We start from the raw sequence: 525,851 nt of genomic DNA on the forward strand, positions 1-525,851 counted from the left end.
ATGTAACGTCATAGCTGTTTAGACCAATGGTAAGATTGACGTCATAACTGACCAATGAAAAGACGCCGTGCACAGCTGTCAACCCCTCCTGATTGGTTAATATGAAGGATTAGTCTACAACTGCGGAAGAGTTATTCTAGCGCACAAGCGTATGCGTAAATTATTGCATTCTATTTTTCATAAATGTCATAGTCAGATCAGACGGCAATCCCACAAGACAGAAACGAGATCTGGTGCCCAACGGCTTTGCACCTTTTCCGACGCGTGGGACTGTAACATCGCCAACTTATTAATTCAGAATTAACTACTGCTGAGAATTTTCATTGACATTTGACAAAAAATATCTCTATTGGCGTTTATTGGATCGACCCCGGAGATCGGCAAGACCAGTGGCCAGGATTTTAGTCTAGAGAGGATCTCGAAAGCCTAAATGAGCAATATAGAAAAAAAAAATTATTAGCTTAATTTATTTTTAATCTGTGTTGTACTTGTTTCCCTTACATAAGATATTAGATTTTATTAAAGCTAATACCTGTCTCGTTTTCCCACCCCAGCCTATCTATTTCCTCACATGCGTACAAGTATGAATGAAAACGATGAACATGTATGCACTGCGTAAGCATTCTTCACACGTGTACACGTGAAAGGTTATCTATACCGACTGACATGTTGTAATAGCAAGCAGTGACATTATTAATTTTTTTTGTTAATGAATGAAAACTTTTTCGTAGGTATAAAAATTTGGAAGTTTTGCAATTTTGTGTTGCAACAATTAAATTTTAATCTAAAATGGTATAATTTGTTTCAAAACATTTTACAACGATGTAAGCCTTTGAATTAATTTATACGCATATATAAAATAGCTAAATTTTGAATATAAATACATAAAAACTTTTCAAATTTATTAAATTCAGCGGTTTATGACCAGGTTTGAACCCGCAATTAAGATTTACATGTTTTAGCCACTGAGTCACCTCGGTTCTCATTAAAGAAAGTTACACTGATATCGAACAAAAAAAATGGTGGACCAACATATTTAATTAACTTTAAATTTTGTTCAAGATTATTATTTCAACAAAACAGTTTATACAATTATACAAAAGTAAGCTAAAGTTATATGATTTTTACATTAATTGGAGACTAATAGTTTTGACATAAACGACCTTGAATGACAATTACAATGGCCGCCAATGTCGCATGAGAAATAGCTCACTTGAACTTTGATTCTAATAAAACGTTCAATAACTAATAAAAAAATATATTTTAAATCATCACTGTAATATATCGATGATTATTTTTCAAAACGAAAAGTAACGGTTACTTTAAAATGCGTTTTTTTATTAATAACATATCATTATGCAGTCAACAACACAGAAATAAAAAAGTCTTCAATATATCGAACATTAATTACATACAATTACATGTTTAAATTGTAGGTACTTTATATATAATAGAAAATGCTAAAAATATCGTGCAATTGCAAATAAATATTGCGTCAACGACCCAAAATATTATGTGGAGTTGCGCTTGATAACATCTTACGTAATTTACACGTGCAAAAAGCGCATGAAATAAAACATATTTTGTGCACGATTAAGCATCTATATATATAGGCAAAGGCAGTTAAGTGCATTTTTCTCCTCTTGTTTGTGTACCGTTTTTTTTTTGTTTAATATATATTGACGAGCTTTAGTGTTACCAATAAAAAAAACATGCAAATTAATATAAAATGTTTTCCGTATTTTTCAATAAATATTTTGTTCTTATTTGGATCACTGAGTGACCACTAGTATCCATTATTAGAATCTCTAATATCTGAAGTAAATAAAACTTTAAGCATGTGCATTTTTATGAATTAAATCATTTTGTACATATTGTTTACGTGTGCAAACTTTCGATTCCGATAAGTAGTTAGAGCTGGATATGACAAACAAACAAAAGCATACATGTCATTAGTAATACGTATTTTAATTTAATGTCCTCCAGAGCGATTTCGGCCACGGCGGCCAATTTCAAGAGAGATTAGCTAACTACGCAGGAGATATTATAGTGCACAAGTTTGTGCGCAATCACAGGTGCACTCTCTATTCCTTAACTCTCATAATCCGATGGGACGGCAATCCGACACGACCGGAAAGATTTCAGGCGCAGGAGCAACGGCTTTACGTGCTTTCCGAGGCACGGGAGTGTTCGCACTTCCAACTTCCAGACTCCGGGCTGCTACTGAGAATTTTCTGACAGAAAAACCCAATAACTTTTTATTGGCCCGACCTGGGAATTGAACCCAGGACCTCCGGGTCTGCGGCCTTATATCAAGCCACTAGACCAACGAGGCAGTCAATACGTATTTTATACGATAATACATAACGTGCGAATATAAGCACCCGATCACAACCAAATACAATTATAAATTTTAACTAGCGGTAGGACTTTGGGCACTTCTCGTCTGGGTAGGTACTCGCTCACTCATCAGATATTCTACCGCAGAACAGCAGTACTTGGTATTGCTGTGTTCCGGTGTGAAGGGTGAGTGAGCTAGTGTAATTACAGGCACAAGGGACATAACATCTTAGTTCCCAAGTTTGGTGGCGTATTGGCGATGTAAGCGATGATTAACATTTCTTACAACGCAAATGTCTATGGGCGTTGGTGACCACTTACCATCAGGTGGCCCATTTGCTCGTCGGCCTACCTAATCTATAAAATAATAATAATAATTTAGACGCCAAAAAACCAACTGTAAAACATATCTGTTTTGTTGGACATCATCGTAAAAGTTATAACGATTTAGCGACTTTAGACTCGGACCTCCTTCGCCTTCGTGTGAGGGGAGCATTGTTAGGAACCCTATGTCCTTTTCTGTACCTGTGACGATGCGTTTGCATGTGACGATGCGTTTGTTTCATGATGATTAGTAAAGTGGTTAAGACAGCGTAACAAACAAACGTTTTATAATTTTTTGCATTTATAATATTAATTAGAATTCATCTTCGGACGATTAGTTTCAAATTTTTGTAATATATAAGAAAATAGATCGTAAAAAACATAGAATAATTCTAAATATAAATATTATTTGATTAATATTATTATGATGATTATGCTATGTATTTACAAAATGTAAAAAAATATATATAGAGACCTTTATATATTATAAAATTTATGTACTCTTTTGGACTTACATTATATACAGTCAAATATACATTTTTTTATACAAATTCCCGCTAATAATAATTAACTTAACTAAGACTCCTTAAATAATATTAAGGATATTTTAATATTTTCGATTTCGCCTTTCGCTGCTGTTCGCAAAAAGTAGATTTTATATTACTAAAATATTCAATTTTCTTTTGCCATTTCCATCGACGATCGATTTATAAATTTAAAAAAAAAATACACGAATCAACAACAGTATCAAATAGGGACTATTGACATACATACAACCTTTAGTAACGTTTTTTTGATAAAACTTAAAACGTTAACTGCTTTACATATAAATGTCGTTAAGGGAGTAATTAGTTAAACAATTCATTGTCTCCTTTTTTCGAATGTCAAATCAATGATGATAGAAAGAGAGAAATCAGCATTTAACTAAACACCGTAAACGGTGTTATTACTTATAAATAAGTAAGGCTGTTTTTGTTCAACATCATAAGCACAAATACATTGCTAATATCACGCTAATGACGTAAATATTGACGAATCAAATAATTTGACTAAGTACATGACGATAAATTTGAAAACATATTGTACCAGCCTGTGAATGTCACGGCTGGTCTAAGGTCCTCCTCTCCTTTTTTTGAGAAGGCGCTTATTCCACTATATTGATTTACATACATATTTACATTACGTAACATAGTTTTTTTAAATCGTCATAATTTTTTAGATCTCTGTTTTACCTTTAAAAATGAAACAAATGATAATTAATTTTAAAAGCTATATATATAATGACAACGTACCTAAATAAAAAGATGACATAAATGTCAGTTGTAAACAACTGTACGAATAAAATGCAAAGCGCTATTCTATAAGAACAAAGTCGAAACTCAACGTATAAGTCAATTATGAAATATCAAAACGACGTATGTTGAAACATTAGCTAGAATATTATAAAACATATATTAAAAGATACAAATATCAAAATAGAGTACCACCGTGACTCAGTTTTTCGACATATTACAATCGAATCATACATGGAGTGTCGAATTTGAATAGCTTTGACGATCTTAGGCCAAGCCAGTTCAGATTTGCGCTTTATTCACAGACAAGACATTTTTTCCTGAAATGCTCATATAAAAATGACCATAGAGACGATAATCCCATGATATATGTCCATTTATCCCAGATCGAAACCAACTATATTATCTAAATCGTAGTTAAATATTTTATAATCATACTTGTATAGCTTATACAATTTCCTTATCAGAGGTAGATCTAGTTGTGAGAAATACTTGCGTAGTTTTTCGGAGGTACCCGAAGTGCGCGTCAAACGGGGGAACTGAATCTGCGACGCGTTTATCGTGTGAAGAGCGAGTAATGAGTCGTCCAAGAGGGTTTCATATTTACCTGGAAACAATATTATATTAGTACTTGTTCTATTTTTTTTTTTTTTGTGTTTCAAGGACATTCACAATTTATCCTTATGATACGTTGGATAAGGTTCATTTACAGAAAGTAACGTGTTATTCTATGACATCAAATTTACGACAGTATCCATTATGACGGTTTTTTGTTTGAAGAACAACAAGAATGTTCTTATGAAAATTTTCTGTCGTGCCAAATATGCTAAACAGAAAATATCTAACTACGTAGAATATATTAAAATGTGTGTGTGCAAAATACAATTGCAATTGCTCTTATAATTCGATGAAAAGGCAATCCGACACAATCGGAGAGTTCAGATGCAGGACTAACGGTTTTACGTCTTTAAAAGCTTAACAAATATGCTTATAGACAACTTAATTGTCTTGAGAATATTATTGCGAATGGACTAACTCTTATTTATAAAAAAAAAATGCCATTGACCTTATTTAATAGCTTAAAATTGGTGTATCTGGGCTGATGTCATTAGGAAACTGATTATGTAAAAATTATATTAATTTGTCTATATAGAGCTTTCGTATTGTGTCTTAATTACCTCCAACAAACGTAGATCGAAAAACGATGATGTTGTTTATTGTGTTCCTTCCCGGAGACGAGATGAATTATATCAACAAATCTCTGTTTTATTATTTGGTTTATGTGTATATATAACTTGTTGTGTTGTTTGTAATTGTACCTATTTGCTTCACGGTAGCATGCGCAAGCGATCCCGTCCTTTGTTAAGACGGAAAGGGTACCGCTGTCTTTTTAGTGGGTAATCCGATGTTCGGGGCGCGCTCGGTGCCTAGATACCGGCGAGCCCAACATAACCCCCATTGTTTCCCCGTGAGGGAAACGCGTAATGCGTTTTTCCAGCGATAAAAAAGGTATCTTTATGTTTATCTAAATTAAGTTAAAGTAACTAACTCTCTAGTACTGTCTGCTTATGCTGCGTGTGCATGCATTGTGAAATATTATAGGCCAGCTTTATTTTTGTTAAATGTATTGCTTTTACTGGCTAGTAATCTTTTCAGGAGTTGAACCTTCGTTCTCCGTTTAAAATCTACGTCTTCTGTCTTAATGGATAACCCTATATATATACATATATATATATGGATGAACCCTAGATAGGATAATGCCCATGTAGGGTTCTACGAGCACATATATACGTACAATATATAACATGAGGTAAATTAATTAATTTATTATTCCGTAAACATAAGCTATGAACATTACGATCCTTTGTCACAATAATAATTATTATTTATTAAACAATGAACTCAATGTTTTAACGATAATTGTTATCTTGTAAAATATAATTGTACCGCGAATTCGTGTATAGTATAGTTCTACTATCGCAAATTATTTTTCCAATTTCAATAGAAAACTATTTAATATTATTTTTTATCGAGTAATAACTCGACATGTTTTAGGAAAATACGGTTCAACCATCGTGGACGCATCAAAATCAAATAGACGATTACATATCGAGAAAACGTCGGATATGAGTGAAATTGAAACCTTTAATAATAATAACAATACGAAAACGTACGAGCCCGAAATACGAGACGTAAATGTGACGTCGCACCATCATTAGTGACGCAATGACCGTCGGAAAGACGCGGAGTAAAGTGGAGTCGATCACGCCATCACCGACAGAACGATATTTCTCTCTCGTTGATTTTCATACAACATACATATGTAAATTTATTTGTATATGATTTAAACATGTTTTTAAGTTAGCTCCTTTGATACGGCTCATATGTATAAATTTTGTTATTATTTATTGTAGCCTTTTGCGCTGAGAGGAAATGAGATGAGATTCGAAGAGATCATTATACATACTCACCGCTAATTTACTATTAAATTATCACGATTATTCAAATACGTTTTGAATACATATGGATAGTGTATTTAAAGGAATGAAAAACAGAGAAGTTCGCAGTTTTAAGAATACTTTCTCACGTTACTTAAGAAAATCTAGAAATCTAGGCGATTGGTACTTTGACGAAGACAACACGCAAGTAGTTAAATAGGGTAAATTTCTGGTCACGCCGGTAAGGCGAACTTAACGAGGACAGTTGAATGTTTACATGCAACCATATACATTTTATGTCATTGTACTGACATCTAGAAACCCAATGCATAATTTTACTCGACTACGATATGGTAAAGGAGGTTAGTGTATTTATGTAAGCTCGATAGCTTTATCATATGAGAAGATTGATAAATAAATAAAAATATGAATAATGCTAATGTAAAAATATCTTATAAATTACAGTGCATATAAAAAAAAACTTTATTTTCGTTATTTTAATTTTTATTATTTATAAAAATTATTGTCATATTTATATAGAAACTATTTATATAGAAGTGTGTGCTTAATGTGGTCTTTAATTGAATGAGCACATATACTTAAAACTTTATTGTACGGTGTAATGTACTCGTTAGTGTGTATCCTTTTTTTGTAGATCCTTAATAATAAAACAACAGTAACAGTAACAGCCTGTTAATGTCCCACTGCTGGGCTAAGGCCTCCTCTCCCTTTTGAGGAGAAGGTTTGGAGCTTATTCCACCACGCTGCTCCAATGCGGGTTGGTAGAATACACATGTGGCAGAATTTCAATGAAATTAGACACATGCAGGTTTCCTCACGATGTTTTCCTTCACCGTTAAGCACGAGATGAATTATAAACACAAATTAAGCACATGAAAATTCAGTGGTGCTTGCCCGGGTTTGAACCCACGATCATCGGTTAAGATTCACGCGTTCTTACCACTAGGCCATCTCGGCTTATAATAAAACAAACATAATTAAAATGGCAATACGTCGCAGTCTTGACCGTGATGGAAGCGCTTGAAGCGGAGAGGAGAGAATTTAAACAGTAAAGCTCCCTGACTAACGGTGCTGTATTCATATAGGCAATATTCAAATGATGTTACTGTTACTATAAATAATAAAATATCTCGTAATGTTTAGTCTGTTATTTTTAGTCTTGGCAAATGAATTTACTTTCAAAATAAATCTAATACTTACTTATTAAATCAAACATGTTCATGCGAATTGAAACTTGATATTTCAATACGTCCTAATGAGATTAACTGGATTTTCCACAATAACACATCGAAGCCTTCGATTGAAATTTAAAAGATCTTAGAACGTAATTACGTTCTATTAAAATTTAATACGATTCATGATTTATTATAGTTTTTAACTGAACTTATAGGATTTGATGAAACATAAACATAGACTGACTTCTAAGCTATTATTTTATTTCATAGGTAGGCGGACGGGAATATGGACCATCTGATGGTTAGTAGTCACCACCACCCATTGACACGGTGGCGCCGTAAGAAATACTAATTATTCCTTATATTGTAAGAAATGTTAACCATCGCCTTTTTTTTTTTTTTTTTATATCGCCGGGAGGGCAAATGACTCTACTCCACCTGATGGTAAGTGGTAGTAGAGTCCAAACGCGACGACGGCCAGTACAGACGGGAAAAACGTTCTGTACTAGCCGCCTTCGCCTTGCCGGCCCGCAAGATGCCTCTTCACGCCTCGTTTGAAGGAACCCGGGTTGTAAGAGGAGGGGAATTACGTGAGCTGGTAAGGAATTCCATCACCAATGTGCCACCAAACTTGATTACTAAGATGGTATGTCCCTTGACAACCGTCAAACAGCAATATAGCTGGTTGCGTTTCGGTTTAACAGCAATACCAAATATGGGTGTTTGGTTGTATGAAAACTCGTTGTCCTTCAACAATACCATACAGAGAAAAAAAAAATAGATTTTTTTTTTTAGGTAACTACTAAACAGTTTTTTTCAACTGTTTAGTAGTTACCTTGAAGAATTTTAAAGATGTTTTATTTTTACATGTACAGACTATGATAGCGCGCCATTCGTTTTCAGCATTCATCGTTATTCGATAATATATTTTTGTTAGTATTTAAATAACTTATTTGCATAGTTATAAACCTTGTTTATATTAAACCATTTAATAAAAAACCCATTTGAATTAATTTAATTTAAAAAAATTTAGTGCTTTTTATAATATTTTTCAATGTTATATACAACACTCTAAATAAGTATTTCGACGTAGAAATGTGGACTTTAGAAGAACATTTATATTTTAACTTTAATATTAAGACGAAATAGTAATTTCCGAAGCCATCTCTCGTCGATGAATTAATTATAATAATAATATAATAATAAAATAATTTATTTCGACCAAACAGGGATCATAAATAGAAATAAATAGTAAAAAGACAAAAATTACAATAATACAGATCCGAATTAAATCAATTATGAAATGTCTTTGAAATGTTAGGAATTTCGTGTCGGTTACACGGCGATGACGTAAAGTGTATATGCGTAATTAAAGTGCGTAGAAAACAATTATAAGATTTTTGTAATACAAATTAAATATATTTATTTTTAAATATATATCAATTTTTAGTCCGTTTTTTAGGAATTACTAATACTCATAAATCCAAGTAAGCGTACAGCTTGTGTTAGTAGTGGAGACGACGATACGACCTCAGGGGACAGGATCGAACCAGCGACGTTTACATCGCTAGGCGACTCATAAACAATTGGCTCGATTACGCTTAATTTGCTACGCAATCATGATATTCATGTTTCGTTGTTTTGCATGTACAGGAACATAGCCAAATTAAATGAAAAAAAAAAACAGATAAAAAAATTAAATTAAAAAAAGAACATTGATAGATCGTAGAAAATATGAATTAAAAAAAAAAACAAGCAACTATTGAATAAACAGCTGTTTTCTGTAAGATTAAAACTTGACCTAAATTATTTAACGATACAACGAATATACCACTTCCCTAATAAAATTCAAAAACAAAACAATCCCATGGTTGCTTACGAACTCTTAGTTGAAAATTTGCTTACGTTAAACATGGGGCCGCTATTTTTGTTAACTCATTAGCTTGCGGTACCAGTTAGTACAGTCGACGTTAAAAACAACAACACCTTCAAATTGACCTTCGTCGAGTTAGTTGGCAAAAAAAATAAAATTATTTAACACAAAATCGTAATCAACCTTTTTATAACTACAGGATGAAGTCAATTTCAGAATTAAATCTGTCAATACACGTCAATCGTCATTACGTTTCATGCTTAATCTTGAGTAAAAAACTATTTTGATAATTATTTTGTTTTTTTTTTTATATTATTTTAAATTGTATCTATTCCCTAGCTAGTTTTGTAAAATTTGTTAAAAAAAGAGTACTGCCGGAGACTGAATAGGCGGAAATAGAAGAGTCCGATAGGGCACTCGACTCGTCGCGAAATAATTAAATGTTTGTAATAAAGCATAGCATGTCATAATGTGTTTATATCGCTCTCCTGATGTTTTGTTGGAGAGAAATTATAAAATGGTTTCTATTTTTTTATACATAGAGTAGATACACACTAAAATACACGTGCACGAACACAAAACTATTCCAAACATTCAAAATATTTGTTACCCTTGCTTGACATAACACTACCATATGAACAATATTTTTTTAATCATAATAAGTTTATTTCTTTCTTTCTTAAATTATATCATCCAAGGTTGGGAACCTCCTAGTATATTATGAAAAAGTAGCAACAGACCCTCCATAACTAGTATGATTTCGTTGCATATCATAAACGATATAAACAATAGTATCTGTCATTTAATTATATGCCTTATTTGAATTGCATTGTGCAATGTTATCATTAATTTAACACATACATAACTTCATAAGTTATTTTTGTGACACAATATGTGATTTTATTTTAATGCAATGCGTCAATCGCATCGAATGATCGAAGCATAATTAAATACAAAAAAAAAAAAAAAATAGAACTTTGAAAACATTTGAGTACACAACGTGATCGTTTTGCGCATGTCCAGTAAATATTAAAACAGTGTTCGAACTTCGAATAGTTTTATACGTCAAAGTCATTGACAAGATAATTTTATCACAAAATATTTTTAATACATATATATCAAGTTTTACTTGGATTTATTTCATCATAATTAAATAAGTTTTTTAAATGCGCCGATGTGAATATTAATATTCATTCGAGTGTACTAACAAAATAACCGAATCCTAAGTAGTTATTATGACGCAGACATAACCGGTGTGGTATAGAACTAAATTATGTAAAAAAAACTAACGCAACGAATCACTACAACCAGTATGTTTGCTCCAACGTATAAGCGTTATTAGCGAGCGTGTCTGTTATTATACTTAATTAAATAATGCCAACTTACAAAAAAATAGAAGCTATATAATTTTAATAAATAAATTTTTGTCAACCAATGTTGCCAGACTTACAAAATTAAGGCACAAGCAAACGAATATTAGCGCTGTTTACGTACAGCAGGAATGAAATTGCATTATTTTGTTATGTTACATAGTGTAATATATAATTTCTTATTTATAACAAAAATGTAATAGTTATAAAATAATTATATCAAATACCATTTTTATGACCTCCTATAAGATGTTTACGAATATTATACTATTTAAAAACTTATTGCATTCCTTATTGACTTAGGTAATAGAAGAATTAAGCTTTAACTTGTAAAATATTAACCTTTTTTTAAATTTAATTATATTTTAATTATTTTTTTTGTATAATTACGTAATTTATACATTATCATATTTTTATCATATACTTACACATACCAAATTATGAAAAATCGGACTTATCTCGAATACAATAAAGTTTTCACTATCGAATAAGCCGTCGATAAATTTATTATATAATTTATATAATATAATAAAAATTACCCAGAATTAATCCCACTATAACGTTGAATCTAATATGTTAAAACTAACTCCTTGAACTGAGCTATAACTGTGGAATCGATTTTAACACGATTTAAATAAGTATATTTTGTACTTAATCCGTGTATTTGCGATAAGACCAGTTCATCGACAATAATGCAAGTTTTTCACAGATACCCTCTTCGAAATTGTATTTTTCTATCATTTAATCCTTTCAATTCTTCATACATGCTGCTTTGCCGCGCCGCTGGGCAAAGTTTGTATTAATATTATGTTTTCATGTTAGTGAATGTGTCCTTTAGGAGAATAAAGTTTCTTTAATCTCATATTTAAGCGCCTACAAATCAGTGCAAGTTTGGTACTTAAATAATATCCTTACTATTAATATAAATACGAAAGTGAGTTCCTTTGTTTCAAAAACGTTTTACTTAAAATATACACAAATAATAATATAATAATAATTTATTTATTTAAGTAACAAGACTCATATACAAAATTACAAAAAATTAAAATAAACACTACTATCTACTACTTATACAATTTACTAGTCCAGCCGAAACTTTACAACAGCGGTTTATAAATATACAGTCTAGTCTGTTAGCTACCATGATTAGAATTTTGTTTGAGCTGGCCCAGACCCTGTGAACCAAGGATGCACACTTTTTTCGCATTAATGCGTAAAAACAGTCTATATTCAATTCAGCGAACATCCCTGAAGCACTATAGAAGCGAGGCAAACCCATCAGCAATCTAAAGGCATTATTGCACTGGACACGAAGAGCATTGTATGATTTTAATGAATAATTAGCCCACAAACTACAAGTATAAAAAGAGGTACAGTAAGCGCGGAATAATGTTTTTTTTTTTTTACAGCCCTTGAAGCACGCCCAAATCTTTTGACAATCATGTTAGCTTTTATTGACAATGCTCTCCTCTCCCTTTCAATGTCATTATCATCCTTGAGATTGGTGGTTAGTATATGTCCAAGGTATTTAAATTGGAAAACTTGAGTCAAGCTCAGATTATTAATTTTTACCGAAGCTATTATTTTTGGACATTTATTACCACTTTCAAATATTATTATATTTCAAATATTTTTTTTTACATTATATATAAGTCCATGTAGTTTGGCATAGCCTTCACAAGTTGCTAATAGTTTTCTTAGACCACAAACTGATGCGCTAAGCAAAACCATATCATCAGCGTAACTGATATTATTGACGTTAACTCCAACCAACATGCTGGTTACTGAGTATATCAATGAGCTCGTTAATATAAAGATTGAAGAGCCTAGGTGAGCTTAGCCCTCCTTGCCTTACCCCACATTCCAAACTATATGATCGAGATAGCGCTCCATCCCATTTGACATTGTTAATTTGATTGCTATACCAATGTTTTAAAATTCTAGTAACCTCTCACCAGAGGTTACTATACCACCTAATTTATAACACACACATAATACCACCGTATTTGTGTTTGTTCCAGCTTTGTCCAAAGGATATCATAGGCAACCAAATCAAATCAAATGCTTTCGACAGATCGAGAAAACATGCATAAATGGGTGTTTTACGGTCCGTATAGTATTTTACAGTTCGCTTTAAAAAGAAAGACAAAAAAAACAACTTTACAAAGACAAGTTGACTCAATTTTAAAATTATAAAATACGCAAGTCGTTTCTCTTTATAAATGCAAATATAAGTTAAGTAAAGGAAACAGGATACGGTATTGTTAAAAAAAAAAAAACATTTCAATATGTCTGTATTTAAATCGCAAACTAAGATCAATAATGTATGTTTATTTTTTAAATTAACAGATAACGTAAAACATTAGTTATGTAGCGTTCACAAAGGTTACATAACAAAAAATAATCTGTTGATATTCGTAAATCAACCTTGCGATTCTTCATTAAAAGACAACGAATAAATTATTGATGACCTTGTGGAAATATCTGAGACCTTTGTTTTGAGATACTTTACAGCGTAATAATATTATATAGAGGTTTTTTTTTCTTGGATTCACGTACACTGAGCCTATAACCAGTGTACGACGGAGTAGGCCCGTCTGGGTGGATTCTACATAGTACCACTCGTTATCATCCACCAAATAGCACTACTACACTTTGTATGATGTGTTCCGTAATTTACTGGAGGTAGGGCTTTGTGTAAGCTCGTCTGGGTAGGTACCACACACTCATCAGATATTCTACCGCAAAACAGCAGTACTTGATATTGTTGTGTTCCGGTTTGAAGGGTGAGTGAGTTAGTGTAATTACAGGCACAAGGGACATAAAATCTTAGTTCCCAAGGTTGGTGGTGAATTGGCTATGTAAGCGATGGTTGACATTTCTTACAATGCCAATGTCTAAGGGCGTTTGGTGACCACTTACCATCAGGTAAAATAAATAAATATGTAAACTTTTATAACCTTTTTTTTTTAAATTTCAATCAGTTATTTCTTTATTTATATAAGTAACAAATAATCTGTTATGTCATATAGATATATGATACTTATCTTTAAAATGTAGGATCGGAATGCTAATAATTTACAAGCAATAAATAGGAAGATTTAAAGTTAAGTCAAAAATATATAGTATTCGAATAAAATTTATATCGAATTTTATCGATTCAAGGCAAAATTGACAAATTTATTGCACAAATTATTATCGCATGTTTTTTTTTAATTGTCCAAATGTTATTAAAACAAGCCGATTATAGTGAAACAATACAGCATGGCATAAAGATTTCCTCTGTGAGGTAGGTCTATATTAACCGTCCAATTATTTATTAAGCTTTATAATTTTAGGGCATTGCTTAACTTCGCTTAAATGACGTATCTAAAAAAAACGATTACCTACGAATACTATACATATGATGTTAATGAAAACCAGTCTAAATATTCTATATTTAAAATTTATACTTATCAAAATAAAAATAAACACTCACCGACTAATGTATATTTAATAAGGCACGGATGGCAGAGGCTCGTTATTGGCTGCCAGTGTTCATTGTTCACCACGTCAGCCAATTCCTTCGACTTATTTGTCAGGAACAGCGCGAACTCCTTAAACGTGACGTCATGCCCGTATTCCAAGGACTCGTTTGATGGGTTCTCTCGGAATGCCTTAATGATTCTCTTCCCGACGCGATCCTAAAAAATTAAATATTTTTTAAGTTAACTTAAAAGAAAGACATTTCACATTTTATGAACGACTACAAATAGAAATTTAGCGATATTAATTACATGTCGTAAACTAGATACCCGATCCGACTTCGTACAAGTAAAATTAATACAAATTTACCCTTCACATTAGAACGTAAAATATCCGAAAAATCTTTCCTAGTGCTTCAAATTTTATCTTTTCGGCGCAGTAGTCGCGTTGAAGTGAGTCAGTTGGGACAAACGATTTTATAATATATATATATACAGTACAGTAACAGTAACAGACTGTTAATGTCCCACTGCTGGTCTAAGGCCTCCTCTCCCTTTTTGAGGAGAAGGTTTTAGAGCTTATTCCACCACGCTGCTCTAATGCGGGTTGGTAGAATACACATGTGACATAATTTCAATAAAATTAGACACATGCAGGTTTCCTCACGATGTTTTCCTTCATCGTCAAGCACGAGATGGATTTTAATCACAAATTAAGCACATGAAAATTCAGTGGTGCTTACCCGGGTTTGAACCCACGATCATCGGTTAAGATTCACGCGTTCTAACCACTAGGCCATCTCGGCTTATTATTATTATATATTGTAAGCAAATACCATATTGTAAGCTAAAATTTACTTTAAGTAACTATTCATAGTAGATACATAACTGAAAGAAATTTGTGTTTGCTACTACTTGGGTATTATGATTAATTCGTTTTAATTCATTTTTGTTGTATTTGTATAATCTCGACTCGTGATCACTAGATTCTTTTTATTTACTCAAGAGGTCGCCCTTATTATTAAAAAGCACAAATTCCCACGTCTACATTCCAGTATCAACTTAAAGACTTATATGCCATTGTTTTTTAAAAAAAAGCACGCCATTTGTTAGGTATCAATACGATTATAGTATTATGAAGGTATTGATTTGCCAGTATTCCAATTTTTCGATTCCAATGAATTTAATTTGATTAATACGTGTCATTTGATTAATGAAAAAGAGTAAATTTACTTATGAGACTGTTTTCTACGTTGAATCTACGTTCTTAACCGGTAGTAGCTTTACACTCGGAAACTTTATTACGCCCAAAACACCAATATATTATACTTATGTGTATCAGTTTATATGTGTTAAACCGATTACCAACACTATTAACTGGGGCTTAATTCTACTAACAAGTTGTCACCCTATCGCAATCGAATCTGAACGGAACATCACACCAGTTCGGTTTCGATCCGAACATATATATATATAAAATAGGCAAAGTTGGAATGGAATCAAATCGGGATTATAGCGTAACCGTTATAAATTAGTAAAATTGGACCCCTTTATAATCAGCGTGTGATCTGATTGGAATTGCTAATGTGCGAAACAACAAGTAGTCGAAGCGGCAAAATTACGTCGATATTCGCGGGGCGTTTGTTATCGTATTTTTTTTTCATTGAATTTTTATGTATTTCATTTTAATATAAGGTAAGCCAGTGACCTCGTGAGGCTGATATTTAAGATAAAATATGTCCATAAAATAAGCTCGAACTTCGAACGTGTTAAACATAAGAAGCTACATAAAATTGATACATTTATTTTGCTAGTAGTATTTTTAAAATTATTTAATCATTTAGATGTAGGTGATATAGACAGGTACGTTAAATCCCATTTGCACTTATTAAAATTATTTAATCGTAGTCTAATTATTTTTAAAATGATTTTTCGAATATAATATACAATTATATTTTTTTAAATTATGTAAATAATTAATGCACATTTTGAAAGATAAGACAAGCCTGTTTTTAATACATATATACCGTAACCGTAACAGCCTGTGAATGTCCCACTGCTGGGCTAAAGGCCTCCGCACCTCTTTTTGAGGAGAAGGTATACATATATACTATAACGATTTCAAAGAAATAAGCAACAATTTTACATGTTATTATAATTTCATTTTATCATGATAAAATTTATCTTATTTAAGAAATGTTTTGCCCGTGACATCAAGCGTTGTGGAGATACAGATTCTGTAACGATCTTAAAAGATCATATGCTTACAACAGATTAAAAATATTTTACGTGTGTTCAGCATGCAACCAAGTTAATTTGTTTGAACTTGGATATTGCAGTGATTTAACTAAACAGGATTGCCGAAATTTAATCTGTTGAACTTCTGTAACTAAATTTCAGATGGTCAAATGCTTAAAATAATTCATATTAATATTTATATTTTTTTTAATAATAACATTTCTCATCACTTGTGAAGAAGCCTCATTACAAGCTTAAGGAAGTTACAATATATGCCTGAGTGCAGAACATTTTGTAATTTTACTATGTTTATATACAGAAAATAATATTTATTTTAACACTAAGACATCTTATTATGTTTGCCATCGTGACATAAATATATATTTCTTAAATTTTGTCCGGCTTTATCACGTAATTTTATATAACACTTTGTTCAAGAAGCAACAATATAAACTATTGCTAATGTAAGTCCAAAATTAGGTAAATAAATATATTTTAATTTTTTGTTTTTATATCGTCTAATGAAGCTGTACATTTTGACAGTTAACAAATATTAAGAATACAATAGATTGTTTATTATACTTACTTGAAAATACTTAGCACTCGGAAGATCGCCTTCAAGCTTATTTCTATAAGCTGATAACAGTCTTTCAAATGGATTCCGTACTATTATCATCTTTTGATAATTCTCAAGCATGTTTTCTCTGTCTTCCTTGGAAACCGAACTGAGATTTCTGAACATTCCAGGAGAATGAGCAAGGCTGGCCGGAATGGATAGAACATCTGTGTCATTCCATTTTCCAGCCAATATCATGAGTATTCTTTTCCAATTTGTACATGCTACCTTTGATGATTAAAAAAAAGTATAATAATAAATTAATACTTATAACTTAATTTTTTTTTATATATATTTGAAAATTTAAATGTCACTTTTATTTCTATATATTTTTTGTAAGCAGGTAAATGACTTATAAATAACTTATGATTATATTTTTTGACATACATATAAATTTTTATATATAATATAGTTGTAAATTATTTTTAAATAAAAATGGCTTCTAAGATAAATGACTAATATTAAGACAGTACATAGCATATTTGTTGACTATTTATAGGAAAAATATTTTTCAGCCAAGTACATAGATACCAAATAAATAATAAGTTATTTCACAAGTACCTCGGAAAAAACCTATGACGTTCGCGGTAATAACTATTTTAACTCCGTCTACAGGTTTACCTTGACTATCTTACCTTTGGTACGTAACAGTAGAGGAGCTTGTGATGATCATCCACCAAAATGTGTTCCAGCTGGCTGGGCGGTAAATCATCAAGACCCCATTTTAAAGGAAGTCGACCGCACGTATCTTGAATAAGTTCCTGGCGCGCCAAGTTCAAGGACTGGGTTAACTCCAAGGAATGTTCGCTTGTATGCTCATTATCATAACAATTAACGCAAAACAAAATAGAAACGAATAACACTATACTTCTTGTGGCATGCATTTTTATCCATTAGAATTTCAATGCAAAATAAAAACTTTCGCGAATCACAACTACTTTTTAATGTGGGGCACTTGAAAATTCAATCATACGTCCTACTATAATTGAATAACAAAATAATTCAATAAATTTTGCACTGTTTTCCTTAATAAACTAGTCTTCATTTTCATAAACTCTAATATTATGTTTTAATAAAATCGCGAAAGTTTTGCGATTAGTTTCACAACACACAATCAACACAATCGACGATGACAGTTCTACTAAATTCACGCTGCAGATACGCCGTACGGTACGAACATTGAGTTTTGAGTTTGAGAATCAAGATTTGAATTTGAGAATCAGTGTTGCCATGCAATAAATATCCCTCGAAACTTGATTTAAAATTGTCAGTAAATTTTGAACAAACATTGAACTTTTTCTTAGAAAATGAATGTAACATGTAAGATAAGAAACTAATGAAATTAAAAATATCAAAGTATAATATATTAATGCTTAAAAATAATAACAAATAAATGTATTGATTATATGATGAAAATATTATACCTTTCTGTTGTAAATAATTTTGACTAAAATGAAGAAAGAAAAACAGTTGACAGTCGCAGTTCAATAAGTTTAAAGTTTTTTTGAGTAATATATATTTTTTTCAGCCTTTTGCCGTCCACTGCTGAACGAAATCCTCACCATAGAACGCCAACCATCCCGATCTTGGGCAGTCCGCATTCATCCCGAACCTACCACCTATTTTAAATCGTCGGTCCATCTTGTCACAGGGCGTCCTACACTACGTTTGCCTAAGCGTGGTCTCCACTCTAACACGTGTCGGCTCCATCGGCCATCAATGCGCCTGGAGACATGACCAGCCCACTTCCACTTTAGCGAGCTAATTCTACGCGCGATGTCGGTGACTTTAGTTCTCTGGCGAATGTCCTCATTTCGGATTCTATCTGCCAGAGAAACCCCAAGCATCGCGCGTTCCATTGCTCGTTGAGCGACCTTAAATTTGTGGACCAGTCCGACGGTAAGTGTCCACGTTTCGGCACCGTAAGTCATTACAGGTAGGACGCACTGATTGAATAACTTGGTCTTAAGCGACTGTGGAATCGACGATTCAAAAATATGACGTAACCTCCCGAATGCCGCCCAGCCCAAACGTATTCTTCTTTTAACTTCCTTCTCAAAGTTGTGCTGGCCAAGTTGTAAAGTTTGGCCCAGGTAGATATATTCCTGCACAACTTCAAGTGGAGAGTCATTTACGAACACTGGTCTCGGGGATACATGTCGATTTGCCATAATTTTGGTCTTTTCAATGTTAATCCCGAGACCTACTTGTCTTGAAGAATCACTCAGGCTGTTTAGCATCTCTTCCAAATCCTGCAGAGTCTCCGCCATGATGACAACGTCGTCGGCAAATCGCAGATGTGTAATGTGTTGGCCATCGCCATTTATATTAATGCCGTGTCCGTTTCAATCGAGCGTCTTGAAAACGTCCTCCAATGCATTGGTAAAGAGTTTCGGTGAGATCACATCTCTCTGTCTTACCCCGCGATGCAATTGGATTGGTCTTGTGCTCTGATCTTGTAGTTGGACGGTTATGGCGTCTTCGTACAAATATTTCACCACCTGGACATACCGACAGTCAATTAGGCTCCTCTGCATGGATTCCAGAACAGCCCAGGTCTCAATGGTATCGAAGGCTTTTTCGTAGTCCACAAACGCTAGGATGATTATATTCCTCGGTCTTCTGTATTATTTGCCTTAGTGTTTGTAAGTGGTCTACGGTACTGAAGCCTTTTCGAAACCCAGCCTGTTCCACGGGTTGGAAGTCATCGAATTTTGGGGCAAGACGATTCGTGATTACCCTCGAAAACAATTTGTAAACATGGCTTAAAAGTGAAATAGGGCGGTAGTTTTTCAGAAGAGCTTTATCGCCCTTCTTGAAAAACAGCACCACCACATTTCTGCTCCATATCTTCGGTGTTATACCATTGTGGAGGACGGAATTAAAGATATTAGCCAGCTCTCTCAGGACTGGTGTGCCTCCTGCTTTGAGAAGCTCTGAGGTAATTCCATCATCTCCTGGAGCCTTGTTGTTTTCAAGTTGCAATCCTAATTTCGCCCAAATCGATGTCGGGAAGATCGTCTGATAAGTGGCAAGTCTGGCTCGTGGGTCAGCCGCAATGTGGGACTCAGGTGGAGGTACTCGAGATAAGTATAAATCGCCATAGTACTATATAATATATATATATATATATATATATATAATTAATATTTGTAGAAACTTTGGAAGGGATATAAATAATAGCTCTTTAAGTTTGAGATTAAATTATGATTTATTAAAAAAAAACTGTTATATATTGTCTTTTTAACTTTGTTAATTCTAAGCGGACAATTTCTCCGGGATGGAACTCTGGAAAAAAGCAATATCTTTAATTTCAATAGATAACTTTTATAGTACCTATTCAAAAGCATAAGTCAACTACCGGTATCAAGAGGTAAGTTTTTTAAATAAGTATTATAACAGCTTACCCTTAGATGTTGTATGTAACAGACTTGATAGTATTGGTGTATGAGTGCAAACGCCTCTTCTGCAATTGCTAACTGATTGTACTGCCAAGCCAGTATAGCAAGGCATGCCCATAGTGTTTCATCCTCCACAGTGCGGCATAGCTACATAATTCAATTATTTATTTTTTAAAAGTGAAAATATAGCAAAAATAGACGATTTGGGGTGATTATCAAGTTTTTTAAATAGATAAAAAATCATCGTGAAATTCGAATGTACTGATGCTATTTAAAGACAACAAATCATTCTGGAAGGTTTTTTAAAGCTTTAGTAATGGAAGCTGAAAGCAGAGAAATATTTTCTTAAACGATTCTAAAATCTGTTTTACCTGCAAAGCTTCCTGCCACATATTGCAGGCGACATACTTCAATAATTTCTCAGGAAAGGCCGCAAGAGACACGTGTAATAACGATCCGTTTCCACGACAGATACATACGACGCCATCTTCAACGCTTACAATACTTGGATTACGACCTAAATCACTGCAATAACAACGAGTTTTGTTTTTGTCATAATAATACATTTCGCTTTGTTACTTACAAATGCATTGGAATAAATTGTCATTTGTTTTGATTTTATCAATACTACTTAAAGACTTTTCATATATCTTCTATAGGTTCTGCTTTGACAAAAATCGTTTCTAAAAAGCCTTACTTGTGTAAATAATTCGTAAATATGTTCAAATAAGTCAGAACATAATAATTTGCGTCAACATTAGGTCTGGTATTGTTTTATATGCTTTTTAAATTCGACTTTATTTAAATGGATCACATACCTAATATCCTTACTAACAGTGGTTAGTGCTAGCCAGTCTGGTTGCGTAGCGGCTCGCGAGCAACACCATGCAATAACAGAATTCGCTCGTAATCCAACTAACAATTCGGTTTCTGCGCTCCAGATTATACTTAAAACTTGAGATCCTTAAGTAAGAAATGGCAAAATAAAAAAAGAACAGTAAAAGTGAGAGAAAGAAAAATAATAATGTGATTAAAGATATGGATTCCAGATTCATAGTAAATTAAACTTACCTAATTTTACAAATTTAGACTTGGGATCTTTTACAGTAATAACATACAAGTCCCTGTTATAATCCAGCAAAGCTAGCTGTCGCTCATTGATCGGTCCGGCTTGACTTAACGCTATATTAGAAACTGACATTTTATGCACTAGCTTTGTAACAGTGTTATCATTTGAACTTCGAACGATTAAGCCAGTTGGTAGGTCATGCACGAAAATTGCTGTGAAAGTGCAAAGATCATTAAGTTAGATAAACTACTTAAATCTTAAAATCTTCTATACTGATATTATAAAGGCGAAAATAACTCTTTCTTTCTGTCTATGGTTTAGTGAAAGCGTCATGATGTTGATGAGATTTGGTACAGGCAAGATTAATACTAACACGTGATAGATGTGTATCTACTCCTAGAAAAATCTATCTAATATTATGGCAGATGAAGAAGTAATTACTGCATCAGTTATTATCACTTTCTATAAAATGTTGTCTGTTTTATAACGTTAGGCAACGTTAATAGGACGGCAATATATAGATGATGGAAAGATGGATGTTGCTTACTAACACTTGGAAATGTTGCTACGCAAAAGTAATTATGGTGTGGATGCATCTTTAGTAGATACATAGTTATTTCAGTACCTTATTAAATTATATCAATTCAAAGTAAATAAATGGGTCAGTGAATATTCGCAATATCTAATATGAACTAAGTAAATTCAATTATTAATTACCCTTTCTATCAGTTTGATCGATAACAGCAAACGTGTCAGGTCCTAGGGAAACTGCAGCTCTACCTAGAGTCTCAGGTCGTGATCCAGAACGAGGACTCGCTAGTAATCGTCCCATATAACTATATATTGAGACGCCTGCTCTTTCGATAACACATATACATCTATAATAAGATTATATTTTAAAAGCAAATCAATAGAGAAAAAAAAACTAAAACTTAATTAAGTATTTTGAATTTGTAAGTTTAATAATTAAGTGTAAACTAAAATATCCTAAACTGTAACGACATTAACTTATTATTGTAAAAATAATGAATTTAATATTTAGCTTACCTTTCTGAAAGTAAAATCATGCTTATAGTACCCTCTTTTAGATCGAATGTTACAGGCGTGTTCCATGATATCAATTTATGGATGAAGCATTGTTTTACAGTAGCTATAACTAAATGGTTGTACCCTAATGCTATTTGAATAACTCTATCAGGATAATCTAATTGATCACTCTGATCTGTTAAGATGTTTTTAATTGAAATCACTTTACGTCCAGTTTGGGTGCAAGTGAAATTTTTCCAAATATATTCTCTGAAAATCATATCAAGCAGAAAGATTTATGGCTATAAATAGTACATCACATTGCTCTATCGTAGATTGGGACAGTTTTTTATTTATTTATTTTTTGTAATCGGTAGGTGGTATATATCGGTAGGTGGCTTATATTGAGTGGTCACCACCACCTATAGACATTGGCGATGTAACAAACATTAACCACTCCTTCCATCGCCAATTTGCCACAACCTTGGTAACAAAGATGTTATGTCTCTTATGCCTGTGGTTACACTGGCTCACTGATCCTTCAAATCGGAACGCAACAATACGAAGTATTGCTGTTTAGGGGTAGAATATCACCTAGACGGGCTTGCACAAAGTCTTCTCTCAAAGAATCTCTTGAGCCTGAGCATTGCTTAACTAATCATCCGCTAATTGTTTATAAGTGAGACCATTAAAAAAATAGACAAACCTGTCAATTATATGAGCAAAAAGTACGTGTCCATTAGCACATGCAGCAGCTAATTGTGTGCCATCAGATGACCACGCTATACTATAGATACTGCCTGTTGATGGACGATCCAGGCAGTGAGACCACTAAAATGGTTTTCTAAATATATTAATAAATTCATGCTAATATTTGGTACATTCAAAGCAGAATCAGAATACTTTTTTACGTTTATGTCTTGTATTAGAATTGTTAGAATATATTTTACGATAGCATTAAGCCTGACATTATACGATCTGTTGATTAATGAAGCCATAACTAACCGATTGAGTCTATTTAATGGATTTATGTTAACATATGTATAATGAATTACCACATATTTTAACATTTACTTATAATGTATATAAATAATAGAAAAAAATGGAATGTAGTATCGATCGCATACATCAGTACATGCGGTTTATATTAAGACTCAAATATTCATAAACATATTTTTTAAAGCTAGTACTTAGGGTACCTACATACTATTACTAACTACTCTTGATTATTATTATTGTCATCGACGAAGCAATAACTAAACACTACTGCTTGGCATGTTAAACTGCAGGATAGATGTTAAGGAATGAAATAAGCACTTTTATTTAAGATTAGATACATTTAAAAGATTATTGTCTAAAGTATCCTCATCAACCTGAACGTTCTTTGGACTCATTTACCTAGTATACCTGTACCTACCTAAGAGGTAGATACAGCAGTGGAATAGGGTAGAGAGAGAGTATTTTTTTATTTGTAGATAGATTAATTTATAGCCTATTCCAACCAAAAGAGAAGTAAAAACAAATAAGCAACTTTGACATGACATTTAATTGACGCGATATCATTGGTCATGATCTTGAATAATCTATGATTTTCAGTATGGATTCGCAAAAATGTCGTCTTGAATATTGGTGAAGTTGTTATCGAAACTTTGGAAATAATATTAAACCACTTTAAAAAGATAAGCAGTTAAGTAGAATAGTGATGCATTATAAATAAAGATATATTAATCAAGAGCTGTTTGTAGCGCATAATATAGCGGAGTTATTAGCAGATTGCATGGAATACGTAAATCTAAGGTTTTGTTAATCTGTATTCCTTCTTCGATTGGAACAACTGGAAAGGCTATTTGATATATTATGGTATAACTTAAATATATTTACTTACACCGTTAGCATTGCAGAGCCGAATTAAGTTATAGCTGCCGATGATAAACATATCACCAGCGGGAGACCAACTAACACTGGTTATTGGCTGATCGTGTTTCACGCTTACCGATATCTGCTGACCGAACGAATCCCATATCTATTTACAAAAAAATATTATTACATTCAAATGATACAGTTGTACACAATGTCGAAAACCTAACTATAATGTATAACCTTAGATAATCCATCCTCAGATCCAGAAATAATCAAATTGTTGTTAGCATTCCACGCTACACACAATATTATACCTTCATGGGCCTTCCACTGTAAAATAAATGTTTTTTAAACATCCAAATCCAATAGAAGGAATACTGTTTTAAAAAAGAAAAAGTATTCGTACCGTTGTTATCTTAGAACTGGAATTTAAATGTTTTATTACAAGCGAATTCTCCTTTGTGTATAAAATTGCACTACTATCGGGACTCCATATACAGCCGTAGCATGGTACATCAGACTGCAACACGGTGGAGCGCAAAAGTCCATTTCTGGACCAAACCTTTACAAAACCATCTTCACCAGCTTAGAATGAAAAAAGAAATACACATATCAAATAAACCACAACATATATGTGTGTAAATAAAATTTAGATTTTTAAAAATATACTTATAAATCATGTTTAAAGTGATTTGCTATTTTTTTATTTTGTAATCAAAGCTATATCGAAACTATTTTTAGGTAATTAAATAAATTTATTGACGTACATTAATACTTATTAACCTGTAAGTAGTCCTGCTCCATCGGGGCTCCACTGAGCAGTTAGGCATGCTCCTTGGTGAGCATTTACACTTTTCTCTATGCGACCGTTGTTATTAACAATGTGAAATCTGTTATATAAATAAATATAATAAAAAGAAAAATATTGCAATAAAAATAAATAGTTTGACGTAGTCAGTCATTTTACCAATATTTTGAAATTGTGTAAAAAGTTAACTTACTTGCCGTCAGCGCATGCGATGAGTATTACATCGTGTTGGTGTTTGCTACTTCCCACATTTATTTTAGGAAATAAGTGCATGCAAATAGGATAAAAATCATCTGGGAATGTAGTGACTGTTAAACATTCTCCGTTAACTAAATTCCATTTCAGGAGTTTATGATCATCTCTAAAATATTATCGGTGTAAAATAAAATTTATCATTTAGTAATTATTTGATACATACGAATGTAATTTAATTTTAACTTTCCTTACGTTATTTATAATACTTACCCACATGAAAAAACGTCTTCTGTATTATTCCAGCTCACACAAGAGACCACACCAATATGCTTCGGTTCTTTCAAAAAAGATATCTTGAGCTTCATTTTGATTAAAGTATTTGCAAAATTTGTTTTGAAAGGTGTACAAGTTGTAACCTTGGCAACGAATATGGTCAATGTTTAATTTTGGCCCTTGGATATCATTAAGTATCCTAACAACAGTTATACAAATTACGTTTACAATTATTATTTCAATAAATGGATGTTTCAAGGGATTAAGATTATATTCGGAATAAAGGTACCTCTGTGACTGCTCTGGATTTTTATAACTAGTAACGACAATAATTTATATTATCTATGTAACTTGTCAATTTGTCAATAACAATAAATGTGAATTGTCATTTGTCAATTCTGAATTGTCACTCAGTATTTACCGCATGGTTTTGATAGTTCAAATAATTAAGCCATAATAGCGTTTTTCGTTCTTAAGTAAAAATCAAGAATTTATATTTAAATACAATGTCTGACGTGCCTGATTTAAGTTCCGATGATGAACACTATGAAGAAGATGAGTGGCAAGAAATGGAATCTAGCGATGTTTCAGTAACGTGTTTATTTTGTACCAAAAATTTCTCAACTATAGAAGAAGCTGTAGCACACTGTGAAGAAGTCCATAAGTTTAATTTAAAGTCCTTAAAAATTAAATTTAATATGGATTGCTATTCATACATTAAATTGATTAATTACGTAAAGACCCACAAATTGAGTTCGGATGAGATCATGAGCGCTACAAAACCTCTTTGGGACAATGAAAAGTATCTTAAGCCTGTAGATAATGATGAATGGTTGATGTTTGATTTTGACACAATAACCGAGAAGCCAACTTCGCCTAAATCTTATCATGCAAATGTCGAAAACGGTTTGGTTACACTATCTCAAACCCACTTCACGGAACTTCAAAGAACTATACAAACATTAACGGAGCAGTTAAAAGAAAGTCAGACTCATTTGCAAATGGCAAAAGAAGATATGGTAACGATGAAGGAATCTATGAAATCTCTTGTGGATGGTGGTTCTGCTAACAATATAGGAGATAGTAGTTTTATCGTTGATTGCGTCTCTAAAGTTCCATTAGAGAGCGACGAAGGTTACTTCAACAGCTATGCTCATTTTGGAATTCACTATGACATGCTGTCTGACAAAGTTCGCACAGAATCATATAGAGATGCTATTCTTAATAACAAAGAAACAATTAAAGACAAAGTGGTATTGGATCTTGGATGTGGTACAGGTATACTATCAATGTTTTCGGCGTCAGCAGGAGCAAAGAAAGTATATGCATTAGACCAATCTGAAGTTATTTATCATGCAATGGATATTATAAGAGAAAACAATCTAGATCATAATATAAAAACAATTAAAGGTAGGCTAGAAAATACAAAACTTGACGATAAAGTTGACATAATAGTATCAGAATGGATGGGTTATTTTCTACTTTTTGAAGGAATGTTGGATAGTGTGATATATGCACGTGATAACTGCTTAAAACCTGGTGGCTTATTGCTACCAAATAAATGTAACATTAGCCTATTAGCCAATGGCGATATTGACACACACAAAAAATTAATAGAATTTTGGTCCGATGTTTATGGTTACAAAATGAATTGTATGAAATCTGAAGTAGTTAGAGAAGCAAGTATAGATGTTGTACCATCTAAGCACATTTTGTCTGAACCTTGTATTGTTAAAGAAATTGATATTTATACTTGTAATATTGATACACTAAACTTTACATCGAATTTCAATTTACCGATAACAAATGACGGTTTTATTACATCACTTGTTGGATATTTTGATACATTCTTTGATCTTCCTCAAAGTGTTTCGTTTACAACAGGGCCTCATAAAACACCAACACATTGGAGACAGACAGTTTTCTATTTTAGAAATTGTGTTGAAGTTAAAAAAGGTGATGTTATTGAAGGCACAATTACTTGTAACAGACAGAAAACAGATGTAAGAGCACTTACGGTACAAATAAACGTATTCGGTAAAGTACATAAGTTTATACTAAGCTAATTTTATTAAATGATTAGATTTTTTGCTATTATTAGTTTTGTTGAACATAATAAGTATGCTTGCTAAAAAGCTTACAACTGCTTAAGGCAAGGAAAGTTTGACTTTCTAAACTAGAATACCTATGTAGAATTATTAATATTGTGATATAAATAAAATATGTCAAAATAATTACCTTGTGTAAGATTTGGTTTTGTATTTGTTTTTATGTAATTGTAACTAGTGTACAATTTTATCATAAACATTATAGTGTATAATTTTTTAGTTATATTATTTTCTTATATGGGAATTTATATTTCATGTATGCATTTATATATGTTTTTGGTATAAGCTCCAAAACTTTTGAAGAGCAGCCTTTGGTCCAGTAGTTGGATATTAACTGGATGTTATTTTACTTTATATCATTAATTAATACGTTATTCAATCTCATGTCCTTTTTTAAAAAAAAATGACGCACAGTACATATTTATAAATTGTTATGACACTGCCCATTATGATTTTATTCACTGAATGTTAAAGTGCATTTTCAGTGCAATGCCTTTCTAACTCCAAATATATGTCATATGTATATATTTTGGTTGATATGTTATATGAATAGGAAAGGTACCTCTCTTTGGAATATTAAGCCTGTCCAATAAGCTATGTTGATAGCCGACTTTCTACATACAACCAAAACGCTGCCCACTATATAATATTATAAATAGATTGTGTGATAATATTTTGTATATAATTATGTATTATGTTATGATAATGTTGTATTTCATGATAATGTAACTGGTTACATTTTAATGTTTGTTTGAATTTCAATGAGTTCCCTTTAACAGTCTTAAATAATACAAATATTAAATATCTTTATGGTTTTAATATTAAAAATAAATATTGTATCCAACCACTCAAAGTTTTCAAGAGAATAAAATACAAGGCTTATAATATGTGGCTTAAGAAATGTAAAAATATCTAAAACTGTAACTCATTTGGATTAAAATAATTATTAACAAATATTTATAATGTTAATATTATTCCTTAAGAAAATTATGTGCTTTTTTCCAATGAGAGAAATTAAACTGTTTAAGCGATGTATGTTCCTCGTAAGATCTTCAGTTGTTATCAACAATGTAGCTTTTGACAATAACGTAAAAATAAAACAAATTTTCTACGAAAATCTTTATTTCATTTTTAAATATTATACATATATCTCAAGGTATTAAGTTTGCTATTTACAATTAGAAAAAAATGTTAATAAAAACGATACATTGAATTAAATTCACAAATAAGAAGATAGTTATTTGTTTGTATTGAGTTGCGATAATTTTGCTTTTTTAAAAGTTAAACAATAAATTATAATCAATAGGTAATCTGTTAGCTGTCTTTTTTTTAAATAGTAGAAATTAGAAATAATTTTGTTTTTTAAAAAATATTCTTATTTTAAAAGAATTACAATTAAATATATTTCATTCAAAAAAATCGGATGATTGTTACTCGAATTTTAATAGACAATAAATTTTTAACAATAAGAATTATAGGAATTTTAAGTATATTTAACTATATAATTTAAGTTCAGTTTATATTGAACGTAAGGATTTGAGCACAAGCTCATAAATTGATACAAAATGCTAGAAGCTTTATAAACTAGTTATATACCATTTTTAATTTATAGGTTTATTCTTAGACATACAGAAGACGTTCAGATACAGCTAAGCTAGTACAGATAAAGACGGGTAGAGTAGGCAAAATGAATGTAAAACTTATAATTAAATATATCATATGTTGACTATATTGCTTTCTAAGATTTATAAAGTAATTTTTATCTACATATTGCGGCTAGGTCCGGACAAATAATTTAAGTAAGGTACACCCCTGGAACGCTTAGGTAATATTAACGCTATAATTCTATTATATGAATTATGTATACAACTATGTGTGCTTTTCCGGAAACGATTTTAAAGATTTCGATGACTTAATCGTTTTGGGTGGAAAAAACTAGATTGTTATTTAAAATCAATTTACTCTTTAAGTATATGTACATTACATATAAAGTATGGTTCTGTTAGATCGAGTCGCAGTCTTAAATGCGAAGTGTGTAAACGAGCATGTCACTTCGCACATAGCGCCCCTAAATAAATGGGATCAGAGCAAATGAATGATGATTCAATTGTCCATATAACTATAGGTACATCACATGTGGGCATAAAATTTGAAAATTATGATACATTGTATTTATACTAGTTGATAATAAAATATTTTATTGTATTATTAATAAAACACTTTTATGACTTTAAGGCTTGATGCCATTTTTTAAACCATTGATTTCTTCAACGATTGATAAATAATTATCGTAAGCATGATCATTACCTAAATCTTACAGTGTAATGACTTAATTATTCTAAAACTACTTTTTATAAAGCTATAACCCCAATAAGAATGGCATTGACAATTACTTACTAGAATAGTATCATTCTCTATGTATTATTTACTCTATAATTACATAAACCCACAATACATCATAATATAGTATTTTCTATTAAGTACTTGATAAATATATAAAAAGATCTATAGTATAATCTTTTTTTATAAGCGTAACCAGTTGGTTAAAATCTAGCCTTACCATCCCTGGAATCGACTTAGGGACCTAAAATAGAGTGATTATGATTCTGTCATGATATTCATAGAGAATGGTCCCACGTGTCTATTTCATGTTATGAGAAGTAGGCCATATTTTGGATTTGTAGGTCTCAGAATTTGATTAGGAAAGAACTACCTTAAGGATAATGTTGTATGTGTTTGATATGATTATACTCGTAATGTTGTTTCAATAAGATATGATTTAGAATTTATCAATTATAGGAGGAATTTAAATATGTCCTGAAATTCTCTTGATGGATTTATTAGGACGAATGTTTCATTTGTCACAGATGTACAAGGACGGCTAGATTAGTCCTCTAATTATATATTAGGATGTTAGGACACGACCTCTTTAACCTTCACCTTACTCTATACCTTTGAAATTCGGTCTAAATGCTATAAAACGTTTAGAAATCTTCATTTATTTTACAGCGCAATCCTTAATTTGAGTTAACATTTATATCTACAATATCTTATTGCGGAACTTCACTTGGAAGAGCGCGTTTTTATTACTTGTCCAAACAATGAGTAGAGGACCTATTTGATTATTTTTGCGATTATATTTGCGTGAAAATAAGACGTACGTGTTTCCTTCAACAGCCGAAGTGAGGCCGGTTGTTTATACACCATAAGAGCTAAATGAGGCAAACATTTGCGTAGACATTCCACACTTGAATCGCTCAGTAACATTGCATATATGTATTTGTATTATAAAGACTTATGTTGATGACGTATTTATATATTATGTATTAAATATGAAGGTGGACAAATAGATGGGCCGCTTGGTGGTAAATGGTCACCTTAGCCTATAGATGTTGGCGCTATAAGAAATAATAACAATTTTTAAATCGTCAATGCGCCATCGAGCTTGGGAACTAAGATGTAAAGTCCCTTGTGTCTGTAGTTACTGGCTAACTAACATTTCAAACCGGAATACAACAATACTAAGTACCTATTGCTGTTTGGCGGTTGCGAATATAACAATTACTCGTTCAAACAGCGAAATCGCTAGGCTAACGCTAATCCAAGTGAAGTGCTGCGTCTAGCGATAGAAAGCAAAACATCTTACAATAATAATTACATCTATATATAATAATCTATCTATACCTAAGGAGATGATTATTCGTAATTTACAAAATGATTTCACAATAACACTTGGTCAGGGAATATCAGGACTCCAATTTAATCGGAATTTTTAAAATTAATAAGCGTATTTTTATATGGGTTAAGATTATTATGACTAAGTTTAAAACTACATTATACATTTTAAATAGGTAATATATTGATAAATATAGTAAAAGTTTCGAAGAGAAATGCAATTTCTAATATGTACCATTTGCTCCGACACCAGCAATTTATATTATATTATACATTGGCTCTTAAAATCTATTTTTTTTTTTATTTGAGAAATTAAGTACAGAAAAATTCTATGTGTCTATAGTTCTAATGATAAAATGCATTTTATAATATGAAGATATATTTTTTTTTCGTATTCGTATTTAAACTTATACATATATATTTTAAAGTATTCAAGAATTACACTAAATTTATTTTACTTTGTAAAATTATCTATGGTAAGTTAAACTTAAGTATGAATTCAAAGGTATGTCTATAAGGTAACGTTTACTATTTTTGAATGTTTTTTTTTTTATAAAATAAACACATTAAGGTATTTATAATAGGTATATCATAGCCTTAATATACATATATCTTTAGTAGGAAAAATATGATTCATAAAGCTTATTTTATATTTACCTACTTTTTTTCTAGAATTTATAAGTAAAGAAGTTAACTCAACAGGAGTATGTATTTAAATAACGGAATAACAAATTTGAAATATATTTACATAATAATAATAAATAGTCATATTATAATCGAGTCCTGCTCGACGAAATTAAATTTTAAAGGCAAAGTATAAGGATTAAAGCTACTTAACATTATTTACACTATTGGCGTCGCCGCTCCACGGCCTTTCGCCTATTCGAATAAAACTCACTACGTTGTCTTCCACATAGAGAATTTATACATCAGATTGTGCATTAATATTAAGATATTTGACCATATTGTTTCTTCTTTCTGGTTAAAAATCCTATACCTACATCTACATATATAGCTGCTGTATACCATATATAAGCCCTGCATATCTAATGATTATTGTTTTGTATATGGATTGGTTAAAAAATGTTTGTGCGTTTATATATTGTTCTACAAATTAAAAATGAATTATAGCAATTTTACTTTGAAGTCTCATGGTTGGGCAAACGTCTCCTGTTTGTAGCTTGTTCTACCACACTGTTTCGCTGCGGGTTGGTAGACATATACAGATTTTGGCAACATGCAATCAGATTACTGATTAACGATTACGATTACAATATGTAATCATCAATCACAATCACAGTATAACGAAAGTAATCAAAAATGTAAAGTGTGTGAGCGAGTCGAGTAAGCCCCTGAGCATCTCCATGTGCCCTCTTTTATCAAAGTTAATCTTGTCATATATATCTTAACAGTTGTACCACTTGGACTGTATCAGTATGCTATCATTATGTTCTACATCTTTATTTGAATGTATATACTATTGTTAAATGCCTGCCTTTAGTTATTTCATCAAATAGTCCCTTAAAATGAATATGATTATAAATAATACAAATGATTTATAGTTTATTTTTTAAATACTATACTAAAGTTCTAATCGTCAAACTGGGTTTTTTCGGGTGAGTGTAACGGATGGCTGTCGCTCGGAAAAATATCAAGATTTTTGTACGAAGTTTTAATTTGCTTAGCTCGCATGTCAAATCCTAAAATGTTTGTATAGAGATTAAAAAGTTTTTAACAATTTAATCTATATCTAATCGAATATTCTCGCAGGAATAAATTATATATAATTCCAATAGTTTACAATTAGCTTTAGTTTTAGCAATGTTTAATGAAGTAATCAATTTCTCTAAAAAAGGTTAGGTTACAAAGGCCATTACTCAATATTTTTGACACCACTAAAATACACCAGAAAGAAGAAATAAATGATCGTTAATTTTGTGCAAACAATACAACAATATGTTAGTGACAAGCGAATGTGACAACAATAATAGCCTAGCTCTTATTCAACAATGACTGAAACATGTTGCAACAACTAGTTTTCACGCTATTTACAAATGTGGCTAAATATTATTCTTCTGTTGGTGGGGATGTACCATTCGTCTCCTCCTCCAGCTTAGCTCGTGCTTCAGCATCTGTAATTTAATATATCTATAAGTATGATTACTTATAATTTAATCCATTAAAATGTATTTTTTAATGTTATAGGTTATATCGGGATGGATGCGGACTGCCGAAGATCGGGATGGTTGGCGTTCTATGGGGGAGGCTTTCGTCCAGCAGTGGACGGCAAAAGGCAGAAAAAAAAAAAAGTTATAGGCAGGTGGACGAGCAAATGGGCCGTCTAATGGTAAGTGGTCACCATCACATTGATATTGGCGCTTACATTGCCAATGCGCCACCAATCTTAGGAACTAAGATGTTATGTCTCTTGTGCCTGTAGTTCACTGGCTCACTCACCCTTCAAACTGGAACGCAACTCACCACAACACACAAGAAAATGCCCCTTTACACAATTTTTCCATTGAGCTTTGTATTGTTATTTTTTTTTAATTTCTAATGACGACAAAAATCGTAACCGAGCAAACAAAATAAACATTTGTCAATCATTCTAATTTACATTTGCTGTCGATGGTCGAGTTAGTTGTACAAGAGATCTAGTGATATAACTCCCCTTCCACTGCACTTGTGACAATGACTGTTAATTTTGCTATTCACACATCCGGACAGTCAAAATAATGTTTCGACAAGAAATACTGCTAACGCTAACTTTTTATGTGCATGGTAATTACTTATGACTTTTAACCGCATGAACTTTTTGACACTTATACTCCCTTAGGTATAAATAAAATAAATAAAAAGCGATAAAAGATAGAAAAAAATGCTTTGATAAGTATTACCTTGAATTCCTTAAGTCATGTATAAATACATATACATGGGACATATTCTACAGCCAAATAGCAATACTGAATATTGTTGTGGTCGGTTTGGAAGAATGAGTGAGCCAGTGAAAGTTCAGGTATATGAGACATAACATCTTAGTTCACAAGGTTGGAAGTGTATTGGCGATGTAATAATGTTAATATTTCTTACGGTGCCAATGTCTATGGGTGGTGGTGACCACTTACCATTAGGTGGTCCATTTGCTCGATCCTACCATTAACAAACACCAACAAAAATTATATTTAACTGCGATGCGACACAACCATGCAAAACTCTAAAATTTTAATATCCTTTTAATTCATCTGTGCTGTTTATAATATAATATTCATTTTTGCAGTAAAGTAAGGAATAACAAAAACAATATTCAACGAAAGTTACCTATATGAAATATTTACCTTTAGCAGCTTGTTCTTTCCATATCTTCTTGTTGTCCGTGAGACAGGCCACCCAAGGTTTCTTTATCTTGAATTTACTAACTGGCTCAGCTCCTATTCGATAAAATTAACTCACTCATAATTAAATATTTTACAAAAACTGAGTTGGAAATTACAGTTCAGTGGTATTACTATTTTTGGATCTCCGCAAATTTTTTATTGCATAATTAATTATTTCTCAAAATTACTAACTATACTACACAACTACAAAATTATAGTCATTAACATTTATATTGTCATTATATGTGTAACCTGTGCTCTCCTCATTTATGGGTTCCTGTCCAGCAGAAGTTGAAGAATTCTTGGTGCTGGAATGTAGAGGCCCTAATATGCATTCCAGCATGTCAGCACACACGCCCATACTGGGCTCAACGATGAAATCTATAAAACCGATCTGGGACTCCGCGACGAGGGTATTGTTTCTATCGCATAGGGGACTGAATGGGAGCCCTAGCTCTCTTTCTTTGTCACCCTGGAGGAAGAATTCGTCGAGAAGGCTCATAGTCCACCTGTGGTGGAGATCCCATCTCTGGAAACGTTATATTACATTTGTGATTTTTTTAGCAAATTCCTTATATTTTAATTATATTGATTCAATAGAATATTAATTGGTATTTAAATTTACAATTATAAAAAGTTTACTTGGTGCTACCAAATTTATAATTTTTGGAAAACTTTGGTCTAATTAAATTACCATACCGTGAACAGCTTTATAAGTGGCTTAAAAGTAATAATAATTGTAAGCGCGAGGTCAGCGTTACCATAATAGTTTACCTTGGCTGGATGCGAGATATCACAGCAGTGCAGCACCAGTGATACTGCCTTGGACTTGTCTACAGTTGGCTCAGCGAGCGTAAGTAAGGATCTCATGTTTTTCAGTTGTTGGAAGTGGAATGACATGTCCGTAGCTAGCACCATGTCGATAACGAGAGTGCGGAATTCACGGAATTCATCTCGTGACAAGTTCTGGAGTATGTTGCATTCTTCGTCACGCATCAGTCTGAAATTCGAAAGAGGTGTGTGGAATATTTCAGTATAAGGTACAAAGAGTTTTTTAATTTTTTATATTATAGGTAGGTGGACGAGCAAATGTGCCACCTGATGGTAAGTGGTCACCAACGCCTATAGACATTGGCAATGTAAGAAATGTTAACCATTGCTTACATCGCCAATGCGCAAGCAACCTTGGGAACTAAGTGTGCCTGTGATTACAATGGCTCACTCACCCTTCAAACCGGAACACAACAATACCAAGTACTGTTTTGCGGTAGAATATCTGATGAGTGGGTGGTACCTACCCAGACAAGCTTGCAAAAAGCTACCCTACCACCAGTAAAATAGGTCCTATATAATAATGATATGTATATGCTGGTAGAGATCATAATTTTATCCATACGTTTAAAAATGTTTGTCTTCAAAATTAAAAAAAAAAACAATAACACGTTGTTAAACTTTTATATATTGTTAAAATATTAATCACAATATTTTTATTTAATTAATAGAAAGTATCGTAATTTTAACCTGTAGAACATAATTAAGGGCAATTGCGTATTTGGGAGAAAGTTACTAAGAACCCTAAGTCTTGGGGTGCATGTCAGTCACCTCCACGTGGTGCACCCTGGGCAATGGGGTCGATCAGCAATCCGATGTTTTTTCCAGATTGCTTGTCGATCGCGGCTGAGACTGACGCGGCGGAAGTGTCGCGGGCCGCTCCTGGTACTTCTCTGTTGCGCAGAGTGGACTAACGAGTGGCTTCGTGGCCAGTAGGAGGACTCCGGGGTCCTTATGGGCCGCCGGAGAGAGATAGGAGGAGTTGGTCTCCGGGGTCCTTTCGGGCTGCCGGAGACAGGAGGAGGAGTAGAAGGAGGAGGGAGAGGCGGGTTCGCCCAGTTTCGGTGTCGATGCTGGGTGGACAGACTTCGGTCACCGCCTTTTCAAACTCGTTTCCCCATCTAGGCGTCAGCCTGTGGTGAGACTGAGGGCCTTGCTTTCCCCGGCCGGGCCAAGAGGAGAAAACCTCAATAAAAAAAACCGGTGGGTCGCTCACCCAAAGCGACGGCCGCAGGCGGGGTTGCTTTTGGTGTGCTAACGCGTTCCCGTAACCCCGCCACCATGCGGTGAGAGGTTTTAGTGGGTAGGACGATGGTTTCTGCCCCGTGAGTCCCACATACCCGTCCCGGTCGTGTCCGGGCGGGAGGCGTAAATGCCTTTCCTCCTCGACAAAAAAAAAGGACCCTAAGACTTAATGACAGAAGCCGCAATAAAAACCATAAAAACATAAATATATGAACATATTTTACACAAGTTTATAATAATGGTAATATGTTATTGCCCTCTAAATTATTCTGTCTCCGTTCACGACTTTGCTGACAGAAATGAAATGCGTATTATAATGGAAACCATAACAATTTGTCACGGCAACGTGATTGATGAATTAGAGGCGAAATACTGTTAGTAAAATATAAAAGTTTTGATTCCTTGGGTTATATCAGTTACCTACATCTTGTTAGAAAAACGATAAAACTAAGAGTCATTTCTTAGAATATAACATATTTTGTAACTAGTATAGAACGTCACAAAGACCTACTTTTGAATCGTTAAGGGTTGACTCTGGATTAGAAAATGGATAATAATCAGAACAAGAGGTACATTTATAGGCTTTACTATAAGATTACTTTAGTAACATATTGAATGTACTAGAATAGAAAAGTTAATAATGCTGTCTATACGAATCGGTGAAAATAAAAATATAACGAAAATTACCCATAATAAGTAATTGATTTTATAACATTTAAATTATACACAATAAACATTCCCACAAATTAGGTAAAGATACTTAAAAATTTAAATAGGTGAACATCGTCAACTATTCCCTGTGAATGATCGGTGTTCACGTACTGTGAAAAAGAGCCGACGGTCTCCAGGGAAATTAAGCGTTACCCGAGCTATTATTATTATAGGCTTTTTCTATGGTTAGACTATTCCGATTTGATCAAAATCCTTTGTATATATACCAACAATTTCGTGTTGTTACACGAAATATATATAGGGAGGAGGAGGACATAGCATTATGTACGTTGACAGACTTGAAAAAGGTGTTCTAAATTCATCTGTATAATATAATCTTTTTAATGAATGTTCTGGCTTAACTTGTTGATTGAAACCGATTTTAATGATTCTTTTGGCGTTCAATAATTTTTTTTAGGTTTTCTATTTATTTTATTATTTAATAATAGTATATATATTTACTACTTACACTCTTATAAAATAAATAAATACTCAAAGATTGTATTATGGGACAACACAGAAACAAAAGTACGAAAATAAAACTAATCATTGGAATCGTCTGATGCTGCAGTGTTTGACGACTGCAACGCTCGTTTTTTTGGAAAAGCCCTATAAACCGTGACCAGTGAAAAAAATGGATATAACTTCTAATTATAAGTTATTGAAGTATCTCTTTCCTTAGTTTTAGAAATAAGACTTGCTTCTTATGTAATCGAATGTACAATCATGTACATTTTTACAAATATTTATTCACAACAACCAACGACGAGATTAGAATCATAGTCCGTGTAAAATATAACTTAACTTACCTAAAAGCAGCACTTATGTGGTGATTTTCGAGCACCGCTCTGTCGTTGTACAGCAGAGCTGTATCAGAGCCGGACATTACATGGAAATTATTCGTAGTGCCCGTATGCTCGAAGTCGTGGACGACAGCTGCTACCAATGTGGCGAAGATTTCGAGATCAGATAACCAATTCTATAAGAAATACAAAGACATAATTATTAATTAACTGAAAGCTAATAAAGAGTAAAAAAAATATAAAGTAAATGAATGAATCTATCCAGACCAAGTGATCTAATTTTTAAGCAATATATTTTATTAGTGTTGGATAGAACTTCGTTAGGTTTTTATTTTATTTTTTTATAGAATAGAAAGGCGGATGAGCATATGGGCCACCTGATGGTAAGTGGTCACCAAACGCCCTTAGACATTTTCGTACAATGCCAATTGTACGAAATGTCAACCATCGCTTACAGCGCCACCAACATTAGGAACTAAGATTTTATGTCCCTTGTGCCTGTAATTACACTGGCTCACTCACCCTTCAAACCGGAACACAACAATAACAAGTACTGCTGCTTTGCGGTAGAATATCTGATGAGTGGGTGGTACCTACTCAGACGAGCTTGCACAAAGCCCTACCACCAGTAAATGCTGTTATATAAAAAAAGATAGAATTATGTTTAATGTTATTTGAAATGCTAGTTTTTATTAAGACAGTAGAACCAATTAGTTTATAACTAATTTGCCACACGTCTGCATATTAGTTACTGTGTAATAATTGTTAATTACTGCGACTGAATGTTTTCTATGTAATAATGCTGTTTTGTAATTTAATAACACATATTATAATGGTAGATAGACATGGATATGTTAAGTAAATCTGTAATATTAATACGTGAAGCAACTTTGTACTCGTTTTTACGACAATAACGTGGACGGAGAGAAATGGAATTTTGCAAAGTTAAAGTTTAGATGGAGAAGGAGTGCAGAAAGTTAATTTTTTTAATAATATTCATTAAAAATACCTTAAAATAATAAAATAAAACATTACACACATTACCATGCATTTGATACACACACGCGCAATCACGCATACATATACACATTTATCCTGTCGCTGATGGTTATAGTCTGTGGTCAAACTGAGAAGATGAAATATTACATGGAATATACTCTTTTGCTTATGATTTATCCTACAATTTGTCTAATAGATATTTGTGCTTTATAATATATTTATTATGCTATATATTTATTTATTTATTAAAAGGTTCACTACTAAAAATCAATAATTTATTATCTGTAGGAAACGCACGCGCACTGTTAGACGCAATTGTCAAAATCTAAAAGCTTTTCAACAATTTCGTACTTTCAGTGGTTTTTTGTGTTGTTTTTGCATAAAAACTAATATTGCATACGTTTTGTTTATATTGTTATCTGTTTGTGTAAAAAACTATAAGCAAATCTTTCCAGCTATCCCAGATGGATTGCGTGCGACTTTAATTGATAATTGTTACTGATGAAATATTTTCATAGTTACATTTACTCAAATTATGAGAGCCTTACCAAATAAACTTACTTATGAATGTACTTACGAAAAAAATTCTAATAAAACCCCATATTCCTTCAGTTTGGTGAAAATATTCGTCAAAATACCTCAACAATTAATAGGTGATAAAAATAATATTATTAATGGCTCAGTATGGAAATGTTTCCGAAGACATACTCTCAGATAATATATTGAACTTCGTTATTTTAGCACCTAAAAATGATGAATGTACTTTGATGAATGCTGATATACTTAATCAAATTCCTGATAAACAGAGAACATGTCATAGCTACTACAAAATAATTTGTGACGATGATAATGCCGTTAATAACTATCCGGTAGAGTTTTTAAATTCATTGACTTTTAGTGGCTTAGCACCACGTAAGTTAATTGAGTCATTTTGCTGATCAAAAACTTAAATACAAAGGAACCATTAATCAATGGAACAAGAAAGAAAATTCTATATGCTATAGAGAAAAACATATGTGCTATAGAGCTGAATTTTCTGCACCATCAAGCACGATATAAATATAAATACCAATTAAGTACATGAAAATTAAGTGGTGCTTGCCCGAGCTTGAATCCACGAACGATGGTTAAGATTCAAGCATCTTAACCACTGGGCCATCTCTACTCCCAAAAAACATACAAAAATTCAAATTTGATCTCTTTATAATATTAGTATAGACAGTATATTAAGACAGTTTATTATAATAAGGCAGTGAGTTTAGTAAGATTGTAAAGTAACCATATAATTAAAAGAAAAAAAAATACATATTGGCTATTATTTAATGTCGTAATGTGTAAAACGAAATGCATGCGTAATATCTTATCCTTATTTCTTTCTTATTCTTATACTAAATTAAACTTAAAAGAACAAAGTGATACTCCGAATTTGAACTCGCGGGATATCATAAAAATAACCGTCTTGTTTCAATTTAAAAATTCTCTTTTAAAATAAGGTCGACGATTGGTATTTACAGTACAAAATGAACAGATAAAATAGTAGTTGACATTTGTCGAAGAAGAAATCCATAAAAACTATATTTATTTATCTCTTTGTATTGTCTTCAAAATTCTCTTCGTTTATGACGAATAAGTGAAAATCACAATGTCAACGACTGTTCTTACGACTGTTCTGTTCTTCAATAATAAAAATAGATAAGTGTGTGTATATAGAATACATTGAAAAGCTTGTCTCTTAAGCTATACAACACGATACACAATTTGAATAAATTACATAAATCCTCATTCATGTTAATATATTTTTGTTCTCTTTATTACAAATTTTATTATTCAGACTATTTGCCAGTTTTGAGAAAATTGGATGAGATGAGACAAATGTACTTATATTATATATTTCGAAATAACTGAACTGATATTAATTTATTTATATAACCCACACATACTATGGGACGATGTTAAATGATCTTGAAAGCTTAAAGTAAGTTAATAATTATATACGCTACACAAATAAATGAAATTGAAGTGTCTGTCTGTAATTGAAAATAAATGCTTTTTTAAGTTTATATGTCTATTAACGAGTTACCAAATGCAAAACAATAAATTTATACAAACTACCGCTGAACGAATAATTTACATATTTTACATGTATAATTTAAATAGGAATTATGTACGTTAAAATGGCAAATTTAAAGGATTTTCGTCACAAAATGAATTTCATCCTGACGAAACCGCCGGGTTTTGTTAGTTATGTAAATAAAACGTTAAAATAAACGTGGGATGTCTCCATATGCATTATGAAAAAGGTATTGAACGTGTGAAGATTTTGTTTATTTATTTGGAAAAAGAGCCATATAGTAATTTCTAAAGATAATGTGATTACAGATTGAACCATTAAGCATGTACACTATATGTTGCCGACAAAAAAAAAAGTTTTTTAAACGCTTTTATTTTGCTTGACCTGTTGTTTGGTTTTGGGTTATGTTGTTTGGTTGCTTCAGTTATGTTCTTTGTTTTATTTACATTAGGCAGGCAGTGAGCTATTTGTTATCAGCTGACAGTACGTAGTCACTTTCACGTTTACTAGTGGTAAAGCTTTGTGCAAGCTCGTTTGGGTACCTACCCAAACGATACCACCCACTCATCAGTTATTCTACCGCAAAACAGCAGTACTTGGTATTGTTGTGTTCCGGTTTGAAGGGTAAGTGAGCCAGTGTAATTACAGGCAAAAAGGACATAACATCTTAGTTACCAAGGTTGGTGGCGTATTGGTGATGTAAGCGATGGTTAACATTTCTTACAATGCCAATGTCTATGGGCGTTGGTAACCACTTACCATCAGGTGGCCCATATGCTCGTCCGTCGTCCTTCCTATTCAATAAAAAAAAAAAAAACTTTAATATAAAATATCTTCTTACATCATTTATGAGCCACAAGCCCAGGCGTCTAAGGCGTTATATATTATTAAATAGGTTGTGTTAATCTTAGGTAAAGTCTACATTCATATGTTCGTTGTGCCTGCCTGCCTACTGGCTCACTGCTGTTTGACGGCAGAATAATGTTTGGAGAATGATACCTACCCGAGTATCAATTTTCATTCTATTATCTTGTTCCCAAAACACTCCGTACAAAATACTACGGCAGATACGGTCATTTGTATTAGTTAGTCCTATATACTTTAAAATTAAGTACTCCTAATATTAATAATAATAATGTCCTCCAGACTGATTTCGGTAACAGCGGCCAATCTCAAGTGAGATTAGCCAACTACGCAGTATTATAGTGCATAAGTGTGTGCGTAAATACAGGTGCATTCTCGGGACGGCAATCCGACACGACCGAAAAGAGTTCAGTCGCAGGACCTACGGCTTTACGTGCTTTTCGAGGCACGGGAGTGTACACACTTTCAACTTTCAGACCCCGGGTTGCTACTGAGAATTTTCTAACAGAAAAACCCAATAACTTTTTATTGGCCCGACCTGGGAATTGAACCCAGGACCTTCGGGTCTGCGGCCTTTTATAAAGCCACTATACTAACGAGGCTGTCAGCACTGCTAATATTATACCATGTATGAAATTTCAAGACCAAAAATACTAATACCCGCTTAAGTGTAATCTATACTAAAATTTACCATTTCATTTTCAAATTAGACCCTCATTAAACTCTGCATATAATTACGTGAAAGTCAAGGCAGAATTTATAATGAAACTATTTTGATTTCGAGGATTAATTTCAGCTCGAATTAACTCTTAAGGTAAATATGAAGATGGTTTGTGGTTCAACCCTTGTCTGTCAAGCAAACGGATCGATTACAACATTTGCATATTTAATTCAAATTTGTCATCGAGTTGATTCCCGCAACTACGCTTTGCTTGCTCATTTTTAATTAAACTTGTTTGAATATTAGCAATTAAGGACTTTTTGTTCTCATTATAACTTTAAATTAAATATAACGGTAACGAATATAAATTATGTACAGAGAAGAACTGCCAGAAATTCAGTAGTTAAACTTTTTCTCAAATGAAATACATTGTCAAGTAAATACAATTAGTTTTATATTTATATCTAATATACAGAAATTATTAACTTTTTTTGAATGAATTGAATTTCTTGACAGAACCAGTGACTTTATGTTCTGATGTCACGAGACTTTCAAGGCCGTATGAACGAGATAATAATATTATAATAAAATTAAACTTGAATATTTGAGTGTTTTTCGTTTGATACGTGTGCTCGACAAGTGACAACTTGACTGACGAAACCTCAATCAGAACAATAAAAGATCAATATCATGATTAGACCTGAATATCTATACCAATATTATAAATGCGAAAGTAGCACTGTCTGCCTGTTACACTACCACGGCAAGAACACTGAACCGATTTTGATGAAATTGTAAATGAAGCAAGCTTGAACCCGAGGAAGAGCATAGGCTACTTTTAATATGCGGGTGAAGAAGCGGGATAACATACGTCACGAAAGTAAAAAGAATGCATGTAAAGTAATTAGTAGAAGATCCCTTACCATGAGTCCTGTTTGGCACAACATGTAGTGAACGGTTTGAGCGACGTCAGCTGCATGGAGATTATTGTGGTAGGGGTTATGAAACTTGCAATAGCCTTCCTCTATTCGACTCAAGAAGTTCTCCAGGATCGTGGGCGGCACCTGTGGATTTGATAATTTAATACTTATTGTACTTCGAAATTGTCTTGAGTTAGTGTTGTTTGTAAGTTTCCATGAATTAGATGAAGTGTTGCAAATCCAGTTTCTGCTATAGAATAAACTTAATATTAAAATTATATAATTGAGATCATAATATTATTTAAAATTTCAAAATAAATTTCAAGATTAAGGAAAAGTAAGGATAAAAAAGTTTAAATAAATGGATACTGCGACTTATGTATAATACATATAAATTTAGATATATGTTATCGCAAACTTTTCAATGAAATTTTTGGCGATATAGAACTTTTAATGATTTCATGTAAGTTTTACTTAGAAGTTTGATTATTAAGCGCTTTGGTAAAAAAAAATCACTACGAGTATGTTTATTTTATATCGTATCATGTATCAATTAGCTTAGATTCGAACAAACTGAAATTATGTGTATAGTGTCATCGACGTAAGCGCACGGAACTATATAGCTCCGTAAAAAAAAATTGTTTTAAAAATATAAGGACTGTGTTTTGAAATCATAAAACGTAGATATGTGTAAATAACAAAGACAGTGTGTGATCTATATAAAAACATTATTGTTTGAATAAGTTTAATACGCAAAAGGGTGAAACGATAATTATATAATATAGGTACTTTTACTGAGGGCAGTGACTTATTTTACGAGCAAAATAAGTTAAGAAAGTAGTGTATTAATAAAAATAAATGCTTTATAAAACGATTTTAAGAAACACCTAAAGTTCTAGAAATTTATTTTAAAACAAAGAAATACTTTAAAAAATATACAGTGAAGTGAGTAGATACAAAGAGAATAACTTTTTTTGTAGCGGGTGTTTAATAAAATCTCCAGGCGCAGATTATAATATTGTACATACAGTTCGCAATTTTTACTTGAACAATAACCATATCGTTGGCCCAACGGTGTGAACCATACTTCCACGCACGAGCGATACGGGTTCAAACCCAAGTTGTTGGTGACCTATTTCAATTTATTTATTTTTCTGTTAAGAAGTTGCTGTTATAGTCGTTACTAAGTAAGAATGATTCCACAGAAAAAAATAATAACAACAAGAAATAATACTTCTCCAGAATCTTACAATGTGACAAATCGGCAAAAAAGCAAACAGTCTGAAAAGTGGTCGCCTGCATCAGAACAACTTACTAAACAAGACGTTGAACAAATCATTCGTAATGAGTTTCAGGCCTTTAAAAATTTACTATTGGATGATATCACTAACATGTTAAACAAAATGATTCAAGAAAATCTTAAACCTATAAAAGAGCAAATATCTACTATTGAAAACTCTATGACTTTTTTGAGCGAAGAATACGAATCTACTAAAAAAATAATTGCAAGTTATGACGATAAAATTGCGGAAATGGAAAGAGAGAAAAATGCACTAAAAAATGTAACATCTGATTTGCAACAACGAATACATACTATGGAGCAGTATAATCGATCAAATAACATTGAAATACAAATGATTCCTGAGCATAAAAATGAAAATTTAATTAGTGCAGTAATGCAACTGAGTAAAGCAATATCATGTGATCTAAAGGAGTCTGATATACATCACTGTACTAGAGTTGCAAAATTGAACAACAGCGACAAAAGACCCAGATCTGTGATTGTAAAGCTATCCACACCACGAATGAGAGACACGATGCTAGCATGTGTCATCAATTACAATAAATCGCATCCTGACGATAAACTTAACACAAGTCACATAGGTATTGCAGCAGATAAGCAGCCAATATATGTTATGGAACACTTGACACCGGCTATTAAGTCTTTACATGCAGCAGCTCGAATAAAATCTAAAGAAAAAAAATACAGATTTGTGTGGGTTAGACAGGGCAAGGTATTTATGAGAAAGACAGAACATTCAGAATGTATTTATGTAAAAAATCATACTGTTTTGAATAATATCCAATAAATTGCTTTGCTCTCTAAACTCATAGATCATTTTAGTGTTTCATGTTATAAAATTCAACGGTCTTAATATATACTACCAGAACGTCCGAGGTCTCCGTACTAAAACTCATGACTTCATCTGCAATTTATCGTGTACAAATTATGATGTTATTATATTAACAGAAACGTGGCTTAATAATAAAATAGAGAACCATGAAGTATTCGACAACCGTTATACAGTATACAGAAGAGATCGTGATAGTTTACCTTTACATTGTAAAAAAGATGGTGGTGGAGTTTTAGTGGCGGTCTCAAATAAACTGAAATCAATGCGACTCAGTTTTTGTGAAAGTCAGTGTGAAGATCTTTGGATAAATATTGAACGAGAAAATTGTCACGATGAGTGTAACTCAATTGCATTATGTGCAGTTTATTTGCCTCCTCCCGTCAGCCGTAATATGCTATCTAATTTTATCAATAATTTTAATAGTAGAATTGCAGAGAATAGACAAAATGTTATGCTCGTGGGTGATTTTAATTTAAGTAATATCAATTGGTTCGCTACTGATGATAATGTTATTTCTAATAGTTCCTTAGGAAATTTGCTAGTTGATTTTGCATCTCTCAATAATTTAGTTCAACATAATAACATTAGTAATAACAATAATAAAATATTAGACTTAATATTCAGTAATCATAATAACATAAAAATTAGTAAGTCTATTTTGCCAATAGTGCCTCCAGATCACCACCATCCTCCCTTAGATATATTAGTTTCTTATTCATCAAGAACTTCTTTAAAAAGTAATGTTATTGGTGATAAGAAGAACTATTTTAAAGCTAACTACGTAAGTATAATTTCAGAATTAAATAATATCAATTGGTTAAGCGAATTTTGTAATTGTAAGTCAATAAACCTAATGATCGATAAATTTTATAAAATTTTGAACAAATTGATCGAAAAATATGTACCAAAAAAGAAACAAAAAGGTAAACAATATCCTCCATGGTTCACTAAGGAAATGATAAATTTATATAAAGAGAAACAAGTTTTTTTAAATAAATACAAAATATATAAAAACCCACTTGATGAAATTTCATTACGTCTTTTGAGCAAACGTTGTGCAGATTTATCGAAAATTTGCTACAATAATTACATTAAAATTGTTGAAGAAAATATTAGAAGAAATCCTAAATATTTTTGGTCATACCTTAAGGGCAAACAAGATAATAGTACCGCACTCCCAGGCATAATGACTTACAAACAAAAAGTAATGAAATCGGGATCAGAAATTTGTAACGAATTTGCCTTGTATTTTGCTTCTGTTTACACACAATCTCAAAGTTCATATACATTACCATCTTATAGTAATCAATGTAAACATGACTTTGGAGCGTTCACTAATTTTGTAATATCGCGAAGACAGATTTATCAATACTTAAAAAGACTTGATACAACTAAAGGGACAGGTTATGATAATATCCCTCCTATATTTATTTCTAAATGTGCATGGGTACTAAGTTTCCCTTTATATTTATTATACAACGAATCACTTCGCTCAGGTGTTTTTCCCGATAAGTGGAAAATAGCTAGGATCGTACCAGTATATAAGTCCAAGGGTAGTGAGTGCATTGAGAATTATAGACCGATTTCCATACTTTCCACTTTTGCCAAAGTATTTGAAGCAATAGTTTACCCATATCTAGAATGTCATGTAAAGCAAATGAATAATAATAACCAGCATGGCTTTATAAAGGGTCGATCTACAACATCAAATCTTGTTTCGTACAGTGAATTCATTGTGCCAGCTATTGATAACCACAAGCAAGTTGACGCAATTTATACCGATTTAACCAAGGCTTTCGACAAAGTTTCGCACGATATTTTACTCTTAAAACTAAGCAAGTACGGATTCAATGGTAATATGCTTGAGTGGTTCAAATCATATTTATACAATAGACAACAATTTGTTGTCTTAAAAGGTTTTAGCTCGAGTCTATATAAAGCCTGCTCCGGGGTTCCTCAAGGGTCACACTTAGGACCTTGGCTCTTTAATATCTTCATTAATGATATTTGCGATACGGTACATTATAGTAGAGTATTTTTATTTGCGGACGATTTAAAATTAACAAAAGTAATAAACAACTTAGCTGACTCAGAGCTCTTACAGGCGGATATTAATGCTATATATAATTGGTGTAAAAATAATAAAATGGAATTAAACGTCAGTAAATGCAAGCATATAAAATTTACGCGGAAGCTCAATATAATCAAAACAATATATAGCATTGATAACATCAAGTTGGAGGAAGTTTTTGAAATAAGTGATTTGGGTGTCATTTTTGATGACAAGCTTACTTTTGTCCCGCACTTCAATAAAATAATTACGAAAAGTTCCAAAACGTTAGGATTTTTAATTAGAAATGGTAAACACTTCACGAATAACACGAAAAAAATAATCTATAACGCTTACGTGCGTAGTGTACTGGAGTACGGTAGTGTTGTGTGGAATCCTTGTTACAATGTACATCGTCTGCGTATAGAGAGAATACAGAAGCGATTTGTATATCATCTATCCAGAAACAAAAAAACCTCATACAATAAATCTAATAAAAATTACAGCAATCTCTTGAAAGACTTTAATATGGATAGTCTCTCTGTACGCAGACAATTATTAGATCTCTCTTTCCTATTTAAGATAATTCGTAACGAGATCGACTGTACTTACTTACTTGAAAAGATATACTATCGTATTCCAAGGCGCAATGTTCGTAGTTTTCTGGGCACTTTTGATGTCAGAATATCAAAAACGAAATTAGGATGTAATGCACCAATGCCTAGATCATCACGGTTGTACAATGGTTTTTGTCAAGATCTAGATATTTTTAATGACTCTGCCATGATTTATCGTAAACGGGCGCTAGAATTGTTGAGAGATGCAAATAAATAATAAATAAATAAATAATAAATAATGTTATCTTAATTTTATTTTGTATTAATTAGTATATTTTTAGTAATTTTTTTGTAACGTAAACTTTGCATGAATTTAATGAATTATTTAATTTTAATTTGTACCTATATCAATTTCAAACTATTTGTGTTATTAATTTTAATTTTATTAAGTGCATGTTTATTTTTTTTATGATCTTTAATTTGTACCAATTTGGACTTTTTTTTTTTTTTTTTTTAATCTTTCTACTCATGTTGCTATAATTATGTGTTAATGTATTTTTAAAACAAATATTGTAATTGTTGTGGCTACTTTAAAAAGCTTCACATGTTAGCTATTTTCACTAAATTGTTTTACATTTGTCATTAAAACATGTAGTAGCTACTAGTGGTCCTTAAAATAAATAAATAAAAAAAAATAAAAAAAATAAAATATTAGTATGATGTATATATATAAAGTTAATCCGTTGTGCTTATAAATACTACATAAGCATATGAGATATATCGAATTCACGTTTATTTTATTTATAAGGTATTTTTATATCTTTGATCGTAAAATATAAATATAAAAACAAGAAATAATCTTTGCCTCAAATATAATATTTTACCATTGTTGAAAACTTCGAAGTATTTAGCGATATTACACAAGTTTTCCATTTAAAAAAAAGATATACATTCAGGGTATTTGTGTTGGAGAATTTATTGTACTTTATAGGCGGACTAGTTATTGGCCCACCTGATAGTAATCCACCTTAGTTACCACAGTCCATTTGCAATGTGCTGTAAGAAATATTTATCATTCCTTACATCGTCAATGGTTCACCAACGCTGGAAACTAAGAAGTTATGTCACTTTTTCTTGTGATTACGCTCGCTCACTCACCCTTCAAATTGAAATACAACGACACTAAATCATGCTATTTAGCGGTAGAATAAGTGATGAACGTCATAGTATGCTGATAGGTCTACAATCGGCGATGATTTTAGAAATGTCAAGTGCAAGACCAACGACTTTATATGATTTAGTGTACTTTTTTGTTTTCAGGCAGCTATAAAACTAATAAAATATAATAATCTGACCCGTGGTTTGATCTTAGGATAATGGATGTCCAGCCTCATTAGCTAATTACTAGATCAACAATAAATAAAAATATGCACTATAACACTCATCACGAGGTCTCCTAAACTATCCGCCAGATTGACTTGTTACTCCGCGAGTACGAGACACTCACTAAGAACGAATTTTAGGCAAAACACATCCAAATTTATTTTTCTTATTATCTACCCGTGCGAAGGTGGGATGATTAACAAGTATATAATATCCGTATCTGTAACAGCCTGTGAATGTCCCACTGCTGGGCTCAAGGCTCCTCTCCTCTTTTTGAGGAGAAGGTTTGGAGCTTATTCCACCACACTGCTCCAATGTGGGTTGGTGGAATATACATGTGGCAGAATTTCAGTGAAATTAGACACATGCAGGTTTCCTCACGATGTTTTCCTTCACCGTAAAGCACGAGATGAATTATAATCACAAAATTAAGCACATGAAAATTCAGTGGTGCTTGCCCGGGTTTGAACCGACGATCATCGGTTAAGATTCACGCGTTCTTACCACTGGACCATCTCGGCTTTTTTATAGTATATAATATAAAAATATTATATAACAACATTAAAATTAAACTAACTAAAGTTCTCTATTGTCTCTTCGTCGAATTTTGATAAATTAATATAAGCTTTCATTTCATATAAGTTAGTTATCGTCTTCCGAAAAGCCTATTCGATTGATCTGAATTTTCGAACCGACGATATAAGTATGAAATAACCTATAATATTTGAAATGTCAATTAAAAAGGAAATTTTATCAAGATAAGATGTACAATGTTGGTGTCTTTAAATCCAGGGTAAACGGGTTCCTTCTGGACAGGCGCGCTATATCCTAGACCGTGACTATGCTTAAGATCAGGCAATTCAACGGTCAAGCGCTTGTCTATTATATGTAAAAAAATATATCTTGAAAATTGCATTTTGTTGAATATAAGCTACAGGATATTAATCATAATTTATCGAACCTAACAATTTTGATAGAAACAAAGTTAAATGAAACTTTATGTCAGCGTTTCGTCTATTATATTATTTAGCGGCTGAACTTATTTCAAAGCGTCACAAATCTGTCGGACTACGCCGCTGGCTGTATTGAGAAATTAATGATTGTATATTAATAAACTTTGTTCGGAATTAACTCGTGAGCTTATTACCTAAAGCCTGAATTACGTTGAAGCATCGTCAATACACTGCCACTAATCAATTACATACGAGACAATCACATTAATTAATTCCAGTTCAGTTATCTTGGTCAATCGCTCTATTAGGGTTTCATTAAACAATAGAAAATACGAGTACTTTCTACTTAATCATATTGTATTTCAAAATATATATCTGCATATAGTATATACCCAAGTTTCAACACACTTACTCAAAAATCTATACAGGTTAAGACGAATATCTCTATTTAATTTAGTATGAAAATATTAGCATTCGATTTTACAAGTTTAACCACGTTTTATTCGTGATATTATTTTGCGATATAGCTAGTACATTCCTTGATCCATCCAACATCATTATTTAAAAAAAAATCGCACGCTAATTTTAAGCCGCCATTTTGTTAGTGGACAGAAACATACATGTAATTAATTCATTATTGGCACAACTTGTGGTTTATTGCATGTGATCAAATATGTTATTTGAATTTTTAAGAGTAACTGATTGAGTTCCTTACATCAATTTATATGATTTGGTGTTTTGTTTTTTATTTTATTATTACGAGAAATAAAAAGCAAATTCAAAGTTTTATAAAATCAGTTTCACTTCTGGATGTTAAATATATTAAAATAAATGACTATTTTTTATTAAATAATATGTTTGACGTGTACTTTTATTCAAAGACAGTATCGGCACTCAAACAAGCTAACAAAGCTTATGGGTACCAAGAATAAAAATAAATGGTAATACTTTTGTTGGAATGAATGAAATAAATAAATATGTATGCTTAAATTAAACAATATTTCTGTATATATTAAGTAATACTCAGATACATTTATAGTGTATCGGTATCAAGTTTGTGAAGTTTTTTGGATGATAACTACGTAACGATAAGAACGTCGTATATTTTCAATTGATTTATTTTCTTTGTATTATTGTAAGACATATCATTGTAGTTTAAATTATTATTCATTAAATGTTCTAAGGTAATAATAACACATGTACACCATCGATACTACAAAAATATTAAGCGACGAAACACAGTTGTATTATATAATTTTATTTATAAGTTATACTTTACTTGGTGTTAGGCACCGTCTGGGTAGGTACCACAAACTCGTCACATATTCAACCGCCAAAGAGCAATACTTATTATTGTTGTGTTTCAATTAGAATGGTGAGTGAGCCAGTGTAACTACAGGTACAAGGGACGCGACATCTTAGTGCCCAAGGTTGTTGACATTGACGACAATCAGAACACAATTCACAATTTATAACTAGTATCGCACGAGGTCGATTCTTGACAATATTTTTAGAACAAAATACGATTAATATCAAATCACTTTTGCAGATCTATGACTTCATAAGAAACACCGTTTACAATGTTCACGTATTAATATTTTATACTCCGAAGATAATTGACAATCTTTCTTACATACAATAAATAAAAGTTCATAACAATATTACGCTACTAAGTTCAAATGTTCACTAATTAACTGATAATGTTTTTGACTTCTCTTGTTATTCACCCAACCGATTAAGGTAAAATTTTGCAAGCAGATTTTGGGCAGGTTACAATAATTTTTCTATGCTAAAAAATATTTATTTTAGTACGTGTATTAAATTACAGTTTTTATAAATCCATTCTTAAAATCTTAATCATAATATATTGACAACATGGATATTAGTGTACAATTAGGAATGTAATTCTAATAGCGTACTCGCTTTTGTGTCGATATGTTTTTTTTCCAAAAAGAAAACACTGAATTATTTTCTTGAAACCTTACAGTCTGTTTTTTATTTTTATACAAAAAAATCTACAAAAAGTTCAAAAAAATCCGCAAAATGAAATCATCGAATTATTTAACAAGTGTGTACTGTTATATTTATAAAAATAAGTCGGAAACAATTTTCTTAATATTTTAGACAATAATTGTTTTTTTTATCTAAGTGATTTATTTGATTAAATCTTCACTTAGATCAAAAAGTAGCTTTTATTTTGACAATTTCTCTCCAATTTCATTGAAATATTCGTAATAAAGTTTATCTTAAAAAGTCATATTATAACCAAGTAATCAGTTGAGGTATAAAAAATTAAGCGTAATTAAAAAAAAAACGTAAAGCTTTCTATGAATTCGCAGAATATTAGATTAACCTATTACGCTTGAAAATTTAAATTTCTGAGAAATTATCTAATTAAAGTATTAATTGAACAATTTCTCGGAAGTTTAAAAAGGCAAAGGAAGAGTATTTATGAAAATACATCAATATTTGTTTTAAAATGATAATTTAAGAAAAAAACTGGTTTATTCAAAAGACTTTTCATAGATCTGTTCAAACAGGTGCCGTGTTTAGATTCGTTTGAGGTATTAAATATTCCGTCTGAATCAGTGTTTGCATTTAATTAAACAGCATATTTAGTCCTACCAATCTATTATATATAATAATAATAACTTTGTAGATATGTATATAATAGAATATGCTTTATTGTACAAAATAGTTACAGAAATATACAGTTATAAACACAAACAAAAAAACTATTTAGGTACAAAAGGCGTTCGTATCGCTAAAAGAGCGATCTCTTTCATACAACCTTTGGGTAAAGGATATGAGATAAAGCGGTAAGAAGGTGTGTACGTCACTAAACTCCTCTTTAACGGCTGGACCGATGTCGATGAAATGTTTTGTGTGTTTAGGTGGTTGGTTGAGATTGGTTAAGAAGCTATTTTAGACAAAAAAAATTTGACTTGACTGAGACTTGAATTGAGACTTGACTTAAAAAGTGAACGGCTATGGACCGTTAAGTCAAGATATGTTTAAATCAATATATAAATAATATACACTAAATTATGTTTAACCTATTTTTATATGTATACAATAAATAGTAGAAAACATTTTTACCTTGAATTTATGTATCATCCCGTATCTGTTCAACAGTTCATATCCTAAATATTTGACAGGTTGACCAGCGGACGCGTCGTGTAAAGCGAACACATCGAATGACCATTCGTCTAATGTCTGCAAAAAAATAGAAATTAGGTTAAAAAAGATACAGATCAAAAATACATAATTAAGAAGTAAAAAATACGCTAGCTTCACTGTTACTTCAAATTATTTTTATTTTTATTTTGTGGCTTTTAATAGTATAGTTAAGCGGACAAGCATATGGGCCACCTGATGGTAAGTGGTCACATACGTCCATAGATTTTACATCGCCAATGCGTCACCAAATTCGGGAACTAAGATGTTGTGACCTTTGTGCCTGTAATTAGGCACATTCATCCTTCAAACCGGAACACAACAGTACCAAGTATTGCTGTTTTGTGGTAGAATATCTGATGGGTGGGTAGTAAATACTCAGATGAGCTTGCATAAAGCCCTACTACCAATAAATGATGTGTTATTTTTATCTTTTGAAAATTTAATATATTTATTAATATATTTTATTGCTTAATACTTAAAACAGCGTGTCTTTTTTATTTGGAAATATAAATATTTTGTTACGATAAAAATGACAAAGGTTTCAAATTGATATAAACACAACTAAATTGTCGTTCTTTGAAACTTTACTTTCAGAATACATATTGAATGTAATTTATGTTCATGAGAGTATTTTCTGTTAAATATAAATTGATGCGATTTTGTTTTTACTAAAATGATAATATTTCAACTTTTTCACGGTCTTTTCTTGTCTTAACAAGAAAACATTCCAATACAAAAAATTAAATTAGAAATTTTGATTGATTATAAAAATCTCATTTGGGATTCGTTTTTCATTATACATTTTTTAGAATTATTACTTAACAGATTTATAATTAATTATAAAGAATCGTTATAAGTTGTATACAATTGTTCCAGTTTTATTGAGAATGAATGAATATTTAATTATAGAATTTTATATTATGTACTAGGAACTTCTTGGTTTGAAGTTTTTATATATAAATTAAGAAAATTATATGGTGATTTTGACAATAGCTGTAATAAGAAAAAGAATTGTTGGTTAGTGATTGCTGTTTTCAATAAGGAAAAATATAATTACTGTAAACTGTTCTTATGGATAGTCATTGATTAAGTTCCCGTTACCCTGAAGTGGCTACAATATAATGTTTGAATGCCCCATTCAGTTCATAAAATAACATTTAATTCGAAATAAGTTTAAATGAAAACATCAAGTTCGCTAACAAGATTATAATCATAGTAATTTCTTGTTCAATGTTACGGGATTTAAATGGACGAATGCGAAGTGAAACGCTTTGCTTATACTAATTGCTTTTAGTCCCAAGGCGATTCTATGTAACTACAATAACGTTATACTGGAAAGCGTTTTGTGCTAATATTAAACTTGTAATGGACGAACTATTTTATATCTTATAATAAAGAGAAAAACACATAGAATGTTTGTTTAGTTAACTGCTTTTTAAATTTAATGGTGACTCAAAGAAATTTAAGCTTTGTTGCAGATAAGGTAATTTTCAAAGAGCCATTTTTCTTTTTTATAAACATTTCTATAAATTTTAAACAATAATAGCATAATATTGCTATTTCTTTTTATGTATTTTAGTCGTAAAATTAGTTTTGATTAAAATTTTTGACGTAAACTCCTCCTGGAAGTAATCTGGACGCTGCAGTTAGAATTGGTGAATACACATGTGGCAAAATTTCAGTCAAATTAGACACATGCAGGTTTCCTCACGATGTTTTCCTTCACCGTCAAGCACGAGATGAGTTAAAAACACAAATTAAGCACATAAAAATGGTGCTTGCCCGGGTCTAGCACATGATCATCGATCAAGATTCACGCATTCTTTTTTTCACGGTTCTTGGGCCGTCTAGCAATGTAAAAGTCTCAGTTTCGATGTTGGCTATTATCGTCACTCCTAACATAAGCTGTACGCTTAATTAAAAGGGTAAATAGGAATACTCGTATTAGTAATTTCTCACAAACGGACAATACATTAAAAAAAAGGTTAAATCCTACCAGCAAAAATGGTTGCTGTTCTATATCTTTATTTCGAGAGTACTGTCGGGACTTACAATGAAGAATAATGTGAGGGTACGAAGTAAATCTTGTTAGTTTGTAACAACTTAATTGAATTCTTTGCTTGATTCGTATCTTCTAAATATTTGATAGCTTTATGAAGATTTATTACTTCTGTATGATTATATTCCGCTCTCTTTAAAAGTGAAGCAATGGAAATGTTACAAAAAAATTACGTAACTAGAATAAAATTCAACTGTCATAAACCGAAGACGCTGTTATACGATATTTACTTTTGTGATAATGATAACTATGGGACGCAAGCATCAATACAGGAGGACGTATAAGATCAACTTATGAAATTTTTCAATCGATTCACTTTTGAGTTTTATTCCTTAATAGGAAATTTTATTTCCTTAATAGGAAATTGTTTGAAATGACCAACGCCTTGCGGTTTATAAATAAATAGTTTATTGATATAAATTCTCAGCACTGCATATTGTAAAAAAAATTTGAATCATAAGAAATAATTAAACATGACAGAACTGTTTTTGTGCCAGACACATTACTCTTTAATAAGTTACAATACTGATTGTTAAAAATAATACCACGGGTTGGAATAAAACTAAAATTTCAGAAATATATTAAAACTAGAAGTATAAATAGTTCATATAGAAACCATATACCAATTATTCGTGTTGTTATTATATTATGTAATAAATTATTTTCTTTCAACAAACAGGATAAAAATTGAACTTCAATCGAATGAATAGTTTGTTGATAGTAACCTTTCATCTTATTCCATTCTAATTGGACTCGACCACTGTAAGTGTGCTCTCTATCTAGCATCCCTAATTGGACATGGCCGAAACGTGCCAAATTTCCCATCGTGCTCCTTTGTATGTTATCGACCGGCATATCCGTATTTGATTTGTTCAGAATTAACAACTGACGGACAGCTTATATACCCTATCCTCTAGTGGTGACGTTGATCAAAACTATTGGAACACACATCGAGGAATTGAATATACGGGGATTTGGATACAAGGGTAAATAAATAAATATAGTTTTTCTTATATTAAAAACGTTGTAGCATTGAACATTTCCCATAAAACTTTTTAGATTTTGGATATTTTAGACTAATTAAAAAATCGAAAAAGATATAGTTCTACACTTACTTTGAGCACTCTGACAACATCTTGAGGGAATTGCATGAGTGCTGTATTCGTAACCCTCCTGTAGATCCTGTCGACGAAAATACCAGCTCGAATCGCATGCGCCACTGATCTGAACTTTGGTTTCTCATCTGACTTTCGCTTCGCAGTCGCCAATTGTCTTGTGAACGTTGACGCGAGCCATTCCCGTACTTCAGGAGGCACAGCGTCCGGTTGAACTTCTGATAATTCGTCATCTTCATCTGCCAGTCTCCTGTGCATAATGGGATTGATTAGACTAAGTCTTTTTAAATATGTTTTACGAATGACTTAAGCAGTTGATGATTATCGTTAGAGCATCCTGACCAACATTTATTTATTATTTCGACGCACAATAAGCAGCGAAGCCTATTACCGACAAGAGCGACATTAATTATTAATTTATTGAATTTCCAATGTATATTTTGTTATCGTAATTGTACTTTTAGCTTTGAGTCATATGTAATTCGTTTGTTAAAACAGTATAATTATCTTTGAAATGTTTTAAGTGTCGCCTCGTCTCTTTTGAATAAATTATTCATTTATATATTGAAAATCCCGTTGAGTATTTTCCCGAGCTTAGAGAGGTATAGCGAAAACCTTCGTATAAATTTACATTATTTATTTCAGAAAAGCAATTACAAAATTGTTACATTCAGCTCGTTTTTGGGTTTGACGAGTTTTTTAAGGATATTTTTTTTCAAAAATTATACTAATCTAATAGTACTTAAATATCTATTTATATCTATGTCTATCTATGTAAACTATGAGCTAAATTTCATTAGTGAATATGTATGTACAATATGAAATAATGTAATCTCTAAAGACCTGAAAAGAATATTGTTTGATAAAGAACTCTGATCTACTTGAAATAACACTTCACATTTGTCTTTATATTCACTATGTAGTTGAGACTTCGAAAACAATCTGTTGCACTTGATTTGGATCACACAAGTAGTTACAGTCTTCTAAGAAAGTTTTCGTTGATGTCAATACGTAACTTCCTTTATATTTCTTCCATCGAATTTCAAAATAATAATTTCGTATTAGTCGAGATCAAGGCGAAATAAGAGTAGCTTGAGAAATTTAACATCATGCATTGGAGTTTTTAAGGATTTATATGTGGTCATGCAACGTGCTCACAGTCTATAAATTACATTGCTTTCCATTGATGACGTATTGTATATAATTAAATCAAGATTAGCTAGATGAATGATAATATTAAAAGTTTACAATAAATATAAATAGAATAACAAAAAATAAACTGGTAAATGCGTTTATGCGATAGTTTTCTAAAGAAACAATTTCGTTACGAGTATTTTATTCCTTTATTACAAAATGGAATAATGCACTATGCAGATTGTAGCCAGCAAATGTACATGGATTTTACTTGATATTTGACATGGATTTCTGTTTGCATTCAAATACTCGAAGCATCGGTACAAGCGAAATGTTGCTCGAATTATTGTGCCAACATTCAAAGCTAGCGATGTATTAAACGTGTTTTGACTATAAATATTTTAGCAATAAACACGCCTCATTGAATACAACAAATAATAATATAGTAAACAGTATATGATTAACGTAACATGACCACGTTTCATCGAGAATTGCTGACTCCGCGTGTAGTCTGAAGTAATATATAAAGCAAACATAGAAATAAAGCTGTATCATAAGCCCATTTAAACATCAAATATGCGTAGTTAATAAATTGATTATTGATTAACTGCAATGGAAAGCAACGTCGATACAACACATAAACCACATAAAGCGGTCTCTGTTAGGGAAAATCTTGGGTAAGTACAAGGGCATTAGTATTACCACTTGAACAGGTTATTAATTGATAAAAATAATCTTGGTAATGTATTTTTAAATAAAATTAAATTCTAAGTACAGTAAGAATAGTAGTAGTAAGTACTAATGATGAAAAATAAAGTGACGATAATGATGAAATTTGATGAAAATTTTATTGTAAATGAAGCTAAATCTTCATATTAATAGGAAGTGTAATCAGCGGTGCACTTAAGGTGCATTAATAAATAATATGATGTTAAAAATGAAAGTAAAAATGTAGCGATTCAAGTGGTAATATTGTCAAAACTACGTGGTAACATCGACACACCTAAACACCAGGGTCGGCGCCGATTGCTGTCGCGCCACAGCCGGTCTAAAATAAAACACCACGTCATTGTCCACAGTCAGGGAATAGAGGAATTGGGTTCAACTAACATTTAGAGTATTAAGTCTGACACCGATATAATTAACGTTACTTTATTTAAATTAATAAACGCATTCATTTTAAGATAAAATGTTGGTGATGATTTATTAAATAAAATAACGTTTTTCAATAAAGAGAAAATTTGATTTTATAGGATAAACAAAATAAAAGGAACATTTATCAAATATATTTTGCAATTAACGTATAAATATAATAAATGATAATTAATTATTTACACAAATATTACATTTTAATAGTAGAACACACGATAAAAATATTTAAAGCAGATGTTTTTTATTTTTAAAAAGCAGTATTTTCTTTTCCTAAAATAATTGCAGAAAAAAATAAAAAATTGCATAAAAAGATGACAAATTTCACTTGTATATGATAAACCATGAAGTATCGAATAAAACGAACGTAAGCTTGTAAGGAATAACCATTCGTCATGCTTAACAAAACTTGATTGTGAAGTATTGGAAATGAAAATATTCACAATGGGTCCAGGACAGTACAGGGTACTAAGTTTCATTCTAATCTAAAGTAAGGTTAATTCACAATTCTACATAAGAATAAGTGAAGCAAAACCGAAATCAGTACATTCATGTTTGAATCTTTCTTATTCTTCAAATGACTTAATTTAGAACAAAAATGGCTACTATCCACCAATTTGGACATATTAAATATGACTTCCAAAATGGTGTATTACAGGTAGTCTAAACTAACAGGTGGACAGGAAACTGAAAGATTTCTTTACTGAAGCATCAACAGAACAGAAAGACCTAATCGCACAGAGTGGACAGAAGGGAGGCGCGACTACTTGGCCATTGCCGGCGATGGTGTAACGGTATTAACTTTGCTTCGTTCGGTTTCTCTACAGAACACCTCGCCCAGCATGGTGTGCGTAGGCGCCTCATGTGAAGTGTCGCCGGCTGCATGCGCGGCTGCTCTGGACCTCTCCTATCCCTGTATTACAAATCATCACTGGCGGCGGTGTGCGCCCGCTGCCCACAACCATTAGACTATATCACAGGATCAGTTGACTTTGAAGTACCCTAATCGCCGTTGACAAATAAAATCAAACGATGAAATGAAATAAATGTAAAAGATGGGAAGGAAACCTTACACTGGTATTCAATGACGGAACATTTCTATAGAATTTCTAAAGGTCTTTGATAAATTTACTGCGACTTAATATATAGATTTTTGACATTTCATTTACGAATTTATATTAATTAATTTGATATGAATTTGTATTATTCTTTCTATGTGAATTATAACGTATTTTTTTATAAAAATATGACAGATCACCTGATGGTAGTAGGGCTTTGTGCAGGTCTGTCTGGGTGGGTCCCACCCACTTTTTAGATAATCTGCCACTAAGCAGCAATAATTAGTATTGTTGCGTTACGGTTTGAAGGGTGAGTGAGCCAGTATAACTACCGGAACAAGGGACATAACATCTCATTTCCCATGGTTGGTGGCGCATTGGTGGTGTGAGAACAGTAAGATACGCAACCGAGGTTATCTTATAAATACTTATCTATTTATTTAAAATCAGACTTCATGGAATCGTCGTCATTATTATTTCTGTATAATTTTCACTCGAGCTCAGTACTAACGTCAATATTGTACGTAAGTCAACGTAACAAAACTTTACAGAGTAAAAGTTTGGCTTTTAAATTAAATATAACTTTTAACGCATGGACTGTTAAGTTAATATTTTATTTAAAATTTACTAGAATTGCTAATAGAATAATTTAATTTACTGAGATACGAATTGCGTCTGTGACTTCGAAATTTGGAGAAGATAAAGAAAAACCAATCTATCACAAATATTAACTCATAAAAGTATATAATTCGATATAAAAAACGAGAACGCGGGCGTTTATTTCAGTATTCGGAAAATATTTTGTAAATGTACTGCTTTGTTTATTTTCTAGAGCATATTCGTACTACTGTCTAATTTTCTTCGTATGAAAAGAGGTTCCAAACATCAACGACGGAAGGAGTGGGAAAAAATCATAGCAAAGTGTGGCAATAACATTGACAGGAAGTAGTTGTAGTTAAAGGGTTACCAGTTAGTAACATTTTCTTTACTTTTAGGAAATACATCAATTCTTAATATCAGTAATAGCCTGTTAATGTCCCACTGCTGGGCTAAGGCCTCTTCTCCCTTTTAAGAAGAAGGTTTGGAGCTTATTCCACCACGCTGCTCCAACGCGGGTTGGTAGAAAACACATGTGGCATAATTTCAATGAAATTAGACACATGCAGGTTTCCTCACGATGTTTTCCTTCACCTTCAAGCACGAGAAGAATTATAATCACAAATTAAGCACATGAAAATTCAGTGGTGCTTGCCCGGGCTTGAACCCACGATTGTCGGTTAAGATTCACGCGTTCTAACTACTAGGCCATCTCAACTTCATCTTCTTCTTAACATCAGGTTTTGGCTAATGGATAAAAATTAGGAATTGAAAACGAGGCTTTATATCTACCACACCAAATATCTTCAACTATTTATTGTTAAATGTTGTTTTAAAGTGTACATAATTTAGGGAATGGATCACATTAAGAAAATCGTAAAGTACATTTTAGGTTATTTTGTGTTCTAAATGATCATCTTCGCTGTAATCTCTCACTATACGACATACTGATGTAGTAAAATGCCAAAATTATCAAATAAATGAATGTCTTTCTTTGTTTTTCTATTAATTTCTGGTGTAAGAATTTTATTGGACTGACAACCGTAGAGCACACAATATATTGCCTACTGTTATACTATATTAGTTTCATATAATTTAGTCCATCAGTTATTGTATATTTAGGATTTCCAATTAGATATGGTATCACTAATCTGTTGCAGTGGCTATCAAAATATGACACTTGACAAGACGTCGATATTACTATTTTAGCCATGCGCCAAAATATCCTAGTTGGACTGTGCTGCTTTTTGTACAAATTCGAAGCACTGTCAATTTACATTTTCACGATAACAGACACGGTCTTTAATTATTGTTATGGCACTATTATCACTAAACTTTGCCACGTAAGCAATTGATATAGGAATTTGGCTCATCAAATGTCTCACTAAGATAATTTGCAAATAATTATCTGGACCTTCTATAATATTATACATGGAAGCGGCGGGAATGTATTTGCATGTGAATTCGATTTGCATATTTTGCAACTTGCAGTGAGTTGATTTGATTTGAAAACTAAATACTGTTTGTGGTGAAGGTGAAAATGCTTTCTTTATCTGTTATGATACAGATAAATTATCACATTTATTGATGATATATTATTATGTATATACTTTGTATAATTTCTTAATTTTCGGTAATGCTTTTGAACAAAAAAAGGTACTTCGATGTTTATTTTGATGTATGTATGTACTTTTGAAAAGTTCTTTGGTCAATACAACAATACTTTCCTTGGAAGATATAGTAATGACTTTTCCTTTTCCGTCTTCTTAAAAATACCTACATTTGTAGTTTAATTCCTAAAAATGTTACAGTTATTCGATATTTGTAAGTAAGATAAAAATTAACGAAGCAAACGTTTAATTTATTGGTTATCAAAAATAACATATCAACTGATAATTTCTAAACTTAATTATCAGAACTTACATAGAATAAGCAATAAATTCTTATATTGTTGTATAAATTTTATCTTATAAATTATATATTTATTGATCAAATAAAAATCAAAAATATAACGATTAAAAAAACATTGTTATAATATTTATTATTTACAAAATTGGATTAAAATCTGTGGCGCGGCTTAAACACCTACATACCTTCACGTTATAATTTTCCGAGAGGTTACTTTATCAAAATGTTCGCATTTCAGTATAATTAAATACTATCTCTCCAGCTTCAAGCTCACTGAACATCAGCGCGCTTCAACAATAAGTATTGATTTTAGAAATCCTACAGTTAAGGTAAATATTGAAATTCATCGGTGTAAGATTAAACATTGTTCAATCGGCTGTTTTGATTTTGTGTATTCAGTTCTTAAGAATATTTATTTTAAATGTTTTAATTTATCATTTATGGATTCTAGTAAATTACCTAAGATATAGTATAATATTTTTAATACAATATAACTTCCGTAAAAGGTTTGTTTTTATATATTGCCGGAAAACTGCTAGTAGGTCTATTTGTAGACTGTCATCCTACCAGCAATATATGACAATATTTTATTGCGATGACTGGATTCTGATGGAATCGCTGACTGGAATTAGGGAAAGGGGGGGGGGGGGGGTAGAATTCGGACGCGGAAAGTTTCATTCTAAGTAACGATGCTACGCTCACATTGGTAATCATTATATTAAAAGTGTCTGACAAAACTTAAAACTAAAAATGGTGGGGTCGTTACCTCTAGGCCAGAGATTGCAGGAGAAGTAGAGAGGTTTTAGGAGCAGTTGTTCTCTTCAAGATCGGATAAACCTGTGGGAATATTGATAACCAGCGCGCCCTTCTTACGCGCCGTTACTTCGAGGAGCTCCCGGTCGTTGACCAAGGCGAGATAAGGGCGGCTCTAGAACAGTTTAAAAACAACAAAGCTCCGGGTGATGTCGGAATCACAACAGAGTTGCTTATGGCATTTGACGAGTTCCAGCCCCCAGAGCAAGCTGGTTTTCGATCAGGCTACAGCACCATGGAACACATCCATACTGTTCGACAGATTGTGCAGAAGACCGAAGAGTACAATCAGCCGCTGTGTATGGCTTTTGTGGATTACGAGAAAGCCTTTTACTCCATCGAAACCTGGGCAGTGCTTAACTCATTGCAGAGATGTCATATTGATTGGAGATATATCGAGATACTGAGATGTCTGTACAACGCCGCTACAATGACTGTCCACATCCAGGACTGTAAGACGAAGGCGATCCAACTGCGCAGAGGGAAGAGAGACGGGGGGTGTAATATCCCCGAAACTGTTCATCAACGCGTTGGAAGATGTTTTTAAGACGCTGGATTGGAGTGGTTATAGAGTCAATGTAAATGGCGAGTATATCTCATACTAGGACTCTAGGACAGGCTATAGAAGTCGGTAGGAACAACTTCGAGGAGGAATCAGATCGAAGAATTCACTTAGGATAGGCAGAATTTGGCAACCTTCGTCAAGTCCTCACGTCGTCTATACTTTTTTTTTTTTTTTTTTTTATATGCCCGGGATGGCAAATGACTCTACTCCACCTACCACCTACCAACACGACGACGGCCAGTACAGTCGGGAAGAATGTTCTGTACTAGCCTTGCCGGCCCGCAAGATGCCTCTTCACGCCTCGTTTGAAGGAACCCGGGTTGTAAGAGGAGGGGAACACGTGAGCTGGTAAGGAATTCCATTTTTTGGTAGTGCAAAATACCGCAATGTTTGAAGACAGTCTTCAACTAATGCGTCTTACCTGCCATGACATACGGAGCCAAAACGTGGACACTAACTGCGGGACTAGTCTATAAATTCAAAGTTGCTCAGCGTGCTATGGAGCGAGCTATGCTCAGAGTATCTTTGAAGGATAAAATCAGAAATGAGATTATCCGGAAAATAACCGGAGTCACCGACTTAGCTTGCAAAATTAGCATGCTGAAGTGGCAGTGGGCTGGTCACGTTTGTCGTAGGACCGATGGCCTTTGGAGCATACGAGTTCTAGAGTGGAGACCGCGGATCGGCAAACGCAGCGTAGGGCGCCTTTCAGCCAGGTGGTCCGATGACCTTAAGAAGGTGGCGGGTACCGACTGGATGCGATAGGCGGAGGACCGGGAGCTTTGGCGCACCTTGGGAGAGGCCTATGTTCAGCAGTGGACTACGATTGGCTGTTGATTGATTGATTTGATATTGAAAGGAAGAAATTAAATATAGAGAGACGGTAATGATATAAACGTATGTTATGGCTTGCAATAAAATATAAGGCAATTGCTATTCTTACTATTAGTGAGTAAATAAAAAAAAGTAAATCTAGAAATTATATAATTATATTAAAAGAATTTGTGTATTTTTAATCTGATTTAAGAAATTAATAAGTTAGTGTTAATTATTAACACAAGATACATCTTAGATACCATGTTTGGCACATTGCCGGTGGAAGGAATAACTTGCACTTAATTTCAGTGCCAAAATCCATGGACGATGTTGACCACATACTATCAAGTACTAGCTGATTATATTCTTAATTGAAATAATTGTTCGTGGAAATAAAAAAATTGCAGACCTGGTCGTTCGTCGCGTTGGAAGGGCCTTAAAGTACTTTACTGTTAATTAACCTGATTTGGCATTCGTCTTATTAAGGTCTCTGTTCTAATTATATTGCGTACAGCTGACGTGTTTTTTTTGCATATTTTTCTCATTTTACTTCTGTTATTTTTTTTCTAATAACTCATCATTCACTCTCGATCGGATTTTTCTCAGCCGGCTAAGTGGAAGGGTGAGTTGTAAATTTTAATTACAGGCTTAAGGGACGTTTCCATGGCATAAATATATACATATATCGTATGGGTATCTCATTGAAGATATAAGACATGGTTTCTTGTCGTAGTAACAGCCTCATTGGTCTAAAGGCTAACTTTGAAGCCAACACTGGCTTTAGGTTGGGATTCTAGTCCGCTCATTACGATGTTTTTTACCAAAAAGTTCTTAGTAGTGGGGTAGATTTAGAAAGTGACCGAGCCTGAACTCGCTCTAGTTCTGTCGTACCGCCTTGCCATATCTGCCTCTGCGTTAGGGGATATACTTTGCAATATAATATATTATATGCGGATGGCTCGTCTTCAGCAATTGACAGTACAATACCTGAATATCGGATAAACTGACCTGGACGTAACGGCACCTATTACAGTAAAAAAACAGATAATATTATTATAATCATGTCCCTTACGTTAAAATATATGAGACGAGAAATGTAGTTATGCAGTATAAATGGTATATGGAACAATCGTGCTCACCACAGGGGTCCAGATACGTCAGCCGCATTGTTATAACAAATTAACTTAGTTCCATTGAAGTACAATTCTTGTTCAATGTTAGTGGTTAATTGCATCTTTTGTATACGTACAAAAGATTTTCATTGTTCAAAATACGAGCTTTTCTTTAATATTTTTCCTTTCTTTTAGCGTATTTAGTGTTGAAAATTTGAATAGCTATTTTTACCAGCTATTAAATTAAATTTGAAAAATTATTAAAATATTGTATGTATTTTAAACAAACATATAAAGACTAAAAAAAGTATAGGTATATCGTCACAAAAACCACATATCAAAGACCATTGATCTCTCGAAATAATATAGAGTAAATATAAAATATCCGATCCGTTCTCGCGTGAATTTCATTATTCTAGAAAAATGTTTCGACATCGACACAACAGAAAGATAAAGAATATGAAATAATAAGCAATCGCTTTTACAAAGAGCTCGCGAGAAATAAATCGATGATCATGAAACACTAATGGTTCGTGAATGTTATCCCCACACTTTCGTTCGGCTTATCTGAAACACAGTAACTTTAAAATTTCACTCAATTAACACATAACTGCAACATATACGCAAATACCGTTCCTAATATAATGACCAATCTCTTTTGACCCCTCCGCAATATTATCTTGGTTTAGCGCAAAGGTTCACAAATTGAAATTGTAAAATAAAATTTTAATAGCTGATATACAAATAAAATTGATCGAATATTAAAAAAAAAACACATTAGACGTATATGTTGCAGCTTATTTCTACGCCTTACAAAGCATTCATATACTAAATTAAATCTGAAATAAAGTAATTATTGAATCTATTCACCTGAAATAATCCTGCTGGTGATAAAATATATAGTTTTATTAATGAAATGATTGTATTATCTTTTCAAATGTCAAACGCCTTATTAACATCTATTTGAGAGACTTTTAATACTAATAAAAGTCTTAGAATTACTTGTTTTACTCATAAAATTTATTAACACGATAAAAGTAAAGATTAATGTTGGTGACAGTAACGAAGTCGTCACATCCTTACAGCTAGTTGTACTAATATTGTTGGTATTTCTGAAATTTGATTTATATTCTCAAACTTTTCTCATCGATCAACTTCAAAACTTTGTAGAGCGTAGTTTTTTGATAAATTACTGTTTTTGTAAATTAATAAACTATATAATACATTTAAAATACATACTTGGTCTCATCAATGTAGACGGCTTCGAGAACTTTTGCGGCATATTGGAGATTTCTTTGAAGTGTCTCAGCTGGTATTTCACCTCTGTTTAATTGTCTAAGGAGGTAGCGTAATCTGTAAAAAAGGAAAAATACATCACAATGCATTAACAGCTATTAAATGTGAAAAAGAAAATAGCAAATAAATTCTACTCCAATAGAGAAAGCTATGAGCATATTCCACATCGCTGCTTTACTGCAGGTTGAGTGTATTTATGGCATTTTTCCAAACAAATGGAGGTTTCCTTACGCTTTTTTCCTTCACCACCAATAATGAATCGTGAACATAAAAACTCGATAGTATTTGCTTTTCGTGCGTATTTACTGAACCGTATCATCTCTTACTATAACTATGACAAATCTAAATCAGTTTGTTAGTTTACTTAAGCCTATAAGCGCTTGAGCTGATAACATGTAAACGGTAGATACTCTGTAAAGTAACAATGGTGTGTCTTGTGCCTGTAATTGCATTGTCTTGTTAATTAAACATTCAATGTGAAACGCAACAACAGTCATCTCACTGTTGGCAACGCATTAATAATATACAGGATATTCAATTGTCTTGACATTGCTAATTGGAAAACGACCACTTAGGATTTGCTCGGTTGCCTCTTTAGTCATCGACGTTATCTTATAACAATTTGAATGAGAATGGAACATGAATATGACAGATATAAAGTAGAATATAGAGGCCTTTTAAGTATTAGGTTACCAAAGCGGTTTTTTTACTTTGCTTATTTTTTTTGACATGAGAGACGGGATGTCCGAGTTTTGATTTCGACAGTTAAGCGAAAAGCATGTTCAGGTTTTCATGGATATAACTGATAAATAATTTCTTGCTTGCTTTTACGGCGACCTCGTGAATACTTCTATGTATTATAAATTGCTTATTTACGGTGATTGACTTAACTATGACATATGAAAGTAATTAAAGAAACTTATACAGATTTTGTAAAAATTGTAACAATGCTTTTGTAAGCGCTGGGCTGGTAAGAGCCTACGTTTGCAGATATGGGGTATTATGGGAAGGAATTATGAATATGTTTATTATGTATTATATATTTGTAGAGCTTGCGTTGAACCCATAATCTTTGATTAAAAGCTACATGGGTGGGTAAAAATACTACTGTGGGTACTACTTTCGATATGTGTACGAGTAATATATCACGAGCACAGTAGCCTTAAGTAAGAATAATGAGCAATTTAACTTATAATTCTGTTTTTAAAATTATTCAGTGCCCATCTTGAAATCATAATTATGTAAAAATTCGCAATGGTGCAGTGGTTGGAATACGTGAATCATAATCGAAGTTTACAGGTCCAAACCCAGGTAAGCACAATTTATATTTCTTGAGCTTGTGTTAATAATTCATATCATGCTCAGCGGTGAAGAAAAACAACGTGAAGAAAACTGCATGTGTCTAATTTCACTGAATTTCTGTCATGTGTATCCACAGACCCGCAGCGTGGTGGAATAAGCTCCAAGCCTTCTCAAAAGGAGATGAGGCCTTAGCCTAGCAGTGGGATATTTAAAAGCAATTACTTCACTTTACGTCATGAAATTAAACAGTCCTATTATAATAAACATTATATAATTGTAATGTAAGATATCAAATAAAAGAGACCTCCAATGGGCTTATCTTTGCACAATAAGAAAAATAAGGGTCTTACTTGAATTTAATATTACGTTAACCCTAAACCTTGTTTGCTTTTGTAACATTTGTATAAGGATGGTAATTATGAAAATTAAATAAAGTAGGTTTACTCTCGTATGTATATATGTTTATATGTATTCGTTCTGGTCTTTGAAGAGCACTTTATATACATTGCCTCTTAATTATCTTTTTTATTGCATTCAAAAAACATAAAAGAAGTAACTCGCTTTGTCTGTTTGTTACCTCATCTCGAATAAACCACTGAAACGAATGTAATGAAACTTTTTAATAGAAAACATAATTTTTAATTATTATTAAGCGGTCGTTGGCTTTATAAGTAATATTAACTATTCCTTGCATCGCCAATGCACCATGAATTGTCCCTTGTGCCTGTTACACTAGCTAACTCACCTATCAAACCAGAACTCTGTACTGTAGTGCTGCTTAGTGGTAGCATGAGTGATAAGTTAGCGCTTACCAAGACGAGCTTGCAGAAAGCCTTAAATAAATAATATTTAATCCTAATTTTACAGTTTATAGTTTGAGAAAGTGCTTACCCATAAGTTATAGCATTGATTATGAGGTAGAAAAATCTAATTTTGCCTAAAAGAAAGTCGTTTTATTTTACTTTTCCTTCAACAAAAGTTTTTGGCACTTTGTCCTGAACTTTGGAAAAGTTGCCCCAAGGGTGATTTCAATTCCCGTCTGAATTATACTGTTCAACAACATTCCGCTTGTTGATATATTATACATAGAGTCAATCGATACAAATAAAAGTTGCTGCACTGCTAAGAAAGAGCTTCGTATAAGGGGAATATTAAGTAATTGAATACTCAGTCGGTGTTTGCTCGGGTTTGAACGTGTGATCTGATTAACATGAACTTGTTCACCGGGCCATTTCGACTCCTTTCTTTCTCTAAATATTTTTTTTTCTAAGTTTATTTCAAAATTGATTCGTAGTTATTATGAATCGTCAATTTTCAAGATATTTTCAATTAAAACTACTATTATATATTGAAACGATACAATATCTTCACTTCGAATATAACAGATGATATAAATAGCTTTTTGGGTTGAGATATATTTTATTTCTTTATTTGCTACATTGAAAATCCAATAAAGATTTTTTTATGAATGTGTTATGAAAATGTGAATAAAAATCATTGTAACAGAGGCAACAGCTCAAGTGGACCGTGAAGCGAATCCTAGCGCAAACGTTTGATCTGTAGCGTTGACGACACTCTTTGATGTGGAAGCGATTATATCGCTGAAGAAATACAATTGATTACAGTTTTTTTATCCTTTTTTTGAGTTATCGTTAAGAGTGTGAGTCGTTTATTTCAACTATTTTTATTTGATACTAGGCTTTACCTTGGTGTCAGTGTTAAGTCGCTTTTGGGCTATCATTTAATAACATGATAGGAAAAGTTTTTTGGCTTGAAGAATACTTCAGCCAATAAACTTGACCGAGACTTTCTACAGGCCGGTTCCGGTTGAGTACCACAATTTCGCCAATTGTTGCACCGCCAAATATAAATATCATATTGCTGTGTTCCAGTTTGACAGTTAATTGAGACTTATGTTACGGATGTCCTCCTAATTGATTTCGGTTACAGTTACCATAGTTAAGGGAAACTGTATATAAGATTATTGTTCAGTTAAAGAAAAAAAGAGAAAAACAAATCAATAATTCACCAATTTCAAAATGTAACATAATAAAACAAAGTAGTTTAATACAAAATTTAAACAATACAATGACAAATTTATTGTTTAAAAACAGTCTCTTAAGACAAGTAATAACACGAGAGCTTTGAGTAAAAGATAGATTACATTAAATACAATATATACAGTCTATGTAATGAAAACAGCGCCATATATCGAAAATCAGAATTCAATACAAATCGCAATGAACGTCAACACTAGCTAATAAGTAAAAAAACTCGCATAAAGTTTAATTTCGTTGAAGTAAACAAATAATTTAAGGAATATTTAAACATTCAATTCATACAGATTCCAAAATATAAGGTGTCAAATTATTAATGCACGGCTCAATAGTACTTTAACTATTTAAAATATTATTCATTATTTGAAAATAAAATGCACCTAGTATAAAAAAAATAGTAAATAATTATAATACACATGGGTATATAGTAAAACAATAATATTTCTTTCTAATCACTCATTAACGGCCTTACTTAAAAAAGTTTTTTAACAGGTGACTGGTTAAACAATGATGTGTCTTCTTCTTTCGATAGTCAAATCAAGAATGATAGATGAATCAGTGTTTCACTAAACAACGGCTACTATAAGGCCTTATATTTTAGTATAATTTTTGGAAGAAATATGTATTATAAAAAATATTTTATAACCATAATTTCGATGTATCACATCTGCCTGCTGGTCATCTGGCGGCGTATCTTTTTTAATCGTGTTTATAATTATTAATATTTCTTTTTTATTGTTTCAGTTAACGGTATAAAATTAAAAAAAAACTAATTTATATTATTATAAATTTATATTTCAAATAAGGAACGTCGTTTTATTATTATTCATAATACTAAGTTTTAAGTTAACAGTCTAATAAACAATAATAAAATTTATTGTAAATATTTAATATTGGATAATTCCGAAACATGATCGTATTAGGGAAATTAAAATAACTTTCTAATTGTTCGAGACCCGATAACCAATCGGTTTTAAATCTAATTTGTTCAGATTTCTAGAGATGTAATCAAGTGGAATAATTGTCTGTCGGCATGATAAATGAATGAAAATATCCTTTTTTCTTAGACTTATCGTTTAGCGCTTAATAGCTAGCTTTTCAAATATATGCTGCAAAAATATTTGTGTATTTTTATTTTATATTTAAGCATAATTTAAGTCCTGTGGCAAATGGTATATTAATAATGATTTGTTTTGCTTACGAGACGTTATTCCGAAGGCTTCTTCAAGCTATTTATGGATCAGATAGCATGGAAAAAGATGGTAAACAGATGACAGATACTACAATAATGAAGTTCGTAGAAGGTTTGTATTAAATAATTTATTAGTTGAACTTCCAATACTACGATAAGAGCTTTTTACGAAAAAATTGGCAAAATTTTAAAAACTCGTTTAAAAAAAACATAAATTAGGCTTATACAAAAATGTTCGAAGATAAATAATAATAGATTTCTATTAAATAAATATAAATTTAATTGTATATAATTGAATATGCTTTTCATTTGACACAAAGATTAACTACTAAATCTCTTGTCGCTTCTTTTCGGTAGAATTTACATTCCGAACATACTTTACTTTAGCTTAGATACATACAATATTTTTATTGATTTTTAGTATGAGAGCATCTTCACAATGATCTTCATATTACTTAAATCCATCCATTGTATTTATATATACATCTTAAGATTTAGTTCATTATTGACTATAGACTTGGTGGTGGTGCTTTGTGGAAGCCAGTCTGGTCTGGGTAGGGTTACACCGGCTTATCAGATACTCTACCATCAAAATGCAATATTTAGTATTGTTGTTTTGCGATTTGCAGGGTGACTGAGCCAGTGTAACTACAGACACAAGAAATCTTCGTGCCCAAGATTGGTGGCGCATTGGCAATTTACCGAATGGTTAATATTTCTGACATCTTCAAGGGCCATTGCTATACCGTCTACCAATTTCACAAAAAAATGTATAATTTTAATATAAAAACTATAAATTCTAATGATTGGCATTTTAGTCGATCAAATATGCATAGAAATAGTACACAAAGAATGGAATACTTGGAAATTCACAGCAGAAACAAACTTAAAGTGTCCACTTCAAAACGTCGACGCAACGTTTTCAGAACGGTACTTGAATAACTTAACCAAATCCTGTAACTAAATAATGGTATAATTTTGCCTTTGATTTAATCGTGTATGTGTATGTATTGTATGTATGTGTTCGTAAATCGCGCAATTAGTATCATTTGTGTATCAATGAAAAGCATATTCAGTTATCATATCATATAATTTTCTCTTTCTATTTATCTACCAAGTTATATTCAAGTATCTCTGAAAGTAATTTGCTTACTTGATTGGACCTTGGAGTAATATCGCAAAAAAATTCATAAAAAATATAATAACGCGTCTTATTGCCTCTATTGGTAACAGGAGGGTGGGTTCATTTTTCACCAGAGGATGAAATTCTGTTTTGTACAGTAGCTATTTTTAAATTTTATTTATATGTATTTAACGCTTTAATGTATCAGTTAATTGTATTATGAAAAAATTAAACTTCAATGTAAAAATATTACTTGATTGTAGATTATAGAAATATATGATCTTTTATTTCAATATTGTTATTTTTTTTATATAATTGAGGCGGATCGGCAAATGGGTCACGTGATTGTAATTTTATGTATCTCTGCCATAATGAAGGCTACTGAAATTCATCTTTGGTAATGTTTAAATTGTAAATGAAATTCGTTCATAAAAGCTATCGATTTTTTTATTTCAAATTGTCAAATAAAATATGATTGTTTCAAACTTAATAGAAGAGAAGGAAGTATTAAACATGTAAGTACAACTGTAAACCAAATCAAGATTGATTTTGTGACATTAGTGATACATCTTATATACATGTATCGTATCTATAGTAGAAGGAAAATATTGTGAGGAACCTGCATGGTGTTCGATGAAATTTCATCCCATGTACATCCACAACTTGGTCTATTAAAATCCAAAATCTTCTCAAGAGGGGAACATTCCTTATCCCAGCATATTTACAGTTAATTTATTTTGTGTATATATATCGCTTATCGTGCGTTTTGTTATATGGACGCTAATCCTTACATTTTTAATGTTTCCGAAACAAATCATTGCGCTCGGGATATGACTCGTTTTAAATTTCTGCACTATATTTTGTATGAATTTGGATATGAAATTGTCGGCTGACTTTTGAAACAACAAACTAGTTTACGTTTAAAAAATTATAGATTAACATACTTTTATTTGGTAAGCCAATAATCTCACGCTAAATAGTACTTGGTATTGCTTTATTAAATTTTGTTTAATTATTATTATTTATGGCCTTCAAGTACCTAAGTCCAAAGTTTATGTGTTCAAGGAAATTTTATTTTCAAAAAATTTGACCTACTACATTGACCCCTTATTAATTTTATAAACAACATGAATTGTATTTAAACTTCTTTGTAGTAAAAAAAAGTAATAAGTAGTACAAAAATTATAACATGTTTATTTTATATAATTAAAATATATTTCAAATTTATTTAGCTTGAAATTTTAGTTTCAAGATAAATAGATTTTTTTATACTGTAATACGGTCTATTCAGAATCAGTTAATTTATATTTTGAATTTGCGCTGAATATAAAATAGTGACAAGCTATCGCTCTATATCTTATGTATAACGACAAGATAAAGCTGTGGGGACGGTAGACCTCTTCCATTACTGAGGATTTGGAACTTACGTTGTGGATAGCAGGCTATAAGTTAAAATAATATTATAGATTTCTTTAAGCCTATATTATATTATTCTGTTGTTTACTAAAAACCTTAAATTAAAACTTTAATACTAATTTGACCTTTATAGTTGTGAAAGTTTTTTTTTTCAGCGGGACGAAAAGACCCATGGGCAGACATGGGTTAAGATAACGCTTTTCTAACATTGTCCTAAATAATACATAGCGGGACGTCTTACAATGTCTCTTTATTTTTTTGTATTTAATGTGCCAAGAATAAGTGCAATATATTTAACTCAGTTTATTTCTTAATCCTTCATTGCAAGCGCATGGTCATTTATGTTTAATAAATCTTATTAATATGGTGCCCGTGAAAAAGCGGTATGAGTTAAAGTGGACAAACCTTTTAAGTTATTATATTTATGTAAAATGAATAATTAATTACCTAAGTGCGGCTTTGTCGCATGCATCGGGCGTATCGACGGCGGGCAAGTGCTCCGTGTCTAGATCGAGTTGGTCTAGCTGTTCGTCGGTCGGCGGAGAACTCTCCGTCTTACCGCGGCTAGACGAACGCCGGACTATTGTGAGGGCGCCTTGTTCTGTGAACAAATTATAACAAATTATTGAACAAACACACACAATTACTTACACACTTGAATGTATCATTTTTCTTTTCTTTGATATGAATTTAAATACAAGCTTAGTTACATATAAATAAACATCACAAAGGAATACAATTGTAGAGCTACATAAATGTCGAATATTGATCCGTGTTTACGTTTAGTTAAAAATTCAAAGAGCAATCAACAAGCAATGTTTTTTTTGTTCGAACAAAATAGCGAAATGAATTTTTTAATTCCATATCGAATACAAGCGTTATCGTTAATTAAAATAGTTCTCTGTGTCTGAGCAACAAAGTTTTCCTTTTCAACTTATTTCACGGTATGAATGCCGTTATTCGTTTTTATATTTTTATTTCCCTTGTAAAATGTAAACTCGTTTAAAGCGAAACTCTCGCTTTATTACAATGCAAAAATAAGTTTCAGTAATAATTTATTAACTGTAACACACAGGTAGCATGCCATGCATTATTAATAAGGCAATATTAAACATCACGTTCACGTTTTAAAAATCAAAAAGCATTTGTTGAATATGTGCGAAATAAAATATCTTTTACAAAATCTTACGGCCTTACTTATAAGCGTTATTTGTGAATGTTTTATTAAACACTTAGTTTTTATGTCATATGTAAGCGGACTGGTGAATGGTACTTATGGTATTATTATTAATGGTAATTACCTGGTTTTTATTACCTGGTGTTAAATGGTCACCAACCTTATCCTTACATGACAAATACGGCACCATCTTTGGTAACTGAGTATTTATGTCCCCTATGCCTGTAGTTACAATGGCTCACTCACTCTCAAACCGGAAAGCAATAATACTAAGTATTGCTTTTTAGCGGTAGAATATCTGATGAGTGGATGGTGTGGTGGTATTTCGCTCTTTCATTCATTAGTGATCTTACATTCGAAAGAAAAAGACAGCATTGTTTAATTTATCATTCGTTAAGTAATGTTTATAAGAAAGGACATTCATGATTGACACTACTGTTTTAAATTTTTAAATAAAATATATTTGTAACTAATTGGAGTTTTTGTTAGATCGTAACCATAACAGATCTTCCTTTACAGACAGATATATTATTTAAAACGTTAGACAAAATAAAGGTGAATGAGCGCTGTCTAAACAACTTAAAAGATTTTTAGTATAGTATTTGGAGTGACATTTAAAGGGACAATAAAAGAAGCATTTTCTAATGCTTAACTGGCGTTAAGTCCATTCGTACTTATGTTTTTATTTTGTTTATGGTCAGTAAAGTTAAAATAAATAAAATATTTTATAAGATCACAAACAAAATACACACTTAAATATAACAAAAACATAAAACCTTTAACAGTTCGGTACTTTCATTTTTGACTGACTCGTTGGTCTAGTGGCTAGATGTAAGGCCGCACACCCGGAGGTCCTCTTTTCAAATCCCAGGTCGAGCCAATAAAAAGTTATTAAGTTTTTCATTCGAAAATTCTCAGTAGCAGCCCGGAATCTGGAAGTCGGACGTGCCTTCGAAAGTACGTAAAGCCGTTGGTCCAATGCCTGCACACTAACCGGTCGTGTCGGATTGCCGTCCCATCGGATTATGAGAGTAAGGGAATAGAGAGTGCACCTGTGCTTGCGTACACACTTGTACACTATAATATGTCCTGCGAAGTTGACTAATCTCTCTTGAGATTGGCCATCGTGGACGAAATCGTTCTGGAAGACTATTATTATTATTATTTTAATTGTAGGTGATACCACTATAACATATTATAACATGGCAACATCGAAAATTATGCGATTCTGTAAGAACTCACTTTATTACACAACCGTGAAATGTTGACAATAGCTTATGGTAATATACTATTTAGATGCGTGTAGTCTTAAATTTTTATTATTACTATGATCTAAATCGCATATTACTTTCTAACATTTTACGATCGATTTCTGTGGTGTGAGTTTCGAGTTTGTTCTTACAGAATAGCCTACTGAACGTGAAAGACTTTAATTAACATCCAAACATAACTATAACATGATATAAATAGCATTAATTAATTCATTTTATTTATTACGTACAAATGAAGGGGAACTGTAAAAACAAAGGAGCAATGCTCAAAGATAACAAAACAATCTTATTATTATATATTTAAAGGTAGAAATGACTAATACCGTAATCAATATGGTTCCCTTTTTATAGCATTTTGCCATACGTTCGTTTTCATATTCAATAACAGACTTTTTTTTACAATGTGGTTCTTTTTACTACTTCTTGAACACTAAGTTTGAAAATGAATCTAAAATTTATTTGTTATAGGCGTCGACATCTATATTTACAAATGAGGAGACGTGTTTGAAAAAACTGAAACTTTGAAAAAACTATTATATAAATAGTTATATTTAGCACATTGTTAGTTTCGAGCGATCCTTTTATCTCGAATGACCCAAGCTGAGTCTAGATGGCATAATTTCTATAACAAAATTCAAGAGTACGATCACTTTGTCGGCTATAACGAATACAATGAAACAATACATCGAAACCACGAAGTATATTGAAGCGACTGATATATTTTTCAGAAACGGAAATTTAATACGCGATCATTAGCGTAACCAGTGAATTAACGCTTCATTAATTAGTCACCGTATTATTTTACAAATATTACGTAAGCTCCTATTCATTTTCAGGGTTTCAATACATTATAGTATGTGATATTTTACCTTATTTCAATCTCACATCGAATTTTTTCACGAACTATATCACGCAGAGTTCAAGTATTAACTTGTTGGTAGGACTTTGTGTAAGACCGTTTGGGAAGGAACCACCTACTCTCATCACATCACATTCAAATTCATCAAATTCCGTCATTAGGTAGTATTTTTGTGTTCCGGTTTGAAAGGTTAGTGAGCTAGTGCAACTACACGCACAAGAGACATACTCGTAACATCATAGTTCCCAATGTTGGTGGATCATTAAATACGATGACGGGATGGCTTTTATTTCTTACAGTCCCATTATACATGGGCAATTGTGACAATTTACCATCAGATGGCCCATTAGCCACACTCTTGTTGTCTGTAAATATTTTATTAATATGGTGACCGTTATATTTTCAGTATAAATTGTATAAAAGATATATTAGTTAATATATTCTTAGAGTAATTTGCGTATCTTGACAGAGATGGATTGCGGACTTGTGTGACATTTTAGGGCTTGATGCTACATTTTATAGGCCCCTTGGTAACAAAACAATAAATTTTACACTGTGACTCGCCCTGACGTTCCCGGCAGAATAGAATGATGTCCTACTGACCGATCAAGATCATTGCGGTCATTTTCATCATATACTAACCAACTGCGCTGGAGATATCTCCTTGCACATACATTTGTGCACTATATATATTTGTGCACAAGTGTATATGCCAGCATAGGGCATCTCTATTCCCTCGTTCTTATAAGCCATTTCCTAAGAGAATTCAGGTGCAGGACTGACCGCTTTAAGTGCATTTCGAGGTATGGGAAAAAATAATCACTGCCAAATTAATAAAAATAGAATTCAGGAATTCTTGGCAAAAAACTCATTACATTTTTATGGGCACGAGGTTTAAACCCAGAACTTTGAGATTTTCATAAGCTAGCTACTTTTGTTATCGAAGCAACTTATAATCACCACGTCTCAGTCATCAGCACTAATTGCACAAACAACCCGTACCCGTGGCGAGAAACAAAACTATCAGAAAAAGTATTCGCAAGGACCGTTAGTGTCAGACAAGCTGTTTGTAAAAGTCTGCCAGATTATATTTCCTGCAGTGCAATTAACACGCCGACCACAAATGATATCCTGACTGACGGGCACGGCAGTCAATCTCAAGGAGACTAGACAACTGTGCATATTCCCTCACTCTCACATAAGCTGATACGGCGGCAAATACTGACATGACCGGACGTTGGTTCAGGCGCAGAACCAACGTGCTTTCTAAGGGATGCGAGTGAACCCACTTCCAACTTTAGGACTCCGGGCTGCTGTTGAGAATTTTTCAACGAAAACAATCACAATGACTCTCATCGACCCAACCTAGGGCTTAAACCCAGGACGTCGGGAAAAGTGGTCAACTAATAATGATTAGTAAATAAAACTTATTTATAAAATGAATAAGAGTGTGTTGATGTTCCATCATCATGAACTGTATACTGATGATCATGGAACTGGCTACCGTACACTGATTATTGCCATGAGTGGGGTAAGTTTTCCGACGAGAAACCTCACAAAGCGAGTGGCTCAGTTAAAGTTTCAGACAATTTATAGCACCGACAGCACTTCGGCATCGTGAATATTGAGAGCTTTTTTTAATACGATTCACACTACTCGAATACTTCTTATTTATTTTACATCGAATCAGCTAAACATTGTTTAGCGGATGATTAGTTAATCAATGCTGTGTTTTTTTCCTTCGAATGACAAATCAATAATGACAGAAAGAGCAAAATAGTGTTTAATTTAACAGCCGCTAAGCAACGTTTGAGAGTAAGGTCGTATGATTTAATCCTTATACATTAAGTAATGAACGAATTTCAAATATATTTCATAGAAATTAAAGGAATAACATTCGAAATTTAAATAATAAATATGATATATGATTGAACGCAAACATCGTTTCTGGTTTTTTATTTCGGTGGAAATGGAGAAAAACAAATATACGGATTTAATCGAATTCCAGTTGAATTTCGTAGGAATAGGCAATATCTGGTAGTGACACGTGTCTACCCGATACTGTACAACGTACTAACGTTATTAAATACCGTTCGGCTTACCAGAGATTAAATTTCAATGTTAAATGAAAGATATTACAGACATTGGTATTGTGAGAAATATTAACTTCTAGCTTTCGCACGCGGTTTTATACATGATGTAAGGTTAGGTTAGTTATCTTACGTGTCGAGACGTTGAAGCGGTGGGAGCACTAGACGGCTCTTGTGACGTGGCGCGACCGTCTCTGCGATGAACGGTACGTGCGCAAACGCGTGATCGGAGCGATCTTGCCAGCCTTCGAAGCCTGGATGAGACGGAAGCGACGAGTCACCTTTCGACTTACTCAGGTAATGACCGGTCACGGTTGTTTTGGAGAATACCTGTGTAAGATCGAATGCGAATTGACGTGCTACCACTGTGGCGCGGACCGGCACACCGCTCAGTATGCGTTGGAGGCGTGCCCCGTGTGAAATGCGGAGAGTGAGGTCCTGGTCCGTGAGGTCAGACAAGACCTCTCCCTGCGAGCAATCGTGTTGACGATGTTCCGCAGGGGATCGGCGTTGAAGACCTCCTTCTGTGAGACCGTCAGACCGTCCAGAAAGAGAGAGTGAAGCGGAAACGGGAAAGGGCCGATCTTGCTCGGCGAAGACGATGTTGGCGTCGTCTCGGCCCTGCCACAGTCCCGAAATAAGGGGTTTAATTATATGGCGTAACCCTGGGGCCGTGGATGCGTGAGGTGGGACGCCTCACGTGTCCTATTACAGACGGCCTGAGGAGGAGGGCAGCCGGTATAGCCTCACGCTGCTATACGCACTAGCGGGAGAGGGGGGCGAAATTACCTTCGTCCGTACTAACCGGAAAATATCAATAACCGTGAAGTGATTGTAAAAATCTTTCTATCCTCGATTTCTGCCAAGATAATGTCCAACGATGGTACTAAACATACGGTCCATGCGACACACATAACACTATTGGTTTACACGGCGCACACCAGTAAAGCTAACAGTCGGCATGTTGTTTTCCGAATTTTTTCATGATATTTCAGTCAATTTACATAAAACTTTAATGAAATATACACAAATAGACGCAACCGGGAGCTTTATTTTTTATAACATGGAGTGAAAATATAGATTTATTTTTGTTAAAAGTCTACAGACTAAACGCTTTTTTTACTGACTAATGTAATATTAATTGAATATATGTATAGAAGTATATAAATATGCAAATAAGAGTATTGAATTTTCTTTTGTTAATTCTCGGTATCCTTGAACCGTTATATAAAAATATTTTTATTTCGTTGTTTGTTGTGATTTTAAAAATTGAATTAGATTTATAAAAAAAAGGAAAACGTTGGTTTATTGTTTGCGATTTAAACGGTTCACAAGCTTCACACGAAGCTTTCAAAAGTTATAAGCATTCGCATCGGTGGAAAGCAAACTACGAAAACATTTTTTATTATATTCAGAGCGAAAAAAAATCAAATACGTTAAAACAAACATTTCGAAGAAAATAAAGTTAATTTTATAAATAAGTAATGCATTTCATTGTATTTTTAAACAAACTTATTGAAAATAATGGTTATCTTGTTTAAAGCAAACAAAGATCATTATATTTTTAAAACATAACTACGAGCTGATGGTTCGGTGGATACGAGATTTGAGTCTTAATTAAAGATAGCGGATTCCAATTCATGCAAGTAACATTGAGAAATCATTTTTTTATTTATAGAGTAATTCAACAGCTTGTATATAAAATTTATTACATTAAATATTTTGCTCGTAAGTAAAACCAAAATAGGAATACGCAAATAGTTTAAATTCATATAGTTTTAAAAATTAAAAGGTAGTAATTAAAGTAAAATTAAACCATAGAGATAAGAATATAATATATGCATGTGTGTGTGTGTGTGTGGGTTTATGCATATGTGTTTATTTGTGTGCGTGTGTGTGTATGTTTTAATTGTATTTGAATATATTGCAAAAGTTTTCTGAATACTGTGCGTTATTATAAGGTTTGATCATGCGCCTAAGGGCAGAGTTGCAATCAAATAAAAATCTTTGTTTTTATAATCTCATCTCATCTCGTACTCATCGCGTTCACAATTCAGCGACATATATATCCACCAACTCGGAGTGAACCAGCGTGGCTGAATAAGCTTCTTTTTAAAGCTGATTAAAACCGAAGGTTGCGCTGTTTAATTTAATATTATTCCACGTAAAACTCGACGGCGCGTGATCCACGGCTGTCACACAAAGACGAAACGTAAAAGTAGTTTGTGCGTTGTTGTGTGCACACTGCATTTGCGTTTGTATGTATCTGTGTGAGAGCATATATGTTGATGTGTCCTTGTGACGTATACTATTACGCATTTAAGGATTATTTTTTTTTATAAATGTTAAAATGTTCTTTTAGATAATAAGTATTTGTGGTGTATCTTAAGTATACTTATCAATCGTAGTGTTATTGTACGTGCTGATTAAATATCTAAATAGTAATTTAATTCCTCAATTAAATAAGTACTTTTTACTTTGTGGTCAGTACCAGTCACTCATCACAAATTCTACCGCCAAATAGAAATATTATTATGTACCGGTTGGAAGTGTGAGTGAACCAGTACAACTATGTCTGTATTTAAGGGACACGGGACGTAACATCTTAAGTCCCAAGGTTGGTGGCATATTGACGGTGTAAGCGATGATTAGAATTTTTCACAGCGCCAATTTCTATGGGTAGAAGTGACCACTTATCATCAGGTGGCTCATTTGTCCGTCCTCTTCCCTATGATATAAGTTTATTTATAAGAACACGTATTGATCTACAATTACAAAAGTCGAGATGGCCCAGTGGTTAGAATGCGTGAATCTTTACCGATGATCGTGGGTACAAACCCGGGCAAGCACCACTGAATATTCATGTGCTTAATATGTGTTTATAATTCATCTCGTGCTATACCGTGAAGGAAAACATCGTAAGCAACAACGCAAAACGCTCCAATGAGCAGCGTGGTGGTAAAACCTTCTCCTTAAAAGAAAAGGAGAGCATGCTTTAGCCCAGTATTGGGACATCCACTGGCTGTTACTGAACTACAATTGCACAAATTACTTTAATTAAGTCGCCCTTCACCCTTATTTATTTTAGGTGAGTCAATATAGTCTCCGACTAACAAGCAGAGTGTTCTAGCAAAGCGCTCAAGGGTGTAATTTTAGATGTTCGAAGCAGCGACCAATAAAATTGTTTTTATAAGGGTTGAGAACATGAACTTATCGCAGCCTAAGTGTCGAATCTCTGTTGCTATGGCAATGGGAAGGGCTGCTTTATTTTTAATTTATTTTGACACTTCATTTATAACATAGTGTTCGAAATTCAAATATATTCTTTCCTTAGTAAAATATTAATTTTAAGTAAAAACGTAAACGTAAACGTAACAGCCTGTGAATGTCCCACTGCTGGGCTAAAGGCCTCCTCTCCTCTTTTTGAAGAGAAGGTTTGGAGCTTATTCCACCACGCTGCTCCAATGCGGGTTGGTGGAATACACATGTGGCAGAATTTCAGTGAAATTAGACACATGCAGGTTTCCTCACGATGTTTTCCTTCACCGTAAAGCACGAGATGAATTATAAACACAAATTCAGCACATGAAAATTCAGTGGTGCTTGCCCGGGTTTGAACCCACGATCATCGGTTAAGATTCACATGTTCTTACCAGTGGGCCATCTCGGCTCTAATTTTAAGTAGAATATAGTTTATTACTTTGATAGCGATGTAGTTTTTAAATTTTAACATACTTCATTCCTATAATTAAAAAAATACAAAAAGGCAGATTTCAATTAAAGCTTATCTACTATTATTAATCTATAGTCAGACATCAGACAACTGTTATTTTGACAATTTTAAAAAACGTTTAACATTTACATACGTAAATATGCAAAAAAGGAAAAGTATAGCACTTAATAAATAATAAAATCACTAAAAACATTAGCTTTATTTTAAATAGTTATATTTATTTTAAAAGTAGGCGAAGTGGAATGTATTGCTAGTTGTTTTAAAAATAGGTAATCCATTTTACCATTAGCCATCTACTGTCCTATATTTCTCTGACCTTACATTAGATGAAACCTTTTTGGTTACTCAATTCTCTTGGTCAAATCCCTAAGGGTCAGTATAGAATAGTACGCAGGAGAGGCGACTCAATATTGAATAAATAATACCTACAATATGAAATAGCTTTATTTTCTCTATACATGCTTGAAGGATAGATTGGTTCGAAGAATTCTTGGAAAACTATCCGTATTTTTTTTGAGATATTTTAATTAGTATTCATATGTTTTTACTAACCCACAATGGAATAAAGTTTTCTTATAAAGAGCCTCTTCTATGCAATTTACTGTCTTTTAATTCCTAAAGTTTTTCAGATGGAAATAGAAAAAAAATTGCCTTATCCTAACGTTACATAAATATAACGATACAAATACTATAAATAATTAGGGCTTTGTGCAAGCTCGTCTGGGTAGGTACCACCCACTCATCAGATATTCTACCGCAAAACAGCAGTACTTGATATTGTTGTGTTGCGGTTTGAAGGGTGAGCGAGCCAGTGTAATTACAGGAACAAGGGACATAAAATCTTAGTTCCCACGGTTGCTGGCGCATTGGATATGTAAGCGATGGTTGACATTTATTACAATGCCCATGTCTAAGGGCGTTGGTGACCACTTACCATCAGGTGGTCCATATGCTCGTCCGCCTTCCTATTCGATATAAAAAATACGACGTAAATATGTTTTTGGAATTTTATTAGGCACCCTACTCAGGTCCTTATTAAATAAAATTTTCATTTAAATAGCGGTTAATAGTTTATGAAAAAGGTCGTGCTTTTGATATTTATTTATTATTTTAAATAATTTACAAATGTAGCCAACGTATTATTATATCTGAAATACCTATTTCTTGTATAAATCTTTCTAAAGAGGAAGTCATGTTCAATAGGTTAAGAAGCGAGGGATCCTCGCAGGGGATTATTTTATTATTAGATTTTAAGGTTATTTTAAGTAATATCCAACAACAGGAAGGTTATTTATATTTATATACTTTGAAAGAGGGATGGGTATTATTTTTTAATTAATTATGTTCGTCTTGATGTCTATGTGACTTTTTAAGGTCAACCTGTCAAATCGTGAATCCGGTACAAACCGGAAAATATCAGTCACTGTTCGTAAGCATTTCATGCCATGTTTATGTTTTGTTATTGTATCTTTATCAGTCTTTAATTATTTTTTTTAAATTTAAATGTAAAAAGATAGGTTTTAATTAAACTGAATGCTATCTAAATTAAAAGTTAAATAACAAATATTCCTGTAAATTTCTCCCGGTTTGGAAGAAGAGCGTGATCCACCACGCTGTGTATCCAACTGTAATGGGGATTGAATACACATGTGACGGAATATTACCCATCACATGTTAGTTTCCTCATCATTGACTGGTGGTAGAGCTTTGTGCAAGCTCGTCTTGGTTGGTACCACCCACTCATTAGCTATTCTACCGTAAAATAGCAGTACTTGATAGCAGTATTGTTGTGTTCCGGTTTGAAGGGTGAATGAGCCAGTGTAATTACAGGCACAAGGGACATAACATCTTAGTTCCCAAGGTTGGTGGCGCATTGGTTATTGGTTTGATAAGCGATGGTTAACATTTCTTACAATGCCAATGTCTATGGGCGTTGGTGGTGTAATATAAAATTAAATATAAACACATAACAAGCATATTAATATCTGTCAAACAGCAATTGGTTAGGATTAACTCGCTCTAAACTTTGAGCCATTTCAGCGCATCGTTCTAAAAATAGAATTTCGAATACAATTAATTTGTTATAATTCCATCAAAAATTATTATATTGTAATTTTCATTGATAAATGAACTCTTTCCAAAGATTGATAAATGAAATAAAGAACGAACTAGTGCGCTTCTTTCTGGTAAATCAAATTTTAAATAATTTATCTATATAATAGTTATAATATCACAACTAGATATTTTAAAACAATAATTTTCTTTATTATTTAAAAAAATATATTTTCAATATAATTTTTACTGAGAACATTACTTGGAGTGTAGACCTAAAATAAAGTTTACGATGTTGTAAAACGCGCAATAATTTTGTACTCGTTACGCTAAGTCAAGTTATATATAACATGATCTGAAATACTTAAAATATTTTCATTATAATATCAAACCTTTAAATAGAAATTATTTTATTCATATATCTATAGGTGATGGAGAGACGTTGTCGATTTAAGAATATTGTGCGAGCTAAAGTTTTATCGAGGCATGATTTGAAAATTGAAAATGAATTTCATCATTAGTGATTACAACATCATGCACTCTGTTCCAAATATGCAATAACTGTACTCCGTTTTGAAGAAAAATGATATAATCATAGATTTCATATTTTACCTATGAAGTCTTTGATATTTTAAGACTATGTGCAATGATGAACAATTACTACAAGATACATATCCTGTTTTCCATTTCCTTTTAAATAAAAAAATAAGTCCTTCCGTTACAAAGACTAAAAGTAGTATGACGGTAGGAAAATTACCGGAATTGTGTCACAATATACACGGATTGAAAACAAAAGAGACTCTCTCTAAAACAATTAAAACATCGCCACTTTAAGTGCAAAAAAGTTACGTTCCAATTTAAAATTGCAAACATTCGCATTTATTTCAGGGAAATAAAATTAAAAACAAAGACTTGCTTGGTTCTTTTGCCGTCTGCATGTCGATTAGTGCAGCATAAAAATATCGCCATTGCAGTATGGCGTGCATAGCTTAATTAGTAGAGTGGGTTCAGCGCAATAACCTGGTGTGTCGCGTCAAGTCTATATCACAATTTTAGCTGTATTTTTTAAATTATTCATATTACATACAGGATTTTAGCTATTGCACGAATTATAATATTTTAAAGTTTTATTTAATAGACATGGTTTCAAGTTTTATATTATGTTGGATCAATGAACTGTTCCCCGAAGTATTTTTGTAAATTAATTCACATCAAAAATAGTTTGAGCTGTTTCAAGTAAATAACACCGTTAAAATTATTCTCCGTTGGAATGATATAATTTAAATATTTACTCTACTACGAGTACCTCTTTCATAGTCGGATGGGACGGAAATTCGGCATGTCTGGGGAGAGTTCGAATGCAGGACCAACCGTATTCACGGAAGTGACACCCCAATTCGCCGAATCCAGGCAACTATTGAGAGTTTATTAGTTTTCGAACGAAGGTCGATTTTTGGCCGAAACCGTAGCCAAGTTAACATAAAAATATAAACTCAGTTCAAGATTGGTACAAGTGACAAAAAATTTTTTTGAAGTTTATGGTGACAACTATTTTAATAAAATTATTAGAATAACCACGCAAATTGTCAAAAATAATAACATTTCAAACACAAACAGAATAAGTTTGTTTTTTTGAAGAAGTATGAAGTTATCATAGCAAATAAACTCATTCCAAACTTTGGTCAACAGTATGAACATTTTTGAAAATTGAGCAAATGAAAAGTAAAATACGTAATTACGAAAAAAATATATTTAATAATAAAACCAGACCAAATTTAGTGAAATTAGCTACAGAATGTTTTTCTTAGCCTTCTCAAGAACTTCTTAATGAAAGCTATATTGGTTTTATACGAACTTATTTTGTTTTGATTAACTACTTGCGTGGCGATAGTGGTCTGCCGGCGCAACTTGCACGACCCTCGGCCACCACGTACCACATTTTCCACTAGTCCTTACTATATACTACATATATTTATATATATTAAGTAAATGTCTTCTTCTAGATCTCAAAATATACAAGATGCGTTATTTATTTTGATTTTTGCGTTGATAGTTTAGTTATTAATAAAGGGTATGCTGTGTAACATGACGCTATGCCTTTTAGCAGTGAAGCAATAACCAATAAATGTAAGACAAATGAAGTACTTCTCGATAGGGCTTTGTGCAAGCCCGCCTGGGTAGGCTCGATCCGCTAATCAAATATTTTACCTCAAATAGCAATTATTTGGCATTATTGTGATGTGGTTTGAAGTTAGTGATGCATTGGCGATATAATATTTCTAAAAATCTGGACTAACGATGAACATGTGTAACCCGAATTATAGGAGCGTGAAATCGTAGCGCACATTTCCGCCTTACAAACAACTACTACGTTAACTCACTTATTGTACTATAATGTATAAATGAGTAAGTTAGGATACGAGCGTTTAATATAGGGTTTAGTAAATAGTTAAATTATTTGTTTTCAAAAGTAAAACATCGTAAGTTTACATAGAACATATTCGCTAAGTTAGTTCTATGTCTTTGAAAATTTAATTTATATGTAATCTAGACTAACATTAAATCTTGATTATCTACCCTTCTCCCAACGTTGATAAATCTTTATTATATTCTCCCTTCTTAGTATATATTAAACCTGCCCATTATCTTTGCGACGGACTAGCATTTACTAATATTTTAAGCAGTCATATGAATTGAATTAAGCAAAAATCTTGAGTAAGATGTTATTATAAGATAAGGTTATAAATTGAATAGAGAGTTTAGGTAATTATATTTTTACTAAAATATTTATGAATAGATATTGAATTTGTTACATAAACGTATATTCTATTGCGTAAAAAACATTTATAAAACCTATTACATATAACATTTCAATTATCGCCTAGATAATTGGAATTCTTACCACTGTTCCACGCGGTCGTGATTGGTGGAGTAGTGTCTTTTTTATAAACAGGTCATATCAATTTTTATAGTAGTCAACACCACCCATAGACATTGGCATAGAAAGAAATGTTAACCATCACTTACATCGCCAATGCGCCAACATTGAGAATTAAGATGTAATGTCCCTTGGGTCTGTTATTACACTGGGTCACTCACCCTTTAAACCGGAACACAACAATACCAAGTACTGCTGTTTTGCGTTAGAATATCTGACGAGTGGGTGGTACCTAGCCAGACGAGCTTGCACATAGCTCATACATTTTGATTTGGAATCTTATGGCCCAGTGGTCTAACACTGAATCTTAACCAAAAATTGTGGGTTCAAACTCAGGCAAGAATCATATATTAAGTGCCTGAAAATTTTGAAATGCTTTTCCGGGATTTGAACCCACCTCGACTATCAGGAAAGATCTACGTATTTAAAGCATAATAAAGGTATCATTTCCTCCATTGGACTGCTAGTTAAAATATTAATGCATTTTCAAATAAATATTAACTTGTTGCAAAAATACATAAATGAAATAATAATTTATAAAATATTAAAATTTTTAGCTCGGCGAGGATGAAAGCGTTTAACAACACACCCTATACACATATAACATATAACATCATATTGATGGTGTAATTAGCCGTGCCTCGAAAATGTTAGGTTTTGTAATAAGAAATGGAAGATTATTTCGAAATCCTAGAACAAAAATTATTTTATTTAATAGCTTAGTCAGGAGTATACTGGAATACGGAAGCGTTGTTTGGAGGCCACATTATGCAACACACTGCCTAAGACTTGAGAGGATACAGAAACGTTTTCTTTATCATCTTACTTTCTCGTTAGGTAAAGGGAAAATACTTCCTTCTTACAAAAAAAGATTGGAATTTTTCAAAATTCTTTCACTAAGTGATCGGAGGGATTTGTTGGATTTAAAATTTCTTTATAAAACACTTAACAACAACTATGATAACTCGTTTCTGATATCAAAAATTAAATTGAATGTTCCCATTAGATATCCACGTAAACCAATAACACCATTAGTAAGACCTTTCCGCAAAACTGTTTTAGGAAGCAATTCACCTGTATCTCGCTTATGTGGGATTTTGAATGAGCACAGTGCTGTTTTAGACCCTTTTGGAGACTCATCAAACAAGTTTCACAAAAAAATATTGTCAAAATTGTCAGCTAACTAATTTATTTTGTTTATATTTGTATTTTATTATTTTACTATTATTGTTAATTCTTGTCACTTTTAACCTTGATTTACTAACAATTAATTATTTATAAGTTTGTCATCTCCAACTTTATCTTTGCAAGTGGTATTCACCTTAATAGGTAATGCATTTAGTTTTAAGTTGTATTAAAATTGTATACCTTTGTACGTGTTGATGTATTTACCACTGGTGAATCTTAAATAAATAAAATAAAAATAAAATAACTATTTTAGTTAAAATAACTTTACACTTTATATAAAAATAAAAAATCACTATTTACATAAAACCGTCAAACATGCAAAATAAATATTCATGCTATAAAAATTGTAATTACATAATGAATATAAAACGTCAATCTAAAATACATAAAAAAATATTTACGAGTAATATCGTGAAGAGTTTTAAGATTATAATAATTCAAAGGATTTCGAAATGTTACAAAGAACTACAAACAAATTTTCACTTAACCACTAAGACAAGGATAAAAACCCTTAGAGACAATTAAGGAAGGACTTCAAAAAGAAAAATTGTTATTGAATAAAAGCGTCTACTAAAAAAATACGAAATTCTCATATTTAAATCACAAGATATTATTTACAGACATGCTCAAAATGGTTTTTAGTATAAAACAATTTTTCGGATAAACCAATCATGTTCATTATACGAAGTGTATCACAAATTACTTAACATTTTTTAAGTTTAACGGAAAGTTAAGTTCTGGGTGCAGTCACTTGGACGCATAACTTGGTTCTTTGGTCAAGATAAACATACGTTACAGAAAAAAAAAACGTTTTATAAGCTTTTTCAGACTATCACGCTCTTACAGCTGTATGGTTTATGGTATGAAATAAAATGTATGTAAGTTATTTTTTTTCTAATTCATGTCAGTGGATTATTCGTGCTTATTTATTTCACTAGCTTTTAATTCCTTGAAAAAAATTCTGACTATAGATGTATATGTAAGCTGGGTACTCTTTTAAAATTAAAATCCGAAAAATTGTTTGTTCCAAAGAGATTAGGCTAACGGACATTAAGCATCAAATGATGAAATTTAATGCAAGAAATAGAATATTAAAGTGCACGAAAGGACGTAGTGGCTTCTATGATTTTAATTAAATTTAGAATTAAGATCTTCTATAGAAAGCACCGCTTAGCTTTTAAATGAAATATGATTAAATAGCTGTTTTCAATTTACCTTCATTTTGTTAAATGGCAATGAATAGTAAAATCATTGTATCAAGTGAGAGAGAGCGAGTAATAAGATAGTATTATAAAAATGACAAACTGATATTCCAATTAATTTAATAAAACCAAGTAGCCACTGCGGTCACAGAGCCGTGCTTACTGGGTGAGCCGTTGCGCGGGGCGGGGGGCGGCGGACGGGGCACCTCCTCGCGTGGTGCGCCCGCGCCTCCCGGCGGACTCGCCACTGCAACATCAACCATCTGTTAGAAAACCGTTGAATTTGATTTTTTTTTACGATTTAGTAATTTGTCTTAATGATTTCCTTATATAGTTACCGATGAATGTTGAAGTAATATTATCAATAGTATTCATTAAATACCTATAGAAGTATATAAGTTTTTGATATATTGGTAAATCGCATAAAATATATAAATCAAAGGTCTATTTATCTTTACTTCTTCTTAGATTAGAAAAGCTTATAGATAAGATATAGTCTCGTTTTTAAATTTAAACTATACGAATAACGGATTAATATTATTTATACTTTACAATATCAAAAATAAATCCATTTTTGGCTGCATTTAGAAATATAAGAAGAATAGTAACTAGGTCGGGTCTCTAGTGTGTACTGAGGTATGTTGAGCAAAATAAATTTAAAGGCACTTTCGAAATAAATTCCTGAAACTAAAACATAGTTTTATAAAATTTAAAATATGCTTTCGTGTATATTATTATATAACACATACATTTAAATAAATTGCTGGCGTCATGACCTCTATAAATTACGTCAAATTATATTCATATCAGAGAAATCTATATAATTTACTTTAAAGAAAAACAAGATCTATTACAAACGTGACTTGCTTTAAAATGTACATTAAGCTGTAAGTGCTATCCGTGTTAGAATTTTTCATAATTTATGTTCTTTGAAACGGGATCTCATCGCTTGAAATTACTTTTTTAAATCCCATTAGAACATGTGAAAGAGCTTAGTTCGTGATGATATGATGCAGAAGGTTTGTACGTCTTAAGGTGAACACATCGAGCGACTGATCGACACAAATTGTAAAACTACGGTAACACTTGTGGATAGATTTCTATACTTAAGTATTTATTCATAGAAATTCTTAATTCGAATTACATTTATTATTATTTTTTTATTTTCTATATAACCATCCACTTGTCAAATATTCTACCGCCAAAAACGAGTATTTATTTTTGTTGTGTTCCAGTAATGTTAGAGTAATTACAGACACAAGGGACATAACATCTTAGTTCCCAAGGTTGGTGGAAAATTTCCAATGTAAGAAATGGTAAAATTTTGGCTTAAAGCGCATATTTAATGGGTTAGCGAGTGATAATATTAACGTAAAATAGAACAACAATACTTAAATTTACTAATATACCAGTACGATGCATATGGTATGGAAAATTACACAAATATACTAATGCTATAAAGAGGTGAGTTTTGTTTGTTTTTGTTTCGAATTGTCTGCCTATATTTAAACAACATTTCATAAGAAAGCACTATTTTTAAAAAATTCTTGGGGTTTTTGAACGTTTCATTACACTTATATTGGAACTTATATTGGATGTTCAATAAATATAGCGGAGCTGATACAACCGCTCGAATATTGTAGAAAATCCGTTATTATCGTCCAGTAATATCATCTGTCATAATTTATCCACGGGTGACAGGGAGCAAGCGAAATAACTTCAACCTCACCCTTCTCACCCTCACCCGTTATCGCGAATAACACGTCAGTCACATAGGAAAATAATTTATATTTAATAATTATGTTTTATATAACAGTTGTTTTGTAAAACAAAGTTAAAATATTTTTTTAATGTACAAGCTATACGATCATGTCTTTTGGCAACGATGATCAATCTCAAGAGATCAGCGAACTGTGCAGGACGTATCATAGTGCACAAGTGTGTGCACAAACACATGTGTAAATAATTAATAATTTCCCTTACTCTACATGAGCGGAAAGTGTCCAGGCGCAAAACCAACGAATTTACGCGCTTTCCGAAGCACGGGAGTGTACACTTACAACTACCAGGGCTACTACTGAAAATCTTAGAAAGAAAAATCTGATAACTTTTTATTGGTCTGACCTGTGGTTTGAACCCAGGTCCTAGGAATCTGTGGCCTTATATCTAGGCACACCAACGAGGCAGTTATATTAATGAATGGTAAAAATAGTGAATATAAATATATGTCAGACAAGGATATAATGCTAAAACTTTATTGATTTAAATGAAAGTAGGTAATAAAATTTATAAACTAGTAAAAACCGCGGCTTTGCTAGAATGGAATTCATTTTCATCATCAGGGGGTGGGCCGTTGACAGTATCTGGTCAATTAAGTTAACATTAATACAATAAAATATTACAAGTTAGTTGTAGGTGAGTTGGCATCGGTTAAAATTAAGTGATAGATGTAAATAGATAAGCAGGATAGTGCAAATCCTGAACGCAGTGCCACAATGAGTGAACAAATAAATAAAAGCAGTGCGAAGCAGCAAAAGCACCAGCAGGCCACTGGACAAGCAGCCTCCCCTCCATAAAACAACAGAGTCTCCAACATCTCCAAATCAGCCACAATTCTTCGGTTGAGTCCACCGAAAAATATTATATTACTTTGTAATGCAATATACAAAGTATATATAAAATTAAAGAAAAAATAAACACTCTCTCAGGAGTGTTAAAATATATATAAATAAGGCAATATATGACTTATATTGCACGTGACACGGTTTTGATACAAAGAGGTTTGGTAACCCTCCGTTAGTATAATTTTGTATGTAATAAAATAGAATATATTTAATCGTTTAAAACTGACATGCGTCGGCAAGCGACCGCCGCATGCTCAACATTCCAAAAGGACGACCGAACGGCAAACACCGTAGTGCTGCCATCTCTCAAACAGCATAGATAATAAATATCGAAACAATGAATGCCGATTCGATCACCGTAATTTATTATATCAACGAGTTACATTAGGTAAAATAAATACAATATTTTAATAAAAATTAAAATTTATAGGGTTACAAATTACAGACAGTCACTTCAATTATAATTTGTTTAGATTATTTATAAATTATTCCTTCTCCATACAGTATTTCATCGCGTAAGTTTAGTCGTAACAGCGTAACACGGATAGTTGCTTTACAATATTTAGTATAAGTTATATTTTTAATACGTTCTGATAAACATTTCACAATTGATTATTTAGGCAAAACAGGGAAGGGAAGTATTTCTAGAATTCGTTTTCGTGTTTTAGGGCGTGTGATGTGACGTTTATGTATAATTGTAAGTCTTTTTAAAAGAGACGAAATTATAAGGAATTAATCGGAATTGTAACGAATATTATAAATGCGAAAGTGTGTTTGTTTGTTTGTTACGCGTTCACGTCTTAACTACTCAACTAATTATTGGTTGAAATGAGGAAATTAAATTGATTGAAATTTTGTACATACAAGTTGTCAAAAAAAAGCCGAGATGGTCCAGTGGTAAGAGCACGTGAATCTTAACCGATGATCATGGGTTCAAACCGGGCAAGCACCACTGAATTTTCATGTGCTTAATTTGTGATTATAATTTATCTCGTGCTTGACGGTGAAGGAAAACATCATGAGGAAACCTGCATGTGTCTAATTTCACTGAAATTCAGCCACATGGGTATTTCACCAACCCGCATTGGAGCTATGTATGGAGTATGCAATCCAAAACCTTTTTTTCAAAAAGGGAGAAGAGACCTTAGCCCAGCAGGGGGACATTCACTGGCTGTTACTGTCAGTGGTGCAGAAAAGGAATAAAACATAATAAATTCTGTTTTATGCATTTTTTTAAACCATAAAGATACCATGTAAAACTAATGTTTCATATATTTCCCAAAGCTTATATCACTTTAAAAATATTAATAAGCGAATTTTGCCAGTTATAAGGCGTGAACTTGTTAACGAAATTAGTTATATCTAATATATTAAAACGTGCTGGTAACTCGATTGGCGGTTTCTAAAGCTTACTGGGAATATTAACGGCATCTCTGTATACCAGTCACGCCGTTGCTACATTCATTATGGACAATTAGCTCATTACTTCATTTAGATATGACTTTTGATACGTACTACGTTAATGGAGCTGCAGGCTTAAAGTATAATCTTTGGTGTGCCGCAATAAGCTGCAGGTGGACATTTTCATTACTAATAACATTAAGGAAGATAGAATAGGAGTATACGGTGAAGACAGAAGAAATGTGTCTCAAGGGTTATTAAACAGGAAGTCGTTAGCTTAGGCCGACAAATTGAATCAGACCAATTTTTCGCTTTCGATATTTCATTGTTCTTTTGCACCTTATATGCGAATCTGAGTGAAGTCTCATTATAATTTTATTAAATTATCTAGTGGATAATTTGTAAAATTTCAAAACAAATATAATTTATGTACGTATTACCGACTGCGTCGTAGGAAGGATTTATCTTTTTTGTATGGTGGCTGGTGGAGTGGTTAATAATCTCTGTGTTAAGACTTCAAATAATTTCGAATTTATTTTTTTGCATCTTCAGCCAATATACAAGGTAATCCTCTAAGTTTTAATTATGATTATTTTATTAAAAAATATAAGTAAATTAATTATTTCATTACGATTTATAATAATTAATTAGATTTTAAATCAAAAAGACAGTTGAACAGACAGACAGGCAAATACAACCTGATGGTAAGTTGTTTCCTATGTATATATTATATATGGTGTAAGAAAATAAATAATAAAAAATATATGTCAATAATTGGATTCTATGTCAATATTAACTTTTTTTTTATAGAATAGGAATGTGGACGAGCATATGGGCCACCTGATGGTAAGTGGTCACCAACGCTCATAGACATTGGCATTGTAAGAAATGTTCTCAAGGTCGGTGGCGCATTGGCTATAAGCGATGGTTGACATTTCTTACAATGCCAATGTCTAAGGGCGTTTGGTGACCACTTACCATCAGGTGGCCCATATGCTCGTCCGCCTTCCTATTTTATAAAAAAAAAAAATGTTATCCATCGCTTACATAACCAAAGCACCACCAACCTTGGGAACTAAGATGGTATGTCCCTTGTGTCAGTAATTACACTGGCTCACTCACCCTTCCAATCGGAACACAACAATACCAAGTACTGCTGTTTTGCGGTAGAATATCTGATGAGTGGGTGGTACCTACCCAGTCGAGCTTGCACAAAGCTCTATCAACAGTAAAACTTACATATAACTTGCATATTATATGCATGACTTTAAAGTATGTAAGTTAAATTTAGCAAATCCTTTTATTTTTTTAATGTTTGCTTAGCCAGGAAAACGTGTGTGATTTTATTATTCAATCTGAAATTAAATCAAACCGTTATAGTTTTTCAGTTAGAACTATAGTCTCACAGTCTTCTTCATTAACATATCCTATAAATGGGAAAATGTATGTTGACGGATGGATCTTTGTTACTCTTTCACTCAATAACTAACGAACGATAGCAATACCCTTATTATTTTTATTTTTTTAACGCTGGTACAACGCATTACGCTCTTCCCCCACGGAATTAATGGGTTGGTATGTGGGGCTCGCCGGTGTCTAAGGCGCCGAGTGCGGCCCGAACAACTGAATAAGTCTTGCACATGCTACCGTGACGCAGTATACTTATACCCTGACCCAACACATATGTTTCCATTATCACACGCGGTCGTAGCCAGGGAAGCTAGTGTTTTATATTTTCATGAGAATAGAAGAAGATATTCGGTATAAATTTCAATGTGTGATTTCTTAAGAAATTGTCAATCGATACAAGAACAAATATCATCCCGTCTTATTGTCTACACCAGTGACAGAAGGGCTGGTTAATTTCGTCGTTGGTTAAGGGCGTCTCGAGTATCGGAATTGCGATTCAATGGGAAATGCTGCTAATATTCTTGCCAACACTCCACGTGATCGTGATTTGTACGGTTGCTATTTTTAATTATTTGTATACTAAATAATCATTTACATACTTATTAAAATCCTCAACGTAAGATTTGTAGGCAATAAAGAAAAACACTAAGTAGGAATATATATAGTTCTTATAACATATTATATACTCATAATTATATGCCTTTATGTTTTAGATTTTCATATCGAAAATTCCGATGTAGAAACTAATCCAACATCCCTAGGGAGGCTGGGTATAAATCTACAAATCTATTTATATAACAAACGGATACACTTGTGTCAACACATTATAAAATGCTCATATTACCCACGTTAGTTAGTTATTTTTAGAATTTAATAAAATTCTCATTTGATTAAAACACTGTTCCACTTTTAGCAATAATGGATTACTTTCATCACTAACAATAAAAATAATTTTCTCGTTTTTCTTTAAGATTCACGGTTATTTTCGTGCTTCATTATATTAATATAAAGGCTATGTTCAGAGTCGGAGCAGCAGTGCTATTTGTTTGTCAATATTGCACAAAACATTCTGACGTTTCACGATCAATTTCTGCGGTGAGTTTCGAGTTTGATCTTACAGAATCGCCCTGCAGATCAAAATATCACAACCTGTAATTACACACACACACACTTATTATCGTATCTTTATTAATTTACAAACATTATATCATTCTAAAACATTAGACATTAATTAGCTTTTATTTGCATGTATCATACGAATTCCTTATGTATTTATGTAACACGTATAAATTTACAAAATAAAAGTAAAAAATAACAGCATCCTATTGATGGACTAAGTCGTCTTCTCATTTATTGAGGAGAAGTTAATCTTCTGTTCAATAAATAAAAGCAATAAAAGCTTACTCCACTTGGATACAAGTAGCCGATTTTCATCCGTCACATTCAGGTTTCCTAACGATATTTCCCGTCAACGCTGAGCACGGGATGAAATTAGGTACGTGGAAATTGAGTGGGGCTTGCTTGCGATTTTGAACTCGGAACCAAGAGTTAAGATTTTCGTCTTTTAACCACTGGACAAGATATAACAAAAAATTCAAGATTAAAATTTCTGTATTATATAATTGAAGTATTAAATATCTCCTGTCATCGGACGTGACGTGACGTGGAATTAAAATTATTTTATTAATTGTTATTCATAATTATTTAAAATCAATTAACTACTTTAAGTTATTAAATATTTAAATATGGAAACCTACTAATAAAAGTTTAATTATTATATCTAATAAAATTAAAACCATTTATTAAAACAAAGACAATTAAGCTTCGATATTTCAATTTAATAATTTATAATCAAAATCAAAATTAATCAAGTTAGCTCTTACTGTAAAACCGTTGATTAAATTGAAAATAAAGTTCTTTATTACTAATTTAATTAATGTATTAATTATTTTAAGTTCTATTTATTTATCGACATAAATATTTTATGTAGTAAATATTTTGCTCGTAGCTCGTTCTCTTATAGCGTTAAATATGAGAGTACGTATTGTATTGCCTCTCGCGATTTATCGGTTGTAACTGATAGCATGGCGATGAAAGAGTTTTATGGCGTTTTATGTTCGAAATGAAATATTTTTTTATTGGCCGTTTCATGGATTAACGAGATACGTATATTGAGAGTCACTCTCTCAACGATGAACCTGTTGGAAGTGGTCATTATAAATTAATAACTCTTTTAAATATTATAAATGTTACAGATTTTTTGGCATTATTTATATAATATATACTTACTGGTGGTAGGCTTTGTGTGTGGTAGGTACCACCCACTCATCAGATATTCTATCGCAAAACAACAATACTTGAATTTGTTGTGTTCCGGTTTGAAGGGTGAGTGAGCCAGTGTAATTACAGGCACAAGGGACATAAAATCTTAGTTCCCAAGGTTGGTGGCGCATTGGCTATGTAAGCGATGGTTGACATTTCTTACAATGCCAATATCTAAGGGCGTTGGTGACCACCTACCATCAGGTGGCCCATATGCTCTTCCGCCTTTTTATTCTATATAAAAAAATATCATTTTTCAAAGGATAACGTTTTAATCTTCTAATTGATATTTTATTGGCATAAGTCCAGGAATCTTATATTGTAATATAGTATCGATAAAAAAAAATAATTATTTCAAGTATTCATGACTGCTTCGTATAGTACGATAATATTTTTATGATATTATTAAATAAACGTAAATATCAAAACCTAACGATATGATTCGTCAATTATTATATTACCTATTTCTAAATGCTGTTCAGTGTGCCTAGTGCAAGTTTTTTTATCAGATAGCGTTGACGTTAATTGCGATTTGTACGGAATTCTGATTATTGACATTAGCCGTTGCTGTCTTCATTCCATACATCGCACTGATTGTGAAAATCTTAAAACGTATCTTAGTACTTATCTGAGACAATAGAAAACAGGCAACCTTGCCGTCCTTTGTCACAATAAAATCGTGGCTGTCAAAAGCGAAGCCTGTATCCGTTTAATAAAATAAACTATGCGCGCAATTCAATAATCGTAAAATTTGATCTGGCTTTTATTTCGAAATAGTACTGACACTATTGATATTTATGAAATTAAATTACCTCAAATTAATTAATTTGATGTTTATTTTGAATAAGCTATATTTAGATGAATTTCAAAGCTTAAAAACAGAAGGTATGTGAATTCGTTTTGTTTGGATTAAATCTACAGTGGATATTGCCCAATGTTGGGATGGAGGTTTTTTAATATATTATGTAAGACATTTATATTATTGAGCTTTATAAGTTATGTATTTGCCCATTGCAATAATATACAAATATTAATATAGAAGGCGTGGTACTTATATAAGTATGTATGGAAGTATTGGTGGAAAGGTGTTAAATGTCCGTTTGTGATCTTGGGCGTATTACGAGAATATATATATTAAAAGTAAAGCTACCACCGATTCGGAATATGAATTTTATCGAGATTTGTGCTCTTCTCAACAGGCCATGAAAATCAGTAAGTATGTATCATTACTTACAATTACATTTATTTCACAAAAGATAAAATTAATGATTATTTAACCATTGTTTATACATTGGCAAAGTTTTAATTGCATAAAGAATATCGTATGTAACACTAACAAACAAATTTACAATATAAATAAGCTTACCAATATCAAGGTTATTTATATAATAATGACATAATATTACATAGTTATCTCCAACTTGAAATCAAGTGATTTGTATGCCTGATGGAGTTTATAAGGCTTTGTACACTAACGAGATGGTTAACGAGCCGTGACATCGCGTGTACGAAATAATGACCCGAAACGCTATGACAGTTTTCTACTGTCATAAGGAAAATAATAAAAATATATCTATTCATTTTCATGAAATATATTAGGTATAATAACGTAATTTTCGACAGCCTCTTTACTAGATAAGGCCATAGATCCCGAGGTCCTGGGTACACGCACGCAGACCTCTATATTTTGGGTAATAACAGTCCTATAAATATATATTGAGCATCTTTATTTTGTTAGTAATCTTAAGTAGATCAAAGAGTAAATTTAAATTAATTTTTCAAAGCCTTGTCAAATATTTTTTTGTCAAAATACGTTTATAATTTAAATATATGGAAAAATTTACATTTTAAAGTCCTATTTCCATTTCCAAGAATAATCTTTTTTTTTTGTGTGTATGTTTTTATCGAACAATTCTATTATGAATGCAACAAAAAAAAAAACATTTTTTATATATAAGCCGAACCGTCAGGTTCATTTCGACAAATCTTTGTACTGAATAAACAATGATATTATTCAAAATATAATATTATTCGTGTTATCAAATATTTTTTTATCTGTTACGGTTGTTTTGTATATTATTATATTTATAAAAAACAATTTTTATTTCGGCACGTGTTGATTTAATAAGCGACGTAGAAGCTTATTTGATCATTACAAATTAAAATATATTTTATACATTATTATGAAAGATTTAGCACTCGGAACTCAAGGATCTACCGAGAAAAAGCTTGAAAATCATTTTCATTCAAATTATGAATTGGAATAAATCTTACATGTAAATTTACGAAAAAAAAAACCATCTACCTATTTTATAAGCCTTATAATCATTTTAAGAATACGCATTGTGTATCGACCTTATTTGATTATAAAATTTACTTTTGTTAAAATGTCAATTAAATATATACGCCAATATCGATTTCATATCGATGCGTTTGCTTAAATAGTTGATAATGTTCAGAAAACCATAAATAATTAACGCAACATCGCAATTTAATATAATTACATAAACAAGTTGCTAATTTTCCTGTTATGTAGCCGCAGATTAACACGCACATTTGTCAATTTGTGAATGTACTACGATTAATTATTTAACCTTACAAATTGGTTGGACTTGAGCTGGTTACCTGAAACAAGAAGACATAATAATGAGTATTAGTGTTCTCTCATTGGTCGAAACTTAACCATAATTATTATTCTTCATATAATTTTTTTTATTAATATTACTGAAGCTCATCAATAACTCTGTTTCTTTCTTTTAACTCGTGTGTAACGGAGATACAGCATAAACTATATTCCAATATTTCTTATATAGATTTTTGATATTACCTACTTTTATTTCATTTTAAGCGCTAACGGCGCTGTAATTATTTTTGCTCGGGATTACAGGAGATTAATAAACCGTCAAGACCTTATTACAAGAGATTAACGACGATTATCGCTTGTCGCTCGTCGTTTAATTAGTAGCGGTACTCGTTGGTGACATGTTAATCTATTCTGTTGCTGAGTTTGCGAACGTTCCTTTGAGTTCAGTATTGAGTTACGAATGGCTCCTCCATTTTGGTTTAATAGTCTATTATTTGGTAAATTAATGCCCGTCGTCAACACATGCAATTCATTTATATTAACAAGATTTTGAAAAGAACACTACGCGATTTTTCTCTAGGTACATAGGTCAAAATTAAGAGGTCGTGGCTTTTTCTATATTACTTTTTTACATAGATACATAAGATATTAATCTTGAAATTCGAACTTATAATAAGTGAAAGCTGAAAGTGAAACCACCAACTGTGCGTGAATTTAAGTTCCTTGATACTCTATAGATGTATTTATATTTTATATTTTTAATCATTGGGTTACATATGTCTGTAACAAAAGTTGTGGCAAGGTTTTGAACAACTTCACGGTTTTCACTGTGATCATGTCCTTAACCTGAATATAGAAGATATTGCTGTTTTAGCAGTAATACCGTTTTATGTACCAATTTTGTTTCGTATTCCTTATTTATATTTTGAAGACAGCAATACAAATATATTTAATACAATGAAATTATCTTTCACATTTCATTAATTCAACCTACTGTTAGAAGTGCTTTGCTCATTCTGGTACCACCAGTTCTACCGCATTACATTTAGTAGTATTCTGTAAGCAAACTCGAAACTAACCGCAGGAATCGGTCGAGAAATATCAGAAATTGATTACGAAATTGACCATAATAATTAAAACATTTCAAGAATACACGCATCAATAAGTTGATTGTCAACAAGTAATGAAGTGAGTTCTTACAGAATCGTACTTGTCTTGAATACCAGCTCGAAAAATGTGTGTGATTAATCAATAAAGCAGTTTTTTGAAAGTATTTACAATGTTAGTATAATGAGCGGGTGCAGACAGCTATACAAAAAATAGTCTTAAGATTTTTTTATGAATTATGTAGATATTATGTAGATTAGAATTTGGCATCGATTGGCATGGATTCGATGGCATTAAAATGTAGTACGGACGGCAAGAGAGAATTTAAAAAAAAAAAATTACCTCTATCTTTTGTTATTTTTAATTTCAGAATATAATTGTAAATTTTACATGCGAATGGAATAAAAACTTTTTAATATATTTGTACTACAGATAGATGTTATCTTAACAATTGATTTAAACGCACATTTAGAATCAATTTTCATTCGCGATGCTTAATACTTCAGCCATTAAACTGTCTTTGCGTTCAATCATTGAATAAAACGACCTATTGGGGTTCGGATACGTTTAGAACGAAACCATAACAATAGGATTTATATAGAGCCACGTAATAAATATTACGGTGAAAGTTTACGGTCGACTATGAATCGATTTTATTTATAGGTCGTAAGAGGAGGCTTGTTGCTTTTAAAATCGTTAATTGTTCTTAAATGGTGATGACTAATTTGAGTATAATAATTAATAATAAATATATTTATCGAGGTGATAATGACATTTCCTTTAAATAATTCAATATCCAAACACCATCCAGTGGATGGCCTATAAATCCGTCAAACGTGAGTTTCAAGGATCTATCCTTGGGTTGGGTAAAATAAAATTTAGTTTTTCTGTCGAGAAATATTCAGTAGCAGACCGCATGGTAGATGGCAGTACTTATATTCCAGAGCCTCTGAGTGTTAATCGTGTCAGATTTTCCGTCGCGAATAATGAGTGCACTTAGTAGGGATTACCTCGTATACAGTCTTTAACGTTTTTATATTAATTAACTAAGAATTTTGGACAATAAGTTCATGTTTCATCTAAATAAAACATTAATTATTAGAATTTCATTTTGTACACTCCGTTAACGACTGATCTTCGTTAATAATTTAAGAAGTTTTCGCAAGTATCGGACGAAAAGTTTCAAAATGCTTACTTCATGAAATAATAAACAATATTGCTTAGCACTCACTCACTTAAAATGTGTATAGAAATTAATTATTACAAAATAATTGAAAATCACATTACGATTTCAGTCGCGAATATAAGAATAATAAAATTATTCCAGGTTTTGTGTTAATTATTTAGCAAATAAAAATTGCTAATATGAATTATTGTGGTATAGATATTTTTTTTTTTTTTTTTATTTTATTTATTTGGGAAACATACAGCATAATATAATACATAAAATTTAGTAACAAAATAAATTTCACTTAAGCCAACAAAGTTTCCACTTATACAAACAAACATGGAGTGAACCTAACGATAACAAGTTATTTAACAATTTATTAAGATATATGAATAAAGTATTAAAAATAATTTAAAACAGAAAAAAAAAAAAAAAAAAAACGATAAGTATATTACTGACAAATACAGTTTTTTAGAGCTTCTTTGAACTTAAATAAATTTTCGTTAAATATATCTATACTAGTGTAGCGTTTATTATGATTGTCACATGCTCTTACTAAAAAGCGATTTTTAGCATAGTTCGTTCTACACATTGGGACATAAAAGGTATGTTTTGAACGGGCAATGGAATGTGAGCACTTGATATAAATGTTGTTGACTAAGTACATTGAATCGACAAAATTATTTACAATTTTGTAAAGAAAAACCTGATCTTTGCATTCCCTGCGTTTCTCAAGCGACAAAATATTAAGCTTATTAATAGCATTGGACCCAAATTTACGCGTTAATCTTCTAATAAATTTATTCTGAACATTTTCGATAGCCATAACATACTTAGAGTATTGTGGATTCCAAACCGTTGAAGCGAATTCCAAATTAGATCTTACATACGAGTTATACAACACATTATATGTATTCATATGCTTAAAGTCTCTTCCCTGGCGAAATATGAAACCCATCATACTGTAAGCTTTTGCGATAATTTTATTCACATGCCTGTCAAATAATAAATTAGAATCTAGAAGCACTCCTAGGTCCCTAACCTCGGTTACCCTCTTAATTAAATGATTGGAAATTGTGTAATCAAATAAAATTGGATTTTTTTTTCTAGAAAATGTTATTACATTGCATTTTTCAAAGTTAAGATGTAGGCCATTAGATGAACAATATTGCACTAAAATATCCAAATCATATTGCAAGTTTGAGCAGTCATCACTTCTTTTTATGATTTTAAATAGTTTTGTATCATCGGCATATAGAAGTATGTCAGGATTTTGAAAATTTTTTAGTATATCATTAATGAAAATGTTAAACAATAGGGGACCGAGGTGAGAGCCCTGAGGAACCCCAGATGTTATGGGGACAAAACTAGAAATGTGTCCCTTGACAGCGACTGCTTGAGTTCTGTCACGGAGATACGACGTTATCCATCTTAGCAAATCGCCGTGTATACCAGTATATGCAAGTTTTTTAATTAATAGCGTATGTGGAATTTTATCAAATGCTTTTGAGTAATCGGTATACACAGTGTCAACCTGATGTCCTCTCTCCATGGCTGAAAGAACAACATCGAGAAACTCAACAAGATTAGACTCAACTGATCTTTTATTTACGAATCCATGTTGTTGGGTAATGAGCAGAGGTTTTATTAAAGGAAACAAAGTATCGTAAATAATCTTCTCAAATAATTTAGGTATGATAGATAACATTGATATTCCACGATAATTTTTGACAATATGCTTATCTCCATTTTTAAAAATGGGAACAACAAGCGATTTTTTCCAAACAGGTGGTAGTATGCCTGAATATATGGATTTGTTAAAGAGTAAATGTAAAGGGATTGATAAAGATTTACTGCATCGTTTTAAAAACATAGGATGTAATCCATCTGGGCCACTGCCTTTAGACGAGTCAAGTTTTGAGAGATATCTTTCAATGGTACGGCATGATACATTAATAGTACTAATTAAGGACTGACTACTATGCTTGTTTAAATAATCAACCTCGGGTTGATTCACTTCTACTTCAAAAACTGATTTAAAGTAGTTACTAAATAGATTAGAGATCGATGGGCCGTCGGAGCCAACCGTATTGTCATGAAACATGGTGTCAGGTATATTATTACTACCTTTCTTTGATTTTATAAATGACCAGAATTTCCGAGAACTGTGATGAATATTATCTTCAGCCCTAGCAATAAAGACATTATAACACTCTCTTTCCATCAATTTAGTTCTGTGTCGAAGGTCAGCAAATTTGTCATAGTCACTATTATGACCATAAATTTTCCATCGTTTATGCACTTGTAATTTCTTTTTAATCAATTTAATTAAAAACTTGCTAAACCATACAGGATATTTATTGATATCGTATACTGTTTTAGCTGGTACAAAGCGATCCACAATATTATTAACTATTAAATAAAACTTATCTACTGCGTTAATTATATCACATGTTTCGAATTGTTCCACCCAATCAATATTATTTAGCTCATTGTTAATTGCGTTGTAGTCAGCAACATGAAAGCGACGAACAATTCGAGGAGCATAACGTAAATTTGAATCATTCAACATAATATCCGTCAACACAGAGAGAGACGGATGATGAACGTCTTCAGGCAAAGATAATGGTGTTGTTCTATCGACCGAACAACTACAGTTAGACAGAACGAGATCCAATAGTCTATTATTACCATTAAAAATCCCATTATACTGACACCAGCCAGAGAAGCACATAAAAGCAAATAGTTGCATAATTAAATTATTTTCGGATGGGTTTTGGATAGCTAGCGTATTTTCAGAGTTATGTGACCACACAATATCTCCCATGTTGAAATCTCCTACAACAATATATTTATCAAAAGGGTTATTCAAATTTAAATCTGATAAGAACTCAAAAAATGTGGCTTCAGAATCGCTCTGGTGTTGATTTTGAGGGAAATAGCAACAGAAAAGTCGTAGTTTTTGTTTACTTAAACCCTGTCCGACCACTATATTAACAAAAGTTATATCAGCACCTGGAAGAGACATTGGTGTCCTAGAGTGTTGCATGTCGACATAGATGCCACGACGTACTGCTATAAGTGTACCACCACCCTTACTTACCCCTAGAAGTGCATAGTCACGATCATTCCGGTACACGTTATAGCGTGAATCGAAGAGTTCTTGATCAAAGATATTAGGAAGTAACCAGGTCTCGCTTAGACAAATTACGTCATAATTGGAATTTAACAAATTAAAATAGAACTGTAAAGTTTTAGTGCGCAATCCTCTAACATTTTGATAATAAATATTTAAGTACATAGTAATATATATTTTAAATTATAATTATTGTGAGTAATAATATTAAAGAGAAATAGCTTTTCAATGCACCTAGATGCCAGATAAGAATTAAAACATACCTTCAAGTCCATAAAACAATACAATATCAGCCTAATTTTCTTAATAAATATAATTAAAATATTAACGAAAACAAGTAAAAATATAAAACTACAAAAAATATTCTTAAAAAACTGAACAAAGTAACATACTTTAATATTATAAACCAACAAATTAATAACGCTTATAAAATTTTGTTTAAACACTCTTTGGAAGTAATGTGAATAACTGGTGAATTGTTAGTCTTACGAACCATAACAGTGCAATTTCGAACCCAGCAGAATAAGTAACTTTTCTCTTTGCATTTTCGTCGAGCTTCATTCAAAAGAGCCTTGTTGTAAGTGGACAGGTGGTCATTTATGTAAATAGGATTATTTCTGCCTGAAAAACCAATGTCGCATGCTTTCAGATTTTTTAACTTCCTTAACGATGAAAGAAAATCATCCTTTTTGTAACGTGCTTGCATTTTTAAAATAATGGGACGCGATTTATTTTCAGACGAATCATTCCTTACCGCTACCCTTGTTACAAAATCAACATCGGTATTAAAATTTATGGGGTAACCACTTTTTTCAGCAAGGGTCTTAATAATATGGACTAAGTTTTCGCCCTTATTTTGTGGAATACCATTTATTTGAATATTAGAGCGACGCACCCACTGTTCATTTCTGTTAGTGTTTTCCGATAATTCTCTAAGCTTAAGTTTCAACTCCACGAGTTCTGTTTCATAATTTTCTATTTTAGTAACTTCCTTATCTAGATCATTCATTCGATCAACAACAGAATTAATGGAAGACTCGATCGTATTAATTTTTGTAGACCAAAAAGTAACAGATTCTGAGAGCTTTTTAAATTCATCAGTAATAAAAGATTTGAATGACTCCATTGTGTAATGCAAACTATTGAAGCGCTCATCAAAATGTGCAATCAACGATTTAATATCTATGATTTGGGCTTGATTTGTATTTATTTTATCAGAGATCATATTTAATTTTGGACTTATATTATTTTTCTTAGATATTTTGCAAACTGGACATTTCCATTTAGCTTTATTCATAGGCAGAATCTTTTTAAAGTCGCTTTCATTTATACCAACACATGAGTAATGATACATACTTTGACAAGCCGTACATCTAATCATTTCTTCTGGTCTTACGATCTCTGAACAATGTTTACAATCCATTTTGCATATATATTATTATCACAAAAAATGTAGGTAGAATAAAAGCTAAGAGTAACTCTGCTTAACAGACCGATTGTTGAATTGCAGTCAAACCAGCGACCAAAAGGTCATAAGCGCCGGGAAATAAGCGTCGCTTACGCGTTCACTTCAAACACTGCACACTACTATTGCAATTTAACAAATAAAATTTGAAATTTGTAGTTTTAATTTATATAATTCACATTTAGATATAATTTAACACATAAAATTATTGTCATTAACACAAACTAACTATTTTTCAAAAGTTCACTCCCGATTATCGACTTATATACTGTTTTATAATAATTATTTGCGTAGCGATTACATACAGCCGTTTTAGATATGTTTGAATAGCTTAATTTTAATGTACTATTTAATGATGCGGAATTTATAAAAATCATAACGAAATTGTCGACAAAACCAATATATTTTGTATACATAATGTAAATCTAAATATGTGAAGATACGCCATCACTAACGCCCAATGGTCTGCTATATAAATGGATATTGGCATCTGTATGATATGAATAGATTTCACTACCGTTTATACTATAAACGTTTACAAACATGTATATTTTCATGAAAAAGTTTTTTTTCCACGGACGCGTTGTCCATGTCGTTGTTGTATCTGCCTATCGGCGTACAGTTTGGTGTTTTATGTACCTGCATGGGTTTCATTTCAAGGCAGAATCACAATCAACATTTTGAAATGCAAATTATGTTGATCTTAGTGGATTCCTATTCTGGTCTGGTTGGTTTTCGGTCGGTATGTCCACGAAGGAGGTTTTTACACTAGCCTCTTTATTAACAAGCTGCCGACTCGTGTTGCAGCATCAGAATTATATTATTTTTTTATTTATTTACAAAATATTAATAAACATTACATGTTGAACCTAAAGCGTTTACTTACTTAATACAGTTTGTACGTATTCCGCTGCCCTTTTGCGATATACAGTATGTGATGAGTTAAACAAGTCGAAGTTTGGATTCCAGGCCAGGACATCATTGAGCAAAGTCAACGCGCGTATCAAAGGTGACTCGCTCACCAGTACCAACCGACAGCCGGGTACCGCAAATGGCTCGTGTTTATTTGTCTAGAACGCTCAACGATATTAGCTCTAACTCTTTTATCCCTAATAATATCATAAATGTGAAAGTGAGTTTGTTTGTTAGGTTTTTTTTTATAGAATAGGAAGGCGGACGAGCATATGGGCCACCCGATGGTAAGTGGTCACCATTAGACATTGGCATTGTAAGAAATGTCAACCATCGATTACATAGCCAATGCGCCACCAACCTTGGGAACTAAGATTTTATGTCCCTTGTGTCTGTAATTACACTGGCTCACTCACCCTTCAAACCGGAACACAACAATAACAAGTACTGCTGTTTTGCGGTAGAATATCTGATGAGTGGGTGGTACCTACCCAGACGAGCTTGCACAAAGCCCTACTATCAGTAAAAACCCTACCACCGGTATTTGGTTGCTTGTTACGCTTTCACGACATAACTACTCTACCAATCCGAGAAATTCTGTATACACGTCGTCAAGAATACAAAAACTAAACTAACACTCTACCCATCTCAAGCGCGGGTGAAACCGCGGGCGGAACAGTAGTTACAAACTGCTTTATTTAAAAACGTGAAAGGTCGGCATCAAAAACAAAAAAAAAACCGTACTCAAATTAGGTATTACAACCTTACTTTCGTTTAAACTCAGCTTACAAGTTTATCTTGTCAGTTTCATTTTAAGCTAACAACGGTTTTAAATGTAAATTTCAACAAGAGGAATCTATGAGAATTTATTTTTCAATCCAATTGAAAAACATATTACGTTACACTAATATCAACCTTGAAACATGATGATTGAAGTACTTAATAGCTGATAATTTTAACTTAATGTATTTACGTAGCTTATAACGGATTTAAAAAATAACTAAGGGTAAATATTGCTTTTAATATTTACCAGGCTCTATTAAAATTATAACAAAATTAAACGAATCTAATAGTAAATTTTCAAGGCGATACATTTGCTTAAAATACATTTATTTAAAGCGCTTTATGCTGAAAAGCACAACACAATGAATAGTTTTCTTGCATGAAGTTTATGATTGAGGAATTCAACTATCAATGGGTAGAGTAATTTTTATTCCTACACGTATCAAAATAAAATGGTTGACCATTCAACGTTTAATTATTCTCATAAAATCGCAGTTTTAAATTTGTTTCTCCTAGTCAATTTTAATATAATATAATGTTTAAGACTGAATACCTAGTAGTAATCATAGGATGACTGAGGAACAAAAAATAGACAATGCACATTAGAGCACCCGACCATGGGACATGACTTTTTGTGCCATAATTGATTTTGCTCAATCACCATTGCAACTCACACTGATTCTTAGCAGCACAGCTATCAGACATTAAATAAACTATTTATTGTATTCAAAATAAATGTTGTCCTTCCTCAACTATATTCCTATCTCAAAATGGGTTTATTTTCTACAATAAAATGTGATTAAGTTTTATAATCGAATCCGTATTCGTTTACGAGACTTAATATGCAATTACAAAGAAAGTTCTCCGTACTAATCCGCGCTTTGGTTAGGTTGTATAACTTTAATTAAAACATTGTAAGAGTAACATTTAGTATAATAACAAGAGTATTTTACTTTTAATTTTATTTTTTAATGAATACGTATAACTGCAAACAGTAATATTTCAATTACATTTGTAAAATTGTTGTAAAATATTTTATTTTAAATTACCTTTATTATTATTTTTCATTTAAATCAGTTAAATGTTTTAATTATAATAGTTATATGTTTTAAAGATGCATATATAAATATATTTACTGGTGGTAGGGCTTTGTGCAAGCTCGTCTGGGTAGGTACCACCCACTCATCAGATATTCTACCGCAAAAGTGAAGCCAAAGTGAGCCAGCGTAATTACAGGCACAAGGGACATAAAATCTTAGTTCCCAAGGTTGGTGGCGCTTTGGCTATAAGCGATGGTTGACATTTCTTACAATGCCTAAGGGCGTCTAATGTCTAAGGGCGTTTGGTGACCACTTACCATCAGGTGGCCCATATGCTCGTCCACCTTCCTATTCTATAAAAAAAAAATATTAAAAAAAAAATTAGACACTTTTTCAGTGAACATTAAAAATCAAAATATTTCTCTTTCTTCCTATCCTTTTTATGTTAACAAACCTTCTATCTCTATTGTAAAAGCGATACGAAGCTTTGAAAACGAGACATGACCTTGTAATTTAACTGTCAGCGTGGTAAAATTCCATTTTCAAAAATGATTTTATAATTGGATTTTTACGTTCATGAAATACAATCTTTTGGTTCAACTGATTTAAATAGCAAGTAGATTTTTATAAGCATTGTCTTAAGGATTATGAAATTTAGTATATTTTACAATACAACGATGATGGCACTATTAAAACTTTGGAAAAACTTCAGCTCAATTGATTCAGTGAGACAAATTTAAAATTTAATTGCAAGACAAAAAACATACTACTCGTAACAGGTTAAAATTATAAAATTTTGCGGTCGTCAGGAACGAAGTTCGTTGCGATATTTTTGCGATTTAAAATTTGATTTATAATATGAAAATTTTAATTCATTAAACTCTCTCTAATCGAAGATAAAGAAACGATTTAAAATTTAATTAATTTATTTTTTATTAATAGCAACCTCCATTTTAAGGAATTTACTACTATTTTAATACTTTAGTAATATACCCCTACAATTAAACAAAGTTTATGATTGGAATTGTGACAATAGCTCATTGTTCGAACCTGGGACTTGCGTGCGGCTCGTAACCGTAGCGCTATTGGTCCTTATATGGTTTTGTATTACCTTTATATATATATTTTTATATATAAAGGTATATATATTTTTATAGAAAAAAGCCGAGATGGCCTAGTGGTTAGAACACGTGAATCTTAACCGACGATCGTGGATTCAAACCCGGGCAAGCACCACTGAATTTTCATGTGCTTAATTTGTGTTTATAATTCATCTCGTGCTTGACGGTGAAGGAAAACATCGTGAGGAAACCTGCATGTGTCTAATTTCATTGAAATTCTGCCACATGTGTATTTTAACAACCCGCATTGGAGCAGCGTGGTGGAATAGGCTCCAAACCTTCTTCTCAAAAGGGAGAGGAGGCCTTAGCCCAGCAGTGGGACATTAACAGGCTGTTACTGTACTGTATATATTTTTAAGAACCTTAGGTGAGTATATTAAATAAAATTAATTATTTTGATTACGTATGCTTATATTTAAGTATTTAACTTAATTAATAATAAAATGGTAGGTGCACTATACAGTTCACGCTCCATCGCTTGGAGTGGTTTCCTACCTTCAAAAGCGCTCGCGCAACACTGAATTCGAATGCCCAACGCATCGCATTTTATAACATTTGGTAGGCCCGGTATGAATATTATTTCGTTATGTGACATAACCTTGGGCCACTGCCATTTCACTCTACTGTAAGCCGCATAAAAGAACTTCGTTCCAATGAATTATATTTTGTGTATTAAAGAATTAATACTTTAATTACTGTACTATTATTTAATTTACAGCTTTGTGCAAGCTGATTTGAGTAGGTTTCACACACTCACCAGATATTCAGCCATCAAACAGCAATATTCAGTATTGTTGTGTACCGGTTTGAAGGGTGAGTGAGACAGCAACTACATACACAAGGGACATCTTAGTTCCCAAGGTTGTGGCGCATTGGCGTTGTAAAGAATGATTGATATTTTTTACATCGCCAATGCCTATAAATGGTAGTGACCACTTACCAACAAAAAAAAACAACTTTAATTTAATTTTTATTTTTATTAATACTTTTCTATAACGCGAATATAATTCATTAAACTCTCTCTAATCGAAGATAAAGAAACGATTTAAAATTTAATTATTTTTTTTATTAATAGCAACCTCCATTTTAAGGATTATTTTAAGGATTAGAGTAAGGAACCTCTTACAACCCGGGTTCCTTCAAACGAGGCGTGAAGAGGCATCTTGCGGGCCGGCAAGGCGAAGGCGGCTAGTGCAGAACGTTTTTCCCGTCTGTACTGGCCGTCGTCGCGTTTGGACTCTACTACCACTTACCATCAGGTGGAGTAGAGTCATTTGCCCTCCCGGCGAATATATAAAAAAAAAAAATCATATATAATATATCCTCATCATCACTTTGTTAATAATATTCAAAATTAGAATACTTTATTACTGTCAAAATTAATTATTAGAACGGATAAAACCTTGGGCTTAGATCATTGAAGAACTGGTAAAAACAAACCAAAATATTAATCGCAAAAACCATAGTAAGCTTCAATTTTATTATGTCAAACGAAATGTGCGTTCCTTTTAAATTCCTTGGCTCTGTCTACGGAAGGTTTGGGTTTACATTATAAATTAGGAAAAGGGTCAAGTTGACAATTGTTCGCTGTTCAGAATTCCTTGTGCATATTAAATCACGATATAAAGAACAAAGGAAACGAATTTAAAAACAGTGATGAAATACAAAGCTAAAAAGTTGGAACCGTTGCTTATGCGTTATATTTATTTAAAAGGAAGTAACAGAGAAAGGCAGCAAGTAGGCATTCCTTGCGTTGAAAATTGACGTGTTTTGACCACTGGACCATGTTTGTAATTCACATATGCCACGTTTTATAATATTATAGCAAGCATACATTACGTAGCTGCTCTGCTCTTTAATAAAGGATTTCAATAAATATATTATTGTAATTGAAATTTCGGTTTGTTTTTATTAATTCATCAATTCAAACGTTCTGTAAAATAACAAAAATAAAGTTCACTTAGTTATATTGAGAATTTAAAATGACATTATATTTGGTTGGTAACTAAATTCATATAGTCAGTGGGATACGTAGGTATTTCTCGGGTCGTTTTAGAAAAAATAGTAAACGATTACAGGAACTAGTTATATAAGGATGAAGTTACATTAATGTTAATTATAAATTTCAAAGTTAATACTTTTTCATTCATGTTACGGCTCGACTTATATCAATAAGACTTGGCTTAGAAGACGTCTATATAATAGAATAGGAATGGTATAATTTTTATATTTATAAAATACTGATTGCAATACAATTTATCTCTAACGAATCATGTATTAGGTGATTTGTAATAAATGATTAAGTTCGAAGGTCTAGATGTCACTCTATCATGTTTATACAAACGAAGATAAATGTAAACGTAATTGAGATTGATTAAAATATTTATTCACGAAAGAATAACTGAAATTTATTTTATTCTTTGAAATAAAATAGTACATTATTAAAAAAAAGAGTAAAATCAATACTATCAAAATCGTGACCGCGTGGAAAAGTTGCATGAATGCTAGCAGAATATTACTATTGAATCGAATTACTCTGATATTTATGAAATTTATTATTATATTTAAATTCGAACCACCGGTAGTCATAATATTATACACACTACTTATAAGTATTTTTAATATTCATATACAAAAACATAAAATTCGCAGTTGTAACGTCAATAGTTTAATTTAAAAGCGGATGAAACTATTATATTATATTATATTTTTATTTACCGTACCGTAACAGCCTGTGAATGTCCCACTGCTGGGCTAAAGGCCCCCTCTCCTCGTTTTGAGGAGAAGGTATTGGAGCTTATTCCACCACGCTGCTCCAATGCGGGTTGGTGGAATACACATGTGGCAGATTTCAGTGAAATTAGACACATGCAGGTTTCCTCACGATGTTTTCCTTCACCGTATAGCACGAGATGAATTATAATCACAAATTAAGCACATGAAAATTCAGTGGTGCTTGCCCGGGTTTGATAATAAAATAATAAAAACGTCTTCCAATGCGTTGGTGAACAGTTTCGGGAATATTACATCCCCCGTCTCGCCCCTCTGCGCAGTTGGATCACCTTCGTCTTACAGTCCTGGATGTGGACAGTCATTGTAGCGGCGTTGTACAGACATCTCAGTACCTCGATACATCTCCAATCGATATGACATCTTTTTTTTATTGAATAGAAATTCGGACGAGCATATGGGCCACCTGATGGTAAGTATCACCAACGCCCATAATAGACATTGGCATTACAATGCCATTCTTACAAGAAATGTTAACCATCGCTTACATCACCAATGCGCCACCAACCTTGGGAACTAAGATGTTATGTGCCATGTGCCTGTAATTACACTGGCTCACTCACCCTTCAAACGGAACACAACAATACCAAGCAGTTTTGCGGTAGAATATCTGATGAGTGGGTGGTACCTACTCATCAGATACAAACAAGCTTGCACAAAGCTCTACCACCAGTAACTTTATATAACTATTGGATACTAAAACCTTCTACATGTTCTGATATAAGTTTTATTTGTATTAGTATTTTCAGTGTGGCGTTAAAAATAATAAAGATATTCTCATTTATTAGTATAGATAGAAATATTGGTCGTTAGTGTGAAATTAATAATAATGCTAACAACCTCTTCGACGATTATCTTATGTGTCCACGATCGTTGATTCGGTATGCGCTCTCGTTGCCAGGCAACGAGATTCAATGGCACTCAAGAGTGAAATTTCACGCTTCCCGAGTACCAATCGAATAGTGTTGACTTGCCAAAATGGAATCGGATATCCTAGCTGATATGTCGTGGAGACGTCTAAATACTAGAATCGAAATCAAATCAACATATACTTTACGTAAGCCTGTGCTATTGTACATTATAATATACGAGATAACAGTCATGCTATTTCATTAATAATAAAAATGGAAGTCATATGAAAGTTATGTAAATACAATAACAAAATAATTACTTTCGACATAATATGTATTATTATATATGTAATACATTATACCGAGATGGTCTAGTGGTTAGAACGCGTGAATCCTAACCGATGATCGTGGGTTCAAACCCGGGCAAGCACCCCTCATACGTAGGCGAACCCTCGGACAGAAGCTATTGGTTCTACAATGAATTAAATCAACTAAAAGATAACATTTATAAGTCTACGAGTCTACGAAAAACAAATTGAACAAAACATATCAGGCATATTTACAATTCATATCATGCTTGACGGTGTAGGAAAACATCGTAAGGAAACCTGCATGTGTCTAATTTCACTGCAATTCTGCAACATGTGTATTCCACCAACCCGCATTAGAGAAGCGTGGTGAAACAAGCCCCAAACCTTCTCGAAAAGGAGAGGAGACCTTAGCCCAGCAGTGGGACATTCACAGGCTGTTACTAAATCAGATTAAAGTTCAAGACATTGTTATAACTAAACGTTCAATCAATTCATCATTGAGATATCTAATTTTGGACGAACTAATTACTAAAACGTTTGGCAAATTAAACACAAGTGCTAGCAATTATCATCAAATGTTAGTGACAATCACCGAGGCTGACGGGCTTGTCGTGCTCAGAGAGGTATAAAGAGATGTAATTAGGTTCCACCACGGACACGACAGCTCCCAATAGAATTGGGTCAACTACCAAAATAGATATACATCCTGAAATCAAGAGCGCTATTGCTCATTAAATAAAACGCTTTTGATATGAGTGTAATCAATGACTGATGATTTGAATGAATGATTTTCTTTAGACTAGCTACCCGTCCTGGCTTCGCACAGGTAGAATAATGGTATTAACTCTCTGAAGTAAAGCTCTAGGCTTGTTTTTTTTTCGAGATTTTTAAAAATCATTGTCAATTTACACAAAATCTTATTGTTATACACGAATGCCTTCCTAATGAATCACTCCTTACATTATCGTATGAAACCGTTTGATAGTTTTTGAGTTTATCGCGTTCAGAAAGACAGACACTTTACTGGTGGTAGGGCTTTGTGCTAGCCCGTCTGGGTAGGTATCAACCACTCATCAGATATTCTACCGCAAAACAGCAGTACTATTTATTGTTGTGTCCGGTTTGAAGGGTGAGTGAGCCAGTGTAATTACAGGCACAAGGGACATAACATCTTAGTTCCCAAGGTTGGTGGCGTATTGGCGATGTAAGCGATGGTTAACATTTCTTAAAATGCCAATGTCTATGGGCGTTGGTACCACTTAGTTAGGCTCGTCCGCCAACCTATACTATTAAAAAATACGCGGCGGGACTTGGTTTTATAATACGTAGAGATAATGACTGTATCTACTTCTTTAGTTCAACAATAATCGACTAAAAAGATACAATATTTTCTCAAATTAGTCTCTTTGTATATATAATTTTTTATATTGAGAACTAATATAATTTCAATAACTATTTTACATACAAACGTGGCGTGAATAAATAATTTTGTTTATTTTAATGTTATGTTTTAATTTAAATAAAATGTATATATTTCTTTACTTTTTAAATCTTCTTAATATATATTTATAAGGGAAATAGATCAAAGATTACAGTTCCTTCCTGAATCAACATCTGCCTTTAAATTAAATAAGTCGAAGTGATTACATTAATAGACGCTGGCCGGTAAGACGAAACGAGTCAATTCGTTGATTAGTTATAGCGAACTCGATTATGTTTAATTACACGTTTTATATTATCTATGGATGTAAAAATCTAAGCAGTCGATTTTAATCTGCTTATTGTAATAAGTGCCATAGCTATTTGATATGTCAAAGCTATAGCGGGCTACGTCCTTAACGAATCAATGATCACATCCTCCTCGATTTCGACCAAAGCGGTCAATATCAAGGAATGTCATTCCTTGAGCCTGCGCAGGACATATTATAGTGTACAAGTGTGTCGCAAACACAGGTGCATGCTCTATTTCCTCACTCCCATAATCCGATCGGACGGCAAATCCAAAACAACTGGAAAATGTTCAGATGCAGGACCAGTGGCGCTATGTGCTTTGTTAGACACGGGAGTTTGCAGAAAAAACAAATTTTTATCGGCCTGACCTTGAATTTGAACCCTCGGAACTCGGGACCTCGGGATCTGTGACCTTATATCTAGCCACTAGACCAATGAGGCAGGCAAACTAATCAATACTAGTAGCGTGAAAATAGTAAATTAAAACTATCCTTAATATGTCCCACTTGTAAGCTAACGCCTGCTGAAATGGGAATAACTCCTTATTAGAAGAATATTGTCGTATACCTTTTATAATGGTTATGTAGAAATGAGAATGTTAATAACAGATAAAACGCGCAGAGGTCGTCTTCGTTAATATACCATATAATTTTATACAGTCGACTTTGTTTTTGAAATACAGTAGATTGGTTTAATTTCCGGATCTTCTCGGAAGAATTTAGGAAACATTCAATTATATATTTTAACAGCCTATTTAAAAAAAAGATATGATTTATATGCAGAGTATTATAGAATTATGAACTATCAATATAATTATTTTTATAAGGCTATTTTATGAAGCAAAAGATTTAACTGTATATCTTTTAGTTAGAATTAGTATACAATAACAATAGCTTTTTTTTACGGACGTTGTGAAGTCGCAGGTTCGATACTGCTATCTGGGGCTATTGTTATATCCTCCGGAAACATAAGATTTACGTTTTACGGGGAGAGAAAACAGGATAAGTAAATTATAAATAAATATAAATATAATAAATAATATCCTAGGACATTATTCACACACAGCCATCTGATCCCAAATTAAGCAGAGCTTGTACTATGGAAACCAAAAAACTACATATACTACTTTTCTTTTGTACATACATAGTTATATAGATAATTACACCTAGACTCAAGACAAACAGACATGTTCATAAACACAAATTTCTGTCCTGGGTGGGAGTCGAACCCACAGCTTTCGGCGTGAAAGGCAAGTATCTACCAACTACGCCAACCGGCCAACTTTACTTTAGCACATTGCTTTTAAAATTCTATCATACTATTCTTTGAACAAAGAAGAAATATCTTCAACGGGTCTATTTGGCCTTATTGATTTCCTGTATAAAATATTCGCAACAAAATACTTCCTTTCTTTGAATGTATAGCTATCTACTAAATTACTTGAACAACGAACCTATGTTTCATTCTTTGCAAGATTAAGACTCGAATAAATCTATCACTCCTGTCTCCTCGGGTGTTTAAGAGTCCTCAGTGTTAAAACGTTCCTGACAGCTTATTTATTAAGGAACTGTAGGAGTATATTTACCTTAGATTTAGATACTGATTCTAGTTAATCGATTCGTGTAGGTCGCTTTGAACGGAAGTACTTCGAATGATTGATTCATATCGAGAGAGTAGACGATGTATGACGGTACGTATTTCGATATATTATTTATACCGTATTGAAACTTTTATAACACGCTAATAGCTTACGACTTAGTATTTTCTACTACTAAGTGTGTTCCGGTTTGAAGGGTGAGTGAGCCAGTGTAATTACAGGCACAAGGGACATAAAATCTTAGTTCCCAAGGTTGGTGGCGCATTGGATATGTAAGCGATGGTTGACATTTCTTACAATGCCAATGTCTAAGAGCGTTGGTGACCACTTACCATCAGGTGGCCCATATGCTCGTCCGCCTTCCTATTCTATAAAAAAAAAAAAAAAAGTGATTTTATCGTACTTTTTTTAGTGCGGTTTTCCGGGGTCAACAGGGGCATATGGTTGTAGTCCAAAAATACCATAGTAGTTTTTTTATATTAGGTAGGCAAACTGACAAGCGGGCCACCTGATGGTAAGTGGTCAACACCGCCCATAGATATTAGCGATGTAAGTAATATTAACAATTCTTTACATCGCCACTGTGCCAACCTCGGGAATTACGATTTTATGTTCGTTGTGCCTGTAGTTACACTGGTTCACTCACCCTCTAAACCGTAACAAAATACTAACCGTTGCGGCTTGGTGGTAGAATATATGATGAGTGGGTGGCATCCTGATCGGCTTGCACAAAGCTGTGACACCCAGCAATACGCTGCCGTTTGTGCCTTTTAACAAGTTTCCTTCCCGCGTCATCAAACCCATTTATTGCAATCTAAAAATGAACTGGTGACAATACGTTGTTGAACATTACAATCGTTTGTCGATAATAATCGCAAACACGAGTGACGAATGGTAGCGTTTTGTACGCCCGGAACGAAATTAAATTGGTCAGAAAACTATCCAATTTATATCATAGTTGTCAGTGGAAATATTGAGTTTCCATTTTTGATTTCTCTTATATTACAAAGTTAGATTGAAAATATTAAATTAATAAAATAAAGCGGATTTAATATTTGAATATATTTTGTATAAAGTGACTTGATCATACGAACGTTATAAAGAGGTGAGGTTATTTGTTTTATCCAGTTTCACACGATATATTTTTAAATTAATAGTTTCAGAACGAACACAGGCAATATAGTATGTTAATGTGTTGCATATGTTTTAATGTATAATATATGTACGTAGTCGGAGGGAAAATCGCTGATCAAGCACTTTCAAACGCTGCCAAAATTATAATAGATACATTAAAACTTTATGAGTCTCCAAAATAACTAAACTCCAGCGACTACACTTGTTTTTCAGTTAATTTAAAGTAACCATAATTATGTTATATGAAATGGTACTACCACCAATTTAAGTTTAATATAATTGTCATAAAGTAAAATTAATAATAATATAAATAGATGTATTAGGTCCTTACATATGAAATTAGCGTTTTGTCGTACTGACCACTTTGATCTGAAATATTATACTTTGGTTAAGAATTCCAAATTCATAAAATTCAAATTCATAAATTCACTTTTTTTTTCACAGAGTGGAAACCTTCAGAAAGGTACCCAGCTCCCATGGGGGGGGAACTGGTATATGTGGGATTCTTACCCACTAAAGCTACTGCGATGGCCATCCTCAGCAACTGCAAACCATGAAGGAAGAACTAGCTGCTAAACAACCGAGATTAGTCAATCGCTCTAGGCCACTGCTGCTTCACGACAACGCAAGACCACATACTGCTCAACAAACAACCACTAAGTTAGATGAGCTACAATTGGAATGACTGCGACATCCACCTTACTCCCCGGACCTTCCTCCAACAGATTACCATTTTTTTTGGAATTTGGACAACTTCTTACAAGGAAAAAAATTCAACTCCGATGCGGCAGTCCAAAACCGTCAAACAGTTTATCGATTCTCGTCCCCATTTTTTTTTAGTAAAGGGATCAATGAACTACATATGCGATAGCAAAAGTGCATAAATAACAATGGTGCATATTTTGATTAATTAAATATATTTTACAAAAAAAAAAATTACTAAGCTTTATATTCCTCCCATACAAAACGTCAATTTCATATGTAAGGACCTAATTAGCATAGACCCGTTGACGAATGTTTATATATGTAATTTGTGAAAATATAGCACGAGATAAATACGTATTTGATTCGTACTAAGTGGGGTGTGTATATAACTGTCACCATCGCATAATTATAGGTATTATTATATATTTTTTCTCACTGCTTCCTTGGTCTATTTGAACCCAAGACCTTTATTTCGCAGACTTTTTATCTAGGGATCAGTCAAGAGATTAATTCATTATTATTTAAAAAATAAAATAAAAAAATAACTTTGTATTTAATGTAAATCATATATATTTTCGACCTTCATTTTTAAATATTTGAATAAGCCGTTATCAAATTTCATTGGATTTCGTTCAGTTTATTTTCGATCAATTCAATTCCATTTCAGATCATGATAATTAATTCTGGTAAAACCTGTTTACAAAAAAGTACTAAAAATAAATGTATTATATTCAGAAAGCGTATATAAACAATATATTATCAAGGCAGTTTAGTAAAGTAAATTAACAGCCTGTGAATGTCCCACTGCTGGACTAAGGTCTCCTCATCATACAAAGTTTACTTGTGTGCAAGCCCTAAATGTATGTACACTTGTAAACAAAGTAGTTTTAATCAAGCGAATGGAATGATGTTGGCGTTAAGATGCCATCATCGCACCTCCTTTGTACAGTCGATTACATAATTGCTTTATAACATAACTTTTAGGTTAATTGTCATGCGAGTTTCATTACTTGAAATGCTTGAGGCAGTTTTAAAAATATTTTTGTTTATATATAGATTTTTTCACTTTTTATTAATTAATTTATGCTTATAATTCCGCTTACCAATTCTATAAAAATAACAATATTTATAATAAAACACTTCTTTGTAATCATATGATCTTTTTCTATTTCGATTATATAAGAAATTTTATTAACTTGTGTGTATTTAAATAAAGCTTTTTATATATGAATCATTCTATAATAATATTATAAAGAGAAAAGATTTAATTTTTGTATGTTTGTTTGTAATGGGTAAACTCCATAACTACTAAGCCAATTTTAGAAATTCCTTTACCTACAAAAATCTACATTATCAGCAAATAATATACAGCAAAGGCTACATTTTATTTTCTAAAAAAATAAAGACATAAATAACAATAATGTAAATAACCCAAGGTTTAAAAAAAATCCTATAAAACTCATTCCTATAAAATAATTATGGTGGTAGTCAACGGTGCGATGGTGAAATAGCCACAAATATTCGATTATTTCATTCGTATATACTATGGTTAGTTTGTGTTAGGCTTTGTGCAAGCCCATCTCGGTAGATACCACCCATTTATATTATATCACTAGAAAAAAAAACACATACACTAAACGAATTAAATTTTCTTAACGACTGTCTCGCTTGCCGCGCCTCCTATGTATCGGATGTCTCGCACCGATAAGCTGGGGAGTGTCGTCATTACGTGCTTTCAACTATCTACGCGATTGTACTAGTTGAACTGTCACTTATAATTGACATTAGGGGTAATGTTTTGATGATTGAAACTGATTAACACGCGATGTGTGTTGTGTCAACTAACACAGCAATCGTAGCAACTATTTTATATATTGAGAACAATTAACTTAAGTCAATGAAAGAATTATATTTTTAACAGATAATAGAATAATAAGCAATGCTTATTGTCTAGATATACGTCATTTGTCTATTGTCTAGTAATATAAACTAAAATGAGTAATTGATTGCTGGTATTTCAATTTTCAAACACAAACATATTATAGCTTTAGTAAATAGTTAGACGATGAAGCCGATATGTCTCAATGGATAAAACAGGTGGATCTTCTCATAAGATTACGGGTTCAAATACAACAAACACCACTGCGGCTGTATTTGTGTTTATAATTGATCTCGTGCTCAGTATCGAATGAAGACATTGAAAAACACTGAATGTATGTCATAACATGAGCCGTCCAACTGACCCCGTGGTAAGTGGACTTATAAATATCGTTTTATTATATTAAGGTGGAAAAAATAATGATCGCTAGCTCAACTGCACCGTGAATCAGATAAGTAACTATACCAATCATTAATCATAAAAATATATTTTACATAAGTATTAAGTTATATATAAAAAATGGACTATCTTCGTTATCAATTTCTTTTGGCCTTTGCATTTTTTATTTGTAAGCGGACATGCACCTGATGGTAATTGGCCACCAACCAACACTCGTAAACATTGGCGCTGTGAGAAATATTAAATATTCCTTGCATCGCCATTCTGTACTACCAACCTGTCATGTCCCTTTGCGCCAACAATAACATTGGCTACTAACTATAAAACATTTAGACAACCAGAAAAAAAAATTGTCAACTAAGTTTATATAAGCAAAGTTCAATTTGTACGTGACGAAGCTATCGGCTATTGGTTGTCTAAAAACGTTAACCTAACGAGAGCTTCGGAGGTAGCACAAAAATTAAGTTAGAACTCAAGATATTTGTCCGAAACTGTGACATTGAAAAATAATCCTTAAATTTATATGAAATAGTGTTCATAATATGCTAGTGGAATTAGGTTGAGTTAAGATTTATTGCTCTCTAATTAAGGTAAAGTTTTGTTTTAATACAGTTTTAAACTGTTCTATTATCGTCATAATAAAAGTAAATTAATTTTTTATATTTTCACCAAATATAATATTTATTTGGCAGATTTTTTTTCACAAATTTGCCACCTGAGTGCGATTGGTCGCCACCGCACATATACATTGGAGCTGTAAGAAATGTTAACTATCCCTTACATCGCCAATGCGCCACCAACCTCGGGAGCTAAGGTGTTATGTCACTTGTTCCTGTAGTGACACTGGCTTACTCACTCTTCAAACCAGAACACAACAATATTAAGTATTGCTAAAATATAATTAAAAAAAATCAATAACAATTTTTATCTCATAATGCATTTTCTAAAATACAAGTTTAAAAATATATTTTCTCCATTATTAACTTGTTTATCCTTGAACAAGTTGGCACTTTTAATTTAACTCGACATCACTAAGGAATTTCTAAAGTGACGCTAGTACTGAAAATTTCTCGTTTGTTTTAAGTGCAAACTATTATTAAAATTCCTTTACACTTATTGTACAAAGAGAACAAACTAATCATAATTATTTATATTCGAACTTTAATTAAAAATTTTATTCAAATTATTTATTCATTTTGCCTGTTCCGACTTTTTACGGGTAAAATAAGAATTTTGTTCCGAGATACGTTTTAATCAATGAGATTTAAACATTCGGCAATCGATTAATTTGTTGGTATTGTGCTAATGCGCCGTGCAATACGCCTCGCGCATTATCACGCGTTTATTTAAATATCTAGTAATATTCCGAAGCTGTGGGATTGAATTTCAGGCTGTAACAACAATATTTATATAAATCAAATATTTAGTACTGTTGTGTTTCAGTTTGAAAGGTAAGTGAGCTAGCGTAGGTACAGGCTAGGCTAGGGACATTTTCGGTCACAAGGCTGGTGGTGTATTGACTGAAAGGAGTCGGCTGAATTTTAAATACGTATTTTTATTAGAAAACAAACGTTAAAATGGCACGTTGGTAAATTTTAACCGCTTTTAGTGTTAAATTGAATTATACGCGGGCGAAACTACGGTTTCAGCTAGTAATTAATAAACTTCTATTATTTATTAAGCGTTGTAACGAATCAGATTGTATATGTAGTTTAGGGCGCTAAAACAACTTTAAATGACAATGAAAAAAATGTATAATTTCTCAAAGGTAAATTTTAGTTTCGACGATTACTTTATTATATACACATGACTGCATTTATTTATCTACAGATAAAGCCAATCGTCGTTTATTCCAAACAGCACGATTGGATTTGAAACGAATCCACTTTAATCCCATACGACTGAGCTTACCTGACACAGTCACACATGATTCTGTTTGCTGTTGAAATTCCGTGTGTTTTTCATCACCGAACGTCGTGAAATAAATATACTTGCAGCTTTACACAGTAAACGTAAATATATTTACGTTGTCACATATAAATACGGTTTTACTTATAAATTGCTTAACTAAAAAAAACAATTTCTCTCTTTCAGTCTTCATTGATTTTATATTCGAAAGAAATACACAAAGAATTGCTTATTAAAAAACGCGGTCGTATCGTAGTGTCGAGTGCTCTTAAGAAACAAATAAACTATCAATAACAAACTGATGCAACAGTTCGCTTCGGTTATAAAGTATATCTAAAATTTAGCATTTAATTTTTTTCAATTTCGATACAATAAAACACTTAATCGAATTTAAGTGATTTTCATTCTTCTTTTCATTTGTCCCCTTTCATTGTAATAATTGAGATTTAATTTTCAATCCGAAGGTTTTTATGTTAAATAATATTAATTAAACATTGCCAAATAAGTGCAATTTGATAAGGTATTAACAAAACGTAACACCGAGTCCGCTTCTTCATTAGTTTTATGAGGAAAGTTGCGGAACATTGTACTAAGTATAATTGGCTAGGTGGAGGTAAGTGCTAGCACTATAAGTCGCCAGCTTAAAACCTCTTCTTATCTAGACTGCTCCATTTCAAATGTAAAATTACTAAAAAGCTTTTATAAGTTAAGTGCGTTAACCCCTTGTATACATTCAATTAATTTGTATAAACTTTTATTTAACATTGTTCGTTGTTTCGTAGTATATATATTTTTATATAAATGAAGTTAGACAATTTAATTTACACTTCCCATTATATAATTAAATTTAAATTTTGTTCGATTATGTAGATGTATAGAGATTGCATTGAAAATCCCATGTGATTTGGTAGTGACATGATGCGCTTTAAATCGTCCATTTGTAGGAGTACTTCGATAACTTTTATCCAGGCTCTTACTTATGAAATTGCTATAATTTGTGAGAGATCTTTCTTAATCATCACAAATTTGAAGTACACGAAACAAAGGATAGGTTTTTGTTTTTGTGTAATAGAAAAGTAATATTAGCTAATACTCATTAAGAAATAAAAATAAACCGTACATAGAAATAGAGAACGAGGATTCATTTAATAACTGTATAATTTTTTTTATGTACATTTCAAACAATGTTTGAAAAATTTTCGATTATTATTATTATTTATTTGAAAATAAAGCACAACGAAAAAGCAAAGCATTCAAAATAGCGGCTAACGTCACTGCGGATATTGGTTGTCATTTTGAATTTAGGGCAATAATATTTCTGAAAAACGTTTACGAAATAAAAGTCAACCCGACTGGGATATAAGCTGTGTTATTTAAATGAGAACCAGGCTTATAGTATGTATTTGATATCTTGAATTCGAGGGTAAAGTTCGAGAACGTAAAAAAAGGGTGAAGAGTCCTATATAATATAGACTAATCCGTTATACGTGAGCTATACAATTTCTTATTTCTTATAAGAACTAGCTAAATGTCTCGGCTATGTACGGGTTGAATAAGGGTCTAGAGAAAACATATTACTTATAATCGACATGATTTGTTCCATCTTTAACATTAGTCGTCATATGAATAGTAGAAAAATCGTTAGTCTTTGAATTTAATCGTGGTCAGATTGTCAAACTGGCAGACGCAGCGGGGGACTTTGTCTTATAATACGTAACGATACTACATCTGCTCAAAATAAAAGTGGCGAAAGAAACTTTATTGTGTTATTCTAATTTTTACCTTATGTATTCCGGGTTGATATAATATAAACTTGTTTTTATTTACGTGATCATTTTATATAAGGTAAAGCTACGGTGTAGCCGATGGCGCGAGACAACATCACGTACTCGTAGACGTGACGCTACGTGACCTGTAAACTGATGTGACCACATCTTTGCATCTTATTACTTATTTTATATAGTAAATAATGAACTAATTGACAAGATTTATTTGGATAAAATACTCATGTATAAAGGTGGTACATACTTCATAGGTTACTATGAAGTAATAATGGCGTATAGTGTAAGACGATATAGCCCAGTGTCTAGAGCATCTTAACCGATTGATTACAGGTTAATTTTCCAGCAAGCATTATTGATTTTTCATGAGTTCACTTGTTTTTGATATTCATCTAATGCTGATAGAAAAATCCTGCCTTAATATCTAATCCTCAAAAAAAAAGGGAGAGGAGGCCTTAGCCCAGCAGTGGGACATTTACAGGCTGTTACTGTTACTGTACTGTAATATCTAATTAACGTAGATAAAAAATTGTTTTCTTCTCGAGAAGTGCGCTAGAGCTAAAGATCATATACTTGTTGCCACTTCCTCTTACTGAAGCAGCATCTACAAGAAAATATCTCAGGTAATATTTCTAGTTATATCATTGAAATTCATTTATCATTTATTTATTAGTTTTTTGTCAAACAAAAGTAGAAAGATTACACTAAAATAAAATATTCAGCTTTTATTATTATCAGCTGATTTATTTTAACTACCCATATTATAAAACATGACGTAACCAAAATATGTTATAGTAGAATATAACACGAGGTACTAGTACGTACAAGCTTTGCGAAGAACATATGAATTTTAGCTTTACAAACTCAGTGAGGCGAACTAACTTGTCTATGAATACCTGTCTAGCTGTGAGTAGGCTTTTGTTCAAGCCCGTTTGGGCACCACTCACTCATCAATTATTTTGACGACAACCATAAATGATTGCAGTGTTCAAATTTTAAGGGTTAATGCGCCAGTGTAATAGCGGAGGTAAGAAGTCGTTTATGATTCTTGCAATGAGTGTCCAATTGTCGTAGGTAATCCTATATAAATAACGATAAAAAGTTTTTTTTTTATTATTATATTATTATTATAAAATTATCTTAAAATGAAATTATTAAAACATTATATTTTTTAATAATTTCATATTTGGAATTTAAAGAAGTCCAAGAATCTGATCTATAAGTTATCTCTATGAAAAATATTACACGCTGACCAACAAAACGCTTTCACATTTATTATGTTAGTAAGAATTGCGAGTATATACAGTAATATATACTCACAATTTAACATGATAGAATATTATAATTTTTATAAATACATAACATTAAAACTACTATCAAATCACTATGTATATTTTTTAATTATACAATTTAAAAAAAAACATGTAAAGGCGTCTTTTACAATTTATATGTAGTTTACCGTGCTTAACAAATTAGGTATTTATCGTTTTTTTTTAAATCGCAATATATATTATGTATAATATTTGCCAACTGCCTCGTTGGGGTGGTAACTATTTAATAAGGTCCCTGAATGTTTTTCGATCGCTTCGGATTTGCAATTGTGTTTCGAAGTGTTGGTGTATTTAATTAAAGTTAGCCAGGAAAATACATAATTACTAACAACTTAAGGATCTACAAATGATACAAATTATTATTATGTAATAATTACCGAACATAATTAAATTACCGTTTAATAAAAACAGTGTCTTTATGTAACACGGGAACAGTTTCCGTTGTATGACAGACTATCTGTATATGACTAGCGAGAGATAATCTACTTATCCTATGGACCGTAAACAACCAATATCACTTTGTGTACGTCATTACAGAGCTTTATGTCAGGTATAGCGTATATTAAGGGAAATTTTGATAGAAAAGGTATGGGTAGTTAATAATATAATTTATATTACATATATATATATATATATAGAGTTGAATATATATATATATATATTCATATATATTCAACTCTGACCGTGACAAGAAATGAGCTTAATTAAAACTAGTAAATAAATACTTTTAAAATATATAAAGGAGAAATATCAATAGTTATGTGAGTTTTGCTGGTTCTTCGAATCTCTGAAGTATTTTTTTTCTGAAACGGTAGTAAATTTTTGACGATAAGAAAATAAATTACTTCTGTGTTAAATAAATGTATGAAACTATAAAAATAACTGGTTATTTCCAAAGTTTATTTACATAAACAACTAACATTAAGCGATTAAGTTATCATTAGTACAACAAAGTTTAAACATTGACATTGTGTAAAATACATAGTAATTAAAACATATATCAACATATTACGAATCTACCGCACTGAGATTTAAATTATTAAATCCCTTGAGCCTGTTCCTACTCGCTCACCCTTCAGGCTCAAGTATAACAACATGAAGTAATGCCCCTTAGTGGGTAGAATACCTAATAAGTAGACTTATCGCAGTAAGTTAGTTCAAGGCTTTTGTCGTAAAGCGTAAACATGTATAAAGCTTACATTAATTTCATTAAAAACATATTCTAGTATATAAAAGTCGAGATGACCCAGTTGTGTCAGTCATTCTAAAAACTTTATAATTATCACACTTATACACTGTTATATTTTAATTATACATTTTAATTATATACTCTTATATACTAATTAATAAAATATCAACGATTTAATAATTATAAAATTACATGTAATTTAATGTTTCATTAAACACATAAAATGTTTCTCCGCTTATGTGAATCTACTACTTTACTGGTGGTAGGGCTTTGTGCAAGCTCGTCTGGGTAGGTACCACCCACTCATCAGATATTCTACCGCAAAACAGCAATACTTGATATTGTTGTGTTCCGGTTTGAAGGGTGAGTGAGCCAGTGTAATTACAGGCACAAGGGACATAAAATCTTAGTTCCCAAGGTTGGTGGCGCATTGGCTATAAGCGATGGTTGACATTTCTTAGAATGCCAATGTCTAAGGGCGTTTGGTGACCACTTACCATCAGGTTGCCCATATGCTCGTCCACCTTCCTATTCTATAAAAAAAAAAAAGAATCGTGATGTTATGTAGTTAACCGTACTTAACAAATTAGGTATTTATCGTTTTTTATTAAATCGCAATGAAGTATTGATATTAACAGGCTTTAACTCATCAGCCTTATATATTAATTTAAATGGTCAGCAAAATGAACATATTATTAAATACGAGTGATATGACACCACTGATTTGAAGTGTAATCTCTTTATGTATTTTGATATTCATATACCTTAATCATCTTTGAAGGAATAAAGCACTTTGATTTCCAGTTTCAATTTTTAATATGCACGTAACTTTATCCTATTTAAGAACGCGTAATGCAAGCCATGGATTGAAGCTACAATATTTTTATGTGTCTATATAAAATCTAAATATGAGAGGGTTCGCAATAAAAGCTATGAATAAAACGTTATGAAAGTCCAGAATATGATCATGCGCTTACGTCACGTTTTATACTTCATAAAACGACGCGATTTTAATTAATTTTATAAATTTCTAAAATAAACATTACATATTAACCAAATAAAAATTGATATAAACTGAAATAGAAGATTATTGTTCATTAAAATGACACACATATATCGATATTTCGTTTTTAAACTTAGAATAATAATAATAATACCCTGGGATATTTTTCACACACGGCCATCTGATTTCAAATTAAGCTTGTACAGAGCTTGTACTATGGAAACCAGTCAACTAATATACTACATATACTATTTTTCTTTTGTAAATACATACTTATATAGATAATTACACCCAGACTCACACCACAGACAAACAGACATGTTCATGCACACAAATATTTGTCCTGGGTGGAAATCGAACCCACAACCTTCGGCGTGAAAGGCTCGTCAAAAGCCGGTTGGCGTGGAGGTATCTGCTTATAAAAAAAATAAGCAGATACCTTTTTTATGATTTACGAGGGCTAATAGTACAGGCATAGCAATTTTGCAGGAATTATGCATTAATATAATTATAAGTAGTAAATCTATATTTATAGACTACTACAGTTGTCCCGAAAGTTAGTACACCCTTCGAGGTTTGTAAAAATATTTTGTATATGTATAAAGAGACACATATACTTTATTTTTTTTATACAATTATACGAACTGAGATGACCCAGTGGTATTCAACCACTAAAACAAGCACCACTGAATTGTCATGGGTCTTTGGTGTTTAATTCGTCTCTTGGTCTGCAGTGAAGGAAAACGTCGTGAAGAAACCTGTATGTCATGAAAACACACACATATATGTATCTCTATCCAAAACTTCTCGTTAAAAGGAGAGGAAACCTTAGAGGTTGTTGTGAGTATATTATTTTAATAGAATTAAGAATTAAAGTATTATACACCTTAGTTACTAAAAGATAAAATGTACACCTAATTAATAATTTATTCCAAATTTCTATTGAATAAAAATTTAAGTCTGTAGGTACAAAGATTGGATGTTGAAAATACGTTTTTATCTCTTAATAAAATCCCTGGTAAGCCAATTTTTATCGATTGTCTGGTAATCTTTTACGTGGCGACAAAATAAGAGCCTACTTATGATTCTCGCCGCGAAATTCAGAGCTAAAAAATATAAACGGATTTAAGAGCATTAGACGGTGAGCTGATAAAAAATGAACAAATTTCAGTAGCAGACTTCAAAGAGTACGTAAGTGTTTATCGCACAGACGCAAAAGGTGTTGATAAATACAAAACACTGAAATAAAATTAGGTTAGAAATATAATATTCATAGGTTTTTGTAATAATTTTATTTAATATATCATCACTTTAATAATTATGTAGATTATTAGATATCATTTATAATAATTAATTTTATAATTATGATAATATTATTTGTATAATGGCTAAAGAGGTAGCGAGCTATGACTTAATCACGTTACAGACTTTATTAATAGTGGTAATTGTGCCATAAGAAAAATTAAGGACCGCATCTGCTATCATAGCTTTGAAAATATTCATACAAAGCTTTGAAATTACAAGAAAAGCGGATGTACTATATTATTGTTCTTCTGACGCTAGTGTCGTTTTCAGAACTTCAGGCTTGCTTACAACCAAATTTCATCAAAATCAGTTTAACTGTGAACACATAATAGATAGACAGATCTACTTTCGCGTTTACAAAATTAGTATAGGTAATTACATTTATAAAGTTCAATAAAATTTCTGACGTAAAATTATAAACGGCTTATCACCTAAGACAAGCTATGGCGAGAAATATTCTACAAGACGACATTAATTCGTTTTGTGCTTACTTCAGATCAGACTATTACATCACACCAACGATAAGTGTTTTACGAGATTACAAAGGCCCTGGATAATTAGCTTTACTCAAGTAGACCTTAAGGGACGACCATAGGAATTTTATTTTAATTACCCATCTTAGTTAAGATTTTCTTATAAATTCAACATCGTTTGCCATGTTTTTACATGACTGCAACTCTGGAGCTATTGTTGTTAAATTCTGGGACAGAACAATTAAAAAAAAATGATTTTCAGTTTAAAGTTCTTAAGACACAACTCGGAGTTAACTAATATGCTAATAGACAAATTGCGCAGGAGATATAATAGTGATAAAGTAATTGCGCAAAAAGTGCACTCTCTATTCTCTCACTTTAATAAAATCTGATCAACCATCCTCAATCCGACTCAACCAGAGAGAGTTCAAGAGAAAAGACTTTTAGTTCGTTCCTAAAACTTCGAGCTGCTTTCGAGAATTTTGTGACAGAAGCCTGATAGATTTTTGCCATCCAAATTTGTACACATTACCCCAGGATCTGTAACCTTATAGGATCTGTACCTAGCCAGTAAATCAGTGAAACTGTCAAATGATTACAAAGGTTAGGGAACAAAGAGTGCTTCTGTTTGCGTTCTTGATATTGGCTGGCTTATCCAAATTAGCTTATTCTAAGCTTCTTTAGCTTATTCTAAGACATTATCAAAAATATTTTATTTAATACTATATTATTTACTTAATATTGTATTATTTTATATTGAAAAGTATCAATAAAATCAATTTGGTTTGTTATAAAAATGCTAGAATAAATAAAAATATGGAATATTTATTTATTTTTGATTATATTCTTATCAAATACACATCAAAGATATTTTCAGATCAAAGGGACCGTGCCAGTCATGGTACTAAATTAACGAATACATAAAACGATTCGAAGAAAAATATAAATGAATATTTAAATTGAAATTTTCTAGGATATCGGCTGTCTAATTGAGATACACCTCAGGAATAGATCATCTGATATTTCAGCAACTAAAGGAAAGTGTAAAGTGAACTACAACTTTTCTCGAAGCAATTTAAACTTCCGATTAATCGATATTCATGTCTAGTACAGTTACTAATAATAACTTTATCAAATTATCTCGATATAATTCCTAAAGTTATCTTGTTCCGTTAACTTAAATTTAGTAACTGAAAATGGTATAAGTTAAAATATTACCGTTCTGTACGGCGAAATTTTCAATGGAATCGAAATTTGGTTTGTTTTAACAGAAACAGTCGCGTAAATTGCCCACTGCTGGGCATAGACTTTATCTCTTTAGGAGAAGGTTTGCAGATCATTTCACCTCTTTTGCACCGTATATTTATTGAGATATTTTTCTCACGAGGTCTCGGAGATCGAGTAGATATAAACACGAAGTACCTTAAATAAACAAATCAGAGATATTTACCCGGATTTGACGCTCTCAATCTTCAGAAAAATTTATGTTTATCAATTCGACTAACTCGCAAAATTCAAAATATTCGAAGTATAAGATGGAATAAGTAAGGAATCAAGAAATTTGTTTTTTAATAGCAAAGATAAAAATAATGTCGATTATTCTTATATGTATGAGTGTTTTGTTATATAGTGTGTGTGTGTGTAGTTATTTATTTATTTATTTGGATCTCCAACAGTTGTACATAACACACATTCAAATCACTTTTTACAGTAACTTAAAACTAACTATGCACAACCAATTAAAAATTACGTAATCAAAATAGTGTTCTTCTAAATAAAGTCGAATAATCTCATATACGAAACCATTGACCGAAATGTTGATAGAATCCCAATAACGGTTACATGGTAATGCAAAAGACCAATTAGTTGGTTGGAAGCTTTCTTATCACTGGTAAGGCTGTCATATTCAGGTTTCGAATTCCTTCCTTCATGAGTTATCTTTTGAAGGTTTCCTCTACTCAATAAAAAGACAAAGTGCTGAGAATGATTAATGCGATTATTCTTGAAATATTATATTATTAATTATATATACACACTTTAATATCGTAATAAGGGTGTTAGTGATAAATACTTATTCGAATGTAAACAATTACTTTGATTTCGGGTTCTCAATTTGAATGAATTTCCATATTGTGAAAAGATTCCTTTGGTCCTTGTTCGTTGGTAATAATCACTTTAGCTACCTTTAATATTAATTCATACTAATGATAAACATTAAATTTAAAAAAATAGTATTTTTAAGCGGATATTTTATAAAAAAAATAGCTAAACTTATAACCCTTGGGAATCGTGTACTTTGCTATTCACGCGATGCTAGTGAACACAATATTCAATCAGATTTTTTTTTAAATATCCGTAAAATTAAAAACAATGCGTATCAAAAAAAAAAACAAAATCAATTTATTTTATTGAACAATGAAGCATTACACTTGCTTATTGATAGTCAAACTAGAAACAACCACCAGTGCGGAAAAGAAACACCCAGGCCTGAGAAGAACCGGCGAAAGAAACTCAACGGGTTTTTTATATATTATGTTTCGTTTACAAAAAAAAAAGAAATAGCCATGCGGTGATCGTCTCATTCCCAAGGTATGCTATCATAAATAAATTCATTAATTGTATACCTTTAGCATACAAGCGTTCCTTTACGTATATTGTATAATAGCAATATTCTAATACTGGATAAAGACTGTTATTAAGGATCAGTTTATTCCACTAAGATGTTCACAGCCAGCATATACATACATGTGATATAATTTTATGTGGCTCATGGAGATTGTCTCATAAACAGTTGATGTATTTATAAAAAATTTAACACGTAAAAGTTCAATGTTTCAAGCTTTGAACACGAGATCCTCATTTAATCTGCACTCTATACACTGTGCTATCTCGTCTCATTTTTTAAACAGTTTTTTTTTTATTTTAGGAAATGAAATATGTATTACGTTTGCAACTTGCAAACAAAAAGTCAATACTTATTTCAATTGATTGAATGCAATATAAAATGCACTTATAAGGAGTCGTGTTTAATTAGCGGAACTGTTGTAGTTGACGTGCTTCACAAGTGACAGATCAAAATGATTTTAATATTACTTATTTTCATGGCAAGTTTATAAAAGTTTTTATTTAAAACTTCGTTTTATTATGTAAATTAAATTAATCTGATTTTTTAAGTCAAAATCTCAAATACTAATTTCTACGTTTAAATGGCAATAGGGTTATATTGTTAAAAGTAGTAAAGTATCCGTGAATGTCCCACTGCTGGGCTTAGGCATCTTCTCCCTTTTTGTGGAGAAGATTTAGAGCTTATTTCACCACGCTGTTCTAATGCAGGTTGGTGGAATACACATGTGGCAGAATTTCAGTGAAATTAGAGACATGCAGGTTTCGTCACGATGTTTTTCTTCACCGTCAAGCACAAGATGAATTATATTCACAAATTAAGGACATGAAAATTCAGTGGTGGTAGCCGGGGTTTGAACCCACGATCATCGGTTAAGATTCACGCGTTCTTACCACTGTGCCATATTGGCTTTAGAAGTATAATTGCTGAAATAAAACATGAAAAAAAAAATGCAAAATTAGTTTGTTTGTTACGCTTAACTACTCAGGCAATAAATATTTAATTTTGCATATACGTTGTCAGGATCACAGAAAAGTAAAACAATCCTTCAGAATTACTTTTAACATTTTATTCTCTTTCACACGTTACCTGTAATACTAATTAATATTTTACAATTTTATGTCACTTTTCATTGAAATTCCTGCAATCACCCTGACAACCATCAAACGAGTCAATTTTTTCGTGTTTTGTTTTTTTTATTTTATAGCGTAGTTTTTTCGCTCAATAATTTCCAACCAGTGTTAATTTAATTAAAAATATTACCTTTATTTTGTAAAAATCTCAAAATAATTATTAAAAATCAGTGAAACCTTACATACATAGTTTAACTATAAGTGTGCAAGTGACCTTATTGATTGGATTATTTATTGTGTTACCGTGGTTTATAATATTTTTCATTATAGCTGAAAAATTTCATTACGAAGAAGTTGACTTAAATTTTTAATCTTAATTGTAGTTGTTTTACTTCTGGTGGTTCGTACTAGTGTTCTAATATTAACTAAAGAAGCTTCAACGATAACACGAATTCATGCAATCTCATATATGGATAGTTTTTTAAAACGCATACGCTACCGATTTAGAATATTTATATAAACTGAAATATACTATCTAGTTTACACTTCGAACGAATTCCGCAATGGATTCGAAGAAATATCAAGTATATTATTAATTGTCAATATTTTAAGCGAATGCTATTTGTAATATTGGCGTACCTGATAAAATAGATTGTGAGTTATTTGCATACAAATTGTACTAGTAAATTGTTACGTATATTTAGTGAATTTTCATAACAGATATATAATTATTTCAATAGATTAAGATCTGCTTTACTTAAACCGTATACAATTATTGAAAGCAAGGCTAAATTTGAATACATTTATACACGATGTAAGCTTCGTATACTATTTGTATACTAATTCGCCCGTTTCAAACACTTGTGCCAGTTGGTATTTTTATTGGAGAGTCTGGAATTTTGTTTTCTAAGATTAGTAAGTTCAATCATAGAATATTATAAAGTGAGTTTGTTTGTTTGTTTCGCTTTCACGTCGTAACTACTCAATCAATTACAGTTAAAGTTAATCGTAAACTAGTATTTATAAGTTCAATAAATATTGTCTGGTCGCGACTTACGCAATTTTCTAGAAAATTGAAAAGTATAATTGCCTCTCAATTGCAGCTTTATATAACCACTGAAGCCAAGGTATCGTCTTCTAGTATGAGTTCGGAATTATCAGAAGGTATTTCGTATTATACATTTACAAACTAAATTTATTACACTGTATATATATAGGATAACTATGTTTATGTCAGACACATTATTAACTTCTCCCGAAAATCTATAAACTAACTAAAATAAAATATAGCAGATCAATTTAAATTTATCAAAAAATTACAAATTAAACATATATTTATTTATTTATCTTAAACAAGATTATATAGATAGTAAAAACATTGAAGTTGACATGTAAATGGTCCACCTGAAAAAAAATCCTTCATTTCCGAAACGACCTAACTACATACTAAATTTTTTGCTTGAAGGAGACGAACGTACAAATACTTTTTATTCCAGAAATATGCTCAGAATATAAGCTATGTGTATAAATCCGTAATATAAAATACTTTATTGTTGATATAGTTTCATTTTTATCATTCTCCTTATATTTGAATATAATGAAGAAGTAACCTAAGGCAAATATTAATCTTTTTCATGTGTTTCACAGTATTTTCCTTATTAGATGTGTCTTTAAGTGACACTTCAAACTCGATGGAAAATGAAAAAGGTAATATAAAACTACGTCTCATAAAATCAGGCTTAAAATTAAAAATTATTTATTTTCATGAAATTTTTTTACAGAAATCGAGAAATATAAAAAATGGCTGTGTAAGTATATAGTAAAAAATCTATTATAATTGTCCGAGCATGACTTAAAAACAACTTGATCAATTTTAATGAGACTTTTTCCGCTTACAAGTTTTATATTTTTATATCGATGACGTGAGATATGACAATAAAATCTTGGGAAAAGTACCCCATGAATACTAAGTGAGAATTCCATCATTAATTCAAATGTACGCGGGATTGAAGGACAGGAGCCATAAATTAGTGTACGAAAATGCAGCGATCCCGTAACCTTTTATAGTATAGGGACGAACATATGGGCCATCTGATGGTAAGTGGTCACCAACGCCCATAGACATGGGCATTGCAAGAAATGATAACCATCGCTTACATCGCCAATGCGCCACCAACCTTGGGAACTAAGATGTTATGTCCCTTGTGCATGTAATTATACTAGCTCACTCACCCTTCGAACCAGAGCACATAGCACTACAAAGTACTTCTTTTTTGCGGTTGAATATCTGACGGAAATCTATTTTTATTTCACTCCTCTTATTTCTTAAATAAACATTTCGCAGAAAGATGAAGTACCTAGATTGCTAATTGCTTTGAACAATTTGATTTCATCGTTTCTCAATAAAACATCAAACAAATTGTGATGTATCATTTGTCCAGTATTCGCCCGCGGTTTCACTCGAGTGTTAGTGGCGGGTTTTGGGTAAAAGAGTAGCCTATGTGCATCTTGGGAGTTCAAGCTTGCTTCATACCGAATTTTATCAAAATTGATTCAATGGTTTAGCCTTCAAAGCTTCACAGAAAAGCAGAGTTATCTTTTATATATAAATAAAGAAAACACGTTCTACTTGATGATGGGATGTAAGTGAAAGTATATGTCAGCATCGCTGTATTTTGCAACATTATATTCAAACTTGATCTTGAAATTTACGTTGCAACGAACGAATAAATGTGTCAAAATGGCGAAGTGGTTTTAAAAATTATATTAATGTTAACCGCTGATCCTGAGTATCATTATGAGTAACACCAGACACGTAAATTCATGTGTTCAATTTCTGTACATCATAAAAATCTTCGGTGATAGAAATGTAGAAAAAAAAGGTCCACATATCTCTTCTTAACAAAATAACTATTAATGAGTTGTTACTTCTACTTTATATTCATTAAATAATTTTAAATTGTAATAAAAATTAAGAATTAGTAAACATTAGTTATTTTTATTTGTTTCAGTAAAAAAAGAGCATAAGTCTTATGTTGACCAATTTAGTGAGTAAAATGTTTTGTCAGATTATGTTTAAATTGTTGTGAGTTAAGGTTAATTATTTTTTGTATATTACAGAGAAAGAATTAAGTCAAGAAGGTAAATATTTTATTTGAACCTCTTTAATAGGAATATTTCGTTACGTATTTGGCATTCATTATTATGAAAAAAATATTCTTATTTAGTTTAAAAAAAAAGTAAACTTCATAAAAAAGCTATTATTTGTTATTGTTTTAATAAATTCATACTTAATGCTCATTTCAACCTTTGACCCACATTTGCTGCTACGATATCTCTTATAACTATTTATTGTCAAATTTAATAGTTAATTAAGTATTATACACGTATTAACTTTGTTCAAATTTATTTAACAGAGAAGGATCAAGTTCAATTCTTTGACAACATTCTTCAAAAAGTAAAGCAGATGGGTAGTAAGTTATTAACTTACCTTTAACTTTATATTTCCTGTTCATAACATGATAAAATAACATGTTTTTTTGGCATTTCAGAAAATGTTTAAAAAATATGAAGAAATGTATTTCAATAAACAGTTGGTTGTACATTATTTGATAATATTTATTGTTTAATTTCTTCTTAAAATATCATGATTTATTTGGGGTTGATGTACTATACTATACATATTATACGTATACCCGGAATTTCTCTAGTTATTTATCCAGAGATTGTTGCAAAATTCGTCACAAATAAAAATGTTTTTATTACATAGACAGTTACAGACGTAATTGCTCTAAGCAATGCTATAATATATCATAACATCAAAATGGCAACAGAAGCATTTAATAAAACGCTCTCTGGAATCCTGTTAGACAACCGTATATAGTATAGTCCCACAAAAGAGTTACTGACTCTATGCAGTATATACAGGAATAATAAGTTTGTGTTTGTTCCAAAATAATACGTTATGTGTATCCCATTTTGTCAGAAAATCATTAACATTTTTTGTACAAAATATATTGTGTTGAGAAGTAATAATTAATATATTCATTTCTTTAAATTATACCTCAATGATGCTTTAGCTTCTAAGTTATAGATTGTACAGTTATGTTACTCCAAAGCATAAAAAAAACATATGATATTATACAATGAAAGAAACTGAAATAATCTTAGCGAGCCGATCTTATTTATTAACCGTATATGCCACAGGATTCCTGTGGCATAGGAGGCCCATTGCAATTTGACATCAACAGTAAAGCCAAGAAATCCAGTTGAGTGTACATATATATATACATGATAAGCTTTTACATTTGGTGTACTAAATTTGACAACTTTTGTTTTTTATCAAACCAATGTACATATCAGAGCAAGCATTGTTTACATGGTCATACTGGTCACGGCCGTAAATGTTTTCTTTTGATACCCCCTCTCACACGCTTTCGACGCCGCAAACGTAAACTAGTTATTAGCCTTAATTCTAAACTAACGTAAAACCCGCAATATACAGAGACTATAAATTAAACTAAAACTCGTGCAGTTTAATTTTTGGCGAAATGCCAAAATTAGTATCGCGAAACAGCAAAGAATAATTTTAGGTTAAGTCTTGCGGCTAAGTTATCGGATTATAAAATTCCGTAAGTAAGAATTTAAAGTAAATGCATTAAATATAACTTTTTATTATATTTAATTTATTATTAAATATAAAGAATAAAGTTCGTTTATGGAATTATTGTTACCGAAAATTGGGGCAAAATTAACTAAAGTTTGAAAATTCAATGGCTAATTGATTAATTATACTTGGAGTTCATGTTAAACATAGACTTCTTTGGTTATTGTGGATTAAAAGTCCACCATTGAAAGCTTAATTATTTTGTTGAAGATTAATGTAATAAATATTTTAAAACAAAAAACAATTACTTTAAAACTTAAACAACAAATTAATTCTTAAAATTGTTTTACTTTCCCAGAAAAAAAACGAGACAAATTATAAATACAAGTTAAGAGCTTTCAAAAGTTGGCGACTATTATCTCTTTGTAGTTACTAAAACTCTTCTTAATAGATTACTTGAAAGCACTTTAAAGCGATAAAAAAACTTTATCGTGTTAATAGTGAAGTGACCTTGTTCATGATGGAGGCTATGATTTTTTTATCGATGGCACGAATACTTAAGAGAATGTACCTTAAGTGAGGTAAGTTCTTTTACTTTTTATTTTCCAAATTTTTATTTGTTTTGATAAAAAGAGTCAAGATGTCTATATATATTGATGTCATAATAATAATTATTATTTTCTAAGATTTATGCTTGTTGATGTTATCGTTGAGTTGAGTTGAGAGTTGAGTTGAGTTGAGTATCGGGGCCACCTGATGGTAAGCGGTCACCAACGCCCACAGACATTGGCATTGCAAGAAATGTTAACTATCGCTTACATCGCCAATGCGCCACCAACCTTGGGAACTAAGATGTTATATCCCTTGTGCCTGTAATTACACTGGCTCACTCACCCTTTAAACCGGAACACAACAATACTAAGTACTGCTGTTTTGCGGTAGAATATCTGATGAGTGGGTGGTACCTACCCAGACGAGCTTGCACAAAGCTCTACCACCAGTAATAATATATATATGCCAGTGCTTGTATCTGACTGCGGCTTCACCCACTTTAGATTAGGGGTGGGGTCGGTTGTTAGTAAATACCATAACAGATTTACAAACTGTTACTTGATTAGGAACCGATATAGCGCAGTATAGAACAAGAAGGAGTATTTAAAGCTGACGGCCAACCTTCGCTAGTCGGAGTGGCACTCGAAGAAGAAGAAGAAGATAGCACAGTAAAAGGAAATATGGATTACTTAAAAGATCCGATAAAAAGTTTCTCAAACATTCTCAATTGCGGAATATCCGTGTTTAGTAGTGCAACGTTTATAAGCTGTTCAATGTCCGCTTATCAGATGAAAACATTTTCTAGTAAAAGGAAATCTTAGAATTATTTATTTTAAATAATTTAGAGTTAAAAAGAATATGAAAAATATTGTACATCTTAAGACTTTGCCGCTTTATTCCAACTGACATACCATACATAGCATACATTTACAAATTCGTATTCCCCTTGGACTGTGGAATATGTAAAATTCTTTTCTGAAATTGTAAGAATTCTTTAAAGTATATTTTTTAAAGAAATCTTTTAAACTTGTATATGATTTTATTAAAGCATATTCGAAATACTATGACAAATTAATAACCTGATTTTGATAAGAGTTGAGATAAACTGATGAATGCGGAGGTGTTACATCCACTTTCATTTACTTGATTACTCAATATATTTTGTATGATTTTTTATCATGTTTTGAAATACAATTTAATTTTAGAGCAGTGATAGCAAAATAAATAAAACATGTAGTATAATTGAAAGTCACTAATTCAAATCAAGTAATTTATAGTCCAACTATTGATACCTGTATGTATCAAAAAATAATATTTTGATACTTGCTGATTTGCAAATTCATCGTAGAAACTACTAGAACGGAGAAAATTCCTTTGACATACTTACGGAATACGCCGCGTTATAATCGGTGTCATGATATGTAAAAATAATAATCAGAAATAACTAATAAATCAAATAATTGCTTATAATAATGAATTTTAATAAAATGAATTATGATTATACCAGTTCATCATTGCATTGTTTTTATAATAAATTAAATTAGTTGACTGTTTGGAATATTTCGATTTATTACTTTTATACATTAGATATATTTTAATTAATACTTTAATAGTAAGGAGGTTTTCCGTAAGCCCAAAAATAGATAAAATGTTACGATTGCTGTTGTGTTTGCTTTCACGCGTTCTAACCGCATGGGCCGTCTCGGAGATACTTGAATGCTCTTAATATATTATAATAGACAGATCTAAAACCAATATATTAAAATTAAAAATGTTATTTACATGAAAATATATGAAATACATCATGATACTGTAAATTTTTTGGACGAGTCATCTGTTTCTCTAGGGTTCAATTGCATTTTACACATAGTTATAATGCGGCTGTTTAATTAATGTATGTTTCTCATTTCGAATGAGTCTTTTTTTCGTTTATTTTTATTCTAGGACATTTATGAGCTACTAGTTAACTTTTTTATGAATTCACCAATCGTATTTGAATTTAGAATCTGCCGTCAGAAAATTGGAATCATTTTCGATCATCGATTTTCGATTGGCAATTTAGTAATTGGAAATGGCTCGTGCCATTTCTCACTTGATATACTCGTTATCCACCATCTGTACCATGGCTGTCTCAATCGGCTTTAAAACGATCCGATTTGGTTTATTTACGCGCAGGAAGCCATCGATGTTGACTGAATAAAACATAACGCTTTAGCGACACTTAGAATGATTGCAGATTTGCGATAACATATTTTTAATGTTAAGGTAAATGACGACGTCATATTTTTTTTAAACTAAGTTTAAATAACACGTAGTTGTGCTTTTTTAAACAACACTTTGAGGAATCTATTGTCACGTTGCACAAATTAATATTACTTTATTGTAATTATAGCACAAGCCACAATAGGCTTAGAAGCAAGAAGCAGGACATGTAATTCATATTATAATTATTTTTGAAATGAAATCAATGAGATAAATTATTTTATTATAGTTATTAATTCATGTAATGGTAAGAGGTGTCGTTTTATATAATGTCAATTCCCATTAATCTCCTCGATGTCTTTTGCGTCCTTTTTGACATTGGCGAAATAATCTGCGACTGACTGATATAACTTGAAGTCATAAGGATATATTATAAATTAAAATATTATTTAATAAAATGGTCCAAAAGATATTCAGACAAGAGCTCAACAAAAACACAGGATGAGAAGCTGTTTTTCATATTAAATATTCAATAACATGTAGATGTAAGCGCGTTACGGTACCGTACATATTAAAGTTTCGAGTTAAAGTCTAAAAATCTAAATATTTATTCAAGAAGGCTCATAAGCTCTGAGGCACTTTTAAATTGTAATTTTTCAGGATTAAATTATCTAAATCTGTCACCGGTTCTGATTTTACTGAAAGATACTGTCACCTGAGTTACATATATGTAACTAAGCAGCCGAGATGGTCCAGTGGTTAGAACGCGTGAATCTTAACCAATGATCGTGGGTTCAAAGCAGGGCAAGCACCACTGAATTTTCATGTGTTTAATTTGTGTATGATTCTTCTCGTTCGTGACGGTGAAGGAAAACATCGTGAGGAAACCTGCATTTGTCTAATTTCACTGAAATTCTGCCACATATGTATTCCACCAACCCGCATTGGAGGAGTTGGTGGAATAAACTCCAATCCTTCTCAAAAAGGGAGAGAAGACCTTAGCCCAGCAGTGGGACATTCATAGGCTGTTACTGAAATTAACGATTACAAAGTGTGTACGTACGTAATCTTAAGAAACTACTAATTTATAAAGTAGACACATGATTATCAAAATATAGAATACCGTTTAAAAACGAGAGTTTATATAATATTGTATGTATTTATATAGCAATGAAAACGAAGAATGTTTTTTTTATAGAATAGGTAGGTGGCCGAACATATAGTCCACCACTTACCATCAGGTGGCCACCTATTCTATAAAAAAAGTGGAGTCTGAACACAACAATACCAAGTACTGCTGTTTTGTGCTAGAATATCTGATGAGTGGGTGGTACCTACCCATACGAGCTTGTACAAAGCCCTACCACCAGTAATTTATATTACTTAATATTAATTTAATATTAGAGTATATCATGATGTCCTTTTGACCTATCCCCTTTTTGCATTCCACGGTTTCATGAGAATTTAAATATCAAAGGATGAAATGATGAAATAGTTAATAATACCGAATATACGAATAACAGAGTAATTTTGTAAATACACAGAAAGTTTCTTTGTTTTTTAATGTAAGTATAACATAACATATTAATATTAATAAAACAAATGAGTAATTATTATACTGTTTGCTATTATCTGTGCACGTGTATGCTACACGTCGTAGCTGTCACGAAGTCTTTTTTTTAATATGCTTTTACGCGCAGTAATTATCTTGTCAGAGTAAGATATCAATATGATCTGTAAATGATTTTTATCGCATAATTAGCTAATTTGGATTGTTACTTTCGTGTATTGGCAAAATTTCGTTAAATTCACAATTTTTGTATTAATTACTTCTTTTTAATATATATATATATAATGGTGGTAGAGCTTTGTGCAAGCTCGTCTGGGTAGGTACCACCCACTCATCAGATATTCTACCGCAAAACAGCAGTACTTGGTATTGTTGTGAGGGACGGGGAAAAGGGGGGATGGGCAGCAGCGTCCCCCCTCCCATAAACATCTTACCCCCTACTGCGCTCGCCAACACGCCTGCCCAGCGCGGCGAGTATGGGCAAACCCCTCCCTTAATGGCAGATGCGCCCAAAAAAAGGCCCCCAGTTACCGGCAAGCCCGCTAGGCCCGACCAAGGTAGCGGTCGCGGTATCGGCAGGGCAGGGGGTGCTAAGAATCACCGGTTCACGGCAGGCTACCGTATAAAACGACTGAAAATGGCAACGTATAATGGACGCTCGATGAGGCTGGACCATCACCTCGCCGAATTAGAAGTAGAGTTAAGTCATATAAACTGGCATATACTGGGGTTATCTGAAGTCCGAAGACAGGGGGAGGACACGATAACTCTAGAGTCCGGTAACTTACTCTACTTCCGCGAAGGTGATAACCTCTCCCAGAGTGGTATCGGTTTTCTTGTCAAAAAGGATCTCATTAGCAGCATTGTGGAAATCAGTAGTGTATCGAATCGGGTAGCGTACCTTGTCCTAAAACTTTCCGACAGGTACTCCCTGAAGGTTGTACAGGTATATGCGCCAACTTCGACATACTCTGATGATGTGGTCGAAGCGATGTACGAGGACATCGCAAAGGCCCTCAACGACACCTCGAGGGCCCACTACAATGTTGTTATGGGAGACTTTAATGCTAAAGTGGGAGTACAAGATAGCGGTGAATCGAAAGTCGGACCTTACGGCTTGGGCTGCAGAAATCACAGGGGGCAAATGCTGGTAAACTTTCTCGAAGCGCAGGGGCTTTTTTTGATGAATTCTTTCTTTCAAAAGAAGCCTCAGAGGAGGTGGACCTGGCGAAGCCCCGATAACGTGACAAGGAACGAGATAGACTTTATCATTTCGAATAAAAGGCACATATTTAGAGATGTTTCAGTGATCAACAGGTTTAATACCGGAAGTGATCACCGCTTGGTTCGAGGCACTCTAAATATCAACTTAAAAGCCGAAAGATCGAGAATGATGAGGTCTACTCTCCGACCTACCATGCTCCAAGCTGCTCAAGGCTCCGAAAAGTTCCAAATGGAACTTCAAAATCAATTCACCGCGTTGGAAACCATAAGCAGCATTGATGAGAGAACCGACACGCTGGTCAAAATACTGCAAAACACATCCCGCAAGTGTTTTCCGCCACAGAGAAGAGACAACGCACCAAAACTCTCTGCTGAGACACTCGAGCTCATGAGAAAACGACGAGAACTACCATCGTTTTTGTCAGATAAGGCCTTAAACCGAACAATAAAAACGCTGACGCGACGCGATCTCCGACGCTCCAATACCCGTGCCATCAAGGCTGCGATTGAGCAAAATCGGGGATCGAAAGTGTTCGCTCGCAAGTTTGGGAGGCCGCGTCTGACAAAACTTAAAACTGAAAATGGTGGGGTCGTTACCTCTAGGCCTGAGATTATCGGAGAAGTAGAGAGGTTTTATGGGCAGTTGTTCTCTTCAAGATCGGATAAACCCGTGGGAATCAGTATTGATGACCAGCGCGCCCCTCTTATGCGCCATTACTCCGAGGAGCTCCCGGTCGTTGACCAAGGAGAGATTAGGGCGGCTCTAGAACAGCTTAAAAACAACAAAGCTCCGGGAGATGACGGAATCACAACAGAGTTGCTTAAGGCAGGCGGGACTCCGGTCCTGAAAGAGCTAGCAAGCCTCTTTAATTCCGTCATCCAACATGGCAAGACCCCGGAAACGTGGAGCGGGAGTGAGGTGGTACTGTTTTTCAAGAAAGGTGATAAAACCCTCTTGAAAAACTACAGACCAATCTCCCTCCTGAGTCACGTGTATAAGCTGTTCTCAAGAGTCGTCACGAACCGTCTCGCCAGACGACTTGACGAGTTCCAGCCCCCAGAGCAAGCCGGCTTTCGATCAGGCTACAGCACCGTGGACCACATCCATACTGTTCGGCAGATTGTGCAGAAGACCGAAGAGTACAATCAGCCGCTGTGTATGGCATTTGTGGACTACGAGAAAGCCTTCGACTCCATCGAAACCTGGGCAGTGCTCGACTCATTGCAGAGATGTCATATCGATTGGAGATATATCGAGGTACTGAGATGTCTGTACAACGCCGCTACAATGACTGTCCACATCCAGGACTGTAAGACGAAGGCGATCCAACTGCGCAGAGGGGTGAGACAGGGGGATGTAATATCCCCGAAACTGTTCACCAACGCGTTGGAAGACGTTTTCAAAACGCTGGATTGGACTAGGTATGGAGTCAATGTAAACGGCGAGTACATCTCACACCTTCGATTTGCCGACGATATCGTCATCATAGCAGAGTCGCTGGAACAACTCACCGAAATGCTGCGTAGCCTAGGCGAGTCTTCCCGGTGTGTCGGTCTCGGTATGAACTTGGACAAGACCAAGGTCATGTTCAATAGGCATGTCGTGCCGGGACCGATATACGTCGAGGGGAAACCTCTCGAAGTTGTTAGTGAATATACCTACCTAGGACAGATAATACAAGTCGGTAGGAACAACTTCGAGAAGGAAGCCGATCGAAGAATTCGCTTGGGATGGGCAGCATTTGGCAACCTTCGTCAAGTCCTCAAGTCGTCTATACCGCAATGTTTGAAGACGAAAGTCTTCAACCAATGCGTCTTACCTGCCATGACATACGGTGCCGAAACGTGGACACTAACTGCGGGACTAGTCCACAAATTCAAAGTCGCTCAGCGTGCTATGGAGCGAGCTATGCTCGGAGTATCTTTGAAGGATAAGATCAGAAATGAGATTATCCGGAAAAGAACCGGAGTCACCGACATAGCTTGCAAAATTAGCAGGCTGAAGTGGCAGTGGGCTGGTCACGTATGTCGTAGGACCGATGGCCGTTGGAGCAGACGAGTCCTAGAGTGGAGACCGCGAATCGGCAAGCGCAGCGTAGGGCGCCCTCCAGCCAGGTGGACCGACGACCTTAAGAAGGTGGCGGGCACCAACTGGATGCGGAAGGCGGAGGACAGGGAGCTTTGGCGCACCTTGGGAGAGGCCTATGTTCAGCAGTGGACAACGATTGGCTGTTGATTGGGACATAACATCTTAGTTCCCAAGGTTGGTGGCGCATTGGTGGTGTAAGCGATGGTTAACATTTCTTACAATGCCAATGTCTAAGGGCGTTTGGTGACCACTTACCATCAGGTGGCCCATATGCTCGTCCGCCTTCCTATTCTATAAAAAAAAATATATTTTACTTCTGTCTTAAAATATTAATATTACGTTTTGATTAATATTTGATTGTATTATTATTATTATTGTCTGTATTTGTTCAAAATATTTAATTTAATTGAGGGTCAATCATATTGTAGTTCATTAAATATAATGAATGCAATGCAAAATTGCAACACATTGCAATAAGGAAGATTTTTTTTATAATTATTTATATTCTTCTGAATAATAAATCATAATTATGAAATTCTATTCAAATGTTAAACATTTACATTTTAATATGAGTACAAACTTTAAGCAAAAAAATATTCCATTCCTTTTCGAATGTACGAAATAAACAATCAAGCGCCAATCTAGTGTGAATGTTTTTATATTCACTGTTGTAAAGCTTGAAAAAAAAAACAAACCTTGACGCTTGATTGAAAACTCTTTGAAAATATGATACACTGGAAAGGGATTCAGAGAGAAATTCCGTGTATAAATAAAACCAGAATCGCTTTAACATGAGTTTTATAATGTGTTTGTAGAGAGCAATTCGTCTGGGTTTTTGTTACTTATTTATTTGAAGAAGGTAATTTTCTATACGGACGTTTTACGATCTTTTCTTGTCTAAATTGTATTTTATGTTGTTTGTCTGTTGTGATTAAAATTATCTTGGTCTGTACGCAATTGATCTATTATGCTATCTTAATTATATTTTTATTTTAAATTAAGAAAGTTATTAAAAAGTAAATAATTTAATATTTCAAGAATTAACGCATCAAAATTGTTTCATCACCATGATTCGGTTGTCAAAATTTCACGGGTGAGTAATGAAGTGAGATTTTACAGAATTAAATAGCACTGTAGGTTTTCTCTAGCCTCAGTGTAAAATTTAAATGTTGTCAAATAAACTCGCCTGCTCGCAGCACTGCAAGGCTATAATGCGCACGTGTTTTTTGTCGCGTGACAAAGTAAGTCGACAACAGCCTACGCACTGTGTGTACGCCTACGCCTGCCTGTGTGAGTTATCTTATTGTTAAATCTATTTAGCTTAAATTATATATATATATTTTAATTTGTAATTTTTATTTGTAATCGCAATGGAAAATGATTGATTTAGTTTCGCATTTATAATATTATATATATACATTATAATATGAGCACATTTTTAAAGCTATCACTGGCAAACTCAGGAACCATAAGTCTGATTTTAATAATTATTTTCGTGGTATTTACTGCCTTATAGTCAATTTATTGAAGAAGGTATTGGCTATATTGCTTCTAGTTCTGACTTTTAGGAATGGAGTAAGTAACAATAAACAGTCAATATGGCCGACTATGAAATAGATAGTATAATCCAAAGTTAAAGCGAATAAAACCAAAGAAGATCGCTAGTACCAAACTTATTATAATATCAAATGAAAAAAAACTTTTTTTTTATAGAATAGGTAGGCGTCCGGGCAAAAGTCGACTACCTTATTGTAAATACATTGGCGTTGTAAGAAATATTTACCATTCCTTACATCGTCAATGCGCCATCAACCTTGGGTACTAAGCTGTTATGTTCTCTTGTACCTGTAGTTATACTGGCTCACTCATACCGGAACACAAAAATCGCTGGCAGGCATTTGAAAATGTGATAAGTTGGTGGTATACAAAGATTGGCTTGCCCATCTGAATGCCCGCTTCCTATTTTATAAAAAAAAATAGTGTTAACTAAATTTTACTTTTCATTATCTACGGTGTTAAAAACAAAATATCCTATTAACCAAAATTTAGTATTTTAGTACTATATATTTTATCAACAGTATTTATAGTACATAAACCCAAAATATGGTACAATACTGTATATATGGCGTGATTTTTAATAGTATAAATACTCGTAGTATAATACCAAATATATACGAGTATACTATAACGCAACAAGATTTAAATAAGATTCGTAGATCCTGAGATTAGAACACTTAACCAAAGAAGTAATTAATTTTAAAACTATAGAATTTATTCCTGTAAAACATTTCGGAATTATTATTATTATTTTATTATATAAATTTATCTGTGTAATCGAAATTGTATACGCATCTGCTTCGGTATATCTAATTTCTATATAATTACTAGTATTAACTTTCTATTTAAATATAATTATTATTGGAAGTTATAATATAAATATAACAAACAGAGTTTATATTATACAATATGTGAACATATTAAAGTTATTATATTTCATCCTTGTAAGATCCTGTAGAAAGGAATCAGTTAAAAATCATTTGATAATGCTGCAGCAGGTATGTAATTGGGTAATTGCCGAGAGTCTTTTAAGTAGTCGTTTTGCCTGGGTGCACAGGTGTGGCTGTAGCTTTATTGATGTTTCCGTGTGGTCGCTTATGAATCAATTGATCGCAAAGGTGTGTTTGAATTCCTAAAGGCTGCTACACACTTGGTGCTTATTCCCATGAGTTAGTGTTTCTACAAGCCCATTAACTACAAATACAGCTTAGAAAAAGTGAGCAAATTTAAAACAATCAAGAGTAGAATGAGGCAAATCGAACGTGGCGGCAGCAAGTATATCGAATATAAATTTCCCTGTTCGATTCCCAGGTTTGATTAACTGACGGCGTAACTGTCACATATGAAAGTTCTAAATACATAGGTGTCCCTGTGTCGTTAGATGGTAACTGTGAGCATATTGTGAAAACATACTAAGTCCGGGAACACATTTCATTGAGCAAAGCCATAGACAGTAGCAATGGTTCGTGTAATTTCATATAACTAAGAGAAAAGAAGTAACTCAAAAAATGCATCATCGAAACGAGAAGAGTTATACGAGTCGAATAATGTGTCGCACATTATTCACTTTACTTTGCGAATTTCTCGCACGACACACAAAGTATAGTGTGCGTTTACGATTTGGGAATAATTTGTCGACTAAGCGACTGCATATATTGTTATCATCTTGTAAAGTGACAGTAAGTTGTGTTTTCGAGCTTTTATATAGTATTTTAATAACGACCCATAGTTCCATTGTTAACGGAATATACTGTATATTCCGTTAACAAACGGTTAAAAAACTATTGTTTTAGTTTCAAGCCACACAGTTTTGCTTTATCTTTGTTACATTGTGGCGTATCAAAATTTGTAAACTCAGAGCTCAATCGAAACTCAGAGCATAAAAGATAATATGATTAAAATTAGTTATTTTATTTGTAAAAACTTGAATAATATAATAAAATATAAAATAAAAAAAATATATATCTTTTTAGAAATTTATGAAGCATTTATAGAATGTTCTTCGCCTCTCAATCACTCTTAAGTATATCGATCGATACCCAAAAAATATAATAAACTTCGGAGACAAAGAGAACTTCCCTTATCTTTATTAAAATAAAAGATTAATTTATGTGATAATATAATTACGAATGTTTGACAACGTAAACCCTTGTTACTACTCTTCCGGCCAGTATGTATGATACACTCATAAAGCTTGTATAATCTGTAGGTAAAAAGGTAAAAAAGGAATTTGTGATTGTAATATGTTGTAATTTAAGCCAATAAAGAACTGAGCTGCTCGCCGCTCACATGCATGTTCTGCCCGATCGGTTTTTCGATTAATTCCTTTGCAAAAAAGCACGGATCGAAGCGTCGTTGCGAATACAGTGCGTATGCTTGAAATTTGCATTTTAATCTATATTGTCGTCTGATATCTTCATAATGAATAAAATACTTACAAGGCTGAACTCTGTGCTCGTAATATCATAAAAAAATTAACAGGAAAAATGGATAAGTAAGGCTATCAACATTTATTGTTATAGTAAAAGGAGAATAATTTTAAGAGACTGACTTTAAGTTTTAAAAATATATCTATTGACATTTACAGATTAAAAATATATTACGAAAAATCGACTAACATTTTTTCAAAAGATCAAAGGTGTCTAAGGATCAAATGATTGGACAATAAAAAACAAGAAATTACAAAAAACTTTAATCATTTCAATGAAACATCAAACAAATGAGATGTCGTTCTACAGTGTAATTAGTTCTGTAATCTCAGAATGAAAATCAAAATAGATTTAGTCAACGATTACATTTTTTAAGTTAAGATTTTTAATTACTCAAAGGATAATCTGTAATTACTGTAATATATTTCTGTTAACTTTTAATAAATGAGTTCATTCTTGTATAATGTAACTAAAAATAAATGAAATTTAAGCAATGAAAGCGCTTGATTTAAAATATTATATAAACAGATTCATGTCGGTTTGAAATAACGTTCAAATCAGACGTTTACAAATTACAGCGATTTACAGTTTACAGTTTGAACGTTCTATACATCAGTAATTCTATAAATAATAATAAAAATTATATGTAGATATTATATATATTTTTAAAGTAATAGAGAGAGAAGGTAAACATCAGAAACATCCTGCATGTGTCGCATGAAAATCTGTCAAATGTGTCAAACCCGTATTGAAGCAGCATGGTGGATTAGGCTCCAAGCTTTCTCCTCAATGATGGCTTAGTAACGGGATATAATTAATTAATTTTAATTTAACATATAATTTATACTTTATAATTATTATCTGTTTCAATTGCGTAGTAGGTTATTAATCAAATTATTTAATTTATAATTTTATCATATACTTAATTACTTTTTAATTTAAATTGTATGTAACTGGTGGTAGGGCTTTGTGCAAGCTCGTCTGGGTAGGTACCACCCACTCATCAGATATTCTACCGCAAAACAGCAATACTTGATATTGTTGTGTTCCGGTTTGAAGGGTGAGTGAGCCAGTGTAATTACAGGCACAAGGGACATAAAATCTTAGTTCCCAAGGTTGGTGGCGCATTGGCTATAAGCGATGGTTGACATTTCTTACAATGCCAATGTCTAAGGGCGTTTGGTGACAACTTACCATCAGGTGGCCCATATGCTCGTCCACCTTCCTATTCTATAAAAAAAAAAAAAAACTGTACATTAATTTTTCTTTAAAATATGACAACTTCACTGGTCAGTGCAAAATCTCTTATATACTAAGCTCAATGTTTTATAATTAATTTTTATTAAAAAAAATTATCAAAAGATTGTTAAGCTTAATTAACGTAAAAACACTTTGTATTTGAAAGCACAACTCTTCACATACAATGTCAAAGATCCAACCCAATTACAGATTGAACGACCTTTTCATTCGAGTCGGGACAATAAAGAGTGGTCAATAAAACATTCACTAAGATCTATTTTCGCTTTTATCTAAGTCACAATCGAATTTTCGATACAATCTAGCGAATTTCCTACATTTCGCCCTCAGATAATGGTAACTGGCTGAATCTAATTTTATGTGATGAAAAATTCACTTATGAAATTTAATATTGGTGTTTTTATCTCTATATGCTATATATTTATTAAAGCTGAATTATTTTACAAAATAACAATTGGTATGTGTAACTTTATATGCTAGATCATATCATTGTGGCAAGATAATAATTAAATATCTGTACTTCAGATAATCAGTGTACTTTAAAATTTCTTGTATTAAATTTAAAATTAAATAATTTTTTAGGTGGTAGGTGCAAACCCATCTGGGACCATGAAAAAGTAAAAAATATTATCATTTTAGTAAAAACAAAATCGCATCAATTTATAATTAATTAAAAATACTCACATGTTAAATCACATTCAATGAGTATTCTGAAAGTAAAGTTTCAAAGAACGAAAATTTAGGAGTATTTTTGAAAGTTATATCAATTCGAATACCTTTGTCATTATTATCGTAACAAAATATTTATGTTTCCAAATAACAAAGATACGCTGTTTTAAGTTTTAAGCAATAAAATCTATTAATAAATATATTCAATTTTCAAAAGATAAAATGTGCAAGCTCATCTGGATATGTACTACCCACTTATCAGACATTCTACCGCTAAGCATCAATACTTAATTTTGCTGCGTTTTGGTTTCAAGGGTAAGTGAGCCCGTGTAACTACAGGCACAAGGGACATAACATCTTAGTTCCCAAGGTTGGTGACGCATTGGCTATGTAAGGAATGGTTAATAATAATATTTATTTTATTAAATTTTTAAATAGGCTTAGGTAACAGAATAAGACGAGAAATAATCAATAAAAATATCAAGTATAAGCTATATTGTTTAAAACAATTATAGGGTATATTGTATAAATCAATAGACGTAAAGGCACTCAACATAGACTTTCGTGGTTTAGTGCCATTATTTAATTTTTATTTGCTTGTTTGTATAAATAAATAGCTTGAACACTGTATTACTAAAAAGTCGATCTAAGTAAATATTATAAGAAGCCGAGATGGCCCAGTTGTAAGAACGCGTGAATCTTAACCGATGGTCGTGGGTTCAATCCCGGGTAAGTACCACTGAATTTTCATGTGCTTAATTTGTGATTATAATTCATTTCGTGCTTTACGGTGAAGGAAAACATCGTGAGGAAACCTTCATGTGTTTAATTTCACTGAAATTCTGCCACATGTGTATTCCACTAACCCGCATTGGAGCAGCGTGGTGGAATAATTTCCAAACCTTCTCCTCAAAAAGGTAAAAGAGGCCTTTAGCCCAGCAGTGGGACATGCCGGCTGTTACGGAAGTAAATATTTACTTGTTCTTATAAAATCCACTTTTACTCTTTTTCAGTGAAAATTTAGAACATGAATACAACTTTTAATATACATATGTATAATATCATCTGCATGTAACAAGTTAAGTATGTGCAAAGGTTAGCGAAAAATCCCTACGACTAAGATACTTCGCTAACTTTTCTCAGCTAAGCTGTTTCTCAAATGTAATACTTAAGAACAGTGATTTTCAACCTTCTTTTCTCCCTTGTTTAATTATGCTATTTGAGTACTTGAATACTTACACGAAATTAGTTTATTTATTTATATACATATTTTTAGATTGAAATCTAAAGTGGTTTTTTATTTCAAAAACTCGCGTTAAGAGAATCAGCTTTTAACAAAAAGTATTAAATAATTTGATAAGAACAAGAGAATCGTAAGCATTGACTGCGGGTTTAAACTCGGGCATCACCAATTAAGGTAAATATTATGAGAACCCTGCATTTGTTAGATAAATTTCGAGACATTTATTTGTTAGTTTGGCCAAATCAGCATAAATAATCGACTAATAATCATATTCATTCAAGAATTTTCTGAAAAACGATATGTTATACATTAAAAAGGTATGGTTAAAAGAATAAAAAAAGAAACAAAACAATTTTTTTGATGTCATTTAAAAATACATTTATCCAATTATTATAATATATATACAAACACAAATTATATCATTAAATATTTATTTTTATCAACTTAAAACATCGGTAGATGTTTTTTAATACCTAATAAATAGTTTTTCTATGACAAATTAAAAACTAAATATATATTAAAATTTCAGTCTAATATTCTAATAAGTAAAAATATAACGCAAAGAAACCGTAACGTTTTTATACAAGTGGAAGTCGATAAAGTTACACAGACAAAATTTAATTATTCATAAAGGCAACTATGGAAAAGTTCCACAGAAAGAATTTGTAATACATTCCCTGACATGCACGGCTCCGACGAACTGTATAGGCATGACTAAATCAAGCTACACGCTGTAACTTTGTATGATATAACAGAGCAGATTTAGCTGATTCAACAATTTTGATATATTTGAGCTCGTAAAATGTAACTAATATTATAAATGCACATTCTGAAATGTATATATATATATATATCCCTGACGTGATGATGATCGATGGAGTAATTGAGATGTGAACGCGTAACAAGCTCATCATATAACCTGCCTGCTCCTTAAACCTGTGAGAAACCGCTGTCGGTGACACCTACCCTGATGGGCTTGCTACCTACCATCTAGTAAGTATAAGTGATATATATATATATATGTATATCATCTAGTAATATCACTCTTAATATTGCAAATAGAATTTGTGGAAAGGCGCCTTAAAATCAGTTGATTCAATTGACAAAGTCTGACATGGGTTATACCCACATTATAGATAAAGTTACCCTTCCTTATAGGGAGATATACCAACAGCATAAAAAGTCAACGTCAAAAGTATTGTCGAAAGATTACAGATTGTTATGACGGTTAGACATTTATTTTCTCAAAAAATTACAAAACGAATAGACGTACAAAGTAATACGATGATTGTTACGATAAGCTAATAAAGTAATTGATTTAAGTACAGTACAAACTGGTACGGATATTTTGTGGTGTGAAGTAAGGTAGTCTAGTAAAAAAAAGTTCGTATACAAAGTAAGGGAGATGACACATTAGATTTATCTGATGTTTTTAAGTTGGTGCGCAGTTCCGATTATTTATTATTTTGTTGGGTAATGTATAGTATATAATGTGTGTATTTATTAATTATTATGTTTATAAATAGATGAGTATCTGTTTTATAAATAAACTTTTGTAATATTAGTTTTAATTAATTAATATATGTTGGTACCTGTATATATTTTCGTAAAAAATTTCGTAAAAACGTAAAAAACTAAAACCATTTTAAAGATACTCCTGTCTAGAAAATTGTGACCGATTTTCTACCTAAACAGTAATAAACGGCATTACGTAATTCGGGTTTAAAAACTGAGTTAGTGTAATTACAGGCCTAAGTGATATGAAATCTTAAGTTAGTGTTTCGTTGACTATGTAAGAATTTTTTTATAGTTTCTACAATGCTATATATATTATATAAAGAGAAAAAAAATCAATGGTCTCTGACCCATGGATCTAATAGCTAGCTTATCTAAGTCACAAATCTGATCCAAAGGCTTAATTCCTTGATCGAACATTTTCTGCCCCAAATTCTCTGTATTGTCTAGAGGTTGGAATTTGTATTTAAACTCCCGTGCTTCTGAAAGCATGTAAAGCCGGTGTTAGTCCTGCGCTTGAACTTGAACGGTTGTACTGACTCGTAAAATTTATGTTACATCATTAAATTTGAATAAAACTCTGTTAACACAAGGCTTAGAATGTAGATTTTTCCTATAGGAATCGGCAATAAACTCATTAGTTAAACTTTTTCATGAAACACATATGCACATTTAATCATTCTATTCAATGACATTTATGTATCTGTCTGAAAATCATCTAATACTCTCCTTTATCATCCTTATATACCTGTGAAGAATGATACAGATTTAAGCTTACTGGTGGTAGGGTTTTGTGCAAGCTCGTTTGAGTTGGTACCAACCACTAATCAGATATTCTACCGCAAAACAGTTGTACTTGTTATTTTTGTGTTACGGTTTGCAGGGTGAGTGCCAGTGTATTTACAGGGACAAGGGACATAACATATTAGTTAGTGGCACATTGGCGATGTAAGCGATTTTGGCGATCATTGTAAGAAATGTTGACCACATTTCTTACAATGCCAATGTCTAACTATCGAACAATCAAGTATTCATTGTTATGGTTGGTCAATAGTTAGTTTGAAATGAGAATAAAAACGCAATCAATTCAATTTTCAATTTTCTGGTAATTTTAATACGATTCCGATTGATACAGTTTTCGACGATTAATATGATGATCGTCACGCAGTTTAATGAACAAAATGCTACAGATCTTTAAGCTAAATTTTAAATTTCTTAAGACCTTGGCAAAGCGTTTTTACTTTTGCCTAAAAAGTAAATCTTACAAAAAAACTAACATATTTAAGCGAGACACGCACATATTAAACACTATAAATAATGTATAAAATAATATGCAGCTTGTATATTTTTGCATGATTGTTTAAAAAAGGAGTGTAATGATTTCAGGGTTCATGTATGAACGTATGTATGTATTTATGTGAGTTTCTTTATACCATAATAATTTTGAATGAGTTTGTTAACCGTATCCATTAATCGACTACATAAGCGCCTTAACTTATGTTAAAGTGAAGAGCGTAAAAAAAACATTCAGTGATGAGTGGTGGCAGGCGAGCGAATGTCAAAAGTCAGCAAAATTCTGCCCATACCGCGTAAACACTGAGCTGATAATGATATCAGCGCAGTGTTTACGTACTATGTGAATAATGCGGTATTGTTTGTTTTTTTTTAATTCTTCAATCACAGCCCTAGAAATAACAAATATCATACCCAGACGCCTGTAGAAATATTCTATAATGTATGTGTATGTAATGTGCTGTAGTTTTTTATATTTTTTAGTCTCAGTAAAATGGCGGGATTATTCAAGAGCGAGGGTTTGTTTTATCCATTCGCTAACTCTCTGAGACAGGTCTTGACGGACGCTGTGCGTGGGTCGCACCGGTGCGCTCCCTATGGAGCTACCCATCCTGCACTAAGACAGTTACTGTAATGTATTGCTTGGTAGGAGACAGGCTTACGAGTAGCTGTTTTTGGCCGAAGGAAGGAAATCCATATTTTGAATATAATGATTTTAATTAAAGATAATTTAAATTTTTTGTCTGTATTTAATATGTTTATTTATTTACTTCATAAGAAGAAATGGTATTTTGTCAGCTTAAGATTAAAATTCATATTATTATATGAAAAACCCTATTCATCACCAAATTAATTTAAAATATTTTCGTATAATTCTTAAATAGAATATAATTTTTAAGCATATTTTATTCATATTTCAAAGAGAAAACATACGGCTAGTTTTCAAATATTAATTTACAATCTTATAACTTGTATATGTATCTAATGGTATTAATACTATCTAAGGGTCCTTTCTCTTTAATCTTCCTCAGAGGTCTGCCCTAATTAACGAGTAAAACGTTGCCTTCACCAAGTTTTGGAGATCGTTGTACCCGCTTAATGGAAAGTCACGTTTAATTCGACTTTAGAAATTTGAATATGACGTTGAGTAATTAACAAGAACTTATCATTTAACTAAGGTTTAAAGTAGTCTCTATTTAAGATATTCTTTTCGAATATTGCGAGTCCAAGGCCGGACAAGAACTTCTGAATTCTCATGTGCCTAAATTGCGTTTATAATTCATCTCATTTTCGGCGGTGAAAAAAAAAAAACAACATGCGTGGGTCTGATGAAAATCTGCCACATGTGTATGGTAAGCAATCCGCGTTGGAGCGGCGTGACCGAATTAGTTCTTAGACTTTCTTCTCAATAGGAAAGGAGGTCGTAACCCAGCAGTATTTAAGAGATCTCTATATAAAAAGCAAAATACCGCGTTGGTCTGACTATAAGGCTAATCTGAATATATTCCTGAGGTCATGGGTTCAAATCTCAGATGAGGAAAATATAAATTATCAGTTTTTTCCTGTCAAGTTTCTCAGTAGTTGTCTCTATAAAGGAAGTCCGTGTACCTTGATTGACATCGCATTCATGGTCCAGCTTGTGATCTCTCAGTGGTTGTTTCAAGTTACTGTTTCGATTAATTGTAAGAAATGCCTAGGCTTTGTGATTGGTGGTTACAAGCATGTGCAAAAAATACATCTAAAGCAATACTAGAATTATTTACTAATTAAGTCCTATACTAGAAATCTTAATATTTTCTTTTATTAATTTTGCATATTATATAAATTTCGATATTAGACAGGTTAACCAAACAAAACCTTGTTATATGATTCACTTTAAAAATACTAAAAGAAGAAAAAAAAAATGAAACGTGTTTTAGAATACGGAATATCTTTACGAAACCTTATATCTTACTGTTAGTCCGTGTTTACCGTTAATGTAACAGTTGCGATGGAAAATGGTTCTTTGCTCATTTTCTAGTGTGTGTTCCGGGCAGCGAATCCAATACTTAAGACTTACTCTTATGCCTAATCCACATAATGGCTTACCTGTAAAGAAAAAAAAATTAAATTATTACGCTTATAAAAAAGTTTTCTTGTAATACACATAAGGTTTTAATATACTGCATATGGAACATATACATCTCAAAAAATAACACATGAAAGTATTATATAAAAATAATAATAGTATTAAATTATTGGTACATTGTCAGATGTAGGCTTATATCTAGTGCAGTGCGAGCAGAGCGTACACAAGTTTAAGCAAACCCGTTCTAGCCTTTACACGTATACTTGAGAAAGCGCTCAAATGCGCTACAATGTAGGTATATTGATTTATCAATATAATAGTTCACGTAAAGCAGCGCGTTAGCTCGCGCAAACGCTTTTCTGCGCACTGTGTTTGTCTTTGATAATCAATCGTTAATTTTATTTGTTTTAAATTTTTCTTAATATTATATACTTTAAGAACGTTAATACGTTAAGAAAAATCTTTAAGAAAAATAGTTAATAAATTTATAGTTAAAATTACACAAGGCTCTGTACTCTGAGGTGTAAAAGCGCATTGAACTGAAATGAATAGTATAAATAGTTTAGAAACATATGTCTCGAAGAAAAGGTCATCCATAGATCCCCTGTGTTATCAAACTTCGTATGACACAACGTCCATTAGAATGACGTTTGGTATAAACAAAAGAAATGTTTGCAAAAACATTCACCGCTAATATAAGGAGTCGTGTTTTGGCTTCCGTTCATTCGTCACTTAGAAAACAGATATTATAGAACCTAGTTTGTGATGTTTGAAATATTAAAATAATTGCAAGTTATTGTTTTACTAAGTAAGTATGTTTTTTTTTTTAATAATATTTATTGGTATAGTTAATTCAGTCGACCAAGGGTACCTATAAATATTAATCAACTTGTTAAACTGAACATTGAATCACTTACCGAATTATACATAGTTGTTCGTAATATATGATCCAAGACTGAAGTCGTATTGTGGTGGATACGATTAGTATCCACCACAGTATTAGTGGATGAATGCGTCAGAAAAGTCGAATCTGTATACCGTAGTCAGACTTTTATTTTTATTCAAGTATTTGTTTTATGTGCCGCCTGTATTTTTTAACAATTTCTTAACCAATTTGTAAATTGGTTTATAGAACACAATTTGCAAATTAAGTACTACTGTAAGTGTTAAAATTCTACAAGTAAATTAGCTGTAAAATACAATCAGACAGACGAGGGAGACAGAGGGATGAAATCTTAACGGTTCCTTTTCGATTCTTTGGCTACGGAATACTAGAAATAATACGATTACCTAAGTAATAGACGTATGACATTCGACGTTTACATAAAAGACGTTGCACTCTAATCGGCCCTTACGAATTTTTTTCATTGTACCTAGAAATTTTAAATTTTTATTATTAAAAACAATATTGCACATCGAATGAATAACAAAATGCTGCAATAATGGTATAACAAATAAAGCAAAATTAAAAAAAAATATGTATATTATAATTATAGCTATCATAGCAATGCTAGTTATTTAATATTCAACTCAAGCTATATTTGAATTTGGAATTGTTTAAGAAACAAAAGAATAGTATTAAAAAGTTTATCATTCATCGCACTTTATTATCTAAACATCATAGCATAAAAAATCACTTTGAGAAGGTTTGTAAAAAAAATTCCCCAACTTCTATTGTTCGCTCCAGACATTTGTTAAAAAAGTTTGCCTTTTTCAGACATGTTGATGATACTTCCCGTGTTATTCGCAGCTGTTGATGCCAGATATGAAAACGTGAACGTGAAACTGGATTGGTGGGAAAATGCGGTTTTTTATCAGATCTTTCCAAGATCGTTTATGGATAGCGATGGCGATGGAATTGGGGATATCAACGGTTAGATTGCTTATACATACCATATTTTTTAACTTAATATATTTTATTTTTTTATTATTCTGAACCAAGGTGTAATGTACATAGATTCCAATTGAAGTTCCAAAATTTAAATCCAGAGAACTTCAATACCTTTCAAGTCCTGAATTTGAGTTACGATTTATCGAAACGAAAATATTGTAAGAAATCTTGCTTATTTTAGAAAATAATAATACGTGTATTATTAATATATAAAATATACGATTTGCAGAAATTCAATGTTGCTTGTATAGCTTCTTTCTATATCTTTGACTAGAAGCAGAACAGTAACGAGATTTTGCTTTCATTAGCAATTTTAAAAGGAATGGAATTAGAATCGGTTTTAATATAATTTCTAGATTTGTACTCTCGGGAAAGGCAATTACTCATAAATAACCGCTAAGCGATATAGTTTTCGCGAGTACAATTTTTTATTGCATAAAATGAAACATTTTGTAGGTATTACATCAAGACTTGAGTATTTAAAGGATCTTGGCGTGGATGCTGCATGGCTATCACCCATTTACCGATCTCCAAATCAAGATTTCGGTTTCGATGTAACTGATTTCTACTCAATTCAACCAGAATACGGAACCATGGAAGATTTCGAACAACTTATCAAAAAGTCTAATGAACTAAGTAAGTCACACTATATAATGAAACCCGAAAGGCTTTGATCGAAGGCTTAAGTACAAAACTTTCTGAAAGACAATAATGTACAAGGTTTTTTGGCGACCAAATTTTCCTAACTTTGCTTTGAACTTTGAAATAAGGGTTAATTAAGTGCACTTACGTTATTTTAACACGTAGTTCAAAGATCATTAGGCAAGTTAAATCTTATATGTGTAATCAAAAATCAAGAATTTTAGTGCTTTTATATAACTTAAAAAATAAGCACAAAAGAAACGAGACACATTATCAACTATAGAAAATGTATTTACCGTTATTTAGTTTAAGCCACCAGCCTGAAATGCGGTCAAACCTTGGAACAATTCTTTACGCCACCCTGCAGGTGGTTCAATCGTTAATGCTTAAAGTATTGATAAATTTGTTTAACATAAAATGTTCCCTTAGTCAGTACTTAAGGTGCTGACAGTTCAACCTCTATTCTATACTGCTAGAAAACAAAGGTCACGAAATTTATAAATTATTCAGGTATAAATTCCAAATAATTTCTATATTTCATAACGTCCTGGGTCCTAAAAATACGAAATTTCATATGTAATAACATTCAATTTCTTATTTTAATTTCATTAAGAAATATAATCATGTGCAATTGAAACATATAGTATAATTACACAACCTTTGTCCTACTTGGCACAAAGGTTGTCCATTGCCATACAGCGCGGAAATGCGGCCTGAATTATGGGCAGCTTTGCGTCGGGTGGGAATCGGAAGGGACTATTTTAAATTTGACTAAAATAATAAAAATTAATAATGTAAATTTATAAATTATATAAATATATTACACAAATAACATATAATTATTATCACATTTTCTTTTACGTGGGGTCGGCGCTGTTTTTTTATAACACTGCAAGAAAAAGGATTTGGCAGTTGTGACCGTGCACTACGATGACTCGGTGGTTTCATGTACTTAATTTGATGTAAGCATGGTGGAATTTTGCGTGTGTTTGATGAAAATCTTTAACATGTAGTCATCGACCTACATAAACGTAGCGTGGTGGACAAATGTCTTCTTCTTGAGAATAGGAGCAATCAGCCTAGCGTTGGGATATTTGCAGGCAGTTACTTGTATTACCATGTGTAACCTACATTAATAAGGCATTAAGATGGGTTTTTATGGCCTCTAACGGGTGTTACATCTTATTTAAGATGTATTTTTTTCTTATTTGTAAAGATTCTAATTTAATAATTAAAGTGAGTGAGCAACGCTAAAACATCAAACATGTTGGTATTCGTCAAACAGTCACAGTAATAAACCGATGAAAATTCTCATAATTCTTTATTGAATGAGAGGTAAATATTTAATATTAGTATTGAACTTTTGTTATTAGTTCTGTCTTTTGATGTTGGATTACATGTAAAAGACTAATTAATAACATATTTTGATTAATTTTCAGAACATCCCAACAGAAAAAAAAACTCAAATTAATTCTAACAGTAACAGCCTGTGAATGTCCCACTGCTGGGCTAAGGCCTCCTCTCCCATTTGGGGAGAATGAGAGCTTATTCCACCACGCTGCTCCAAGAATACACATGTGGCATAATTTCAATGTAATTAGACACATGCAGGTTTCCTCACGTTTTCCTTCACAATCAAGGACGAGATGAATTATAAACACAAATTAAGCACATGAAAATTTAATGGTGCTTGCCCAGGCTTGAACCCACGAGCATCGGTTAAGATTCACGCGTTTTAACCACTGGGCCATCTCGGCTACAAGATAATAGATTTTAACTTGATTCATTCAAAATCAAGTTGAAATCTATTAAAATATAAAATGATTATACCAAGTTGTAATCGTTTCTTTTTAGGACAATCTGTTAGTATTACTTTATTAATAAAATAAATTTGAAAATAACTCTGCCTGCTACCTTTTCACGGTTTAACTTATGCTCTGATTTTGATGAAATTTAATGTAAAGCTTCCTTGAACACCAAGGAAGGGCATAGGCTTTTTAACCCCCCTCCCCATAAAACTGGTGGTAGGGCTTTGCGCAAGCTCGTCTGGGTAGGTGCCACCCACTCATCAGATATTCTACCGCAAAACAGCAATACTTGATATTGTTGTGTTCCGGTTTGAAGGGTGAGTGAGCCAGTGTAATTACAGGCACAAGAGATATAAAATCTTAGCTCCCAAGGTTGGTGGCGCATTGGCTATGTAAGCGATGGTTGACATTTCTTACAATGCCAATGTCTAAGGGCGTTTGGTGACCACTTACCATCAGGTGGCCCATATGCTCGTCCGCCTTCCTATTCTATAAAAAATAAAAAAAATGCGAGTGAAAACTAGTTTTAGATTAAAACTTGATTGTTCAATACAATGTTGCAGACGTGAAAATTATTTTAGAGCTCGTTCCAAATCACACGAGTAATGAGAGCGAATGGTTCATAAAATCTTCAAACAAGGACGAATATTACCACGATTGGTATATTTGGGAGAACGGCCATTTGGATGCGCAAGGCAGGAGACGTCCTCCGAACAATTGGGTGAGATTTTTTTTTTAACGTAGACGTAGTAACTATTTTTGTTAATAAAATTATTGTAAGATGTAGTTGGGAAAACTCAGAGGGTGAAACACGTGAATTTTTAACAAAAGAATACGGTTTAAATTCCCGACAAGTAGGACTTTATTTATTTATTTATTAGGATTTCAATGTTATATACTAAGAAATAATTTACTTAATGAGTATATAAAAATAGTTTTAAAAATTATATACCAATTATCTAAAATCGTTAACTTAAATAAAAGTGTGTGTTAACGAAATACATGACTGAATTTAGACATTAACTATACTATAATAACTCAGCTTTCATGTTCGTAATTTTTTTAAATAATTCATCTTGTGCACAGCATTGAAGTAAAAACTTGCATCTATTGAAATTACTGGTGGTAGAGCTTTGTACATGCTCGTCTGGGTAGGTACCACCCACTCATCGGATATTCTACCGCAAAACGGCAGTACTTGGTACTGTTGTGTTCCGGTTTGAAGGGTGAGTGAGCCAGTGTAATTACAGGCACAAGGGACATAACATCTTAGCTCCCAAGGTTGGTGGCGCATTGGTGATGTAAGCGATGGTTAACATTTCTTACAATGCCAATGTCTATGGGTGTCGGTGACCACTTACCATCAGGTGGCCCATAAGCTCGAGAAGAGAGGAGGTCTTTGATCAGTATTGGGACCTGCTGCTGCTACTTTTAATTTAAATAACTGACATGTTATAACGTCGATTTTAAATATTATATTATATTTTTTTCTCTTGTTTAATTATTAAATATTCTGTAATTTATGTTAATAAATAAATAGGTTCAATATAAGATGGTATGTGTAATGACTGTAAGGACTGTAAAAAAATATAAATATTTTTTTTATATTACGGTGCTTATCAAGCTATGAGTAATACTTTCTATAGAGTTAAATAATATTAAAGCCTTAAATAAATACAAAAATAAATAATAATAAAATTATATAAGTACTATTTAATAACTAATAAGTTAAACTATCACGTTTTACTGTTAAGCAAAATAACATTTTGATAGCTTTATGATTATTGTAATTATGTATTTGATTGTACTCAATTTTTTTAAGAATCTTTCATATTCATTATTTCATATTCTTTCAAACATTAATTTTATATTTGACAAAACCAAATGAAGCAAATACAAATACTTGTATCTACATTGCATTTAATGAAATTAAATTTAATATCCATAAACAAACAGGAATATAATATCGGTATTACGAGAAAGCAATGTAAGGGCGTATCCATAGTGACATTATTATGTCGATGCATTCTGCTATGAAAGCGGAGATGATGTGTGCTCCGTTAATAAGGAAACTCTGCTTGTTTTATGCTATCATGACCTAGAAATTATATGAATATATATAGACCTTTTTTATAGGGGAAATGTGACAGTAATACCAATGTGAAATAGCTTAATATAAGCTTTATGAGATTTGATATAGATAAGAGTATACACAACGAAAATTAGATAATTATTGTGTATTAGACTTGGGAAATAGTCGTAAGTAAGGTTTTCATCAATTCCAATACAGGGGAAATTGTTTATAAATGAAAAAATAACTATAAATATAACCCGTAAAAGTCTCACCGCTGGACAAACCGATTCTTCTTCTGCGGAGGAAATTTTTGGTAAAAATAAGCTAGTCTGACTTGTGAAGATTTATTCATGATTATTTATTTTGCAATCAAGCATAACCGAGATTCGAACACGCATTTTCAAGATATGGTCCTGAAGACTAACTAACCTAACCACTGGACCACTTTGGCACGACTATAAAAAGCCTTAAAGTATGGATGTGCATTTTAATTTTGATGCTATTGTGAATTCTCAAGTTATAAAACGTTTATGTAAATTTTGCGATTTATTCTATGCGTTTGTAATGAATGTGTATGTGTATGTGTATGTGTGTGTGTGTGTGTGTGTGTTTGTGTGTGTGTGTGTGTGTGTGTGTGTGTGTGTGTGTGTGTGTGAGGGTCTACGTGACAAGTGTCTCGTGGAATAACCTGGACAGACTAATGAAATTCAACATCTGTATGTACACTCATTTAATATACAGGCTGTTTTATTGTGCGCAAGCAAATGACTGCCAAGGGATAACAAAAACTCTATCCAATTCCATGCTAACGAATACTTTTCGTTTTATGTGTTTTCATCGTTTTGCACATTCAATTCTGAATTTCAGATCAGTGTTTTTAGAAAAAGCGCCTGGCAATACTCGCCGAGTCGTGATCAATACTATTTACATCAGTTCGGTGTCACCCAGCCGGATTTAAACTTTAGAAATCCCGTCGTCGAGGAAGAAATAAAGGTTTGTTATCTTTATTTTGTAACTTGCTTTTGCCCAGTTTTTGTTGCAATGCCTCTTTAATTTTTTTTAAATATTATAAGTTATGACTCTCGCGCATATAAAGTATTCCAGCCCTGCCAGAAACGTTTCAAATAAGTGTCAAAAACCATGAAGCTTTAAATAAATTGGATGAATGGAATGCATGTGAGATAAACAAGGAAACATTCATAATTTTTAAATTAGATAATATACTAGCCGCTTGATCGATCAATCGATGCGTTATACATTATTGCTTCTTGAGTATGAGCATGAAGTTACATAGTTACATAGTTACATATATATGAGAAGATATATAGATTAAAAGATGTGACTGATTTTTCTCATCAATAGTTTTAACAAAACATTCAATAATAATTTAATTCTCTTACATTCTAATTTTTACCTAAAAACGTTCTTTCAGGTCAGGGTATTTTCTATTTCGATTCAATCGTAGGTTTTACTTTGACCATCACTAAGTTGACGGTAATGCATTAAACATTAAAAGGAATTTGTATTTGATCATATGAATATTTACTAGTTATTTCAATTTTAATCAATAATTATAATATATAAAATATAAAATAAAATGGAAATTACCTATAGCTCGTATATTTTAAAATAACCGTATACATACATACATATTTAAAGAAAATACATTTTTTCTCTGTATGAAACGAATAAGAAATCTGTTTTAAGACGCGAAGAATCGACGGTTTTTCTGTACATAAAACTTTGTAGTCATCCATCAAAGTACAACTCCATTATAGATTTATCAGACACTGCTTTCAAAGTATTAAGACGATATTTTGTTTATTTTTTAAATAATTACTTAAACATTCATTCGTCTCATATTTTTACAAATATGAAGTTTGTACTTAAAATTCCTCTTTTGTCAAAGTTAGTTTATTAAGTAAAGTCACATTAAGCAGTAATTAGATAGACGTATGAGAAGTTCTCAAATATATTTTTTCTTAAAGAAGTGGAACACTTATTTCATACTTATTTAAAAACTTTATTGACCATTACAATATGCAGTTGGAAAAGGCGGACTTAATGCCTGAAGTCATTCTCTGTCATCCAACCTTTAGGCAAAACAGAAATCCTTGAAGGCGGTAATTAGTAAATGATATCATTAATAATACAAAAATAAGTACAAAAAATGTATAAAACTATAAAAATATTACTACAAACATACACAAAATATAATATGCTATAAAATACACCAATGTCCAAATAAACTTTTTTACAGAATATTCTAAAATATTGGTTAGAGAAGGGAGTCGCTGGTTTGGCAATGAATTCCGTGAACTATGTATTTGAAGTTGACAAGGATCTTTATGGAGGACGTTATCCCGATGAACCAGCAACTGGAAAACCTGGATTAGGACCTGATGATTACGACTATCTAGATCACATCTACACCAAAGACCTTGAAGAAACGTATGACCTGATGTCACAATTTCGGGATATATTCGACGCATTAACACTTAGAGATAATTTAACGAGGTATGTTTCTTATATTTATTCAAAAATAAAACCAGAATCTTAAACAAAGATTGTTGGCTCAAATTCGGGCAAGTACCGCTAAGTTTTTATGTACTTAATTTGTGTTTTTAATTATTTATTTCTTGCTCGGTGGAGCCCAGCAGTGGAAAATTTATTAGCTGTTATTTTACTTTACTAGTGGAAATAAAACACTTACTACGCTAAATTTGTGAAACTTATCTTTAAATCTTACTAATATGTTAAATTCGAAACATTATTTATTTGGAGTTGTAAGTCATCGCTTACACTACTGGACGGATTTTAATTAATTGCGAAGAAATCGACTATATCATGGACTTCATGTTATTTCATTTTAATTATTGAATAAATAAATATTAAATACTATTTCCGTATAACATTATATGCGTAAAATATATTTGTGTTTATAATTCATCTCGTGCTTGACGGTGAAGGAAAACATCGTGAGGAAACCTGCATGTGTCTAATTTCATTGCAAATCTGCCATATGTGTATTCTACCAACCCACATTGGAGCAGAGTAGTGGATTAAGCTCCATACAATCTCCTCATAAGGGAGAGGAGGCCTTAGCCCGGCAGTGGGATATTAACAGGCTTGTACTGTACTGTACTGTTGTACTTATTACATTCTGTTTGTTGATACAAAGCTATGATGATGAAGTTTCGAATGATTGCAATAGATTTTTATCGACACATAAAAACATGATAGATGACAAAAAATATGACAAAGACTTTCCTTATCTTTCATAATGAGTTAACATCGTTAAATATCAGTATTGGCACTTAAGTTCACAGCATTCTTTATCTATAGATATAATAAAAGTGTAATGGGTCGTTATGTTCGAGAAACATTACTTATAAATATTGCCTGATGGTTTTTCATGCGCAAACTTTTAGACTTTTTGTTAAAAAATCACATCATTCTATATAAAACAATTTTCACTTTTGTATTTAAAATGTCTATTTTAGAGGATAAATGAATCATTAACTTATACTTAGAGTTATGTGAACCGAAGTGTAATTTGAAATCATTAAATCAGCGGAAAGTTAGTAAGCATGCAAATATAACTAGAGGGACTTGTTTGTGTGATAAACAGTTAATAAGGAATTTTCTCACAAAAAAAAAAATACTTTCTCGATGATCATAATAGTCAAACAAAATGCCAACCAATTAAAAAAAAAACGATAGTGTTGAAAATAATTAAGCTCTTTTATTCTCGCTTATAATTATAGAATAAAAGGGAAAAATTAGATTTAATTTTTTATTGTAAATTATGAACACGAAAAAAAGACAAATATACCTTCTACGTCATGCAATAAACTAGACACATGAAACATTTAGAAAATAAAATCTTTAACTGCATTTTTATTTCGTACCGCTGATGGGAGCCATTACAAAATTAATGACCAGCGCCATTTTCAACGTGCAATAAAAGCATTTTTTTTTTGTTAAACGTGAGATTTAAACTATCTGCAGGGTATTAATAACAGAAGCTTACACCAGCATAAAGAATGCAGTGAGATATTACGGTGATGGCACCCGCTTTGACGCTCACATCCCCTTCAATTTCGCTCTCATAGAAGACTTGAATAAGGAATCAGATGCGAGAGACATCAAATATGCGGTCGATAGATGGCTGACCTACAAACCGCTTCGGCAGCCAGCTAATTGGGGGGTAATTGTTTCTTAGATTACTATACGAGTATGTATTCAATCAGCCAAGAGAAAATAGATAGACCGTAAATATAAAACTTCCTGATTCTGTTTCTCTGATATTTGATAGTATATTTAGAGATGATAGTAAAATGATTATAGCTTTACTCACTATTGTTGTTTTTTTTTCAAAGTTCTTATGTTTATTTTAGATTGGATCTCTTGATAAAAGTCGAGTGGCTTCACGTTTTAGACCAAAATTGGTTGATGCTTTCAACATGCTTGTTCTTTTATTACCTGGGATCGCAATTACTTATATGGTAAGATTGGTACATTCAATTTAGATATCATTTTTTAAGTAAATCATAATAAAAAAATCACGAATTAGCGAAATTATTGTCGTATTTACATAATTATATACTTTTTTTTACATAATATATTAAATATCCACAAAATAATAATCTGTCAAATGATATAGCAATTCAAATACATACTTTTATTTAATTTAATCTGTCCATTACAAAGGGCGAAGAGATTGGTATGACGAATGGATTCGTAACGTGGGGTAAGACGATGGATCCCTTGGCCTGTAACACAGATGACCCGGTCAACTTTATAAAGGTGTCCCGCGACCCATACCGAACACCATTCCAATGGAGCAATGGAAAGAACGCAGGTAATAAACTTTATCTTATGCGATTACGTTTTAGAGGTAATTGACTATTGAGTCAGAAAATTGTGCTATGATGCTCAAGGAGAAAATTAAAAAAATATATAAATTTATCATATTATTGTATTATCATTGGTCTTTGATAAGTATGCGAAGTTTCACTTCAAAACGACTTCTGATCGAAAGTGGGAAAAAATTACGTTCAAAGATACCATTTCATAGATACATACCTAGCTTGGTGTTAAAAACGTTCTATTCAAATTAAGCGTTATAAGAATGTAAGAATAATAACAAGGTGGCTTACGGGCCACCTAGTAACTTAAAAGTCACAGGTTCGATCCTGAACCCGTGGTCTATTATCGTTCCCACTCCTAGTACAAGATTTACGCTTAATTAGAGGTAAATAAGAATATAAGTGATGCCTAAAAACGGGCACGGCTATTATTAATGAAAAAATATGTGCAAATCCAGTTGTGATTATAGATTATCAAATTCAAATACATTACTGTTGATTGCATAAGTAATTGATATATAAATATTTTACAGGATTCTCTACTGCTGAGAAAACTTGGCTTCCATTAGCTGATAGATACCAACTTATAAATGTGGAAAAACAACGATCAGCTGTCCGGTCCCATTATCAAGTATACCGAACTTTGACAAATTTGCGGTCTCGTCCTGCATTCAGGCTAGGAGGGTATCAATCTTTGGCACTTACCAAAAATGTATTTGCTTTTAAAAGGTAAAGTAAATATTTTTCATGTATTTTTATTTTTCAAATATAAACTTTTGAGTTAGAAATCGCGAAGCTGCTACCGGTTTGGGAAGATTTTTGGGAAGATTCTATCAAAAAAAAAAGTCAGCTAAAGATTCCGTACCTAGTAAATCTTTGAAGCTTCAGGAATTATTATGCCATAAATATTCGGTACTATAAAAAAACGGACGTTATTCAATCATAAGTAATATTCATATTAAGTATAATAGTCTAGTGTCATATCAATAATTAAGAATTAAAATTTAATTACATCAACAATTGAATTCATTAAATGAAAACCCATGAAATAAAAAGCATTGCGAGTAAATAATCGTTGTCTGATGAGCTGGTCAACGTCTACATGTCATTGCAGATTTTATAACAATATTTTCACTGCAGTGCTAGATCTTTTGTAAGCACTAATTAAACCCCAGCGACTAGAGAAATATCCGGATAAGACCGCAACGCTTTGCTACAAACACCACTTTTTACTCATTCTATTAGACTTTATATTTCATATTTAGAATAGTGGTTATAATTAAAAGAACTCAAATATTAATTCAATCAGAAATATTACAATTTTAAAAACAATTATATTTGTTAAAGATTATGTTAATTGTTCTATATATTAATTAACTCTCTTTGACATTATCAGAAAATATTATTCGACGTATTTTTAAAAAGGGGTTATGAAAAGTTCGACAGGAACTGATTGATTGGTAATTTCGTAATAGCGCCAGCATTTTACCAAACCTATCTTCCAATGGGCTATTTTCTATTTTGTTTCTATTTTAAACAAGTACATTACTTGAACTGTTATCCTCGTATTATCAGAAATCAAATCTGTTATCATATCAGTGATAATAATCAATGATTGTTTTACTTCAGATGGTATAACGATGATGCATACGTGGTTATAATGAATGTTGGAAAGAGTTATCAAGTTGTTAATCTGACTGCTTTCGATCTGATCTTCGGACAATTGGAAGTTGAAGTCAGTAGCGTACATTCTTCAAGAAGTTCCAGGTACTATGATTATTAATTTATTTTAAAAATATTTGTGTCAATATTTCTGATTAAAAAGTATAAGCTTACTAAAAAATATTTATTATAAAAAGTTTTTCTTTCTCTGACAGTATTTCCTAGAGTAGAGTATTATGTACATAAATGAGATGCGCAAAAGAAAAGCACTCAACTATTATTTAAAAGAACCTTGACAACACCGTGTTGTTTTTAATTTAAGAAAATATTTTTAAAATATTGTTTGACGCATAATGAAATCAATATTTTAAATTTAATATTTATAGTTATAAAAATGTAACATAAAAAAAATATATGACTTTTACTGATAATTGAAAAGCTGACAGCGATGGTCATCTTGATAGAGATTGAAGTTTTTTATTTATAAAGGCGAACGGATGCTTGGACTATCTGATGCTATCTGGTCATCACCACCCATAGACTAATGTCTGCTAATGCAGTGTTAAAAACTAGCAGCATCACCACTCTAGCAGTGTTCCTTGTGACTGTAATAACATTGAGTCACCTTTTAAGTTGAACACAGCAATATAAAATATTGTTGTTTGACGGTTGAATATTGAATACTATAAAAACTACTACCTACTAACTACAATACCACTAAGTTAAATATTGACACTAACAATTTAACTGACAATTTACCCATTTAATTTTATTAAGTATATAATCAATCACTCACTAATCTTAAATTTAATACAATTAATCAGAAATGTAATCGTTCCCTTTGTTGTATTTCAGTGACGATATCCATGCGAATTTCTTGGACTTGGCAGCAGATGAAGCTTTAGTTTTAAGAATGCAAGTGTAAAGCTTTCGTTTCGATTTCATATTTTTTTAATTAAAAAGTGATGTTTAATAATAATTAGTATTTCATTCGTAATTTCTTAAATGAAAAAGATTATAATATCAAGAGACAGGCGGAGTAGTAACGCTTAACGCGGAGCGACTGTTTATAATATATTATTTCACTAAGTTGAAATAAACTAACGAACCACTGACGATTGGATAAAGTTGAAATAACTTTCATATTCGAAGTGTACGTTCTCAGAGCAAAGGACATCAGAGTTTATTTATAGCTCCACTTATTTATACGACTGCCTGGATGGTCTATTGGTGAGCTCATATGGCTGCAGATTAAGCTATTGGGCTCAAATCCCGATCCGGATCGATAAAATCAGTAATTCAAATGATAATATAAGGTTAACAATGTACATATACTATAACACGTAAACCATGGATGTAAGGATAACTAGACGTTTAGACAAACGCGTGTTTGCTTATTGATTCATCATAACTTTAAATGACTTAATATTGGAATACTTATACTAAGCTTAATAGGTGTAAATTTTCCTATACTAATGATTGCCATATATGAAAAATTTTATAAACTAAAACACAAAAAGTGGTTTCTAACCTCTAGCATCATCAGTTGAATAAAAGCTTGTAGTAAATATATTGAAACTAAAATTGCCATACAATATTTGATAAAGGATAGCAAATATCATCAACGTTTTAACATTGAAATTTAAAACTTTATTACATTGTTTACGATAAAAATATTTGTCTTAACTTTTGTAATAAATTTAAATTATTTGTATTATATATATTATTTGTATTTAGTTACAGTGATTCAAAGATGTTTTGTAATTATTTATCTAGAAATAGTTTAATGTCAATATTTCGAATGCTTTGAAATAACATTTAATGTATATACAAGAATGCAATACCTAAACCTTTTAAATTCGTTGTACAAAAATTATGAAATGTTCGAAATTAATTAATAAAGTTTATTTAACAATAAAACATACTAATCATAAAATAATAATAATCACAAAGATTAATTTAATATTTCAAAAGTAAACAGCAATGATTTAATATTTCCAACGTATATGTTATGTTATTTTTTATTTCTAAATGTCTGCTATTTGAAATATCATTTTTTCTTTATACATAGAATAGCAGTTGAAATATTATATAACATTTGTGTTTTGGCATTATCATATTTCAAGATTATTTGTTTGATAAAAAGATTAGCACACCAAGATTTTGTCTTGGCTTTTCACAACTGTATTTATTGATTGATCTATTATTTGATAGCAACCTCTCTGTTATAACTTTAGCCTTAATAATATTAATCATTTCTCTTACTTTATTAAAAAAAGATAAAGATAACTACGGTAACAATTAAAATACTAACTATAATATAATTAATAAATAAGCCTTTATTTCAACCTAGACTGCTGATAAAATGAAATAAAATAGAAATATTTTTTTTAAATAATAATATCCTGGGACATTATTCACATATGGCCATTTGATCCCAAATTAAGCAGAGCTTGTACTATGGAAACCAGACAACTGATAACTACATGTACCACTTTTCTTTTGTAAATACATACTTATATAGATAATTACACCCAGACTCAGGACAAACAGACATGTTCATGTACACATTTGTCTGTCCTGGGTGGGAATCGAACACACAACCTTCGGCGTGAAAGGCAAGTGTCTACCAACCACGCCAACCGGCTCGACTATTCAAATATTTCAAACAGAAATGTTCTTACATGTCTATGTGACATAAAAAAGTTACATATTAAGTGCACAGAAGTCGCAAAAAGGATGGCCATTATATTAACAAGTTGAAAGCCTGTAACGTCGGGCCCGTGGCCTTTTCAGCCATTTTCACTTTACAAGAATTGATGTCTTCAAATAGAAAGATTACAACTTAAATATATATATATTTTGTTATTGGTTCAATTGGCACAGTTGCATTGGAAAATTTTGAAATCTTATGCTTTATCAGCACCTGAAAATATGTATTGATAAGAAACACTTCACTGGCATATATATCTCAAAGCAACCTCACTATTTTTTTGTATACATTCGCAATCTCAGTTTCAATAGGATCATTCATAGACATGAAGGCAGTTTTTTTGCTGCCATTTTTGGTGGCTCTGAGTGTTAGCAATGTTATAAAACAGCAAGAAAAAGAATTGGAGTGGTGGGAGACGGCTATTATCTACCAAATTTACCCGAGATCTTTTGCTGATAGCGATGGCGATGGAATTGGAGATCTTAAAGGTGATTGTAGTAATTGAACGAATTTATGAATTGTTTTAGTAGTTTTCTAAAGTGAATTCAATGTAATTGAAAAAAAAAACAGCAGTAACTTGAATAAAATCAAATTTCATTTCAATAGTATGATAATATTATTATAAGATGGCTAAGAAATACAATAATTGTTTCTTTAAATAAAAAAAGGTTGTCATAAAAAAATTTAATCAATCTACATGATCTAACAATTTCGTCGCTTGATTGAAAAATTATCTAAATACGGACCAATTTCTGTTCTTTTACAAATTATATTATAATAAATCTATTAGGTATAACTTCAAAGTTGGAATATATAAAAGAGATAGGCGCTGGCGCTATATGGCTTTCGCCGATATTTCAATCGCCGATGTACGATTTTGGTTACGATATTGCCGATTTCTACGCTGTTCATGATGAATATGGTACAATGGATGACTTTGATGAACTACTCGAGAAAGCTAATGCACTTGGTAAGTTTTACAATTAATTCTCCGGATAATGTTCAATTATGAAATAATCCTTTCTAATTAGCTTTTTAAATTTGAATAAACTTAAGCTAAAAGGGATACAGTGACATAGCTGTTTTAAAAGGTGAAAACGCTCTTTTCATCAACAATTATTAGTTTTGAATAAAATTATGAGTACTATACTCATAATTTTATTCAAAAACAGCGGAGACAGGCTTAATCCAGACTTAAATATCTTGTAATGGAAAGTCCTGAGGTGGAGCTTGGGCAGTAACATCCATTAGGCTTATACATTTCAAATTGTTATCTAGCCAGTTAAGCTTAGAATATTTTTCAAGTATTTCTGAAGAATTATTATTTTTATATTTATTGTTCTTGACTAAAACAACTTTAAATCTTGTATAAAAATTTTACAACGAAGCTTATACGTTTATTTTATTATGTTGTAAATAATTTTATATCTATAATATATATATATATAAATTTATATTTAAATATATATATATAAATTTATATTTAAATCATATTTACAGATATTAAAATCGTATTGGATCTTGTACCAAATCACACATCTAATGAGAGTGTGTGGTTCCAAGAAGCTCTTAAAGGCAATGAAAAGTATATTGACTATTTCGTCTGGGAAGATGGGATTGTTGATGAAAATGGAAATAGACAACCACCTAATAATTGGGTATTTATCTTTAACTTATTCCGAATTGATTTAATTTTACATTAATAAAACGAAGTTTTCGAATTTTTGTGAATTTTGAAGATTTTGGTTTTAAGCCCAGGCAAGTGGCAATGTCATATTATGTGCATAAGTCTTTGTATAATTACTTCATATCGTGCTCAGCGATGAAGGAAAACATCGTGATAAAACCTGCATTTATCGGAAGAAAAGTTGCAATATGTGTATGTATGTATCCACCAATTGGAGCGACCATTGGAGCAGCGTGGGGGAATAAACTCTAAAAACCTTTTTCTTAAGACTCATATTGAAGAAGCTGTTACTTTAAACAAATTAGTTTTTATTTTATTTATTATTGAATTAGAAATTATTTTATAAACAAATTTAATTTCTTTAATTTCATAGAGGAGCCATTTTCGGGGAAGTGCTTGGGAATATAGAGAAGAAGTGGGCAAATATTATTTGCATCAGTTCGTTGTTGGACAACCTGATTTAAACTATCGCAACCCAGACGTTATTGATGAAATGAAGGTAACCATTAAAGAACATTTGTATCACATTATCGACTATTGTGAAACAAAATACGATAATGATATTTATTTCCAGGATATTATTCGTTTTTGGTTGAACAAAGGCGTGGCTGGATTTAGGGTTGATGCTGTTAATTGTCTATATGAAGTCGATAAAGCTCTTTTTAACGGGATTTATCCAGACGAGCCTACGTCTGGTAGAACCGATGTTGATCCCGACTCACATGACTACTTGAGCCACATTTACACAAAAGATCAAGATGAAACTTATAACATGGTGTACGAATGGAGAGATATATTTGACGAGTATACCGAAAAAGATGGCCTTACCAGAGTAATGATGACAGAGGTTTATGCGTCTATTCAAAATGTGGTCAGGTATTTTGGAGACGAGAACAAAGAGGGTGCCCAAATGCCATTTAATTTTGATTTAGTCACTGATGTGGATGCATCATCTAGTGCCGCTGACATCAAACGGGCCGTTGATAAGTTTTTAACATATAAACCAGTTGATAAGAATGCTAATTGGGTGGTAAGTAATAATTTGTTGTAAGTAACATTATTATCGAATAATTAAATAAAGGATAATACTTATTCTTTGCATATTTACATCGAAAACTGAAAACTTACCTCCAGAACTTATTACTATAGACTGCTATATACTTGTATGTTTATTATATATTATACTGCCAAACAATAATACTTGTACTGTATTCCGGTTTAAAATGTAATAACAAGGGCTAAAGACATAACGTCATCTTTATTATTTTAATGATATCTTTAGGCGACGTATTAAATGACGGTGCCTTAAGCCGTAGTTTGTACTTCTTCCAGTGTTAGATCTTACATAGATCACATCATGTGAACCAATTACCAATTCGTCATCTTGAAATAAACAGTCCAATTCGAAAAAAAAAATGACAGTGTAGCGATACTTTGGTTTATTATGTGTTGTATTTACTTTCTACTGTTTGTTTCCATAGTCAATAAAAAAAACTCATTCACTCAATCACTCGAGAAAAAACCATTTATATTTAGTTAGTTGATATGCATAATAATATGATGAATGCTTTATTGATCTAGTGGCTTGATGTAAGGCTGCAGACCCAGAGGTCCTGGCTTCAATTCCCAGGTCGGGTCAATAAAAAGTTATTGGGTTTTGCTCTCAGAAAATTCTCAGTAGCAACCCGGAGTCTGGAAGTTGGAAGTGTGTTCACTCTCGTGCCTCGGAAAGAACGTAAAGCCGCCTGCCCGCCTGCGCCTGAACTCTTCCGATCGTGTCGGATTGCCGTACCATTGGATTATTAGAGCGAAGGAAGAGAGAGTGCATCTGTATTTTCGCACTTGTGCACTATAATATCTCCTGCGTAGTTGACTAATCTCTCTTGAGATTGGCCGCCGTGGCCGATATCGGTCTGGAGGACATTATTAATATGATGAAGCAATTATCATGTGAAAAATTTACTGGTACCAAACCGCGGGACACAGCTGTTTTGTTAATAAGCCTTAATAATTTTAGGTAGGTAACCATGACAACAGCCGAATGGCGACAAGATATGGACCTTCATTAGTAGATGGCATCAATATGATTGTGTTATTACTACCCGGTGTTGGAGTTACGTATATGGTAAGATAATATAATTTAACATGTTACAATTGTTATTAACAGAATACTTCAAAATTTTCTGTTTTAATAGGGAGAAGAAATTGGCATGGTTGATGGATACGTAAGCTGGGAGGATACTGTAGACCCATCAGGGTGCAACACTAATGATCCTATTAACTACGTATTTTCATCAAGAGATCCAGAACGAACGCCATTTCAATGGAATTCAGAAAAAAATGCAGGTATTTGATATATAGTATTTTGGTATATGATTTCTGTCTCTCAATTCTATGTAAAAAAATAGAAACCACAGTATGTTCTGTTTGTTATGTAGTTTCTGAAATAACTATTGAAATTTTAATAACTCAAAGTATTTTAAGGATTTTCCACTGCTGACAAGACTTGGTTACCTGTCGCCGATGGCTATGAAACATTAAACGTGGAAAATCAAAAGATTCCTGAGCGATCACATTTGAAAGTCTATCAAGCGTTAGCTGATTTGCGTAGAGAGGCGGTATTCCGATACGGTCGATATGACTCTTTGGCTCTAAATAATGATATCTTTGTATTCAGAAGGTATGTAAAACTTAACAGTTTGTAAATGACCCAGTGCTAAGCAAATAAAAGAATTTAAGCTTTTTATAAGCCCTTTCGTGAACCGACATATACATGTGTCCTCACGATATTTCCTTCAGCAACGTGAATACAATGAGACTGAAAAGAATCTATATACAAATAATGCCTAAATAGAATTCATAATTTTCAAATAAGAAAGTTTTATTTCCATTAGGTCATATTTTTTGGTCTTCTTATATTAAAACATAATAAAAAAAATATTGCACATATTAAACTATGTATTTAAAAAAAAATATTATTGGTATCTATCTTTATAAATATTTTTAGATGGTACAACGGAGAGACATTCATTGTACTGGTTAATATGCGGGACATAGAGTACGTGGTTGATTTGACATATTTCGAGAATGTCAGCGGTGAGGCCAATGTCGTCGTCACGAGCATACAATCTCCTAAAGAGGGAGGGTAAGTATGAATACAATTATAATATCATTAAAAAGCTGTATGGGAAAATTTGAATACTTAAAATACGTTAGAATGAAATTGAATAAATTTAGAATATAACATGGTTAAATGTATACCTACATAATATTATGTATGTATGTATATATCTCTTTTTAATAAATCTGTCTGTGTGTGTATATTTGCGAAATGTTATTTTACGAATATACAGACACATAAACAGATTGTATATCCAATTCCATCTGTCTAATACTGACTTACAATTATCTACAACTTTACATATCAATGTTGTTTAGTGGGTGATAAGCAATGCCGTGCCGTGTTTTCTTTCCAATGTCAAATCATATTGATAGAAGGAGATAAATCTATCTTACTAAACACCGCTAGACAAAGTTTGTAAGTAAGGTTGCGAAAATTAGGTGATGATATTTATGATTTAATATAATACTAATAGCCGAGATGGGCCTGTGGTAAGAACGCGTGATTCTTAACCGATGATCGTGGGTTCAAACCCCGGGCAAACACCACAGAATTTTCATGTGCTTAATTTGAGATAATAATTCATCTCGTGCTTGATGGTGAAGTCAAACATCGTGAGAAAACCTGCATGTGTCTAATTCGACTGAAATTCTGTCACATGTGTATTACACCAAACTGCATTGGAGCAGCGTGGTGGAATAAGCTCCAAATCTTCTATTCAAAAAAGGGAGAGGAGGCCTTAGCCCAGCAGTGGGACATTCACAGGCTGTTAACTTATAATAGTAATAATAAAATAATAGGGTTATTCACAAATTCAATTATTTTTTTCAGAGACGTCTTCGATGTATCAGCGCTGCCTGTAGCAGGATATGAAGGAATAGTTTTAAAGTTAATATAATAATAGACAAAATATGAATATTATTTTGTAAATATAAATTTGATCATTTTTATATGTTTTATTTATAATAAAATTTATTTATCACTGTTATTAATAAGAGTAATGTCCTTCTGACCGGTTTCGGCCACGGCGGCCAATCTCAAGAGAGATTAGTCAACTGCGCAGGAGATATTATAGTGCATAAGTGTTTGTCCAAATAAAGGTCCATTCTCTATTCCCTTACTCTCATAATGTGATGGGACGGCAATCCGACACGACCGGAAGAAGTTCAGGCTTAAGACCAACGCCTTTACGTACTTTCCGAGGCACGGGAGCGTACATACTTTCAACTTCCACACTTCCGGGCTGCTACTAAGAAATTTCGACAGCAAAACTCAATAACTTTTTATTGTCCTGACTTGGGATTTGAACCTAGCACCTCAGGTCTGCAGTCTTACGTCTAGTTATTAGACTGACGAGGCATTTTATTAAATAAATAATGTAACTGACAATTACAAATGCAAATTAAAAATGTATACAGCACAAATTATTATAGCGATGAATGTCGGTAAGAATGCTAGCAGCATTTATTATATATAATATAATATTTAGTAAAATTAAAAAGACAATGTCTATTACTTTTACAACAAGTTACAAATTTTAGTAAACCTATTTATCTATCACTTCATGTTGAAATCTACTTTAACTGAATACTAAAAAACAAAGTTACATTACCGCTGCATATCAAATATTATCAATTTAAAACATAACGTGAAATGATTGTGTTGTATATTGGTAAATTACATGTATATATGGGTTCAAATCCCAGGTCGGGCCAATAAAAAGTATTTCTGTGGAAAATTCTCAGTAGCAGCCCGGAGTTTGGAAGTTGGAAGTGTGTACACTCCCGTGCTTCAAAGACCACGTAAAACCGTTGCTCCTGCGCCTGAACTCTTTCCAGTGGTGTCAGGTTGCCGCTCCATCGGATTATGTGAGTTAGGAAATAGAGAGTGCACCTGTATTAAGCACACACTTGTGCACTATAATATCTCCTGCGTACTTGACTAATCTCTCTTGAGATTGGCCGCCGTGGCCAAAATCGGTCTGGATGACATTATTTATTCTAATTCATGTTTTATATATAGCAAATGAATATAACGCCGTATACTGTATACATAGTTGCTATAAACTATCATTAATAAAATAAAAATTAGATACGAGTAGGTAGTGTAAGTATTTGACATTGAAAATACCCAAATAAACCAAAAATCACAATATATTGAATTTTGATATAAAAACCTTTTAGGTTTCACAGAAGCGATAAAAGGACTCCCCTTTTAAGTGTTCGTCTGACGTCATAGCTGTTTTCCTAAAAGACAGCGCAAGTGATTTACTTTGAAGTTTCATTACTCTATATATTAAGAATATTTCTATTTTCATTATATTAAAATATTTTTTAGAGTATAATAGTAATATACATCAATTTTATGTATGTATGAATTATGTATATGTGTAAACATTATTTTATGGTTATGGTTTTATGGCTAACTTACCAGATTACGATCTTAAAATATCTCTCAGATTAATTTATCTGCAAGAGATGGTTAATTATAAGACAATATTTTTTATTCCTGTGCATTTTTAGTTTTATATCTTTGTGGTACACAATAAGATGATTTTTTTTCAGCCTTTTGTGGTCCACTGCTGGACAAAAGCCTCCCCCGTAGAACGCCATGGGGTGTAAGGGGAGTCCACAACGACGTTAAGCTCCCTAGCGTAAATCTCACCTGCTCGTGGTGCAACCTGCTGGTCAATAAACGAGGCTCTGGTGACCAAAATCGTGGCGGTATAACCACACAAATGCTGGAATCCAAAACGAAACTCCAGATAGCGGGCAGCAGTGCTATTTGTGAAAGATTTCTAGCCACTGCGGTCACCAACCCGCCTGCCAAGCGTGGTGACTAAGGCAAATACCCTTGAGCAAATAAAATGATATTAATTAATATTACTTTTGTCAGAAACAGTATTATATAAAATATATATCAAATTTATATTTTATCACTAGTTAACTTAGCTTAGAAGCCGAGATGGCCCTGTGGTAAGAACGCGTGAATCTTAACCGATGATCGTAGGTTCAAACCCGGGCAAGCACCACTGAATTTTCATGTGCTTAATTTGTGATTATAATTTATCTCGTGCTTTACGGTGAAGGAAAACATCGTGAGGAAACCTGCATGTGTCTAATTTCACTGAAGTTCTGCCACATGTGAATTCTACCAACCCGCATTGGAGCAGCGTGGTGGAATAAGCTCCAAACCTTCTCCTCAAAAAGAGGAGAGGAGGCCTTTAGCCCAGCAGTGGGACATTCACAGGCTGTTAAGCTTAAAAATTAGATGAAGATCCAACTTTGAATACTATATAGCCAATTTTAAAGACTTGGAAATTGCACGGGTTATATATAAGTTTACACTTAGTGTGCGCTCAGACACAGATGCACTATCTGATCTTTCACTCTCATAAGGTAAAATTTGACGGGTCGGTAACCCAACTTGACCGGAATAAGTTCAGGCGTAGTATCAATGTCTTTCATGTTTAGCGACAAATATATCACAAAAAAAAACTTACTATCACATTTCATGGAGGATATCATTCTTAGGAGAAAAAGCCAATCGATTTTAATAGCCGGATAAGATATTTAATCTACATATCAATAGAAATATTTGTTTTTTTTTATTAAGTAAATGTAAACGACGGTCACTAATTATTTTTAATTTCTTTAATAATGTAAATAATAATAATTCTTAGATATAAAGAAATAGAAACAAAATTTATCAATTACTTTTAATTAGATTCGCCTGAATGAAAATACGAAAAAGTTGAACTGAGTTTTCATTAAAAGTTAGTTACAATCTGAATATACAAAATATAGTCTGAATTGAAATATTTCTAAAGACTTTTATCTCCAAACCATCTCATACGTTTTATCTAAATGTTGAGATAAAAAACAAGTATAAAAGGAAATTTTCGACAACATAATTTGGCTTTACAAGACATAATGAGGTAAGGATTTCTATTTTTATAACTTACATTTTATCTTTAAAAAAATTAAGTATATTATTTGACTAACTGAGCGTTAAGGTCTTAGATGTTAGTAGTTGATACAGCTTTAGTCCTGTTGGTTACTCAACCTTATCGCCATTATCAGAAAATTGTTAAGATGACATTGGTATAGGTCGAACAATACTTATTTTGCAATGTTTTTTTCTAGGATAACATCGATTATTATCCTGCCTGCTTTGTTTTTGCTCGCTTTCGCAAACAATGCGAAAGAATTGGATTGGTGGGAGACAACTATTTTCTACCAGATCTACCCAAGATCGTTTATGGATAGCGATGGTGATGGCATTGGGGATCTAAAAGGTAACAAATGGATTTAAATATATTTTTTTTTCTATATATAAAACTAAATAATTAGTATATCGAAAAATAACAATTATTTTAAGTATTTAATGAAAAAATTTAGAAATACAGTAGTTTAATAATTTCACTTTTAGGAATAACTTCGAAGTTGGAATATTTGAAGGAATTAGGTGTGGGAGCAACATGGCTGTCTCCAATGTTTCAGTCACCTATGTACGATTTTGGATATGATATTGCCGACTTTTACGATGTTCACGATGAATACGGTACAATGGAAGACTTCGATAACTTGATGGCAAAGGCCAAGGAACTAGGTAAATGATTTTTTATTAAATAAATTTAAACAAAACAAGTTACTTTAATTTATATTACTATATTTTTCTAGACATAAAGATTGTTCTCGATTTCGTACCGAATCATGGTAGCAATGAGAGTGTTTGGTTTGAGGAGGCATTAAAAGGTCATGAAAAGTACTATGATTACTTTATGTGGGAGGATGGTGTTTTAGATGAAAATGGAACTTTACGCCCACCAAATAATTGGGTAATTTCTTAATTCACTTGAATTGTTTATTGTTTTAAGTACAAAAATTATAGTTACACTCCATTTTGTTTATAGAATAGTGTTTTCCGTAAAAGCGCTTGGGAATACAGAGAGGAAGTTGGTAAATATTATTTACATCAATTTGTCATTGGTCAACCCGACTTTAATTATCGTAACCCTGAAGTTGTTGAGGAGATGAAGAATGTTTTGAGATTTTGGTTTGAGAAAGGCGTCGCTGGTTTTCGAGTGGATGCTATATCACATTTGTTTGAAGTGAATAAAGAGAAGTTTGGTGGGAAATATCCCGATGAGCCTTTAAGTGGTGGAAGTACTGATGACCCAGAAAGTTATAACTACTTGGATCACATTTACACTAAAGATCTGGATGAGACTTACGATATGGTATATCAATGGCGAGAAGTCTTCGAAGAGTATAGTGAAAAAGATGGTTTATCAAGAGTCATGATGACAGAAGCTTACGGCAGCCCACAGGTTACCTTGAGATATTTTGGTGATGGAGAGCGTGATGGTTCGCATATGCCTTTCAATTTTGTACTTATATCTGATGTTAATGGCGATTCGAGTGCAGCTGAAATAAAATACGCTCTTGATAAGTTTTTGACGTTCAAACCTATCGATAAACTTGCTAATTGGGTGGTAAGTTAAAATCTATACAGAATTTTGTTTCTTTAAAATAATGTAATTATATAAAATAATTATTTTAAAAATAATATTATATTTTACTATAATTTCGTGTTGTAAGTAAGGATCGAAAATGATATTTTATTATTGTAGGCTGGAAATCATGACAACAACAGAGTAGCTTCCAGATTCAGTCCTAAGTTAGTTGATGGAATAAACATGATTGTTTTACTGCTTCCCGGAATCGCGGTTACTTATATGGTAAGAAATACCGTTAATTAATAAGTTCACGTAATGACGTAAAAATTATTATAATAAAATAATTAAACGCAGGGTGAAGAAATTGGAATGGTAGATGGTTTTGTAAGCTGGGAAGATACGGTTGATCCAAGCGGCTGCAATACAGATGATCCTATCAATTATGTATCAGCCTCACGCGATCCAGAGAGAACTCCATTCCAGTGGAGTTCGGAGAAAAACGCCGGTACATACCAATATTTTGATTAATAGTTTGACGTTAGTAGTTAGTATGTAGCAATATATTGCTACTCAAAAAATATATGCATATAATTTTGATATATGACTATGGTTATACGATTTACAGTTCGGTATTGTTTATAGCTTAATCAAGTTCAATGGAATCAGTTGATACGTAATGGAAATTAAATTAATTAAAAGATAAATATAATAATAGTTATATATTAATATTTTTGTAGGTTTCTCGACTGGTGACAAAACTTGGCTACCAGTTGCTGAAGGTTATGAAACTCTAAATGTAGAAGTACAGCGTAATGTTGAACGATCTCATCTAAACATTTATAAGACTTTGGCAAAATTACGAGCGGAGCCAGCATTCAGGCATGGCAGATATGAATCAGTTGCTTTTAATTCGGACATATTGGCTTTCAGAAGGTATCTATTTACGATTTTATTTTTAAAAAGCTTGTTATTTTATTAATTTAGACTATATACTCGACTTTTCTCTTTGTGATAGGCCATAATTGACAAAAAAAGTATCTTAAAGCTTCAACACACGGTAATAATAAAAACAAATAATTCGATCATTTACTGGGTTAGGTTATTTGTCAGTAAAAAGTCGAGATATATCAATTGCTACCTCTGTATTAAGATAAGAAAATATATGGAATTATTTCAACATCCACTTTAGCGACACTTATCGAAACACCTTAATCCCTTTTACCGAACACGTTTCCAAACACTTCACATGTCAGATTATAATGAAATGTCAACGACAAGACAGTATTAGGTGTCAGTTCTTGTTATTATAAATTGTTATTGAAATCTATACTCATAATTAGGTTAATGTGTTTGTCGAATACCGCTGTATTAGTGTTTTGATTGTGACATGGATAATATTTTCGTTAAAATTTTAACGTTTTTTTTCCTGTGATAAAAAGATGTAAGGAACATTGCGTTCTTACTTCAATACTAATATAGAGTTACTGTTGTTATAAAATATAATGTTGACCACCAATACTTTTATTGTACAGTTCGATAAGTATATTTATTATGTGTACAGTTGTGTAATATATGTGTGTTGTGGTCGGTTAAATTTAAAGTAAGCAAGAAAGGGCTCGAATATATTTAATATATTTAAATTGGAACAATTTTTTTAGGTGGCACGAGGGTGAAACTTACATAGTTATTATAAATTTTAGAGACGAAAGTTATACTATTGATTTGACTTATTTTGAGAATGTAATAGGAAACCTCGAAGTCGTTGTAAATAGTCTTGACTCACCAAAGACAACAGGGTATGTATTGCATGTCTTACTTGTAATCTCCATTGACAACCAAGTTTTATCTATAGCTATTACCTAAGCATTGTTTTATATTTGGTGTCTGAGTTATGGAATAAGATTAAAAATAAAAAATATACAAAATAAATGCACACATTTTTTCACTAGTACATCAAGGTTTAACTACTATTATTATTATTTTTATTTTAAGATTTGATAAGTTTTCCTTATAAATGTGCTACGTGAACTATCCCTAAGTAATTAAAATAAATTTTTATCTATTTTTTGCCTATAAAGATAATTTTATATTGATAAATAGTTGTTTTAAGATATAATCGTAGTAGCTATACTTTAATCTGAAGAATAAATACTACGATTACTTCAAAAACATATATTATTTTTTCGATAAAGATGGATTTAACTTCAAAAAAAGTCTTGTATTTATATAAAGTTTTATTTTAAAAGGGCAATTAGTGTGCGAAAAATCTTACTGTAATTTTATGACAAAATGACTGCGAATCACAATTTAGAAAAATTTAAAAAATGAACTAAAAATGTATGCTATCAAATTAAATAAGGTCTAATATAGACCACATAAAATGTTATATTTACTAGTTTTCTTAATAAATTGTAAGCACTTCTCACGTAAGTAGGAAAAATAAATAAAAATTGCTGTTGTCTTACAAAATAACTGTAGTTCCTTGACCTTGAGTGCGTAATGTTATTATTGACACAATTGTTACAATATCAATCTTATTATTTTTGTTTATAATTACAGAGACTTACTAGATGCGCAGAATGTTGATATAGCCGGAAGTGAAGCTTTGGTTCTAAAAGTAATTCAATAAAGAAACCCAATCTTTGTCATTAGAAAATAAATGATTAAATAAATATATATGTATCTGTTTCTTTACTTATTATTCAAGCTGGAGTTAGAGTAAAGTGTATGAGCTTGTCAGCCACAGCTGGACAAAGATCTCCTCTCGTCTTATAGAAGGCTTGAAGCTTATTCCACCAAGATGCTCTAATGCGGATTGCTAATTTCAGTGAAATTAAGACACATGCTGGTTTCCTCACGATTTTGTTGATGAAAAACTCAAATTAAGCACATGAAAATTCAGTGGTGCTTGCCTGGGTTTGAGCCCACGATCATCGGTTATTATTCACGCGTTCTAAACACTGGGCAATCTCGTTATTCCCAAACCCTAAATGCCGTAAAAGCTAAGCACTAGACGTATAAATGTCTGGTTGCATTTGAAATTACCATACCTATATTGCAATGATAATACATTATCATAATAAACAAAGACAATATACGATACATTAATATTTAGTTGCATTGTAAACATATCCACTTAACTATTTGAATAATTCAATCAATTTACAAACTAATTACATGAATATGCTAATAAAAAACAACTATAAACGATTTTATACATATTATTAAGGTACAAAATTCGGTATCAATTTTAATGTGAGATTAATGTTTAGTTTTGAAACGCTGATCAAAGCTAGATTGATTAATTTTCCTTAAAGCTGAATTGTGATTGGTTCATGATAGTCAATGACGCAATGACCATTGGTAATGGTCATTTAGTATTTAATCAGATTAGTAAATTTGATTTTGCTTATTGCTTTAGCAACTAGAAGTAAGAAAACCTCTAATATCTTAAATGCCAATTCGTTTCTCACTACCTGTAAAAATCATAGCTCCACTAGCTCCACTCCACACTGAAATACACCTTATAGTACTGTTATAAGTGCCTTTGTGTTATTGCTTTGTGATATAAGTTGCTAAGTCTATTAGTAAATATAGCTTTCTCATTCATTGTTAGAAAACTATCAATGGTTTGAAATAAGAACTCTAAGGCTGAATGTGACTTCCCATGGTGCGTGATTCTACCTATTATTCACGGTATCTTACGCGCTGAGGCTCTACCAACGGTGCGTGTCGGTCTTGAGATTTGAAGCTATTTGGTTTTCAAAAGGCAAAACGCACGACACCTTTGAAGTTAACGAAACCTGATGGATCCGACGCACCGTTACGAACTTGTCTGCGCTTCCACAGACTGTTCTCTTCCAATGGTGCGGGTCCGTGCGATCTGGTACGCGTCCGTTCGGAAAAACTTGCAGCGTGGGAAGCAACCTTAAGAAATTATTTTTATATTTTTCGTTAGTAAGTAAATAAGTTTTAGTTTTTTCATCTTGATGTATTTAGAGATTATATATTTATATTGCTATTAATGAGATTGATTTACTTTTTAAAGAATTACATTACAAAAAAAAAATCCTACACAAGTAATTTTGTAAAACTTTAGGTACGTTTATTTGTATATTATATAGCACGAAAAGTTTTTGATTTTATTTTTTTTAATTGCGATGTCAAAGATTTTTAAATTTATTTGGTAATATTTTTAAAAATAGAAGCCTATGCAAAACAGATACCAACTTAGTCGTATATAAAGCATATTTACAGGCATATTTGTAAGCATATTTTAAAGATATGCAGATATCCCAAAGGATGTCAAATTATTAGAATTTTTTAAGACGAATACACGTACATTAAATCACGATATTTGTCTCTGTTTCATAATTAGTTTTTTTTAACTAGATACCATCTTCCATTGAAATTGTAATATAACAATACTAAGTATTACTGTTTAGCAGTAGAATATTGGATTAGTGGGTTATACCTATCCAGCCGGGTTTGCACAAAGTAAACTCCTATTTTTTTTAAACTCTTCATAATCTATATTACAATCTAAATATAAATATAATCTTCATAATCTATATTACAATATAAAAAATATATATATACATTTGGTGGTAGGGCTTTGTGCAAGCTCGTCTGGGTAGGTACCACCCACTCATCAGATATTCTACCGCAAAACAGCAATACTTGATATTGTTGTGTTCCGGTTTGAAGGGTGAGTGAGCCAGTGTAATTACAGGCACAAGGGACATAAAATCTTAGTTCCCAAGGTTGGTGGCGCATTGGATATGTAAGCGATGGTTGACATTTCTTACAATGCCAATGTCTAAGAGCGTTGGTGACCACTTACCATCAGGTGGCCCATATGCTCGTCCGCCTTCCTATTCTATAAAAAAAAAAAAAATCTACGATCTTCGGTACAGAGTTAAGAGATTTAATTACTGGACTGTCTTGGTTCTTAGGATAATATTTAAAGTGTTCAACATTGAATCACGAGATAAGCAAACATTATAATCCAGTGTCCTTTCATCCAACAAGGGATTATTTTGACGAAGTACAAAGTAAAGGAAGGATGAAATTTTAATTTGCCGAAGAAATCTTTCGCGTTCTTATTCATATTTTATTTTATGTCCCATTTGTATTCATTACTTTGCATGTGCCACGTTTCTTTTTCTTCTTTTGTCATCGAATATAAAACTATATTAAAAAAAGTTAAAAATCATTTATAAAATTATATCCTTTGCAATTGCGCAAATCAAGTTAATAAAGACGTTGTAAAAAGTAACCAGTCGCGAGTCGCGGAAAACGTAAAAACGTAAAGTAACAGCTTGTAAAAGGAATAAGTCTCCTCTCCCTTTCAGATCTCCAATACATACTGGTAGATACACATGTTGTAGATTTTCATTCAACACATTCAGGTCTCAGAATACGAGATGAATAATTGTAAACACAAATTAAGCACATGCAATTTCAGCGTTACTTGTCTGAAGTTAAACCCAAGGCAAGGCACTGGGTCAGTAAATTAGTTTTTAATATATTCTATATTTGAAATTACCAATCAGTTTTTACCTACGTCTCAGTTTAATCTGTTTGTTTGTATGCATGTTGTAATATGCCAAACTACTATATAATATAATATTAGCCAAGTTTATAATATATATCTATGGAAACATGATTATTATATTCGATTTTCAAATACATTTCCCGTTGTTACAAAACTTCTATTGTAACGTTTGCAAATTTTTGAAAGTGATTTGTTGTATTACGCGACAAGAATATGAAATAGACGCTTTTCGCGACGTAAAAATTTAAAGCGGGTGAAACGACTAAGCACTGCTATTTATATAAAACATTATATACTAAAACCTTCACTGAAATATTCTGTGTCTTCTATTTTAAGTTCTATGTATACTGGTTTAGATGTTATTTTCATTTAAGCATTAAGAAAATAAAAGTTTTCTTATACGTTATAGTTAGGTTTAGTATAATTATCGGTCAAAATGTTGAAAATTACGGCTTTTTAAAAAAGTCTGTTTAATTTGATGTAAATTATATTTAAAAGACAGTAATTCTTGTCAGAAAATGACATTTTGAGAGATAAAATTTGGTATGACACCAAGTGTAAAATATTTAATAATATTTCAACTTTAAAAACCAATTCGTTGTTGCGTCGAGTTTTCAATGTTATATAAACCTAAGCTATTTATTATCAATTATATATTTAATGCAAATTTAAATTTGAATATTCATCATAACTATGTATTTATATTTAATATAATAAAATGATATAAAATCGACCTTTACAAATAATAATATGATTGAATACGATTAAATAGGGTAATGAATTTATTCATTAATTATGCATTTTAATTTTCAGTGCTCGCTAAACCTTTTATATTAAATTAGAAGTCATTTTGATACGAAATTTAGTATTTAATTATAACGTACATAATTAATTCAATAATTATAAACACAATTTTCATATGTTACAACTTTGTTGCCTGATTGTTTCATCATCAAGAACTTATAATAATCAATATCTGATCGAATTTCGTCTGTCGCAAATCTCAAAGTATTACATACAAATATTTGTATAAGAGATATTATTTTTTTAGTTTCACATAATATTAATAATATAATCACTCTCATGATTGACCGATATGGTGATACGAAACGACGAGAGAGTTCACGCGCAGGACCATAGGCTTTCATTCTTATTAACAATTTATTCAACTCAAATTCAGTCATCTATAATCTTAGTGAGTTCATAGATGTCACCCACCTTGAATATTTCACAGCTGGGCTAATGCCTCCTCCCCTTTTTAGAGGAGAAGTTTTGGAGCTTATTCCACCACGCTGCTCCGACGCGGGTTAGTGGAATACACATATGGCAGAATTTCAGTGAAATTAGACATATGCAGGTTTCCTTACGATGTTTTTCTTCGCCGTCAAGCATTAATTACAAAAACAAATTTAAGCAATAGACAGTTTAAATATTTTCTAGATTTCTATTGTAAAACTACATATACAACAACGTTTATTTGCTTACAAAATAGTCACTGTCTCTATGTAATCGAGTGAAAGAATGTCTGTTGCAAAATTTTAAAAACAGGTACATTAATTATTAATTTGATAGAACCACATTGGAATTGTTTTATTATTTTATTTACGTTGACTATTAATAGTCAAGTGTACTGCTTCTATATTGAATAAAGGAATTTGAATTTGAACTCCCCTAGGAGCCATTTTTGTCTTTGTAAAAACATTCCAAAAAGAATTTATAGCTTTGAGATTACAAATAGCAAGATTAGCTCTTTTTTTAGGATAAAATCTATAAATCAGGTTCACTTATTCCGTCCAGGAACTAGCTGTAAAATAATTTACAAAAGGTACCTACCGTTCAGAAAACCATAATACCGTTTGTTTAAAGTCTATACTTTTCAATTTGTTTCTGTTATAATGTATAAGATTAATTATTTATAAAGTTATTTCATTAACACGTTTTATAATAAGATAAATTTTATGATAATAAAGCTTGTATAATTTAATTCTGAATATAAATGCGTACAATTCAAAATCAAAGCCGCGAATTTTAACTATATGTAAGTATTTATTATAATTAACCCAAAGACGTCTTAGAAATTAAAACAATTATTGTGTTTGATATTCGTCTTTGTTTACGCGAATTATTCAAACTTTTTCATTAAGCTCGTTGATTAATCATTTTTAATTTGTTTTATTTTTGTTGTATTATTAGTTTTTACCAGCTAAAAACAACAACAAGTTAAAAATTAAATTAAATACAGTAAGGTGTAAAGGGGTGAGAATATTGTAGTTAAATGAAACATAAAACGTATTGTCTTATTCATAAATTGTACATGACATACAAAAATTTATGTGATACAAGCAGCTAAGTGCTGGAACGGTGTGTAGTTATCCTGTAGAGCTTTTTTGTAAGGAAAAACTTACCAAATACCGCACGTTTAAAGGAAAAGAGCCTATTACCACACGAAAAAAGAAATAGTGATATTAATAATTGAAATATTTAAAAGATACGCTCAACAGAGTAGTGGATCACCGTAAGTCAGTTTTCGACATTACGTGTCATAAAAAAGTTAGCCATAAAACATTGAAAACATTTCAATTACTGCGCATCGGCTTAATGTTACAAAAAGATCATATAAATTGAAAAACATTATGCTTCCCTTGTAAAATTATTATCTTTAAGTGTTACGAAAATAAAAAAGCTGCTATTTTAATGTTGAAAATACTAAGAAAACTAGTATAAGTGACTCCACACAAGGCAATTCATGTCAATTAGTAGAGCCTTAGTAGAACTGATATTCGACACGCCATAACATGTTATGTGTGAACGTGTCGATGTTATTAGCAAAGAGAAACAAGCCTTATGAATAAGACAATACGTTTTATATTACATTGCGTCATATCGAAAGAGCTAGTTTTTATTTGCTTTGTCGTATTCCTTTCAAAAAATAAAATTAAATGAAAGGCGATACTAATTTTGAATGTTATACAAGTTTATTTTAAAATATGCTTTCAATAATTCTTTGGTACATATATTTAAGTGTTTTGTAGTAATATACGTCATAATTTAAATACCATGACGGACAAACCGTAAATGGTTTATTCAAATTACATTAAATAAGCAAAGACAGAACAGTACGATTCCTTTTTTACCCGACTGTCAAGGAAGGGTTATGTCTATTTTCTCTCTGTTTGGCAACCGTTTTTTTTACAAACAATTGTACACGAGCATGTTCGAAACATGCATAAAGTTTTTCTAAAATTTTTAATTATAATTATGTACGAAATTTGACAATTAAGCAAACACTTGTGAGATATACATATAAAAGTGACTCTTTGCCTTTGACCAATCAAAAGTCAAATAAAATATTTTTGATAAAAAAACGTTAAAAGATTTCTTCATTGTTTTATTGAGTACAATATGATCGTTATATTTTTGGAACACCATAATAAAAGTAATGAAATATATACCAAAAACTAAACATTTGAAAACAATTTTACAAAAGAAATCTAAAACAAAGGAGTGTATTGAATTTCGAGACCGACAGGCGTGGAACGAGTTAATGATTAGATTTGTTACGTTTATTCTATATACTTGTACATATAACATTCGTCATTACGTTCGTTGTAATAATAATATCCTGGGACATTATTCACACACGGCCATTTAATCCCAAAATTAAGCAGAGCTTGTACTATGGAAACCAGACAACTGATATACTACATAAACTATTTTTCTTTTGTAAATACATACTTATACATATAATTACACCCAGACTGAGGACAAACAGACATGTCATGAACATGTAACACAAATGTCTGTCCTGGGTGGGAATCGAACCCACGACCTTCGGCGTGAAGGCAAGTATCAACGAACCACGTCAACCGGCCCGTCGAAAAAATTTTTTACTAAGAAAATATTTTTTAAATATTTCAATTTAAATTTTTCTAACTTGTAATTTCTGGTACAAAAATTATAATAATAATTTAATTGCAAAATACTATATTATTTTTTAAAAACTGTAACAATGCGAAAACCTCAATAAAATATACCCGATAAAAAATAGCTGTATGTCAGCTATCTGATTCTAAAAAATGTACGGCGTACTTGTATTTTATTTTTGTTATTTTATAATTATGTACTTGTTTCTAAAGTACTTTAATTATCAGTGGCTCGGTTATAAATTAAACCGTCGTCGCCGGCGTGCAGTAAACTGACACATGCCGCAGATACTTGTCGCCTCTATAAATGATGTCTGCATTTTACCGTTTCATAAACATTTTACAGAAATATTAAGTCATACGGGATCCCGTAGGTCCAATGGCTAGCTTATGCGGATGCAAATCCCAAGGGTCTTGGTTCAAGCTTTGGATCGGGCGAATAAAAAATACTTTAGTTCTGTAGATCAATTCTCAAAAGCAGTCTGAAGTGGGAAATTGCGAATCTAAAATTTAAATAATGTCGTGCTTAAGGAAGCACGTAAAACCAATTATTCCGCTCAGTACTAGTAAGCTAAGAATTATTTCTAAAATGTTAGCATTACAAATGATTACTTGAAGAATCACATGAATTAAGTGGAAATTAACGAAGATAGCTTTTTGGCTATCATCTTAGAATGTTGTCTATTTTTTTAATAAAAGACTCATAGGTCACATTCAGTTCCATCCCAAAGCTACATATATGCGATCCCAGAGCCTGGTAATGGTAAAAATTAAAAAATACCCAACGCAGTTCTCTTATTTATGGAATATTAAAAGGATTCCATGTTCTATGTACTCAATGTTGCTTATATCACTATCATGACATAATCGAATCAATTTGAATCTTCCGAGTGCATATAATATTTGATGCCAATTGTGAACATAAACAAAAGCAAGATGTAAAAAGGCTCATCGCATACCAATTTCGTTACAATTTGATTAAAGTTTTTTTTCGCGTAATTCGTTCAAGAAATATTTATTATTGATATGATTTTTTGTTCATATGCCAATTAATTTAATCAACGTTAATCAAGGCCTGCTAGAGGATAAAAATATCTGAGTAGTCGATTCTATTAACTAATTATATCCAATCCACTTCTTGTGATTGATCGCGCTTGATATGATTCCATAATATTTTACTAATCGACGGCTTGCGATCTTACGAATGAAATCTGTTACAAGAGACAAATTCTGAGATTTACATACGCGTTTATGTGTTTCTGATTACGTAACGATCATTAGTTACGAGGTGCGAGTAGGCTTGCGTGTGACTTTTATTTCTTGTTTTATTCTATCATTATACATGAGCAAATTGTGCATCAGTTGAATAATTTATTAAATAAACTATAAATATTTACAGTCGACTTGATAGCCAGTTTTAATGATTTTGATTTTCCTAATAGGTTTGTAATATGAACTGAAATTCTCTTTTTTTTATAAAATAGGTAGGCAGACGTGCAAACGGGTCATCTGACGGTAAGTGGTCATCAAAGACAGGCATTGGCTCTGTAACAAATATTAACCGTTACCTACATCGCCAGTGCGCCACCAACCTTGGGAACTAAGGTGTTATGTGTCTTGTGCCCGTCACACAGTTTGTTGGAAGGATATCTGATGAGTGGGTAGTAGCTACCCAGACGAGTTTTCGAAAATCCTATAACCAAGTACATTTTTTTTACGATATATTTATTATTATTGACTGTACCGGTAAGTGGTCACCACTTTCAATTTATATTTATAAATAACACTGTCGATATGTAATCGAATAATTGATAGGTAATATGCGAACCACACACATCTTTACAGATTGAATATCACAAAGTCCTACAACCGCATAATTATATTTTAATATATAGTAGCCAGTTTAGTTTTGTATATTCATCGGAGAACTATATCGGATTAATTTGTATTATTGCATTCTGAAGTTATATTATTAGTTCAAAGGTTATAATCGTTTCATATTACATTAATTTATCTTGATAACCTTAATTAGTAAATTAGTTTCTGTTTTAAATATGAAATATAATTTATACATACGTACGTAATTGCAATGTATAGATCGCGTTTAGCCATTAGTTCTTCGTCAAAATATTTAAAAATAGACGCTAAGTTTTGTGTATTAGAACTATATTTCGTTTTCGTAATGTAAAGGCTAAATAAAGGTACAATTTTGTAGTGTAATAGTGCAATTGATCGCGCCACCGCACCTTGTGAAATGTTCGCCGAAAGCACTTTGATTAATGGTCATGTAGTGATTAAAAGTAGCTCATACGTGCCACCCATTACGTTTAAGATGTAAGCGAAAATAGCCCGAATATAAATGAGGTAAGGCTACAAATACAATGTATTCTTTTAGTCCGAGAACGTAAGACGCTTAGTAAGACAATTACTTAGCTTAGCTGCCGTCAATCAACGCGTTACTTTAACCGATAAGGAATTAGACGAAATTATAAAATACTAGCTCTCCCGGCTGCACACGAGTAGATAAATGTCTATAAAACGTTTAGAGTAAAGGATAAACATGTTTTTTTTTTTGGGCATCGGCTTTTGCTGGCTTACACAGAACACTTTACAAAGTTTCATTACAATCGGATGAATAATTTAGGAACGTATGGAGGACTAACATTTATTTATTAAGAAAAAGATGATAGTTTAATTTTTACTATAAACGAAATTTTATAATAGCATATTATTGGCTGAAAATGTGACTTATTTTGCCTTGTCAACAATTTTACTTACGTTTTTAATAAAAAAAACAACAATATATTTAATAGATAATGTAAGCGTCAATAATATAAGTTTAAGTGTTATAAATAAATAAAGCGTTATATGAAGATTGGTCTTGAGTATACAGTTATTTTCCCAGATAGAATAGAATAGAATAGAATATACTTTATTGTACACCAAAAGAGTTACAGAACCATTTTTAACACAACAGTGCGTAAACTTTTAAATCGAGTTATTTCCTGGGTCAAAACTTAATCACTAGAGACATAGCTTTGAAACCGTTCTTTCTATCATAATATGTATGTAATAATGTCCTCCAGAATGATATCGGCCACGGCGGCCAATCTCAAGAGAGATTAGCCAACTACGCAGGAGATATTATAGTGCACAAGTGTGTGCGCAAACACAGGTGCACTCTCTATTCCCTAACGCTCATAATCCGATGGGACGGCAATCCCACAAGAACGGAAAGAGTTCAGGCGCAGGACCAACGGCTTTACGTGATTTCCGAGCCACGGGAGTGTACACACTTCCAATTTTCAGACTCCGGGCTGCTACTGAGAATTTTCTGACAGAAAAACACAATCATTTTTATTGGTCCGAGCTGGGAATTGAACCTAGGACCTCCAGGTCTACGCCTTATATCAAGCTACTAGACCAACGAGACTGTCAAATATATGTATAATAAAATCGTCATATCACATTTATATAAAAACAGTTTTATAAAACTAATTATATTCAAATTTGCTGCATGGATGCGTATCAGCTACGGTCAGCTCCGAACTCATCTAAAATAATAAAACTAACACTGAAACTTTTCGATCAATTAGTCTGGTTGAACGGGATTTCATTCTGTTGTCCAATTTCGTTTGCTCTAGTTTAAATGATGTCGAATAATAACTTACAATAAACATTTAATAAAATGTATTTTTAAGCCGATATTGCCCAGTGGATAGGATGAACCTTTAACGAAGATCACGGGTTCAAATTCAAAAAAGTTTCATGTACAGAAATGCTATTTTGTAAGAACTCAATTCATTTTTCACCTGTAAAATTTTGACAACTGATTTATGGTTTAATATACTATATCGATGAGTGTATTCTTTAAATGTTATATGGTAATTATTGTGGTCAATGTCACACATCACTTTTCACATTTTACGACCGTTTTCTGCGGTGAGATTCAAGTTTAATCTTACAGATTAGCTCTTAAGACTTTGTGTTTATAGTTAAATTCGTGCTCGGCGGTGAAGAAAAATATCGTGAGGAAACTTGCATGTGTCGGATGTCATCAACCGCGTTAGAGCGGTGCCGTGGAATAAGGTCAAATCCTTCTCCTTGAGAGGAGAGGAAACGTAAACCCAGCAATGAGTCTTTTACTAGCTATCATTACTTTATTCTTTTTAAAGTACCGACAGAAATTTTAATACTTTTTTCTATGTGAATGTAAGCTGTTGGCCTTACTGGCAATTTTTATACAGCGTCAGTTTTTATACATAAGTATAAATATTGGAATTTATTTTGACTGTGCAGTAGTATTTTGTACATTAACCCATATACATAAATTTCGCAGTGATAAAAATAAATATAAAAAATTCCAAAATCAAACAATGAATATAATAAAATTATAATAAAATGATATTTAAACATCTATTTTTTTCGTATAAATATTAAAACAATTATTCAAAATAACAACATAACTTAATTGATCACGGGCTGTCGAGAGTTACTATTTTTTTTTTTTTATATAAAACTTATCAACAATTGAAATAAGATTTTATTCGAGAATAAAACATTTCTTCGGGTTATAGCAGAAATGTAAGTACCACCTGTTTTTCATTATATCGAAACGACGTTTGTATGTACTTTAATTTAAATCCGCGGGTATCGTGAGTCGATTAGGGCAAACTCGCACACGCAAGCAACACGAGCTATATCTCCAGCAAATAGCAGTGTAAAAATGGTAGACGTCAGACAGAATGAATACAATTGTATTCATATCCTATATCTGAAACGTTACCTACCTACCTAAAGTTAATTTATTACAAGAAATACTACAATGACAGTATTCAAAATATACTAATAAGCAGTATCAATTTTAGTAGTTTTTAATATTTTTTCTTACTACGGATACTTTAAAGCTGAGCCTACTAGTCTACCTGTATAGAATGAAAAATGAGCATTCCTAAATACACTAACTTTTTTACTGTCTAACTTTCACCGAATTTATAAAGTATACACAATAAGTAAATTTTCTTTTATACAAAAGCTGCCAATATATCAAACTTGTTTTATTACAACTTATCCTGTCACTATTACAAAATATATTGATTATTATTTATATATTCATTAATTTAAAAATATATTTTACAGTATCTAAAAATATCAAACCGGTACGAACATCGTATCTCTAAGGAGTATTTATTTGTTATTAGGCAACAGGTTTTTATTTGTTTTTACTAGATCAATAGACAAGATTAGAATTCGGTATCAAACTTTAATATAAGAAATTATTAGTACGATTTCCTGTATTTTTTGCTATAGCCGTGTCATTTACATGTAAACGGTCTCCAATACCGGACCAGTTTTACAACATGGTAACATCTAGCTCATAACTAGGGCAGCGTCGATTGACATCAGCGGTAACGTGTGACGTAATATTATCATCAATTAGATTATGATACGAAAATGTTTAATAATGTTTGTGTTCTATCTATTTAAATACTTTATAATAAGGTTTTAAATCTGACAAAAAATAGATAAGCTGTGTTTGTGGATAAGCTTTTATATACAAAAGGCAGTCACTTTTTACCGGTAATACTTATTTTGTCAAACAGCGATATTTTGTATTGCTGTCTTTCGGTTTAAATTGTGAATAAGCCAGTGTTATTATCGGTACAAACTATTTTAAATCCTATATCCTTTTTGATGCTGTAAGAAATATTTTATTTCTTGCTGTAAATATTTATCGATGTAGGATTAACATCACGCAACCCAATTGCTAGTCTACCTTCGCTAGAATAAATTGAAAGGAACAAGACATGACAATACACTGCGTCAACTTCCAATGAATTAAGCAACCGAATGATTCACTTCAAAGTGTAGTAAGGCCAAAATATACATTTCAATTAACAATAGTTCGCATAGAGCTGAAAATTGGTATAGATGAAAGGCTCCGACGTACGTTATAAAAAATATATTCAAGGTCAAAGGTGGAAATAATAGTTTTTTTTTAAATTCTTCTCATAAACGTGTTATCATAAAATATATAAGATCTAGTTTTTAAAATGGTGATTTAATCGTATATTTTTATTTATATATTTAGTTATTTTAGCCATTAAAATATTTATACAATATATATTTTCGTACGTAGGCGTAAATAATATTATTTTCGATGTTTTAAATGGTGATATCGAGAAATATTGGTTTTTAGGAAAAAAAGTTCATAACCATTTTTCTTAAGAAAATTTGTAGATCATGCAATTATCTACAATTTTTCTTAAAATCTCTGCGACAAAATCCAGCTGTGTGTGAAATATTGCAAGCCTACCACAATTTTTTTGTCTATTATGACCGGACTATATATATATATTTATTAGACTATATATATATATTTATTTTAAATATATATTTATTTATTTTAAATATCCAATCCGGAGGTCTTGGGTTCAATTTTCAGGTTGGGCCAATTAAAAGTTGTTGGCTTTTTCTGTTAGAAAATTCTTAGTAGTAGCCCGGAGTCTGAAAGTTGGAAGTGTGTTCACTCCCGTGCCTCGGAAAGCACGTAAAGACGTTGGTCCTGCGGCTGAACTCTTTCCGGTCGTGTCGGAAGGCCGCCCATCCGATTAAGATAAGGGAATAGAGAGTGCACCTGTGTTTGCGCTCACACTTGTGCACTATAATATCTCCTGTATAGTTGGCTAATCTCTTTTGAGATAGGCCGCCGTGGCCGAAATCGGTCTGGAGGACATTATTATTATTATTCATATCCAATTAATATTTTTTAATAATATTAATCCAATGTTTACATAATTTTATATGTTTCATTAACTTTCTTGGAAGACACCCACATTTCATCAAGCTACGTTTTTGTAATATAATACTAGAAAAATCAGGCAGCTGTTATTACGCAGATGCTAAAGTGGATAGTATAAAAGCATCTTCATTAAAAAAAAACATATTACATATACCATCTGTTATAGTGATAGATCAAACCGAGTCTAAAATTTTAATCCCAAACAAACTTGTTTGATTATAGCAGACAGATTATTCCTGTTTCTCAAATACTTTAAGAATTCTAAATTAATTTTTTACTGGTGGTAAGGCTTTGTGCAAGCTCGTCTGGGTAGGTTTCACCCACTCATCAGATATTCTACCGCAAAATAGCAGTACTTGGTATTGTTGTGTTCCGGTTTGAAGGGTGAGTGAGCCAGTGTAATTACAGGCACATAAAATCATAAAATCTTAGTTCCCAAGGTTGATGGCGCATTGAAAATGTAAGCGATGGTTGACATTTCTTACAATGCCAATGCCTAAGGGTGTTGGTGACCACTTACCATCAGGTGGTCCATATGCTCATCCGCCTTCCTATTCTATATAAAAAAAAAATTAATATATTTAAATTTTAGATTTTAAAATGACGAATGTAATATGTATTACAGATTATATAATTTTTAAAAAGCGAGTTGTAACTTAATCGTCGAAAACCAGTGATTTTTTTGTCTGTTTGTCTCGATCTACATTCTAAAGCAGCGATTTTGAATCTAACAAGCAATTTAAAGTTTAAAATTAAATATCACCTATTTAGACGGGCTTGTACAAAGCCCTACGACGAGTAAAATATGTATTTTGATTTAATTTTTCTATTGTGTTGGTTATCATATTATATTATCAAAGTGAAAAGATTATAGATTACTGTCTTTAAATATTAATTACATAAGATTATTTTAATAAAGACCCCTTCGCTATATAATATATCAAATTTACCAATCTTGTCTAATAAATATTAAGCTATATCTAAATAAGTGTAATGAATAGATTCATAGTAAATGATTTAAAGTTTAAAATTGCTTGTTAGATTCAAGTTGATAAAAGAATGCTTATTTTAATTCGAATTACGACTTAATTACCCGTTATTTTTAAATTAAAATAGCATTTATGCAAACAATTCTAATAATCGATTGAAAGCAGCTTGCTGACTATAATTCCGGTATGAAATCTGACTCAGGGTCGCATTCGGAAGGGATTACTGGGTAATTACCATTTAGCAAATGAGATTTATAGCTGAAAATGTATGTTAGCTGCTATTTTAAACTGATCCATAAAGCTTTTCGGTGTAACATAATTTTGACAAATTTCCAGTACCAACATGAATCATTAATGCTGGCTTAGGAATGGTATGTGTCAATTCAAAAAAATACAGTATTAACGATAATATTAATAACAGCAACACAGCAAGGCGTTAAACTAGTTGATAGGGAAAGCTCTTAAGTTATAAGTTTATTTTATTCACTCAGTCTTTCCCCGTATTTCAAATTTACTAAAATTATTTTAATGGACGATGGACGTTTGAATTAAAATTCATCATTATTTATGTCAGAAATAAAGAATATGGCTTCTATTCATAAATATCAGTTATATTAATTACTTTAGTGGAGAATAAAAGTTTGTATGGAAATTTGTGTTTGCTGTTAAGTTAGAAACTTGAAAGTTATATGGCCTTTTTAGTCTTAGTATGTACTTGGAACTAACTGATCATTACAAAAAGTACAAAAAGGTCTTAGCCAGAGTAAACTACTCACAAATTCCGATATTTAAGAAAAGTTAGATAGTTCCTGAATAGTTGCTGACAGGGAATCACATTGGGCACAAAGCTATTCAATTCAATTATTTAAAGATAATTTAATCATTTCAATTCAATTATATAGTTATATATAATACTTTAACCAATAAGAATTAAGAAACAATTAATGTATATATTTTCTTAATGTCTAAGATAAAATTAAATTTTCTAATTGCAATTTTTCTGTCTGACATTTGTTCTGAAGGAAAACGTGTTTTAATGCAGCAGAACAACCTATAACCAAAGATACGAAAGACAGTATCTAAAACGAATTCATTTAAACAACAAGGGGAATGAAGACTGTGAATTGTCAATCTGACTCGGAATTTGTTTCTGTGACCTAAAATCACGGTGGAAATGTCAGCAAGAGGTCGCCAGCCACAGACTAATTAATATATAGAGGCAGCTTGTCCAATAGCTTTGGAAACATTGCATTTCGTTAATAATCAATCCAAAACCTTCCAGAAACTTAACACTAACTTTAATTAATTATTCATTCAGACCTTTAGATTAAAGATGGAAATTATTAAATCTGGAGCGTCTAAGGTTCTATTGAAAACAATTGTTTTTTTTTAAGCAGGTTAAAATGCATTTTCATAACAAGTCTTCATCATTATATAAACATTGGTCATTAAAATTTTCTATCTGAATTACGAGTAACAGCGCGTTTGTGATAAAAATATTTCTACAAAATTCAATAGTAACATTTTTTTGGTTGGTACATATTGCATCTAGTTTTAAAAAAAACTAGATGCAATATGTTCCCTATTTATTTATGTGTCATTCTGCTTGTTTAGACGGTTCGTATTCAAGGCGTTAGAACTAGTGTAATTACAGGACAAAGGACTTCATAGTCAACGTTCCACTTCCACGTTGGGTCGCGTATTAATTGTTGGTTCATACATTATTATTATCCTATTTATTAGCAAAAACCCAGTTACTATGACATAGACTAGTTCAAAACAATAACTCAATAATGTCTATAATAGTATATTCTACAACTGTAATAGATTTTAGAATTCTAAGAATATCCAATATACCAAGTTTTTTTATTTAACTGTTAATAATAATCAGTTGCACGTTAGTTCTTTATTTTGTTTATTATATATTACTTTTTAGACTTGATGTGGACATTTAACACATGAAGTTTTAAGGTTTTTTTGTTTTTGTAATTTTTTTATAATTTTTGTCAATGTTCAATATTGACATTCCAGTCTTTTTTTACACTAAATATTTTGTGAAAAATATTAGTTTTAATATTATTTATTTTGAACAAATTGATATTTTCACTCTAGCGCTTCCCATTGTCCAGATGCGCTTAGGTAGGTCGTGTCAAATTGAAAATATAGTATAAAGTTATGAGCACGTCACGTCACTTTGATGGTCTTCTGAGACGCTTTATGCTTTTATCGTATGATGCCAATAACTGCCAAAGGTTAGCGTGGATTTTATTTTTTTTATTTTTAATAGAGCTACCAAGGAAATTACATTTTTTTAATATTAAAAATTACAGAGCTTTAGGTTACAGAAAACATCACTGAAATCATGCAAATTATTCAGATTAGTTTACGTACAATAACGTTGTATTAAAAAAAAATGAATACTAACCTCTTATTTGAAAATTATAATAAAAATCATTTAAAGAAATATTAAAAACTTGTAGGTACTGCTTAATTTTTTCATTTATCTGTTATGTATTTTAATATTACATTTTGAATAGGAGTGCCTCATGCTACCGAAGCTTAACCGGGTAAGGGAAATAGTAATTCATAAAATACAAGCATTACTAGTATTATTAAAAAAATGGGCTTATAAATGCAAAAATAATAAGAAAATAACTGAAGGAAATATCTTCCAGTCGATAGTGAGGAAGCAATGCCAAGAATACCAAGATAGTGTATTGAATTTAGCACGTTGGCCTTATCAAAAGTTGAAGGTTCCAATCTTGGCATGGCGCTTTTATTAATAACTTAAAATATGGAAAGAAGTATGTAAAAAACAAATTTAAGGCTTATTTTAAGTGGTATTATAAACTAACTTTAATAAATGGACCTCTTCGCAAATATCTTGATCATAAAAATATGTAGATTGATATTTGTTATGTAAGTTGTGATTTTGTAGCTAGATCTTAAGATCAAAGTGCTCTTTGTAATGTCGGCCCTTTCCGTAACGGTTTTCGTATTCCAGCCATTGTTTCAAGATGTTTTGTTGCTTTGTTTTGGACAATAGCGGAAATAGTACAATAGTGCTCAAAATTTTCCAGCTTTTATTATAGTTCAGCGAAGCGTAAGTATTTCTATTACATTATTATTATTTTTTTAGTGATTACATCACATAACGCATACGGTTATATAATATATTGCAACAGGCTTAGTCATATCTTAAAATGCCAATTTCTTGCCAATTGTCTAATTGGTAAGTTTTTTAGAAACTTTTCTCATAGTATGAAGGAAAGCAAATTTATGACAATCAATTTTGATAAGAATAGATTTTGATTAAAATTATAACATATTCTAAGCATTCTTAAAAATATAATTGTTTCTCGTTTCGAAATCAGGCAAGCACCATTGGATTTTCATGTGCTCAATTTGTACTTATAATTCATTTCTTGCTCGGTGATGCACGGAAACATCGCATGAAGATCTAGATCATGTATACCAATATCCCACCTTGAGAATAGGAAGTCTAAACCCAGCAGTGGGATATTTGCTAGTACATACATTTGTTATAAGATTATTTAAAACAATTTATATAATTATTATATGCACGAATAATGCGGTCACGTTAAACCTTTTTTGAAGAATCTTGGTATGATCTAATTGCCAGCCTAGTCTCCCATTACCAAATAATACTGTATTTTCTTAATAATCTACGTCAATCCGTTCGCTAGTGCGTACGATACATAAGTATTTTAACATGCAAAAAGAAGTAGCAATAAGCATATCAATGCATATTAACATACAATGTCGGGATGTGACGTAATTACGTGCTATTGTTAAAATATGTCCGGTAAGTGAATGAATATCGGTAAAGTTTTTAATATCTTATCAAAAACTTAAGGAAAGTTTTATCAATATCGTTTTTGATACTTCATATGTATATGTAACCGTTTAAATAAAAAAAGTGACCTTCATATGTGATTTGTCTAAATATATTGCTATTGAAAGAATTTATAATTAAAGAAAACCGATAAATAAATATGGAGTAAATTATATAAAACATAGGGTTTTGTTAATAAAATTTGTTTTTGTTGCGTGTGTAGTAGAAACTCCCGCGGAGAAGCAACGAAATGTATTTTATGCACACGCCATGCACAAGGGAGTAGATAGCGGTAGCAAAAGGTTTATAAAAGCATCATGTCGGTCGGACTTACCCCTAAGCCACGCCAATTGATGTTTCATATCAACAATAGTAAATTTGTTTTATATTTAAAATCTATGTTAGTTGTTAATTACATGCTAATCATTGAATGCGTACAAAAGGTATTAACACAATGGAGCGACAGCAGCTTCATTATACCGCATCTAAGAAGACTATAAAAATTTGTTTTTTCCTTCGCGAGCAGACGAAGTAATTAAGAACGTGAAGCGAAATCATCTCTGACGTAAGATGATTGAAATACTTAAGTCACTGGTACAGGTGTAAACGTAGCCTAAGGGCTAAATAGCAGGATATATAAATTACTATAAATATTATATCAAGATTGTACTTTTATACGCTTACGCAATCAAAAAATCGTATGCAAATAAGTAATTTGTACAAATTTTATTTGGTGGAAATGCCCTGTGCAGAACCTCCTACTTATCACATATTCTACCGCCAAACAGCAATTGGTAGCGCGTTGACGATGTAAGTGACATCAATGCGATTCACCCATACCAAGCGACCCATACTGCAAGCCTACATTTAATGAAAAATAAAAATTAAATGAAAACTTTTTAGACGATCATTCGCACAAGCTTAGTCACAGCTTTACAAATGATTATTCGTCGCGGATAAAATGGTTTCGCTTGATCGTGCATGTGTATTCGATACCTTAAGTTGCAAAATACCATATTATAAACGTGTATTGTTCAAAGCCGGCCTTCCCATATACGGCGAGGTAACTATTAGCGTACATTACACATGTCAACATAATTTATCTTTCTAGGACAGCATAGTATATAACTTCTAAGACAGGTCCGGCCCTTAAAACTAATTAAAAGATTATTTATAGTTGCAGTTAAAGTTTTAAGCTAAATTAAATGAAGGAGTTTCTTCGTAAAGTTAATATTATTACATGAATAAGTATAGACCGAGTTAAATAATCCTATACCCTAAGAAAACATTTGTTTTAAAGTCAGATTGATGTCAGATGATTTTCAAGTATATGTATTTATGTATTGTATGAGATATTTGTATGTAAGGGTCTTAGAAAATTATTTTTTTCTTTTCATTTCATTAATTTTTCTTTTGCATAACTACAATACAAATGTTTTTTTCCTGCATTAGACTGGTAGAGAATGCTTTTAGCATTAAGCCCGTTCTTTGATAAAATATATATTTTGTGTTACGCCATAAATTGTTAAATAAATAAATGATTAAATTATATAATAAATACAGGTAAAAAAATCTAGCCTCTAACAAGGTTGTTAATATTTAATTTTAATAATAATTACTTAATGGGATAATTTCTCGTGATTTCGAGTTCTGATTGCTTAGTAGTTGACTTTGAAGTATGATTAATATTCAATTTTGTTTTGGGATTTATATTTATTCAAATAAACTTTGCGGCTTGTTAAGTAGTTATAATTTCTTATCAATTAAAAACTTAAAATGTTTATTAAAACTCATAATATATAGTATAATATGATGTAAATATAAAGAAATTAAAATAATGACTGTCGCTTCTAAATATATATTTGATAATGTTATGTGTGTACGCAAAAACATAAAAGATTTTCCTAGAAATTGTTACGTGCATACTGTTAACACCAGGAACAAGTTAGTAAGTTATATAAGGTTAGTAAGTCTTTTATGGGGCAATGTATACGCTTTTACAACAGGATCCCAGAAAACGTTTAAACATATTCAATTGTGAAATTTAAAAGAATCGTTAAGGAACGCTTGTGTTAAAGGATATTTATTACACGACCAATGACTTTTTAAATGATTGCACACCCTGGGAATGAAACGATATATAATTTGGCTATTGTTGTGTATTACTTATTGTAAAGGATGAGATATGAAAAAAGCCCACTGAGTTTCTATCGCTGGTTCTTCCCGGATCTGAGGTGCTTATTTCCGAACCGGTGGTAGATTTATGACAATCAATAAGCAAGTGTAATGCTTCTATATTGAATAAAGTTTTTGACTTTGACTCTGACTATAATAAAATCCGATATCTACTCGTACATATATTGCATCATTCTAGATCACAAAATACAATATTAAATAATAATAATATCATGGGATATTATTTACACACGGCCATCTGAACCCAAATTGAGCAGAGCTTGTTGTAAATATTCTTTAAGAACAAATTCGAACACTATCGTGAAATGTCAGAAAGTGATAGCGACATTGAATACAATTCTAACTCATATTATAGATGCGTGAGTTCGTTTGTTATGCTACCTACTCCTTCAATCCTCATGAAATTTTGCATACACGTTATCAGGGGAACAAAAAATGTTATAGGGTACCTAACACCTCCCCCCCCTCCACCTCACATGCGATGAAACTAGTAATTTAATACCTTAAAAGATATATCAAACTATCGTATCACCGTAAGTAGGTTTTTTAAACAATCTATGTCTGCTTAATATTGCGAGTGAGATTTGAAGTGAGTTCTTACGGAATTTGATTTGTATTTACTTATCATCATGCCGTGTGCCGTGTTTATAGCAGAGTGGAATAAAGGCATCTAAACCAGTGGTCTTAAAAGCTGGCCAAGAACTTTTTGTGGTACGCGCAGACGTAATGATAGTATTTAGCGCATTAATCCGTACGCTACCGTGAATCTAAGGAGCCAGCCTAAGGTTGGCGGCCAGCTGTAATTTTTCTGCAATGGAAGGTGTGTCCTAACATATTATGCCAATGTTAAAAGTTAAAAAAGAACATTCAGTATTGATTACAGTTTGTCAAATGCATACAAATGTTTGTCCCATCGGCGCGTATGTTTAACGTAAATACAGATGCTATCGATATAACACGATTAATACACATTTGTACAGCATAACCAGATATAACTTCATAATGTATGGACAAAACGTTTCTTTTTAATTAAATTTCACCCAATAGCATTTTAGGTATGGAGTAAGTACTCTCCAAAAAAATGACAACAAATTCGATTCTTAGATAGAAATCATAAGATTTTAATAATAATTTCAGAAAAAAACGTTTATCATGTTTTGAGCATTTTATATATATTTTAAGATTTTTTTTTTAATTATTAAAAAAGTAAATTATACACTTTAAAGAAAAATCTAATATATTGTCACCCTTACGAGATCAGAACATCTGTATATAATAAAATGTCGTGTATGGCTCATTGTTCTCGTGTGAGACATATTTGTGACATCAAAAAAATTCCCAAGTAAAAGCTTATATAACATAAATGAGTTTTTCATCGGGTTCTCGTTTTATTTATATAATATATTACGTTATGTGATACAGGTCTTATTGTTAATTTGTCCCACGCGTTCTTAATACAGTTTGTTAGAAATTATCAGTAAAATTTTAATAAGTTTTTCTATTTGATAAAATCGATCAATTTAATTGATGAAATGCAGAACTTCCACCGGTGCGTGATAGGCGATCAAAGTCAAATTAAATTCATACATGTTCAGGATTATCTTTGGCTTTAGGCTTTTATCATTAATTTTATACCATCTTTTATAACATTTAATAATAAATCTCAAGGTGTGTAAATTATAATACGCTACTCCTACTAATTTAGATATTAGAATTAAATTAGAGAATTAGATACTCAATGGTTTTGCCACAAATTTTCCAACATTCTTACATTCATAATGTAAAGTAAGAGTTTGTAAGCTGACAGATGGGTTCGGCCCACCTTTTAAAAAAGGGTTTCTTTAACTTGTGGCTTATGTCAGATTTCAAAATGTTTTTCCTTAAATGAGTCAATATAAGAAATCGAAGTTAATATAAGAAAATGATCTTATATTAAAGGTAGATGCGGTCGGCCCGTAGTCGATACTTTTTATAAATTAAAAAAAAAAAGATATATCCAGCTCGGCAGCCATTTATGATTTCTCTCCATATTTACAACTCTCTTTGCCACCTTTTTAAAAGACCATGTTGCCAACTTAAAAATATTAAAAAGACAGTTACCACTTAACAGAAAAATATTACGTTATACTTATTTATAAATAATAAAAAAATCAATGAAATATGGGAAAACAAAATAACATAAATTAAATATAGTATTAATATGAAATATTTATCAATTTCCTTAATCACAAATTGTAGGGATTTTATATTGTTTGTTACGCTTACTGATCTTCAAGTGAAGCTGTAATCAACCGACTAATTTGAATTTGAAAGTTATTTATCAAGTTACGACCAGGTCACGTGAGCGAACACGTGACTTAATGGCAGAGCGCCTAGGGCGTGATACTTATTGAGATGTTTGATTAAATCGTGCTTGGTAACAATTTCTTCATAAATGGTTGAATTCGATTTTTAAATTATAACATAAGGCACACTCAGTATGTGCGACAACTCGGATAAGTTGAGTTGTTCCGATGTTTTTAAAACACGTATGATAATATCAATTTAACCTTGAAATAAATACCTCGTTTCTTATTATTATTTATCAAAAGAACGTATTTGTATGCAGTTATAGGATAATGATAAATAATGCTCAGATAATTATTATGCAGGAGGTTATAATAATATGACTATAAATTTTGTTTCTTTTAACATACAAAACAAGTACGATTTCGATGAAACTTTCTGTAATTCAATACTTGTGATTGGCTAAAACCTCGTATGTATTTCATATCGGTATGGCGACGGAAACCTATAACGATAAAACCACTTATGTGAAATACCCGATTGAATTGAATACAAAATGAGAGCTTCTTATTATCCACGTGGACAAGGCTGTGGGCGTGTCCTGATTCAAAAAAGTACCGGCATTACTTTAAGTAGAGTTCACTTTTCAAAACAAAGATTTCTGTGTTATTATTTAGTAATATTACAATTAAAAATTACGAAAAACATTTAATACTATACTTTGTTTTAATACTTAATTTTAAAGATACCAGCGATATCGTTACCCCGTCGTAATAAGCTAGGTAACGTTTTGAGCAAGCCCAATATTTATTTAAGTTTTAAAAGTGCAGTATAAATAAATGCTAAGCTATAGATAGACACTGTAAAAACTATTAATATCAACCATTCCGTACATCGCCCATGCGGCACCAACCTTGGAACTAAGATGATATGTCCCTAAAGTTATTGGCTCACTATTCGATGGCATCCCCACTTGGGAGTGGGAAGCTATCCAGACGGACTTGCATAAATCGAATTAAAAATATTCTATAAATACAAAATATATATATTTCACAATATATACACGTATATTTGCATTTTATCTAAATATACTTCTGGACAACACGTGGTAAAGTAGATTTACATACACCTTCGATTAATGCTACATCACGGTTATCTGATAGCGTAATCACAACGTTTCTGATAATAAAATAATGACGTCACGACACTGATAGACATGTCACCGCTTGTAACATAGCCTTACCGCTTGTATCGAAGCTTATAGGATGTGTATATTTGTTGCTGTTTTGAATGACAATATGATTATATTTTATTAAAAGAGGTTTTTAAAAGTATTTTTGTAATAATTAAGAAAAGCAGGTCGGGCCTTTTGCGGGGCGACTAGGATGGTACTGCTTACTCACCTTTTATTTTACAACTTTTTTGACGGTATATATTTTGCCAGTATCTATGAGATATCAAATACCATCAAATAGCAAATTGCACGTTCGCTTTCCGTAAACAATAAAAACATCATGTATATGTAATCTAAGAAGACATATCTTCAAATTCTATTATTGTTAATTACATTTTAATAAAAAAAAGGTATTATATAATATTCGATGTAAGGTTTCTATTTTAAATCGGCCAAGATTATTGTTATTGATTGTTTATAGCGAAGTGCTTAAGTAAACTATCGAAAATGTTTGCTTAATATATGCTGTGGTGATGTGATCATCGTTTTATTAACACAAAACGTAATATTGGTAAACACAACTATAATATGGAATTGCGAGATACGTACATAAGTGTTACTGTGTTATTACGACCGCCTCACTAACTATCTCGAAACTGTGGTTAAATTACTCAAATATCATTTCATAGTCAGGGTACTACTTGTGTTACTTGTGTACTTGTGCAAGCCACCGGTCTGTGTAGGTACTACCCAATCAACATATATTCTACCGCGAAACAGCAATATAGCAATAAGTATTGTTGTGTTCCGGTTGGGAACATTCCGGAAGGGTGAGTGAGCCAGCTTAGGCAGGCACAAGGAACATAACATGTCGCAAGGTTAGTAGTGCATGAGTTTTGTAAGGAACAGTTAATATTCTTACGGCACCGATTTCTTTAGCCAGTGGTTACTTACAGGTGGTCAATCTGCTCGTCAGCCTACCCATATTATAAAATAGAAGTAAAAAATTGTCAATGTCGCACTGCTGGGCTAATACATCTCTTCATTTCGAGGAGAATATTTTGACCTTATTCCACGAAGATCCATTGCAGGTAAGTGGATACACGTGCAGAATTACGTTCGAGATGTGAAAATTTCCTCAATATGTTTTACCGTCCAATTAGAGATGATTTATAAACACAATATAGACATCTAAATGCTGCCGACTGCTGGCCAAATTTGAATCGAATGTCTTTAGTTATGATTCACGTATTCTAAACACTGGGCCACCTCGGTACTTTTAATATTCGTTAATAGTAAACACTCGTCATTATGTTTTAAAATATTTTATTTACGTAATGCCATATACAAAATTAAACTCCAAATTGTAAGCCTGGATTTTAATTTTGTTGCCTATAGGTGATTGACTAAGGTTTATAAGTAAAAGCCTCTCTCACTCTCTCATTCTTAACTATGTGCTTCTTAACTAACTTCATAGCATCCAAGTGATATCGAATTCTATTTTCTCAAACTACATCATTTTTATTTATAGGTCACGGTGGGCTATTATTCGAAAATCGAACAGTATTCTTTGGAATAATGTAATCATTTGAAATTTACCTTATCAGTCTTTTTTTTTCTATTTTAATACGTAAAAAGACTTTGTTAGAAAAAGTCTAATTCGGCAATAGGCTTTTAACAATAATAATCCAAGCACTGTCTGAAAATCTTATTGAACTTACAAAAGAAAACCAAATAGAACCACGTAAAGGCTTATCTTCCTTTGTATGCCACAATCTTTGCGCTACCATTTTTATTAAGTATAAAAAATCTTTGTACTTTTAAATAATAAATAAATAAACATTTATATAAATCTAATGTTGTTATGTTGTTATGTTTATAAAATGTTTAAATCTTTTCTGAAATATAAAGACCAGTAATATCTGTCAATAATTGTTGTTTGTTTTTAATTTAGGCTTAAATAAACGTATTTTCCACTGGGACATCCCAGTGCATAGAATATTTATCTATATTAAAAGATCACGTGTTTAATTCCGAGCAAGTACCGCTGAGATTTAGTGTGCTTCGGGAGTGTAGGACAACATCGTGATGAAAAGTCTGATTAAATTCTGCACCATGTGTCATATATACACTAACTGGCAATGAACCAGCATGTGATTATAAGCTTCAAATCTTTTTTAGAAAGGAGAAGTTTCCTTTGCCTATTAATACGGCATTTATATATTATACCTTTTTTATAAATAAAATTTGATGAAATAATATATTGAACTCAAACCAGCTGTAAGCATTAAAATGGTGCATTGTAATAAGAGAGCTATTGTTAGTAAAGATTATTTAAGATTCATAAAAAATTTTTTCAACTGAAAACATAATAAAAATCAGCACGAAATCCAAAGTGAGAAATCTTTTATTTTGTATAAAAAAATGAAACATTCCAAATTTAAATTCATTTTCACAACTATTCGAGTCAGAAATAAAAGCACAAACAACTTATTTACATAAATAAAGTGATATACAGTTTCAAATGAAAATTTTGCATCTATAATTTAGACAAACGAAGTACATATCGAATAAAAGATAATTATTAGGTCTATGACGAAATGAAATGAGCGAAAAAATTCCATAATTATTTCATACTTGCTCACTAAATTGTAATGTACATACGATTATAAAGAACTTATTCATGTAACCAACGCGGAACATGTTTATGAAATAATAAACACATCACGTAAAATATATTTCATATTTTTTAGTTCCGTTGACTTTAAATATTCTGTCATTCCTAATTTAAATCCTTATCAAAATATGTGACATGACATGACATGACAAAATCAATAATATCAACTTCGTCATTATTACTGTATTGATCCCATAGTTATTACGCATCGCTAGATGTGTTTTTTTTCTAATCAAATATCGTAAACAACCATTTTTTACGGCATAACTTATATCATCATCATCAATAACAGCTAATCATTGTTCACTGCTGAACATAGGCCTCTCCTAAGGTGCGCCAAAGCTCCCTGTCCTCCGCCTTCCGCATCCAGTTGGTGCCCGCCACCTTCTTAAGGTCATCGGTCCACCTGGCTGGAGGGCACCCAACGCTGCGCTTGCCGATTGGCGGTCTCCACTCTAGGACTCGTCTGCTCCAAAGGCCATCGGTCCTACGACATACGTGACCAGCCCACTGCCACTTCAGCCTTCTAATTTTGCAAGCTATGTTGGTGACTCCGGTTCTTTTCCGGATAATCTCATTTCTGATTTTATATACTTATATACTTTTTAATAATTTAACCAATATGGAGGTATTGGTTAAATCAAAATAGGAAATCAATTTGGTTATCACCATTTAACGAGCGTGATCCGAAGCAAGTTCCAACAGAAAAGCATTGCAGATTGAAGTGAAGATATAAAAAATATATATACATTATATACAAAAACTGAAAAATGTTGCACTGTTTGTTACATAGTGACAAGACGTATTGACTATTGGTGCTTTAATATTGTTGTAAAAATCAGTGATTTTGCTAACAGTTTTCTCGAAAATTAAGATCTAAATACGTAGTATATCTTCGTTTAAAAGAATAAGTAAACTTATAACAATTTCAGTGCCAAAATATAATAGTTTTCAACAATAACTTTGCAAATATAAAAGTGATTTACATATGTTTAACGTTGGACAAGTGCATCGTGATCTACTTCGTGCGTCAAGACGTTAATGAGCTTCATATTGAAAAAACATACCGCAACCGATAGGTCATTGACCACACATAAACAACGTACAAAACTGATAACTATTTTTGCCCGATCAACTTAAACAGTTGTTGGAACAGAGGTTTCGAACGCACCGCATACGCAGTCGATACAGGTTCAAATCTCACTTGTGCGCATCGTTACTTTTTTTTTTTTTTTTGGTTACGAAGTAATAATATGGAGTTCGCCTGCTGTAGCAAATCAATAAAAGATGCTGAAGATCCTATTGTATGTACATCTTGCGATAGGGAATTCCATGTAGCTTGTATGCTACAGCTAAAAGATCAAGAACTAAAACCGGACGATGATCTTAGACTCTCCTGGCGGTGTTCATCGTGTACCTCAAATAATTCTCGGGACAACAAATCTGATACCCCAATTCGCAATGTCACAAAGCGGTCCAAGCAAAAAACTGATAAGAGTACGTCTTCTGAAAAAAATACACATAAGGTAAATCTCACTGCGCTACAAATATCAAGAGATGAAATTCGAAATATTATTAAATCTGAGTTTAAAGAGGCTTTTTCTGGATTTCAAAATATCCTTGAGGATGTTAAAAAGGAAATTTTGTCACTCCAAAACTCTGTGAAATTTTTAAGTGATACTCATGATGCGATTCTTAAGAGACTAGAAACAGCCGAGAATGGGATAAAAAAGTGTGATGCATTATATTCCGATGTAAAAAACTGCCAATTATCTATGATAAACCTCCAAAATGAAATTAATAATAAGGAACAATGGTCCAGGCGTTCTAATGTTGAGATTATTGGCCTTCCCGAATCCAAAAACGAAAATTTAATGACAACAATGAATAAGTTATCGGAACTGGTGGATCACTCAGCTTACAGTCATTCGGACATCGATTTTATAACCCGCGTGGCCCCTAAAAACAATGATTCTAAAAAACCAAGACCCGTAATTATTCGATTTTTGTCTAGATGGAAGAAGGATGATTTCCTTGCTAGATTACGAGCAAAGAAGAATATCAGGGCTTGCGACCTTGGCTACGTGGGAAATACTAAACGTGTTTACTTTAACGATCATCTAACAAGTGCTAATAAGGCGCTTCTTCGTAAAACAAAAGAAATAGCTCGCGATAAAAAATATACGTATATTTGGGTAAAAAACTGTTCTATTATGGCTAGAAAAACTGACACTAGCCCAGTTATTCATATACTTAACGAATGTGATTTAAAAAAATTGTAATACGCGCAATTAATTTATCCAACATATTATATATAAGTACGTTTGGTGGCTTCTTTATAAATTTACTAAAATTATGTTGGCTTTTCTATTTGATTGTAATTTTATTAGGCTTTGAGAGAGAGATGAAACTGCTAAATCTGTTTAAGGTTTATTCTATTTGTATAATTTTAGAAAGGAGAATTATTATAATGAATTTAGATGAAATGGTCAGTTTAAATGTATTTAGTATAATTCTTAAGTCTTATATGATTTATAAATTACTTATTTCGCAATGGTATCCAAAATAGCGATTTTGTACCAAAACGTGCGAGGTCTTAGAACAAAAACTTCTGAGTTTTTTTCGAATATATTAAATTGTGAACATGACGTAATTTGTCTAACTGAAACGTGGTTATTACCTGGAATTTTTGATTCAGAAATTTTTGATAGTCGCTACTCGGTCTATAGATGTGATCGTAACTACAATGAACGTAACGATAAAATGGGAGGCGGTGTCCTGATTGCGGTGCGTAACGGACTCGTTGTTAAAGACCCTGTCTTTTTGCCGTCAAACGATATTGTTTCCTGTGACGTTTTTTCATTATGCGTAGCTTTAAGGACAAAAGGTAAGCCCGTTAATTGTAGATTTTTTTGTTGTTATTTTCCTCAGTCGGGTTCACAATTTCAAGATCAGTTGAACTTTTATGAACGTATCTCTGAATTAGTGATATTGAATCCGAAAGATATATTTTTAATAGTTGGTGATTTTAATGTTCCCAGTGCTATTTGGTCTCCTTCGTCCACATCCGCTGAGCTCTGTGAGAATATTGGAAACTCAATGGTCAATGCAATGTCTTCCTTCATGTCCTTAAATAACTTTTCCCAATATAACTTAGTCTCAAACATCAATAATCGCCAATTAGACCTTGTCTTCAGTAACTCAAATTGTAGGGTTATGCGCTGTGAAACACCTTTAGTAAAGGAAGATTTACACCATCCCACGTTGGATATTATGTTAATAGATATTAACATTAGTAGCTTTCTTAGCCCTCCTCGTATTGTTAAACTTTTTCATAAAGCTGACTATAAATTAATTAATGAATTATTGGCTAACATTGATTGGTCGGTTATTTCTGATTACTATGATATTGACACATCCGTTGAGAAATTCTATTACATAATCAATGATATAATTACAAAGAATATTCCTTCTAAAGTGGTTGTTGATCTTAGTAAGTATCCAGCGTGGTATTCTCCTGCACTTATTAAAATTATTAAAGAAAAACTAAAATATCACAAAAAATGGAAAATGTATGATAATTACAGTGATTACAGTACTTTTAAATTACTTCGTGATAGACAAAAAAGGGTTGAAAAGACATGCTACGATAACTATCTTGATTTTGCGGAAAATAATATTTTGAGAAACTCTAAGTGTTTTTGGACATTTGTCAAGACCAAACAGAATACAAATGACATACCTGAGCGGCTATATTATAACGATATCTCAACAAGTGACGGTCAGCAAATAAGCAATCTATTTAATGAATATTTCTATACATCCTTTGAACATAGTACACATCTTAACAATTTTTCCTGTAACAGTCAAAATAATAGTGGATATGCTAATACAATTAATTTGTCATCTGTTGATATTTCACTTGCTGATGTTCGTAAGTATTTGAAAACCTTATATATTAAAAAAGGTAGCGGACCCGACGGTATACCACCTCTTTTTCTAAGTAAATGCTATATGACTATATCTATTCCTTTACATTTATTGTTTTGTATTTCCCTTCATACATGTACTATGCCTTCAATTTGGAAACAGTCTTATGTTGTGCCTATTTTTAAAAATGGAGATAGACATGATATCAAAAATTATCGTCCTATTTCGAAATTAAGTTCAATTCCAAAACTTTTTGAACGTATAATTTATGACAAAATCTTTCCAAGCATACGTCCCATAATTATTGACCAGCAGCATGGATTTATTAACAAGAAATCAACTGAAACTAATTTGTGTGAATTCACTGACTATGTTTTGACTGCAATGGACAAAGGATATCAGGTGGACGTTGTGTGCACCGATTACTCCAAAGCGTTTGACAAAATCTCTCATTCTATCTTAATAGCAAAAATGGAGTTCATCGGTGTACATGGTGACCTCCTTAGATGGATCAAGTCATATTTATTGAATAGAAGTCAAGCCGTTACTGTGAAAGGATATTGCTCATCTTTTCTACCAGTTCCATCTGGAGTCCCTCAAGGCTCACATCTTGGACCACTGTTTTTTAATATATATATAAATGATGTTGTTTCGGTATTTGCATCTTCTAAATTTCTATTATATGCTGATGATACAAAAACTTATAAAATTATTAAGAGTGTTGATGATTGTATTAGTCTGCAAAAAGATTTGAACTTACTTAGCGATTATTGTACTACCAATTCGCTGTTTTTGAATATAAAGAAATGTAATTGTATAACATATACCAGAAAAAGAAAAGTGATCATTTACAACTACCGATTTAAGGAAGATGATATAAAACGTGTATCAGTGGTCAAAGATCTTGGAATAACACTCGATTCTAAACTTCTTTTCGATGAACACATAAATTCCATAACTTCTAAAGCGTTTCGTATGCTAGGATTTGTGCTGAGGATTTCCAGAGAGTTTAAGCGTGTTTCAACTTTTGCTCTTTTATATAAATCATTTGTGAGACCTATTCTAGAATACGCTTGCACTGTCTGGAATCCACGGTATAGTAAATATATAGAATTCATCGAAAATATTCAGGAAAAGTTTTTAAAATATTTAAAATTTTCGTCTATAAATAATTTGAATCAAATAGAAAAGATACCGACAACTGAACAGAGACGACTTGAACGTGATATGGTGTTTTTATATAAATTGATCCACAACATATTTGATTCCCCTTATCTCCTTTCTAAAATAAATATCAAGTGTCCTCGCCCTGGTAGTCGCAATAAATCTATTTTTGATTTTCCATTGACAAAGACTAAATACGCAGCAAATGCATTTATTAATAGATCATCTAAACAGTACAATAAAACATTTATTGAATGTGATATATTTCATCTCTCCCTTAAAAAATTCAAACTGCAAGTAAAAGAAATATTATACTCTCAAGAGCCTTAATTTACTCATGCATTTTTAATTAATTAATTATAAATTGATTATTTATTATTAAATTATGTTTTCTTGATTTAAAAATTAAATTTATATTAAATTAAATTATATAAATGAATTATATAATTTCATGCACCTATTAAATATAAAAAATGTCTTGTTTTGTAATTACTTATGATTAATTTATAAATGGAAACTGTTTTGGTTTATGAATTGTTTTATATTTTTTATTTTATTGTAATTATTTCACTGTTTGTTTCCTGTACACTAAATAAATAAATAAATAAAAAATGTAAAACATTCCCAAGCTAATTCAGAAAACAAGCTAGACAGACTAATAAAAAAAATTAAATTAGTTTTTAATTGAAATAGCAATTTTATTTACATTTTAATGTAACGGGATTATTACTGAGTTCTAGTCTACCTTTTTTCTTAAAACTCCGGGCTCTTATAATTAGGTTGAACTCGTCCGAGCTCTGAGAGTTTCCTAAAAAAACAATTAAGAATTTCTTATCTCGTTCTCTCGTAATTCGCAGAATTAGCTTTGTTTTTGGTAAACAATTTAATTGGAATTAATTAAACAGAAATTAAAAATTAATTATAAAATCTTCTTTTGTTTTTATATTCGCCGGGAAGGACTAGTTTACCTGATGGTAAGTGGTAGTAGAGTCCAAACGCGATGACGGCCAGTACAGTCGGGAAGAATGTTCTGCACTAGCCGCCCTCGCCTTGCCGGCCCGCAGGATGCCTCTTCACGCCTCGTTTGAAGGAACCCGGGTTGTAAGAGGAGGGGAACATGTAATCTGATAAAGAATTCCATTTTTTGGAATTGCGACAAAGAAAGGAGTTGCCAAATTTCTCTGTACGCGATGGAATTGATGTCACAGTTAGGTGGTGACATCGAGATCCAGCACGCGTAGACTTGCGAAGGAAGGGGAAGCAGGAATTAGAGAGAATAATTCCTCAGAGTACTCGCTGTGATACAGTCGATAGAAAGTGCTCAGTGTTGCTATCTCTCGACGGAATTGTAAAGGCTCGAGGGTGTTTACGTCGCCAATAATCCGAACTGCACGTCGCTGCAACCGATCCAAGACCTCCAGTAGGTACTTAGTGGAGCCAACCCAAAGGTGTGAGCAATAATCAACGCAAGACCGTACTTGTGTTTTGTATAACAGGCACAGTGTTGTTGAGGCGTGAAAAAACGCCGCACCTTGTTCAGAACTCCGACTTTCCATGAAGCTGTTTTTATATGTTATGTTTTTATACCTCGATGTAATTTCTAGGATTAAGGTCGTCGATCGTCAATCCCCAGCATGCCGATTTTGCTTTGTATCACCAGCGTAGCGCCACAGAGGGAAATGAACTCATACACTTTTCTAAATTACCAGCAATAATCAAAAATAAAACATCTGTACAAGAAAAATATTTAAGTTTTTTATTTATTTATGAATAGCTAAATTAACCAAAAATTAAACCGCCATGAGGGTAATCGTTGAAATTAAAATATATGAAACACAAGACAATATTCACAAGAACACAATAAAAACAGTATAGCAGTTTATTATTTTATCTTGGAGAACCTTTTTAGCTTTTTCTCCTTTTAATAAATATACTATGATAATAAAAATAATAATAATGTCTTCCAGACCGATATTGGCTACGGCGGCCAATCTCAAGAGAGATTAGCCAACTGCGAAGAAATATAGTGCACAAGTGTGTGCCCAAACACAGGTGCACTCTCTATTCCCTAAATCTCAGAATTCGATGGGCCGGCAATCCAACATGACCGGAAAGAGTTCAGGTGCAGAACCAACGTCCTTACGTACTTCCCAAGGTACGGGCGTGTACCCACTTCCAACTTCCAGACTCTGGGCTGAGAATTTCCCGACAGAAAAACCCAATAACAGTTTTTTTTTTTTATAGAATAGGAAGGTGGACGAGCATATGGGCCACCTGATGGTAAGTGGTCACCAAACGCTCTTAGACATTGGCATTGTAAGAAATGTCAACCATCGCTTATAGCCAATGCGCCACCAACCTTGGGAACTAAGATTTTATGTCCCTTGTGCCTGTAATTACACTGGCTCACTCACCCTTCAAACCGGAACACAACAATATCAAGTATTGCTGTTTTGCGGTAGAATATCTGATGAGTGGGTGGTACCTACCCAGACGAGCTTGCACAAAGCCCTACCACCAGTTTATTGGCCCGAATTGGGATTTGAATTTAGGATCTCCAGGTCTGCGGCTTACATTACATTACAGGCAGTCGATGCTATGATAAACAATACTTCGTACAATTTTCATTGCACTACTTAAAAAAAAATCTTTTTAATTTTTTTTATCACTATAATATCTAAATTTCATTTAATAATGCTTTCATGCGCATTTCATTTAGAGCTTTATTTAGTTCAACAACGCCCTCGAAAGTGACATCTCGAATTCTCAAAAATCTTTTAACAATTATATATATATTAAATATTTTATACGTACTCCTTAAAACTTTTTAAGCTTATCAAATATAGAAAGGAATCAAAAAGATGTAGATAAATATAAAGATCGCTAATTACATAATCATGATAAAAATATATTTTTATCTATATTTTACAAATAATTTCTGAAAGAAAAATTATTTTGTTTTTGTACTTAGTTGCTTCCGACTAGCGAAGTTGACTTCATCCCTAGCATACTAAAGCAATATCTACGCACCGACAATTGGATTCAATTGAGCCTTATTTTTGTAGTAAATGGACTCACGTACGAATTTAACGATACTTATCACAGTATGATAAAGAGAACCGTTCTCGCAAACTTCGATTAATTTTCGTGGTTTATCTATAACTTTTCTGGGTCGCTAAGAAATTTTTATATCTAACATTTGACTTTTAACATTTTGTTATTTTACTTTGAAATTATCAATAAATATTTGTTGGTCTTTGGTATATATTTGTTGTGCATAACCACTTCAGCTGAACAGATAAAAATCGTAAGAGATGACTAAGGGTTTTTTATTGTTATCTATCAACCAATCGAATATTTAACCGTCTTAATCCATATGGTGGTGGGAAAATAACCCACCAGTAAAGGAAGAGTTGGCGTCAGCCAGGCGGCCGGCCGTAATAGTACTCCAAATACAGTTTCATGCAGTGTTAGAAGCGCACTATGCTGACCCCAAAGAAATTGAATAAGGAAATATAAACAATGTATACAGATATTTAGCTATTGTTTTCTAAATCTATGCTTATATATAAAACAGAAGAGTTTTTTTATTACAACAAGCTAATAAGCTAATTTGAAAATATACTTTTGAGTTGGATAGCCTATTAATTGAGACACGGGCCGGTTGGCGTGGTTAGTAGATACTAGTCTTTCACTACGAAGGTTGTGGGTTCGATTCCCACCCAGGACAGGTATTTGTGTGCATAAACATGTCTGTTTGCCCTGAGTCTGAGTGTAATTATTTATATAAGTATGTATTTACAAAATAAAGTCTGGTTTCCATAGTACAAGCTCTGCTTGCTTATTTTGGGATGTGCTTGGCCGTGTGTGAATAATGTAAAAAAAAAAAGTTATAGACGAATATCGTTACGCGGGCGCAAACATACGGTGCAGCTAGTTATCATTATTTTATAATGTAATAAATTAAATTCAAAGTTACCAGATTGTTGTATTTAATATATTAAATATAACGAATGTAATAATGAAACAAAGTAGATAGCAAAACATTATTACGACTCATAAGCGCACGCTCGCCGTCACATTAAATATAATCATAAATATTCAAAACATTCCGCTTAGAACTAATACGTAATACCCAATAGAAATGGAAAATAAATATAATAAATGATTAAGGCACTAATGACCGTACTTATCAACATAGATATCTCTCTTTTAGTCATCAACGGTTTGACATTCGTAAGAAGAAGACACATTGATTAACAAATAATCCCTAAAGAACATTTATACTTAAAGGCGATAATAATGAAATTAAAAACGTACCTATGACATATGAGTAACCGTCCAGCGTTAGAACGCATTTCCTCAACGCGCCCGATACCGATCGATGTCTGTGCGTCCTTGGAGCTGCACCCAGGGCTCTACCGCCTCCAGGGTCGCTGTGACACTTGTGCACCAGCTCTTTATCGTTAGCCACGTTACTGTTTCCGTCCACGGAGCCCTGCCTACTACCCTCCAACAAAGCCTTGCCACGTCGCATCATCACATTATACGCTACCTCCAGTTCACAAATAAACAGTACTTTCGTTCTTTACACTGAATCCTCAAAGGAAATTTGTTCACAAAATTAATCACTTCAACTGCCGTTTCACTTCAATTATAGTTTTGATATGTCGCAGCGCGTCATAAACAATGTTCATAGAAACGTTTTTATTTGTTCACAGATGTGGCGGTTTATGATGATTTTACTAGAACACATTAATACAGACCGACTTATATAATAACCGTTATATTTTTCTAATAAATGTTGCTGTAGATGACGGGACCGCCTTTATAAATGTGTAATTATGCGTTTAAAATAGAGCGTTCAAATAGACTTAACAATAATAAACAAATATCATTAGATAGTTAATATGAGTATCATCAAATTATTATAACGGTTTCCTATTGGTTTGTAAAGAGATTCGTTTTGAAATCAGTGTAAAGATTAATTAATTAGATTGTCAGTTGCTATAAATTATAATCCTAATCTGATTGTGCAACATTCATAGTGTGTAGATTAAACTAAACATGCAATTAAGATAATAGAGGCACGCGCGTGTATATCAATCGATATCTTTTATTTATATACAATCAAAATAACACGATATAATTATGAAAACGAATGCGAACCCAAGAATGAGTTTATGTGAATTTTTAACGATATGCCTTAGTAGATAATGAAATTCTTATACAAATTTAAGGGTGCATTCTGAAATTAAATTTCTTGTATTTTGCTGTTTTCTTATTATTATAAAACAAAGTCAGAAAAGCTTGTACTCGTAGTATAGCGTGAGGTCGTTAATTTAATTGTTTCTATAATGATCTTATGGCGCTTCAATGGAAATTGTACACTGTATTGTAGTTGGATTCTATATTTTTATTTTATGAAATATATAAGCTATTGATATAACTACGGCCATTCAAATAATAGCTACGTATTTAACTTAAGGTACAGTGGAAGGCTTTTATACGCGCCAACTCACGGTTGTTATGTATCTTTGGATCATTATATGAGTTATAACGAAAATTTGAACACAAGAAAGTCTTTATAGTTCTAGTTTACAAAGGCTGGCGGCACTCGTCCGCTATTTTGCTGCTTTATTCGAAGAAGCCTTTAAATAGGTAGGAAAATAATTTCATTTGAGTTTATTTAGTAAATATCTTTTTTAATAGTTGGATATTTTAAAATATCTAAAAATTTTACAAAAAATCGGAAAAAAGAAATAAAAAAAAAATTTGAAAATACGGAAATCTATTTTCACGCTTGATGTTTTCCGCCATAGTAACGTGTGGGGCGCTCCATAAACGGTTGCGTCATGTCACTGGGGGTGGGGGCGCCCCCCATTTGTAAACAGATTCTGACGTTGTTCGTTGGACTATTCCAAATCGCGAACAACAGGTGGTCCCGTACGCCTAGTACCACAATATAGAAATTTGTAACAAAACTTGTCCGATGGTCTAAACTTTTTACGAAAATATTTGCAAGTTCAACTGAAGAACTATATACGCCAAGTAATTATTGAAATAACTGCTCTTTCTTACATGCCGCACTAGACACAATCGGACGGGTGCGTTCGACGCTGTTCAGGGCGGCATGACGCTACCACGCGACCGTACCGCGTGGAAGGCTGCGCGCAACTGACTGACTATCTAAGGCACATGTTTTAGCCGCTACAGGTAGCTCCTGATTAAAACTGGCCACTCTTTAAGTTCCAAATTCAAAATCCCCGAGGAGCCTAGCAATCGTTTTAAAAACGAAGACGGATTTTTCCGTTCTCTTCAATGTCATTGTTCTCACCTTGAAACCTTTGTCACTGCGAATTAATTGGAAAGGTTTAAAGTGAAAGCTTTTTGTAACGTTTTTCCTTCCGAGTGCTCGTTATCTAAAGTAGTAAGTATATTTTTTAAAATCTTAAAAGTCGTTTTTAAAATGAACATTATATTACCCAATTTTTATTTAATTTTTATAAAGTATCGCTACATATCATTCGCTACTAACATATTTCTTATATCTTTAACTTTAAAGAGCACAAACAAATTATACATAAAACTATCTATTTTGTTTTTGTTTCGTTAAAATCATATTACAATGTGCAATATATGTATAATACATACGCCTTTAAATTCAACATTCTATTGTATTATTACAACAAAAAAGTTTGTAATTTTCTAAGAACACTTATTTAAATTCGATCTATCAAAAGAGATTCAAACGAAAAGACCATTAGTGAAGTTTTCACATCAACTTTGAGAAAATAAATAGAATAATATTTAGTCGTACATGAGAATTAGGTGCTGAAATGTTAGATATCTTTCGTCTTTGTACAAAAATATTGAATTTTTTCTTTATCAGATCATCAAATAAATATAATATAAAAAAAAAATTAGACTTAATAAAAAATTTATGTTATGGCATAATGTTTTTCTAGAATTTTTGAGTACATATAATTTCCTTCTGTATTATTAAGATTTAGATTTCGAGTCTTCTCGTGTCTAGTGTTCCCGGCCTGCATACTTGTCAAAATCGTACGATAATGTTATTTAAAGAAGATTTAAAATCTTATTTTATCACTGATGCCTACAAATATGATATACGTTCTTATATAGTATGCTCTTAGTTAATATTTAAAATGTTGGAATTTTATTTTATGTTCAATAAATTTTGATTATGTTTTAGTAAAATGTTTATTTTGAAAACAATTAACCATAAATAGTTTTTGGAAAAGTCTCGAAATAACTCGGGACTGTGACTCTAGGATGCTTTGAAAATATCGAGACTTTCCGAACTCTAGTAGTTATACGTTTAAGATTACGGCGTAGTAAAACACTTGTCAAAAACCCTTCAAGTTGCAAAACTCGTAAAAATATTATTGCTTTATGATGATAACCTAGAACATTCTAAATTTAAAATTACTAATAGAAAATAATTTCAAAAGAGTAATAAAGATAACCTTAGGTCCATAAATAATAAGCTTAATAAATATAACGCTTATCCAAATTTATGAAAATAGTTATAATAAAAGTTTGACATAATTACTCAAATGTATTTCAATTTTAAAGCATTTTTGTACTAATCACTAAGAAAAATAACTTTATATGTTTTATTACGAAGGGTAACTGAGGTACGGGATCTTGGTGTACACCTTGATAGCCAACTCGTGTTCGATAAGCATATTGAAAAAATTACTTTAAAATCTTACCAAATGTTGGGCTTCATCTCAAGGCAAGGTACTGACTTTAGGAACCCTAATACACACATTATACTTTATAATGCTTACGTTCGGTCACACTTGGAATATGCATCGACTGTATGGAATCCATGTTATGCTAAGTATATTCAAGCAATCGAAACAATTCAAAATAAATTTATTAAAAAATTAAAATATAAATTTGGTCACGATTTGCCTACTTTACTGTCCTTGAAAACTAGACGAGAACATAGAGACCAATTGTTTCTATTTAAAATTATTAACAGCCTTATAGATTCGCCTTATCTCCTAAATAAAATATTATTTAACTGTCCTCGCTTAAGTGCTCGGTACAAAGCCACTTTCGCAACTCCAAATCATCAAACAAATTATTACAAAAATAGTTTTATAGTAAGATCGTGTAGCAACTATAACGATAAATATAACCACATAGACTTGTTCAGCGGCGGTCTCGGTAAGTTTAACTCGATACTTAAAAATAATTAGATTAAGATTTGTTATTAACTTTTTTTTTTTTCCTTTTTCATATTTCACATGATATAGGTTTGGTTTATATATATTTTTACACTTGTTAGTTTTTTTTTTTAATTACCATACATTTAATTTAACTGTTTTATCTCTTTTATATATATGTTCACTTCCAGATTAATTATTTGTGGAAACTGTATTGGCATGTGTGTTATTTAAGGTTTATAAGTTTTATGTAATATAAAATATGCTGTTTGTTTCACTTACTTACAAATAAACAAATTATGTATAATTTTTAACAGCCTCATACTATGTTGGATCTGAATGAAATCCAGTAAATGCTAAATGTCGCTAAAATGCGAAGCGCAATTAGGAACTACTTTACAAGTGCCTCGTTGATCTGCCTTTCATAAGCTCGCAAGTGAAATAGCGCATTTTGAGCAAGTACTTCATATAAAGTATAAAATACTACTAGTACGTAAACGTACAAAATTTTTGAATCAATTCAAATATTATTTAAAAAAATTCACAGTATTGGTCCAAATTGAATCTTACCCGATGATTGCGGGTTCATTCCCAAACAAGCACAACTGAATCTTCACGTGCTTAATTTGTACTTATAATTCATCTCGTGCTCGACGGTGATGGAAAATATCACGAGGATACCTGCATTTATTTAATTTTACTGAAATTCTGCCAGATGAGATGATTCACCAACCCGCATTGGAGCAGCGTGTGATGGAATGAGTTCCAAACATCCTCCTCAAAAGGTAGAGGGAGCCACAAATCAGCAGTGGGACATTTACAGGTTGTAATTTAACAAAACTTTTTAATTTTTGCATAGTATTAATTATAAGATACAGTTCTCGTACATTGTGTACTTTGACATCTAATGAAATTTGAAAATGAAATACGCAATGGAAATTACCAAAGTGATTCCTTCCTTCCTTCTTATTAAATAATATTATAATGTCACATGTTTAAAAATAGCAGAATTTTCGTAAGCCGTGTGTTTTGTGTAGGCTGAAAGTGGTTTTTAATTGAGATCGTGATAATATAAAGTCTTTCAACTTGCGTAATGAAAATACGAATACAAATTTTCGTATATTTCATGCTTATGAATGTTTAAAAATTCATTATATGTTTTTTGTTATTGCCACACTTCAAAGGGATGTTCTTATTAACCCGTTTCTATATCATATTTGTAATTTTCTAAAATGAAATAATTCTCGTATAGGAAAATATACTGTACTGTACCGTTTTTGCGATATCAACAGATTCAATTATAATATTGCAGGGTAATTTGGGTAAAATTTCTTATGTTACAACACACCTTACTACAAAAAATACACCTTATTTTTAATATTTTTTTATTTTTCTCCATATGTACGTTCATGTATTTGGTTGAATTTGCATCTTCATTTTTAACATAATTATCGCTCACTATTAGTAAAAAAAACTAAAAGAATTCGTGAATAAATTTTACATTGTGGTAAGGCTTTGTGCAAACCTATCTGGGTAAGTAACTTTTCATCACATATTCTACTGCCACACAGAAATACATAATATTTTTCTGAGCCTGTTTAAATTATGAGTGAGCTAGTGAAACTCACAGATAGATAATATAATATATATATATATATATATATATATATATATATATATATTATATCTCAGTTCCCAAAATAGGTAGCGCCTTGGTGATGTAAAGGATAGTTAAGATAATTCAGGATTCTTCTGCTATCAACAAAGTACTTTTATTAATTGTAATCATAAGTAACAGTCTATAAATAATCTACTATTGCACTCAGGCTTCTTCTCCTTTCGAGGAGAAGATATGGAATTTATTCCATGACACTGTTTTAATTCGGGTTGGTCCACACAGATGGCAGATTTTCATTCGACCCAATATGCAAGTTTCCTCGCGATTCCACAAATTAAACACGTGAAAATTCAGTGGCGATTCCCAGATTTGAACGTAATTTTCGGTTGAGATTTACGTGATCGTAATAATAATCATTTTTATGACATTTAATCATCACAAAATAATTACAATTCAATAGAATATTGATAATCCGTCTGTTTAATATAAATATAATACAGTACGTCCTGATAATTCCAGTTTATATATTCATTAATTTAATTACAAACGCATTACAAATGAAATACTAAAAATGCTAAATTTATTTAAGCTATATTAAAATATCATTAATTTCCATTAAAGTTACATTAACTTTCAATTACACAAATTCTATTTTCAAATTGAAGTCTATTGATTTTTAAAATACAAGCGACGCTGCCCAGTTTTTCGCGTATATAATATTAGTTTTTTAAAAACGATTATGTAATATTGATCGTGATGCTGAATTAAAACTTTATCACATGAGGTAGATTAAGAGAAAACGACAATAAAGATTTATTTGAATTAATAAATATCCATACTATCAACGTGCATATTCTAGGCGCTGTTTCCTAAGTGCAGATAGGAAAGTTTTTAGTATAACTAAAAGTTATACTAAAACATCGATTTAATGATGATATCGTCCTAACAGTCATCGCGAATATACTCAAGTACACGGGACATATTATATTGCACTAATGTATGCGCAAACGCAAGTGCACTCTCTGTTCCTTCACTCTTGTAATATCACGGTAATCGGACGGTTTCGAGGCAAGGGGACAAGCATTTTAAGCAACTTTAGACATCCGCACTGCTACTTAAGGCTACCTAGAATTTATTGAAAGAAATCCCAATAAGTTTTTTATAATTACAACTCATCATCAGGTATTAAACCTAGGACATAAAGGTTGCAACTTTGTAAACTGGCTTGACCAACGAGGCATTGATGTAATACTAACTTATTATAATAATAAGGTCAGTTAAATGACTATCAATACTCTTAAGTATTGGTAGTCAATCAATTAAATTATTTTTAGTATTATAATTATTAGTATTTTTCATATATATCTACTCAATATACTCTTTTACGCTTCAATATATTTTTAGATGTTGTACTAAGTTTGAATTTAATTTAATATATTTTTATATATATTTAATTAGAAGACTTAAAGGAAGGCCTCTCAAATTTTGCTCATAAAGTATTTCAACAATTTTACTTATTCAAATAACTTTTACATTGAATCTTTGAAAGTGTTAAATGATATGATGATGAATATTTAAACATGTTTACGAAATTTCTTAAGAGTTGAATAATGCCAAAACAGAAAATAGTTGAAAGGAGAAATATAAGTTTATGTGATTATTAACACTGATATATATTTCAACCCCGCTATAAAGCATTTATTACAAAACAAACTGCCTAATATATTTTAAGAACCTAGTCTCAATTTATTTAGTAATTTGTCTTTGGCTCTTTATCTTATCCCTTATGGAACATAAAGGTTTTTATCATATAATAAAAAGTTATGAACTAGTTTAAGATTGTACAAAGAAACATTTATATTATATACATATATATAATATATGTCACGTAATTATATTTATATAATTAATAATTCTCCGAAGTCCTATTTTCTTATCCATTATTATTTCTATTACTTGTCTAATTTATTATAAAGTGAAGCCTGTGTACAAATTGTCATGTTTAAAAATAATATTTCATTATATCGCTATGGATAAATACTGTGTAATGAAAAAATTGTATTAAAGTAGGAATTAATTTTTTAAAGGAAAACATCGATAAAAGATGAATAAAGCGTCCCTATCTTGTAAACGTTTTATAAATCTACAATTCGTTTATATACATAAAAGTTTCCGTGTATGCTATAGTTTTCGCAGCGTTGGTTTAAAAAGCGCCCGGATAGAAAATTTTATTCGAGGTTAATATTAATCTATATCTGAAAAAATATGCACCATATAAGCTAAAAATATTAACTTAAGCAGTTTGAAAATTCCATATCAAGCGGATTAGTAGTTATAACGTAACTTGGAATAAGTTAACCATCAAACAAAAACTTACAACTTTATAAAGTTAGCCAGATTTCAGATATTCGTTGAAATTAACATTGAAATAAAAAGATATGTAATTAAAAAGTACACGAATCGCATATAAACTAATATAGACTTTATAGATGAATCAATTTTGCCACACGAATGTTTCACACAAACTATTCTCTATATAAAATATATATCACTCAATCTTATTGCCTCCACTGGTGACAAAGTTGGTTCATTTCTCGCCCACCGAATCGAAATTGCGATTTAACGGAGAAACTCTTACAATAACGGAGAAATTCTTACAACCTCACAATTATGAATTGAACAGTTTTTTTTATTTCATTTCGTATATAATTATTCAAGTACGCAATATGATTTTACATGCCGCTATTAGTTTAATTATAATTACAATAGTCTTTTTTTTGCATATCATAAATTACCTATAAGCTATGGCTAAATATATGAGATTATGCATAAGTCATATACATACACATAAGTTTATAAGTAATACATAAATGACTCAAAAATATGATAAGAAAAGCACTGATCGAGCGTCAGATCGTTGGATTTTAAAAATGTAGTGATCAATCATTTATTAAATATAAACAATGCCTGCAGTCTCCTTGGACTTGTTGTTAAAAACTATGTAAAGCCGCAAATCCAGAAAGCATAAGTTAAAGCCCTGTGTCGGGCCAATAAACACTTATTGGAGTTTTTCTGTCGAGAATATCTCATAAATTTATACGGTAAGGATTTCGTTAAATATACGTACAGTAAGTAAAATTATGTAATAATAAACAATACCGTTATACTTCCGGTTGATAAATAAACACGTGACAGTTTCTTTCCTTATTTCTTCTCGGTTTTTATTCACGTGTTTTATCAACTACTATCTGAAACCCTTTAACCAATTTTAAATATGTTCTATAGTAAAAACCTACTAAGGTTTAGAAATAATCACATATATGCACGATCGCCACACACCAGTATGGACACGGTATGTCTACATTATATAACCGCTTTCAACCGCTATGCATCGTCTACGGAAGGTATGTATAAGGCTTAATCACCGTACCTTAAAAAACACAACATTTACTTGTAGTTAAGTCTGATATAGTCATATTATAATTAGCCTCGTCGTACTTACGGCCTAGTGGGTAGATCAAAGGCCATTAATCCCGAGTTCATTTTTGTCGAAAAAAATTCAGTAGCAGCCTTGAGTCTGATAATTAATTGGTGTGTACAGACCAAAGCACGTAAATCCTTTGGTCCTGCGCCTGAATGCTTTCCAGACGTGTCGGCGTTGCCGTCGCAACTCATATTCGAGAATGACGGAATAGAAAGTGTACTTAACTGTATGTAATAAACATACAAACAGTTAAAAACAATTTTAAAAATTATAAAAAAATAAAACATATTATAAGTAAATTAAAGCTATAAAATAACCATTGAATAAACCTATCTTTGAAAGAGGGTGAAAATTGGGATTGTAGGGAAATTCCAGGAGCGCTTTATATATTGCAGCGATAAAACAAATCGTTAGTGTACGTTTGTATACAGTGAAATGTGCTTTTGACACGCGACCCTACGATTAGGGCGTGCACAGACGGTCTGGACGTTGACTAGACTTTTTATATCATAATGATCGGGTTATACGATTGATTTATGTTAGGATATCGTATAGTTATTTTACCTTTTATTATATTAGCACGAACATGTGTTATTATAAATATAATATTTATAACATTATACTTATAATATTGATTTGTCTATCCAAATATGTTTGTTTTTTTTTATCAAATTTTCTATGTTTTTATTTATTTTCTCCATTATTTATTAGATTTCTTCAATTATAAATTCTTTCGAAAATCATCAATTTTGATAGTTCACATATGATGAACAAAGGCAACAAAACAGTAAATGTTTGTCTTTTTTTAAGTTTTTTCTTTAAAATTTGTCGTTAATTGTTTCATTGTTGTCACAATTATTTATTCAACAATACTGTTATCAGTATCGAAACAGGCCTAACAATTTATACTTGATCAACTAACTTGTTAAAGTAAGTTAGGTAAGTTACACTTATCATTGTTAGGCGTTGAAACCAAGGTCAGGGGAATTGATAACTTCACGACATAACACATTGTTAATGTCGCAACAGAAGTTTAATGTAGGCAGAGATACAAATAGAAATGTCATTTGTTCGATAATTATTATTTATTTGATACAATCGAAAATATAATAATCTATACTAATATTATAAATGCGAGAAAACTGTGTATGTATGTCACGCTTTCACGGCTAAAACACGAAACCGATTTTGATGAAATTTTGTATAAAGTTAGCTTGAACTCCAAGGAAGGACATAGATATACTTTTTTATACCTAACTGACACCTGCCCCTAACACGCGGGTAAAAGCAATTTATCTTATATACCGTTCAATCGATCATGACAATTGGTATATACACACAGGAAGAATTTAGTTAATATGGAAAAATTTAGCATACCCAGGTAATTTCTTATAGCAATATATATTTCAGTAAAGGTGTTGCGGTCATGACACTTTAATTTTTTTTTAATTCTCCACCAAATAAACTGTAATAGATAATCCTAATATATAAATATTTAAATTATATGCCTTATAATTTAAACCAGTTGTAGAAAGCAAACTATCAAACACTTATGAGCATAACAGTATACAAATAACGTAATTCTTCCTTATGTTCGAAGGCTATACTAATGACATTAAAACTTTATACCAATATTTCATTCTTATACTAAGTTACAGTAAGTTTTGTGTAGGTGATTATATTATAGAGCAATTCACTACTTATCTTTAATGATTATTTAATATTATAATAAAAGTTTATAATGCTTCGTTTATTTTTGACATGACAAATGACATATGATAAATGGTCCACCTGATGGTAAGTTTTTTTTTATAGAATAGGAAGGCGGACGAGCCTATGGACCACCTGATGGTAAGTGGTCACTAACGCCTATAGACATTGGCGTTGTAAGAAATGTTAACCATCGCTTACATCGCCAATGCGCCATCAACCTTGGGAACTAAGATGTTATGTCCCTTGTGCCTTCAAACCGGAACACAACAATACCAAGTACTGCTGTTTGCGGTAGAGTATCTGATGAATGGGTGGTACCTACCCAGACAAACTTGCACAAAGCTCTACCACCAGTGAAAAGTTGTCACCACCGTAGATATACATCAGGCACCAACGTTGAGTACTAAGAATTGATATCCATTGTGTCTGTACACTGACTCACTCACTCTCCGAAAGGGAACACAACACTAAGACTTGTTGATTAGCGGTCGAATTAGTGACGAGTGGCTGGTACTTACCTATATGGGCTTGCACAAAGCCCTACTAGCGAATAATTTTAAAAAGCATATATATATATACCGTCGTACCGACGTCGCATCGATGCCGTATGCATTGTTGTTTATTTTTTTTCTTACATAGATATTGTATTTTATTTAATCAATTAGAAAGCCAACGTTAAATATTAAGAAGTACATTTTCTTATTGTTTATACAAAAATAGTGTAACAAAATATTATATAAAGTAACAATATATTATTGAATGTGTATATGTAAGAGTTATTTTTTTTATTCATATAACTTCATAAGATATGTGCAAGATTCTCGAGTGAAGTAAGTGCTATAATATCTAGTCTCAAATAAACCTTGCCTCACTACTACTTTATGAACTTGAAGCGTAGTCTCTTAAATAGTTAGTGAGGTAGGGTAGTCAAGTAATGATCTATAATTGGTAATATGAGTGATGAAGGTAACGAAACGTCAGAGAGAAGAAACTTACTAAAGAAACTCAAAGTAACAGTAATTATATTAAGTAAGCCTTATTTACTTACAATATACTGGTATTGGCGAGATTGGAAATATTTACCTGGAAAAGAAAAACAAAATATTAAATCAAATCAATCATCATCAAGAGGTCACAGTAACAGTCTGTTAATGTCCTGCCACCTACCACGCTGCTCATATGCGGGTTGGTAGAATACACATGTGGCAGAATTTCAATGAAATAAATTATAAACACAAATTAAGCACATAAAGATTCAGTGGTGCTTGCCCGGGTTTGAACTCACGATCATCGGTTAACATCACTCGCTTATAGAAGCTTGGAGTTTTTTTCAACCACGTTACTTCAATGTGGGTTTATACGAAAGGCAGTATGTTGTTAGACTCGAGCGAGTTTTCTCACAAGATGAATTAAAAACAAAATTAAGCACATGAATATTCAGCGGTGCTCTGGTTTGAACCTTCGGCTATGATTCAAGTTCTTTAACTACTGGACTGTATCTCCCATGTATTTAATATTCAAAATAACACATATGTCAAAAGTATTACACTAAGAAAAACAAATCTACGCTATTAATATATTTATGAAAATACCCTACATTTATGAAAAAACGTTAAGTTACCGCTTAGAATCACATAAGCTTAAAACATACCAATTGTATAAGTAGCGCCATCTATCTGGAAAGTCGCACTCTTACACTTCTTGAAGATTTTCCCGCTGACAATTTGACGAGTGGCGCTGCCATGCGTAGACGGATTCGACATGATTTCCCTCCTTACCGTGGCGCTAGTGTCGAACCTGTTTCTCAACTCCTCGAACGACAGATCGCTCGACAGATCCGGCGTTTGTTCGCGACGCACTTGCCCGCGTTCATGCCCTAAGGGAACGTCTGATTCCACCGCTTTTTTGTCCATTTTGCTACACTTTTGTTACACTTTCACTTGGTAAACACTTTGACACTTATCGTGACATTGTCATTCACTCACATGGTCAATAAGTTCACCTATTTAATGAAAAAATACGTGTTAATATTTGATGAATTTGCCAAAATAATTTCAAAAATGGAACATGCCTTTTTTATTCTAATGATTTATATAATTGGATCATTAATTAGTGAAAACTCGTGGATAGGCATTTATCGTTACAGCGGACCACTCATAAATGCCGAATGTCATTTATTATGGAGCAATTAATTCAATGCAAGCTCACGTACAGCACATCAATCCTCATATACCCGAACTCCATAATGCCACAGCGATCGTTGAAACATACCTGTTAACAAGTGATATGACTAAATTTAGCCGCCCTCGCCGTTCTGGTAAATGGGTTGTTTTGATTCACTCTTGCGTAAACCACGTGTATACCATGGATTAGTCTTTAGTGTATGAACGGGATTGATGATAAAAAAATACGTACGTAATAATTATCGTGAAATAAACTTTGTTGCCAACACTCAGCTTGAGTATTACGCATCTAATCCTTCTCATTAATAGAATATGATATATTTCGTCAGTTGTTTATTGTTGTATGATATTTGATAAATTATTTTATATAGTTAAAATAAAAAATCGTTTATTTATAATGTTCGTTTTAACTCAGATTCACCTAATGGCAAATGATGTAATCTGAAGAGCAATTTCTCCCATATAAGAGGAGGAGGAGAAGAGAATCCTTCTTTTATATTTTTTAAGAAAATGTATACATATCATGTTTATTAACTTTATTTTAGGCTGATGTTATTTCTTTGGGTAATTTAGGCACATTATGTTATTACGAGTAAATAAATTATATTTATCTTCTTATAAATTAAATCTTCAAATATTTTCCTTGTTAAAGTTTTTATTTTTAAAAGTAGGTGAAACTTTTTAAAAAGTATAGAGAGGTCTAGGTTTTGCGCGTCATAAAAAAATCTTAAAAGGAAAAATTCAGTCTTACTTGATTTCATTCAAAAAACTTTATTTAAAAACTGCCTTGAAAAAAGTAATTTTCTGATACGTTTTTTTATTATAGAAATACCAAGGATAGTTTTCATTGTTGTAAATCATTGTTTGTTCTTAAATATAGTTTGGTTAATATGGTTAAACAGAATGATTGCAATTTTAATTTCAGGTACAATACGCTTCTTATATCATTATTATATTGCAATATACATATATTATGTAAACTTTACGTATAATATATTAAATAAGTACATTAATAATAAGAAACAAACAAACAAACGTTAAACACATTAGTGATCTATCTGAATGTAATATTCGACATTGTCTATAATAATATCGGCCTAATTTATAAACGTTGCTTAGCGACTGTATTGTTAAATAAATATTAGTCTCCTTCTGTTTTTAATGGCCGTAAGATTTAAAAGAACCATGCATCAAAATTGCAATGCTTTAAATAAAGTGAGTTCTTACAGAATACTACTACTACATATTTTGGTCCAATTGCAATTCGCTATTCGAAAACCGAATTTCCAATTAGATCCCGATTTCCAACTTGCCAATTTCATATTTCTGTTGCGATTTATTAATTAATTTAACATCTCAATATATATCTCATAACTTTATAATAATCTGTAGGCTCATAAATTTTTAAAATGTATATTTGATAATTGACCATAAAATCACTCATTTTAGCTAATAAAAAAATAGTGGTTATGAAAATTAAGCGACTGTAATGTCGCTTTAAATCAGAAGAGAACGGCTTTACAGCTGGAAATTGATTAACCTTATGCCTCTTTTGAACATACTAAGTATTCTCCTTCCTCTAATTCTGGAAAAAAATTGGCATAATATCCTAAAATAGTTTTTCACTAATATCTGTCTATCTACCTGTAATTTGCTGTATTGTATTTTGAGTGAGTCTTACAATATTAAATGAGAATATAAATTTATTTCATGTGTATCGGAAACCGTTTCAACGAATTGGCTCAATTATTTTTACTTAGATAAGGTTTTGCTGGCTTTTTGAGTTTATTTATATATTTATCTCATATAGAGTGATTTTCCTGAATAAATACAATTTTTCACAAAAATCCAAAGAAAGTCGAGCGAATCTTTTTCGTCCAGAACGATTTTCTATCAAAAAAGGCTTGTTGATAGTTCTGCAGGAATATTATTTTGATAGTTACGACAAAGAAAAGTCATCCCACTATCTCGTCAAATGTGCGCGACCCTCTGGAGCTGTATCCAGTTTTGTTTTTATGTTTTCCCAAGAATAAAAACGACCATGAAATAATTAACCCAATTATTATTTTTTATTTATATATTGATTGAGATAGTAACACTATCAACTTTTTACTAAACACATATTTCTAAGAAACTGGTCCACACTTCTGGTGACTCAAGAGCTGGCGCTTATTTAGCCCAAAGGCTGAGACTAGCGGTGCAGAGAGGCAATAGTGCCAGCGTCTTGGGTACAATGCCACAGGACAATCTTTTAGATGGCGTGTTTTTGCTTTAAATTTGTAATGTGTATTTTGTTCTTTTTATTTTAATTTTGTATTTTATAAAAATGTCTGTACATAATGAAAAAGACAAATAAAATAATATAACTTGGTCTCCTAAACACTTAAAATTAACAAATTAAATACTCTTACGAAGTTATACATCCTTAAAGGCGTAAACAACATTCACAATTACAACAAGAAAAAATACAAGCCAAACTAACCTGTATAAAAATTTAAACATCAAATCTTAACTACTAATATAACAGAATCAATCAAATCAAAAAAAATCAAATCCAACAAAATTATCATCGGATTTCGGTATATAATAAAACCTCTTGGTCAATTTTCTCAATTCCAAAATTAGCTAAATGCGTAGTTGATATTATCGTGCAAAAGTATTCGTGCAATTCGCGAATACATATGCACTTTTATAGCCTGATGCGATAATCTAATACTACGGAGTGATCAAGCGTAACGGCTGTACGTCCTTTCAGAGGCACGAGAGTGTAACACTATCGACTATCTAAACTCGGGATGCGACTGAGAATTTCTTAGCAGAAAATAATTCTTTCCTAGCGTGTCTTTGTGATATGTGTGACAAAGCCAACGAAGCTCAAACTCAAACGAAAAATATGGTTATAATATTATTTCGTGCCAGAGCTACATATGACAAACGAAATAAATCTACTTAAGGTTTAATTATTGTATATCACCATTTATCTTTCAGTCCTTGCGTCACAGTCAAATATATTATTAAGAAACTGAAAAGTAATAAAAAGATATATATTTATTTTCTCAAACTTTTCGGTATATGAAGTATTTTTACTCTCGATATAGAAGTACTAGACCTAGAATCGATTGTTGATATTTTTTTGAAGTTATAACAAATATTAAATATAGTACAGTAGTTATATGTCAATCAATCAATCAAACAATCAATCAACAGCCAATCGTTGTCCACTGCTGAACATAGGCCTCTCCCAAGGTGCGCCAAAGCTCCCTGTCCTCCTCCTTCCGCATCCAGTTGGTGCCCGCCACCTTCTTAAGGTCGTCGGTCCACCTGGCTGGAGGGCGCCCTACGCTGCGCTTGCCGATTCGCGGTCTCCACTCTAGGACTCGTCTGCTCCAATGGCCATCGGTCCTACGACATACGTGACCAGCCCACTGCCACTTCAGCCTGCTAATTTTGCAAGCTATGTCGGTTCTTTTCCGGATAATCTCATTTCTGATCTTATCCTTCAAAGATACTCCGAGCATAGCTCGCTCCATAGCACGCTGAGCGACTTTGAATTTGTGGACTAGTCCCGCAGTTAGTGTCCACGTTTCGGCACCGTATGTCATGGCATTTATATGTAGTAGCGTTTAATTCCATTTCGACCTTGAAATGTTTCTCCCATAGTACCCTAAGAAGTTTCACATAAAATAACGTCTAAAAGCGGCTGCATTTCGTTTGGTAATTTCTCGAGCGGTATATAGACAGTTAATTGAAAACATCAGCGAAGACTTTAATGACTCACGAAGTCGATACGAAACGATCATACTTTCAACGCGACCTTTTACGTGTTTTGTATAGTGTAGACCTATATTCATGAGTATTTTTGCTAACTGCTTTCACAATATTGCAAGAAGCAAGAAAATGTATTTATTTACAAAATAGGCGCTGAGCTTTAATTATTTAATATCTGTGTATCGTATATTGTGGTACTACCAACGTTAATAACTATTTCGTATAAGAATCCAATTTAAACCATCCAGGGACTCAAGCACATAATTTTTTTTTGACAAATCATTAAAACGTTAAACTTAGATATAAAACGTAGATCGCATGACCATAGTGTTTAATTATGTTAGTATTATCTAACATATCTTCACCTTTTATTCTTTCAACAATAATTAAATAGCTGTTTAAAATTTTATTTAAAAATAGTACTGAAAATCCACGTCTGACTTCGTGATATTTATAGTTCCGTTGTATCATTATTTAAACAAAAGAAAGTTTTATTTCGCTGTCACTGTTTATTTTGTATGAAAACAGCTGCAAGAAAACTTTTTTGTAGTGTTACAAAGGTTTTTATATTATGATGAAAAATAGTGGAAAAAAATATTTAAAAAATATAACGTGACAGGTTTAATAAAGACTAAAAAATAAATTTAAAGAAATAAATATAAAATGGAGAAATATCTTTTACTTTGCAAATTATAAATGAATTGATTGAAGTATTGGAGTAAATCAATGCTAAAAAATAAATAGTCGTATAATAGGTTTAGTAAAAGTGCTAGCATTATTTAATAAATGATAATCCTGATTACCCCGATGATAATACTGATTTTCTGGGTAAAAACAAACCCGCTGTCATGTCACATGGGCTATATCACTTTTATGAGAATGCAAAAGTTAATGTTTTTTATTCATTTATTATTTTGAAAACAAATAAATTCATCCATAAATATCCTTCGGTTGTGACAAACACAAAATCGTATGCATGAAAAACACAACAGGCAACAGGAGAATTTGATTGTTTAAATATTAAACTCGTTAGGAGGCAGGTTGTTCGTAAAATTGCGAGTACCGTGTTTATTGAACCGACTGCTTCTCACGCGGCCGTATTTACTCCATGAATTTTTTCGTCGTTCGTTAGTGTCGAAGGTAGTCGTCAGACATACTCGCGCCATACAGACCCAGTGGTCAGCGCATGTGTGACTATATTATATTTTTAGCAGTCTAAAAAGCGTATATGTGAACTGACCGTAATATGTGATGTGATGTGATGTGATGATGTGATGTGGTTATAATGTTATAAGTAAAGATCGATTTTACTATTGATTCTGATAAAAAAGTTTCTGCTGATATAAAGAAGTCAAATCAACTTTGATTCAAGGTGGGTTGTTGTGATAGGCACATGCTCTTTAATTGTCATTTTACGATATTAAGTCTAAGTAAATAAGTTCCTGGTTCTAAAAACTGAAATGAAACTCATTAAGAGCCTCCTGCAAAAAATCAACAAATTTCAATTTCAATGAATTACCTTCTTTATCCGCGCTTATAATTGTTAGATATCGTAAAATATGTACGTAAATAACTATAAAAATAAATGTGCCTGTATGTCTCGTATGGTTTTCCATACCATTTATTTTTTGCACTGAGATTTTAAGCAGTTGCTTTCTATTATGTATATAGACACAAAACAGATAAATTAAGACAAAAAAAAAACAATATTACTTTTTAATTTCATAACAACATGCTGTTGTTTATAGTATTGAGTGTATTTGTCTCATATTATATAAAACATATTTTCCATAAGACTTGACTAGATTTTGTTCTTCAATTTACTTTTTATATTACAAGCAAGGTGCCAGGTGGGAATTAAGGGATTTTATTACGAGTGCCGGGTTACCGCTAAATTCATTCGAGTTCCAAGTTGCTCGGCGCTCGTCTGAGAGATTATTATGTAATTTGCACTGGCTGCCTTACTAAGCGATGTTTTACGAACAACAAAACCAACGTCTGTAAGAATATTAAAATACATATGAAACTGGATTAGAGTAATATTATTTAGCGCGATAATCTATAGGATTTTAAAATATAATTTGTAATCTTAAGAGTTTAGGTTATGTCACTGAAATTAAATAAAAAAAGGAGTTGTTAAAATTGAAATTGGTTTTGGTAATTGACAACATTTAAAACCTAAAAAAAATTAACGACCAAAGTTTGTAATTTAGAACAGTAGATTCATAAATAACAGAAGATGTGTTTGAAATAACAGAAGGGTAAAAAAAAAACGGAAAAAAAGGGTGAGCATAACAAAAAACCGTCGAGTCGAACTCGCGCACTGAAGTTTACGTCATCTTGAGTTCGGAATTATTATTTTTATTATTTGTCATCATAGCGATGGAAATGAAAAGAGGTAGAAATTTCAATCAAAGATATTTAAAATTGATAAATTTTAAAATGTACATAATAAATAAAACGATTTTAATAAAATAATATAGTTTGGTTTCGTCGCCAGATAAAAGTTATTTTATTCCACATTGCATATAAACTGATAAAAATTCACAGTTAATTAGTTTAAATAATATTGAAATAAATACATTTATTTAGGTAAATTTATATAGATATATACGTTTTAAAGCTTAAGTTAATTATAATTATGTATATATGTATATTTAAAGAATTTTTGAAGAATTTTTTTAAAACGTTTTTGTTTTACAGCTCATTATAGCGTGTTGCTTACTAACATATTATTTTAGTATTTTTTTTTGTTTTTAGTGTATTTTAAAATTGGATTGAATTGCAAGATTATTGTAAATTTATTGGTGGAACATATATTAGGTCCTCACATATGAAATTAGCGTTTTTCCGTACTGACCACTTTGATCTGAAATATCTCCTCTTTGGTTAAGAATTCCAAATTCAAATTTATAAATTCATTTAGCTGGTACATTTGAGTTTTGAAAACAGTCATTCATTTGTTTTTTCCTCATTATTTTTTTCTTTGGCGTCGCTTATTACCGCACAATGGAAAACATGAAATATCGGTATATTTACGAATACGAGTTCTACTCTACTAGTTCGATGATATGTACGACGCTGGTGTCGCAAAAGAAAGTACGATACATTTTTGGTTTCAACGTTTTCGTTCTGGAAATGTCGACCTTTAGAACCAACCCCGTGGACGGTCAGAGACCAAAGTGGAAAATGAAGAATTAAAGGCTATTGTGGAAGCGAATCCATCACAAAGCACTTCAGAGATAGCAGGCTTCGGGGTAAGTGATAAAACTGTATTAATCCACTTGAAGCAAATCGGGAAAGTAAAAAAACTTGAACGATGGATAACTTATGAATTGAGTGAATCGAACTTGCAAACACGCGTCGACTACTGTGTTACTTTACTCAACAGACACAATATTGAAGGGATTTTAAATCGAATCATTACTCGTGATGAAAAGTGGATACTGTACGATAATCGGAAGCGCTCGTCGCAATGACTGAACCCTGGAGACCCAGCCAAATCCTGCCCTAAACGAAAATTGACTCAGACAAAGTTACTTGTGAGTGTTTGTTGGACTAGCGCCGGTGTTGTTCGTAGTGAACAACACCGGCGCTAGTTTAGCTTTACAAAATCTGCTACCTTTCTAAATCTGGCCAAACAATTACGGCAGATATCTATTGTCATCAACTGCAAACCATGAAGGAAGAACTAGCTGCTAAACAACCGAGATTGGCCAATCGCTCTAGGCTACTGTTGCTTCACGAAAACGCAAGACCACACACTGCACAACAACAACCACTAAGTTAGATGAGCTACAATTGGAATGTCTGCGACATCCACCGTACTCCTCGGACCTTGCTCCAACAGATTACCATTTATCCGGGATTTTGGACAACTTCTTACAAGAAAAAAATTCAATTCAGATGCGGCAGTCCAAACCGCCATCAAAGAGTTTATTGATTCTCGCCCCATGGTTTTTTTAGTAAAGGGATCAATGAACTACCTATGAGATGGCAAAAGTGCATAGATAACAACGGTGCATACTTTGATTAATTGAATATATTTTACAAAAAAAAATTGACTTAATATGCCTTCCGTATAAAACGCCAATTTCATATGTAAGGACCTAATATATATATTATTTACATTATAATTCAAATAATATATAATAAAACACGTAACTAAAATAAAACATTTATAGTAAAAAAATATATAGAAATATTACTCATGGTTAAATCATTTTATTCCCAGTGGTATGAAGCATTTACTTTTAATGTCATTTCTAGATAATCGCTTAAGCTCGTTCCTCCCTTTGGCGATGTAATTTATTATTTAGTTAGACGTCTGCTGGACTTTTGGTCTCGCTATTAGTCTTACTTTTGTTGCGACAAATGATCCCACTGTCAACCACTTAGGTTTTATGCTTATTAAAATAAGTGATGACGTGATTTTGATGTTTCTAGTGTGATGTTTTGTTTTCACGAATAGATTTTATTCCACTGCGAGAAAAAAAGTATATATTTTAAATCAAATATCGAGCAATGCTCACTGTAAATTATCACAATTATTTGATTATTGATATTAACATTTAATTTTATTTTTATAATTAGATTTCAGAAACTTTCTCTTTTTATTATTTCGTTTAACCTTACTACTATTTTTGATCATTTTATTGTTTCTTACTCAAAGGACTATTACTACGCCACGACTGTATTATATAGGTTTTACATTACAGCTAGTTGAAATGATCGTGACAAATGATAATAACAATAAAAAGTACAAAACCACGGGTGGCACGGAATCTTTAGTACGGTAGTGTGACTAGCATTTGTTATATAAGGCTTGTCGCATTGTAAGGTTAATTCAAATTAACAGTAAACTGTATAAGGATTTAAATACTTTTTATGTAGGAAGAAATGAATATATGAGCTAATTTACTCAGATCTGAGATAGAGGTTAGAACACGTGAATTTTCGGAGATTGCTCATTCGAACAAAGTCCGGACCAGCACACTTGAACTGTAGTTAATTTATGTATTTAATTTATCTTGTGCTCTGCGGTGAAGGGAAAGGTTGTCTCGTAAAACCTCCGCGTTAGATTGGAGCAGGTGGAGCAGGTTTCAAACCTTCTCCTCAAGAGGGGAGAAAATGTTCCATTTGCCTGTAAATGTCTCAATGCTATGTCTTTGCGCATTTACTTGACTTGAGTAATACTATAAGCAAAATAAAACTCATAAGATATATTTTTGGAAATCAGCTTTAATTTGATATTAGTTACACGACACTATAATAGCCAGCGTTTCAGAAACCATATGTGATAGATAAATAAGGGCAGACAAAAAATAATTGATTGAAAGTACTTAGCTTTTTGTAATTGGCTTTAGCTTTGATGTGCCGGCACGAATGATACGAAGAATCAAATAGACAATTAACGTTTTAACTGCCTTACCAATATCAGAAGAAATGTTTCTTCGACTTGAACATTAATACAAGCCGTTATTTTGAATATATTTATATTGTTACCGACTTCTGTTACTTTAAATATAGATGATAATATTTTCCAGACCGATTTTAGCCATGCTAATCAGTGTTTATGGATAATAGCCAGTGCCGGAGATTTTATATTGCTCAAGTGTGTAAGCAAAGATAGGCACTCACTATGCTTTCACTCTTATAATCCAATGGTACGGTAATCTGAGTTCAAGCGTAGGATCTTTACGTGTTATCCGAGGTACGACACTTCGGGTTACTACTGAGATTTCTTGGGCCATTACAGAAAATCTGAATATATTTTTGGTGAAACCTGGCATTACTCCGGTATCTCAAGTTTTATAAGCTAGCCACTAAATCGATTAAGTAGTCTAGACGTTAAAATATATGTAATACAAAATTTCTTAAAGGTGGTAAAATTTTGGATTAGCGAAATTAACAAATAAAAAACGGCGGTTATAAAATGCTTCATACTAACTATTATGAAAACGCAAACTAGCGTGTCTAATAGCACGGTATAAATCAGTGCAACTTCGTAGTTAAGTATTTCAATGATCGAAGGGCCGTAAACGAAATGTCGGTAATAAAAACGATTCATAATCGTGACTTCAGTGAATATTTAAATCTACTTCCTACCGAATATACAAATAAAACATAGCTTATACGTTCTTATAATATAATTAAAATTACAATATTTAAAAACAACTTTTATTGGCCATTAATTAAAATATATCTTATGTAATTTTGCTTTAAATCGTTCTCAAGAAAGTATTATTTCACAAAGATCTCAAGTATTTAGATATTTCGATTTGGTTTGTCATTTCATGTCTCAGAAACTTGCGTGTCGAAATAATTGCGTTGTTATTATGACGTTTTTTTGTGTATAATATGGTAACACTTTACCACAGTTACACCTTATTGTAAATGATGACATCTAAGATAAGCCTAGAATATGTGTATTTACTCTTGTTTTATATGTATCTGAATTTTGATGTTTACCACTTTCAAGGGTAGTAGGTTTTTTTCAAGGTTTCAGTAGGCACAATGACGATTGGTTAAGTAAGGACGAAAGGAGTAAGGTAGTAATGACGGCGGTAGGTATTTAATGCCCCGAAAGTGTTAAGAAAAACAAATGCCGGAACCACATTCCACATCTTGACAGCGAGTTTGAAAAATGAAGAAGCAAAAGCTTCGTGTGGATGTGTGTGATTTTGAGAATCTGTGTGTCTTTATACTGAGGTGAATGATTTTTCAAAACTAGTTGAAATTTTCTGATAAAAACGTACGTAATTAAATAAAGTATAAGTATTATAATATCCTGGGACATTATTCACACACGGCCATCTGATCCCAAACTAAGCAAAGCTTTTACTATGAAAACCAGACAACTGATATACTACATATACTACTTTTCTTTTGTAAATAAATAAATAAATAAATAATATATCCTGGGACATTTTTCACACACGGCCATCTGATCTCAAATTAAGCTTGTACAAAGCTTGTGCTATGGAAACCAGACAACTGATATACTACATATGCTACTTTTCTTTTGTAAATACATACTTATATAGATAATTACACTCAGACTCAGGACAAACAGACATGTTCATGCACACAAATGTCTGTCCTGGGTGGGAATCGAACCCACAACCTTCGGCGTGAAAGGTGAGTATCTACCATACACGCCAACTGGCTCGTCAGAAATACATACTTATATAGATAATTACACCCAGACTCAGGACAAGCAGACATGTTCATGCATACAAATGTCTGTCCTGGGTAGGAGGCGTGAAAGGCAAGTGTCTACCAACTACGCCAACCGACCCGTAATTTAACCTGTAATGGTCGAGCTTGGATAAAATTTTGTCTGACAATGATCATTGAACCATTTTAAAATCATATCCTCTTACTTAATCGTCGTTAATTACATCCATCAGCAGTACATCCAAATAAGGAAGCTAACGATAAAACGTGTGAAGTTTATAGTATGGGGTTGATATTTTAGAAGGTGAAATTAATTTTGCTTAAAATAAATAATTTTCTTTTATCTGAATATGACACTGATCAAGTTCAAAATTTTTGCTATAAATTAAACGAGACATATTTTCAACGTAAAAACTATAAATAACCCTAGATCTTATCTTTAACCGAATCTTATTTTTAGAATACACTCATTTCTATTTTAATGTATTTATTCAAATAATAATTCTTGATTTCGGTTTTTAAACATGTAACTTGAATATAATATTCATATCTGTATTCTGTAGTCTAGTATGTATAATATAGTAGTAGTACTATTAATAATGACGGTCTTTTTTAATAAATTTAGTGTAGTAAATTATTAGTTAAACGATGCTATGTCTTTTTCTTTCGAATGTCAAATCAATAATGATAGAGAAGGAGAAATCAGTCCTTGAATAATCATCAGCGAAGAAACATATATGTAAGGCCGTTAATCGTTTAAAACATTATGATACAACTAAGCTATATATATATATTTTTAAATAATGTCGAAGGTTAAACAAAATTTCATTGAATTTCCACTTTATATATATACAAAGGTTTATTTATAATTCTCTAAGTACTTCCGTTATAAACAGCTCTTTGATGACTTGCCAATCTTCGCTACACACAAACCGACATAGGGTTTGATCACAATTAGTACATTACATAATTAATATTCCAGAAATTACTTGATATATATATATATTATAGGCATGTGTTATTTGTACGTGACTTAGTATTATTAAAAATTTTAGTAGTAGCAGAAGTAATATGTTAAATATAGTAAATTAACTAAAGATAATATGTTCTATATTTTGTAAATAAATTTATATTTAAAGAAAAAAATATTTTCTTCATATTGTATTATCATTTTTAATATGAGACGATCTTAAAACTTACCTTTTTTTAATTGTTAAAGAAATTATATTCGATATAAATATAATTTTAGTGTACTTTTAAAATACAAGCTTTATCAACGGTTCTATACGTGAATTTTACGGATAAGTAATAGCAAGAAACTTATTAAGTAGTTAAAGTATGTAGTTACTCTTTTTAAATATAATATTATACGTATTTTAACATATATTTTACTAAGCTATGTATACCCCATCTGGGTAGGTACAGATATTCTACCAATAAATAGCAATAATTAGTATTTTTGGTTTCCGGTTTGAATGGTGAGTGAGCCAGTAGCTAAAGGCATCAGAGACATTTTAGTTCCCAAGGTTAAAGATGCATTAGCAATTGTTAAATTTCTTGCGGTGCCAATATACTCAGTGGTAAATACTTACCATCAGGTGGCTTATTTGCCCGTTCCCCTACTTATTAAAAATAGATATATATATACAATTAAATTTACACACGAATTCCAACAATACTTCAATATTTGCATTTTATTAGTCAGACCACTTTAGAAATAGAATAGTAAGCATTAATAAGATAATTAAAAATAAAAATATTAAATATTACTATATATATAATATAATACTTCTGAAGTATTCACGATAGGCGGCCGATCTTAAGGGATATTATAGTGCACAAGTGTGTGCGTAAACACACGTACGCTCTCTGAGATGGCAAATCCGATACGACCTGAAGGAGTTTAGACGCAGTACCTTTACGAGGCACGAGAGTGTACACACTTCCAATTTCCAGGCTGCTTGAGAATTTTTCGACAGATATCTCAGTTGACCCTACCTGCGATTTGAACTCGAATGCATAATTTTAACATCGAATAAGTAACACCAGTAGGGTTTTATATTTTCTTGTATGAACAAGCCTTAAGTTCAAGAGTCCAAAGTTTGTAGGAGCAATTACAGAGGTTATAAACGAATTTCACCGAGTCTTAATTACTTTTGATACGCTTCAATTTCAGCACGTCTTTAACTACCAATAACTTAAATGGAAATATTTCTATTAATTTTATTTAGCCCGTTAATTTATTTTTGTTTAACCATTTAATATATTTCATCAAAAGTTCATGATACGCGTATACAAAATAAATTTCACAATAATTTATTATTATTCATATTTTTATAGTATATGCTTGGCCAGTCATGCTCAAGAAGTCTAAAATTGTATAGAAAATACCTTTCACTATGGTTTTGAAGATACCCGCTCTATAATGTTCAGAATAGAGGCCGGAAGGACCACATCTGCGTAATGAGAAATGCTAGAAATATATATTGTTTTCTACATGACATGCAGTATATGCTATATTTCATTATCTAAATCTAAAATCGTATAATAGATCTAAAACCGTCTCTATAGTTTACATAAATATAAAATATATATTTAAAGTATCTTATTTATTTCATTATTACTTTTATGTACGTACTCGGAAGGAACTGGACGGAGTAAGCCCATATTTGATTATAATTAGAATATTATAAAATAAATTATTTTGCCTGACAATATTTGCACGTTTGTAATAGAATTGTAAAACAGATATAAAAACATTTTTAATGAGTTTATGAGAGAAATATCAGTATATTTTTATTGTCATTTTTATGGTACAAATTACAGGTATCAAAACCTTGGAATTAAGATGTTACCCCTTGTGCCTGTAGTCACACTGACTCAATCATCCTTGAAATCGGAATTCAATAATACTAACTAATATTATTATTGTTTAGGTCAAATTACTGCGAGTAACATGAAATACATTACAGTACATCAAGTTATTACTTAAGGTATTTGAATTATTATAATTATTATTCTAGAGATAAAGAATTTTAATTTTAATTTAGACTAAATATTCTATTCTGGACAACATTTCAAAACAAAATTGATTAAAGAGTTAAGATGGTGTATTACACGCTAAGTCATTTAATATAATTAGAAGACATTTATTGATGTTTTAATTACGGATAACGAGATTTATAAAAAATAATAAGTAAATATTTTGTCATATATAATATAATAAGCAAGACTGTTACTTAATATTATTAATACTAAGTTTGTGTTTGGATGGCTGTCATTCAATCAATATAACTCAATCAATACTTCTGACCGAATTTCGGCCACTTTGGCCTATCTCATAGACTAGCCGACTGCTCAGAATATATTAAAACAAAAGTGTGTGCACTACATTTGAGCATTCTAAATGAGACAACTTGATACGACCGGCTGCAGATCAGACACATGTCAAGTATTATATTTCTGCTAATTCATAGCCTAGAAAAAATGGTAGATAAGAGATAGTTTAATAGGAAGAACTGGCGCGCCTGTGAGGAGGCCTATGTCCAGCAGTGGATTAATGTGGGCTGAATATGAAGGGATAGTTTCTATCTAATATTGTATATTCTTTACCATTAAAGGTATTAAATAAGAAAAAACTCGAAACTCACCGCAGAATACGTAAAATGTCAGCATATGATATACGACTTTGTGTTTAATAATTAAATATAACATAATTTGCGTGCATCCTAAGCATCGAAATAGCGTATAACTGTAAATCAACTTTCAACATTTCACAAGTGAAACATGGAATGAGTTCTTACAGAGTCGCAATGCTGAACTAAAATCATGTAGATACTAGTATTAATAGATAGCATAATACTTTAAAACAGAAGAAGCGAAGTTCCTGTATTGTGACGTGATGTTTACTATATACATCACAGAAATACTTATGATCCACGGAAGTCGTGTTGATACCGTGCGCGCCGTTCGTTTGTGTATTTAATTAATTGTATTTAGGCGTAAGTCGACCAACGCAGATTTTGTGGATTAGATTTATCGGCTGTAGGGCGCCAAAATAGGGCTGAGAGAGAACATTTATAATTAAATTTGTGTGTAAAAATAACCAACTTAAAGGTGCATTTATATTATAGGGATTATAATTATGAAAAATTTAATTAATAATTATTTCTTATTTTATATTATTGTAGTGAATTTTAAATCTAAGTTAGTATTAATTAATCATAAAGTTACATTATTAGTATAATTTGAAAGTCGTTAATTACAATAAGTTTTACCACTATAAAGCTTGAGATGAACTATCAATACTGCTTGCTTAAGCAGTTATAACTACTCTCTTTATAAATATATTAACAGGTAAGTGATCTTTAGATACTGTCGTCTGATTAATCAAATCGAATTCACAGATTTCACGAAAACAGTAAGGGCAGCAAAAAAAAAATATCAACTCTATTGTTTTTAACGCTTTAAACGAACTTCTAACGGTTTAAAAAAAACAATTAGGGGTGTTATACATTAAAATTAATAATTTAATTGTATTTCATTAATTATGTGGAAAAGAGTAATGACTGAGTTTCTAGCCGGTTATCTTCGATATGTGCATAAAAGAAATAGTATATCATTCGTGATACTAGTTTTATTAATGAATACACTATAAAGCATATAAACAGATTTTTATTAGTTTTATAGTAAATATTTTGGAATCTTGTTTCATTACAAGCGAGTGTTCACACCTCACTTAAAGTCAGCCACCGACCGACAGCTAACGTTATGTTTGTGGCTTAGTGCTTTTTGAAACATATAAACTATTTGTTCCCCACAAAAACAAAAATACGCTCTCGGTGGCCTATCGTGACACTACGCCGCGGACACCTATTGGCTACTTAGCAGAACCACTCGTCATTAAGTCGCTCAGCTTACGCCCAGTGTAAACAAAAAAGGCAGTTTGTCCCTCCGTTCACACTAAGGCTGAAACTGAGCCTGCTTACAGTCGTGACTGACGTGAGTTAGGCATTTGCTAAACCTAAGTTGTGCTAAAAACCTCGGTCGCTATGTATGGAATATACATTTTAGTAAGTCACTAATCGCAGTGACGTACGTGTAAGGTTGACATTATACTTAAAAAAACTAATATAAAATAAATACAACAAACTACAGGCAACCCTACGTGAATGTAACAGTAGTTTATAAAAGCGTGGGATAAAATCTGGACGCTCGGAGTTTTCCAAGCTTTTTGAGTTCGAAGTTCTGCTCGAGAAATTAAGTTACCAATAAAACTATGAGGAAATGTGATTGACTGACAACAAATTGTAATATACGAGAAATATATAATTATTCAGCCAACCTACGTTCAAGCGTGGTGGAATAAACTCCACAACTTCTACTGAAAAGGGGAGGAAGCCTTCACCTAGCCATGGAACATTTACAGGCATTAACTATAACACTATATAAGTATTTCCTAATTAAACTCAAGATCGTAGTGTGTGTAATTTCAAACCATTATTCTCAAGAGAAGATTAAACTGAAAATATTACTTTGAAAGAACGTATTTGAGAAGACCCCAATATAAGGTTTCATTTGGAAGATTGCTTCCATCTATCACGTGAAAACTTGCGGTATGTATTCTCTCCTTAACTGAGCAAAAACTTTAGTAGCAATGCTTTGAAAAACATTGAATATACTTATAAAACCATATAAATTGCATGAGTTACAAAATTCTTGTATACATATCTGTATATTGTTTTATGTTTTTTTTTTACCTAATGTTGTTTTAAAAAAATTGCCGATATTCCTATTTTACTCTCCAGTTAACCGTAATCAGTATTATAACAGTAATCGTATCACAGTCAGAATCGAACCTGTCACATCGCCAGATAACCGTATACCGTTGAGCTATAATACACTGGTCATTATATACATTGCCTGCTTCGATGTTACAGTTGCTTATAAGGCTACTTCATGACGTCATATCATGGATTGCGAGATTTCTGTTCAGACTTTCCCAGTAGCAGCTTGGAGTTACGAAGCTAGCAGTATTACACTTCCGTACATAGAACGTACTAAAAGCCGTTGGTCCGGACATTGATCATGATCCTTCCCCGTTCATGTCCGGTTGCCATCTTAAACATATAAAGTGTGGGTGTATCCACGCACACTTGTACAGCATGATCCTTTGCAGTGGGCTATTATATAATTCATGTATATTATATTAATTATGTTAAAATTTTATTACTTATTTATGTTTGTAATATATGTATAATTTATATTTTTCAATTTCGAAGATCGCTTGGTTAGGTCGACTATGAGTTAATGTGAATAAGATCGAAGTTTCAACTTTTAAATCACTATTTCAAAAAAATACTAAGTTTTTAACAAAAATAAAGGCTTATTATTATAAGACCAATACTCTCCAACCTAGGTAATCATACCTGGAGAAAACGTATCAGCGAGTTATAGCATTATTAAACAGTTAAATTAACTTTTTTATGCGAATAAATTTCTAAAAGCCCACAATCGACTTAATATTTTTATAATCCATCGTCAACGAATTTATTTGATCTAAAATTATTATAGTATTTTAATTATACAGCCTTACTTACAAACGTTGCTAAGCTACTGTTTAGTTAAACACTGATTTCTCTCTATCGGACATTATTGATTTGACATTCGAAAGAAGAAGACACTAAACAAAATTTATAAGTCAAGCTTGATATATATTATGTCAAGTTTATACGGTTACACAGTATTTACTAACCTACATCTCGAAACACGGAACACAAATGCAAAATCAATTGTGACGCTTCTTCAATACAGTGTGTCTCTACATTTATCTCTATAGTCTTGACATAGCTATTGCGTTCAACAATAGAAGTTACACCATAATAGAAGTAACTTATGTGTGTATTATTTCTTTAGAAATTGCATACAAAACGAAATATTTTGAATATACAAAACTGCTTAGTTAATTTTATATAAAATAACTCCTATAAAATTAATCGTTGAAACCATTGTCTATAACAATATACATTTAAAATACGAACCATATAAGTTTTTAGCTGTGTGTGTAATCTATTTTTTTCTTTAAAGGCAACTTGTAACAGTACAAAATGAAAAAAAATTAAAATATACTTTGTTCAAATATAAATAACTATTAAACAAGAAGTTTGAATCACAAATTTACAACATTATATTGAATTTAAAATTACGACTGGTTAGGCGTGTAGACTCCACTGAGAAGAATTAGCAAGAATCTTCTTCACCATTTATATAATAAGTATATAGTAAGTATATGAACACCGAGGTGACCTAGTGGTTAGAACGCGTGAATCTTATCCGATGATCGTGGGTTCAAACCCGGGCAAGCATCACTGAATTTTCATGTGCTTAATTTGTGTTTATAATTCATCTCGCGCTTGACGGTGAATGAAAACATCGTGGGGAAACACGCATGTGTGTAATTTAATTGTAATTATGCCACATGTGTATTCTACCAACCCGCATTGGAACAGCGTGATGGTATAAGATCCAAACCTTCTCCACAAAAGGGAGAGGCCTTAGCCCATCAGTGGGACATTAACAGGCTGTTATTGTAAGTATAAGTATATATATAGTAGTATATAACAGATTAAATATTTTAATAATTATTTTACAATCTAACTGTTATTAATAGTCGTTTGTTATTTTATTAAAAAATTTAAAAAAATCTCTAACTGCTGAATTAAGTCCTCTTATATTTAAGGTTTTGGGATTATTCTACTAGGTACACCGGTACATCGGGTTGATACACAACTGGAAGAGTTTCATTCAACACAAGTACATTTCCTCACGATTTTTAAAAATGAGATGACTCGTGAAATCAGATTAAGTGCATGAAAATTCAGACGTGGCTTGAATCGTCTGGATCATCTCGACTCTCGTGAATGAATGAAAGAAAACGGTATAAACAATGATTAAAAAAGTTTTTAATTTAGACACAAAGTTGAAATCGCGTTGAATGAATGCAGTAGCTGTTGCAAGTTAAGGAAAGTTTGTTGGTTTCACGATGAGAGTCGCATTTGTTGACTAAAATATACAATTGCGCACAACTTTTTATATTCATAAATATAAACAGCTATTCAGCAGTTCTAAACAACTTATCGCTTTTCTTTACTTTCCGTATTCTTTTTTTTTTTTTTTTTTTATATTGGCATTGTAAGAAATGTCAACCATCGCTTACATATCCAATGCGCCACCAACCTTGGGAACTAAGATTTTATGTCCCTTGTGCCTGTAATTACACTGGCTCACTCACCCTTCAAACCGGAACACAACAATATCAAGTATTGCTGTTTTGCGGTAGAATATCTGATGAGTGGGTGGTACCTACCCAGACGAGCTTGCACAAAGCCCTACCACCAGTATTCTATAACAAATAGAATAAAAATATAAAAAAGTGGTTTGTAATAACATTCTTTTAATAAGTTATTATAATTGTTATATTTGTTTAGAGTATTATTTAAAGAAGCCTAAGAGTTAAGTTCAAATTCGAGTTAATAGGGTTATTTATTTTATTCTCTAGAAAAACTGTAGTAACTTGATATGTATTTGAATGAAAATAATAAGTCGGTTTTATGAGGTTAATACTATCATTTGTACTTTTCATAGCCCTTGTTCAAGAGGAGAGGAGGCCTTAGCCCTTGTACTCATATGCAAGATATAATCAAAGTTTTAAACGAATTACATCTTGTAAGTACTATAATCAGTAATTGAACACGTCATATAGACTAGATCATCAAACTTTGTTGAAGTTATAACTAGAACATAAGTCAAGCAAAATGTGGCTTGTAGACGATAGGATGGAAATACGACAAAGCTTAGAATTCCAAATATCAGATAAAATTTACATAATGTTAGCAATTAATCTATGGAAAACAGGCCTGGCAACACATACGTTATAGCTGTTATGGTTTTCTTTGGTTTTTCATTATTCTTTTATCCGAGGTAGTGGTTTGACAGTGTAAGATATCAATGTGATTTTTATCGCATAATTAGCTAATTTGATCTATTCCGTTCGAGTCTTGATAAAATGTCCTTAAAATCGTAATTTTGTGATTAATTACTTCTTTTTCATTGATATTTAACTGCTGTCCTAAAAATAATATAACAGAGACTTTTTAGGATATTGGCCTACAGACAATAACAGCTTAAGGCAACTTCTGCCTTTCTAAATTAAAAATAACAACCTTTTATATTCGGTTGTCACTATCGGGCTTCTATTTATATTTTTATATCATCTTATCAAATGTATGACAGCACTGTGTAACATGAAGCTGAATTTGAATAATTAGTTAAATCTGATTATTCTATAGTGTGTTCACTCGGAACCGTTTTTTTGTATTACTATAATAATAAATATTATAAATGTTGTACATATTTTCTTGGTTTGTATTCTGATCTAATATTGAGGTTAATAAAGTATTTATAAAGTACACAATTCTTTCAATCAAACAAAACATCCACAAAACGAGAGTATTCAAATATTTCTTGTAAACTTTTGAGTATTTTTGTCTTGAGACGTATGAATCTCGCGAAAAACTCTTGGAGACATAAATGTGAACTGTTCTTCAACAAAGAAACTCCAATCTCTTCGTATAGGCCTCTCGAAGTTTTTTTCTTTGCCAATAATAATACCTTATGAGAAAATGTGGATAGATGTTGACTGCATATAAATCATAAAAGAAAAAACTTGTTTTGTTTTTGTATGATGTAAAATTAATTGAATATGTAATTTGTATTTCCAGTAACAGCCTGTGAATGTCCCACTGCTGGACTAAGGCCTCCTCTCCCTTTTTTAAGGAGAAGGTTTTGGAGCTTATGCCACCACGCTGCTCCAATGCGGGTTGGTGGAATACACATGTGGATGAATTTTAGTGAATTTGACACTTGTAGGTTTTCTCACGATGTTTTCCTTCACCGTAAAGCACGAAATGAATTATAACCACAAATTAAGCACATGAAAAATCAGTGGTGCTTGCCCGGGTTTGAACCCACGATCATCGGTAAAGATTCACGCACTCTTTCATTCACCACTGGGCCATCTCGGCTTTATATTTAAAAAAAAATAATGTGTGTGTGGAATACATTGTCTATATTTGATTTCTTTTGACTATCAAGTGGATGAACTTACCAATATAGAAATGTTGGTATTCGGATTTCAAGTTTGCCAATTTCTTTTATAATATTTTCGCAATTTATTCACAGGTATTTGAACTTCTAAATCGAAAAAGATCTTCAACAAATCAAAAATGTCCAATAAAATCTATGTATACAAACGTATGTTTATATACATATGATATATTTGATTGTTATGTAATTTTGGGTCACGAGCAAAGGCGTAAATCTTATTGACTTAGTCTTTGAACTATTTCTACGGACTGTCTACTAAAACGTGTTTTATAAATAATGGCTGTAATTTGTCTGATATGTTTTATTACTTTGAAAAGGTACCTTCGTTTTTTTAGGTGGATATAGAAATAGAATTAAAAGACTTGAGGTAACAACAAATAAAATTATTAAAATATTGTGCATTTGAAAAAAAAATTAGAAAATTATTACAATACAAGGAGATAACGCTTAAAATGTATGTATAATAAAATTGGATTCTTCTTTTATAGATTTGAACATTTATAGATTGAAAAAGAACACCTTACACCGGTTCAGCAATAGAAAACACAATTTGAAAAAAACGCGCGAAAGTAGCTCAGTGGGTATTTTTTGTCAAAATTCAAAATTTATAATATAAAACAAAAATCTGGAAGCAATGTTCTCATTTCTAGAATGTTATATATTTAAACTCGCTTATTAATAGCAACTGAATATTTTTTATGATTATTTCATATTAATTCAAAGAATATTATCAAAAGAAGAGACAAAAACTTATAGCCTATTTACAGCGTAAGTATGTTTATTTAGAAAATATATTATAATGAACATTAAATAAATATGCCCTACACATATATTTAAAATATACTGTATTTAAAGCTTAGTCTGATGACAGCTAATATCCAGGGTTGGCGTATAATAATATCCTTTTATATCAGCATATGAAAGGGTTCCCAATGGATTAGCGAAAATTAAAATAAACAGCCATCTGGCATTAGCATACAGGAAATTATCTGAACCTTAAATTATGTTAAAGAACACTATTCGTCATAGATTTTAAGGTTTTATTAATAACGATCATATTTATAGTAGAAACAGAATCTGTTATTTATACTTTTTTATACAGATGACGGCTTGTTTAAATACTATACGTATTTCTAAAATCGTTTATTCTTAATGACTGCAACGTACGCTAAAACTGCTCAGTAGAAAGCCATTGGAAAATAGGTTTATTTTATAGCGTATGTATCAGCTAGGAAAGGTTTTTTGGAAATTTTAACTTTAAGGGACTTTAAGGTGAATGGGTATGAGTGTTATAAGTATGAAGTCGAGACGAGCGGCTGGTATATTATTACAAAAAGAAGAACTCGTACTTTAGTACGTATTTCCAAACTTATAGTTGGTTAGCTATTTAGGTCGACGATACATTATAGTAAGAAGAATGGTGAATGGGCAATTTGATGGTAAATGGTCATTTTTATGGTCACATTAACATTGCTAGACGTTATACACATTCCAAAATTGTACCAGAAAATGTTATAATAATCATTGATATCTTCATAAGTTTCTGTCTAATTAACTAGCAAATATTAATCCTTGGTGACATATATAATAATTATTATTATCAATCAACGAGATGGTCCAGTGGTAATCAACGCGTGAATCTTAACCGATGATCGTGAGTTCAAACCCGGGTAAGTACCACTGAATTTTCATGTGCTTAATTTGTTATTATAATTCATCTCGTGCTTGTTGGTGAAGGAAAACATCGTGAGGAAACCTGCATGTGTCGAATTTCACTGATTCTGCCACATGCGTATTCCACCAACCCGCATTGGAGCAACGTGATGGTATAAGCTCCAAACCTTCTCCTCAAAAAGGAAGATTTGCAGGCTGTTTCTGTTACTGTAGATGAATATGAATATTTTTGACAGTGATAATATAATATTATATAATTATTATTTGAAGTCGCTGAAATCGGTTAGGAGAGGTTACTGTTCTCTACCTATTCGCATTGAAGTATGTGTTTGAAATCCTATAGAAATGACTTGAGCGAGGAAAACTTGTTCTCCGACAATTTACATTCTAAAGTCAATTTACATTTTAACTTTTGAGTTTAATTTCCATTTTGACCTGTTTTCAGGTTTACAGAAAGTACTTTAATTTCTTTTTGAAGAACGCAAAGGCGTGGAACTTATCTTTGAAAGTCAAATTTTGATTCTCGAATTATGATGTTGTACGGTTCTGTTCACCAACATTCTGACTCATGACTTCGAGTAAATAAAATCAAATTATTATTTAATCAAGAATTTTAAATCAGAATTTTACATGATCAAATTGAACCTGATCGGAATATAAACCCTTCTGAGACGAAACAAAAAGATTATTAATTAAACTTGAAATTGATAGATATATTTTAATAGTGAATAATTAGTAAACTTTTCATTTTTGACGTGAAAGTTAATTCTATAAAGAGCAAAATTGCTATTGAGATAATATTGGTTCTCAATTTTTAGAGTATCTAAAAAGCCTTTGATCATTTATTTAAAATGATCAAAGAGTTTTTTTATCTCGATTTAAGGAATCGTCTATTTGGAAATGGATTTTAAAATTGGAACTTGAGAACGTTACAAGATATTACAAGAAAAACATCTCCGTTGAGTTGGCACGTTTATCTTTGTCCGTTCCGAATTTTTCAATTTCATCTCCTTACAAGATGTCTAGAAAACTACGGGAAATTTATTATACTTAAAGCTTAGAGATTACTCGATGTCCTTGTTGAAGTCTAAATAATTTATGTTCCACGATTCTTAGCCAACAAATAATAAATCAAAAGAGTAATAATGTTTTACTCGCGTGTATGTATAAATAATGGAAAAATCTTTATATTTATAAAAAAATACATCTATTTTATATTAATCTGAAAACTTGTATTAAATGATTTTTATATAACTTTATGGCTCTTTAAAACCAATAGATAAATATAATGTAAATTCTACTGAAATGTATGTTATTTATTACAACTCAATTATTTGTTTTTCTTTGTTCTTGTACAAAAAATCACCGATAATTCATAGATAATTCAGAAGTAAATTGTAAGCTATCTGAGGTTTTTATTTAAAATAAAAATTAAAACTCAAGGAATATTACAAAATGATATTCAACAAAGAAAATCGAATATTTACAAAAAATCCTATCAAATGTTTTTAACCGAATTTTGTATAATTAAATATGACTCAACCAGCTTTTAACGACTCGTTTCATTAAGCATCGTTCACACCTGCCGATTTTGACTGCAAAAAACGAAATCGAAATGAATCGAATGAACTATCAATCAAACTGCAACAAAATTCCATTCAATAATTAAAAAATCCAGATTAATTTTCATATAGAATCAAATTCTAAGTACTATTTCTGAATATTCACGACCTCTACGTATCTTATTTTATTTAAATCGTTTCCATAATTTCAACGTAATTGAGTATCAAAACATCTTAAGACTCAAACCTTGCCACATATAACAAATAACATATTAACTCAACAGATATTTTGGTTTCAGCAAACTCTTGTACAACATCTAGTCTCGAATATTATATTCAAAGTTCCAACTAACAATTCGAATCCGACATATATTATTAGATCTATACATTCTAAATATCTGGGAAACAAAAGGAGCTCAGAGTAAGCCTATGTAACGAAGTCTGGTTCTGCTTTGATAAAGTTTAGATCACAGGAGAGCTGGCTGGTTTTAGGAATAAATGCAATCTACATTTGAAAGGGATTTGACTTATGAAATGGTCATGAGAAGAAACTTAGCTAGCCTTTATTTAGAACCATTTCAGTAAAATGTAATACTTTAAAGTAAATTTTCATGATTTCGTAGTTTTACTGATGATCCGACTAACGTCAAGTAATTCTTGTTAGTACTAACTGGTATTGAACCTGTTATAGTTCCAACCGTTTCTAGTATAGGGTTTAAAATTCTAGTGTCAGTTTATTAAACTGGTGGTAGGGCTTTGTGCAAGCTCGTCTGGGTAGGTACCACCCACTCATCAGATATTCTACCGCGAAACGGTACGGTTTGAAGGGTGAGTGAGCCAGTGTAATTACAGGCTCAAGGGACATAACATCTTAGTTCCCAAGGTTGGTGGCGCATTGACGATGTAAGCGATGGTTAACATTTTTTATAATGTCAATGTTTATGGGCGTTAGTGGCCACTTACATATGCACGTCCGTCTAACTACACGATATAAAAAAAATGAAGCAAACAACATGGTATGTGGTATAAGTATATATAATATTATATAATAAAGTATATATAACATTAAAATAATAATGTGGTTTTTAATGTGAAACATCATTTGATGGTAATCATCAATTGACGGTCAAATTGAAACGTATGCCTTGACGGCAAACGTTATCGTGTTATAACGTGTTTTCTATATATTAAATTATTATAATAATAAGACATATATATTAATTTTAATAACGAAATTCTATGTTCCTATATCTTTTACACAATAAATATATACATTTTTTGCATCTGACAGGCGACCGGCATTGTCTAGTTGTCCTGAACAAATATTACATTGCTTGCAATTTTTACAAAAGGAATGTAGTCATATTAAAATATGGTGTTTATTCATGTATTTATTTCATTCGCAAAACTGGATACAATAAGTTTTGTGGAACATACAAGAACAAAATATATAAGAATAAAAAAAAATTATTAATTGTATCCTACTATATGCAAACAGCGTGTAAAAATATAAAAGAAACTAGCAGAATACAATAAAGTAGTAATATTGTATTAATAACATTTTAATCAATCAGAAAAATAATTTAAAAAAATAATAGAAGATGAGGATAAAATTATTAAAAAAATATATATATATTATTTTTTTAATAATTTTATTACTATACTCGAATAACACAATTATAAGTGTTATTCGAGTATTCGAACTTAGTATTCTAAGTCTACTGTATCTACAATAAATTAATTATTGTCTAAAATAATCTTATAGCCCATAAATTATTTAATATTACAATTTGGTAAAAGTCAGCGCTTTAAATCTTTTGATATATACCAACCAACTATTCACAAAAACAAAGACAGTGATTAAGCCTAAAATTATTGATGTGAAATTAAACACAACCATGCTATTGACCTTGAAATATTTTCTATTGTTAGTTAAGACTACGCACGTTCGTACGTTAATTTATTTTTAACAGCAGTTTTTGCAAAATATTCTTAATTTATTACGTGAGTGTGTGCTTTTTGCGAAGGTTGCGTTTTTTATCTCTCAATGCAATGCTCGAAGTGTTGTTAAAATGATAATGCGACTAAGTTAAAGTGAAAACGGTTAAATAAAAACGGTTTCTCGGTTTATTAAAAAAGCAAACGTGTATTAGTTATTAAAATCGATATAATATAATATGAAATAATACATATATATTATAAGCAAATAGATTCATTAATAATATGTAATACAAAAGCTTACTTAATAAAACAGATTACTAGTAAGTACTATTTAATTTAAATACTATTATAGTAGTTATAACCTACTCATTGTGATTGTTGTGTATATATTTATTTATATATGTATTCGAAATTGTTTGTTTAGATGTATGAGTAAGCAGATTCTCTATTAAATCACTTAATATCCCGTTGCTAACCTACTAGCATTATTTCCTGCGTTTTCTATGGATGGCTGGAAGGGAATGCTTTTAGCGTCAAGCTCACCTTTTGTACAATATATGAAATAATATGTATATAAGTATGTACTTTCAAGTGTAATATTCATCCACAAATTTTGGCTATTAACAAAATCCATCCTTCTCTTTCTTAACGCAATCAATATCACTTGTTTCAACTGTTCAGATAGCACATAAATATTTATATATACCCAATACAAATATTTGCGATGAGAAATAAGCACGTAACAATTAGCGCAGCTATTTGAAGTGACCGCAGACCGCTGCTTCAATCAATCGTTGCGCAATCTTATTATTATCATTAATGAATAAACGTGTACAATTTCAAATATATAAGGAATTGAATAACTAAAGTAAATAATATTTTGATCATACTTCGCGAAATATTGTTCGCGCTAATACTACGAATGTATCACTAAAATGGATTAATCAAAATCGACGAGAAAAATATATTTAAGAATATATTTTTTTATATAGTGTTATATTGAGCCGAGATGGCCCAGAGGTTAGAATGCGTGATGATCGTTGGTTCAAACCCCGGCAAGCACCACTGAATTTTTATGTGTTTAATTTGTGTTATAATTCATTTCGAGCTTGACGGTGAAGGAAAACATCGCGGGGAAACATGCGCGTGTCTAATTTTACTGAAACTCTGTTACATGTGAAATCCATCAACCCGCATTGGAGCGGCGTGGTGGAATAAGCTCCAAAACCTTCTCCTCAAAAAAAGGAGAGGAGGCCTTAGTCCAACAGTGGGACATTCACAGACTGTTACTGTACTGTTATATTAAGACATATTTTTTTAACATATATTGATATAATTTATGAGTAAAAATAATCAATGTTTTTAAATGAAAACAAACGGCTTACGCTTACGTAACAACTATGGAAATTGAACTTTGATATAAAATCAAGTAGCTGCACTTGTTAATGGATGAACGAATCTACGTGTTTATTAAAGTTTATTGCATGACTATAAATAAACACTATTTAGGACTTGAGAATTGAATATCTATTTGGATATGCTGTTTGATCAGGCATTTATTCTCCCCCTTTGGGGGAGGGGTTAGGTAGGATGTGCTTAGTAAGATTTCTGTTTTAAATTTTCATCAATTCCGTCTAGCAGTTTTTACGTGATCGATATTGAATGAATGAATTGATTTTAATAATATTTGGTATGAAGGAAGTTTGAACCCCAATGACGCACATAGCCGTTTTTTTACCTAATACCCTAAAACTCGAGCGAAGACGCAAGCGAATTCTAGTTATCTATAAAGATAATATTGTAGACGTTACCAACCTAGAGGCGTTAAAGTACGCACCCTGGTCCATTAAAAAAATAAGCCAAAGAATGTCTTGATTAGTCAAAAAAATACTTATTTTAACACTATCAAGATACAAAAATGTAATATTGGAATAACATTTAAATCCCTCCCTACCCTACTAATTGTCTGCCTGATATTTGCTCTGCCTCGAGCCCTCTACACGGATTAATCCAGCCACTGTTCTCGAGGAACTTTATTTGATGTATATTTACTGATAGATTATATGACTGATGTTAAAGGGTAATTGATCTTCTGCTAATAGCTAATCGTCTCGAGGTTCATTAATTAATATTAATTTGTTGATTATTCATGGAAATAAGCGGCCCGATCTATGTAATTATAATTCTTAAACATACATACGAATATTTTTTAAAACATATATTATAACTGACAATATATTTGTGATATATTACTAAGTGGATAGTTTTTTTATATTTAAATAGTATTAATATATGTAGTGGTCATATTAAAAAAACAGTTAAATAATATTTAAGATACCTCTTTTTTGTTTAAATTTGGAATAATCATTTTATGACGATTATTCCTTGAATATTTCTATTTATTTGGCACACATAAGCAACGTAACGTAGTACTAAATACTATAAAGCATTGATGTTACGTTTATTTATAAATATACATATAATAAAAATGTTGACATTGTTTTTTTTAAATAGAAGCTCAACTCTTATAAAAGATTATTACATCTTATTTTTGCCAGAAAACTGTTTTATTTACACGAATCAAACGCAAGCATAGATGAAGAAAATTTTTTCAAGATAGTTTCGAAAAACACATTATTGTTTATATATAATTATATAAACAACATGTTTTAATGTGTTTATATAATTATATATAAACAACAAATATTATATATAATTAATTATTAATAAAAGGTATTTTGTAAAATAGTAAATGTAGAAACTTGAAAACAATTAAATGTTTAAAATAGTTATTATAATACAAATCATGAACGCGTGGAATTTAAGCAATAATGCCAGAAACGTCCGGTAAATCGGAATTTGGAGTATTTTTTACAAAAACAAACAATTCAATTACAAATTTTATACATATTTTAAATACAAATTAACTACTGAGCAAAATATATATATTATTACTATTTATATGGGGAGAGCAAAAAGAAACTCGACAATCGTAAATAAATAAAAGTATATGAAAACAAAATAAACAATACATAAGACGAAAATAGTAGAAAGGTACCAAAATATCTATACCAAAGACCATCTAACGTTCTAAAACAGACAGGTTCGACTCCAATCGCAGGCTGTTCTTCCCACTATTAACATAAAATTAACTTGAGAAGATGATAAGAATATGAGTAATTTGATAAAAAATTAATCGTTAAATTTAAAATAATTCCCATTTATATGTATATATATATATATATATATAATATTAGAATCTGATTTAACCACTCGAATGTAATCTAAGCTTAGTTTCAATTAATTCGAGGCACAAACTTGGTCTATCGTGGTCTGTCCTCGCTAAGCAAACATTCCAAAACATTCACTCTGCAAGCTTGTAGCTTATTTAAATGAACACTACAAATACATGCCCCTACAAATATAGAGGAAAACTTTTCGTTTTTTACCGCTTGTAATATAAACATTTGTTACTTTTTTTAAATTAAAAAAAAAAAAAAAAACAAAATGAAACGGAGATCCTGGCACTTGCAAAAGTATAAACTCTACGCAGTCAATGCATTCCTAACGAAGGGATCAACGAGTAAAGTGTTATATCCCATGTGACAGTAATTATACTGAACACACCATTTTAACCAGATTAGAAAAATAATTATAAAGTAACTAGCTGACCCGTGCCCACTTTGTTGGGCGGTAAATATTTTTACTTGTAATGAAATGATGACTGTGGTTCGTCGACGAAGCTTGACGAGCCGGTTGGCATGGTTGGTGGAAGCTTGCCTTTCACCCCGAAGGTTGTGGGTTCGATTCCCACCTAGGACATATATTTGTGTGCATGAACATGTATGTTTGTCCTGAGTCTGGGTGTATAAGTCTGTATTATCTGTATAAGTATGTATTTAAAAAGAAAAATAGTATATGTAGTATATCAGTGGATATAATAAATATAATCTTAATTGAGGATCAGATGGCCGTGTGTGAAAAATGTCCCAGGATATTATTATTATTATTAAAGTCACGCTGGCCACAACATCCGACTACCACGAAAATATCTTTTCATTTTTCGGGTTGATATATAACCTATGACACTCACAAATAATGTAGCTTTCTATTGGTAAAAGAATTTTCAAAATCGGTTCAGTAGATCTAGAGATTACCCCCTACAACCTCACAAACTTTACCTCTTTATAATATTAGTAAAGAGTACAGATTAACAAATATAATATGCCATATGAATAAACGTCAGTATAAAGGTATATTCGACGATATCCTTAGCAGATATTTATACTTAGTGTGGAATGAAATATGCAACTATATTGTTATAAGTTTTTTTAAGCTAGATGTCAAGAAAAAATTTATTACAGAAATAAACTTGGCTCCAATCAAACGCCTTGAAGCAGTCCGTCTCATCAAAATGCCACGCACATTCTTAATACCGTCTCGTTCCATATGATTAAAATCGCTATGATATAAAATATAGTTAGTATTCATCTCCAGCTTATGAAGAACTATGAATAATATTGCTGTAATACAAATTGATCGCTACTACGCCTATGCGTTGTGAAAGTTTCGTTGAATTTCCTACGAATGAGAATATTATGATTTATTAATAAAGTAAAATCTCAGGGTGCGAAAAAAGATATTTATCAAGGTCAAATTTGAGCGTGGTATCACTGCTGATGGTAGGGTCTTGTGCAAGCCCGTCTGGGTACCACCTACTCATCACATATTCTACCGTTGAGGAGCAATACTTAGTATTGTTTTGTTATAGCTTGCAGGGTCAATGAGACAGTGTTACTACAGGCACAAGGGACATAATATCTTAGTTCTCAAGGTTGGTGGCACATAAGCGATATGAGAAATGGTTAATATTTCTTAAAGCGCTATAATGTCTATAGGCGGTGATGACCACTTACCATGAGGCAGCCCATTTGTCAGCCTAATAAAAAAAACAACATAATATTATAAAACAATGTCCCCCGTGTCTGAATCTGTAAAATTAATGAAATAACGAGAACACAATGGAAGAGGAAGTTTGAAATTAGCTTCCGTGTCAGATGTGCCGAGAGGAAATCGATTATCGGGTTAGTACTGTTGTCATAATAAGGGTTTATTTTGTATAAATTAAAAAATAGATACGCATTTGATAACATAATAGTAAAAAGAAATTGGCCACAACTGCCCAGAGACATAAGCAGTAAAATAAATAAATATTTAAGCAGTAAATCCTTTATGCCTGTAATAACACTGGCTTACTCACTCTTCAAACTAAAACACTATAATATAAAGTATTGCTAATAAAATAACCAAAGATGTTTTACCTACGCAAAGGGACTTGCAGAAACTTTACTATGGGTGCTGTATAATTGTATGGGTGTTGCGTACCCAAACGTGGTCAAACCACTGTCACCAAGTAACCAGATTTTTCTTGATAGGGTTTTTTTATTTAATGTTTAAAATAAAGTACTTACTCGTTGTAGACTACTATTAAAATAGTTGTTTCTAATTGTTTATCGTTTAAAAATAAATGGTAAATACCTTATATTCTTCTCCTCAAAAGGGAGAGGCCGTAGCCTAGCAGTGGGACATTAACAGGCTGTTACTATTATATTCTATTTCATGTTAAATTTATGCAATGCAAATTACTTTGCCAACTTTAAGTTAAAACTTCGAGATTGAAGGACGACTATAATATTTTAAAGATATAATTGTTATTTTCTAAAAAAGTTATTTATAAATATTATAATAGCAGCAATAACTCCTAAGATAATTAGAATATTATTCATAACACAGTAACCCATGAATAGTTTTCTTTAAGATTAGCTCATCGAATATGTTTTTTGGCAACCACCCATCCATAATACGACTATTAATCCGTAGCCAAATCAAGTTCGATAGAAGAATATCATATGTACTAAAATATTGTCAATAGTAATGTCGATTTGTTACACATTTGGGATAAAAAAAATTCTGTCTAATATGCTTATATTTATTTCATTTATTTTAAAAGGGAGCACGGTTAATGGTTTCTGTTGTCCAAAGATACCTGAAATATAAGGAGATGCTTATGCGTTGCTAACCTTCACATTCGAAGTTTGAAATCTTCCATATTATTACTCTTTGAAAACCGCTAAGAGGAGATCCAATTTATTGAGAACTTATCATATACGTATCATTAATAATGATTGTCACTTATGCTTAGGGATTTTTACAATTGGCATGTGGCATTAAAATGTACCACAAGAATGTGGAAATAATGAAAATAGTTAAGATGTATTGCGTTTCGTCCTACCGACTTTTCTAGTTCTTCATTCTTAACTGGAGGTAGCTTTGTATAATTCGACTTGTAAAATAACGATTTTATGCTACACACGTTTGTAACATAAAAACAAATACATACATACGTGTTAAGCCAAAATAAAATAAAAAAACATACAATAAAGCATGAAAAGTACATTGAAGTGGAAAGCGCATATCGGCTTTGCTATTTTTAAAACATTCGAGTGAATATGTTAGTTTCACAAATAGGGGTGAAGCATACTTCAATAAAAGTTCTTTTGATTTTTATTGCGGTATTTTTAGTATATTTTTTATAATTTTAATTACATTTGGTAATAATTATAATGTCCTCTAGACCGATTTCGGCCCGGCGGGTAATCTCAAGAGAGATTAGCCAACTACGCAGGAGATATTATAGTGCACAAGTGTGTGCGCAAACAGAGGTGCACTCTCTATTCCCTAACTCTCATAATCCGATGGGACGGCAATCCGACACGACCGGAAAGAGTTCAAGCGCAGAACCAACGGCTTTAAGTGCTTTCCGAGGCACGTGTGTACACACTTCCAACTTCCAGACTCCGGGCTGCTATTGAAAATTTTTCGACAGAAAAACCAATAAATTTTTACTGGTCCAACCTGGGAATTGAACCCAGGACCTACGGGTCTGCGTCTTATATCAAGCCACTAGACCAACGATCCATTCGGAAATATAAAGTAATTTAATATTCATTCTGGATTTGATACGGTAATGAAAAACGATATATTTTTATTGAATTAATAATATAAAGCAACTTAAAAATTATAAACCAAATAAATGTTTTTAATAAAATAAAATTCCATTTGTATTCAATAATACCTTTTTTATTGTAAGGCTAAAATGAGATTTAGGATTAAAGATGAAACATAACCACTTTGCACTTTTTACACTTTTTACTTTTTACTATATGCACAAATCTTGTTTTACTCTCCATTATGTTATCAGTTATTCCAATAATTCGATAGGAAGGTAATCCGACTCGACTGGTGATCCGAACCGACGGCTATACGTACTTTCCGAGTCACGGTAGTGTATAATTGCAAGTTCCTTTTTTTTTTTTTTAACGTTGGAAAAACGCCTTACGCGTTTCCCCCACGGGAACAGTGGGGGGTATGTGGGTCTCACCGGTGTCCAAGGCGCCGATTGCGCCCCAAACATCGGAATACCCACTAAAAACGAGCGGTACCCTTACCGTCTTAACGAGGAGCGCCACGGTATCGCTTTCACATACTACCGTGATAATTGCAAGTTCCTACATCAAGTCATATACCGAAAATTTCTAAGCAAAAAACCTAATTACATCTCCGTCCCTATCTTTAGTGTATATTGAAGCATAAAAGGGCACAGCTGAAAATGAAAAGCCGCTACTTATGAGAGAAGTTAAGACATATTTTTTATTTCGTAGATCCTATACCTTAATTTTTTTTGTTTATTATAACTAATCTGAATACGTATTTTTGCCTTAACATGTTCTGAAGTGAACTTTAAACTAGTGGGACTTCTTTTGAGACGTTGGATTGGAGATTATTACACCTTGCTGCTCCAATGTAACACATACATTTATCACGTACAAATTCAGTGATGCTTGCTCGGCCTAAAAACGGCAATCTTTGCTTAAGATTGGCGTTCCGTTTACTGGGCCTGATTATAAATGTTGGGTATTTATTTAAACACTGATTTCTCCCTTTCTGTTACCATAGATTTCACAATCTAAAGAAAAAGACACAGCATTACGTTACTGATCACCGGCTAAATATCATTTACAAATGAAGCCGTTAACTAAACATTGTATAGTGGCTATACAATGCTTATAAATAAGGGCAATATTGTATATATGTATCGCTAGATGCGCGGAAAATGTAGCAACTCGGCTGAAAAACGTTTCGGAGAACGAATTGGATACTAAATCGAATAATGACCGCCAACTTCGTAACTGAAATAACTCATTTAATTTTCTTTTTCATTAAAAATGTTATCCATGTTATTTTAAAGCGTTAAAGTATGACTGGTAATGGGTTCATAATATTTATTATTATGAAATATTTAACTACGTTAAATTATATATGTTTTTTATAGATAAATTTAGCACATTTACTTAGTGGTAGGGGCTTGTGCAAGCGTTCCGTTTGAAGACTGAGTGAGTACTGACACGAGAGACATAACAGCTTAGTTCCCAAGATTAGTGGCGTATTGATGATGTAAATATTATTATTTTTTACACTGTATAATTACTACTCAGAACTTAATAAACAGTTAAAGTTAATGTTTATGGGTTCTGGTGACAACGTACCATACCACTTACCAGGTGGAACATTTGCTAGTTTGTCTAATACAAACCAATAAATTAAAAATAAAACACAATTAAATTATATTAACATTATCTCTATATTATGATTCGTTTGAAAAAAAATCCTTTTTCATCTTTATAAAATCGTTCAGTCCAGTCAGTCGTTCTTTATTTATTAGACATGCTTTCATCACGAAACGTCGGTCCTAAATATAATCTAATGAATTTCAGTAAATAATCTTATTACATATGTCATATTATTATATATTTATTATTCCTTAGTAGCTTATGTATAGATGAACATCCGTGTTAAACGTGTGCATGCACACAACGTAAGGTGGTGCTCGCGCAATGCAAACTCTTGAATTAAACAAGATGGCGGCAGTTTTTCCGTCATTCATGTAAGACTTTAATTTTCTTAAATACTAAACATAAAAATAAATCAATTATCTTTATTAATTTTATTTTTGATATAATTTTATGGAATGAACTCTTTTTTTAAATCAAATTAAGACTATTCAATAATATATTCTATAAATCGAAGTTAATTTGTTGCCCATACAACTATAATTACTTACTATTAATCCACCCATAGGTATCTAAGCCCTCATGCTTCGAAACCAATTACAGTGGATTACAAAGATCCAACTTCTATTCTCGAAGGCCTTTACCTGGTTAAATTCAATACAATTAATTATTAGTATGAAATTGAAATTAAATTATTACCGTCTTCATATGCCATTCATTTTTAAGGATGGAAACTAAAACTGGTTTTGTTCTGGAAAAAATAAAAAAAAAAATTTGACGGACTGGTACGACTTGAATTACAGAATTTGGAGATCTTTGTTTTGTCACAGATACGAGATGGCCTAGTGGTTAGAACGCGTGAATCTTAACCGACGATCGTGGGTTCAAACCCGGGCAAGCACCACTGAATTTTCATGTGCTTAATTTGTGATTATAATTCACCTGCATGTGTCTAATTTCACTGAAGTTCTGCCACATGTGTATTCCACCAACTCGCATTGGAGCAACGTGGTGGAATAAGCTCTAAACCTTCTTCTCAACAAGGGAGAGGAAGCCTTAGCCCAACAGTGGGACATTCACAGGCTGTTACTGTACGTACTTAAAATGCATTTTTCTACCGCAATCGGACTATTTTAAATGTTTTTTTAACTCTCCAAGATAGCGAGATGAATAAAGCTGAGATGGATAGTAAATATAGATTAAGCAAATGAAACACGATCTTTGGTTAGGTTTCACGAGCTCTAATCACTGAGCCATTTCGGTGCAAAAGTAAAAGCTAGACCAGTAAGATATTATATTCAAAGAGGAAGAAGTTATATTGCTCTAATCTTTTTGTTGCTTTGATCTCTCCAACAGTTCCCAGTTGCACAAATGGGAAAAATTGAGGACGATCACACGGGAATATTCAGATTAGATATGATCCTACATTTATTTTAACCTATATATTATATATATATATATATATATATATATATATCATGCAAAACTTTTTAAAGGAAAATTAGTTATTTTCCATTGAAATCGTAATTTAAGGGACGGCGACTGTTTGCAATTCAATCGTATCATTTTTCTTTGAAAACTTAATAAAAAAGAAATACAACACATCAGTAAAACTATTTTGTTTTTCTTAAGCAATAGCTGCACTTACAGCTGTAACATTACAACACTAAGTATGAAGTAACGACTGAAAATGTTGTTCTTAAAAGATACCACTCGACGTAACTTATAAATAAATTTCTTATTATTATTTAAATTAATGTATTGATTGATCACATCTTCATTACTGAAAACGCAATAGCAACGCTCAAATCAAATTCGACCTAGAAATTTACTCAACAACACTCAAAGAAGTTTTAACTCAAACATAATTATTATTATATTCAACGTTTAAAGGAAACCGTTAACTTAGTAGCTCGCTAGCAACATTCTATCTGTCAGAGTGGCACTCGAAGAAGAAGAATTAACATTCTAAGTTAAGTGAAGTTTTATATTTATCACGAAATGCAAGTGTTTACATTTCAGCTCAGTTTAGATTTAACAACGAAAACGGAGTATATTACGGTATTTCGTAGTAAATATACCGTTTTCCTTTTTCAAGGTTTCTTAATACAGGCCTATTTAGTTCTAAATACAATGAATTTTGTTGGTCCAAATAGAACACAAAGAAACAAGATGTGAGACAAATATTAAAACAAAAATATTTACGCGCGCGTTTGTGTAAAGAAAACGTTCATGTTGATGTGTAATGTTTCGCAGTTACAACTATTCGTATGTATATTTTCGTTGTGTATTATGAGAATACTGGAAGTTTTTAAATAGCATACTTCAAAAGTACTCGTTCTATACAACTTTTTCTTTCGGACGAATTTAATGAAAAGAGAGAGTGAACTGACGATGGAGTTGAAATTACCAAGATTTCAGATTTTTTTGTCTTATCCAAAATCTTGAAGTAACTTTAAAATATTTAAATTAATCGAATCTTTACTCTATGGTCGCTAGGTAATAAATAAACGTAATGAAGACAATATTATTATACAAAGTTTTACCATTTTAAACGATTTTAAAACGAATATTTAAAAAAAAATAAGAACAAAGTAATTTCCAACATTTAAAAAATATATTTTTTTACATTTTGACAACATATTATAAGGAACCGAAAGTAATAGAGAATCCTTTTATTTATGTCTACCAAGTAATTTTCAAGTTCTAATTTGTCATTTTAAGGAATTATTAGTAATAAGAGGCAAAAATACAACTTCTTTAATGAACTTCACAAATATTTTCCTTTGCACTTTAACAGTCAAGGACTAAAGAAAAATATTAAATCAGTTTAAAAATACGAAGAAAGTATAGCTTTGCTTCGCGTAAACTCATAAGGACTTATAATGTGTATTAAAGTTCTAAGCTTATCGTCAAGCGTATTCTTTCCGACCAAATAAACTAAACTTGGAAACCAGGGATCAAACCGTAATACCATTCTTGCGATTTACAAAGTTTTTCAGTCCTAGGTAAGCCGGCTTACAATTTTCTTTTATTTCAATCTATTCTTGATTACAGGATAGCAAAGTTGTTTTTATATTTTGTCACTTTAAGGTGTTTCATAAATTTATCTTTTGAAGTTCCTGTAATGGATCCTATCATTGGTGGTCCAAATTTTTGGCTAACTTTTTCGTTTTGAAATACTGGAATTTAGGTTTTGCCTGTCTGTATCAATTTCTTTAGTTACTTGCTTATAAGGTTGTAGATCCTAATATTTAAGTAAAATCACGCCTGGAGTAAATAAAAAATAATGGGTTTTTCCCTATATAAATTATTAGAAAAGTAAAATTGAGTATAATTCTGGAAAGCTCGTAAAACTGTTGTCCTTATCTCACTGTTGCGATCTTTATCACTTCAGTCCTGTCGAATCGACCTCTCATTGAACAATAACAGTGCACTATAATATATAAGACGGCTGCATGTGTATTAAGATGCTATTTGTAATTTTAGTGATTTTTTTTGTCTATGCTACCTAAACATGATATTTGTATTAAGAGATATAAATTGTATAATATTGTGTAATACATATATTCCATACATATAATAATAATGCCCTCCAGGCCAATTTCGGTCACGGTGGCCAATCTCAAGAGAGATTAGCCAACTGCGCAGGAGATATTATAGCGCACAAGTGTTTTCGCAAATACAGGTACGCTCCCTCTTCCTTCACTCTCATAATCCGATGGGACGGCAATCCGACACGACCGGAAAGTATTCAGGCGTAGAACTAACGGCTTTACGTGCTTTCCGAGGTACGGAAGTGTACACACTTCCAACTTCCAGACTCCGGGTTGCTACTGAGAATCAGGCTACTCGACCAACGAGGCATACATATATTATCTGCATAAAATTATAACACACAGTATATTCATTTAAATATTGTATAGTAGTTAGCATGGCTTTACAACGTAAATAATTGCCACTTAGTGTAAAACCAATGATAAGACAATTGTTATTATACTGGATATAATGATTTCAAATAAAATACGCAAAAAGTAATCACTTCTGTCATGTAGACAGAGTTATTAATCTCTAATCTATTCTAGTATATTGCAAATTGTCGTAATTTCACTGTATCTGTGGAAATAATAAAAATAAAAGACTATCTCTTTTGCTTATTTACTTTGAATATCACAAAGTTATGTTAATTATTATTGTTTTTAATTTTAATAAAACCTTATTGTGGTTTATTTTTTTTAATTTAATCCGTCCTTTTGGTTCTTATGAAATTAATAAAAACATATTTAAATGCTACATTGATCTATTTTATAATGTTATTTCAAAATGTTAAATTTTATATCCCGATTTGATTAAAACAAAAGTTATATCGCGGCAAAATATTTTGATCAGATTCCGTAATAAAGAATTTCCACTAATTGGTTTAGTAAGGCTCCGAAGGAAAGCCATTAAAGGTCGAAGAAAAAGCTTGTTACGAAATGTTTACAGATCAATGGATCTAGAGCCTTATTTTTACTTTTGATGATGATGGATGTGTTTCTTCATCATTGACCAGCATTAAGATGCTGTTTGTAATTTAATTAAAATACATTAGTATTAATGACTATAAGTATCGAAAATATGACTTTAAATAATTTAACGATACGATATTACGATTTAACGAACTAACGACCAAGGGTTGGGCTTTGTGAATTCTCGTTCAAGATGAAACCTTTAAAATTTGACATTAAATATATTTAACGATACAAAGTGCGAATACTTGTTATTATTTCTTCTTACCTGCGTTAACGATACGTTATGGCGTTTCTAGACCTGCAGAAGGCATTAGACTGCGTCCCACGCCAAATTATATGGTGGGCTTTGAAGATGAAGAACGTGCCACAAATCTATATTGACATTATCCGAGACATATACCATAATTCGGAATCAATAGTAAGGACCGCCGTTGGCGACACACACCCTTTCCCGATCACAGTTGGTGTCCACCAAGGCTCGGCCCTGAGTCCTTTTCTGTTCAGTGTAGTGCTTGACGTTGTGACAGTGAAAGCCCATGAGCCGTCTCCTTGGCTCATGATGTATGCTGATGACATTGCACTGGTAGATGAGAACAAACAGGTATTGGAGCAAAAGTTGAACCAGTGGAAGGGTATGCTAGAGAGGGGAGGTCTGATGCTAAATTATGTGAAGACCGAGTATATGGCCTGTGGCAGTACGGACCCCGAACCCATAAAGATAAACGGAGAATCCGTTATCAAGACGGAAAAGTTTAAATACCTCGGGTCCGTACTGCACGAGTCTGGTACAATCAACCACGACGTCAGAGCTCGAATAAACGCAGCCTGGGCCAAATGGCGGGAAGTCACCGGGGTAATCTGTGATCGCAGGATACCGGTGAAATTAAAGGGCCTTGTGTACAAGTGCATCATCCGACCAGTCTTATTGTACGGCAGCGAGACGTGGCCAGCTCTCGCGAGACACGTTCAGCAACTTCACGTCGCGGAAATGAAGATCCTGTGGTGGATATAGGCCGTTCCGCGACTAGATCGCATTCGTAACGAGTACATCCGTGGTAGCCTTGGAGTTTGCGATGTAGCAGATAAGTTGCAGGAAAGCCGTCTGCGTTGGTTTGGCCACATTAGCCGCAGACCACCAGACTATGTCGGGAACCGATGCCTGGACTTTGTTGTCGAAGGCCCTAGATTCCGCGGCAGGCCCAAGAAGCGCTGGCTCGATGTTGTAAGGGACGATATGAGAGAGCACGATCTCACTAAGGAGGACGCTTTAGATCGGGCAAAATGGAGGCATAGATGCAGGAAAGCGGACCCTGGCGTTACTAGGCCAGGAAAACGCTAGGCAGAAGAAGAAAAAGAAGAAGACCTGCGTTAACGTTACGATATATAGACTGTGGCGTGACGTTATATAGTCTACTAGTTCCTGCCTTAGTTTCGCTCGCGTGTAGGGGGCCCATATCCTATTCTGTATCCCTGACAACGTGTATACCAAATTTATTATTGATTAGGTGAGTAAGACGTGAAGGCGTAACAAACAAACTCGCTTTCGTATTTATAATCTTTCTCAATAAATAATACATAAATATTTAGATCTTGAGATTAATACATTCAAATAAATAGAAAAACAAACTAACTAATTCAAATTTTACTTAAATGATTTAGTATATTTTAAACGAGTATGCGTAGAATATTTTCAAGAAAAGCTTAATTTCGAGTAAGAAGTTTGTATTTCATGTGCTATAATTTAGTTTATATAATTAAATAAGTATCTATCTGTTAAAAATATCTTTTAAAATTTAGAAAAAAAAACTTATCTAAAAATATTCTAAGACATATATTAAGCAGCCTGTGAATGTTCCACTGCTAAAAGCTGCTCTAAAGGCCTCATCTCCCTTTTTGAGGAGAAGGCTTAGAGCTTTTATTATTGTTGAATTTCAGTAAAATTAGACACATGCAGGTTTCGTCACGATGTTTTCCTTTACCATAAAACAGGAGATAGATTATAATCACAAATTAAGCACATGCAAATTCAGTGGTGCTTGCCCGGGTTTGAACCCACGATCATCGATTAATATTCACGCGTTCATACTACCGGGCCATCTCGGCTTATAGACATATATCACAACATACAAGATATATATTACAGTTTTTTAAAACCAAAGCGATTATTTTAAGCAAAAGAAAAATCCTTTATTCGGTAATGATATTTCATTACTTTTAATGTATTAATAATAGTTGACCCGATCCAAACGAAAAAAGCTGTTATCACCAACAGAGAGCAATAAGAAACAGGCTAGGATTTTCCATTGCTACTGTGGAGGAGGGTAACATTTAAGATAGCCGCGATAAAAGAGTGCGGATTCATTGAGTGGTGGTATTTCTTTGTATAGCTTAATATCAGGAAGCAAATAAGAAACCGATTGAAAACACTTGAAGTTGTTTTAATTTATTTTTACATGATAAATAAAAATGTAATTGAAATATGTAATTAATTGGTTTTAACGATCAACTACTAAAAGATTAGTGAAAATTGAAGAATAATCAGCATATATAGTGTATATGTTTTTTCCTTATATTTAACCCCATATGAAAAAAAAAAAACAAAAAATAACTTGTTTTTTTTAAAGTATTTTTTTAATAATGGTTAGGTATGGTATTTTTAATTTTCTAGACACATTAGTTGAGTGACTTAATTTCAATATCTCATACACCTAGGAGACTTCTTTATACAGTCGGTAAATACCTTAAAAATCGCTTTATAACTTAAAGTTAATATTGACGTAAACCCACCGACATACATGTATCAAAATCTATCAAACCTTAAGAAATAGGAGGATAGAAAATGTGACATTTCCTTAATCAATCAAAAAAGTGAATTGTGAATTATGGAATAAAAATATATAACTTGGAATATGAGTTTGCTCGGTGCCCTGGAATTGACAGATAACATCTATGAAGAGGGATTGCATATTAAGTTGATATGATTATATTTCATACTAGCGGCCCGGCCCGATTTCGTCTAATTTGAACAATTACCCTTTTACGCCAATAATGACTTTTATAGAAAAAAAATGATCAATTTATTATATTATTATAGGTAACTTTCGTAGGTATCTCTATTTTTTTTTTTAATATAGCCTATGTTACTCGTTGTCAATGTAGCTTTCTATAGATGAAGGATATTTTAAAATTGGTTTAGTAGTTTTTGAGTTTATCCATTACAAATAAACATACAAAAAATCAAATATTTCCTCCTTATAATATTAATATAGATTTATTATATACTTATAAGCTGCCAATCCCGGTGAAGAAGTGTCTATTAAGATCCGTCCTTGAGAAGACAGAAGTATTTCCAAACGCGCTTAGAATATTGTGTGATGGATCTGTTCGCTTGCCACCCTTTTCTAAGTAGTAGCAGTGGTCCAAAAATAACAAATAGGACACAGCGTTTACAGTAAAAATATAATGATTAAATTCGATTCAAAATCGAAGGAATCATAGCCAACATACACACAAAAAGGAACGAGAGAATTAAGGAACATAATTCTTTATTGAGACAATTAATATACATTTATATTGAAAGCTTTTATCAAACTTTATTTCAACATGATGCTTTGATTAAAATATACTATTTTCCAAAAAGTATTGTCAGATTTAATTATATACTTAAACTGGATGATACCTAATATACATTTTCGTTAATTATGTATTAATTTAATTTGCCTTTAAAATAATTTTCTTTACCAATATTAGTTTAGACATACTTGCATACCATTCGGTCACTAGGTTTGAGAAGCTTTATTCAGATAGAAATTATTCTAGACTATCAAAATGTACTTAGGTAAGCTAATCAACATTTTCAAGGTCTTATATTATACAACAAGTAATCCTTCACGATGTCCTTCAAATAAAATCTGATCATTTTATATTAAACGATAAATATATTTAAAGCACACGTTGGAATATTTATTGCTATTTCTGTACAAGATTATACAGATGACAAAAAAGCTTCGAGCTAGTATTATTGATTTATACATGGTAAATACATGAAAAAAAACTGTAATGGCGAAACGAAAAAAAGTTGAATATAGTATTAAGAACAGTAAATATATATAATAACAAATAAAATTTAATAACAAATTAAATTGTGTTCTGATACAGATGGAAGCTCACGTGAAATATATAATAACCCTTCGTGTAGTTTATTATCTCCAAACGCGAATCTATGCGTAAGATAAATATTAGTTTCAGGTAAATTATAGCACATCTGGCGAGTGAAGACTTATACTTGAATATTTAGTAATGTTTACGATACTATCGGCGTTGCTTATAAACGTTTATAATGTAAACTTATAAACCGTGACTTTGTTGGCTTGCGTGATCAGGTGTTTCGTCTTTCACAACTCCCGTTTTTTACTTATGATTAATATATTTGCTTTGGAAAAAGTTTCGCAAACAGCTGAGTTTTTCCATTTGGATATGAATATTTTGTTTTGTTATTTATTTTTACAGATGTCGTTATAAAAGCTATATTTTCTTATCTGTTTGATATGAAGTTTTAGACGGCCCAATGGTTAGGCTACAATAAACTTAACAAATAGGCAAACACAATTGAATTTTCTTTCAAAGTTTAAATTAATGAAAATTAATCTTATTTTGAACGACATTGTTGTGTTTTTATTGGTAAATATTTCATAATTGTGTAAAATTACGTTTAATCCACATTGGAGCAGCGTGGTGGAATAAGCTCCAAACCTCCTCCTCAAAAGGGAGAGGAGGCCTTAGCCCAGCAGTGGGACATTAACAGGCTGTTACTGTACTGTACGTTTCTATTATTATAAGAAATATTTACATCAAATTAAATATTTTAAATATTAAAAATATTTTGAACTATGTTTATATCTCTGTTTTCATGAGCGATCAGTTAATAAATGAAATCCCTTTAAAATTCGTCAGCTTACCGTTCAGTTTATTACGTCTTTGTATGATGTAAGTTAACAATATTACTAGAACTACAATACTCCATTCTATTCGCCTTTATAAAATAAAGTTTAAGAACGTACTTAGACGTTACATTTAAGACTTCTTTCTTGTATGTACATTTATTTGTGTATAGTTTTATATATATAGAGATGGACTATATGAACCAGTAGCTAGAACACAGAAGATCGCGGGCTCAATAATTGACAATTTTATTTTATGCTTAATAAGAAAACATTTTAAGGAATTCTTTTTATGTCGAATAGATTGTAATCCAACCCATATTGGAAAAGCACGATTGAAGTTGATTTTTATATAAGATATTTAATATTTGTAACAATGCCAACGTCTATGGGCTGTGGTGACCACTTACCATCAGATGGCTCACTTATCAGTCTGTGTACTTATGCAATAAAAACAAATACGACGTACAAGAAATTCTCACTTGCAACCAGAGTTCTAAAGTTGGCAGATACTGTGGGTAAAGATTGACCTTGATGGGATTTCGGATTATAATAATTCATTTTTCATCAAATATCCATTAAGCTATCACTATTATACTTATTGATTTATCTATACTAATATTATAAATGCGAAAGTAGCTCTGTCTTTCTGGTACGTCTTTAGTCTTAAACAATTTATCAGAAATTAAAGCAAGCCCAATTTGGAGCCCAATTAAGGACATAGGTGACTGTTCATATCTTACACCCGAGACCCCCTCCAACACGCGAGCAAAGCTGCGGGCGGACACTAGTCGTATATAATATTAACAATAGTATGAATTAACGTATTCCATATGGGAAATTATAATAAGTCATCATAAATAATGCTTACGTTTATTTCGTATTTATGTTCATAAAACTACTTGAGAAAAATGTCCAGTAATATCCGGACAGTACGCTCAGAATGTAGGGGATGAGGTCACTCAAAATGAGTTTTCCAGATTGCAATAAAACGTTCTTATTGCGCTTGAAATAAGGGCTAATATACATTCTAGTTGCCAATGGATCATACGTATACTATTTATTTATACAAATCGCTACGATTATGTAAAGATGCTAGCGACAAATGGCTACGAATCAACGTACATGTAACTGTATATGTAAAAAAATATTAAGAAATGACAAGAATATTTTATAAGAAACTAATAATCGCTTCACTTCAGATTAGATGTAAGAGATGGATTGTTATATATTGTATAAGCCGAGAAGGCCCAGTGGTTCGAACGCGTGAATCTTAACCGATGATCGTGGGTTCAAAGCCGGGCAAGCACCACTGAATTTTCATGTGCTTAATTTGTGTTTATAATTCATCTCGTGCTTGACGGTGAAGGAAAACATCGTGAGGAAACCCGCATGTGTCTAATTTCATTGAAATCCTGCCACATGTGTATTCTACCAACCCGCATTGTAGCAGCGTGGTGGAATAAGCTCCAAGCCTTCTCCTCAAAAGGGAGAGGAGGCCTTAACCCAACAGTGGGACATTAACAGGCTGTTACTGATGGATTGTTATAATAAAGTAGCCTATATCTTCGGTGTTCATACCAAATTTCATCAAAATCGGTTCAGTATTCTAGGCGTAAAAGCGTAACAGACACTTTCGTTATGTTACTTTCGCATTTATAATATTAGTAACCAATCAATAACCTGATTTTCAGAGAGTTGGGTCTTTCAATGTCTTAAGTTACAAAACAATCGTGTCAAATGATATCATCAATCATCAAATAATAGCTTGATGAGAAAAAATCATTCCTTTGAATAAGTAAAGACGTAAGATCGCGTTAATACTCTAGTCTTAAGGAGAAAGCTTAGACCTTATTCCACCTCGCTGCTGCAACTGCTCCACTGCAAGTTGGTAAAATTTCATCCAACACATCGAGTCTTAATTCACTACCAATCACGAATTGATTGTGAATTTTAAATAAAATAAACCACATTAAAAGTCTTTAACACTTTTCCGGTTTTCAACCGGCGATCTTTCATATACGATTTAAGTATTTGAATCACTGAGCTATATCGACTTTCACAAGCTTATAGAGATAACATTTTATTGAAAAACAAACATAAATAAATAAAATATCCTAAGAAAAATGTTTGACAATATGCGGCTTCCGAGTGGTCATTAGATGTTATTCGCTGCCCGTTATCCAAAGGATAAAATGGATGAAGACAAGGTCATATTAAATGAATCTCATAAAGAACTAAAATATATAATAAGACATTCTTATTTCACTACAAATAAAGACTAAAATGCAACAGAATGTGGGATTATTTGGAACATTGAACGATAATATGAAAGCTGGATCTAAACGACACATTGTGTACTGTTTGAAAAATTATCATCGCTTGTTTAAAATTGTCGCTTTGTTGCGTCGTTATAAAATATATTTTATTTTATATTTTTATTCAAAAAAAGTAAATTTATATTGAGTTGACCTTACTGTGAGCAGTGTAGCGATAATACCTCGTAAAATCGTAGAAATCAACCGTTTACTGATGGCGGAGTCGTGCATGCCCATCTCGTCTGTTATCAGCTGTTCTAGGGTGAGTGAGCGATGTAATTACAAGCAATCTCAATTCCCATGGTTAACCGCGCAATTATGGCGTGCGAGAGAACAGTACCAATAAGGTGTGGCGATCACTTGCCTACTTTTCCTCTTCAAAATAAAAAAAAATCTACCATCAAATAGATATAAAAGCGTGAGACACTCGTTACATTTTTTTCCTTAAACATTTTTTGTGACTTAAATTATTAACATAAGAAAATCTAAGTTTTATTATTCAGTTCTGACCTCGTTGGTGTTTCGCATTTACATACTCTTGAATTAATTTTCATTTGTAGTGACACGTTTATAAGAAACTTTGACGTAACACATTTTATAAAATTAAATTTAAATTTTACATTTCTCTTTAAGCATTTTCTTATAAGTATTCGTTCGCCAAAACGTGTACACGCTATGAGAAAACAATGCATTTTTTAATTCTGTTTCAATTCTTGGCAACTCGTAAAGGTCAAAGAAGTTATATACTGCTTGTACTCAAAAGTTAAAATTCCTCTCACTCATGATTTATTTCTAAAGAATATGTAATGGCTATTAAATGGCCCACTGTTGGGTTAAGGTCTTCAAGGAGGAGGGGAAAACTTATTCCTCCATGATTTCCAATGTGGATTGGAATATATGTGACACGATTTCCGGCTTCTTCAAGATTTTTGCCTTCGCTGTTCTATCACCGACTTAATTCTTCATGAGATGTATAAGTAAGATTTTATTATTAATTTTTTTGTTACGTCAATTATAATTTTTCCAAAAGTGGTGTATGTGTATGTCTTGAAAGATTTGCTCATTTTACAGTGATAATATAACAAATTAAGTCGGACAAGAATAATTAAATTGAAATGATTAAATTATCTTTCAATACAATCGAAAGATGAAATTTGAATAACAATTTTTTTATTACCACACTACACGTATTTTATGGGATTGTAATATCGATAAATTAATAAAGCGAGGAGCAGATGGCCACCGCCATGCACTTCCATTGCAGATTATCCAGCTTAGTCGCTTTGTTTAGGAGGATAATGCTCGATAGATTTATTAACCGATCTCAAAATCGTTCAAGTATATTACCCTTACTATCTCATCTCGTTGCCTTGCTTTTATGTTTTATTTTTTTTCCGCTGGAAAAACGCATTACGCGTTTCCCCCACAGAAACAGTGGGGGCGGTATGTGGGGTGCTTTTATGTTTCAGCTATTTTGTATGTTTCAGAAGTTTTTATTTTTTTATTTTTTCTGTTTTTTGACCATTTTTATGTTACAGAATAACAAATTATTCGAAGTCTGCTAGTAACTAAACACCGAGGTGAGTTGAATACATATGTAATGTATATCTTACTTACTTGTACCGCGGGGCTAGGTTTCTCAAGCTAGGATTCCAAAGGTTGATGACGCATCAGCGATGTGAGAAATTACCAGAAGGAATAGACCACTTACCATACACCTTAACATAATTTACGAACCAGCCAATGACTAGCAAAACAAAAGCTACTAAAAAGTCATCAAATTGTAAAATTTTAAATAATTTACGTAAAAAATAATATCATATAACCAAAGTTACATATACATTATCCTAGTACTGCTTACTATTAAATCACGTAAACATTATACTTATTGTTACCCAGAATTGCCAGGTCTATTTTAATATAAGTGTAAGAATGCATTATAAAAAATAGCGTAGGTAGTGAGATATAATGTAAAAGCGTTGGGTGTCAATCATGACGTGATAGAAATGAAGAAGAAAGATCACGTACCGCGAGATTACTATGATTGATGATAAAAATCCAAACTAATATTATAAATGCGAAAATTTGTTTGTTTGTTACGCTTTCACGCCTTAACTATTCAACTAATTATCATAAAATTTTCCATAAACGTTGTCATTGTCGATGGGTATAGAAAAAGACAAAGTACTTAACACCTCTAAAACTAGTAATTTATAAAAAAAAACAATATACTAATAATATCAATTTTAAATAAAATATATTTTTAAATAAACTGATATAAGTGTACTATAAATAGTTTTCGTAATGTTTCTAAATTTTAATATAAAAATAAATAATTATAAATATCCTGGGACATTATTCACACACGGCCATCTGATCCCAAACTAAGCAGAGCTGGAACCAGACAACTAATATACTACATATACTACTTTTCTTTTGTAGATAAATACTTATATAGATAATTACACCCAGATTCAGGGCAAACAGACATGTTAATGCACACAAAATGTCTGTCATGGGTGGGAATCGAATCCACAACCTTCGGCGCGAATGTCTACCAACCACGCCAACCGGTCCGTCAAAATAAATATTTTAGTCCGTCGTGTTCTGTATTCAATTTCTCGTTTTATCAAATTCACAAAATTCAAATTCAATTCAAATTCATCATTTTCACTGTGATCAAAAACTTTGGTAGATAATTTTACATACGAGCATTGACAAAAAAAAAACAAACAGTTACTCTAGTATAACAAGACGAGACTCTAGAGACAAATCAAAGCTAAAATTTCCATCCTAAAAATCTCACGTGAGAGCTTGAAGTTTATTACATATTTATATCATGAACTTTACAGACATGAGGTTGTTTCCAACATGTGACATCCACGTTGGAAACAACCTCCAAGTATTTATGAAATGTGAATATCCTGCCCCTCGATTAAATCCAAAGAAAAAGAATTTCATTATGTTCTTCCCATACTTCGGCTTTCATCGAAAGCTAATATAATTTTTTTTATTGTAAACTTTGATGTACTTCAGTTAATGCAGGATTGACGAATAAGAACCTTTAAAACAAAGTTTATAATCTTGACGTGTCGAAGTGCTTTTGTTTCAAGATATTCATAAAAAAATATTCCCTTTTACCTACAGTTTCGAAACGAAAATCTTGCATAGTCTAAAGCTAATTTGTCTGAAAGTTTTGAACAATATGTATTGCAAATTTTCACTACCATGAATTGAACGTTGAGATAAACCAGTGAATTTAATCTTCTCAGAATTCTTTACCTACGTCAATCAGTGCGTCACATCCGATAACAATATTATAATAACAACTAAAATAGGAGAAAAATGAGTGCGTTTTTGTAATTGTTTTTGTTTAATGTTGATGGCTTAAGCTGGGTCAGAATAGTCAAGTAAGATATGAAAAACTGACAGATTTATCTAGTACTGATTATTCTACCATTTTGTTTGTAATGTCTCCAGGATTAAACACCAGGCCATCCAATTTAAAAATATTGTTAAATTACTAAACACAATAATTTATATATAATATAAATTTATATCTTGTGAAATACTTTTAAGATCTAATATTAAAATTGAAAAACAAAAAACCTACACACACGTAGTTCGAATTTTAAAAATGTTAACAACCTATCAAACAAACCAATCAATCACACGCCGTAGCGAAGCTACGTAAATAATTAATGGACGTACATTCTCATACTACGAAACTTAGAAATGAAATTTATTTTACTAGTAATTTAGAAATTTCTACCAAAATGTTTTATTTGAAATATAACTATATGTTTAACATATTTATAGCACCAAAAATACGAGATATCATTACTTGAGACGTTAAGAAATAATTCCAGCCTCATTTATGATAATAGAGTATGGTGAAAAAAGAGAGAATATTTGAAGGAATCGACGCAATAGATGGATTACGATCATGATGAGTCATGACGGAATTTCCAAGATATTAATAAATTACAGACCGAAGAACATTTGGAATGTTAAAATACTGAAGTCAAACTGGCTATGTTCATTATAAAGAAAAGAATGGACGGATTTTGTAAGAAAGATCTAAGAATGAAAAACTAACACAAATATGAATGTCGTACTTCAGTTCTGCTGACCGTTTTAAGGAAAGTTATCAGTATATTATGTGCTGTTCACAATAAGACGAGTAAATATTTTATGAACATACATCTTTACGTGGTGGTAGAGCTTTGTGCAAGCTCGTCTGGGTAGGTACCACCCACTCATCAGATACTTTGTATTGTTGTGTTCCAGTTTGAAGGGTGAGTGAGCCAGTGTAATTACAGACACAAAGGACATAACATCTTATCATCTTCAAAATCTTGGTGGCGCATTGGCGATGCAAACGATGGTTAACAGTTCTTATTATGAGAAGAATAAGTGATTAGGAATTTTAGAAGTAAAGAAGTTACACAAAAGAAAAACAAAATAGAAGTGTGTTGAACTACTGGTTAGAAATAGAACAGGAGTATACCAAAAAAAAAACTGCTTATCTGGTATATTAAGAAGAAAAGAAAATTGTATTGTTAGCATAAAAAAAAATGAAATTTTTAGACGCATAAAGCGATGATGACTTTATTGTTCATACAGGATACATAAATGTAATTGTAGATGATTATTAAATCAAAAATTTTTTGATTGACAAAAATAAGCAACTGCTGATTTTTTTCTGGTTTAAGAAATGCTTATATTTAATGTAGGGTTTGTATTAAAAATTGTAAAATTCGGAAGCTAGTGAGATTTCGTGAGATGAGCCTACTTGTATGATGTATTTTGACTTCGACTTTGACTTTGAGTTGTGACAATTATTGTCGACTATCCTAGTAATCATTGTTATCTAAATAAAATCGCTTCTGGCACTTATTTATTTATTTTATTATTTATATACAAATGAAAATCTTAGAAATATTTAAAATAAATATAACAAAGCTTATCTCTACAAGAGATTCCTTCGAGCCTCGGTACATAAGATAATAAATTATTACATACATTACAATTTAATTAAACCTATGTCTACTCTATTAATAGTCAAAATTCGTAAACGTTACAAGAAGAGCTCGTTTTTTTTAAATATATTGAATGTCTGTTCGTTTATCTTTAAAACCATTTTAAAACTAATAAAGAAGTAGCTATACATATAATCAAAAAATATTAATTTTTTTTATGTCATATGTATGCGGGTGGGCAAATAGGGCACCTGATGACAAGTGGTCACCACCGCCTATAGAGATTGGCGATTAAGACATATTAACCATTCCCTACATCGCCAATGAGCCACCTCAGAACTAAGATCTTACGTCCCTTGTGCCTGTTTCTACACTGGCTCACTCAACCTTCAAACCGTAACGTAATACTCAGTTATTTTAGCGGTAGAATATCTGATAAGAAGGTGGTATTCTAAAGGTCTACCCAGAAATTAGTGAATTTGTCTCTTATCTATTGTAGAACAAACTATTTAGTGCAAGTAAAGTCTCGTCTGAGATCCACTACGAAACTATTTGTAAGAGAAGTAAGACTGCAAAGTTTAAGTAATATACACATGCTATAAAACATATACTACGTCGATTTCTTGTAACTTTGTGGTTCGTCCATTAGAATAAGCTAATATCTAATAGTATCTATATAATAATAGCTAATAGTATCTATTAGCTTTATAGTATAACGTATTATTTTTTTTACACTTTATAGGCCGTTTGACCGTTGACTTGCCTGAAGGTAAGCATCAACACGGTCTAAAATATAGCACGCTTACCTAGAAGAAACCTGTTCACTCTGGATACGAAGACACCAACATATTATCAAGACATTATTAACAAGACGATTAAAAGAAAAATGTTATCTGAATTTTTTTTCTTGGTAAATTTAATAAGGCAAATTCGAATATATGTCTGGGCTTGTTAGGGTTCTGAACAACATGGATAACTGACAATATAGCACGAACATTACAATTAAAAAAAAATAAAAACCTGCCAATGATGAAAGCTCTGCCTGAAGTTATGTATAATGTAGGCGTCAAGTAAAATGTCGATGATGATTACCTAATGGGTTCTCGTTTTGGTTTAATTATTTAGTATAAAAATGTCTTCTTAATAATGACATATATTTTTTATCGCTTTGACTATTTGACAGTGACTGTCAGTTTTATCCAATCGTTTTATGCTATATTATTCTGTTTTTAATATCCTAATATTAGGTCCTTACATATGAAATTAGCGTTTTGTCGTAACTTTTTAGCTGGTACATTTGAGTTTTGAAAACAGTCATTCATTTGTTTTTTCCTTATTATTTTTTTCTTTGGCATCGCTTATTACCGTACAATGGAAAACATGAAATATCGGTATATTTATGAATACGAGTTCTACCGTGGCACCAGTGCTGCAGAAATAGCTCGAAGGATTAGTGCAAAAGAAATCACGGTACGTTTTTGGTTTCAACGTTTTCGTTCTGTAAATTTCGACCTTCAGAACCAACCCCGTGGACGACTGGAGACCAAAGTGGAAAATGAAGAATTAAAGGCTATTGTGGAAGCGGATCCTTCACAAAGCACTTCAGAGATATCTGCAGGCTTCGGAGTAAGTGATAAAACTGTATTAATCCACTTGAAGCAATTAATGAATTGAGTAAATCGAACTTGCAAACACGCGTCGACTGCTGTGTTACTTTGCTCAACCAACACAATAATGAAGGGTTTTTAAATCGAATCATTACTTGTGATGAAAAGTGGATACTGTACGATAATTTGAAGCGCTCTTCGCTATGGCTGAACCCTGGAGACCCAGCCAAATCCTGCCCTAAACGAAAATTGACTCAGAAAAAGTTACTTGTCATTGTTTGGTGGACTAGCGCCGGTGTCGATCACTACAGCTTTCTAAAATCTGGCCAAACGATTACGGCAGATATCTATGGTCAGCAACTGCAAACTATGAAGGGATAACTAGCTGCTAAGCAACCTAGATTGATCAATCGCTCTAGTCCACTGCTGCTTCACGACAACGTAAGACCACACACTGCACAACAAACAACCACTATGTTAGAGGAGCTACAATTGAAGTTTCTGCGATATCAATCGTACTCCCCGGACCTTGCTCCAACAGATTACCATTTTTTCCGGAATTTGGACAACTTTTCCTTGTAAGAACAAGAAAAAATTCAACTCCAATGCGGCAGTCCAAACCACCTTCAAAGAGTTTATTGATTCTCGCCCCCATTGTTTTTTTAGTAAAGGGATCAATGAACTACCTATGAGATGGCAAAAGTGCATAGAACAACGGTGCATACTTTGATTAATTAAACATATTTTACAAAAAAAAAAGACTTTATATTCCTCCCGTACAAAACGCCAACTTTACATGTAAGGACCTTATATATTACAGATTTATAAATCAAGGTCTTAAATTTAAAGCTTTTAAAATGTTTGAAATAAATATAAAAAAATGTTAATTCAGAAATCGTACTAATAAAACATATAATTAACGTTTATAATATATGCTATCACATTTATTATTAATACATACAAATATATATATAAAAAATGGAGTTTTTTAAATGTTAAAAGTTTCGTTGTTCAATATATTATTTGTTTAAGATAGGAAATTATTTTAACGTTTTTGGGCAATTTCTATATTTAAACAAGAAATTTTAAAGTTATTAATAATCTGAAAAATATCCAGTGATGACGAAATTCGGTAAATGATGATCTATAATTAATTCAAACATAAATTTCCACTAAATATTTCACGGTCGCGCAATATGATTTCATTTTCATAAAGTTTGTGAGTTAATTAATATACCCATGTCATTCCCGCGTTTGAAGTTTTCACTCAAACGTTTCCGCTTAGTAATAAAAAAATAACCGCGAAAAAAACTGAATGTACATTTAAAAACTTTATATTGTGTACACTATTATATATAATATTTCTTTTATATGTGACGACATTTATAAGTGGTCAATGAAAACAAATTTAAATATTTTAATCCATAAATTAATTTCAATAAAAAATATAAATATTTTACCCGTATACCGAAATCATCGATTTCAAAGTTCACAAGTAATCCACTAACACAAACTTGTCACATAACTGTCAAATTACAAAGTCAGTTCCGCAAGTTTACGTAACGCGTGCTTTCGCGTTAGCGTTATTGGTACGTCTGCCGTTCCGCGCCGTACTGAACTGCAATGCGACCATCTCATCATAGGCGATCGGAGTCTGATAAGCTAATCACTATATACTATATAAAAGCGTGCGTTTTACTAGTTTCGAAAATAACGAAATTCTTATAATTTTTTTATATACCTGTAAATGAATATATGTATAAGAAGGTTTGTTTTAACTTAGTATATTTATTTTAAAACCTACGCATTGTATAGAAAGTTTAGAAATTGGTAGATAAGATTACATCAAAATTTCTACTTTCACGAAATAAAAAAAATATATTTTGACACGGATTCATATTTGAGACAGTTCCAATTATTTATTTACTTTTTCAAATAATAAAAATAGGTATAAATTGATTATAAAACTTTACAAGCTTACTTAAAGGTTTTTTAGTGTGGCGAATAAGCCGATAAAATGTTTTTTCAAAATTTCTCCTCAAGGGGAATGAAGCCTTTGGCCAGCTGTGGAATATTTATTGTTACTTATAAGAAGTTCCCAATTCAACTTATATTTTTTTGCGTACGTAAATCCACATAAGAATTTATCATAGGTATGATAGACACATTACATACGTGTCGGTTGGTTGAATGTTTGTTTATTTTATATCACGTGGTACATTTGCAGAGTCTGTTGTTACGTTTTTCGTAACGGTGATTTAGTGGTAATAGTCTTGATCGTCTAAAATTAGATTGTTTGTTATTTCATCATCGTTCTTGTAATGTTACACATTAACACATCTGTATTTAATAAGCTCACGCGAAGTTTTATAATTAATTGTTCTTATAACATACAACGAAACCATTAAAATAAATACGGAAATAGATTCAATTTTATACACATATCAATAATACACAACATCAAATGATAATTATAATTATGACATCATGAATATATTTTGGTTGCAGCGACCTATTTTAAAATTATTTATTATTGTACAGATGTATGTGCAATATTTATTCCTTTACGGACATAACTCCGGTCCGGTTGAACGGCAATCCGAACCGACACCGTAGAGTGTTCAAGCTCAGTACAAGGGTTTTATGTGCTTTCCGAGGCATGAGAGTGTGACAGAACGACCTCGTCTGGCTGCTACGCAGACATATCGAATTCTACATTAAATGGTAACTAGAAAGAAACATAATATCTTTATTATAAAATGAATTTGAAATTTTAAGTAGTCTTCACAGTGGCCAGTATTAAAAAGCGGTATTTTAATAGGTTAATAGCTATAATAATAATAATAATAATGCCTTCCAGACCGATTTCGGCCACGGCCGCCAATCTCAAGAGAGATTAGCCAACTGCGTAGGAGATATTATATTGCACAAGTGTGTGCGCAATCACAGGTGCACACTTTCTTCCCTCACTCTCCTAATCCGACGGGACGGCAATCCGACACGACCGGAAAGAGTTCAGGCGCAGGACACACTTCTAACTTCCAGACTTTGGCATGCTGCTGAGAATTTTCTGACAGAAAAACCCAATAACTTTTTATTGGCCCAACCTGGAATTGAACCCAGGACCCCCGGGTCTGCGGCCTTACACCATACCAATGGTCTAGTGGCTATATATCTATAGCTATAAGACATATACTTAAATAATTATATAATCGTGCTATTAGCCTGACATATATTTCAGCTATAGTTTGAATATCTTCTAAAACGTTAGTTTGTCAGATTAATTTATTTTGTTGTTTGTTTAATTCAAACGCTGATTAATTTCCCATTGCGTCATCGGCTGCCACTGACCAATCACAAATGACCATTCATATTAAAACCTTTTAATATTCCACCACCACCATCATCATCATCATCATGAAATTAACAAAGGAGTTAATTTGACTCAATCAGCGTTTTAGAAACTAAATGTGTATTTATTAAGACGTTTTTGTGGGGAGTTAAAGAAACTTAATAGAAGAATTGATAGAAACAAGTTATTAGTGTATGACAAATCCTCTTACACTGCGAGGCGGCTCTCATGTTCCTTGCCTGTAAAGTCCATCCAATTGAAGAACAAACATTTTGATTTTGAACTTTATGTATTGGTTTTTGCTTTTTTTTCTTGACGAGCCGTCTGGCGTGATTGGTAGATATTTGCCTTTTCACGCCGAAGGTTGTGGGTTCGATTCCCACCCAGGACAGACATTTGTGTGCATGAACATGTCCGTTTGTCCTGAGTCTGGGTTTAATTTTTTATATAAGTATGTATTTACAAAAGAAAAGTAGTATATGTAGTATATCAGTCGTCTGGTTTCCATATCACAAGCTTTGTACAAGCTTAATTTGGGATCAGATGGCCGTGTGTGAAAAATGTCCCTGGATATTAAAGATATTATTATTATTTGCTTTCGATTGGTAATTTCATCAGATCATTGCTTGTCATCATGCTTATACATATATTTTCGATTGCTAATAATGTTATTATCCTTAAGCGAAAAAAGCTTAGAGATTTGTTAATCTTCAATATATCTTAAGAGAAGGCAGCAATACATATATACATATGTATAAATTTATCATAGATAAGACACAGTATCTATTTTTAGCCGAGATGGCCCAGTGGTAAGAACGCGTGAACCTTAACCGATGGTCATGGGTTCAAACCCGGGCAAACACCACTGAATTTTCATGTGCTTAATTTGTGATTATAATTCATCTCCTGCTTTAAGGTGAAGGAAAACATCGTGAGGAAACCTGCATGTGTCTAGTTTCACTGAAATTCTGTCACATGTGCATTTCACCAACTCGCACTGGAGCAGCGTGGTGGAATAAGCTCCAAAACTTCTCTACAAGAAAGGGAGAGGTGGCCTTTAGCCCAGCAGTGGGACATTCACAGGCTGTTACGGTACGGTATGGTTCCTATTTTTCTGCATACGGTTAAATATTTATCACACAGTATTAACCCTCATCAAAGTATTCTATAAGCATTTTTAATTGTCATGTTACAGGGTTCAATTGAATGTAAAGTTATCAACAGCTTTGAATCTAGATTTTGTCGAGAAGAACTGGAAAGAAATTCAGTGGTTAATAAAATCTTTAAGTGTTAATGTCTTAGTTCTAAACGAAAAAAATATATATATATGTTATACCGTAATAAATGTTTCTACGAGTATATGATTTATAATTATTGTAAGAAATAAATCTAATTTTATTTGTTTATGATAAAAACGAAACCTGAACCAGTCTTGGCATTTATATAACTATAGTAAAAGACGTAAGTATTATTAGCAATATTACGTTATGAAGAATTTAATATATTGGTCGATAGATATAAAGAATTACATAGAGAATTTAGTCGTACATTTTTTATGAATTTATAAATATTATAATAAATAACAGGGAGATAATATTATGAAACATTAATTAATATAGTTAATGTTGCAGTCTAGTAATTCCGTATCTATACGCTTTGAAATCATAATGTCGACGCTTCAGAGAGCATCTATATTGAGCAATGCAACATACGGTTCATACAAGACAAATTGAATGAATATTATGTTTTATAAAAAGTACATCTAGCGGAAGCGACATATAAAAAAAGAAATAAATGTTACGAAACGATTAAGTTAATCAATAATTCTGACAGATAAAGTGATTTTAAGTGGAATTGAAGTGTCAATTAAAATATTATTTAAAAAAATAAAAAAGAACAAATTTCAGCAGCAATATGAGTGGGAAAAACTAGGGCTAGGGTGGGAAGGGCTTTGCATGTGCATCTAGGTTGACTTTGCAAGTGCATCTGAGTTGGTACCACCTACTCAGCGTATATTTTCTACTAAACAACGATACTTAGTATTGTTGTATTTTGGTTTGAAGGGTGAGTGACCCCGTGTAACTACAGGCACCTAGCTTCCTAGAGGGACCTAACTTCTGAATTCTGATTATATATGGCGCGTTAGCGATATAAGGGATGGTTATATTTATTTCAATGCCAAAGTCTCTACGCGGTGGTGACCACTGTCTGCCTACCTAATACAAAAAAAAATATTATAAGTCCCATTTTTATAAAAACACAACATCATATCACTCATAGCATTTCACGCCAAAATAATATACGAAAAACTTAGAATCTTAAACAAATTTTCCACGTTATCTACGTAACTATTATAAGGTGCACAGAGTAACTTTGATAAAACCATATATTTTTACGCTCCGTTCACACTTAGAATACAGAATTTCAAGACCGTACTTTGAACCCTGCAATATAAACCTGGAAAAAATATAAATTCAACAGCACATTCGTGACATACTTCACATAAATCTAGCACTGAGATTCCTTCCCTTAATTCTACAGAATTTGGGACAAAGTTTTTTTGAAATAATATTAATATAGTAAAATCTTTTTTTTAATTTTATAAAAGGTCATCATTTAGAATGTGCTTTTAGGAACAGTGTAGATAAGAGGGCATATAAATCCAAATTCCTTATATTTAATTTCATTTTACAAATGTAAATCCAGTCCAAGGTTAAATAAAATATTTTATGTAAAACTATATTATACTTTCAAGGTTTGTGTTTGATCAAAAATATAAAAGAACAAAAATGTCTTTTCATTTTTTAATTTATGCTCGTATTGCTACAGGTCATTACGGCAAAAACTAAATAATAAGTTACATTTACAATTAATTTAGGACTAAATTAGAATATTTTATTTATTTTAGGTTTTTATAAAATTTTATTTTTATAACGATGAAATGCTTTTGGCGCATACTACTTACTCTCTTGCTCTTTTCGCGACAAACCTCATCACCTAGCGCCATCTATTTAATGTCATATATACTTCAAATTTATATTTGTTTTTTAATTTAGTCGCTGTGGCGCTATTGAGACGAGACGACTACGGGAAAAAAAATGCCAGCGGTTTGTATTAATTCATATCATAATAAAAAGAACAAGACCATATATTCTTCAGTCATAATTTGGAAATTTGTGCAATCGGTCGTTGTATATAGAAAGAGCATAAAAATGAAATCACGCATCAATGGCATGTAATGGACGTGCGGGTGAATTTTGACATTTTGCTGGATCTAGGCGCGCTTTTTAGTTGAGATTATGATTTTTTTTTTGATCGTGATTTTTGTTTAATAAGTACAAAAAATAATAAGAATATTAAAGATTAAAGAAAAATATATATTTATTTGGGTTTTTGTGTACAACCGTCGAAGATAATAAATAAATAAAGATTTATATAATTTACGTGAATACGAGTACCAAAAATTATGGCTGAATTGGTATTATAGTTTTTTATGATAAAGTTTTTAACATTTACATTTAAAATGGAAAAAACAACCTTACTTATAATGAACAAACGAAACAATGAATAGTGTTTTATACATATACGAATTAACCGAGTATTATCTCTTACGAAATTAAAGTCTATAAAGATCAAGATACAGCTAAAGCGATCATGGCTCGGCATAATTATCTGATTTTTCAATTTCCCGCCGAGTGGAAAAGATTTGTGATAAGCATAATAAAGTTTCCGAACCGTTCTGTTTAATGGAAGTGATTTGAGTGGCCATAATACGGATTTTTCATTGCTGTCATTTGCCTCTCCTTCGTTTGTGGTAATTTAATCGTTTTTCCCAATTTCATAGCCTATTAAGTTTCAGTGTTTTTACCAATATTAGCCCCTTTAGCATTTTGTCAGATTATAATTTATTATCAGATGCTATATTTGAAAAGAAGAGATTTATTATTTAATTTCAAATTTGGATCTAGTTTAAGATTTATGTAAGGTGGGTGTATCTTGCATTGATCTTGTACGTATATTGTGTACTTTCACTGGTGGTAGAGCTTTGTGCAAGCTCGTCTGGGTAGGTACCACCCACTCATCAGATATTCTACCGCAAAATAGCAGTACCTGGTATTGTTGTGTTCCAGTTTGAAGGGTGAGTGAGCCAGTGTAATTACAGGCACAAGGGACAAAACATCTTAGTTCCCAAGGTGGCGCATTGGTGATATAAGCGATGGTTAACATTTCTTGCAATGCCAATGTCTGAGGGCATTGGTGACCACTTACCATCAGGTGGCCCATATGCTCGTCCACCTTCCTATTCTATATAAAAAAAACAGCGTCAGCGCACAGACATTATTTATGAAGACGTTTTATATATTCTGGGCACGTCTGCGCTCGCTCGTGCGATAATGCAACTATTCGACATACGACAAAGATATAGTTATAGAACAATATCTAATCTATGAAATTTCAAAAATGTGTGGCATAATGTCATCCCATACATGCAGGTAACCTCACAATAATTTCATTTAACACCGAAATTAATTTAAACTCAAGTGTTTGTGCATTTAAGCGAGGCCAATATTGCCAATATTTAATTGGCTTAGTAAATTGGCTCGGCTATTGGCCCCGCGTAAATGCACTATTAAGTACAAGAATACCTTTTATTAATGTAGTATATGTATTTATTGCTATGACCAACGTCTGAATTATTTGATAATTGGCCTAATAATGACCAACGGCTTTGCTTATAAACGTTGCCTAGTGGGTGTTTAGTTAAACACTGATTTATCTTTTTCTACCATTATTGAATTAGCATTCTTAAGAAAAAGAGACGAAAGAGATTTAATATTCTTATTTTGGTTTTTTATAAGTTTGGTTTTTTAATACGACTAAGATAAAAGACTATTTTTCATTTAAGCTTCAATAAAAGGCGATTAAATAATAATAAATATATTTATATTACGTTTCTATCCTATTAATAAGAACAACATTAATTACCTTATGGCTTAAGGTGGGTCACGCCAGTGGGTCGCGTGTAATCACATGGCAATTTATACATGGAACTTTATAATATATAACATTATATTTATGTAATCAAATGTAAATCTATTAAGTAAAGAAAAGCCCCTCTCTCCTCTTGAGAAGATTTGAGCTTAATTCCAATGAACTTCTTCAATTTGGACTAGCAGTTACATATGTGGAAGATATTCAGTCGAAATATTCAGGTTTCCTCACGATGCTTTCTATCGCTGTTTTGCACGAAATCAATTATATACCCTAATTAACATGTGCTTAACACGAAAACTCTTGCTACTCGCGCAAGTTTGAACCCGCTATTTTAAGTTGAAATTCACGTGTTTTAACCATTGAATATATATATACATATCCGACGTGTTTTTTCTTTAAATTTGTTATGTATAGTTTGTTTTGTTTTTAGTTTTAGTTCTAATATTTATTAATAAATATCTATATTTGTAAGTCATACACATATTATTGGTATGTTTATAGATTAAAATAAGTTTTGACTGTAATATAAACAGAACACAATTGTTCCTCTAAACAAATTAACATTGCATTCAAAATGCACTTAGATTTGAATTAATTAACCATTCCGCTCGCCACAATTGTTTGCGTTTCTTAGCCGGGATCAAGGATTTAGCAATACAAAAACTGAACATGAATATTTAGGTGCGGCATTATAAAGAGCCTTACTGTATAACATTACGGTTTGTGCCTTTGTACATAATACTCTATAACTCGATTCCTTATGAATATATTTTTTGACATTATTAAAGTATAAGAAAATTCCTTTGTAACTGATATTATAAACGCGAATTTGAGTTTGTTTGTTTGTTACACTTTCACGCTTTAAGTACTCAACCGATCATCATGAAATTTTGTATACAAATGTTTTCAGGGGTACAAAGGAGGACATAGGGTACCTACCCCTCACACGCGGTAACTAAAAAATATAAAAGCAACAACATAATCATATATAATAAACACTATAACGTAGTAAATTTTTTCATACAATAAACCAACGATTAAATATTAAACACTAATACTAAATATATCTAACAACTTATTTCCAAAACGTGCAATCCGACATCGGTTGGTTTACGAATTTTGACCTTAATAATTATTTCTTAAGATACGAGGAGTATGTTAATTTTATGTTGTTATAATATAATATGCGTGTCATGTCATAGCCTTGAAACATATTTAATTGATTTGTAGGAATTGAAATCTTTATTATTATTTAATGAAATTCGATTTTTTTTTTATAATAAGAGAGAAAAAGAGATAAGATGATAATAGCTGTTAACCCTCAGTGTAAAAAGTCGTGTATTTAGAGGTAAAGCCTTTGCAATCATCACATATTTTACCGAATATTATCAATACTTAGTATTATTGTTCCAAATGGAAGTGCTTAGCCAGTGTATCACCTTAATTCTCATGGTTAATAATTCTTACAGTGCCAATGTCTACGGGCGATGATGACCACTTACCATCAGGTGGCTAATGTGTCCGCCCCCTTTCCTGTTTTTTAAAAAAAGTAATCGAGTGGGTTAGCTATGAAATATTCGTCACGTGTCGAAATCTATTGTGTAGGTACATAAAATGGACATTGTTTCGGAATTTGGCGCAGTTGTTTAGAAATTGTTGGCACTCACACTTTATGGTTAGCTATTTTATACTATTTTATTAAAAACTGAATGTGATTCGAGATTTGACATTTCAAAATGCAATTTCATAATGCTTTAACAACATAACATTACATTGATTAAATGTATAAGAGAGAAGATATTGCATAGGTAGCGATTTTATTGTAAATTGATCCATATGAGCCGATCTGTTATATTGTGGAAACTAGTTACCGATCGCGGCTTCACGTTTTGTGAGAGGGGGGGGCAAGTGTCAGGTACCCTATTTTCTATTCTGTACCCCTCAATGTGCATGCAAAAATTCACGTTGATCCGATTATTTTTTTTACTTTTACTTAGTAATGGACGCACTGCTTAGAGCTTCAAATAATAATGCTTGTACAATTATTAAATGGTTATAAATTTTAAATAAATCAATAAATAGTAAGTTTAAAGATAATGATAATTAAAGGCCAAAAATATGGGAGAACAAAGATACGATTGTAGGCCTTATTTCTTGCTCTCGAGATGTTAGCGAACTGACGTCATTATGACGTCAAACCGACGAAATAGTACGCGTTTAGTTGGCTCGCTGTAGCTGGCGCGTAGCATGCTTGGCCCTGCTTGGCCGGTCAGTTTCCAGGCCGCAACACGCATCCGTTTTAGTGTACAATCCTGCGGTAAATTTTATCGTTATTTTAAAAGATAAAATTAAATTAAATTAATCGAATATACTGAGAACAAATTAAAACGGATAAAGTTAGAGCTTTCCCACTGACACTGCTGGTTAAATACCATTTCTAACGCTATGGAGAAGATTTGGAGTTTATTCTACTACGAAATAGATATAAAATGCATGTATAATAAATATAAAGCAAAATTTTATGTGAATCATGCAAGTTTACTCACTTTGTTTTATTTATCTGTTGTGCAAGAGATAAATTAATAATACAAATTCAGCACTTAAAAATCTAGCGTTACTTACTTTGGCTTCAAGATGTATTTCGACAACAAGTTGCAGGGCACATTATAACATCGTAATAAAACGAATGTGAACGATTTTTCCAAAGTAGCGATTCATATTTGATCACATTTGATTTGTATAGATTTTTTATAATCAGATAATTTGATTAAAACTTCGTCAAATTTAGAGTTTTTTAGTATATATGTATACACATGCATGTGATTTATGTGATTATTTATTAATTTTCATACTTCAAGGAAGATTCTGTGTAAAATAATGTTTTAATACGTGATCGAATCAAATTTTGTAAATAGCCTTCAAGTTTTTGTAAAAAGCCTTTTTATAGAGTTCAATAAAAAGCATTTCGTTTTCCAGTTAATGTGATGGCATTATAAAACCGAGCTTTTAAAGGTGCGAGCTTAATGGTGAAATTGGATTTGCTCCTCGTTAAAGTTGCACTACTTAACATATAAAATTTCTTTAATATAGAATATATTTACTTACAGGTTTAACTCAATCTTATTTAAAATAAAAAAGGTACATTTATTTAACTAATTATTATGTTAATAAATACTAAAATATGAACATTTTTCGTCCGATTTTTTTTCCATTTTCATGTAAAAATTACAATTAATTATTTATACAAATATATAATAAATTAGATAAATGGTTAGCCCTATTTCATAGCGTTTCCTTTATAAGCATTATCTCAGAAAGTAATATTATTTAACTGTTAGAGAAGTTGGAGACGACGTTTAAGAAACGAAGGAACAGACATACTGATAATGAATCACCTATTATCTTTGGTGTTGTAACGTATTTGATAGCCCGCATTTACTTGGTTTAAGTTATTATATAATTCCTATTATATACTTAGAGCCAACAGGACCAATAACTTTTCATTTTATATTATTATTTATATTTTATTAAAAAGCCGACATGGCCCAGTGGTAAGAACGCGTGAATCTTAATTGAATTGATGAAATGAAATTAATGAAATTCTGCCCGCATGTGTATTCCACCAACCCGCACTGGAGCAGCGTGGTGGAATAAGCTCGAAACCTTCTTCACAAAAAGGGAGAGGAAGCCTTTAGCCCAGCAGTGAAACATTCACAGGCTGTTACGAATTATTATTTATATGCCACACGTGTTATAATCGTGTTGCAAAGGAAAGCCTATACCTATTAGACATTTTTTTCAGTCTTATCTTTTGTATTTTGTTTTAGAATTTTCTTTGTATTATGTTAAACATTTTATGACATTCGACTTCGAACTGCCTCGAAAAACTATGAAGCTTTAATTAAAAACATTTTTGATAACAAATATTTTAGGTGGTTTTTACTATTTATTAGGTAACTATTTATCATCTATTAAACAGTTCTGCCTTGTCTGCCTGCCAAGAATCTTACAAGTTTCAATAAAAGATACAGTTCGATCGTTCGAGGCATTTTCTCGAGATCTCATTTTGCGTCGACTTAAACAGCTTTCCTATTTCGATTCCAATCTTTGATCAGTAAACCAATACTAGGCATGTGTACAAACAAAACTCAACGCCACGATAAACTTTCTAGACAGCGATTGATTAGTATATGGATTATAAATAACTTTGAATCAAACTATTTCTTACATCAATGTAATTATATTAAATTTAGTTCTCGTTCACAGCAGCCAACATTTTGTTAAAATTAAATACTCAAAGAAGCCGAGATGGCCCGATGGTTAGAACGTGTGAATCTTAACCGATGGTCATGGGTTCAAGCCCGGGTAAGCACCACTGAATTTTCATGTGCTTAATTTGTGTTCATATTTCATCTCGTGATTTACGGTGAAAAAAAACATCGTGAGGAAACCTGCATGTGTCTAATTTCATAGAAATTCTACCACATGTGTATTCCACCAACCCGCATTAGAGCAGCGTGGTGAATAAGTTCCAAACCTTCTCCTCAAAAGAGAGCCTGAGCCCAGCAGTGGGACATTAACAGGCTGTTACTGTTACTATACTGTACTCAAATAATTTGATTTTGTGTTGTTTAATTATTGATATTGAAAACATAATACAAAAAGAAGTAAGAAGATGCAACACGTATCGGACAAGTTTTTAGTATATACTATTATTTTATAAGTAACTGCGCTTCGCAGTTTTATCCGCTTTAAATTTAGACTATTGTCGTGACAAGCGTGAATTTCATATTCTTTTAAATAAATACAGCAATATATTTTATACGCTTAACATTAATTGTTCTTATATATAACAAAGTCAGTATATAAATAATACTTGCTAGTTTAACGTAACGACGTTGTTAGTAACTTTTCTTGTAGGTATTTGTAATTCGACTGATAATTCAATTTGGTATCAAGATATATTTTTTACAGTAAAGGTAGGTGGACGAGCATATGGACCTGATGGTAAGTGGTTACCAACACCCATACACATTGGCATCATATGAAATGTTAACCATCGCTTACATCGCCAAAGTGCCACCAACCTTGGAAACTAAGATGTTGTGTCCCTCGTGCCTGTAATTACACTGGCTCACTCACCCTTTAAACCGGTAAAAAACAATATCAAGTACAGCTGTTTTGCAGTAAAATATCTAATGAGTGGGTGGTACCTACACAGACGAGCTTGCACAAAGCCTACCACCACGTAAAGATAATCTGATGTGACTCTAAGTGAGAAACTCTTCTATAGCAATAAGGTTGATTTTGAAGTAATTATAGTTTAAAGAGTCCCATTCATTTTATTATTACATTGTAAGCTGTACTGTGACAAATAACAAGCACCACATTTGTTATTTGTTAGTTAAATAGTAATCATCATAAAGTCTACCAAAGATAAATATTTAAAATGAAAATTATGGTTATTGAACATGTTTAATAGTCGTTGAATATACACCCAGCCATAATGAATAGTAAGCTAAACTAACTATCCTTAAGTCAACAAGAAATGTATGTCTTGAGTGCCTCGTAAAAGTAGAACAGTTGTAGTTACAGAGTACTTTAAAATTATAAATGTTAAAAGTTACGAATACCCTAATGACGTCTTCGGCCTTATTACAATAAAAATACATACACATGTGCTCAAGCCTTATCTAAATATTGAAATTTCGACCACAGCTTAAAATAATTTTAACATAAGTCTTTAATATTTCAGGTTGATATTATTAGTTTTTTAATTATGTTGAAAAATTTTTTTTATGAATTTTGAGTTAAATACTTTCAAAGGCGCTTGAAGCGATTAAAAACACTCGCTTAAAATATGCACTTAATTCGACTTTCAAATTTTCTCAAATAGCTCAGGTCTTGGAAGTGAATTGAAAGTCTTGAAGAAAGTTGGCGTTGAAACTCGTAAAATGCGGCTAATATAAAAGTATGTTGTGACTTATACCTTACCCGTGCCGTTTTGATTTAAGCCAAATAAAATTATACTTCACTCGAGTATACTTTTATGAGCACTTCTGAATCGTCATTTACACAATTAAATTAAATATAAAGATAGAAGGAATCTTTTCCACTTAAGAATCTCCATAGAATCGCTGTGTCATTCGATCGATTTTATAGTTATAACATCTACTTACCATTGAATTTATTTGTCTAAGTATATATCAACGAATACTAAATACAAGATAATTGTTTATCGACATAATTATTAACATATTAAAAATATCTTCTTTTGTTTTAACGATACGATAATACGATTTAAATCTAGCTGTGACGCGACGTCTTACTTCAAAAAGAAAAGAAAATAAATAAACGTGTGGCTGAATGAAGGTGTTTGTGTAACGAGTGAATGTGTGTGTGAGGTAGCGCACATGTGTGAAAACACTTAGCGCTTTAATATATTTTGTGTGTGCGTGTCCATTCTGATTTGCCGACGTGACCGAAATCTGTCAAAAGGATTTTTTACGAAAAACAAAGACAAAGCCGTAATTTTTATTCTAATTTTGTTTACTTATTGCAATATTTTGTAACAGTTTTGACAGCGTTCGTAAAAAATTGGCTCGGACCGACGATTTTTACTCCGCGTATCTTGACGCTATGATTTAGAGTAAAAAAAATATAAATATATATGACTCCCTTTTTGAGGAGAAGGCTCGAGCTTCTTCCACCAAGCTGTTCCAATACGGGCTGGTGAAATACACATGTGGCAGAATGTCACTGAAATTAGATACATGCAGGTATTCTCACGATGTTTTCCTTCACCGAAAAGCACGACATGAATTATAATCGCAAGTTAAGCACATGAAAAATTTCAGTGGTGCTTGCCCGAGTTTGAACCCACGATCATCGATTAAGATTCACGCGTTCTTACCACTGGGCCATCTCGGTCCAGTGAAATATATATAGCACTATGTATATTCAGCTAGTTATTTCGAAGATAAAGACTGTAATTATCAAGACTATGAACACCTATTTTAGACCTTCTAGAATCTGAGATTAATTAATTTATTACATATAAAAATATATACGTATAATTTATAAAATTATATAAATAACACGAGTTTATTTCTTTTAAAAATACAATGATATTGTAATCAAAATAAATAATGAAATTTATTGAATCTTATGACCTCTTTTAAATCATTTTATTCAAATGAGAAAGTTTATACAAAGAAAAATCGTTCACTTTTAAATAATTCTTACTACCTGTATGTTTGGAAGATAAGCACAAAGCTTTAAAACCAAGCAATCAACCCGCATTTGAATTGTAAATTCAAAAACTCCGTATATACTCCTTTCCATCAGTTATAACATTATATGTAATAATATTAGTGTAAGTATGGATTTCATTATGTACAACTATTTCTAAATTTTCAATAAATCATAGTTAATTTACATACAAAGAAAAATACCTTAATTTATTTGATATCAATCAAAAATCAATCAACAGCCAATCATTGTCCACTGCTGAACATATTCCTCTCCCAAGATGCGCCAAAGCTCCCTGTCCTCCGCCTTCCACATCCAGTTGGTGCCCTCCACCTTTTTAAGGTCATCGGTCCGCCTCGCTGGAGGGCGCCCTACGCTGCGCTTGCCGATTCGCGGTCTCCACTCTAGGACTTGTCTGCTCCAACGGCCATCGGTCCTACGACATACGTGACCAGCCCACTGCCACTACATATTTATATATATATATATATATATATTTGATATGGTTTTGATAATTTCTATCTTTTTTTTTTTTTTATAGAATAGGAAGGCGGACGAGCATATGGGCCACCTGATGGTAAGTGGTCACCAACGCTCTTAGACATTGGCATTGTAAGAAATGTCAACCATCGCTTACATATCCAATGCGCCACCAACCTTGGGAACTAAGATTTTATGTCCCTTGTGCCTGTAATTACACTGGCTCACTCACCCTTCAAACCGGAACACAACAATATCAAGTATTGCTGTTTTGCGGTAGAATATCTGATGAGTGGGTGGTACCTACCCAGACGAGCTTGCACAAAGCCCTACCACCAGTAAATACTGGTGATATAAAGGCGCTTTATACATACAAAGCTGCAGTCTCTAACGAAAATCGGAGCCGCCTATCAATAAGAAAATCAATAAAAGCTACCATTATATTCACAGTTCTTTAAATATATATATATATATATATATATATATATATATATATATATATATATATATATTTTAAAGTTGATGATATACAGAAAAACTGTATAACAGGTGATCGTCCGATATATTGTATTGTCAAGAATATTAAATATTTCAAGCTTTAGACTACAATAATTTCTATTTAAAAATTGAAGAACGGAGAATGTTATTAGGAAAATGTATTCTTTGTTCGGAATCGCATTCTAGATTAACGTCTTGCAAAACATTTTTTAAACGCTCTCGCTGCGCAAAGACACACTTGTTCATTAAAACGAATGACGTTCCACCGCTTATAACGCTTTATAATTAAAGCAGAAACCTTGCGTTGTAGCGTTTTCATTAAAATCGTAGTATTAAATGAAAAATTTTTTCTTCAATATATATATTTTTTTTTAATCTAGTCGTGGTGCTGAATGACAAAACTAAATTGATACTTCTGTTTGGACAGGTCAAACCATTTTGTTAAGATAACTTAGTAAAAAACAATGTAAGAACAATCTATTAACGTATAACCTGAATTTGATACAATCAATCCTTTCAATATGTCTTTTCTTTTAGTATCAGTAACAGCCTGTGAATGTCCCACTGCTGGGCTAAGGCCTCCTCCTCTTTTTGAGAAGAAGGTTTGGAGCTTATTCCACCACCCTGCTCCAATGCGAGTTGGTGGAATACACATGTGGCAGAATTTCAGTGAAATCAGGCACATGCAGGTTTCTTCACGATATTTTCCTTCACCATCAAGCATGAGTTGAATTATAATTACAAATTAAGCACATGAAACTTCAGTGGTGCTTGCCCGGGTTTGAACCCACGATAATCGGTTAAGATTCACGCGTTCTTACCACCGGGCCATCTCAGCTGATTTATGAACTGATCTTTTAGTATATCAAGATAAATTATTTTCAATCACGATTAATACGCATTCATTCTTATATTGTTCGTTTAAAAGTAAATCGTTTTTTTTTATAGAATAGGAAGCTGGACGAGCATATGGGCCACCTGATGGTAAGTGGTCACCAAACGCCCTTAGACATTGGCATTGTTAGAAATGTCAACCATCGCTTACAGCCAATGCGCCACCAACCTTGGGAACTAAGATTTTATGTCCCTTGTGCCTGTAATTACACTGGCTCACTCACCCTTCAAACCGGAACACAACAATATCAAGTATTGCTGTTTTGCGGTAGAATATCTGATGAGTGGGTGGTACCTACCCAGACGAGTTTGCACAAAGCCCTACCACCAGTAACAAAATACCTGCTGGACAAAGACGTCTTGTTTTGTTAAAAATCTTTGGCGTTAAATCTTGTCCTCAACTCTTTGACACAGGCTCGGCCTAGTTCAGGCGTTTGAACCCTTTGAATAAGCACGTATATGTAATGTATCCATAAATTAAGGACACAAAATATTATACATTATTGTTAGTTACGGAAAAACTTAAAAGATTAAAACAACTGTGAGTTCATGTAAATGCCCGCATCATTTCGACGCAGTTGGTGATCAATGTTTTTATATTATATTTTAATTAATTAAAAAAACATCACATTTGAATGAAAAATCAATTATTAAATTTTAGTATTTTTAATTTATTAAAAGACACAAAATCAAATCAAATTTATCGTAATTTTAGTAACGAATTACTAAAAGTAGATCTCCATTTTTCATTGTAGATACGTCACGTCCTATCCGTAGCGGCCATTAAATGGAATTCGGTTGAGCGCTTTCAACAAAATCGTAGATACTCAGAATTTTATCCAAAATTCTAAGTTCATTTTGTACGCTTTAACATAATTTTAATGAAATATAATTTAATGATCACTTAAGTCGGTGGTGAATTGTTAACACAATATATTTTGCAATAACTTTATCGTGTTAAATTGAACAACAAAGTTGAACTCATGTAACAAAAATGAAATTTACTGTTTAAAATAAATTAAAACATGTTTTAATATGTACTGCTATAAAAAAAAATACTTAGTTCTTGCCAAGCAACCTATCAACAAAATAATTCTTAAAAAGGATTACCTGGACGACAAAAAAAAAGATATCACATAAAAATGAAACCCCGAACCACTTTCCTCGATAAGAAGTGAATTGTTATTTAATTATGATACCCTTTTTTATGTCATCTCCATCAACGAAGCTTTCGCTGGCTAAGCAATACTCCACAGTAATATTAATTTAACTATTATACTTTCAATCTCTAGACCAAATGAATGGAATCAATTGAAATTGAACGCTGATCGCGTTCTCTGAATAAGTCCATTCACTTTAACAATGAAGCATTGTACACCTGTCCTACCTATGTATGTGCAATTAAATATTAGACACAGGACTAAACGTATTTTACTTTTAAAGCTTGTTATTGATAAGTAGAAATTGTAATATTTAATTAAATTTGCATATGGTGAAAAAAACCCGAGATGGCCCAGTGGTAAGAGCACGTGAATCTTAACCGATGATCGTCGGTTCAAGCCGGGAAAGCACCACTAAAATATCATGTGCTTAATTTGTGATTAAAATTCATCTCGTGCTTGACTGTTAAGGAAAACATCGTGAGGAAACCTGTATGTGTTTAATTTCATCACATGTGTATTCCACCAACCCGCAATGGAGCAGCGTAGTGGAATAAGTAATAATAATCCAAAACCTTCTCCTTAAAAATGGAGAGGAAGCCTTAGACCAGCATTTGGACATTAACAGGCTGTTACTATACAATACTATATGCATATAGTAAAAATATTTTAATACTTTTAGATCAAATTTAATTTGAAACTTAACCTTACTTAACTACAACACTTATGTGTAATGATAAAAGATTTTTAAAATCAATTGAGCTTAAAGCTTCACCGCTCTTTGTAAAAAACACTCTAAAACAACATAGTATGTACATTGATAAAATAACGTTGAAACTGCGAATTCAACTAAAACTGCGGAAAATTTCAGCTCAATCAAGTGAATGTTGGTTTACTCCGTTGCGCCTTTTATAACACACGAATGAAGTCAAAAATAAACTTATAAGATTGTATATTCAGCAAAAAAATATTCTAACCGCAATACATAGTGAGCCGAGGTGACCCACATGGATTTTTGAAGTCAAGCCCGGACAAGCACCATCAAATTTTCTTATGTTTATAAGCCTTCTTTTTCTCGGCGGTTAAAAAATTCTACTACTAACCCGAATCATAGAGTGAGGAAAGCATTGCCGAGCAATAGGATTTAACAGGCTCTTTACTTTAACAGGAAGTCGAATTGAATAACGTCCGACAATTTTGAGAGGCAAAGATAAATAAACGAATTCGTAATATAATCTCATGGGATTGACTCGCTTTTGTGTTTTATTTCCTTGCCATTTTTACAATTGTTCTATTCCTTTCATACATAACGTATTTTGTTTTTTTTTTTTTGTAAATGCGTGTATTTATTTGTATATTATTAAGTACAACAATATATTGATTTCATATACATGCAATAACACGCATAAACAGACTTTAAATTATTTAGTAGTATTTATCATTTAATTTAAGAAAATTTAATAAAAAACCCTATTTTAAATCCCTAAATACATTATTAGGAAAGAAATAAAACGGTTGTTTTTGATTGCTTGTAAATGTGTGCTTTAGTGTGTTCTCAAGTATCATACGAATGTTTCATGACTGTATTAATTTATATATGTCGTTAATTTTCAATATATATATATATCTGTCAATTTATACTTTATAATATAACCAAAACTAAGGCGATTCTTATTACATTTAGACATTTTTTATATTAAATTTTATTAAATATCATAAATAAATTCAGAACAAAAAGCATACCCTTAGTCTGCATTTTTATATTATTACATTTTTAAGATAAAACGTATAAAGTTTCGAGATTAAAATGATAGCTACGAGAAGCTAAGTTCAAGACCATTGCAATAAATACAAAGGATGGAACGAACATTCTAGAAAAAGAGCAAAATTACATGTCTCTGATAGTAATTAGTAGCTGTAAACCGTAACGGGAGCTGTTCTCGTTTGTTAGTTGAACTTATCTTTAAATTGCTACAAATGTGTTTTTTTTTTTAAATAATTATATGAAGAGGGTAATGTTGCGTTCGGGAATGTTCCACAATGAACATAATACATATCCTAACTACCATTTGATTTTAAATATATACTATGATAGCAAATTAAGTTTATTTAACATCAATATATGAATAAGACAACTGATATTGAATATAATATATATAATATATATAATAATTATTAATGTCATAGTACGATAGATGGCTCAGTAGCTAACGTAAATCTTAAACGAAGATTGCTGATTCAAACCCCTTTCATTGAATATTCACGTGCTTAATTTGTGTTTACAATTAATCGAGTGCTCGGTATGTAACCTGTATGGAGACGAAGCTTTAGCCCAACAGTGTAACATTTAGAGGTTATTACTTTATTATATAAATTAAGTATTTTAACGTTTAATTAATCTTTTAAAATGAACCATAAATGCTCGTAATGGTTTTAATTAAGTTTTGACAAATTATTTTTGGACAATGGAACAAACATACTATATCTATTGAGTATAAAATAAAACTTGTGAAAAAACCCATTTCTATTTGAACTTAAGTTTTTTTGATCCATTTCATACAACGATACACGCGTTACTGCTTTTTTAAAAAACGAAATAACAGAAAATCCTATCGTAAAAACATCACAAAATGGAACGTAATATTTCGAAAGGAGCGAAATTAAACGGCACCGAACTAATTAGCTGTGCTGAAACATGACCCGACCTCATTCGTTAGTCACACTGCGTGCGATAATACTAAGTAAGGAATAGTAACTATCCCTACCAATTACTTTGCGTTTTTAATACCACTCGACTTGGTGTTGTAGCTATCATATAAGGCTGTAGATTTGGATATCCTGGATTTAAATCCCGAACCGGGACAGTAAAAACATAATAGTTTTTTTATTATAAATAGGATGGCTGTCTGCTAAATAGACTACCCGACCGCAAAGGAAGAAGTATTAACGTTTTATTATTATTATAAACTAAAATTATCAATGCACCACCGACTTTGGAAACTAAGATGTTATGTCTCTTGTATCTTCGGTTACTCTGGCTCATTCAACCTTCAAACCGGAACGCAAAAACACTAAAAATTGCTATTTAATACTATTAATAATATTCTATATATGACAAGTGAATTGTACCTGAACACACAGAACTTGTCCAATACCATACCACTCAGTAAGTGTTTCGTCTACATCCTGAAGCTTGAAAGTGACTGTTGACTGTTTACGTATTCGAAAATAATAAATGATAAGTCCTGTGCCTGAATCCTTTGCAGCCTCTAATAGTACTAGTCTCAATTGAGAATAGTCACCCTAGTCCATTTTTCAGGAGAACATCATATTTATTTAGAGCATTATGTTTTTTTATCTAGGATCACCAACATGACATACTGTAATAATTAAAAAATAATAGATCTAAGGGTAAAAGTTTCAATACTCATAGGTAGCCACGACAGGCAAAAATGACACTAAGCATCTAAATGAAAGAAAATAAAAATTTGACACAATTTGGAAATATAACAATTGATTATTTAAATAACTATTTTACGTTTCACAAAAAAAAATTGTGTACATATTAAACAAATAAAACCCTTTTGGAATTGCTTTCCATAACCAAAAGTAATCCCCAAACAAAGAACAAATGCTAAGCTAACGCACCTGTTATTATATACTATAGCTTCAGCAGAAATCTGTTAAAACATTTTTCAGCTACAGTTTTTTTAAACAAAGTAAAATAATGTTAGAAATATTGATATCGAATTAGTTGCATTCAGAAAAATCAACCATGAACCAAGAATTTCTACCACTAATATTTAACATTAAATCGGATAAAATAATCTTTATTAATAACAAATATAATTATTGTACTACTTAGTTTAAGTAAGAACCTCGGACTCATAAAACTAAATGAACTACCTCTACTTCTGCCGTACATCACTTGACTAACTTGGCAAACTTAAAATTTCTTAAATTAATGTACTGTATGCCACTTGACTCGTGTAGCACTAAAACGAGACGAGAATACTAATAAGTATTTAAAATTCAAAGGATCTACGTCACGGCATGACCTTCGCAATTCAGCCGGTTCCTCTAGTTGACCCTGCCAAATTAGAAGGAAAATTTACAACTTGGCTGAAATTTCGGCGTTGCAGAGGATTTCGACGAGCTAAAAACTAATGGTAGCTTATTTTCAACGGTACACGTAGCCAACTGACGTGACCGTCTAAATACTTGTTTTAATGAAATGTAAGTTTTTTTATTATTAAGTTAGATAAGTTTATATGAGATATGTGAGATCATTTATCCTAGTTTATTAATAACTCACTTTATCAACTAATCCACGTTTAATGTTTATAAATCTTTTAAAATACTTAGACATACACAAGGATAACTAAACGTATTTTTATTTTTAACTAATTTTAATAAATTTGTCCTAGAAGGGTAGAAGTTGCTACTATTAATGCTGAAATATAAAGTTATCAATTGTTTAGATGTAAACGAACGCATAATTAATATATTTATTACGACTAATTTATATTTAAATGAATGAATTCATAACACGCCGTCAAAATATTTATCACCATTTAACGGGAGCGGTGTAAAAAGGCAGTGATGTTTAATGGAAGCGGGAATTCTCATTGACGGATAGCACTCGACACAAAAGTGAATGGAATTGAACGAATGAATGACGATTTTCTGAGAGATAATATTTCGAAGTCAAATGCTTAATCTTTGTCACAGAGTTTTCATTCATCCGTAATTATACGAAATAAAAATATTTCTATATCTATCCCTTTTCGTTTGGACGGACCACACGAAATCGAAAATACATAAAATTTGACCTCAATGAATATCGTTATCGACGCAATACTTTCCGGAACATTTAACGGAAAGTGCGAATACCGACATTTTCATTTGAATATTTTCGTCTCAAATGTTTTTATTATATTTTTTTGCAGATGTGATATATATATATATATATATATATAGTTTATCTGAGGAATCTATATAGAAATATTGCACGAATAAAATATAAGTGAAACCTTTTTCAAAAACATTTTACTTAAACATTACATAAAAAAGTTACATAAAAATTCAACACGACTGTATTAAAAAAATTAAAACAAAAATACAATACACATAATATACACGTACAATATACACATACAATAAATAAATTTATTATGAGAACAAAAAAAAATTTAAAAAATGCATTTTCCATGCATTTTTTAAATAGTAATAAAACCGACTTTCACGCGGACGAAGTCGCGGGTACCTAAATAGTTTTCCACATTAGCATGCATAGAAAATATCAAGGACTTCGTTTATTGTTCACAATAATCCTGTAATGTCTATAAAGATACTGTACAATAGCAAGTGTTTTTGTATTAAATAAGATATTTGCTTATACTAAGGCTAAGGGTACATACCCACTTCTCACATTCTATCGCAAAGCAGCAATACTTGGTATTATTATGTTCCGATTTGAAAGGTGAGTGAGCCATCGTAATTACGTGCACTAAAAATATAACATCACTATTTAAGGGATAGTTAATATTTCTTACTATGAAAAAAAAATATGGTACTAGTTGCCCGTCACGAGCAAAATTCATACAAAGTTATAATGGGAGGAAGAGTTATAATTTCCCTCCCCAAAAGTTGAAATTTCCAAAAATCATAATTGTCTTAGCGGTTAATTAAAAATAAACCTCAGTTCCAAATTTCAGCTTTCCAGGCTCAATAGATGTGTGATGTTGATAGTGAGAACAACGGATTTATACACATTAGTATTACTTGTTACCAGGTTATCCAAAAAATAGTATCCGTCTGTGAATGTCCCACTGCTGGGCGAAGGCATCTTCTCCATTTTTAAGGAGAAGGTTTGGAGCTTATTTCCTCACGCTGCTCCAATGCGGGTTGGTGGAATACACATGTGGCAGAATTTCAGTGAAATTAGATATATGCAGGTTTCCTCACGATGTTTTCCTTCACCGAATTTTTCCGAAAATTCCTTCACCGTTAAGCACGAGATGAATTATAAACGCAAATGAAGCACATTAAAATTCAGTAGTGCTAGCCTGGGCTTAAACCCACGATCATCGGTTAAAAATCAAGCGTTCTAAACACTTTTTTTTATCGCAGTGAAAACCTTCAGAAAGGTACCCGGGTCCCATGGAGGTGGAACCGGGCTATGTGGGATTCTTACCCACTGAAACCACTGCGATGGCCGTCCTTAGCACGGATCGGAGAGGCTGCGGGATCATGTTGATATAACGCATCCGCGGCCTCTCCCGTGCATTACTCCGCTCATGGCTCGGCGTAGCTCTCATTAGGGGGCAAATATCGCCCCCCCCCGCACTCCTCGCTAGTGCGTTCGGCAGCGCGAGGCCATCTCGATTGCCGTCCTTTTCAGGCCGTCTGAAATAGGATACACGAGGCCGCCACCTCACGCATCCACGGCCCCAGGGTTACATTCTATTTTGTAAGCCCCGGGCGCCTGGGCTATGGGATAGCCAAAACGACACTTTCGTCGTCTCCACCGAGCAGGATCGGCCCTTTCCCGTTCCCGCTCCGCCGTCTCCTTCTGGACCATGACGGTCTCACAGAAGGAGGCTACGGCCCTCCACGCCGATTCCCTGTGAAGAATCGCCGACACGATAACTCGCAGGGACGCGTTTTTTTTTTTTTTTTATAGAAAAGGAAGGCGGACGAGCATATGGGCCACCTGATGGTAAGTGGTCACCAACGCTCTTAGACATTGGCATTGTAAGAAATGTTAACCAACCAACCTTGGGAACTAAGATGTTATGCCCTTGTGCCTGTAATTACAGTGGCTCACTACCATTCAAACCGGAACACAACAATACCAAGTACTGCTGTTTTGCTGTTAAATATCTGATGAGTAGGTGGTACCTAACCAAACGAGCTTGCACAAAGCTCTACCACCAGGAAACTACTTGTTGTTGCTTACATATCCAATGCGCCACCAACCTTGGGAACTAAGATTTTATGTCCCTTGTGCCTGTAATTACACTGGCTCACTCACCCTTCAAACCGGAACACAACAATATCAAGTATTGCTGTTTTGCGGTAGATATCTGATGAGTGGGTGGTACCTACCCAGACGAGCTTGCACAAAGCCCTACCACCAGTTCTAACTACTACTACTTCCACTAAAAAAGTAAGATTGTATTCTACAATCAACCCTAATAAAACTTATTAATAGTAATTAAGAACAAATGTTTACTGTGTAAACACATACTGTCAGTTTACTTTTGTTTTGTATTGGCATTGCTTAGCATACTTGGCAAACAAATATCATTGATTTCATTCCAGTACGACAATGAACTACTGAGAGATTTTTTGATTACGTGCCAATATAAGCTTATGTTTCACACAAAACACAACAGGAAGTGATTTCACCTAATGTTTTTCTAAAAATATCCTTAAAAAATCCAGCTACCAAGTAATTATAATAAGATTTGATCGTAATTAAGATTGAATTGATCCTCTGGGTGAAATGAATCATATTTTATTAAAATAATTATGAATATCAAATAATAAGTGATATATCTTAAATAAGCAAAAGTTATTCATTATTATATGACGTCACATAATTGGCAAATAAAAACTTTTTTACTTAGACTTCAACCAAAGCGAGATTAAATAGGTTATTTTCTAAATCTTACATTTAAATATTTATCAACTAATCTATAACACACAAGTGTTGTGTGTACATATTGTCTATAACTACAGCTTCAATTTGTGTTCTGTGTTTTCCAGGACGATTGGCGGTCAGCGGACATCGAGATAGGATATTGTGTGGTTAGGAAGTGAACGAAATTGGACGAAAATTTCAACGTTCAGTTTGACTCGTTTTGACCTTTTTCAAATGGATTTTAAAGATTTAAAACGACGAACCGTAAAAATTGTCAATTTTTGAAATTTCATTAATCTTTCAATCATTAATATTTTTTATAGTAGAATGAAGACTTATATTCAGCCACATTGAATAGATTTTAAATGCTATTTTTTCAAATATAAGGACGATATCTACTAGAGGCTACTTCCAGGCTGCCACTGAGAATTTTTGACAGAAAAACCCAATACATTTTTTATGGCCCGACCTGAGATTTGAACCTAGGCCCTTGGGATCTGCAGCCATATATCTAGGTACTAGGCAACCGTGACAGTTATATAATATAATGAAAATATCATGAAACAAAGTTTTCATAGATTATTCGTGTACCTCTGTAAATCACGTGTTTATATGGGATGAACCCACCAGCGCTTTGTATTCAAAGAGTTTTAACGAAGATAAATGATCAAATGTCAGTTGTATGTATTTTTATTGAGTCATGATTTGAGATTGTAAAAAATTTATTTCGTATTGAATTACGTCAAGCGCGTTTTGTTCGAGGGTCGTGAAATTTTATGTCCGAATCTGATTCGCGTGAAACAAAAATGTCCTACGAGTATATCGTCTCGTTTTACTTTCATGACAAGAATCAAATCGAATTTATAAACGCTGACTACGGTCCGGAAACTTTAAAATTTGTATTTCGAATACCTTGTACGTATCTGTGCCTTTGTCTAGAATGTCAAATCAATAATGACAGAAAGAACGACATCAGTGTTTGATTAAACAGCTGCTATGGAAGGCTTATAAGTGAGGCTGTTAATTGTTGCAGAAAGTTTTGTAGAATTAAATAAAAATTGCCTCATAATAGTAATTGAATTATTTTTGTTACCTACGTAATAAAATTAGATTGGGTCGAAGTTATGCGTTAATACTTCAATGCAAAAAATATCCTTTCCAATTTGAAGTAATAAAACTCATGCCGATGAAATCAATTCAATTAAATGTAATTCATATATTATTAGCGGAAAATTAGGTTTATGTGAAGGATGTGAAGACGTGTGGCATTCATATGAGCTCCGATGACGTTCTTTATGAGAGTTTTATGGTTTGGTAATAAAAATGAATCATACCGTCACGTCATGATATCATATGAAAACTTCACGACTAATAAATTTACAAAATTACTATCGTTACGTAAATGTTTTATTGGCGTTAATAAATTTAACATAAAGATTAACGTATTAACTATATACTAAAATACAGAAAGTTCTAACACACATAGTTTCGAGAATAAGTTTTGCATTGCTAATTTGTAAGATCTTTCTTAGTAACTCGTTCGTGAATTGTCGAAATTCCAATGATATAACTACAACTATATACTTAATGCGTGTTTCCTTTAAGTGTTATAATAATTATAGTTTCATATCACTTTTTTAAATTTGACGACCATATTTTGTGACGAATTTTTAGCTTATCTTATAGCTGTACTGAACTGTACTAATTTAAATTTATGTCCGATTTACGACGCTAACTTATACAACACGTAAGTGTCTGTAAACAACAGATGGAAACAGTTCCACGAACCTGATCCATCCCATGAACAGTCCCCCGAAAGATTTTTTGTCTCAGTCTTTTCTTAACGGGAGAAACATTTTTTTTTATTGAATAGGTAGGCGGACAAGCATATGTGCCACCTGATAATAAGTGGTCATCAACGCCCACAGATATTGGCTTTGTAAGAAATGTTAACCATTTTTTCCTTATTAATTCATATTTGTAATGTTGGTGTTTTTGTAAATAAAAATGTGCTTGACTCTCTATAACAGCTTTATTTGTCACAAAATAATTATATTTTCAAGGTATTTTTAATTCCGTCATATATAACTATGGTACCAATTAGTTGAACGTGTTGTGCTATTTATGGATGTCATAATGCGACTGCGACTTTAACATATACATAATACGTAACGTTACACCGTTTAGTTATTATAACTTAATTATTATAAAAAGCTATCTTTGCAATCTAGAAAACTATTTGCCAAGTTTTTAATCTAATAGAAAGCCTAGTGTTTGTCTGTGTTCCAATAAATAGGTCCTAATTCGATGGAAAATTTAAAGGTCAACTTTAATTTTTTTCCATGGAGATTGCGTATGCTTATTTAATTTTATTCAATTGAATATTATGACGTTTATTTCTATATTGCTCATATAGTTATGGAGTTTACTAACCTAACGATAATTATAAACGCAAGAAATGCTCTTCGTTTTTTTTTTAAATCTGTAGTCAGAGAGATACCTGTCAGATGACCACCTGATAATAGCTAGACACTGTAATAAATATTAACAATCCTTTACATTTTGAATGCGACCCCAAACTTGGGAACTAAGGTTCTTTTCAAAGCAGGATTGTGTAATTTGTATTTTTTATTGATACTTGAGTGGAAGGAAGGTGGTTCACATTGATGTAAAAAAACGATTATTATCGCTTTATACATTTGCAGTGAATACTTTCGATCCCGCCACTAAGCGACATAAAAAGGAAATATATTTATTAGTTAACCTTTACCTAATATGGAACAATTACGTTCTAAGGCGGATGCCCAAAACTCTATAACCAAATGTACAAGATACAGTTTTAGAAAACGTTTTAACAAAAGGACAAAATATAATCTCACTATTATAAAGAGTATTAAATATTAAAATTCATAACCATTGAACCCAGCCAAAACTTTTTGGCATCTGTTCATTGCATTAAAGCTGGCTGTAAAATAAATAGAGCGAATATTCGAAACTGTCCTCTTACAGTGTTTTCAACTTGAAAAGACCAGTCAAATGCTAAGTGTAGCCCAAAGCCTTCTACATCTAGTAAAAGGCCATATCCAGTTCAAATCTTTTTATATTAAAGTTCATGAACGAATGTGTACTTAACACGATTTACAGTTTAGACATTGTATATACATATATTAGCGAAATACCACTCATCACGAGACCTCCTAAACTAAAAACAAAATATATTTTTCTTTAATATACACGTGCGAAGCCGGGACGATTGGCTAGTATAATACCCCTTTGCCGATTAATAGAAACATTTATAGACACTTGTAATATTTTACGAAGTGAAACTTCTTAGGGCGAAATTTAACATATTTGTTTTTATGTTCGTTTTCATAGAAACACTTCCGTTTCTTTATCTAAGTTGCTAGCATATTTTTTATTTATTAAAGCCAACACTGGCTATTTGCAAAAAATATTATGAAATATAAAAAAAAACGAAATCTTGAATTCGAATTTCAATTCATACGAAACGTGTAGAGCAAATAGGTTTTAACTAAATGACACGATGAAATGCCTTTGCATCCACTTGATGCATGATTCGGTTAGAGTGCGGTTTCGTTCTCTTGCATAATGTCACCTTTATCGCTTTAACCTACATTTATCGAGGCTAAAAGCCCATTTTTTTGGCTCAATGGATCGTAAAACAAATAATGTTTAAGCCTTAGCAGTGAAACTGCAATTTTAGCAATAATTATTTGTGATCAACAATATTGTAGTTGAGTAAGCGATTTGCGTATTTTTGAGTTTGTTAATCGATTGTGTCCTGGAAGATTTTGTGTCAATACTTTAAATGCATAATTATTAATTTTCATATTAAAAATAAAATAATAAATTAATTTTTTTACCTAGCGAAGTACTTTGTTTGAGAGAAAAATATGATAACCTTTGAATTACAATAATAACTCAGAAAATCCGAGTAATAGGTAATAACACTAACGATTATTCGTTTGAATTTAGAAAGGTTATTAAGGATTATTTCAAACAAAAACTATGTAAATTTTGTTTTTCTGTCTGTACAGTTTTGACACATAAAAAAGCTGTATGTACACTCTAGCGCTTGCGGACTTTAGAAACGACACATAAAACTTCCTACTCGATCACGCCTATCAATATTTATTGATCATACTTTACTGACATCGAACTCCTGGCACCCTTTTTACATAATTATTTTTTAATAAATGAAAGAGAAATTTAATTATTCCTTGTAGTAATTGCATAATAAAAAGTAAAAGGAGAGTTACAAAATTCACTGTACATTTTCTTATTTGGCGGTTCTGAATTCATCTGATGAAAAACAAAGGGTGTCTGGTAAATGCAAATTTTGTGGCGAGTATACGTTGCTCTATTTACATACAGACTGTTCTTTTTAATTTGGCATCATGTATATATTCCCAACTGCTAATTTACTTTGATTTTAAATTGCATAAAATTTTGTATATATCCCAAGGCTGGGCATCTTGGTAAAGAGAAAAAATTACAGCGTGAATCAATTATGGATCATATTCTATAATTATTATATACAAGAAATTCAAGCTTGTCTCGTCAATAGCCTAAATTTAAAGCTGACGAAACTTCGAAACGTAACTTATATGATTATATTATATAATTCAAACTGTTAGACCTTTTTGGTATATATATATATATATATAAGTTTTATGTATGTTGGCTATATTTTATATAGGTATTTATTTAATTCAAACGTCAAAAGCGATCTGATAGGATAAATAAAGTATTTTCAAGTCAAATGGAATATTTCTTTCACTTAATTCAACCTTGTGCATGTTCCAAAAATCCAATCTCGGGCTTTACGTCTCTCCGATTCTACATCAGCCATTGATTCATATTCAATCTCTTAAGACGAATAACAAATGCTCCATTAATATTGAATTACAAAGATTTAATATTAATGTGTTTCAATCTTGAAGTTGAAGGACTATTGTATATTACTAATATTTTGTTTCGTCCGCGTGTAAAAAGGAGAGGGATGGGTATTAGAAAAACTTTAGCCTGTGAACGTCTTTGGGTTTCAAGCTTGCTTCGTACCAAAATTTTATCAAAATCGGTTCAGTGCTTTAGCCTTGAAAGCGTAACAGATAGACAGATTTACATTCGCAATTATAAGATTAGTACAAAGGTGTTATATATTTGTTATTATAAATGTTAAAAATATTACTTGTGTTTTATATCTTCACTTGATTTCATTAATACGCTCTATTAATGAAATAATAAGAGATCAAACTTTAATTTAGTATTTATTAATTAATTAATTCATTGCTGAATCTTTGATTCACAATTGCGAAGTATAAAATAAATGTTAAACGGCTAAGCCGGTATAAATGCTCTTGACAGGACACACATACTAAGAAACTCTAACGCACACTATTAAACATATTATCATTTGAATATTAAGAAATAATATACAACATTTGAAACATAACACTAAAGAAATAATATTGAATAAATAAAACTACTAAGATACGACATTAAAAGAGTATCTGAAAAGTTAACATTGCGTATTAAGGAAATATAAAAATCATAAAAAAACTGGTCCAACTTTTAACTTCAGGCTTAAGAAGAAAGAAAACAGCGTCTCAATTCTCTTGAGATTCCATTACGACTTCGTTTATTTATCTTTGCCTCTCGAAATTGTTAGAGGTTATTCAATTTTGTAAGAACAATACCGCGAACTTACTCATGAGGTTATGTATATTCAATTAATGTGTAGAATGTTATTGACTGCCTCGTGGGTCTAGTGGCTTAATGTAAGGCCGCAGACCCGGAGGTCCTGGTTTCAATTCCCAGGTCGGGCCAATAAAAAGTTATTGGGTTTTTTCTGTCAGAAAATTCTCAATAGCGTCCCGGAGTCTGGAAGTTGGAAGTGTACGTAAAGCAGTTGGTCCTGCGCCTGAACTATGTCGGATTGCCATCCCATCGGATTTTGAGAATGAGGGAAGACAGAGTGCACCTGTGTTTGTGCATACACTCGTGCACTATAATATCTCCTGCATAGTTGGCTAATCTCTCTTGAAATTAACTGCCGTGATCGAAATCGGTCTGAAGGACATTACTATTAGAAAGTTATTGACGTTTCCGTCCAAAACCCTTTTATTATATATAACTTTCTAAACTAATATCTCAGTGATCACATGCATTAATATATAATAATATATATTATTGGTGCCTCCTATACAATCTTTATTTCGTTTCATTCAACTTTTTATATTAATTATAATAGCTCATATACATACCCTGTTTTATTCCATGACAAAATTTTCTTATTCTGAAATATTAATTCAGATTTGACTTAATTGTATAAATAATCTACAATACTAAAATAAGGAAGGTACCACTACTCTACTAACTTTTATTAGTTTTCGTCTAGTCGTTTGAGCATTAAAACTTCAGTCCAATATGAAAATATAAAACAACACATTTCATTTGCAATAAGCATCTCATAAAAGCGGTGCAATAATTTATTATACGGTAAATAGCTGAGAATGCTAAGCATTATCCCGATTAAGGTCATTTTAGGTTTGACGTAAACAAGTCAATTTGGGTTACCGTGCTAAGTGGGATATTATACGACGAACAAACGACACTTAAGACAAACAAGATTAACATTGCCCACAACAGTACATTGCGATGCTATTGTAATATATTCTATTATTTAAAAAATTAAACATGTTTGTTTTTTTGACTTTTAGTCAAGCACTAGCTTATATATTTAACACCTATTGGAAAGTGATGATACAGTCTAAGATGGAGCGCGCTTGCCCAGAAAATGCCTGTTCACTCTTGACTTGATGGTACCCATATTGTAGGTGGTGGGGAAAACGGAGGTCGGCAGGGAGGGGGTCGGCATTCCAGATCTTAGCTGTAAGTATCAGTAACGAGTATGTATATATTTAGCTTACTTTAAAATATATTATTTTTATTTGGATGATTTTCTTACGTTGAGTTAAGTTAAGCTTTAAGATAGACCATTTATATGGATTAAGGTTACATAATTTTTATTACGTTATAATTTCATTAAATTATTCAGATTTTGAGTATTTGAAGGGTATAATCAGGCAAAAGTTTAAAGTCTAATTTTTTTTGTTTTTTTTTTTTTTTATTAATATGTATATAAGCATTTTTAATAATATTGTTTAGATCGATGCTTGCAATCTCAATTAGTACTACTTCCTCTTATCTATCTATATCCTTTAGAAATGTAATTACTTAGGTAGAATCCAACATTAACAGCATAGACAAGGAATTTTGCATATAAAAGCTGATTTTAAAAATGCTATTTAGCTGTTTCGTTATTTATAAAGAAATTTAAACGACGAGAGTATAGTTTGTTTTGCATTATTAAACCAAATCATGTTGACCGTACTGAGGAATAATGCAAGAGCCCGAAATGAGATAAAACAAACTTTTGAATATAGAACTACGAAGACCAACTTATCGTTAGGCAAGGCTCATACTTTATACAGGTCTACGAAAACCTATAATTTGGATTTTTAAAGAAGCCTATATTGATTGATGAGTGGGAAGGCCTTGTGGTTAGAAAGTGTGAATTTTAACCGTTAATTTTTGTAATAATCCTTTTTAGATATACTAGTGTAACAAGAAGTGTCTTTTTGCGCATGCTGAGTCAGGTATATATATATATATATATATATATATATATATATATATATATATATATATATATATATATATATATATATTTATTTATTTATTTTATTTATATACCTTAATAATTTAAATAATAATTTAAATATATAAGACTACAAATATATAATTTACAATGAAAGGCGAATGACATTGTAGATTTCTTACTAAGCATTTTTAGCTGTGGTTTCCAGTTTAACGGCTCTCTCTGATAGGTGATATCACGAAAATGTAAACTTGCATAAAGTGGCTCGTCCTAATAGTTTAACAAGTAACTTCAACAAATTATGTATGTAAATAATAAAAAAATAAGTACATGATGATTATTGAATCATCATGTATTTATTTTTTTAGACATTAGGTGCTTGTCTAGATTTGAAACCGCAATCGCCGGTTAAGATTTCTATGTTCGAATCACTGGGATATCTACACTGTAATAAAAATATTTTTCTTTTTATAAGAATAATTAATTTACTGGTTATCAGATATATTATTAGATGCTATATTTGAAAAGAAGTGATTTATTATTTAATTTAAAATTTGGATCTAGTTTAAGATTTATATAAGGCATAACGTACAAGATCAATGCAATGCATATTGTGTACTTTCACTGGTGGTAGAGCTTTGTCAAGCTCGTCTGAGTAGGTACCACCCACTCATCAGATATTCTACCGCAAAACTTGTAATAATACTTGTTATGTTGTGTTCCGGTTTGAAGGGTGAGTGAGCCAGAGTAATTACAGACACAAGGGACATAACATCTTAGTTCCCAAGGTTGGTGGCGCATTGGTTGTGTAAGCGATGGTTAACATTTCTTACAATGCCAATGTCTATGGGTATTGGTGACCACTTACCATCAGGTGGCCCATATGCTCGTCCGCCTTCCTATTCTATAAAAAATATATATTTTTAAGTGAGTCAAATAAGTAATGATGAAGAATGAAGTCATGTTTATTTTCTTTAAGCGTTTCTTTTCTCCTCAAGCTCGAATACAATAGAAGAATAGATCGTAGAAAAACTTTTTTTTTCAACTTCGCTAAAGTTTAAATCTCCCTGGAGTCTAGCTGTCGAACACTTTTTTTGTACCAAAGAAATTCACAACAATCTATTCTAAAAAAACAAACAATTGAAAAATGAATGCCACTAAATAAAGTTACATATTCCTGGAACCTGTTTCGTAATAAACTGATTGGTTCTTAGTATGAAGTTAATAGCATTCCAAAAATCTAATTACACGCAAACTTAATTATATTAAATTTATACTACACTCTCGGAAATGTATGACATCGACTCTAATTAAACAATATGATATCGTAAAAGCTAATTACGTCATGCACGAACTCAATTTACTTACTTTATTTTATAACCATTGAAATATGGGGTAAATTATTAATTGTTTAGTAATAAACTAAAATTTATTCATAATAATTAGAAATATAATAAAATATTTATGTCTTCATTGTGATATTTTAAAGTTCTTTATACCCATAATTACAAGTTGTTGGTCGTTGTTGTAATGTGAAATTTACGCGTAGTAAATTATGTATCATTTCAAAATACATTTAATTCGTCGTACAATACTTTAATGACAAATAAATAAATTTAATTTAAAAATGAATTATTTTTTTGTATACGAATAATAGTATATGTCGTTTTTGTATTCCTTTTAATGTAAAAATGATTACATTTTTATTGATTATCGGTTTGCATTACATTAGATCAAACCTTCATACAGAATTATAAAAAACATAATTCCTGGTGACCGGAGAATAACTAGAAAAGTGGTTTGAATCCAGAATTCGTAGCTGTAGATACTTAAGAGCCAACAACGATCGAATCCTAAATAGAACCGTTTCGCGTAGCATCTACATATGCCTACGTATATAAAACTCTTTGAGGTATCAAGCAGTGTGCCCGTTTATTCGAATATTTTAAATGATATTATTAATAATAGGAACCTAACAACATATGTACCATTTTATACATCGTACAAATCGTATTAGAATTCGTCGTTGTTGCATTCGTAGCCCTTCAAGTAACAGGTATTTGATTACTATCCGCTTTTTATCCACGTATGGCTTTATAGTTTTATTACTTATTTGTAAAATAGGTTGTAACTATTGGAAAGCTCAAATGGTATAGGTAGGTGTATGTAAATAATTAATAGTAGTTACTTATCTACGATTGCGAAAATTTTAAATTTCGAATACTATATATATATTAAAAGAGTATTTTGGAAAACAGAATGAACGCAAAGTATCATATTATATTTGGTAATATGACTCATTTAAATAACTTATCGGAGGTAAGCGAATGGAATATATTGCATTCTGTAAGAGGTTTCATGATTATGACGTTAGTTTATTTTCGTAATAATGACGTTTTTTTTTTACATATGGCCATTTTTAGAAATACTTAATAATTAAAATTAAATATAGTCAAGTGCTATATGGGCTTTAGTTACAAACTGCGTAGCAAGCGAGTTTCTATTTGAAATTACTGTTTCTGCGTAACTACAATAGATGGCGTCACTAGCGGCGTAGCATCTCGTAGCGGCCGCGTAGAAGGCTTTCGCACTTCGGGGAAAAGTACCAGGGCAGCATAAAATGAAAGATATAGATTTCACTATCCATAGATAGCTCGCGTGGAAAATCGCCAAGGAGTGGGGGCAGCGGATTAAAAGGAAAATCTAATTCGCACCTTAGGATAATAGATATCTGGAAATCCCGATTAGAGCGGAAAATGTCTACTAGCTACCAGGCAATCATAAATATAAGGAAGTTCTTTGAGGGGTGAATGTTAGAAAAAGAAAGGTAGAGCTTAGAGGGCGTGACAACTTTTCACGCAGGCGCAGAAAGTTATCACTCAAGCCAAACATCACTTGTTAACATTAGGCATTTAGTTAACTAAACTTTACCCAGTGGCATTACTACTCATAAAAAATTAAATATTACCATCGTTACAATTCTTTTATTATTTTAATATTAATGTACTTGTTTTTTCAATCAGTTACCATAAGCAACTTTGGAAGTCCGTGACATGCCAAATTTATTGAAATATTTATTTAATTTTAATTAATATATTTATTATAAAAAAACATATTAATATAATATAATATATATGTAGACAAATAGAAATTTTGTTTTCGCAATTCAAATCCTACCATATTAAAATAATTAGTTTACACGCCATCTAGCGGTACCCTACTAAACTGCGAAGTATTTTCTGCAAAATAAAAAAACTGAAACCAAAACAAATACAAAACTTGAGAAATAATAAAAAATAATACCATGCAAATATAAACGAAATTTGTTTTTAAAAACAAACTAAAATTAAATTTTCAACATTTAATTATATATTTTATAAAAACAAAACTGTTGAGAACCATCGCATAACAAAATAGTTCTATTATAATTAAACAGATGGCGCTAGTAGATAGTAGCTAGTATATGAAATTACAATATAATCCTACTACATTGTAATTTCATATAAAATTTACTATTCACATTAAAATTATATTATCCTATAACTATATTATTGTATCCCTGACATTTGGTTTCTTGAAGAAATTTCCTTTACATTTTTTCAGACAAAAAAAAAAAATATTTGTATTTAAGTAAATAGCATTTTTTTTTTGATTTCTTATGCAATATAGGAATAAATTACTTGCTTGATGATGATGATAATGATGATGATGACGAGCCGGTTGGCGTGGTTGGTAGATATTTGCCTTTCACGCCGAAGGTTGTGGGTTCGATTCCCACCAAGGACAGAGATTTGTGTGCATGAACATGTCTGTTTGTCCTGAGTCTGGGTGTAATTATCTATATAAGTATGTATTTACAAAAGAAAAGTAGTACATGTAGTATATCAGTTGTCTGGTTTCCATAGCACAAGCTTTGTACAAGCTTAATTTGGGATCAGATGGTCGTGTGTGAAAAATGTCCCAGTATATAACTTGATAATTGTGATACAAAAATTACAATTACAATTAAAAAAATAACAATTATCAAGTATTATCCTTCAATTATCAAAATTAATGAGCATAATATTGTTATAAGCATTAAAAATACAAACTTCGAAGGCAGATTTATAACAAATACATACATAACTTATGACGACTGGGTATCCGATTCAATGAAATTTTTATTTCAAAATAAAAAAATATATATTTCAAAATGCTTTTAGCATTATTTATTCTCTAAAGTACTTTTGAACGTATAACAAAAATTGACGTATTATAGATTTAGTGGCAGCGAAAGTAAAGAAAAGTTATAACTTACCATAACGTCTTGTTTAATTAATATTCTTACCTGAAATAATACAAAAATCATTATTAAAATATATCACCAAATTATGTTACAACTATTTTTCCTACGCGGCTTCGCCCGCGCGAGGCGTGTGTATCTGTATCCCTGACAACGTGCTCACAAAATTTATTGATGATCAATTGAAACTACTGTACTAGTGGAGGTAGGGCTATTGTGCAAGCTCGTCTGGGTAGGTACCGACCACTAATCTGATATTCTACCGCAAAACAGCAGTACTTGGTATTGTTGTGTTCCGGTTTGATGGGTGAGTGAGCCAATGTAATTACAGGCACAAGGGACATAACATCTTGGTTGGTTGGTTACCAAGGTTGGTGGCGCATTGGTGATGAAAGCGATGGTTAATATTTCTTACAATGCCAATGTCTATGGATGTAAGTGAACATTTACCTTTAGGTATTCCATATGCTCGTCCGCCTACTTATACTATAAAAAATGAATAGTTAAGAAGCCAAAGCGAAACAAGCAAACTGACTTTCGATTATTTTTAATATTGGTTGGGGTGGTCTGCTTAGTAAAAGTGTACAATGTAAAAAAATATAAAGATAACAGAGGATTATACAAACGTACAATACATTCCACATAAATAATAATAAATCAGTTTGTTTTGAATATTTCTAAATAAGTAATTCAAGTTAGAACAATTTTATAAATATATTTACATTTCACGAACTTATCTTTATAAAGTTTAACAAAACCTTTTTCGAAGTTATTTTGTTTACGAATACGAATGATTGTTTTACGTCAACTGTTTAATGAATTGTTATTTGTCGATGTTAATGTGTCTGTATATGATAAATTTTCGGACTATTATCTCTGTATCCTTGAGAAATCTTAGTTTTCTACTATCCCTTAAAATAAATATTTATAATTTACATTATAGAAATGTAAAGCTATCAAAATTTCAGATTGCATCCGGACATCCCTTATCCACGCTGATCTCGACACGCAATCTCATTTCTATGTTTTTTCTATCTAAAACGACCGGTAGCGTTGTTATTTTTTTTCATTGTGCATATTTTACAAATTACTCTCAAGAATGTGGTAAAGATATTTTATATTTAATATGATAATTATTAATAGCCCTCTCTCAACGGTGCCGCAGCGACTGATTTAAAGAAATAAATATATTTTTCAAGTATAGGTGACATCCCAGGATGTGGTTTTTCGCGGAAATAAAATATAGTAAGCACCAAAAGCTTTTTATCGTTAAAAATAAATTTAAATGGTTTTCATAAAAGCCCTAAATTACCGACCACCCTATGATGGTCACCATCGCCCATAGATATTACCGCTGTAAGAAATATTAAGCATATATACATCGTTAATGCAATTCCGCAAACCTTGGGAACTGTGATGTTATGTCCTTGTACTTATAGTTACATTGGCTCACTCACCCTTCTAATCGGTACACAATATTACTAAGTATTCATGTATGGCAGATAAATTGGTGGTACTTACACAGTCGGATTTTCACGAAACCCTACAACTCTTTAAACATCAAATTATAGCCAAGGATATAAAACTAATACTGTACAGTCAATTATTATACTACGTAGTAAGCAAATATTTTATTATTATTCATCATATATGAAAATATCAATAACGTAATGAAAATAATGATAATTCTTTGCTACTTTTCTCAAGTATAAAAAACTGCGGTCGTTGAACCCCTCATTTATCTCTCTTGAAAGAAATGTGTAGTTGGAAATAATGTATTTATTTAGGATAGACATTGCTAAGAGGAACAAATAACTTTGCTTCTATAAACTATCATATTACCTGTATATTATTGTAATGATCATATTATATATGTTTTTATACAGAGAAAATTGTCACTACCATTTAGCATATTACAGTACTCATTTCTTACTAAATTATCTTTTTTTTTTCATACAGAATAGGCTAAAAGACGAGCGTATTATATGCACAAAGCCCGATGACCAGTAAACTTGGTTATCTATAACAGTAACATCCTGTGAATGTCCCACCGCTAGGCTAAGGCCTCCTCTCACTTTTTGAGAAGAGGGTTTGGAGCTTATACCACCACGCTGCTCCAATGCGGGTTGGTAGAATACACATAAGGCAATTTCAATGAAATTAGACACATGCAGATTTCCTCGTGATGTTTTCCTTCACCGCACATGAAAATTCAGTGGTGCTTGCCCGGTTTTGAACCCATGATCATGTGTTAAGGTTCACACGTTCCACTAGGCCATCTCGACTTTATGGTTAATATATATGAATTAAATTATGGAAAAATATAGTAGCATAGATCTGAAGATTAATGAAAAAAGCAAACTATTAAATTTATTTAAAAAATAATGTATTTAAATAACTTAAGTGTACAGTACAGTATATTTACTTTATTATTTATATATGGAGTTTTTGTCGGTTAATCTAAACAGAATTTTAATTATTTATTAATAAATAACTTAATTACTAAAATAAAGTAAGCAATAGCCTTTAATGTCTAATGTCATGTGTGTTTAATGCTGGGCTAAGGTAGGGGTGCAACTTCCACGACGCTGGTCCAATTTGGTTTATGGAAACATACATGGGACAGATTTTCGTCTGACATATACTGGTTTGATAATGTATTGCGTCACTGCTCGAGATGAATTATAAACACAAATTAAGCACATGAAAATTCAAAGGTTCTCCACAATGTGGATGAATTTTGGATAAGATTCACGTATTATAACTACTCTAGGCTCTACTTAAATAACAAAAATATATGCTATATTATTTTTTAATGATAATAATTAAATATGAAATATTTAAGTTTTATTTATGAATAATTAAGAATCATAGATACTTAACCAAATCTTATAGGATATGTTTTTCTTTCTATCGAATCTTCAGCCATATTATCTTCTATCCAAATAAATCATAAGTAACAAACGTCGAAACAAATATTTTAGCTTTTATTAACATGATTAATACAGATTGATTTATATCGAGTAAGGATTTTAAAAGCATTTATGGATGTATGTTTTGTAGAACGACCATTATTTCTACTTTCCCACTTGACACTGAAATATGGAGCAATACGGTTGAGTGTTGCGCAGTGACTCATGAAATCAGCGCCTTTTATTTTAACTGCTTTACTTGGAAATTTTATAAAGGATAAGTGGAATATATGAGCGTCTCATATTTAGCTAATTTGCTTGAATGTTGTAAGATATGGCTCAGTGGTTATGCCGAAGATTGCGTGATAAATTCGGGAAGCATGTACTTAATTGGTGTTAAAAAGAGCTTTACGTGTTTAATTTAATTTTACCCCATATTTTCTACAGACTCGAATTAGACCATAGTAGATTAAGCAGTAAGCCTTCTTTACAAGAGGAGAGGACGCCTTTGCTTTTTAATTTTAGTATGATTGCAAATTTTCTATGGATATAATGAAGCTGCAACAATCATTCTTAGCAATTATATTATTATCTATACAAATGTATTCTTATTTTTTGTAAATAAATAAAATAGTATACAGTTTTTAGTCATTCATCCAATGTGGAATCTACATTTCGAAACGATAAGCTCTGATAAGCATAAAACTAACTATGAACACAAATCTTCTCCATATACCTTTAAAAATAAAAGCATTTCATAAATTTCTCATTACTACTTTTTATTATACTGCCTTCTGAACTAATCCGCACAAACGTCTTCTTTTAAAGATAATACGAGACAGACTTTTGTTGTCTGCAGATATGTCATCTAATTAGGTACAAGTTCTTTGTCTCGAATATAAATTCTTTATTTAAATAATTTGTAATATAACCTTTAAAATCCAAGATTTATTTAATATTTTTACTATGTTAAGTGTTTAGAATCTGACTTTTTTATTTTCACGAAAGAATATAACAATTGTTAGAAGATAACAATGATATCAGGATCAAGGTCTAAGTGTACACAGACATTTTTCCTTATTTTTTAAATAATATTATTTCAAATTTTCGTCGAGTTGCCAGCTTATCGGTTTTTTATAGGATACACTTTGGAGAGTGCTCGAAGGCTCTTTTCGAACTAATTGAGCCATCTCCATTCCTTTATCGGACTAGTAGGCGCAGGCAAAAGTTTCATTCATACGTTATTGACATACCCAAAAGTCGAACTAAACGGTTTGACAGCTCGTTTTTGGTGAGAGTCACCAAGATTTGGAACGACCTGCCTGGGTTTATTTTTCCTGATAAGTTGAACTCTGGAGCCCTTAAGAGTAAAGCGAACAGGTTTCTTTTGGATGGGCGTGTACCACCTTCGTCGTCTTCGTCATTTTCCATCAGGTGAGATGGAACACAAACGCCTATTCCATTACAACTATAAAAATATTTATTATTTAATTGAATATTAAAGTGTTTTTTCCTTTTTGAATGATAGTTACTATTTAAATATTTTATTTTTACCATAACACTCAAGTCTCGTGATGGCCCAGTAGATAGAACGTGTGAATCTTAACTGAAGGTGGTGAATTACTATCCTGATAATTCCCATTGAATTATTATAAGGTTAATGTGTACATTACTCTAGTGCTGCTACTATAACAGGAATAAATGAAATGTTATCTGCTATTAATAACTTTGGTAATAGAAAACACCATCCGTTCACTGTCGGTTTATTTCTAATTATGTCCTGTCATGAACGAATATTAGAGGCGTTGAAACGTAAATTGGGGCTTATGAGAGCTAATAATAATAGTAACAGCCGCAATGATAGTAAAATCGTATTGTTATTGTTGTTGTATTGTAGTAGCGTTACAATATTATATTAGGAATGAACTATCATTATAACAGTGTTTGATATTACTTAGAAAGTATTTTAGTATTAGCGGGTTTTACATTAAAAAAATATATTTAGAATTCGTTTATTATTTTATCGCTGGTCACCTTTTTTGGTTATGGAGAACGTATGGAATTCTCTCCACTTAGGATAACAATGATGAGCTAACTTACAAATTCAGATTGATTTAATGGAATTAAAATTTAATGTTTAAACGTCACCTATACCACTTTTTTTGAAGACGAAAGTTGACTACAATTGGGTGAACGAAAGATAACATATTAAATTGTTTTAATTTCAAATTCTTGGTAATTAAAACATTGATATATTATAAGTACGATGTTATAGTTATTTGGTTATACGTAATTTAGAAAATTCGAGCAAACATTTAATACAAATTCAGAAACCAAATATGACCCAAACCTCCTCGTACGGACATATGTATAGAGAAATTTTATTAAAAAAAAAACAAAAATACATTAGTTTAAACAGCTTTATATATTTGAAATAAGTACATATCAGGAAGTTGTCAGAAGCAGCGAGCTAGCTCCATTGCAAACGTCATAAATCGTATTTGTTTGAACGAATACACTTTTCACAATTTTCCCCGACTTCATTTCTTTTCCTTCACGGGTTTACGACCAATCTAGGATGCCTTTCATATTTGGTAAAATATATTTTTTGCAAAATATTTTTGTTGTGATGACCCAGTGTGAGTAAAAAGGCCAAAAGGTTTTTTGGATCGTTTTTCTTTGAAAAATAAAACATACTTGTTTTAGAATATTTTTATGTACCCGGTTTCCCATAATTAAACGTAAAGTATGTGGTATGGTTAGGAACAATAATAGCCCAAACGGCCAGGATTGAGTTTACGACTAAAAGTTAGGCAGTTCATTTATTGAGCGTTAAGCGTTGTCTATACTTGTCTATACATATTGGTAATGTATAGTTAAACTAATATCTATACTGCAATGCGATGTCAACCGTGTTTTTACGTAACAGAGGGCAAACGGGCAGGGGGCTTGCTTGATGAAAAGTAGCTACCACCGCCCATGGACATCTGCAACACCGAAGGGCATACCCTTTAAGATATGAGTAGACTAGTGCGCGTACGCTGTGAAGCAAGATGTTACATTCTTTGCGTTTTATAATTGCATTTCTTCAGTCATCCTACTAATTGGAACACAGCAATTATTGATGTTGGACAATAAAATAACGGAAGTGGGCGGTAATTACCCATATGAGCTTAATCATACCACTTATCTTAATGTATTATTTACATTATTTTACAGAAGTAGTAGTAGTAATTAAAGACACAAAATGGACATAACATCTTAGTTCCTAAGGTTGGTGGCGCAATGGCGATGTAAGGGATGGTTAACATTTCTTAAAATGCCAATGTGTGTTGGTGACCACTTACCATCAAGTGGCCCATATGCTCGTCTGCCTAACTATACTATAAAAAAGAATAATATAAATAGCCTACTAAAAGTAGAAGGTTATCTATTTGGCTAACTTATTTAGGTATGTTAAATCTTGTTCTTGTACAATTGTGAAACCCTATTTTCCCTGTTTCACAGCATTTTGTTTTTTTTATATATATATAGTATAAGTAGGCGGACGAGCATATAAGCCACCTGATGGTAAGTGGTCACCAACGCCCATAGACATTGGCATTGTAAGAAATGTTAACCAACCAACCTTGGGAACTAAGATGTTATGCCCTTGTGCCTGTAATTACAGTGGCTCACTACCATTCAAACCGGAACACAACAATACCAAGTACTGCTGTTTTGCTGTTAAATATCTGATGAGTAGGTGGTACCTACCCAAACGAGCTTGCACAAAGCTCTACCACCAGGAAACTACTTGTTGTTGCTTACAGTTTATGTTATTTCCATATCAAATTTCATCGAATTTACATCGTTTATACTACTATTCGATTGCATATTGTCGCGATTTTTATTTAAGTAACGCAGTTTTGCGCATTCCAAAACTAATGACATAATTCAAGTTTATAAAAAAAAAAACAAAGCATTATTTTTTTTTTGTATTTAAAACATTCAGTAGTATGTAGAAGTAAGGCACTTATTTCATTTGGACACATCACACTTCTCTAAGTATGGGAGACCTCGCTCTTTTTTACGTTCAAGATTCTGTACCGAGATTTGCTCTTAAAAAAAACAGGTCTTCTCTATCAGAAAAATATTTGTTAAATATAATCAATGCTATTTCACGTTCATTATAAACGTACTCGTTTTTACAGAGATATAAAAATGTATTTTAAAAACTAAAACATTTCAATAGTTATTATTTAGTTCGGTGTACATATTGTTTGTATATTACATAAGTATACATAATTTTGCGAAGTCAATCAATATTATATTTCACATATAAAAACAAATCGAATAAAGGTGATAGAATTTATAACCAACTCATAATATTATGACGACGACTATTTTGTTTGTCACAAAAGTTTATGACGTATTCGAATGTATACGTACATTTGTACATTATATTTATGATCATATGTTTTCACATTGAACGTCTAACGAGATATTATAATTCAACGTGTTCCAGCACTCGCTTTGTAATCTTATATTATGACAGCATAATATTCTTTTTTTAAATAAGGTTTTATATTTAGAAAAACATATAAGTTCAAGAAGGTTATTTACATTAGTCTGCATTTAAATATTAGGTCCTTACATATGAAATTTGCGTTTTGTCGTTCTGACCACTTTGATCTGAAATATCTCCTCTTCGGTTAAGAATTCCAAATTCAAATTTATAAATTCATTTAGCTGGTACATTTGAACAAACAGTCATTCATTTGTTTTTTCCTTATTATTTTTTTCTTTGGCGTCGCTTATAACCGCACAATGGAAAACTTGAAATATCGGTATATTTACGAGAACGAGTGTACGGCGCTGGTGTCGCAAAAGAAAGCCCGGTACGTTTTTGGTTTCAACGTTTTCGTTCTGGAAATTTCGATCTTCAGAACCAACTCCGTAGACGGCCGGAGACCAAAGTGGAAAATGAAGAATTAAAGGCTATTGTGGAAGCGGATCCATCACAAAGCGATTCAGAGATATCTGCAGGCTTCGGAGTAAGTGATAAAACTGTATTAATCCACTTAAAGCAAATCGTGGAAGTAAAAAAACTTGAACGATGGGTACCTCATGAATTGAGTGAATTGAACTTGCAAACACGCGTCGACTGCTGTGTTACTTTGCTTAGCCGACACAATAAAGTAGAGATTTAAATCGAATCATTACTTGTGATGAAAAGTGGTTACTGTACGATAGTCGGAAGCGCTCGTCGCAATGGCTGAACTCTGGAGACCCAGCCAAATCCTGCCTTAAACGAAAATTGACTCAATAATAAAATAGTTACTTGTGAGTGTTTGGTAGACTAGCGCCGGTGTCGATCACAACAGCTTTCTAAAATCTGGCCAAACGAATACGGCAGATATTTATTGTCAGGAACTGCAAACCATGAAGGAAGAACTAGCTGCTAAACAACCGAGATTGGTCAATCGCTCTAGGCCACTGCTTCTTCACGCAACGCAAGACCACACACTGCACAACAAACAACCACTAAGTTAGATGAGCTACAATTGGAATGTCTGCGATAACCACCGTACTTCCCGGACCTTGCTCCAACAAATTACCATTTTTTCCGGAATTTGGACAACTTCTTACAAGGAAAAAAATTCAACTCCGATGCGGCAGCCCAAACCAACTTCAAAGAGTTTATTGATTCTCGCCCCCATGATTTTATTAGTAATTGGTCAATGAACTACCTATGAGATGGTAAAAGTGCATAGATAACAACGGTGCATTAATTCATTAAATATATTTTACAAAAAAAAAAGACTTTATATTCCTCCCGTTCAAAAGGCAAATTTTATATGTAAGGACCTAATATATACCAACTATAATTACAAATGGCGACTGTACTAATCGTGACCGCGTGGAATGTTAGCAAGTATCAAGAAGTAAAAGAACATTACTGACAAGTTAAATTTAAAAAACAACTATAATTACTTATATGTGATAAACTGTTATGTTGCCTTAAAATTGTTCCATAAAAAAAGTTAAAATCATTTTTAAGATATAAATAAAAAAAGAATATCTATGAACCTGATATCAAGGACTTTGTAACTTGATAACGGAGAAACCGTTATCAAGTTACGAAGTTGTCAAAACGTAGGGAGATAAGCTGCATTATCATCTAGTTACAGAAACGCTTAATCATGATTATCAGATTAAATCATTGTACGTTAATCTAAATCATAATTGGTCAAAGGCGGCCGATAACGTAATAGTCGACCAATGAGCGTTCGTTATTTAGTCAGATTAGTAAATCTGACTTTGACAAGCATTTCAGAAACCGGTAATAATTCGTTTGCTTGCCGTTTTTATTTCATATATTTCAGATTAGGTAATCAATCCCTCGTTATGTTTTTAAATAAATTATAGATATTATGGAATGTTTTAATATAATATTATATAATTAGTTTTTTGATACGTTGTTAACGAATTGATGATATGGACAAACGTTGAGATTTTCAGAAAACATTTCATTTTTTCTGCCTTCAAAATATCAAACGCCTCTATATTTTCTTTTTCAATTTTTTAAAGTATTTCATCATAAACAAATCGCAGAACGATTATATAAATAAAATATAACTTCCAAATACTCTCCAGTTTTCTGATCACTACGTTATCTGTATTCTCTATTCGTTTATGTTCTATTGTGTCAATTACGTTTTCAATTTGAATTCGTTCGAATTTTAAATTGTGTTCTAAATAAATGACTCTAGGGCGTAAAATAAACGGAACAATACTGATAAGGTATAAGCCAATTACCATTTTCAAAAGCCCCTTTTTTACGCACCTTAATATGAGTCTATAATAATGTTGATTACGTTATTATGTTCATAACAAGTCACATAAAATACCCATAAAACATTTTATACATATCACGTTAACTCCCTATTATTAGAATCCGTTAAAAATATATGTTTTTGTTTTTAAATTATAAAATGCAAAATATATATGTGAACATCATGTACATCTCTCCTCTGTTGCTAATGGAAAGAAATTATAAGTATAAATAAAAAAGCTATAAAAAAATTGTGAACGAATTTAAAATTAATTTTATACACATCAAGGCTTCGCACGGGTAAAATAAGGGTTCGTTAAGTAATTTAAGGCATATAATATGTAATGATATATTATGTACTTAGATGTTTCTTTAATTTAACTATAAGACAAGCAATGTTGAACAAGTTGAGATGGCCTTTTGAACCCGTGAAAGCACCACTGATATTTTATGCACATAGTTTGTGATTATTATTAATCTCAAGATCAACGGTGAAGGAAAATATCCTAAGAAAACCCGATAAAATTTAGCTACTTGTATATCCACAAACCCACATTGGAGCAGCGTGATGGATTAAGCTTCAGCCATTCTTTTAGAGAGGAGAAAAGGCTTTATCCAGCATGTAACATTTATGGGCTCTGACTTTACTCGTTTTTACAAATAAAAAAAGAGGCTTTTTACATCATAAGAATGAATCTATGCATTTTCGTACAAGCTCGTCTGGGTAGGCACCAACCACTCATCAGATATTCTACCGCAAAACAGCAGTACCTGGTATTGTTGTGTTCCGGTTTTAAAAGAGAAAAAGCCAGTGTAATTATAGGCACAAGGGACATAACATCTTAGTCCCCAAGGTTGGTGGCGCATTGGCGATGTAGGCGATGGTTAAAATTTCTTACAATGTCAATGTCTATAGGCGTTGGTGATCACTTACCATCAGGTGGCCTATATGCTTGTCCATCCACCTATTATATAAAAATGCACTTTAAATTTTACTAGTAACTAGCAAAACTTTGGATTTCATTTTGTAGCGAAAATCGTCGGAAAATACCATTTTAACGTACATAATATATGTTTGATTTATACGTTTAAAATATTTAAATTATTAGAATAATTACTAGACACATTCCCGGTTCATAAAACTCCTCGGCTCCAAACATCATGTAGCGGACACGTCAGGTATGTACATCTACTATAGTGTTCCGAAACGTGACATGAAATCTTAAACGATATAAAATCTAAATTAAAGAAAAATATTATTAATATAATTTTTGTACATTATATATCATATAAAAGAGTTTATACACGTAAAAAATATTTTTATATAAAATTTTGAACACTGCATTGTTATCATACAATGTAAATAAAAAATATAAAAGATAAATAAATAAGGAAGAAAATCAAATACTAAAATACACACAACTTACAAACTTGTGTTCCTACACACACATATTATTTTTTCACATGTCGTGGTAACTTTTAAGGAAGACATCACTTAATTTAAGGGACATAATATCTTAGTTTACCTTAGTTCCCAAGGTTGGTGGCACATTGATGATGTAAGGGATAATAAATATTTCTTACATCGCAAATATCTATGGGCAGTGGTGACTACATATCATCAGGTGGCCCATTAGCTAGTCCGCCTGATATTAAAAACAAAAAATATAATAAAATATAAAATTTTAGCGTATTTACCAATGACTACTATTAATAATTTTGTTCGTACAACATTTCGTATTTATACTCATTCACTCGTTCGTTATTATTCGACCTGAGTTTCAAAGCTCAATCCCATCAATCGTACAGCAATATCCGCTGTACGATCACCTATATATACCTAAGTAATTAGGCGAGTACGCTTGTTTCTTTGTATCAGCGCATATGTTTACGTTGTTTGTTTTACTTTGTAATTTTATAATGAAATTTTAAGCACACAAAATAATACATAAAATAAAGAATTGTTTATGATCATGGCCAACTTTGATCACCTCAGCAAAAGCAAAACTGCAAAAGATTGCTTTCCACAGCAAATTTGACATAAATTAAGCACAGTTTAATTAATAACTAACTAGGCAGACCGTTAGGAGATTATTTGACCACGCTCCTCCATTGCGGAGTGAATACACATATGGCATTTTGTTTCAACACATGCATATTTCCCCACGATGTTTCTCTTCACCGTCCAGCACGAATCATTTACACAAATTAAGCAAATGCAAGTTCAGTTGTTTAACCAGATCTTTTTTTTCGCTAGAAGAATGCATTTACTTGTTTCCTCCACAAAAATATATTTATATATTTAATAATAATATATTTATATATATCCCCTCTATATATAAAAATAGAGAGCTTGCCACAAAAAAAACGGTACCTACCCACTCCATTTATTCGGGGGACGAAAGACCAGACCTGGCCCAGGTTATAATCCGAAATTAACAGTTAAGTTTCACGTGTTCTAACCAGCCAAGCTTGAGCCAAGTTTGTCAGCTTTTTGTAAATAGATGTCATGTAGAGCATATTAAACATGGAATATCATCCATATCAGAATAAAACTTCTGAAAGTAGAGACATTATATTGCCTCTAGAGAAAAGAGACACAAACACAAGAAAGAAAGTCAATAATAATTATCAAATTAGAACCTTTGACCTAGTAGCCGTAAGGTGTTTAAGGAAGAATTTCCAGCTCATCACAAAATCTTAACCTTATTCAGAGAATGAAGGTACATATTCACAATATTCTTAGTAATTATTATAATTATGTTATTGAGTTGTTTTATTTTTTAAGAAAATAATATTCTTTTTTTATTATATTATATATTATAGGCGGGCAAGCAAATCACCACCCCATACGTTAAAGTTTAAAGATCTTCATTAAAAATTTTCGCAATTTCTGTTTTGTTTGGTTACCCCCTTTTCCTCTTGGCGGCACGATAATTACGTTGTTTCCTCATGTTTAATTAACCAAACAATCATTAATATTACAGCAGTCGATCGTGGAATATCATGATATTATTTATTTACACGTTTCATAATTAATAAAGTTATATGCATTTTCGGTGATATTATTCATTAAACAAATATCAAACACCAATTCAACCGCTCGGACAATTAATTTAACAGTCATTAGATCGAGGTTAAGTTGCGTTTATATTAATAATTAGATCATTTGGTCTAGTGTATATAATGTCGCCAAAAACCAGAACCTAAATTCACAGGCCGAATAGGGCCAACGGATTTAGATAGTGAAGAAATATTTGGTGCACTTGACAATGACCACCGTGACCAAAATCGGTCATGACGACATCATCATGATCATTATTAATAATCTAATTAAGATAGGTGAGTGTTGTTAAAAAATAACAAATTATCATGTTTTAATAGAATATTTAAACAATTCTTTTATTATTATTTATTTTTCAGTTGTCAGATATTAATTTTCCGAAAAATTAGACAAGAGCTAAGCTTTAATATGTTTATAGAATTTAATGTTATGTTTTTTTTTTATGATAGAGGCAAACGACCAAGAGGCTCACCTAATGGAAAGTGACTACCACCGCCCATGAACAGCTGCAACACCCGAAGGCGTGCAGGTGCGTTGCCGGCCTTTAAGGAACCTTCAAGAAAAGAACGTACAATAAGTATGCTCTTTTCTTAAAGGTTTGTATGTCATATCGGTTCGGAAAAGTCGCCAGCGAAAGCTGGTTCCACAGAGTGGTTGTGCGAGGCAGGAATTGCCTTAGCAATTTCGCTGTTGTGGATTTCCAGACATCAAGGTAGTGAGGATGGAATTAAGAATTCTGACGCGATGTCCGATAATGAAATTCAGCGGAGCATGTTAAGTTGGTTCGAATTGTGTCAAAAGAATTTTTTTCCGTAATTTGGTATTAAATAAAATATCTATGAATCAAATAATGAAATTTTTCTATTTTTTTAACAAAATTCCATGAATTTTTCGTGAAAATATTGACACAGAGATTGCGTAAGCCTTTTAGTCTACAGAATATATCGATAATATGGGCGACCCCAGATTAATGGAATCTTCGGGATCCACACAAGTGAAATTATTTACAATATATATATATATATATATATATATATATATATATATATATATATATTTCATGAAATTTAATTAAAACCGTTTCATGGTTAAGCCGTGAAAACGTACGACGGACAGTTTCTTTCGCATTTATAATATTAGTTTAGATATTAACATCATTTTTCAAGACGACTTCAAACTTCTGTTCTCTAAACTAACAATAAAATAAAATAATTACTAAAACTATCACAAATCACATAATAAGTTACTAATATTATCACTATTTATTTTTACATTTTCTGTTCGCCGTCCTTTTCGATTATTTGATAAGATTCAAATGGACATTTTGTTTTACGGATATTTCAATACAATTTAGCTAAATGTAATAACATCCATGAAGACCGAAGTTACACCACGAACGCGTTGAAATGGTTAAAAAAGTTTCTCCTCGTCCCGGTTGGACGTAGATAATAAAATTCAATTTCAATTCGCCGCTTCATTGTCTTCAAAAACGAGATCGTCATTTTGAGATTTAAAAGAATTCTATACTCTTTTCTGTGGCGAGATGGCCGAGAGATAAATCGTGTTGATACAGATACAGAAAAAAATACGGTAACGGTCGATTATATTATAACAAAAAAAAAATAGAATTATCAATTATTTTTTTTAATTTTAACAAAAAATTAAATTGAACAACAATTTGAAAATTTAAATTTTTAATAATGACCTCTGAGCGAACCAATTTTTATACAATTCAGTGTCGATAGGTAAAAAAAATAATTATAAAAGGTAATCGAGTTTAGCAATAACTATCATACAGAACGCAATCTATATGATAATGAGTGTATCATGCACAACCAATTTTAATTCTTTTATATTGATTGCATTTCACAAAGAACTTTTCGTTCCATGTTACATCTCTTTTCGCGTATAAAAATTTGGTCGCTTTTCCTTGGTTAAATGATGTCCTTTTAAAAACAACTGAACTGTTTTGATAGCTCATACGAGCTGTTTCACTAGGAAATTTTACAATTATTTTTTTTTTATTCATAATGCAGTTTTCTAATTTTGTACGATAATATTTTTTATAGCTAGTCGCCTCGGCTTCCCATACCAACAAGGGTCCCAATACCAACTGATGATGTTTATATTGAAGGACAAATATAAACAAAGAATAATTTAACAAAGTCATCAATGATTTAGCAACGCTTCATTAAGATTGTTTGCAAATATTTTATTTATTATAACGTAAATCCTCCAGACCGATTTTGGCCACAGTGGCCGATCTCAAGAAAGACTAACCAACTGCGCAGGACATATTATAGTGCGAAAGTGTGTGCGCAAACACAGTTGCACCCTTTATTCCCTAGCTCTCATAATCCAGTATAACGGCAATCCGACACGACCGGAAAGAGTTCAGGCGTAGGACCAACGGCTTTACGTGCCTTCCGAAGCACGGAAGTCTTCACACTGAGAATTTTCTGACAGAAAAACACAATAACTGTTTATTAGCCCGACCTGGGAATTGAACCCAGGACATCCGGGTCAGCGGCCTTATATTTAGCCAAAAGACCAACGAATACTTGATTCTAATGCCTTCAAAAATTAATCGCTAAAAGGAATTACATCAATAGAGGAACTTTTTCTACCACTTGAAGGCTTAAGTAATTTTACGCCGAAATGAAATTTAAATAATGGAAATGTTTAACGCTGTAAATATTTGTGTTCTCCGTTTAGTTTGTCGGTGTTGTTCAATCAATTTGTGAAGCTTAAAATTAAGAGGGTCGTATTATAACGACAATTTATGAGAAATACTTTTAATTAGACTTTCGAAATTGCTTGCAATGCGGTTTTGTAATTAATAAAATAATATTTTGCAACATAAAGTAGACACTTTTTACTTATTATAGAGGCTAAATGGTCAGTTTGATGTTAGATAGTTACCACCGTCGATAGATATTACATTACACTGGCAGTGCAAGAAATACTTACTACTATTATTCTATTCTTCACCAAGCTCTGACCACATTAGAACTGAAACGCCATTTTCCTATTATTATACTTGCTCGCTCAGCCTACAAACCATAAATAGCTATACAAATTATTTTTTTTCGGCGGTGAAATAATTGAGTGGGTGGTACATACCGAGTACTTGGTGGTAGGGCTTTCTGCAAGCCCATCTGGGTACGTATCACTCACTCATCATATATTCTTCCACCAAGCAACAGTACTTATCGTTAGTATTGTTGTGCTCATGCTCGAAGCTGAGTGAGCCAATGCAATTGTTAGCATTTAAAACAGACATATAACATATTAGTCATTGTCAGAATTCAAATCAGAATTCAATCAGCAATTGTCTATGAGCGGTGGTAAACACTTTCTACCGTAGACATTTGTCCTATTATTTCTCTATATAAGAAAGAAAATACAATTATACACACTGCGTACAGAGCCTTACCTTTATGTGGAAGACACGTATATCATAAATCAGTATAATCTAGTAGATATTTTAAAGTAAATGCTATTGAAATTGTACAGGTAAAATGTGCTTCACAATTATATAATACGCATATTATGTGCTATTTTTTTTTTTTTTTTATAGAATAGGAAGGCGGACGAGCATATGGGCCACCTGATGGTAAGTGGTCACCAACGCTCTTAGACATTGGCATTGTAAGAAATGTCAACCATCGCTAACATATCCAATGCGCCACCAACCTTGGGAACTAAGATTTTATGTCCCTTGTGCCTGTAATTACACTGGCTCACTCACCCTTCAAACCGGAACACAACAATATCAAGTATTGCTGTTTTGCGGTAGAATATCAGATGAGTGGGTGGTACCTACCCAGACGAGCTTGCACAAAGCCCTACCACCAGTGGGGTATGCTATGCTATGCTATACTATGCATTATAACAGCCATATCTATATTAAGAAGTTATTATATTTTACACGTATTATTGTTTCACTAAAAACATAACTCAAAGTAACATTTTATATATTCAATGAATAAAATAAAGGACAGTACTTAAAGCTATAATCCTATATCTCCAGGTTTAAAAAAATGTATTGACTTTTCTCTTTATTCATTATTCATCTTAAACTGATATTAGGCCACAATAAAATTATTATGCCAACAAATATTTACATTAAAAATCTACTTGTTATTAAAACGAAGAAAATATTATAGAAACATACCAGTTATTTGCTTGCGGGCACAAGACTAACCATAATTATAATTAAATAATTTTGAAATAATATTCCCATTCCTAAACCATTTCTAATTCATTTTAAAAATAGAATTTGAATGTTTGGCGGAGATAGTAAAATCAATACAGATGCAAAATATAGCCGAAATAGATTCTATATTTAAATTTTGTGGTTGCCATGATTTGCTCAATATTTAAGAAGAACTTATAACAGTTAATATCATAGAATGTAATGTAACTATTGTTATTTGTAAATTCTAGGATTTCGGTACTTACCTGCAGTCTACTAATACTAGTACTAGCTACTGGACCAATCGAAGTTACTAACAGAATATTACAACTATGGTATGTTTGTGTAATTAATGGTACATATACAATTGAAATACTTAATTATATATTCCTAACATTTGCGAACATTTAATATTCTTTTTTTAAATGAAACAAAATATCACTGATTAAATTTAATGTTTGCAAAGCAAATTACACATTGCTTAACATTAAAATAACTGTCAACGTAATACATTAATACAGTGAATATTATAGTGTTTCAACAATCCTATCTTTATTTATTTTCACTACTACTGCACCAAACAAACACAGACACAAATCAATTCACACAGGCCTTTTAAAGTTTAATCCTACTTAAAATTATAAATTATTTGACTACCCGTCTTATTGATTTTCTTACTTTTTAATAAATATATTCAAACTAAAACATATTTATGAACACACCTTTCTTAAAATTACAGCTTTCTTAAAAAAATATTTACATTACGGTGTTAAGTTGGTGTTTGACAAAACTAAAGCCATCCGTCGTATTAGAAATGCGGGTAAAATAATAATTTAAGTTGAAGATATATTGGTTTCAGCTGAACTTAGATTCTTTTGTAACTATAATAGTTATTAAGTTATGAACATCATATTTTAATACGTTTTTTTTAAATAAATTATTTAGTATTAAGCAGAGCGATCTTAGAAAAGAGGTGTTGAAGGATAAAAAATGTCTTATCGATACATTTTAGTTTAATAAACGCGTTTACTATTATTAATAAGCGTGAATGTGTGTGTGTGTAGTTGAATAATAAAGATAAAACAAAACAATTTATTCATTCATACAGTTCGTTAAATCATTTTCATTCATTCATTCATATGCAGGTAGGTACAAAACTAAGATAGATCGCTCGTGATACATAAAACAAGAATAACTAAGTATTTCTAGAATAAGAAAGTTTGTTTGGAAATTATATCATTCGTAAGGATTTGAATTTTGCAGCTCCAGGTTATATATTGGACGAGCTGACCGTCTACAAACTTCGTTGTTAGTATAATTTGAATGAATGGCTTTGTGGCTTTTGAATTTAGTTGAGATTAATTTATAAATATTTTATCTCTTGCTTCTGCTGAACTGAAAGTACGTTAGAACTTAAATACATATAATAATATATTTATAATGCTGTGAATCAACTGTGTCCGTTATTCAAGTTAAGTTTGTGCAAGTGCGAAGGGTTTTGTGCTAAAATTACAATACAGTAACAGTAACAGCCTGTTAATGTCCCACTGCTGGGCTAAGGCCTCCTCTCCCTTTTGAGGAGAAGGTTTGGAGCTTATTCCACCACGCTGCTCCAATGCGGGTTGGTAGAATACACATGTGGCATAATTTCAATGAAATTAGACACATGCAGGTTTCCTCACGATGTTTTTCCTTCACCGTCAAGCACGAGATGAATTATAAACACAAATTAAGCACATCAAAATTCCGTGGTGCTTGCCCGGGTTTGAACCCAAAATCATTGGTTAAAACTCACGCGTACTAACCACTGGGCAATCTCGCTGGGCCATCTTCATTATCATAAGGTGATAATATTAATTTATATTTTATTAATCTTTGCGCCAATATAAAGGTAACAATAGCAAATTGACCGCAAAATCGCAAAATCGTGTTTTGCGATTTAAATCAGCACTGCACCACAACAATACACGCGAGTTAACTTTGATCCATTCAACATAAAACTAATTAAAACTAAATGACTATTTTCTTTGATCCTACAAAATAATATAAATTAAATTCTCAATTCGTTTTAAGCATTTACTTTAAACTTATAATTGAAAACTTGTAATTGGGCGTTCCGACATTTATATGATACGAGCAAAACTCGCAGCATCGCCAGCGTTGAATTCAGTTTATATAAAAAATCCTTCATAATCTGCCATTTTAACGTACAGCTGTAGTAGTTGTAGATAACTATAATAAAAAAAAAATTTAACATGACATCACTGACACTTCAATTTTAATTATGTCTATATCACCCTCACAAAAGCTGTAATTTCTTTTAATTTTTTTTTATAAAAGAATAGTCTACGGTTCTATAAACACCATACTTAGCCTTTTAAATCATTCAAGTCTAATCAAAATTATTTTCTTTTTTTATATTTGCCGGGAAGGCAAATGACTCTACTCCACCTGATGGTAAGTGGTAGTAGAGTCCAAACGCGACGACGGCCAGTACAGTCAGAATGTTCTGCAATAGCCGCCCCCACCTTGCTGGCCCACAATATGCCTCTTCACGCCTCGTTTAAAGGAACCCAGGTTGTAAGGGTAGGGGAACACGTGTACTGGCAAAGAATTCCATTTTTTGGAAGTGCGACAAAGAAAGTTTGCAAAGAGTTGCCAAATCTCTTTGTGCGCGATGAAATTGATGTCACAGTTAGGCGGCGACATCGAAAGCCAGCGCGCGTAAGCTTGTGAAGAAAGGGGGAAGCAGGAATTAGAGAGAATAATTCCTCAGAGCACTCGCCGTGATACAGTCGATAGAAAGCGCTCAGTGCTGCAATCTCATGACGCAATTGTAAAGGCTCGAGGAGCTTGTGACCTTTACGTCGCCTATAATGCTAACCGCACGTAGCTGCAACCGATCCAAGGCCTTCAGTAGCTATTTAGCGGAGCCATCCCAAAGCAGCAATATTGAGCAATATTCAACGCAAGACCGTACCTGTGTTTTGTACAACAGGCACAGTTGTTGTGGCGTGAAAAAACACCGCACCTTGTTCAGAACTGAGAATTTCCGCGAAGCTGTTTTTTTAACAGCCTCGATGTAATCCCTTGGACTAAGGTCGCACCGAACGTCAATTTCTAGCATGGCGATTTTATTTGTATCTCCAGTTTAGTGCCACAGAGGGAGGAAAGAGGGTAAAATGGTGACTTTTTCGCCGTGAGAGCGCATAATAATTATTAATAATTGATAACATATAGACATTGCATTATTTAATATTGCATTTATTCAATATTCATAATATATACATTATTTAGTATTCATAATATAATTCATAAAACTAACAAAACTTCGAATAAACTAATACGTATAAACTATTACAAGTGTAAAGACAATAAATTAGAAACACGAGACTGGCGTCATGCCATATATAATACGCGAAATGTTCCCTTACAATTTTTTAACTATATAAGTGTATAAATACTAATAGGATTTCTAGTATATCTAAAAGGACGTGCTGCGCTTCAGTGTATCATTAACGAGGCATGGAAGAATTCTGCTAATTGGGCGACCTTTTAAAACACAGTTATTGTCTCCGGGCATAGAATTTCTTTGTAACGTATATTTCAAGTTTGCAAAGTTCGTGAAGGTACGAAATGCGAGTCAGGTTTTTATATCGTATTTCACTTGAGTTCATTTTAATAGTAAGCTAGTTCGAAAGTAGCGTTCAAAATATGCTTAATATTCAATATTCTGCTAGCATTGATGTTACCATTCCAAGCGGTAACGATTTGTAGATATTTCATTTTTATTTGTTGGGTCGTGAATGTTTTAAGAATTTTGTATTTATGTTGTATATGTTATACATTAACAATATATATAATATAATAATGTTTTTAGAAACTTAAAGTCTTATTGGAAACAATATTTGTGTTAGTTAGCCCGTTCCTTAAAAAAAGGTAAATCTACATCATCAAAACATCTACAGCATCACTTTATTTCACAGAGGGACGTGGCACTAACGTTAGACGCGGATAAAACAGCTACAATTCTTATTATAATATTCAGTTTAAAAAACTTATACAATAGTGCCAACTCTGTACTATGTGATCTTTAAAGTAAGCTTATATGGTAGAACGGAATAAAACTAATTATATCTGTATAACGGTTAAAAATAGTTTATGTCTATTAACTCAATCCAATGAACAACATCCCTTTTAATGTATATATTTTCTAATGGTATAGGTGTTTTAAAGTATAATTAAGTAAAAATATTATATATATTATATAGTACAGGAAAGATTTAATTAATGTATAGTACAAGGGTCCGCCCCTTATTGCAAATTATCCATTTCTTCCAGGCAACCCAATCGATATGGAGACTTTAAAATAGAAAGTGGATTATTGATGTAATAAGCATTTATAAAAATAACTTATACTTATACGTAAAATATTAATAAAATATAAATAACTATAATAAACTACTAAGGTCTACATAGGCCTGCAGCGTGGCGGAGAGATGCTCTTTACTCCGCGCCCGTGCTTAAATAAATGATTTTATTGTGTTTGTTTTTAGTATTGCTTAAATTATTTGTACTATTATTATACTCGTATAAATTTTCAGTTTAAAAAATCTATACCATTAAGTTGTAAAAATCTCTCAGCTAACTTAGCTGCTTTTAAAAAACGGAAAAATCCTAAATATTTCTTTTTAATATTTAAAAATAATGTAACTCCTATTTTTGTCTACTGAATATCATTAAAGACTTAATGATTAATTTTAAAATTTGATACAATACTCACTGAAAATAAAAAAAAAGGTTAAGATTTTTGTTAAATATAAGATCTTAATATGTAAAAAAATTGAGCAATGGCTATTTTAATTTACATTTATATACTTCAATCTTCATTGTGTTTGTTCAAATAAAAGCTAAATTTTAAAGTGTATTAGCTACCAAGAAGGAAGAAAAGTAATTCGATAAATCAAGAGATTCTGTAGAATATCTCTCAGGCCTCGGTGAAATTTATGGACTTTTACATTCTTGGAAACGAATCAGTCTAAACCTTATGCTTATATTGTACGTGATGTTACACATTTATACTTCATTAATGTAGTCAATTTATTTTTATTTCTTATAGTTTTTATGAAACTACTGATTTTACTTGAAAAAAGAAGAAGAGGATGTAAAAAGAATACATGTGGCAGAGATGCGAATGTTAAGAGGGATGTGCGGTGTTACTAGAATGGTTAAGATAAGAAACGAGTATATCAGAGGAAGTCTGAGTAGCACCAATAGTTGAAAACTTGAAGAGTTATAGATTAGCGTGGTATAGGCATGTGATGAGGGGGGATGAAAGGCACGTTACCAAAAGGGTGATGACTATGAATGTTGATGGATATAGGGGACGGGGGAGGCCGAAGAAAATTGGATGGATTTCGTAAAAAAGGATATATTTGCATGAAAGTGCTGAGATGACGAGTGACAGAGAGAAGTGGAACGAAAAAACATGTTGTGCTGACCCCACGTAATGGGATAAAGGCAGGAAGAAAAAGAGTTTTTATGAAACTTGGAGTTTTATAAAGTTACTTTGTTTATATATTATGTAGTGATTACATAATCAAAGCCGTCGCGGCCCAGTGATTCGAAGACGAGCATCGTAATCGATGGTTCCGAGTTCAAACCTGGGCCGGACACTATTTTTTTTATGAGTTACTTATTATTTTTAATACTTGTCGTGCTCGGTGGTTAAGGAAAACATCGTGAGGAAACACACGGATGCCTTCCACCAGCAGTTGGGTATTTACAGGCAGTTACTTTACTTTTTTCAATTTAAGATTGATGTTTATGTTTTACGCTATATGTTTAAAAAAGATACGTTATAAATTAAAAAAAAACGAAAAAGTATAAGTAATACCGTCTAGCTGTAACATAATCGAGTAATCATTCACATTTTAGAACATGTATGTAAAAAACACGAAACTTTCTCCTAAAAATGCCTTTTAAAGAACCGCAAAGTGAATTTGAGGCTACTGCGGTGACAATAGAATACGTAAGTCGATAATTCATAGTGAACTTTCTAAGCAAGAGATGTTTTTTACGTTAAAATAATATGCTAATTTACTAAAAAAGTAAAAGTTTGTTATTTTTTATCAGGTTAAAATATTATTCCACAAAAACTTTATAAAACACATATACGTATGTTACACACAGTAGGCAGACTTACTGCCTGCGTTATAAGTAAAAGCCGACTGATGCATTATATATTTACGTTTACAATATAATTTTAAATTAATACATATTACACCCAGACTCGATTGGATCGGGATTTGAACCATCAGGAATTGAACCCGCTATCCTGGGGTGGAAGGCAGGGTCACTGCCAACTACGCCAACGGGTTAGTCATTTATGAATGCTAAATAAAAACCTCATTTATAAAGCTACGTCTTTACGTTGGCATACAACGAAAAAGTTTCAATAACTAATTTCAGTTGTCAACGAGCATTGTCAAAATTATATTATGTATTTATATATGACTTCTAAAGAATACATTAAGCAGTTGCAAACACAGAATTACAATAAGCAATAGAATATAAGCAAACTACAATCTCCTTTACATAATAAAGGCTTTAACCTGACTCAGTTAATTTTGAGTGATTAACATATAACGCCGCTCAATTGTCAAATTTCCGTCAGAGTTATGTTCCCTTGAAACTATTCAAACCTTTCAAACTAGTTTAATTTACTTCGTGATGTTGTTCACATACTATTTATACATTCATTGAGTATGTCATTCATTCCGTTCATTCATTCCTTACAGTATTAAGCGCTTAAACTCTTCATTTATATATTATCATCTTTTCAGTTGTTAAGCAAATTTAGATGAATGAAATAGAAAGTCGTCCATTAAACCGATTCATATTTAATTATACAATGTGGCTCTTCTTCGACTTTATTAATAGTATTTAAGGCAAGGGAAACATTCGAGCTGTAATACATAACAAATTATTGACTATAATCTATTTTTATATATAAAGCTGAAGAGTTTTTAAAACGGCAATTTCAGAATCTACTAGATGATATTTTTTTTTACATTGCCTTTTTATTGAGAAGGGAGCGGCTCGCTTGTTAGGAGGGAGGAGGTAGTGTTATAAAAACTATTATCTATGTCATTCCTTGTAGTTCAGATCAGCTTCATAGCGAATTTCATCAACATCAGATCAGTGATTTAGCTGTGCAAACGTAATAAACAGACAGAGTTACATTTGAAGGCTGAGCAGTAACATGTAACGCGGATGAAGCCGCGTAGAGTAGCTAGTTTTATACATAAGCTACTTTACTACGTCAAACATAGTGAATTCCTTAACACATTGGACATCACAAGAGAGTAAATGCTATTCAATTGTAAAGCTTTGAGTTGCTTAGAATGTTCAAAGCAACGTGGCTTAAGTTTAACACGTGTCTAGTTTGAATTGTTTAGCAGTGGGCCAGTTGATTACATTTTCGCAGCAACATTTAACTAACGGCATTATACTCTCTTATGCAGCAGCATAGTAGCCGCTATCAACTCCCTTGTGTGCGTGGCGCGGATACAAATTTCGTTATAGCGATTATTATAACAATACAATATTTATATGCATTTATTTTTATTATTATAATAAAGGTAGGCGGAGTAGTGTAATAGAGTTTTACACTAACCATTTTCAAAAGGTCATTGTACTTAAATTAAAAACCACCTTTATCATTCACCTAAGAGTAATTTCCTTTGCGACGAATTTTTCAAGGTAAAAGAACTCAGTATTTTTAAGGATTCAATTTAAATTTTTAATTCGTTTTCAATTAACAATAGCGTTTCATTTATAAAACCTTTTTTAGCACTTATTTAAAATTTATTATAAATGAAAATCTGTGTTTTATATTTGTTAACATTATCATTGACGATATGTAACATTGTATGTACAATACATTATATGTGTACGCGTCATTTTAAGTGCGAAGGCACTTTATATATATAAATAATAATAATAGCTTTAAGGTAAATAAACGTATAATGGTCAAAATAAAGGAACAATTTTAAATCAAGTACGACTAATTGTAAATTATAATAATCAAACTTAATCAGAGTTATTTTCTTTTATAGTCTAGGTTGGTGGACGAGCATATGGGCCACCTGATGGTTAGTCGTCACCAGCGCTCATAGACATTGGCATTGTAAGAAATGTTAACCATCGCTCACATTGCCAATGTGCCATCAACCTTGGGAACTTAGATGTTATGTCCCTTGTGCTTGTAATTTCACTGGCTCACTCATACATCAAACCGAAACACAACAATACCGAGAGCTGCTGTTTTGCGGTAGAATATCTGATAAGTGGGTTCATCGAACTTTCACAAAGCCCCACCACCAGTACAATATTTTAAAATAGCTCTATGATTTATTTTACTGTATTTTTTTAATTTAACTATGATTTTTTTCAATTACTATTAATATTTATGTTCCATGGGTGTTGGTGACATCAGATGGCCCATCTGCTCGTCCGCCTACCTATTCATATTCATATAAAGAAATCATCTTATATCACTTGAAATAAACAAATAAAAATAGCAGTTATGGATGGATATATACAATTAATTTTATTCGTATACTTAGTTATTCAGACTTACATTAAATCCGGTATCAGGCACAACAGGATGATTAATAGAACCACTCTGAGAAACCTGAGCTATAGCTCTGACTCTCACGGTTATTCCCTGATATAATTACTATTAATCTCTTTTAAAGTTATTACAATTATAGTTTTTATTATTTAATTAGTTATTATATCTCAGACGGTGGCTTAAACCGGAACAAACAATATATATGTATCCACCAACCAGTATCAGTGTAGCGTGATAGCTGTTATTTTTTGTTTTTTTTTTTTTTTATATGCCCCGGGATGGCAAATGACTCTACTCCACCTGATGGTAAGTGGTAGTAGAGTCCAAACGCGACGACGGCCAGTACAGTCGGGAAGAATGTTCTGTACTAGCCGTCCCCACCTTGCCGGCCCGCAAGATGCCTCTTCACGCCTCGTTTGAAGGAACCCGGGTTGTAAGAACACGTGAGCTGGTAAGGAATTCCATTTTTTGGTAGTGCGACAAAGAAAGGAGTTGCCAAATTTCTTTGTGCGCGATGGAATTGATGTCACAGTTAGGCGGTGACATCGAGAACCAGCTCGCGTGGACTTAAGAAGGAAAGGGGAAGCAGGAATTAGAGAGAATAATTCCTCAGAGCACTCGCCGTGATACAGACGATAGAAAGCGCTCAGTGCTGCTATCTCGCGACGCAATTGTAAAGGTTCAAGGGTGTTTGTGACCTTTACGTCGCCAATAATGCGTACTGCACGTCGCTGCAACCGGTCCAAGGCCTCCATTAGGTACTTAGCGAAGCCATCCCAAAGGTGCGAGCAATATTCAACGCAAGACCGTACCTGTGTTTTGTATAACAGGCACAGTTGTTGTGGCGTGAAAAAACGCCGCACCTTGTTCAGAACTCCGAGTTTTCGTGAAGCTGTTTTTATAATAGCCTCGATGTGATCCCTTGGACTAAGGTCGCAGTCCCGGAGTCAGTCTTGGACGAACGTCCATCCCCAGCATGGCGATTTTGCTTTGTATCATCAGCGATGTGCCACAGAGGGAGGGATGAGGGTAAAATGGTGACTTTTTCGCTGTGAGAGCGCACACCTGTGTTTTCTTGGCATTAAACTCAACAAGATTATCAGAACCCCATTTGGCGATGAGCTCTAATGTCCTATCGAGTTCAATGACAAGATTCTCCCGCCTCTCCTCAGTTTCCGCCCGCCCAGCCACTGCGCGTCCGTGGTATCCACCATGCACTGTACTATCATCTGCATAGCAATGTATGTTCCCAAGAGAGAGCATATCATTGATATGCAAAAGAAAGAGTGTGGGAGATAGCACAGATCCCTGGGGGACCCCAGCATTCACTACATAGAATTGTGAAGCGCAACCATCTACTAAAACACGAAGGCTACGCTTGTGTAGGAAGCTGGCAATCCAGGTGCATAGCTGAGCAGGCAGACCATATGCCGGTAGCTTGGAGAGAAGACTTCTGTGCCAGACCCTGTCGAAAGCCTTGGAGATATCGAGGCTGACAGCCAACGATTCTCCATGCTTGTCGATAGCTTCACCCCAGAGGTGCGTTACGTACGCTAGAAGATCACCTGTGGACCGTTTTGGTCGAAACCCGTACTGACGATCATTAATTAGACAGTGATCTTCTAGGTAATGGATCAGTTGGTTGTTTAAAATCCGTTCCATCACCTTACAAAGTACTGAGGTGATAGCTATTGGCCGATAATTTGCCGGGTCAGACCTTTTTTGGGAACCGCTTGCACATTAGCTCTTCTCTAAGCCACCGGCACACATCCCGAAGAGAGAGAAAGTTGGAACAGGCGCGTTAACACAGGAGACAGCTCCGCCGCGCACTTCTTCAGCACAATGACTGGTATTCCATCGGGACCGCTAGCTTTCCGTATATCGAGTGATTGCAGCTCCGCACGCACATCACGTTGCCTGATTTTGATGTCAGGCATCGTGTGGCCACATGAAGGTATTGTTGGTGGCTGCGCACTACAATCATCGATCACAGAGTTATCGGCAAAGAGTTTAGCCAGGAGGTCGGCTTTCTCCTGCGGACTGTGAGCTAGCGATCCGTCCGGATTTCTGAGCGGTGGCAGCGAAGGTTGGCAGAAATTGTTTTGCACAGACTTGGTCAGACGCCAGAAGCTACGGGAGCCCCTAGGATGCGAAATAAGGTCATGACCAATCTGTACAATGCGCTGTGCATCCGCTCTCGTGTATGCCTTCCTACAGGACTTGGAATTTTTATTGTAGTTTGCTTTCAGTGAGTCAATGTTAGATGCCCCGCTAATGCAGCCGTTGATCCACGCGCGATATGCCGCCTGCTTAGATGTCACAGCGTCGGCACATTCACGAGTGAACCAACGGTTACGCGTGCCCCTATTGATGAGATCTGAGCTAGGAATGTAGTATTCCATTCCTAACATGATCTCATCATCAACAGCAGCGGCACTAGCTGTCGGGTCATTCACACTGAAGCAACGTTCTTTCCAAGGGACTGACGCATAGTAATCGCGCATACCGTCCCAATCTGCCGACTTATAGTGCCAAACGCGACGTTTGCATACCGCTGATGGTGGCAGCTTGGCCTGTGGCACTTTGGTAGATATAAGGCCGTGATCCGAAGAACCAAGTGGAGCTTGAACCACAACCTGATATTCCACCGGGTGAGAAGTCAGCAGAAGATCCAGTAGAGAAGGCGCTTGCCCATCAATGTCTGGGATCCTGGTGGGCTGATCAACCAGTTGGGTCAAGTCGTGTGTGAGAACAAAAGCATGAGCAGTTCTTCCAGCATGGTCAGTTTTGAGGGATTTCAACCATGATTCATGGTGAGCATTAAAATCCCCCAAAAACACCAATTCCGCGTTAGGAAACTGCTCTTGCGCAGCATCTGCAACCCGACTAAGATGGTCAAATAATCGGCTTGTCTCCAAGTCACCATTGTGGGATCTGTAGAGGCACACGTAGACTCGACTCTGACGAACCAGGTCCACACGTACCACCAACATGGAGAAGGAGGGATCCTTCAAGCAGCGCAATCAGTGACAACAAACATCCGCCCTGACGAACAAGCATACTCCGGCTTTCGCTTTAAAAGATTCTTCAAGCATGTAGCCGGGATAGTTAAGGTAGCTGGTGTCGGCAGGGCGGAGTATTTGCGTCTCCGTGAGAAACAACATTGCTGGCCGTGCTGTCTCGAGATGGTGGTGGACAGCGTTGAGGTTAGCGTGGAGTCCTCGGGTGTTAGAGAACTCGACCTCAAACAGCGTGGGTATGGTGGGGGTGTGCACCGCTGAACGACCGCTATTTCTTATTTGCGCTACCATTTGGAAAAATAAGGAAAAGAGACGTGAAGCGAGCGACGTATTGCCACGATAGGGATGGGCAAAGTATCGAGGCGGGGCAGCCTCGCGAGCTGGTTAGGCACGCTCGGGCCCCTGTACTATGCCACGGGCGGCCAGCGGAGCAGCCGTTCCGCTGGCCTTGTGTCTTATATCTAACTTTTTGTGTCATTTACTTAACTGTTTCGTTAATCTAGTGGCTAGTTTATAAGGTTATAGCCTCTAAGTCCTTTTACAAATCTCAAAGTGGACTTATACAAGTTTTTAGGCTTTTCCGTTAATAAGCGCTTAGTAGCAGCTAGATAGGAAATTGGAAAAGTTACACTTCCGACATAAACATTGCTTTCTATAAATCCGTCGATCCTGCGCTCATTCCATGTCCATGATGTATATAAAAACTATACCTTGTATTTTGTAATGTTGTCATTGTTCGAGTCATGACGAACTCTTATAAATTGTCTGTAAAATATATAATTTTATCGTTTGGTATGTTCCAATTTTAAAAGATTAATAATCAACAGAATTTAGTTTAATATTTTTAACTTTAATAATGAAAATCGCTTTACAAGTACTTTATCCAAATTGAATTTGCTCAGAAACTTCGAACACTTACTTCTTCTTCGTTAGTTTTGCAACGAAATTTAAAAACTTGCATACTTTACCGCTTAAATTTTTTGAATAATGCAATCTATCTTTCTTTAAAGTATTTATGGAAATATGAACAAAGTTTATTCGATTGATAAAAATGCAAATAATATATTTTATTATATTATAATATTGGGTTTTTGTGTTGATTTTATCTATAAATTAACACGTGAACAACTGATGTTCAACCGATGTCGTACATTTTTTAGGTATTTATTCATAAAGACTTATGTACATATAGTACATAATTGCACAAATGTACACAAAATGAATTGGTTAAATTTCTTAGCATATTTAGCGAAGACTAGTTGATTAGACTTAGTAAGCGCAAAAAAATGTTTTTTAAAATTTACTCTGATAAAGAATAGCAAATGTCCATACTAAATTATATTTCATTTCAAGTATAAGTCTTAAAATGACAGAAAATAAATATAATATCAGCTAGAATCCACAGTCCGAACCGGTGCGGTGGTAGCTATATATTAAAATTAAAATTGTAAAATAACGATTTAAAAGTGCTTGTAAGACCCTTCTTGAATCAAATATATTTTGACTTGCTTGAAAACCCAATAAGTTTAACTTGATCCCAGGGGTGGGGTGGTGGACTCAGGGGTTGATCCTACGACCTCGATGATGACTTTTAAGGACCTTTTAAGGATCAGATGATCCTTAAAAGGTAACCCCTAAAACAACGACGCACAATGACAATCTTAGTCTCCATGGTTGGCGACGTATTGACTATCACTGCATGTAATCTGTTAACGCCAAGCACAAACACTTACGAAAAACACAAAAAACGTATATTTGCTTAGCGTTAACCATCAAGCGTAACGTTTTCTATATGACGTCAATATGAATTAGTTACTAATTGTCAATTGCAACTTGTAAGCTTAACATCAAAGTAAACTTCTAAAGACTAATTGCAGAGTTTCCATATTATGTGTCCGAAGACACATAGTCTATACATTTAACGGGCCGGTTGGCATAGTTGGTGTGGCCTTTCACGCCAAAGGTTGTGGGTTCGATTCCCACCCAGGACAGATATTTGTGTGCACGAACATGTCTGTTTGTCCTGAGTTTGGGTGTAATTATCTATATAAGTATGTATTTACAAAAGAAAAGTAGTATATCAGTTGTCTGGTTTCCGTTTTGCATTTTGTTGGGATCAGGTGGCCGTGTGTGAATAAAGTACCAGGATATTATACTTACAAATGGCCAATGTCTATGGGCTATGAATACCATTAGTGGTGCTTAGGCACCAGATGACTTAGTTGTCTTTATCTACTTTTTTTTTATAAATAAAAATGATATTATAATATATTATATATTATTATCAACAATAATCTATAAATAAGCCAAGATATACCCTAATAAATTGCCACTAAATCTTCGCTTGGTTGCAAAATCGCCATTTTCTTAAACGTACTGCTTAGTAGAGCGTCGAACGACTTAGATCATTAATTTTATCTGGTCACGTCGCAGACAGCTTGCGACCAAGAACAGCGTTTCCTGATACTTTATTTATGTTTACGTGAAAGTAAATGCCGCGTCTTTACATTAATTGTACATGTGTTAATAATAATCGTATTCATTTAAAGTTATGTTTTAATTTATTAATATTTACATTCAAGCTTTTCAAATTAGTTTTGAGTACACTGTTACATCATCAAAATTCAATTGGTAATCAAAATTAAATGTTTTTATAATATTCCCTGTGCTCTTGGGCTTTGAGAATCCCTGTCTAAGTTAGTAAAACCTACTCATTACATGTTCTACCGCCAAACAGAAATATTTAGTATTGTTGTGTTTCAATTTGGAGGTTGAGTGGTGAGACGAGCCTTTAGTGACACAGATTGTGTTCCTGAATGGCAAGATTAGTTTCCAAAGTTGGGGGCGCATTGGCGATGTAAGAGGTGGTTAATATTTGAGTGCCAATTGGCGGTGGTGAATACTTAGCAGAATGATAAATTCTATAATATTATCATAATGTTTGCGAAACATTTCACGTGTACAACAAGCTTATTTAATACATAATTTCAGTCAATTAAGTTTTGTCGTTATTTTGAATATGCATGTCAAAATGTAAGAGGTAATATGTTATTTTTAAATAGGAGATGAATTTTATTTCTCAGAGCATCAAATAAAAACGTTGATAGAATGGGCAGACGAAATAGCATCGAAACGATCTTTTTATTAATTTTCTTGTCTTACTCATAGCGTGTACTCAAGTAAGATTGGTTGGGTTGCTGGTGTTAAATAAATTTAAGACTGCGGAACCTGATTATCTTTCAGAACAGTTTTCCCCTTCAATTTGACCCGAGTTTGAGCAGAAAATTGAATTTTCGTCGCTTACCGCTTGTTTTATTGTTAACATTTGGTGGAAAATTTTGATTTTTGTAGCTACTGCTACATAAAGATGTTTTCCTTTTTTCATATACATATGTCGGAGTGTTGGAATAAAGTCGACTGTCGGTTGCATGACTCGAGTTACAGATAGTTTATAGTTTTAATGGTTTTTATTTTTAAATTTTATTTTCATTTTATTATTATTTTTATTGTTTAAAATCTTAGATAATATTTATTCTATATTGTGCCTTACGTCACGACCAATCAAAGTAGAGGTTAGCCTAGTGCGGGATCGAGGCGCCATCTTAACGTGTTTTTGGTGACAATTCTAAAAAGACGCTGGATCGGTGTGGATTATTTGTGAGTTGAAATCATTGTTTTGAGTTGTGTTTTGTGATCGGTGTCCCAAGCCCGCTGCTCAATTATATTAATTGTTTATTATTGTTTATTATATTAAAGTAACACAGAGAAGTAACTTTGGTTCTTTGGTAACTTTAGTTCGTAAGAACTCTAAAGTGATAATTGTAAAGTCAGTGTACACTTTGTTGTGTGCTCACATATAATATATTAATATTATATATATATATATATATATATATATATATATACATATATATAACATATATATATATATATATATATGTTTATATATATATCCGTAACAGCCTGTGAATGTCCCACTGCTGGGCTAAAGGCCTCCTTTTCTCTTTTTGAGGAGAAGGTTAATATATATAATATATATATATATATATATATGTGTGAATCTGAGTTCACACCATGGCCAACACCACTAAATTTTCATATGCTTAATTTGTGCTTATAATTTCGGCTCGATGGACCGGTTGGCGTGGTTGGTAGTTACTTTGCCTTTCACGCCGAAGGTTGTGGGTTCGATTCCCACCCAGGACAGACATTTTTCTGTGCATGAACATGTCTGTTGGTCCTGAGTCTGGGTGTAGTTATCTATATAGGTATGTATTTACAAAAGAAAAGTAGTAAATGTGGTATATCAGTTGTCTGGTTTCCATAATACAAGCTCTGCTGTATTATATATATTATTATTATTTTAATTCAAAAACTCGTGAGAAAACTTACATGTGGTGGAAAAAATCATATGTCCGAGTAACATTACTCCTCAAAACGCATCCTCCTCCTCACAAAATATGGTATATAGAAAAACTCATTATTTTAAGGTTATTTATTTAATTGCAATTAATTTCAACACTCGACTTTATTATACGCATTAAAATGTCTTTACGAACTTGGCAGATTGATGACAGTACGACTTAAGGCGAAATTTATTGAATATGAAAAAGCGGCTTATATAGGATTAGAAGAGGCACATGAGTCTATGTTAAGATTAATAATAAAATGTTGATTAATTATTCAATACTAGCGACCACCTCGGGTTCACACGGTAGACCCGTGTGAAACTCACTCATAAAAAGATGAGAATTACTGAATGTTACAAACTTCAAAAAATCATATACATTAACCTCCCTCGTTTATCGCTTTTTTTGTCAGTGAAAACTGTATCGGAATCCGCTGCTTGGCTTTGAAGAAATGAGCGGAGCTACAGACAGAGGAATACTCTGTTATATACTATGTAGAGATTAGGATTTTAAAATTGCCCTTTGCAGTAATATCTAAAATTTTAAACAATGTATAATCAAAACGTTTATCTACACACTCCAACTATAAGTAATCCCCGAATAAACATTATTTCTTAAGGAAAAAAAAATGCCAGCTATAAAATGATTGAGTTTTCAGAGCCTTTTTTTATTGCTGACTTTATACGTTATAAAGATGTCAGTAAAATTACTCTTGCGTTTTGTATGTCTAGATTAAAGACTCATTTTTAATGTGAATTATGTTCGATTTTGAAAAAAAATACACGATTTGTATGTGGTCGCGTCGCGTCGCTTGAAAAATGAATTAAATTTAAATATAGCATAGATGGTACTGTGATTTAATATATCGAATTACATAATCAATAGTACCTTCAACAATAACAAAAAAATGATTCTGATTATTCAATTTAAAATATACTGGTAAATGGATAACCTCCATGAGGTAAATGGTCACAACTGCCTATACATATTGGCATATTAATTATTTACCATCCCTTACATCGCCAATGCGCCACTGACGTAGAGCTACAATGTTATGCCCTTTGTGCCTGCACTATAAGCCGTGGATTTTGCGCTAACGATGCTTAGGTTTTAGTTAGTTTTAAAACTGGATTAACTGTGCCTGCAACTAAATGTACATATTTTCATATATTTATTAATAATGCAATGAGTCTTGCCCTTAAATATTTGCTCAAATAAATTTAATATGAAGAATTCATCGTTGTCCTAAAATAGATTTTCTTTAGAACTTTGCAAAGTTCTAAAGAGGGTTCGAGGTCTTGAATTTATGGATCAATGAATAAATTAATCTCGTTTAAAAGTTGTATACTCGAGAATATACTACGTACTAAAGACATTTTGGTAATCGTTTTTATGTAATTACTATATTTTATAATTACAATTATAGGTGTAGTTATTTATTACTAACTCATTGGTCTAATGGTAACTGAAAAAACTTGAGTCCAGAGATCCTGGCTTCAATCCCCAGACCCGGCTAATATTTGACTTTTCTTTGAATACAAGCTCTATATATAATCCCGTTACCCGTATTTGGAAAACACGTAAAGCCACTGTTTCTGCGCCTGAACTCATTACGGTCTGACCGGCTATCAATTGATTATGAGAGTTAAGGCCCATACTTGTTATCAATATGCCATGTGAAATTGGGTTCTTTGGCAGTGACTTGCTTGAAAATAGACTCCATGCCCAAAATGGATCAGGATGACATAATCATCATCATCGTCTTCATGTATTACCATCTTAACATTGTTTGTGTGTGGCCAGTCATTACATTAGATCTAAAATATGTATATTTATAATTTCTACGAAAAAATACAATTAAGTTTTATAGAGATCTCTTTTTAACTATAAGACTTAAAGCGAGGTAAGCTGTCATGTTTCTAGTTTGTAATTACACTAATTTTCTTATTTAAAGTCATGTAAAGTACACTGAAACATAAATTTTAATAATAAAATATATATGTAAATAGGTTTTAATTTAGTAGCAGTCTTTATATCAATGAAATGTAACAAATTATTTGCAATACCAGCATTTAAAAATTAAAATAAAAAGAGTTTCATTAAAAGTTAATTTAATACTAAAGCTCGTTAAAAGATGTTTTATTTAATTCAATTTATCGAAATTTTACATCAAGATCGCAAACGAAAGCTGAATTCCAATTAAATAATATAATCAGCGACATTTCATTAAAGACACGAATTAGTGAACAGATAATAATGTTCGAAATTTGAATTTCGAGTATAAGCCTTAAAATGGTACGTATTCATTCGAATTATCGAAAACATACTATTTTATCATGGATGCTATGTCACAGAGAGTAGCGTGTTATGTTCACGACAGAGAACAAATAAGACATGAGCCAGACATGTAGTCTAATAAGGGGAAGTATATACTAGTACATAAAATACATAGAACTGTATTACATCATTCTACACAATAAATACTTTGTGTAAAGGTTATTATCATCAAAATTGTTGTAAATACAGAATAAATATTTATTTTGAAATTTATATTTGGCAATAATATTGATGTTCCATATTTGAGCTTTTTGTGTTTAATTCGATGTTATTAGAAGAATAAATGTGAAAGTGAATTTTTCATATAATGATATTAAAATATCAAACAAATATCATCCGATAAGTACATCACTTGATTTATACACACATAGATATCGAATATTTTTTACACTTACCCTTCATTTGTGATTAATGGTTAATGTTTTAATTGGCTACAACGAAATTGTCGTTTTATCTGTAATTTATTTTGTGAATATTTTAAGAAAATAAATGTCTTAAGCCACATCAAAGTCACACACATAGAATTTTATTAGTAAATAAAAAAAATATATTCATATTATATATGCAGTGCATCCCAAAAATTAACGTCATATGTATCTGCGTAGATGAAGTCACCCGCTCTGACAAAATTTTACCTTATTGTTTACCTTATTATACCTAAAAAACCGGTAGAACGAGAATTTTAAGTATAAGCTGTTCGCACACTATGCCCTGTGATCCTGGCTAAAAAACACATAAACATTTCTCTTTACAGAGGCCGCCTTTGCATACACTTTACTGGTGGTAGAGCTTTGTGCAAGCTCGTCTGGGTAGGTACCAAAAAAAAAAAAAAAAACTATATGTTCTACTTGCTATAATATGTTACTAAATGTTTGTAAAGTGTGTGCAATAAAGGATAAATAAATAAATTAATAAATATAACGAGGATTCATTCCTACACCTCTTTAGTGCATAGAGCTTTTTTCATTTGAGTTCCACGTACGTACCCTCTCCGGTATCTCGTCACAGAAAGACTGACAGTGTTTGTCACGAACATTACGTACCTGTAAACAAAAAACAGCCGGTCTTAAAAATTAACATAATATACAATATTTTATTAAAACATATTGTGCTATGTAAGTAAAATGAAAAAAAAGTGACCCATTTGATACTGCTGAGGAAATATTAAATTTCTCATGTATGAGCACAAATACAAATTCACACTCTATTCTCTCACTCTTACAAAGGCACAGCAATCCAACACGACCGAATCAGAAGCAGCACCAATAGCTTTACATGCTTTTTGAGGCACACACACTGAAAGTGTGTACAAAATTTTATATCAAGTTGTTGGTTGGTGACAGTTTTTTAAATTAAATATTCATGCAACTTCATTTCTTTTGTAATAGAGTTTTACACTAAGCATTTTCAAAAGGTCATTGTACTTAAATTAAAAACCACCTTTATCATTCACCTAAGAGTAATTTCCTTTGCGAGGAATTGTTCAAGGGAAATGAACTCAGCATTTTTAAGGATTCAATTTAAAATTTTAATTCGTTTTCAATTAACAATAGCGTTTCATTTATAAAACCTTTTTTTAACACGTAATTAATATTTATTATAAATGAAAATCTGTGTTTTATATTTGTTAACATTATCATTGATAATCATAATATTTTTTTACATTAAATTTATCATCAATTATACGTAAATATCAATACATTACATTATTATATAACATTGTATGTACAATACAATATATGCATACGCGTCATTTTAAGTGCGAAGGCACTTTATATATATAAATAAAAATAATAACTTTAAGGTAAATAAACGTATAATGGTCAAAATAAGGGAACATTTTTAAATCAAGTACGACTAATTGTAAATTATAATAATCAAACTTAATCAAAGTTATTTTTTTTATAGTCTAGGTTGGCGGACGAGCATATGGGCCACCTGATGGTAAGTGTTCACCAACGCTCATGGACATTGGCATTGTAAGAAATGTTAACCATCGCTCACATTGCCAATGCGTTACCAACCTTGGGAACTTACATGTTATGTCCCTTGTGCTTGTAATTTCACTAGCTATCTCATCCGTCAAACTGCAACACAACAATACCAAGTACTGCTGTTTTACGGTAGAATACCTGATGAATGGGTGGTACCTACCCAGACGAGCTTCCACAAAGCCCTACATCTTACAATCTTCAAAATTTTATATTTAAATCAAAATAAATCTCAAAATTGATAAATAAGTACATAGTTTTGTAACTATTTTAAAAACAACACAAAGAACGCACTAACAGGAAGTAATGGTGAAAGATTTTCGAACTGAATCCGATCTAGTCGTTTGAAATCTTGGTATTTTCCGGAAAAATGCTATGCTTTATTAACTAAAGAACTGAGGCGCGCTTAAATAAGTTTAGCTGATCTGATGTTTCCATGGAAATACATTTTTTAAATTGTAATTTTCTGTTTCAATAATATTATTTAATATTCAGTTTTATTGTATGAAATTCAAACTGTGTGAGGAATAGTATCGCCGACATGCAAATATTTGTTTATCTTCAGAAAAATTCAGCTACCAGAATTGAAAAAAACTATCCAATATTTCGACACATATAACAGACCAACATGCCGAGTGCAAAATTTCATTCAATGAACCCCAAGAGCCAGCCACGTGAGTCGAAAAATGTTTTCACAGTCAACAAATAATGCAAGTTATTTTGGTTTTTTTATTGCATTTTAAATAAACGTTACAGACATTCGTCCCTCTGGAAAACCACGTAAACTGACCATGTATAAAACTAAATTTAAACAATGTAAATTTATAAGACCAAGCTGCAAAAATATTTAAATAATAATAATAATATCCTGGGACATTTTTCACACACCCATCTGATCCCAAATTAAGCTTGTACAAAGCTTGTACTATGGAAACCAGACAACTGATATACTACATATTCTTTTGTAAACACATACTTATATAGATAATTATACCCAGACTCAGGACAAACAGACATGTTCATGCACACAAATGTCTGTCCTGAGTGGGAATCGAACCCACAACCTTCGGCGTAAAAGGCAAGAATCCACCAACCACATCACCGGCTCGTCAAATACTAATAATAATAGATTTCGTTAATAAAAGTTGTTTAATTGGGTTGTTTGTTGTAGTTGTTAAGTTGTCTAATTCTGTTATTCATTTTAATAGATATTTTATTTTATTTATTTTGAATCATCAAACATAACATACAATAAACGAAATGAAAAATTTAAAGAACTCATTTTATTACTCACCCGTGAAATCTTGACCACCAACTTTGGTGATATTCTATTTTTATATCGAGTTTGCTCCTACAGAATAGCCCTATTTGTCCAAATCTAACAGTTGCCATATATACATGTAACAACGACATGTATTGAGCTACACTGAGCTTTTAAAAATTAAAAATAATGCAAATATTAATTTCATTTCCTATGTGAAAACAGTTGAGTACCTTGGATATTGTGTATCATAAAAAAGAGCAATGATTTCCAAATGACTATATTATGTTGCAACTAAATGTGAGTCTATTTCGAAAGAGATATAATGTGCATAAATACATACAATAAGTAGTCTGAACTTGTTTTAATTTTGAAACTATTGAAGGCAGTCAATAAGAAATTAAGATGAAATGCAGACCTTTTTACTAAAAAATAAAATATATTTTATAATCTGTGTATTTTTTATGAGCAACAAAATATATTAAAAATCTATATATTTCAAGTAATTATTTAAACTTATGACTTAAATAAGTATTTTTTAATTAAAAGTAAATAAAGTTCCTATACCAATCCTGACCATGTGGATTGGTAACACAAACAGCAATTACTCGTTGATTTGCAATTTCAATTAACTGGGCGAAAAACGAATCAGCCTTATAAACAGTTGAGGCAATAAAACTGGTTGTTTAAAAAAAAAAAAATTCAGATAAAATATACAGAACAAAATTATAACAAAAAAAATACTTCAAATATTATCTATATTATATGGTAAAGCATTCAAAACAGAAATATAAAATAAAACTATTTTAATTTTGTATTAAATAATCTGGTGATAAGTATTTATGTTTTCTGTGAATATAAAAGTATGCTAATCAGTGATTGAAACAGCTGCATTATAAACATGGCCGGTCACTAAGATTATGCATGTAAAAATAGGCTGTGGTAACAAACAATGGATGTGAAATACTAGCTGAACACAAGGCTTCGCGCGCGTGGAATTCAATTTGTGACGAAAATACTTTATGAACTTGCATAAAACCCTTAATTTTCAATACACACTTGACGAGTGAAGAAAGTAGCCTATCTGTGAAAGCGTAAGATAGACATTGATATATATATATATATATATATATATATATTTTTATATTCGCCGGGAGGGCAAATGACTCTACTCCACCTGATGGTAAGTGGTAGTAGAGTCCAAACGCGACGACGGCCAGTACAGTACGGGAAATACCTTCTGCACTAGCCGCCTTCGCCTTGCCGGCCCGTAAGATGCCCGGGTTGTAAGAGGAGGGGAACACGTGAGCTGGTAAGGAATTCCATTTTTTGGAAGTGCGACAATGAAAGGAGTTGCCAAATTTATTTGTTCGCGATGGAATTGATGTCACAGTTAGGCGGACATCGAGAACCAGCTCGCGTGGACTTAAGAAAGAAGGGGGAAGCAGGAATTAGAGATAATAATTCCTCAGAGCACTCACCGTGATACAGTCGATAGAAAGCGCTCAGTGCTGGTATCTCACGACGCAATTGTAAAGGTTCAAGGGTGCTTGTGACCTTTACGTCGCCAATAATGCGTACGGCACGTCGCTGCAACCGGTCCAAGGTAGGTACTTAGCGGAGCCATCCCAAAGGTGCGAGCAATATTCCACGCAAGACCGTACCTGTGTTTTGCACAGCAGGCACAATTGTTGTGGCGTGAAAAAACGCCGCACCTAGTTCAGAACTCCGAGTTTCCATGAAGCTGTTTTATAACAGCCTTGATGTAATCCCTTGGACTAAGGTCGCAGCGAACGTCAATCCCCAGCATGGCGATTTTGCTTTGCATCACCAGCGGAGTACCACAGAGGGAGGGAAGAGGGGAAAATGTTGAATTTTTCGCCGTGAGAGCGCATACCTGTGTTTTCTTGCCATTAAACTCAACAAGATTATCAGAGCCCCATTTGGCGATGAGCTCTAACGTCCTATCGAGTTCAATGACAAGATCCTTCCGCCTCTTCTCAATTTCCGCTCGCCCAGCAACTGCGCGTCCGTGGTATCCACCATGCACTGTACTATCGTCTGCATAGCAATGTATGTTCCCAAGAGAGAGCATATCATTGATATGCAAAAGAAAGAGTGTGGGAGATAGCCCAGATCCCTGGGGGACCCCAGCATTCATTACATAGAATTGTGAAGCGCAACCCTCAACTAAAACACGAAGGCTACGCTTGTGTAGGAAGCTGGCAATCCAGGTGCATAGCTGAGCAGGCAGACCATATGCCGGCAGCTTGGAGAGAAGACTTCTGTGCCAGACCCTGTCGAAAGCCTTGGAGATATCGAGGCTGACAGCCAACGATTCTCCATGCTTGTCGATAGCTTCACCCCAGAGGTGTGTTACGTACGCTAGAAGATATACTTTCGAATTTATAATATTAGTATTATCTGCAAAACACGACAGTCTTGAATAAATGATTTAATTTACAACAAGTATCACTCGGAATTATGGTCGGATTCTAATGCTACCCCATCCAAATCTGTTTAGGCAAATGAAGGCTATAGTGGATTAAAGCAATTCATACATCCTCCTTTTTTGAGTTGTCAAATAATAAATAATAATATGTAATAATATATAGCTATATAATATACCTTATATCTAATTATTATTATTATCAATAAAATTAAAAGAAATTAAAATGTTTATAAAAATATATGTTTTAAACGTTCTTAATACAAAAAGTTTCCTTCAATGTATTATATAAGTACATAAGGTATATAAGGTATATATGGTATCCTTAATGTATTATATAAGTACATAGATACATAAGGTTTAAAAGTAAAGCAAAAACAATATAGTAAAAGAATTTTTTTATAAGTATTTATAAGTTTCGAAAAAAAAAGTTCCTTATCTGGTTTTTTTAAAGAGTCCAAACAATGAATGAATGTCGCATTCATTTAAAGAAAATACACAAATAGCATTTATCTTACGAATTTTGAATTCAATTCGATACGAAACTAAAAGAAAATACCCTTTGAAATGAATCTGGTCTCAAAGAGTCTCAGAGGGTCTTCTTGTACAAGGACAACGTAACGAACCAAATATATGTATATACAAAGGTATTTAATATAGATCAAGTATCTAGGCCTAGTGGTAAGAACGCATGAATCTTAACCGACGATCGTGGGTTCAAACCTGGGCAACCACTGAATTTTCATGTGCTTAATTTGTGTTTATAATTCATCTCGTGCTTGACGGTAAAGGAAAGCACCGTGAGGAAAACTGCATGTGTCTAATTTAATTGAAATTCTGCCACATGTGTATTCTACCAAACCGCATTGGAGCAGCGTGGTGGAATAAGCTCCAAATCTTCTCCTCAAAAGGGAGAGGAGGCCTTAGCCCAGCAGTGGGACATTAACAGGCTGTTACTGAACAAATATCAAGTTATCTTGGTGGTAGGGCTTTGTGCAAGCCCATCTAGATAGGTAGCGCACACTCATCACATTGAACACCGTCACGCAGCAATGCTTCGTATAATTGTTGTATTCTGATTAGAAAGGTGAGTGAGCCAGTGTAACTACAGGCACAAGGTACGTAACATCTTAGTTCCCAAGGTTGGTGATGCATTGGCGATGTAAAGGATGGTTGAAATTTCTTACAATTCCTATGGGCGGTGGTTAACATCAGGCGGCCCGCCTGTGTCAAAAGTCAATCTCAATGCTTATTTTAGTAAGGGGAAGTGTAAAATATTTTCTGACGTAATTCTACCGCCAAGACAATAATTGTATTAAGCTGTATTTAAAAGCTTCAGAAACTTTAGTTGCTTTTGCCTAGGTTTGAATCTTTACAAGATTCATATATTCTAGCCATTTTCTAGATCTAGATTTTACATAGCCACATGTCATCGTGTCATTAATAAAAAAAAAGTTTTTACCTGAATACAGTATAATATTTTATCCCGACGAAAATCTATCCACTCGAATTCACTGTACATTTCCGTAAGCAAAACTTCATTTTGCAACACGTCGTTCAACTAAACCCACACAGCATCAACGTCATTACTCTCGCTGGAACATGAGAGAAGAAAAATTGTTCGGGAAAGTATCGTGCGCTTCATAATGTTGGATATGACAAGGAATCCGAAAAATGTTTACGTGACTACTACGATGCTATGGATAGCAAACTAGTGATGTGTGATAGTATGGTCGATATTTGGTCGATACAATCGTGTACTCAGTGTGGAACTATCGATAATATGGAACTTAAAAGTATTATTATATATATTTATTATTGCAAATTATGATTAGTTTTAAGTGAAAATTAATGGTTATTTCATAACAAAACCGTGTATATATTTTTAATGCTATTATTTACATAGAATTATAATAATCTAAAAATGTTTTTGTGGCAAATCAGCAAGATAAAAATTGTTGACTAATTTATTCCACGATAAATTTTCTAGCGTTGCTAAATATTGATATACTTATTAATAATTTACAAGCTGGCTTGCTTTATATGGATTAAAAAAAATAATTAATATTGTTTAATTTTATTGGAAACTGTCTTAAAATTTCATACGAATAAATACATTATGTGCGTACATTGCTCATAGGTTTTAACAATATTTATCTAAAATTTTTCCTTTTTTATTTATTTTAATGAAACCATTGAAAATTACTTCCAAACTGAACGTGAGAGATGAAAGGAAATTACAGCTGATTTCTCCTTTGTAATGATAAAGTCATAAAAATGTTGAATTAGTCGAAAAACTTTTTGTAAGGAAAAAAAAAAGTTGAAAGATTATTTCAACCGCGTCGGAACGATAATTGACGGTCCGTTGATTCTGAATAAAATTTATAATGTGAATTACAAATTTTGAAATAAGAAACAGAAATTCGAAATTACTTGGAAGCTCGAAATTTGAATTTGGAACTACACCAAAGCGTAAGCGTAAGCTGAAGACATTATTTTCTAATCTGTATTAAACTTAGGTTATGCCCCAAACTGCTGGTAGGCTTACATTAAATTTATCTTTCGAAATGACGAGTCAAATACTTGAACAATGTTCTTTTGAATGAAAAATAAATGGGCTGATGGACAAACCATCACATGGCGCTGTAAGATATATTAAACATTTCTTACATCGTCAATGTACCACCTTGGAAACTAAGATATATGTATGTTATGTCCCTAATGAGTGTAGTTACACTGGCTCACTCACTCTTCAAAACAGAATACAACAATATGCGATTAGTGGGTTCTAACTAGCTGGCTTGCATAAAGCCCTATCACCAAGTAAATGTATATTTTAACTTTGATTTAAGGAAAATATTTTATTTCTAGTAATAAATACATTGTGTTATAATACACAAAATTAACTAGTACCTTATAACCTATGGAAAAAAAAAATTTCAGAGACTTCTTGTGCTATGAGTATTATATGTTCATGGATAAAGTTAATGGTATCCGATTTCCTGCCTTATTTCCTTGCATATTATATAAATATTTTAATTATCTGTTGAGTTGTTCAACAATAAAACGGAGACAAACAAAGGACAAAAGCAAAACTTTGATATAAAATAAATTGAATAATACAATAGATATTACTTTAATTATTAATATTTACTGGTGGTAGAGCTTTGTGCAAGCTCGTCTGGGTAGGTACCACCCACTCATCATATATTCTACCGCAAAACAGCAGTACTTGGTATTGTTGTGTTCCGGTTTGAAGGGTGAGTGAGCCAGTGTAATTACAGGCACAAGGGACATAACATCTTAGTTCCCAAGTTTGGTGGCGCATTGGTGATGTAAGCGATGGTTAACATTTCTTACAATGCCAATGTCTAAGGGCGTTTGGTGACCACTTACCATCAGGTGGCCCACATGCTCGTCCGCCTTCCTATTCTATAAAAAAAAAAATATGTTTGGAATTATTTTGTAGACAAATATTATTATTATCATTTTTCACAATTTATTTATAAAGTTAATAATAATTTACTTATAAAATTTACGCTTAGTAATTTAATGTGTTTAATTAAGTTGAAAGACAATTTTAAACTCAGATGAGCGAACGCCCCCCGGCGAACGATGTCCTTTACTCTCAACTGATCTGATAAAAATAATACTACGGGCTTAAATTGTTTTATTATTATCACTTTTTAGCATTTTCCTAAGCTTACTTAATTACTTCAAATTGTAATTTTATTATTTTTAACGGCTTAAGGCGATAATTAAGTTTTAAATTTATTTTAGTTACTTTGAAATTTTATAATGAACAATTACGAAAAAATTAAATTAGATTTTTAAATAATGTTTTACTTTAAAGCAATAAAAATAATATTTAAATATTTAAGATTATTTATTAATTTAACAATAATATATAGAAATGAAATACTGAAATCAAATATATATTAAAATAAAGCTATAACGTAATTTATTACGAAGAAACTTACAGTTAAAAAAAGGTAAATTATATTATTATTATTATTCAGGCCTTTGCTTAATATAAGCAAAAATAAAGGTTAAGCAGATATTCATGTGCGTGTGTGAATGTGTTTAATATATATGTGTAACTCTAAAAATGTACAAGTTAAGATTTATAATCTGTATAAGCTTTATTCTTCCAGATTTAAGTGATCGCTATGTACTTAAAAGACAATAAAGTTCTCGAACAAACTACACACGCGGGAACAATAAGTGTTTGCTGTACTCTTCTGCTGATAACATATTAGAAATACTTTTATTTATTCTTCCTTTAACGTGTTTTATGTTTTTCGATACTCTTGCTTCAATTGTTTTATAAATACTTACATTTTATAGCGTGTGTGCAAAGCTTCATATTAGTTTCATTGTGATTGTATACCGTGTCTTGTTTTGAGATCACTTACCCAAATTACAGTTTGGATATCGTACTATCAAATTTACAAAAGTTTTATTTCTACTTAACATAACGTTTAAATTATTATATATAACGCTTATTTTATATTTACATTTATTTCAAAATCAAAATGATTTATTCAACATTAAAGCATTGCTTATTGATAGTCAAACTAGAAACTACCACCGGTTCGGAAAAGAAACACCCAGTCCTGAGAAGAACCGGCGAAAGAAACTCAGCGGGGTTTTTCTTTTTTTTACATGCATCATGTTTCATTTACAAAAAAAAAGAGAAATAACCATGCGGCGATCGTCTCATTCCCAACCACTCCCAACCATTTTAAACACACCACCTCTTATACAAACATTCTTCTTGTAAATAATCATTTTGTTATTATTATTATTTTCATTCAAGAACCAATTATTTATCATTGCATGTTATCTACCAGCAAATGTTCTTCAAAGTAAAGTCCTTATATTGCGAAGCAAATAAACTGCATACTCATATATGCACTGAAATATCGTTTGATGTTTTACATAAATTAACGTTTATCGAAAATACGCCTTATTTACTTACTAGCAAGGTATATTATTTCTTTGTAATTATCTTCGAGTACTAGAACATTCTATCCGTTCTGAAATACATCGGGCCTAAAAAGCTCGACGTATTTTATCTGCATTGGATAGAAATTGAAATCCATCGTTGGAAAAGTAGTGTAAGTAAAATGCTTGCATAAGAAGTTTTCAAGATGTCGAAGTTTTAATTCAATGTCTAGTATCATTTATCATCGCTGTAATTATATTTATATATTTATTTATTTTTTTATATTTAAGCTGGTGACTAGAGCTTGGAGAAATGACAGGGCAAATATATATATATATATATTTGGTAATAGAGTGATGATACGAAAAGGCTAATTGGTAAATGGCCCACCTTGGTAAGTGGTTAGCGCCGCTCGTAGACATTGGCGTTGTAACGCACCAGCAACCTAAACTAAGATATCCCTTGCGCCTGTTGTTAAACCGGCTCACTCCCCTTCTAACCGGAACACTACAATACTAAGCATTGCTGCTTGGCGGTAGAATATGTGATTACTATAATTACGGGTACGATTACGGGTGTAAAGCCATATCACCAAATAAAACGCGTATAACCTAAAATTAAGCTGTAGCTTAATAAATTTCTCCATTGCAAACATTGTATAGAAGGAACCATAAAAATTTAAATCCGGAGTAAATATTTCAAGCCAATATCTCTAGCAAGGCTGCGAGGGTCTAGCACGTAATAAATTTATTTATCGCCTCGACTTGAGAGTTTAGTTCGTCTATAATCTTGCCTTTAACATCGTATATCAAGCAGCAAAATAACTCAAAATTAAACTTTAATTATTTTCAAATTGTAAGTTCGTGGTTCTCAAACTTTTAGCTCGTTGTCTATAGAGGGAAATCCATTTATCCAGTTATCTAAATAATTATCTACGCGTAAAGTGAATTTAATGGCTGACACAACTAGTGAAAACGCTTTGATATTGAGCCACACCTGTTATTTGATCTAAAGCTAATGAAAATCTAACTCATTATGTGTTGTAAAACCCTTATTAGTAAACAATTAGTCACTTGTATTCCTTTAAATCATTAAATGCCAGATACCTTAGCACAAGTACCAATAAAAACCATAAAACTTTTAACTTCTGATAAATGATTTATGAAAAGATATAAAACAAACATAGCTTAAATGTTATGACATTATGTTATGACTAGCAGATGATATATAGGAAATATATATATCAGAAATTCATGTGCAGCACTTTTCAGTGACAATGGAATTTCTGGTGAATGGTATTAAAACCTTGTAGTAACTAACAATGTAAAAAAGGACGACAACCTCTTGAGAAGAAGACTTGGCTCTCATTCTACAACGCTCCTCTTATGAGAGTTGATGGATAAAAATATGAAGGCTAAAATTAACATATTCTAACCACTGGGCATATATCATTTATAGAATCATGTGTGAGAATTTCAAAACGGTCAAACAATGTCGAAATTTTTTAATCTCAATCTTTTAAATGGCGTATTTCCACTTTTATAAGTATATAGGACATAGATACAAAGTAACAGCCTGCGAATGTCCCACGTTTATCAAAAAGCCTTTCGCGTTAAGTAGAAGAATTTGCAGCTTATTCCACAACGTTGCTCCGCTGCGGATTGTTGGATATATATGATGACAGAATTTCATCCGTAGGTTTCCTTAGAATATTTTTCTTTACTGCTGAACACGTGTTATATCACATTACTAGCTTCCACCCGCGAATTTGCTCGCGTGATAGGGAATGTGTCAGGTACTCTATATCCTTCTCAGTGCCCTTTACAACGTGCACCCAAAATTTCATGGTAATCGGTTGAGTAGTTATGACGTGAAAGTGTAACAAACAAAGTTACTTTCATATTAATTATATTTGAACCAAAATTGACAACAAACGTATATATATGTACATAACATACTCACATATAGACATGCTTATACAATAATAATTTTTCAATAATAATTCAAAAACAAATTAGGGAAAGAAAAATTCAGTGGTGTTTGGATTTCTATCTGTGATATTCTGTTATTGTCACCAAATTATATTTGTTGAACTATTTCGGCTCCACAATAAAAAAAATTATATTAATAAATATGTCGTATAAACATTTTGTTAATGTCTTAATGGCAGAAACCTTTTCGTTCAAGAAGGAATCCAATATATATTTTCGTAAATCGTACGTCCATTTTGAACCTCATGCAGTATCACTAAGCTGTAGAGGCATCATCTGATCCGATTATGGCAACTCGCCTGGAAAATGTCTGCACCTTGTACAATCCTATGTCTGTCAAAACATTGGTTACTTATTTCATAAGCAAGTTCAATATATGTATATTTCATTTATTTTTCGGGCAAAAGATAATTTCAAATGAAAAGACATTTTAAGGTATGACCACCATTTTTTTTAACGCTGGATAAACAAATTACTCGATTCCCCAACGGGAACAGTGGACTGTGGGGCTCGCCGAAGTCCAAGGCGCCGGGTGCACTCGAACATCGGAATACCTACTAAAAAACCAGCGGTACCCTTTCCGTCTTAACGAGGAGCGCCACGGGATTGCTTGCGCATGCTACTGAGGCAGGTATAACCACCCCTGCTATAAAAATTTAGAGAAACAATAAACTTTAATTTGCTATACAATGATTTATTTTAAACACACATTTAGTACCTACTTAGAATTTAAGTTATATCAAGTCGATTCTCCCATATTTTTCAAGTAATTTTAATAAATATTATACCTGCATTCGTTTCTTGAGTGAAGGAACTAAATTATTTACTCTTTTTTAACAATTACTCCGTAAATTGAGGTGAGGGCGCTGCACGCAAGGACAATAGTAAACGCTCCACATAGAATACAATTTTAAAATTATATAAGTGCCTATTATCAATTATTGTTGTGTTAAAAATACATATATATGTGTAATTGATTTGTGATAATGTTATCCAAACGGATTGCCCAGAAATGACGACAGGAAGGGACGTTCAAATATACATATGACGTGACGAAGACTTAACAAAATCAAAAATTGATAATTAAATCGCTAAACCTTTGACCTTCCTAATGACATGAAAACGAACAGTTGAACCACATGTGAGGGCGAGGGGAGGTGAAGGAATTAAATTAATAATTACAATTGGTGTTGTTATAAAGGAGTGATAATAAATGTGTGGGTGGCCTGAACAGAACTTTATAAACTACCCAACGAATCATCAAGAGCTTGAAGATTCAATTGCTAAATTTCACAAAGCCACCTAGTGAGCTGTTGGTCTAGGGGTCTCAAGTACTGCGTTTATTCAACTGGAAAGAGTTCGATCCCGAGCGGAACACAAACAGTTTAAAATTTCAAAACTTTGTTTGACATTTTAATAATTTCATTATATATATATTATTATTTTTTAATTTAATATTTTAAAATGTAATTTTCACATTCAAAATCAATGATATCATTATTATATTGTAAAACATGAGTTCCCCTTTTCTAAGGTTAACATGTCCTCATTGCCCCAGTTCAGCGCGAACGTTTAACTCACATGGGCTTTAAATACATATTGGGCATAAACATAAGGATGTGGCTCGTTTCCCTGTCGGGACCGCTAGCGCGCAGCAGTCCCTTCAACCCGACGACGACGGTATAAGTGCACCATTTCTGGGTTCACAGCCTCCTATCAATGTCCTTGATGGTCTAGCGTCACTCAGGAGATCTGTAAGGGTGCTAAGGCATGTTCCTAAGGGAGTGAGGAACCTAGCGGCCGGTAGATTGTGCGACATTATAAGAAGGTGTATTGAGACCAATGGAACAACAGATTGGTGTACACTGCTCACATTTTCTTATACTGCGCTTAAATTACCACTTCTGCAGGGCTCGGGTAACCTTACGTCCAAAGTGAAGGCCAACATAATATCCTGTGGCGCACCCGATGATGTCGATAAAGATGTGTCCTATAGAGCGTCTTCAGTCCAAAAGGCGATCGAGTCAAAGGTGTTTGAGGGTGACTTGAGGGGGGCAGTGCGCTTGTTAATGTCTGATGATGCAATAGCACCGCCTGGTCCCGAAACTCTAGCTTCCTTGAGGTCCAAACATCCATCCCCATTGCGTCCATTAGCTTTTCCTCTGGCGCCGGATCGATCCATTCAAATCTTAAAAGTCAAAAAGGAAGACGTAGTCCAGGCTCTAGGCAGTTTTCATAATGGTTCAGCGGGCGGTTTGGATGGTATTCGTCCAGTTCATTTAAAAGAGCTGATCACGAATTCTGCAGGGGACAACGGGCAACGTTTGCTTGAATCTTTGGTTGATTTGTGTAACTTCCTTCTTAGTGGGCAATTAAATCCGGAAGTTTGTCCATATATGTACGGGGCGAGTCTGTGCGCGCTGTCAAAAAAAGATGGGGGCATTAGACCAATTGCAGTGGGGAGCATCTTTCGTCGTTTAGTGGCTAAGCTAGGGTGTCGTGCTATTAGAGAGGATATGGCCAAATACCTCCAGCCGCACCAGTTGGGGTTCGGAACCCAAATGGGGTGTGAGGGAGCAATACACGCAACACGTACATTTGTAACAGAGCCAGGGAACGCAGATTGTGTAGTGATAAAATTAGATCTTAAGAACGCGTTCAACTCAGTGGAAAGGGACGTACTCCTTGTTGAGGTCAGTAGAAACATTCCTTCTCTTTATCCATTTCTTCAACAGGTCTATCAGTTCCCTTCTAAGCTCTTCTTCGAAAATTCCCTAATACTTTCCCAAGTTGGTGCACAGCAGGGGGATCCGCTTGGACCACTTACTTTCAGCCTTGCAATCCATAAGGCAATCTTGTCCTTAAAATCTCCTCTTAATATATGGTACCTAGATGATGGCACTATTGGGGGAAAGCCAGAAGACGTGAGGCAAGATATCCTTACTTTGATTCCCCTCTTTAAAGACTTAGGGTTAAAAATTAACTCGGATGAGTGCGAGTTTTTTCAATGTGGAGCCGGCCCCTTAAATAAATTCTCCCTTTTCTCTTCCATTCTACCTGGCCTCAAGGAGCTGTCTCGTGAAACCTTTAATCTTCTGGGTTCACCTATTTTTCCGGAGGCTGTTCCCGAAGCTATTGAAGTCGGGAGACGTCTTCTTTTACTTGCTCAGAACCGTCTCACTGGGATCTCTGCGCATGTAGCCTTGGTTCTGTTGAGAATGTGTTTTGCGGTACCAAAGATTACCTATCTTTTAAGGACGTCTCCTGTCTGGTTGTTCCCTCAAGATATATCTTCCTTTGATAGCTCCTTAAAGTGTACGGTGGAAAGTATTTTGAATGTGTCATTGAATGAAACTCAGTGGAGCCAAGCCTCTTTGCCTGTTCGGGCTGGGGGTCTAGGTGTGCGACGAGTGAGGGATGTGTGTCTGCCTGCCTTTCTCGCATCGGCGCATGGGGTTGTTAGTCTGGTCTCTAAAATTTTATCGTCCGTTGGAGGCAAGACTATCATACCTTTTGCTGCTGAGGGAGTAGCGAAGTGGGAGACGCTCTTCCCGAATGCACCCCTTCCTGGATTTCCAGAAAGGCAGCGTTCTTGGGACGATGTGGGGTACAAGTCTGAGCTCGACCGACTTGTCAGTGCGGCTGGGGGAGCGGATTTGGCCAGACTCAGAGCGGTGTCGAGGACGGAGTCTGGAGCTTGGTTGCAGGCTTTGCCTTCCCCCTACTTTGGGACTCTTCTCGACAGTGACTCTTTGCGTGTGGCTGTGGCTCTCCGCCTTGGCTGCGATGTTTGTCAACCACACCGATGCATCTGCGGATCCATGGTGGGTGCCAACGGTCATCACGCATTGAGTTGCGGACGATGCTCGGGGAGATTTCCCCGACACCACGCTCTAAACGACATTGTCCGGAGAGCCTTGGTTTCGGCGAATGTCCCATGCGTCCTGGAACCACCAGGTCTCAGTCGCTCCGATGGCAAGAGACCGGATGGCTTGACACTGGTCCCATGGCAAAGGGGAAGAAGTTTGATATGGGATGCTACCTGTGTCAATACCTTCGCGGCCTCTCACCTGGCCCACACAACACGGACGGCTGGGGCGGCTGCTGAGAGTGCAGCAGCGAGAAAACGGGAGAAGTATGCCCCCTTTTTAAAAAATTATTTATTTGTGCCACTAGCGGTTGAGACGTCGGAATGTTGGGGGTCGGATGCCCTCAGTTTAATAAGGGAAATTGGCTGTCGCCTTAGAGAGAGGGGATTTGACAGTCGCTCCGGGTCACACTTGGCACAAAGGTTGTCCATTGCCATACAACGCGGAAATGCGGCCTGCATTATGGGCAGCTTTGCGTCGGGTGGGAATCGGGAGGGACTATTTTAAAATTTGACTAAAATAATCTAAATTTAAATAAAATCCTATTTAATGATCATAAATTTGACTATTAATAAAAAAAAAACTTGTGTTCCTTTAAATATCGAGGGAACAAAATTGATAATTATTTAATTAATTTTAATATCACTAAAGTATACAATAAAAAGTTTTATAATTTTTGCTTATTACTCCGTTAACTGAAACAGAATATTCAAAATTTTGAATAAGTATACTCAAACGGATGTTCATTTGAATTCATGCAATTGTTATGCGTGAGATATTTTTTGTAGTAAAATTTTAATATTCCCTATAAGCAATCCTTCCATAAAAAGATAGTCTCATGTTTGAATGAATGTTTTATTATTAATGAAAATCGGAAACATTCGACAAACGGATTTATCGTACGGTTATTTTAACATTGATACATTAAATCTATGGTTCGACTGAAAATAATTCACAAATTTAAGCAAATCCTACGTGACGATATTCATGAAATTTAACTGAAGTTTAATATTGAATGTTAGTAATGTAGGTCAATTTATTATGAAACACAAATTCTTTATACATTATTGATGATTTCAGATCTGTACACGATGTACTACATAACAACAAATTATGTGCTTCTGACAGCTTTTTTTTTGAATTAGCTAACTGTGCAATACATATTATAGTGCACAAGTGTGTGCACAAACACAGGTGCAATCTCTAATCGGCATCGGCATCTAATCGGCATCATAATCGGCAGTAAGACAGCAATAAATACTTTATGAAGATGTTGAATATCGAGATTGAAATTGAAACATTTTGTTAGTAAAATAAATTTATTTTTCTTATTATAATAATAATCTATACAGATAGAGATAGAGAGCCTCGGGAGAGAGAGCGCACAATGGCATAAGAAAACGTTACATCGTTTGTCGTCACGGCATACGAGTCCGTCTTACTCGCATAGCATGCCACTAGACGTCACAACAATATTTTTAGGAGAGAATTGTAACATTTATGTAATATATACACACAGGACAATTTTACTTACTACAAGAAGTTGATCGTATATATATAACATTTTTCATTTCGTTTTCATTAATTCATAATTGACTATTTTACTTATTTAACATATTATTAATACATTCACAAAAAAACATTTAAAATTCTTGTCTTATTATGTCAATGTTTTTGTTAATTTTATAATATGTCACTATTTTTTTACGATATTGACTATTTATTTCAAGTTATTTTAGAAACACCCGTTAAAAAGAAAGCTAAGCAATAAACCTTATTTATATACTTAATTTGATTTACTGTGTATATTTCTACTAATTTTTGTATTGACAAACAAATAGTTCAATTATAAAATAATAAATAAATGTAATTATAGCTATTAATAAATAGTTATAAACAAAGAAACTCTAAGCAAAGTTTATAATAAACCACGTAACAAAAGTAGGTTTACAACTTCAAACAATTTCTAACAAGTCAAATTTCCTTGGGCGACAAAACTCTCCATTCCTAAATAAATAATCGTTTTCTTCGGTATCAAAATGATTTAAACAAATTGTATTTTGTAAAGTTACTTTTGAAACTCTCTAAAGATGCTGTACTGAGCCGGACGTAGATAAAATGTTGGAGTTCAAGTGATCTAGGTTCCAAAAATTAAGAAAAAAAATATGACATATTCAATATATATTTAAAAATTGAATAATATGATAACAAAGTTATAACTGTAAAAACCTTAATACATAGAGTTAGTGATTGTCATAAATGTATACACAGTTTGATTGAAAATTAAAATTAAGGTTTTTTAACATAAAATAAAAAAAAGTACATAAATACACAAAAAATTAAGATAAAGAACAAGAACTTTTAAGTTGAAATAGGACCTTTAATACAATGCAGATCTGTGCATCGATATAACTTCACATTTTATGATATTATTTGTCATTCACGATCAAACACGAGGCTGTTAAAGCTCAAATAATCATTCAAAACTAACTTACAGAACAAATAAAGACCCAAGCATACTGTACTACACAAGCGATCTAATTACTCATCTGTTAACCCGCTTAACTGTTACAAAGGCTAATTCGAAATTCAAAATCGAAATTGAATATCGATCGTTGTGTCAAACGTCACGAGAACTCTCAAATTACATTATGCTATGCTTATTGAATGGTAAATATTGAATGAAATACTTTATTAAATATATAATTAGTTTCCATTCGACTTTGCACGCGAGTAAGTGCCGCTTTTACCTGTTAGGTACCCTATATATTTGCAACGTGTGTGCAAATTTTCATAATGATTGTTTGAGTAATTAAGATGTGGCCTAACGAATAAATAAATAATCTCTTCAACTGGTGGTAGGGTTTTCTGCAAAAGCCAGTGTAATTATAAGTACAAGGGACACAACATCTTAGTTCAAAAGGTTTGTGGCGCATTGGCGATATAAGCAATGGTTAAAATTTCTGGCGTTGGTGACCAAGTACCCTCAGGTGGCTCATATGCTCGTCCGCTTACTTATACTATAAAAAAAAACCTCACTTTCGCATTTATAATATTAGTAAGGATTACATGAAATAATTAATATTTACAAGAGATTTAATTTAATTAAATGTTAAATAATTCATTAAAAGTATCTTGTTCGACCGGTATTTTAGCCGATTTTTTTAATATATATATTTAAAAAATGTATATATATATATATATCAATTCGCAATATTATATTCGCATGTAATGAAATATTCAACTGAGGAATTTGAAATCGAAATTCAAATTAATTATGTACGAATCACGATCGCACGGAATTGTTAAAAGTTAAAATCAGTATATTTTCAATATCCCCCGTACATTGCAATTTATTTATATAATACATATAGCACTGTCAGTTGGATTATAGGTGAAAGGCTCTCGCTTAAATCCGAGTACCAGTGACATTGAAACGCTAAATTCGTTTTAAAATTCATATTCCTCTTAAAGTAAAATTTTTTTATACCTCTTATTGCTTGCTATATATGCGGAAATATTTATTATTTGTAAGTTATAACTTAATTATATTACCAATTGGTGGTGAGGTTTGTGAAAGCCCCTCTAGGTAAGTACCCACTCATCATACATTTTACCGCTTAATAGCAGTACTTAGTATTGTTGTGTTACTTTTTGAATGATGATTAATCCAGTGTTATTTACAAAGGGCAGAAATTTTGCATTGTTTTAGTTTTTGAATTACTCACACATATATTATCATAATTTGAAAATTGAAACTATAAATCAATAATATTACACTTAAAAATATTCAAGATAATGTGAAGTCTGTCACTTTCAAATTTGTATTTTTACCCTTAAGCCTTGTATTTTAACACAATGAATTATCATTTATAATTTAGAAGAAGTCAGTAAGGAAAATGTCACATTTTTTTGGATTAATCGCTATAATTAATTTAGAACTCTCGTTGAAGTATCCCGGTTTCCTAATGACTAAAGATTTGTTTCTCTTGAGACACGTTTCGAAGTAAATTACTGAGCTTAACGGGAAGTCAGCGAATAATACCTTTGCAAGAAATTAGGAAAGTACAATGGTAAGTCATTTTTATATAATTAAATCATATAAAGTACCAAAATATTGAAGAGAATTGTGACAACCCAGACGATTTAGGGTTTAGAGCGCGTAGATCTTTTTTTAATTTCGTGTTTAGCGCTAAACGGCAACAGGTTATTTTGCCACATATCGAATATATGTGCAAAATAACATGAGACTCATGGTCAGCGCGATAGCTCCAATAGCGCAATGGCTTACGGGTCACGTAGCGATGTAAATATCGCAGGTTCAATCTTGAACCGTTGGGCTATTATCGTCCCCATTACTTACGCAAGCTTTACGCCTAATTAAAAAGGGAATATTAGTAATTCCTTAACGGCAAGGGGCATTCCTTATATTTAAAAAAAAACAGATACATATTATGATATTAGGTGATTTGTGATAATTATCCGTTAGTTATGTTTTTATAATTAATTTTATATTGAAATATTTACTTACTAATAACAGTCGATTAATTCAGCTGATACAAACAAAATGATATGAACAATTGTTGTGATTATAATATAATACCCGTGGTAGTGATTTCTGAGGATCGTTTGGGTAGATAGACACCATTCGTCAGTTTTTTTATCGGTCAACATTAATAAAATAATTAGGCCCAAAATATAAAAAATATTTATGTTATTGATTGCAAAAATGTAATATCAAAAATGGAACCGTCGACTTTCAGACGTATAAAATAAAATACTTCAATTATATTCATTGTGTGGAAATAACAATTTTCATTAATTATTCAATTCGAGTTTTTTTTTATATGTGTCGGGAAGGCAAATGACTACTCCACTTGATGGTATGTAGTAATAGAGTCCAAACGCGACGACGGACCGTACAGTCGGGAAGAATGTTCTGCACTAGCCTGCAAGATGCATCTTCACACCACGTTTGAAGGAACCCGGGTTATAAGAGGAAGGGAACACGTGAGCTGGTAAAGAATACCATTTTTTGAAGTGCGACAAAGAAAGGATTTGCCAAATTTCTTTTCGCGCGATGGAATTGATATCACAGTTAGGGGGTGACATCGAGAGCCAGCACGCGCACTTATAAAGGAAGGGGGAAGCAGGAATTAGACAGAATAATTTTATTATCAAATATAATATTACCACTTATTATTATTTAAATTTAAATTATTATTTAAATTTAATTTAAACTTTGAATGCTTTTAATTGTTATAGACGTTTTTGGGTATTCATATCATTCACATACGAATCTTAAATAAACGAAAAATCACATCTTTCTTCTATCGTTAAAAAATTTAAAATAAATACTAACAGCATAAATGTTTGAAAATAATTGTTTTTATTTTAATATTATATTGCTATTGTCGTTAACATGTAAACTAAAATTTTCATTCCTTTTTAATTTTAATATCACAAAGCCACTGTGTCCAAGACTGGCGATGTTGTCAACTACACGATATTCGCCTACAATTAAATAGAGTTATTAACTTTTTTTTTCTTTTTTTTTCATTTGTTCTATGGAAACCAGACAACTGCTACATATTCTACTTTTCTTTTGTAAATACATACTTATATAAATAATTACACCCAGACTCGGGACAATCAGACATGCTCATTCACACAAATGTCTTACCTGAGTGGGAATCGAACCCACAACCTTCGGCGTGTAAGGCAAGATCTACCAACGGCAACCGGCCCTATGGTTTTAAATGTGAAGTATAATAGAAATGAACACATTTCATTAGTTTCAATATTGAATAGTTTCAGTGACATTTCAAGGGTGTCTTACTACGACAAGAATAAACAGCCAATAACCAACCCCTTAAAAGTCTACAAACATTATTTCATTTAGTTACCGCAACATTGCTTACAGCTATATTGTATTTGTACCTACACACAAGACTGGGACAAGGAACATAATTATAATTCAGTCCAGTGGTAACAGCGCGTGAATCTTAAGTGATAATCGTGGGTTCAAGCCCGGGCAAGCACTACGAAATTTTCATGTGCTTAATTTGTGATTATAATTCATCTCGTGCTTGACGGTGAAGTAAAATATCGTGAGGAAACCTGCATGTGTCTAATTTCACTGAAATTTAGCAACATGTGAATTCCACCAACCCACATTGGAGCAGCGTGGTGGAATAAACTCCATACCTTCTCCTCAAAAAGAGAGAGGAGGCCTTAGCCCAGCAGTGGGACATTCACAGGCTGGTACTATACTTACTGTAATCTAAACGGTTTTTTTTTAATCAAAATGTATGATTCTAATTTTATTTTTTATCTTAGAAACAACGACAATAGATTTCTATCATCTATAAAGTCGTCAATTTTATAATAACCATTTATCAAACAAATGTTCTTTAACGATAATTTTTAACTTAAATTATTGAAAATTTTTGAATGTATTCTCACAATATTGCTAACTCTTTACCAGGTAACCGGAGTAATATTTAGTGAGTGAGAACTCAGTTTGTGTTTGTTACTTGTATCCATTGACATTTTATAACTACACATCAAGTAACAATTTATGGAGAATGTAAGTATAAACTTATAATGAGTAAAACTTCAAGCATTATATCCAAGTTTTCTGCGCCAAATCAGCTCGAGCTTAAGGAAAATTAAGCGTCACGTGCATTACAAACTTGACTTACATTTTAAGATAATAAGTCTTCTCAATTCGTTGGAAATTATGGCCTATTTTAAGGTAAAACTTTTTTGAGCGTAGTAAGAGTACAATTTTGCACGTGGAATTTGAATGCAGCGAGACATGCTTTACATTTATGGCATTAATTTAATTTCATGCCCATTGCTTACATGTTTTTGCTTTCTTATTTGAAAAGGATTCCCAAGAGTAGGTATAAATAATTAATAGTGATTTCATATCCTTCACAGTATTGGTAAATCTTTATAAGTTACTAGGCAACTGCCTCATGACATCACGCAAGGGGTGGAATGGGTGAACGAGTTTTGCTGCTTCGACAATGATAGTAAGATACAGGAAAAGAATATGAAAATTAATCACTCATATTAAGATATAGTATATGATATTAGCAAAATAAATTAATCATAATTTCAATACATAAAATAAACATTATTTTATTATTTTATATTATAATTTTTAAGCACCTAATTATGGATGGATACGTACAGCCCATTTTAAATAAAACAAACAGAATCTTACTAAGCAACAGACTGTAAAAATCCTCTTGTAAAAAAACATTTGGAGAAATACACCACGCAAGAATCTGGATTGGTAGATACAAATCCGATTATCATCAGCAAACACGAGATTATCGATACACAACAAACAAACAAACGCTTTTGAATTGTTAATTTACAAGATTATATTTAAGGTAAACTTAAAAACGACTTGAAAAGCTAGAAACTCTTTTCCATCAATTAATTTATATTTATTTACGCATATAATAAAACAATACAATTAAATCTCCTCCTACATGAATATCAACAAAATACGTCAACGCTTTCTTATCATCTAAATCATCTAAAACAGTAATCATATTGATTAATACTACAAACTCTTATATGTCCAACTGCTGGCAAGCTGTCAAGAGGGTTCAGAGATTATTCCACGACTTTGCTCCTTTGCAGGTGGATTTCGATATGGCAGAATTTTATGCGACGCATGTAACATTTCTCACAATGTTTTCCTTTACCACTAAGAATGATATGTTTTATTAGTTTTCGACTGCGGCCTCGTCCGCGTATTAGAAGTGGTGGCAAGTTTTAGATATAACAATATAACTTATATCCTTCATTGAATTTCAAGCTTTCTTCATATCACATTTCATCAAAATCGGTTCAGTGGTTTAGTCGTGCGTAAAAAACAGGCAGAGTTACTTTCGCATTTATAATTTTAGTATAAAATGTAATATAAAATTAAGCACTTGAAATCTCAGTGGTGCTCGAATTTGAACTGAAGACCGATCAAAATATGCGAGTTCGATTCACTCCGCAGTGTTATGTTACATTATATGTATTTTAAACGTAAATAATGTTATGTGACAACACAGCCAGTGTATAACCTCAATTATATAGTAAAATGCAATTTAGACGTTAAGTTGACGCATAAATACATACACTCTTATTGTCAGACATCAGTTGCTGTTTGACGTTCAATTTTGTTAGTGTATTTTATTCATTTTAATTTACTAATCCAGCTTGTGGTTAAATAAAATGATTTTTGGTAAGTTATTTTTTTTAAATTTAGGTAAAATATATACTTAAAAATATCCTTTATTTAAAAATTAAAGCTGACTGCCAACCTTCGCTAGTCGGAGTGGCATTTGAAGAAGAAGAAAAATTAAAATTATCAACTAGCTCGGGGACAGCGGGTTTGATTTTGTCCTGTTAGATTATTCGTGTATTTGAAACTGTTTTTTATATTTGGTTGCTGACAAGTTTCCTTTGAATTATTCCAGTTGTAATTTATTAGATATATTTACGATTTTATGTTTAAAATAGTCCTTCAGACCGATTTCGCCCACGGTGGCCAATATCAAGAGATTAGCCAACTTCGCAGGACATATTATAATGTACAAGTGTGTTCTTTTTTTTTTTTTTTTTATAGAATAGGAAGGCGGACGAGCATATGGGCCACCTGATGGTAAGTGGTCACCAACGCTCTTAGACATTGGCATTGTAAGAAATGTCAACCATCGCTTACATATCCAATGCGCCACCAACCTTGGGAACTAAGATTTTATGTCCCTTGTGCCTGTAATTACACTGGCTCACTCACCCTTCAAACCGGAACACAACAATATCAAGTATTGCTGTTTTGCGGTAGAATATCTGATGAGTGGGTGGTACCTACCCAGACGAGCTTGCACAAAGCCCTACCACCAGTATCGCAAGCACAGGTGCACTCTATACATCTATCCGATGGAACAGCAATCTGACACAACCGGAAAGAGTTCAGGCGGAGGACGAACGGCTTTACGTGCTCCCCGAGGTACGTGAGTGTACACACTTCAAACTTCCAGACTCCGGGCTGCTATTGAGTCCGATGGAACAGCAATCTGACACAACCGGAAAGAGTTCAGGCGGAGGACGAACGGCTTTACGTGCTCCCCGAGGTACGAGAGTGTACACACCTCAAACTTCCAGACTCCGGGCTGCTATTGAGAATTTTCGACAGAAAACTCAATAACTTTTTATTGGCCCGAACTGGGATTTGAACCCAGGACCTCCGAGTCTTCGGTCTTACATCTAGACACTAGACCAACGAGGCAGTCAAGTCAGTTTAAAATAGTACTTACTAATTAAAAATAACAATTTGTTGCTTTACTTTGATTCAATTAAACAAAACTTTTTGTCTTTTATGTTGTTTTAAATACGGGCTATGGCTTTATTAATAAACGGTTTCTTGTTAATCTTCGGAGACAATTCGTTAAGAAACTCGGAGAATAATGAAAGGTTAATAAACAAAGGACTTTGTTCTTAAGAAATACAATCTTATGTACTTATACTAACGAAGTAGATATATTTATTATCCTAGCAAAATTTTATATTATATATTGTTTCTTATTGCTTATTTACTTTCATATCGATATATGAAAGTATTTTTTTGTCAAAAACATAATAAATATATAATAAAATAGTATGTTATAAGTAATAATAATAATTTTATTCATTTCTTTCTTACATTATATTTTACAAGGTTGAGAACCTTCTCGTAATAAAAAACCTGTAGCAGAAGTGCTCGCTCTTCCATAACTAGAATAATTGGTGTATATAAATGATATAAACATAATGTAATACACCAAAATTATTATAAATACACCAATAATTTTTAAGTAAAAAAGTTTGTATAGTATAAAAAAGTAATAAAATAGTTATTTTATTTTTTGTCTAAAAAAGTTAAGAATTATTTACATTTATTTATTTCAGTATAATATTATGGCACCTACCGTTTTGGATTTTAACAGTTCAAAATTAGGTCAAATTGTTTTCGGTTTTTATGTTCTATTTCACAGATTTTATTGGTCGTGGCATTCTCACTGGAACTCATTTTTTTCAGTTTTGATGTAAAATGAACATATTTTTATTCCACCACTTTATTGTTTTCGTAAAGTGAAAGAGAATGAGAAACGTCTCAAGGAACATTAGCAGGACTTACAATCTAATTAACATATTTCACAAAGTCAGACGAGAAATTCACCCTATTTTTTTATTAGATTCCGTTAAAAGACGCAGTCGTGCCTCGCATTTGTTTTTAACAACTTCAATTTCTTTCTTTTCAAATTCCATTTTCGATTTCGATTGATTTTAGAAATTGAAAGCTACATTATCTTTCTTTAATATAAATAAAAGTATTTAGTATCTTTTATAGGTCTAGTAACTCTTAAAATTTTAGAAGAGACGGAGTAATTTTTGTGGATAGATGTTCTGGTGCAGTTGGTGCCAGTAAGTCCCACATGCCCCTTAGTATACGGTTCACGTGGGGGAATCGCGTAAGTGAGTTTTTACAAGATCTCTTTTGATGGCAGGTGGTGAGAACAAGTAAATGATATAATTTTGATCGGTCGGACCGGTTGGCGTGGTTAGTAAGTCCTTACCTTTCATGCTGAAGGTTGTGGGTTGGATTGCCACCCAGAACAGACACTTGTGTGTACGAACATGTCTGTTTGTCTGAGTCTGGGGTGTAATTATCTAAGTATGTATTTACAAAAGAAAAGTAGTATATGTAGTGTATCAGTTGTCTGATATATTCTGGTATATTTCCTTAGAACAAGCTCTGTTTAGTTTAGGATCAGATGGCCGTATGTGATTAATGTCACAGGATATTATTAATATTATTTAAATATTTTTACAGCTTGGTGTTATAAATACACATTGTTTAATTTTAGTTTTATACATGGTCAGTTTACGTGGTTTTCCAGAGGGATGCACGTCTGTAACGTTTATTTAAAATGCAATAGAAAAACCAAAATATCTTTGATATTGAAACTAGCTTGAGATAGCTAATTATGTCAATAGCCTTAAACTTTTCTCGTAGTAATTGTAGAAGATTTTTAAAGATCTTAAAAACAGCCAATTGCCTATCTTTGAGTAATCATCACTATCAGTTTGTGTAATCATTTTGAAGTTGAAAAAAAAACAAAAATCTTTAAAGTTACTGTAATAAAACTTGTATATTTATGAAAATAAACAACATATTCATTTTAAGTATTTACCTTTACGAGTAAATAGCTTTATATATTTATTAATACAGTACAGTAACAGTAACAGCCTGTTAATGTCCCACTGCTGGGCTAAGGCCTCCTCTCCCTTTTGAGGAGAAGGCTTGGAGCTTATTCCACCACGCTGCTCCAATGCGGCTTGGTAGAAATTTATTAATAGGTGTTGGTAAAAAACAGTGTATGAATAGTTTTAAAAAGAATTGGATACTACATATTTAAATTTTTGGGTAAATCGATTGAAATTCTGTAACCTAGAATATGAAAAATAAAAGGCGCTATTTAGACACACAAATTTTATATAAGATATTATTCTGAAATGTAGAAATATTTTGACTTTTAAATTGCAATAAATATAAAAATAAATAATAAGCCGAGATGGCCTAGTGGTAAGAACGCGTGAATCTTAACCGATGATCGTGGGTTCAAACCGGGTAAGCACCACTGAATTTTCATGTGCTTAATTTGTGATTATAATTCGTATCGTACTTTACGGTGAAAGAGAACATCGTGAGGAAACCTGCATGTGTCTAATTTCACTAAAATTCTGCTACATGTGTATTTCACCAACCCGCACTCGAGCAATGTGGTGGAATAAGTTCTAAAACCTTCTCCTCGAAAAAAAAGGAACAGGAGGCCTTTAGCACAGCAGTGGGACATTCACAGGCTGTTACGGAAATATAAAAAAAAAAAAACATTTGACATGACTTTAACATAATATTAACAGCCGCTGAATGAATGTATCCTTTACATACATACATACATTTGTCACACATTACATCTATTAGTCGATGGTCAATGTTCATTACAAAAATTAACAATAACTTTTGCTTTTTGTGATTTTAACCTATACTAACTATAAAAATATACTCGACGTTCGTTCCATAACTGACCCAACGTTTTATAAAATTTTCACTACGTAAAATTGTATTCAAAACTTAAATTTAAAAATAGAATTTATGTATTTTAAAAAAAAATATATAAATTGAATTCGGATATCGCGTTCGAATATTTTTTTGCGCAAAACAATAACGTTTATTGCACTTAACATGACGTAATGATATATATTTTTAATTATATTATTCCTTAGTAGAGAAAATAATTGCTAATTATATGTTTTAAAAAAAGAACAATATACGTAAATTTGCGAAAATATATGTGTTATCTGTGCTTTTGTAATGTGATTCTAATAGTGAGTTGTGATGTTCATATATTCGGCGATTACAACGTTTCTCAATGGTGAGCGCTAGAATTGGTTGAGGTTTTTGTACTGTTCGTATAGTCCGTGGAGTCGAACAAATTGACACTTATTTTATCAAATAGATATGTGGATTGGAAAGTGAGCTATCTGATGGTAAGGTCACCACCGCCCATAAATGTTGAGGCTGTAAAAAATATTAACAAATTTTATTATTAAAAAAATCTTTGAATCATAGTGACATATTATAAATCCTTATCACGCTTAGTATCTAAGAGAAATTTAATGTAAAAGTGATATATAAATTAGGATTGAATTATATAATTTATTATTCTAGACGGCTGTTCAAAATTGGGTCTATGAAAAACACTGACTGATTGATCCTTTTTAATGTTGTAGCGGATATATTATATGTAAAAACATCAATCTAGTATGAAAACGAGTACAAGTAGACAACTTCATATATATTTCGGAACAGCTCTACACATCTCTAATAACATACTCAACGATCGTTCCATAACTGAAGCATCGTTTCATCAATTTTTCATTGCATAAAATTATATTCAAACCTTAAATTTAAAAACAGAATTTATTTAAAAAATATATAAAAATTGAATTCGGAAATCGCGTTAGAATATTTCATTCACGGAACTGGTTTTATAAAATTTGTATATTGTAAAATTTAAGCAACGAAATTTTTACATCTTTGTTTTTATATAACAAATGCGTAAACAGCCATACTTTAACTTGTCTTAATAATACTATTACTAGAAATGACTTTTGAAATTTCTTACATTGTGAATGAGCTGCCAACCATGACTTGATTATTGTTTGTGCAAGCCTGTTTTCTGTCTGAAATGGTAAGTACCATCTGTACCATTTTACTTATTTAATACCGTTGACATTAAATGCCATTTGTATAGAATAAAAACAGTGCCGTTTATTATACAAAAATCGGAATAAAATACAAATTAACTGCGTTTGAATACCACCGCTGTTGAATAAGTACAGAAACTCGCACTAGGTACACTGATGGTAAGTGATCACCACAGCCCATAGACAGTTTCGCTTCAAGAGATATTAACCGTACTTTAACATTTTAACGTCACTAATATGATACCATTGAGAACAGACTGGTTCACTCACCCTTCAAACCGGAACACAATAATACTGAACACTGCTGTTTGTCTATAGACTATCTGATGAGTTGGTGGTACCTACCCAAACGGGTTTGCACAAAGCCCTAACATCAATTTGATACCGTTATACTTCTCCTCAGTGCCAAAATTTCGCAAAACTATTGATTAACTCACATTTTATTAGATCACGAATAGGTCGGATTTTTGCTAACAATAGACATTCAATTTATAAAAGAACGCTAAGAATAGATTCTCACTTTAAATTTATAAGGAAAAATCGTCCAAATCCGTTTTTAATTCCGGATTCCCGCACCAGGGAAACGATTTGTGAGCTTTTTAAATGCGTAAATTGAAATTCTTTTTATCATTCACACGTTTAAAAATAAATAAAAATAATATTCCGAATGTGTTCGTGTGAACATTTCGCCGCCGTCATACTCCTTTGAAAATAAAACAGAACGAATACGTAAAACGTTATAAATTTATGGATGAAGAATTAATGCACATAAACTTATTATTTATATGGACGACGGAAAGGTGGACGTACAAATGGGAGACCTGATAATGAGTGGTCACCACCGCTCATAGACATTGGCGATGTAATAAATAATAACCATTCCTTACATTGCAAATGCGCCACCATCCTTGGGTACTGAGATGTTATGTCCCTTGTGCCTGTAGTTACACTGGCTCACTCACCCTTTAAACCGGAACACAAAGGTACTAAGTATTGCTGCTTAATGGCAGAATATCTGATGAGCGGGTGGTACCCACCCAGACGGACTAATATATTTTTAATACCTTTGACTATCCTAGTTACGACGTTTTACAAACGTTTTAAAAAGCGTACGTAATATGTATAATTTTCACCAAGTACATTTATTTATGATTTTATGTTTGTATATATTTTTAACAATATAATATTTCTTTAGTTTTGTTAATTTGTATTAAATATAAATAATTATCTTTTTCTATTTATAAACCTTCAGCACATATACACTTAGCCTAAAAATTGGTTGGTTGAGGTGCCTCAGAGATATTGAGTCCTGTTGCACTTAATTCGTAAAGAATTGCATATAGACGTACATTCCAGTAAATTATTTTGTAAATCGGTCACGTGTTTATTACTTGTTAATTAACAAAACATAGATTATGTTTTCATTAAAAGTAGAATTGTTCCCGTATAAGCAGTTTTATAAATATTCTCATTTCCAAATATAAATAGATAGAACACAGCTATTAAAACAATGAGAAGCGCTAGATATAAAACAATAAGGAAAGCAATTTAACTTGCACGTTTGCGTTTGCAGTGATTACTTAAAGAAAGTTTTGTGGTAACATAAGTTACTTTTCGCGGAAAGATGAATTTATTCTATTTCTGTTAACTGTTTTATTTAATTAAAATGTTGTAGTATTTTTTTATGATCACTTATCATATGATTAAAATTACGTTCAGATATTTGAAATTAGGCACATAAGTAATATGATAAATTATTGACCTCAAATTATATACAATTATTTGGTACATAGAGAAAATATATACTGAAAATACAACATAATAAAATAAAAGCGTACCTCATTTTTAACTAACATCTCACCACAGGGCAATTAAAAGAATAGTTTCGGCTCCGGCTAATGACGTACTCGTACGATTCGAGCAACGTGACGTCATCGTTCTCAAATAGAACGAATAAGGCTACTGGGTGTTGGAACGAAAATAGTTCTACGACTTAACAATGCGAACAATTAAGGCAGATACGAAATTCGTATATTGACATTCTTTGACGATGACTACAAGTATATTGATGCCATTATGTAATTTTATGAAGCCTCCATCATCTACATATGTATATCTTAACCGATGATCGTGGTTTCAAGCCCGGGCAAGCACCACTGAATTTCCATGTACTTAATTTATGATTATAATTCATCTCGTGCTTGACGAGCAAAGCCACGGGTAAAAACCTAGTATTAATTAAATACATAAAGTATTTGTGATATATTATGTAATACATATATAATAGCTTTCCGCACTCCATTTTCATATAAATTTTATTTATGCCAATCTCACTCGACAAACAAAACACTATTAATATCTATCACAAGATATTCCCTAACATGAGTTACAATTTGCCAAAAAAAAAATACATTTACAATAAATAGTAATATTAAATTACATATTGAATTTCTTATTCATCTATTTATCATGTTATAATTTATGCTTTTCCTAACAATAGCGACCGAAAGAAATACCTTGAATATCTCTTACAAATATTCACGTTTCGAATAACATCCGAATTTAGTGGGTTATTCTCATATACAATAGTTAAGTTGGGTTCATATCGACATTGACAACATTTCAAGGTTTAATACCTTCAGTTTGACACAAGGGCACGTAACACTAGTAGAAAACAGCTTTATATATTTAAGTGCTATATTGAAACATTATTTATTAGCGATTAAATATTAAAGTTATCTTACTATAATTGCGACAATTTAATTATTGTTAAATTTCACCTGGTGGTAGGGCTTTGTGCTCGTCTGGGTGGGTACCACCCATTCATTAGATATTCTGCCGCTTAGCAGTTATACTTAGTATTGTCGCGGCACAAAGCACAAGGAACATAACATCTCAGTTCCAAAGGTTAAGAAATGGTTTTTATTTCTTTCGTTTCGTTAATGTCTATTGGCGGTGGTGACCATTTGCCATCAGATGGCCCATTGGTTATCTACGGGATAGTTCATATTTTTTACAATGTCAATGTCTATGAACGGTGATAACCACTTATCATTATTGTGGCCCATTCGTCCGCCTACTAAATACTATAGATTAGTAATAATTCTGGTGTCTAATATATATATTGCTTATATGCTAAATACTTATTACAGCCAATATTATGAAATTCAGAAAAATAACATTTCATAGGTGAATAAAAAAAATAAAAAAAATTATCTTACAAACATTTCATGTACAGAGATATAAATATGTAATATGAAGCACTTCTTATGTGTGTTGAAGGCGAACGGCAGATACGACGATCGAGTTGAATAAAAAACTAGTCCAATGGAGGGGAGTGTTCGATAACCTTGCTAAAAGTATGAAGAACTGTAGAAATTTCAGTTCCGTGTTTTATATAAAATATTCTATTCATCAAATTTGTTTAGTTTATTCATTAAAATGTTACATAATTTCTATATATTTATCTGTACATCCATATAAGTAAATAAAATGGAAGTGTCTATCTGTGATTTTGTCTAAGAAAATCTTCAAAACGGATAAATATTATAAATATAAGACCACGTAAGTACATACCTTGTATGTTGTTCACTGTTTTAGGCTTAACTATACAAATAAATAAAATTGAAGTATCTGTCTGTGATTTCAAAATAACTGCCTCTTTTATGACTTTAAATATGGCTGTTTAGGGGTTACCAAAACCAAAACCACATTTTTTAAATTTTCGTTAACCGCTGCTAGCTAATTTAAATATTTTGTATCATAAATAATATAAATAGAATGTAAGTTAAAATGACAACTTTTATGGATTTCCGTCACAGTTTGTCCACTGTCGTAGGTTTTGACAGTTATTAAATTATATGATATAAGTACATTTTTTTATTAAGTATTTCAAATTAATAATTGTATCAATAACTTGGCATTGTCATTTATAATCACTTTAAAAAGTAATTTCAAATAGACTTCGACAAATTAATGTGTAATTACAGACCAAAAATTACCCATAAGCCTACATAATACGATTGTGATTTTATAACATTTGTCACGTATAACAACGTTCATAACAATAGACAATATTACTTTTTAATTTTTCAACAAATAGGCAAAGATTACTTACTATCGGATAACATCTGTTCGTCTGTTCTTATAAAAGTAGCAAAAATAAACATTCCCTTTCAACGATTCAAGGCGAAAGTTTTCGTGTCGATGGCTATATTTCCCTCGAGAAAAACATTCCGAATGAATAGATGTCGCTAACAATAAAAAAATATTTATCTTTCTCATATAAAAGTCAAACAGGTGTATGAAGTTATGTTATTTATCCTTGAAATTTATTTGCTAAGGACTTAAGAAAGTTTTGATGAAAATTCTTCTTTACACAGATGCCGATCTAATTTGGGCTACCTTATGTATTAAGTATAATTTTCTTTATTTGTCTATGTTCTTGCATATTTATCAGTTAGTAAGGCACCACAAACAAAGCCTTGTTTAATAATAACACATGAGGCGGTATGAGAATATTATAAGTGTGATAGCTACTTTTATGCACTTGTTTTTATGATTATCTCTGGTCAGTTTTCCAGATTAGTCTTACTATATTTATTACGATATATTTTCATACATATATGATATTTATGAAGTTGATGTTCTCGTGCCCGTTGACGACATGGTGGTCAGTCAACGGTGACTAATATTACAGAGCCCAAGAATGTGTGTAAGCATAGGTGCACTCTCTAATCCTTCATTCTCGAAAACCGATATAACAACTACGATAACACCAACGGCTTTAAGTGTATTCCGAGGCACGGGCTTGTAAAGACATCTGATTTCAAAACTACTTAATCTAGGACCTTAAGATCTGCATGCTATAAATATTTTCTAAAAGTTATTGTAAGCTTTATGAATATAATTTTAATTAAAATTATTTCTATTACTTGCAATACAAAAAAATATAATATAGTGTACTAGCTTTCGTCCGTGGCTTCGCCAGAATATTAGGGGGGACAGGTATTAGGTATAAAAAAGTATCTATAAAAATATAGATAGAAAGAAACAGAAAACAAAGAGTGAATTTTTACACTAATAGTTATTTTAAGCAAACTCAAAACTCACCGTAGACTACGAATGTGTCAAATAGTCATTACCATTTAAAAGATGCACGTATAAAAATTGCGTATCGCTGTATATCAGGTATAAACTTTTTAGTGGTGAGATACGACTGTAATTCATGCTCCAGCTGATATAAAAAACTATCAATAAACAGAATATGTTATCAACCGTAGTATACCGCTGAGTTTTGTTTCGCCAGTTCTTCTAAAGTCAGGGAATTCCTTTTCCGAACCGGTGGTAATTTCTATCTTGACAATCAATAAGTAAGTGTAATTCTGCTATGATAAATAAAGTATTTTGATTTGATAAAATATTATATGATGCATATATTTTTTTATATTGTTCAAATAGGTAGACTGCCTGGAAAATGGAGGTGGTAATGATTTATTATGTAGCCCACATAATAAGCCATCACCACCGCCCATATATATTGGTAATGTAAAAAACATTAACAGTGCGAACTGTATTTTAATGTGCATTAGTATAGTGTAGTGGATTTTTTAACCGGAACACAACAATACCAAGTATTGCTGTTTGGCAATAGAATATATGAGCCATATAAGCGAGTAAAATAGTTTTAATACGCATAAGTTTTATTATAAGAATACCCATTCACACTTTCACTCACACTAAGAATCAGTCTACTATAATTATTATTAACGACCGATTCCCTATCTCCAAGCAGGTTATACCTAACGACAGTTCGAAATTTTGTAACTATTTCAACAATAAACCGTCCGTAAGTTTTGAAATTACTCCTATCGGTGTCCGATGGTTAATGTCTAAAATAATTAATGGAGTTCTGTCACGTACTTCAGGTTGAAATTGGATAATTACTTGCCGGTAGCGTTCAATCGACCTTCCATCAGATTGGTCTGAGGTCTCCGTAATTATAATTGAAGATGAGAACAGACAAGTGGACTCTAGCTAATGGTCAGTCGTAATTCTTTCTATTATTATATATTACTTTAAGAATGACATATTCTTTGATCATTTTTATATCAAACTTATTTGTATGTGTAGATTTAATTTATTTTTGTTTAGTATAGTTTTTATTACGTGTTCGTTCTTGACTCCTTTGTAAGGAAATATTAGTAATTCATTGTAAAATGAGAATAGAATAGTAGTTTTTTACTTTTTAATACCCATATATCTATTCTGTGTTTTTAATAGAATACTTTTGTATTATTTGTATTAAATCATCTCGGTTGAGTGAGATAATCAAACCTTCTCCTCGAAAAGAAGGACTTAGCCCAGGGGTAGAAGATTAGCTCAGGCTCTTATTTTACTATATTTTCAAACAACTGTTTCGAAATAGTTTAATGGTAAGCCTGATGTTGACGAATTGATCGTTACATACCCGAGCAGATTAGCTTTTATTTTAAAGCGATTAACTGACCCGACCAGACTGAACGACCAGGTTTCTCATGTTTATTGTTTCTAGAACTTTCTAGATTCAAGGTCATCTTGTGTGTCTGTAATTCAAATATAACTCGTAACTAGTTTTAAACATTCAATGCCATCTGTCCCCGAAAACTTTTGAGCTAAAGTTGTACTAATTTAATAACTTTAGTCAAGACTAGAATATATATATGATATTGTTTTACTATTTTAATATTTTACTTCTCGTTTTCATTCTGTGGTTTTGAACGACTTAGTATAGTAACAGCCAGTTAATGTATCACTGATGGACTAAGCCTCTTCTTCTTTTTGAGAAGAAAAATTGCAGCTTACTCCACCACACCGCTCCAATTTGAGTTGGTGGATACGTTCGGGAGATTTTCATTCACCACATACTTGCACTGCAATTCACTTTGTTCCAAATTAAGCACATGAAAATTCAGTGGTGTCCAAATTATGATTCACTTCTTCAAACTAATGGGACATCAAGGCTCATTGAACAACTTAAAACAAGAAGCAATCTAAAAGCAAACATTCGTAATAATTTAAAAACTGCCTCATATTCAACTCCTATCATGATACCTTGCGTACCCGAATACGCAAAACTCATATAAACGCTATTCTATATTAAGGCTTTGTGTAGGTACAATCTTACAGATTATTATTAATATTCAAGAGACAAGCCCAGTAATTAGAACGTGAATCTTATCCAAAAAAATCTGCTTCAATTCCGATCAAGTGATCTTACAAAATTTGTGTTTATAATTCATTATGTCTGCGATCATGCAGAAAAACAGGATAAAATGCCTTGCCTGGCATGTCTTTGATAATAAGTTTTCTTTTTTTTCTGGTATAATAAAGATTTTTTTTATAGAACAGGAAGGCGGACGAGCATATAGGCCACCATAGGATGGTAAGTGGTCACCAACGCCCATAGACATTGGCATTGTAAAAAAATTTAACCATCGCTTACATAGCCAATGCGCCACCTACCTTGGGAACCAAGATGTTATGTCCCTTGTGCCTGTAATTAGCTCACTCACCCGTCAAACCGGAACAGAACAATACCGAGTACTGCCGTTTTGCGGCAGAATATCTTATGAGTGGGTGGTACCCAGACGAGCTTGCACAAAGCCCTACTACCAGTAAAATAAGAGAACCCGTATGAGTAAAAATTGCCATATCGTATCCACTTGCTCAGTCCATCAACCCGTATAGCACCGCACTGAAACAAGCTCCTACCCATCTGCAGATAAAAGATGCATGGGGCAGTAGCCCCAAAAAGGTGTGACCTTCAACTAATATAAAGAGTTGTATTCAAATAATATTTTTTTTGTTATATTAAAAAGGAATGACTTAAACACATTTTCGTTCGATCATTCTTATCTCTTCTTCTGGAATGTCATATCACTTTATTCAAAGAAATTACTAAATTTATAGAACGTTGTTCCAAATAATTTCAATTCCCACTGAAAGCAATGTCTCTAGATAGAGTTCGTTTGTATTATTGTAGTAATTAAAGATGGTCGTTATCTCTACCGTCTTAATAACTAAGAGCTCCGTTCAGCAACAATAGACCCGGTAATGCAGTTACAGGGTTTCTCGGGTTTGTAAGACGATTAATATTGCTTTTTATTTCGAAATCAGTTTTGTTTTTGGTGTTACATAAATTTTAAATGTCTCGTTATTAAAGTTTGAAATTAAATAGAGAATTTCTTTAAAGAAATATCAATAGGTAAATTTCAATGAAATTAAACATATGCAGGTTTCATTTTGATGTTTTCCTTCACCGCGAACGTGTTGAGTTATAAACACAAATCCGTAACAGCCTGTGAATGTCCCACTGCTGGGTTAAAGGCCTCCTCTCCTCTTTTTAAGGAGAAGGTTTGGAGCTTATTCCACCACGCTGCTCCAATGCGGGTTGGTAACACAAATTGAGCACATGAAAATTCAGTGTGCTTGCCTAATTTGAACCCGCGACCTTTGGTTAACATTCACATGTTCTAACCTTTTATTTGATACGTGTTATATATATATATATATATATATATATATATATATATATATATATACTTTATTATTGAAATTTAATTGTACTTTTTATAATGAGTAATAAATAAATTAAAAAATTTTCTATAATGACTTACTGTACTGGGACAAGCAACAAAAATGTGTGCAAATAATTAAACCAATAAAGTGGGTAAGATGGAAGTGGGTGGTGAATAAAATTGTATATTATTCAATTCATGATAACATGGTAGCATAAACATGTTTATTTTTGTGCAGAACATTATAAAGAAAAAATGTAATTATAATAATTCGCATTTTAAAAGCCTACGTATATATATATACCATTGTCCAATCAGGTTTTAGGAATATTTAATATACAAAAAAAAGGTTTTTCAAATGAATCTAGATTATTATTATAAAAAAATATATTTTCTAGCTCACTTAGAGTGTGAGTAGAATGAATTTCTTCGTTTCCTTTCAGTCTAACCTAGTCTATAAACTTTAATTTTTATTTTATCTTGTAAATTGACTATTGATAAGTGCTTATTTTATATTTAATTTGTAACTTATTATCTATCGCGTGACATTGCCTGTTAACTCTGTACGCTTTTATGGTATAACGCGACCGCTTTCAAAACTCAGTGGTATGGAAAGGTAGACATGCGTGAAATGCGTTGATACTTCAGTGACGTCGGTACTGAAAATGTGAGTTTTATTAAATTTTTATATAAGCAAATAAGTGATTATTCTTTAAAAATAAAGAACATTAAAAAGAACGATCAACAGTTTAGACATCAGAGAAATGCAATTAAAAGATTGTAGGTTTTTTTAATATAAAATATGTTGCAGGTAAAGTGATTGAAAGTGGTCTCCACCGCCCATAGATATTGGCGCTATAAGAAATATGAATCATCCCTAACATCGCCAATGCGCCACCAACCTCGAGAATTAAGTTATGTCCCTTGTGCCTGTAATTGCTCTGGCTCACTCATTCTTGAAATCGTTCATCTTCATCTTAACAATACTAAGCATTTTTATTTGGCGGTAGAATGTATGAAGAATGGGTGGTTTCTACCCAGACGGGCTTAAAGTCCTACCATCAAGTAGATACTATCGCGAATATATGATGACTAGGTGGTACCTATCCAGATGGGCTTACACAAAGTCCTACTATCATATTATAATCCATATTGTTAACCCTGATATTATAACTGTAGAATAACTCACCAAAGTTTCATCCTAATTGGATGAATGATAATAAATGGAAAGATAACAAATATACAAACATTCATTGAAACAGATTAAATATTTACAAAACGGTAATAAAAGAATGTGCAATTGTGTTATTGTTTTCATTGAGTGGCTAATAAAAAGCGGTAGGTTGTTTTTCCTTTTCTTGCAAAGCGGGAAATAATGATCATTATGTTTTTCATCTTGCTTGCTATAAACCGCTAACGGCCATTAGGTATTCCCTCTTATTCTCGTATATTAGTAATTTTGTATTTTGAGACCTTTTTGTATTATATCAATATCCTTTTGGATGAAAAAATTTAAATAATGAAAGCTGTTTTACTGAAAAAGATTTGCTGCATTGAAAGTGGGAGTCTTAGCAATTATTTTATCGCATCTTAACAAATTGTTCTAGTAAATGACAATTTAATTCTAGAATGATCTATTTATTGGATATTTATTGTTAAAAATAAATTTATGTTGTATTTATAATGAAATTATTTCCATATAATTAACGATTAATATCGAGGATCAGTTGAACTGCATATTCTACATTCCTACAATTAAATTATACGAACAGGTATGGCTTAACCAATAATCATATATTAGTTTCAAATTTAATCAACTAGTAATCCCGTGGCTTTGCCAACGTGGAAATTCAGTTTCTGACGAAAATCCTTCAAAATCTGTTATTTTAATATACATACTTCCTGATTAAATTATTCAAGTAAAATATTTAAATTATTAAAATGGCGTATAAAGAACCAGTTATTTTGAAATCACAGACATACACTTCAATTTTATTTATTTGTATACAGAAAAGAAAGCCCCAAAATAGTGTAAAATAGAGATATGTAAGTGAATTTCGTTTGTTGTAACTTTTAACAGACTCATCTAATTTTGATGAAATAAAGATTAAAAAGTACCTAAGAAAGTCTTTATAATAATTTAGTTATTTGAATTTGTAATTTTTAGCTATTGTGAAGATTACCCTTGGACAAACAGACAGACAGACATAAATAACAAAAAATGATTTATTTGGTTTTGGTAACACACAAATAGCCATAATATCAGAAAGAGAAAGTAATTTTATTAACACTGTCTGTGGGGTTCAATTTTATTTATATGTATAGATAAATCCTGTGTTATAACACTAAATACCTCTTTAACTAAATTGCGAAGGAAATACGAGTAAATATGTACGAGTCAATCCTCTAACTACTAAATGATAACAATTTGAACTGCTCTTATGATCGCTTATGTCGATCAAATGCTTAATTGAAAGTGAATTGAACCATCTGAACTGTGAATGAATCGCAAGTGCTTGTGATATTCACTATCCGCTCGGTAATTATAGAACATCGTAGAATAGGATTGTTTTATGTGCATAATAATTTCAATAGCTATACATACAAACTACGAAACCACAAAATAAATTATGTCACCTATATTTTTATGCTTTGGTTTAAAATTTTAAAGTACTTAAGTAAATTAAAGGAATAGTAAGTGATATGGCCTTACAGTAACATCCTGTTAATGTCCCACTGCTGGGCTAAGGCTTCCTCTCCCTTTTGAGGAGAAGGTTTAGAGCTTATTCCATATAGCCTTTAAAAAACATTATAATATTTTTATCTTATTTATTTTTATATTATTTATAAGTAAATAATAAAATAAACATAAATTTTAAATTTATATTATGTCTTAATCGAGGCTATTTCGATGTGAAATATTCATTACGACGATACGAGACGTATAGTGCTATTTTCACCATTTTAATATTAGTCTGATGGAAAAGTTGTCAGAAACGCGTAGTTATCCAAAAAACTAAAGATATTGGTCGTAAAAAAGCTGTTATTATGCCGACCACGACGAAGTACATGCCTTTAATAGTCGATGCCAGACTTTTCATTAAAAAGTAAAATGAATGTTCAGGTAAAATGTAATATGGTTGTATTACGGAGTTCGAAAAGATTACTTCGGATAACATTTGTAGTATTAATGTTTTTTCTCAAATTGTACTTATCATTAAGTGTATTCAATATTAAGTCTGAATAACTCTTTATTCGTGTCTAGACAGATCCGGGATCATATTATAGAGAAGTAGGAGGTGAATTATCCTGGATAGTTGATTATCTCCCAAGATCTTTAAAACGAGAAACAATATATCTAAACAACTTATCGCTTCGCATATCGTAAGTAACATTTTGTGATGATATTCCGGTAAATATTTGTTTTTAAGACTTCAACGATATATATACAAAATATTCAATTTGGTGGTATAGCTTCTACTTGTGGTAGGGCTTTGTGCAAGCTCATCTGGGTAGGCTCCACCCACTCATCAGATATTCTACCCAGAAACAACAGTATTTGATATTGCTGTGTTCCGTTTGAAGTGTGAGTAAGCCAGTATAATTACAGGCACAAGGGATATAACATCTTAGTTCCCAAGGTTGGTGACGCATTGGCGGTATAAGCGATGGTTAAGATTTCTTACAGTGCCAATGTGTAGGCCCATATACTCGTCCGCCTACTTAAATCGATCTTCGCGTTGATAGATTTAGTCTGATCGACATCCTACTAACTATTCGTCTGAGGATTTATAGAATCAACCATGGAATTTCTTACTCCTCCACACGGTATACGATAAACAATATCTAGAACTAGAAGTTCACACCAGTTCTTATAAGCGGTGACGTAGCGACGGCAGTATAGAATCGTTAATATTTGTACCAGCGCCTATGTTTATGTGCCTTGGTGACCATTTCCCCGACCACCTAACTAATTTATAAAAAAACTATCCTCATTTTATAAACCTCATCCATAATCTCAAGTAAACCTCGTAAAGTATCCAATAAAAAAGCTGAATAATATTTCCCTTGACATAAGTAATGGCTCTCACGAGCTTATGTCACGCGTACTTAGATCTGCAATCAGTGTTGAGAGGCTTTTAGAATTAAAAGATGAACTGATATTTAGAAAAGCGAAATTATGGTTTTGTTTTTAAAATCCTAATAAATTATACGACGCGAGGTTATAAGAAAAAAAAACATTATATAATTGTGTTAGAATGAAATAGGAGATACGGCAAAGACCTCATTGCTATTAATTATTTAAAAATAATTGGTAGCTTGTACATAGCGTATTTACATAATTATAATCAAAATATACTTTATTAAAATATCTTATGAGAGCTTCATAAGAACTCTTGAAATATTATTTTACAAAATTATATTACCTAGAAGAACCGGCAGGAAACTCGGTAGTTATTCTTTTCCAACAATTAAATTACATAAGGTATATAGAATGATAATTAAATACAATTAAAGTTATATATTCTGGAAAATTAAAAAATATTACATCGTGCGATCTTATAAGTAAAATTGTGCTATTTAATTAAGTTGTTCAAATAAAAAATTTAAATTTACGAATAATTAAAGTTAAAAATATATGCAAAATTTCATTATAGAAACAATTAACCTTGATCTAGAAAGGATTCATTAACTGTGGGGATTATGAAACGTAGTGTTATAAAATCATTACTTGTCGTGTGTAATAAAACAATTTCATCGTTACACAGTATCTTATATTATTAGAAAATATTAAATGAACCAATAATTAGCATTCCTACTTAGTTAAGATCGTCCCAAAGGTGTGACTCGAGCTCCAAGATTATAAATAGTTCTGACGGCTATTTTTTGTAGAAAGAAAGTTTAAATGTCTATAGCATTAACACAAAGTAATATGCGGCAAGACATCATACAATGTATAAAGAATACTGGCTGTATTCAATACACAAGGGAGATTTAACTGCTCGAAGGGGGTAGATTATGTGCTTGGGTGATGTCGGTCAAAGTATCAGAAGGACTACCCAGCCACCTCATCTAAGACTAACACTGAGGGGCGCTGTGTGAGCAGCTTCAGTGCATTCCCTACGGAGGTACCCAAGATCCATCTTATGCATATACGCCTATTGAAAACTCTCATTATTATTTCATAACTTTCCAGTTTCGAAACCTAATCCATGGAGGATTTCCTTTTAAAGAACGTCTTGATTTTTTACGATTCTGCAAAGTAAGTTTTGTATGAGGCTAGTTTATATTTCAATTATTTTTTTACCTGCTAATACGTCTTTATACAAAAAAATATGGTTTACCTACGTAAGATGTAAGATGTAAGGATACTACTGAAAATTCAACAAGATTATTTTTGTATATTTACGTCAAATTTATTTTAACGTGTATGTACGAATAGTAACGAGTATATTTTTTATGTTATAGTTAGGTAGATGGGCAAATGGGCCACCTGATGTTAAGTGGTCATAGACATCGGTGATGTAAGAAATATGAATTATTCCTTACATCGCCAATGCGCCCGCAATCTTGGGAACTAAGATGATAAGTCCGTTGTGCCTGTAATTACACTGGCTCACCCTGTAAACCGGAATACAACAATATCAAGTACTGCTGTTTTGCGGTAGAATATAGTGTGAGTGGGTGGTGTACCTACCCAGATGAACTTACACAAAGCCACCACCACCAGTAAATCAGGAAAGTAATCAGGTAAAAAGTTTTTTTTCATAATGTGTATTCATATACAAATTCAAGATATTTTTACAATAGCTTATTTACATTTGACTATGATATATATGTGCCTTTTTTTCAATTTTTCTTGCCGTTTTGTAGGTGGTGACATAATCCCATTGCTGTAGAAATGTTTGGACTTCTGATTAAAAACTGTGACAAGCAGTTTTGACAGTTAAGTCTTGATGTTAACCTGACACTAACTTAAAAAATCTAAAGAGACCGGAACAGGTACTGTTACCTGACCGAAAAAATTATAATTAGAAGGTCAGGGCTAAATGTATTAAACACGTCCCAATCAAGCCCTCTCAATATATGCTGTGTGGTAAACAATGTGTTTGGTTTAGCGTTATCGTGATGTAAAACGTGAATGAAGCGTTAAGTCCATAAACGTCACATTTTTTTTCGCCGCTTGTGTTGCATTTTTCCCTTTGTTTTAAAACAACTTCAAAATTTATCGAATTTCTTCGATCTTCACTCATTTTGGCGGGCAGAAAAACAATACAAAAATGACGAGGAACCGATTTTACTTTTTATTTTTCTATTTTAATAATGTCATCTATTTAATGCCATCAAAACCAGACAGATACAAACAATACAACGAAAGACATTTTACTGGAAATTTTTTACTTAAAAAAAAATACGAAAAAATACCACTAAAACGACGAGATAGTTAGCACAATACAATAATATATTTGTATTAATCTAAAAGCAAAATATTTCAAATAAATAAACAGATATTTTTGTAATAAAGAGAAAATTAATGGAGTTCTATTATTAACTTAAGGTCAGTTATTTCTGACTTTCTAAGCTAACAACTGACGAGGATCGTAGCTCTAAAGTGTTTAAGTTTGATTGAAATACCAATTGCTTAAGTTACTCTAATCTTTCGCTTCTATCAGAAGTTAGTTTACTAATCAAAGCATGTTAAATTATCTTAAACGCGAGCAAAGAGGTTTTGCTGTATTATCACCAGAAAAAAAATCGGCGTTCATTCAAATTTAATTATTTTATTTTAAACTATATATTTCACTCATATATATATATAGTTTTTATTACTAAAAGATTCATGTCTTCTGTTGGATATACTCACAGATTAAAACATTGACAGATGATAAACTGTTATAAGAAGGTCTTATTGAATGTTGTTATGAAGTCATAAATAACAATATTGTATTTACAAAGCGACACCTCAACGCTTAATTAGCGGCGAGGATCCTCAACCGTACCTCCTACTTCTAACTACTTCGCTGGCATAAAATTAACCTCACTCGCTTTAAGCTTATCATGATTCAGCATAAACAGAAACTCTTTTAAGCCATACTTGTAAACTAGAGTATTCCTCTAATTAAAATAAAATTATTTAAGCTTCTTATTAATAAATTGAAACGTGCTGTTTATTTAAATTTTTTATTACTTTTTTATTCATAATCAAACATAAACTTAAATGGTTATTACAAGTTATTCTGTAAATTTATTATAAAAATATTATTGAATAAATAATTCACAATAATTCGCTTTTTTTGTTATGACAAATAATGAGCTTATAGTTCATCATTACCCCATATTTTAGTTTTTAAGTATTTCGTTTATAATCATATATAATATATATGTATAATACATATTAAATGATTTATTAGATTAGGATTTTCTTTAGAATTTTGAAACGTTAATCATAACTTTTTAATTATTCCGAATTTACGACAATGTTTCAACTGGGGACACGATCACGCAGAATTTTGAAATGATAATAAAAAAGAAAGAAATAAAACTTTATTGAAAACAGCATTAAAAAAAAGAAATAAAAAGTATGAATTTTATTATAATTGATATTATAAATAAAAATACTTACAATGCAATTTTACATAATAACTGTTTTAATAGCTACGAATTAATCAAACAATTAATAATTACGTAATGACTGTTGCCCGCGGCTTCACACACGCCTTAATATAAGGAAAGGATAAATGATAGTTTGGAAGTCTGTGATTTTAAAGTAAGAAAAATGAAATGTTATTCCGGTTATAAAAAAGTAAGGCTAAGGGATTTTTTATTTTTAGATTGATGATTATTCTTTTAATAATCATCAGTGAACTTACTGTGAATCCCTAGCTAATATTTCAATCCACAATTCTGTTACTTAAATACCCCGCCACATCTACCCACCCAGCTAGATATAGATAATACAGAAAATGAGCAAGCGTACCATTTTTTTTTATTCCATCAAATTCAGGTTAAACAAAACTGTTCAACTCACTAAAAACTTTATTTATAATTAATAATCGAAGCATCTCTTCGTAAACAGTGGTAGGCTTGTGCCCTACCAAGCCCGTCCCTGAAACCCGTCTTGAAGGATGAATAAGTAATCCAGTGTAACTACAGGCAAAAAGGACATAATATGTTCGTTACCAAGATTGGTGACGCATTAGCGACGTAAGGAATGTTTAATATTTCTTATATCGCCAATGTCTAAGGACGGTAGCGATCACTTAACATCAGGTGGCCCATTTGCCCATCCGGCTACCTATAACATAAATAATAATAATAATAAATTTTATTTACACCCAAAAACATGTACACAATTTTAGTTGACAGTTTTATCTAAAGGGTTTTTACATAGGCAACATAGGTGGTAGAACTCTGACTCCGAAACTACGTCTGTGTAGGTACCACCCACCACCCATCATCAGATATTCTACCGCAAAACAGCAGTACTTGTTATTGTTGTGTTCCGGTTTGAAGGGTGAGTGAGCCAGTGTAATTACAGGCACAAAGGGACATAAAATCTTAGTTTCCAAGGTTGGTGGCGCATTGACTATATAAGCGATGGTTGACATTTCTTACAATGCTAATGTCTAAGGGCGTTTGGTGACCACTTACCATCAGGTGGCCCATATGCTCGTCCGCCTTCCTATTTTATAAAAAAAAAACTAATATAAATTGTAATATCCATAAAATCCATAGAATCGTTCATCGCTTATTTTTTTTTTTTTTTATATTCGCCGGGAGGGCAAATGACTCTACTCCACCTGATGGTAAGTGGTAGTAGAGTCCAAACGCGACGACGGCCAGTACAGACGGGAAAAACGTTCTGCACTAGCCGCCTTCGCCTTGCCGGCCCGCAAGATGCCTCTTCACGCCTCGTTTGAAGGAACCCGGGTTGTAAGAGGAGGGGAACACGTGAGCTGGTAAGGAATTCCATTTTTTGGAAGTGCGACAAAGATTGTTCGGATTAACCCTTTAGGGGTGGAATTTCCAGAAATCCTTCCTTAGTGGGTGTTTGCATAATAAAATATATCAACTGCCAAAATTTCAAGTTTTAGTTTTCAACACCCCTGTTGTTTAGGCTTTGTGTTGATGAATCAGTCAGGAAAAGTAATTATATGTGTATAGATATAACAATAAAAATACGTATGTTTTTATGACTTTTGATAGACTCAACCGATTTTTTTGTGTTCCGGTTTGAAGGGTGAGTGAGTCAGTGTAATTGCAGGCACAAGGGACATAACATCTTAGTTTCCTAGGTGGCGCATTGGCGATGTAAAGCAGTGGTTTTTTACATTGCCAATTTATATGGGTGTTGGTGACCACTTAGGCCCACAGGTGGCCCACATGCTCGTCCGCCTAACTATTGTGTATAAAAAAAAAGTTTGTGCTAACAAAACCACAATAGTCTAAATGATCAGAATTATATCAACGACTTTCTAATCGAGGCTTCAACCAAGATATAGTGTTTTTTTTAAAAGACACTTCAAAGAAAGTAATCCGGAAAATAAAGTAATTCCATGTAGGGCCCGTTGTAAATGTCGTATCATTTGTAAAAGCGGACAAAAGTAAGCACTCTTAAGTTGCTTGGTATTTTTCAGACCGTCCGGTGCCTTTCGATGGGACAGGACCGTTTCATCACAGCTACAAACAACTGCTACTGGCTTTAAGATATGAGATAACATGAATAACATTAAACTGTAATGTAATAGTTAAGCTACGTGAAAAATTTGAGGTAACGTTAACAGAAGCCGAGTTGTCCCAGTGGTTAGAACACGTGAATCTTAACCAATGATAGTGGACAAGCACCACTGAATTTTCATGTGCTGAATTTGGTGTTCATCTCGTGCTTAACAGTAAAGAAAAATTCCTGAAAAAACCTTCATGTGTCTAATTTCACTGAAATTCTGCCATGTGCGTATTCCCCTCTTATATTGGAAAAAGGTTTTATCTCCCAAGGATATATATTGGAAAAAGGTTTTATCTTCCAATTAAACAAGTGATTTTTTTGTGCCTGATTGCTACTGATTGACTTGTTCGGATTAAAACCCGCGTTCTGCGGTTTCATGTGTTTTACTCACTGAGCCAACTTACTCACAAGCTATATTAACTATTATATACCGTAAGTCCAAGCAATCATTTAAATTTTAATAAAATATACTTGTTATTGTAATACCAAGACAAAAACAATGTTGTCCGAACCCTTATTATTTCATCCCCGTTCGTCCCTTTGAAGCTCTTTTCTACGACGATTTTGTTTATTTAACATTGCTAAATACTATTTGCAAAGAAATATTGTTTTCAATGTAAAGACAAAGTCTTCTGTTAAAATGTTTAAAAAAAATAAAAGGAAATAAAATTATGTTCGACGTTGTACTATATTTATAATACTGTTAATATTGTAACTGTGTGAGTGTGATAAAAACGTATGTATGTGTGTGTATTATTAAGTAATAAATATATCAAGTTTGTAATTCTCGAACATAATGAGTTCCAAGGAAATTTGGTCAAGAATTTGTTTATATCATGGATTAGTACATGAGTTGGATGATATTCTGCCACCGCATGTCACCAATATTGGAACATTTACGGTTTTAAAAATAACAAATTAATATTTCCATTATGACGTTTTGCAAATTATTACTATATATTTAAAATTACAATTGATTATTTAATTTAACTTATTTTTCATATATTGACAAAAAAACTGTAAATTTCTTAATGTTTTTTTTTTGTCAATTCACTTTTTTATAATTATTAGTTTTTACAGTGTTATGACTTATATTTCAATTTCCAAGCATTTTTTTAAAATAATTATGATGACTGGTGTTTATTTTTTGTACAATTGGTTGGCGTTGACAAATATCTAAATAAATAAACAAATTGTTCCTTTCGTATAATAATTATATTATATTATATTATCTGTTCCGCACGGTTTCACCCGCGTTCAACGATACTTCACCCCCGTGAAACGTAGCGTAATGTAATTGTAAACGTTGTGTACGTGAAACGTAGCATATTGTAATTATAGTCTCTATCGTTTCTCAGTAAATTAGCTAAAGATTTTTTCGAATGGGATTGATAGTTCAGTAGACACTTATATATTAGTTGAAATTTGTTATACCGTAACCGTAACAGCCTGTGAATTTCCCACTGCTGGGCTAAAGGCCTCCTCTCCTCTTTTTGAGGAGAAGGTTTGGAGCTTATTCCACCACGCTGCTCCAATGCGGGTTGGTAGAATTCACATGTGGCAAAACTTCAGTGAAATTAGACACATGCAGGTTTCCTCACGATGTTTTCCTTCACCGAATAGCACGAGATGAATTATAGTCACAAATTAAGCACATGAAAATTCAGTGGTGCTTGCCCGGGTTTGAACCCACGATCATCGGTTAAGATTCACGCGTTCTTACCACAGGGCCATCTTGGCTTGAATTTGTTATAGTTTATGTTTAATTAAAACAATATATCAATGGAAGCACTTGCAAAACTTCCGTAATTGGCCCGTTAACAACGCATACCCTAGGGTATTAAAAATACCGCTTAAAGATGACTGAAACTAAATAATGTCCCATAGGCAATGTCAGACAAAAAAACATTTTCTCAGGTTTTGGTCACGTTTCTGAACGGTTGGTCATCGGATATATGCACGATTCAACACGATACTTCCTTTACTATCGAGCACGAGATGTGCACAATACATGAGCACAATAAATATGGAAAAAAATAAATTAAATCATATTAATATTAATAAAATAATAATATATTTTTTATTATTATGATAGTATATATACAACATCGAAGTATATAATATACGTCAGCGGCGGCGCAGATGGGACATGAAGGGGTAAGAGTCATGTCGTTCTCAGTTACTGCGGTCTTACCACGAAGGCGTGTCAATAGATGGTTCACATGAAAATCAGTGAGTTTCGATTAAGACGCGAGAACTCACTATACTGTCTCAGCTCAATAGAATACAACGTAAAAAAACTTTCATTTAAAACATATACATAATCGTATTTGAGCCCAAAGATTCTATCCTACTTTCTTTCAAAGCATATACCCCTAAACAGCTGCGACAAAACATATTAAATTACATTTCATTCCATTTCTATCCGATGAACCGAGTAGTTTGAAGTGAAGACTAGGCGATACCACCGTTTCTTCCATTAGATTACGGAACTCCAAAAATGAATGGCTCTTGTGGCGCGACCGCACGAGGTAGGAACGTACTCGGAATTTAATTACGGAATTTCAGGTCAGACATTTTGTTATGCAAAATGAAAGATGGTTTTTATATTTGTTGTCATAGCTACTTGTCTTTGTATTTATTATATTATTAAATGTCCTGACGTTACATAGATAAAATTAAAATTCGTCGCAAAACATGGAGCATTTTTTAATTTAAATTCAGATTCCGTAGGTAGTCTGGCAAATGAGCCGCTGACTCACTCACCATTCAAACTGGAACACATCAATACTAAATATTGCAAAAATATTAGCGTGAATGTTTTACGTCCATTTAAGTAAATAGTTTTTGAAATTGGAACCTCCACTGGCGTGCGTCGCGTAAATCAATTGAGTTAATGCATTACGATATAAACATTTTATGCAAACTATTATTCTTCCCGTGCGAAGCTAGTAAAGATATACAAGATCGTGTAGCTTAAATAATAATCTATAAGAGATATTTGATATATAAGAGATATTTGCATTATGAATCTGTAAGACTTTGTTTACCATCTGTACACGACCGTAAAACAATATTTTATGTCAGGTAAGATATTGTTTGAAAGATTTAAAAGCTTTCTCGTATTTCCTATGTTATCTAAATCTCTCTGAGATTGAATTCTATCGGAATAAAGTATCGTAAACAATGCTTGAACGAAGATACATTTGACTATTGAAATCAAACTGCACAAATTGAAAATGTATTTGTATATATATTTATGTTTATTCATGATATGTGTTTATACATAGAATCCGCGTTATGATTGTTTTTTTAGAAATACTGTTGCTGTAATATTGAATTGTTATGAGATTATAATATTTAGGAACTTACATATAAACGGTAATAGCGGGTGTTAGGTTAAACACTGATTATCTCTTTCAGTCATCATTGTTTTGACATTCGAAATAAGAAGAAAAAAATATTTTTTGTTTTCGATTAACTCAAGTGCATGTAAGTGTTTGTAGCATTACTTCTCTTATAGCTAGCGGTATATACAAACAAACTAATTCAATCTGTAAAGCGCCTTCTCTCTCTCTCTCTCTTTCTTCTCCAATCATCATATCTTCATCTAAGCCTTCATAGTTTCTAAGCGTTCTTTAAAATTTGTATAAGAACAAATTGTACTTACAATGTTTAAAATTAATAATATATCTATTATATTCATAAGGATTTTTCAAATATTGTGTAACAATAAAGTCGAAATCGTTTTATTCCTTGACAGTTGTATGAACGTTAACTGTGTCACAGATCACACATTATATTATATAAACAAACAATTATATTTTTCTATGTCACCATATTGGTGACAGAAACATATACATAGAAACATTTACGAAAAGAGCTGACTCATTTCTTAAAGGCTGACAACGCACCTGCAAACCATAACTTTTTGCAGGTTTTGCATCAGGTGAACCTGTTCGTTTCCCCCCTCCCCCTTAAATAAAAAAAAAACACATCACATTGTATATGAATAAATGAAAACTTTCCGACCATTATATTGTGACTTTTAACTTAAGTTCTAAGGTATATCGAGTAGCCAACTTCAACGTTAACTTACAAAAGTGCAAAGTTTTAAAACAAGCACGTAATCGCTGAATACTTATCGTTCTAAGACGATTTCTTGAACAACTTCGAAAAACTTTGCACACTTTCATTGATTCGGTATCTCAACAATGACTGGAAAGTACATCTAGATCTAATATTAACGTGTTTGATATGATAACCAATTTGATTTTTAGCTGCTCCGAGGTCTAGTAGGTCACATTGTAACGGACGTTGCACATTGTAAGTTTCAGAGTTCGAAACTAGAGTCGGTCCAATAAAATTATAGCAGTTAGTACAATTTTAAGACCGGACTTCCTATGATTAAACTGACTCTCTCACACTCTAAACCGAAAATCAAAATCAAAATCTTTGTTCGATATAGAAGCACATACATTTACAATATATATTTAAAAGTAAATAAATAAAGAAAGTAACAGCCATTAATTTCACGTTGCTCGTAAAAAGCCTCTTCCCCATTTCGGGCTTAGAGCTTAGACCATGCTGCTTTGAATCTGGGTTGATAGACATTTGTGGCAGTAATCTAACTGACAGTGAATTTCTGATACAGACTTCGATAAATAAAAATATAATGTGACACTAGTCGTTTAAATATTCATATTATTTATATTCGGTACGTTCGTCTACGCAGTTCTTCTTGCAATAAAACAGATTCTGTTACACAATAACATTAAAGTTTGAATTATTCATACGTGAACTTATGTAAACAATGAGCTAACATAAGCATTACTAAAGAATAATGACCATCTCGAACTAGATCCATAATATTATTAAGATGGTTAGGTAAATAATGAAACCAAATAATATCATCCTTAAGCTTACTAATGTGTACGCAAGTTATAACATCGCTGGGCAGTCTTGTCGAGGAATAGGTATCTGCTTATTCCACCATGCTGTTCTAAAGCAGAAAGGAAAGACATGTAACAGTTTTTCATGCGACACACGCAGGTTAACTCATAATTTTTTTCCTTAACATTAAGCACATGAAAATAAGCGGTGCTTGCCCAGGCTTGAAACCAAAATCGGCCGTTACAGTACAGTAACAAGTTTACAGTACAGCCTGTGAATATCCCAATGCTGGGCTAAGGCCTCCTCTCCTTTTTTGAGGAGAAGGTTTACAGCTTATTCCACGATGCTGCTCCAATACGAGTTGGTGAAATACACATGTGGCAGAATTTCAGTGAAATTTGACACATGCAAAGTTCCTGCCAATATTCTCTTTCGCCGTCAAGCACGAGATGAATTATAAACACAAATTAAACAGATGAAAATTGAGTGGTGATTGCCTGGGTTTGAACCCACGATCGTCGGTTAAAATTCACTTATTCTTACCACCGGCCCATGTCGACTTTATACCGACGGTAATAATTAATTACGTAAATAATAATGAATTAAATGGAATCTTAATACTGTACTACACTTTGTACACAAATAATATTTCATTAATTGTCTTGTTCGCGTGTACAATGTAGACATCTAAAGGACATACAAATTAACCTTCTACGAAACAGCAGCTATTGTGTTGCTAAGTTATAACGATAGTTAAATTAATTATATGCAATTAAAGGTACTAGGAGAATAGAAAGTGTTAGACCTAATATACACTATAGTGACCAGTGCCATCAATAAATAAAATGAATTAAAATGGTAACTTTATTACGTACAAGCTACCTGTCCTAGCTTCGGACGGAACAAGATTATAGTATGCAGTGTTTCTAGTATTAATATGGCAACATTTACCACATACATCATAATACCACACATAAAAATGTATTTTTGAGCCGGTTGGTGTGGTTGGTAGATACTTGCCTTTCACGCTGAAGGTTATGGGTTCGATTCCCACCCAGGACAGACATTTGTGTGCATGAACATGTCTGTTTATCCTGATTCTGGCTGTAATTATCTATATAAGTATGTATTTTACAAAAGAGAAGTATTATATGTAGTATATCAGTTGTCTGGTTTCCATAGTACAAGCTCTGCTTAGTTTGGGATCTGATGGCCGTGTGTGAATAATGTCCCAGGATATCATTATTATTATCATTATTGTTAAAAATAGTACGTTTAAAATTGCAGCCTAAAAGACAACTACTAGTTATTACCGACGCAATTGACACGTTTGTCTTTAATTATAAACAATTATATTAATGTTCTTACAAATAACTAGTTTCCTTAAACAACAATTTATGGAGCTGATGTTTATTTAAATAAATATAAGTATGAACAGTCGCAACAATTCACAATACTGCTTGTGAGATACATACATTGTAGCAATGTTATGATCCACACTTTGAAGCTGCAATATTTTTATATTACGGTAATACAACGAGTAATTTTAGGTAATGTTTTCTATTCTTGTATATGGTATACTTGTGTATAGAATGAACAAAATTAAATTTGAAAAGTTCTTAATCATATTGTATGGAATCCAGGTAAATTAACCTTAATGTAATTACGTTATTACCTGCCACTTATTTTAAGACCACAAATAAAAACTCGAATGAAGTTTTATTTCAACTCAAGTGACAACAATCTTAGCTAGTGTAACCTCTGTCAATCTTTTCCTTTTATATTTTATATCCTTAGTAATTGATTATCTGTTTCTCCTAATAAATTAAATATATTTTAATGATAAGTTTTAAGGAATACACTTGAAGTTAAAATCTGAGCTATAATAGTGCTGGGTATTTCAAAGATAATGCTTTTACGTGATTTATTTTTAAATATTAATACACTACAGGTACTCTAGTCAGTACATTTCACTCGTTTAGATATGAGAACAACGTTATTTTAATATACTCTATATCGTTTTGTATAGCAGGATGGAAGTAAAACATTTCCAATATTCATTTGCCGTTTGTTGCCGAATATTTAAGTATCGAATATGCAAATGTTCTATTTTTTAAAACCCAAGATAGAAGACTATTCGTTCATAAAATTGAATTAAATATTATCTCATTCATTTTTAATACCGAACCTTATTAAGCTTAGCAAAGAGTTTCTTATTCCAATTTGGCTCGGATTTTGGAAGTAAATTGAATCGTTTGCTAACCACACGGTTAATTAATAATTTTATGTGGTATTGTTAAATTTAAACTCTTGAAAATGTAAATTATACTTTTGGCACAAAAACGAATAAGACGGTTATTTATTTGTCTCGTTGTAATCTAATGACCATTTGAATGGAATAATTGGATAAATATAAACAAATCTCTTAATGATTTATACTTTAAGCTGGGCGTTGTTGATTATTATTATTAAATTTAAAAAAAATCAATTTTTGAATCGGCAAGCACCATTCATTTTTCATTTGTTTATAATATCTCGTGTTTGGTGGTGAAGAAGGATATCGTGAGGAAACCTGCAAGTTTCGTTCTATATGCTTATTAGCCGATGCGGGCTGGGTCAGCAGGGTGCAGGTTTGGTTTTAGTGGGTAGATCCCACATAAAACGGTTCCACCCCCATGGGACCTGGGTACCCTGCTGAAGGTTTCCACTGCGAAAAAAAAGTAGGTTGCAATAAGCTTCTCAATTGGAAAGGAGGCCTTTACCCATTTACATGCTGTCACTTTTACTTTACTTTAACTGTTAAGAATAATAAAGGTTAAAAGAACAAGGTTTAATTAAGGTTTAAAACAATTTAAAGATAATATTTCTATAAGTAGCATGAAGCGTCTGTCCTGTCAAATGAAATCTTTAACATTAAGACATAATATATATAATTATATTTGAAAAAGCTGAATAAAATGTTGTAGATTACTATCAAACTGTATAATATTTTTCCTTGTGATCGTACTCATAAAAATATATTAATATTATTATTTTTATTATCTGTCGCCAAATATAAACGTACATAACAGAAATGGAAACTCGTGTAAGCTTCGAAATTCAAAAAGTGCCCTAAAGCAACGTACCAGAATAACATTTTTTATCTACCGTATTATTAAATATTTATTAAAATCTGTTTTAGAATTGGTAATAATTCTATATTTTTTATATTATTAAAATGATACAAAACTCGAAACCCAAATACATCACTTTTTTGTTTAGTTTTCACAAAAATTAGATAGATTTCGGGCACTTACCCAAGGAGATCTAAAATGAACAGAGAATTAAAAGAAAAGGAGAATCGATCACGTTCCTATACGTTCAAGATGAGTAAGACAGGGGAATGTATTAATGACGTAGCAATGGGCTGACCACGTATTTCTTAGAAATCATGGGCATTGGAGTAGATGAACCAATTGCACAGGATATATTACCGTACACAAGTGTGTGCACGATATATCCTGCAAGAGCAAACTTAACCGATTCACGTGCTCGATACAACCAACTTCATTACTAATGAGAAATATCGCGCAGAAAAATCTATATTTTTATTAGCCTGGGATTCGAAAGTCAGAAGTGCTTAAAGCTAGCCACTTGACAAATATATCCGTTACTAATCTGTATAATAATCGACAACCAGGTCAGAAACTATTACATGTGTTAAGTCTGGGCACAACTTCGTTATTAAAATATCGCTCTGTTCATCTGAGGTTTTCAAACTCGAAGTTGGACACCGACTGGTCGCAAACTAGTTTGAAATTCGGCTGCGTTCAATCCCAGATTACATTCAGAATATTAATTTGATACTGAACCGATCATTGTGCGAAATCAGGCAACTTTAACAAAACTACTTTAATCAATCATATTCGTTAGTCTAGTTAGTTTCAGTGAATTGGAATTATATATAATTATAAATGACATTAATATAATATGAATGCGAATTGTTTTGTATGAATATATATATATATAGAAAATCGTCAATCGCTTTTTGTGCATGCATGGGAATTTTTTCTAAATTTTCCATGTAAAGTGGACTATAATATTCACCAATATTTTTTTTATTTTTTTTATAAAAAATTGACGACGAGTAAATGAGATGGTAAGTTATCATCAGCGCAATATTAACCGTTCCTTAGATCGCCGAGGCGCTACCTTGGGAAATAAGATATACATACATTGTACAAATAACAGATAAATATATACTCTATACTTATAATATTCATAAAAATACACAAAATATCAGTATATATAAATTTAACTAATTTATATTTTAGTAGTGAATTGTAAAATGAGGCCAATTTACAACTCGGGCGTGGCTATTAAAAATGTAGGGAATATTTTAGTATTCAAGCCAATGAGTAACCACAAAGGCATAACCTATAGCTGGTTAAACACATTCGCGCTACAAAAACCGGCTATTTCTTATATGATTAGCTCGGATCTAGTTCCGATTTGGCTCAAAAAATATAAAATCAATCATTTATTAATAAATTAAGTACGTAACGTAAGAACTTACAATATTTACAAACGCGCACCCAAACACACACACGCACCCAGATACGCATACACGCCAGGCACACACACATTATTTTAATTTGTAGTCTGTTATATTGTAGAACTAAACTAAGCGTGTAATTCATTTAAGCACCTAAAACTACTACTTTTTATAAAGTCAGTATTTGTAACGCTGTTGAACTACTTCAAACAAATACATACAATTATTTTTCAAATTAAAATAAATTCTAAATCATTTAAAATATTTTCATATTATTAAAAATTCGCTCTTTTAGAACCGTTTCGTAAAATCACATCATATAAAACTTTGTCTAATAGTCCCGTAAACAAATAATTTTTAAATGCAAATAAATTTTCAGAAACAACAAAAATAAAAACCTACCACCAACCAGTTTTAGTTTGCTTTTTATTCATTAATCTTATGGTAAGCCACACCTACAATCAACTTAATACATGCGGATACATCAGTTGTTTTCGTGAGGGAAACCGAACGCGCTTAGTGTAAGCGCAAACCATTAATTCCATTCGATCACAGTGCAGACGTCGAGGGAACGAGTTTTTCATTATACTTAGTATATAACCTATACTTAAAATGGTGTATTAATTAATAATGTTTTTAAAATGTTTTTTTTTTTATGTTTTGTAATTAAAACAAAAGAAATAACATCTAAATTATGAAAGGGAAATAAGAAAGTTATAAAATTTTTACTTTAACTGGATGATTATTTTTTTTTTTTTTTTTTTTTTTCAGCCTTTTGCCGTCCACTGCTGGACGAAAGCCTCCCCCATAGAACGCCAACCATCCCGATCTTGGGCAGTCCGCATCCATCCCGAACCTGCCACCTTTTTTAAATCGTCGGCCCATCTTGTCACAGGGCGTCCTACACTACGTTTGCCTAAGCGTGGTCTCCACTCCAACACGTGTCGGCTCCATCGGCCATCAATGCGCCTGGAGACATGACCAGCCCACTTCCACTTCAGCGAGCTAATTCTAAGCGCGATGTCGGTGACTTTAGTTCTCTGGCGAATGTCCTCATTTCGGATTCTATCTGCCAGAGAAACCCCAAGCATCGCGCGTTCCATTGCTCGCTGAGCGACCCTAAATTGGTGGACCAGTCCTACGGTAAGTGTCCACGTTTCGGCACCGTAAGTCATTACAGGTAGGACGCACTGATTGAAGACCCTGGTCTTAAGCGACTGTGGGATCGACGATTCAAAAATATGACGTAACCTCCCGAATGCCGCCCAGCCCAAACGTATTCTTCTTTTAGCCTCCTTCTCAAAGTTGTGCTGGCCAAGTTGTATAGTTTGACCCAGGTAGATATATTCCTGCACAACTTCAAGTGGAGAGCCATTTACGACCACTGGTCTCGGGGATACATGACGGTTTGCCATAATTTTGGTCTTTTCAATGTTCATCCCGAGACCTACTTGTCTTGAAGAATCGCTCAGGCTGTTTAGCATCTCTTCCAAATCCTGCAGAGTCTCCGCCATGATGACAATGTCGTCGGCAAATCGCAGATGTGTAATGTGTTGGCCATTTATATTAATGCCGCGTCCGTTCCAATCGAGCGTCTTGAAGACGTCCTCCAATGCATTGGTAAAGAGTTTCGGTGATATTACATCTCCCTGTCTTACCCCGCGATGCAATTGGATTGGTCTTGTGCTCTGATCTTGTACTTGGACGGTCATGGTTGCGGCTTCGTACAAACACTTTACCACCTGGACATACCGACAGTTAATTAGGCATCTCTGCATGGATTCCAGAACAGCCCAGGTCTCGATGGTATCGAAGGCTTTTTCGTAGTCCACAAACGCTAGGCATAGAGGCTGATTATATTCCTCGGTCTTCTGTATTATTTGCCTTAGTGTGTGTATGTGGTCTACGGTACTGAAGCCTTTTCGAAACCCAGCCTGCTCCACGGGTTGGAAGTCATCGAATTTTCGGGCAAGACGATTCGTGATTACCCTCGAAAACAATTTGTAAACATGGCTTAAAAGTGAAATGGGGCGGTAGTTTTTCAGAAGAGCTTTATCGCCCTTCTTGAAAAACAGCACCACCACACTTCTGCTCCATGTCTTCGGTGTTATACCATTGTGGAGGACGGAATTAAAGATGTTAGCCAGCTCTCTCAGAACTGGTGTGCCTCCTGCTTTGAGAAGCTCTGAGGTAATTCCGTCATCTCCTGGAGCCTTTTTGTTTCCAAGTTGCCCGAGAGCAATCCTAATCTCGCCCAAATCGATGTCGGGAAGATCGTCTGATAGATGGCGTGTTAGTCTGGCTCGTGGGTCATCCGCACTGTGGGACTCAGGTGGAGGTACTCGTGATGAGTATAAATCGCCATAGTACTTTTCGACTTGATGATTATTTATTGTATTGTATTATGCAGACTGGAAAGCCATGAGAAAACCGGCTTTAGACGTTGCCATTGTAGGAAATATTAATCATCCCTTACGTCGCCAATGCGCCACCAACCTTGGGAGCTAAGATATCGCATATGTCTGCAGTTATACTATACTGGCTTACTCAGCCTTTAAACCAGAACACTACAATACTAAGTATTGCTGCTTGGTGGTAAAATATGTAACGAGTAGGTGGTGGACACGCGGACGGGCTTTCACATAGCCACCAAATAAAATCATAATTTATTATAATGGGGTTTGAGTTTTACTGGCATTCAAAGTTACTTTGAGAAATAGCTATAATAAAAAGTAACCCAAAAGTAAGACAAGAAAAATGAAGAACAGTTAATATAAAGTAAAATCGTGAAATGTCCTTGTCAGGGATATAGTGGACTGACACCTCTAAGCGATAAAATGTCAAAAGTACCGAAGTGCTTTTGATGGAAAAACATAAACGCGTATATAAAAACCGAGATAATTTAAACCTAGTGGTAAAAGCGCGAGAATCTTAACCGATGATCGTGGGTTCAAGCCCGGGCAAGCACCACTGAATTTTCATGTGCACCGATTAATCGTGATTATAATTCATCTCGTGCTTGACGGTGAAGGAAAACATCGTGAGGGAACCTGCATGTGTCTAATTTCACTGAAATTCTGCCAAATGTGTATCCACCAACCCGCATTGGAGCAGCGTGGTGGAATAAGCTGCAAAACCTTCTCCTCAAAAAGGGAGAGGAGGCCTTAGCCCAGCAGTGGGATATTCACAGGCTGTTACTTTCACGTTATTTCGAGATGTTTTATACGTAAATAGCATTTGTTAAGCATTGATAATGTAGTGGTTAGATCTGAGAAAACATTACTGACATTTCATATTAATTGGTGCTTATTTAGCATCTTGTATGAAACCACTTTGAGTGTTGTTCGTCTGAAAGATATATACGTAAGCTATTTGTAAACCAGTTCCTGAGAAGATAATAATATATTATTTATATAAAAAATATGTATTTTAAAAAATATGTATGTAATTGAGTTTTCTCAAACTTCAAATTTCGAAAACAATCAAAGATGAACATATATTTAATAATCTGTATTTATATCTAAACAACGGTAAACCCGCTCAAACTTAGTTCGATACAGTTTACTGAAGTTCGTTAATATTCTCGTAAGTCCCCTGAATATGGCAACACATTTGGAAACTTCGCGAAACATATGACAGAAGTTCGCGCCTAATTGCTTTTTAATTTGTAAATTTGTAATAAATTATATTTAATTAACATTAAATTTTAACACGTAATGAAAATGTCTCATACCGTGTATCTTTATTGAAGTACGCAACATACGGAACACTAGGTATATATTATAACAGCTTAGTATTTAGCTTAAGATATGTTGAAAAACTGTTTTTTTCACTTTGGTATCGCGGGGACGCGGTTGTGAGTTTGATAAATAGTAAATAACTAATGGTATCACCACATTGTAACGTTTAGAAAGACGTAAGCCGTCAAACCTAACCTGCCTTTTAACTATGGTATATATACTTTTTTTAAATTATTATTTTTATATTATAGATCGGCGGACGAACATATGGGCCACCTGGCGGTAAGTGATTACCAACGCCCATAGACATTGGCATTGTAAGAAATGTTAACCATCGCTTACATCACCGATGCACCATCAATCTTGGGAACTAAGATGTTTTGTCCCTTGTTAATTACACTGGCTCACTCACCCTTCAAACATTAACACAATAATAGCAAATACTGTTGTTTTGCGGTAGAATATCTGATGACTGGGTGGTACCTACCCAGACGAGCTTGCACAAAGCCACCACCCGTCAATACATGTTTACAAGGTGACTTTACTTTTTATTATTATTATTTTGTCCAACGAATTATCTTAGTCTGTCTATTTACTTTTACTCTTTATTTCTATATATGTGATTATAACGCTGCGAATAAACTACATGAACAAAATTGGACTGCGCGAAATTATTTGAGCACTTTTATTTTATTTGTACTGTTTTTTTAAAGTATTTACATTTAGATTAGATTAATATGAATAATAATCTCGTAATATATTTTTGGTCCACCAAGCGTTATTTTTAAAGGTTTAGTATGCTTCCCGGTACCTGCTCATCCTTTCATACGTCCGCGTCCCCCTTAGTTTCTATGTATCAGTGATCTTGTTTATACTGCTCATTTTATAGTTCAAAAATATTTCAATATATTCTTGGTGTAAACACCTTTAGAATATATTTTTTATATCATTAAGAGAGATAATTAAAGTACTTCAGACAGTTCTATATTTACGAAATTCATGAAAACAAAGTCTCACGGCTCACATTTTCCATGTTTACATTGTGCCTTCACTTGCCCAATTAGCAAGGTTGTGAAGTCACGTTAATGACGTGCTTGGGTCGTTTGTAAATGTGGACTTGTCGTGAAATAGCTGATTACATAATTCGTGCACGTCAAAACATTCGGCTTGGAATTAAAATTATGAAAATGATCGTTGTCATTTCCACAACTTATTGTTGTCATAATATGTCAATATCTTACACGCAATGCTTAGTAACGAATTCGTCAGATGAAGTAGATAATATTACAAAAACGTGCAAAGCTCGTTAAATAGTAATGTCCTTTTTTCACGCTGGAAAAACGCACGCGTGTCCAAGGCGCCAAATGCTCCCCGAACATCGGAATACACACTAAAAAACCAGCGGTACCTTTTCCATCTTAACGAGGGGCGCCACGGGATCGCTTGCGCATGCTACCGTGGCGAAATAGTAATGTTAGGTTATTAGGTTAGGACTTCTTGTTTTGCTGATGGAAATGATTTGAGACAAAAATATATTCCTTTTATTCAGCATATCTGGTTACTTCACAATGTTTTCTTAGATACATTGTTACAAACAACAACAATAGCATTTTAATATAAGGATTTAAAACTATGAAAATGCCAATACACGACTAAAATCTGAGCATGATTGAAAGCTTGAAAATGACGCTTGTTGGAACTGGGAGAAGTGAATTTCAGCAGAGAAACTTCCTAAAGTAACGGTACTGCATACACCTTGGAAATCATACCCTCATCATTAGACTGATAAAGGGCAAAATACATAAAGACGATAGTATAATACATAGTATATTACATTATTTATAGGGACAAGCAAGGACGCAGTCCATAGAGATAATAATACGTACCAAAAAAAAAATACAAGCGTTACACTTATCTGCGAGTAATATTAGTAATTCCTAGATATTGTTAATACTTAAAAAAACTGTTTTATACTTTTCTCATCGGCTTAGTTAAGACTCAGGACATTATATATAAAAGGTTTTAACGTAAAACATCAAGCCACGATTATATTGGACAGTAATTACTCACGTACGGACAGAACGCCAAACCTCACCCTTTATCCCAAGTACATTATCCTAATGCATATTACAGCATTCACCTCAAAATTTACCAAGTAATTCAACCCAAAGCTCGTTTAATATTATATTGTAATGAAGAATGGTACACTTTGTGTGAAAACCGTCTGTATGTATTAAGATAAAGCGTCGTCAAGCGAAGGGTCTGGCATTAATCAGATAAGGATAAAAAATATTTATTTCATACACAAATGTGCAAACTAGTAGCAAGATTAGGTATAAGCCCGTTTCACTAGCTATCTCTCATCAACCGTGGCAAAGTAATGTTCATTAATAAAACGAAGGTTGCTACTTGAGATTTACAGAATTAAATTAGTGTTAAATAAAACAAAACTGTAATCTTTATATATGTGTGTTTGGGTTTGCCAAAGATATGTGTGTATGTTATATTGCCGTGAAGTATAGTTGTTCAAAATAATGTGCAGTTTCTATGTAATTTATTAATAGTATTGGGTTACTACCTTTTTCATTTCAGGCAATATTATATTATTTTTATGACATGTGACAGATTTTTATATAAAACACAGGTTTGCACAATATTTTCTTTTGAGAACTAGATTAATTATAAAAACAAAAAAGGACGTGCAAATTCAAATAACTTTAGTAATCCTGTATCCTGTAAAAAGTCATTAAAGTAACCCTGTTATAGATAACGATTTGTAAGCATTTTATTTTTCTCCTGAGTTTTCCTGACTTCTGTTATAAAATGTGCGATTTGACAAAACCAGTTCTATAATTTACAAACTAACTAGGTAGCGTGAGCTATTTATAAAATTTATAAAGGTCGCGTTTATTTTAAATATTTATAAAGTACATTATGAATATTTACGAATCCTCTATATTTATTACTTACCAATACTTCCTATAAAAATGACAATGTTATTGTTTTAAAAATAAAATGCATGATAATATTATTTATTAATTCATATTTCATTTTGTACGCTGCATAGTGTTTTGTAGGCTTCATTTGTAGGCAACTCTTTTGAAGTCCATGACCTGTTTTGTTATAGCGAGACGTTATGTACTTTTTAAAGACAGTGAGACATGTAAATCGAAAGAGACTGTACTATTCAAAATGATATATACCGTATTGCCATGTTAGGTATATTTAAAAAAATTGTGATGTAATGTAATACCGTTTTTTTTAATTGTGTGTAAATGTATAAATAATGAAATTCTCTCAACTGTCAGATTATAATGATCAATGACCGTAACAATTAGATTGCACTTACAAACAATCATAGCATATTATAAATAGATTCAGTTAATATTGGCTATATATTATAAGGAATATTAATTTGTAATGTCATATTTTTTATTAAAATATATAATAATAATAGTAATAATGTCCTCCAGACCGATTTCGGCAGGAGATATTATTATAGTGCTTTGCGTGTTTGCTCAAACACAGGTGCACTTTCTAATTCCTAACTCTCATAATCCGATGGGACGGCAATCCGACACGACCGGAAAGAGTTCAGACGCAGGACCAACAGCTTTATGTGCTTTCCGAGGCACGGGAGTGTACACACTTCCAACTTCCAGACCCCGGGTTGCTACTGAGAATTTTCTGACAGAAAAACCCAATAACTTATTATTGGCCCGACCTGGGAATTGAACCCTGGACCTTCGGGTCTGCAGCCTTACATCAAGCCACTAGACCAACGAGGCGGTCTTTTATTTTAATATATATTATTTACTTAATCTACTAAAATCATTAAGGGTAATCAATCAAAAATGACGGGTCAAGTTTCAGCTAAGTCGGTTCAGTGATATTCGGTTAAAATTAGTTTCAAGAAAATTTTAACCATCCATGTTATCGGGATAAATTAAATATAAAACTATCATACAAATTTTATAATAATTTAAAACGATTAAATTTATTACACGTGCGATATTTTATTCGGTAGCTTTATACATAATATAATAGTTTATTATATAACACAACATACGCTTTTAGGTGACTATTATTCATATCTCGTGTTCACGAAATTCTATTGATGTTGTAAAATTTAGCGAAGCATATACACACTCACGTCCTACTGATTCGGCAAGGAAGTATTTTGGTCCCTTAACATTTAGCCAGTATGTTAGAAACACCTTTAAGGCACAATTCATGATTGAAGGGCGAGTGTAATTACAGGCACACGGGACACAATATCCTAATTCCCAAGGTTGGTAGCACGTTGGCGATGTCGCCTACATGGTTAACATTTCTTACAATGCCAATGTCTATGGGCGTTGGTGGTCCCTTACCATCAGGTGGCTTATATGCTCGTCCGCCTTCCTATCCTATTTCCTACGTCATCACTAACTATGAGTTTATATTGTATCATAAAAACAAGTTTTATAAACAATATAATGATTATTTTTATGTGATAATAAAGAAACAATTTTGATTGTGTTTCTACACAGAAACAAAGAAATTTTCAACATTACTTTATAATTGCTAATGATTATAATGGATAAATGATGAAGCTGATGTTTCAACAGGCTACGTAATCACTTTGAATGTTTTCTTCGTAATATACAATTAGTTCAATTTTATCTTTTTTTAAATATAATATTATGATTATTTATATATATTTTTATTCTTTACGTAATTTTTGTCTGATAAAGCTAATTTTATTATTATTATATACAAAATTAAAAGTTAATCTAGAATGTCATAAGTATTGTATTTTTTTCAGGCTTTGTATAACTTCATTTCTAAATGCAAATTCTAACTACACGGGTCTGTAAAACCTATTCCTAGGTCACTTTTGCCAGATAAATGAGCTTAAGCCTTAGGCAATAACGTGGTAACGGTTTGAATGAATATTGCGGATATTATTATCGAGGAAATTGAATGGAAATTGAATATCGGAAATGGTCAAAGCTTATAGTGAGATCTCAAGTTGTGTTATACTAATTGTTAATTAAAATAAGATACTTTTACAGCAAGGAAGATACTTTTTATTAAACAAGTTCAAAAGAAGAAAAAAAAATCTACGGGTATGTTTTTATATGTATGTTCACCAAAACTCAGCTTTATATATTTTATATTATTAAAGTATTTTGTTTTAAGATATTTTTTTATAATATAGGAAGGTGAACGGCCAATCGGGCCGCCTAAATATAAGTGTCACTCCTTACATCGCCAACGTACCGCCAACCTTGGGACCTAAAACTGTTGTGTCTCTTGTGTCTGTAGTTACACTGCCTCACTCACACTTCGAACCGGACCACGACAATACTTATTGCTATTTGGTAGCAGAATATCTGATGCGTGGGTGGTACCTACCCAGACGGCCTTACAGGCCTTAAGGCCTTACGCCTTGTGCAAGCCCGTCTGGGCTTCCACTAAGTTTCCACTAAGTAGGTCAAATGGTATTTGATCACAGAAAAACCCATTAATTTATATATATATATAAACAATTTGAATCCAGGATCATGAAATTCGCAGCCTTACAAGTTAACCACTTGACTATCGAGGCATTTAGCTATCTAATATAACATGATTCTCAATTCTCGAGAGACTGTACGGTTCACTCGCGCTGGCTATTTGCTCACCAATCGTATTGCAATATCCTCCGCGGGATCACTTTAGAATGCTTCTTCAGCCTGAAATACAACAATACAGATACATAGCATATTTTGAAAATAGAATATGAAGTTGAAATCGAACCGATGTAAAAAGGAATTTTTACGTCCGAACAATTTAATGGATTTCAACGTTTGTTTGACGTAATTTAAAAATAATAATAATTAAACTTTTTATAAAAACGAGATGTAGATAATTGTAATGTAAATAAATTTATAAAAAAATCGTCTTTATATCATATTCATCATATTATTAAATAAAGTCCCCTTCGCGTCTGGCTGTCTGTCTGTTTGAACGTGATAAACTCAAAAAATATTGAACATATTTTTATAAGATCATCACTATTGGATTGAGTGATCAAAAAGAAGGTGTATGTATTCATTATGAGTTTTTATCGAATTGGCCGAAATATAATGGTGATGTGAGCTAGTTTTAGATGATTATAAACGTCGTTATAGAAATCAGTATTCAGTAACAGCCAGTTAATGTGCCATTGCTGGGCTAAGGCTACCTCTCCCTTTTGAGGATAAGGTTTGGAGCTTATTCTACCACGATGCCCCAATGCGGATTGGTAGAATACACATGTGGCATACTTTCAATGAAATTAGACACATGCAGGTTTCCTCGCGATGTTTTCCTTCACCGTCAAGCACGAGATAAATTATAAACACAAATTAAGCACATGAAAATTCAGTGGTGCTTGCCCGGGTTTGAACCCACGATCATCGGTTAAGATTCACGCGTTCTAACCACAAGGCCATCTCAGCTTTTTATAGAAATGCGTTATAGAAATACTCTTAACATTTTTTTCTTATTACAGTATGATTTATCGTAACAAAAAAACTGAACCCACTTGTGAACTCACAAACAATTTAAATGTTCAACTCACGAAATTTTTACTATAACGAAAATATTTTAATACGATTTTGTACGGTTTGTTGTAATGCTTTTTTTTTTAATTCCAAACTACAATACGAAAGTTAATTAAATTTTTTCGCTTGTTTCAATTTTGTTCGACTTTAAATATAAAGGCGACTTTATATAAGGCGTTTTTCTTCTTAACTTCTTTAAAAAGACTTTCTGAATCAGTTGTTTTTTTTTTTGTTCACTGATTTCATTTTAAAGATATTTCATAAAAAATAATACGTTTTAAAGAAAAAAGGAGTAAGTCTAACTTTATTGATTTATTGGATATAGTCATACTATAGTTCCCATTGAGAGTCAATAGTCCAGTGGTGAGAACACGCGAACCTTGACCAATGATTCATGATCATGATCAAACAAAAGAATATTCAATGTGCCTAATTTGTGTTTATAATCCATCCTTTAATTTTTTGTGAAGGAAAATATCGCGAGGAATGCTGTGTCGGATGAAAATTTGTCACATATGTAGTATCTACCCGTATTAGAACAGTGTGATATACTATGAATAAGCTCTAAGCCTACTCCTCAAAAAGGAGAGCCGTAGCCCAGAGTAGGACTTTTACAGTCTTGAATGTGTCTTAGTTCCTGTAATAGTTTCCATTATCCCATATCACATCGATTTTTTCGGCAAAAACGGAAATAAATAAGATCCAGTTTTTTAGTTACCCCTCGGGAATACTTCCATTGTTTATAATTAACCAAATTCAAATTACAATGATGTTTTACAAAGTGGTAGTTTCTATATAAACCTTGTAAACTGCCTTTTTGATTTATTTTTTTGAGCTGATGTTTTTACGTTCCTAGAATAAATCCGTATCGGGTCAAAAAAAATATTGGGTTTTTCTGTCAGTTAGATAGTGTAACACTTTCGTGCCTCAAAACCTATTATCACAGTATACGGAAAATGCAATCTGTTTATGTATGCAAATTTGTAGTATTACCTTATGCATTTTAAATGAAATATCTAATATAAATTTCGTTAGTTGATTACTACGAAACGTTTACACGAAGTTAATAGCCGTAAAAAACGTTTAAGCGTTTTAAATAAGGGTTGAAATATTTCGGGGTGCATGTCAGTCACCTCCACGTGGTGCACCCTGGGCAACGGGGTCGACAAGTAATCCGATGTTTTCTCGGAGTGCCTGTCGACCGCGGCTGAGACTGACGCGACGGTAATGCCACGGGCCGTTCCTGGTACTTTTCTGTTCAGCAGACTGGACTGTGCGAGCGGCTTTGTGGCAAATTGAAGGTGGAAGGAAGAAGCTCTCTGCTTTCTTTCTTTGTTTTGTTTTGTTCTTCTTCCGTTTTGTTTCGTTTCGTTTTCTTTTCTTCTGTCTCATTTTTATAAATTTTGTTTTGTTTTATTTTCTTGTTTTATTTACTTTACTTCTTTCATTTATTTATTTATTGGAGGTTACTCCCAATGGTGGAGTCAGTCGAGTTAGAGTTGGTCTCCGGGGTCTTTTTGGGCTGCCGGAGAAAGGAGGTGGGAGAGGCGGGTTCGCCCAGTGTCGGTATCGATGCTGGGTGGACAGACTAAAAGGTCACCGCCTCTCAAACTCGTTTCCCCATCCGGGTGTTGTGGACATGTCTCGCAGCCCGTGGTGGGACCGAGGGCCTTGCCTTAACCGGCTGGGCCAAGAGGAGACAACCTCAATAAAAAACATTAGTTTGTAGATCCCGTGATACCACCCGACCTCACGGTGTATATAGGGTTACCAAGGTACAGGGGGCACTGCCTTGGTGGACTTTTTATTTCCCCCATACTCGTGGGATTATACATGAATAAACAAAACAAAACATTTAAAAACAACGGACTCGGCGATCATATGGACAAAGATAACATGGCGGTGGAGGCGGGCGCCCCAATAGCGCGCGCCGAAACCAAAGACACTCTCGTGTCCAAAAAACTGGTGGTCCGACTGGAACGACTCTCAGAGTCCGACTCGTCGGCCACCAGCATGGTGATGGTCTCTTCGAGAGACCCCGCCTGTCGTCGGCGGAAGGGCGAGAAGCGGCCCCGTCCTGGGCCGGAGAGCTACTCCGGCTCCGAGAGCGACGCGGGTATGAGCGAAGGCGGCTTCTCGGGGTCAGGCATCAGCAAATGGCTGAAGCCCTCCCCCAAAAGGGGGCGTGGTCGACCGCCCACGACGGGCGAATACGTCGGCCTCGGGCGCTCCCGCGAGGAGCTAAAAGCCGCTAAGGCAAAGGAGCGGCGGTACGAGGCGGAGGACGCACTGGCCGCGTACAGTGCGGCAGCCAAGGTGGCCACTGAAGAAAGGGCGGCCCGAGCAGAGAAACGCCAACCCGGCGTGACCGTGGACGTGCCGCAGACGTCTGCCGCGCTGGACGCGGCGGTGAAGGAGGCGCTCGACGTCGTTCTGCAGGTTGCCGACAGGTCGGGCAACCTGAAGGGCACGTTCGTTCGGGCCCTGAAGTCCGCCGCCGTCACCATTAAAGGTGCGGTGGCGGATCTAAGGGCCCTCACTGTGACGGAGGAGGTGGCGCGGCTGGAGGCGGCTAACACGCGACTCTCCGGCCAACTGGCTGAGCTGCGCCGGGAAGTCGCCGAAATGCGCCAGCGGCCGGTGGCGGCGACGGAGGCGAACCTCCAAAACGTCATGGAGGAGGCGCTGCGCGCGAACCGCGAGCAGTTCAGCACGATGCTGAACGCTCGCCTCGAGGGCCTCGAGGGCCGCCTCCTTCCGGAGCCTCGGCTGCGGCCTCCACTCGCCGCTGACCGCCGTAGGGTAGCGCAGGCAGCGGCCGTAGCCGCGGCGGGAAAGGTGGCTCCAGCCGCCTCCCACGCAACTGAGGGCGTCGAGGCCAGCGCCGCCAAGCCTGCTGCTGTCAGGCCGAAGCGGCCTAAGAGAAGTATGGCTGCCCAAGAGGCGGCAGCCAGGAGGGTGGCTCCTCAGTCGTCAGCGGAGCCGGCCGCCACTCCGGCCACGTGGAGCGCCGTGGTCGCTAGGAACAGGCCAAAGAAGGCAGAGAAGACGGGCGCCAAGCCAGCGGCGGCGAAGCCAACTTCTTCCGGGGCCACCAAGAAGGTCCCGGTTAGGAGGAAACTCCGCCCCCCTCGCACCGCAGCGATAACGCTGACGCTGAAGCCCGGTGCTGAGGAAAAGGGGTGGAGCTACGAGAAGGCTCTGGCCCTGGCCAAAAGCCGGATCAGCCTCCGGGAGGTCGGCTTGACGGCGGTACGGTTCCGGACCGCGGCGACGGGAGCGCGGATGCTCGAGGTGCCGCCGGGCACCAACGAGGCCGAGAAGGCGGCGGATGCCCTGGCGGAAAAGCTCCGCGAGGCCCTCAGCCCGGAGATCGTCCAGATCCATCGACCCACAAAGTGTGTCGAACTAAGGGTACTAGACCTGGACGACTCCGTGACGGTGGCGGAAGCCGTGGCGGCGGTCGCTGAACAAGGCGGCTGCCCTACCGGGGCCATTAAAGCGGGCATCATCGCTCGCGGCTCGAGCGGCTCGGGCTCTCTGTGGCTGAGCTGCCCCGTTTCGGCCGCGAAGAAGGTCGTGGAGGTAGGTCGCATAAGGGTCGGGTGGGTGTCGGCGCGAGTCATGCTGCTCGACCCCAGACCGCTGCACTGTTTCCGGTGCCTCGAGCGGGGGCACATGGGGGCAAAGTGTGACCGGGACGTCGACCGAAGCCGTCTGTGCTTCCGCTGCGGTCAGCCCGGTCACAAGGCTCGGGAGTGCTCCGCCGCCGTAGCCAGCTGCGTGGTCTGCACTGCGGCCGGTAAGCCAGCTGCCCATGCCGCCTGCAGCAAGTCGTGCCAGGGCGGAAAGGGCGCCGTGCAGAGGGAAAAGACAAGGAAGGTGGCGACGAAAGGCCCGGTAGCCGCGTCTCCACGCACAGAGGCGGAGCCGATGGAGACCACGCAGTGATGGCCCTGCGCTGCCTCCAGGCCAATATCAACCACTCTGCCAGGGCTCAGGACCTCCTAGTCCAAAGCATGGCAGAGTGGCAGATCAACGTGGCGGTGGTATCGGAGCCCTATTTCGTTCCCTCGCGGGACGACTGGGTCTCCGACCACGAACGGGTCGTGGCCATCGTCGCCCCTGCGGTCGCTGGCGCTCCGGCCATCGAGGGTGTGGCCAGGGGCAGGGGGTGCGTGCTGGCCGTCGTCGGCGGTGTGACGGTCGTCGCCGTCTACGCCTCGCCCAGTCGGAGTCTCGCCGAGTTTGAGCAGATGCTGGCAGAGGTCGGGACTCTGATCGGGCAAGCGGCGCCCGCACCGGTGTTGGTCGCGGGGGACTTCAACGCCAAATCAACGGCTTGGGGTTCTCCTGTGGCCGATGCCCGGGGTGAGGTGCTCGAGGAGTGGGCGGTCTCGTTGGGGCTGGCGGTCCTCAACAGTGGGTCGGAGAGCACGTGCGTGCGGCGGCAGGGCGAATCGATCGTGGACATTACGTTCGCGTCCAACGCCCTGGCCCGCCGTGCTCAAAACTGGAGGGTCGAGACTGGCGTGGAGACACTGTCGGATCACCGATATATTCGGTTCGATGTCTCTGCGTCGGCTCGTTGGGATGTTCGGCCCACTGTTGTCGGAGGAACTGAAGGTCGTCCGCGTTGGTGCCTGGGCCGCCTCGACGGACAGTTGGCGAAGGAGGCGGCCATCGTCGAAGCTTGGGGGGCCGGTTCCGACCCGGTCCTCCGGATCGACCAGGAGGCCGACCGGATCGACGGCGCCCTGTCCCGAGTGTGCGACGCGGCGATGCCGAGGGCTAAGCCGCACCCGCAACGTCGGCGGGTGTACTGGTGGCGTCCGGAGCTCCGTCGGCTGCGCAAGGCGTGCGTGGCGGCACGGCGCCGTTACGTTCGGTGTAGGAGACGAAGGGTCCGTGATGACGACGCGGAGGAGGTCTTCTACACCGGATATAGGACCGCCTGCCAGGCCCTACAGAAGGCCATAGCACAGGCCAAAGAGACGGCGTGGGAGGAATGGCTGGAGATGCTCAACGGCGATCCGTGGGGGCGTCCGTATCGGGTCGTGAGACAAAAGCTCCGACCCTGGGCTCCTCCGCTGACCAGCAGTCTCCAGCCGCAGCTCTTGGCGAGGGTTGTGGACACGCTCTTCCCCGAGCGGGGAGAGTTCGTGCCACCGGCCATGGCGCCGCCCGCGAGCAGGCCCCAAGAGGAGGACGACGGGTCACCGGTGACTCCGATCACCGAGGCGGAACTGCAGGCGGCTGTCATCAGACTAGGGTCGAAAAAGACAGCCCCTGGGCCCGACGGAATCCCCGGTCGAGCCCTGAAGATCGCGTCGGAGGAACTCGGCGAGAGCATGCGGCGCCTCTTCACCGCATGCCTGTCTCAGGGTAGGTTCCCGCGACGGTGGAAAACGGGCACGCTCGTTCTGATCCGCAAGGACGGGCGTCCGTCCGATCAGCCGTCAGCCTACCGCCCGATCGTGTTGCTCGACGAGGTGAGCAAGCTCTTCGAGCGGGTGCTCGCTGCCCGTCTCGTCGGCAGTATGGAGCCGGGACTCGACGAGCGGCAATACGGGTTCCGTCCCGGCCGCTCGACGCTTGACGCGATCGCCAGGGTGAGGGGCCTGGCCGAGGAGGAGGTGTCTCGGGGCGGGGTTGTGTTGGCAGTGTCGCTGGATATTTCCAATGCCTTCAACACCCTGCCCTGGGAAACGGTGATGGAGGCCCTGCGGTTCCACGGTGTGCCGGGCTACCTGCGGCGTACCGTGGCCGATTACTTCTCGGGCAGGGCGGTGGCCTTCCCGACTGCGGACGGATGGGCCGTCAGGTCGTTGTCGTGCGGTGATCCGCAGGGATCGGTACTAGGACCGCTCCTGTGGTGCATCGGCTACGACTGGGTGCTGCGCGGGGCCACGTTGCGGGGGGTCAGCGTCAAGTGCTACGCTGACGACACCCTCGTGTCGGCCCGCGGCAGTTCATACCGGGAGGCGGCCTATCGCGCCACGGCTGGGGTGGCGCACGTGGTCCACCGAATCCGCGCGGTGGGCCTCGAGGTGGCCCTACACAAATCCGAGGCCCTCGTCTTTCACGGGCCTCGAAACGCGCCACCTCCGGGGGCGGCGATAACGGTGGGCGGAACTTCCATCGCCGTCGGGTCGACGATGAAGTACCTGGGACTCGTACTCGACGGCAGGTGGAAGTTCGAAGAGCACTTCCGGCGCTTGGCCCCAAAGTTGGTGGCTGCAGCCGGGGCGCTAGGGAGAATCCTCCCGAACGTGGGTGGGCCAGGAGGCTCCTGCAGGCGCCTGTACACCGGCGTCGTGCGCTCGATGGCGCTCTACGGGGTGCCGATATGGGCGGACGCTCTGAGCGCCCGCAACGTCGCCTCGCTGCGACGTCCACAGCGAGCGATGGCGCTCAGAGCGGCTCGGGCGTACCGCACGGTGTCGTACACCGCGGCGTGCCTGCTCGCTGGAAGCCCGCCATGGGACCTCGAGGCCGAAGCTAATTCGAGGGTCTATTGGCGAATCAAGGCGGCAGTGAGAGCGGAGGGGGAGAACCGGCGCCACCCACGTGAGGTTCGGATGTGGCGGGAGGAGGCCCGCGAGAAGGTATTCGCCGAGTGGTCGGAGAGACTGGGTGTCCCGGGTGCTAGCCGGGACCTCGTTGCGGCCATTCGGCCGGTGCTCAGGAAGTGGGTCGAGCGCAAGCATGGCCCACCCACGTATCACCTCACACAGCTTTTGACCGGCCACGGTTGTTTTGGCCGGTACCTGTGTGAGATGGTCGGTAGGGAGCCGACGGTGGAGTGCCACCATTGTGGCGGAGGAGCCGTGGATACGGCGGAACACACGCGCGTAGAGTGCCCGGCTTGGGCGGAGCCTCGCGCGGTCCTATCCACGGCCGTAGGTGGAGACCTGTCGCTTCCGGCCGTCGTCGAGAAGATGGCCGGAAGCGAAAAGATCTGGGCGGCAGTGTCCCGGTTCAGCGCATGCGTCATGTCGCAAAAGGAGGAGGCAGAGCGGGAGCGGGAGGACGACGTGGACTCGCTCCCGCAACGAAGAAGGAGACCTCTTCGACGGCGACGTGCCTTCGCAGGCCGGACGCTGCCGCAGAGTTAAGGTGTGGTTGGCGGCGGAGCCAGTCTGTTGATCCGCCGCGGGGCTTCAAGCCCTGACGCCCAGCCTCCAGTGGCGGACTCGGGGGAGTCCGTCACGTAACAGGATGGAGGCACAGAGAGGAGGGAGGCGCGCCCTAACATCCTGGCGCGTTTCCGAGATGGGTCGCCTTATGGCGACGACCGCTGGCGGGGTTGCGGTTGTAAGTCACAACGTTCCCGTGACCCCGCCGCCTTGCGGAGAGGCGGAAATCCGGGGAGGTTTTAGTGGGTAGGACGGGGCCGTCTGCCCCGTGAGTCCCACATACCCGTCCCGGTCCCCCCGGACCGGGCGGCAGGCGTAAATGCCTTTCCTCCCCAAAAAAAAAAAAAAAAAAAAAAAAAAGGGTTGAAATATTTCATTACAATCCATTCATATTTTCTACCAACTAATATTAATGTCCCTCGTCCGATTAACGCAGAACCTTACACGAGGCCATATTCAACTCATTAATCAGACCAAACTTAACTAGATGGGACAAAATTTTGCTCGTTCACCTCTCGGCGATTAATCAAAGTAATGATTGATGGCTTATCTGATGTCACCTGATGTGATTATACGTTTTATGGTTGAAAATTAATAAATTTGTATAAAAAACGCGTACAAGTCAGTTAATGTATCGAATTAGTTCAGATTTTCTATTTTTATGTTAAATATTATTATTTGAATGATTGCAGTTATATAATAATCGTTCCATCGTTTTGGATCGATATTATAAATTAATATTATAATGATTACATTTTTTTACAACTTTTTATATTAATTTTAAATGTTTTTATTAAGGTGAAATGTATTTTACAACGATTTTTAGTGATTAGTCGATCGTATACCTTAATTAAAATTACAATTAAATAAATTAAAAATTAAATATAAAATTGTATATGTATAGAATAATATTGGAACGCTTATGTTTGTTTCGAATTTGTGACCAAGCTTAACGTTGGCTTACTTCAAAGAATGTTAGTACATTTATGTCGTTTAATCTCGCTAAATCTATTTGCATATAACTATCATGCCCTGGTTTCACAATTGGCATAGCATATTCTTGCTGTCGTGCACTTGCAAAACTATAATGGTTTTTAACTCAAAATTTGGTATAAGATAATTGTACAAAACACGTAACCATTTTGAATTTAATTCAATTTAGTTTATGTGTATTTATTATCTTTTTTGTTTAAAGTTTCACATCTTTGAGGTATATAAGGTGAAGGATGCAATTTTATATACATAATTATACACAAGTATTTGGTATGCGTACAAGTAAATGCTTAATCTGAATAAAATCTTGATTTTTCGTAAACGTAAACGAAAAAGAATGCTTGTCTTAAAGACAATATTCAATACTCACTTAATCTACATTCAAATGTTAAAAATAACATTATTAGTATCAAGTGTCATAAAAACGCTTCGTTGATATCAAAAGGAAAAATTTTGCGTTTCGGCTCTTTAATCTCGATAATGATTAATGCGGATCGTTTTAGATCAAACCGTAATTAAACAAGCGCTTTCATGGTACAAATAATTGACACGTAATATTGTAACCATTAAGGAGAATTTACAACGAATATATTTTTTATTGCTTAACTTTTTTATAAAATATATGTTCATTGCTGTTAAATTGGATTATTCTAGAACTCTAGGAGTAAAAACGTTGAATCGTTGAAACGTTGAAAAGAAAAAACGTTGAGTTGGCGCTCTTATATTTGAAACTACTGTGCTTGAGATTGAGAATATTTTTCTTTTAATACCTACATAATACATTTTCATGTCTAACTCTACTTATTTTTACTTAAGACTTTATTTTGATAACTAGAAAAAGTATTAAATGCATGCTCTGTAAGCCAAGGGGACCTTTGGCTGACTTACAGACTGATCACAAAAACCTTCTCCGTAGTAGAATGTCACTGAATCACTAATGTATACTTCTGTGAACCAGCGTTTGAACTAATTCATTTATAGGTATAACAAAATTATCAAAAAAAAAAATTGTTTTTAAATAGGTAGGCGGACGAGCATATGAGCCACCTAGTTGTTAATGGTCACCAACGCCCATAGACATTGACATTGTAAGAAATATTAACCATCGCTTACATCGTCAATGCGCAACCAACCTTGGGAACTAAGATGTTATGTCTCTTGTGCCTGTAATTATACTGGCTCACTCACTGGCTCTAGGGCACTGCTGCTTCACGACAACTCAAGACACTACAAACAACCACTAAGTTACATGAGCCACAATTGGAGTATCTGCGACATCCACTGTACTCCCCGGACCTTGCTCCAACAGATTACCATTTTTTCCGGAATTTGGACAACTTCTTACAAGGAAAAAAATTCAACTCAATTGATTCTCGTCCCCATGGTTTTTTTAGTAAAGGGATCAATGAACTAACTGTGAGATGGCAAAAATGCATAAATAACAACGGTGCATACTTTGATTAATTAAATATATTTTACAAAAAAAAAAAAGACTTTATATTCCTCCCGTACAAAACGCCAATTTCATATGTAAGGACCTAATACAATATTAAAATTCGAACGCGTCTTAAGCGGCAGCGGAAGCTAGTCGACTAGGCCTCATTCACCACCACGTGTACGGGATCCCGATTTCCGAAATTCGTTTACTATTCGGAATTTGCCCACGTACGCTTTGCACGCGCCTGTATTTATGTATCTGTTTAGTATTGTATTTTTAAGTTCCTTATTGTATTTATTGTAACGCATTAATATTATTTACTGTTTGTTTAATATACTTAAATTAAAACTGGTCGTTAATGGTTACATTCTTCAATTAAACTTGAGATAAAAAAATTGTTTAAGCTATTATAATTTACATGTCACGAGTTACAAACTTACACTATAATTATAATAAGAAAAACTTACATTTGGCGTTTACATATGACGGGCGTACTGTGAAACTTATTTATGTTTATATGGTTATATCGTCTCTAATAGTGTTTTTTAGTTAATATAATATAAACTAAATATTTATTCGAGTCATAGTATTTTGTTAATTATCAACAGCGAATACATTTTATAACTGTACGAGTAATATCCACTTTAAAACCAGGCCATATAGTTTTCGTGGCTTCGTGGTCAAAATTATGTTGACAACTTTATAACAAGGTTTTAGCCAATTTATTGTTCAACGTTTCAGTTGTGAGCTGTACAAATGAAAAGAATAAGGCAATGTCGTATTAATGTTGTTCTTATAGTTAAAATATTTCTTAGACTTTTAATAAACTAATTAATACGCAGTTGTGATTTGTAATTGGAAACATAACCATTCCCTTTTGTTATATATATAATTACTCTAAGAGAGGAATTATAAGGATAAAGTCGATTTATTTTAACACTTAAAATGATTATTTATTGAATATGAAATATCACATTTTCTTTTATATATTATCTATAAATACAAGGGCAATACGACTCATCACGAGATCTCTTAAACTATCTGCCAGATTAACTTGAAATTTGTCACAGTTATTTCTCTTCGACGTAGACGCTAACTAAGAACGGATTTCACGCAAATCCTATCCAAAATACATTTTTCTTCTTTTCTACGGTTGCAAAGCCGGGACGATTAGCTAATCTAAAAAAATATCTACATGGAACGAAATCCCTCTAATATTTTTAAATTAAAATGTGAAAGAATTTTACCTAAAGCTACGAACACCAGCATTTAAAAACCTGGTTTTTTTATTTCACCTGTCGGTATGAGTGAGCCGTATCTTGCTACTGAATTTTGTAAAAAATCCATTAAACATTGATTGAGCATAATTTTGTACTTACATGAGGTGCTTGTGGCAATATAATATACTCGAATATAACAAACTCGTAAATTAAATAAAGTAAGCATTTAAGTTAATATTATAAATGCAAAAGTGTGTCTAGTATTATAAAGACTCATATGCGAAGCCGGAGACGGAAATCATTTTTAGTATAAAAGGCAGAGTCATTATGTACTAAATACCGCACACATAATAGATAATAGGATTATTATAGTCCAGTAAGAGACAAAATATTTTTTATTAGAAAATAAAATTGATAAACTTATCATCGTAATGTAAACTATATATGTATATACTCGTATGTAGTATAAATATTGATATTAAGCATTTCTTTGCTTTAAAATCAGACATTTTTCTTTTTATTATACATAAAGTAACAGCCTGTGAATGTCACACTGCTTGGCTAAGGCTGCCTCTCTCTTTGAGGAGAAGGTTTTGAACTTATTCCACTACGCTGCTACAATGTGTGTTGTAAGGTACACATGAGAGAGAATTTCACTCAAATGTCTAACACGCAGGTTGTTTTACTTCACCGCCGAGCACGAGATTAATTATAATCACAAATAAAGCACATGAAAATTTTGTGGTGCTTATATGAGTTTGAACCCGCAATCGCCAGTTAAATTCACGCGTTCTAGCCACTAAGCCATCTAGGCTCGATGGTTTTTGTAATAAATTGTATTTACAGTAAATAAAATTTTGTCGAAAAAAATAAATATTTTCGTATACAAGAAAATTCGCTTAGTTTTTTTTTGTGCTAATTAGCGTGGTTGAGTCGTTCGGCGCACCGGGTCGCCCTAATTAGTGGCAAACCGACTACAATACTTCAAACTTATTTGTTGTAATTTTATAATTAACTTTCAATTAGACAACAAACTCACGCGTCAAATTTTAACAAATATTATATACTTTAATTTTCGTGTTTCTTTTCGTTTATAATAATTTAAGTTTGTATAAAAGGATTATAAGTAGTGGAGTGTTGTTTGTTTGTTTGTTCGGATTAACGCTAAAACTCATATTGAGTAGAATATTCTAGATGACATATTTGTTAGCTTACATATATTAAAACTCTCTTTACTTTGGATGAGTAGATAAACTTTGATTGTAAATAATATTATTTTTAGCCGAGATGGCCCAGTGGTAAGAACGCGTGAAGCTTAACCGATGATCGTGGGTTCAAACCCAGGCAAGCACCACTGAATTTTCATGTGCTTACTTTGTGATTATAATTCATCTCGTGCTTTTCGGTGAAGGAAAACATCGTGAGGAAACCTGCATGTGTCTAATTTCACTGAATTTCTGCCACGTATGTATTACAACAACCCGCACTGGAGCAACGTGGTGGAATAAGCTCCAAACCTTCTCCTTAAAAAAGGGAGAGGAGGCCTTTAGCCCAGCAGTGGCACATTCACAGGCTGATACGGAATATTATTTTATTAAAAGATTTGTCAACGTACTGTTTTTTACAATAATGCAAATTGAACTATACAATTCCATTTTATTCTTTCTTTTGTGTTTCCCATTCCCAGTTAGAAATATAAAATAGGTAAATTTAGTAACCGCATAATTACACAATGAGTGCTTCACATCAATATTACTGGGTTGAATGAGCTTTTAGCATTCTCTGCTTTCTGCTTTCATTAATTGAATGTCAATTCACGGACATCAATTATTCTAAAAGTATTTTAGTTTTTTTTTTTTATTTAAAATTAAAGGTGATTTTCTTATCATGAATTAATATTTTATTGAATTTTATCCATTCTGGTCTAATATTTTCTACCATCTTTATATAAGTCTCATTCTTTGCTGGAAGAAAACTAATGTGTCAAATTAAATTCTACTACATCTCGCATTGGAGTAATTACTTTAAACATTTTCCTCAATAGAAGAGAATCCTTTCACCCAACAGTTAGACAATCACACAGTTAAATAATATTGACACATTCATAATATTAATTTTAACTGCCGCGTTGGTCTAGTGGCTTGATGTAAGGCCGCAGACCCGGAGGTCCTGGATTCAATTCCCAGGTCGGCTAATAAAAAGTTATTGGGTTTTTCTGTATGAAAATTCTCAGTAGCAGCTCGGAAGTCTGGAAGTTGGAAGTGTGTACACTCCCGTTCCTCGGAAAGCACGTAAGGCCGTTGGTTCTGCGCCTGAACTCTTTCCGGTCATGTCGGATTGCCGTCCATATTCGGATTACGAGAGTTAGGGAATAGAGAGTGCACCTGTGTCTGCGCACACACTTGTGCACTATAATATTACCTGCGCAGTTGGCTATTCTCTCTTTAAATTGGACACAATGCCGAAATCGGTCTGGAGGACCTTATTAATTAACGTCAACATGAACAATGTCATACTTTCTTCCAAAGAAATAAAATAATTTTTAGGCGATCTAATTTAAAAAATGATAAACGACGGAGGAGATTATGTTTAACGATCCGTTGTTTGTTGTTGTTGGACAACTTGAACACAGACTTTAAGTTGAGCAGGACTAATTCAAAACAGACTTTTAGTTTATCGTGAGATAAATATGAAATTAAAGTCGTTCATTTGTTTTATTTACAACTGCACTTGTTCTGTGTACGCTGTCATCTTTGTCACGATTAATGATAATTTAAAATATGCTACGTGGAAATTCTAACATACTATACTCTTTTAGGAATAAGTTGCTGAAAAAGATAATATTATATAATAATATTTATAGATTTGAAAAATTACCATTTCGTTTTTGTTAAATATTACAATTTCCGTTTTTTAGGAAATTACTAACATTTATATCCACCCCTCCAATTAAACATATGGCTTGTGTTAAAATTGTAGACGACAATAGCCCAAGGGATCGAACTCGCAACTTTCAAATTGCAAGGCGACCCGTAAACCATTGCGCTATTGAAGCTTCTTAAGTTAAATCGAACGCCGCTACAATGACTGTCCACATCTAGGACTGTAAGACGAAGGCGATCCAACTGCGCAGAGGGGTGAGACAGGGGGATGTAATATCCCCGAAACTGTTCACCAACGCGTTGGAAGACGTTTTCAAAACGCTGGATTGGACTAGGTATGGAGTCAATGTAAACGGCGAGTACATCTCACACCTTCGATTTGCCGACGATATCGTCATCATAGCAGAGTCGCTGGAACAACTCACCGAAATGCTGCGTAGCCTAGGCGAGTCTTCCCGGTGTGTCGGTCTCGGTATAAACTTGGACAAGACCAAGGTCATGTTCAATAGGCATGTCGTGCCAGGACCGATATACGTCGAGGGAAAACCTCTCGAAGTTGTTAGTGAATATACCTACCTAGGACAGATAATACAAGTCGGTAGGAACAACTTCGAGAAGGAAGCCGATCGAAGAATTCGCTTGGGATGGGCAGCATTTGGCAACCTTCGTCAAGTCCTCAAGTCGTCTATACCGCAATGTTTGAAGACGAAAGTCTTCAACCAATGCGTCTTACCTGCCATGACATACGGTGCCGAAACGTGGACACTAACTGCGGGACTAGTCCACAAATTCAAAGTCGCTCAGCGTGCTATGGAGCGAGCTATGCTCGGAGTATCTTTGAAGGATAAGATCAGAAATGAGATTATCCGGAAAAGAACCGGAGTCACCGACATAGCTTGCAAAATTAGCAGGCTGAAGTGGCAGTGGGCTGGTCACGTATGTCGTAGGACCGATGGCCGTTGGAGCAGACGAGTCCTAGAGTGGAGACCGCGAATCGGCAAGCGTAGCGTAGGGCGCCCTCCAGCCAGGTGGACCGACGACCTTAAGAAGGTGGCGGGCACCAACTGGATGCGGAAGGAGGAGGACAGGGAGCTTTGGCGCACCTTGGGAGAGGCCTATGTTCAGTAGTGGACAACGATTGGCTGTTGATGATGTTGATGTATGTAAGTTAAATCGATACATGTATAGTATTAATATACCTGTGGTATTTAATTGTTGAAAATGTGTAACTACTGAAGTTATTGCCCATTATTCTCGACGAAATCTAAATTTCGATTCGATTATTAAATCTTCTATTTAATATAATCTTGTAAAATAACGATTCAATATTGCTTCTAAGAGCTTACTTGAATTAATTATACTCGGTTTTTATTAAATATTTATTATTATTGGATTTTCTATTTAAAGCAAAATTAAACTGAAAATATAATATATTAAGATAATGTTATATATAGACACAATAATTGCGTTTATCGATTCAGAAAGTTAACTTAAATAAAAACTTATTATAAAAAACGAATCACGCTTACCACTTATATATTAATAAAATAAAATAGGTGCACTCGACTGGAGTGCGTTCATGGAATAGTCGCTTCTATTAACTGCGAAGCGAGATCCGACCCTGAATGTGAATGAGGGGAGCAATTGGAATTGAATTTTATTATCCACGCTCATCTGGACAGAAAATCTTTCTGTGAATTCTTGAACTGTCATTTGATACGGCTGAACGTGTCCTGTTTAAATGCTCTTTTTAGATATGAGTAAGTATCTATGGGGAATATATTCGTACGTAAATTTTGAATCTTAACTCACACGCGACGGATTTCGGCAGGCATTAATCTTATTCGTTTTTAGATTTTTATATATTTTATATTTTGACTGATATAGTAACAGTAACAGCCTGTTAATGTCCCACTGCTGGGCTAAGGCCTCCTCTCCCTTTTGAGGAGAAGGTTTGGAGCTTATTCCACCACGCTGCTCCAATGCGGGTTGGTAGAATACACATGTGGCAGAATTACAATGAAATTAGACACATGCAGGTTTGCTCATGATGTTTTCCTTCACCGTTAAGCACGAGATGAATTATAAACACAAATTAAGCACATGAAAATTCAGTGGTGCTTGCCCGGGTTTGAACCCACGATTATCGGTTAAGATTCACGCGTTCTTACCACTAGGCCATCTCGGCTTCAATTTTAACTGATATAGTTGAGGAATTAAGGACCTTTCGCATATGGGTCTGTAAGTTTTTTTAATATGGAATTTCATTTTTTTTATTAGAGTTATTAATATTATTTTTATAGGCAATTCTTTTGATAAATGACCATTCATTTTAATATTTCACATCTACCGAGCATACCTTGACGGTCACATTTTTTAATGCCAACACAACATGTACATATCTTTAAATTCAAAAATCGCTTGCCATATACATTATTAAGACAATTATCCCCATAATTGTAAGATTGGCAGAGAAACAAACCCACAACCTGTAGACTTGTTCCTCGTTCTGAATATTCAATATGGAATCAAATCATTGAAACTCATTAACAAAGATATAAGCTTGGACAAAGGCTTAGCCAAATCCAATAGACGGATCAATTAATATTGCCCGATTAATGTGATTGACATCAGGAACAGGTACCATGGCCAGAACAGTAAGGCTGTGAGAACCAACTCGATATTAACCGCAGAAAACGGTCGTTAAATGTCCGTAAGTGATACGCGATATTGACCACAATAGTTTTAACATTTTAAGAATACAAGGATCAAAATAGTATATCACCATTAGTCGGTTGTCATCATTTCACAGATGAGCAATGAAGTGATTTCTTATAGAAAAGCACAGCTAGTTTGGTTCATTTATATCAAACCAATAAATAGTGATTGCTTTCGCCCGTTCTTCTCGGATCTGAGGTATAATATATCATAACCTAAATGGGAGGTAGATTTTTGATAATAAATAAGCGAGTGCGATACTTCTATTTTTAATAAAGATTTATTTTATTTTATTTATTTTACGGAATGAAATATAAAGTATTGGAGGAGAAAAGTACGCAAGTTTTTTATTATTATAGAATGAAAATTCTTATCAAATGATGTTAACCATGAGAGACATCTTCAAGCGAGCGCTGAGCCTTGACTACCACGAACTTGACATATCGCTATTAAACGACCAATCTAGTGTCAGTCTACAGATTGATGCTTCAAATCAAATTACTTGATATCTTGTGATATTAATTATCATACCAACCATTACATAATTCCGCTGACATTAATTACATAAATAATAATAATATCCTGGGTCATTATTCACACACGGCCATCTGATCCTAAGCTAAGCAGTGCTCGTAACTATGGAAACCAGACAACTGATATACTACATATACTATTTTTCTTTTGTAAATACATACTTATATAAATAATTACACAAAGACTCAGAACAAACAGACATGTTCATGCACACAAATGTCTGTCCTGGGTGGGTATTGCCCAACCAATCACGCCAACCGGCCCCACATATAGGTTTAACTGATGTCAAATAAAACGTAATACTTTATTACGTACTACTGTTATTTTAAAGTACATAAACCTATATATAAACTGAAAAAAGACAATTATTTTAAAATCACTGACAGACACTTCAATTTTATTTTTCTTATACTATTCACTATCAAAATGATTGTATATAAGCATAATATTCTATTATATTTTCTTAGGACTTTTTAAATCGCAAAAATGTATTTTTAATGTTACTTCTATAATTTATAGAATATAAAACTAATGGATTTTTAACGTAAAAAAGTTCATTTTCATAAATATCAAACGGTCTTGTCGGTACTTCTTAAATGAACATCATTATATCGGCGTCAACTTGACAAGCTATAACTGACAATCGTAAAATTCTGTAGTATTAACCATAAAAAAAACAGCTACAGACATTGGTGTATTAAGTACGTGTTTTACTAGCGCTTGAGTAACAACCTGTCAATTTCCCACGCCTGGGAAAAGGCTTTATTCAAGGCTTATGGAAAGATTTCGCTATTAATATTAATAAATTTGCAATATTTCAATATTAAGCGATTAGAAGTGCTTTATCCGTTATTTACATCCTTTTTATTCGTTTCTTTTTCTTCACTTTCATGAGATGCAAACTATATGCACTAATTAAATATATGAAAACTCATTGGTCCTGACACGCAATTTACCCTGCAATCTTCGGTTAAATTCCCGTTGTCCTATCTATTGGGCCAGTACGACTCTAACTGGTACCAAAGTATTTGACTTATTTACAAAATGTCTTTCCAACATTATTGTTATACAAATATGTTACACTTATTTGTTTTATTTTGAAGGTGAATTATTTGCATAATATTTTGTAATTACAATTTCCAGAGGTTAAAATAATTTATTATTAACCTTAACTTACCTTAATAACAGATGTCGCCCTCCGAAACAGCAGTCAAATATTTTTGATTAAGCAATTACTAACACTCGTAAAGTAAAGTCTTGCACTTGCTTTTGCAATTATTGTCTTTGATCAAGTCAAAGTTACATTACGTTAAAATCATATTTATAATTACAGGGCATATTTTTTTTCATTTATGAACAAAAATTTACTGGTGGTAGGGCTTTGTGCAAGCTCGTCTGGGTAGGTACCACCCACTCATCAGATATTCTACCGCAAAACAGCAATACTTGATATTGTTGTGTTCCGGTTTGAAGGGTGAGTGAGCCAGTGTAATTACAGGCACAAGGGACATAAAATCTTAGTTCCCGAGGTTGGTGGCGCATTGGATATGTAAGCGATGGTTGACATTTCTTACAATGCCAATGTCTAAGAGCGTTGGTGACCACTTACCATCAGGTGGCCCATATGCTCGTCCGCCTTCCTATTCTATAAAAAAAAAAAAAAAAAAAACATAAATCACTTTACTCTTTTTTATTTAACACTGTAATATATTGATTGAGCTACTTGTGTTAACTCATATACTTGTCTCATTGTGAATTACAAATAAATTGGTGGATAGTTAAACAATTTCGTGTCTTCTTCTTTCGAATGTAAAATCAATAATGACAGAAAGGGAGACATCAGTTTTTAACTAATCACTAAGCAACGCTTATAAGTAAGTTTTATTAATAGGAAACGAGCGTAGACATGGACCATTGACAAATTATTGTTTATAATTGACAAAAGACTGTATAGTATGGGGTGGATTTGCACAAGTTCACAAAAAAGATGTTGAATTATTTTAATGCTGTCTAAATTGAGTAAAAACTTTTGACTGTTAACTTTGACTCTAACATACAAGTTATAACATAGAAATGTCAGTCACTTTTTAATAAATATAAGGCTGTAAAGGGTAATTATTTAAGGTATCAAATGTCGATTATAAAAATAAAAGATTCAAAGCGGTCAAGTTAACTTCAGGTGCAACAGACTGTAATGAGGGTCAAGCCTTTGATGATACTCATGATGAGGTCAGGGGTTTTTTTTCTCGCTTGGCTGTTTTCAATGAAGTATTTTATCAATTTTTTTTTCACCGCTTGTATTTAAAAAAAACGTTAGCTTTTTTTTTAGCATATAATCGAAACAGATTTCGAATTGCAAAACGAAATAGTTTCATACATGTTATTCAAATTGCATTGGTTCGATCCTAACAACTTGAACTTGAAGCATTTTTATCGGTCTAAATTAGAGAGCTTTTGTATAAAATCAGAGAAATAAGTACACTCCTCGTGGCGGTTCAGAGCAGTTTTATCGCAAAGACCACTGGATACGATGCGATGTTCTTTTATCGAGATAATTCTATATCACATATATATACTTAAAACAAGGAGCCCCTTACAAGCCTTACAAATAAATCAGCTTGGATATGTTTGTGCGTTTGTAGTACACTACTACATACTACATAAATAAAGTGACTAAAACCGAAATAAGCCTGTTTACGCTAGCTACTATAAATAGCCTTAGTGTCATTTTGTTAATTATTATTATTTACCTATTCATTCATAGTTAAATAGGGGAAAGTGAAAATGTAAGTCTAAAAAATTATGGGGATGGGACTACGAAATGTCTGGACTTAAAAAAATTATGATTATAAATTATCTTTAATATGTATAACATTAAATAACTACATATTATTTGTTTATTTATTTATTTATATATTGACGCTGCACTACTACAAATGCAAACAACATCTCCAAACTGATTTGACTGTACTGATTGTTTGATGTACAATAATTATTATGTTATAATATTAGATTAGATAAAATGTAAAACAAATAAACCAACGATATAAAAACTTTTCCAATAATTAACATAGGCATACTTATTAAAAAAAAACTCGTTTTGTATGCTGCACGAAAATCATTAAATACTAACTCGCTTAAAATTACATTTTTCAATAAGAAAATTGTATCCTTAATGTTCACTATATGAATACTACACAAACATTAACGATTATTGTTATTTTAATAAATTTTACAAACGAAGCTGTTAGGAATTTATATTAAACAAAATTTAAGGACATTGTAACAAAATTAAACATAAGAAGGCTGATGAACGCACTTCTCAGTCTAATTTAACATCACTTTGAAATTTATGTCTATATTCATTTCAGAGTAAGTATGCGAAAACGTAATTAGCACTTCAGAGCTTAAGTACCCCTGAAGTAGTTACGAGAGAATTCTTTTATTAATTACAAAGTTAATTTAGCACCAAAGAGGTAAGGGTGGTACTACATGTGGAGTAAAGCTAACTATATATTTTCTGGCGGATTTTGACTTAGTGGTAGGACTTTATGCTCGCTCATTCTAACAGAAAGGGAAATAGCATTCGTTCTCAAAGTAATCAATTTATTACAAATATTTTGATTTATTATTTTGAGCGTTTGATATTATTATGGATAAATATGTAATGAAACAATATAAAAATGCAACCCAAGGCGCGGATTTTTATAAAGAAAGCAATAATAATAAATTTTAAAAAATATAACAATATGTCAGCCATCTTTTGTTGTACGGGACACAAAGCCGTTAAGCAAGGAATGCATTCGCATTTACGATGCATTGCAGTGGGACATAAAAGACAACATTTGAAGTCTCATGAAGAGAATTGCGACTGCAGTTTGAAGAATCGCTAATGATTCTTACAATGTATCATGATCTGTTATTATACAATACTAATTTCCTTTTTGCACGCCAGAAGAGCAAAAACAAAAAATACAGAAAAATATTGTATACACAATTAACTTTTTGCTAAAACTGGAATCTTTTCCAAAAAACTTTAGAGTAAAGGACGTCACATATTAACAAAATATATAGAAAATAAATTTCAATTATAAATACATACAAATTAATAAGGACTGAAATGTCCATTCAAGTACATGAAAAATTATTCTTGCCCTGTTTCGAACCATTGGTGAAGGTTTTGGATTGGTTATTGTATTCTAACCTCTTCGCCAACTCGTCTCCACTCTTACCACGGTCAACTCGGACAAACTTTTATATTTGAAAAAGAAAATTCACATAAAGTGAATATGTTCCACAATGTGCACTACAGAAAACCCGTTACAACATTACAACTATTTCCAAAGAAAAAGTTACAAATTTTATTTCAACCTCTGGCAATGTTACGATGAAATATAAATTCTTAAAATATCTATTTTGGTATTAAACAGCGAGTTAACGAAGTTAAATCTGAGAGCGCTCGTCTACATCGCTTAGATACGAGATTATCGAGAAAATTATTGGGTTTTATTTGAAAATAATCAACGCGTGGGTTACCTAGACAGCATCACCGGTTTGTGGGCTGATATTATTTGGAGACTAAAATTCAGTCGAGAAAATAGGAGCTCACGTTAAAGCTCAGTTAAACGAACATTCACACAGCCACAAAGAAATTTGGCAAGTCCTTTCTTTGTTGCACTTCCAAAAAATGGAATTCTTTACCAGCTCACGTGTCCCCTCCTCTTACAACCCGGGTTCCTTCAAACGAGGCGTGAAGAGGCATCTTGCGGGCCGACAAGGAGGGGGCGGCTAATGCAGAACATTCTTCCCGACTGTACTATCCGTCGTTGCATTTGGACTCTATTACCACTTATGAGGTGGAGTAGAGTCATTTGCCTTCCCGGCAAATATATAAAAAATAGAACATCCTGAGTTTTAAAGTCAGCCGCTGACGTAAGCAGGCTCACTTTCAGCCTTATTGTGAACGTAGAGACAAACTGTATTTTTCGTTCACACTATGCGTAAGCTGAACAGCTAATTGACGAGCGGTTCTACTAATTAGCCAATCAGTGTCCGCGGCGCGTAAGGGCGTAGTATTACAATTGGTCGCCGAGATTGAATGACTAAGCACAGCGTTATAACCTATTTTCTGTTTGGACTATGTAACGCTGGCTAACAGTCGGCAGCTGATTTTACGTTAGGTGTAAGCTCACTTGGGGTGTCTCTTGAGAAAACACATCTCGGCTTTGGTGTGTCGTTGTACTATGTTATGCTATATTTGTCGATCTTTACAAGCCGAGGACCTCGTGTCTGCCAACGGAGATGATATAAGTATGATCTGTTTTGTTCGCGTCCCTGCTAAGGAAACGTTGACAATTATTTTCCTATCACAATCCACAAGCGACCATTCCGTGTCAATATTTCGAATAAAAGGTGTTTATTTATTTTAAATAGCCAAGCTCACCCTTAAAAATGGAATAGCTCAATACTAAGTATTGCTGTCGAGTGGTAAATAATGTGCCTTGAGAATACCTACCCAGGCGGGCTTGCACAAAGCCTATCAAGTATAGCTTCTGGGATCCTGTTATAAAGCAGTAAACATTACCTCACAAGAAAGTTATGGCCAATATAATAATAATGGCCATAATTGTTGAAATCAAATTTAAATATTTTTAATGACATTGTTTATATTTATGTTCATTAATATTATTGTAATTTAACTTCTTGTTTTTTTTTTAACTTTGTAATTAGTCGATTTGATTGTACTCGTAGATTGCATTGTATTTTTGTCTCTTTCTGTTGTCTTTTTTACACGCATACTCTAACATTTGTACTATTTTTAAGTGGAAACTTTATTGGTTTATGATTTAGTAATAATTCCTTAATTCTATGTAATAACACACTGTATGTTTCCCAAATATAAATAAAATAAAAAAATATATATATTCGAGGACAAGAAGTAATAAGTGTGTATAATAAAAAGGAACAACTTTGTATTAATATTATACGTATCAAAATTTCTCGGAAATTCATTATAATCCTTCTGAATATTCTATTAAAATATGTAATAAAAATCTGATTAACTTATTACAGAAATCGATGAAAAAATAACCAAATTACACCTTTTATTTAATTGTGTTAAGAAAAAATGAATGCACACAACACTAAACTCGTTAAAGTAAAAATCAAAATGTACTTTATTCAAGTCGGCCCTTTACAAGTTCCTTTGAATCGTCTATTTGCAAGATTAATTTAAATATAAATCTACCTATCGGAATAAAGATTCTATCGAGAAGACTGGGCAAGCAACTCAATACTTTAAGTATTATTTTCCGACAAATAAAATACATATGTGTATGTTAATTGAATACAATAAAAAATATCAGTAGTTAAAAATTGTATTAACAAAAAAAAATTTAAATAATTAAAATAATTACATATAATGAATACCGTACCGTACCGTAACAGCCTGTGAATGTCCCACTGCTGGGCTAAAGGCCTCCTCTCCTCTTTTTGAGGAGAAGGTTTGGAGCTTATTCCACCACGCTGCTCCAATGCGGGTTGGTAGAATTCACATGTGGCAGAATTTCAGTGAAATTAGACACATGCAGGTTTCCTCACGATGTTTTCCTTCACCGTAAAGCACGAGATGAATTATAATCACAAATTAAGCACATGAAAATTCAGTGGTGCTTGCCCGGGTTTGAACCCACGATCATCGGTTAAGATTCACGCGTTCTTACCACAGGGCCATCTCGGCTTTTTATAATGAATAAATATTTTTTAAATTTATAGCGTGGACATGTATCGACACTGATAGATTATTACTATCAGAATTAAATATATCATGTCAAATAAAAAAATAAACTTCAGTTATATGTATAATCATGTTACAAATATATTAAAAACACGGATCTATATTTTTATTATTACAATGTGTTTGCAATAAAACTATTTTGAAAATAGAATGCCATTGACTAACCTCCAGTTTCTGAATCGTTGGTCAAAGTCAGATCAACTAATTTGGCTTTAATCTGTGTGTTCATTGGTCGGTGACGACCGATGACGCAATGAGCAACCAATGAGGGGCTGTGATTAGCGTTTTAGAAACCTGAATTAAATGTACTTCAATGCAGTATTCAGATAGAACTACATATTAATCTGTACTTGGTATAGAAAAACATTTAAAAGATCATATCATTTTCAATTACTGATCCTTTATATTGTACATATAATTGTAGACATATAATATAAAGATTTATACTTAACATGTCAGTATAAAACGACACGAAATCAAAATGTTTGATATTTCTGATGTAATATTTACTTTGTGAAATTCTTTTATCATGAATAGAACGTTTTCCTCGTAAAAGAAAAGAACATAACAATCAAACAATAAGAGCTTAAGGGTTTTGATAACAATGGTCCCCGAAATAATTTTTGATTTCGCATTTATATCGAGAGGAACATTTTACGTATTTCCTCGTAAATTATGCATCGTTATTTAGGTACACACATATCTGTGCTGTATATGCATATGCGTGTTATCATTACGAATAATAGTTGAGAACAAAGAATATTATATTTGTATATGGTTATTTATTTCTTATATAAGTTTATATGTATGTATGTGAGAGCCGAGATGGCCCAGTGGTAAGAACGCGTGAATCTTAACCGACGATCGTGGGTTCAAACCCGGGCAAGCACCACTGAATTTTCATGTGCTTAATTTGTGATGATGAAAACATCGTGAGGAAACCTGCATGTGTCTAATTTCACTGAACATGTGCCACATGAGTATTCCACCAACCCGCATTGGAGCAGCGTGGTGGAATAAGCTCCGAACTTTCTCCTCAAGAAGAGGAGAGGAGGCCTTAAGCCCAGCAGTGGAACATTCACAGGCTGTTACGGTACGGTTACGGTATGTATGTATAAGTGTATATGTACAGGTATAATTATATATATGTTGGTATATTACATATTTGTATTAAGTTTATAAGCTTTCAATAAATTTAAGGTATAAGTTGTTCGCACGCTATGCCCGATTAATATTACTTATAAATATTACCCGGAAGGGATCACTGTAAGTGATAAGGCCACCTTTGCATACTATATGTAATAACAAGTAGGTTATTATATGTTTGTAAATTGTGTGCAATAAAGGATTAATAAATAAATAATTATTTTTGTGTATTTATTTGATTTTTAACATGTACGTAGATATTTCAACGCTTACTACTTTTTGGTGGCTTCGAATTTACCTGAAACAAAAATTAAATGTAATAAATTAAGTTATTTATAATCTGCTAATGTTATTGCAAAAGGACGTATGTATGTAAGGTTGTCTACTTTGCCGAACATAAAACTGATTAATCTTTTACATTTCATTAATTTAATATTATTATTTTTTAAATTAAAAAAATAAAATTTTAATTCCATATTTAAAATCAAAAACAGTTAAATCAAACAAATTGGATAGTAATGAGTGAGAATGAGATAGTAATCAAATAAATGACACGAAGCCAAAAACTTTAAAACTCGCGTTAATTGGATGAATCTTTAAGCCGACGATGCCGTCGTTTTGCCTAAAAGACATTAAAATACCGTGACCTTGATAGAGAAATTATATTGACTGCGGCAATGAACCGTTTAATGAGACTAACATTATAAATGCTATTATGTCTGTCTGTCCATTTGTTACATCATCAGGACATAAATTACTGTAATGAAACTTGAGATAAATATATTCTTGGATCTGGATTAATAGATATATATTATTTATATTCAATGTGGGGTAAAAATTGTTAAGAAAATATATGTAAAAATAACTCATTGACATTGAATATTAATTAAGATTATTAATAATGCTTTAGTTAATATAAGACCGATTTTATGTTACCAACTATGCGCAGCTTTGTAGATATATAGAATAGAATAGGATAGAATATGCTTTAATGTACACCAAAAGATTTATAGAAACATACAGTTTTAAATACAAACATAAAAAAATGAAAACTATTGATGTACAAAAGGCGGTCCTATCGCTAAAAGAACGATCTCCTTAAGACAACCTTTGGGTGAAGGACATGAGATAAATAAAGCGGTAAATAAGTGTAAAGATCAACTTAACTTTAATTTTTAAATAAATATAGATTATTGTGTAAGGACAGAATATTATCTTAAATTGATTTCCTACGGTACGTGTTATTTACAGACGGACGCGGACTAGACCGCGGGAAGAAAGCTGTAATTAAGCTGGTTTCTTTTTCTTTTATTATTTTTGCACATCGACGCCAGCACAGAGACGCCATTGAAAAGGCTTACTTACCACCGTTTAACATGACAACATTGAATTATGTTTGTGATACTTATAATTTATACAATCGATTGAAGCATCGAAGCAGATCAAATAAAACACAATCAAAATAATTCTAAAAAATGTTATCTTTGGAAAAATTGATCGCTTTCACTAACCTCGGCTAATTTAATTATCCAACGAGTGTGACTTTGTTGGTGATAAAGGCTTTTTTTTTCAAATCTGATCAGTTTTATAACACCGAGTCAAACCAATAACTGCAACCTAGAGCTAAGAATTGGCGATGTTCTAGTAGCTCGAAAAGAACGTAAAGCACCCGATATCTCTCCAGTCATGTTGGCCGTCGCTTTGAACTGTTTGATAGGGAATAGTTTGCACAGTTCAATAATACAATATATCTTTCGTGTTTGAGTAGTCGCCAAGAATGCTTATTGAAAAGACATGAATGGGACAAATGGCAAATTATAGAACGACCATTCAATAATGCCTTATAAATATGATTGTGAAAATTATTCAATGTTTACTTGCTTAAGAATATTTGTCAGCCTGTTAATGTCTCACTGCTGGGCAAAAGACTCACTCCTCTTGAGAATAGGGTTCAGACCTTACTCCGTCGGGCTACTCCAATGCAGATACGTATGTGTCTGAATTTCACACGAAACATGACGATTTCGTCACGACATTTTTCTTTACAGCCGACCACGGTTTGAACACGCTTTAGTGAAGATTAAATTCTAACCATAAGCTTTATTGTATATACTATGAAGAATAAGTTGATATTATATTTGTAGATTTATATTATAAAATATATATACATAGTTAAACAATAAACTTGGCAGCTTGGCAAAATTTTCTCCTACATATGATACAAGATATTATGATAATAAATATTAAGGCCGGCCAAACTATGTAGTTCAAAACTCGAATTATTAAATTCCTCCCTATGCAGAGGACCTGTCTATAAAGGACGGAATTTAGAACCCTTGGATGTGTAAGAAAATAATTTAGGTAAGTATATATAATCGTAAATTTTATATTGTAACCATGCCGCTTAAGTTTTTCTGTTAACAAAAAAATTACATGTTGAAATTCGTTTATGGTACCGTTTTGGAATTGTGGCCTGTGTTATGGACAGCTTTGAGTCAGGTGGGGATCGGGAGGAACTTTTCTAAATTTGATTTAAAAACAAAAGGTCAATAATAAAATAGTTCTTTTGTAATAATAATAATAATAATAATTGTCATATTGATTTGATTAAAAATTGGCAATTAATCTTAGTACGTGAGCGATTGAATTAAATTGTTGATTGCACACATAGCTATTTACGTAAATATATCATATATAAACGTAGATTGTGATGCTGCCTGGTAACAAACATACAGATTTAGATTAAATTAATAAACAAGAAAAAACAAAACTTAACTGACAAATACCATTTCTTGCAGTACAAGTATATTCAATTACGGCTCCATACCTAGAAATTATTTTAATGTTAACTGAAAAGAAATGGCCCTACCGCTGGGCGCGAACAGAACGCGTGAATCTAACCGATGATCGTGGGTTCATACCTGGGCAAGCACCACTGAATTTCAATGTGCTTAATTTATTATTATAATTCATCTCGTGCTTGAAAGTGAAGAAAAATATCGTGATGAAACCTGCATGTGTCAAATTTCACTGAAATTCTGCTACATATGTATTCCCACCGTTGGAGTAAGGTGGTGAAATAATCAACCTTATCCTCAAAAAGGGAGAGGAAGCCTTAGCCCAGCTGTGGGATATTCATAGGCTGTTACTGTACTACAGTGAAAAGTATGTTTTTTAAATAACAATAGCTTTTGATAAATTATGTTATAAGGTGACACTGTTCGGTAGTCTAATTTATAAGACTGTACATCCGCAGGTGTTAGGTTGATATTGGGCGAATGATAATCGTTAAGATTTTTCTAGCACGAAATGCTGTGTATCTTTGAAATATGCTTTTATGCTTGAATCAAAAAATGTATCGTTGTATGTATCTACGCTGGGTTTCCCAATAAAACCACAAAAATGAATTTTATTAAGTCATGTTCACGTTAAAAATAATACCATTTTATTCTACTTATAAACAACTATTATATATTAAAAGCATATAAAAATCAATAAATATTCGTTTGAGAAAAATAGGTAATCTAAAATAAATCCTAGTTTTTTAAATTATTTTATATTCGTAATTATTTAGTAACGTGGTCATTTTGGCTCAGTGTAAAATTCATTTTACATTTATTTGCATATAAATCATATTTTTATCCAGAATTAACTACTCTTGTTTTACTTATTAATTTTTAATAAAATGTTTAAAACATATTAGTCTGCCTGGTGGTTATTTAAAAGAAAAACTATTCAATAACCGCCTAGATTATTAATTAATTAATTAACTTTCATGACTATTACAGGTTCTAATTATATATCATACAAATTATGTAAAACCCACAAAAGAATACATTCTGATACATTATATATAAAAATAAATAACATCTTAACCCAAAACAAAAACTCAACAGAATTAAAAATGATAAGCTATACGATTGAGTTTGGATAGATTAAAGACATCACGCCTTAGAAAAGAAAATATTTTGAATTTGAAACCAGAAGACAAACGACCAATTAGACCACCGGATAAAACATCATGTGCCGCCAAATGTGGGATCAGAGATGATATCTCTCTTAAGATGGCTTTCCACGGTGCGTGATCTTGCAGGTTATTCACGCACGGCCGATGACTTCTGACAGGACACCACTCCGAGGCTGTTCCAACGATGCTCGTCCATCTCTGTCTGTCTTCGAAGTCGTTTTGTCATTCAAAAATGCAAAGTAATAGAGTATATCGCTGCCGCTTTGGCACCAAACCTTTGAAGATACCGGCGGCGGATCCTATTCACAGCTAAAGACTTGGCCGCTATTCCACAGACGACACTCTTCTTATGATGCATCAGTCCAGGTTGGTCGACGTCCGTTCATAATATCAAGCACCGTGGGACGCAACCTTTATAAACGCACTGACTTTATCGTTACACTATTAAGTTAATTAGAAGGGTTTTTACAGTGACCAGTATGATGACATTAAAATCTTTCTATACTAAAAAATAAATATATCTACATCAAGGGCTTAAATAATAATATACAAATCTGATAATATGAATTGGGACCGAGTTGAAGTGGCAAGAAAGTTCGCTCCAATTCCTTGTTGAATCGCAATTATCGCACTGTCACCAGGAGACATTAATACAAGGTGGTATATATTTTATAAAAGTGTTTGCACTATTAATCCAAAATCCTATTATTCCAAATGCGAATGGAACAAAGATATAAATTGGAAATGGAGGCGAATAATTGCGCCGTTTGTTCTCTTGAGCATTTTCCGCAGCGGCTCCGGTCTTAGACATGGCTAAGTTGTCAACGCATGTGCTATATTAGGCCCCGTCCATTTCTCAGGAAAAATCTACATGATTTTAATTGTTGCGTAACCAACGTTTCGTTTTAAAATACAAATGGTCTGTATATTATCTTTCGAATCACTAGGTTTCGAAGATACCATTCAAATCAATACAACGACGCTTTGTTAGCGGTCCCCTGATGAAACTTGCAGATTGTTTGCGCTGTTTTCAAAGCTGAATAATAAGATAAGACGCTATTACTGCGTTCTGGTTTTGCAGAAAGTTATATTGAATTTTAATGTGAGAAATACTTAAGCCTCAAAGTATGTTTGAAAGTAAGGACAGCGAATTTATAATGTCTCTTCTTGACTGACTGACTTTTTCTGTAGTAAATACTAAAACTAATACGTCAAAACCTTATACATAAAAAGAATCAATATTATGCAATATACATATAACTGTGTCAAGATATTGGAGATAGTTTTAGGGACACTGTCTATTCTATAGTATGTTATGTTCTTCATAGTTTTATATGAATGTTTCTATGTAACATAAACGCCAAAACCATTTTAATACAGAAACGAGGAACTCCATTTGCCCTGCCATGTATATCAAGTTTGTTTAATTTGAGAACATTTTAGTTAGTTTCATAGAAATATTTGTCATTATGACTAAGCGTAAATCTTCTACAATGAGGGTATAAAACTGTGTGAGTTTGTTTGTCAATTTACGAAACCTTATTTCTATGATAGGTACCTATTGCTTTTTAGTTAAAAGATTGTTGTTAATATGATTTGGACACAACATTTTAGTTCCCAAAGGTCGTGGCGCATTGGTGATGTAAAGGACGGTTAATATTTATTATAGCCTCAATGTCTATGGACATTGGTTACCACCATTTGCTGATATATCAATATATTATGAATAAAAAAAATTGAAAACATGAAAACTGAAAGATGATCCGTATTTGATCCTGCGTGATCCTCTATCAACAGGCCATTTTAGCTCATTAAACAAAGTAGAAGCCAGATATAATTATTCAAGAAAGGCGGGATTGATTTTCATAGTGGGTACATAGTATAGGAGACACAATAAAGAGAATTTAGCAAAGCCAATTGTCAAACACAATACGAAGTCCGGAAATTTAGCTGCAGAGAGAAAATAAATTAGGAATGGTACTTATTCCTCCTTCTATGTAATATATTCTTTTTTTGCACTTATATTTTACGACTACTATTTTAAGCGGTCGTCACTACGAGTAGTAGAAGAATTGATACATATTTTGAAAAATGATTGTCATGTCACATCACCTCGGTGTCATCAATCTGAGGATCAACTTATTACTAGTGAAATGAAAGCATAAAGAATTACATGAAAACTTTTTTTTTTTTAAGGTGCCTCGGTTATACAGTATTTTAAATTGTACATGTATGTGTGTGTGTCCTAAAATTTATTGCTAAGCTTTATATTATTATAAAATAATCTAATTTAAAATGACATACAATGAAAAATTGTATTTTTAAGTTTATGTTCAAAACGAATTTCAGTGATATTGTGAATCTCCATAAAGGTTTATCTTCGTATAGGGAACCTTAAAATTATATTTCTTTATTGTCCCTAATGTACGAGTTTGTAAAAAAGGTCATACTAAAAGTTGTATTTTTATATTTTCATACATAAAAACCAATTAATATTAACTACCTCTTTGACATCTTCATATTATCGTTACAAACAAAAACAAACGACAGAATTAACATTAAACTGAATTCAACAGTTTATTTTCAAATCAGTTCCACTCCGTATTACAAATTTAAAAAAAAAATCAACAAAATACTTAAGCCTTGTTTTTTCAACAGGAAAACTAATATCATTTTCAGCAATGCTATTCTATGAGAACTCACTCGATTACTCACCCGTGAAATGTTGGTATACTATTTTGATGCATGTATTCTTGAAATGTTATATTATTATGGTCAATATCGCATATCACTTTCTGACATTTCACGATATTTCCTGCGATGAGTTTCGAGTTCATACATAATAGCACTACATGAGACAAGTTGCTGGAAAAACCTCATGAATGAGTGACCGCTACTAAATTTAACCCATATACTTTGTATTAAAGATATATTAATAGCTCGTCGTGTAGTTGGCTCGACTGACTTTGATCGAGTGGTCCTTTGTATTATCACTGGTCAGTCTGATACTCACATACTTTATTTTTCGTATCAAATATCAAGAATAATGACCTGTTTGTGCCACGTTCTACTTAATGGTTTAAATTAAAGTCCCCAGTTTTGTCTGTCTGTATGTATATTTGCGTTAATCTCATGTATTGCTGTGTAAACTTACATTCAGTTTTTATCAACATGTTATTCACAGGGAAGGTAATAATTGAATAATCTATAAATGTTGCAAGGGAAGGATTGCTATTATTATGTATAATTTAAAAGCAACTCATGATTAGCTTTTTTGTAGTATACGTTGGCGGACGAGATATGGACCACCTGATGGTAAGTGGTCACCAATGCCTATAGACATTGGCATTGTAAGAATTATTAACCATCTTAAATCGCCAACGTGCCACCAATCTTGGGAGTTAAGATGTTATGTCCCTCGTGCCTGTAATTACACTGGCTCACTCGCCCTTCAAACCGGAACACAACAATACCAAGTACTGCTGTTTCGCGGGAGAATATCTGATGAGTGGCTGGTACCTACCTAGACAAGCTTGCACAAAACCCTACCACCAGAGTACTATACATTACACTTTTATATACGTTACTTATCTTTTCTCTATGATATTTGCACAGTAATGTAGCATAATTTCATAATAATAACGAACCGTGCCTTGCGGCTAGTTCATTAAATTTGGATACACGCTTGAATTATACGAGGGCACCATGTTGGTTAATAATAATTGTTATTGCTCGTAGGGTCCTCCTTAGTAGCGTAGAGTTTTATTACAGATAATATTATAGCCTACAATATTCCTCAATTAACGACCTATGCTTTCCAAAAAGAAATATTCCAATCTAACTGGTTTTCTGAGATAAGCACGTTTGACCAAACTGCCAGCTTTTAAACTTTCCTCGACGGAAATGCTTACTTATCTTTTTACTGAAATTGAAATTTTACTTTTGAAATTAAATGCAATTTCTGACTTTTACGGATGAAGTGGCCAAATAATTAATGGAATGGATACCTTAAGTCAAAAATGTTTCGTTCACTGAATTTCATATGCTTCATTTGTGTTTATAATTCATTTCGTGCTCAGTGGTGAGGGAAAACATCGTGAGGATACCAGCATGTGCCGTGTGGATGAAAATCAGCAACGTAGCAGTATTCATCAATCGTCATTGAAGCATCGTGGTGGAGTAAGCTCCAAATTTCCTCCTCAAAAAGCAGAGGAGCCTAAGACCAGCAGTGGGACATTTACAGGCGATTACTTTACTTTACATTTTTTATTCCGCTTATAAAATATAACCTTAAAAATGAAAAGCATGACGCATTGCAAATACCATTTATTTTAGATTTTGTATAGATAACAAACATTGAAAAGTTGTCTTCAGGATATTTCAAGAAAATATGATATATTGTAAACCAAATTATCATTTCTATAAGTAGTTTTATAGCTTATTTAAATTATATTTTAATATATTCTAGTTAAAAAGGGGTAAAATTGAAAGAACATCTTTTGATAAAATCCAACATGTGTGAAAATATAGCTTAAGCCAAAAAGTGCTATCAATCAAAGTGTAAGCAGATTGGCGCTGAAGGGAAAAACATTTTTTGATGTCGAGTCCCTTAGTGCCTTATTGATAAGTCTTTTATACCTCTACCATCGTATATATAAAAAATATGTACTATAGGTTGGAACGAAGTCCCTTTCGATACATATTATGTATAATAACAGACAATGAAAGAAATTACCATCGCTTATAGTAATTGAAAGAAATATAAAATTATAAATGAAGGAATGAATTATGTATGAACTAAAAAAAAATTAATTATTTATTAAATAATATGTAAAGTACTTATAAACCTTTATATAATACGTTACCCATTTCAACCTAGTTCTCATTTGTTAAGTGTATAAAGTGTATCAGTGTGCTATAATTCGTTCCATAAATAATATTCATAAATGAAAAAAAAAAACAAATAAATTAACCAATAAGTTACCAAATAAAGAGATTGTATTATTAAGAAATGAGTAGCTTAAATATTTTGACACGCTAGAAAAAGAAGAAAAAAAATAGAAAAATATTATGAAAAACATATATTGATTCACAAAACAAGTTCCTATTTCTGATTCCTACGTCCTCAGAATGTTGTCACATTTTTATCACTGAAAACGGAAACAATGTTGGATACATTGTTTCCGTTTTCAGGGTATGTATAAAATTTCCGGTATGTTTGAAGATTTTTTTCGTTATTTGATTCGTTAAATGCTAAAAATGAAATACCATTTCCATCAATTTTGAATATTATGATCATTTAACAACAGATGAAACTTAACATAGGAAAACATATACTTGAGTTGAAACATACTCACAAAAAATATTAGTTTAGTCTTTTATAACATAAATAATAACATAAATTATAACATTTCTAATATCGTTTGCCTTGATGGCAGACGAAATGACGCTCTCTTATCATGGCCCCTCTGCTGCTTCCTACTCCGTGTTCTTGGCGCGTATACTATATATTAAAGCAGCGTGGCGGAACAAGCTCCAAAACCTTCTCAAGAAAAGGGAGAGGAGGCCTTAGCCCCGCAGTGGGACATGGACAGGCTGTTACTGTATTATTATATTCTTATACAATCATAATTTATTGCAATATATATCATTATTGAAAAGAGGAAGAATCATTATTGAAAAGAGAAGTATTGAGATGTTGTTCACATTTATTTTTACGTTTATTGTTGCAGCTCGTTAATGGCCAAGCAAAAAAATATATCGGTTAACAAAAAGAGAAGAAAAAGGTACTGAGCTGTTTTATTTTTGCTTATTTAAACATAGATGACAGAGAAGTAGAGTATGGATCTTAATTATACTGCTTTCAAAATAAATCATATCAAGATAACCGAGATGAGGAAGGAAGTTCCAATAAGAATTTTCTCTCTACCTATCTATTACCTTGTACTCGGATCGTGTATATAACCGAGGTTAATTATCCCGCATCAATTAGTCCGTATGTCATTACACAAAGGTTCATACCGTTGTATTACCCGACTCTCGCAAAGTCAAGCAGGTCAACGTATTTGCTCTTTTATAGATACGTAAGGATACATTCTTTCACATAATCTTTTGATAAAAACTTGGTAGTGGTGTTGTGCAAGCTACTGCCCTTCACATTACTTATTCTAAACAACACAACCTGTTATTGTTTTGTTGAAATTTTAACGGCGAATTAGACAGCGTAATTACAGGTACAAGGGACATCCTTAGTTCCAAAGGTTGATGGCGCATACGCGCATATACGGAATGGTTAATATTTCTTACAGTGCCAACGTCTGTGGGCGGTGCTAATCTCTTACTTTCAGGCATTTTGCAATAAATAAAAAAAAAGCTTCTCAACTAATTTTATTGAATTTATTCATAAACTGATTACCCGAGTATTCTCTATATACTACCCTTTTTAAATCACTAGCACCCAAATTTTATAAACGTAGCCTTCGTATTATCAAAATTGACTGTTAATAATACAAGTTTTCGAATGTTATTTTTCCTTTCGTTCTAAATATCTATTCTATCCATCCATCTCTTTTTTCAAAATTATATCATTGCAAGAATTCTTAGTTTTTTTTTTGTAACCGCTTGGATAATAAAGCTTGACACGCCTTAACGATGTTCGTTTCTTGATTGTCATTTTTTCAACGTGACGGTATGGGCTTGATTTTCGCTTTTCTTGTGGTAACTGCGCATATAACGTCTAAAAAAATTGATCACATTTCGACCCCCTAAATGACTCAATACTTGACTAATCCAAATCATTATACCATGAATATATAATATCGATTATATATTATTAAAATCTAATTAATAAACAGATCGTCAAAATAAATAACGTTTGTATTCTAAGTGAATTCATCAATTAGTAATTCATGTCACTTTTTTAGGCATCAGAATACGACGAAAGTAATTACCACTTCACCTATAAAAATACTATTAGCGACCCTGCCAGGATTCGAACCTGGAATCTTCTGATCCGTAGTCAGACGCGTTATCCGTTGCGCCACAGGGCCTATTGATGCAGTATCTTAATTTTGAATTATTTGGCGACTGCTTAATTTATTTCCTACTGCATGCATACCAGACTCACTTTATGTTTACACTTCTTATTTAATTTAGAGGGCCAAAAGAAGAATTGGATCTGGGATAGTCAACTACTCTCGTTGCCGAGTGTGATTAAGGCCATTTCTTTCTGCGAGAGTCTTACGTCACTCCGGCGAAGAAGACCGGAAAAGAGGCGTCAGTGCTATGCCTATCAACACCAAAATTACAATTTTGCAGTAGAATAAATAGTAAATGGCTCCTAGTCCCAGGCGGCGTCTACAAAGCACTATTTGGTGTAAATATGAATCTTTGTGTTAGTTATCCTAGTTTTACAAGTAGGGAATTTCGTTGATATATGCTTAACATTTCTTATTATTATTATTTTTAAGACACATGATTTTTAATAAATATTGAATAATAATTTCGTATTTGAGGAACGAAAATGGAAGGGAAAAAAAATTAGTCATTTGAAGAAAAAGATTTTTTCCCATCCTAAGGTTAAAGCTGCAAAACAGATTAATTAGTGCTAGACTGCGACCAATACTTTTACTGGTTTGGTTTGAAAAACCTTTAGAAAGTCTCGAAATAAAAAGTGCTGAAACGCTTAAAACTAACCTTTGACTTCACAGTTCGAAACAGTTTTTTGTTTGTATGGACAGTGAATTTTCGCAAAAATATTGTTGCTCAAACAAAAGATTTTTGGCAACAATTTTCATGTGATAAATATTTAAAACAATAAATTTTTGAATTTTTTAATATATATATACAAAATAGGTAGAATTCATGCATCTCTTAATAAATTAAAAATACCATTTTTACATACCATAATCTTAATTGTTTGAAAAATGCTTTGTAATTATCAAAATATAATGAAGGTAATAAAAAACCAGGTTCAATTTCCTGAATTCGATTTTTGATTGGATTGTTAATTGGTCACAGGGTACATACCTACTATTTATAAAATCCCTCTTTCCCTTAAAATCTTATATAAAACTGTTAGAAAATATTTAATAACAATTACTTATATATATTTGAATATAATATAATTTATTTATCGGAATCAAGACAAAATATTTATTATTTATTGAAACGCACAAATAGAATATTATTTGTAAGTTAATTGGCGCCTACATTTTATTTATTAGCAAAGTACACAAACGTTTTACTGCTTGTATTTATGAGCAGGCGATTAATTGAGTATTATATAGCATCATATCAATGTGATAGTTTGCTATGCGTTTAAGGCAGAGTATATAGGAAAGCAATTAATAAACGATTAATTAACTTAATAGCTAATGATTATTGGTATCATTTTACTTAGGTATAAATAAACCTTTATACGTAATTAAAATCATAAAAGAAATTATTAAAATTACTCAATAAAGCTATTCCATTTTATCGAAGTATATCAGACTTTTAAATATACCTAATTATTATTTTTATTGGTTTTAAAGTTTTAATTTTAAGGACGCAATATATTTCAACAATTATCATCATCATCATCATCAGCTCGTGTCAGTCCACTTCCAGACATAGGCCTCTTCCATGGCATGTTATGAACTTAATCATCATTTGTCCTCCTCTAATCTCAGCTCACTGCCTTACGAATATCAGCTCTCCTACTAAACGCGTTACGCGTTTCCCCCATGGTACAGTGGGGGGTATGTGGGGCTTGCCCGTGTCCAAAGCGTCGAGTGCACCCCGAACATAGGAATACCCACTAAAAAACCAGCGGTACCCTTTCCGTCTTAACAAAGAGCGCCATGCTACTGTGAGTCCTACTAACCTCTTCAGCTAACCTTTTTTTTCCTGGGGAAATCCTCTTCGGATACTTCCCCGCCCGGGGAGGTGAGGGAGTTATGTCGGACTCTTACCAACTAAAGCCCCATGGTGTCCCTCTCGTTGCTATACGGCAAAGCCACGGGAACGCTTTCGCACACATCCGCGTGTGCGAAAGCTGTCAACAATTGTCCGAATACAGACCCCCCTATGTTTTACTCCTGTTACAGGTGCACCGGAACACTTGGTGCATCTCCAACTATTTTAAGGCCTATTCTCGTCGGGTGGCAGACGTCCCCGCATCTGCTACCCATAGGCTATTTATTCATTAGGGGGGTAGCTGTCGACCGTAGGCCACTCGTCTACGCCCTACTCTCTTGCGGCGCATGAGTTCAGCAGAGACATCTTCCTCTCTGATGCGCTCCGCTTGCTCCTTAACTGACATGACGTGCTCGCAGTACGCAACCATCGCCATCCTACCAACAGCCATCAGTTCAGTGTTATACGTGACCTGCACACGTCACACATCAGCTTGCTAATAGGTTGAGTTAGATCTGGTACCTTAATTCTCCGATGACCAATGTGATCAGATTTGAAAACATTCGAACTTTAGATTTGAAAACTTTTGAAAAATATTATGCAGTTCGCCGCTCTACAAATGTTGTTGAATTTATATGTGTCAACATTGTAGATCGGTTTAAATACCTACGTTGTTGACAGAAAGCCTTCCTATCAATAACGAGGGTGGCTGGTTAATTTTTCGATAACAATTCAATATAAAATACTGCTAGCATTCTTGCCATCATATTACGTGGTCAAAAATTATACAATATTTTTAATTTAGATTTTCTACTTATTTAGTTCCTCAATGTAAGTCATTATCTAACAACAATAATCAACAGCGTTACAAAAATGGTTGTACAGTTATTACTCATTACTGAAGTAAGGCCATATAGGATTACAATTAAAATATAATAGCAACTACAATCAATTAATCATATAAACATTTATTATAATATTTTCACACTTGCACAATAAAACTGTAACTTCATATATTAGGACCAATTTTCTTAGCAACTTGTCGTCTCTGATTTTATGATAAGATTTGATATCCCCTTAAGTATGTCAAATAAAGGTCGGGTTGAATTTATTAATACTAATATTGCTAGTAAGTTGTCCGGGAAAAAAGGATTCCATTCCGAACCTTTAACGGAAAACCTCTTTCTGAGTACGATATACGATTACAACGTGCGTATGTTCTTATATTGGTTATGTTACCAGATATTGTAGACCGTAAATGCTTAGATACGAGATTGAATCAAAAAGTTCTCGAATACATATAAAGGTTGGATGAAAAAGTCAAAATAATAATATGATATTATGCTGCATTACCTCCTTATACGTGTTGTGAGCATTACACGTATCGTCATCGTCATATTTAGTTATATGAATTTGCTACTATTGTTTTGAGAATAAGTAAAAAATACTAGGGGGCTAAATTAGGAAAAATCAAACTAAAACCAAATAAACTTCTAACAACTTTTATCCTCGGAGGATTCAATCAGCGGCCAGGCCACGTCTGTCAAAACAAAATTAGCAAAACGGTCATTAATAATTAAATAGGTGTACTGAGAAAACAAAACAAGGAATATATGTAAAACTAAAACGAGAACCTCTTCTGTAACATATTTTTTTATGTAATAGAGGATGGGCAAATGGGCCACCTGATGGTAAATGATCACCACCACCGTAGATATCTGTACTCTTAGAAATATTAATCATCCCTTACATCGCTAATGCGCCACTTACCTTGCAAACTAAAATATTATGTCTCTTGTGCCTGTAGTTACACGGACACACTAACCCATCAAACAAGAACACATACAATACTATTATTGTTTAGCGGTAGAATATCTGATGATGATACCCCACTTACTTAATTAACTTAACTTACACAAAGGCCTGCCACTAAGTAAAACTGGGCGAATACACATATGTGTTACGTTTAACCGCAAAGAATGAGAGAAAAAATCCAATGAACGCTCAAAACATGCATCAGCTCACCAACAAATAATAAAAACATTAGATTGTCTTATATGTTAAGTAATTTATGCCTAAATTTAAATCAAACATAAACGCCCACGTAAATAATTTACATAATCAATTGTTATATTTCAAATACAATTAATTTGTTTTATATCCTTTAACATAAAGCAATATACTTCACCGTTTCGCTTAAATACTTGTTACGTGGAAACTATTTTAATGGCGGTAATAAAATTCTCTATATCGAGTATATACCGCTCCGTATGTTAAACTTTATGGAGCTTGCAAATCCACTCTCGGGGATGCACTTAATATAGTACGTATTAAGTATATTACACGTATACAATAATCACAATAAACTATGACAGTCCTCGTGGCTGATTTTGGCCACAGCCGCCAACCTCAAGGAGACTAGCTATTTACGCAGGACATATTATAGTGCGCAAATACAGGTGCACTTTCTATTCCCTCACTCTTATAATCCGATAGGACGCCAAATCCGACACCAACGGAAAAAGTTCAGGCGCAGAACAAACGGCTTTACATTCTTTTTGAAGGACGGGTGTGTACACACTTACATCCTCCAAACTGCTACTGACAAATCAGGTGAGAACAGAATCAATAACTACACGTTCTGTCAGAGACTCGTTCGTAAACGTTCCTTGCTAAGGCCATGTAATCGTTGATTTCCATACAGTATGTATACATGTCAATGTACATAAATTCACTATGTATTTTCGTTTCATTTGATATAAAGAGTTAGCATCGAATTTCTAGCTAGCTATATTCGGAACTTGTGGTAGCGTTACTAAATTCAATTTTGAAATTATTAAGAGAGAAAATTTTAATGTATTTTTAAGCATTTAATAACGAAACGAAGTCTATATATTTTAAAAACTCTTATTTTCTTTGTACTGCTCTCGTATTCTCTTTTGCACAATAAAAACATACTAAATGAAATTCCCTTAAACTCGGAATTGTAATTTCTCGATAAAATATGAATTTTGCAAAAATTGCTACAGATTTGATCTTTGGCAAGAAATCTTAAAACATATATTACCCAAAATCTGGAAGCAGTTCATCAAGTAACTTATTGTTATTTTTTTTTGATATTACGATATCAATCTAGTTTCTTTATATTTGTAGATTTAGCAACTTTTTTTTTTAATATTATAGGGAAGATTTTTTCTTTTTTTTAAATGTGTGAAAGTGACCATGACCGTAATTATACTACTAAATAACTGTAAGTAATTATTTAAAAACTTATACCTTATATATTTGAGAAACTTGGTATCTTTAAGGTTATATTTTTTATGCAATTTTAAGAAGGCGAATAGGCCGTCTAATAGTAAGGAGTCACCTTTATTTATTGACATCGGCGCTTGGGTGCAAGAGATGGATACAACTTGACAAACCATCAAGGCACCCAAAACCCCGGGACGGGCAAGATTTTTGTCCCTTGTGCTTGTTATATTAGCTCGCTTACAGTTTAACGGATCGTAACGGAATATTGCAATATGAAATATTATTCCTATTGGTAGAATACCTGTTGGGTGAATGGTGTACATACCACCGGTTGTTTCTAAAAATGTTTTAAGAAACAGTTAGAATTATATAAATAATCATCAATGAAACTATTTTTAAAGATAAATTATAGTGTTATTATAACAGCTGCGCTTTATAAAGTTATTGTTGACGAGTTAAAAATTAAAAATCATAGTTCACAAAGACAAGAATATCAAAAAAAGGACAATTTCTAAATAAGGCTTTGTTTTTTATTCTATTATTCCAATAAAATTACTCAGACGTACTTTTTTGTATTCGAAGACGCAATCTTCGTTTAATAATCGTTTGTTTTATTATATTATATTGCCTATCAATTTTACGTGATCAATTAATTGCACTAATATCGTTAATTTGGCCCATTTACTATGTATGTTATTTATTATAATAATTATTTTATTATAATAGTTCATTAAACACAAATACGCTTTATCAAATTCATATCAATTGTCAAAATCAGATATATCATATTATATCTGATTACAATTATTATTATATTTATTATTGATTAGTTCCCAAGGTTGGTGGCGCATTGGATATGTAAGCGATGGTTGACATTTCTTACAATGCCAATGTCTAAGGGCGTTTGGTGATCACTTACCATCAGGTGGCCCATATGCTCGTCCACCTTACTATTCTATAAAAAAAAATAACAATATAAAACATTAAAATTTCAGAGTAACGTTTTAATCTCAAAAGAGATCAAAAGTGAACAAAAATTATAGGTATATAAATTGCTTGTCATTTACTAAAGATATATTTTCATATTACTAAAGTGACAGATTAATCTAAAATAAATTGTAAGTAGAATAAATCCTGTGTGGATTTGAAATCCATTAACGAAATCCGTTGTTAAGTTCTTGAAACAAATTTGTTTTTATTTCGGACGTGATTGCGTTTGTGAAAACAGAAAAATTTATATACTTGGCCTATATAGTTTTGAATGGGAAAATTACATTTATATTCAGCCATTAATTGTTAATAATTTTTTTTTTAGTTTTATATATGAAATAATAAAAGTTATTATACATTGTTCTGAAACAGAACGATAGAACGATAAGCGAATTGTCATTATAAAGTTATGTAATATTAAAAATTAATAATTATAATTATATAATAATAAAAATATATAAATAAAAAAATAGTAAAACAATGATATGTCTTCTTTTTTCAAATATCAGATCAATAATGAGGGAAAGAGTGAAATCAGGGGCCGAATTCTACTAGTCTATAATGATTACGGTACTTTCCCGATTCAATTCCAATCCAACTTTGACTATTCTATATTTATTCGGATCGGAACCGACCCGATGTTAACATATCGGCACCGACATGTCAAAACCAAATTTAATTGTTAACTTTTATGCCAATATTCGATAATTACATTAAAGAACAGAAAAACGGATAGACGACGGGAATTTGTAATTTGTTTCGAAAAACGATTTGTTTGTTTGCAACAATGTGTTAGTAAAATTGTGTGCGTTTATAAGTACGACCGTAAATTGTTTTTTTAAAGAGCATCAATAGAATATATTCATTAACTTGTCGTTGATCCGAGATTACCCAAAAGATTAAAATGTAGATCTTAATTGAAGAACGGAGATTGAAACCCACGATGTAATCGTCTGATATAATAACTAGACTATGTAGTAGATAGCACTAATTTATAATGAATCTCACGCTCATCGATGAAAGAAAACCTCGAGTGGAAACCAGTCTCTTATAAAATTGTGTGACATAAAATATATCTAAGGACTCGGAATGGAGTAACGTTGTGGAACAAGATCTCAGTCTTTGTAACGGCTTGCCCATCAGTGGGGCAATGATGGGCTATTAATTAAGTTATAACTTGTAACTTATTATGTAAAAAATAAATAAACATAAAACATTTATTAATTATTTTTGTTTAAATATTTTCACGACTATCATTATGTATATCTATAAGTCTATAAGTAAGAAAACATCGTGAGGAAACCTGCATGTGTCTAATTTCATCGAAATCGTGCCACATGTGTATTCCACCAACCCGCATTAGAGCGGCGTAGTAGAATAAGCTTCAAACCTTCTTCTCAAATAGAGAGAGGAGGCCTTAGCCCAGCAGTGGGACATTTATAGGCTGTTACTGTACTGTTACTATATTTACTATCATTATGAAATGTATTAATCGATATTGCGAAATTAAAATACCAGTCGAGTGTTGTATTCTACACAATCCGATTGGCCTAAGAGGATTACCTTTAGACTGTAACGTATCTAGATGAGAGTTATATATAGCCTAGTTTCGTAATCATATTTATTACTTTAACTAAAATAAAACTTATTAAATGCTTTTTTTATAATTATAAAGAAACGAATTTAATGTATTTATTAAAAATAATTATCAAAAAGGTTTATCTATTTCCTCAGAAATTTATTTTTCATGCAATATTGGCCAGTGTCCAAGATACATAATTAGTTGAGGACCAAGGTAAAATCACACACTTCACACCAATTTCTTTTAACAAACTTCATCAACACACTTAAAGTTGATTTTAGCCACCAGTGCAAATAAAAGCTATTTAGTAAATGTATACCATGCTAAATAAATAGACAATTTGTAAAGTGTTAAAAACCGCTAATACGGCGCCGGCGAATCACAACTAAATTCACGTAAGACTTTAAAAAGGATTCGATAGCCATAGACAAAACTATTTTAAAAGCGCGGGATTTTCAAAAAATTGCGATTGTCCTAGATCCAAAACTGTTCAACCCATGTCCACACATATTCCCTATCATCTGTGCTCGAAATTAGACCAATTTTATTTATAATGATATGCAACTAAGTTTACTTTCTGTTCATAATATATAATATAAAAAATAAGACTACACTTGCAAGTAATTCATAGTTGTATATAAGTGAAATAGTATTAAGTGTCCATATTGGTCTTATAAATACTTGCTAACAAATTATGTTCTACGGGCGAAGGATCCGGCATAAAAGGTTTTAAAATCGCATCAACAGTTATAACCTTTCCTGTTTAAACAAGCCGAAATAAGTACCAAATTGCCTTTATTTTGAAGGTAGATTATGTATAAATTTACTTTAGTTTGCCTTTCCAAATGAGTATTGTATTGTATTTACTGTAAAAATAAACCTTTGTAATGCAAATTACAATTTTAAAAATAGGAACTTTATACAAAACTTCAACGGCTTGGAGTTAAATAATTCTAAATAATAATTTTATTATTTTGTCATTATTCCGAAAAAAAAACTATGTTTTTTAATAGAAATACAATATTTAAATGATTCGGTACGAACGAATAAAATATTTTATGGTTTACTGATTGTAAAATAAATGTGTGACGTGACGCCTTTGGAAATTTTATTGTAATAGTTACATCGAATAGTAAAAGTTTGCGTATCTTGTTAATTTTTAAAGGTGCTAAAATTTAAATATTAATATAACATACAAAATTTAATTTATTACTTGATCATAGAAAAGATATATTTGTGTAAATACTATGTGATATCTTACCTGGCATTGATATCTGCCTTCTCATGTCGATGAACTGGACCAGGACTCAAGGGCACATCAACTGACAGGAACACCTGAAGACTCACTGCAAACACCAAAACTTAACACTACAAAAACTTAGAACAAGAAAACTTTGAAGTAATTCAAAATGTAAATAAAACAAAAAAAAAATTATTTATTGCGGCAATAAAATAATATAGGGGCTTGTTCGACTTTTTTAATCACTGCTTCTGAAATTTCTTTGTATAAATTTGAAATTTAAACGCATCCGCGCGTAAATTTGTGCACGTGTAAAACCTCTCCGGCTATATGTCGGAACGGACCGTGTCGGAGGCGTTCGTCTGAGCTTCTGGGGAGGGAAACCTTCCCTAGGGCGGCTACGGCGCTGGGCGGCGGCGCGACGGCCGCCCTAGGCGCGCCCGATACCAGGCGATCATAACACACCAGGAGTTTCACGAGCACGTGTAAACACACGCAAAGCGCATGCTCCAAATGTGGAAAGCTGGGGGAAAGCGGCGCGAGCGAGATGAAGATATGTTATAAATAGGGGTGCGAACGCAACAACGAAAATCTAATTCGGGAAGCGCCAAGCAGTCTGAAAAGTTAACACTGATTTAGCTTCTGGTTTCGGCCGCACACTACGATAATCTCATTCGGAACTTAGTTACCCAACTTATAACGCTCACATGGACTTCAGCTAGATAAACTTGAACTCTGTATTAAAAATTCAGCACTGCATACCTTTCTAAAAAACAAAAAGCCGACTCTCTTTAAATAGGCTTAAAAGTGTAGTAAAAACAAGTTACAGATTTTGAAGAAAATTAAATATCACAACTAAACACACATTTTAATGAATTTAGTATAGTTTTATTTTAATACTTACTGGTATCATATATATATACAGTTTTATGTGATCTCATAAATAAATCACAACCTGGATGATATTAAAAATTTTATTGATAATGCATTGTAATTTTCTTTTTTATAAATATAAATATATATATATATATATATATATATATATATATATATATATATATAACCGTAACCGTAACAGCCTGTGAATGTCCCACTGCTGGGCTAAAGGCCTCCTCTCCTCTTTTTTTTTTTTTTGAGGAGAAGGTTTTTTATAATTATATATATATATATATATATATATAATTTTTTTTTAATTTATTCATTTACATTTACATTTTTTCATATCCATTATATTTCCTTCAAACGAACCTTCCGGGTTCCTTCAAACGAGGCGTTAAGAGACATCTTGCGGGCTGACAAGGCGAAGGCGGCTAATGCAGAACATTCTTCCCGACTATACTGGCCGTCGTCGCGTTTGGACTCTACTACCACTTACCATCAGGTGGATTAGAGTCATTTGCCCTCCTGGCAACCCGGCAAATATATAAATAAAAAAAAATTAACGTTTAGCAATTTTTCATACTCAATATGCAATAATTTATGAGAGATTAATATCTACACCTAATAACCAATCTTATCATAGTCACGTGTACATCTACAGGTGTGTAATCTACCCAACACATTCGAAATGTACTTCAACTTCTAATACTTCCTGCTGTCCTGGTATTTCTAACCTTATTACTAAATTCCAAATATTTCCGTTTAGCCGAGAAGCACCTTGAAATTTCTAAACAATTTTAAACTTAAATTGTTATTTCATAAAAATATTTTCGTGACAAAAAAACGACTTACAATTCAGTAACCAAAATTTTTTCATGCTTATGAAGAGTTCTATCATGATTTATAAGCGTCATTAGAAATCTAGTGCTTCATTAGAAAGATATATTTTACATTCATTATAAGAAAATAATTTTTAAATTATGACTTTTCGGTAACATGATGTTTGTTACAAATTAAAAAAAAATACAAAAACACGTAACTACTTTAAAAAGGGAAATAAAAGAAACCAGTCACATAATTTCGATGAATATACTAATTAATACTTTTATATATTAACAACTCAACTGCTATAACCAGTTAAAATAGTAAAACCATTTTGAAATTACATTAATACCAATTACAATATTAGGGAAATGTAAAAATATATGCAAATATTTTTATAAATTTAGTTTTATTTCTAATCTAAGCAAATCGATCGTAGTTACTTTGACAACGAACTGACAACGCTGACAGTGACGGGTACACGTCCATTACGTCACGGACGTCACATAGCGCCCCAAAGTACCAGGCGAACATAATGCCACAAGAGTTCGAAGCTCAGGTATGGAAATAGAACGTGCTCCCACAAGCGTTCAGAAATAGATATTTCAAGAGCACTGCTTAATACCGCATGATTTTTAAATATAGAACACCGACGTATTCGTGTAAGAATAAGTTTGCTCTGTTGTTCTACTTTTGAAATGCAATTTATTTAAAAAAATCTAGAGTAGTGTCTACAGTTATTAGAATTTTATTTATGATTTTTATTATTAATATGTAATTTAAATATGAAAAATATAATCAAATACACTTTTTTATTTCCTTTCGATTTTATTTATTATTTAAGATTATATGTAACTACAACACTCAATAGGAAAACTTTACCATTTATTTAAAATAATGAAAAAAATACTAAGCTATTAAAAATAAACTATAAAAAATGCAATTTCGAATTACTTAAGTTCATTATACGTCATATGTTTTTCAATACCAGGAAATCATCAAGGTTGCATAGTCGTGTCTGCGGTTAATATCGTTTATCAATTTAATGTGATAAAATATTATGAGAATTGTAGCAATTAGTGACAATATCGTAATATAACGCAAAGAATATTCTATAAAACTACACGTGTTCCTTGGATATCGATTAGCAGGTAGTCACTATGCTATCACTTGCTTCGCGAGGTGTAAAATAAATTATGTACTGGATGTAATGATGTTTTACGAATATAATAAAAAAAAAATGTTGTTGAGGTAGAATACCTCATAACTGAAGATCAACAATGTTATTCTTTAAAAATCATAGATAACTCCGTATCATTTGTGAAATGATCAAATAATTTGATGTTGATACGCTGTTTAGATAGTGTACCCTTAATGCTATTATAACCATTATCGCATAACACTTTCTGACGAATTAAGATCGTGTTCTGTGGTGCGTTTCGAATTTGTATAATAGCTTTACTTTTCTTTGAACTTGATTAAATAAAAAAACGCAAACATTACCGTTTATAAATAGTTATATTAGTATTTTTTTTATTACATTTTTGGATTAAATTTTCTTATGAGATACATAAAGTACATACACTACCCATGATTTGATGAACGAACGTCATTTTCTGTATAACCTAGAAAATAATAATAGACCTAAGGTATTATCCCATACCAGACAAACAGCTAATTAGTTATGTTTTATGTTTAAAAATGAATAAGAAATAAAAATTAAATGAATGTAAGTAAACCTGGTATAGTAAATCTCTGTATACAAACTTTTCTGTTGTTCTTAAAAACTTAGTAAGTCAGAAACTTTAATAATTCCCCTTTGTGCATTCCTTTTATAATACTCAGCCATGAACAATAGCGTAAAACAAAATTATTGCATAGGTATAAAAATGTATATAATGGCGCAGGGCTTAGGTCCTTAAATAATTTCATGTGTCACAAGTGTAAATACGGATATAAAAATATCCATTAAAACTGCTTCTAAAAATTTTTTTATCGAAACCCTCCAACCAACTGAATGTAATTTTTTTGTATCAGTGTACCGGTGTAGCCCCCAAACGAATGGACCGATTTTGATGCGGTTATTTGAAGCCTGATGTAGTCGAGATGGTTCTCAGCTAAAAATTAAGAAGATATGTTCAGACGTTTAAAGATCATCAGCTCAGTTACCCGACGTGAGAACGCTTCTATTAAAATTTTACTAAGCACTTATAATAAAGTTATAGGGCCAATAAACACATTTGATTTTTCACTTTTAAGAAGTTTTTACGTCATTTCAATTTTTTTATTTATTGTCCAGATAACTGACCAAACTAGAATTCAAGAATCTTACCAAAAAAGGTACTAATATTGGTCAACCACTCGCTTAAGGATATTTTTTATCTTATTCAATACACTTTACGTATTACACCACCAACAGCTGACAACAGTTTTCTTGCTTGTATATATATACAAATATATCCGATGAGAGTGTGGTACGTACCCAGATGAGCTTGCACAAATCCCTACCACCAAGTAGGTCGTAGCCCCAGGCGCCTTATATATGCTTTAAAATTAATCTTCTCCATTAAGAACTATATTATATGACCAAACTTACATGGTGATTGGACTTACATTATCCAGTCTACTCATCAGAAAAAGATAAAACAACATGCATTTTTCTATATAAGATAGATAAGGTTTTACTTATATATATTTGCAAAATATAAAGATGGCCTCAGTATCAATTATAATATAACATCACAATCGTAATTCGCTTCCCATATTCCATTTATTTAGGGAGCAATTTAGCCGACTCTTTGGAAAGAATGTACCACCCCACTATAGATGCTTCTGGTTGGGTCCTTGTTAAACTTCTCACTAGTAGATAGGAGTTTGGAAATTAGCACTGTTTACATCTTGCAAAGGAAAACATATATAGTTCGCCCAGCCCTTGAATAATGAAAATTTTCATATTCTAAAATTCACACATAACTATTGTTTGTGCTTTTGGTTTTCAAAACTCTCTTCCTCTAATTTCTAAATATATCCTTCCTTATTATAATACTATGGAGTAATAAGATTTTTGAAAGCAGTAATCGCATTGTAAAATGTTCGATTTGTGATTGTCGAAGGTGACAATTCTAATATAGATGGTTTATTTTCGACCTTCAATCGTCAATTCTCTGGCAAGGGTTTTGTTTATTACTTATTATTATACACATATTAAATATTGATTATATATATATATATTTGCTTGCACATAGCCCTACTTCCTAGTGTACCTTCAATTCTGAATAAGCATCCAGTTGATATTACTACTAAGATATATAAGGACTTTTATATATATATATATTTAATTCTCAATTTTAATGTTACAACTAAATTGTCCTCCTAATGTAATAATTAGCTCCAACTTTACGAGCTGGTTGGCGTGGTTGGTGGATGCTTGCCTTTCACGCCGAAGGTTGTGGGTTCGATTCCCACCCTGGATAGATATTTGTGTGCATGTCTGTTTGTCCTGAGTCTGGGTGTAATTATCTATATAAGTATGTATTTACAACAAGAAAAATAGTATATGTAGTATATCAGTTGTCTGGTTTCCATAGCACAAGTGTGAAAAATGTCCTAGGATACATATAGGTCACTGTTTTTTTACGGTATAGGTATGCGGATGGGCAAATGGGCCACCAGATGCTAAGTGGTCACCAGCGTCTTTAGACGTTGGCGATGTAAGAAATATTAACCATTCCTTACATCACCACTGCACCACCAACCTTAGGAACGTAGTTGTTGAAGAAGTGAAATGTTGTCCCTTGTTTACGCCGAACTAATATCGGGGGATCAAACGGTCAATGAAACTAAGGAAGTATTACTTCCTTATTACTGAAGTGAGCCAGTGTAATTACAGGCACAAGGGACATAAAATCTTAGTTCCCAAGGTTGGTGGCGCATTGGCTATAAGCGATGGTTGACATTTCTTACAATGCCAATGTCTTAGGGCGTTTGGTGACCACTTACCATCAGGTGGCCCATATGCTCGTCCACCTTCCTATTATATTCCGAAATAGAATACGATTCAAACTTTATCCTTAAGAGTAAAAAAGACCTTTGCCTAGCAATGGTATCACAGGTTGTTTTTATTACTTTACTTGTATATAATCATGAATTAATTTATATTATATTTGTTATAATTTATTTATATTTTCCGGAGTAGCACGAACATATTTACAGATAGACACAACTTAATTTATAATATAGTAATGGTAAATCATTAGTATACAATTATAAACAAAATAATATCATGATAAAAAACATGCGTCCTCACAAATTCCTGCACAGAACACGGTACGTAATAAGATCAATTAAAAAAAAAAAGTAAACATTAATCCGGAATCAGAATGTCAGCGTTATTATAATCGGTATATTAAGTCTCAAAGCTACTCAACTCCTTGACATGTAAACTCGTACTGCATCGTATCAAACACGTGATAATATTAAAAGTTATTATTACCCATATTAGTCCAATCTGCACAGTCGTAGTCAGTAAAACAATTACACAACGAGCTAACGCCCTGACTCATTTGAATGTAATGCCAAGTATAAAATAGTCGACGCTCTAATTCAAGTCGCACGACCTACAGACAATAAACCTCTCACTTTTAAGCTCTTACGCCCTACACGATAAATACTATAATCGAATGCCACAATTTAACCGCCAAGGACGATTTAAACTATCCTTAAGTATATAATTAATTTATTCATATAGAACAAGCAATTTCTAGAATAAATGTCAAATAATAAAGCAGCTGGTCAGAGTTAATAAGAGTTGCAATTTTGTTCTTTATTTTTGATTGATGTTGAATGTAAACAAAGGATTGAACGAATTGAATCTCTGACCTTGAGTACGCACACGCAAGTAAAAAATGTACGGTTAACATAGGAAGGTATTTTTAATACATTACTTATTTTATTTCCATTGAAAATTGTTACGTATAGATTAAAAGCTTTTTTTCCAATATTTTTTTTCCAATACAAAAACTTTATTATGTATAAATAGAAAAAAAATAAGATCTTCTGAAAACACTTTAGGAAGCTTATATTTATTTTTTATTTCTATGATAGGACAGCTTTCTTTTGAACTTACATAATGATAAAGTGTCACATACTAGTACACTTGAATAATGAACATTTCTAAAAATAGTAAAAAGAAATAGAAGTCACATCTTACATTATTATTTTCATTAATAATTCATTTATCTCGTTATTTATCCATATATACTATCCGTTCCATCCCTTTAACCTACTTTTACGCATTCTGCATTTAATTATTCCAACGGCGAACAAAACGTGTAAAGTTTTTTTGCTGACCTTACATTTTTATGATCCGCATTCCGACCAAAGTCACTTGTAAGGCTACTCTGTTTAAAATAACAATTCACTGAAATTGATCATAATTGAATTTCATTTCGATTCTAATTATAATAAATCACTTTTCATTTCTAATATTATTCACAGATAATGTTATTTATAATGAACCAGCTGTAGTAATATTGTACTCGTTGTACTTATATACTATTTTGATGTGTGTATCCTTATAGTTATAGTAACAGCCTGTGAATGTCCCACTGTTGGGCTAAGGCCTCCTCTCCCTTTTTGAGGAGAAGGTTAGGAGCTTATTCCACCACGCTGCTCCAATGCGGGTTGGTGGAATCCTTTTATTGTATCCTTGATATGTTATAATTGCTATCTTCACAATCGCATATTACTTTCTGACATTTCACGACCGTTTAATGCGTTGAGTATCGAGTTAGTTCTTACAGAATTACCCTAATATAAATGATTCTTAAAATATCATACAATGAATTCTTAGTCCTTTTTTTTGTTGCTATAAAAACTTGTATATAATGACTATTAATGAAGACACCAAGAAAGTATAGCTTTTTCTTCAGACGATTGCCGCGTACCTATAAAAGGTGTTACAGAATGAAGCATAAATCATGCTAATTTTTATTGCAAATAACAAACTGTATACTATTTATGACCTTACGTGGGATATTGATGTGATGTGATGATAGGCGAGTAATGTTTATCGTTAATTTATAAAGCACGATGGGAAAATACTGATAGGATTATTGTTATAGTGGAAATATTTATGAACACATTCATGAATATATACAATTTTTTTTTTTAAATTAATCTTTTTTTTAATAATACATCTGTGTATGGATTTTTAATTCACAATATAATTTTATATTGAAAATATTAAATGACGTCTTTAGCTTTTGACATTATAATGTATATATTTTCAAATAAGCTATATTAATTTAATAAATTTAATTAAAATCAAATTGTATATAATATAAAAAAAATAAAAAAGAGTCTATAGGATTTCCCTATCAAGTACTTTATAACCATATATTTACAATACAAATACTCTTTATTATACACAAAAAAATATACACAAACAGTCATAATAGAAAGTAGTACAAGAGCTGTCCTTGTCACTTAAACAGCTCCTAGACTGTCTACAGAATTGGACGAACTGAAACAATTTACTGGTGGTAGGGCTTTGTGCAAGCTCGTCTGGGTAGGTACCACCCACTCATCAGATATTCTACCGCAAAACAGCAATACTTGATATTGTTGTGTTCCGGTTTGAAGGGTGAGTGAGCCAGTATAATTACAGGCACAAGGGACATAAAATCTTAGTTCCCAAGGTTGGTGGCGCATTGGCTATAAGCGATGGTTGACATTTCTTACAATGCCAATGTCTTAGGGCGTTTGGTGACCACTTACCATCAGGTGGCCCATATGCTCGTCCACCTTCCTATTCTATAAAAAAATTCATACAAAATTTCAATGCTCAACACAGATCATTTTTCGGAGCGCTAATAATAACAAAAAATAAACATTAAGCGTACGTAATAAAAAATTGATTTAAAATAACAGAATCTAAATATTTTATTGACTTTTTGCGTGCACTTTACTTTAATAGTAATTAAATGCAATGTCATCCATTAAATTGCAATTATTAGATGGAATACGTAACGAGTAAGGCCAATGCTGGCGCAGCGATTATGTAAGTATAACATTGTACTGCGAAGCTATGCATATGAAAACATTCAATGGATGATCAGGTTTTCAATGTCACTCTAACATTACGTTCATTCACTCCCATTCGCTGCGCGCATCTCGTGTCAGCGACCCAGTGCAGAACTTGTTCTAAACTCATCATCATTCATGAATGTATAAAAGAATGTATCGGAATGATTAAATTATAATAAAATTATAAAATAAATTCGCACGAGGTTTCGTCCACGTTTTAGGGGAAGGGGGTAGATATTATATAAAAAAGGTAGCTTAAGTCCTTCCTTGGGGTAGAAACTAGTTTCGTACCTAATTTCATCATAGCCAAAGTGGCTTATCTGTGAAAGCTAACAGACAGACCGCCAAACAGAATTAATTTCACATTTCTAGTATATTTTTATTTGTTTTAATATTAGGACCTAATATGATCGATTGAGATAAAGATGAATAGAAGAGCAAAGGGACACCGACACCAAATAAATATGATATTTTGAAAACAATTTTTTAAGACAAATATTATTAAATTCAATTATATAACAATATAATTAATAACAGTCATTGTAACAAGTCCCTTTTTATGTTTTTTATTGCCATTTATTTCCTGGTTTTGCTTAGTCATATTAAAGTTAACCGGCAAGGTTTACAGAACGGAACTTGTATATTATATTTGTAGCCATAAAAATTGTTGACATTGTAAAAGTATTATATACTGTGTATTGCGTAACGTATAAAGAACGATTTGAAGTCATAATAAGAGTTGAATATTATAAATCCTTTTTTATCCATTTCAAAACACAACTTTAAATGAACCCTTCTATCAGAGTTGCAATTTTAGAACTCATCAAACCAAAATAATATTACTTACTTGAAAAGTACATTACATAATTATTTTCCAGATTCAATGGTCTTCTCTATAAAAATTTTTCATTCATAATTTACTTATTTAAATTTCATAGATTCATAATATATACGATTTATACTTAAACACAGGTGAATAACTCCCGAAAAGTAAAAATTAGCAGTGGCTGGGCGGGCGGAAACTGAGGAGAGGCGGGAGAATCTTGTCATTGAACTCGATAGGACGTTAGAGCTCATCGCCAAATGGGGTTCTGATAATCTTGTTGAGTTTAATGCCAAGAAATCACAGGTATGCGCTCTCACAGCGAAAAAGTCACCATTTTACCCTCATCCCTCCCTCTGTGGCACACCGCTGATGATACAAAGCAAAATCGCCATGCTGGGGATGGACGTTCGCTGCGACCTTAGTCCAAGGGATTAAATCGAGGCTATTATAAAAACAGCTTAACGGAAACTCGGAGTTCTGATCAAGGTGCGGCGTTTTTTCACGCCACAACAACTGTGCCTGTTATACAAAACACAGGTACGGTCTTGCGTTGAATATTGCTCGCACCTTTGGGATGGCTCCGCTAAGTACCTCCTGGAGGCCTTGGACCGGTTGCAGCGACGTGCAGTACGCATTATTGGCGACGTAAAGGTCACAAACACCCTTGAACCTTTACAATTTCGTCGCGAGATAGCAGCACTGAGCGCTTTCTATCGACTGTATCACGGCGAGTGCTCTGAGGAATTATTCTCTCTAATTCCTGCTTCCCCCTTCCTTCTTAAGTCCACGCGAGCTGGTTCTCGATGTCACCGCCTAACTGTGACATCAATTCCATCGCGCACAAAGAAATTTGGCCACTCCTTTCTTTGTCGCACTACCAAAAAATGGAATTCCTTACCAGCTCACGTGTTCCCCTCCTCTTACAACCCGGGTTCCTTCAAACGAGGCGTGAAGAGGCATCTTGCGGGCCGGCAATGTGGGGACGGCTAGTACAGAACATTCTTCCCGACTGTACTGGCCGTCGTCGCGTTTGGACTCTACTACCACTTACCATCAGGTGGAGTAGAGTCATTTGACATCCCGGGGCATATATAAAAAAAAAACTTGAACAACGCGCCCTTTTATGCTTCTTTTTAGAGTCCACAATTATATTTACATAGCATGACTATTCTTAAGCTTTTTTTCCTTTTTTACTTGTATTTTTCATGTGATTGTGCAATAAAGTTATTTAATAATATAAATAACGGCTACCTTACATACGATTATCGCGTAATACGTAAGTCTAAACTTTTTATAAGCAATGCCAAAAGATAAAGTATCAATCATATTTTTTGGTCACATTTGTGTAATGTAATCAATTACAACTTGTTTTTACTGAGCTTTTTTCTAAAAGCCAATGAAATACGATTCTACTTCAATAAATTTGCGTTGTGTAAAAAATATTTTGTCTACGAGTATACATTCGTAATGATCCCTTTTGAATTTAACTATTTATTCTTAATATTTGAAAACAGAAAAAAATAAAAAGAGATTGTTCTTCAACACAATAAACAACACAAGACACAAGGTTGGGACCTTGATGTGAGTAAAAGAAAATACTCCCAGTGCCATATAATAGCTTAGAGTTACATAAAACTTATCAAAGAATCACATTATCATGTTAATAATAACTACGTCCATAATATATAATGATAACAAAGGACTGCCAACAAGAAACGAATTATAGCATTACTTAGACGTCAAATGTTTACAACCAACTTAAAGTGATATACTATTTTGATGCGTGTATTCTTGAAATATAACTGTTATGGTCAATCTCGCATATCACTTTATGAAATTTTACGACCGTTTTCCAGTTTGTTAGAACTGCCCAACAGCTATTAAAAATCAAGCTAAAATGAATACAATAGAATAGCTTTAATAATGAGCACAATCCCAAAACATTGTTATTACATGATATAAACCTGAAGTATGACGTCATTTATCGGATTATATTAATTTGAGATATAGATTGGCAATCATCCAAAATAGCTTGTGTCGAGGCCCTTATAGTAACTTACAGTAACCTATTAATATATCGAGTTGTTTGTAATAGCAAGCCTGAATTGTTTATCGATCAACGCCCTACTAATATTTGAGGCAATTCGATATCTTATATATTCAATATACATATATATATATTGAATAGGTAGGTGGAGAGCATATGGGCCACCTGATGGTAAATGGTCACCAACAGGTATCTAGGGGGATATTGGCATTGTAAGAAATGTTAACCATCGCTTACATCGTCAATGCGCCACCAACCTCGGGAACTATGATGTTATGTCCCATGTGCCTGTAATTACACTGACTCACACACCCTTTAAGCCAGAACACAATAATTCTAAGGACTGATGCTTAGCGATAGAATATCTGATGAGTAGGTGGTTCCTGCCCAGACTAGCTTGCACAAAGCCCTACCACCGGTAAGTTTTTAAATAAACGTTCTGAAATGGCCAATCGTGTTGTTTAAGTTAGTTTGTTTGAATCAATCTTAAAATGGTAAACGGAAAACATACAGAGACAGATAACTTGCATAGGTGATAAGTATAATAAGCAATCGAACAGTATCAAGATTTAGTTCGGGTTCGTATTTTTTTCAAGGAGTACACTTGTACATTTACTTTTTTAAATTCGGTCATTCGCAAGTCAGTCATTCTTAACGGAATAGTCAACTACATGGATATAAATTGTAGTACACAACTTTATGCACAAACAAAGGTGCATATTTAATTCTTTCACTTTAATATAAGATAAAGAAAAAAAAAAAAAAAAAAAAAAAAAAAAAAAAAAAAAAAAAAAAAAAAAAAAAAAAGATACTCCGATAAGACCGTTTTTTGACAGAAGACCTTTACTTGGTTTTCAAGGCTGCCTTTTTCTCATAACTAACTAAAACAATTACTTTCACTAAACAGGTATTTCCCTCTTCATTATTTATCTAACTAGGAAGCAGTGGAAATTTACCTAGCTCCTATGGGAGGGGGAACTGGGTTATGTGGTATTCTTACCCACTAAGCCCACTGCGATGGCCGTCCTCGGCACGGATCGGAGAAGCTGCGGGATCGTGTTGACATAACGCATCCGCGGCCTCTCCCATGCTTTGCTCCTTTGCATGCTTGGGTTGGCGGAGCTCTCCTCAGGGGGTGAAGGTGATCTCGCCCCCCGCATTCCTCGCTAATGCGTACGGCAGCGCAAGGCCATCCGGGCTGCCGTCCTCCTCAGAGCCGTCTGAAAATCTAACTAGCTACTTAGACACTTACGGCCTTACAAGTGTTGGCTTTTTCTATAAACACTGATTGCACTCTTTCTGACATTATTGATCTGACACTCGAAAGAAGAAGACAAATCATTGTTTAATTAATCACCACTATATAACGTGTATAAGTAAGGCCGTAATTATATTAGTTTATAAATACATTATTATACAATTATATTAATATTAAAACACATTATAATTTACAACCAGACCACTAAAATGGCGTGTCCTTGACAATTTTATAAATGGAAAGCTGTACATTAACCTAAAATAATTGTATCCCTGTTATAAATGTGGTAACGTTAAAGCATTTAATGGTTTTCCTGTTTTAGTAACTAGTTATTTGTGTCTTTGGCATTTGCCAATGTGATCCTAATCTTAATTTAGCAGATTAGTTAAGTACAATTGTTTCCTGAGTAATAAATACAAGGTCACGTCACATACATTTTTTTGTAGGAATAATGTTTCTGTAATTATTTATGGGGAATTTTAAATTAGACTTTAATGACCTTTTTGCGGCATTGTTATGTTTAGTAACGGTGTCAAAATAAAAATATACTTTTTGTTTAATGTTATAGGTAGGTGGACGAGCAAATGGGCCACGCAATGGGCCACCCAATAGACATTGTCGAGGTAAGAAAAAATACCATTCCTTCATCGCCAATGCGCCACTAACCTTGGAAACTAAGATGTGATGTCCCTTCAGCTTTTAATTACACTGGTAACTAGTGGTACTATGGGTGTTGGTGACCACTTACTAACAATTGGCCCATATGCTCGTCCGCCTTTTTTTTCGCTGGAAGAACTCTCTTACGCATCCCCCCCCCCTTGAAGTGGGGGGATATGTGGGACTCGCCGGCACTGAGCATGCGCGGCAAGACCCACTAAAAAACCAGCGGTACCCACACCACCTTTTCGAGGGGCGTCACGGGATCGCATGCGCATACTTTTATTTTATTTTTTTCTCGCTATAAAAACACATTTTTGTGTTTTCCCCCTTATTTAGAAGTTTCCCCCACATGATGTGGGGGGTATGTGGGAATCGCCGGCGCTGAAGGCGCCTGGTTACCCGCTAAAAAACCAGCGGTACCCACTCTGTCTTGTCAGGGGACGTCACGGGATTGCTTGCGCATACTACCGTGCCGTACCGACGACCGTGCCGTACCGTAGGAGGAGAAGATGCGCATAGTCCCTCTACTCACGCTCCCACTCCGCTATCTCCTTCTGCGACATGACTTTTTCGCAGAAGGAGACCGTCTCCAACCAGCATCTCTCGCTACCAAACATGGCGTTTATCACACACTGCAGCGAGAGATCTCCACCGACTAAGGCCGCCAGAGAAAGGCGCTGAGGCCCCCAAGCGGCACACTCCATCAGAGTGCGACACGCTGTGTCCGAAGGCGCACCACACTCATATCAGGAGGGTGTCACCTCCCATCTCGCTATCCGATGCTCGTCCGCCTACCTATAATTAAACAAAAAGTATATTTTTATTTTGAAAAGAAAGTCCATATCATCATTCTGAATAAAAAATTTATTATATTCCATGGTCATCAACGAAGAGTAATTCTACGTTTTTAGATCATTTATCGTGAACTTTATACCTTTTTTTTATTGATAGTAAGAAAAAGATAATTAAATGGGCCATTAGTTAGTATGTGGTGCTTTAGCCATAAACCAGATGATGACATTAGACATGAGTTAACAATTGATGACTTTGGTATGTAAGCGATTTTTTAGGACTTACTTTTATAATACGTACGCAATGACATATATATATATGTATTACCTTGTAATAAATTAATTGTAGTAGAATTGTATATCAAAAAAAACATTACGGCTACTAACAGCCTAATGGAATTCATTGCAATTTCCATTATATTTACACCTAAAAGTTTCATTAAATTAATTATAATCGTTTATGATGGTAGATATATAATGTATGTATATACATAAAAATCCTTATATATATTTACATCTTTATCTAGTTCATTCATGTTTTGTATATAATGTATTACTAGAAGCTTCCGTAACACATATCTACATGCTTTGGGGGGAAAAATAAATTCTAGTTTCTATAATATGATGCAATATGATGATATTTAAGTTCAACATTATGGTCATGTTGTCAAGTCGTTGTATGAAAACGTTTACGGATTGATCAAGCGATAGTGGATAACGAGAAATTTTCGCTCTAATTCTATGGACTTATCGCTTTCATTTGTGTATCCAATGGGTTTCATTTCAATACAGATTTTGCAGTACAGAATTCAAAACACAACACGCAAAGTTCACACGCTTGGTGTGACGGATTTGTGCACTAAGGATTCCGTATCAAAATGGTGTTTTTGAAATAACAGGTATCTTTGTTTCGCATTACATACCGGTTCTTAGGTTACCATTAATTATTATAAGTTGTTTTTACATAGAATACACAATACTTTGAGATGAATATTGTTGCTTGTATTTTATTTCTATATAATAAATCGATAGGTGGAAGGACAGATGGGCCACCTGATGGTAACACGAGTGCTCTACCACCGAATTTATAATCGATTTTTTAATTAAATACATGAGAAAAATCTTAATAAATAAAAATGAATAAATTGTAAGCTATTCATTCGATTGTGATGAAACTTTGACAAAGTGCGTACGCCGACAAAGGCCCTCGCCTAAAAATACACGTTTTTTTTTTAATATCAGTCTTTCAATATAAACTTTTTATTTAGACCTTTATTCTATCAGTGCGAAGCTGGGACGGGAAGCTAGCTAGTAGTATGTTATTCAAAGAATGCTTTCTTGAGGTTTATTATTTTGGGCATTTATTCTTACCTTTTAATCTTACCTTATAGTAGTTACAAGTATTCTGTAAAAAATCAACCACCTATTAACTCTTCTAAAACTACCCACCGCCACCGTGACTGAATTTCAGTGTCAAAAGGTTGGTGACCTACTTAGTGCAGTCAAAAAACGACCCAAACTAAATGTGATACAGCCCGTTTTCCCACCCGAAGCTTTGACATCCGCTAACACTTCCAGTGCTTAATTTTCTTGTTACCATCAAATGTCAAAGTAGTAGAAATCGTATAAGCTAAAAACAATTTTGACTATAATGTGGTAATTACAGTCTTGCGAGACAAAAAGACGGTCAGATGTCGTAGATTTAGTAAGAGGGTTCTCTCCGTCATGTGCGGAACCCTAAAAATAAAGGAAAACAGGGTAATATAATTGATATATAAATATTCTTTAGTACGAGTTGTTTTTGTTTATTTAAAAAAATTCTGACACGCTGTGTTATATGTTCTTTTCTTGCGTTGTAATTTAATTATTTGTAATATATGTATGTAAAGAATTGATCATTTTAATTTAGAAGTTAGAATTTTTTTAATAAAATCACTAGACTTTTTTATTCTTACAATAATTGAAAGCAATAGTAGACTTCAAAACTGATCAAGTGATATGACAGATGATACGCTAATTCTGAGTATGACAAATTTAGCGTCGATTTATTTTTTACGAGTACAAGTAACAGCCTGTTAATGTCCCACTGCTGATCTAAGGCCTCCTCTCCCTTTTCGAGGAGAAGGTTTAGAGTTTATTCCACCACGCTGCTTCAATGCGGGACGGTAGAATACACATGTGACATAATTTTAATGACATTAGACACATGCAGGCTTCCTCACGATATTTTCCTTCATCGTCAAGCACGAGATGAATTATAATCACAAATTAAGTACATGGAAATTCAGTGGCGCTTGCCCGGGTTTTAACCCACGATCATCGGTTAAGATTCACGCATTCTAACCACTAGGCCATCTCCGCATTTTTTTACACCTGACGTAAGAGGTGTTATAAATCTGTATCTAATTATGTTTTTTTTTGTTTCAAACTCAGTGTGATCGAGATGGTTTGTAGCTACAAATTATAAAGATTTTCAGGCGTTTGAAGATCATCAATATTTGAAGGTCTTAACAACTTTCACAGGTCATCGTTTATTTATATCAAATATTAATAAGAAGATACTATGTATTTATAATAATGTTAAAGGACGAAAAAACAAATTTGAATTTTTACTATTTAAAGGATTTCTTTTACGTTATATAAATTTTGAAATACGTGATTGAAAAATTAATACAGAAATACGCTTTAAAACGTAAACAGATGACCAAACACATTATATATACTATACGAGTATGTTAGTTATTAAAATTAAACAAATTATGTGATATATGTGATACATGAACGTATTTGTTAATGTGGTGAACAGTTATTTATGTTCCACTACAAATCCAGTAGCAGTTACGCGGACCTATTTACACAGACATTCTAGAACTTTCTTGGTGCTTGCTTTCCCAGCACCAAGCTCCCGTGCAGCCATATGTGTTTAACTTAACTAGTTATTTGTTAAGTCGGCAGAAACTATGAAATACATCTATGACAATGAATAACAAGTTGAAAAATATTAATAATAACTAATTACGTCTATATATATATCGTTAAAAAGTTATTATAAAAAACAAAGCCTCAGAGATATTTTTTTGTCTCTCTAGAGTAACGCATTTATGCGTTTTCCACATGAAGTTGGGGAGGTGTATACTGGTACTCACTGGAATACCTGACTTCTTTGCACTTTTCTTCGGGATATGATACCGCGAAATCTCAAATACGTGTTGCCCGGGCTTTTGTTATATCTTATTATTATTTGAATATATTAGCTTGATGTGCATTTTTATATTTCCAGAAAGAATCACAATCAACATATTACATAGTATGAATACAATAAATCTATCACTCAAAGTGATATATTCAAGTACGTACAAGGACTTTTGAATCATTTTACAAGATTTTAGTGTCAATCATACGTGTAGCTACTGTCCTAATGCAATGTTATACGACATTATTTTGTCACTAATGTTTGGTTATTGTATTCTTTAGAATTATTTCCATGTTGTATTTAAACAATGATATGATCTTTATTATATGTAATCATTACGTGAAGACTTGTCTGGATGACGTAAACAAAGTGGCAGGACTGGATGCGGAAGACGGAGAAGCTTTCGCGCGCTTTGGGAATAGTATCCTGCAGTGGACAACGATTGGATTAATAACATAGGCATAGATATGTATAATTAAAATAAACACAAAAGAAACCGAAGGCCACAACTAGTATATAAAGTTTTAATGATACTGCTTACGAGACATAAACGCCATATTTTTATGCAACAATAAATATTTTTTTCAATAACAGAAAAAAAAAAATATACTCAAACAAATCTCGATATTTATCCGTATGCGTTTCTGCTACTCCAGTAAGTTTATTATTATTAAGTGACCTTGATATTAAGCATTAAACACGCAGACCACAGAAAAGGGAAAGCGAACGCGACGCGAGACTACAGCTGCGGCCACACCTACGCAATATTTTTGAAAAACTCTAGAGCTATTCTTAAAAAGCAAAATCACGTATATTATATAAGGTTATAAATGTGAAGATGGTACTATAATGAAGAATGAATAAATAGGAGTTAATTAAACAAAAATTATTTTCTTTAATGAAATAAATATTTTTTTTCTGATTATTACTAATAATTTTATATCAACGAAGTATATAGAACGCACCATGTCTCAAGGGAGTAAAAAAATGTTGCGCCTGGTAACATGATGGCATAAAAGAGCGTCATATCGTTTGCCGATAATACCGTCTTACCCCCAAAGGGCGCAAATAGATATTTCACATCAAAAACATATCATCCAATTCAGTACATAATATGTTTATCTAATCATACAATGCATCTTCAAGCGCTGTCAGCTTTAAATCTTCCGTGTCTGATCGCAATAATCATAATTCAAAATGATGTAATAATAACGAGAATGAGTTTGAGCATACAAGTACATAATAATACATATCAATTTTAATTAAATCATACATCATGTGCCGTGAAACAAATGTGAAATATTCTAATTATACTGATATTTAAAAATGTTGTGTGGTACAGGTCAATAGAATTATAATTGAAACTTATAATCAAATTACATTTTAAAAGTATGAGACTTTTTTTATAAATACATTACTATTATATATGGCGTTTATTTTATTATCATTATAATTAAATTATAAGGCCAACCATATTTTAAAAATAAGAAGTTTATTTAAAATTCATAGAAACACTTCAGTAGTTTAGTTTAAAGACACAGTCACACATACGAACGTAATTGCTCGTTATCATAAGGATTTGCTTATTAAATGTGTATCATAGACCCTACCTCACAATACTTTATTTTTATCATTTTATTTAAATAAAGTAATCAAATTTATCTAAAATATACTTAACATGTGAGCATTGAGAAATGTCGAATATATATTTTAATATTCATTGCAAACAGAATAAAAATAAATAACCCACAATGCACAAAAAATATATATTGGTCGAAATTCAGCCATTATTTTTGTTTTGGATTGGTGGGGACCACATGTGGTATTATTAAACGCTGTCATCTTTTGACTACAACCGTGACAAGCTTACAAGCAGCAATTTTACTTTCACATAAAACACAAGTAAACATATCATTTATTGCGTCGGCATAAAATTCATTTTACATTGAACAAATTAACGAGATTCCGATACTGTTAGAGGTCAGATTTTTGTTGATGGCTGGAGGCATCGTTGCAGTAATCAAGTTCATTGCCACGGTCAAGTTATTTTGAATACCAAGTTCAGTGGCATCATTAAGAGTTGCATAAGATCTTGCATCACACTCGGTACGAATCTTTATGCTCTCAAAACATCCGGTAATTTATGTTTACCTTTTTAAGATTGTGCCTCTTTATCTTTTGTTTCAACGGATGATGTTGTTTTTCATTTTTAATATATCAAGAATAAAATAAAATCCCATCATGTTTATCTTTAAAAAGCTAAAGGAAGTTCTCGTTTTAATTTTATTTATAGTATCATTTTAGTGTAATAACTTATGCATGCTATGATCTTGGAAGTAAATATTTTCATTGTAAGCGAAGAATTGATATTTTTCCAGCCGGCTTTGTGAAGATTTGGAAAAGTATTCTCTCTATACTCATAGACATATTGTAAAAAATATTAACAACAACGCCAATGCGCCATCAACCTTTTGAACTAAGATGCGATGTTGTTACATTGACCCACTCACCCTTTAAACCGGAACTCAACAGTACTAAGTCTGACTGCCTGGCGGTAGAATATATGATGAGTGGGTGGTACAAACCCACACGGGCTTGCACAAATCCCTAACACCCAGTATTTATTATGTAACATTATAATAATAATGTCAAGACCCTGTTTATTGATTTATTAATATTAAAATATACAAATAAAATAAAATTACTATTAATATTAGAATATTTACTTACAAGAAAAGCACACAGGATAGTTGTTAGAGAAGCCAGTTATATCCCGAAAATAGCATAATTGTGCGTTTGCATGTTTTCTTTCCGTGTTTAATCTTATTTCCTTTGATTATACATTCAAGTATGTATAGATCAAACCTTTACTTTTAATTTCAGACTTTAATTTGAACCACTTCCTCTTATACTAATGAGTTGAAATTTTACATATTGGTTCAATTCCAATGACAATGCATTCCATTGGTAAGCATGACCTGATTTTGCTCCCAAGATTGGCTCTAATCGAAGGAAATCCTCAACAGTCATCAAACTGTTTTCATAAAAACATGTATTTAATTGTTTTTCTATTAATATAATATCCTAAAGATGTAACCAATATATGGTAATAACAGAAGTCATACAAATAAATTAATTTTTACATTTGCCACTATGATTAATCCTTCACTATTGGGTTACCAGTATCTAGACTCCGAATATCTAACGCTCCACTTCCTTCAGACATATAATCCTCATTACGAAACGTGGTGTTATTTTTCATTTCTTCATATATAAATTGCGGGATATTCAGATTGCAATCACACTTGACATCAAAACAAGAATCAACAAATATCAACTCAACTAATTATTCAACATGATGCAACAGGTAAGGTCAATTGTTTATATTATATCAATTATTTGAAATTATATTTGTAATTTTCTAAAGTCCTAAAAATATGGAACAGAAATATTTTGTGTAAAATGATGTAACTTTTTACATTACATTTTACATAATCCTTTACAATTTTATCAACAGTAAATGATAAAGTACTACTTGCAAAAAGCTGGTACAAATGCATCTTCTCCTGTGAAATGGCTTACTATGAAATTTAAAGACAAAATCATTCTTTATTTAATATAGAAGCATTACACTTATTTATTATTGGTCAATTCTCTACGACTATATCAGAAATATCAATTTCATTTATCCAAATTGTATCGCTTTTCGAAGCTAACTGAGTTATAAAAATAATATTTTTATTCTAAGAATATCCGCTACACATAAACCATTTTTTATAATCCAAAGATATAAATTTTGGCATAATAAATGCTATTTTTAATTCATTGTAAAATTCATGTACTTATGTCCATAAAGGTTAACCCTTTCACTCTTAACAGTATAGAATAACATGTATATTCGATATTGATTTGATTCCTATGCATAAGTGTATAGAGACTATTTTTGATTAAATAAACTCAGACTTAATAAATATCAACAAAATAATAGAACCTTTATCTGCAAATTTATAATGAGAGTTCTTCTTATTTGCTATCCATGTTTTAAGTTTAACCCATCGTATACAACATCAGATGGCTTCTCCGATCGTAAAGATCTCTTTTGTAATAAAATACTATATGGTACTTCAATAAATATGTACTTGTAAAGGATAAAATAAATATTATTATTCCAGGTCGTTCTTTTTTGTGTCGTGATTATGGCTGCACAATGCATGGTCTTGCATCGTGCGTCTGCGCCGTTATTCTTCGGACACTACCCTGAACCCAATTACAGTTTTGCATATGAGGTCAACGATGCCCACACTGGAGATGTTAAGAGTCAGCATGAGAGCAGACGTGGTGATATCGTCATTGGACAGTACTCTCTGGTCCAACCTGATGGTATAAAGAGGACTGTTGACTACAGTGCCAATGACCACACGGGATTCTTAGCGACTGTGAACAACCAGGGCAGACCAGCCGATCAGGAATCGAACAGGAAATATAACGTACAAGAAGAAACCACTCGGTCACCAAACAGCCAGGAGATGCAATACAACACAGCGAGCACCGCTTCTTACAGTACACAGGGATGGCCCCAAAACGTACCAAGCCAAAGCGTTACAGTCGCTCCCGTCACCAACATTAGGACCTCGATCATTCACCCCTCCTTCCACAACGGCCACAATCCTTGGATCTAAGCAGTTAGAATATCGAGCATAGCACTAAATGGACCCGGAATCGATTTTAACTTCAATTTATTTGCATTTATTTCCTAAGCGGTTACCGTCTAATGTTTATCGGCTGCGGATAAACTATATCGTTCTTGTAGCTTGCCATCGAACTCGTTTTAATGTGTTTATCGAACCGACTGGTTGTAAGCTCCGGCACGAGCGATCGCCTTATCGGTTTTTTGTCATGTCCCTTTGATCGTGATCTTACACGAGCTGAAACGTAGCGGAAGAATATTTTTATTTTTAATGGACCATTTTTGATACTAATACTACTATAACAAGAGCATTATTTAATATATTCGCAGACATTAACAGACATATCGGCTAAAACTGGTTGAATGTGATAATAGCAAAATAAATTGAATTACAACTTACGATTGTATCGAATGACAATTGCATATTTATTAACTTTATAATATTTATTAAATTTCGTTTGTTATTTGATATTAAAAATAAACGTATGCAAATGATATGTTCTATTATTTATTCCATTTTATTTCATTTTCGATCAATTAGAAAATAATTAGTTACAGATATAAACACGGTGATCATCTTCATTTATAATTGCTCTTATATATTGTTGTTCGTTAATTTATATAATATTTTTTTCCTTAAAATCAAAGCTATAATCTTTAGAAAATAAATTTTAATATAAGTGACAAATAAAATCACGTCTGAGAATACATTCTGCTCATTATTTATATAGTTATTTACGTTTTTATTCATGTTCCAAATCTAAATAAGGTATAAAATTAAATACATTTAACAGACACTAAACTGAAGGCAAGATGGAACAGTGATTGTAAAACATGAATTTTGGCAGCAGATAGTGGGTCAGCCTCTAAATGTCCCAATGTTCAGATTAGGTCTCCTCCTTTATTAGAGAGAAGGCTTAAAGCTATCTAGCAGTTTAATAATTAAGAACATTTAATCAGTATAGTTTGTCCAGATTTTAACTCGCAACCTTCTCTTAAAATTCACGTGCTCTTAAGCCTAGTCGGTTCTGTTATTAAATAAAAGGAAAAATATTTTAGATTTCAGAAAATCAATTCATAGATTGTAAAATCATATTTAATTTAATATTTAAAAATATTTAATTATAATAATAATAATGTCCTCCAGACCGATTTCGGCCACTGCTGTCAATCTCAAGAGAGATTAGACAACTACACAGGAGATATTATAGTGCACAAGTGTGTGGTGCAGGTGCACACAGGTGCACTCGCTATTCCCTTACTCTCATAATCCGATGGGACGGCAATCCGACCGGCCGACCGGACGACCGGAAATAGTTCAGGCGCAGGACCAACGGCTTTACGTGCTTACCGAGGCACGGGGGTGTTCACACTTCCAACTACCAGACTCTGGACTGCTACTGAGAATTTTCCCGACCTGGGAATTGAACCCAGGACCACCGGGTCTGCGGCCTTACATAAAGCCACTACACCAACGAGGCAGCTATATTCTATTATATGTTTCATATTATCTACCACATCATAGAGGTAGACAAAAGTGAGACTTTATATATGATAACAGATATTGAAGGGTGTAGAAGTCATAACGTTCGTTTATTGACGTTTAGGTTGACATTTCAATTCTGGAATATACGATATATGTTTATGTTATGCGCATGTACTCAAGGTCAATGTGGTAGTAATCAAGTAAAGCAGTATCGAAAGCTTCGTAAGCATACATCGATAACATTACACTGAGACATTTCATTGGGTGCATCGTCCGAATGATCTTGACTTTTAGACGTTTCCTGAATTTCTTTTTTAAAAAACAAGTTAAAGTAGAACTGGATCAATATATAAAGCCAATGAAAATAATATCAAAGCATCACAATCACAGGACTCATCAACGTAGTCACAACACTCATCATACAACATGGTTGCGAAGGTAATTTTTATATTTTACTAGATTTATAATTAATAAAACACAAACAATAATTCAATTTTTCTTTAAATATACCTAATATGATTCTCATTACTCTGTATTCTTTATTTTTTATGATCTCATTACTTTGTATTATTTATTTTTTATCTTTTAGAAGTTCTAAATGGCTGTGTTAAATTGATTTTTAATTTTTTATTGTTTCAGTTCGTTGTCCTTTTCGCTCTGGTGGCAGCTGTAAGCGCCGACCTTTCGAGCTTCTCGTACGGCGTAGCCGATCCTTACACTGGTGACTTCAAGAGTCAAGTGGAGAGCCGCGCTGGAGACAATGTGCAAGGACAGTACTCTCTATTGGAATCCGATGGAACCCGCCGCACCGTGGACTATGCTGCTGGTGCTGAAGGTTTCAACGCTGTTGTCCGGAAGGACCCTGCTTTATTCGCTTCTCTGCCCTACGCCTATGGTTCTGCCTACGGCTACCCTGCTGCCTACCCATATGGCAGATTCGGCGCTTTGGCCTACTCCTACCCCTACGGACGCTACTACTAAATAACGACAAAATGCTTCCAGCACTAAATACAAGTCTAAATTCGCCATCCTATTTTAACACCGTTATATTTTAAACTCTATGTAAATATTGTACATAATAAAACCATCTTTTTCCGACTAAATCTTTTATTTTGAAGAATCTGTTATCTCGTAAATAATATTCGATTATAATCTTAATTTACTTTTTACATATATTTTATAAAATTATCTAACATTGAAGGTCAATAGAAACGGACATTGTTACGGTCAATGACGTTAATATGGATTAGTTTCCTTTAAACATTATAAGTTGAATTGTTAAGGTAATCGTAACCGCCAGCGTTGTCCGGCAAGCGAACTGCCCGATTAAGTTCCGCGTACTCAATAATTGTTTGCTAACGAAATTGAACTCTGAAAAACATTCACTTCGTGTGACCTAGAAGGCATACCTGTCATTTATTTCCTATTAATAGCGCCGAATGATTGTACGGGACTTGTATAAAAGCCCTTCTGTGGTCGGGACTTATCATTCTCAGTTTACTGTGCAACAAACACAAACGTTTCGAAATGGCAGCTAAGGTAATAATTGAACCTAGCTTTTAATACAAGTTCTAATCAATAGGGCATTAGCCCTTTAACTGATATTGAAAAAGTGTTCGTGTATTTAAACATGTCAGCTCACGATAATTTCTATATTGTTTCCAGTTCGTTGTTCTCGCTTTCTTGGTAGCCGCTGCACAAGGCAGCGCTATCCATGGTGCCGACTACACCAGCTTCTCCTACGGAGTTTCCGACCCTCACACCGGTGATGTGAAGAGCCAGCATGAAACCCGTGTCGGTGACAACGTGGTCGGTCAGTACTCTCTCTTGGAGTCCGATGGCAGCCGCCGTACCGTTGACTACGCCGCTGATGCTCACTCTGGATTCAACGCTATTGTACGCAAAGACCCTGCCCTCATCGGACACGTCGCGCCCGCCGTCGTCGCCGCTCCTCTAGCTCATGCCGCTCCCATTGTCGCCGCCGCTCCCTTGGCTCATGCTGCACCTCTCGCATACGCCGCCCACGCCGCTCCTCTCGCGTACGCTGCTGCTCCCGCCGTATCTTACTCCGCATCCTCTACCTCAGTAGCTCACGGAGGTATCGCCGCTCCCTTGGCTCACGGTGCCATCGCCGCTCCTCTGGCTCATGGAGCTATTGCTGGTCCTCTCGCCCATGGATATGGTGCCGCCCTCGCCCATGGATACGGTGCTCCCCTCGCCCATGGATACGGTGCTCCCCTCGCCCATGGATACGGTGCATTGGCTCACGGTGCTGTGGCATACGGCGCTCATGGTCTCGGACACTACTAGACATTGATATAGGAATTTATTTATGTACCTATCTAATTAATTATTTTGACGATGGTTATGAATGATGAATGATGAACTTGCTGTGATCAAATAAAAACTTTTTACAAGTACGTCTCTTTTTTATTTAAAGCACATTTTATTTAAATTTAAGAAAATATTATTATTCAAACTTATTAATATTAACACTAAGTTTCTGCAGCTGCAGGCGCGATGTAGATAAATTCACACGTTCAACTTTGTATCAAAACCAGTGTCTAGCTTGAGGAAATTATGCAATTATGATAATATGAAAAGGAACTCAGTATCCACTCATTCAACCTTGACGCTTAGCTAAATGTTTTTGTGCACTAAATAGGAAAACAGTATAAATAGTTTTCTGTCATCTACTAGGGTCACTGACATTACACGCCTACATTAAACAATCAAATAGAACCAAGCTACTTAATCTGAATGATAAAATGTATTTTTAAGTAAAATAAACAAAGAAAATACTCCTATAGATAAAAAAATGCCTTTAAACATTGCTCCTGAGTACTTCCGTATATAGTTATTGAAGTTATTATTTCTACTTATCGCATTTCAAAGGTAACTAAGGTGACGGTTATATGCCTTACATTTTTTAATAACATATCGGTATTACTCTCACAATCCTTACTAATATTATAAATATGAAAGAAAGGTGTTTTTTTTTGTTACGCTTTTACGTCTTAACTACTTGACCGATCATCATGATATTTTTATAAGATACCTAACAACCATTGATTTGATTTCAGCGACTTATTTTACAAGTAAAACTCCACAAAAAAAAACTGTCATGTATATATAGTCTGTTCCTTTTGTAGTTTCATTCTAAATATTGATAAAATCCTTTTTTAAATCCTTACTTCCTACATCCATACTTAACAAAAAATCTTTTGCTGAATTAGATAAAAAATATGCATTTAAAAAAATTCAAAATTTATTTTATGTAACTATTCATAATATTATTGTGTTTAGATTAAGGAAGGCTTCCCTAGTTTAGAGAGGTTATATTCCCTTCCCATCATCACGGTGCGGACAAGTCGACATCGCAGCAGTCGGTGACAGTAATCACGCGTTATACGACGGACTATATTATAATAATAATGATTCATTTATACGCAATATCCTCAAGTACATACAATTTCATTTCCAATGAAAAGAATAACGAAATAGTTAATAAACGAAAATATAATTTTAGTAATATTTATCTTATCTTTGTGAAGAAAGAAATTAATCTAATAATATTTATTTATGTAATGTTAAAATACATTATGTTTTAATGTAAATAAAAATCAAATTTATAAAAATAATGCAATCTTTAAAAATACGAGTTTAATTAAATCATTTGTTAATTAGACTAATACGCTGTACTTACGCCTAGTTTCATAATAATATTTTTGCAACGTTATGAAGATCGTTATCTTTTAAGATTATTTCAAATGATTATTAATTTGCAAATTTTAATAAATTTTATGGCAATATTAGGACAGAAACATCAGTTAATATTGACCTAATAGTTATTAAATAGCAATCACGAGGACATAATCAAGGAACCGTACAAACGTACGAGTATGCTTGAAATAATTATCATGCTTTCGATTTTCACACACAATATCACGTTTCCACGATATGAGTGCTTAGATACCACCCACTCGTCAAATATTCTACCGCTAAACAACAATACTTATTATTCTCTACATATTATTCTACCAATAAACATCAATAATTGTTAGTTACATAAATGTTTGGTTTAGATGGCTTTATGACATATTTTTTTATTATGACATATTTTTTAGTTTCTTTTGTCGGAATAGTGCTTCGAGTGAATTTTGACAACGCTCTAGGGAAGCGTCGGGTCGATGGTAACGAAACGATCATCTTGGGTCGACATTATCTTTATTCTTTTGTTTTAATTCAGTGATATACTTATTTGTGTGCGTGTACGTGTGTCTTTCTGTGATATATTAGAGAATCAACATCGATGATGATTATGAATTGTGTATTTGATTCGTTAAATTAAACACTTATCAAATTTATTAATAATAATTAATCGTTTGAATAATTCTGATATTGGCCATCCTGCGTTCTTTATACATATTTTTGACTGGCCCATTAATTTAATGACTCACTAATAAGAACGCAGATCCCATGATCCTTGGTTCAAAGACCAATAACTTTTTATTGAGTTCTACTTTTTACTGGGTCGGAACACTCCAGGTGCTGGTGAGTACCAGATAATCACTCCACTCCACTCATATGTTATGCATAAAATATATTGTCTTTAGCAGAATATTTTATATTTATACTTTTTAATTGATATCTCAAATAAACTAAAACGAAATTATAGTATCGTGTACTGTAATCTGTTTTCATAATTTTGTAATCGTAACTTTCGATCCGTGCTAAAACACAGACATTGACATTTCGTTTTAAGCTTGAGATAAATAACTATGTATTTAATACATTTATAACTTATAGGTCAGTGATAATCTATATAAATACATTTGAAATCCATTTAAGAATTTGTCTTATTTACTTTACAAATTGCACAATATTTCTAAAATGAATTTAATTTAAATCTTTTGTTTTTTTTTTCGAAACATGTCATGTAATATTTTGAAATGAAGTTTATTGTTAGAAAGTAATTAATTATACCAATTTTTTTACAGAAATATTAAATTTTCGAATATATAAAATGAGAAGTAATTATTTGTTTTCGTAAATGTTTATTTGCATTTATAATAAATCACAGCTTTTTAATGACTTTGGTAAAAATATACAACTTTTCACCATCTGGCGTAACCGAGACCGTGGGCACCGTAGGCGTAGCCGTGGGCAAGAGGAGCGATACCTCCGTGAGCCAAGGGAGCGGCAGCGTACGCGTTGTAGGCGAGGGGAGAGGCATAGGAGCCGTAGGCTACGGGGGCGACGCGGGCAGCGTACGCCAAGGGAGAAGAGACCACAGCGGGAGCGGCGTAAGAGGTGGCGATGGGAGCGGCATAGACGGCAGGCGCGGCGTGGGCGATGTAGGCCGGGTCCTTGCGGACGACGGCGTTGAAGCCGGAGTGCGCGTCGGCGGCGTAGTCAACGGTGCGGCGAGTGCCGTCGGACTCCAAGAGAGAGTACTGGCCGACCACGTTGTTGCCAACACGGGTTTCGTGCTGGCTCTTCACGTCACCAGTGTGAGGGTCAGAAACTCCATAGGAGAAGCTGTTGTAGTCACCACCGTGGACGGCACTGCTGTGGGCTACTGCGACGAGCAGAGCAAAAATTGCTACCTAAAAATTAAAAACAATATTTAATTTAAAAAAAACCTCATTAAATTTAAAGCCGTAAAAATTTAAAAATAATTCTTATATGGACTGCCCCTCACCTTGGAGAACATGTTGTATTGTTTGATTGCTATGAAACAACTGATGACTGTCGAAGAATTACAGCCTTTTTATAGTGCTTATTTTTAAAAATATGTACGCAGTGATTTGTAGCAGGAACTCGTGAAGGACTCATACACAGTGACTTACGGTTTCAAGGAAACTACTTTCTCATTAATGCTTTAAATAGATGTGTAGTTTATTAAAATGTTACTTTTAAATTTTTTAAGAAGTTATTTTTAGTTGCGTAAATTTAAAAACATTACATATAATATTATAATTACATTCAGTCATTGACTGACCAATTTACTCACTCATCTCTTAACGTACTTTTGCCCACAAAATGTACTCTTATGATAGCGAGTACATTTTTATTAGTCGTACCCGAAACCAATTTTTAGGTAGTAAATAGGATATATTTAATAATCCTATCTTTTTCTCTTAGGAAATACATTATGCTGATGATCCATTTAAAAATTATTTTTTTTATAAATAAAAAGTAAAAAGGTAACCTGTAAATGACCCATTGCTGGGCAACGCATTCCTCTCCTCTTGATTAGAATGCTTCTAAGAATTGTCAAGAAAATCTATGCTGAAAAACTCGTCGAATCACTTTAAAATTAAAAGATTTATTCATACATTAAATGAAGCTGAAAATTATGAAATAATCCAGAAAGTTTAATTTCAGCTCATCTTTTACTAATTTTTTTTAGGCTTAGTTATTTGTTTTATTTATTTACCAGCGGCCCACCTCGATTTCGTCCGCTTTGAGCAAGTATTATCTATCATAGTAAATAACTATGTAGGTATAGTTTATTTAAAAAAGAAACTCATATATTTTAGTAAAACTATCTCGTTCGTTTATTTTCCCGTCAAAGCGGGTCTTATATTTGTTCTTAAGGCGATCAAATGTACAGAGCTCCATAAAGGAGACGGTTTTTAGCAGCTTTAAGTATAACTGGACGTGTTCTTCTCAGCACCACAGGAAGTGTTTGACGAAAGTCACCGACAAACACGAAGGTGACGCCTCCCATAATTTTGTCTGAGCTTCTTAGATCTCTTACAGAGTCAACGGCTTCTATATGCGATTGGTGGCTTTATTTTCTTTTTTTTTTTAAAGAATAGGAAGGTGGACGACCTTATGGGCCACCTAATGGTAAGTGGTCACCAACGCCCATAGACAATGGCATTGTAAGAAATGTTAACCATCGCTTACAAAGCCAATGCTCCATCAACCTTGGGACCTAAGATTTTATGTCCCTTGTGCCTGTAATTACACTGGCTCACTCACCCTTCAAACCGGAACACAACAATACCAAGTACTGCTGTTTTGCGGTAGACTGGACTGGGTGGTACCTGCCCAGGCGAGCTTGCACAAAACCCTACCATCAGTACTCAAAGCTCTACCACCAGTATTCCACCAATAGCTTATCGTACATTCGTCCCACATCATGAGACAGATCTGTTGAGGAAGTGCACCCAACGGCCCGTTTTTGAATACGGAACGTTCGAATTCTGTACGGTTGCTGTGCAATCATACCGTTGACAACGACAATAATTATTTTTGTTATTTTGATAAGGGTTCAAATTGTGTCAAATAATTTGAACTAAAGTTATTGTGAAGTGAAACTGGTAATAACACCCTATCCCATTTATTTGCCTATTTATTAAATAGTTTAGAAAACCCAGTGTCATTTTTTCCGACTTACCGACGACACACAAGGCTTTCGTCCGACAAGTTGGACACAATTTAAATAGCAATGAAAATGTTGGCCTAGTCCTATGTGTAATATTATATCATTTAATTTGCATGATGAATTAGTATAATTATTTCGTCTTATGATCAAACTATCTTTTTAATCATTATCGGAAAAAAGTTACTTTTTAAAATACCTACCATAACTTACACATCAAAAATATTTAAGAATTTTGAATTAAATTCAAACTGGAGAAACATATATTTTCTGTTTCAATTATGAAAATATTTAATAATTGATTTTAATAGTTAAAAAATAATATAATTATTGAATTCAAAAAAGTACTAGCTTATTAAATAATGCAAAACAAAACATATTTTTTCATAAAACTGAATTCCTTTATGATTTTTCCATATATCATATATATCAACAGCCAATCATTGTCCACTGCTGAACATAGGCCTCTCCCAAGGTGCGCCGAAGCTCCCTGTCCTCCGCCTTCCGCATCCAGTCGGTGCCCGCCACCTTCTTAAGGTCATCGGTCCATCTGGCTGGAGGGAGCCCTACGCTGCTTTTGCCGATCCGCGGTCTCGTACTTTGTCTAAATTTTAAAACATATCTTATATATCTGGATACGGCTATATTAACAAAACCGGTTAGCCTAAACTTATGATATTAAAATATTAATATGCAAGTGAATAAATAATTTATTTTGATAAATTATTTCTTCTTTTGTATTTCTATTGTAATATAGTAACTATAGTAATAGCCTGTGAATGTCCCACTGCTGGGCTAAGGTTTCCTCTCCTTTTTTGAGGAGAAGGTTGGAGCTTATTCCACCACGCGGCTCCAATGTGGAATACATATGTGGCAGAATTTATATTAAAATAGACACATGCAGATTTCCTCACATGTTTTCCTTCACCTACAAGCTAGATGAATTATACACACAAATTAAGCGCATAATAATTTGTAATATAATATACCACAATGTACACGACCGACTAAAACAAATAAAAAAATCCTTAAATGACACGTTTTCTAGTATCGATAAGATCATGTATGATTGAAAATTACAACATTCAGCTAGCATTGTTTAATACCTTTACAATTTAAACTAAACTGAAAACGGTGCATAGCAAGTAAGAATATGACTAATTCATCAGACATGTTTGGACGGCTGATATCCAGCCTACATCAAATCTCGGCTTAAAAGCATTTATAAGTCTAAAACAAATATATAATCACATGGTGATAGTGAACTACCTCAATAGATTAAATTTTGAACCATCAAAAACGGTATAATCGATTTTAAGTGATAGGTAAGGTCTTTGTCATTTAGTCAGTTCAAAATATTCTAAATTATTTTTATGAAACCAAATCCTTAAGATGCGCATATTAATAAACCTTATTCGTATTTTTAATGCAATAATATATTGCATAAAATAAATAACAAAAAAATAAAAGTAAATGATAAAACACATTATTTATACATGGTTTATTTTAAATAATATTTACATGAGTAAAAGTGGGTTTCTTCAGTTGCTTAAAATATAAACATTTCCTCCATCCCAATTCATTGGGATATTTTATGTATCTGTATCACAATTTAAACTTTTACCATTTATTGTTCGCTAAGATCACAGTGGTGGAGTCCGAAACTAAACTAGTAATGGTGACCGGCGTAACCGAGACCGTGGGCACCGGTGGCGTAGCCGTGGGCAAGAGGAGCGATAGCTCCGTGAGCCAAGGGAGCGGCGGCGTACGCGTTGTAGGCAAGGGGAGAGGCGTAGGAGCCGTAGGCTACGGGGGCGACGCGGGCAGCGTACGCCAAGTGAGAAGAGACCACAGCGGGAGCGGCGTAGGAGGTGGCGATAGGAGCGGCGTAGACGGCAGGCGCGGCGTGGGCGATGTAGGCCGGGTCCTTGCGGACGACGGCGTTGAAGCCGGAGTGCGCGTCGGCAGCGTAGTCGACGGTGCGGCGAGTGCCGTCGGACTCCAAGAGGGAGTACTGGCCGACCACGTTGTCGCCGACACGGGTTTCATGCTGGCTCTTCACGTCACCGGTGTGAGGGTCAGAAACTCCATAGGAGAAGCTGTTGTAGTCACCGCCGTGAATAGCACTGCTGTGGGCTACTGCGACGAACAGAGCGAAAATTGCTACCTAAAAATTAAAAATAACATTTAATTTAAAAAAAAAAAACTCATTAAATCTAAAATCGTAAAAATTTAAAACAAATTCGTATATCGACTGCCCCTCACCTTGGAGAACATGTTGTATTGTTTGATTGCTATGAAACAACTGATGACTGTCGAAGAATAAACAGCCTTTATATAGTGCTTTTTTAGATATGAGAGTAATTGTTATCAGATTTGTAGCAGGAACTTGTGAAGGATTTATGTACAGTAACCAACGTTAACAAAAAAAAACACTTTCTCATTAAATATGTATCGTATATTTTTAGCAGTTTCGTAAGTGGCGTAACTTTAAAACGCTGTGTGATAATAGCAATTAAATTATTTATGGTCAAGGAACTCACCTTTTAAGGTGTCGTTTGTTTTGTCTAAACATTTCGTGTCTTTACTATGTATGTATATAATTAAGTATTACAAACTGAATATACAAGTTTGTGGTAAAAAAGTTATTTTGTCATAAAAAAAAATATTTTAAAAGCTATTTTGTCATTAAATAAAATACGCTGCCTTTAAAATATATTGATTTTTATTATTATACTATTTTTATTCTATTATTATACCATTTTTCTATATCATATTTATTTAAAGCTTTTATAAAGTATAAAGTTCGTTATGCGATAACGCGTCGAAGAAATTTAATAATTTAGCCAATATTTTTATTTTTCACATATACATATAATAATAATATAAATACTAAGTGTATGACAACTTTAGGTACAAAATATTCAAACTTTTTTATGTAAAAAAGTGATCGGGTGAAAGAACTCGGCTTTAATATTTGTTTTTTTTTATTAATAAAGTGCGTTTTTCTGTGAGACACCTTATATAGATTGACTTATAATACGAAACCTTAAATACAAACACTTTAGGTAAATCGTTTGAACCATTTGTGAGCGACGGAAGAAAAACTTATAAACATACAAGAATTATTATATATTTATATTAAGATATAATACGCATATTGGTAACGATATACACTTAGGACAGCTTATTATTTAAAAAACAAAACACTATTTCTATCTTATTTCCGAAAAAAAAATGTATGATTTTAGATTAGAGAAGGTGGTCATCATTTATTTTGTGTTTAATTCATATTTTTAAATCAGAGTTTAAGAAAAAATTATCAGTGTAATGTATATTGCAAAAAAAACAAAATGAGTAATTACTAGAGCTTACTATTAGCTATTGAACACTTCTTATATCTACATTAGCGTGTAAAAATATGATATTGTTGAGGATATAATAGAGTTTTACAAAATTTTACAACATTATCAAAGGCAATAAAGAAAAAAAACAAATATTTTAATAAATGACCATTATAATATGTAACTAACCCGACTTCGAATGTAATAAATAAGCCTCAAGATATTAAAAAAAATGAACAGCCTGTTAATGTCCCACAGCTGGGCTAAGGCCTCCTCTCCCTTTTGAGGAGAAGGTTTGGAGCTTATTCCACCACGCTGCTCCAATGCGGGTTGGTAGAATACACATGTGGCAGAATTTCAATGAAATTAGACACATGCAGGTTTCCTCACGATGTTTTCCTTCACCGTCAATAACGATATGAATTGTAAACACAAATTAAGCACATGAAAATTCAGTGGTGCTTGCCCGGGTTTCATTCACACGTTCTAACAATTAGGCCATCTCTATACTGTGCTCATATCAAAGCTCGCCCACCGCTATTTTTATCACATTTCTATTAAAAATCACATAATATATCTAAAACTAACGGTTCTAATTGCAAAATATAAACGCCAGTTAAATTAATAGAAAACGCTTAAAACATTTAGGCATTTTTCACTTTCATAAGTTTTAAAAGTGTTACAAAGCCAAAATGGTCCAGTTGTTGATCTTAAGCGATTATTGCTGGTTCAAACCCAGGGAAGTGACACTAATTTGCATGTGCTTAATTTATGTTTATTATAATCTATATAATCGTCTCGTGCTTGGTGGTGAAGGAAAATATAAACCAACATGCGTCGGATGAACATCCTCCACCTGTGTATTCACCAAACCGCATTTGAGCGACGTGGTGGTTAGTTTAAGTTGGTAAGAAATGACACTGAACAGTTCAGAACTGACACAAAACAAGATAGAGACAAAGCACAAAAAATTGCATTCCAAAAATTTTGATTGTGAAGCTGCCTAGTAATGAAAATCTACCTAACTATAAACCAAACATTTTTTCCGGAATTTGGACAACTTCTTACAAGGAAAAAAATTCAACTCCGATGCGGCAGTCCAAACCGCCTTCAAAGAGTTTGTTGATTCTCGCCCCCATGGTTTTTTTAGTAAAGGGATAAATGAACTACCTTTGTGATGGCAAAAGTGCATGGATAACAATAATGCATATTTTGATTAATTAAATATTTTTTACAAAAAAAAATTGACCTTATATTCTTCCCGCACAAAACGCCAATTTCATATGTAAGGACCTAATATTTAAACATGATTAACGTTATTATACAATGAGTTGTTATTGAAAAAAAAATATTTTACATTTTCTATCAAGAAAATTGATACAAATCTAATAATAAATCACTTTTAATTCCTTTTCAATTGAACATTAGAATGCAAATTGTTTGAAACATGTTATAATTAATATAAATTCTAAATAACACTAGGTGATACTAGGTACCTGAGTTTTTTAATGTTTTCGATGTAATTATTTATTGCAAAGAACCATTTAAAATAAAAGTAAATGTTAAAACTCATTTTTTTATTTTAAATAATATTTACATGACATTTCGTTGATGTATAATTGTATCATTAATCCCATTTCATTGGGATATTCTTCAATCTGTATCACAATTTAAACTTTTATCATTTATTGTTCGCTAAGATCACAGTGATGGAGTCCTAAACTAAACTAGTAGTGGCGACCAGCGTAACCGAGACCGTGGGCAAGGATATAGTCGATTTTAAGTGATAGGTAAGGTCTTTGCCATTTAGTTAGTTGAAAATATTCTAAATTATTTTTATGAAACCAAATCCTTAAGATGCGCATATTCATAAAACTCATTCGTATTTTTAATGCAATAATATATTGCATAAGAAAAAGTAAATGACAAAACTCATATTATTTATACATGGTTTATTTTAAATAATATTTACATGAATAAAAGTGGGTTTCTTCAGTTGCTTAAAATATAAACATTTTCTCCATCCCATTTCATTGGGATATTTTATGTATTTGTATCACAATTTAAACTTTTGCCATTTATTGTTCGTTAAGATCACAGTGGTGGAGTCCTAAACTAAACTAGTAGTGGTGACCGGCGTAACCGAGACCATGGGCACCGTAGGCGTAGCCGTGGGCAAGAGGAGCGATAGCTCCGTGAGCCAAGGGAGCGGCGGCGTACGCGTTGTAGGCGAGGGGAGAGGCATAGGAACCGTAGGCTACGGGGGCGACGCGGGCAGCGTACGCCAAGTGAGAAGAGACCACAGCGGGAGCGGCGTATGAGGTAGCAATAGGAGCGGAGACCACAGCGGGAGTAGCGTAAGAGGTGGCGATGGGTGCGGCGTAGACGGCAGGCGCGGCGTGGGCGATGTAGGCCGGGTCCTTGCGGACGACGGCGTTGAAGCCGGAGTGCGCGTCGGCAGCATAGTCGACGGTGCGGCGAGTGCCGTCGGACTCCAAGAGAGAGTACTGGCCGACCACGTTGTCGCCGACACGGGTTTCGTGCTGGCTCTTCACGTCACCGGTGTGAGGGTCAGAAACTCCATAGGAGAAGCTGTTGTAGTCACCGCCATGGATTGCACTGCTGTGGGCTACTGCGACAAGCAGAGCGAAAATTGCTACCTAAAAATAAACAAAAAAAAATGATTAAAAAAAAAATTAACATAAAATAGTAAATAATTAAAACTAAATCGTTTATTGACTGCCGCTCACCTTGGAGAACATGTTGTATTGTTTGATTGCTATGAAACAACTGATGACTGTCGAAGAATGAACAGCCTTTATATAGTGCTTATTTTTTAAGATAAGAACGCGCTGTTAACAGATATGTAGTAGGAGCTTGTGAACGACTCAGAAACAGTGACCAACGCTTACAAGGAAACTACGTTCGCATTAATTATATGCTAGTATCCTATTTCTGAAACTATTTGGGATATTAATAGCAAGTAAGCTTTTTATTGTTGACTAAAATCAAACTTAATTACTTATATTATAATAAGTCTTGTCTTGTCTTCGATTGATTTAATTGGCCACATAATATTTAAAACGCAACTATAATAGTTAGAATATATATTTATTTATTTAGAACCACCAACAAAATAAAATTTATTGTTATATTACAGCTTACAGAGCTCTTAGGTTTCTAGGTTACACGTAATTCAATGCAATTCAATTGCAAATTCCGATTAGTTAACGTAAAATAACTTTATATTAAATTAATTTTATTTTTTAAATATGTTTTAGTTTACTCTTATAATATTTTCTAATAAAATGTTATAAGAAGACTTTACAAAATTTGAATGTAACTAATTATAAAGCTATACATTTAAATCAATAGACGTTTCAGTTAATGGTCAGCGGTAGGTAGGATAGGTCTAATATAATAATAAAAAACTTCCTATTAGTAAGTAAGTAAAGTAAGTAACAGCCTGTTAATGTCCCACTGCTGGGCTAAGGCCTCCTCTCCCTTTTGAGGAGAGGGTTTGGAGCTTATTCCACCACGCTGCTTCAATGCGGGTGGTAGAATACACATGTGGCATAATTTCAATGAAATTAGACACATCCAGGTTTCCTTACGATGTTTTCCTTCAACTTTTTATTAGGACCATTTAAATTAAACTGTACCACAGCTAGAAAAAAACCTTTGTCTTCTCTTGAGCAGTACGTTTAGAGCTTATTCCACCACGCTGCTTCTTCTTATTTCTAAATGATACACTTCTTCTTGGATCAAACTATTCATGAAAATTAAATTGGAGCTTACATAGATCTGAGATGCCGAGATGGCCTAGTGGTTAGAATACGTAAATCTTAACCGATGACCGTGGGTTCAAACCCGGACAAGCACATAATCTGTGTTTATAATTCATCTTATGCTTGATGGTAAAGGAAAACATCGTGAAGAAACCTGCATCTGTCTAATTTCACTGAAATTCTGTCACATGTGTATTCCACCAACCCGCATCGGAGCAGCGTGGTGGAGTTTATTACTCCAAACCTTCTCCTCAAAAAAGGAGAGAAGGCACAAGGCCTTCTCCCTGTAGTAGGACATTCACAAGCTGTTACTATTTACAAACATTCATACACACACTCATACATACATATTATAGACAGACCTATTGATAGATTCTGTAGACTTATTTTGTAATATGTATTGATATTTAATAAATTTAAAAGTCAAAGATTAATGAAAGCGAAGTTGTCTTGAACTATACGAAATAACACACAGGAAGGAGTTGTTTTTAAACTCGTTATAAAAAAACCATTGTTTAAGGAAACGGTATTATTCGGTTGGAATTTATTTAAATAAACAATTTAAAAATATATCACCTCATTAAATATTTCATGTATTATATACAAAAAACCTTCTTCGTATATTATTGAAAAATCTAAGATAATTATAATAACAATAACATTATTTGAATGTAAACTTTAAATAAAAACTTAATTAAGTCGGTTAAAGTAATTTAATTGAACGTAGTTGGGGCGATGATATTCGTACGGCATCGGGCAAGGATTGGAGGAGGAGATATGAAGGTCTAGCTAGACTGAGCTCAGTGGCGTGTCCTGGGAGAGATCTATGTTCAGCAGTGGACTGAGACGTGCTAATGATTATGATAATGATGCAGACATTGAACAATAGCTACCTGTAATACAATAATAGAGTAAGAGTTATTTTTGTGAATCAAGTTCAAGTAATATCAATAAAGAGTTCTTACTGAGTTTTCATTGGTCCTTCGCAACTCGATTCTGAACCGATGGTAGCTGTTGAAAATGACATTTGAAATGTGCTCATACTTTAGCTTACAATCAATCAAAATAAAAAAAGATTACCCGCGATTATAAATGTATAAAATATACATTAGTAATGCCACTGAGATATTGGAGTTTAAATAAATAGATTAGAGATTAAAAATAAACTACAAAAACCTAGATCCGAAAATAATAACCTTGAAATTAATTAATTACAATGTATGAATATTAATGAATGTACGGCGATGCCTTTCATTTTAGTCTTATTGTATTTTCACGTTGTACTACGTATGTATGTTATTTCCTGTTTCGTTTGCAACTTCGGAGCTATGCTATTATAAATAGTAATCATAGCGAGGGGTAAGTCAGTTGCACTCAGTTGTCGAGTTAAACACACGTAAAATGGCTTCAAAGGTAGTTGTTGTATGATTTAATTATTTTTTAATCATTGTTTAAAATATTTAACAAAGCATTTACATTACTTTTTGTTTACAGTTCGTCGTTCTCGCTTTATTGGTAGCGGCTGCTCAAGGCAGTGCCGTCCACGGCAGTGCCTACAATAGCTTCTCCTATGGAGTTTCTGACCCTCACACCGGTGACGTGAAGAGCCAGCACGAAACCCGTGTCGGCGACAACGTGGTCGGCCAGTACTCTCTCTTGGAGTCCGACGGCACTCGCCGCACCGTCGACTACGCTGCCGACGCGCACTCCGGCTTCAACGCCGTCGTCCGCAAGGACCCGGCCTACATCGCCCACGCCACGCCTGCCGTCTACGCCGCACCCATCGCCACCTCCTACGCTGCACCCGCTGTGATCTCCGCTCCCATCGCGACATCGTACGCCGCTCCCGCTGTGGTCTCTTCTCACTTGGCGTACGCTGCCCGCGTCGCCCCCGTAGCTTACGGTTCCTACGCCTCTCCCCTCGCCTACAACGCGTACGCCGCCGCTTCCTTGGCTCACGGAGGTATCGCTCCTCTTGCCCACGGCTACGCCTACGGTGCCCACGGTCTCGGTTACGCCGGTCACCACTACTAGTTTAGTTTAGGACTCCACCACTGTGATCTTAGCAAACAATAAATGGTAAAAGTTTAAATTGTGATACAGATTGAAGAATATCCCAATGAAATGGGATTAATGATACAATTATACATCAACGAAATGTCATGTAAATATTATTTAAAATAAAAAAATGACTGTTAACATTTACTTTTATTTTAACTAGTTCTATGCAATAAATAATTACATCGAAAACATTAAAAAGCTCAGGTACTTAGTACCACACAGTATTATTTAGAATTTATATTAATTATAAAATGTTTCAAACAATTTGCATGCTTTTTATTTATTTCTAATTTTCAATTGAAATAGAATTGAAAATGAATTATTATTAGATTCGTATACATTTTTTGATAGAAAAAGGGAAATATATATACTCATTGAGTTTTTATATTGGATTTTTATGCCATTGATGGTCGAAGATTTCCTTCGTCTGAACCAATCCTGATCACGGTTACAATAAAAAAGCTTTGTCATCGGAACATACAATATTATAAATTTCAACTCCGTACGATTGTGATAATGGTTCGAATTCAGCTTGCAAGATTTCATCTAAACAAACTAACAAATATTGCAATAGATTTATATATTAGAAAAACTTGCAATTATAAAAAAATCATGAATACTATTATCTCTTATTTAGTAGCCACCAAGACATTAAATTAGGCACGACATTTTTATAAATGTTGATGTAGAAGTTATTAACATTTTTTTAAATTATTTTGTTTTGTAGTGCCCAAAGACGCGTTGTCTTTGCTTTTTACGTATCTTCCTATCAGTTTATAGTTTGGTAATTTTTCATTTCCAGGCAGCTTCAAAATCAAAATTTTTGGAATGCAATTTTTTTGTGCTTTGTCTCCACATCTTGTTTTCTGTCAGTTCTGAACTGTTCAGTGACATTTCTCACCTCGACTTTGACCAACCACCACGTCGCGACATGGTGGTTAATCAAAGTTGAGTGACGCGTCACGTGGAAGATGTTGACCCGACACATGCAGGTTTATATTTTCCTTCACCACCAAGCACGAGATGATTATAGATATTATAATAAACATAAACTAAGCACATGCAAATTCAGTGGCACTTCCCTGGGTTTGAATCAGCAATCAACAATTGGACCATCTCGGTTTTGTAACACTGTTTTAAAACTTATGAAAGCGAATAATGCATTAATGTTTAAGTGTTTTATATTAATTTAATTGGCGTTTACATTTTGCAATTTGAACCGTTAGTTTTGGATATATTGTGTGTTTTTTATTAAAAAGATGATAAAAAGAGCGGTGACCGAGCTTTGATATGAGTACAGTACAGTTTAAATTGTGATACAAATTGATCCCAATGAAATGTGATGGAAGATACAAATATATATCAACCAAATGAAGAGCCCCACTTATATTCTTGTAAATATTATTTAAAACAAACAATAAAAAATACTAATTAATTTATTTTATTTATCTTGCTTATAAAATTAAAATTATTTTGTATTCGTTCACGAATTACACTTATTATAAAATTACCAAAATATATATAATATAATAAATAATTGGCATTTTCACATAAAATCTTAAAAATTCTGTACAAACAGATTTTAGATATACATATATTTATTTTTATTTTTGTCTGTCTGCCTGTCCATTTCCAGGATAATCTTCAAAACGGTTAAATTATAAATAAAAAAAAATGGAATTCCTTACCAGCTCACGTGTTCCCCTCCTCTTACAACCCGGGTTCCTTCAAACGAGGCGTGAAGAGGCATCTTGGGGGCCGGCAAGGCGAAGGCGGCTAGTGCAGAACGTTTTTCCCGTCTGTACTGGCCGTCGTCGCGTTTGGACTCTACTACCACTTACCATCAGGTGGAGTAGAGTCATTTGCCCTCCCGGCGATATAAAAAAAAAAAAAAAACTGTAACTTTAAGCGTTAAAATGAGTTATTTTGAAGGATTTTTTTACTGTTTTTTACTCAATTTTACATATTGTAATAATTAATATGAAATGATTTTTTAATTAGAAAACTGAGTAGGTATCAAATGCATATATAATTTATTCAATGTTTGGAAAGACTATGATGCTGGTTCCCCTAGTACAGAGTATGGATTCCACAGAATACCAGTATTGCGTATTCTCAGTCGGCTCACTAAGCCTGTGGTCTATTAACGCCATCGGACGCGTCACGATGCTTACTATAGAAACGTATTGTTGTGGTATTTTTAAAATTCTAACATTGCAGTATGAACGTCGTTGGTGGCTTGCAAACGCTTTGGGTCCCATCTCAAGTTATTTCGAACCATTGCAGCGTAAATGTGCGTGCGTGTCTAGCGACAGAACAAAATGTCAAAAAATGTCAAAACATCACTTGCGAGAACTGTATTTCGACTATTGTAATAATCGAGACCTCGTTCGCTGCTCAGATCAGATTGACCGCTGACGATGTTTCTGGCGTTCAAATGTCGACCGGAAGTTTAAGTTAAAGTCGGAAGTTAAGAATAACATTTATTAGGTGATCGTTGTATCAAATGACGTAATTTGGAGAATAACCGATTAATCGTGGATTTACACATTGGGTTCTTTTTCAATAATTTATAAGATTATCTCTAAAAACTTAATTTACGGACGAAGCAAACTATATTAATATATCTTTATATAAACTAGCAAAAATCCAGTGTATAGACGACCTATCCGTTTAAATATACTAAGTCAAGGCGATCGCTTGAACAGTATTGAGGTTTATTTGTCACAGACGCCATCTAGCGGCGGGACACGACAAAGTGGATGAAATAGAAACCTTCTCCGTGACAAAATACATACATGTGACATCCTTATTAATATTATCAATGCAAAAATGAGTTTATTTGTTTGTTTGTGTTACGATTTCAGGTTTTAACTACTCAACCGAATATCATGAAATTGAAATTAACATACACGTTCTCAGGGGTTTATAAAAGGACAAAGAGTACCTTACACCCCCCCCCCCCCACACACACGTGCGAGCGAAGCCGTGGGTGAAAATAACTATTTGTTTAAATTTCAAATAAATATACTATATAAAATTTATCCCATTGAGTTGAAACCTTATACATTTCTTGTAGAAACTTTCTTAAAGGTTGCTCTTAAATACCACCGCAATACAAAATGCGGCGCGCGAGTACTATATATTGCAACGGAAGTTGCATATATATATATATATGTATGTATGAATATATTTACATCGTTTATAGGCATTTATTTCCGCAACTGATCACTGCTACAAAGTATGTTATTATAATCATAAACTGCTTGTAATCGCAGCCAGTCGGCCTTGCGCCGGTTCTCCTAAACTGGGTTGTCTTCGTCATGATTATTCATAGAATTTATTATTTTTACTAACTAAAACGTAGGTCCTTAATATTTACAAATAGTTAATTTTGTATGCATATACAAAAAACTTACTTTAAACGTTAAAAGTAAAATGAACTTTTTAACGTTAACTGATTTATAATACTTAAAACTACCAAAAAATATACTATGATTTTGTTTAAATAAAATATTTGAAAGTAAAAAATATGTTTTTGTCATAAAAAATATCGAATTGAAAATGCATTAATTAAGAATTATACACTTACGAAGTATCAATTATAATAAATTAATAATGACTCAATAGATCTACCGCGTACAGTCACACGCAGCGATGTTAAAGTCGCAGATTCGATCTTAAGATAAGTCTATTGTCATCCCCAATTTCAACACAAGCTTTACGCTAAATTAAATTTGAATTGTAGCAATTGCTTCAAAACGATAATTGGTAACAATCTTTAAAAAAGGCGGTACAATAACATACTTAAATAATCGATATTATTAAAAAACCGGTAAGAGAAAAAAATCTTACAAAACCGGATCTTGAGATTGGTACTGGAGGAAAAAAAATTGTGCTTATTACATAGAGTAATGTCGTTCATCCCATATAAGCACATACGTAATAAGCTTCCATAGTCAGGAAGCTTCATAATTTTAGCCTACATTTTTCGTATGTTTTCAACTGTTAAAAATTATATCTTATGATCATAATGCAAGTTAATTTTAAACTATTTTATAGGCACATATGTTACCTTTTTTGTTACAAAGTACACTATCTTGCGTGCCACTTGTCGTACTATACAAGCGATATCGTACAAGTAATGGCACTATACCAGAAACCTTACTGTACAGAGCTTAACATCGATCCGAACGTAGCGAGAATTTATATGATACACATAGAAACAAGCATTAATTAATTTTATTGCTAATTAATTTAAATCAATAATATATATATATATATATATCAATATCAATAATATATATATATATATATATATATATATATATATATATATATATATATATATTGATTTAAATTAATTAGCAATAAAATTAATTAATGCTTGTAAAGGTAATAATAAAGGCAATAAATAGTAAAAAGACAAAAATTACAATAATAATATTTTACAGATTTTACATATTAAATTAATTCGAATTAAATTGTAATACCAAATTTTTGCATAAATTTATTCATAAATATACTACGCATAAGACGTGAATTAAAATCTATATCTTTTACGGCACATAGGTTCCCAAGCCGAGATGGCCTAGTGGTAAGAACGCGTGAATCTTAACCGATTTACATCTCTTAAATACAAGTGTTCGCCCGCGGCTTCATCCACATTCTAGGCATTAGTTGGTGCTATTGGGGAGGGGTTGTTTTAAAAAAAATCTTTGTCGTTTCTCGAGGTTCAAGCTTGCTTCATAGCAAATTTCATCAGAATCGGTTCAACATTCTAGACTTGAAAGCGAAACAGACAGACAGAGTTACTTTCGCATTTATAATATATAATAATATAGATACATATTTAACATATATTATTGAATATATAATAAATTTGATTCGAACTAAGTGACAGTCTTAAATAAGTCATAGGATTAATACATGTCTACCCACTTTTAAATTGTCTAATGATAAATAATTTGGTAATGAGGCTAAAATTTGACATTTCAAAAGCTTCATTGGAGTTTATCAAGTGGGATTGTGGGATCGTGGGATCAACAGATAATTATCTATAATAATAAATATATATCAAATATAAACCCAATCTTATTTTGGATATAAATGGAATATTTAAAAACACGTGTTTCAATTCTTTTTTTATGTATGTATGTTTTACGACTTCTTTTTCGTCAATATGTTTATGACAAACTTTGGTAACTGCACACCAAAGTTTGTCATAAACATAATATATAATTTTAATACAATAAATATTCCATTTGTAATTCTTTGCTATTTTTTTTATAAATATTCATACACATGTATTTGTAACACGAATTGTTTAAGAAATTGAGCGAAGCCTCAATATTAAAAGAAAAATTTAAAATTAATTAAATGTTGACGAATATAATTCTATAAAATCAAAATATACTTATTATTATATATTCAAGTAGGCGCTTGCGAGCACTTCTCACATTTTACAAGATTAAACCTGCAAGTAACTACTGAGTTTTAATTTTATAATCGTACACATTTCAAAAATTAAAAAAAAATATATTATAAATCAGTTGGAGTTGATGAAATTATAATTTTGTAGATATAAAAATCAGGCGTATCGTGTCATGACTGTATGCCTTCAAACCGCAAGCACGTTACCTACGTGACATGAAAACGAATATGAAAGCTAAAAACGAATATAGTTATATTTTTTATCAGAGAACGCCATATCCAGCCTCCATGTTTGGTATACAATGGTATCTTGATCTGCTTATCATAAATTTACACAAAAATGGATAACATTAAACTCTTAAATTAAACATGAATTATTTTCGCGAAACGTTTATAACAATCCAGATGTGACATGGTAGAGTGATTGCGTTCATATGATAGCTTCTGGTGATATAATCAACGCAAAACAAATAATAAATTTCGAAATGTAAATATATTTTTTTTACTGGTGGTAGAGTTTTGTGCAAGCTCGTCTGGGTAGGTACCACCCGCTCATCAGATATTCTACCGCAAAACAGCAGTACTTGGTATTGTTGTGTTCCGGTGTGAAGGGTAACTGAGCCAGTGTAATAGTGGCACAAGGGACATAACATCTTAGTTCGCAAGGTTGGTTAAAATTTCTTATAATGCCAATGTTTGGTATGACCGCTTACCATCAGGTGGCCCATATGCTCGTCCGCCTTCCTGTTCTACAAAAAAACTGAAAAATAAATGCGTTTTTTAATTTTAAATGTTGCAATACAATATATTATTAAGATTTAATAGAAGTTTTTATAATATAGTCTATGAGACATGATACATAATGGGTATGACAAAGATGAATGACGTTAATAAAATAATAATGGTACGAGTCATTTCTTTATACTTTCCATACTACGGCCTTGCGTTTCCGGATCCATCGAATACATTAGTGTTTTTAAATATCAACTATAAGTGTCCATGCGCAAACGACACGCCCTCGTATGTGCGATCCATATATAAGCTCCTAGTCGGATAGCTCAGTACTCATTCCACGAGATTCACTTGTCTAAGCAGCAATGGCAGCAAAGGTGATTATATCCAAAATCATTACCGTGTATTACTTAAAATATGTCGTCTATTAATATTAATTGTTTCCATTAAATAAATAAAAATTAACCTTTTTACTTATAAACTTTGCTTAGAGACTGTTTAGTTAAACACTGATTTATTTCTTTCTGTCATTATTGATTTTACATTCGAAAGAAAAACACAAACAATTGTTTACTTGATAACCTAGCAGGTTTATAAGGATACACAACGTTTATAAGTAAAGGCGTAAATTTCTTAGTTTAATTTCATACAGACAAAATCAAGGAATTAATTATCTTTAAACTTATTTAATGTGGATTAACATTTGTTTTACAATAAAATAATATAAGATGGTTATTTGCAGTTGGTTGTAGTACTCGCCCTGGTAGCTGTAGCCCACTGCTCAGTGGTGCCAGTAGCGCGAGCAGACGCCGACTACACGAGCTTCGCTTACGACGTGGCTGATCCCTACACTGGTGACTTCAAGAGCCAGCATGAGACCCGTGTCGGCGGCAACGTTCAAGGACAGTACTCGCTCCTCGACTCTGACGGTACCAAGCGTACTGTAGACTACACCGCGGATGACGTTAACGGTTTTAACGCTGTCGTACGCAAGGACCCTGCTGTTGTTGCCACACCCGTGGTAGCTGCTGCTCCCGCTGTAGCCGCTGTTGCTCCAGCAGTTGTTGCTGCTCGCACGGTCGCCACACCTGCCGTTGTATCCGCTGCTCCTGCTGTTGTTGCCTCTCGCACCTACGCCACTCCTGTCTACGCTGC

General features: G+C 32.8%; 15 protein-coding genes and 1 non-coding gene across 17 annotated transcripts in view; 9 read left to right on the forward strand and 7 right to left on the reverse strand.

Moving 5' to 3' along the window:
• Positions 1-3,313: 3,313 nt before the first annotated feature.
• On the reverse strand, positions 3,314-18,277 carry LOC126781168 (carbohydrate sulfotransferase 11). The gene is made up of 4 exons (XM_050506006.1): positions 17,787-18,277; positions 17,122-17,379; positions 14,312-14,516; positions 3,314-4,563 (listed from the first exon to the last, which is right to left on the reverse strand). The coding sequence occupies exons 1-4, from the start codon at positions 18,033-18,035 to the stop codon at positions 4,334-4,336; spliced, it is 942 nt and encodes a 313-aa protein (XP_050361963.1). The 5' UTR covers positions 18,036-18,277; the 3' UTR covers positions 3,314-4,333.
• A 2,132-nt stretch (positions 18,278-20,409) lies between these two features.
• On the reverse strand, positions 20,410-25,898 carry LOC126781211 (intraflagellar transport protein 80 homolog). The gene is made up of 14 exons (XM_050506078.1): positions 25,781-25,898; positions 25,509-25,676; positions 25,291-25,397; positions 24,914-25,092; positions 24,748-24,837; positions 24,533-24,670; positions 23,354-23,478; positions 22,669-22,917; positions 22,339-22,499; positions 21,624-21,833; positions 21,371-21,515; positions 20,924-21,077; positions 20,559-20,699; positions 20,410-20,439 (listed from the first exon to the last, which is right to left on the reverse strand). Exons 1-14 carry the CDS (start codon positions 25,873-25,875, stop codon positions 20,410-20,412), a joined length of 1,992 nt encoding a protein of 663 aa, XP_050362035.1. The 5' UTR covers positions 25,876-25,898.
• Positions 25,899-26,200: 302 nt separating this feature from the next.
• On the forward strand, positions 26,201-28,954 carry LOC126781218 (protein arginine N-methyltransferase 1). Its single transcript, XM_050506104.1, has one exon. It carries the CDS (start codon positions 26,290-26,292, stop codon positions 27,847-27,849), a length of 1,560 nt encoding a protein of 519 aa, XP_050362061.1. The 5' UTR covers positions 26,201-26,289; the 3' UTR covers positions 27,850-28,954.
• A 3,338-nt stretch (positions 28,955-32,292) lies between these two features.
• LOC126781210 (dual specificity calcium/calmodulin-dependent 3',5'-cyclic nucleotide phosphodiesterase 1) lies at positions 32,293-226,161 on the reverse strand. Its single transcript, XM_050506077.1, has 13 exons — positions 225,760-226,161; positions 91,689-91,772; positions 75,463-75,616; positions 67,869-67,982; positions 59,615-59,659; positions 57,478-57,727; positions 54,223-54,339; positions 44,049-44,189; positions 38,537-38,706; positions 35,715-35,940; positions 35,193-35,469; positions 34,902-34,994; positions 32,293-33,698 (listed from the first exon to the last, which is right to left on the reverse strand). The coding sequence occupies exons 1-13, from the start codon at positions 225,977-225,979 to the stop codon at positions 33,634-33,636; spliced, it is 1,956 nt and encodes a 651-aa protein (XP_050362034.1). The 5' UTR covers positions 225,980-226,161; the 3' UTR covers positions 32,293-33,633.
• On the forward strand, positions 161,704-174,953 carry LOC126781217 (maltase 2-like). Its single transcript, XM_050506103.1, has 12 exons — positions 161,704-161,763; positions 162,673-162,828; positions 163,303-163,482; positions 165,860-166,017; positions 168,238-168,363; positions 169,631-169,887; positions 171,382-171,580; positions 171,771-171,878; positions 172,084-172,234; positions 172,775-172,970; positions 173,871-174,008; positions 174,759-174,953. Exons 2-12 carry the CDS (start codon positions 162,675-162,677, stop codon positions 174,826-174,828), a joined length of 1,737 nt encoding a protein of 578 aa, XP_050362060.1. The 5' UTR covers positions 161,704-161,763; positions 162,673-162,674; the 3' UTR covers positions 174,829-174,953.
• LOC126781215 (maltase A1-like) lies at positions 176,916-182,370 on the forward strand. Its single transcript, XM_050506102.1, has 10 exons — positions 176,916-177,104; positions 177,407-177,586; positions 178,117-178,274; positions 178,677-178,802; positions 178,878-179,333; positions 180,321-180,428; positions 180,499-180,649; positions 180,788-180,983; positions 181,311-181,448; positions 182,256-182,370. The coding sequence occupies exons 1-10, from the start codon at positions 176,942-176,944 to the stop codon at positions 182,320-182,322; spliced, it is 1,743 nt and encodes a 580-aa protein (XP_050362059.1). The 5' UTR covers positions 176,916-176,941; the 3' UTR covers positions 182,323-182,370.
• Positions 185,670-189,514, forward strand: LOC126781232 (maltase A1-like). Its single transcript, XM_050506122.1, has 9 exons — positions 185,670-185,721; positions 185,856-186,035; positions 186,107-186,264; positions 186,340-186,921; positions 187,060-187,167; positions 187,240-187,390; positions 187,623-187,818; positions 188,544-188,681; positions 189,445-189,514. Exons 1-9 carry the CDS (start codon positions 185,685-185,687, stop codon positions 189,512-189,514), a joined length of 1,620 nt encoding a protein of 539 aa, XP_050362079.1. The 5' UTR covers positions 185,670-185,684.
• Positions 226,162-469,221: 243,060 nt separating the features above from the next.
• Positions 469,222-469,294, reverse strand: Trnar-acg (transfer RNA arginine (anticodon ACG)). Its single transcript has one exon. It is a non-coding gene; the product is annotated as a tRNA-Arg (tRNA).
• Positions 469,295-499,086: 29,792 nt separating this feature from the next.
• On the forward strand, positions 499,087-500,788 carry LOC126781257 (cuticle protein 19-like). The gene is made up of 2 exons (XM_050506151.1): positions 499,087-499,136; positions 499,942-500,788. Exons 1-2 carry the CDS (start codon positions 499,125-499,127, stop codon positions 500,446-500,448), a joined length of 519 nt encoding a protein of 172 aa, XP_050362108.1. The 5' UTR covers positions 499,087-499,124; the 3' UTR covers positions 500,449-500,788.
• A 1,438-nt stretch (positions 500,789-502,226) lies between these two features.
• LOC126781262 (larval/pupal rigid cuticle protein 66-like) lies at positions 502,227-503,034 on the forward strand. The gene is made up of 2 exons (XM_050506157.1): positions 502,227-502,380; positions 502,582-503,034. The coding sequence occupies exons 1-2, from the start codon at positions 502,369-502,371 to the stop codon at positions 502,921-502,923; spliced, it is 354 nt and encodes a 117-aa protein (XP_050362114.1). The 5' UTR covers positions 502,227-502,368; the 3' UTR covers positions 502,924-503,034.
• A 221-nt stretch (positions 503,035-503,255) lies between these two features.
• On the forward strand, positions 503,256-504,362 carry LOC126781249 (larval/pupal rigid cuticle protein 66-like). The gene is made up of 2 exons (XM_050506142.1): positions 503,256-503,481; positions 503,608-504,362. Exons 1-2 carry the CDS (start codon positions 503,470-503,472, stop codon positions 504,250-504,252), a joined length of 657 nt encoding a protein of 218 aa, XP_050362099.1. The 5' UTR covers positions 503,256-503,469; the 3' UTR covers positions 504,253-504,362.
• A 2,697-nt stretch (positions 504,363-507,059) lies between these two features.
• LOC126781259 (larval/pupal rigid cuticle protein 66-like) lies at positions 507,060-507,672 on the reverse strand. Its single transcript, XM_050506154.1, has 2 exons — positions 507,647-507,672; positions 507,060-507,551 (listed from the first exon to the last, which is right to left on the reverse strand). The coding sequence occupies exons 1-2, from the start codon at positions 507,656-507,658 to the stop codon at positions 507,060-507,062; spliced, it is 504 nt and encodes a 167-aa protein (XP_050362111.1). The 5' UTR covers positions 507,659-507,672.
• Positions 507,673-510,824: 3,152 nt separating this feature from the next.
• LOC126781258 (larval/pupal rigid cuticle protein 66-like) lies at positions 510,825-511,629 on the reverse strand. The gene is made up of 2 exons (XM_050506153.1): positions 511,604-511,629; positions 510,825-511,505 (listed from the first exon to the last, which is right to left on the reverse strand). The coding sequence occupies exons 1-2, from the start codon at positions 511,613-511,615 to the stop codon at positions 511,008-511,010; spliced, it is 510 nt and encodes a 169-aa protein (XP_050362110.1). The 5' UTR covers positions 511,616-511,629; the 3' UTR covers positions 510,825-511,007.
• Positions 510,825-515,460, reverse strand: LOC126781253 (larval/pupal rigid cuticle protein 66-like). 2 transcript variants are annotated; one of them, XM_050506147.1, is made up of 3 exons: positions 515,433-515,460; positions 514,799-515,342; positions 510,825-511,002 (listed from the first exon to the last, which is right to left on the reverse strand). In XM_050506147.1, the coding sequence occupies exons 1-2, from the start codon at positions 515,442-515,444 to the stop codon at positions 514,803-514,805; spliced, it is 552 nt and encodes a 183-aa protein (XP_050362104.1). In that variant the 5' UTR covers positions 515,445-515,460; the 3' UTR covers positions 510,825-511,002; positions 514,799-514,802. The 2 variants fall into 2 exon arrangements, with proteins under 2 accessions (XP_050362104.1, XP_050362105.1); XM_050506148.1 differs by lacking the exon at positions 510,825-511,002 and adding an exon at positions 514,295-514,404.
• A 2,396-nt stretch (positions 515,461-517,856) lies between these two features.
• LOC126781255 (larval/pupal rigid cuticle protein 66-like) lies at positions 517,857-518,669 on the forward strand. The gene is made up of 2 exons (XM_050506149.1): positions 517,857-517,883; positions 517,965-518,669. Exons 1-2 carry the CDS (start codon positions 517,872-517,874, stop codon positions 518,502-518,504), a joined length of 552 nt encoding a protein of 183 aa, XP_050362106.1. The 5' UTR covers positions 517,857-517,871; the 3' UTR covers positions 518,505-518,669.
• A 6,327-nt stretch (positions 518,670-524,996) lies between these two features.
• Positions 524,997-525,851, forward strand: part of LOC126781241 (cuticle protein 19.8-like) — a 1,311-nt gene continuing 456 nt past the window's right edge. Inside the window, exons 1-2 of the mRNA XM_050506134.1 lie at positions 524,997-525,073; positions 525,439-525,851. The exon at positions 525,439-525,851 is cut by the window's right edge and continues 456 nt beyond it. Coding sequence (XP_050362091.1) covers positions 525,062-525,073; positions 525,439-525,851 — 425 coding nt within the window. The 5' untranslated portion in view covers positions 524,997-525,061. The remainder of the gene's footprint in view (positions 525,074-525,438) is intronic.

The sequence above is a fragment of the Nymphalis io genome, chromosome 3 (genome assembly GCF_905147045.1).
Source record: "Nymphalis io chromosome 3, ilAglIoxx1.1, whole genome shotgun sequence".
NCBI classification, from domain to species: Eukaryota; Metazoa; Arthropoda; class Insecta; order Lepidoptera; family Nymphalidae; genus Nymphalis; species Nymphalis io.

What these genes read in the sequence shown, in the direction of transcription:
- LOC126781215 (XM_050506102.1), top strand. Translation starts at nt 176,942, where the DNA reads ATGAAGGCAGTTTTTTTGCTGCCATTTTTGGTGGCTCTGAGTGTTAGC. An exon ending in TGGAATTGGAGATCTTAAAG is followed by an intron (nt 177,105 to 177,406) that starts GTGATTGTAGTA and finishes TAAATCTATTAG; the next exon opens with GTATAACTTCAAAGTTGGAA. An exon ending in GATATCTTTGTATTCAGAAG is followed by an intron (nt 180,984 to 181,310) that starts GTATGTAAAACT and finishes AAATATTTTTAG; the next exon opens with ATGGTACAACGGAGAGACAT.
- LOC126781218 (XM_050506104.1), top strand. Translation starts at nt 26,290, where the DNA reads ATGTCTGACGTGCCTGATTTAAGTTCCGATGATGAACACTATGAAGAA.
- LOC126781211 (XM_050506078.1), bottom strand. Translation starts at nt 25,875, where the DNA reads ATGAAGCTCAAGATATCTTTTTTGAAAGAACCGAAGCATATTGGTGTG. An exon ending in CCAGTTCTAAGATAACAACG is followed by an intron (nt 24,838 to 24,913) that starts GTACGAATACTT and finishes TTTATTTTACAG; the next exon opens with TGGAAGGCCCATGAAGGTAT. An exon ending in GGCTCTGCAATGCTAACGGT is followed by an intron (nt 23,479 to 24,532) that starts GTAAGTAAATAT and finishes AAACCATTTTAG; the next exon opens with TGGTCTCACTGCCTGGATCG.
- LOC126781210 (XM_050506077.1), bottom strand. Translation starts at nt 225,979, where the DNA reads ATGATGCGACGTGGCAAGGCTTTGTTGGAGGGTAGTAGGCAGGGCTCC. An exon ending in CCCGCGCAACGGCTCACCCA is followed by an intron (nt 75,617 to 91,688) that starts GTAAGCACGGCT and finishes ATTTGTTCACAG; the next exon opens with AACAAGGCGCCCTCACAATA. An exon ending in TGCGACAAAGCCGCACTTAG is followed by an intron (nt 67,983 to 75,462) that starts GTAATTAATTAT and finishes CCTTTTTTACAG; the next exon opens with ATTACGCTACCTCCTTAGAC.
- LOC126781232 (XM_050506122.1), top strand. Translation starts at nt 185,685, where the DNA reads ATGGATAGCGATGGTGATGGCATTGGGGATCTAAAAG. An exon ending in GGCAAAGGCCAAGGAACTAG is followed by an intron (nt 186,036 to 186,106) that starts GTAAATGATTTT and finishes ATATTTTTCTAG; the next exon opens with ACATAAAGATTGTTCTCGAT. An exon ending in TACGCCCACCAAATAATTGG is followed by an intron (nt 186,265 to 186,339) that starts GTAATTTCTTAA and finishes TTTTGTTTATAG; the next exon opens with AATAGTGTTTTCCGTAAAAG.
- LOC126781168 (XM_050506006.1), bottom strand. Translation starts at nt 18,035, where the DNA reads ATGCATGCCACAAGAAGTATAGTGTTATTCGTTTCTATTTTGTTTTGC. An exon ending in TCTACTGTTACGTACCAAAG is followed by an intron (nt 17,380 to 17,786) that starts GTAAGATAGTCA and finishes TAATCATCAAAG; the next exon opens with GTAGCATGTACAAATTGGAA. An exon ending in TATTAAATATACATTAGTCG is followed by an intron (nt 4,564 to 14,311) that starts GTGAGTGTTTAT and finishes TATTGTTTCCAG; the next exon opens with GTAAATATGAAACCCTCTTG.
- LOC126781217 (XM_050506103.1), top strand. Translation starts at nt 162,675, where the DNA reads ATGTTGATGATACTTCCCGTGTTATTCGCAGCTGTTGATGCCAGATAT. An exon ending in TGGAATTGGGGATATCAACG is followed by an intron (nt 162,829 to 163,302) that starts GTTAGATTGCTT and finishes AACATTTTGTAG; the next exon opens with GTATTACATCAAGACTTGAG. An exon ending in GGATCGCAATTACTTATATG is followed by an intron (nt 171,879 to 172,083) that starts GTAAGATTGGTA and finishes TCCATTACAAAG; the next exon opens with GGCGAAGAGATTGGTATGAC.